The 576,716-nt window shown below is 32.1% G+C and overlaps 6 protein-coding genes across 7 annotated transcripts; 2 read left to right on the top strand and 4 right to left on the bottom strand.

Annotated features, from left to right (window-relative positions):
- Positions 1-39,061: 39,061 nt before the first annotated feature.
- LOC130904118 (40S ribosomal protein S2-like) lies at positions 39,062-39,658 on the bottom strand. The gene has a single exon (XM_057816691.1). It carries the CDS (start codon positions 39,638-39,640, stop codon positions 39,278-39,280), a length of 363 nt encoding a protein of 120 aa, XP_057672674.1. The 5' UTR covers positions 39,641-39,658; the 3' UTR covers positions 39,062-39,277.
- Positions 39,659-39,913: 255 nt separating this feature from the next.
- On the top strand, positions 39,914-43,413 carry LOC130894861 (uncharacterized). The gene is made up of 2 exons (XM_057801880.1): positions 39,914-39,937; positions 40,222-43,413. Exons 1-2 carry the CDS (start codon positions 39,914-39,916, stop codon positions 43,291-43,293), a joined length of 3,096 nt encoding a protein of 1,031 aa, XP_057657863.1. The 3' UTR covers positions 43,294-43,413.
- A 59,652-nt stretch (positions 43,414-103,065) lies between these two features.
- Positions 103,066-488,073, top strand: LOC130896139 (cytotoxic granule associated RNA binding protein TIA1). 2 transcript variants are annotated; one of them, XM_057803957.1, is made up of 11 exons: positions 103,066-103,909; positions 230,264-230,311; positions 273,282-273,450; positions 380,130-380,217; positions 425,434-425,509; positions 462,285-462,387; positions 470,286-470,466; positions 473,281-473,410; positions 473,622-473,791; positions 475,517-475,661; positions 484,815-488,073. In XM_057803957.1, exons 1-11 carry the CDS (start codon positions 103,826-103,828, stop codon positions 484,821-484,823), a joined length of 1,203 nt encoding a protein of 400 aa, XP_057659940.1. In that variant the 5' UTR covers positions 103,066-103,825; the 3' UTR covers positions 484,824-488,073. The 2 variants fall into 2 exon arrangements, with proteins under 2 accessions (XP_057659940.1, XP_057659948.1); XM_057803965.1 differs by lacking the exons at positions 103,066-103,909; positions 230,264-230,311; positions 273,282-273,450 and adding an exon at positions 337,972-338,287.
- A 9,947-nt stretch (positions 488,074-498,020) lies between these two features.
- Positions 498,021-515,483, bottom strand: LOC130895300 (gamma-1-syntrophin). Its single transcript, XM_057802525.1, has 9 exons — positions 515,101-515,483; positions 514,654-514,862; positions 514,400-514,559; positions 514,219-514,344; positions 512,027-512,373; positions 511,810-511,968; positions 511,501-511,725; positions 509,060-509,263; positions 498,021-509,003 (listed from the first exon to the last, which is right to left on the bottom strand). The coding sequence occupies exons 2-9, from the start codon at positions 514,849-514,851 to the stop codon at positions 508,896-508,898; spliced, it is 1,527 nt and encodes a 508-aa protein (XP_057658508.1). The 5' UTR covers positions 514,852-514,862; positions 515,101-515,483; the 3' UTR covers positions 498,021-508,895.
- A 1,670-nt stretch (positions 515,484-517,153) lies between these two features.
- On the bottom strand, positions 517,154-518,498 carry LOC130891016 (hydroxymethylglutaryl-CoA lyase, mitochondrial). Its single transcript, XM_057795479.1, has 4 exons — positions 518,297-518,498; positions 518,106-518,245; positions 517,929-518,052; positions 517,154-517,875 (listed from the first exon to the last, which is right to left on the bottom strand). The coding sequence occupies exons 1-4, from the start codon at positions 518,354-518,356 to the stop codon at positions 517,234-517,236; spliced, it is 966 nt and encodes a 321-aa protein (XP_057651462.1). The 5' UTR covers positions 518,357-518,498; the 3' UTR covers positions 517,154-517,233.
- Positions 518,499-520,276: 1,778 nt separating this feature from the next.
- Positions 520,277-570,425, bottom strand: LOC130896252 (RNA-binding protein 24-B-like). The gene is made up of 5 exons (XM_057804217.1): positions 569,741-570,425; positions 561,626-561,752; positions 556,584-556,644; positions 524,400-524,632; positions 520,277-523,823 (listed from the first exon to the last, which is right to left on the bottom strand). The coding sequence occupies exons 1-5, from the start codon at positions 570,164-570,166 to the stop codon at positions 523,681-523,683; spliced, it is 990 nt and encodes a 329-aa protein (XP_057660200.1). The 5' UTR covers positions 570,167-570,425; the 3' UTR covers positions 520,277-523,680.
- Between the last annotated feature and the right edge of the window lie 6,291 nt (positions 570,426-576,716).

Genomic DNA, 576,716 nt, shown 5'->3' with positions numbered 1-576,716 from the left:
AACTTATTCCATAACCATATCAATTTTATCTCCTGCCAACATTTGTCATAATAATCATTAAAAGTATTCAAAATATTTACGTGTTGGATTCATTTTACAAAATATAGGAATTTAAATGTATACACGAGGTGTGATTATTAAGTAATTCTGTTACAGATAAAGTACGCATGCGCCAAATATTAGCGACTGTTAGCTGTTTAGCCTGAAGCGTATTCTTTGGAATGCAATGTCTGTAGACAAACCAGTGTAGCCGTTGCTTTCATTTGTATATGTTTTTTTGTATTTATTTATTATATGTATAACTATGAATATTTGTTGCGTCCACGTGCACCATCACGAGACCGACCGACGTGTGGGGCTGTGATACAGTTGTACGACCCGCCAATCCAATAATATAATTTTGATGCATGTAGTGTCGAATTCGATTGAAATTTCCTTTTCGATTTTAAAAGAATTTTGGCAACTTTATACTTTCTCGGTCCTCTCGTTTTATGGCTCCAGAAAATCGAAAAGTCATCCGATTTGGATGAATTTGAATTTTCGTTTTTAATGCGGGTTTACGAAAAAAATTATGGGAATAAAAAAAAATAAAAACTTATATTGATTACAATAAGTGATTTTAAGAATGTTTTTGTTCATATAACTTTAATGATTACTTAATAAAAAAGGTACAAATGATTATATGTGAGAAAAGGTCAATTGTTATTATTTTTAATTGTAAAAACATGATAAATCAACATTTTTGTATAAATTTTCTTTCAAATTCGTTCGTTTTTTTGTGTAGATTACGAAAAAAAATAAAACAACTTCATTTGATTATTTGAAAAAAGTTATGAACAATTATACGTGAATGATTGCATTTTCATGAACATTTAAAGCCCTGAAACCAATATAATTTTAATTTTTGTTATTCCCATAATTTTCTTCGTAAATCCGTCGTGAAACTGTGGTTTTAAGAAAAAATTCATCGAAATCGGGTGATTTTTTGATTTTCTAGAGCCAAAAAACGAGGGGATCGCGAAAATATAAAATTACCAGAGTTTTTTTCAACTTAACAAGGTTTTTACATTACTGAAGGGTCAGTATAATTTGTGCTGGTTTGAAGGGCCGTGGTGGAAATTTGATAACTATATTTTCTACTAATCACTGATCTACAAATATAAAATTAATATCCTTGATCAGAAATTTCAAATATGATTAATAAATACATTAACTTTAATGTTAATTTTTTTGTCGTTGCCACTGAATTGCACGCCTCTGAACTGAGTTGTGACGTATCAGGTACTCGAATTGATGTAATTGTATTTTTTTACCTGCCAAAATTTTGCTCAAGTGGATGTCACGAGTTAAACGAGAAAGTTGAAAATTTGGATACCGACCAAAAATTAATGTAAAATTTTTGTACGATCAATATTATATTATGAATAAAATTTTTACAGAATAGTTACTCACATCAATATTCACCTACCACACCGTACATGTCCCTTCAAGGTTATTATTACATTATGAAACTTTATTAATTCATAGTGAAACAGAGTAGATCGAGAAAAAAATTTTTCATTTCCAAACAAGCTTAATGCTTGGGTCGTCCATTTAAATTTCTTTTCATAATCATTTAATTTCGTTTGAATTATTCATATATTAATAGGATTGTCAGGAACCAATTTTCGAATTGTATTTTCGATTAGTATTTTATCTTTGATTAAGCTTACAAAAACAATTATCTGTTCAATTTCTTCTGAGGAAAACAGTGGAAGATAGAGCAATTTGAAGGAGACCTTGCGTACCACTGAACCTCCAATTTGCACCCGGGCGCAGTTAGTCCATCCACGAAGTTGAAGTAGCAACATCGACTCCTTTTGTGAATACCTAGACGTGTACGTGTACAGGACTGTCTTTAGCTGCAGGATTCTGAATACTAAAAATATTTTGATACGGTTTCGATGTAAAATTATCACGTCACTAAAAATCATGGTCGATAAATTATTAGTTCTCGGTTGGTTATGAGAGTTTTTGGGATAACAAATGTAGATTTAGACGTTCTGGCAATAAAATATAAGGATTTGATAACAATTTTCGATAGATTTTTATTTAGGGTTATTCAATTGGTTTGAAATCACCTTCGAGTAAAAAATTAGTTTGAAGGCGTTTACCTTATTCAAAAGTAATGATGAAAATTGTTATTGTCAACAATGCGTTCTAGTACAACTGCCGCTGTTACTTAGAAAACTATTTGAATATATAGTCGAATAAATTGGTGTCACAGTACTAAGTCCACCGTACCGTTGTGTTGATATGAGTTGATGCGATATTCAAAATATGTCGAAATATTCCTAGAAGGAGCTATACAAAATGTAACAGTTTCCAACTGCTAACATGCATAGAATTAGATTCAAGCTTACAAAAATTTTGGAAATTTTATTTAAACGTGCAATGTTATACGTGCAACGTACAGATTAATATAAAATGTAAATATCTGAACCAGATATCAGTTGAATTAATTTAAAAGAATTTGCTTTGCTACAAAATTTATGAGTCGCCGATGGTGAGCACGCTCTTTACGTCGTTAACTCCAATTTTTTTTCAAACTTATTATCATCATTATAGAAATAAAAACAATATTTATACAAAAAATATAATTCTGAAACTAACAAATATAAAAGAAGAGCAAATAAGGATGTAAAGGAGGATAATAATTTGTACAGTAGAGTCTCGGTCATTCGACCTACTTGGGCAAAGTCATATACAGTGCAATAACATGATTTGCCATAGTAGGCTGTGCACGAAGCACCCGACTGTACGGGCGCAGCAGTACTTTTCCTGACTGAACGCGTTTTATACGCGTGCTTCTTAGTGCTACATTCCATCTTACCGTCATTCCATATCATATCCACTAACCACCTGACACTAGTCTCCACTCTCAGTGCTTACGTACTTTCACACAGAAAAGACACAAAGCTCTAGAAATGGAGTTAAAGTATGCAGAGCAGCAGCTGGAGGAAACATCTTCTACCTCTACGAGATTCGGCGGCCAGAAAACTACAAACAACGGGCAAACGAAAGAATATAACGTACTTTTTCATCAAAGCCTAAACTTGGTTTCATGGTTCACAGCATTATACAGTATGTGAGTATCTACAGTATCTACATATTGTAAAATATATGTTATTTTTTGCTGTTAGTTATTTAGTTTATTTACTTCAGTTGTGTTTTTATTCAGCTATGTTTTTGAACAGTTTTCAATGTTTAAATAAAATTAACAAATTTTCAACGTCGTTTTTATCATTATCCGACCTTGGTGCGGCCGGTTTAGATCGGGTAATTGAGACTCTACTGTACAATTCATGGGAATAAAGTCTCTCTGTGCTCGTTTCCCCAGTCATGAGGGTCACGACTTCAGTGAAATTGTCAAGGCTTATGAGATAGTTTTCCTTTGCCTTCCTTATTCTATACCCTTGGCTTTGGTATATGCTTGGTTCATCTGCCTTGAGTGCAAAAGAGTACTTTTACCTATTATTTACCTATTTGAGCCGATTCTGCAATTTCGAAATATATCCTCTTGGTGTTTTCTTCACCGATGTGGACTTCATCTATAACCCTAGACAAATGTAAAGCGTCATTCCTCTCAATGCTGGATCCCTAGTAAAACTTAGCCACCAACACTTGTCGGGCCCACTCCCACGGCGTAAACTAGCCTGCTGAGTTTATTTATTTTGCTACTCTGGTTCTCCTTCAGCCAAGTTAATGCACACGTGTAATTGCAAGGGATTATCGTAAACATAATTAAATCAGAAAGTCCAAGGAAGATAAGTAAAGAAAATTACTGAATGGAGACCCAGAAAGAAAATAATACCAGAACGACTGAAAAGTAGATGATAATATTAAATTGTAGGTGATTGGTGAAGTCTGAAAACACATAAGTGAAACAGAGGATAAAAGGTCAGGTATCTACTAAAACCTATTAAAAAACTGTAGTACTTTGAATTTGCGGATGACAGGTATCAAATAATACATAGAAATCACATGCAAAACAAGCAGGCTACATAACTAAAGCGAAACCTATATAGAAAACGCCATCTATTTAGAAAGTACAAAAGGAGATACTGAGAATCACATCGAAAGAAGAATAGGTTTAGGTTAGATTCACTGTATGAAATAAGGCATTGAACAACTATCTAAGGAACTAAAAAACTAACTTACTAACAGGATAAATCATCAACGCCTTTAGAGAATAACTGGAAAAGAGACAAAAGACGTAACGAATCGAAAATGGATATGGATAAATCATACACTACGAGAATAAGCAACAAACATAAACAGACAGGCATTAAATTGTAAAACAACAAGTAGATCTGTACAAACATGAAAAAGAACTATCGAGAAAGAACTGCAACAGACAAACACGGAAATAAGCTACAGAAATAGATATCAACAGAAGGAAATGGACAGTTCTAGTCAACAAAATTAAACGAATCCCAAAAAACGACGTATAACTGCTGAACTCTCTGCTGGTGTTTTTTGATCTACTGGGAACTATATGATGATAATGATGATGAGAAACATATAACTGATTCAAGACATAATGTGGTTATGTAATTGAATGAAGTCCTCATGAAGAATCAAATGAACAATTTTATGTATACACTCTGTATATCCAGAAACAAAAACTTTCCGACGACTGTTAATATGCATGTTTTAGTTGGGTTAGTTAGTTATTTACGTAGTCAAGTTTCGTTCCATATCAAAACGATATATTTATGTAAATAGGAAATATTTTGCCAATTTTAAATTAACTTCCTAAACAATTTAAAGTTAAATAAAGTTAATTAAGATCAATACTAACGTAAATACAGACGTAATAGGAACATGTTTATAACATCAATTTATAAAAAATGGCAATTTAGAAAATGTAATTAAGTTACAACAAATAATTCCGAATATTACAGCAGATTTAATGATGTAAATATTATGAGAAAGTAATTTATGTAGAAAAGTAAATTTGATTAAACAAAACAATTTATTTTCTAGTGTTATAATTTAAAAAAATCAGATCTGACGATTTGTTGAATTGCAGAATACGAAGCTTTGCTAAGATAAATCATTCAGTATATTGAATTAATAAGACAAGCAATAAAATCATAATAATTATATGAAAAAACAAACAAACACTTACACCATTATCTTTAAATATCTTATAAAACAACCTTATACAATTTATTTCTATTTGGACGTATAGTTTACAAACCATGTATTTCATTGTCGTTTCCCAAGATGGCCCAAGGTTGAATTATATTTGTATTAAATTGAAGTTCCAAACACTAGATGGATCTGCCAGCATAACTTTATATTAAGTTGGCGAATTTGACACAAAACTAGATAAGTTAATGTTGGTATTATGGAGGGTAGAGGTAAGGAGTACCATCTCATATGGGAGATAAACTTAAAAACTGTCCGCTTGTAGACGGTAAATTATAATTCAAAATTTGACCAGAATGGCGCTCCAGTCGGACGAGATATCATATTATGATCGTTCAGCACAGTCTTATTTGAATATACAGTGTTAAAAAATTTTAAATGACTAGAGTCGTCGCTTTATTTAAATTTTACACTCATGCGATAGTAGCGCCTCCCTAACGTAGAGAATTTGATGGATACTTTCTGTAGCACAGAGATGGTTCTCCTTACCTCTACCCTCCATAGTTGGTATATATTATACAGTTTCTCTTGATGAATCATTATTGTTGTGTTGAGCTCATGTTTTTGTGTCCTTAAGATCATGTATAGTGTTAGTTCTTGTTAATTTTTCAAAATGACTTTCAATAAATGTTGTGTATAAATTTACGAATTTATTGATGCAATGCGTTTGTTCCCAAATCCTCATAAGGACTTAGAACGTTTTAATAGATGGCTGCTGGCTATAAACAATACTAAATAAACTGCAAGGGATTTGTTATGATGTACAAGTGATTAAATTTATTATAATTAGATTTAATTACTCGATATGTTACATCTTAATTGATTATGTTTGTATGCAATATTTTACTTAATAAATATATATTTTCTCGAAGTTTTATTTCCACCTAATCGATAAATATTTACACGTTTTGCTTAGATAATTATTATAATTGGATATTTATCATATTTCTTCCAAAATCCGATTTGTCTACATTCCATTTGAATAATGAGAAAAGTGCTTTTACAATAATTTTAATATTTTTCTATGTATAACACGAATTCATCCAATTTATCATTTTTTTCATAATAGTTTACAAAATTTCATTTATTAAGATACAACAACTTGAAAACACGCCGTTTTGAGAAATATAAACCAAAACTAAAAATGCATTAGTTTTAAGATAGCAGTATTAACTACCTCAAACAATTTAAATCACGCGCCATAAATAAAATTCAAATTTGCTGGTATTTTATCACGAATGTCATATTAATAGTTCAACTTCAGATTACTAGTCGACGTCAATTTGGTTAGAAGAAATCAAATTGTCGTGATTCATCAAAACATAGTTGATTCGCAGTATATATGAATTTATAAATATGATAGAAAACTGGAATAGGTTCTGAGGTAATACAGGAAACTTTAGTCCTGCCTTTTGACATCTTCACTACTTCTTAATTAATTATTTAAATCCCCATGTGCATTCCAATTATTAGAATTTAATTTCATGAAATTATTTTTTACTATACATTTCATTCAATAGGGTCATTAAAACCATAAGATGTATATAATAACGTAAAGAGCCCCGTTGACAAAAATACCTAACTACTTTTTGTTCAGAAATATTTTCATATTAGGATCAGATATTTTAAGCAAAATAATTATCTTGGTTGGAAAAGCGTCAGTTTAAATACAGATGCTGGTTTATTATTGTGCAGGAAAAACCGAATTTAATATTTTTTGTTTTTTGTTATAAGAATTTGAAAATGGAGGTATTTAAAAAAAATAATTTCTCGATATCTACTTTAATTTCTCAATAAATATACAGTTGAACATTGTAAATCCAAACTGATTCGTTCGTATCGTAATTTTTAGCTTCTGTATTCAACACTAGATGGCGACACCATACATAACGATAGCATGAAGAATAGGTTTATAATAAGTATTATTATTTTATAAATCTGTTTTTGTGCAGTATTAAATGCGAGTTATTATATTTTATGCATACCTCTCCCTCTGTTTACATTATTATGTGATGCGATATGATTTCTCGTTGGCGCGATAGATGGCGGTACCATAAATGCATTAAAATGTTCGAATGATCTAACATTCTTAAATTCGAAACAAATCCTTTCCAGCGATTCCGGATTTACGATGTTGTACTGTATATTTTTTTGTTGTTTAATATTTATTAAAATATTAAGAGTAATGTTAATATTAATATGAAAATATAAACTATAACAAGATCCTATTTTGTATAGAGGTGTAAGTACACACATGGCGTTGTCAGAGTAGTTAAATAACTAATTCATAGCCCTCTTGAAATCAATCTACGCCTCTGATTGAATATTTTATTTGGAATAAAAATGGCGTACATTGTATCTTTCTCTATAATAGACATCTATGAATTTTTTTGTGAACTACAATCAAACGCTTAGATTTCTTCTCTGAGTTATGTTAAATGTTAGATTAGTTACAACCAGATGGAACGTACGGAAAAACTAACTCATCTAATGAAATGAAATTAATATTTTCCTGTGTGTCTCAAATTTGTCTAGTTAATATGAATTTTGATATATATATATATATATATATATATATATATATATATATATATATATATATATATATATATATATATAACAGGAAATATGGATCTAACATTTTTTAAATATGCAGTAATTAAAAATAGTAAAGAACAAAGGAGAATATACGCAAAAAATTTATATTTAATTAGTATATATAAACATGTGAATTGTTTAAAAGTAAACGTGTGACAAATTAATTAGCACACTTTCAAGCGAAATTGAATAATCAATCTGGGTTGCACCAGTTTTATGAAGATAGAGATTAATTCGCTTTGAAGCGCATACGTTTGTGATAAACGGGACAATTTTTCACTATAGTTACCGATAGAAATTGATGTATCACTTACAATAATTCATACGAAAACTGTTTAAAAGCGAACAGACGTAAAAATCAGGATTTGAGATCTATAATACCATGTCTATAATACCATCATGACCATCATCGACGTTGTTAAATCTGTAAAATTCTTAGGCTTTTTGTGGACAATTCCTTGGAATGGGAGTTACATATAATACGAATTAAGTTCCTCCTGATTTGCACTGAGATCAGTTTCCAAAGAACTGAACTTATCCACCTCCTTATCCAACAGTTTATTATTGAGTACGTGTGGTGCGACTTAATTTGAGCGAATCTTCAAACTACAAAAGAAAGTTGTTTACTCGGACTAAACAGCAGGACTCAACAGCAGAGACTTCTTTAAAAAATTAAAAATTCTAACTCTTCCTTTCTTATTCATTTTTGAATCCGTTTGCCATTTGATATCAAATCTATATCATCTTTTTCCTCATTTCGAAATAATTTGAAGGCATATTTACTGAAAAGTGCTTTTTCCTCTATAAACAACGTTTCTCTTTTTCTATTTCCAACAATAATTATGTAAGTTGGAATCTTCTGGGGATCAAGATTGATTTAAAAGTGTGGTATATTATTGAACTGTTTCAGGGTTTGATAGATATTAATATATATTAATTATTTAATTATTTTCCAATAACAAATATAAATAAAAAAAATTATAATTCAACTTAAGTTATTTATTTAGTCAAGGCCACTGATTGCTTCAAAGGAGGGTTAAATACAGTCAATAAACGTGCGGTTTTACCTCATCCTGCTCACCACCCAAATGGTCTACGACAGCCTTAGCTGTACCTGAACTTATACTCTTCAAAAATCTCTCTGGTTCGTCGTTTGCCATCAGTACTTTCAGTTTTTCTCCTCAATCCTAGCTCTATAGAGGAAAAGCTTTCCTATTTCAATGCTATTCTAGAAATCTACCAAATTCTTCACGAAATTTATTCCGCTTTCCAAATAAAAACAATTCAACGAGTTTATAGTTTTTGCGTGCTATATTAAACATAAATATTTATTTTAACTTTTTTCTCTTCCTGAAAATGAGTTACATTTTCGAAGAAATTGTTCTCATTTGTAATTTATAATTGATGGAAAAATTCACTTATTATTTGTTTACCTAATTTTGCTCTATTATCTGATATGCATTTTTTGTGTAAAAAACAAATTTATTCTAACCACAAAATTATTTTTGAGCAATACTACTAGCCATAGGAATTTCATGAAAAAGTTTGCTCAAGCATAGTAAGTAGCAAATCATCCATAATTCAGTGTAATACTCACCTAGTTTGGTCAGTGTAGCGGGCGATTACTTCAGCTATTATTACGTTTAATAGACAATCATTTCATTCACTGAAGTTGTAATTTCGAAATAAATTACGGTTAAGTGTTTTTAGGTATTTTTTAGCACGCTATACTTTAGTTTTAGATACTCTAAAATAGATAATTCGACATTTTTTTCTTCAGTGTTAAAGTTATCGGAATTTTTGTGGCGATCTTGTAACCATCGATACCAGAGGAAAAAAATCTCTTTGAAATCACTCACCTACCGACGTTACCTTTATCAATCCCATATGCGACATATAAATATTTTATGAACCATGATGGCATACATTACTTTCTCTTCTTTAGACTGTGAATTTCACTCAAGGGCAATAGCTTACTTTCAAAGCATACCTGATACATTCGTGTGTATACACGCCCAAAAATATTGGATGTGGCTGCTAAGCATAAGAGCGCGTATTTTTAACAGTTTCATACTAAATACAATTCCCTAAATTTGTATGTAAAAGTTTTTCAAAAAAATCGTTAGTTTAGTAAATTTTCTCTTACCTCCCTTATGAGACATTTAAACTTTTTGAGATCTAAATAGATGTAAGACATTTCTTCTGAATACTCCAAAAAATTCATTTTTTCAAAAATAGATAAAGAAATAACACTATGTACTCATAGGAGTAGCAAATAGTGATACGAAAAACGATTACAAGAATTATAGAGGGATATCGCTCTTTTTGTTTTACATACAAACTCTTCGAAAGCATAATTGAAGATAGACTAAGACAAGAGAAGGAAAACACATTAAATAATACGAGAATGGTCTCAGCAGTAAGAAGAATTATATTATAAAGTATACAATATTTAAAGCATATATTTCAAGTTTGAAGACGCCAAGCTGTTTAATATTTGTTTGACAGCCATCAATGGTGAACGATTTCAGTGGATTCTTTTACTTGAAAGGCCGTAGCTCAACCAATAGAAAAGCTGAACTAGATTCTACTTTGCGTGAGACTGCTCCTTCTGTAAAATGTTGGTAGTAGAGTTTTAAGGAGGCCGTACGATCTCCAAAGACACCAGCAACGCAGTGATCGTCCAAATAAGGTGACAATTCCTGAAATGTTGAAGAAAATCCACAAAGCGGTACTGGATGATCGTCGACTGAAAGTTAGCGAGCTTGCTAACATAGTAGGCATTTCAAAAGTGCAGTACATCGCATATTAATTAAAAATTTGGATATGAGAAAGCTGTGTGCAGACTAAACAGCAGGGCTCACTGTCGGGACGTCCTTAAAAGATTCTTTCTTCCTTATTCATGTTTGAATCCGTTTGCCTAATTCGTATGCACGTCCTATTTTAGAATGATCATTGCATAGCTATTCACTCAGGAACGTGGAGGACAACTATTACCTGCCTATTCCACGTTAAGAATTAGTTAAAGACTTAATACTTTACGATACAAAAAAATGCACAGTAATTTGCGAATTGAAATTAAACCTATAACTCTTTTCCCTCATTTCGCAATAACTTGAAGGCATATTTACTGAAAAGTGCCTCCTACTCTAATAATAATATTTAATTCGGAGCATGCTGCACACTGGTTAATAGTTGTCATTGATTTGTAATACAAATTATTACCTATTTTAAGATTACTACACTGGTTCACTAATAGTAGTCAATACCTGAGAGTTTTTGAAAAAAAATTTTTTTTCTCCTATTGATGAACCGGTGCGACTAAGTTATTTGGACGGTCATTTGTTTTAGACAAATTTTAGTTAACGTGTTCTATGAATTGTTCATTATAAATGAGGGCGAGCTACCTGACTAGGAGACCCTGTACTTTTAATGTCAAAATTAATGATTATACGAAATCATTTATTTGGAATTTCTGGAACCGGTGGTGATAATCAAACTGAACATACTGTTTAAACTACATCAACACTCACGATTACACTGTCTGACGCGCGTTTCGATAATCAAGTTATCACCTTCAGACACTGACAGTGTAATTGTGCGAGCTATACAAAACTATGATTTCGAAGAGTATAAAATTCCCCATAAAGGTTCATAAAACTGATTTTGCATTATTTTGAAAAGTGAGTAAGGATTAGAAATTTGAAAAAAATTTTTCTTTACAATCATTTTAAAATATAAAACTTTATATTTAAATTATATGTACTTAAAATTGATATCAAGAGCTCAAACTTGGTGATCATTTTTTTTTCTATATGTTGATTAATATTTTTCTTGAGCATCAAAAAAATCTTTTATTTTCGGAAATGAATCACTCTTATATAAACATCCCACAAAAATTATCGCATCACTCATTATTTTTTAAATATTTTAAATGTGTTTTTCTAATTTTATTATCATTACGAACTAAAACAGTCAGTTATATCAGTTTAATCTACAAAGGACAAAAAGTTTTATTTACCAAAACACAGAAAATATCAAAAAAATTGTACAAAACATCTATACAAAAAAATGAACGGTGCTTAAACTAAAACCAGCCAATGAATTTCTAATAGCGTGTGTTGCCGCCCCTCGCTCTAATTACAGCTTACATTTGTCTTGGTAGGCTTCTAAACAGGTTCTGGACGTATCCTTGCGGCATGTTTTCCCAGAAGTTAAAAAGAACATTTTGAAGATCATCTAGTGTTCTTATTGGTGCCGGATGTTGCTGAATTTGCCATCCTAGATGGTCCCAGACATGGTGTATTGGGTTAAGGTTCGAGCTACGTGTAGGCCAATTCAGTGTGGGTATCTCGACCTCTTCTAAGTACTGCCGAACCACTCTAGCGGCGTGCGGACGAGCATTATTGTACATTAGCACAGAGTTGTCACCGATATGATGCATATAGGGCACTACATGGGGTTCTAGGATTTGTTTATGTACCTGTCAGCATTTAGTCTTTCATCATTCACTGGTACTAACTCCGTGCGACCCTCGAAAGAAATTCCTCCCCAAACCATGAGAGAGCCACCACCAAAGCTTTCAGTTTGACAAAAATTAACCTGATCGTGCCGTTCACCACGTTGCCTATATACTGGTACACGCCTAACTGATGAATATAGACAAAATTTTAATTCATCCGTGATTAAAATATTGGACCAATCTTGAATATTCCAATTTGCGTAGCTGGTACTCTGTTTGTAGGCTTATTCGGACATTACGAGCAGCCAACAGATCTGTTTGGAGCCTTCGAGCGGTGGTATGCCTAATTCTTCACACCGTTAACCTCAAATAACGAAGTTACCATTCCGCAGGCTTGTCCGGGTCTTCTGGTTAGCTGCCCTGTTTCTTGGTAGCGAATAACAACTCAGGATATGGTGCTTTGTTGAACTCCAATTACCCCGGCGACGTATCTTTGACTGCAGCTATCTTGTATTAGCGCGATGATTCTAGCGGCTTCTTCATTCGTCACATGTCTTGTTAAACGTTGAGGCACATCCATTATTAACAAAATAAATTGAAATTTTCACTATACTTTAACATAATTTGCTTAGAAAGTTCTCGATCTCAATGCATTCTCCAAGACAGAAATGGTTTTTGCTTCCAAAAAAATTTGTAAGAAAGCGTGATATTTTTTTGCCCGAAATAAGAAACCAGGAATATCTATTAAGTTGATACATATACATATTGTTCCAAAAAACTAAAATTAAGTATAAAAAATATCTAAAAATACCAGTGATGCGATAATTTTTGTGGGGTGTATATATGTAATGTATATTGCATATAAAAATTTTCACATGTACATTTTCGAAGGTAATATTTTTATTAATTACAGCTTTTATGTGTATAATTTATACTTACATTTTATTTTATTTGTGTCTTTATTTAGTTATTTGTATGTTTGTTTCCTACAACTTTTCTACAACTTTCGTCAATAAATTGTAAACAATTTTTTTGAAAATAAAGCATTTTTCTCTGTCTATTTTTAATCCTACCTTCTATTTTCTCCGTTTGCTTTTTTAATTATGTTTATCTAGAATATCAACGAAAATAGAAATATTTTAAATAAAATTTTCTATATGAAGACGACGCTTAGGCATAACCATCCCATCACGTTCTGTGGTCAATGGTTTTCCATTTCTGATTACTTCAGCCTTCAACTTGAAGATGATGTCGATACGAGAGAAATTATTTAGCGGTACCGGTTGAGGTTCATTCACTCCTAGAAGGCTACAACTTGTGCACGTGAATTAAAACCAAAAGTTTTACATCACCATGCACCTTTTTGTTTATTCCATGACCACTTCGTGACACTAATTTCGAGGAAACGGCGTATTTGTTTGAATTACGATATTATATTACCTTCATTAAGATATAATTGATAGTATTTTTTTTAGCAATTATCGTTAATTTGATAAACTGCAATTTGTATAAGTAGCGAATTAACATTTCAAATGTTTTTTCATTGGGACTAGAATAAACTATGACCTCATACTAATTTTTATTCACGAGATAAATTTTAAATATTCGTTAAATATTACCATATCCTTAAATCTTGTTGAATATCAATTAAGTAAATGAATTTTTTGAAAGGTGATATTTGTAAGCTGTTGCTAATTTCACCAGAAAAATATTTTTAATATACTGCCAAAAATAGCTTGACCCATTCGAAACTCACAGAGTGAAACTTTTTTTAAATATAGAAGCAAAAAATTTTTTTCATAATACAACAAAATAGATTAAAGTGATTTGCTGATGAAATCCAAGATCAACGAATTAGTTACAGAGTGAAATAATAGAAGCCTATTTTCTTTTTTCTAATATATCTTGGGACAAAGACCAACTGCTAAGAGCCGCTTTCAAAAAATGGAGTTTGGAGCAAATATATTTGTGAATTTTCTATGTTTTTGATTTATTAAAACATTATAGATTTATTGAAAACATCTAAATTTCGACTAATTAAATATTATGTTCGAATAGATGCTTTTGCAGAAATGTGAAGTACTTAGCAGCTTTAAGCTTCGGAATTTGCCTAAAACTAAAGAAAATCTGATCCTATTTTAGTTTTTTTAGAAAAAAGGATTTTTTTGCTAATTAAAAAATTCTAATTGACAGACTGCTTTGCAAGTTCTCACCTTTCAGCTGATATTATAGAGGCTGAAAATTTTATACTTAAAAGCGTTCTCTGGCAGTCTATTCTTCTTTCGATACTATCTTCAGTACCATCTTTGGTACTCACTAAGTTGCCTAAATAGCAAAATGGATCGACCTGCTCTATTTCTCTGCTTTCTAAATAGATGGCGTTTCCTATATCAGTTCTGCTATTGATTCCTGACATTAAATCCTCTACTTTCCTCATTATACAATCTATTACAATGTTAAACAGGGTCTTTTATGCTGTATCTCGACTGTACACAAAAGTTATATTATTATGGTGTACAAATGCTTTTTCGTCCATACAATTTAATCCAATTTATCTTTATTTCACTATTTTGTTCGCTCATCATTTTCAAAGCAATAGTTACTACTTCTCAATCCAGTTTGATTTTTTCGTAGTTTGTCGTTTAGTGGTTCTTCGATTCTTTCCAGAATAATTCTAGCCATGATCTTATTGGCCACGTTAATCTAATGGGTCTCCAGATCAGTTTCCTTTTTTGGTTATTTGATAATTTGCTAATTCTTTCCAGTCTTTTGGGATCTCATCATTCCAAATTTATTGATAAGTGGATGAAATATTTCTGTTGAAAGACATGTATATACCTTGAACACCGTCATTGCCTTCTGCTTTTAATTTTTTCAGAAGATTTATTGTGAGAGTTATTTCTTGATTCTTCCATAATATTTAATTTTCCCTATTGATTTGAGTAGATTTCTATGTCAACTGGATCAACATTTCGTTGTTTATACAGGGTGTTCCGAGACTACATTACTATGTGAAGGCCAGGGCGGCTCATGCGCAATGGCTAACTTTTATAGGATACAATCAAAATATAACAGAAATGAATTTTTCAATCGATTGGTTTACTCGATAAAATATATGATTTAGGAGATATTATGTAGATTCTTAGATCGTTGTACATTCGCTATAAAGAGACATTCTGAAGAAAACGAAGAACGAAGTTATCGATAGAATAAACTTCCATTGTGACGCTAGAAGACAGAATCTTGGAATGCTCTTCAAAGTTCAAAGAAATATTCTTCGTAGATTCTGGAAATTCGTAGAGGTGCAAGATATCCACCCATCTATTGAAAATTCATAATGTTCTAATGTTTAATTGTACTACGTCTTTTTGACTCGAATATAATTTTCCTAAATTGTCTTTTAGTTTCATACTTCGTAGTAGGTTTACCTATCAATTTTTTGGGCATTCATTACTTCTTCTGCTTTTTGAACCATTTCGTCATCGTGAATAGTCGCTTGTCTTGTCTAGCACTTCTTTTCACTTCCTTATTTTTCTCTATAAGTGTTTTCTTTTGTACGTATCTCGTACGTTGAGTGGTTTATTTTTTCTGTTATTTTGTCCTTCGTTTCTGCAGTTTTCCAAAGTTGGCCTCTTTTATTCTTGCGATCCAATTTTTGTGCTGCATTCCGTCTAAATTTTTACTTTTTATTGTTTCAAAAAAATTATTGAATATAAAAATGTCATCATGTTTTAAACATACTGCAAGTTAAACTATAAACACTTTACTAGTTTTATCCATATTATAATAAAACGCATAACGTAGTAAATCTATAGCTCAGGTGTTAAGTTTTATATGACCTACCTGCTATGGAATGTAGTCTTCTGCTTATTCTTTGGTTCGAAGTCAAGTTCATCATGCTCTCTCAAGGTCCAGCTTTCTCCTTCAGTTCAGCTTAACTCACAGTCCAACTTTCGTGCTCGATTATATTCAGTTAATGGGTACTATACACAAAGACGTACTCGACTTTTTTAAAAAGGTGTTAAATCATTTATTTATATGAATGATAATAATTGATTTTGATAATTTCAGATTCACTCTAAAGCTTCTAAAGAATGAGATACATCGGGAAAATAAATAAATTAACCACAAATAAAAGAGTGGCTATCTACTCTATTTTAGTATTTCTTTTAGTTCAATGGATCTTTGTTTTTTTTTCCTTTCGATTTATGCAGTAATATTGTGTCAGTTCTATTTTATTTAATTAAGGACCAAGATTAGGAAGAGGTGATTTCGTTTGACACATGTAAGTTGAGAACTTAATGAATAAATAGAAGACATGTTCAATCGCCTTTCCCAGAACGACAACATATTATGAACATATCTTGAATGCATCGTTTTAGAGTATACGAAATTTTCGTTCAATAAAAGTAATTTACAGCACCTTGTATAAATCTATTATCAATTGTGTGGTAAAGCATTTTCCCAAATAACCCCTGTGCACAATGTTGTGTGTGGAGCCCAGTGACGTGCAAGTAAGAGAAAATCAATTGATTATTGAAACAGTTATTTACAGGAAGTCAACTCGCAGTGTTTGGTGCAGCTGTATCCTATGCTGGAAAAACTTGTTGACCTGGAACGACAAAATTTAACGGAATTGATTCGAAAAAACTACATCTGCTGTTTTGTTGAATAAATTTTATTCCCTCTCCGGCTATCAAATGCAGTAGTTTTTATTATAAACGACGCCTTCAAAATAAAACAAATTCACATTAAATTCTTTTATATAATTGTGCGATTTTTCGCACAACAAAATCGTCTCAAAAAATGACTGAAAATGTACTATTAGTACAGATTGAAAATTAAAACTATTTATCTTTATCAATTTTCAATAACTTTTAGATACATTTTGTAATCGGTCGGGATCTGAAGGGGTAAGCACACATGTCCTATACGCTTCTGAGTTCTTTCCGATTTTCAACTCCAGCTCGATACATTCACCATTCTCATCAGTTAAAATCGCCAAAGATTCTGTGCACAAAACTTCAGCAACTGGGATTTATTCAGGACTTTGTTTAGATGAGGAAGATGAAGGAAACCAGAGACGTTTCATGAAGAACAGAGGAAATCTCAAATTTTGGGTACATTCTGATAAGAAAAGGAATTTTGTAGAAGGAAAATATTCTTCTATCTTATCTGTTGGATAACGAGATGAAGACGAAATTTTACGGATCCGAGTCGTGTAGTAGTGGAATCGGACACATGTAGGAAAGGTGTGAAGTACGCTGTTCAAACTCTAGTATTATTTCCCTCTCTGTCACTCGTCCGAATGTATGATAATAGTCGGATCCGGAAGGATGCATGATAGTGTGTGCGGGCCTTAACTAACATTTCAATTATTTTAAAAATTAGTCACAGTAGTGTTTTGAACTCAACTTTCGATTATTGGAGAATTGGATAGTAATCTACTTCAAAACATACTATGAAAGTTATACGTGGGGTGGGAGCCCGGCGACTATATCGTTCGGCTTGTGTTTCTTAACGGGAGACACTACGCGCGATCATAGGATGCCTAAAACAAATATTGCTACAAAATATGTACTTAATAATAAATGAAACTGCGTCTGGTTTTCTCAGAAGACCTACTACCACAGCGGTTGAGAGGAAAAAGCAGCAAGACGACAGAAAACATGTCATGCACATTACAGCAAAAACTTTCCGTCTTTAAACCTAAAGAACCTCATATCCCTCGCGTATAATTGAACCTAAAGGAAGGCTACTGCCTTTCCTGGGGTGTTGCTTCCTAGATGGCATGAAAACGTATAACGCTACTAACTGGTCGGGGTTGAGCGCTACAGATGTGATATTTTGTGATTGAGGGCCGTCTAAGACCCTTCCCTTTATTGATGTGCCCAAACTAGATATCGTATTCTTGACTAACTATTTTTATAACTATGTCAAGATGAGAAATATATTTATGAACATGAATTCGCAATGTTAAAGTTTTTTGAGCTATAATCTATTAGAATTATGGAACAAAATGAAATGATAAGACGTTAAAATGTCATGGGAAAAATATCGGTAAGGCCACGAAAGGTTAATTTTATATGTATATCGTCCTCTCGGGTATAAAATTAAGAAAGTGAAATTGTTTGAATATCTCGCCTCCACGATAACTAATTATCGTTAGTCAACAAAATTAAACGTGTACACTTGAATTTATTAGAAATTTTGAAAGGACAAGAGTACACTGACAAACATAAAGTAAATGGAATACAAACAAAACGTGTCTAAAACAGTGCTGATAATATTTATTATAAGTATAAGAGAAAATATAAACTCTGAAAGGTCTGCAAGTTGAAATTGTAAATTGTAAATAATATTATTGCTTAGCTATATACTATATAAGTTACCGCAATTTAGAGATCTATGTCATTGTTAATTTTTTTGATGGCAACACTGTCAAATTACCTAATTGATAATTAGAAATTCTGAATTCATGAAAAGTAAATAGTTAAATAATTTTATTTAATTGTTCCAAGTAGATCTTCATAATGTTCTTCATTGTCTATTTTCAGTGTCGATTTTAGAGGTATGGAGGCTTTGAAATAAAAAAGGAGTGGATCTCTTCAAAATAATTTCTCAAATTTCCCAATAAATAATTTAATCTGAAACCCAGAAGATTTCCTTAGCATTTAACGAACAGAAATATAACAGAAAACGAAAATCATCTGAAATTAAATTTAAGTGCTAACGAACGACTCTTTTAAGCTTATGTCGCCAAGAAATCGTTGATTTTATATATTTTTATTCGAAGTCTTTACTATGTGGAGACCTCTTTGGTGAAGGTCTTTCCTAAATTCGTTTCTATTTGGTAATATCCTTAACGGGGTACAATTTTGATGATTTATGATTCACAATAATTTCTTATTTATGCTTTTAGCTTCTAAAAAGTCGTCTTAAATTCTTTTCACGTACATAAAAAGGAGTCCAAAGGATTGATATCTAGTGGTACCTTCCACCTATCCATTCGCCTCGAAATACGAAATTGAGATACTTACGAATGGGTCTCACGAAGTGGGATTCAGAGTTTCGTCAAAGAATACTGTTACTATAACTTCATTTCCAACAATTCATTTCTAAAAATACAATAATTATTTGTTTTGTGTATAGCCTTTCTCCATCTACTCAGTGGCAACCATTTTGTCGATTCACCTCACTACTTCACATATTTTTTTTAGAAAACAGTATGTTTTCCACTAGAATATTGTTCTAGTCTAGTTTGTCCATAATTTGTTTAACAAAAATGAAGATTTTCATCACGGCTATTTTCCAGTAATTCCTGGAGGATAGTGAGGATGCAATTTACGTTTTTTGATAATTCTTGCTAATTACTACTAGTTGATTTCAACATTATTAGTTATCTATCTGGCAGTAAATACATTTATTTTGTTTATTCAACACCATACAATATGGATAAATAGGACAAGAAGTATTTGGTATATTAATTGAAGAAGGCAATGGAGAAGTCTCCTTCAATGAGGATCTTCTTTTCTTAATTAATCAATTTTCTGCACGAGTACATTAGAGTGGGCACTGTAACTTCAATTTTGTTCTTGACTTCATCTCTAATCGAATGTACCTGAACGTCTCTTTCGATGATGGAAATGGGTACGTACCATTGGACGTTCACAATAATTCATTCTGAAACTTTTGAAGGATTTCAATGGTACAGCTACTTAAAGTATATATATATAGAGTTGAATTCAATAGGTTCATATGAGTTTTTAAATTTTCTTATAGATAATGTTTAATCGTGAGTTTCTAAGTGAGTGACTGTATTGACCAGAAAATCGATAGAAGCAATTCAAGTGACTGAAAATCCAAATGTTGATAAGCAAAATTATGGGCTTTATAATTTGAAATGCGGATACTCAACAGCTTGAATGAGAAAGAGATATGTCATTAAATTAGTCTGGATTATAGGATATTTTAAGGAATTTTTGATAAAAGTTATAAAAAATATTTAATATGATGTTATCATCATCATCATGTGAAACAATACTTTTATTTAAAAGGCCTCAGCTCAATCAATATGAAAGCCGAAGTAGATTTTACTTTGGGTGAGACTGTTCCTTCGTTATTAACAGTAAAATTATGGGTAGCAGAGTTTAAATGAGGCGTGCGAAGACACCAGCAAAAAAATGGTCGACCAAATGAGGTGACGATTCCAGAAATGTCAAAGAAAATCCACAAAGCGGTACTCGATGATCGTCGACTGAAAGTGAGCGAGGTAGCAGACATAGTGGTCATTTCAACAAGTGCTGTACATCGCATATTAACTAAAATCATGGCGTTGGATTTTTGGGATGCGCGTGGGATAACTTTCATTGTCTATCTTGAAAAAGGAAAAATTATCAACGGCGAGTATTTGAGCGAAGGAATCAAGCAAAAACGGCCGCATCTTGTTAAGAAGAAAGTGTTGATTTGTGAATACAATGCACGAGCTCACACATCCTTTATTGAAACGGTCAACCTTAAGAGTGATGTCGGAAGTTAATTAATATCTTGAGAAGCTTGACGATTCTTATTATAAAAAGGGTATGGAAGTTAATGAATATCGCTGGAATAAGTGTACGGAGCTAAAAGGAAATCATCTTCGTATACTACGTGTGATGAATTGAAGTGCAATTCAGTCTTTTCAAATTTAACCTTGCCTCCTAGTTACAAGAAGGAAGAAAACTATAATTCTTCAATTAGACATTGCCATATCGAATCTATGTAATTAAAGTAATTAAAAAGTGTTGAATTATTGCTAAGCGTATCGTAATTTGCTTTATTCAGTGTAACTCAACTTTCATAGAAATTTTAATAATTAATGGATTATTTTTGGACAGCGGAGGAGCGTTTATTTGTCTACAACTTTTTTGTATATTAAAGTTACCGTTACGCCAAGTCATTAACGTCAATGAAACTAGATAACTAGCAGGTTAACGATAATTTTTTGAATTTATTATATAAGTAGTAGCTACATGTCACAATTAATTTTCTATTTATTGTCAACTCGAATTAAATACATATTTTTATATGAATCGTATTTATATTTGTTTTGATGTACGTATATAATTAGTAATTAACATATTCGAACAACGTTGCCGTACTTTAAAAGTAGTATACTCATGGATATATTAAAATTGTTCTTAACCATTATTTGTTAAATTGAAGTAGTTACGTCTAATTGAAATCTGCGGTAAAAAGGTATCCTGTCATTAGAAATCCGTCGCAAACATGAAAATGAAACAATTTGTGCTAAGAACAATCCTTAACAAGTAAATCATTTTAGTGCTGAATGTCGACGAAAACTTATTTAGCTCAAACCGAAGTTGGATTTCTATCGTACAAGTGGGTAAATTTCTCGAGATAAGTTTCACTTTTATTGGTTCACCATGCGTCACAAACGTGTTTTTCTTCTTTGAATGTCAATTACAAAAGGTATCATCGTTTTACTCACATCTATTCACGTGAACTGAATATTTTGTCACTGTTTATTTTCATTGGATAACAATGTTACGTTTAACAATGAGTTTTGTTGCTATTTTGAATTTCAAATTGGCTATATTTCTAATTTAGAAACTGACATACACTTTGAAGTAATCAGCAGACATAATTATTTGAATTGTTTTGAAATCAAACATTAGAATTGAACATTGTTCAAATAGATGGTTTCTACAAAGACAAGACAAAATAATACTCTTTCAGTATTTATGAAATTAAAAATTTCAACAATAATGTTTCAAGATCTGTTTTATGTAATTACATTGATAAGAAGCTTTAAATGGCATTCGATCTGCTCGATCTTAGAAATGAGAAAAAATGTCAAGTCGCATTGGGTTGGTGGAGTCATGGTGTGGACTGGATTTAATTCTTGAAAAATTATTGTAGTTACATATTAAAATGTTTATAACACTGTTAGGAGAAGATCGAATAATTTTTCGGTAGGATAACGCACCGATTCATATTAAACAATGGTTCAAGGATTTTAGAATCGATATTTGTGAAAAATAATGGCAAGAGAACCTTTCGACCTTCAAAATGAAAAATTTAGATGAGCTTTAACAATGAGCTTGAGAAAATATACCAAAATGCACGTTAAGTCTCTCCAATTGGAGGGGATGTAGAAAATGACAATTTACTTATTAAAGAGACAGAAATCTTTTGAGTTTAACTATGCTACGTAATAATACTCTCTTTAAGGTCTGGAATAGACAGAATATAGTACTAAAACTTTGCACATCACCTAACTTTTTATCTCGTTGATACCTAGTTCTAAATATGATGAAATAGTATGTAATATAAGTATCGTAAAGTTTCTTATTACGATAGGTGATGGAAATATTGTCATCGTAGCTGAAGACCGAGTATCATAATCCATCAAGTATCGTAATATGAATCTACGATACGAATATTGTAGAAAATTTTATCTACTAACACCTATTTTCCATTTAATAACAGGAAATAATCACTAGTTTGATCTAGGTGTTTATATTATAGTAGTTGATTAGACTCATTGATTGATTGATATGGGGAGTTTAAAATTCGGAAATTTATATTTGAAAATCCGGAAAACAGTTAACGAAACTATTTGAACTAGAGAAATTCTACAATTTTATATTACATAATATTAAAATATGGAAAATATAAAATAACAATTGTCTATATATATATTGAATAAGTGTAAACTACACGACCCCCAGAAAGGTAAACCATACCGAAGATGCGATTCGAACAACGACTAGTAAGTTGTTAAAGCTGTACGAGAATCGAGGTGTTCAGACACAGAATTTTTCTACATCTACAGACCATTGAGGTGTACTATCTCATTATTTAGACGAAGAAACTTTATCGAATTTGAGGATCGTATTAAGTCATTGTTGAGTTAAGACGATAAAGTTTTCTCAGTGTTTAAACACAAGACCGTTCGCGTCAGACCAGGTCTTAAAAGTAATGAGATTTTTGCCTATGGTAGCATGTATATCTGGACCACTCCAGGTGTGGTGTTTGGTGTTATCTGCGAATAAAGTAAATTTTTGATTAATTCGTATGAATAATGAGAGGCATAGAAATATCAGGATACGGTGATATCGAAGAAACCAAGCGGCAAAAGCAGCACGAACATCAGCTTACAATCTTCCGAAACAAATATATTGGAATTGAGACCATATTAAAATACACAATGGAAACCATACCAAACACATTGAATTAAAAGAAAAATGAAAATAGTGCGCAGAATCGGTGGAATAACACTTTTTGACAGGGACAGAAAAGAGGAAATTGGAAGAACATGCAAGATTGACAACGTAAACGAATGGATATTGGGGGAAAAGAAGAGAATGGAAAGAATATATAGATCGAATTAATTACGACGGAATAGTCAAATTAGCTAGAGACAAGTCGCCTTTAGGGCTCCGAAGCGATGGAAGACCCCGCAAGAGATGGAGGTTTAACCTCTCTAATAATTAAACGGCAGAGGATACGAAAAAAAAAACATCAAAGAAGAAGCAAGAAAAGAACTGGACCCAAAACCGAACCCTGAGGTACAACACTGCCATATGGTGATTACTTAAAATTTTATCATTAGCTAGTAGCAGTTGTTTTATACATTCAAGGTAAGATACCAACCATTTTAAGGAAATACCTCGGATACCAAATATTCTAGTTTGTTAATCAGAATGTCATGATCAACACAGTCGAAAGCGTTAGCGAAATCACAAAAAACTAAAGCCGTACTAAATTTATTGTTAAGTGAGGTATATATTTCGTTGAAAACAGAAAACGACCGACGTTAGTGTAGTTAGTGTAGTTAGTTGGGTAGGAAACCAACTTATTATCGATTATCTGAGATACTACTACAGAAGAAAATTAGGAAGACCAAAAATAGGGTTAGAATGTTTGAAGATATAAAATATAAATTATATCGATTTTAGTTCACTTATAGAAATTACTTATGTAATTACGGATATCTTATTTGACATCGACTACTAGCATAATATTATTCAGTTTGATTACTTAATTCTCAGATCTTTTTGCTGAATAGTCTTCATTTGAGCTCTTTTTTCATTATTAATTTTGTGATAGATGATAATATTTTTTACGTATAGATACAACATTCCCTAAAAGAAAAACCTGTATCTGGAAACATTAATGGAATTAAAACAGGCAACAATATTTTATACTTATATATTTATTTTCTCATTACATACTAATTTAATGAACAATTCTGTATCCGCATAGTCCGCAAATTAAAATCGGGCATATATTTATCCATTGTGTAATGTTTAACTCTCTTTTATATACATTCAAAGAATATGTAAAATTTAATTACTAAATACGTGTATTTTCAGCTGGACACGTTATCTAAAATCCTTAGAAAGTTATTTACGTATGTAAATAAAATGTATTTGAAATTAGAAATCGTCCAGAGAATTTCGTAATTTGAAATCGATTAGTATTTATTCCGAGAAAAATGTTTAACGTAACCGTCTATTAGGACAATAACTGAGTTAAAGAGAGTTCGAATTTTTAGTCCTCGGGAAGCTTGTAGGAATGTGGATAATCTTTTCATATGTTATCAGTCATGACACCAAAAAGACAGAACACGAAGAACTAGAGGCACTGGACAAATGAACAGAACAACATCGAGCAAAGATTATTAGCTCTAAAGGAATTGCAGTGGTTTGCGAAGCATCTACTATAGTTTTTATAGTTGGATTGGATTTTCTGTTATGGTATTTCTCATGGCTCATGGTTACCTTCAGTTATCACCAATGACAATATAAAAATCAACAAATATTGACATGTTCAAATCTTTGCCCTAGAACACTTATATAAATATAATTTTTCAGCTGAACAACATTAAACTACTTGCGAATCGAATATTGTTGGATTTATTCCTAATCTAACATATGTGAAGCTCCTACCCCTTACTAATTGGTAACCGAAGATTTGATTATTCTCATCCGATTCGATGAAATTAGGAAATAAATTGTGTATATTCCTGAATAAATTAATTTCTCCTAGGTATTCGGATTTACTTAACATCCCTAACTACTTGTTGCTTGATGCTAGTTTGCAAATTTTTTTTTTCGTTGAGAGAGTGAAAAACAAACTTCTTAATTGCTCATGTAGATCAAGATCATTCTGATCTGTAACGAAAGCAGTCAATCAAGGCTTTTGTAAATAAAAAATTTCACCGTCGACTGGAGAAGATTGGTCAATCGCAGTGACTGCAAAAGAGAAGGTGAACTTGTTGGGTCGCATGTTTGCTTAAAATTCAACTCTCAATTCGCGGGAAAAACTATCACCCAGCCTGCCTGGAGTTGGTTCATCGATGTCAGAAATAAAATTTCGAAAACGAGATATGGCAAAACTTCTCAAAGGCTTGAACATCTATAAAGCGACAGGCTCAAATGGAATACCACCAATCGTATTGAAAAATTGCGCAGCTGAATTAACAAATCCACTATGCAAACTCTGTAAATTTCTCGGGTTCAACTAATACCAAATACGGTTCTCAATAACTATCGTCCGATTACTTTAGTTACAGCTACTGCTAAGGTCGTTAACCAGCAAATCTTGAGTCTCTTAACATCATCAGCGACCATCAATACGGCCTCTGTAAGCATGGTCAATACCACCAACGTACGAACTGAAGCTATAGAGAAATATGGGGAATCTAGAGAAATCAGACTGGACAAATTGAAGGCTTTTGACAGGGTTTAGTATGACAACCTTCTAAATAAATTATGATCGTTCGGTTTGACGTCCCCACTTATCGACTTGCTTAGTAACTTTCTCAAAGACCGATCCATCCAACTAGCAACAGATCACCACCATCATTATCGATCTTGAACATTCTGGAGTGGGGTAGAAGCAATTTGATTGATTTAATGAAGCGTTGCTGGTATTGCAGCTCAAGATTTGGTCATATTTGTACATAAATTACGCTTGGTGAGTATTGAGGTTGGAACGAATATGACCTGACATAGTCATGTGACCGATTTAGCCAAGGCAGCTTCATAAAAATTTGGAGCTCTCTTTAAGATCAAAGAGCTATATACTCCGCAATAGCTTCTATGACCAGATTCGACCATCTTTGGAATATTGCTCGCACATTTGGAGGTCGGATCCCAAGCATAACCTGAATATGCTCGACTCAATACAGAGAGCAGTTCCACTTATAGGTGATCAAGACTTGACAAGAAACCTAACTTTGAGCATAAATGAAACTATCCATCATAATCCCGTGTGGAGTAGTTTTTTCAAGATCTACTCGACAGGCAAACGTGGTTCATGAACAACTAGATCATTTGTAAACTCCCAGAACCTCAATTTATCGGGATTCCTTTCTTTGAAGAAGTGCAAGCCTTTGGAAGCAGCTACCAAAGGATGTCTTTCCCGAGCCCTACAACTTACAGAAGTTATCTCCACACGTCAGGCGCCACTCGAAATGAAAGAGTTCACTTTATTGTACTTTTCACGTGAAAAAAAAGTACCTTGAAACTTTTTTATTGTCTCTTATCTGAAATCTGAGGTTATAAGCTATTTATTATTATTTTCTGATCAAAGGTAATAAAAACTTTTATCAATCAATTTGATCATCATCAGGAATTATTTTCATGGCATTTCAGTTTTTAAGTAACATTCTTTATTTGAAACAATACTTCTTTTTCGATTTTGATAACAATCGATAAATATAAAATTTCATTTTTAGAGTCATGTTGATATATATTAGTCATTTCGCCATATTTGGGTATAAATAACCTGCCTTAAGCCCTAATATTTGTCATCGATTAGCTACAGACCTCTCTAAATATATATTAGCAGATTTAATATGCATACCCAATTGAGCACGGTGCAATCTCGCGAGTCACTACTACTATACAGTCTATAAACTCAAAGAAAGAAGAAAAAAAAGCCGACACAGTTCAGTGGCTTATATTCATACTTGAGGGTTCATGAAAGAAAAACAAATCATATATTATATCATCTAAAAACGTTTCAGTCTGGTGAGCAGTAATTACAAGCCACGCACGTAGACAATGTTTTTGTCCTTGTTACACTGACATAAAGAAAATATTAAATATCATGGTTAATAAAACAGATAATATGCTTGTAATGTTACGACACAGAAGGAATTTTGGTGGAATAGCATTTTATACAATTAGAGTTTACTAAGTACATTCCAGTTTGAATGAATCATATAATACTATATGATAATTGATACTCATTATTTCACAGGAAAATAAATTAATTTAAAAACCATCTCCAGTATTTGAAGAATAATATTTGCACTGCAAATCCTTTATTTTGCCAGAGATGGAAATGCCAGTCATTCTAAAATAATTGTGCTTAACAAATTAGTTAACATAGATACCTTAACAACAACCGAGAAATTTGCATGTACAGGTGTTTATTCATTATAATATTTTCTATTACAAAAATTTTGTGGCATTAAAATCGCACTAGGGTGCAAATCTTAGTAGATACTACAAAATTTTTAAAACGATTTCTTATATAATTTAGTTATTTTTCAAATGAATGTATCAAAAATATGTAATTTGGTACCTGTACCTATGCGAGGTAGGTCACTCAAAAAATTTACGTATCAGACAATTCAATCGGCCACACAATTTGTATTCAAAACTATTTTTCCTATTTGTTAAAATTAACATTAATATCAGAACTAATAACTCTTTGAAGCTATTAGAGCAAGAACAGAATCTAAATATTCCAAATAAACTTTTCATTATTACTACTGCAACAATCCTATTCATATTATCTGATGTTCGACTCGAATAGAACGAGAGTTGCTACTGAATTTGAATGAATTTGAATTTTAAGATGTGCCATTGATACTTGAAACATTTCTCTTGGCTGTCGACGCGACGTAGATTGAACCAACAGCAGTGCTCCGATCAACTCGCTTCGACTTTTGTTGATGAAGCACCATCTTGAGTCACTATTTTTAGCATGTTTCTGAATTCAATCGTGGTCGCACTTCACTAGAAGATGAATTACATCCTCTAGTGAAGTGTTTTACTCTGTTTTACCGATACTACCATGGCAAATTCTCTGTCCAACATAATCCCGCATAGAACGTCAATATGTCGAGACTCATTTCTTCGGAAAAGTGGAAATCTGTGGCTACAAAGGCATCTTTTTTTTTTCGAGCACTATAACCTATAGAAGTTCAAGATGCATATCCACACGGCAGGCACCATTCGAATTAAAAGATTTCACTTTCTTGTGCTTTTTACGTGGAAAAAATTGAAAGTTGTTCACGCACGGAGTAATTCGAAGCAAATGGTCGCCCGTTTTTTCGAAATAACCGAACATGTCGCCACCGTTCCATTAGAACAACGTAGAACGATCAATTCTGAATAGTACACCAGCATTTGTTTGCCAAAAGAATCAGGGAAACCAATCACAGAAGACGAATCAATCTCCACCACGACAATGTAAGCACTCACATAACAGTTTAAACTAAAACTGTTTGAACAGTTCAAACATCGAATTGATGGGTCATTCGTCGTACAGTCCTTGGTTTGGCACCCAATGATTTCTTCTATTCCTGCAGATCAAAAATAAATTGCGAGTCGAGGAAGTTTTTCTATACCTGATGCATTCGAATCACATGTTTTGTAGGTAGTTCAACCGGAATGGAAAAACTGCCTCGACAATTGGTTCAAACGCATGCAAAAGTTTATTGATCTTAATAGAAAACATTTTGAAAAACATAAAGCCATATCCAATTAAAAAGTGGCAAACCTCGTATACTTATATAATAATGGTTTCCAAAAATTTTTTTACTTGTCTTTTAGTGGATGCTGTTGATTGAGGATAAAAATTCATGTGGCACAGTTAGATACATGCGACAATCTGTGAAAATCGAAAGACAAACAGAAAAGAAACATTTTATCATGCGTAATATTATTTGTTTCTGTTCTAATAAATTTCATGATCAAATCTTTCAACTAAAATCATGTTTTAACTCAATTATAAACATTTTGTAGAGACATTTACATTTAAAAAATATTTTTTTTAAATATTATATAGATTATTGTGAAATTTCAAGTGAGTGAAAATATATTATTTATTGCACGACATAGAATGTTTTTTTTAGTGTATTATTAAAATAGTAGACAGCCGTTTAGACAATTAGAATAAAATTTCGTGTGGGTCTTTTGATGAAAACGATTCGTACTACCACGTCAATTTAATATGAATACCGTGATACTTTTTGAAACTGGGTATGGCTACTTTCGTTATCCTACTTTCTCTATATGTCCGCTTGGTCATATCCTAACTTTACTCATCTACTTTGTAGGAGGGGATACTGATCATTTCTTACCTGTATTGTACACCGATTCTATATAACCATCTCTCCTCAAACTGCAAGCTTATTTCTCAATTTCATTTAATATACTCAAGTTCATGTAGTGTAGTTTCTTAAGACCTTATGTGAATTTTTTTAATTGGATTACCATGTGGTCAAGACAGGTAATGTTTATTAGTGATTTATTGTAGTGATGAGGTGAAGTGGAAACAGTGATTTTCATGTGCTAATCTACAATGGATTAGGGTGAAATTAGATATATTTTAATGGGTATTACTATACAGAAAAATAATTATTAAGTTCATTATTAACAAAATATTGCTGGTTTTTTTGCGTGTTTTAGTTTTTGATTGAATTTTGTCAAGTAAGCTTACTAGCAGTGTACGATTTTTGTTATTTAAAAAGCAAATGTACCTAAATACCAATAAATTTAAGTTTCCAAGAGGAAAAATTATAACCCTGCTAACTACTAATGACTTCGTTTAGATGTGTTACAGAGGAACTGGTATTGGTAGAAAAACTATACGTGAAATTGGAAAGTTCTTAAAGAACTTGAGATAAAACCAGTACAAATTGTGTTTTCGGAAAATAATGTTCGTAGAACAAATACATCCAACATAATAGAATTTCAACACTATATATAATTAAACTCTAATATAATCAATACAAGCCAAACATGTAGTGGGATTTTGGAAAATAATAAAGCAAATATATCATTTGGATTAAATGTTAATAAACGTCATACTGTTCCCAAACTTTGGCACACTTTCTAATGTTTTTTCTTGTTGTATACTCATGGCTTTTCAGGCATCGAATTATTGGGAATCTGTGAAGAATCCCATACATTTCTTCATGCATCTTCTATTCCTGGTAAGTATTTTCACCTGCGAGTTTTCCCTTTATTTCGTTCTATTTCCTTTATTGTCTTTATATGTTTATTTTTGATTTACTTTACCATTTTGTATTTCAAATGTTTCATTTGCCCCAATTTTGATATCGCACATTCCTTGAATTATTCCATTTTCTGCTGCATATCATATTATAAAAATAGTCATTGCATTAAGTTTTTCCCTAATAATACAATTTATTTATTTGGATCTTTCATTGATTCTTCATTAATTTTCCCATCTTCTTCGATAATTATGTCTCCTAAATATTTTCCTTTAAATTTGGCTTCTATTCTGGTGATAACTCTCGTCTTGTTCATGATTATTTCGATTTTCGTTAATCCAGCTTCTACATTCCAATATTTATTAATTGCCTTATATTCCTGCAATTCGCAATCAGTACTAAGTGTCGCCTACATCTAATCAATTTTTATAGCCTGTGTTATATCATGTGATTGACTGACCCGAGAATAATTAATAACCTCTACTGAAACCAAACCACAAAACTTAGTATTGATGAATATATAGAAAAAGTGAGAATTATATGAGGGGAGTTCATCAAGGTTGCATATTATCTCCACTCATCTTCAACTTGTAGTCAGAGCAGATAGTCAGCGAAACCCTATATGAGAGAGAAAAAGGTATACTTCTAAAAGGATACAGGAAGCCATCTCTATATCAATCAAGTTCCATTAGAAAGAGTCAAACAATATAAATACCTTGGTACTATTATAAACAAGGAAAGGACTAACAACAAATGAAGAGACCATCAGAAGAATGAAAAAAGAATAATCATCATAAAAACTCGCAAACTACAGTGCTTTGGCCACATAATCCGAAACCAATGCGTTGCTTCAACAGGGTGAAATATATGTAAAAAGAGGACCAGGAAGAAAACGAACGGATAGGCGCCACAAAAGGAAACTGTCTCCTTGCGTATTAAATTTTTCATTACAAATTGATCTGATTGTCTTCTATATCGAGTATCTTATTCGTATGTACTTTTTGGGAACATAAGAACATACATATTCTGGTCAGAATTTATTCGTTAGGTTAGATTTTTAAGTTTGAATATTCCCTCTGGAACATATCAACTGTTAATGTTTTCTCTTATAGATAGGACACAAGGGTCACCATCTGGTATTTGAATGATAAATTCAACGAAAGTTTCGGAAATATTCTTATTAAAACCGATATGGCTACTGTTATAGTCGTGAACAATGCAGCCTATCATATTTCTGCACAACATTTGACATTTGTTGAAACAGAATAATTATTAATGATGGCAAAAAAATATTTACTAACAGAAAGAGAATGGCCGGTACCAGACAAGGAAATAGCCTCAGCCCGATCTTATTCAGCATCATAATAGCTGGAAGAGGATAGCGGATGGTGTTCAGCAAACTGAAATGACCCACAGTTTTTTGAATGCACTATTTTCTTTGTTTGAGATGTGAATCAACTACATCTTCAGCTCTAGACTCTTGAGATTACAATAATCTTGTTCATTATAGAAATTTACTTTCAATATTCTTAATGAATTTTTTATTTTGTTTACCTCTGTTACTATTTCATGTTGTTATAAACTTTTAAATGGATACCCCAACGAAACTTATTATGAAGATGATCCGAGAAATTCCATACATCAAATGTATATTCTAAATTCATCTTTGAGATTGGATTTCAGAAGAAAACAAATTGGACAAAATATATGTTTACTAAATAGAATTACAGTAAAAAGAACACAATGGTACGGACACAGAATGGGAAAACGGCAGGGTACAAGGAAAATCAAAGAATGTAAAGAACAGAACGAGAAAAGATTGCCTGGAAGATAAAAGAATAGATGGGAAGATCAAATTGTGCAAGATATGCAAAATCTGGAAGTACACGACTGGAACAAACATATGCAAGACAGAAGGAAATGAAGAATAGTAGTCGATGCTTCAAAAATACTGGGTCAAAAGTGCTCAATTTGAACGGCTACAGTTCTCAATAAAATGTATAGACTTGTATATATATGTTTACTAGAATTCATAGAATTGAGACAATACAATACGATTATTTGAAGTTCTGTATGTTTACGAGACATGGAAGATACCAATCTCAAAAGAAAAACGATTGAAAATATGGAAAAGGAAAGTTCTAAGGATAATTTTTGATATGGGTAGAATCCCCAACGGAGAAAAGGATAGAGGGCGATGATATAGTATAACAGATCTCAAATCTATGAACATCGAGATGGAAAATATGTAGAAATATTGTAAATCTGAACACCCCTGCATTTTTGATGAAAACATCCGTCTACAACATAGTTCAAACTTCTCGAAGAATTCTGTTAATTTAATTTCAGTAACAGTAACAGGACCCCGTAATAAAAAGTAGGTTTGATAATTAATGTCTGGATAAGATCAAGAATAGAATATTCAGAGATCGATTGTAAGATAAGTTTATTATTGAACAAAGAAACTACTCTAATAAATGTTACTACCTGTGAATTCACAATTAATAGAGAAAAGAAATTATAAATCTTTCTTACAGCAGATAGAGAGTTTAAATAATAACCAGTAATAATGTAAATAAAGTTTTATCTAACAAGGATATAATATGTAAAGAGCCTTTGTTAGTTACTTTCAAGTATACAAGGTGTTCAATAAAATTATGTGCTTTGATAATAATATTCTATTTATTGTAGTAATTTTTTTTATTCTCAAGAAAATGGCTTGCTTTTATTATCGTAATAATTTACTTCTCATCCAATACAAACGTGAATCTGATACAAAAATCAAATAAAAAAAGTGGTTACTGATGGTCAGAGGTGTGTGAAAAAGGTTTTACGTTCAGTTTCATAAAATACTAAATTCTCATTCATATAATTTTTTTTTGGTTTTTACAAAATGTGAATAAAATTTTGTAAACAAATTATGATTTAATAAAGAATATCAGCTCTCCAAGCAGCCCCCTATATTAAAGTTTTTAGCATTCTGGTGAGTAACTTTCATTAGGACTGGTATAAAAGTTAGATATCGAAAAAAATGTTTTCCAGATTCTCTCAATGTTCTCTACTTTAGAACATAGTTAATACCAATTCAAGATATACCTAATTTGAAATATTTTGGTAAATACTACTGAACACACTGTTTTCAGAGACTTAGTTTACTTTCGGTTTTTGAAAAAAAAATTCCAACTTAGTTGTGAAATAGTAACATTTTTAGGCAATGTGCTCTGGTCTGCCTTTTTCAATTTCATAAGATACAATGAGTTTTTCATATCATTACAAGATGACATTTGAAGTTATAATGATCTTGAACTAACACTACCATGAAGAAAGTGATTAAAAAACGTTACAGGACTTTCCAGGTATATTCTCGAATGCTACTGCTAAATTTTCAACCTCATTTTTCTAAAGTAGATGAAATTACTGTTATTTTATTTATTTTATTATAATAACTTCTTTGGGTAAAAAATTGTATACGGCTTTGCCAGAGAAAGAGAAATCCCACATAAATAAATAAGAAAATGTGTTATCTGTCAAATGAGATTGGTAATTCTTTTTAATTCTTCACAAATCTGGTAAATAGACTTACCAAGATTATTGGGGTCACGCATTGTACTAAATCACGGAACTTATTACTATTAATTCCATGTAAAATGGATTTTTATATTACTAGAATACTTGAATATTTGTATATGAGTGAAGGTCAAAAAGATTGATAACGATAACAAAAAGTTTCAAAATAAACAAAAAAAAACATTGAAAACGAAATGAGAAATCACGTGAATCGATAATTCTATATCAAAACTAAAAATTTTCATGAATTTTTAGTTTAGTTTAGTTTTGTTATAGAACTAGGAAATAATTTATGATAGCAGCATAGCTGATGGATTCTTTCTCTAAGCTATATTCCAACTCATTTTCAAAAAAAATGATGGTTGAAAAGCATGTAGATTATGAATTATGTCACCATTTGTACGATATTGATGTAAAATCTAGTTAAATAATTGTTTTTATGTGTTTTCCTACAACATCTCACATTCAACAATGTAGAATATCTCAAAACTAGTTCAATAGAAAAGTCCTTTTATAACCACAGATGGAAAACACGTGTCGTCTTTTGGAATTGAACCAGATTCTTAAAGGCATAACGGATTCTTTGAAGTTCAACAATTATATTGTTAATATAAGTATTTGTCTTTTTTGAAACACAAATAAAAATTTAATTACTGTCCGTATTTTTTCTATATTTCAGCGAAAAAATAATTTGTTTGATTATAAATACAAAGAAATATCAAAATACCCAAAAGATATACAAAGTAACACCAATTTCTTGTAGTATAATACACAACACTAATTGTGGTAACTCTTCAGCTAAGACTTGAAATTAAATATTTTCTTGCAACAATAATGTAGCTGACTAATTTCATTTAATTCTTCACATCAATGCCAAAACGGCTGCAATGTCCGATAAAATTCTCCCTAAAATTCTATTTGTTACCGATATAACTCAATAATAATGTATGTAACTGCAAAAAACAACCCTATTGAAATTAGCTCATAATCAATTAGAAAAATGTGCATTGTTGTAGGCTTTCTCTACATATTAGAATATACTTAAATTCAAAAGGAAAAATTAATATCGTCGATCTTAGATTGAAAATTTAGCTCAAAATTGTAGGCTAACATCACGTTATAGTCTTTAATTAGACATTATATCAAAAAAGAATCGTACACTTAGATGGATCCTGTCACCAAAAAGAAATAACATGTTGAAAAAAATTATCTCCATATTGCAATTAGAGCCAATTATGCGTAGATTGGTTAGAGCAGAAGCCATATAAATGTATATATAAAGTTTGAAATACCCTTCTCCACTTAAAAGGAAAATTATATACGCAAGAGAAAAAAATTAGAAACGAAATTGTTTCAAGCAAAAAAATATGTATTTCAACAACGTTTTGAATGTATTGAATAAAGGGTTTTCCTTCAATAGCTTTGTTTCGTTTCGGGTGCCAAATTTTATTGATATATAACTTTTAACATATTTATTTCTTCTTTATATTCAATATGAAGTTCGAAATTTGATGTATGTCGTTTTGTTTCGCACATAACAGTGTTTATTTTAAATGTTAACGCTAAAAATAATATTTTTTACGTAGAAAATAATTTGAAAGTATTAAAAACTTCAATAATGATGTTGGTATTCGTATAGAAAGTAAACTAAATGGAATGTTTGTACTACATTTACCAAATTTGAAATTCATGTTTATGCTGAGTAGTGAAATTAATACGTTTAGATTTTTTATGATACTAAAACGCAAGTTTATTCGAATGTTGCCGCGAGTTATTTAAATGGTCAAACGTGAATGAATAAATTAGTATACGAGTACTTTCCTTTGTAAATGAATAATTCAAACGAATGCTAAAAATTTGCATTTGATACCTTTTGTTACAAAACCTAAACAAGTTGTTTTCAAATACGGTTTTTGTATTTGAGAACATCCGATTAATTATAAAGAAAAACAATTAAAATTCGCAACCAACTTCATCTAAAAGATAAATATAAATTTTGGAAAAATAGATTTTGTTCCTCGTGGATAACTGGAAATTAATATATAATTTAATCAAAAATAAAAATAATTATGGATAAACGACTCTTGATAACTCGAGGAAATTGGATAAGGAAAGTTTGTTGTTTTTTCACATACATAAAAGAAAATTCTTTTAGTTTGTGTTTGATACATAGTATTTTCTTTCGAGCGTTTTATAATTAATTTTATTTTTCCTTTCTACACCGTTTGACACCGCCACATATCTGGGATTCTTTGGTTCTCCATTTTCACTATAAATATTAGCTCCTGTCTTCGTGTATATCATTCAGGATGTCATCTACAGTGTGGTTCAAAGGTTCTTACTGGGGATGTTTATATCTGATCTAATAATCCTACTCCTCTCGGAAGGTTCAAGTAGTGAAATGTCTCTAATCACCCTTTATCATACCTTTTCGTAGATTTCTACATTTAAAGACCTTTATGTGGAAATTTTATCGATAACCAGTTTAAGGATGTAGGTGGAGGAAAAAGAGAAAATCTAAGAAATTCGTTAATGTTTTTAACAAATTTTTTAAGAAAGAACGAGTTTGAACTAATGAACGAAGCTGGATATTGTGATAATCGAGAAAGGATTGGTAAAGTGCAAAATTATTTCAACGTTAATTATCAAAACAAAAATAAAATAAAAATCGATGTACACTTGTCAATTTGAATAACGGAAAATTCATCTTTATTTTTGCTATCTTGACGTTTTGAATTTCTTTATTTTGCTTATTAATGTAGTTCTTAATAAGGAGAACTGCTATTGTCTAGCTAATGATACACCAATTCTTGTAAGACTTACAAATCATCAAACAGCAGCGAAAATTTAAAAGAGAGCTTAAATAAAATTCAAATTTGGTTGAATAGATAAAAAGTTAAACATAACATGAATAAGTCAACTTACTTTACAAAAAGACACATAAACACCAGTGACATTTAAGAACATTGAGCTAAAACATGAAACTGAACATTTGAGAAAATAAAGCTTAATAGTAGAAGCTCACGTTTGAATATTGAAAATAAGCCTTTATAAGATAATTTAAGATCCGTATGGACCTATGAAATTGATGTCTGGGGTACTGCAAGTGAATCTAACATTGAAATCCTTCAAAGGTTTCAGAATAAAGCCCTTAGAATTATTGTAAATGCCATGTGCCCATTTTATCGAAAGAGACCCACCTTAATGTACTCGGAAACTAATTGAAGAAAACGTAGAGATTAAAATATACAAACCAAACGTACTTGTAAATAAATTTAATTGGAATACATTTAGATAACTCTTAGTAGTACACGTAGTATAAGATAGATTTTATGGTGTTAAATCCATCAATACCGAGTGTTCGATTTGTATATGTTATTTTTTCATTTAACATGATTTTTTACAGAATTGTTTGAATGATTTGGTATTTTTGTACAAATTGTAGTTTCCAATCAAATTTTGTAACCAACTCAATTATTGATGATTTTGTTTCTCATTTTCTATTAGCAAAACAAAACTACAAATGTCCTAGAATTAATAACTATCACGTAACGGCATCTACTAAAATATGAGTATGTTGTGGTAAATGTAAATAACACTCACAATTACACTATCTCGCGTCTTGATCAGCAAGTTATCGTCTTCAGAGTCCAAAGGTAAACTGAGTATATGAAGACGATAGCTTGGTTATCGAAACGCGGGTCAGACAATGTAATTGTAAGTTTTGGTGTAATTATAGGGCCACATTCGTCCATCTTTAGAGTATTGTTCGCATATTTGGAGCTTGGCTCGCAAGCATACCCTGAAGGTGCTTAACCTCTCTTCTACCGATACTACAACGACAGATGCTCTTACAAGTTGTCCATCATAATCTCACGTGGAGCATTATCTGCAAGACCTGCAGATTTGACTTCTCAGCTACCAAGGCACGTCCTATAGAAGTAGTTCAAGATCAATATCATCACTTGAGTGTATATTAGGTCTTGCTTTTTACATAAAAAACGAGTTATGACTACATTTTTTCCTATAATTCTCGAAATAAACAAATAAAACCTTCTCAGGTAACGATATATTGTTTGTAAGTTCTCTTGAATTTTCTCGATGACATATTCAATTCCATTTTTGGCTCTAATTTCTAAAGGGATTGGAGAAAATTCTGCGTTATCACTCATTATTTTGTTAACTTTATGAAATTGGTTTACAAATTTATTTCGCAGAGGACAAAAAACAGGAGTAGCGAAAATGGTCATTAGTGCCCTATTCTGCTCATTTTAAGTACGCCTCAACGTATTTACATGTCACTTTGAAACACGTGTACATTTTTGTTAGCAGTTTTAAATAAATTTGAATATTATGAAACGTTCTCGATACGTAAACTTCATGCTGTTTTCTTTCGATACATTTCCAATGATTGCATATTAAATTAGAGTTGAAAACACGTGTACTTCAGCTTCAAAACGGAAAAAACAAGTCTCCTATAGATTTCACTTCCATATTCTAAATTGAAATGTAGTTCACTCTTCTCTGTATAGTCGGTTTCTCTTTTCAAACTCCTAAGATTAGTCAATTTATTATGGGAACAGAGAAAACTAGAAAACCATTCACATCATTCATTAAAATTTTTATTTATAAATGCACAATAACTTTGTATTGAAATTTTAATTATTTTATTAATGTTTCTCATACCATATAAAATCAAATTTATAATATATTTTAAAAATATAGCTTCTTATTGACTTACTTACTAACTTAAATAGGTTTGTATTATAACTAGGCTGTTAAATACTGAATATACTGTTTACACCACCACTACACCAACACTCACGATTACACTGTGTGACGCGCGTTTCGATAACCAACTTATCGTCTTCAGAGACTTTTTTTTCTTTTCTTTTTTACCCGATGTACCAGTTGAACCCCTAGCTGAATTATAACAATCCTTAATACCAGCCAACTGTAGAAGCAGATACGATTCCAGTACCACGGGGAGCTGGAATTAACCTCACAGGAACAGATCCACACTTACCAGTTACCTTGCAAGGTATTGTGTAAGGTTGACCAATCTTGTTATGCCAGTAACCTCTACGGACAGGTACTACAGATAATTTAGACAAAATAATAGCTCCTCTGACAGCTGTAGCAACTTCTTTACTGCACTTCACACCCAAACCGATATGACCTTTACTGTCTCAAATAGCAACAAAAGCCTTGAATCGAGTATGTTGTCCGACACAAGTTTGTTTCTGTACTGGCATTATTTTCAATACCTCATAATTTTTGAAGGGCCCAATAAAATGATCAATGATTTCAAATTCCTTAATGGGCAATGAAAACAAGTAGATTTCTTCGAGTGATCGAATTTTTCCATCTTTCACTAAACGTCCTAACTTAGTGACTGGTACCCATTCTTTCTGGTCTTCCTTTCCACGGCCACGTCCGCGTCCACAGTCTTTACCGCGACCTCTTGTACCTCCTCGGCTACCACCGCACCCAGTACCACCGAAACCATCACGGAATTCACCACGTCCACCGGCTGGAGCTGCGTCCGCCATTGTTCAGTTCCTTCTTCTTCGACGGCAACGAAAGAAAGAAGGCAGGCGTCAGACAGTATAATTGTTAGTGTTGGTGTAGTAATGGTGTAAACAGTATATTCAGTATGAATATCGCCAAAGGTTGGAGAAATTCCAACTTAGGCTGTAGTATGAATAGTCCTACTTTGGTTTCCATATTTTTTGTGTGTGTACCAACAGAAAATTAAGAAAATCATATATACTTAGCCATTCAATTATCTATCAAATGAAATTAAGCAGAATCCAATATCTCTCATGCCTTTGGAACTTTCTATGAAAGTATATAAAGAAATTTCGTGACATCTGGAAACGAAAATTATCTTCATAACTTCTAGACATACATACTCATACTACAATTAGTTCAAAATATATTTAAAAAGTTTCACATCAAATTCCACTCTCTGTTTTTCACACAAATAGAGATTTAAGTAAACTAAGTATAGTCAGTTATTTAATTACATTTCTTCTATAAAAATAATATATCTTACACAGTGTCGAAGTTGATAAACTTTTTATCAATGTTTTTTAAAAAATAATTTTTAAAAATTTGTTTTTGTTTTCAGATATTTGTTGCTGTTCTATGCACGTGCTTTACCTGGCAACAAGTAGCTGCTGTAGTAAATAATAATCCTCTGAAAGATGAATCTGTTAATTCTACACCTGAAAACACAAACCAATCCACTGAGACTGGAGAAGTAGTGGCAGACTCAGTAGGAGCAGCTATTGAAGAAAAGGGCAATAGAAGAGAAGCTGGATTAGTTGATAATTATGGCGCGCCGCAAGTAGATATAACATTACCTGTCATTGATTCTTATCTACCAGCAGAACCAAGCAATCCAAATCTTCCTATTCCTGTTTATGGTATACCAATAACATCTTCTAATAATGTAGTTTATCCTGAACCTCCTCCTGATATTCCACCTCCCAAACCTGTACCCTCGCTGGCTTATGGATTACCACATATCAATAATTATGGACAACCTTTTAAAAACAACTTCGTTCTTCCAAATAGTCTTTTTTTTGGTTCTCCAGGAAATAATTATGGAGCACCTAATAACAATTATGGACCTCCAGTACGCCACTTTCCACGTAAACCATTTTATGGTCCACCGCGTTTGCAATATGGTCCTCCTGGTAAGCCATTAAATAATGTTAAATTTGGTTCCAAACAACCATACAAAAAATTTGGACCTAAATATCAGTCTAAGCCATTTACGACATATGGACCCCCGGTAGAGTATTTTAAGGATAATTACAGTCCTGGGAAATTTAACACGAATTTTAATAGCGAGAACATTATATCTCTCGGAGGATCTTTAGGAGGAGTAAACACAAAATACGGACCTCCAAATTTGGCGGTAAATTTGGATTTCTCTGGAGTGAATGGTAATAGTCAACATGGAGTATCCAATTTTGGTTTCTCCAGTCACGGTAGTGTTAACTCAGTTTCAACTGAATATGGTACTCCTGATAGCGATATCTTGAGTTTTCCTAAGCCACAATATGGCCCTCCTCAACCCTCTCCCCATCCAAGACCGCCACATCCTGGAGCCCCAGCTCCTCCAACTCCACCTGATATCAAATATGACGGGTGGCAGCCAATTCCCGGCCTAGTATCTAGGAAACCAACTCCTGTTTATGGAGCACCACATGTGGAGCAGCATATTGAGAATGATTTGAGTTATAATAAAGATTTATCACCACCCCCAGTGGAATCTCATAATGAACCACAATCGAACATTCACACTTCTGTAGCTAATCTCGAACTAGAAAATTCATATTCATCTGTTAGTCATAATGGAGTAAGTGACTCCTACAAGGCTCCTTTGAATACAGTGACAGGATCAGGTGGAGTAGTGATCGCATCCGGTGAAGAAGCACATGCAAATAAAGATCATTCACATGAACATCAAAATAATGTCAATATTGGACTGTCAGCTATTGGATTAAACGGACAAAATATCAATACGGTGAAGAGTATTGGTTACGAAATCTTCCCTAGCGGCGCAGCCACAATTTCCGGAGAACAAACTAGTTCATATGGAGCACCAGCAATTTCTTCTAATTCTTACAGTGGCACAGCTAATTTGGTTCAAATATCTGGTTCCTATGAACCTCCAACTAGTTCCATACAACATTCTGGTTCTTATGAAGCTCCAATTATATCAGGACAATCGCATCCATCTGGTTCATACGGGACACCTTTGCAATCAACCAACTCTTTGGCTACCACTCATTCATTTACAGGTGCATCTTTCGGATCTTCACATATACACAATTCATTCAATTCTCAGAAAAATCATGGTTATAAGGGATTGTCGCTTTCCAATTCAGGCATTGGTTTGATTCCTCCAAGTGGTGTATACGGTAGTCCAAGCGGATCTTATGGAGCACCTTTGTTCTCTGGACCAAAACCAGGACACTCAAAATATCATATTCCACCACCTCCGTCCAATTTATACGGAACTCCACATGGCCACTCTACGGCTTCTTTCCAAAATATAAATAATAGTTATACAAGTTATAATGCACCTTTAAATTTTGTTAATCAACAACAATTATCGCAATCACACGGTGTTAACGATATAATATCCTTGGATTACAGCTATCCAGGAGTTACACTCGATTTGACTCAGGGAAGTGGACAAATCAACTACAATACTCCTCACGATTGTAAACAGCAATCTTTACCATCTTTGTCTTATGGAGTACCTTCTGCAAATAGTTACACAGCCGCATTGTCATCTTTAACGACTAATATCGGTCATAGCGGCGCTTCAATTTCTAATACTTATGGAGCTCCAGAATCTCAGCTCCTACAACAAGTGGAAATTCAATTAGAATCTAAGCCTCATGATACTTATGGAGTTCCTGATTTAACGGCGTCTCATAGTCAAAAAATTAATACTAAAGTGAAAGCTAACTCAATTGAGACTCAAGCAGAAGATATACAAGGCAAATCGTATGGAAAAACTTTAGCAGCTAGCTTTGGACCTAATAGTGAGCTCGTACAATCTCAAAGCATCGATTTCAATAACATTTCTCTGCAGGGCGCATTAGGTTCATATACTTTGCAAATTCAATCTGCTGACGGGGGTCAATCACCAGTTCCACACGGGCAAGTACTAAATGATGGGCTGTTACAGTCGATTCTTGCTGCTATCGAGCAACCAAAAGGTTCTAATTCAGGTCAACCCATTATTCAATTACAGAAAAGCTTGGAACAACAACAATTTGTTACAAATGATACTATTTCATCTGTCGTTGAGCAGTTGACCGACGAAGAAATACGACAAGGAACGCAGCTGGCAAAAGAAAATATTGTAAAAACTTCCCAACTTGATGAAGAAACAAATAAAATTCCGTCTGTTCGAGACATCAAGGACTCAGAAACTCAGTACTCATTCTCCAATAAGTACCTAGTTACTGCTACAAATCCAATGCAGAATCAAAGACAAACAACCAATATAGAAACTAATGATGTAAGTCCTGGTGAATCAGATATACCAATTCTGGAGAATAATGGTATAGCTTTATATTTCAGTAACACACAACGACTGAAGAAGGAAACTGAAGGTGAAGGTAATCATGGATTGCAAAATATAGAAGATAAAAGTGGACAACATGGAGAATAAAACGCGATTTCCGCTTGAAAGTTTCACAATTGCTCAAAACGTTATGCTTTATTAATGTGACTGAACAAATATGATATATACATATTTTTAAGTGAAAGTAGTTATTTATTTTAAGTAATTATTTATTTATTTTGATGTAGATTGTTTTAATAAAAAAATGCATTGTTACTCGTGTTTTTGAAACAAGGGGAGAAATGATTCCGAAAAGACCGTCAATTGATAACAGTGAAGCAGACGTGAGTATTATAGTAGATTAAGTAGATAAAGCTCAAGAGTTACTGGTTGAAGGTTTGCCAATTATATATTTAGCCTTGGAAAATCTGCTTCGGACTATAGTTGTTTACAGTTATTTAAAAACTTTTTTGTTGTGTATTCCTATGACAAGAATGCATTACATTACATAACCAAGCCTCTAAACCGGTAAAAACTGGTATTATGAATTCAAACTTGATTGATGTTCATCATATCTGGTCGAACTCCTTATGATTGTGTCTGGAAATATCGATGCTGAACTGAGACTGATTAAACAAGACCGTTATGTGACTTGAGAGGCATCAATTAGGTGCTGAATAATCATTTGGCCGTAAAAATTTTTTTCGCGTCGACTGGTGTATTGCAATGTTAAAAAAAAGTATAAAAACTCCACTAAAATTAATCATGGATCTATCTACGCTTCTCATAATAGCAATCAACTGTGGGTAGTTGTTTGCGGAAGTTTTACATCGGAACAAAAGATTTTATGTTAGCATCACTGATTATGTGGCAATAGCAGCGATAGACGGTGATCTCCGTGTAATAAATAATCATTTATTTGCAAGATATCATTGGAGAAGTTCGGAAAACGTAAAAGATAAGGCGATTATTTTTTATCATACACACTGTTGTTCAAGCAAGCGAATTTGAGAAGGTCGAGTGGATGAACCATTCATGACACTGTTTTGTATCTACTTTATTCTTCACATGATTTACATTCCTTTTTGATGAATATTGACAATAGTATCACACTGTATAATCAAATTGCAGTACCAATATACATTGTTTCAATCACATTAAATTTTAGTGGAAAAAATAACTTCATGTTCAACATTGTCAGTATAATTGTTACTATTTTTATACACCCTGTATATTGAAATAATTTCATTGTTTCGGATGTAGAAGTGGAAGAGTGAGAGTGGAATCGCCCTTCTTCCCTTTTTGGTAAGTATACCCAAACTCCTGTTTTTATCTTTTTTAAACGATAAAACTCGTGAAATAAAAGGTTAGACTAGAAGTTTAGAAGTTTAATACATATTATGCAACTCCTTTATGAAGGGCTTTATGCAAATAAATGGTTTAATTCAAAATTTAAGCAACTGAAACAACAAAGCTGAAAATTTATTATTCAAAGGGTTGCTTCGCTTCGAATCCTAGAGAAAAAGAAACACTTTGGCACTGGCATTTGAACTTTTTATTAATATAGTAATTGAAAAGAGGCTCATTCTTCTTATAATGTAATTATTTTAGATAAAATTATTGTTATGTATAATGATGAAAATAAATTTTTGGTATCAAAGTAGTTTGTTCAAGTGACATAGTTTTCTAGAAAATTGAAAAATTAATAGCACCGTTTCTATTTCGTTAACTTTCGGTGCGATGATTTTATTATCAAAGTGTATCATCAGTAATTTTATTATATAAGGAAACTATTCTCATAAATCACGAAATAGAAGATAATGACATATCTTGGAAATTTGACATAGATAGTGCAAGAAAACAAAATCAAAATATTGCACGTTTTTAGACATTTAGAAGGCTTTTCACTTTTCATGAATGAAATGACATTTTAAATATTTTTCTGTGACTCTAAACCCTTCGATTGTGATGGTTTTCGAAACCTACTGGAATTATCTTGTTCTTATTATGATTAACAGAAATGCTCGTCAAAAAGCTACCATTTGATTTCATTTAAACGCATTATTCAAGTTGTGCCCACTCTAAAAACGTTAAATATTGCTTAAACTGAAAAAATCAATTTTACATCGAACGATTATGGTCATATTCCAAATCATTAATCTCCCATTCAAACTAAAATATCTGGTTATAAGTATTTACACATCTTCTTCTTCTTTTAATGCTTATCCATTAATGGATGTTCGCGACCACATTTTTCATGGCTTCTCTATCTCTAGTGGTAAGGATCAATGTCTGAATATCTTGCATACCCGTCCACTGCCTCACGTTCCGCAACCATGACATCCTCTTCCGTCCCAATATTTACACATATACAACCCAAATACGCTTCCCATATAAAGATTATGAGTCTGCTTCGTTATTAAAGTCTGCCGAAGCAACTACCTGAAGTACCTCGAATGGATCAGTACCTTCAATATTGTGGGCGCTTGCTCATTTTATATACAAGAATGTTTTGAGTTTTCTTTTTTATTAGGAACTGAATTCCTTAAAGAACCGAGAATATTTGAATAGGCAGCATTTTTTTATAGTATGATACGGGTAAGTATCATTGTATGCTATTATTGTTTATTTGGATATATTTTTATCGTAGCTAGGAAAACAGCAATTGAAATAAGTGGAAAAGAAAGGTGTCTAAGTAAAATTAATCCCAAACATATGACATATATGAAATTTAAAATCCTCAAAAGTATGTATTTGGACAAAAAATTTCCAAGTGGAAATTATAGTGATTATTTTAATAAATTATTGTTGCTGAAGGGAGCTTTTTTTAATCAAATAGAATATTAGAAACAAGAACTACATCCTCTTGAAATAAGTGTTTTTAGTTTAAAAAGGATTTGAGGTGCTCAAGTCGCGAGATTTCGGATTCGCTCACAAACATACAAAAAACGAAAGTTTAGAAAAGAATTTAATGATATTTCTTGTCTAGAAGTAATCATCTTTGTCTTTATGAAAATTTATCATTTTACAGTGATATCAATTCGAATGATTATGAATCACCCTATATAGAGTTAATTCGGTACTACAAGATGCGTCCAACGCTTTGAATGTTGGACGCTGGTATGATTGGTGTGTTCGTATTGAGTATATCGACAAATGTTTTGTTTCCAACGTTGGCCATGGAAAGCCGGTTTTTTTATCTGCGTCAAAGAAGTACCCAACATTGGAACGAAGCTAGAACCAACACTTGTTGAACAACTACACACATTTCTAGTCTTCTTGCACGTAAATGCTACGTGTTTTGTATCAAAAACCAAAGCTGTCGATAGAATCCAGTTCATTTTAAAATAATTGACAACTGGTTTTTGCCACGTTTTCATTTCTTTAGGTAAGTTTAGGGAAGGTTACAGCATTCTTCTGATGTTCAGCCAAATTTGGGAGGTAAATATTGGTGCAAACCGTTGGACGCATCGTGTAGTTGCAGCATTATGTCCAACCTTCCTTACTATGTTCAGCCGTACGTTCGAACGCGAATGTTCGCAGAAACCTTCGACGCATCGTGTAGTACCGGCTTTATTAAAGGAAGTGACGTCTATTATATACTCATTGACAGAAAATTATCGTTTGTGTAATCGTTCCTCATTAAATAACAATAAACTAGTGATTAAAAGATATTATTTTCATTTATTTCTCTAGAAATCCATTTTCTTTTAATAACGATACCTCTAGCTGAAAAATTTAGGTTATGCCGGTGATATTTATTTTCAGACGGTTAAGATATCTGAGACGATTTTTAATGAAGCAAATAAAAATATTCACAAGTAATGATCTGGTGGATGTGGATAAAAGATACACTGTAAAAAAACACAGTTAATTTAAAAAAAAATAGGAACAGGGATGAAGACATATCATTGTTATATATTTTCAGAAGAAAATATTGATTGTTTGATCGATGATTAAAGTTCTTTTAACAGATAATTACAATTTAAATATGTAATTTTTTTTTGATAAGGTAATGAGGTATTCAATTCGAATTTTGATTGTTTTTCTAGTGAATTCCTCTCACTAGCTCCAGAAGCTTTGAAAGATTATCAGTCTGTTTCGTTATTAACGCCTGCCGAAGCAACTGGATGAAGTACCTCATTATCAATTAGAACTTTGAAAGATCTCAATAACATTTAAAATATGAGGACGGTCAAATATGAATAAGACAAACGATCTGAAACATTTATTATCGAAAATATTTACAGTTTTTCTAAGGAATTCCTCTCACTAGTTACATATTTTCGTCTCCTGTACTTCGTCGTCGGTGTTGAATTTTTTACCTCCGGGTTTCTTTCTGTGGTCCAAATATGTGGTATTCTAAGTCTGGACTGTAGGAGGGATAATCCAGTATTTACCACCCCAGTTCTGATATTGTGTTGAAAGTGAGACGCGAGTTATCCTGAAGAAGAATCACACTTTGTACCCTCGCACTTTGCTATCTTCGCTTTGACTCGCGACTCTCCTACTGCATGAATTTTTGCTCGAAGTTCCTCTACAGTACCAATAATAATTTCCTCAAAAATGAATTGTTCTAAGCGGCGATTTTTGTCTGGTATGATGATGGTTCTCGGTTGAAGATGCGACTCATTCTCGACGATTTTGCGGTCATATTTGAGCGCTTCGACCCACTCGAATACAGCAGACCTACTCAGGTACTCACGCTGAAGATTACAGTGTTTTTTGGATGCTTTACCACACCAAAAAACGAATGATAATACGTTGTGCAACGGCGGTTGGTACTGGTCGTTCACTCTCGCCGTAGAAAGCGCGTGAAACGTCCACATATACCACATACCATCAAATCGTGACCTTCAAAACATACAGGTGCGCCATCTACAGCGTTTGTTTTGATCATATTTGAACCGAGTCAGGATGTTGAGTGGGTATTGAATATTTTTGTTAAATCGGCGAATTTTTTCATTTTGACTTGTTTAGTGCTTCAACGATACCACTATCAGAAACCAATAATTTTCATTTTTCACATACTATTCAGAGAGCATCTTGAAATACAGCAGATCAATTCAGTGATCACTGTTTCCAATCGCGATTTTTTACATCAAATTATAATGTATACAGAGTGTTCCAATTCCAAAGAAGATTATGAGTAACGGTGTGAAAATCAAATAACCAATCAAATTATTTTACTTATTTTCAAGTAAACAATTACTTATAAGGTGTCTGGGAATTTCTGTGTCTTTATTCTCCATTTTGGTTCATAGGTATTTAAATAAGCTCAACGTTCTAATTCCATATCTTTCTATTTCTACGTTTATTGTTTGACAGCCATTATTCCATTCTTTTCTATATTGATTCTCATACCAAACTACTTTTCTTTCTTGTATGTGATATCAAAATTTTTCCTTATATATTTTCACTGTTTGCAGATTATTTTTATATCAACTACAATGTTTTACTCCTTCTGTGGAGTTTGATGGTAAATACGTGATCTTGCACATATCCACCTTTGCAGAATTTACTTTGCTTATAATTTGATGGTATTCCTACAATTTGTTACTTGGTAATTGTGTACAACCCAATTACAGGCGTGTTTCGATGAACAAGTTATCGTCTTCAAATACTGAAGGTAAACTTACAAACTCAGACAGTGTAATTGTGAGTGCTGGTGTAGTGGTATTGTGTAAACAGTGTGTTCACTTTGATTATCACCAACGGTTCCAGAAATTCCAATTTTGTTCATTCCACTTTACAGTCTTAAAAATATCAATTTGTGATTAAAGATTCTCTTAAATTACTTAAAGCTTAGCAATAGACTGGATTGATATGTTGTTGATCGGTTCTTTCGCGAGTAAGTAGTTCAATAATGGTTGTTGAGTGTTCAAAATTGGGGTTGAATATAGAAATGTTAAGGTATAGTGAAACGTATAAATTATAGGGTTAATAATAAAGAAAAAATATTAATGTGAGAATTTTAAAGTGTAGGTGGAAATCATGAAAACACGTCACATTCTTAAGGACGATTACCGATTTATCTCGTGACCAGGAAGTGGAAAACAAAAAAGATATTAAACCCAACAAGAATATGTATTATACGTGAGTTTTATATAAAATTGTAACTACCATCAAAAGTGAGAACAGTATTCCCAAGAAAGAGATAATTTCGGGACAATGCGTTATATCACCCGCGCTGTACAGATTGCGCGCAAGGCAATAATAACATAACCGTCAGATAGAAGGATAGGGATGATATATCCATAGAAACCCTCTCTGCAATATGCGGCAGCCGCTGCTGCAAAAATACGGAGATTCAAATAATTTTGGCACTTCTCTCACCCTAACAGCTTTTTTGCACTTGTGTCATCGTCCAGTGGCATGACAACACTTCAATTAATGGTGGATTACTCTCGTACAACCACCCCTGACACAGTCGCTGCATACTTTCATTAATTAAACAACAAATAGATACAATGTTATGTAACTGGAAAAATTCTTAAACATACATCGAATTATTATTATTCATTCCGACAGAGAATCGCCGGAATTATTATATAGTTAGAACAAGTTTTCAAGGTTAAGTGAGTTGTTAATTACTTGGTCATAGCTCTGATTGTATGCACACATGAAACGAATTGAATCGTGGGAGATCGAAACCAATTAAATACTTTTACTTTGATCTGTATGTGAATATCTTCACTATTTGAATATCTTGTTTTATGAGTACCAAATACATGTTACCATTATACGTTAGATGCAGATTCAGTTAAGGGATAGTATACATCCTTTGAAGATTATTTTGTATCGGCTGCTAATTTAAAATAGAAAACGTTAATCTACAGCCTTAGTTCTTTTCCTCGTGTAGTTCATAAGGTTTTTTTGATTTTGGTGGCTTCTCCATTGTCTGTACGACCACGTTTAAATTCAGCAAATTCACCTTTGCAGCCATTACTAACCCAGTACAGTATATTTTTTATCAAGAAGCAATTATCAATTAAGACACGAAATTGTTTTGAAAATAACAAAAGTAGCTTCACTTAAATGGCTGTCACTTTTCTATGACTGAACGAAATGTCATGAAATTTGACACATGTCTTTCGAAAGTTGCTACTTCATAACTTCATATGTATTCGACATTGGCAGCGCCATCTGTGTGTCAGTCACACGACTTAATGAGTATATAGACTTAATGATATATATGTACATGTATAAACTATTTCTTGTTTGTACGTCGCTGCGAAACGTTTCATTTTAGGTTTTTTATGTCTCTATGTAATTAAGCCTTTCATTGTCTTTCTTTTATGCTAAGATATTTTAAGAAGAAACAAATTTCCAATGAAAGCAAAATTAAATATCTTTTTTCGTTCATTCTAGTTTGTTTTGATTTCTTAATTAGCCCTTTTCTCATTTAGAATGTCTGCCGAGTAAATTAAACAACACTGAAGCCACGATCGTTATTATTTTGGTCCGAAAGGTTAACTTTTATTTTCGTTTGCTCATCGGTGTTATTTCTATAACCCCTTTCCTTTACCAATGTTGGTTTAATGGATGCCCTCGAGGCTAGTTTCATTCTGGTGACTCCTTTGGCAGAAAAAACACTCTCATGTATATATATATATATATATATATATATATATATATATATATATATATATATATATATATATATATATATTATATATATATATATACATACATATATATATATATAAATTCATAAATTTATTATTATTTAATATTAATTTCTATATAAATATATAATAATTTGTGTTTTTGTACCTACTACTAATAAAAATTGATATAGAATAAATAATTAGTCTAAACAAATGCTTAATATAATTATTGTTGATATATATTCCCATTTCAGGTTACCCCAAATGGTGGTTATTTTTAAAATTACAATGTACTGAATATAAAAAATCTAATAACGCAATTGGGAAACAAATAAAAAAAATTGTTGCTTTGGAAATATATATTAAAAAATAAATAAACTTATAGATAAATAAAAATTGGTGTAGCAGATGTCTATACAGATACAATTTTGTCCAAATCTCTACCGACATACCTACCAAATATTTCAAAATTTCGAGAGGCTGTTTCTTTGGAAAAGTCATTTTCACTTAATAATAGTAACACAAAAATCAATAACTGGACGTTTCCATTCAATTATACTCAGAAATGATAAAGTTTTATTATAAATACTCATTCAAACAAACATCTTATGAACTAAAAAAAATATAACTGGTTCCTTTGTAATTAAACATACTTAACCTACAAATATCAAGTTTCAATAAATATTTTAAATACTTCCCATGTTCTATTAATTGTTTACTTTTAAAAGCAAATTACAGAGATAGATCATATAGTCTATCAGTGGACCTTCCCTTTTAGTGCTTCAAGTAATTCAGCACTCCACAAGCACTAAATCAGTTCGATCTTGTTGGTGATTTGTCTGAAAACACTAATGTACATATATAGTATATGGTCACTGGTGAAATCAAGAACAATTTCTTCCATATGACATATTCAATCTCCATTTAGTAAGCACGCAAAATTTCAAGGAGGGTTAACAACTTAACTCAAATCTAGGAAAAAATTTGGGGTATTTTTAGTGATTTTTATAACTTATAAATAGGCCCTGGGAAATTACTTAATGTCAGTATTTATGATTTCAATAAATCAGATTTTAAGATAATGATTTGTTACTCGAAATTTTCGATAATTATGAATAAAGAATTTTAAGAAATGATGTGACTGGAAGAAATTATTTATTGATTATTCAAAATTTAATAATAGTTTATTGGTATTTCATTATTTTCAATGTATTTATTATATATTCAAAATTATTTAATCATTTATTTTATAAATCATAATATCTAGTAATTGTAAGGATTCTAGGGGTTTTTGATTAGGGATTTGGGGAGATGAATTTTGAGAGATGGGAACACTGATTGCAAAAAAATCTGAACTCGAATTAGTGAATTAGTTTTAATAGAAATTTATAAATTCACATCATTCATTAAAATTGTTTATTTTGGGTTGTAATTAACCGAAATGTACATACTTTAGTTAGATGACTCGTAGAAAAAATCGAAAAGTCGTGATTGTCCAGATCTACACTAGTTGCCTTTACAGTTAGTTTTTATTTGTCGGGTTCACCGAAATTTCCGTATATAATTCTGTATAGTAATAGCAAGTTGAAAAGAATTTAGTAGCAGCCCCGCAAACTCTAGAAAGTTTTAATTCCAATACAGCGGAGATAATAATAAATCACACGAAGCGCGGAAGCAGCGTTACAATAAACTTTATAGAAGTTTTTGAAAAGCTACAAGATTCTCCAACTTCTAACTATAACATTTATTTATCCCCTTAATTTGCAATTAAAATCCGGCAGCAAAAATTTTTCGGTACCCACAACCTTTTTTGTGATAAAGATTCGTTGAAGAGGAAAATTAATTCGTAAGATCCCCATCTGATTCGGAGGATCCGGAGCGAGAACACAGTCTAAATTGAAATTTTCGATACTGCAGCTGTTGACATTTTTCCCACTAGAAGAATGAATACGTAATTGTATTCAGGCCAGATTGAATTGCAGTTTACCACCGCTATGAATTATTAAAAACTAAATCTTTCATGAATTTTTCAGCCCACGTTTTACCCGCTTTCGATATTTAACGTCAAAAAATAACATATGTTGACGCTAGATGGACGGCAACCGGAGGACTGGAAATGTTTGTGCATTTTTTTTATGCAGCGTTCATACACGACTGATCAACGCTATGACTTTTTAACAATAACTCAATTCACTTTATTAGGACACTAACTTCATTTATAAAATTTATAAAACGTACAATATTCAAAAAAATATATGGATACGCGTCAAATACTCACTAAAGTTGTTCAAACTTTGTTACGTTCACTATCTTACGTAGACCGAGACGATGATTTACAGATCATCTACGGAGTTATATAAGCCATTTAATGTCTAATTTGTTCCATTAAGTCTTCTACATTGTTTGGTCGGTTAATGAAGACCCGAGTTTTTAATGTCCCCACAGAAAAAAATCAAGGGGGTAAGATCAGCTAATCTAGGTAGCCATTGGATTATTTCACATCTTCAAATCTACCTTAAAACTAGTTATCAGGGATATTAAGACCATAAATTAGAGGCGATATATCTTGTTGGAACCAAATAATGGGATTATTTGGATCTGAAAATGCTGCAATTAGGACTAGAAGTACTGCCATACGAAGATGTTCCAAATATGGCTGAGCTATTTAATTCCTGTGAAAGAAATAAGAAACAATAAGCCTTCCACTGATGATTCCTACCTAAACATTAATATTTTGGTACATTGGTAGTGGAGAGTATGGATCCATTAGGAATTTTCCCGAGCCCAGTACCGGAAATTTAATCAATTAATGTACCATTTAAACAAATTGTTGGAAATACAACTACACCTTGGAACAATATGGATTTTTATCTCAATTTCTCATGAAGATTCCACAAAATTCCAAACGTCTGCTGGGATTATCTCCTGAGAGTTCGTGAGCGATTTGCAGTTTTTCTTTTTTCAAAAACGAATAACGTTTTGTTGTATGCAATTTAGTTGCATGAGGGTTGACTTCTAATAAAAGCAATATACGGGGCATATTTTTTAAGTGAGTACCGTTTTGCGATTCCGCCGCCGCAACCCCAAGGTCGGCGTTCCGCACATGCGCGCTTGTTACCTACATCTCTTGTCTACGCACTGACGCCATTACAGTCTGATTCTTCATTGTGTACGTTGTTTACTGGGTGTTTAAGATGTCTCCGACAATCGTGAGTCCCGCCGATTGTGAAGTACGGGCTGTTATACGATTTCTTAGTGCTAATGACGTAAAATCGATCGATATTCATCGTGAGATCTGTGAAGTTAACGGACAAAACATTATGACTGATGGAATGGTAAGGAAATGGGTGAGAGCAATGAGCAACAAACGTGCATGATGAAGAACGGAGTGGGCGTCCTTCGGTTGTTAATGAAGATTTGGTGCAGAAAGTGGACGAAAAGGTGAGAGAAAATAGTATTTTGTATCGCATTGTGACGGAGAACTTGAAATACCGGAAATTGTGTTCTCGTTGGGTTCCAAAAATGTTGACGGATTTGCACAAAACCCAACGTTTAGGCAGTGCATTGACTTTCCTTGAGCGGTACTTCAATGAAATTATTGAGATATCTTTGCACTTCTTTTTTTGATTACAAAACGGTACTTTTGCATCGTCGTTTATTTCTGGTTTTCTATATTTTGGAGCATCTCTTATCTTTCTAATTAAATTTTGAAACGAATGAACGAACTTCTAACAATTGGAGGTCTTTCTCAATGTGTTTCGTTAGATGAAGTACATGCTTCTTCATGACTTCGAAGTCTTCCGCCTTTATCTACCTTCATTAGAATTTATCTAGCGTCATTAGAATTTGTTTTTCCATAATAATAAAATTGATATGGCGCTAATTGTAGTAATTTTAAATAGTAATCCTTCTAATAATGCAGTTCAAAATCAAATATTGTGTTTTTACATTTTTCCCAAAAATTAACGTTGTAGGTTTTATGAATTTTGTATATTTACTTTATTTAACTCGTATAGTTTTGTCAAAAAAGGTTCTTATCACTCTATTAATCATCTAAGCTGGAATTTTTGAAACCGTTGGTGATATTGATATTAAAATAACTACCACTCACGATTACACTGTATGACGCGCGTTTCAATATCTGATACCTGTTTTATACTCAATTCTCCCACTAATAAACCTTCTCCATTTTTTTCCGAACTTAAAGTGAATAAGAAGAAAAATTTGCTGTTGTACTTTCCAATCCTTTTTATACAAACGGATTGGAAGGAATATTTAACAGAGTGGGTTTCAAATTGGTTTATAAATCTAACAACAAATTAAAATAATTGATTAGTAATCCCAAGGATAAAATACCAAATTTGGAAAATAGTGGTATATATGAAATAAGCTGTGGTGATTGTGACCGAAAGTATATTGGACAGACTAAGAAATTCGTTAATGTACAGTTTAAGGAACACATAATGATTTTAATAATATAGAATTGTTACAAAATGTATTCAATAATAAATTGTTAGATGTACTGGAATTGTTCAATGTAAGGTAAGCTTAGATAAGGACAAAGGGCCAATTTCTTACAACCTACTCTATAGTTTAGTGGTCAAGGATCAAATGTGAAGATTCTCGCCCGCTGAAATTAATTTTTGCGGTATAAATTTATCAGTGTAAAATAGTGAAGTTATAAGGTTTTAGTTTACCTTAAGCCTCCGAAGACGACAACTTGGTTATCGAAACGCGCGTCAGACAGTGTAATTGTAAGTGTTGGTGAAGTGGTAGTGTTCAGTACTCCATTAGTCAATTTTGGTTGTCCTACTTTAATATCTTATGCAACAATTTTGTACAATGTTTTCCTATGTTGAAACGCACAATATTTGATATATAAGGTCATACACGATCTAAATCATAGTCTGCCTAGGAAGGAATATACGAAAAACATTTAATGACGTTTCGAAAATAGAAAGTAAACATCAACATATTTGCTTATCAGCCCTGGTATATAAATTGATTTAGTTTCAGTTTGATATTTATTTAGTTGGTGTGCACAAGTTACTATTTGGCAAAAGGAAATAAAATTATTATTGGCAAAAGCTGTATCTATCTAGTTAAAAATCGGATCTCCTGTTCTAGAAAATTTATGAGGCATAGAGTGAAGTGTTTGGAATATCATAAGCGAAACAGAAAACCCAAATGGGTTATTTATGTTAATTCAGTTCCTCTATACTGCAATATAGACAGTCTCTAGTTATTTAGTTTGTCGAGGAAACATACGGGTATGAATTTTGTCGTAATTCTACCACAGACATTACCCAATTTTACGGTTTGTCATAACAAGAAATTTAATTACAAATATATTTACATACATAGCTTTATACGGAATATTACGTTCCAACGCTATTAATTATTTTACTTTTGCCATGATATATGCCCTACAAAATATTTAATTTGAACTACATATCATGCCAAACACTTTCGCACCACTTTAGAATACCAATTATTTCCGAGAAAAAAATTATTGTGTAATTGAGATTGTTTTGTACGAATAAAAATTTATTTGGTATAATAAAAGATGTTATCATAACAATATTTTGTGTATTCAAAGAATGGGTCCTGTCCTGGTTAAAACTGCTTTTCGTGCTCAAAGATGCTCATTAAGACATGTAAATGAGACGCATTTCTACTCTTATTCCATTTGCGTAGAAATTGATTTGAACATTGCCGCCAAATGTACTCTGCCAGTTACGCCCAGTTGGTTAGAATTTATTTTGGATACTTTCCACTGCAAATTCACTCACGAATTTGCTTTATTTTCAATTTCCTTTTTCTGTGCGTCATTACGTCGAACGAAAGAAATTAGTTTGTCTCTTGTTTTTAGAAGAAATTAAGTAAAGTGGAGTGTAAAAACAATAAAGACAAGATGAGAAAATGCATTAAAGTTCTTCAACTTAAAATAAAAATTTAAGGATAATCAGTGACTTTTGTTTTAATAAACGTCTACTATTTTTTGAGCATTCCTTAAATGGTTATATTACTCAGATATTGAGACACCCCATATTTTGTGATTATAAAACTAAATGCAAGACACCCCCGGCATATTCATAGACCCCAAAGAACATCTCCATGAAAAAGCGTGAAGAACAACAAGATAACCAACTCTCCCTAAAATCTCATCTTAACGTCGACCTGCCATTTTAGAGGAAATTCATATTTCCTAAGATAAATATTTCATAGTGATACTATGAGGCTGACCACTAGAGATAAAAAGCCGTGTCTCTAATATTTTTAGGGGAAATTTTTTTTGCCACAAACGACCGTTTCCACTTTCCTTTCAGACTGTTAGAGATGGGAAAATCTTTCAAGAGACGTCCTTAAATATGTAACTACAATTTTTCTTATATACAGGGGGATTAATAAGTAAATATATCATATATATAATAGCTATATTATGAGCTTTTCCTTATTGGGAACGTGGCAATGAAACACCAAAGTGGACTAACTTTAAGAATTCGAAAGCCCAGATAATCATAAAACATTCTTCCTTACCATACGTACAAGGACTTTTCCAACAGCCATCGAATTATTTCAATAAATATGATATTAGTATAAGTTATACACGACATAATAAATTATCCAAATATTTCACTAAATTAAAATTCAAAACACCAAAAAACAAAAGAAGTAATATTATATATCAAGTGCCTTGTACTTATTGTGACGGCAGACATCTCAGTATTTAGAAAATAGACTACAGGGTCATCGATACGATAAAAAAAATAAAAACTGTAATATAGATTCAAAAATTGTTGGAACGGATTTCAATAAAAGTACAAATAATATTTGAGATGTGAAAAAATAATTTTTCTTATTAGAACAAATTTGTATTTTGATTTTATTCTTGTTTTGATGTTCACGATGTCAATATCATATTTTGATCAGGACTAAAGTGAGTCGAAATGTCAATTTTTATCTTTCTTTTAAAAAAATATTATCTGCCAGCGAAGTGAGAAAGAAGAATCCCTTGCCCAGTTAGCACTCTTTTGAAAGGGGGCGGATCAAAAATAAATTGCGACGTAAACGTTTCTTTACCTTAAGAAACGGTTGATGCGTTCAAATCACATGTTTTGGAGGTACCTCAATCGGAATAGTAGAAATGCTTCGACAATAGGTTTTACAATAAAGTCATATTTAATTATAAATATTTGTTTTCATTTGTCTATCCCAAAACTTAAGTACCAGCCTTCGTATAACTATGGTCGAGAATATTCATCTTGAGCTTCACTGCAAGGGTTAATAATGGTATCCGAAAATTTGAAGACAGTTCTTTTCTCGTCTTTTGGTAGATGCTATTGCTTGAGGATAAAAATTCATGTGGCACAGTAAGATACATGCGAAAATCAGTGAAAGTCGAAGGACAAACAGAAAAGAAACATTTTATCATGCGGAATATTATGTTTCTATTTTAATAAATGTTGAGGTCGTCACAATCAAATTTTGTTTTGGAGGTACCTCAATCGGAATGGCAAAAATGCTTAATGTAGACTATTTTGAGAAACGACAAATTTCTCAAGGTAGAAGCCCTCGCAGTACGAACAGAGTTATTTAAGGAATTAATTTCTTATTGAATTTGAGGATTTTGAGTATCTCAAAATTCAAATGAAAATTTTGTCTCAAGATTGCGGATTCATTCTCAAACTAACAACGAATCATAGTGACAAACCATTTAGTAACAAAAAATTATATTTTGAACATTTAAATTTATAACGGTACATAATAAAATAACTGAATTGTTTGGATGGCACCCAGCATTTTATGAAAAATTGTGGGAAAGTATTGGGAATAAAAAAAATATAATGCTGAAAGGTCTACGTTGTATTCACAACCGTGGTTGGTTTGGACAGATTATTTATTTGTTTCACAAGCTCTAAATCATATTAGTTTGTCTACCAATATGACAAAATTATATTTCATATCCCATAAAACACAGACAGAAGAAACTATCAAAATTCTATCTAATGAAAATACAATGGGCTTATTTTTAACTAAAATAAATACTTAATTTTATAAGAAATTTATGTCGAGTCGATAGGATTAGTATTAACACACTTATAAAGTTAAGAAGACTGGACATATTTAATACCGCCCGTAATTTTTAACATATAGGTACTAAACGTCATCAGCGCCGAACGAATAGGAGGGCAGCTGTTTGACGAAATGCTATTGGCAAAAGTACCATTCTGACGACAAAGAGTTGATTTGTTGATAAAATTAAAGGAGGAATTTTTTCGTGGCTCTTCTGACAACAAATATATTGTCTTGTTATAGCTATTTTGCCACAAATGACGAATTTTTGACTGTAAAATTGTCCAGTCCATTGTTCAGTCCATTTTTAGCCTTCTTTTAACGATTCATTATATTTTTTTATTAAATCAAAATTCAAAATTCTTGATACCTATTAAGTAAAATAAAATAAAGGAAGCACATATTTTTCTATAATGTAATTCATTGTGGAATTCCGTTCGTTATTTAATTTTTTTCTCCCTCGAACACTTTCCAATATTTTACTTAAATCCTTTCCTAATGGAAATTGCCGAGGTTGTAATGTTGAGGTTTACTGGTAAGGGTAAATATCAGCACAAATGGCAATTTTGTGTCTTTCTTAGCTTATGTTAAGCCAATAAAATCTAATTAGTACGTATAATGGAAGCAATAAGATAGTATGTAATAGCAAATATAGAAAAGGATAGTAATACTGAGTCGTTGCAATTTTTTTTGCCAGAATGATATAAACCGATAAAATTTCAACAATTTCTAATAATACCCCAATTATTTAGAAGACACATTAATATGGCAGAAATACCAAAGCTAAAATGTTATATTAGTCCATTGAAATGTTATAATGGACCTTGCGTTTTTCTGAGGACGCAATTTTATTTTATCGATGTATGAACACCAAACTCCAAGTTTGTGGGGTTCCACCCCTTGTCCCCCGGCCGCCGTCTTTAATAAAGGGGTGAAAAGCTATTTTTGACGATATCTATGACACTTTTTGCCATTAATCGCGCGAACCGCAAAATTTTTGTCAAGAATTTCTTTTTTGCACTTTTTAAATTCGCGGTTAAGGGAAAAGTGTCATGAACAAAATTGTTGACAAAGCAATTTTGCACAATGTATGTCTTATTGAATTTTTTGTAGGGACAATAATTCGCGAGATATCGTCAAAAAGAGATTTTCAGCACTTTATTCAAGATGGCGGCTGGGGAACAAGTGGTGGAGCCCCACAAACTTGGGTTTAAGCTTTCCTTGACCCCCATACACATCGGTAAAATAAAATTGTGTCCTCAGAATAACGCAAGTTAAAGGTACTAAAATTGTAAAATTTTAATGGACTATATAAACATCCCCGATGAGGATTTATTCTACCTTTTTCTTCGTCATGGTAATGAAGTTATTAAAAACAGCTGCAAACGAAGAGTTTCCAGAAAGGGATTAAAAAAAGGTTTGAGCAAAATTAGTTATAAATTTGAATCGCATCTCATAACTCTACAGATGCTTCACATTATGTGTGATATGAAAAAATGTTGAGAAATACTTTAGTTATGCGGGTATTATAAACTTGATTCATAACTACAACTTTCTAAAATGAAATGAGACTGAATATGAAACACTTTACAGTAATTGATACCCTTCCATTTGAATGTATTTCAAATACAAACAAGTAGAAGGAACTAACAATGATTCAAACTGAAATTATATTTTGATTGGCGGTTTTTTCTTGTTGATTTGTAATTAATTCATGACATTCTCGATAGAATTTCAATGCTAAATAAATGTATTGCTCTTTTTTTATACAAACGGTGGTTGAATCCTTTCCTTTATTGCCTTCCGGCATCGTTCTTGTCCCAACATGTATTTATTAAACTCCAGCCAGAAAAGTTGGAGAAAGACAAAAGACGTAATGTCGCTAATTAATAGGAAGAAGTTAGGGGTGCTGTAGTAGGCCCTAGGCGCACGCCTGAGCTTTTGCCTTTAGCTTTGTAACGTTCTCCCCGGGGGATAATTCGGCACCCACTAGCCTAAATCAACTATGTAAGTGAATTAAAATATTTATTAAGGAATTCCCATACACATACTACACTTGAGGTAGATGTTAATTACTGTTTCAAAGACATTATTTGAATTATTCACCGAGCCAAATTATGTATCATGTAATGATCTTGCATAAAAAAAATAATTAAATAGATGAATGTGATTGATATCATACTAAACAACCTATAGAAAACAGTTACACGACGAAAATTCAGAGGAAATTAAAAAGAGAATGTGAATTGCTGGATACGATAAAACGTAGGAAAACGCATACCTAGGACTTGTGATACTTGCTTTAACTTTCGATAGAAGGAAAGATAGAGGACAGAAAGAGGACGTCGTGGTTCCACAATATTAAGAATTGGACAGGGTTAAGGACTATAAGGAAATTAATTCGTACCAACAGAGACAGAATGAAATGGTCTGAAGTGATTGCAAACAACAAGAAGAAGAAGAAGATAATTAATACTGATGAAGATAGCTCAGCATTCCGAATCGGATTGATTCTAAAGCAAGATTTTCAATTCCACAGTTTGAGCTAAATATTCTGCTATTAACATTACACAAGTGTGTATCTACTAACCCCCTAATATCAATCAGTTTATAAAGTGTGATTTTAATTTAGTTAGAGAGACACCCAGTTGAGAAACTAAATATTACGTCACTTTTGTGAATTACTCAAAGTCGTAGCTATAGCACAACGCCGACTGACGCCTGAATGTCAGCAATTGAGGGTAGTGCAGCGCATGCCTGCTTTCTTCTGCCGGCGTAACGTTTGCACGGAGCGATCGGAGGCTGGAAAAAAAATCGTCCCTCTTGTGTATGAGGTTATTTGAAAAAATTTGGTCAGAGATAGGGGTTGTTAGACTTTGAAATTGAAGAATCGTTAAGCGCGTACTGTGCCCAGCTGTGAGCTGTAAACTGTAAGGGACTATGCAGGTTTGGTTAATAAAAATATTAGCTTCGTTAGTTAAGGGAGCTAAATATTTTTTATACGTTTAATTTTTCGAAAATAGCTCAAATGTTCTTGGCTTGCTTTTATTATAAAAACCTACGGGATAATAGGAACGTGTGTAAAGGAATGCTGGTAGACCTAGACAAATGGAATCTTAATTTAGATACCAATTCTGTACAAGTCACGCAATTCAGGTCATTGCTATTTTTTTATGTTTATCAATAATTTGCAAGCCAAAAATGAAAATTTTAGAACCTATTCCTGTCTTGTGAACATGAGAAACAACTCGTTTTTTACTCCGATTTTTCTATTTCAAAGACTTGCAACCCCTATCTGTGGCCCAGTTACTTGTTGTTGAATTATCTTAATTTTAAATTAAGCTTCGATACTAACATCATTTTACCTTTTTTAACGAAGTTGCTAGGTGTTATAAATAAGAAAAGAGTGCAATTGCGCTGTTACATATTGCACACATTATAAACTTTTTACTGAAACAAGACACGCCTGCGAAATATGAAAAATCAAAGTTATATTTATACGTGCGTCAGTAGTGAAAGGTTTTAGGAAATAAGTTTTGATATATTTTTAAATTTTCTACAACAAAAACACGTAAATCTATAAAAAAAATGTCAACTAATCTTGGAATAGGCAGTTTTATAAAAATATTGATTGAGTTGTGTTGAAAATATATAAAGGAAAATAAGATAGTCGGTTTTGTAGTTTATCCAGGGTATAAAGCTAGCCTACATCCGTGTACATCTGGAGCTGTAAATTGAAATTGAAAAGAGGATGAAGTTGGAGAAAGTAAGACATTACCGTTGAAAAACAGTGCACCTGGCATTTCATGTCACATTTTACAGCCGCGAGACCATAAGCCTTGTCTAGAGTACGACGACGAACGTGAATGCGTTACAAATAGCTCATTCAAAAAACACGAACAACACATGAATAACACCAAGTATTGGAGGGTGGTTTTAGATGAATAACTTTAAACATGAGAATTACAGGGCCGCAGACTTTTTTAAGAATAAATTTTAGGCGAAAATTGTGAAACAAATCGAAACAAAGTACGTGATACTAGAAACTACCATAGATCATGTCTTAATATCAAAAAGAAGATCAAAATGACACAAGATGTAAGATCATACAGAGAAACAGGGGCTGAGACTGATCATCACTTAGTAATAATCAAAATTAAATTAAGAATGGTAAATATGGCGAACAAGGCGATAAAAAGCAGAAAATGGAATGTGCAGAAACTGAAAACGAGGAGTACGAATACAGAAAAGAAATATAAAAGTAACTACAAAAAAGCAAAGAAAAAGATACTATTGTTGAGCGATGGGAAGATATTAGGAAAAGTGTTATAAATGCAACGCAGGAAATCATTGGTACCAAATATATGAGAAAAAATTTAAATTTAAATAGAAAAAAAGCTAGGTTGCAATGGACACGAACTATGAAACAAGATGATTATAATATATATATATATATATATATATATATATATATATATATATATATATATATATATATATATATATATATAAAGAGAGCACAAAGATAATAAAAACAAAAAAAATAAAATGGCCAAATGATAGTGTGGACAACTTGGAAAATGATAATAAACATAAGGTAAAATTATATCAACATATAAAGAAACAAAATAGAAAATGAACTACATCAAATATTGGAAAACAATGAAGTCAATTTCCCATAAAATTATTAACGAAAGTGAATCTGAAGAAGATGATATAAGCGACGGAAGCGGAATGAAATGACATAATATGGAGAAGATAACCTAAGATACGAAATATTCTTCATAGAAAGAGTATGGGAAACAGAAGCAATGTCAAGAGAGTGGTCTAATGGATTGATTTTATACCAATAATGAAGGGAGGGAATCCCAACATATGTAGTAACTACAGAGGTATTAGTTTGCTTAATACCGTATACAAAATACTAACAACATCAAAAAAATAAAAAAAAGTAGTGGAATCAGAAATAGGGGAATATCAAAAAGGTTTTAGACAAGGAAAATCAATATTAGACGATTATAAAGGACATGGAAAAACTATCTCAAAAGTTGATACGATTGGTGAAGGGTAATAACAAAAAACTGACCATGTGAAGAATTTGAAATAAATTCTGGGGTAATGCAGGGTGACGGACTCTCAGCGGTATTGTTTATCATTACACCTGAAGGCATTATAAGGGAATGTAATATCGATGGAAGTATCATTAATAAATCAATACAAGTAATAGCATATACTGATGATTTAACTATATTAATAAGAGACCGAAATAGTCTAGAGAACACATTAGAAAAAATTGTGAGAGAGGCTGGAAGAAGGGGGATTGAAAATAAATCAGAAAAAGACAAAATATATGGAATTTGAAAGAAAGAAATTTACAAACAAAAAACAATGAAGATAAATGATCTCATCTTCCAAGCAGTCGATACCTTTAAGTACTTAGGAACAATCATAAGCAACAAAAATATCACAAGCTAAAGAATCTTCAAGACTGCGATAAAACCAGCAATTTACATACCACGCTGAAACAATGAGATTAACAAATATGGACAAAGAAACAGTAAGGATATATGAGAGGAGAATAATTAGGGAAATTTATGGATCAGTAAAAGTTGGATACAATGAGTATATAGGACTTTTGAACTATGAAATTAAAATATATTAGAAAATGAAGATATAGTGAATACAATTACAGCAAAAAGGGTACAAGGAAAATCACAGAGTGGAGAGATTGCCTGGTAGACCAAAAGCTAGATGGGAAGTTTAAATTGTGCAAGATATGGAAAATCTGGGAGAACGCGACTCGAAAAAACAGATGCACAACATAGAAAAATGTAAAATAATAGTTGAGGCTTCAAAAATATGTGATAAGATAAAATCTGAGCTGACTACCCACAAAAATACAGGTCTACAATTCTCAATACAACGGATAGCCTTGTAAATATATATATATATATATATATATATATATATATATATATATATATATATATATATATATATATATAGCAGGGGTATACCACAGTGGATAGAGTTTCGAACCCTACAGAACAAACTAAAGTGGCATGTGTCATTAGAAACCATGAAATTATATAAGAAAAACTTATAATAACAACTTCTGGGATTAAATTGACTATAAAAACAATCACTGTTTTTCGAATTGAACTTAATGCACAACGTTATTCAGTAACGGTCTTATCTTCTAGAAAAAAATTACTACATACAATGAGATCCATAAATAAACGTTAATATTTTTTTCCCGACTCTAAAATAGAGACTTAAATAAAATGTCGCTCTGTAGTGAGATACCTTTTGAATCAAAATATAAAAAAATTTCACACTTATCAATCATTATTTATTATTTGTAAAAATAGAGGTGAAAGCACCTGTAATCTTTAAACAAGATCCAAGTTTTCTGATCTTTCCAACAGTGAAAGTTTTAATGTCATACGTTTCCCTACTTTTCTAATGTTTGAAGATGTATTCTAAACTGAGCAGTGGAATGATTTCTCCAAAAAATAAAAGTCATGTCTGGCTATCACCGTTCCTGAGTTGCTTCCTTCCCAACTTTAACTTGTGAATAGCCGATAAAAGTTTAAAAAGTATTAAAACTGTATATTCACTTGAATTCTTCGGGACTATCAAAAGGTTTTCGCAAAGGTTTTAGAAAAGATGTATGTAAGTTGTTTCCGGAAAGAGCGGGATAGTTTACTAAAACTTTGCCTCATAGTGTCTTCCAGTGGTAGCGGAAGTCAAACAAGCATGTTCAGATGCTCGACTTTAAATAAATTCTAGAACTTTCTCCACATGACAAAAATTAAAGTACGTCATCAACGATGAATGTCTTCTTGTCAAACTTGATACCCCTCCCGTACTACATCTTTTGTTCTCTATACTTTCGAATAGATCGGATATTATTTTTCATGATAACAGACATTGTATATAAATATTTCACCATGATAGGAATATCTTGGTTAGCACTGATTGAAAATCCATGGGCAATAGTACGGTGTCCCAATGAAGAGTAATCACCTACCTGTGGAGGTAATACGTTCGATACTCTTTTCATAATAAGAATCTCCAAGCTCCTCAAAATAGCTATTAAATCTTTGACCACCGAGCCATTTTTTCAAGTCTGGGGACAGGAAATAATCCGAGGGGGCTAAATCTGGTAAATAGGGTGCATGAGGTGGCAATTCAAACTTCAATTCATTAATTTTGGTAATTGCAATAACGGATGTGTGAGCTGGTGAGCAAATTATCCCTTGCGCATCCAAAAAACAACGCCATGACATTGCCTGTAGATGAAACAATCATTACCTGCCTTGGAGCCGGTTCTCCCGTTTCAGTTCATTGCTTTGATTCTTATTTTGTTCCATCCACGGTCATAAAACGACGCAAAAATTCGGCTTTATTTTTGTGGAACATTGCCAAATATTCACGATGTTGAAATTTTCAGTTAATATGTTTTGGAAACGTCTACTATGGCTTTCCTCACTTTTCTTTTACGTTTTATTCCATTTTCCAAATAATTTTATATCAATTTGTTTTTTTCTTGATATTTTTCATAATGAGTCTTCGTTCTTCTTTTGTTACTTATTTAAGTAATCGTCTCACATTACTTACATTCGATATTATTCACCAGAAATAGGCCAAAACGCTCGGTCTTCTTAATATCACTGTACCACAAGTACCAGCCGCAGATGGTACTCGAAAATGACTCTACTACCACCGTTACATAGTTGACGAATAACCTGACATCGTAGTGGTTAATAGAAGAGTAAATTCAGTCCTTTTCGTTAACGTAGTCATGGGAAGCACTCATAGTAGTCTTAACAAACACTAGCAGAAAGTGGCTAAATAAGCTCATCTCCCAAATGACATGAAACAGGTGAAGTACCAGTTAATGGTGTGCAAGGAATGAATTACAAAAATTTTTTAACTAAGCTATAGACCAGAAGTTTCAAATCTTTTCTCCCCCTCCCTACTTTCAAAATACTTATGAACTCGTAAAAAAATCAGATCTAACTATGGATATTCAAGTACACTCCTGTTGTAGAGCTCCCCGTGGGCCTCTGGGGGTACATCTGGATCACTTTGGGAATCACTACTATAGACAGTCAAGAATTCAACTATTTGGAATTGTTTTGTTTAATATAAAGCGTTTCATAAGGTAACAACACATAAAATATAAATAACAGATAAAGATTGGTAGAATTTTGTTAATATTGGGTAAACGTTAACAGCTTGAGTTTTTATACCTTCTTCGCATGATAATAATGATCATATATTAATAAGTGGGTACTTTTTGCACGTCCTGTAGTTTTACATTCTTTTCTTCACTTGACTTCGTTGTCTGTTTGTTTTAGAGTGAATTGGAAATCTCGGGACATCATTTTATAATACTCAAACACTCTAAAACTTCACGGAATCATCAATAAATTTTCTGAAAATGTTATTTAGATGATGTACTGGATGAAATTAGAAAAAGTTCTTGTTATTCATATTATGACTAATGGAATCATATTTCTCTTTATTCATATCAAAAGACAAATATGTAAATATATCTGAGCTTTTCGTAATTGGTTTAATTGGTTTAAATGTAAGCATTGCGTAATTTTTAACCCTCCCAAGTAGCTCAAATACTTTTTTCTTAACCTATAACTCAGTTTGGAAGTCTTGTTCGCTTAAGTGAATACAAATCGTCTTTGTGAATGGTAATTGTCGATGGGAACGACAGAATCAGCTTTACGTTCAATCAAGGACCCTGCCTGCGTAAATTTCAGTCTCCGCTGCCATTCATTTACCACTTTATTCGATTATACTCGATAAAAATGTTAGGGATTGCAGTTGCACGATTATACGGATATTTTTTCCTTCCGCGTCTAGTTTGTTTTACGAGGGCCAAGAACTTCCTTCCAAAAAAAACGTGCTATTCTTTGAATGGAAGATCCATGACACTTTTTATATGAAATAGATTGAGTTTTTTTCATCATCGAAACATTCCAGTTAATTGAAAATAATTAAAATTGTAGAATTCAAACAAAACAGGCAAAAACAATGGAAAGATGAGAGTCAAATTTTAATTGAGTATTGATGGGAATAATGAATAAAATTAAGAAACTAATAACACGGGGAAAAAGAGGTCCACGATGAAAGTATAGCAAATGAAGAAATTATAGAGTCGATTAAATGACTAAAAAACTAAAAACTTGCGGGTTGCCACAAAATAACATAAGGAAAGTTGAAAGCTACGAGAGAGAGATGAAAAATTATTCTCAATACTTTACAGCATAGCTTGATATACGACAAAGATATCAAAAAAATGGAAAGCATATCAGCAGATGTCTATTGATTGAATAGGAACGCTTTACAGCAAATACTAGAGGAACGGCATTATTCATTCCATATTTGTTGATCTCGAAGAACACAATGCTGTTGAAAACGCTTTTGATAATATTGCTTTAATTTGATCTCAGCAATTTTTATGTTCGATCTATTCAGAACATATACAGAAAGTCAAAAGGTGTAGTCAAGTTGGGAAATACCTTATCAAAACAATTTTTGCATACGAAAGGTTTGAGACAGGTGCGCAGTTTATTACAAACATTACATTCAGGAAGCTATGAGTGATTGGAGAACTAAAATAGCAAGAATATGAATTGAGATAGAGATTAAGTGCTAAACAATTTTTCGGACGACGAATATGTAAAATGGAGTTTGAATATGTCAAAAATAGAATATCTTCCGGTGGTAAACAGACAAGGAGATCCCGATCTGCAAATAAATAGACGATATAAGAAATAGAGTTCAACAAAGGTAAAAGAAGCTACACAAATTCTGAACTCATTGCTGTGGTCAGAAAAAATCAACCTATGGCCTAATTAACTAAAAAAAGACATTATACAAAGTCATATTTTAACATAGGGATATGACTGCTGGCAACTAACAGATAGACAAGAGACAAATATAAAGGCTGTGGAAATTTACTACTTAAGAAGATCGTACAGGACATCCAGAACAGAGCATTTACGGAATAAAAATACACGACGAAGAACAGGTTAAGTATACACGACTTCAGGGAGAATACAGCTAAGCAACTGCTCTGGTGAAGTCATGTGATGAAGAAGGGGCAAAACAGGTGGCCAAAGAAACCGCAGAATAGAAGAAGACGAGGAAGATCCTCAAGGAGCTGCAAGGAAGGAATTAAACAAAATATGGAAGACAGAGCTATCCAGGAAAACGAGTAAATAGATAGAAAAGTATAGCGTACCAAATAGCGGGATGCGACAAAGAAAGCTGTCAGATCTCCGCTGTTAATATTTTACATTGAAGCAAATCTGAATATTTGTGCGCAAATGCGATGCTATAAAAGATTGTAGACATAAATTGAGTCTATGATAGTTATTTGTTAGTAATGGTCAAAACTAAATAATGAATAAGGTTAAAGAGTAATAGTATGTGATGGAGTATGAAATTTTCTAAAATTGAAGAGCAGTACATGTTTTAACGAGCGAACATAATTACATACAAGTGATGTACGTTATACATTCATTTCATGCTGCTATTTTAGAATTTATATTTTTTGATACAATTATGTTCGACCGCATAGTATCAAGACGCTTTGGACTTTCTCAGTATCGTGTAATTGTATGATTTCTTTACTAAACTTCAATTAATCATGCTTGGAATCAGTTATTAACATACTTGAATTCCCATCAACCTCCTACAAAGTTATAACAATAACTGACACTTTTAAGGCAAAGATAAAATCGAAGGAAAAACACACTTTCACTATTTATTAATTTCCTCGACTTTTGTGAAACAGTTTATACACAGATAGTGTGAAATGTTCGTAAAACCCAATACTCCTATTTTTCTATAGATCAGAGGGAGTGCAGTTTGAACGTTATTAAACGATCATCAATTTTCAGTTCAGTATCATCACGCAAAGAGAAACAGTCTCATTCCAGAAGAAGTAATAACACTTTAATGCGACGAACTAGAGTTTTATTTTGGAAACATGTGCAGCATTCGATATATTTTTATTAATAACTACTGAAACAGGCCAATTCTTGAATAAAATATAAGGTACAAATATTCATGGTCAAGAATATTGGAATATTTCATTGGGTCAGTGATTTTTTTATAAATTAGGACGATTAGGACGAAATCCAATTTCCTGCTTGTTTATTATAATAATCAAAAATAAAAAAGAAACTTCTTTTTATATTTTGTAAACTTTTCATTAAATTTCTATAGGATAACGCATACCAAGGTAGATATTTTGTATATATATATATATATATATATATATATATATATATATATATATATATATATATATATCTGATATTATACAAGAGGGAAATAATAATTCATCATTAAATATCCTGAGACGGTGTTATTATCTTAATAGATTATTATCCTACATAAATGTCGAATTATGTGAGCACACTGTCCATCCTAATCATTTGCCATAAGGTACTTAGACGATTAATTTACAGAAAAATTTTAGCGGAAGAAAAATATTTATTGGAGTTATTTGTGATAATATTTTTGATAGTTACAGGTTTTCGAATAATACCTATTGAATAATACACAATTATATTGCACAAATTTCAATAATTTTGCTCGCGAGCATGCTGCTTGGAGCAAATTGTGGAATCCGAAATTGATATCAGAATACGTACATTTCCAATACCTGAACTAGATAAATTATTTCGAATTTAATATGAATAAAACGTGGTTTCACTGGCAAAGTTCACAAAAGCATGAAAAATATATATTTTTCCAGTGTTTTGGACGTTTTTACATGTTTGGTTACCGAATTGTCTTCATTTTTCTACTAGGTAAAAATTGACGTTTCAACCTATTTCGGTTTTTAGGAAGATATGACTTGACATTAATAATTTGCGTAATTATATTAATAAACAGATCATCTATAACATGAATAACAAAATAAAAAAGTGTTTTAACAACAAAAAATATAATTTTTTCATAATTTTCCACAAAAATATATAGTGTAATAAAAACTGAATAGTTTTCTTCATCATTGACAGCTTCTATGTTCTAGGTTCCTATGTACTGAAACATTTTTAAAATTATCTTTATCTTGAAGAAATTTTGAATTTTTATGATCGATTGTTTTTTGATATTGATGTAGTTTTATTTTTATTTATCGTATTGATGACCTTTTAATCTATTTTCTAAATACTGCGATGACTGACATATATTTACCAGTACCTCGAGTAGTACCTGGAGGTTTCTTCGTCACTGTTGGAATTTTCTTCTTGTATTTTGTATTAGGGAAAACAAACATCCTATAGAAATTAAGTCACGTGTTAAACAGAAGAACGACTGGATTCGTGATCGATATTCAAAATCACTTACTAAACTAAATGAGTTTTAAAACCACACTCCTATAATGAGATCAGTAAATCCAAAATTCTCATTGACTAGAAATATCATCTACAATACTTATTGTTGGGATAGCTGAATCTACCTAGAATTGGTCATTATTGGAATAATTAGGACCAAAATGGCTGCCACCGTGCTTTATAAATTTCAAACACGAGATGTGGAAAAATTACAACTGAAACTTATAATTTATCGAAACAAGTGAATGTTTGTCGAGTCTACGTGTTTTTAAGCGTTTTCAAGATGGCTGAAAAGATGTTGAAGATGATTCATGTTCGGGTTGACCTTCCACGTCAAAAAAAATAGACATGGATAATGTGGAGGGAATTTTATCATGCGAAATTTGTCTTATTCCACGTCAAGAGGTTTCTAGCAATTGCAGTTGCTACATTTTGGTTCAGGTTTCTCATCAAAAAGTAGCTGTGGGTTAGTAGCGAATGGCCTAAACGGAGACTCGTTAAAAAAATTTCATCTCTGTGATTTTTCGGTGGTATTGCCCAACGAAGTTTGTGTTTAGGATTGATTTAATATCGGCAGTAGTTAAAAAGTTCAAGCACTCAGCTTCCTTAGCCGCCGGGTCTGCCTCTTCGTTTCCTTTTATTCCAGTGTGTGAGGGGGACATGAATTTTTGTTTCATAATAATTTCCTACCAATCAAAATTATTATTGCAATATCGTGGTAATTTAAGTTCCGCAAAATCGGTGCGATACTGGCCTAGGAGGAAATCGTAAATGTCGCGCTGCTTCAGGCGAATCTGTACAACAGGTTTCTACACTATTGACAACTAACTATGGGCGGCCGGACAAGTTGATATAGGTATTGGTATTTGTGGTTCATCCTGCATTGCAACACTCACTCCAATATGTGAGCGAATAATAAGAAATACCTTAGGGTTTGTAATCATTATCGAATAATATATCATTATTTGTAATTCATAAGATGTGTCAGGTAAATACTTTGTCGATAATACAAAAAATAAATATACTTCAACATAAAAAAATAACGATTTGCGAGAATCGTATTTTAAACTGCACATGCTCTATAAACAGCTTAAAGAAAGAAGAAATTAGCTGAGACCCACTAGCTAATGAAAATAATTGTTTTTGTTATATTTTTTTATTGCGCGCCAATGCTGCAATATACTCTAGAGAGAAATAAGGAAATTCAAACAATTTAGTAGGTATTACTGACGTCAAAATCAATTGTCCTTTGGTATTGTTTTTCAATTTCCTTTCTCGAATTTAACCGTTTATGGAATTTAAAAAGTGATATACTAGCAACGTCTAGTTGGAAAGTCGCTAGATGAGCTGCCGAAATACCCACTTAACATAATCGCGCCTGCAAAACGAGAGATCCTGGGGGAAATCAAGCAACGTGGTCGTTGAACAGCAGGCAACCACCATGGCAGTCGCAACCGCTTCACTGCAGAAGACAGAGACGCGTTACCTCCCACTTATCTCTTATCCATCATCGACAAAGCGAATAATCCCAAACTATTGCTGCCATATCACACTAATTATTAATTAGATATTGTAGAAATTTCGTAAATGCTAAAATTATAATCTTGTTTGTAGTTCAAACGAACAAGAAAACGAAAAGAGTTTAGTAGAATACTGAAATGACATGATTATAATAGTAATAATATGTTGAGCAATATAATATAATATTCTTCTTATTTATTTAAACAGTTTCTAAATGGTAGCATGAATTTATACACACGGTATATCTTACTCGCATAATTTTTTATAAACTTACACTAAATACACTATTCACTATTCAATAACACTTTTTACTGAACACTTATCTAATCATTAAAACAGTAATTTATTCAAACACAACAAGATTGATTTCATTTTAAATATCAGCAAGGGTTCCAATTTGATCACATTATTTACTGACTCCCTGTGGCTAGTTTATATACACTATATTTCTTTCCAGAATTCCTGGAAATCTCTAATTTACCATAAACGAATAAAAAAGCCTTCTTGGAAATAGTTGCATAAAAACGGCAACAACGTAATGTAAACAAGTAACAAAAAATAGGTAAATATTTAATAGATTTTCTGAGGAATAAACAAATAAGCGCATTTGTCAAGCTTCAGCATTGATTAACATAATAGAACAGGACCGTCTTCAAGACCTATAAACAAAATAAAAACTTCTAGTTAAAAAAAATATGATTTACACATGAAAGTAACCCTATATATTTTTTCGTACCTTATCACGCATATGCGTGTAAACCAATATGATATTTTGGTATTTCAAACAGTGTTGATTCCTCGTATAGTATTTTCTAAATAACTGGGAATTCAAACCTTCTGGAAAAATGCCGAAGCGACACTGAGTGTATGAAGAAACGAAGAGAAGAGCAAAGGGCAGGAGGAAATTGGTGCCAAGTGGAGGCGAGTAACTGGGGACCGCAAAAGATGCTTCTCTTAAGATTTCTATAAGATGGAGAAAATGTAAATAATCGTTTGGAACGTTCTACACTTCGCACTAGTGGGTATTTCGGACAGTTTATCCGATTAGATTGGAAATATCATACCATTCCGAATACGCAGCAGCCGGTAAAGTTTAATAAGTGAAAAAGAAATTGAACTGAGCGTTTTGATATCTATCCTAATATAATTATCACGGGAAAAAAAGAGATATTATATTCATTAAACATTTTTGTATAGATTATTCTCATTGATAGGAAATTGGTTATAATATTCAGTGAAATCTTCATGTAGAGGGTCGTCCGTACGAAAATATTTTGAGCTCACATAAGAGGGAATATTTTCTTTGCATGCCGTGACCATTATCGATTATTGGATCCCATGTAGGTTATGATATTGTAAATGCGGAAAAAAAATGGCTCCGGTTCCGGGTCGTTGAAGTGAGCTTGTACTATGAAGCAGCGATACGCCATCAAATTTCGTATGAAGCTTGCTAAAACGTGTAAAGGGACTCACAACATCATTAAGAAAGACTCCGGTTATGCTTCCATGACTAAATTTTGTGTCTATTAGGGGCACAAACTATTCCGAGATGGTGAGGAAAGAGTGGAAGACAAAAACCGCTCTGGACACCCTTCGACCAGCAACACCATCGAAAATGTGTCAGAATGCATGCTGGTGAATTGAGCATTTCTCAAACTCAAGTTTTTGAGATAGAGACGGAAAACTTAGTCATGAGAAAGTGTGCGTGAAATTGGTACAGAGTGTGTTTTCAGAGGAGCAAAATGTCAACTGGAAAGCGATCTGCCAGGATCTTTTCGGAGTCGAAGAATAGACCTATACGGGTAGTATCGGCACGTCGCATAACATCTACGATAGCGGTGTAGGGGTGCATGTATATACTGTGCAAAACCAGATACTCCAGAACATACAATATTCGAATGTCATCGTTGGATAGGACTAAGAGTTCACCTGGAGCAAAATATTGACGACATAAATGAAGAAAATTTTATAAAAAAGATGCTAATTAGTCGAGAAATATGGGAAATAATACAAAGATACCATAATAAAATCACGGGAATAAAGGAGAAGAAAGACCGGATAGGTAACATCAGATGAAATAAAGAAAGGTTATACATGTCGTTGAACAATTGATGGATACCCAAGAATTGGGTATTTCAACTGTCTATAGAGAGAAATAGAGGTGGTTTTAGTGGGGATACAAAACTAGCACACACACTATTCCAATTACCGAGAATAAAATCGATGCTTAAGGGAAAGCCGTGACGTAGAAGCATTCCAGTCTAGGCTATCTAGGTTTTTTATCTTCAAGACTTTTTTGGATCTACGAATGGCGTTATCAACTCCGATTAGTCTGAAAGTTGATTTAAATTCTTCCCTATGACCCTAATCCATAAAATTCAATTTCAACGAATTAATTTCAACTATAAAATAAAAACAACCACGAAACAGAAGGAAAGTTAAATAAGAGGAGCATCTTCATCAATTTACAGTGAAAAATAAACTAGGTAGGGGTGATTTAAAACATGTTTCCAATTTCGGTGGGAAATCATCGATTTCTGTTTATTTAAAAGCAATTTACTTCTCCCTCCGCAAGAAAACAAATAAGTCCAAAAAGTAATTGGGATAATACGGTTGTGATAGACAAGACTATAAATCACTGGTTGTCACACATTAGTTTGTTCAAATAAACAACTGGAAAATTTCGAAATACCCTACTCGTAAAGGAATCGAACAGTCTCTTTTTCCAATAAAATTTTCTTTTACTTAAGAAATTTATGGTTAATTTGATGATACTGTTTATTTAACAACACTTGACAATATAGTTGATTAGGATCGTTTGTATTATTTTTTTGGAAACTTAATAATCTCATTTCTACAGTGTTATGTGAATTGAAAATCATCATATTAATAGGCTAATCGTTTTAACAAGAAGTAGGGCAGTTAAAATTATGCACACTTCATTAAAGAAAAAGAATTAATCATGTTTCCGCGTATTCATGTGAAGAAAAAAATGATTTTTAGGTCGGATGTACCGAACAAATATTACAACAAAGTTTTTCGCGAAGAATGAAGTCTACAACAATTTACCGAAATCATTCATCAAGTTTTCTACTACCCTTGTTTCCTGTTTCATTTTTAGTAAGAAACGTTGAAGTTCTACGGAATAATACTACCCGTCGTCTCGACAATACAAGGACAAAAGAATTACAAATGGCTCTAATGAAATTGTGGTGACAAAGGACAAGTTAATGTAAATAGATGCATTTAACCAACGGAAATCAGCCGAAAATGATAAATGATATACATCATAACCGTATCGAAATGGGTAACGAAACTAATATTACGGAATATAAATTGACAAAATTAACTTACGTGTATAAAATAGTGAACAATTAGACAAAAATGCTGAAGATAAACATATGAAAGGTCACAACTACCCCAAAGAAATCTGAGAATCAACTCAAAGAGAAAGGAAAGGCAAAAAAACGTGGCAGAAACCAGAACTACAGAAAAAATTTACTAAAGAAGCTGATACAGCAAATAAGAAAAGAGAATCAAATACCACTTCCTAAATCAATATTTATGTGAACAAACATACCAGACTAATTTAATAGATCTCGTCAAATCGAATGAAGGATGGATCTTCGACACGTGATGAACCACAAAAGGTAAATATACTTGCCTCATACTTTCCAAATTTTCCAAACTACTAACATAGAAACTAATGATGAAACCGATAGTGACGATGGGGGTATTAATGGAGGAGTATATAGTAAAAACCAGCTTAATATATCTAAAGAGGCAATGAAAATTTGTGGAAAAGCATTAATGCTAAGAAGGTCCTGGATTACGACCGAGTAACAGAACAGATATTGCCACCAGTGTATAAAGTAGAATCCTACAGATCAATATTATTATTACCAAGATACTATTTATGAGAATGCAAATCATACTTAATCCAAACGAAGTTATTTCATCCTACCAGCTTCCGCAACAGGCACTCAATAATAGATCAAGGACATCGTATAATAAATACAATGTTTAGTTCTTTTAAACATGCAAAAGCATTTGATAAACTGTAGCATAATGAGAAAATAATCACCTCTCATCTCAAAGACTGTACATTTATAGTTAAACATTGATTAAAGCAGAGGTCTCTCAAGGCAGCGTTTTGGGAATAATACTGTAACTGTTGTATACTTGTGACATCCCTGTTACGGAAAATATTGAACTGGCTACATTTGCATTGCAATTCTGTTGCAAGATGAATACCCATAATGCATATGGAGCCTGAAATAAATTATATAATTAACTATGAAAATGATTCAATTATTGTGAGATGTACTATCTTTGTCGTCAAATATTTCTAATCAAGAGCTTTTTTATCGAGTTATTAAGTATTTGCCATTTTAGCTACATGTTTCATCGATTGATTTTTCAAAAACGCACGTTATTTTGAATAATTTTCTAATATTGATTCCGAATTATTTATATTGAGTGTGCTTTTACGAATAATGCAGTCCATTATATTTAATGTTAAGGTCGTTAAAATATGCCAAAAGTACATTCTCTGTGAAAAATGAAATTTAGTTACTTGACTTATTACTAGAAGTGTACATAATGTGCATGTGGAAATTTAACTTTTTTAACAGAAAATTTAGAACAATTGGGTATAAGATTAATTTAAGAACGACAAATTTATTCAAGGGACATTACTCCTCTAAATAACAATAATGGAGTGATCCCTTTCGGCCATTTTTAATATTTCCATGAATCTTTTACAATTTACACTGTTGAATATTTAGTATATAGGTTGAAAAAATTAGAAAAATATATTTATGTAGTTTTTGACAGAGTTTTGCACCTACTACATCACTTAATAATTCGTGTGACTGACACACACAAAAAGTCTAAAATTTCAGAACATTTTGATAAGTCAGAAAAAAATGTCAGCCAGTTACTTGAAGCTACTTTTGTTATTTTAAAACAATTTTGAGTGTTAATTTATCATTGCTTCTTGATGAAAAAAAATACTGTACAAGCTCAACAATGGCTTCAAAAGTTTAATTTGAATGCGTCGAACAGACACTGAGGGTGATGAACGTTCGGGTTGTCCAATTAAGAGGGTTACTCCAGAAAACATAAAAAAAGTTTACAAATTGGTTATATCTAATTGTAAGTGGACTACAGCCGGTGAATAACATCCGAAGCTTTCAAAGGCACAACAGTCAGCTGGGAAGGTTACGGCTCCAGTATTTTGGGATACGCGTAGAATATTGTTCGTCGACTACCTCTTTGAACCACTCATGACTCAAAATCTTTAGAAACTAATCCTTAACACAGTAAAATATATACGTTTGAACGATAAAAATCAAAAATAAAGTTACTGGAGCTATTCAAAAAATTCGTGAGTGAACATTATCAACCGCAACAAACAAAAAGTAATATTTTGAAAACTAGTGCAAAATATTTTGAATAATTTTCGAAAAATGAGGTTATTTCCCAAATTATTATCAACGTACACACCTGTATGCTCTTTAAACATAGTTTCTAAATGTCCAACCAACCATATTCACTTCAAAGTGACTTGAGCTAAACTTGAAGGTCTCCAGGCCGAAATGGATAGATTTTCTAATACCTTCCTTCCATAATCCGGGGCTGCTGTCAACTCCAGACTACATTGTACCTTCCGGTGACTCCATATTATTCCATTGAAAACACTTACTGATAGATGCCGCTCCGTACATTGAAATGTTCTGTGTAGGTATATCTTCAAGCCAACTAGAGATGGTTCAAGTTAACGTGTAAATTATTTGTTCATTCAACTAACTCAAATAACTCAAATTTCATTCATGAAAAATTATTGTGCGTGTTTCAAGTGAACAATGATACTAAAACATACCAGAAATATTAGGGAAACGATCAGTCAGAGAAGTATTTTTTTCAAAGTCCCTTGAACCCTCTTTGGCCGAATTTGAAGAATTCTTTTGTAAACTGTGATGTGCTTTTTCGGGAAAATAACTGTACAAAAGCCGTCCTCAGTCACATCTTTCTTATTACATACAGGGGTGAGCAATAAGAATGAAAAGTGACCTTTTGTTTTTTACTTTTGAGAAAATTTACAATACTTTATATGGTTTCGTTATCAGTTGAAATTAATGTGGAGATCATTAGTTCCTTTTTTGATAACATTCAATTCATATGTAATGACAAGAAGGACAGTTTTGATAATCTATTGAGATCAATTCTTCACCCTCCCACCTTATATTTAGTAAATATGATTACGGTAAAGAAAAGGTAGATATGGAAAGTGAATATGAGATCTTCTACAGGATTACAAACACTTCCAGATCTATTGATTGATAGTGCTCTTCAAATTCTACTATAAGTATCTGTATCAAGTCCGTAAAGTCTGTAACACAACCAGTTATTCCTCTACACGGTATACTGTTCGAGACCTTGACCTCTTCCACGAGTGAAGCTGTTTGTTTTTTAACGAGCTACTTTGCGGTGGTAGCAATTTAAGGCAACTGCTCTGGCCATATCCATGCCATGCCAATAAGTAATACTTATTGACACCATGGCAACAGGCTTCGAAAAAATTAAAGGTAAAACGAACAGCTTCATAAAAAGTGATGGAATTTAGTTCGAAATTCAGTTTGTATTGTAATAAGTGGAAAAAAAAGTTGATTATAGATTCTCATCTGTCAACGATTTACTTCAAGCGGGTTTAAAAGCCTACTTACTAAAGATTGAATCTGAACAGTTTTGTTGAAGCTAAAATTCGAAATAAAGTTTGTTACATGAGAGAATAAATTAGCGATTTCAATTGGAAACTATTAATTCGATTTAATTTTATTTTTAATAAATCCGAAAAGCGCGATATCAACTTACCCTCGTAATTCATCCGTACAACGAAAAACATTTGTTAAATAAGTTCAACAGGTAATGATGAAGTTTCAGGAAAGTAAAAGTTTTATTTTTTTGGAAATCGAGAGATAAGTTTCTTTTCAAAGAAAAATCGTTTGCACTTAATTTCGCAAAAAAAATCAATCACCTTATTTTTGTCAGTAAAATCCCCAACTTTACGGGCCGGATTGAATAGTAAGGGTGACAGGACTCCTAAGGGCTGTTCAATTGAAATCATTCAATTGAGAGGGAGAAAAAGGATCACGAGTCGAAAGAGACATTCCAGGTAGTGTAGTGTAGGTTTGCTCCGCTTGTAAAACACAAGGTAATTGATTATTCATCAATTTGAAAAAGAATGAGAGTACAACAATTTTCTTTTGTAGGGTAAGGAAATTAAGAATTGAACGGTTCGTTGGATTCTTTTTACAAATTCACTTCTTTCTATTCAATTGATCAATACGAGCAGAAGGTTTTATTTTACGTGAATAAATGATTCTTGACTTGTTTCGATGTTATTTTCCATCATATAAATTATAATTTCTTTTATAAAAAGCAGATTATTCTACTAATTCCTATTCTAAAATTATTTGTGTAGATTGAACGAAGTTATAAGCTTGTCCAAGTTTGTAACTACAAGGTTTTTATAAAATACCACGGTTGCCACTAAAGTTTTGAGATAGATAAAAAAAACAAATATTTATAATTGGATACGGCTTTATTATTTTCCAAAATATTAAAATCAAAACACTTTTATACGTTTTAATCGATTGAGGTACCTCCATAACAACCTTCCCTTCAGTTATAGCAAATCGTTCAGCTCGCAATTTATTTCTGATTTATGAGAATAAGTAAAAATTCTTGAGTGAAATTTACGGCGGATGACCCATCAATTCGATGTTTGGACTGTTCAAACAGTTTCTGTTTAAACTGATCTGCGAGAGCTCGCATTGTCGTGGTGGAAAATGATTCGTCATCTGCGATTGATTTTCATGATTTTTTCGAAAATTTTTGACAGAATTAACCGTTTTTCGTGGCGCGACATGTCCAGTTATTCCGAAGAGCTTCGTGTGCGAACAACTTTTGTTGAATTTGAAAGACCCCTACAGTCGATTGTTGTTAAGTTTAGGGTTCATATGCATAGATTCATCGTGGCCTGTCACGATCTTATAGATATCTTTTAAAGCAACGCGAATGAATTTTTTGCCCCAATCGACACGAGTTTTTTTTTGAACGATTGTCAAATTAATGACCAGAAATTTTTAAACAACTTCAAACAAAGTTAACACTTCCAGTAACTTGATACATGTTGATGGTGATATACATCTCTTCGTTATGCCTCTTTATATATAACCAATACGCAGATCACTAATGAGATCCTGATCAGGATTGCCTCTTAAGATCCTCCTCAGGATTGCCTTATATGGTTTTTAATCCAGTTATAAATATTGGTCTTGGAATCTTCATGTTCTTTTATTTTCAAACTTTAAGTGCTCTAAATCAATGACTCCTATTACTGTCCAAGCTTTATTTTCATTTTTATGATTACTTCCACAATTTTGACATGAATGTTCAAATTTTCCAGTGTTGTTTCTTTCCCTACTTTATTAAAGTCACAAAAAGTTATTCACACGACGTATAACAGCATATAACATAGGAGATCATAGAAAGAGCGCGCAGAACACGTATAGGTATCGCATATGAATAATATAACAGTGGGAATCTGAGGGTGGTAGGTGGATTTTTGATAGCTCTCACTGTCAAATGTCAAAAGAAGTCTAATTAAGTCCTCACCTCATTTTTTCATAAAAATATTATCCGTACTAAATTACTGTTTGGAATATCACCTTTCTGAATCAATTTGTGATGCATTTTCACTATTTCTAATGAATCAGAATAACTACAAAATATAAAAAAACTTTCATTCTATTAATTCAAACGAATCACTTAATTATTTTACTATCCAACGACTGTTAGTTAGTTAGCTGAATCATAGATAGACGTTAAAATGATATTTGAGCCCTTTTAATATATATCGCTATCTCTGTGACGTATTTGATGCTTATAAACATAAACACCAGCATGTTACTAAGCCGTTCCCTATCTCAATAAACTGAGAATTATAAGGGTTATGCAAATCTTGTAATAGGCAGGCATAAACCGCCAAAAACGACTTTCAAATGAACGATATTAGCGTAAATATTTTCTATAAGGGATAATGATATAATATATCATCTATATAAATAAGTTACTAATAAACAAGTTGAATAAATTTCATGAATCAGTGCAGTACGACGTGATAATTTTTCTCATGAAATAGAAATTAGATGAAAAAAAGTGTCAGGTTTTTTATATTTCGGATGTTTCAGTAAAATTTTAATAGTTGGATTTTGTTTGTTTGGCTCAAGACAGTCTTTGACATCGTTCTTGTTTGCTATTTGCCACTGATATGAAATCTTTTCAGCTGGAAATGAAATGTATATGGAAATTCAAATTTTATAGTTAAAATAATCCAATTAAGATCCATTCTGTATAGCACTCCAAAATCTATCCTGTATACAATATGTTTAGGAAAAACGAGTAATTTTTAAAGACATTTTCATAGTCCTTTTTCTTTTTTTTGGGGCACTTTCAAACAAGATCTGACGCTCGATGGTCCGCCTTCATAGAAAGTAGGTTTTATGTAGTGTGATGGATGTTATAAAACTAATTTCAGAGAAAACGCTTTTGAAAAAGTATATATTAAATGAAAGAGAGTGAATATACTTCAGGAAAAATGTTTTTATTAGTGACGTGACCTATAACTGACTAATATAAAAAGAATTCTAAAAGAACTGGGTCACAAGATAAAAAACAAAAAAATTCCAATTCCAAAATGTATTGGAACGAAGACAGATTAGAACAATAGAGAAAAAATTGACTTGTAAACTTTTTTAAAGATTTGTATTTACATAAACGCCTTATTTCGATAACCGTATAACGTAAAATTTCTCTCGTATTTAGATCCCTATAGGACATATATTGACATAAAATTCATTTTAAGGAAGCTTTTTTAACTAAGAGGTTTTAAGGAGCTTCAGCTGACGTTTAAAAAATACTTACAGTAACTCGTGAAAAATACAAAACATACCCAATAAGAAGGTCCACTTGTAAATGTAAATTTCGGCAACATAAATTTAGTATTGACACTTACCAATCGTGGCGCTAGTGTCGTAAAATGTGTCATCAATGTCAATTGTCAAGAAAAATAAACATTTGTTCAATGTTACCAAACGCTTTCCTGATGTGTGTTCTAAATGGAGAGAATTTTGTAAAATTCAATGTTCCAGATCAAATAATCGCTTGTGTGAACATCACTTTTAATAGAAAATATTTGAAGTATGAAGCTACCCCATCTATTCCTACCTCTCATCTGTCTTCATTGTCTACTTCCATTTATGAAGATCACAGTAATGTCAAAGTTCAGGACTGTATAGTAAACCAAGAATATTCATATGCTGTGAATACAGGTGTAGTAGACAATGATGATTGATCGTTGAAGATCATCAAGTTGATAGTCCGAATGTTCATGCCTTAACTATAGAAGTGAGTTTTCAAAATCCATTATTACAAAGGAAATTAGTGGTTTTCACAAATGAAAATTGGGTGTTTTGACTGACTTTGGAAATGTATCATGTTCATCGGAATACATTAGGCAAAATATCAAAATTGAAAAAGAGCTTGAAGAATAATTAAGAGTAGCTGATGACATTGAAGAAGAGGTGTGAAAATGGAACATTTGAGTATGAAGAAGAGAGTTTAAATAATGTAACGAAAGAATTCGTTAATGAACTATATAGGATAAAACGTTTGCTCTTTCTATGTACAAAAGAATTCTCTACCATCTTTTATGTTTTTTGAATGTAGAATATTTTTTAGGGAAAAACAGTGTAAATAAGCATATAATTTATTTTTGTTTTCATTTCAAGATTAAAATCCCGAGCTGCATAATCTTACGAGTTGTCTACTCTTAATGACAACCTCGATCACGAGTTAGCACTTTGTCACAAAATAAAAATTTTATGGCAAGTATTGGAATCACGAGCTGGAGAATGCCCATTTCGACTTCTAATATCTGAAAATAATATTCATTCTTCTTCTTCATCGCACGTTAGGATTTAGTACTGTGTTTGCATCAATATTTGCTAGCTGCAGATGGGATGATGAAGACCAGCTTTCATACCATCTTGCAGGTGATTGTACTGGTGATCGGGATGTATTCGGTTTCTCTTCCTTCTCAATATTTGCCAATCTGTCATATGACATTCTGTCCAAGAGGTTTCTCCATTTCCTTCGTCGATTTCTCGCCCATTTCACTATATCCTGGATGTCACATATCTGCCTTATTTCATAATTTCTCTTGTGGTCAAATAATGTGTGTCCCGCTCTCCTGATCTCTATCGTGTATGTCATTAGTGGTCTCACACAGGTCTTTAATATTCTGAATTTTACTCTTGGTAATCATATATTTATTCCGCCAAATGACATCACTTGTTTACATCTTCTCGGTTCTTTAGATACTGTAAAAGATTTGGTTTTCTTCAGGGATATTTGCATGTTAAAAGCTTTCGCTATTTGTTCAAACTTATACAGTAGTAGCCTTTGTAAGTTATCTTCGTCTTGTAACTCTGCCTGTGATTGCGTTAGGTGGGCTGAGTAGCCCAGTACTTTCATAGCCAGTCCCAAGCCTGGATAAAAGAGGAGGGCTGCAAGTGAGACCAGCGACCTGCTTGGGCAAAAATTAAAGTGCTCCTAGAACCAATGGCATATCCTCGGAATTGATCGGATCCAATATTCATTCATCAATAGTTATTATTTAGAAAACTCTTTTTTGTAATCGTACAGGTTGTAAAGTATACCTTAAAAGATCAGATATTTCTTAAACGACAGTTTTAACAGGAGAATTGAATTTAGTAAAATATCGATGGTTTTTATAATGATATTTTGCACAATATAAGGTTTTCTGATAATTTTACGTGAACATTGCGGATATTATAAAACAATTACAAGGACATCTCCTATGCTACAAGCCAGTGTCTAGAATTATCATATAGAAAGCAAGAACGGCGTAAAATTAAATTGTTGGCAATTCTAATTAACAGTCCCGCAAACTGAGGGATTGTCTTTGATTGGCTACCACATACGAGACCATTCACTAAATAACTAACACAAGCAGGAAATTTTAGTTTAAGGACCAACCGCATAACGTTAATGAATAATAATATATTAATGAATAATAATATAGTTTAAGTCCTTAGACTTTGGTTATTCCTAATATTTATTTGTTACAATGTTTGGAAAGAGTTGCTACAGAAAATTGAAATACCAAGTCTAATATAGATGGTGTAAGATAGTAACGATAAATTACAACGTCTTTATTTAAAATTTTCTGTCTCATTTGCTTTTTCTATGTACGACTCTTTTATTTTATAATATAGTAATACTATATTAGCAATCTGCAATCTTCCAAAAACAAAACTTTATTGAACTATATTTACTGGAAAAGTGGATCTTTATTGCACTCATCTGTTAAGGCCGCTTGATGCAAGACAACGTGCAATGCAATACAAGACGCAATATTTCTTGATCAAATGCATGCGCAGATGAGGTTCAGTTTCATGCAAAATCTAAACTTGCAACATTATCGGTTTGGTGCCATTTTTATTGCGTACAAGCTGCAATTCTAGGAAGAAATAAGTTTCTGATCCCCTGATATTACCAAGGATTTCTTAGTTATCTTATGTTTCACTTTTCTTGGGAGCTTGTCAAATGTTTCTTCTTCCATTCTCAAATATAATTTCGTATGTTTTCTCGACTAATTCTATGGCTGAATTTATTTTCACTTATTCTATCTGGCCAGGGCTTGGCCCGCCATTGCCTAGTTGCTCTTTTCTGCACATCAGACACCAAAAGCAATTCAGCAGCCTATAAACTGATCACAAAATAAAATTTGAGGTTAGGAAAGTATTTACTTTTTCTTATGGAATTTTTAATAGTGGCAACTATGATGCAATGTGACTTGCATACTTTCAAGCGATGTGCAATATTTCTCTATGTAATATTTTGATCTTCCACGAAATTGCATGCCTCATGTTAAACGGCCTTTATTACAGTACAGAGGTTTCTGATCAATACAAACATAAACATCCAAATGAGCGAAATATTTAGTCCTTTTTCTGTGAGATTGTAATCGTTTCAAAGAATTGGGGATTTTATTTTATTAACAATCAAATTTATTATATACTGGCTTGAGAAATAACTAGAAAGTTTTTTCTTAAAAGCCATATGATTACAATTTATGAGCACAAACGTAGATGCCTCAAACATACGCGATTATGACTATACTACTATGATTTAGATAATGCAGCTCTGCAGTTCTAGAAATTTTTTTTAATGGACGTAGAAAAAAGATGGTATACAATTCTTGCGAAAAGTGTTTTAACGGACTCGTTAAATAAATTCACGCCGCGTGCGTTAATTTTTGCACTTGTTGCATAAATAACTATTAGTTTATGTTAATTGTTCTGACAATTTCTTCTATAATATAATTAAACAATGTTGGATACAAAAAAATTACCTCATCATTTCCGTTAACTCACAAGTTTTTGTTTATATTTGACTCTTTGATCTCGATTTTAAGCTTTGCACACTTGTCAAAGACTGACGATCAAAATATCTGATTATCCTGATTACAATCGACTTAATTCATCAATTACTTTTTGTATCCTTTACGTGAAAGTTATAATAGATATAACGGGTGAAATACGTAAGCATGCAGTTCCAGACTTACAAAATCGAGATTCTATCATCAAAAGTCCTACTTTTCGATAATTGAAAAAATCGTTAGGATAATCCCTAGGCTAGAAATCAGACACAAATATATTAGTTGTAAAACACAGTTTTAGTTTAAAAATATTAAGAATATTCATATTCTCCCAGCCCGTAATATAACTGTCAATGGTGACCTCCGAAGATGAAATCATTGCCTTAGCTTTATCTCTTAAACATGATTTCATGTGATGAATTTGTTAACATTGTTTTCAAAATGTAAAATACCAATTTCATGTGAATGCTTCTTAATTATTATTTCGGGATATGGAACAGTCTCAAAATAATTCTTTTCAAATTGTGTAGATTCATTTTCTAGGTCTATAGGCATATTTTTCTGTAATATTACTAGATTTCATATTCAACTCTTTAAAACTATCCAATATCGGTTCAATTGAATTATACAGATAACCTAAGGAAATTATCATGGGGACAAAAAAAGAAACTTGATCTGCAAAAAGAGAAAATTATACATTCTAATCGAAGCATCTAATGAGAATGTTGATCCAAATATAACAAATCAGATTCTCAGAAAGTAAAATAAAAAAAAATATATTCAGTGCATACCACCACAGAATCACCAAGGAAACTCAATAAAGAATCAAAAATCCTCTTCATAGAACGAAAAATAATCAAAAAAATAGTTACAGATTTGCCAAATCTCCCATAGAAATTATTATTTTTAATCCTCTTTCTAAGATGTTGCTTTCTATTATTCCTGTTCCACATGGTTGGAAAGTAATTTCTAAATAATGTGGTAAATTAAAATAGTTTTTCTTGATTATTCCGACTTAACGTTCTTGTTCAAATATCATCTAAATCTTTTCGAATAATATAGACATAAACTTTTCGAAGTTCAAATAATGACTTCCATTTTTCGGTTCCTTGAATTACAATTTTTCTTATACATTATCCGTACGATTATATCATGTTCTTAAGTTTATCCTCTCTAAGAAACGTGGAAAAATCTGTATAGAAGTTCTAAACGCTTCTTTTTATGTTCTTCACTTAGCCTTCAAGCCACTGGGGACATCGTTAAAGTTTACTAATTAGGATGTCACCTTAATCCTTAAGTTAACTGAGGGTCGACAAACTCAATGAGTACAGGGTGTATTCTTATATATAACAACTGAAAATTAACTAATCGCAAAAAATAATAGTGAATTTTGGTGAATTGGACTGGAAGATTGTTTATTAATTTTCATAAAAATGTTTCCTTTATGTTCGGGTTAAGTAAGGTTCTTCGATTAGACTTCCAGCCATCGGGGAAATTGTTAAAGTTTACCAATTAGAAAGTTACCTTAATCCTTAACTTCTGAGGGTGGAAAACTTGATATACATACAGAGTGTAAAATCATTTACAGTTTAGAAATAAAATTTCTCATTCTTCAGACCTTTTGATATGTTTATGTTTCTAAATCGTCTTGATTTTAGGTATCTTCTGTTATAAAATTAGTTTTTTTTTCATTTTCAAAGACTGGTGAAAATTTAACCTTTCGGCCTGTTGCGCTCTTTATCAGTTTGCGTATTTATATTGAATTAGTACCAAATTTAAAATTATTTTTCTTTAGTTTTTACATCTCAAAATTATGTAGTAGCTATCAGTATTTTTTTGTAAGCGCATATAGAATATTGTGAAGGTATGAAGAAATCATGAAATAGAGTGTATTATTTTCATGATATATAATCTGTAACTATGAATTTCTAGTTAATCTAGAGGTTATAAGATATATCTTTGGTAGAGTTGCTAAAACAAGATGTTAATGTATGAACCTATAGCTGCTTCCTAACAGATTACCCACTTTCACCTTGTATGCTCTATCAAGTATTTGAGTAATACAAGATAACTTGTAACTTCCTCAAAATGGAGGTAACTATATTGAATTTCAACTTTATGGTCGAAGTGAATCTACATATAATTGGATTTAGAAACTCTCAATAGTTTCTGTCGGGAGTTTATCTAAAATAGATAAACAGAATCAATCATTTAATTGGAAAAGGACGAAAATTTTAAATTACGAATTATGAATAGAAACCAAAACATTCTAGATGTTAGAAATCGTTTGTGGTCGTTTCTTAAAGAAAAAATAGTTGGCGTAATCTTTAAAAATATAGAAATTTTTGCTATTGAGGTCCTTCTAAATTCCTGGCTTCCTAGTTGAGACCAAAATATTGAAAATTGTCGATTGTTTGTTTGTCTGGCTACTTGGTCTTTAACCTGTTTAAAAATAAAGATAAGTGCATAATAATTTATTTCCACATTACAGGGTGTTTAAAAAAAAGGATAGATAGTAAACTGAAAAATATTTGAAGTTTGCTCGGTAAAAAATTTTCGTAACGTCATCCGTATTCAAGGACACTGAAGAAAAAAAAATATACAGATTTTATACGATTTTGCCGCAACTACTTGCAACATTGCATTGAAATTTTATACGAATATGTTTTGCAAGCTGATACATCCAAAGAATTTGTATTTATGTCTGACTCTCATAGAGGGCGCTAGTTACGCGGTTCGTATCAAGTAGTATTGATGGATGACGTTACGAAAATTATTTACTGAGCCAGCTCCAAATATTTTTCAGTTTTCTATCTATCCTAGAGACGGGATCACCTTTTTTATGAAACATCCTGTATAAGTCTGAAAATTATTCCCATTTCTTTGGAATGAATTCTATTTGCATTATATTCATATTTATTCTTGAGATGACCTTTGCCATGTGTCACAATTGACCCTAATGATTTTGTTCTATATAGTAACGAGCAAAGGGATGAATAATGCATGTTGCAGAAGTGTATGATGTACATTGTACATCTTTATGCTTGTATAACATTTAATCTCTTAATGCTATCACGCGAGACACTACTGTACAACATGGTGTATCCACACTGATCAGTTGTTAAGGATGATTGATGTGGTTTCAAATACGTAATAATTAAATGATGATACAGAATACAAAGGATTTTAACAAAAAAATCGGTTTGTACTCGGATAGTTTATACTCAAACGAGGTTATGATGAAAAATAGTAACGAATATAATTTTTTTTTATTATAACTTATTATTTACAATACTTGGAATGTAATATACTTAAAACCGGTTACAAGAATAATTTCTAAGAATATTAGAATAAATATTTCAAGTGAATCTAGCTACAAATAATTTTTTCGTCAATTTCATTTTATCACGAAAGATATGAGTCAAGAAGTAGTGCAAAGATTATAAATTCAGTTGATATATTTTTGTAAATATAACAGGAAATAAATGTACCTCGTATAAGATTAGTATCAAATTTGGGGAACACCTCCTTCAATATCCATATATAAATATTCATCTGTTAGCAGGTTTTGAATATTTTAGTCTACACCTCATGATCTTTGGTTAAAACAACTGCACCAAAACTTCGCAGTGGTTTTAATCTCTATTCAATATTCATAACCTAATAAGAGAGCGAATAGTACTGTTTAATTACAAATCTTTTCATCGCAAAGCATGATTGAATTTACGAAATAAAAATAGTGCGTTGATTGATAGGAAACTATTTGGAAAAATTATTATCAAAATTACTGTTGTTGATATAGTAGATTCAGTATGTTTTCATCTATATCCGCAGAGACCGATTTACGACCAGACTTAATTATATCAAGATTGGGTCGTTGCCTTTGTTGCAGTCATGTAAAATGTACTGTAGCACACCCTTCCAGCTGTTATTGCTTTTATTGCAACTCTGCTGTCTGAGACGATTCAAATTACTGTTTTTCCATCGCGTCGATGAAGTATGGCAAGTTGACATTCGATCACAGCTATTATCTCTGTTTGGGAGACCGTAGCATGTTCTCCAAGCGAAACAAATTAACTCATTGTCGGATGTTCCTCCTCAGAAGCTTGCGCCAGCCAAGTCGATCATCCTGGAGTTATCCGTGTGCCAGGTGGCTTCATTTTTATAGTATTGCAGACTTAGAGCCTTTCGAATACAAATCTAATATGAGTAATATACAGGGCGTTTCAAAAAAAGTTGCTCCAGTCTCTTAGATAGATAGAAAATTGGAGAATATTTGGTAAAAATCTTCTTAACTTCATCCGTAGCCAATTTATGGAAGAAAAAATAATTATACAGATGTTTTATGATTTTGCCGCAATTACCGGCAACGTTGTATCGAAATTTTATAGGAATATGTTTTGGAAACTGATACATCCAATGAATTTATTTTTATGCCTGGATCTCATAGGGGGCCCTAGTTACTACTCTTTATAAAACTTGATACTGTGTACTGTTTTCGGAATATTTTATTATTATTAATATTATTATTATTGAAACCCCATCTATAAAACGGATACATTTAAATACTTTGGGACTAATGGCTTTAGATTCTTGTGACGTTCCACAAAAATCCAGTCTAATCAGTATAGGATCTTATTTTTTGTTAAATAAGTACTTAAATAAGCTATTGGAGGCTTTAGTATGAAACAAACAACAATTTGATGTTCATTTATTGCGGTTCTGGGACTTAAGCTGTTGTTTGTTTCATACTAAATCCCCCAATGGCTGAATTTCACACAACAATAGCATTTTCTCTGAGTTTTCCATTGAAAACTGTCATTCATTGATAGTTATGACGTTGAGTGAATAATAATTATATTTTTTAATATATGAATCGCTGGTCTGATTGAAGATTAGAATACTTTTTGCATGTATATTTAGCTGATGGTGCAGTGGTTAAAATAATGTCGAAATGTATGTGTGCAATGGCTTTCCACCCAAGATTTGAACCCTCTCGCATTTTTCAGATATTCCTGACTCGGGAAAAGCCTCTGTTTTTAAAGCAGAAAAGACTTTATCTTGATTTACTGATTGGAACTAAGGGAGCTTAAGCTAAAGTAAACCAGAAGAAAAATGTTATGCAAAAACCGACGTCGAGTTAACCCTCGTGTAAGTTATTTAATTTCACAGAATTATCTGCTCGGTGTTCCATCGAAATCTATTTGATATGTCATAACACAAGTAAAAAATTTCTTTTTAAACAATATCCTCAACTAAATACTCTTCCACTCAAATTGACGACAAAATATTAGAAAAAAATTATTTTCACATCGTAATTTCTGTTAATTAGATTTGTAAAAAGAAATATCTTTTTATTTGCGAAATTTTCAAAAAAGCAATATGTATTACCACGTATTTACCAGGGTTAACTTAAATTCTAGAAGCTCATAGAACAGGAGAAAAGACGAAAAAGGTGGCAAAAATAAGAGAAAAGAAAAATTAGGGGTGTAAACAAAGGGGTATAAAAGAATTTATAAAGTGAAAATACTCATAAAAAGGATATAAGACAAACAAGGAGTAAATTCTAATAAAGAGAATTAAAATTAATTAAAAAGAAACAGAGGAGAATGAATGAAGTTCATATGTTAATAAATCTGACCCCTCAAGAGTATGTGATTATATTTTTCTGGAAAAATCACTTTCAACAATTAGAGAAATGTTTCCTTCGAAACGAACTTTTTGTGAGGATATCTGAAAAGCAAGGTTTATGCAAACAAACCAGAAAATCAAACAAACTATTCGTGATGAAATTAATGAAATACCACATGAAATGTGTGAGAATATAATGAAAAATGTGCTCGCATTTGTGAGGCTAACACAGGCATTCTCTTATTTACATGGTATGCTCGATTAGTTGGTAATATTTCTTTTTTTATTTCTGATCGTCTCTTTTGAGTGTTGTGAATCATTATTCCTAGATATTTGAAGTTTCGAGTCCCTTCAAATTTATGATCAATTTTTGTTGTTGCGTCAAACGTGGTCGTTGTTTCAACAGTTATTACCAATGGTACCAATAAATTTCCAGTGTTATCATACTGGGGACAAAGAGAAGTTCGCGTATTTATCCAAGTCGCTTAAAATTTTATATATTTGTTAATAATAATAGTAGAAAAACAAGCAAAATTGATTTGTGTTAATAATAAATAATTTTCCATGATGCTGCGTCACCCAAGTTGTTAACATCCAATACAGTGGCAAACTTTGTTGAATGGCAATGTTGTTGGTGTTGATATTAATGATCCAAATCTATTACAATGCACTTTTGTGTGATTTCACGGGTATATCGGCAATTGGAGGTAATAGAATCGAACGTTGTGCAGTAAGCTGTGTCACTATTACAATGGATAATGTTATAATGATGTCAGAAGCGGCCTCGCCCTTTACATAAAAGATTTAAAATGGCAGCATAATTTTTATTTTAAGAATAATAACGATATATCTAGCCAATCATGGTTTACAATTTATCGGCCAGGAGCAGTTGACATAAATTAAAATTTCTTTAACAAAAATTGTATGGACTTCTATAGCTTATTATGATTCAAAGGGCTTTGAGGATATAGGAGGGAAACAGGTTATTTGATTAAAAAATAAACGTGAATGGAATATTATTCGAAGTGTAGGGGAAGTGTTCTAACTATCGTGAAATATTCACAAATGCCAATGCCATGCAACCTGAAACGATACTTATTATGAATAGTCAAAATGTGATAATAATAATGAAATTTGTATTACTATTAGTACATTGTCAAACTGAAAAAAATTAAGTTTATACTCTATACAATATCAAAAAATAGATTTTTCCATTAAGGGTTTCTATTCGAGGACAAACTGTATGAACGTACTACAAAATTTACATCAAGTTGATAGTCCTAGTTTAATATTCCTTAGAGAACGTGGAAGTTAAGTTTCTTCAACAAAAAACGCTGTTCGAATAGGGACATTAATTTCCGGGAATATGTGAGGAAGAAAAGCATGAAATGAAGGACAATATAACAAAAAACGGAGCCGAGTAAAAATTTAATAGCGGCTCAATGATCCGGGTACAGAAAAATTCATGATTAAGGTACATTTCAGCTAAACATCATAAAACGGGCTCTAGTCTATCGGGAAAAGTATCCGGTTTCTGGAAATTCAGCTACACACGTGAATTCTAAAAATAGATATCTGTGATTTATACTACACAAACAATTTGTAGTGCAGAGATTGACCGCATAAAAGGTTTTTTATTGAAAAAAATAATTATAGTAAACGTTGTGCCTTCGAAACTGGTTGTAAAAATGGGTAAAAATGCCACTGGGTACTTTAAATTGAAATCTTTGCTGGTATATTAGTCGGAAATACCTCGCGCAATGCGCAGCACTGATAAAGATAGCTTACTAGTTGTTTGGTGATCCAATCGAAGAGCCTGGGTAGCAAGAGAGGTTTTTTCCGACTGGTATACAAACAGCTTTTGTCCAGATGGCAAAGCGTACTACAATCGTAATAGTCTCCCTCCAAAAGTTTGATTACTTCAATGCTTACTATCACCGCCGCACATTTGGTCAGCTGATTTGAGAAAGAAATGGAAAAGAATCTTTGTGTGATTGGTGGAAGTGCTATACCATTATGAATGCTGTACAAAACATCGCTAGAGCTTGGAATAAAGTGGAGCTGAGCTGTATTAGCGAAGTTTGGTGGAATCTTTGGCTTGATGTGGTAGATGCACCAATCAGACGTTTGCGAGATTAAGATACTATAAGACAGGTGGTTACAAACGGAAAAAAATTCGGAATGTATAAAAAGGAAAGAAAGATGGCAAAAGCTCTCTGTTTTTTGTTTCGCTAGTCTAGAAGTGCTGGAGAAAAACGAAGGAGGTCGAGAAGTTATGGGGAAAAGTTTGATTAAAACAATTTATTGAGGAAATTAGACAAGATACAGAAACAAGTACAGCAGTGAAATTTGTGGCAGTTTGGCTCCTGAGTTCCTGGTTTGTGTCAGGTTGTACTGTTTGCTGGTAACATGGGATTGTAAACCGAAGGTTATTGAATTTAATTCACTAGTATCAATAAAAAGAATAATTACACACATGTGTCGAGATGTACATAAAAATTTAGAATTAGATCAAATCAATTTTGGTTGTTTTTTATTGTTTTAGAATTTTATAGTTGAATAATCCGAAATTAGTAACAGTAATAAAATTTATTCAGATTTAGTCAATCATAACACCAGACTTCAAAAAGAAACTTATGCCTTCGAATAAATAAATTAGAGCTAACCGTAATAATAATTCAAATTGTTAATAAATCAAAATTTCGTTTAAAAGCATATAAGATTAACGTTTTGACTACTATTAGTCTTCATCAAAATATGATTTGACACTGACAATTTGCGTATTTATATTAATCATTAGATCACCTACATAATGAATACTAAAATCAAAATAAATGTTTTTATCCTTAGTTTTTACATCTCAAAATTATGTAGCAGCTATCAATCAAATTGTTCGTAGATTTATCAAAATTTACAGAATAGAACGATAAATTTTATTTAAATTATTTAGGTCTATTTTATCATTTATAGCTTTTTCGTTTATAAGAATGTGAAACATTTCTAAAAATTCTCTTTTTCGTGTATTTACTTCCGTTTCAAGAATTTTCGTTCCTTTATGATTTGATTTATCGTTTTTTGATATTTCGTAGTACTTAGAAGCATTTTGTTATCGTATTGATAATCTTTCAGACTATTTTCGAAATATTGGAATGTCTTCCCTATTTATATATACAACTTTTTGGTGATGTTTATCTTCTTTCCTTTTTTTTTACAGAAAGTTTGGAATGAAAGAATAACAGAATTTCAACCTTTGCTATTTCTGATTGAACGTGGAAGTAGTATATGCGTATGTCTGTATGTAAGTGCGATGGACGACAATACCAAAAGCAGCGATATACAAACAGAATGAATAAACAAAAGTCGGATTACAGCTGAGCTTCGAGGGACCCCCGATCAGGACTGGACCCAGGAAAACCAATACGGAAATATACCGTTTAGAAAAGAATCTTTTTTGGAAATAGCCCTTTGAAATAAATGATTGAAATACTCATTTGCAAGAAACTTGTATTTTTTTTATATAATTCCACTATTTGATGTGTATCTTATGAAAACATCAAACCAAATAGACTTAAAAGCTTGGAAACATAAACAGCATATGTGTCATTGAAAATTCTTTGTCATCAATTAAACATGATATATGAACATCTTGAAAATGAGTATATTAGAAGACAACTCAAGCTACGAAGGACCTATATTTTTATCTAAGTTTGTAGTATCGTTATAAAACTATCTAGTATTTTCTGATAGATATAAATAAACAACCAGTGATGTTACTTGATGCACCCAGATATATATTTTACTACAAAGTGCACTTCGATTTGGCAAGCACTATACAACTGTCTTGATTTATTACTAGTTCATTCCATAAAAATGAGCAAACCTTTGAGACGACTTTGTCCTTGTAGCTTTTCAATAAAATATATTTTCATGTGTGGTGCAGATTCTACAAAATTATTTGAATCTAACTAAACTAAAAGCCTATTTTTGTAAACGAAAAATTTATTTGGAGTACACGTTAATTTTAGCATAAATATCAAATCAAAAATAAGAAAATGTTAATTTTGCGGTATTTTAGAGTTTTTAATGTGATTATTTCCAATAAAGTACAATGTTATACGATAATTTTGATTACAATCCCAAAATAGAAATGGTTTGTAACCTGGTTAAAACTCACTGGGAATACCCTAATACCAGAAAATATAAAAATTAGTTATTAACAATTAAATAATTACATTACTCTGTATAAGGTGATTTTTGCCTCGAAACAATACGGAATTCTTATCAATGAATGAACTAACTCGAATGTACGAGATCTGGCTATTAAATAACGAGACTGCGCGCCTAGAGGGCGCCTTAGGACACTTTAAATTGAAATTGCTGGTATATCAGTCGGAAACACCTCGCGCTATGCGCAGCACTGATAAAGATAGCTTACTAGTTGTTTGGTGATCCAATCGAAGAGCCTCGAAAAGTTTTATTACCTCAATGCTTACTATCACCGCCGCACATTTGGTCAGTTTATTGGAGAAAGAGATGATGGAAGTCCTATAACATTATAAATGCTGTACAAAACATCGCTGCATCTTGGAATGAAATGAAACTGAGCTGTATGAGTGGAGTTTGGAGAAATCTTTGGCCTGATGTGGTAGAGGCACCATGCAGACGTTTGCGAGTTCAAGATACCATAAGACAGGTGATGGAGAAGTCTGATCTTGGGAGTATTGCAGTCGAGGACCTCGAAGAGCTCGTAGCGACAAATTGTGCGCGTATGAGTGATGAAGAATTGATAGCGATGCAAAATATTTCGTTAATAAATGAAGTGGAGCCGACATAAGAAAGAAAGTGATCATCAAATGTAATCCAAAAGTCACTTTGAAAATTATATTCTGGTATAGAGATGTTAGAAAGTTCGTACAATGATGCCAAACGTTTTTTATATCTGAGGCAAACCATAGAAAACTACGCAAGGGAAATTCCACTTATAGAAAAGTTAGATAAATATTTTTCGAAAAATTTGAATATGTATTTAGTTTTTTTGTAAGCTTATAGATAATAAAAGTAATTTGTAATTTAGTTTGTGTATCAATATTTCCAAAATGACACATTTCTTAGTTGAATAATTTAAAAAAAACTTCGAATTTGGAATGTTAAATATAATCTAGTTTACCTCACGAATAAATTGGATATGTTTAAGCTTTTCCACCAACACACGAACGATAGACGTAGGCTTTTGCGTACGAGCAATTCCATCCCCCTTTGATTTATGCACTTTTCTGCAAAAGGCCAAAAAGACCGTGCTGGAATTCCAGCCCACGGCGACGGGGTCATGAAACCACTTTGTTGCATAAAATGAAGAGGGAAATGAGTGCGTAATAACTGTAACAGTTCCAAGTTACTTAGTTTTGTCTTTGCCACAATAAAATATGTTAATTGTAGGGTTTCACATAAATCAGGGTGCTTTTTAGACGGATTTTCAAGCGTAAAGACAAGTTGAAAGCCGTTATATTTGAATATATGATCATTGAAAAATATTTTTAATTGGCAATCGAAAACAAATTCGTTTCCGTGTATGTTTTTTCAGTTGAATGGAGAGCTACTTCTATCGATGGAAATTAATAAAAAAAGTCAAGAATTTTGAAAACAATAATAACTGGGGAGTTCAAGTATAAACTAGCATTGTTGTAATGATGACCTTCACGAATTTCATCCTCGAGTGTACATCCGACACTTTACAATTCTTCATCAGTCATTTTATAATGTATTAGTTATATTGATGCACACTTATTGTACTTGTAATTCATGTAGAAATTGTCAGGAGCAGTTAGAAACAGTCAAATATACCTGAAACTTTGGTATAATAACTTACAATACAATAATTAGTATTTTTAATTATCATTTATGTTGAAAATATACAAAAAACAACGTAAATTAGTCGTCATAGTTAATTTTTCCACCTTGCCATAAACTTCCTTGGTTAAATTACGAGATTCGCTTCAGGGGGACGGCATCTTGAAAATTACTCAATCTTACCAACGAAATTCCTCTTTAAATTCCATGTAAAAATATTAGAGTGGGTGATGTGTAATGAGTCTTTTGTGTTATTTAATGGAGTCCTTTTCGAGACCGTTTCTCAGGCGAATCCACATTTATGCGCCTGTTAATGACTATACGGCCTGATGAATTCCTAAAGTGAGTTAATTATAATATAAATAACTGAAATCGGAACATTTGGCAATTATGTCCCTACTGCACCACTTTGAAGGGTTGTAGAAAATAGCTGCCATTAGTTTTAGTATAGCGCGAAGGGTTTATTGAAAACTTCGAATATTAGTTCACAGTTTCTACAATTTCCAATTCAAAATTCTTTCCCATAATGAACTGAATTTCGAAATATTGCCAATATTTAAATGTTTTAAATCTCCAAATAACGAAAAAATATTTATACAAAAAAATAATACCTAATAATAACTAAATTCGTACATTAACTGTTTTTATTCAATTTATGAACATCTATTTCCCTATATATTTGTTGGTAGTTATAATTTAATAAAAAATTCCTTTTGATGAATAAGCCGAGTGCATGGCACTGTCCCGGTGGCATTTTTAATTACTTTCAAAGTTGCCGCTTGGTATAATTAATGTTCGAAAGTTACCGAAACGGTATTTTATGCGGTATGGATGTGTGCATCAACTGAATATAATTTTAAATCAAATTATTCTCTAATTATTCAATATTGAATGTTTTTCATTTAATCAGATTGAAAGTTTCGTTTGCCCCGAATCCTAAGTACTTTTTCATAGTTTTATTTAAATAATTTCGTTTTATTTTTTTACGAAGAATTTTTTATAGATATTGTTTTACTATTTCACTGATTAAACAGAATATCAGTTTTCACAACAATTCTAGACGGCTTTTCAGAATATTGTGACATAATTTGAAAAAATTCTCAAATTATATTAAATTTTCAGCTGCTGTTCAAAAGATAGTTTTTTGATCTATCTAGAATATATTTTTTTCTTATATAACAAACAATTTTTCAATTCAGTACCAGCCAGTAGTAAACCTTCAATGAGCTCTGTCGTTTAGTAAGAAATGGCGTTGTTAGATTCGTTATTTCAGTTTCTTCAAAGTGCTATACGTGTCAAGTTTCATGTAGATCAGTCCAACTCATTTGTGCAAAGTTAACGGTATTTTTGTACAATGGAATAACGTAGATATCACGTAGAGATGAAGTTTTACAACAAAACTAATTCACGAACGATTATTGATATAACCAGCGTATTGGTAATACAGAGCATTTCCATTAATAATGTCAATTTGCAATGTTTCCTTTGTTTATTGAATAATCATACAAAAAGAAATTCTTAATATTTGGAGATCTTTTTCCATGGTTTTGACCAGGGATAAAACGAAAGTAGTTATATCGAAACCGAATTCGGAGAATTGCTCATTAAATGGTAATCTGTCAGTTCAAAGTCCGGACTAAATGCTCCAATATCTGGAATTATTCCAAAGTACAGACACACTCATAATTCCACCAGCCACCCAACAAGATTTTTCTCTTGAATCGACTTCTCTTTACGACAGGTTCTGGTAATTGTACTTTGTGTCACCATTGATTTTTCATGTTAGTTGTCAAGATGAATCCATTTTCTAATAGAAAAATCATCTTTCGGAAAGACAAGAACGTGTCACTTGAATCCCGATTAATACGTGATGATTTTAAAGATATTTTGTGGAATCGAAGAAAATGATACAATTGCCAACGTGGCCCAAACTCAACTCCAATTTTGCTGGGTATCGGCATGGATAGAAACAGAAAGTAATAAAAGAAAAAAAAATTAAAAAATTTATTATATTTAAGGTAAATGCCAAAAATATGATTGAAAGCATTCAAGAAATCTGTTTATGAAGAGCACCAACAAGCAATGAACACAAGCTGATAGAAAGAGATAGAAAATAATCTATTCGAAACAACTGGTAATTATCTTGTATATCACTTCAAACTTTGGTTTGAGTCCATCCTATAACGTGATGGTCGGTACATTATTAGTATAACCGGAAGGGATGTGTTCCTACATCAGCCTACTTCAGCTTCATATACAATCGATTTTGGAACAGAGAATGCAGTATTTATAATTGCAAACGTAGAACGTTTGCTACGTATTCCAATGAATAGAGTTAGTCCATAACCGAGAAAAAACGTTTCAAATCTTTAAAATGATACTGACAGTTCCATATCAACGGAAACTTTGATCGCTTCGTTATAAACAAGTAGATCTCGTTTAAATTGGAAGTCATTATATATATATATATATATATATATATATATATATATATATATATATATATAATATATATATATATATATATATATATATATAATATATATATATATATATATAATATATATATATATAATATAAAAAATATAAAAAGTAAAAAAATCTATTTTTACGAGTATGTATATCAAAGACTTATTGAAGTTTAACTTAAGATTGTATCCGGAGAAATGTGCCTCTCTCGAAACTCAACAAACGGAGCATTATACTCTATTGACTGCGATGCGGATTTCAAAATTGGTTTCATATTTTGTCATTTTCAAATCGAAAATCAGTCTTTTGTTGTTAGATTCCTGGAAATTGATCGAACGAGAAAATAGGCGACAGGAAATAGCTTCAGAAAGAAAATGAAACACTTATTTATTAAGAGGTACTTTAAAATAACTTATAACTTCATTCTTGTTTTGTTCAAAGGAAAAAGGCCAACCAATTTCAAGGTTCACGGAAAATGTTACCAGATTGTTCATATAACAGTGTAACATATAGGGCAGGAGATTTCTGTATTTTCTCGTTCAACTATTCGTAAAATTACGTCTACTTTGAGACAAAAAAAAAAACTGAATTTCAGCAGCGTTTCCAACCATTCATCACAGGCAAACATCAAAATTATTATATGAAATTTATCTATTATGTTTTTGAAGACATAAATAGATTATTATATTATTGAAATGATATTGATTGAAGAAGCTTTATAAAAAATTATCAACACAAAAACTATATCAAATTTAAATATATGTCACACATATGAAGACTTGAGGATATCACACCATCAGGATTGTATGAGATATTCTCAATCTTAACCTGGAGATGTCAGCACTCATAGCAATACGCCTACCAAAATTAAAGAAAACTTAGAAACTCTGCACTCTCATTTACGACCGTAATATTTTGAGCAGATGAATACAAACGTGGCCGTTATCAGTTTGATTGACGACGAGCATTCGGGAAGGCCAGAAATTACGAAAAACAGCGACGACCAAATGGTACTGGATGATCGTTAGATTAAGTTTATAGAGATGGAAGAGGCTATCGGCATATTAATAGAACAAATTTCCAATATACTGAGTGATGAATTATATATAAGAAAGCTAACCGCGCGTTGCGTGTCGCCCTTCGTCACTTTGGACTAAAAGCGTATTCTAATGAACATTATAAACCTACCACTATCCTCTTAAAACGGTCAATTATTGCGAGGGGGGAATTTTATTCTGAATCAAGTTTTACTGATACCGCTATGAAAATTTGATTTTTGCAATCGATAGGTGTTAGTTTTTGTAGAAATGCTAGATGTCACCGTGGAGTGACGAATTGATTTCTCGTAAATTCTGGAAAAATCTCAACTAAATCTTATAATTTATTGAAAGAAATATCTGGTGGTAAGTTTCATCACGTGCACGTGGTTTTGAATGGTTTAATCGCTTCCAATATAGTCGAGAAGAGGTTGTAGATAATTCCTTCCCAGGTCACCATTCGACGTTAAAAACTGATCAAAGTTATTGGTAATCTGATTCGATCTGAATGTCAGTTGAGTTTGCATGCGATTAATGGAAAATTTTATTTTGTTATTCAATCCACTCAAGCCTTATCATGGTTCTTAATCGATTCATAAATACATACTCCAGTTTTTTAATAATCGCAGCGTGTTTTTCACCATTTTTTGTTCAGAAATGACCACAAAACCTGTCAATTGGTGTTAAATTCTGACTATATGATAGCTATGAAATGAGTGCATCACAGCAAACCTAAAATCAATTGTCATCTAACTTCCTTAACGCTTTACACCATTTTTTGTTCAGAAATGGCCACAAAACGTCAATTGGTGTTAAATCCTGACTATATGGGTGCACCATAACTAATTTAAAATTAATTGTCATCCAACTTCCTTAAACCTATCCGGCGGTGCCAAATTATTTGATTCAGTCCTTCCTTTAGTACAAAAGACTTCTTTCGAAAGTTATCTCTGGCGGTATTTATGTTTCTTCTGTAGGGAAAAAATATGAGCTCTAAGATGGTTATTACTTAGATATGTAAAAATGTATTTGGAAATAAACAATATTCATAAAAAGTGAAATTTCCAAAATTTCGGCTTCTCTTTAATACCTACATGATGAATAATTATTATTGAATCTCATAATTACAAATACAAATTATAATTCTTAAGCCCGGTACACATTTGAAATTTCAAAGAATATTCTCGAACATAGAAATGTTTATTGTGTTGACAGTTTTAGTTATAAAAAACAATACGGGAGAAAAATGATCAGTAAACAACTCCTTATTACAGTTAATTTTCTATCGATAATAATTTTTATATCCATGTTATCAATTTCAGAAAAACTCATACAAAAGTATGCTTAAAAAAATGAAATTTTGAATGAATAGAAAATTTTTATTTCTATAAGTCACGCGACCAAATATATTTAACATTGACCTAGGCCATGTGAAATACATTTACTTTGTGAATTGTATGAACGAACTTGTATAATATATTTCGAACTTTTCGAAAGATAAAATTAAGTACATGTTAATATTTATCCGAAGGCACCTCGTAGTAGAGGCTAAATACATTAATAAACGTTTGAAGTTTCGTAATATATTGATATCATATTTATATCATTGATTGCAGTATGAAGTGTGTTGGGAGAGTGTGGCTACGGGGAGGCAGCGACACGCCCGCCTCCCGTCGTCCGCCGTTGCCGGCTGTCCCGTTCCGCCCCATACCCTCCACCCGTCTCGCTATGATCCTCGAAGCGCGCGTTGCCGCCTTCGGCTTCTGCCGTCCGAGCCGTTCATTCTATTCTGTAGCTGCTTATTTATCGTACGGCTGTGACGACCTCAAGTGCGCTGCTCTTCACCTACCCCAGCTTGCCGCCTCGTCCGTCGCCACGAAGAAGACGGTCTCTGATCTCGCGCGGCATGTCTTCACGTTCACGTGCCGACTGAAACAGACCAATTCTTCCTTGTTTCCTTTGTCCGTCAATCGCCGTACCAAACATATTAGAACCACGCGTCTCACGTGACATGATCAACAGACTGTATACGCAGCCTGGATCACGCATCGCAACAGTAAACAAAGACCGCGTGATTATCGCCGCGAGTGACGAATACGTTAAGCAGTTTTTGGTGAACTAAAAATTTAATAAACTAGAAAAAAATTATTAACGAACGAGCTGCGTGTTTGCAGCCAGATTTTCCTCTTCCAGTTATTCTAAGCCATTGCCTTGGATTCTTCACCGGTCTTTGTGGGCTACAGCCTAGTCGGCGTGTACCCCTGCGCCGTACTCAAACCGGAAACATCTACTACCACTCAAACCAATAATCCACAACAACAAACTACAACAGTAGGACCTATTCGTACGTGCAGACACACAAATAGACCAGTACCTTACCAGTCACAACCGGTGACAGTTAAACCGACATCAACCCAGACACAACAGTCGGCAAATCTGGCACAGCCCACCCAGCTAGTTGTTACCTCGTGTACCTGTGGTAAGAACAACAATTCATCTACGGCCGGTGGTGAGGTTCAAGCCGCATCTACAGCCACTCCGATGTTATTTGTGCCCTTCAATGTACCAAACTTCGCGCCACCTATGGCTGCAACTACAATGCAGTCCAACTGCAGCCCATCCAAGGTAAATTACGTAGTTATGCAAATTTTCATGCACCACTTCTAAATACTAGTTTATTTTTAACAAGTAACCGAAACAACAAGCTTCGATGCGGCAACGTTATATTTTCAGTTCATTCCAAGAGACCTCCTCCTTTCCATTTTCTTTACTCACTAAATAAAATAGATACCACTGAATACTATATACGGAGTAGTAAAATATTAATAATTGTTACAAACAGCATAAAGTTCTTATGATAATTGTATTATATTGCATTTTAAATTGATAATTTCGTATCAAAAAACGAGATTTATCCAACTTTTAGGTTACTGAAAAGTTTTTCAACTCGTTTGATCTTTTAGTTATCGATATAAACAATGGAAGTGGTTTAAATAACTGAACCGGTTTCCAATCATCTTAATTATTAATTAGACAATACCAGAGCCAAAATACTTATCATGTTTGGGTCAAATTCTCTGTAGTCCACCTCCGACTCAAATTATTTGAATCGCAAGGTTCCTATTAAAGTGATACTATACAATTTGGATTTTTGTGGTTTCTAGATCTAGATTTTTTTAATGATTCCGTTTTCTTCTCACTTTATTCAGTTCTTCATACTCATGCATGATTTAAACAAAATCTATGATAGAATTTGTTTGTAATGCTTCACTTTGTCATCTCATTCCTGAAACATGGAAAAAATAATTGTGTATTTAATCAGGGGAACATGAAAAATCATGGTGGTGTGTTTCCTTCCATTTGATTTGCTAATCGCTAAATTAAAATTAGAGTATCATCCATCATGAATGAGATGTGAAACTTCAGAGTAAATAGTTTTTGTTGGGATGGTTTCGAGTCGTTCATTTATTGCTTTGTTGCTAACAGTTGCTGTTCTGTAACTACACCTCAGACCTGTCTTATTGTTTAATAAAACCAAAAAAAATATACATTGGAAAGAATGAAAGGGATAGTTATGTACATCGTGTACATACACCACATAATGTTGGGTCTTATATAAAAAACTCGGAATTTGGTGACAAATCTGCGATTTCAAAAGATGGGCCAATACTTTTAGTAGGGGAACTATGATATACATACTTCGTACTTCAAGATGCTCTACAAAAAAGCTTAATTCGAATGAAAATCATTACAACAATTTTCTCCGATAATACCAGAATATGGTTAAAAAATTTTTAAATGTTTATAAACCATCGGTATTGGTTTTTACGTATTATTGAGCGAAATAATCAGCAACTATGATCGAGAATTTTCATGGCAATCACCAAAATATTATAAAAAGTTAAATAGAATTGAAATATTGTATCTCTGATTAATTTCAATTTACTGCGCATATTGAGTGAAGGGTATGAAACAAAAATTCAACGCGTAATTTAGAACTGGAGACCTGGAAATGAGTAATGAGATATTTAGGAAAATTATAAAGGTAATGGACCAAAATAATCTGATAATCGTGTAATTGACTGTGCCAACTAAAATATGCTCGCCATTAGATTAATTACTTCTTACTTCCTTGTATTGAAAGTGATAATATAATAACCTGATGCTATGGCAATGAAGCAATAATATAATTGAAGACATCGAGGTCTCTCTCTCTCTCTCTCTCTCTCTCTCTATATATATATATATATATATATATATATATATATATATATATATATATATATATATACTACATAAAAAATATGTAACAATTGATTCTTAATGATGATTTGTATTGATTTTAAGTCAGATAGAAAGGTTTTCCTGAAAAAAGACCTAAAATCAGGAAAAACCATCTAGAAAAAATACAGGGTGTTTCAAAATAGTGATCCCGTTTCTAGGATAGATAGAAAACTCAAAAATATTTGCTAGGTAAAAAATTTTCGTAACGCCATCCGTCTTCAAGATAAAGGCGTTGAAGAACAAAAAAATATACACATTTTTTACGATTTCGACGCAACTACTGGCAACATTGTATCAAAATTTTATACGAATATGTTTTGAAAGCTGAATGAATGAATGAATTTGATTTTATGCCTCACTCTCATATAAGGCGCTAATTATGCGGTTCGTACCATTTAGTAGTGAATACAACTTTTTCAATATTAGATTTATTGAGCAAAATTTGAAGTCACAAACATTTAATTTTACACCAAAAAGGTACTTTTGATAAAACTTGATACTGTCTACAGATTTCGCAATACTTTGATTTGGAAATTATGAAGTAATTGCCGATGCTGATAAGAAGTAATGATAAATGTATTAATTAAACAAAAAAATCACGAGATGAAAATTTAAGAAAATGCTAATAACATAAAACAGAAAGTAGGTTTTCACGAATACCTTTTTTCCAATGAATCCATTAATCTTCTAAACGGCTGGGAGCCAGCTATGAAGTCTTTGAAGTGACGTTGAATTCTACCTTTCAATTCTTGAGGTGAATTTACCTCTGTAGCATGAAATTTTTCTTCAAGATACTTCCAAACTGTGTAATACAAGGGATTAAAATCGCATGATCGAGAAGGCCAATAAAGCGGAGCTTCTGCATCTCTACCAATCCATCGATTTGGAAAATTACTCAATCAATTACGACATCTTCTATCAAAGCGCAGTGGGATTACATTGTGCAAAAAAATAGAGATATTCACGAAAATATCTCAAATAAGTGATTGTTCAAAAAATCCAGGTACATATCAACATTTAAATTTCCAGGTAGAATTTAATAACCTATTAATTTGTTACCTAAAGTTGCTACCCAAACATTAACTTTAAATGAGTGCTGGAATGTGATACCCTCTTGACATGTAGATTCTCATCACACAACTATTACTTTGATGGAAGGTTAGCATAAAATTTGGATTGAGGGCTGTCCTTTCTTGTAATGCTTGACAAAAATCGACTCTAACCGGTAGAGCTCTTGGACTTGATAAGGATGTAGCTGTTGCTCTTTGAGTATTTTCCAAGTACTTGAATAAAGCGTATTTATTTATCTTGCAACGTTCCTTACACTAACTGTTGGATTTGGATCAACCATATTCTCTATATTGATGGTTCTTGTTGTCTTGGTATACCAGAATTTATTCTTTTGGGCCTCACATTCCCAGTTTCTCGACAACGTCTTTCAATGGCTCTAAATGTATTTAGACAACGTTGGGCTATGTTGGCAGTATTATTTTTAAAAGCATCCAGATATTGGAAGTTATTGGAGACAGGAGGTCAGTTAGCTCCAAGCAGAGCGAACAAGTCAGACTTAGAAGTGGATATGGGTGCGTTTGCTGTGCTAAGAGCTGCTTATCATAATATTATTTTACTGCAAAATTAAATCCAAACAATCTCTTGGAGTGACTAATCAAGTTAAGACGATTTATTACGCGCCAATATGTGCGGTGCCAACCTTATCCGGAGTACCTTTTTGGTGTAAAATTGAATGATGTTCAAGTTCATTTGAAATTTTGAAATATTGAAAAATTTATGTTCAATATTACTTGGTACGAACCATGTAAGTAGCGCCCTCTATAACAATCAGACATAAAAACAAATTAATTGGATGTATCAGCTTCTAAAACAATTCGTATAAAATTTCAATACAATGTAGCCAGTAGTTGCGGCAAAACAATGAAGAAGAAGTAGAAAATTGAAGAAAATTATTTTTTTGTTTTTGTATTCTAGATCTTTCTATAATGGTTTTTTGTGGTATTACAAACTTAATTGTCGTCCTTATCAATTTATCTATTTAAAATGATTGAAAATACGATGATCTCATGTGTAATGCCTAAATAATTCGATTGCTTTTTTATCAAAAATGTTTGCCCACATATGCACGATTTGAAAGAAAATCTTCGTTGATAAATAAATAGATATTCTAATATCCTATTTTCTTTATTTTTACATAAAATATTTATAGGACATGAATTGTTTTTCTCACAATTTAATATAGTCTAGATTTATAGCTGCACGTTTTTTAAATCTAATAAAAAATTCATCACTGTGTATATAATGATGAAATATATAAAGAAGTTTGCAAATAGATACCAAGAAGAAAGTTTGGATAGTTTAGAGTCATATTTTTGCAAAGTAAACTGCGGATATATGAATATGGTCTGCAGCTCATACTTTTGTAATAAATATTGATAGATGTATCGTTAATAATATAGAATAAAAACTATATAAATTGCCACCTACTACCTTGTTCAAAATTATCTCCATTATTAAACTCTTTCCTCGTATCCAAAATGAAGCTCTCACTTTTGCCGCACTACTTCGGAACCATATTTTTTGTCTGTTACTACTTATTTTTCGAAATGTGCCTTTGGACAACATTAAGAACACTTTTTAATACGCTATAACCAATGTACTCGTTAACATGGGGGTAATTTTTTCACGAACCTTCTCTATATTCAAAATTGATTTACGAAAAATAAGAAGAGTCGTTAAGAAAATCGTTTTAAGTAGAATTTTCCACAGTAAAACTGATACAAAACTATCAATGCTTAAAGTTAAAGAAATAAATACAGGCACTAGTACAAATAGATTATACGATGCTGGAGGAAATTGTATGGTACGTTTGGGTGATTCCAAAAACTTTCCAATTTGATAGCACGTACAGGTGATTTTTTGGCTCTCTGCCTAAATCGTAGGCAGTCCACTCCATAGATTAACTAAATCCTACAGAGAACCAACTGAGCTCTCGTTTCAGCGCCATCTCTTGGTTCATGAGCACTACTAAACGTACCTTCAATAACAGTTTCCTTTTTTTTAGCAGCTTACTTCAAATTCAAATTATTCATCCAGTTATTTTTCGAATCTGTTCAATAGAGTTGTATCAACCGAAACGATCATGATCATTCAAAAATAACCGGACTAAAGTTGGTCTTAAATATGTTCTCATTTTTAATTATGGGGAGAATGGGGATTCGTGAATGGAACAAAAAAAATTAGACAAACAACAGTTTTTTTATTACATTCGAAAAAATACAAAATAGACAAAAAGATAAATACTGCCTTTTATGCAAAGTCTAACGTCTTCAGGTGTCCGCTGAGGTGCCCCAGTAAAATACATAATCATTAGAAAACGTTTTTTTTTGTATTTTTTGAGTGTTTGTATGCCATTATAAACAAGAAATCACCATCTTTTATTTATACCTTTCAAGACTTTATCAATTTTTTTCCATAATTGAATAAAATCATATTTATTATAATATTTAACAAGCCAGTTTGCTTTTTGAACGTATTATGGTTATAAAAAAAATAGTTGATACTTATTTTACCGTTTGATAGTTCTATTGGTACTTCATCCATAGCTGTAAATGGCTAAGGTATTTACATTAAACTTATCTGTGTCTTTCAAGAACTGTCATCTTTATCCGTATAATCTGATAGGGCTTAATGGAGTTCTCACAAATATGTCTACAAATATTATTGAAGATAGTTATATAGATAATTCAATTTTCTCTGGTATTTGAATGTTTTGTTGGAGGGGTGCTTATGGTGGAAACCAAATGTTATCAGTGGGGCCTTCAACAAAAATAGAGAAAATATCTTACTAGGAAAATGTACGGATGATATTGCACCCTTTACTAATCTCGATCCATTTTGTATTAAACACAAAGAGCTGACATTTTGGAACGTATTTTTAAATTTCTTGTTATTTTGTCAGAAAGAAGAGCAAGCCCATAAAAAGTACCACTTTAATATAACTACCCAACACTTTCCTTGCATATATAAAATATAGATTAGTAAATATTCATATCCTAGTTTTAGTTGTTAGACCACAATTTAAGATTAAAAACTTTTAGACACCCATATCATAGGTATCCTCCCCAGATCAACTACACATTCACTGTATGTGTATATCAAATGTCAATGCTGTTCTGTGATTGGTTCGACATTACATCCTCTAGTGCTACCTATCGTCAAATCTATACGTATTAGTTGTGCTCATGACCTAAGAGAGGACGCTACGGTTCAGTTTCCATCCCGCACTTTCTATGTCTTTAATAAAAGCGGTGGGACTTCATAAACCTGCTGTTGGGCCCAGCATTTGTCTTGTCCTAGTGGCATTCCAAAATAAGCATGATGGGCTCGATTTACACAAAATATCACATATGTAGCAACAGTGATCAAGTTTATTATTATAAATTCAAATGAGGAGCAGCTAGTTAATCGTGAAGAAAGTAAGAAATTTTGTAATATTCTAAGAACGTTCCATTTGCAAACGATTAAAATCTATAAAGAACTTATTATAGTTTTTCAATGTGTGGTCCAATGAAAAATATTTTGAAATATCTTACAAAAAATGTGTTTTCTGCCACTTCTTTCTGAAAACATTCCGATCTGAGAAATTGATAAAAATTTTTAGTAACGTATTTTTTTATCAGTAAATATCGAGAGCCATATTAAATTAGAGGCATTGTAGGTTGGTGCTTCATTAAAAATTCATTAAGAATCTGAGGCGATAAAGTTCATGTTAACTTATCATTGGTTCTCTTAGCAAAAGGATAAATTATATCTTATGAATAAAACAGGACTATACAAATCTATTTTAAAATCAAAGTTTATGAATGAATGATATTGTTTTTCCTTTGGAAAAGTCTTGTGGTTACTACTGTGTGTAACGATAATATGAAAAACAACAAACGCCTTTCGACGATGTGAATATTTGAGCCATAAATACAAGAGAGACCGCTTACGCTTTTTTGCTCGGAGACTCCATCGTAAATGCAAGGAAATGTATTGCTTACATTTAGATTCTGTATATCGTTGAAATTAGATTTTCTCCTGGAATAAGGAAGAAAAGCAATTTTCTTGGAGGAGTGGACCTCATTATGTACAAACTTCTCTCTACGGAGTATTGTTGATCAAATGACAATTTGAATATCCAATGGCGGCTAGAAATATTATACAATAATTTTCTCTTCTAAAATGAAATTAAAATTTCCAGAAGAATAACTTGTACTGAATATAATATTTATTAGCACTACACTTGCACTTATAATTTCACGAGCAGGCGCCTGCTTTGATGCCTGATGATATGAACGGTTCCAGTAATAAACAACAAAATGGATTCCGCGGTGAAAATTTTAACGTAAACAACTAGTTCGACTTTAAACAACATTATAAATGTTCACGATCCTAAAAACCGTCCTACTCGTCAAAAAAAGTATTACTTTACTCACTAGTTGCATAAATAATTATTATTCATGAAATTATACATTTAGAAATATGTTTTTTTTGTCAATATTGAAACAATTGAACCAATGATGTGCCTTTCACTCATTTACTGCGTATTTCCCTTCAATTTCACATCTTTTCCTTGCTACCACGGTTGCTTTAAAGTTTTATTCCCAATAATGTCTCAACATTATACGAATTTCATATTTATCGCACACTATACTATTTATTATAAGAAATTGCAGCGTTCTCAATAAACAATTAGAGAGTTGTTCATAGAATTAGACACTAGTTTTAACAACTTACGACATGTTTAAATTAAGGCGTAAGAATTTTCACATATGGAAACCGATATTACTTATGAGGCACCCTCTGTATCAAAGACAATGTGTTTTTTTTATTTTATTTCATTAATTGAGAATAAATTCTAATATAAACATTTCTTTTATGAGAAAGACATCCAAAATTATAATAAACCCTAATTTTAAAACAGAAGAAGATTTAGAAACATAAATATATCAAAAGGTCTATAAATAAGAAACTAAAGAAATTTATTTTTTTTATTTGAATAGAATATTAGGAATAATTTAATTTCTAGAATTTTTGGTGAGAGCGGAAGGAATTTAGTTGATTTGCATTTTTTGACGATTTATTTCAGTTTGTAACTAAGTTAGTAGCTTTGTCACGTACAAATCTATCGAAAACTGTGTTGAGTTGGATATTAAGTAATTTTTGTAAACAAAATGTTGAAATTATATTTGAATTTTGAAATTATGGCGAAAGTGCTAGCTGATTAATAAAATAAAAAAATTGTGATAAAATTCTAATAATTTATCTCTCATTTTTTATTATTATTTATATTATATTATTATTTTATTATATATATTATATATTATTTATTATTATTTATATATATATATTATCATATTATATTATTTATATATATTTTTTATTATTATTATTATTTAATCATTATTCAACACGTGATTGTACCTTGGTGCCTCACATTGATGTAAATAAAGGAAAATCTCCCTCCCTCCCTGTCGGATATGAATTTCCTTCACAATTACTGCCATCTACAGTGTTTAGTTATTTTTTTCGAGAAAATTGTCAAGATATTTTAGAATAGGTATGATACACCGAAGGATCAAGGATATATTACACCGAAGGATCAAGGGTATTTGTTTCAACATACGTTTACTTTCATATAGATTTTTTACACCCTGTTTAAACTACCGCTATACCAACACTCACAATTACACTGACTGAGGCGCATTTCGATAACCAACTTATCGTCTTCAGAGACTGAAGGTAAAGTAAACTTCAGCATATGAAGACTGATGTAGTAGTAATGTGAACAGACTGTTCAGCATGAACCTCACCAACGTATAAAAAAATTCCAACCAAAACAATTTGTTCCCAAACTTTTTTGTTTCATAGACCATTTAAAAAATTCTGTTGGATACGGTGGATAGCTAAATTACCACCAATTTCCAAGTCTTGAAAAAAAGTGAACAATAGATCTATTTATGGAAATTATGACTCAGTTTTAATCAACTAAACAAATGTTCAATTAAATTTCAAATAATTGTTCTGTGAGTGGATATGTCAAAAATATAATTCATTACTGATTAATTAATTATTATTGGTATAACAATCGTATTATAATCAAACTTGAACACTTATAACGTAATGTAACTTCTACAAAGGTAATTACAAAAAATATATATCATTTTAATAAGAGTGATGTATTTGATGGATTGATAACAAATTATCAATATTTAGCTTGAGTTTTGTAAGGAGTAACCGCAAATCTCCCTGTTCTCTGATATTCAATCTGATATTAAGTTTGTAACAGTACTAAAGCTTTTGTCGACAAAATATTACGAGGGAAACGCGATAAAAAGCGCAATTCCTCACAGTCCGATCTATTTTTCCAGTATTTCTACCTTTAGCCAAAAATCTCTGATAACCTCTTTTAAATGTCACTTTTAACTACTCATTAGTCCTAAGTCGAATAGCTTCTCTTTTAATATCACATTTTCCACTTCTGTTTTATCAAATGGATAATATGTTATAAATATACCTAATTCATATAGGTAGAGATTTCTTTTCATCTAACTTTCATTTTTTGTTTGAAATAAATTGTAAAATAAACAATATATCAAATGAAACTAAATGCATGTCACAGATAGGCAGATAGGTACTTACTGGCAATCACTAATATTGATTCACTTTTCTAAAGTCTAGAAACAAATTCCATCACTGAGCAACATTAATATTGAGTCACTTTGACTTAACTAAAATTCCGGGAACAAATGATTGTAAAGGTTGTCCTTATAAAAGTCCATCCCTGGTCTTCAGATAGTATTGTAGAATTATTTATATCAATACACGACATTGACATAAGTAATCATCCATCAATCATTCATCATAATGTTCGAATGTATAATTTAGAAAATATACTCAAATGTAAGTTCTGATTTCACAACTCTAAAGGCCTATAACTCTAAAGCCTATAACGAGAGATCGTATGAGAAATTTTTTATGTCATAGCATTATTTTCACGTTATTTACTAGCTCCCGAATTTTTTGTATCTTGGATCACCGTATTTATACTTTGAAAGATGTGCCTCAATTTACTTTTTATATTGAAACGCTTCAATATATTTGTTCCAATTTTTCGCTTTGTGGTTAATATATTTTCATTTTAAAGATTCAGTAAATAGATTTTTTGTGTCCTGACAGGCCAAAGTGAAGATGAAATGATTGAAAATTACATTTTTCCATGTTATGTACGACTGCCCTCCACTAGACCACGTATTTTACTTTTCAATCAATATTAACTCAACAGAATTTTATTGTAGTGACAATATACGATCAATCTTCTTGCCGTTTGCTTTGGTAAATCTTATGATAACCGTATAATCGGCTTTTCTTGGAGCTCCTTATTTTCTACTAAGAAACTGTTTTGACAGCACTTGATAGAGTTTTCTCATTTTTTTAAATAGTGAAGGATTAAACGCAACACTCACTTCAGATTACTTCCAAATCTACTTTATATATAAGATAGTTGAATGGAATTTATTTGTACGTATTCAAATCACGAACATATTAACTAGATATTCAGATATTTCATTCATAAAGCTTGAAAAAAACCTAATATTTGAAAATAACAGTTAATTAAATTGTTTCCCAGAAAGAAATAACTAATTTTTCCCATGAATTTGAAGAAACTGTGAAAACTATTAATCGTATTTAAAATATTTATTATAGATTTTCAGTAAATTCGCAAAAGATGTCAGTTAGTTAGGCTGGAAATCGGGAAAAAGTCATGAAAACTGGATTTCCCGAAAAACCATAAATGCAACTCCAAAATTAAGATTGTTTTTGAATTTTTTTGACAAAATACTTAATATTCCTCGTTTGTGTTTTGCATACTTTCGCTATAAAGGTGTAGTTTCAACTATTATGTCAAAAAATCCCGAAAATTAAAAAAATTGACATGCTTGCATGAAAAATTTGATATTTCCGAAGCCGTTCGAGATATCGCTTAATTTTTGACACGAATAAATTAAGAAAACTTATGTCTAAATGACTGTATATGATTGGTTTCTTCAACTTCATATTCTTAAGGAATATACAGGGTTAAAAAATGGAGTTGATTTGTTTATGAAAAATATAAATTTATAGTATCTACAGCTGTGGAATGGCAACGTTGTAATACATGAAAATCGGAAAATCATACGATGCGAGTTATATAAAGTTATGAGACCATCACCTTTGCTCTGAAAATAGAAAAAAAAATCTTTTAAATATTGCTAGATTCTTGTAAAACAGGTTCGAAAATGATAATGGCAAGAAGCCTAGAAATTCAGAAAAAAATTTGTATGAAACTTGTATGAAAAATTCAATATATAAGCCATTAAAGATATCGATTTATTTCCGACATAAATCAATTTAGAAAATATATATCTGAATGACTTTTTACATTTGATTCTAATCCTTTTGATAAAAAAAATTTAATTTAAAAGAAAGATTGACTGGTTGGAATAGGTATACTTATATTTAATAATAATAATAATATTTAGTTCGCCATGTAGTGGATTTGGAGATGAAAGTATACATTCTTCTGTAACTTATAAGCCTGATAAATCAGAAAAATATCGTCACCATCTTACATTTTCCCGACAAATCTGTAATATATGTGATTGGCGATCCCACAATTTAGGAAATATACGATACGATAAAACGGAGGGTGTCGATTTGGTCGGAAATTATTAATTAATGAGATTAATCAGATTATAAACGTTTCCAACAAAGAGCAATCCACTAATCGGTTAACCTTTTGTTGCTCTATCTCACAGGCAATAACGGATAATTTGTTTGTTTTGGATGAACTTTGTTAACAAAACAAATATAATAGTAATAATAATAATAAACGTTATTTTTTCATATTCCACTCGTTTCATAATTGATTCTTCTTATAAAGTTCTAGATGGAACATGAAAAAGAATCCTGAAGCTGAGGAATTACCTAGAAATAGATATGAAGGGTCAATAATTTGTATGTCCTTCAAGCTTTTCTGAATTAAATCAAAATATTATTTGAAAAATATTTTTCTTGTTGTTCTAGGACAAAATTTTTGGACTAAAATGATAATTGTGAGGTTAAATCTATTATTTTATTGAGGTAGCAATGTTGGATGACAAAGCGTATCGTACAAAGGAAATTATTCAGGAAACGCTGTTTATTCCGTTTTGATATCGATCAAGTATAATAAGCAGTAAAACAGTAGTAAAACCGAAATAAAAACAGTTGTAAATTGTGATAAAATGTTTATCGCACAAACCGTAAGCATTTATTCTTACAAAAGGCTGGCTGGAATAAACTTTAAACTTTAGATACAAGATAAATCGCGTGGTCACTGTAGATTATATATTATTGAGGTATAAAAGGGCCTATGAAATGGGGAGAGGAAAGCTGAATGCCGAGAAACTAAGAACAACGCAATCGACAATCCAGAGGATGTTGCTTAATATAAGTTTAGCATCAGAAATGAGAGTATCCGGAAGAAAAATTGAATAACATACGGATAGTTACCATAAGATGGAGCTTGGCAAATAATATGACGAGAACCTTAATATTGAACGGACAAAGTGAATCTACTAGTGCAGAAAGACTAAACACGACGAAATGTTTTAGTTTGTCGTAGGGATAACACCTGGTAGAAAACAGCTCAGGAGTGGAGGACATAAGAGCGAGAGTCAAATAGTTGAAAAGAAAAAACAGACATAAAATTTGTTGTAAAAATTTTCCTTTTCTATCGTTAATTTTCTGATCACATAAATATTTATTACTATACCACTTACTGATCCCATCTGTTTGAAATACCATTTTTTGTCTGTTTTTTACAAAAAATGCATATTTCATTTTTCGAAGGTTGTCTAGGATTTGGAAGGATGTAACGTTAAACAATTTCCGCAGTTTCCCAAGCCAAGATACTTTTCTCCTCCCAATAGATCATTTTCCCACATTTTCAACCTTCAATTAAGTTATCAAGTTATTTATTTTCAATTCATGAAGGATCTCTACGTCTTTCTACATGATCTATCCACGCTCAACATCCTACGGTAGGCCCACATCTCGAAGGCTCCTAGCAATATGCGTTGAGGGTCCAAGCTTCTAAACTATACAAGAGGATTGGGAATATAATATAGCATTTGAGCATTTTTCTCAATTCTAAGATCAAGCCGCGGCTATAGAGAAGCTTCTTGATGTTTAACGATGTACGGGCTTTCCGATACGAATCCTTATTTTTAAACAATATTTCATAGTTTCGACGAGAAGTACTGTGTTGTCCGCATAGCCCATAATGTTCACTGCAGTGATGCATATACAGTTTGGTTATTATTTGTATATATGTCTTTCGTTTCAGAGCTTTCATTTGTTTCTCATTTCATCAAATGTATTATTATAACCGATAAAACAAGCGTATACATTTTGGTTGTAATCAAGACTTCGCTGCATCAAATAATTGTAGATCTCCTTTGTGCCGAAACCTTTTCTGTAGCCAAACAGCCAGATTTTTATTAATCTCATGATAGACGACTTCAAAAAATATCATTAGTATGAGTCTCATTAAGCTAATAGTTCAGTGTTCTTCACATTTTTCAAGTTATCTGATCTAGATATTGGTTTTGACCATCTTGAGGTAGGTCGTCAAGGCTAGGAGCTTTTCCATCTTCAAATGATTTTATTACTGCATTTACATCTTCCTTTCTTTTAAATTTCAGTGTTATTGTTGGTGTTTTCTATTCTCTTTGGTCGTTTAAACGGTTTTCATATATATTTCCCATAAAATTAGTTCGTCTTTTATATCCAACTTAATATTTAATTCTTCATCTGTGAGGATTTATATCTTTATCTCCTATCAAATCCTCCTTTTTGGTTTGACTACATTTGTATCTAATGTATTTTCTATTAATTTACATGTTTGTTTGTCCGTATTTAAGAATTAGGCGTTGAATAAAAGTTTCGTTTCGTTTCCAATGACTCTTGTATTTGTTTCTTACACTAAGAAATGTAATTTTGGTGCTTTAATTGAGTTGAATTATCAAAATGGTGAGTATCGTAAAATATAACTAAGTTTTTTCTATTCTATATTGTTTCAAATTATACTTGGGAAAATTTCAATTGAGAAGGTATCAGCCATGAAAGTCATTAAGAAAACCGTTACAGAAACAGGAGCAGCAGCAGCAACAGGAGAAATCCTGCTTCTTTAATTTCACGATTTAAATGGATCTGCAGTGAGTTTCAAAATTATATTAAAATTATTAAAAAGGTTGCTCGATTCAAAAGACAAAATGGAATTGAATTTTTTTATATTCACTCTAAGCTTGCACTGTTTCATATCGTCGTAGAATCAATTTAGTTGCTTCTTTCATTTTCATAACATAATATTCCAAGTATCGCATTAAAATTGAATAATATGAAAAATATTAAAATTATTCTTGGAAATTATATGAATTTTTAATTGCAAAATTTGTGTTCAGATTATATTATGTTTTCATTAGAAGATGAAGGAATCGTGTTTATCGCTTTCTCGGTATGTAATTCAAATTTCTTGGCTCTTAATGCTCACTAGATAAACATTTGGTGAGCTGGGCTGCTTGAAAGAGACTAAAGCCTTATTATCCCTTTGGTTTTATCTTATTTTCAATGAAATATCTTCTCGAAACAGAAATTTCAAACAAACATTTCGAAATATTTCAAATTAATAAAAGAAAATGTTGTTGGAGAAAAGTTTCGAATAAAATTTATTGCAATTCTCCAAAAATACCATTCAAATATACATAAAAAAACAATGAAAATTTGTTATAAAAGATATGAGATGAGGTGTAAGAAGCAGAACACCCTATATATTAGGAAGTATTTCGAAGGAGGTATAATTCAAACCTTTGGAGCATTCTGAATCATCCGAATAAAGCCTCCATTTTGTATTTATATTTCACTTACGAAAGAAATGAGTTAATTTCATACAACTCTTGTATGAAACATCTTTCTGTATCTCTTAGTTACAAAAATAACGGGGTAGTGAGTTTATAGTAAAAAATCCTGTATAATAACCAAAATTGAATATCTCTCGTGCTTTTCAATGTAGAGTATTCGATCTCCCTGTATATTTAGTAGCAATTTTGATACAAAATAACATCAGAAACCATTTTCATATCTTTGAGGGTATCCTCGTAAAAAAAAATTTATAATAAAAAAGTTTTTAGACAAAAGTATACAGAAATTTTACGTAGAGTTCAAAAATGTAATAATATAGAGAGTGTTTTATTCAAAATAACAAATTTACAGTCAACTTTTGGTATAACTGGAAGTCGGCCATCTTTGAAAATATTTTAGTTAAAAAGATTGTATCCGAAAACCCAAACATAGAAATTTTCATGATTTAATTATGAGTATTTTGCCATATACAGATAGTTTTATCTCGTCGTGGGACACCGTGTATAAGTATTAATGTAAATACTTGTTTTTTTTTGTCAATTGTACTGAAATGTGTGTCGTTTGATTTAACAGTATGTATACCTTAATTTCAACAATCAAATGTCCCTTTTCAATTAGTTATAATAATTCAAAACTTGTTAATCGAATTAAATTTATTGACTTATAAACCCGAACGTACGGTTTTGAAGTTTGTTCAATAAAAAAGCAACTCCGGCCGAAGTAAATCAGTTGAGTGAAGCCCTCTCAAAGTTCAATGGCAATTTACAAACTTTTTAACGAAAATTTGTATTCCCTATGGTCTTTGGGGGTTTATATTATCCCGCTGTAGTTCCGCAGTTAGCTGCTCTCTGGACTTTACGTATTATTGACGAACTCTCTGTTTCGTTTTTATCTAAATTGCAACATCCCAGAAAATAGTTTAGGAGAATGGTTTTAAGGAAATTGTGCAGTTGCCAGATTCTCGATGCAGTGTGTAATCTACCTGAGTATCCCGTACATGTAAATTACTATACAATGAGATAGTTCAATTTGCCTTTCCTTTTTGTTCGCATCACTAGTGAGAGAAACAATATTGATTGTTGTGCACTGTTATTTCGCGTATATAGCAATCCTATTTGATCCTAGATGTGTATTTTATTTTTAAGGAATTTATTCATCGATAAGGGGGATAAGAGTCTTACTTACATTTAAAAAATGAGAATATAATATAAAAATGCTCATTATTTAGTGATCTCAATTTAATTTTGTAACATGCCAATCTGATTCTGATAATTATTCTGATTAGATTGCCAGGATTTATGAATTTTGTTTGTATACTTTGCATGAGAGTATGAAAAATAGAGCAAGTGAGCGAATTACGTAAGCGCGCAATCTCAAACTTACAAAATCGAGATGCAACCATCAACAAAACTGGATTTACACTTAAATTTACCGGATTTTAAAAGGTTGGTTGTTATTTCATTTGTATATACACGAAAAACATTGAGTAGCATACTTTATATTTTGTTATACTAAAAACTGTACATTTATTTATAGTTTTAATAAAATATAAATTTGAAACACTGAAAAACACTCACAACACAATTGCTAGTCCTTTCCTAGAATTACTGATAAGCCAGTCCTAATACTAAAAGACGTATTAGACTATAGTTTAGAGCTGCAAACAATCCAGATAACTTGTATACGAGGGTTGCTATTAAACTTTTAAGATATGGCAACACCGGTGTGCATATGTCAAATTTGACATCGCCATAATAAAGTTCGACATTTCTGATGGTGAACGTACTCAGAATGTGTTGTCATACGAGTGATATTTGAGTACTTGAAACATTCATCTTGGTCAAAATAGGAATTGAATTTCGAACATTTTCGTGCTATGATTTTCTTTGATTTCTTTCGTGGACTAAATCAGCAGCAATGTGCTGATCAAATCGCTTTGACTTTTAGTGATGAAGCACCATTTCGATCCACCGAATTTCCGAATCCAGTCAAGGTCGCACTTCGCTAAAGGATTAATTTCGTTAAGGTCGTTAAAAATAGGCTATTGTGCCAGAAAACATCGATGCTGTACCTGAACTTATATTGACATACCATGAGATGGAGGTATACTTAAGCATTAATTTCACTCGCATATATTCAATATTGCATATAATTTGTTCGCGTTGGATACCGCGATATTTGACAATCGCTAGAAAAAAACATGGTGCTTCAAAAGATCGTGACAGGCAATGAATTTTGGATCTAAGCATATGAACCCGGAGGTAAACAACAATCGATTGTATGGCTCTTTCAGGACAAGTCAAATCCAACAAAACCTGTTCGCGCACAAAGTACTTCGAAGCAAATGGTCGCCTGTTTTTCGGAATAACTAGATATCTCACCACCATTCGATTGGAGCAGCTTATAACGGTTAATTCGGAATGATACACCAGCATTTGTTTGCCATAAGTGTTTGAAAGAATCAGGAAAACCAATCCTAGAAGACATATCATTTCCGCCATGACAATGCGAGCTATTACACATCAGCTCAAACAAAACCGTTTTTGAACAGTCAAAACATCGAATTGATGGGTCATTCGTCTTATTTGGTACCCAATGGTTTTCTCTTTTACGGCAGGTCAAAAATAACTTGCGTGATTAATGTTTTTCTAAATCTAAAGAAGTGTTTAATGCATTCAAATCACATACCTCAATCGGAATGGAAAACCTGCTTCGACGAATGGTTCAAACGCATGGAAAAGTATATTGAACCTAATTGAGAATATTTTGAAAACCAATTAATGCATATCTAATTATAACCTAACATAACTTAACCTAACTATAAATATTTAAATATTTGTTTTTTTTTTGTCTATCTCAAAACTTAAGTAGCAAGTAGCAAGTAGCAGGTATATAAGAATTTTTTCAATATTACTGCTTGTTTCCGTTATTTTTTTAATACATAACTAATTACAAATTCTTTTTCTTGATTTATTGTGTTTAAGAACAGCTTGATTCTGGTAAAATTGATTATTAATAACCTGTTACTAACTTTTTCACCTTAACTCTTTACCCCATCTGAATACCATCTGTATAAACTTGAACCAAGGCTAAATAGTGTTTTTAAGGGAAACGTTTCTAATCACTATAAATTCTAATATTTGATATTAAGAATCAAAATTTCCTCAAACTTTCTCAAGGTTTTATTATCCAATGTTGCTGAAAAGCTGGTTCCATCTAATGATACTCGTTGATCTGGCTTTAAACTTTTTTCTTGCTTGTACCACTAATTGTGAAAAAATAGATTCATTTTTCACAGTTTTTTTCCAACAAAACTTTATCGTCTAAATAACTGAAAAATTAATAAGCTGCTGTAGCACCTCTGTTTTCCTACGCCATTTTCATTTATTGAAAATTCAAGCGTGCTTTTAAGTTATTTCACTGTGAGTGAGTTTGTTTTTATTTTATACTTTTATCGTTGGGATTTTGGTGCACCTTTCGATTTTATAACCAAACATTCTGAATTTTTATTACCCAAATAAAAATAAGGAAAAGAAATAATTCTTAAGTATCCATTTAGAAACATGACGGCTCTACTAAAAAAGTTGTTCCTTGGTGCGAATGACGAATGATAGGTTTCTCGTTTTCGAATTGTGTCTCAAAGAGAAAAAAAGACGTTGGAAAAGAACTTTAATACGAGGGACTTACAAAATTTCTACCACACTCTCAGATTATTAAATTTGTATGACAAACAGTAATCCAAATTCTATATTTATTTTATTTTACCAATGGGAACTGCATTTAACATTGTGGAATGAAAACGATCTTTGCTGCAAGATATGAGCTTTGAATATGTTATTATCGATTTTATCGCAGATTAATTAGTATTTAGCTACCTTTGCAGATAGATAACTATAGATAAAAAACGTATTCCATGCACAAATACAGAAAGCTTCGCTGAAAAACTCATATTAGAAAATAAAAGGAAACTACTTCAAATTGAGTAAGATACAATGTATTGGCTGATCAGATCAAATTCCACTATGTCTGTACAAGTTTATGCTTTATGAACATATCCTCTAGCACATCTGGTCGCATGGTATTCATCTATTGGGTTGTGCTAGCCAAAGTACTCTACAAATCATTCAAAGATTCCAGAGCAAGGTACTATGGAATATCAAGGATGCATCTTGATGTTTTCGAAATAGTAGCCTTCACATTACCAAACTATAGTGAAATTTGTCATGAACTATGACTTAACCATACCACTCAAGAGGATTAAACCTTTTGAGCAAATTGGTCAGCTGTGAATTGCTGATTGATCTTAAGACCAGATTGTAATGTTAATACAATACCGATAAAAAAAATAGTTTGAAATGAGTAATTTCCGATTCTCGTTGCATATTAAATATCATTTATTTAAAATATCCTATTGTTTGAATATTGTTGAAATATTCGTCGTTTCCTGGTATGCTTTTCGTTTACGAATTGTTCGGTTTTCACCCTTCCCGCTAAAAGGGATAAAAGACGTATGGCAACTAGCTTAGTTATAGCCCTTCTCGAGAATTTGAGGGACGTAACGGAGCAGAAGTTACGATTACTTTGCTCAAGTGCTTTCGAAAACATTAGAACATCGTGTTTTCAAACATAACTGCTAATAAATACATTGACTTGGTGCCGTGCTGATCACTTAATTCGTATTATATCATTTCTGAGTGGATCCATACTTCCGAGTGGTATATCGGAGTTAATTGCAAAGAAAAATAGCAGGAAAATTATATATATTCATACTTTTATTTTTCTGTTTACATTGAAAAGATACATTTCGATCTTTTATTGCGTATTAAAACACTTATCTCATCTTATTCAATTAGAAGTTATTCCACGGGTTATTTTTTTCTATTTTCTCAATTATATTCATTTCATTTACAATTGCAGAAAGCGGCATCGTTTGAGCAGCACGGACGGAGATTGTTAATTATTATCAAAATGAGACTGAGGAGATAATAATAATTAGTTTCAAAATCGTATTTGATTACAGGTATTACAATATGATTATGAAGAAGCCATTTTATACAAACAACTGCATCTTCACTATCGCATTATGTTTTGTCAGAAACAGATAAATTTTTTTGATTTAATCTAAACAATCTTGCCGTCATAATGGTATCGTCGAAGAGTCAATAATCGGCTCCACAATTTTTTTTGCTTTTAGAACTTATTACAACTTGACGCAATCTTTCCCAGCTGGTATAACTGTAGCTAAATTATGATGATACATACACATGCACAATGTATGAGAGCGGGTTTTATTTGGGTTGGGATGTTATTCATGCGAAGGAAAAGATTTATTATGTTTGGCCCTGATATAGGAATTACTCCTCTGTAGGATTTGTAATTAATGGTGAAGTAGTGTGATTGCAATAGGCTAAAACAGAAAAAAAGCGACTAATGAAACGAGGAGTGAAGGCACGCCCCATTCGAAAAAAAAACGCATATCGAAATATATTTTTTATTATTTTAATTTGAGTTGTGTTTATTGTATTTTTGTTTTTATTTACTTATTTAGGTAAGGAGGTAGTTGGGCGGCCATTTTCCTGTTGAACCAAAACCCGACGGTCAACGAGGCGGGATTTGGGGTAGGGTTCCACCAAACAGATGTGGGGGAATAAGTTGGATAGTTGATAAAATTTTCTAGGAGGGATACAAGAGTCTCCTCTTGAACTTTGAGGTAAGGGATAGTCTAGTGGTGATACGAGTATCTTAGCAATGGAATTCGATAGTCCGATAGTCCAATAGCGGACTTAGACGTCATTTAGACGGCTCGGAATGTCCATATTGACTTAAACATTGTCACTTGTCTAATATAATCTCCGTTTATATTTATATTAGCAGCAGCGTTGTGGTTTTAGTTTTGAGCAGGCACGACAGTTACTTGACTCAAGCAGTGGGATAACTCGAATTTCAAATTTATGTTTGAAATGGTGCTAAACCAATCCATTGGTTCAACCTCATGAATCACTGTTTTAATTGATTGAACACCGAAGATTTGGTGACGTGTGTCAATACAATCCACATATATTATCACTCCCTTCGAATGTTTAACATTATTTTTTCAATTTTTATAAATAATCTGATTTTTTCTCATTTCTATTTGTATTATTCTCATTATATTCCAATTTTCTGTCTATTCTTTTTAATAATTATATTCATATATCTCATTTATTTGAGAATTAGTGTCAGATTGTAAAATGAGTAGTTACTGTTCTGATTTCCACAGCTATAAGCGATTAATGAATATGCTGAACTGGAATTGGGATTCGAATTCCCTTATTCACAAAATAATTTTAACCAGTGATTTTGCCAAATTAATGAAAATCAGTGATGTGCTTGATGAGTAACACCATTAATCATTTTTGTAACTAACTTGACTGTGTAATTAATCAACATCACTTTATGCAATAGTCGATTATTTGTCCTAAGAACTCGTTAAATCAAAAAGGTAAACATCTTCAAAAAATCTAGATTTTTTTTATTATCTTATAGAAATCTCACATTTTTTATCGCTCTTTGTTGTATCATTTCTATTTTCTACTATATTCATGAGTTAATATCAACTACGAAGAAATAAATATATTTCATCAGCACGACTTGAACCTGGGACCTTCCGCTTGTGAGCCTCATACTCTTGCCAATACACTACAGACATTAAGAGAGAGATAGTAATGCTTCATTGTCAAAAAATTGTAGACAAAAGCTTGTAAAAACTAACTTTTCAATAAATATGCCCTCAAATTATTGCGGAATGCGGGAAAAGATTGTATAGATTTGATTGGCAAGTGATTATGCATTTTTTTGTATCGTAAAGTATTCAGCCCTTAACTAATTCTAAACGTAGAATAGGTAGGTAAAGGTCGTGCTCCGCGTTCCTAAGTGGATAGCTTTTCTGAAATTGGAGAAGCGTATTTTCGAATTAAGCAAACGGATTCAAAGATGAATAAGGAAGAATCAGGATTTTTAATCTCTCAACAAGTCTCTGCAGGTGCCCTGCTGTTAAGTCCGAGTAAATATCTAACAGTTTGTAGTTTGAAGATTCGTTCAAATTGAGTCGCACCACACATACACAGATACAGTTCATTTGTTTTGTGTCTTAGGGATTTTATATTAATAAGAAACAGGCCGGGCCGCGCTTGTTATCGTTCAGTTTTTCAGAGGGTGCCTTCTTCTCTGATCGAGTCATTTTAACTAAAAATTTTTACTTTTAACTGGAAAGCTACTGGAATAATATTTGCTATGGCTTTACTTAATTTTTAATATATAACTTTCTCCACGCACTACCGATTAAAGTATGTTTCTTCACCCACTAGTGCGCGAAATAAAGTTTTACGCACTCGAAAGTGTATTTAAATTATGTACGGCACCAGAAAAAATATATTCTCAATATTTAGCATCATTTAATTATTCTATTTATTAATTAGATCATTCAACTCTCAATTTCATTAAGTTAACAAAAAAATGTTAACTATTAAAACCTATGAAATTCCACTTGGTAAAATCAAATTGAATTTTATTCAGTCTTTCCTTGGTATTGTACCCCATATGCTATTGAAGGTTTCGCAATTACTTTCTTTTTAAACGCCAAATCGCTAGGTAATTACGGCGAATATTTTTTTCGAAGTTTTCCCAGTTTTTTAGATCAGTTACCGAATATACGGAAGACATGGGCACAGAACATTCAAGAATATTTTAGAATTTGAAATGATGAACTTTTGAGTTAATAAATCTAATCTAATGGGGTTATTCTGTATTCAAAAGAGATGTAAATTTAACATCGGTGTAGTTAACATCACAATGTTAAATCAAAATTAACAGCGCGGTTGCAAATCGTATTCTGAACAATCGTAGCTGAAAAATAATGTCAACAGCACGAAGTTACATCGCAGCTAACTTCTCTTGTAATAAGAAAAGTCGTAGATAGTAGAATAGGTCTGATTTTCTGGATATCGTACTTTGTTTCAAATATATTTTATAAGATTGCTATACGAGGACGTATTGATATCTAGTTAGCCTAGACCAGTTCCATGCATAAACAAAATATTGCGTTACCATAGCAACGAACAATAACTTATTAGAAGTGTCAGTGCAAAGTTTCACGTCAAAAAAGTAAACCAGAGTTTACAATAAATTGCGTCCACTGAAATTGTGAGAATCAAAAAATTGGACTCACGAGTCATCATCATCAAGTACCTGTATTTAAAAGGGTTAAAAGGTAAGCAGATTTACGAAGATATGCTTAATAACCTTAGTGATCAATGTCCTTCGTATGCGACCGTGAAAAATTGGAGTGCAAGTTCCAAAAGAGGTGAATTTTCCATTGAAGATGATGACCCATCGGGAAGGCCAGTTTCTGTGTCAGTCCCCGAAAATATCGATGCAGTTCACGACATGATTTAATCAGACCGACTAATTGGGCTAAGACGGATCTGATCTGAAGCACTGAATAATTGCTTGTCTTGCAAAAAATTCTTAATCTAGGGTTTGAATTCACCTTATTCACCAGATTCTACTCCGTTCGACTATCATCTCTTTCCTCAACTGTAAATTTTCTTCCAACGAGGAGGTAATAAAAGCTATGGAGGTCTGGTTTGCAGAGCAAAAAGAAACATTTTTTTTTAAAGGTTTGGAGGCGTTTTGGATTCGCTGTAATAAATGTATCCAATTAAGAGGAGAATATGTTGAGTAATTATGTATTAAGATGTGAGATAATGAACCAAATTTTCAGAAAAAAATACTAGAAAATTAGATGAAAATCACTGGAAAACAAATTGAATTAACTTATTTTGTTTAAAAATGTGTGCTACATATTTTACAAATGAATAAATACAGAGATTCAAGAATTTGAAGAACTCTACTCGATCTAAATACAGAGAAATTAGAATAAGTCGAAAAGCAACAGGTGGAGGGCCACCATTCAACTCGAAATTAATAACATTGGAAGATAGGGGCGTATCTGATCGGGGAAAGGTTGAAGTCCCAGAGTTTACAGGTAGTCTTGAAGCAAAGCTTCCAATAAATTCTGTTGAAATGTCTATAGTGGACCAAGTAGAGTCACCAGATCGTATTATTGAATATAAGGCTCCTTTTTCCCATGGTAAAAAATAACACTGAAAATGAAGTAGCTGTCGAAGGAAACCTATCGACAAGTTTGAAACAAAAAGAGGTGTAAAGCAAGGAGACCCAATATCAACAGTGCTTCTATTAGAAATGATCCTCAGGAGTAATGGCATTTGCAACCAGGGGATGATTTACAATAACTTGCCTATGCAGATGATGTGTTACTTATAAGTAGAACGAAAAAGGATCTAGAAAAAATGTTCTCGCTGTTTGAAAAGAAAAAATAAAGCAAAAGAATATAAACTACGTATAAATGAGTAAAAGACCAAATATATGGAGATAAGAAGTTGAATATTTGCAACTAAAACTGAAGGTAAACTGTTTACCATCAGTGATAATTGGAATTGCAAGGATTGTGGATAAAAAAAATGAGACTTTGAAACTACGTAGTGCGGTCCACGAGTTCTTAGCCTAACATATAAAGAAAGGTCAGAAATACCGAAGACTGTAGTTATTTTTCAGTATATTATCCTCTCATTTTTGCACTTTTCAGAACGTCTGACAAAATCTTCTATGCCACTATAAAGACACGATCAATAGCATCAAAATGTTAACTCGACCTTCAGGTTTGAGAACAAAAAAATATTGTGAAGAACTAGAGGCTATGTGGTATGTGTTCAAATTTCTGTGATTTGATTCCTTAGAATCGATCAAAAGGATACCTTCGCAGTCCCAAAATAGCAGCCGTCACTATTTTGGTGCTTTTTTGTGACTTTTCTCTTTTTTTGTCGCACGGGCTCTCCTCTCCATCTCCTTTGGATGTCGAATCATAGTAAAAAAACGTAGTTTCATCACCCGTTATAATTGATCAAAAACACTTTTCTTAGTCCTTGCGGCAAATCGCTCAAAATAATCTACTCGACGCTGCTTTTGCACTGCCCTGAGTTACTCACGTTGTACTATTTTTTCTCATATTCAAATGATCATGTAGGATCCATAGAGCACTTATTTTGGAAATGGTAGTTTGTGATGCAAGTTTTTAGTCGTCGATACTCGGATCTATGTCTATCAATCTAATGTTTTTTGGATTACTCATCGTCACAGGACCTACAACACTAATGATTCTCATTCCAAGCGAAACAACTTAGACCAATTCTCTTAATTGTTGAAATTGTTGAAAATAATGGTTACGATAGGGCTTTTAAACAACACACCGTCAAGGTGGTTGTAATATGTTATAGGTATTAAATTGACAGAACTGTTCGAGGTGATATAAATAGAGAGGAAAGGGAAAGACCGATATTAAAATGGATAACCAAGGATGTTTTGGCAAAGAAAAGTAGTAATGTCTAGTCGTAAAATATTCCAGTTTAGTGCAAATCGTCTGAGAGAAACCACCTGATACATTTATTAATAAAAGGGAAACTCGCCCTCTATTTTATAAAATTAATTTTGAGATAATTCTCAAGCTTTAAAACGGTTTCTTTCAATGGTCTTTCTTATTTGTAAAAGCAGTAACTCAAATAAACTCGCTTAAAAATTGTTTTGGAATAACGCCACCTGAGAAAAGTACAACAAAGTTTTTAATATAAACTTTGTGGTTTATGGTATTTTTAATTCGAAAAAAGTATTTAAACTTTAATGAAATCATAGAATCTACATCCAAAATTGCTAAATTTCAAATATTTCAGACCAAATCTCATAATCTTCTTACAATTTACTTTCCATAACAATTTCACCATAAATTTATAATTGTGTTCCGATGTCACTTTCTACGTGCTCAATGCTGAAATGCCTTACATCAAAATACTTTCAATATTCGACATAACCTGGAACAATATAGTTAGAAGATGTTTATATTGGTACAACAAGAGGAAGAGAAGAACTCGAATAAGAAGATTTCGGAAGTGAAAAGAGGTAAAAAAACAAGGAAAGAAAAACTTGGCTATACGAAGTCGCACAGAAAAGAGAAAATAAAATACAACAGATGTATAAAATAGCAAAGGATCGTAAAGAGTGGAGAAAATGTATGAAAGGAAGATGAAGATTTGTACTGTACTGTCCAGGATACTGCAGACTGAATTTTTTCTCTAGCTACCTACAAGCACCAATAAGATAATTCAAATCATCATCAGTGGAAATTATTCTTCGGCCATATAACCAAAAATCAAGTTGATTTTGTGATCAGAAAAATAGTCAAAATCTAACTACTTACAATTTGAAGTAGGAGCAGTTTATATTTCTATTTCTACACTGGAAGAATCCTGTAGAGATACTCTATTCAATTTACAAACATTAATCTTTTCGCCAATGAGTTACAGAGCGATGTATTTTTTATGAATAAACTGATTTTAAGTGAAATTTATATCGATAGAAATAGTTGCAAATGATAATCGCTTGAAAAGTTTCGTCTTCATCGTACGTTAGGATTTAAAACCGTGTTTGCATCAACGGTTGCCTAGCTGCAGTTGGGATGATGAAGACCAGTTTTCATACCATCTTGTAGGCGGTCGTCCTGGTGGTCGGGATGTATTCGGTTTTTCTTCCTTTTCAATATTTTCCAACCTCTCATCTGACATTCTATTCACGTGTATATTCTAATTTTGCACCTGGTAGTCACATATTTATAGGTCGTCCAACGATATTGATATTAAAAAGTTCTATTTGGTTGTAAACGATTTTGTAACTTATCAAACGTTTTAAAATATTTGGAAAACACTTGACATATGTATTTCTAGACATCGCTATTTGCTTATCCATAAAAAAGTTCATATCAACATTAGTAAACACGCTTATAGTTGTTGACTTGGCAGGACCAAAGCTCAATTGATGCTACACTGAATGTTTTTGAATGGTTTTTGCGCCTGAAAAAATACAGTCTAAATAGATCTCATCAACAAGCATTTAATAAGTGAATACCGAATCACTCATAACTACTTTTCATACTTTAGAAAAACCCTGTATGAGTTTATTATTTTCGGTTTCTTATAGTTAATTTATTTGAGTAGGAATTTTTGGTAATTTTCATACACTACCACTACACCTACATTATTAGAACTGCCTGGCACACGTTTCGATAACTAAGATATCTTCTTAAGACATATTTTACTTTTACATTATTCTATACATACGAAAACAAATCGTAAATTCTGTTATACTTGATGTTAAATGGATGAATATATATTGTGTGTGAATAAATGAACAAATTGAATTTTAATGTTTTTATGAGTAATGAGATATGCAATCGTTCCCATTACCTCCGTCTTTGACATGTTACCGTTGAACAACGTCGACGTCAAGCGTCGAGATAGCAAATTCCGGCTTTTCGAATGGCTTAGCAGTATTTTAGAAAGATTAATATTGAAAACACACGCTCCGATAAGCAGCTCGACTGCACTAATCGGGGTTCCGGGAGTCAAGTACTCCCTATTCAATGAATTCCCGATTTTTATTCTGGAGGCACTGCCGTCACCTTAAAAAAATGTAATAATTACGCATTCGCTAATTTACGTTGCGATACCATTATACAGGGACGGCACTAGCTTTGTCGATGGATCATGAAATGCTAACCAAAACATCCGATATTTAAGAACTCCAATTATTGTTCATTGTTGAGAAAAGTGATGAATAATTAGAATCCCTTCCTTGATAATGACACTCTGGTCTTTACTAAACAAGAGGAGGTATATAGAATTTATAAAAGTTTATTGTTCATTCTTACGAAACTCAATCTTATACTTTATTTTTTTCTTTAGATTTGTCTGATAGTTCGCTATGTTAGCTTCATATTTTCTTTCTTATAGAATTTTCTAATGAATGCAGCAACAAGAAAGTTTGCTCTTCTTCTTTCACTTATTTTAGGGCTTGTCCTTTATTCTCCAGTTTCCTCAGCCTCGAATCTTAGGATGTCTATGATTCGGTCCATTTCTTTGAAGATCTGCCTGCTGATCTTTTGGTGGTTGGCTTCTCCTTAAATGCTAGTTTCGCCAGCCGATCCATCCCCTCTAGTCTTCTTCTCCGTACCTATCTGTTTATCTAGTCTGTTTTCTGGTCTGTGTTTTCAATCCCAGAGGGTTACTCCGATTATTGATATGCTTCTCTGGTTTCCATGAATATTATGCTGAATTTCAATCGAGGAATTTTCCCAATGCTCTGATTTTATCTCGTCTCGTATCATAATATATCTTCTTCTGTTTCAAGGCTTCGATATTTCAGTTACACTTTCGTTTTTTCTACAAATTTCAACTTTATCGTTAAAAGAGTGCTTTTTGTTTTATGTAGACGGCATATTAACTTTTCTTTCACTAACTGCTACCTCTGCAGCTACCCGAATGTCAGTTTTTATCTTTCGCCATGCAAGATCTATAGTATCTTGTATGTTATCTGGTTATTCTGGATCTTGTGCTCCGTATAGTTTTTTGGTGTTCGCGCGTATTTGCTGAATGTCTAATCCCATTATATAATTATATAAAGAACCAAGTGGTGGTCAATGATGAATTGATGTCGCCATGTCATATTTTTTGTATTTTATGTATTTTATTATGAACAAGTTATTATTTATTCTGAGTTCATTGTGGCTGCATACATCTTCCTAGACCCATTTACTGGAATTGGAAAATTCAAAATCTACAAAATAACAAATATCGGAGGTTTACTATACAATTTCCAACGAGAAATGTGGAAACGACATCATGTATTTCCTGTTTATTTTTGTATAAAATAAGTTGTATTATTTCTATGTCGTTCCGACAGATCCTCGTATCGTCGATAATAAAAAATAACTCAATAAATAGAGATTTTTTGGAGCTTTGTGTCGCCACTACTGATCTCTATCAAACTTGGAGCGGAATGATTGTGTCGAAGATGAAAAGGGGTATCGTTTCGACTTGCGGCGTAACTTTGACAAAGTGTAACCAATTATCGAAGAGGGTGGAAGACAAGCTCATTATTTGTTCGAAATTTCATAGACAATGAAGGTTCAACGAGGTGATTGAAACACTTTGAGTCACTATTGAGAACTAATAGAAATCAATGTTTGAAAGAAAATCTGATAATATTCGTTTCTCTTGTTAACTTCATCTGTTCACAATTAGTTATTTTATTGTGAGAACCGATTCATAACAAACAAATTCTAAGCATTCAATTATTTTGTCTCATCATCGGATTCATTTCTTTTGGAATTATGGATTTAAAACAAAATAACATCACAACAATTTATGATTTGTCTTTGTAATATTGTAAAAATAACATTTTTATGAGTGTACTATTAAACAATTGTTGCATTCATTATATGAGATGTATAGCTGTTCACTATCTAATCAAAAATAAGACAAGAAGGGAGTGAGCTCAAAGAGAAATTGTTTCCGCGTGGTTTGTTTTATATAAGTAAGAATTGTGTAACCTTGATGAAAGTTTGATGTTCATAGCGGGGCCCCAGCTTTCCTAAATTTTAATTAGGGTCTGTTTTAAGACCAATAAAGTCGAGTTAGTCCACGTCTTTCTAGGCTTCTCAGTTCATGAAATATTATTTGGCAGGTGCCTTCAGGCAAGCTATTCATTAGGTTCTCTCCCCACATTTATATTATCAGTTGTATTGCTAGCATTTCGTACAAAATCGTACTAAATCTGAAGTGAAATTTGTTCATATCAAAAGTTATGTTTGAAATTAAAACTAATTTGAGAACTGATAAAAAGCCATTGACCTTAAATTAGAAATAAGTCGTTTGATGTCATAAAAGAGAAATCGATTAATTTGAAACGAAATAATAACTGCGGGAGAAATCGCTAAAATTGGAATTTTAATTAAAATATAACTGTCCAACACCGTGTCTAAGTAATCCCTTAGGATCATTCCATTTTAATTTCTACATCACGTGGATATCAGACCAGTATTTTCGTAGTTCTTTTATTTCTCATAATTGTAAATCCAAATTTATTCATTCCAATTAAGAAAATGTCAATTGAAAGTAAGACAACCAAAAAAAACTTGATAATTTGTTATACGTAACGCAATAATTAATACGGACTCTTCATCTTACTATAATTTATGAAAAAATCCATAAGCATGTTGTCTAGATGTTCACCCGTAGCTCTAAACATCTTTACTTACATTTTTTTCTAATCATTTTTCTCCACAAGCTTTGCACTAATTTTTTTTTCCTTTTTACTTGCTTTGTGGCCATAAGGTGGCTCCATGGAATTTGATTGCTTGACTCTAGAAGCAAGCGCTGTTATTGATTGGAATGACGACAGCTTCATAGTATAAGGCAATTTTCATCGTTTATTGCGTCAGTCACTAAAGGAAAGCTTCTACTCATTGTTCTTCTTCACGACTTCGATCGAGAGAGTTTTGACCAATAGAATGAAGGTTAATTGAAGCAAGTTTGAAGCTACCATCAATAGGACACTGAATTTGATCAAGCCACTTGAAATTGTGGCTTGATGTCCTGTCCACCTTTGAGCTAATTTCATTCCATATTCATTTTAATTCAATAATTTTATCGATTTCTAGTCAACCCTATTTGTTAGAAACAGTTCTTCTCCTTATCTTGTTCATTATTCATATTTTCCTACAACTTTTTCCATATATTACATCATTCAATAAGTCGTATGAATGACACACAGATGGCGCTGCCACTTTTAAAAGACCGTGTGAATTTTATGATATTTTAATTAGTTAGAAATAAGTGACAGCCATTTAACGAAGCTACTCTTAATATTTTCGAAACTTTGGATTCAAAACAATTTCGCGTGTTAATTTATTATTACTTCTTATATAAAAAAAAATATTGTACAAGCTCAGCAATGGCTTTAAAACTGGTCTTACCGACACGCATAATCGTTTTGGTTGTGGTGGAAGATATCAAGTCCACAAATTGGTTACATCTAATCGTGAATTGAAATTACGTGAGATAGTTGAGGCTATAAAGATATCAGAAGGCAGTATGTTTACAGGTATGCATGAAAATTTGACCATGAGAAAACTTTTTTCAAAGTAGGTGCTGCGTTTACACAAAAACAACAACTTGTTGATCGATTCAGAGCAAACTTTGGTCATGTTTACACGGAATAAATTAGATTTTTTGCGTCGATATGTGATAATGGATGGAGCTTGGATCCATCACTTCACTCCAAAATCAAAACGATCATTATCTGAGTGAACTGCAGCCAGTGAACCCCGTCCGAAGCGTCTAAAGGCACAACAGTCAGCTGGGAAGGTTATGGCTTCAGTATTTTGGTATGCGCAAGGAATATTGTTCGTAGATTATCTCCAAGAGGGACAGATAATCAATAATGAATACTATATAGAGTTGTTGGATCGTTTGAATGCAAAAATCAAGAAAAACGACCTCATATGTCGAAGGAAAAACCACTGTTTCACCAAGACAATGCACCGATTCGCAATTCAGTGGCAACGATAGTTAAATTGAACGAAATACACTTCGAATTGCTTTCTCAGTCCAGATCTGGTTCCCATTGACCACTGGCTATTCGCTGATCTCAAAAAAAATGCTCAATTGAAGAAGCAATTGCTGAAACTCAAGCCTATTTTGAGGCAAAAGACAAATGCTCCTACAAACACGACATCTAGAAGTTAAAGAAACGTTGGAATGATTGTATTGCTCTTGAAGGAGAGATAGCATTGATAAATAAAATCGATTCTTGGCAAAATATGTGTTAGTCACACGACTGATTGAGTGTTAGCTTTGTATTCTCGGATACTTTGAATTTATTATTTACATCCAGCAGCCCTTTCTTCCACTTATCTCACGTTGAAAGTTCTCTTCTTCATCATCTTTGTCTATGTCCTAATCCAATCCCATTCCTCGACGTCCTCATTGTGATGTTATCATCTAAATTAGCTAATCTACTTTTTTTCTCTCAAGAATAATTGTAAGATCCACCCCTGACTTTATTTGAGGCTCTATAGTCCCTTACGGTCGAGCAAAGACCGTGTTTTTACATGTTGTATCATTACCGAACCTCTGTAGAATTCTGACGGTCCAAGCTGAGTAAACAGAGATAGACGGCCGTCAGCCCCGTTGTTTGATAATGCAAATTGCAGATTAAAACCGATTTCAAATTCAAAATTATTCGAACGCGTTCCACAAATCAACAAAATGTAAATGCATTGCGTGACTCTTGAGGCTATAACAATACAAATATTTATTGTCATACTGATAAAACACTGCTGTTTGTGCAGACGCGGCAACGCTACCCACCGTGACAATGGAAACTACATGAAATGTAGAAAATATATTGATCCGAATTTATGTTCATGACCTTTTTATTTAACTAGAATCCGCCGTATCATATATCCATATAAAATTAATTATTATGTGATATACAAGGTTCAACAAATATCATCATATAGTTGGCTAATGATTATCAAGTTATTCTCTTATATGCAAATATAATCTTCACTATTGTCCAAAAGATAAAGTAACTTCACTCGTATTAGATATAAATATCGTGACTAGCACTAAAAAAGGCTATAAAGGTCATGCCATAAAATTTCCAACACTCAAATTTTAAGTGCTAGTTTAAAAAATAACCCAACCACTTAGTTCTATTGGATTTTTCTTTTTAAAGTTCGAGAGTCGAACAATATAATAGGCGAGTTTATTTTATTGGCCTGATTAATTATTTTAAATATCTAAAAATACTGAAGCTTAAGGTAATTTGAATGCAGATTTAAAATATATAACATTCTGCTTGGAAGCGGACACAAAGTGAACGTGCTAACCTCTTCTAAACTCGAAAAGTTTCATTCAAGTAATTCTGCAATACTGAATCAATACCACTATTCTTTTAAAACAAAGTTTCATCGAAATAGTCACTACCATTTCAAAATCGTAGCTTTCCTTGTACTTGAATGAAAAATAAACCAATAAAGTTTTACCAATCCTTATGTTAAGTCGGGGAGAGAATGATCGAAGCTATAAAAAAGAATTGAACATATGGAATAATGGATAGAAATGTGGACACCAAAAGATGGTTAGTATAATACGGTAAGTAGCGTCACCAATGATTACCGAAAGAAGCTACATCGAGAATGAACAAAACATAAGAAAAAGTAGAGCCAAAGGATATGTAACATCCTTGAATGGGTGGACTAGGAACACCGCACTACTTCCTAAGCCAATTTTTGTCAGGACATGAGGTGGTTCGCGTTGAAAAAACCAACACAGAAAATTGCATCTATTACCTATTAATACACACCGTGTCACTGTTTTCAACGAAGCACGCTGATAACTGAATCGCATAAACTTTTAGACAATGATTGACAGAAAAAAAACTGGGAGATGCAAACGATGATAAGGAACATCATGTCCAAGAAGGAGAAAGTCGAGCACGACAAAATCATCACTTACAGGTCTCGAACCCTTAATCATCATTGATGAAAGGGGGAAGTAGAGAAATCAACGATCTTAGCCCAGCCTAGACAGTAGTACCCTTTACGCTATTCCGCTCTTTACAAAGAAAAAAAAATAGAATAAGTGAAAACAGATAATTTCTACTAATACATAGGCCTGTAGGGGTTTGGAACTCTAGATTTATTAAGTGTATTCTACCATGAAGTTTAGTAGGTTCATTTACCATCATCAAATTAGTATAGAAAACCAATAAGTTCTTAAAAATTTATCAATTATTATCTATGTATCACGATTTGATTAATTTAATCAAACAGGCGAAACATATATCCCTTAAAATTTCCAATCCAATATTTTTATTAATAATAAAAAATGTATTGGCCAGCCACTCACCAATAAAACCATCTCTCACAAATTGACAGCAATTTAAATACTGACAGATGCTCACTTTCCTCAAACGTTTTCTATGAAGGTTATTCTATGGATTATAATTTCGCCAAAGATTTAACAATTGAAAATAACACCGTTTTTATAAACAACATATATTGCTCAAAATGCTCAGTATATTAACAGAAATACTGATTTGAATAATTAATGCATATATCATTTAGATTTTTATAAAACGAATTAAATAAAGATTCAACGAGATTCGTAACGACATAACCTATAAAAATACAAGTTATTTGTAATGGCCTAAGCTAACATAACTTTCAAGTGAGTGAAGATTTACTTTTTTAAAAAAACTTTATTTACTCGATATCTACAACAATAGGTGATAGAATGAAGAGTAACTGTATCAATGAATTAACAAACATTAAATAAATGGATAAATGCTGAATACAGTGAAGTAACGTGTTCTTTCTTTCGTAAAGTACGAAGCCTATATCATATATTTATCCTTTCATTACATTTTTCTTATCGCTGGTAATAGTGATCTCTTGTTACTTAATTAACATGATTCAAACAACGTAAGTACATGACATGTTTCATGCGAAAAAAACCGATGACGGTAGCGTTATCTTCGTACACTTCATTATATTACACGTATTTTCTTTTAAGAGCACATTAAATCATTTTAATTGAATGTGGGGTGGAACTGTCTATGTGTTAGAAAATGGATAGCTGGGGGATTCTGTTTGTTGATATAAAGTGAAATGCAGTTTTAGTATTTCATTAAAAAAATAAAGTTTCTCGTAATCGATCCATTTAATAGTTGATTGTGGGGTGTAACAATAAAAGTAGTGCATGAATTCTTGGCCTCGTGAAGTAAATAATCTTCATTCACACATCAGTGACAAGTCTCGACAAGCTTTTCACGAAGTGACAACTTGCTATAACCATTCAGTCAAGTTGTTTTGAAAAATGTCTCAAATTGAGTTTTGCGCTGTTGGAAAATAATTTTTAACTAAAAAAGGTTTAACACTAAGACAGATCAAAAACATAATGGAAACTGTTTACGGTGTCTTGTCTCAGCAATATTACCTACGTACGTACGAGAGGTCCTGTGATGGTGACTGCTCCAGAAAACATTAAATTAGTGGAAGACATTGTTCTCGAATTTCCAAAATAATTTTTTTGAATATGACCATGTTACTGAAAGGTCAGTGCAAAAGTGAGAAAGCAGCGTCGAGTAGAAGAAACTATGATCCGAAATCCAAAACAGATTCCATTGAGAGGATTTGGAGAGGAGAGCCAAACAACAAAGATCACAAAAAGCGTTAAAATAGTGACGGCTCCAATATTTTGAGACTGCGAGGGTATTCGTTTGATTGACTTTGAGGAATCAAATACAAATATAAATGTGGCATACTATTCAGATTTATTAAGGTAGTTTCGTTAAAAATTATCCAAAAAGGTGCGTCAATCATCCGAGGTGTGCGCTTACCTCTTAACAATGCTCGAATCCACCACAATGCTTCACTTTCCAAGGCTACACGAATGTGGCTTTGGTCTGAATCTGAAGTGAAAAGGTAAAATATTTAACAGCGATGTTGAAATTGAACGGATGGTGTACCATCATTTTGGTCATCCATCATCATATTTTTATGGAAAATATATTGAGAAATAATCAAATTTTTTAAATTTATGTTCAAGATATGGGTCTAAAATATCAGTAGATTTGATTTGCTTTTAATATGAAAAAGGATTATCTTCATTGAAAACTCAAAATGTTACAGCCTTACATCAATAATAGAATGATAATTTTCTCATAAAATTCTGTTGAAATATACCTAGAAAATACACAATAAAGTATTTTTCAGTCCTTTAACTGAATATACGACAAAAGGTCGTAAATATCTATATATCTAACCAACGTTGATGTCTTGCACCAAATTTTGCCAAGGTATCTACCTCATTACATCCGCATCTAAGATAAAGTTTAAATCTGGTGACTAGGTTGTCTATGGTCAAAAATTAACGTCAGCTGCTTGGAAAACATTAATAATGTAATATCTAATATGTGGGCGAGCTTTATATTGTTGAACAATAACTTACGGACAACCATTTAGACCAAAGGTCAAAGGCTTAAATGCGATCTAGTGTACTAATGGTCACAGGTCTACCTTTCCCTTCAAAACGTTGGTTAAAAATTCAACATTTAGTAGCTGAGCTGAGCTAGAGCTGCTTGAAGCACCTCTTGACACTCGGTGGTATACCACGATAACCAACACGATGGGCCGGATGAACCGGCATCTTGATAGACCACAATTCATCCCTTCTTAAGATCGCTAACATAGTTTTCATAAACAGACTTCTTTAGAAAGAAATTGTTTATGTAAAATGGTCAAATATAAAGTTGATATTGCTCTAAATGATCAAAAACAAGGTTCTAGGAGAACGAAAAATTTGTGACAACAGTGGAATCATTTTTAGCGACGAGCTACATTATCGAAGCTGAATCCAGTATAAATAGGCAGGTAATAATAAAAAAGTAGTAAATGGGAAAATATAAGTCGACCAAATAGGAATCAAACGTAAAGAAAAAAATCCCTTTGGTATTCAGAGAGCGGGGAATGTCTCAAAATCAAGATCGAAACTAACAAATTATGTATTGTATTTTCATTTTCTGTTCCTTGTATTCATTGCACAAATTACGGGCGTAAGGAGAATCGAACACAGCTGCGTAGAGCCAGAAAACAACTACGATTTCCATTTACTAAAAAAAATACCACAATCGATAGGGGTTTTATTCTCAACATAGATTCTGTAATTTCTTATTAGATATTTCATAGACTTATTTATTATATATTGTGCTATTTATTGTACTTGCAATCAATAATTTGATAAGATTAAATTAATACGCCTCTGGCAATTCCAAATTATTCATAATAATAATAATTATAATTATAATTATAAGAGGTAATTCAAATTACCAAACCAAACATATTATTATTAGTTAACTACATGTAGCGGTTTGAATATCTACACGGCATTCCAGTAATATTTACACCTAACTATGTGGAGTTGAGGAAAGGAAAGATACAATTCTGAATTGGAATTGAACATGTGAAGGAAATTTGTGGATTGAATTTCTGTTAATTCGGATATTTCAAGTTTTATCTGCGAACTTTTCTTCATAAGATGTTACAAATCACTCCCTAGAAACGGGAAACTTGTAATGTTAACTGAAGTCTGTTAACAAAGAACGCTGTTACGATTTTCCTCCAAACGTATTAAATATCAAATCCGAAACAGCGCCTCCCGAATTCTGTGAATATTCATAAAGGAGCGAAAATAATTTGAGGGCAGAGCAGTAGTAAATTTGAAAGAGATATTCAGGTGACTCAAAAATACCGATAAAGTTAATAAAATATTACTTTTTCAATTAAAAGTCCCTTGGCTTCGTGATCTTTCTGTCTTTCTTCCCCCATTTTTGCTTTCTTCTTTCTGCTTTCTCTCTCTTCTTTTTGTCGCACCTTCTCGACCGTTCACTACTCTGTACCAAAAGATGCACACAATAGTTCATCTCTAAATCCACCGTAAATCTTTCTAAGCTTTCTCCCATAATTCTAGTTTGTTTTGCCCTTTTTGTTCATGGTTCATGTTTCTCATGCGTCGCTAACTGACGGTCTCATAATTGTTTTAACATTTGTGGTAGCGATCCCGCTCCTTTACTGACTTTTACTTCTTTTTTTTTCAAATTTCCCGTTCTTCGTTTCACTTATTTGTGATAGTGACTCCCAAATATTTTTAATTTAGACATTCGGTTTTCATATCACTACTTTCTCTTGAACTAAGTGAAGAGGGTTTTGTTTCATGGATCTCCCTGTCTCAGAACTTTCCCTATATTGAATTAGTTGGAAGTACTGCTCTATAAAATTACTTGGCTGCCGGTTTTTTGCAGTCTCCTCTGGTATACACAACCATCACTTCATACATTTTTTTTTATATCGATGGTATCATAGGTTTGTCTGTAATCGATGAACATGCACATACAGACTAAGATTTTGATCATAAGCATTAGTAATTTCATAATAAAAATTTGGTCTATTGTCGATCTACCTGCTTTGAAACCTCCTTGATACTCTCCTACAACTTTGTGGTACGTTTTCTACCTTGGAACTTTTTTGTGGATTGGTATGATTAATGCCTTGTTCCAATTTTCTACTAGCCATACTTGTGCCAATGAGACGCATACTCACTAGTGATAATGATTGAGGGGTGCGGGCAGTTAAGGTCGGGTGTCTCTCAAGAAATAAGCGTAACCACTAGCGCCCACTAGTTCATCTTCTAAAGCAGATGGAAATGCAGATTTTCTACCAATTTGTTTGTCAACCAGATTGTCAACACTTTCGTATTACAGTAATATCTGCCTTCATCCCATTTCTTCCTGATGCCCATCTGAAACAAGAGGGATGAAAATAGGGCCAACCTATACGCCAACGTGGCGGCTTACTGGCATTCTTGGGGAACCGAACACCACGAATGAGACTGTTATTCTAAAACGTCTCATATCGTCCTTCAATGGAATGAACAAAAAATGTTGTTTATGTAATAAATGATCATATAAGATCCGAACTTCTTTACTATAGAGGTTTTTTGTTATTGTGATTAGTTGATATATTTTTTTCAAATTATGGTTTTGTAAATGCTAAATGGTTGGGGCTAAGTTCGACTCTGGAAAAAAAACTGTGGTTCGTTATCTGCGCAACGGTGACACGTTGCGAATATTAATCCAATTAGCTTCATATTGTTTTCAGATACTTTAGAAAAATGGCTGCATTGTTTGAAAAAGCAACGGGAAGTAATGCTTTCATTTTTGGAGAAAACTTTTTAAAATGGTAATGTAATTAACCGAGATACGATACTTTTAAATGATAACCTTACAAATATTGGTAAATAATTCTTTTCGCTGACGAGAAAATAGGAGATTGATTTGTTGGCGAAAATCAGGAATACAGGATATTATTTTATAGCTAAACTTGAATTAAATTATATGGGGAGGGTGTACGAGAAAAAAAAAATTTGTTCATTTTTTATATTAAAAAAAAATTGCAATAATATAATAGAAGTATACGAGAGTCGCCTACGTACGTTTTGAGATAGACAAATTTTTATAATTGGATATGGCTTTATTGTTTTTCAAAATATTTTCCATTGGAACAAATGCACTTTTGCATGCGTTTGAACCAATTGTCAAAGTATTTTCTAATCTGATTGAATTTGAACGCGTCAACCGCTTCTTCAGGTGTAGAAAAACGTTGACGTCGCAATATATTTTGACCATCAATTCGTTGTTTTAATGGTTTTCTTTCAACTGATGTGTAATAGCTTGTATTGTCGTGGTAAAGAATGATTAGTCTTCTGCGATTGGTTTCCCGCTTTTCTTCGAAAACCTCTAGAAAACAAACGCTGGTGTACCATTCATAATTGACCGTTATAAGTTGCTCGAATGGAATGGTGGTGAGATATCCAGTTATTCCGAAAACATAAGTGACCATTCTCTTCGCATGAATGTTTTTTGGCACAATCACCGATTTCTAGCGACCTTCACGAAATTCATCCTGGTACGAACAGCGATCACGATTGAATTCGGAAAACCAGAAAAACACGTTGATCAAAAATCGCCACAAGTCCAACCGAGTCGATCAGCACACTGTTGTTTGCTTAATCCACGTCAAAAATCATCGCACTAAAATGTTCGCAATTTCATTCTATTTTTTGACCAAGATGAATGTTTTAAGTATCTGTAAACAACTTACCAACAACATTATGTAAACAAAAACCAATAAAAATGTCAAACTTTATGATGGCAATGTCAGATTCGATATATTCGCATCAGTGTTGCCATATCTCAAAACTTGAGTAACAGCCATCGTACTGGAGAACTGTGTCAAGATGTATGATGTATGTTGTAGAGTGATGTAGAGGTGGGTGGCTTTTTCAAATGATCAAATCTTTTTACTAATTTGACTGTTTATGCTACATTTCTAAAGATATCCAGCGTTCGAAAACAAAGGCTCGCTTAACATTTTTATGAAGTCATTTAATTTTGATGAAAACTTCCGATATGTTGTTATTAACATTCTGGACACCAGCCAGTATACACACTCATTGATTTTTAGCTCAACTTTTTAAATCAATAACTCAATGAGTTTCATTGATTCCAGTCCAGAACTTCTCTAAAATTTATATATAAAAATATTTTGAAAAATATATAATTTCAAAATACTAAAAACCGGAAACATCCACACATAACTAAACTTATCGTTCTAGCAGTTACCAATCGATATAATCAGATTTTAGCTTGCATTCCGAATTCCTGGCTCCCTTCAATAAAAAAATAACGATTTGTCGTTCCGAGATGTGGGACAGATGACACCTCCTGACGCATTTATTTCCCATTTGTGCCATGAATTTCATACTATATGGTTTGTAGCTCTGTTAGGTGACACGTTCTGCTCCTCCTCTTCATCCTCTCACTTCTCTTCTATTTTAGTCTGATGTCATGAATACTTCGCGAATATATTCGATATTTCAGGATTACGAAACATCGAACCAACATTTTTGGTAGGAATTCGACGATATTATCACTGATAATAATAATGGTAACCGTAGTCGATCATTTATCGATAATTTTGAAGTTGAATAAAACAGAAATTGAATTAGGAATAACAAGTGAAGGAAATAATGTAAAAAGATAAGATAAGAAAAGTTTTAAAATATAAATACTAACGGAATTTTTTATCTAAAACATTTAATTGAACTTAATCTTAATTAATAAATTTTTACAAAAAGTAAAAAAGCACAAGTTTGAAACAAAGTGTTTATTTATTTATCTAAATATTCGCCGTTAGGGTCTATAGAAACCAATTCTGGAAAAATATTTTTGCCGGTAAGCAATTCAGCTCAAATGAAGAAGCGATTGCTGAAACTGAAGCCTATTTTGAGGCAAAATACAAATACTTCTACAAGTACGACATCGAGAATTTAGAGAAGCGTTGGAATGATTATATTGCTCTTGAAGGAGATTACATTGATGAATAAAAAGCTTACGAATTTTTTGTAGCTTCTACCTTCGTTGTATTGGCCTCAAGGCTCAAATAATCCGTCATTTTCGGTGTTCTATTAAAAACACTATTCTCATTTTTTAACTATTCTTATTTGATATCTCGAAATGAACTCACGAAGAGACTCTTTTTATTTCATGATACCTTGTCTGGTTCTGAAAGAAAAATGTCAGCGTGCGAAAGCATACGTAGATACCGGTTGCATTCAGATGCACAATTTATTGGGATGCTGTATACCATCTCGCGATTTTGAGCACGTGGGGAAAGTAGCAAGGTGTAATAAAGAAAAATATATAGGAGCGAAGTAAACCAGTAAATTTACTAGCGCAAACAAGACATTTATGTTATCTGATATATATATATATATATATATATATATATATATATATATATATATATATATACATATATATATATATATATATATATATATATATATATATATATATATATATCGGAAACCAATTCTCTATAATGGCAATCGAAATAACTGTTCTTAAAAAATATTTGTTGTATAACAAATTATTAAATCATGATTCAGCTAATTTATATAAAGGGTCACCATATGCTGCATTTTATGCAGTTGTAAAAAATTCAAAACAATATTTTAATACATCTATAGAATTTTTCAATCTAGAAGTTTTTTGTTTGTTGAAATTTAATGTATCTTTTTACTCCCGTGTTGTTCCTGAATTGAAAACGTTCATCCTGTTGTTTTTGGCAATTTATCATACACTAATTTATTTTTATAACGATAGGAGATATTTATCAGCCATCCAACCTTATTAAACATCGAGACTGGGTGGTAAAGATCGATATGAGGTTAATAGAAACACTAAATCATCATCATACTAGTTTGAAATCGCAATAATTTCCCAGTTAATTTGATCATCGTAAGCATACTTCATGTCATGTTATCCTTCGAAATATTACGTGTCAAGCAGGCCCAACTTTGTAATACACAGCTAAAACAGAAGTTTTCATGAAAATTACAACAAATTATGTCATTAATTGAGAATGAAAGGAGGTTTAGAATAATTAGAATCAAAAAGACGAGAAACTAACATAACACAACAGATTTTAGTTAACTGACACGTCCTGAAATATAATTGGAATTCCTAATTCTATTGAACGAAAAAGTTTTCGTCGCTGGGGTGAGCTCTGGAAAATAAAGTGAGTGCGTGGAGGATGTTCTCAATTAAATTCATTAAATTATATCGTTCTAGTCAAGCTATGATATGATGGGTTCTCTTAATGAACTTTTTCCATCCATGTATATATGCAAAAATCATTTTTATGTTGCCTAAACAATTCCGAACAACGCACTGTTCCCATGATAGTAAACGCAGCCCCCCATTTAAAAAAAACATTTCTTGATTAAATGAATATGTGAAACTTCTATATGATAGGTTTGGGGTGTATGCTATCCCTAATTAAGGTTTTCCATCACGATTTTTAGAACTTTTTCGGTGTACAAATCCATGACGGCTCATTTTTTCGTAGAAAAATTTTTCACAACTCAGCCATTCAAACCTTTTCTAGTCTGGAAAATAATGAATGATTAAGTAATTTTTGTTTATTCAATTCTTTTTTTAAGTTCCATTTTATAGCGTATTTCTTATTGTTTCCAACTAGAATTTATTTGTTCAATCTTTTGTGATGAGAATATCAGGTCGTCTTTTTTATTCACTTCCAATCAAGTTTTTCTGAAACTTTCTAAAAATCATTCGATGCTGAGTGCTATTACATAAGCTTGCTCAACACTTTTCATGGATTATATAGAAGAGATAGACTGAAAAGAGTAAGTCAGCAAGGAAAAACGAAAAGCTTTGAACCAGTAGCTAAGTCAGACTACGATTCACAGTGACTATATGATTATAATATTTATATATTTATATCAAAATATTTTCTAGTCATCTTTTTACTCAACTTAACAGTGACAAACAATAATTTCATTCATGTCGAATTCATGTCGACTAGAGGGTATTGTTGAGCAAAACATTTTTTTTTTTCGACCCGAGGAGTATTCAACTACAAATATATTCCTAATTAGTCCAACCTTAACGCCTTGTTACAAATTTCATTGGTAATCCCCTGAAAATGGATTATTCATTGTTAGCACCTATGGTAATTATGAAGTGACACAATAATGAACCCGCATGAACTTTGAACTTGAGTGATATCTGAAAATGAGTTAATTATCAACTGAAACACCGTCGCTTTTATGTTTTCATTACGTTGAATAGATTCTCTCTCTTTTTATTATCTGCTATTTGTTGGGCTGTTTCCCCTTCTATATCATCCGTACTTACTTACGCAGGACTGGCCCACAACAATCGTCCGGATAACAAGGATTTTGTTTAACTAAAGCGGTGAGATTGACATGATCGATTGTAGTCATTATGTTCGGATCTCTGTTAAAACTTGAACTATCTAAGTAAATTCCAAAGAGTTTCCCTTAATCGTTTCCAAATCTTTCTTATGAATTAAAAAACTATTTAAATATTTGAAAATTCACCTTCATGTTATACAAAATAATTTTTTCGATAATTTATATCTACCTGGCCGTATAAGTCATCTGCATTCAGGCTTTTATTGTCGTTTGGATATTATTTCGTTATGATATGATATTATCCATTTGCCGCAATGGAATCAGAATATATATAGCTGCTTCATGCTGGCCTTTTAGGCCCATATCATGGAAGTGATTCCCTTCTACTTTTTCCTATTTTTTGCTTTTGTTTTCCAGTCCTGAATTACTGTCTTTCTTGGGTCCTCCATCACCTCTACATACCATCTTTTCCTTGGTCTTCCTTTTTTCTTCTTCCTTCTTGTTCCCTTAGTTCTGCTTCTCCAAATAGATTCCTATTTTTCTTTTTTCTGCTTTATTAAGAATCCACGTTTCGCCTCCGTAGCTCACTGTTGGTCTTATTATTGTTTGGTATAGATATAACTTTGACTTTCTGGAGTTTATGTTTATTTCACCTCGTCATCCTCATCATCCAGATTTTCTCCGTCGTCCTTGATAACAATCTGATATACACAACTTTGAACTTGTTCTAAGCTCATTGCCTTTTCTTCGTTCAGTTGTATTGACAAACTTCTCATTGCTCTTTTCATTTGTGGTGTTGTCATTATCATGAACTTCGATTTATCTTAGTTAACTTGTAGATTCACTGTTTCTGCGATTTCTATGAAGGCTCTGCAAGTTTCCTTAAGCTGTTGAAAGAATTACTACATCATTTGCGTATTCCAGTAGCTGCGTTGTTCTGGGTTTTAGTATCCCTGTTATGATCAAACCGATTTCACGTAGTATCTATTCTGTTGAACAGCGTAGTGGATAAAGGATCTCCCTGTTTTAGTCCTGTGTTGGTCTGGAAACATTTTGTTTTGCCTTAACCTTCGTTTTTGTATAATCGAGTGTCATTTTCGTAAGACTTATAAGCTTTTTGGAATACTAAGATCGTTCACAATGCTGTACAGCTAGTTTCTGTTCACTGTTCACAGGAATCACAAAAATCTCCGGTATAATCCTCGTTCAATTTTTCCAAACTTTGTGCGTGGATTTGAATTTCATCATTTTATCATGTTTTTTATTCCTCTACAACAGCATCAATTGCTTCTTTTAGGTCTATAAATAATAACCTTTTTTCATGTTCACAGTCTGTTAACTAGTTTATGTTATTTTATTTCATGGTCTTATTTATTGATATCAAAAGGATTCTCATTCCCTTCTCATGATGAAATAGATCAATCGTTTTTGTAATAAGAATGTGATTAATTTCATTGATTACATTCCCGCTATGATCATAAATTTAGTATACAGAAAAAAGAAAAATGTTTTCTATCTAATTAAATAGATTTCGTTTTCCAGCTCTGGCTTCAACTAAACTAATAAATTATATTTATACCTTTGTGTCTACATAACTTCTAATTTCATTGCAATCGGTGAAGAGAATTGCTTGTGGGAATTAGTCAAGACATGAATTACCCCAAAATCCGGTCCTGGTTGCGGGATATAAATCTTCTCGTTGTGGTCTCGCGTGTTAGAGTTGGCGATGTACTGTTCATCACAGAACTGAGTCTCAAGAGAATTACAGCCTAGAACGAGGTGCTACAAGTTTCTAGTTTCTATGTTATCCAGATATATAGTTTAAGAGCTGGCTAAATATTAGCGTCATTAAGTATTCAAAATATTATCCGCACAGGATTTCTGTCTATATATGTTATATCTATGAACTTTATTGATAAGATTTTCAGTAATTTGTTTTAGTGAACAAAGGTTCTTACCTGAAATTTCCATCGATTTCCTTGAAATTTTATCAGTAAATAGTATATCTTAGAAAGCAAATTCTACCCTATACTTTTACTCGGGGTGATACCACTGCAACTAGAGGATTATTATCAATTTATTTCATTAATTACTTATAGAAACCGATTTATTAAAGGTGGAACTTATATAGTGAACCAAAGATTTTAAAAAATTCAATAAGTGGAGACGGTCAATTTTAAGAAAAAAATGTTTTGAATGAGACTTTGTTATAAATAAATTGAAAAAAAGTCATTTCTACACTTGAAATTGCCACCTTAATTAAAATAAAATATTATAAATAAGTAAATCACTTTAATTGAATACAAATAATAGAATTAAGAAGTTTGAATGGTTTAGAGAGCTTGAATTTGAAAAAAAATATGGTTTCAATGGAGAAAGCATTTTTTTATTTCTTCAAAAATTTGTCTTTTATTAAAAATATCCTAAAAAATATGAAACTGCTACACAACAAAAATTTTTTCTTAACTTTTTGGAGCATTTGAACGTTTCTGTTTTAAAAATAAAGGGTCCAATGTATTCCAAACTTTTCCAACCTCATAGATTATGAATTTTCCTACAAAATGGTTTCTAATCGACTAGCTAGCTTAAAAATTAAGAGAGTTGTACCTAAAACAAAGTACAGTTTTTTTTAATTTCGAAGCAGATACAAAAATAGTATTCGAAAACATCATGCGATCTTTATTTTAATCCTACAAATGTTGTTTTAACTTTCTAAATATTTTAACTTTTATTTTATTGAATTTTGACAATAAGGGGTAGTTTCCACCCTTTACAATAATTTGCACATATTGGCATAAGGTAGATTTTGAAATGGAGGATAAATAGAACTCAATTTCAAATTTTCACGCTAATCCATGCGTCCTGATCGAATACTGAGGTGAAACAATATTTTTACCATTGTTCACTGGACTAAAATGTAAGCTTTAGGCGTACAAGGAAAACCTACAACGATGTTTTAACTTTTCCTACATTGGTTTCGTTTTGACGTGAATTTTATAGCCAAGTCTTCTTGTGGCGGGATCATTGTTGTAAAGCTCTATTAAGTTTCGTGTTAAATGCTGCTTTCATTATGTGACATTGCATTTCATCCTTGAGAAAAAGAATGTTCAAATCATGGTGAAATGTCTGACTACTTACATATCATGGTGCCTTAGAATTCAGTGAATTTGCCAATATCTTTTAGTCTGAATATATCTCTTCCATGTAAGACTTTGATCAAGGCCAAGACATCTTATCTTATGCTTACGTTATCCAAGCAGATGTTGTGCCGATTGATAAATATTATTAGGGTTCATTTCATTAGTGTTTGTCATTTGTTAAGCATACCAAAATTATGTTGCTTGTATTGGAAGGATTTTATAGGATCTTCGTTGTAACAAGTACCGCTACCTCGTCAGAAAAGTTTTGTTCCAATAGCTTCAAGTGAATCAGTTGTGTAGACTTCATTGAAAATGAAAGTATAACTTTTTTTAAAAAAAGATTAATTTTTATATACCTACAACCATGATATTTCCGGTCTTATGAACAAAAAAATGTGAAAGGATTAACGGTACATTTGTACAATTTTTGTTACTTATCTACAAATATGGTCCTCAATACTCCACAATTTTCACAAGATATTCTATTATGTGAAATGTAGAATTCCTATAATGTTCGGCTGGCTCTTGAAAAATGATATTGTAGACGATTACAGCGAGGTATTACGAGCAGTTTTACTCTTAGTCCTTCCTCTCCGTTATCGTCCAGCTCTTCGATTATTCAGTACATAAACAGAGAAACTAAGTCAGATATTCAAACAAAACAAATCCTATCTCATTTTCCAACTTAAATGTGGATTGCACAAATGAAAAGCACTCCGGTTTCACATTCACGCTGCCGTGTCGTATCCCCGTTTGTCGGAGAATTCATATATTAAAAATTGATTTTTCCTGTCACCGTTTTTTACTCTTCCATCATATCACTGACGTGCAGTTGGGATGTCAATAATTTGTACTGAATGAAACAAAATGTTAAACCTAACCTAAAATTTTCCAAAAGGTTCCAAACGTCCATTCTCAAGATTTTTTCAATTTTAGCGACACATCGGTACAAATTAGTTCCCAATGAAAGTCTTAAGACAATGAAATGTTCTCAGCAATCTATAAATTCAGTATTGTAATGATATATCGTCGATGCGTGACGATTTGACGCCAAATCTTAGGTCTCGGATAGCCTTGGGCGCAACTTTTTTTATTATGGTATGCTCCACTTGCTCCGGGTAGCTTAAATAAAGAAAATGAAATACTCCAGGGGCCAATATGATGATGATGAATTCGCTGAAGCGAAGCAGACTTGCCCTCCTGGATTGGTAACCTGGGTATTTGCTGCTAATGTTCCTCACGAGGATTTTGAGACATGGAGTCGTATAAGAAAGTCATGCAACGATTAAACACAATTCCTTTTATTGTGAGTGAGGCAGAAACGGCTGATGAGTGGTGAGAGACAGCGAAAGCGGTGCGTGCAACAAGGCAGGTTAGGCGGCGTACAAAAACTAAGTTCTCGGTCGATCAAACCTCTCCGCTAAGAGCTCTCAAATATCACGTAAACAAATTAACGCATGCGTGTTTATAAATTTTGGTAACTTTTCCTACTCGGTTGGCTGGAAGCCCTAACAGGCCCACCACTGATATGTGAATACCCAACGCGCTCAGTGGCATTTCCGCAACTCCTGCTGGAGTATGAATAAGCAGTGCTTTCAGTAGCAGTTTACTTACTTTCGGCATAATCGGTTAGCTTAAGACTACCACTGAGATGTGAATATTCAACGCCCTCAGTGTCGCAGTTTCCTCAGCCCACGAAACCTAAAGCTCTTCGGTTGAGAGTAGCAACCCCATAAATATGATAAACACAAAGTCACCTTGGATTTTAACCTGAGCTGTCCGATACGGTCTTCAGCGGTCCCGACAGGGGGTCCCGAATGGGAATGGGACCCCCTGTCATTATGACAACTCCTCATTCTATTTAGCGTCGCGATTTTACGCGTGGACTCCTTCATTTTCCCTGAGTTCTATGGGAGATTCTGGAACTCTATAAGTAAGTACTTATGGAGTGCGAGTGATGTCCTCTTGTGGGTTGTTTTGAGTAACCTAGGATCTTTTTTTTTCTTGCCTTCTAGATTCGGTACCATTTCTTTTATTGCTGTAAGCGCTTTCCTTTATGTAGAGGTGGAAAAGATGGGGTCGCCTTGGACCCGGTCCGTTTAGTTTTAGTGCGCAGAGAGAATACAACACTTGTAATTAGTAATTTCGAAACGAAATATATTTCACATTAAATAGAATAAATTTTCCTGGTTATACTCGAAAAATAATCACATTTTATGTTAAAAAATAACGGAGATATTAACTTACGTTTAAAATCGGTTATATCTGAATTTTTTTACGATTTCTGAGAATCACATATTTTCTCGTTGTTATTTTAAAGTATTAGAATAAGGTATGATAAATTTTCGTCAAGAGGTGTTTCCGAGTGGTCAGTTAGAACCCTTATCCTAATGCAAAGTTTAACTTTCGGATTCCCTATGCATTTCTACTACTTCTGACCATATTACCCGATAAAAATAAATCGCGCTGAAAAATCAATCCTCTAGAAGATTTATCCAAGGTTTCACATCTGTATTGCAGACTACACTTTTAAAAGATAAAAAAAAATTTAACGAAACAGAATTTTCTTGAATGACAAAGATGAGTAGTGGTGGTTCAAAAAAAGGACAAATAGATGCGTGCAAAAGAAAGATCAGGATCATAGAGAAAAACCAATTTGAATGTATAAGAAGAATAAAAAAAAAATTTTATATTTTTTATTGCAAAATTTGATATATCAGAATTAAAAATGAAGTTTCTCGTTAAGATGTCAATTTCATAGTTAGATTTATTGGTACTATGATACATTTTATTCTGATTAATTTTTTAAAGTGTACAAATGGTCAGTTATTCCTTGCTACTCAAAACTACCCTCTATTGAACTAAAATCATTCTACAGGTTTTTAGTGGTCGACAAAGGCCTGCAACTTTAAGATATCCAAAAGAAATGTTACTTTTATTAGTACTTTTGGGAGGTTTTACTCCCTTGAGTTACTTCGGTATACCATCTTTCATAAAAAATAATATCATAAATATTACAAGGGTGAGAGAATTCCGTTCTCTGCCTCTACAATTTAAAATTGTTTTTATGTAGTTGATCTACAATTTATTATCTCAAATAAAGTATATTGTCTTGTTTTTTGAGAAGTGTGGAGTATCTGAAATTGCTTCTTATTCATTTTTGATCAAATTTTCTATAAATGTCAAAATTGAAGTGTAAATCAGAGATTTCTGACATAAATTCAAACACTGCTACTAAACAAACTTTTCTCAAAGTTAATTAATTTGTTTTTATTTGTTTCGTTGAATGATGAGATTTATTTTTTGCAAATTGTGCTTTTCATGTAAAATCTACGAGGCGTAAGCACAGTAATTATGATTTGGGCATGTGGAATATATTAATCTGCGGGCAGCGAAGCCCAACCAACGTAGGTAATAATTTATTTATGGACGGTGTGATTTGAAAATTTGCAGTCCGTAGTATTTCATTTAAATAATGAATGAAGCAGCGGAATAGAGTGCGAGGGACTGACCATAAGGCGCTACACAGCTGGCACTCCGACTCTCCACGCTTTCCACCAAGTTTGGTTGCCTGTATTTGCTTCAATTATGTTATATATGGGGTCCGTAATCGACTGAATTAAAAGTAAGGCCTTAATAACGACTTCATTTTCTACCCTTTTACACCAGAAACTAGTTTTTGAGGACCAATTTATGCAGAATATAAACACCGAAAATAACGATTTATATTTCTAATAAACAGCCTCTTCCTTTATGAACATATAGATTTTCGAACTAAATAATTTATCAAGGGAAACCACTGATGGCAGATTTTTTAAAACATTCAGAATTTTGAGTAGAAGAGAAGTTGCGACAAAAAAAATTTCTTTTCGTGAACCACACAAAACTTGTTTTCACGTTCCTGTGTCTATCACGTACATCCTCACTAACTATAGACAATACTCTACCACATACCATCAATTCAAACTTCTGATAGACGCATTATGATTTGTAACCTGGTCGGACACAATTCATCTGAGAGATCAAATACATTTATTATTATATTAACCGAAAGAGAAAGGATGAAAATTCTAACGACGGTAGACTGAAGCATTCAATGAAACGAAGACTGGTCAGTAAGCGAGCAAGCAATTACGAGGTCCCAGAAGTACCTGGCCTGACATAGAGATGGCGGTGGTACACAATCTATATAGCATATATCTTAAATTTAAAGACGCTACATTGCTTAGTATTTATTTGGTAGCCATCAATAGTGATTCATTGATCATCATTACGTGAAAAAATAGTTTTATTTGAAAGGACTTTTTCCAACCAATATAATAGCTGAACTAGATCCTACTCTGGACGAGACTGCTCCTTCGTTATGAACAGTAAAATATTGAGTAGGAGTGTTTAAATGAGGCCGTCCGACCTTCGAAGATCAGCATCGCAGTAGTCGACTAATTGAGATGACGATCCTACAAATTTTGAAGTAAATCCACAAAGAGTACTGGCTAAATTAATGAATTAAAGTTTAAATTGCTACCTCATGCACCCTTTAGAACAACTGCCTTCATACATAGTTCAACATTCAGGAATGAAAAAGTATATTTAGATGAGTCAACGTTTTGTTTAAGTAGTACAGTAAATCGACACAATTATTGCTATCGGGCTTGGGAAAAACTCCGCTGGATTCAAACAGAACACACCCAGCACCCCAAAAAATTATGTTCTGCTAGGAGTCGTCAGAGGAAATTTAACAGATGCGCGATATTTGGAACATCTTCGTATAGCATTGCCGGATCCACAAAAACTTTATCATCTAGTTATCTACAAATGATTGGACCATATCGTGGACAGCTACTAATTTTTCTTGAGTTTTTTTCTAATATTATCAAATCAAGTGCTTATCACAAGAAATTTGATTATCTAATAAATGATAACGAGATGAAATTATCACTCTTTAGCTATGTAGGGTAACATGTTTAACTCTAAGAAATCAGTTGAGAAGATAGCTGGAGGCTCTGCTTTCTATTGTGAAACAGAAACTTGGTAGTCCAAAACATATTCTACTCATCTCATAGATTAAACACGCCTGACCTAAACTCAAGAAGGCACTCAACTGCCCGACAGATATGAAGGAAGTTACCTAGCTGTTTCGTATAATATTATTAATATAATTTGCATATTGTTTGTTTTCTGTGTCGATGATGACCATTGCTGGAATTAAAAAACAATAAAAAAAGAGGAATGAGCTAGCAGAGCCTATGAATGGTTAATCTGAAAGAAATCATATTGAGCACTTGTAAATAATTCACATGAAAAAACTACATTAGTTACCCTTGTATATATAAGTAACGATATGTCCATATGATCATACTTTTTAAAAATATCAAATCGGATGAGTCATTTTGGAACGCTCTGTATTATTTCCATCTTCATAAACATTTTAAGTTGTAATTAACTTCCGATCGTTTATTAAATATCCAGAAAGTCTATACCAATCATCTTAAATATTCTTTCAAATACCAAGGAAACAAATTTATCCTACCATTAATTTTCATTTTTGACGCCTATCTTGCTTCACTTAAAAATATCGATTTTTTATAACAGGATATCAAGCGACGTTTCGTTTTTCAATCAATATACACGTTAAGATCAAATATGACACACGTCACATTTTCGATTCGTACCGTATAATGTGTATTGATTAGCAATAATTTTTGAAAAATCGCTTCTCATTTGTATTCCTCTCTGTAATTTTTCTAAAAAATAATCATTTCACAATTATTAATATCTGTTGTCGACTAGTTTTTAGAAGTGCAAAATGACAACCGGTCAAAAATAATGGGTCGATCTACCATAGATTGTCTGCGGTCAGGTTTCAGTCTACATAAAAATATGCTGATGCTAAAAATTTCAGTTGACAATTGATGGGGTCGAAATTTAATTACCAATACATTTCTCCCCTATAAAGTAGAATAATAATCCGTCACAGGGATATTAGTCTAGTCAACAAGTTTAACAAAATGAAAGGGTTTTAGAATGTTTAGAAATTACGATTGTTATAAAAAAATGAGGCATTCCAATTGTTCGTTACAGTAATAGTATAAATATTGAAAGAATTAGGAAAAAGATTATTAAAGAAGAGGAATGTAACACCATTATTCATAATTTGGATGAAGTTGACACTAAACCATAGGTACGAGTATTATAATGTTTGTAATCTCATATAACCTAAAGAAAGAAGTTCCGACGATTTCTATTTGAAAGGTTTTAATATATTTTTCATAAAATCTCCACCTTGATAGCTCGAATATCTGAAATGATTTCGAAGTTCACTAAACCTTCTTAATTCCACCAGACACTTAATAAGACTATCAGCTCGAATAAACTTCTCTTTTCGTCAGGTTTTGGTAATTATCCTTTATTTAATAACTGATTTTCCCTATTCGGCTTGCTTAGATAAATCCATTTCTCTTCAAAAGTAACATTGCGACAAATAAAATCATTTTTCGATAGGGCACGCAGATGTTTACAGACGTTTCGCTGCATAGACAAATTTTATAGATCTTACCTGAAGATTTTAAATGTATAGTATTTTTAGAAGGTCCAAGAGAGTCAGATAATCGGCGAGTGATGGTTAGGTTAAAAAACCAATCTAGTGGTTTTCTGCAGGAACTTCAATATCCCACAATCTTCAAGCGTCAAATCTGCTCTATGTGAACGAATAAACCAACGCTGTACTTTCCTCCCATTAACTGTACCTTCCTCTTCAATTTCACATATTTTCCTTGTTGTAACTCCTGCTCTAAAGTTTTCTTTCGAATAATATCTGCCAAGTTATGCCCTGTTTAGATTAAGGCGATTGTCACATATGACAACCAACATTATTTTGAGACTTGTGCCCAAATATATCACAGTTTCACACACAGAACATACCCTAAGAAGAAATGCAAACTTAGTTGTTACTCAGTGGAAGCAGCATGGCGGATTTTCGATACCAGTGTCGTTGATAGTAGATTTCAGAACTAATTTATTTTCGTGGTTCATTCAAATTTACAGCACAGAATATCTACTGCATTTTATGTTATTAATTCCCAGTCAGTTCTGATTTCCCATATTCCTGAATTCACGATGAAAAACATCTTAAAGCTGAGACAAGGAATCAGCCTTCTATAATAAACGAAAGAAAATGTTGATCCCACATGATTCCACATCCATTAAATGATGCTTTTCTGGTTGGGGGTAAACTGCTTCTGGAATACAGTTCACCCCATAGAAACCTGAAGAAGTAAAAGGTACAGCAGCCACGCATTTTTCTTCTTCTAATAAACTATATCAATCACAGTTAAAATAAAAAGTTGTAGAGGACTTTTTCCAAAAAATATCACAGCACTTTGGTACAAAGCGAATCTATTTATCACAGTTTGAATAAAAATTAGTAGCACCGAAGCTAAGAGTTTCTGGTGTTGAATAACAGATGAGGATCATTATATATCACAAAACATGGATTCTCATTCACAGTGAAATAAAAAGGTGACGTTTTCTTCTTGTATTAGTTTATCCAAGGTAGCTCCTGGATCACATGAAGAATAATTTGTTTCAAAGCAGATATCTGTAATGCATGTGATGTAAAATAATAGGCTTGCTTCCAAATCCTCCTTATATAATAAACGACTCTGACTGTGGTATTTCGATAAACTTAATACATAACCATTTCTCTAGGTGTTAAATTGTTTTGCTAGATCCAGCTACAGCCAACCCGATTTTTCTTTATCGAAACTAATTTTTTCTCTAACAATAGAAACTGAAATTTCATTTTAAAATTTCTATAGCTCTTCTATAAGTCAATTATTATTGTCAGATTTGAAGGCATGAACATTTGGACTTCTTACTTCAAATGTTTTGTATTGAAAATGATTTTTACACCAGAGATAATTTGATGTTGAACATTGAATTTCATAAAATTTTTCCTGTTTAGAATACACAGCAGGAAAGCGTTTGGGTAATCTAAAAAAATGTTTATTCATCTTTCCTTACATATATTTAATATTGCAGATTGGAAATATTCAATTGAAAATTACGGAAAAGAATGCATAGCTGTTGATTTTCACTCAAAAACACATTCTCATTAATATAAAATCATAACCGGACTTTGATGAGAAATATATATATTCTCCATTCAAACCGATTTCAGAAATCATAATTATAAATTTCTGATATATATCACCTACCTGTGTTCCGAAACCTGAAGGAAATGTAGAGGTAATTCAGAAAGTGATGACGAATGACATATTGACATTGACAGTAATAACACATTTTTATTACACTAGCGTCACGATTGGCGGGTAGTAGAACTAAATTTGTGTTTTCATAATATTTATATTTTTCAAACGCTGCGGCTTCTAACTATTACTTCGGATCATCCTTTATATATTCTTGATACTTTGTAAACTTATATATCTATAATGTACAAACTGAGGATTTCTATTATCTTTCAGAATAATTATAATTCAAATTTAGTGGGAATTGAAGTGATATGATGAGATGCGTCAGTAATAACCAGTAATATTGATTTCGGTAATATCCCTATAATAGTTAAATGAAAGTTACATCCTAACGAATGCTTGTATTGATTTATTTAAATTTATATATTTGCAATTAATATTAAAGCTAAACAAACCAGTAATAAATTAAATATTAATTTTGCATTTTACTGTTAGCTGCATGAAATCGGTTTTCAAATTTATTTACAATTACAACGAAAAATGTGATTTTGGTCCCTACATATATTGTATCCGGTATTCTTTTCGTATCTAAAATATATTTTGATATCTTCCAGTGATGATATAAATAATAAATAGTTGAAAAGAAAAATATGGATTATAATGTTTCGTATTACATCATTTTAAAAGATATGAAAACGTTTTCGGAAGTGGAAACTTTTTACACAATCCTGGTACACTTGATATCTTCCACTGATGATATAAATAATGATTAGTTGAAAAAAAATTACGGATTATAATCCAAAAGATATGAAAACATTTTCGGAAGTCGGAAACTTTTAAGGCAATCCTTGTATACTCTGTGAACTTTTCGAAACTATCCCAATTTTCAGTCGTGGTGCTCAATTTTTAAAAATAGTTTTATGAAGGGTTATGCTTATTGCCTGACTGACTCGAAGCATTTTATCACAAGGAGATTGAAAATTTAAATCATTTGGTAGAAAAGCTGTATAAAATTTACTTTCAAGCTATAATCAATACTCGAACTTTTTGTTTCACTATGTTATGGAAATAAATTGGAAAATATTCATATTTTCATACTAGAACTTCATAATCTATCAATAAATTGATAACGTATGTAAAATATTGCAAGAAGTATTGAAATATGTTTGGAAATACCACTCAAACGTTAAATTAGATATTGATGAAATATGCAATAACTTGCATTTTGTAGAAATTTACATGATGAACAAAAAGCTCCATATTCAAATGAAGTGGTTTTTTAATCAGATTGACCATTGAGCTTGTCTAAATAATGACTCAATAATAAATCATAAAATTTCATATATGGACAGTTTCTATAAATGGAAGCTATTCCGAGTAAGGAAGACAAAATGTTAACGATTTCTCTATCCTCCGAGGTGGAGGCTGAGTTCTGCGCATTCTCAAGTATGCGCAGTATAGATTCAGTGTCTCAAACGAGAGAGAAAATTAATATTGTCGGTACCGTTTTTTCCCATACCAACTGTCCATATAGGAGTTTTGCATATATGAGTTATCGGTCTCATTCCACATAATTATTGTACTAGGTGGGTAATTAAGAAAGGCCGTCGGCCATATCTCAGGAACAGATTATATTCAGGGAATGGTAGGTGGCGTTGTTTATTATATATTTCTTGACAACTTTTAAAAGAAGAATAAGAGTCTAAGTATGTCTTTGAAAGTCAACTAAATTAACATAAAAGGAGTGAAAGAAAAGTGTGAGTGGCAAGAAATTTCCTTCAAACCTCTATTAGGCTAGTTCGCCCAAACAAAAATAAAGTTTTATGTGAATGGAAAATTCTTACATTGGCCTACCTGTAGTAATTTAAACAGCCGTCATAAAAATCTTACTATTGCCTATAGATGGCGTCATCGAAATTGAATAATGGCGCCCTAAGTGTTCAAAATGTCGTCCATCATTTTCTATACATGAAATCGGTCGCTGATGGGTGAATACGGCAGTCTTTTCAATTTCTGCGATTGGATTACTTCCAATTGCCTGTCGTATTCATATCATCTCTTGTCGTGGGTCTATTTATGTAAACGAGATCTTTTATTCGACCCCACAAATAAATATCGAAGCAAGTTAAGTCTGGAATACTGGGTGGACAGATAAATAAACTTTCACCTCCCCTCTACGTATCAAGGGATGATTGGAACATACCTCATGGTTTCATGCAAAATCGATTTTATGCTGTATGCGATATCTATCTGTCGAACGAAGTTTAAACAGTCCTATCTGATTGTTTTTCATCACCCAAAGTTGTAAGAAGAGTTTCTATGCGTTGCTGTTCAGTAAGGACTTTTTGAAAATCATAAGAAATCATCTTAAGTAAGACTTCACGAGTGATTTCTATTTTGGTACAAACGTTCACTATTCACTACCCACAAGTAACTTATTTTCTAAATTTCTACTGGCTATCCAAAAATAAACGTCAATGTTCACAAATGCCACAACTCATTAACGATTGTTCGATTGTAATAACTTCAAATTTATCATAAAACGCATGATAAATTAATTTTTTCTGTTTTTGGGACGCACTGTACATATCACGTAAGTAAAAATAAACTGTGTCGTTAATTTTTAGTTGAATAAATTCATTCTGCTTGCTCTCCAAGCCCAACTTTGTTCAAAAACGCATTAATTTTACACAAGATTGCACCCAATCATAAAAAAATCGATGAATGATATTCACTTCAGTTGTCGAGTCTCTAGGTAGAGGCAAAATGTAAATACAAAATGTTCAAGTTGGGAAAAAATGGAAAGTTCGATAAACAATATCTGAAAAAAATGTTAACACAACGAAAATTGGAATGAATAGTTTATAGCATTTATTCAAATGTGGAGAATATTGATTTCAAGTCAATCTCGTTGATATTTAAATATTAGAGATTAGAGATTAGAGATTTCTAACTTTTCGTATGGATTTGGTCAAAAGCCTTTTACATATTAAGTTCCACAGGTAATTATTACGTCCCGAACCAGAGTTAACTAGGTGGAGTTAGAAGCGGCAATTTTTTACGCTCAACATTTCGTAGCAGTTAAGAAATTGCTTTAAGAGTTCAATGCTTCATTGGTAGATCAACGAACCATCAAAATGCATCAATGATAAAAGCTGTGAACAATTTAAGAAAATGAAAGATTTTAGATAAAACTGGTAATTCGGTGATTGAAAAAACCGTTTAACCATTTTAGACAGAAAAAAAACAGTGAATCAAAACCACTCGAGAAAATTAACGAAATTTTGAAATGAAACTTTGAAATTGATGTAGGAATAGAAATTTTAAGTCGCTGTAACTATGATTCAGTTACCTCGGTAGATGTTGAAAAGAGCTTTCCGAATTATATAAATATACTGTCAGATGAAAGGTGAAATCTCCGGATAAATAACTTGGAAAATCAGCTTTTCACAAATTATAATAGAAGATTTTGTAAGAATAATATATTCTCGATTTGTATCCTTCTAAATTGTGCCTTTATAAGCTCTTTTTTTACTTAGAGCATATTTGACCATTTTTATCTCAATTATTCCCATATAAGTCAGCTCTTCATCAATAACTTTAACAAACTTCAACAATATTTTTTTTGGCATGTTTATGTGACTGAAATAATTCGAAATGAAAATCTGTTTCTATATATTCTTTCGTTATTATTGCCCATTTTTCATTTTGTTCTCTATTTGCAAGTAGAATTATCATTCAAAAAATTTGACCTGGATAAGAAAAACAAAAGCAATATCTCGAAAATGAATATTTATAATGATAATATATTGCATCATTCGAATGGGTTTAATTTTCAAAGGTTTATGGTGCGAACGAATCTGAATCTTGGGGTTGTTAATCCTACACACAAAGACTAGAACCCCCCCATTTGAAAATAAAAGTTTCTATGCAAATGACTCATTATCGGCAGACAATATCGATTGCAGCCTGGACTATATAATAGTTAGCGGTTGAGCTTTTCTAAGTGGAACAACCAGTCCGCAGTGGTGTCGGTTCAACTATAGTACAGGGGAAGTTATTGAATGAATTTTTATCTCAAATACTCAAATTTTGACATAAACTATCTCACTTTATTATCCAGAGAAAATGAAAGCTAAATAGAAAATTTTAGTTGAATTTTTGTTTTTTAAATTTTCCTATTAATTAAAGAAGTTAGTTGGAACAATATATTTATTTTTATCATTATTATACGTTGTAATGAGAAGTAACATGCCATTTAGCTCTAACTACGGAATATTTCAATTACCTAACAAAATTTAATGACACGACTGTAGCCAGGGAACATTCTTCTAGAATTCTCAAATGGCAAAGTACCTCAAAAAGGGAGAATGGCGTAAATGGAAACAATGCAGTTATTAAAACAATAAAAATTAATCTTCTTAACAACAGCGTACTTGTGACTGTGTTGCTGAACCAATTTGTACAAAGTTATGCTATAAAGTTATTACAGAAAAACAAACACGAATTGTTGCAAATAAAATAATTTATGTTTGTATCTTAACTAAAATCTTAGGATTTAGATGCAAAAGTATGTAGAGTCAATAACTTGTGCGGTTATTGAGAAATGAGACAAAATTCTTCCAAAAACAAAAACCTTACAAATACGTTAATTGTTGAGTAGTTTTGATTATTTTCCTGAAGTACTGAATTAAAACGTCTCTCTTCTAATTAAAAAAAAAACTCATTGTTAGAGATGCAGTCCATCGAGGTCTTGATAGTATTAGTATGTGAAGATAGAATATGAAGTCAACGGTAAGTATGTACAATGTAATTTGGACAATGTGGTACAACGAAAAACTTATCCAGAAGTGGCCGACCACATGGTTTCATATGCACAAAATCATGCGTTTAGGGAAACGATTGAAAGATTCCTAAGAAATAGTACCTATATAAGGCTTTGGGAGGTACATGTGCAATTTTGTTAGGAAACTTTTATCCCCATGGTCTTTAGAAAGTAATTGTACGGGCAGGTATTATCAACAACATTAGTTCCATACTTTTGTAAGTAAACCCTATAAATGAGCTCTACCTAGAGTTGTTGGAATTGAATTAATGAATGCGTTTTCTAGACGTTAAGGCTGCTTGACATAATGCAATATAACGTGCAAGAAATTGCATGCAAATCTCTGTAAACAGTAAAAGTAAACAAATTCCTAAATTCAAATTGCGTCTTGTATTGCATCATGTCAAGCGGCCTTTAGTAGATCCAGAAATCTCCGGTAAAAACTTATAATTTTACTAGAACAACATTTTGCCATATTTGGGTATTTTTGCCACCTAGATCTCCTGATTCACCGCCATCCCTTTCTTTAGATTTATATGTGTATGTATGGATATCACATACATCGCGATCCAAAGGATCTATTGTAGCAATGAGGATCCCATGTATTTATGGCTAATATATTAATCTCACTCCTCTTAGAAAGTTCACAATATGGAATATCTGTTGATCTTCGTCTTCTATTTCATATGTTCCAAGGTGCAGTGCTCTGGAGTTCCGTAGTGGATCACATTTCGAGAGAATGTGCTCTTATTTAGGCTGATACATACCGCAGATCTACTCTGGCTGTAGTTTCCCAGAAGAGTCTTTCCCTGCCATAGTCCCTGAAGATTGTTCCAGTAACTGGTTTTACCCATATCTACCTTTTTTTCTATGCTTTCTCTATTGATATGCAGCTGATACCACAGAAGGGTTTAGGTCTTATGAAGAGCTTAGTAAGTCTGTCAGTTATTTCGTTCATTTCCACTCCGGTCTATCCCCGAATCTATTTAAGAGTAACTTCATTATACTTGTCTATTTCGTTTAATTTGTCCAGGCATTTCCAAACTAGTTTGGATTCTATGATTTTGGAGCTTAGAGCTCTATTGCTACTCGGCTATGGAACAGGATGATGATTTCCTGTTGCAATAGTTCGGATCAAGATTCATTATTTAATTGCATGAATTTCTACTTGAAAAAAGCTTGATGTATGGCCTACGGTTCCAATGTGTTTGGTTTTAAGACCGTACATTCCTATTCCAGTTTTTTCTGCTCCTTTAGAAACATCCTTGTACCATTTGATAGCATTTCTGTTCGTTTCTCGTTTAGTATCTCGATCTCACTTCTACAGCATTTTTGAAGGACGGTTTCTCCTTGTTAATTGAGTCTGTCAATATTTTGAATGAAGGTTTCCCTATTGAGTTATTGAGCATGCATGGTCCCGGTTGTACATATGAAAGCTAGTTCTTGTATCTACGAGATATTCGTCATACTCAGACTAGTTCTAGTAACCCAAACCACTACCCTACATGTCATGATTGATCTAACGATTTCTGTGTACTTCCACCTTATGATCTTTGGGTTACAACCCCAATTTCTCCCTGCGAAATTTCTACACACCATGAGATATTTTCCTTCTATTTCGCACTCAATGGCATGAGTTTTTATTTTTCTTAGTCAAGATATTTCACTGTTTGTTCCTAGTTAATTATTGATGATTGAAAAATTATTGATTTTCTGAAAATAAGTTGCTGATAATATTGCTATTTCCATCGTGAATTCTCCTGAAACGCCCTGTATCCATTCTATTAATATATTGAGAAATCGTGCGTGAAATGAAAAAAAAATCGTGCAAAAACATTTTTATGTTGTAGCTAAAGCTCAATATCTCTTTAATAAAAACTTCTTCACTCGTACATCCCTAACATCTCTCCAAACAGATTTTCTAAGGCAGCACTAATATACCAAATTTAATAAGTAATAATAAATATAACAGGTTTTCTTTCATTTTTAATAAAATAAAGTCGTCGGTCCAACGTTTAATACGTGACCAGAAAACCAAGTAATTAGCTAGAGAGGGGCGCCAGATGGTCCAAGGACGAGTGATTGGCTAGAATTCCGTTAGTCTGTGGACTCAAGCCGCTAAACCCTGACAACGTTCTAACAGAACTTTCACCACAACAGATAATTAGTTTTACGAAACTATTCCGCAATGACGTGATAGGTTTATTATTTTCCAGAAACACTCGCAGGTTATACTCTCAGTATATTCTCTATTCTAAATAATGATTCATAGCCACATATGAATAAAGATAGTTCTATCTCAATTATTAAGGCTATTAATAATAACAAAACCTACAGAAATACGCAGTGCAGTCCATGAGTTGTTAGCACATTCAAAGGTCATGAATAAAAGAAAAACTTATTAATTTTCAATATATTCTCCTTTTATTTCCATACACTTTTTAGAATTTAGAATGTCGAACTAAGAAGCTTTCTATATATATATATATATATATATATATATATATATATATATATATATATATATATATATATATATATATATATATATATATGATGCATCTTTAGAGTCAACCGCCTATTCAATTCCATCGTCGCGAATGTAGTTTGTTAATCGTTTGCACTAATTTGACTCTGATTTTCCGTTGTGCACACTTTGCACTTTTAGAGTTCTGTCGCTATTCCATCAGGAGCAGATCTGGGTCTAGTAGTTGATATATTAGATTCGATTGTTACTGTAGGAGCTGATGCATCCTGTACGGGTTTATTATTTCACTGGTATTTCGATCGAATATGTCACCTGGTGCTACCGAACTCTTCATTCGGTTGATAATTTGTTAGCTGATTTCTGGCTATTCGTTCGAGTACTTTCATTATCGTCCGGTTCACACTATTCCATCGGAGTCATAAAGCAAGCGCAGACCTAATTTTGCCGCGGCCTTTCTCGATAATTTTTTGACGAAACTACCTTAGTAATTCAGAGTAATTGACTACATTCTCAGTTGTATTCGATCCCTTGAAGTTGCAGTCCCAAAATATTGTAGCTATCACTTTTATTTTGGTGACCTTCGCTTTTTTTGGCACGGAGTCTTCTTTCCGATGCCACTCCATGGAATCTCTAAAGGATATCAAATCGTAATAAGAGATTATAGTTTCTTCACCCGTTATAATTGATCAGATTAATTGGTCCTCACTGTAAAGGTCCAAAAATCGCTCACAACATTCTACTCGACGCTGCTTTTGCACTTTTGCACATTGCACTAATTTTTATCATATTTAAATGCTCTTATAGTATCTTTAGCTTTGGAAATTTCGGTTTGTGCAATTTTTTTTGTTTCTAGGCACCGGTCACTTAGAACAATGTCTTTCACTAATTTAATATTTTATAGAGTAGTCATGATCACAGGACCTCCCGCACGAGGGTCATCTTCTAATGATTCTTTTTCATTCCAAGCGTGCATAAAGATTTTTGCGAACACATTCTATTTACTAAGTGAGGCCAAGAGGTCATGGACCATATGTGTGGCCTAAAAAATCGTTCACGAATAGCAAAGATTAAAAACTAATATGTGACAATAGTTATACTAGGTGGCGCTCGCATAAAGATTAAGTACTTGCCTCTTTTTTTAACTTCTAATGCCAGTTTGCACTGTATATATATTTTTTGGAAATCCCAAGGAACATTTGTAAAAATTCCACGTTTCTCTCTCAAGTTTCAGGCATTCAGAGTGAAATTTTTGAATTTATTATAACGAGAAAGTACTAATAAAAATTGCGGGAATGGTTTTTAATAAGCCGACGATGTTCTGTATATCCCGTGAGGGATAACAGGCGTAAAGATAAAGTAGAATGAAAAATACTATTTATTAATGAGTAGAAAAATTTTTGAACTGAATTTGAAGGACTTTTTATATACAGTTCAATCCTACTCTTACTCCTTAGAGAATTAAATGTTCGTGTCCATTAATTTTTAAATTGCACTTTAATTCTCTTTTTGGGGGTGAAAAATCCAAAAAACCTTTCTAGATGGATTATGTGGTAATAGGAACCCACTCTTCAAAATTTTTAGATAGTTTCGGTTGTGCCAATCAATCAGGACATGATCTTTTATTTATTTAAATAATAAAAGTCTATTATATTGAAAAAAAATGATGATTGAAAAACGTACAGATCATTATTTATATATAATTAATTTATTGATTATCTGAAAACATTCAGTGTCGTTTATTTTAGTGAAATGAAGGATTTTATATTCCTAAACATATCCTGTGAAGGAAATGGATTTGAAATAATAATAGTAAATGTTGGTATCTCTATTTTTGATCAGAACCATCATCATTATCATTTTTTTATATCAACAGACATGCCTCAAACGAGCTTTTTTTTGGAATATTAATGTAGATTCTGTTTGTAAACGTCTTTGTTCTTGAAACAGGGCTTTCTTATCGAAACTTTTCAATGTTTTTATTACGGAGGGGTCGAGATCGCCCTTAATTTCTTTTTACCCTACTGATAATGTCATCCGCTTCGCCGTTATTTCGCATCTAATTAGTCAATTTGAAATTTTTACTAGCTTTTCGCTCGTTTTATCAACTTCGATAGATGATGACTTGCGTTTCGTAACATCTTCTCTCTTCCCGTTCAAATGAATCGTGTTTATTGTTTGATCCTATAATAAAACTACAATTATCGTGTTCTCTAAGAAAAAAAATTGAGTTATCATCACAGATACTTTAATTTAATACCCTTTAGATTTTTTTTCATAATCAGTGCGAAATATTTGTATTAAGCTGCTCAATCATATTGCTGAACACACAAATCAACTGTCTGACGCCATTTCGATATCTTCAGAGATTGAAAATGAACAATTTTATTTGGTTATTGAAACTCTTATCCAGTAGTGGTAAGCAGTGTGTTCAATATGAATATCACCATTGAACATTGAAATGCATAAGACCATTCATAGTTGCCGTTTGGTAACTTTCAGCATAAACGAATTTTATCTTTTTCCAAGAACCAATCATAACAGCTTGCGTTTGTCACGTGATTCTGCATATTACTCCCAATCATTAAAACTCTTCGTTATTTTCCATAATATCGTCCATAAGTAACGAACAAATAGTAACATTACGAAAACAAAAAACAGTACATCTCAAAGAGACTTACAAACGTTATTCACAAACGGCTACATCACTAGTACTTAAAGAAACTTTCTTTAAGCAGTAATGAATATAAAAACGTATTATTAAGTTCTCCTTAGTGTAAAGGCTAGAGTACGAGGTTCACATGCGGGAGGTTCCAGGTTCAAATCTTGCTTATTCCACTTTTTATTTCTCTACTTATGTAGTAATAATTATTTTTTAGTTGACATTTATACATGCCGAAGTCAAGAGCTACCAAATTTAATAAATGCACAAAGTGCACCTTTAATTAGTATTGTTAATCGAATTCTTCTGTTTTTTTTGTTAATTGCTTCCAATCTTGATTGAAATGTTCAAAATATTGATAGAAATATAATATATATTATAAGGAAAATCACCATTAATCTTCTCTATTTTAATAAAATTTCCGCTAGTAGAAAAAATATTGTATGCAATTCGTGTTTGAAGGCCTTTTTCGTCGAAAAAAGATTATTTTACACACTTCTCACATAAATAACTATTTTTATTTTCATTAAGTTGAGTATTAGAGTTTATTTCCTTGCTTTGTTTCCATTAAACGACTTCAAAAGTTTGAAATCTTTCAACGACAAAAACAGAATGTGCTTTTTTCCACAAAAAAAATAAATATATCCAAAATTTTGTTAGATAACTTAAATCGGTCGTTATGAATAATACTTGCGGCAGAAAATATCTAAAATCGCAAGAAACTTATTTTGTCATTACAAACTTTAAAAGTAATTAACTCGAAATTGCAGTTGCACATTTATGGTTTTGAAAAGGGATTGACGAAATTATATAGAAAAAAACACAAACAATATCTGATAATTTACCGTTGCGTTTACCCACCTCGTATATTACAAATTTAGCGGAAATTAATTTTGTATGAACATGCTTATTTCGTACATTCGATAGCATGAAACTAGGTATTTTCCAGCTGCTGAACTTAGAGAATTCTATCAAAGGATGTTCTTAACGTTCTTAATACACATTAACCACCCGATTTGTACTTTATGCTGCAGTATAATGAGAAATGTACATGACAGCAAGCTATTACTTTATATAGAATATATAGAAAATATTTTGATACCCTGGATAAATACTTCGCTTCGCGAAAAGAATAATTTCAAATGAAACTACTGCCGCAATTCTTAGTATACGAGGTTTAGCTATTAAATAACGAGACTGCGCATCTAGAGGGCTCCCTAGACGGGTGGAGTAAAAAACGATTTATGTATTGGGTATCCAGATATCTTGTCTATGCAGGTACCAAAACACGTTTTGGTTGAAACGAACGTGTTTTTTTCTCGTGACGAAAAACAGGAGCAACGTATCAATCTCAAATTTCTCGCAAATTGGAAAAAACTCTGATTGAGTGCTATAAATTGTTGAATGAGGACTCTGGGAACAATTCTCTATATCGTGTGCGTGTTTTTGGGTGGCGTAAGCGCTTCAGTGAGGACCGAGAGAAGACTGAAGATGACCAGCGCCCAGGTCGCCCTGTGACTGTTTCAACTCCGGACACAGTGACCAAAATCAACCAAATTGTGGGTGCACATCATCGAATGAGCATCCGGATGATCACCGAGGCTGTAAACGCCGATAAAGAACGGTAAGAAAAAATTTAGACGAGGAATTACACATGACAATAGTCTGTGCGAAGCTGGTGACAAAAAATTTGACTCTTCACCAAAAGCTCTTGCGTCAACGGGTCTGCTAAAAGGGACCCGATTTGAGTCGATGGAAGCTGTAAAGCAAAAAACCACAGAGCTTCTAAAGGCCATCACCAAAGAAGACTTCCAGCACTGTTTAGGTCAATGAAAAAAACGTATAGAAAGATGTGTTGCGAAGGAAGGGGAGTATATTGAAGGGAAGCATTCGAATGTAAAATAATTTTCATAATAAAACCCTTTTTCGTAACCAGTCTCGTTATTTAATAGCCACACCTCGTATGAGATATATTGAATAGCTATGCTACTCTCAAGCAAGTTTATACTGTAAATTGAACAAAAAAGTATTATATTCCTTAGTATGAACACTATTCAGGAACTATATGAAAAAAAAACGAAATTCGAAAGAAATATTATCTTTTGTTATCGGTGGACAAGCTCGTCGTAATTATTAGCCAATTCTTCATTTTTGGTAAGGGAGCGTCCATTGATTAGGTGAGGCGTTTTTAAACCTTTGTTCACGGAAAAAATATGAATTTAGGAAATATTAGAAATCGTTTAGATTGTAAATATTGTAGCACCACCTTCAAGGAAATCAATCAAGAATTGATTGATTGAATTGATATAGAATTTGTCTATATCAAAAGAATGAGTCGCCATCAGCTTCCTTGACTACAAGGTGTGTGAATAATTTAGCGGAAAACTCCATTTTGTCTCGAAAATCCGTCATATTCGCTCACTTTTATGGTGATTTGTTACAAATTTTTGCATCATCTGAAAATTTACTAGTTTAACTTTGGTTGACAATTTTGAACAGCAAACCAGGCAATGTGGAAATATATTTGTTATGAGCGGTATCACAAACATTTCCCACTTTTTGAATAGCCCTCGTATCTCGATGTTGATATTTTGAATAAAGAACTATTATAATGATAAATAATATAAATATAAAATAAATAATATAAATAATAATTATGCTATAGATTCTATATTTTCACAGTAGTTTGTCAAGATAGTGTTTAATTTTGTTATTTTCCAGATTTGTTTAGAGCCTGTGTTGTTTTGGCATTTCCTGGTCCTTTTTTGTGGTCCCTGAAAAATGAGATCAGTCAACTATAAATCTTTTGGGACTTATTATGGATTACTGCGAATTCCGAGAAATTACTTTGAGATATTCTTACATTTCTCACCCCTTGCGAAGCAATTCAAAAATATTAAATCAACTTAAATTATTATCAGACAGATTTCATTTGGAGATTTCATCAAATTAAGATGAATTGTAGGGCCAATAAAAGAGCTCTTGACTACTTTTCGGGATGCCAAGTCGAAATGGTACATCTTCCAGTTTGTTTCATTAGATTATGTGATAAATTGAATAAAAAAGTTACAAAATTAGCTCAGAAAGTTGTGAAAATGGAGTGATAACTAAGGTGAATTTAAATGTAGGAGTTATTAGAAACGCAGAAATATGAACGGCTCAATAAAAAAATAGTAAATGAAAATATTTAGAAAAATGTAAAAATAAGAATGGAGAAGAAATTAGTAGTCATAATCAGGATGAAAGACCACTTTTAAACTTTGTAAATGATAAGATAGAATCTCAAAAAAAGAAGGCGACGAAGGCATCGGAACTAACATAAAAGTTCAAAAAAGAAAACATATAAGAACAATATATAGATGATGGTGGAGAAGACGAAAGAAGAAAGAAACATTACGATCAGACCAAAAAAATAGAGAGAAACATAAGACGATGTACATGGCTCAAATCTTTTGTGATCACCACATTTTCGCATTATTCATATCCTGGAATTCGGATGTCTCACTTCCTAATTGATTTTTTTTATCAAATTTCACGCCGTTTTATTTTCCCCTTAATAATAATTTAATGGAAACATATAATTTTCGTTTGTAACCAGTTTCGTTGCCCCGATATTTTCTCTTTGAAAGCCCATTTAAATTTCTAAATTAAATGTTTAATTTCGTCAAAAATTAACCTGAAAAGAGCAACTCAATTTAAATTGAATAAAAAAGACCCAAATGCCGCTCCGGTTTATTTATTTTACTTTGCAATCATTCCGCAAAAGATGCTTTGAAACTCAGGACGAATTGAAACCTTCAGATATATACGTATTTGGATTCAGCATAATATACGGATTAGATCCGCATTTTTCGATCTATATTCACTCTTACAAGCTGTTCATATAATAAATGCGATGTTTTCATCCAGCAACAACTTCCAAACTAGTTCAAAAAAAAACACATCTCTTGGCTAAAACGAAAAGAAACGGATTTATTCAGATTGGAACTTTTCACCAGTACGTGAAAAAAGTATCATTTATAAACACGTTTGTATTAGTTTCACCTGTATATTTGAATGCTTCTAACTGACATATTGGCCTGCTTTAATCGATGAAATTAAATTTCAAACTGCGCACTACTTGTCAAAGACTAGTGACAATTGAATAATTCACAAGATCCTCGTATATAAAAATTTATAAAAATCGTACAAGCAGTTTCTAAGATAATTGAGGCGTTCCATACATAAAACTCATTCTGTAGAGCATATAGTTAGAAAATGATTATTTTCTGTAACTTTTTCTTGGATTATTTGTTTTGATTTTAGGGCTCTTTTATGAAAAGTAAGAAATTTACGTTTCGAACTACTTCGGATTTTATTAAAATATTTTTATAAAAAAGTGACCTAAAATCAAAACAAATCATCGGGGAAATGATTATTTTATATCAAATTACAATGCATTTAATGAGAGTTTTTCATGAGAGTTATTCAAAAAGACAAACACATTTTTGAAAATTCAAAATGATCAATAAATATCGAAATGATTAGTGCGTTATTTCAAGATTTTAAATAAGCAAATCATCCTAGTTATAAGTGAATAACGTTATATCTCGTTTCACAAATCCATGTTACTTGGGAAACACTAATTAGAGGGAGCCGAACTTTTTGTTAGAACCAGATATTTAAGGGTAGCTCATTGTTTTGTTTTCCAAAGCAGTTTATGAGCAAGTTTACAGACCTTAAACAATGGAGACATTCAAATTTTGAATGTAGATAGATATCTCGGTGCTGGTGAAAGATAAAGAGACAACGCTAGGGTGAACGTTTAAAATCAATCCAACGCAGAAAAGAACAAATCTAAATCCATAGACAGTTGGAGGTAAGAGCAGATTGTGAATTGGCATTGACAAATTTCAAATTACTTGTATCGTATTATATTTTCGTTTTCATTTCTTTGATCGCGGAGGAAATTATTTAATAACCTGATCCAAGTCGTAAGCAAATGAATTCGGAAATGAAATGTTCACATTAAAGCATGATAAGTAAAATGCTCAAAAACTAGTTTTTAATGAGTTTTCTAGCTTTCATCTAAATTTTTAGAGTAGAAGAGGTTTCTCCGTATTTAAAATAAAATTATAAAATTCAACCACTTATTTAGTAGTTAGAAAAATTCTGAAATATACAAGAAGATGAATTTTCACGGAGGTTGCTCGTAGCTTTTTCAGAGATAATCTAAATTACATTACTCTAAGTACTTTTAAGTCTGTTAGCTAGGAAAATGGTTTTTCCATGTAGCTCCTTGTAATTGATTCTTCTACCCTACTACTACTCAATTTCAGATACCTATGGAGCTTTTAATGCCCTATTAACCGACTCAAAACAATAACTACCGTTTTTCTGTCGTTACTTATCAGCTCATGTCCTTGACCTGGTGTGTTCGTCCATTATAATCTTTCCACCTCCATTTTAATCCCTGTACTCCTGCACACAGACCATCTTAACTTTTCTAAGGTTATCTAGTGCAAAGCACACACACATCCATGTTAACTTAGCGTTAATCTCTACAGAAATAAATGCATTACGATTTGCTATACTGTCCGTGAAAATAATGGTTGAAATATATGTCTTTTCCTGCCACATAGTAGCGATTCGTCGTAATTTTCGCTTGGAAAACCGTTAAGTCCTTAATTAGGCTGGAAAAGCTATCCAGATCCAATACTTCGATGCCCTTGAGACGTCTGTGCACCAAGTAGCGTATACCTACCAGTTTATGTTTTAGGGTCATGTAACACAAAAGAAATTATTCTTCAGTTGCTGAGTCTTTAACCTCAATACCGTCAACTCATGGGTTTTCATTGGTCTAACTACGTTCGTATGAAACTTTTATTTCAAGATTAACTTTCCAGTTGTTTCCACACGATCTTCTGTATTTGTCCAAATATATTTTATATAATTTCCAATACATTATGTGTATGCTGATACTTGATCGGAATTTATTTAATATCTTTGGTTGATAGAATCTACGTCTAGCACTGGTATTGTTATTTGTTCATTAATGTTAGTATGTAAGTGATTTCTTCTTGTTTAAACCAGTTGTTCTCAATATATTAGGCTGCTCTAAGTCTTCCTCACAAAAAAGCTTTCTCATGACAACTATTACTATGTCGTATGCGTATCCCAGATAGTGAAAATCCGCCATGGATAACCACGTTAGCTTAAATTGGAGTTACATCAACAGAAGTCCTCCCTGAGGGCAACCTCCACCAGTTCTCTATCCGATAGTTGCTTCTACTGTGACAGGTGTGTCCCGCTCTTTCATTGCGTTAATAAATGAGCTATTAGATTTTTCTTTTTTTTTAGATATAAACAGAAGACATTTCCAACTGTATTCTCCAAAAATAAAAACTGATAACTCTGTTCAGAAGCATCTACTAGGTACAGTTACATTTTTTTAAATATAATTGAGACTACAGCTTCTAGCTCGTACCTTCATGAAAGCTAAATAATAGATATAAGAGGTGTTTTTATCAATATTTCATTCACTTGAGATAAAATAGCAATAAGACAGCTTTTCTGCGCTCTGATATGAAAGTAGTTTTCTCCACAGTAATTCTTCCATCACGCTATCTGCCCTCGTATTTGAAAATACATAATACAGGTATAGGTCCTCGATAAAACAATAATCCTTCGACCCCGGTATTCCCAAGTTACCTTTTTCTGGGCATTCACATTTCTATTATAACCTCTTCCAATAGCATTAAATCATCTTAATCCTCTTCGATACACTTGCTACACGTTATAGGAAAAACCAATATACTTCCACGAATCTAGTCGAGACGTTCTGAATCGAAGATTCTGTCTGGGGAGAGCGAATCGAGAAGATCTTAAATGCCTACATCTCTTTGTAAATATTTTCGTGTATATTGTTTTTTTTATGTCTAAATAGTGATTTTAAGTAGATACAGAACTTTGTCAATTGTGCTAACTCTTTACCATCCTTGACCCTAGAACTAGATATCTTGAAGTCACTGAAAAAATTTTGGGCTTCAAGCGCTGATCCTCTCAAATTAACGAAAATTCGGTTGTTGGAGAAGTTTTAAAATGAACCATTGAATAAAATGGTAACTTGTTTTACTTATTGCATTCATATTCTTTTAATAAATTGCATGATATTTTAATGATTTATGAGTTCACTTCTTGTTGAGGAGGTAGATGCTTCCATGTAAATTTCTTCAGATGTCGGGTTAAATCCGATTACGAATTTGTAAATAAAGAAATTGAGATAAATGCCAAGCCAATCTTTCTAACGTCAATTCAAGGAAAGTTTTGCGTTTTTATGCGTGTTTTATTCGATTTGAAAGTATCAAGAAGAAGCCGAACGTAAGCATGGAATCGTTACTCAGTAATTGATTCTCTAAAACATAATCTAAAGACAAGAAGGGAGCTACTTTATTATTTTGTGACAGCTTCGGCTAACTCTTAAGGCAGGTTGTATATTTATGCCGATAAAAAACCATTGAATATTTAATCATTATATCTATAGGGAAAAATATCTATCCCTTTACTATTCTGAAGTGCTTCAAATTTTAAAAATTCACACTATATGAATAGAAAACAACTCTCCTGAATCATTAATCAAATTTTCACTTTAGTTCAACCTGTCGCTGCAGAGTTATAGATTGGAGTAGTTGTCTTTTCCATTGATAGAAATAGTTTACATTGAAATATTTTTTAAAAGGCTCGAGAATGCAATCTAAAACGCTATTAATAAGGACTTTTGTGCAAATTTGAATCAATTTTTCAAAACATAGCACCAACCTAGTCTCAACGAAAATAAATAAATAAAAAACAAACAAATTCTAATATCGTTACTGCGCATGTAGATATTTGGTTGTCATCTGTCAGCTCATTGTTTACTCCTGATAGCTGAATAAGTTTCATAAATGTTGTAAGGCAAAATTGCGTCCACTAGATGTTTGTAAATGGCAAAGATTGCTGTCCAAGTTCAGATTAAGTAATTTTGAATCCTATGAATCAGGAAGACCAATTACGTGCAGCGAAACTACATAAGACTCTCAAGCATTCTTAGACCGCTATATGAGAGAACTAGATTTAAAAATAAGCAGAGGTATTTGACACCCCTAAATTAAAGTAGAACAAAGCTAACCTAACAATTATATGCAACGTACTGCTTCAACGTCACCAAATAGAACTGAATTACATGATCACTGGAGATGAATAATGATAGTGCAAAACATAGTAGCTCTCGTCAAATGAATCATCACGAAGTATTGCGGAACTGGACTTACATCCCCAAAGGGCGATAATGTCTGTTTGGTAGAGTATAAGCAAAAATGCAGTTTATCAAGTACTTAAATCTGGACAAACCGTTGATGAAGATCTTTGTTTTTAACAATTAGAATTATTATTTTTCTACACGATAGTGTAATATTGCTCTGTACAAGATGAATTTTGTAAAATTAGTGTGGGAGATAATGCCTCACCCATCATATTCACCCGCTACACATTTGAGAAATTTTGATGATGTCCAAAATACCATTTGGAGATATGTCACTCAAAAATCAAACGGTTCGGTATGAAAATAACACAAGAGATGACAAAATGATGATAACGAATTTTATTGATATGTATGCCTCTTGATGCAAGTTTTCACCAACGTCTTTTAGTTTGATTGAATTTAAATAGCACAAAAAAATATTGATACGGCGGTATAGACAATTGAATACCATCTGAAATGAGTTTCCACTTGACTTTCTATTTTATATAACCTTTACCCTGTTAAAAACAAGAAGCTGAACGAAGGAACCCCTCCGTAATAATTGTTGGTGTTGGTATATTGAAATACAAGTTGAGAATTGTATTTGCCTCAGAGGTTCTTCTATTATGAGGTGCGATGAAAATTATTTCTTTTGTTGTTCCAATTATTTGAATTAAGTGTCTAAAAAGTGGAAAAAAGTGTGGAAACTATAATCATCACTGTATACTTAAGTCTTTCATCATGTGACTGATACGACAGCACCAATATTCATCTAAATAAAATCAAAATCTCTGGGTACCTAGTAGAAATAATCATTATGACTAATAATTCAAAAGTCGGCTTTTTACGAATTTGTAGTTGAAAAAGAAATTAGAATTTTTTATTATTTGTTTCTATTTTATTTTTATGGTCAACATCATAACATATTTAGCTAAACTCTTTTGATAAAAATACTGATATAGAGGGTGGATAAGTTTCAAAATCCAAAATTATTATTCACTTTGCTGGCTTATTACTGGTGAGCTGATTTTTTACAGGATGACTTGGATTTATATTTGGATCGTGAGTAGATTCACACTCGTGTAACGTTGATAGCAGAAAATTTGACTAAGACTGTGGAATAACAGCAGAAAATTTTGCTTTAGAGTTCAAAGTTTTATGCTATAAGTTAATGATGTATTATATTTGTATTCACCGATGTTAAATTGAATAAAAAATCAAATTATTTCTTGAAAGAACATTCAATCCAATGATTCCCTAATAACAATACAGTTAACAAAGCCCATGTCAAATTCAACATTTAGTCCAGTCAGTTATTCACGTTACGTCAATTATATATCGTTGTCTCTTTTAACGATTACTATCGTCAATTAAAAAAAAACTATTACGTATGTCTTGGTCTTGTGAAGAAAAGTATGTCGAGACATAACTGTTATTTTGAATTGATTTTCTATTGGAGGACGCTTAAAATCAAGATAAATCATCAAAAAAAATTACAGTCATTGAATAATATTCTAATATGGATAATTTCCCAATTTGTATTTTGTTTAAAATGTGGTATTAAACATATCAAGAAGAGAAGAGTCGAAGCTAGCTATTGATAATAAAAAATTTGCTCTAATATCTTTCAATTCTCTTTACACAAAAGGAGTGGAAGGAATATTTAGAAGAGCTGGTTTTAAATCGGATTATAAATCCAACGATACATTAAAACAATTGTTGGATAAAATACCAAATTTGGTGTATATGAAATAAGTTGTGGTGATTGTGACCGAATGTATATTGGGCAAACTAAGAGATCCGTTATTATCCGGTTTAAAGAATACATAACTCATTTGAAATATAGACGGACCGGAAAAATCAGGTATTGCCAATCCAGTCACAATAATGACATAAACATTAATAATGTGAAATTGTTGAAAAATGTGTCCAATAATAAATTGTTGGATGTATTTGAGAGCATCGAAATTGCTAGATGTAAGAACAGTTTAAATGAGGACGAAGGACCAATTCCTTACAGCCCACTCTTTAGTTGAGTAGTCAAAGAATGAATATGAACATTCCCGACAAGGAGTTTTTTTCCCGTTGGAATTAATTTCAGCGGGAGAAGGTTCATTAGTGGGAAAATTCAGAAAAAACAGGTCATCAGTCAAGTCATTAGGTTTTAGTTCACCTTCAGTTTCTGAAGACGATAACTTGTATCGAAACGCGCGTCAGACAGTATAATTGTGAGTGTTGGTGTAGTGCTAGAAATAAATAGTGTGTTCAGAATAAATATAGAAACGGTTCCCGAAATTCCAACTTAGTTGTGAATATATTGTTAGTATTTTTAAATAATTCATCGTTATTCTATCAAGTACTAATATTTTTTTTCGCAGTATTATTTTCAAAGCGATCATTCGGTATTATTTTAGTTGAATTGGATGTGATTTGGAAAATCACGTTCGTAATCTGGTGTATTTTTCTTGCGAATCTGAGAATATTTGAAGAAACAAAGCTGAAAGCATAAAATCCAATATCATACAACCTGTTTTGCCTATGTACATTTTCCTGAAATATAAACAAAACTGTCTATGTAAATAAATGGAGAAAATGACTGACAATCAGGTGTTGAAACGCGAGATTGCCCTCAAGTATTACCTTACTCGGGTATTGGTATAATGTAGGCCCAGACGACTCGAACAGTACAATAGGTTTTGATAGCTCGATGAATAATTTGTTGTAAAAATACCCCTGAGCATTGTGAACGTATTGTTGCAGGTATATTAAATTTTCGTTTGTATTTGTACAGGCCTTTTCATCAGACAGGTTTATTTTTTGCTTCGTTCCGTATATTAACATATAACTGAACATACAAATTTCATAATTAAATATACCAGAACTTTGTGAATTGAAAAATTTATATAATAAAGTTAAGTTCCACCTAAAATTAGAATGTTTTGAATTATTTGATACCAACACTTTCTCTAATACTATATTCCAGTTCGAGATAAACAGAAATTTCATAATTACACCACAGTTATCGTTAATAGACCCCAATGTATAACAATAATTCACATCCTGTCGGAATGCCCAATTCATTTTCGAAATAAAGCAACATTATTCACTTGGATCTTGCTTAAGGAAACTTTGAGATATTTAATAGACTCTTACTGACAGACGCACTTTACAAATACCAAAACTACAATATTTTATATATTGACTTTAATTGGATCTTTAAAAAAGATTATTTTCTTGTTCTTAAAAGTTTATATTAGCATCTTTGATTTGTAGATGTATAGAATTCAAATTTTCTTCTCTAATATATTTATTGCCTGTCACTTCTTCGATACCTTTCCTCATCCTGGCTCTAGGTTGTGACTCGTGGTCGACCTCTAGTCCATGTTCTAATTGGAGATTTCTCTCTTGCTATTCCACAACTTGGTTCTGTTGATATTTCTGACCTCGTTTCCGATGTATATGTCCATACTACATTCTGAAGATATCTCGCGACCTTACTTTCTCTGCCTCCTCGTCTCTTTACTAAGTTTCCCACGTCTTCATTGTTATGTCAAATTCAAGGTACTTCAATTTCATTCTTTGTTGTATTAATTGAGCTTTTGGTTCTAATTTGCATCTAATGAGCCCTTTTAATATGGTAATGCTTAGGTTTTTTCCGTCGAGATAATTATAATATACTGTTTTCCTTTAAGATTCAAGGTATTTGCTTAATCTTTGAAGATCATTTCTCAATTAGGTGTCGTAGAAAATCAGAATATTCCTGATCTGAATCCTTGCTGTTCATTTTCTAATTTTGTAATAGAATTAATTTTGTTGTATCCTTCATATTTATATCCTGGTTCAAATTGTCTATAATAATGTGTTTTTTTAAAAACCCAACTATACTCAACATGCTAAATATCGATATTTGGAGGCTATGTGATTTACTAAAGTGTATAGGAAATAGAATTCCAGACAATGGTATATTAAATGAGCTTCATTTACATATATTTGCCGTTACTTTTTGTCCTGTGTCTAGTTATCGAGGGACGTACACTTTTAAAGTATGATACTCTTCTAACTCCGGCGCTGCCAGCAGGATCGATCATTAAAGATATTGTAGTTCATCTCATAATGTTGAATATTTTTGCATAAATTACTCCATATTTTTAACCACTTTTTATTCTATCAGTACTTAAGATCTTTTCATCAAATTTGATAATATTAATATTCAATTTGAATACACAACGCGCTTCGAATCCACAGGGAAGATACATTACTTTGATTTGCCGTCATTTTGGTAAAGATTAGTGTTAACAGATGATATTTGGCAGTCGTGTAGTAGATATGTAGCAAATTCGTTAAACCAATGTGTTTTAATCGTTAAAACATTTTATAAAAAATCAATCATCAATCATTCTGTATACCGTAAGGTTCAGATCGTTTGGTTCATTTCTACTAATAATAAATTCTTCGTTTTTTGGCATAATTGAAACGTGATTTCACAAATTGTTAAAGGAGCGTTTCGAGCTGAGATTTACTTATACAGTTTGTCCACGTAAGTTGGCGGCATATGGGACATAACTTTTTTATTATTAATTTTGCGAAAAAAAGTTAATGTGTATTATTGTGCAAACTTAAATTTCCAACGTAATCGCAAAGAAAATGTAGAAAAAAATATTTTTTTATTGTAAATGAACAATGTTGAATATTTGAAAGCTATTTTTAATTCTAAACATCTTTTCTTTATAACAGTTTTCGATATTGTCAATATAAAGATACTTTACCCAAGAACGAGCGAAAATCAAATTTTTTGACAAACCTCGTATTCGACTGAAAAAATTTAACATCTGATGATTGAATTCTAGGTTTTGGACCATGCAGAACTTTTTATAAAGAATAACTTTTTTTCGTAAAATTATTAATGAAAAAGTTTCTCATATGCCACCAACTTACGTGGATATACTGTATATTAACTAATTTTTTTTTCAACTATTGACCATGATTTAGGCAACCAAGATCATAGCAATATGTCTAACCTCCCCTCACTAATACAAAACTTAATAACCACTGCCTCTTCTACTTCCAAAAATTAACCTAACCCAAAAAATCCAAATATTCACTCTCCACCCTTATCATATGCTGCAGTTACAAAATCTCCACTGCAGAGAATACCGCATACCAGCCGTTTGATATGAAAACCAACCTCAAAAAGACAGTTAACTGCCCGAAAGAAAAGAAGAAAATCATAAAGTCACCAAATTGCATAAGAAAATATATATAATTTACGTATTGTAATAAATTTTGTAATGATCCTTTATTCAAATTATGTATCATATGAATGTTTTTGAGTGACAATGACCAGCGCTGTGAGGCATGTTAAGCTGAAATAAAAAAAATCAATCATCGATTACTGTGTCGATGAGAAAGAAATTTTTGGGGAAACAACGCATTATTTATCGTGTAATGAATGCTTTCGAAGAAAGAGGGACTGTAGCTGATAGGCCCAAAAATGGACCACAACATACTGCAAGATCGGCTGAAAATATTACAGCTGCTCAAGAAAGTGTTCAAAACATCCATCAATCTCAATTCGACGCCGTGCTCAGAGCTTGGTCTTCAAAGAACAACTTTGGCCATAATTATGCACAAGGATTTGCTTCCATTTAAGATTCAGTTGACACAAGAGCTTCTTCCAGAAGACCATTTACGCCGCCATACATATACCAATAGGTTACAGCTCGTCCATGACAACCCCGATTTTCATGAAGAAATCATAATTGGTGACGCACATTTTCTTTTGATTAGGTATGTGATTAAACAGAATATTCGGTTCTGGGAAATGGAAAACCCTCAAATTACTCATTAATCACCTTTGCATCCATTAAAAGTGATAGTCTGGTGTGCAATTTGGTCAGGAGAAATCATTGGACCTCACTTCTTTGAAACTGAAAATGACTTAACGGTAACTGTCAATGGGGAACGAAATCGTGATATGATTGAAAAATTTTTAAGATCACGACTGCATGCTTTGGGCTTGATTAATATGTGGTATCAACAAGATGGTGCCACATCGCATACAGCCAGGATTACAATGCGAGACCTCTTTCCACAACAAGTTATTTCAAGAAATGGTGATGTTGATTGACTTCCACGGTCGCCTGATTTGACTGCTCCGAGGGATATCTGAAAAGCAAGTTTCATGAAAACAGACCAGAAACGCTGGAGCAACTCAAACAAAATATTTGTGATGAAATTAATGAAAATTATTTCGAAATGAGTTCACCGCTTCAAGATTTAATTATTGATTCAGAAAATTCAGAATAAAGTATTAGAATAGTGGAATTTTCAAGTTATTACCTTGAAGAGAATATTTATTCACTGATGGCTTGATTGGTCTCTATCTATGTTTCCCTGGTCACTTCTTCGGCCTAACCCAAACTTATAGAGTACCCACTAACTCTTGGTCTTATTCTTTCCATAATGATTTTTGGAATGCGTTCAAAATATTATAAATTGATTATTGACGATTATCTATTTGTTATTTTGAGCTCTACCAGTATCAGTAAATTCTCTATGAGACTATATGAGACTGCAATATTTAATCTCATTTGCCGGTTCGTATTTCTGATGCAAACTAAGAAAATTTTTAGCTTGTTGCTTGTACAGTGTTTTCCATATTTTTGTTTCTTTAGAAACGGCATTTCTGCTAATATCAACTTTGAGTAAATGCCTTTTACAACTTATACTAGTATGAACTAGTAGTAGAGTTAATTGACACAGTTAAAACTATAATCATTGATGATTTTTTGATTGCTTGTAGTATCACAATTATCAGTATTAAAAGCTTTTTGTTTTAAACTAAAAAGTCAAACTTCTAGCGTATTTCACTGACATAACTTTATAATTAACATAATTAATGAAGGAACAATTTGAAGAATTTGTTTTTATCTGTATGCGGTGTAAGTTAATCAACATTCTATGCCCAAAGCTTGTACGTAAAATTTCCAATTAAGTTCCATTAAGGCTGTTTTTGTTACGCTACATCAGGTATGACAAATATGGAGTCAAAAAGGAATTTTTTTATATTTATTGAAGTGGACAAATATTTTGGACGTTATCCAATAAACTGGTTACATAAACACCATTATTTGATGTATAATTTTCAACTTTGAAGAATTGTTTATTTAAATATTTTTTATCAATTTAGAATTGACCTTCATGACTCTAACATCGCGTATATTTATTCTGCGAGATTTTTATACCGATATTTGTGAATCATACGTTTGAATAATCTCATCTGGAATAATATTCCATTCCCAAAAGCTGCAGCTGAAAAATCAAGAGTCTGATTGAAATTATTATAAAAACCTATTAATCAAAATTTGACATATCAATGACAATAACACAGTTTTCTAATCTAATTAGGAAAAGTTAATTAACGATTTTCTATCAATATTTTAATGAACTTAAAACTGAGAATATAATTGTTAAATGTTAAATATGAGTTTTAGAAAAATATGTTAAAATAATATGCAGATGACATAGTCATTTACGCAGAAGGATGCTTTGAGAATACACTCTGTGACATAAGGTTTGTTCTTGATAGCTGCACTGGAACTGTATTGAACTGAAGCAGTGCAGACCAGTTCATGAATGTATAGAATTAGTTCGATCGGATACCCAGAACGATATAGTGCAGAGTATAATGGAGCATTTGTTGATTGTTGTATCTGAGGTTATTTGATGTGATTCAGGCATTGTAGTATTAACTATAACGAAAACGATTTAGTACTTTTTGATATTTTACATTCGTCCGATGACGAAGATGTAGTGCCACCGTTTCTAGATTAAACTAATTGCACTGGACTAATTCTCTTGCACTGCTACTAAGAACAGCGACACTAGCTACACTAGTTCTGGTTCTGCTACAAAGAACGCTTTGCTTTAGTGTACACTTCCTGAACTAGTTCTGTCAGTGCAGTTACAAAGAACAAAACTTTAGTTCGAAGAGGACTCAACTAGACAAAAAGGTGATTGGTGGGGATAAATGTCAATTCGAACAAGATCTACCTTTGCAGTCAAATATACTCGCGAACCTAATTTGCACTTGCCCAACGGAGCGAAAAATTTGCTGTGGTGGCAACGCTGCTATACAGTAAATAAGGTAAACCTTTCGTAACAGTAATACGTTCTAAATCGCTTAAGTGTTTTCATTAGAAGCTAGAAGTGATGACAGTGACCAATAATTTGAGCCGCTTTTTTCAGATGACAAACTATCTGACACTGAAAATTTAACAAAATCAACATGCATATATAGAGATCTAAATTTATTAGAACTTGTATGAAACTTACGCATCGAACGTGGCATATTCGACTGGTTAACCCACTGCGCGACATATTTTGGATTTTCTAATATACACAACTGATGTCAAAGATTTTACAGACAGATATGACATTGGCAAAACCAGAAGTATTGTTCTGACTTTACTGGGACATTATATATAGAAGGTACACATCTTATATGTAGGTAATTGGTAAAATTAATGCTTGAGAAACTGTTTAAACGACTCTTGAATTGAATATACCAAACTGTCAAGTGGTTAGTTTACCTATCAGTGGTGCGAAGAACTTCTTACCAGCTTTATAGAGACAAAGGCGAGTTGAATATGTTATCCTCTAGTTATATATTAGATGTAAAGTCTGTTGGTGGAAATCAGGAAAGTTTGAAGGCATCAACACATCGTTTTGCGCTATAGTGTTCCAGACGAGTCTACTTGCAAACGCCAGGGAAACCGCGTTCTGAAATTACCACCACCTCGACCAATGCAGTAAAAAGGTTAATAACAGTGTTTTCGGTATTTCTAAATTATTCGGTACTATTTGAACGTCAAGTTCATCAAAAGCATAAAATGGGGTGAGTTAAAATTTGAAGAGATTAAAATTACTACGAAAGAAAAGTAGAATTATTTCATTGAAATTAACCATACTTTTAGTCACTATTTCAGCATTATTGGCGATGTTGAGCTAGATAGATAACAGGCCGCAATGAGTTAAACATTTAACATTATCTGGAAAAATGTTTTGTGTCAATTGAACATACACGCTTTCAAAATTTCATAATTATTGGAAAACTTCATTTTTAATGGAAAACAGGAAACATATTCGTTGTTGAAATATCCAACCAGTCAGAGGATTGTAGAAAACTGATAAAGTAGATCTTTGTGGAGAAATCGAAGGAAAGTTGTTGTCGAAATTTCAAGTGAGCATAAGATAAATTATGTTAGTCCTCTGCTACATATTATATTACTTCAAAAATTAACTAACATTTTTATTTTTGTCTTGCTTCGGCTCCACATTGTTATTCAACCCTATTAATTCATAATCACGTTTCCGTATGATAAACGAAAGATCTGGCAATGGCGTAAATTTTTTTAAATACTGAAACTTAGCGACATTGCTAAATAGCTACAATTTCAAAGTCATTAGGTGCAAATTTCTCACTGCGGCTAGCGAATTTTTGTGAAAGAATACATGTAGGTAGGATAATTTATAGCCAAACTACGCGAGGATGGTTTGTTTGCATTCGGCTCGTTTAAAAGTTGCCAACGTCCGCTACAAAATCCAACACGGGATTATAATTATTCACAGAAAAATTTTTGACAGGCTGTATTACATCAACTTTTTTTTATCATTTTTTTGTAATAAAATAAAAGTAGAATAAATATATAACCAACTGTAACGCTATTTTCTTAATTATGGGACAGTGCGTGTGTTTGTACTTGGTGTAAAGTTTTGATGATGTGATGGAATTAATTTTATAAAGGACTTTATCCAAAACTTCGGCTAAATGATTATTTAGCTTCGAGAAAAGGACGCTGAAAATGTTTATCTGTTTATGGGGTAAGTAACGTTTACCGAGGGATTAGATCTAAAATATGACTTACTTTCGAAACATAAATTAGAATTAGGGCTGATGGTGAAATTAGTGAAAATAAACGTCACGTTAATTAACATTTCAGGTGGTTTTCCAGAGTGGTTTTTGTAATTAAACAGCAGAGTAACTTCAAAAATTCCGCTAATGAAACGGCTACGACGTCAGATTGCTTCCTCCCTAACCAACAAGTCATTTTCGTTTAACAATTAAATCAGTTATATTTTCGTTTTAAATCCTTTAATCTTTTTCTCATAAAGTACCGCTTAATTGTTTCCGCGCTGGAAAAAATGACACTTTTGACGACGACTTTAAATAAATTCCAGCCCTTTGGCAATCGGAGCAAGTTGCATTATGAGTAATATTCCTACGTTTCCAGCGAGACCGTTTTTTATTTGTTTCCATTACCTGCAATATATTTTTTCTAATTTCGGAACGTAACAATCTACAATGAAATTACACAGATTTTGGAAGAAATCTTCATACAATTTTAGTTTCAATATACGTATTTGAAATGATATATTATACATGTGTCTTAATCTTATTGCGTCAGTTAGTAACCTAGTTCTTGGTAATTTAGTCACTATGAAGCGTTTCTCAGGAACAAGTGCGTAAAAAATTCTGTAATGTTCATCACTCAACAGATGTCCTATTGGTTAGCTCGTCCTATTGGAAAATCCCGGCTTCCAATGTCTTCTAAAACGGTCTGTTCATGAGAAGCCTGACTTGTCTATTCGGAAGCATGCTTTTACTTTAAACATGCATAAATCATCATTATTTTACACAGAGATTTGGGGCTGCACACTAACATAATTCAGTTGAGCCCTCAGGATACAGATTATAGGCTTCACTTCCTAAACCAGATGATTGAGCACTTTCAAACGTTTACCTCTTGTTTTTGAAATGAAAGTCATTTTCATTTGAATAGACACGTAACAAGAAAAAATGGAGAGCAACAAATCCAACAGACAGACATCAGAAGCCCCTACATTCGCCTAAAGGGACTGCGATGTCTGTCAGAGGAAATATAGGATTTACTTTTTTGAAGATGAAAGGAGACTCACATCTACAGTGAATTCAGAGCGTTATATGCAGGTGTTAGATGATTTATTTGTGCCTGAAATACAAAACTTTAATGATTTCAGCTGTACGGAGGAACTTTAAAACGTCCAATAGGTATCTGCCATAAGAAACTTTTCTCCAAGCGAGGTGACATAAGTGGTATCCACGCGGTGCCGATTCAACACCTATGGATTTTTTCCTGCGGGATTATGTCAAATATTGAAAGAAATATCCGTGACGAAATGGTGAGAATACCTACCGAGGCTATTTTAATGCTAAATGAATACCATGAGCCCAACAAATAAATTTCCAAGAATTGAATTTTAATATGTAAATAAGATTTCTCAATAAACTGTTATCTTTGTTAAAATTGTTTTTTTTAAATGTGAATAGCAAAAACAGCATCGATAGGGCAGCATGGCTGGGAATTATTAATTTATCTAAATAATCTAGTATTTCGAAAACACAATTTGATGTTTTATGTAATGTTAGACTAAGAATGGTTCTACTTTTTTTGTTATATCACTTTCTCCTGAAAAACAGCTGATGCACTTCATTTTTCATTTGAACGAGAATTCGTCAAATGGAAACCAGTGCAGATTTTCCACCACGCTGTGCATTAATTAGAGAAGATTTGAGCTTAAAACAAAATTCACGATTTTTAAATCAGTTCAAGACTGTTTTTAGAGAGCCGGGTATTGAAAGAGAAAAACGTGCAGTCTCCAGCCTGGTGGAGGGTAGACAACTGCATAATGAATGTTTTGTCAGAATTCACCCTTTTACCTCCACTCACCCTAACGTTGAATTCTTAAATTGCACGCCGACCTTTGTTAAAGGGTTTTGATGGATGCATCTGATTAAATCAGCCGTTACGTTGAAGCATAACAAAAAAATATAAATGACACTTTTGAATTAAAAATTCTTTCAATTTATTTTTAACAGGATTACACAGGATGTTCCGGGACTTGATGCAAAAATTTCGGGAGTGAGTAGATGACATGAAAATAATGCTGCACGTAAGACAAATTTCATCATACGACCACTTGTTTCTGAGTTATAGGTCTTTGAAGTTGCAAATTAGAACGTATATTTCCTAAATTATACATTCGAACATTATGAATTTTTAATAGATGATTAAGTATGTCCAAGTAGTGTGTTTAACGGAATAAATTATTCTACAATAACATCTGAAGGCCCGGGATGGCTCATGTCCAATGGTTTACAATCCGTAACTCTTACAGGGACAACTTGTACAATTTGAAGATGATTTGAAGATAAAATGAATTTTTCAACAAAAAAATACACTTCGTTCAACTTGATAAAATTTATGGTTTAGGAGTTATGTAGATTTTCGCCATAATGAAGCATTATGAAGAAACACCCTATGTATTTTTGGCAATTTATATATATATATATATATATATATATATATATATATATATATATATATATATATATATATATATATATAAATTGCCAAAAATACATACGGATTTAGTGACTAATCATCTGTTTTTATTTTGTATATACGAGGGTAGGTTATTATTAAATATTTATATATTAATAAAGTAGTGACAACTTCGTTCTTAATAAAGCTGTAGTCACCAAACCTTTTTTAATTTGTTATGTTTGTTATTCGAGATACCATTACCCTGTATCACGATTTTTATTTTATTATGATTATATATGACTGAAGAATTTTTCAAATTCCTGTAAAATATTCAAGTAAACAAACGTCATTCATAAAAAGATGGTGCGCGTCACGAAACGATAAAGATATTTCTTTCCTAATAAAATATTCCAGCCGCGCTGTGTTTGAAAGAATATTTCACAGTCGATATAAAGAATGAAAATATTTGGATATACAAAAAGCACGAATTTTGCATGATATCAGAAAATATTGCCAATGGAAAGACCTATATTTAAACTCGTAGCTTGAATGGCTCGAATTCCTATGACAATTTATTTCCTATTTTTCATATTTGTATAAATATTTAGAAAATTGTATGAAGAAAGATATTTCTAAAACCAATAACTAAAATCACTAGAAACAGTTCTACCCATAAAGTCCAATAACTTTTTTGGTTGGCATTTTCGTTCAATAATAAACTGAATTTAGACCCAGAATAGAGTTTCTTGTCGATTACCTATCTCCAAGTTGATATAGTAGAACTGTGTGTCTTTTATCAATTTATTAATCACATGTTATCTTCATCACTTACTCCTTGCGATGTGATTAATATTCAATATAATTCACATGTGATTTTCATTTATTTTGAGACACTTTTGAATTACACATTGATATGACAGTTCGAGAGAATTTTTATTGATGATGTACAGATATATTATGTTGAATTAGACTTAGTGAAAGAAAGAACATTTTAAAAACGATTCTTAACTTATACACCCCCTTAGGGAGGCACCATAATTATACACAAAAACAATAATAATTTCTATTAAAAAAAGTTTATATTATAGAAATTGATCAAGTATTGAAAATTTATATAATAAATTGAGTGATTCTAAATCGAATGTAACTTGATTATTATTAATTACTCTCTTGGGTTTATACGAGGGTTGTTACTTAAGTTTTGAAATCTATCTACACTGATATGAATATGTCAAATGTGTCAATGTCATAATGAAGTTTGACATTTTCAATGATGGAAGTACTCAAAATGCTTTACATTTGTTCACAGTTAATTGATTAAATCGTTTAAATTTTTGTGATTTTCGACGGGGATTGAACCAACGATCAACTCGCTTCGACTTTTGGTGATGAAGCACCATCTCGAGTCACTATATTTAGCTTGTTTTCCAAATTCACTCGTCGCACTTCGCTGGAATATGAGTTTCATGAAGGTTGTTCCAAATCCGTTGTTGTGCTAGAAAACATCGATGTTGTGCGTAAACTGATATTCCGTCATGTTATTTACCGTGAGATTGATACATACTCGGTCATTAGTTACACTCGAAAACATTCATTATTGCATGAACTTTAGCTGACAAAAAGATGTGTTTGCATTGTATATCGCATAATTTGATAATCGCTCCAAAAAAGCTGGTGCCGATGGTGCAAAGAAATGCAGAAAAATTCAGTCCCGGTGTTTTAAAAGATCGTTACGGGCGACGGATCATGGATCTATACATATGTACCCGAAACTTAACAATAGACTATATGGGTCTTTCAAGACGAATCAAGTCAACGAAAGTTGTTCGTACACGAAGAACTTTGAAGCAAATGGTTGCATGTTTTTTCGGAATAACTGGACATGTCGCTACCGATGCATTAGAGCAATGTAAACCGGGCATTTCTGAATGATACACCAGCAGTTTTTTGCCAGAACTGTTCGAAATCAATTGCAGAAGACGAATCAGTCTCCATCACCACAATGCGAGCTCTCACACATCATTTCAAACAAAAACGTTTTTGAAGAAACAAAACATCGAAGTGATAGGTCATCTGCCGTACAATCCTTGTTTGACCCCTATTGATTTATTATTGTTCTTGTAGATCAAAAATAAATTGCGGTTTTTGAGGTTGAGGTCTACGTTTTTCTACACCTGAAGCGGTTGACGTGTTTCATTCACATGTTATGGAGGTACTTCCATCGGAATGGACAATTGGTTCAATCGTATACAAAAGTGAATTAATGGAAGCCATATCTAATTATATATATATTGATCAATTTAAAAGTTTTAATATCAGCCTTCGTATAGCACTATCAAGTTTTCCAAGAGAACGTTTGATATGACAAGTAGCCATCCTCATTTCTTTGTCTATATACAATCGAGAAAATATAATTTTCTCTCTCAGGAAGATCCAGGAAGAGGGCCAAAGTTCAGGATTGAACAAGACCTCTTCCTATTGGAAGAGCAATAAGAAGAAGAAGAAAAAACTATTATATATATATATATATATATATATATATATATATATAAACTAAAAAGAAAACTATTATTCATTATATGTTTCACACATATTTGTAATCATTTTTTCACGTTTCACAGCTTCAACTTTACACCAAAAGCATTTACTTTATCAATGGTATCCAGCATATCGTATTTACTCCTTGGAGTTGTCCATTCAGGTCAATTAATTTGTCGAATATATCGGCCAAGTAACTCAATTTCATCACAAATAAAGCAACTCGAAACTTTCGGATTCCAAGCGGTTTTTCTCTTCTAGAAAAGTGGCAATTTTCTCTTTTAAGTCATAAACACGTTATAAAAATTTCCCACGCAATAACCACTGCCATCGCCATAAAATAGCAACGTCGATGTTCTACACTCGTATTTTTACAAAGTGCATGGAAAATTGTTTTTAGGGGTCTAATTTTTATTGAATTTACTATAGCTGGAACAATATTGAGAAGAAGACACATTTCTTAAGAAGCTAGGGCATCAGATACATTGGGGAGAATTTTGTTTCACAAGCTCTCATACAATTTGGAATTGTACAGGCACCATCGGCCATTTCACAACCCAATTTACACAAAAGTAATTATTTTATTGAAGATAAACTACAACCGCAAAATCGGACACAGGCAATCAATATGAACATTGCTTTGACAATCTAAATCTAAAGGAAATTATTACGCAACATTACAGATGTCAGATTAATTATGGTATATGTTTTTTTACAACTAACTATTCTATATGATGTTATATAAACGACAAAGAAACTTTTCTTAGTCTATAGACAATCTAAGTAACCCAATCGACTATGAACTTGCTTACAAAATTTTGTCTAAAACTGATTCCAGCAAACGCAACATTTAAATGATTGCTTCGCAGATCTTCTATAAATTACAACAAATCGAAACCATAGTCGAATCTTCTTCCACAGACGTGAAGTCGCGAGAATATTCGATATCTTTGATAGACAGACACATGAACTGGCTAGGGCTGGTGATTTTAGAACTGTAGGGCTGCAATCGTGTTGATTTTGGAATTTGATAATTTTTAACAGAGTGTATGTCCGACCACGACTACAAGGAGTAAAAAAGAAAGTATTGGGAGCTATTGAAAGTGATTCAACGAACCAAAACGCTTTTTGGAAGTGTGATATATCAAGTTATTATTATAATAAGGGCAAGAATATATGCGGCTGTAATATTTCTTATCGTCGGCTATTTGTTTGGTGGAAGGGTTCACCACGTTACAGGAAAATAAAAAAAAAACGGCAACAATGACTATGGGCTGGTTTCAAACTTCATTTATATATAAAATGTAGTAGAGAGGTACTACCCAGTATCAATAAATTTATCTATTGAAAATTTATATGCGAAAGAAAATCTTATCAAAAATTTTCATATGAAATTGAGCTGCGAAACGCTGATGTACGACTATGAAATAATCGAAAATTCTGAAATTACGTGGAACTTTGTGATTAAATAATACTGCTATCTTGTTTGAATTCGTATACGTGGTTTAATTAACAGTATTTTCTAATTATTATTACCTAACTTTAGATGGATGACGCAACTGTAGCTCCGCCAAATTGTGATAATATATCATATTATACGCAGTTGTTACTGCTATATATAATAATTACACCAAACACCGATACATATTCCAGAATTAACACATTGTTAATGTATCATAGTTCCATATTAATAAATGGAAATAAAATTTAATTTTACATCCCTATTATCATAATTCGTATCAACAATGAAAGTACTACATACTATCAAAAAATTTTTTGCATTCTCAGTTAATTTGGAAATGGATGGAGTATGCACAATTAGATTTATAAAAACTAGAAGACAAATATTCTTGAGCTTTTAGCAACGAGCATAGCGCCTGGTTTTTCAAGTCGATGCTTAGCAGCATAATTTTTTGTAGTTGTTCATCCATGAAACTTAATTGACAGTTCAACAAAAACCTGGTTCTAATTAAGAAAAAGCGACTTAAAATTTGATAGTTTCTCTGAAGTAGGTGATATATATTAATAATACATAAATAATTGGTATAAATCTTACAAAAAATCATTTTACTTCCTCGCTTTATTTTGAAAACACAACGAGCGTTACTTTCAACTTGAAATTCAAGTTACCTACTCAAATTAACATACCATAGAATGAACTACCTCAGTAAAGCATTCTCGATCCATTCCTGTATCCGATATTCCAAACATTTACTGACGCCATGGCAACAGATATAGACCTACATAAAAAGTATAGGAGGATATATTGAAGAATTCTTAGCCTTCTATAGAACCAAACAAAATTTCGATATCGAAATATTTTATTACTCAATATTTTCTCCTCTTAATTGGATACATTTATTACAGCGAACCTTTAAAAAAAATGTTTCTTCTTGCTCTGCAAACCAGACCTGCACAGCTTTTATTACCTCCTCATTGGAAGAAAATTTACGACCTTTTAAACTTTTTTTCAGTTGAGGAAAGAGATGATTGTCGCACGGAGCTAAATCTGGTCAATAAGGGGAGTGTTATAGTTATTCAAACCCTAAATCACGGATTTTTTGCATGGCAACATGAGATTTGTGTGCAGGGGCGTTGTCCTGCAAAAACGAAACACCTATGGATAGATTTCCGCGTCTTTTCTCTTTAATTTTTCCCGTAGTGATGTCGGATAGTAATCTCCAGTTATTGTTCTACCATTATTCAAAAAATCAATCATGATTACTCCGTAACAATCCCAAAAAACTGAAGCAAGAACTTTTCCAGCAGATTTGTGGACATGGAACTTCTTAGGTATTGGAGAGCCAAAGTGTCGCCATTCCATCGATTGTTGCTTTGTTTCTGAATCTTAGAAATATACCCAAGTCTCATCCATAGTAACAATTCAGTTTAAGAAGTCTACATTCAAACTTTTGGAGATCCATTTTGTAGCAATTTTTCTCATGTTCAAATTGGCGTGAATTATATGATGAACGCGTTCGTATGAAATATTCAGTGCTTCAGATTTAGCCCAATTCTATAAAATCATGTCATGAACTGCATCCATATTTTCGGGGACAGACACAGAAACGGGCCTTTCCGATCGGTCATCATCTTCTATGGAAAATTTACCTCTTTTGAAGCTTGCAGTCCAATTTTTCACGGTTGTTGCATCCGAAGGACATTGATCACCAAGGGTATTAAGCCTATCTTCATAAATTTTTCGATTTTCATAATTTTTTTCTTTTAATTTATTGCGTATATCTGGTTCACATTTTTGACTTCAAACTTTACACTAACACTCCTAAGTTATTGTTCATTGCTATGGTAACGCAATATTTTGTTTATGCATGGAACTGATCTAGGCTAACTAGATATCAATACATCCCCGTAAATTTGTTACAAATTTTTAAACAAAAGTGATTCCCACAGCAGAAAATTAACGTCAATGTAAAGAAAAACTGCTTGAATGCGATTTTCATCAATAATATTCTGATCTCGATAAAAACCTAGGGTTGGTTGCATCTAAATAACAAACTTAAGTCTCTGTAAAAAATTATACTCACACCAATTTGTTCGTATGGAATAAAATTATGGGGCTACAGTGAAGCTTCAAATACGAAGTCCTTGTTAATTTTCTAGCTGAACAGAACCATTCCACGTGATATAAAAATCGTTGAATCAATAAAACCTCAAAACATCTACAGACACTAATAGAGAGAAGATTGAAGAGACTGCAGCCAAAAGATATCTCTCAATAAATACTCTCAGAGTACCGTCAATGATGGTTCCTATCTCATGTTTGCGACGATTTACTCATTATTCTGTTTGTAGAGTGGATTGTAGAATTGCAGTGAATCAATAGAATTATTATTAATATACTAGTATAGGGTGTTGATCTGTATATAATTAAAATAACTGAATAGACATTTTAAACAAATGCGATAAATTATAATTTATCCAAATCGAAAATTTTCATCCAAATGGAATCTACGCATTAAATGAGCTCATAATTAACAGAAATCGATAAATAATTGCAACGACAAAAACTAGATACCTGTTAACATTATTAGATTCTATTATTTCGATTTGGGAATTTGTACATTACATGAATATACAGAGTGAGAGTGTGCTATATAAAACAATTCACTCCGATATTGGGCAGTATTAATAAATAAGGAATATTAGAAAGGTATCAAAACTTCTCGTTTGACTTGTCCATTTGATAGCTAAGCTATCATGGAAGTTAACCATTTATCATGCAGTTTTTCTATGTTTGTTCTTATTTAAATTGTGTTTGGTATTGTTCTAAATTTTGTTTACTTGATTTTGTTGTTCATTTTAATTTGTAGGATGTGTTGTCATCCAAATATTTAAATAGTTTTAGGTAGATTATTCGATTTCTTAAATTACCTGTTTAGAAAGACCAAAGTTTTCCGATTAACCCATTATATGAATTAAATGATAGTAAATATTGATAAATTGACAAGTTAGAAAGCTGGAAGTAAATTATTACTACAATTTGAGTACATGGCAAACGCTAATTTTGTTCTATTTGTATATATTCGTCATTTGTCACTAGAATATCACAACATAATGATTTATCGAATATTCATTGAATTACTTTTGTATTGTCGATAAGTATATTTTGAAAAACTAATATTAATAATTTCTGGTGCACAAAATAAATTTTATGATAGTTAATTTTCAGATTTAAAACTGAGGAAAGTTGTGGATAATAAAAGTATTTCTTAAAGTTTCAAGATTCTTCAATTTTCCATCTTTTTTTGTCCACTCCATTTTCATTTTCCACTCCATTTAACTTCCATTTAACTGAATCTTGTACTTTTTCATTCATTTTTCATTACCTTTATCTACTTGTTTAGTTGATTTGTCTATTGTACTGTATTCTATATTGATTCCAGCTCCAAAGGCAGCTAAGTTTGAGGCGAACTATGTGACCAGAATTCTAATATACCCATGCCACTATCCTATAATGTCGACGTCTTTAAGAAGTCCGTGTCCTCGTTTTAGGATTTCTTAATATTTAAAATAAAAAATAATGTCGTGCGGTATAAAGCAGTAGGAAAAAGTAATATATACTTACATTTTTCTATGTAGATGCTGGGGAAAAAACGAAGAATCGTAGACTAACGTTTTGTGTTAATTGAAATAATTATCTCTCAACTGAGGCACTTTATAACGCTTTGATATACAGTCTATTCGCTATGCCTTTGATTTGTTATCTATCACATTCTAACGTATTACATCCAAACTAACGCTAGGAACTGATTGGAGAGAATCGCATCTCACTATCAAAATGAATCGTGTGGAGCAAGGTGCAGTTTAAAAAAGTTAAACTTAATAAAATTCTGTTGATACATCAAGGAAATCTGCGGTATCACATGACATAGTAAAAAAGTGTCGTTATCACACTCGGAGCCCATGATTCATGTTTCTTCATCAAAGTTTAATTATTAGATAAATAGCTGAAGACAGTAGTCTTTCATACCATGTGATGGTACATAATATAGTAACTATATAAAAATAGTTTGTACCAAAAGATATTTGCAGCCTTATTTGAATACAGTATAGACAAGATCAAGACTGGTGGTCATCGACTACCAGTTATTTTCAAACTTTAGAGAACAAGATTTTCTTTGGATAATGTGGTCATGTGGTTTATAGAGGTTGAACCATTTTCATTCCAAGAAACATTGGAAATAATAGGATAAGACAAAGGTCTTGATTTCAATGGAGATAATATTGAAAAATAATAATCCCTCTTTTCTATTTTGAACAATAAAAAACGGAGCAAAGGACCTTATCAATCCTCGTACTTCTTGTATTTGTTGGGTTTGGGGGTGAATGTGAACTATAAAAAGTTTTATTACCCTCGAAGTTAAGTACGCCGCTCTACCAATATAATGCATTTCTGCTTGGGTTTTTCGAATATAATTTTTCGTTGCTTTAGTTTGCATTTAGAAAGTGAGTTTTCGATTAATTGTTATAAAAGCATCTGCAATAGTAAATAGAAGAACTATACCAATGATTTAATACAAATTTTTGTTTATAGTTTGTTATATACATAATATGTTATCGTATACGGTGTAGGGATGTTAATTTCACTGTTTAGCTAATTTCTCATGAAAAATTTCTAGTCCTTTCTGTCTTGCATCAAATTTTTTCCCTTCACCCATGATTTTGCTTTCTTTTTTAAGGTGTTTGTTACCTTTGTAGGTGCTCCCACCATCTTCGTTGTCTGCTTTCTATGTATTCTTTTATAGATTCATTTCTTAATTCTTCCCCCATATTTAAGTTTCCGAATCTTTTATTTCTAAAGACTCTTCTCAATCTTCTAAGGTATTTCATATCTGCTAATCCAATTTACTCTTTCTGCCAATATCGATTATTCACAGTAATATTTGAGAATCGGCATATAAAATGCTTCGAACACTTTCATTGTTGTTTCTTTGGAAAATTCTTCTTTGTTCATGAGTACCTTGCTCAATGCACAGTATACCTTGTTCGGCTTCTCTATTCTTTTTTTTAATTATAAATCCTGTTTTCCTGTTCCTTCCAATTCGTAATTCCATTTTTTTTACATTTACCGCTACCATAACTTTCGTTTTCTTTTCGTTCATTTTCTTTCAGTTATCTGTCAATATTTGGTTCCAATTGTTTAGATGTGTATTCATCTGATTTTTTGCTATAATCATCACATCATCTGCAAAGGCACATTTCGATATATTAATGCCTTCTAGTTGTCGAAATCCAATATAGAGTGGTTATTATGGGCTTAGATCTCTTAGATCTTGTGTTGTTAACGTATCTAATTCCATGTTTCTGCTTATCACCTTATTTCTCGTTGCTTTGTACAGGCATTTATTGAGTTCTGTTAATTTGCTGCTAGCATTTCTTTTTTTCAGGTTCTTCCATATTTTCGATGGTGAGACTTAATCGAAAGCTTTTTCCATGTCTATAAAAGCAGTATATACTGGTTCTGATCTTGCCATTTTTTACAAACGATTTTTTTATAGTAAACACATGATCTTGTGCTTTGCGTGTCTTTCAAAGTTGGTTCTATTTCAGATCGTAATCTCTATTCGGTTATTTGCTTAGCAGGGATCTTTCTTTATAATTATTGCAGTCTTCCTTCCTTATTGCTGTCTTCCTTTTCATGCACTCGTAGTTTGAAACCCATTTTCCAATCTTCAGGGATCTTTTCTTCTATCCATACTTTATTGAAAGTAGTATGTATTATAATAGTAGTCGCTTTCTCTTCCATGTTCATTATCATCTCAAGGTATCTTCACATTATTTAGCTGTTTTATTACGACCAATTCCTCTTTAGCTAGAAGCTCTTCAATTATTTCTTCTTCTTCTTGAGTTTTTCTTCTTGCTATCTTTGATATTACGTTTCATATTTTCTGTGCCAAGCAGTTCTTCAAAATATTCTCTCCACAGCTCCATTACATCTATTTCATTTGATAGTACTTCCCTACTACTTCTTAATTGATATATTTTCTATCCTTTTATCGCCTCCTAATATCTTTCAATACTCTATAGAATTTATTATTAATAGAAATTTTAGTAAATTTCTTCTGGTCTTATTCAAATATAGTATAAATAGAAACGACAAAGAAACAAGAAAACATATCACTTGAAATCATCTCTCCATGACTAAAAATAAACATAGGTAATAAAAACAAATACAGAAGGGAAATGAGACTTGGGAATAAAGTTTGAATTAATGTTTTCGTGTCTAAGATGCTTTACGAATACCTACATTGCATAAGCAAATATAATAAGCATTGGCGTATGTGAACACATATAAAACAATAATTGATTATTTTCCAGAAAAAAAATTAACAACAAACTGAAAATATTCTATTCGAAACAACTCATAAATTCACCAAACATCTTTTTGTTATTTAAATTATAGTTAAAAATTGCTGCTTGGGGGATTGGTACCTAGTTTGTTTATTTTATTGACGAAATTTCTGATTCAATAAAGTTTTTTCTCTATTTAAAAACAACATCAGGAGAATACTTTCGAAACCTAGTTTATTTTTGTTTTACAAATAAAAGAGTAATTGTCTATTTGTATAATAAGTGGTTAAATGTCCTGTGCTACCTCCCGAGTTACGCTTGTCTGTCACAAATAAGAGGAAGACAAATTGTAAGAGAAGACGCAAGTTATAATAAGATGTTTTATTTGACTTGTGTTTCGGCGCATTTGTTAAGGGTGATGGGAATACGTCAAACTTACTGGGGAACTTCACAAAATTTGACACCAAAACCAGGAATATTATCTCTTTGTTCTAAATATCCTCACTGTTGAATATATATATATATATATATATATATATATATATATATATATATATATATCTATATAATTCTGATTAATGCTCATAATTGGACTGTCAGTCATTGTTGTTAATAAACATATAAAGAAGTGCTTGTTAATTGGATGTTCGGAAAATAGACGAAAATTCATTTTCACTAGAATGGATTTTATTTTATTTTAAAGATAAATTTTGAAACAAAATTTGTTCAAAATATTACGTTAAAATGTTGTTGTTGAGTTACATAATCTCTGTTCAATGAAACTCATTATAAACGAGAAAATTACTCTCCATGACACCTTTCGCACAGGTGTGTCAAAGTTTTTTCTGTTGATAGAGGGTCATTAAATAAAATAGAAACAAATTTGAGCTTTACACACACTATTTTTAAATTCTTTTTAAACGGTACCTATATTAGTTCATAAGAAAATGAATAAATTTGAATACCTAAATGACGCGCCAAAACGCATTTATTGTCACATGACTGATTGTGACGTAGAAAGTAAGTAAACAGCACTGAAAGATAATACAAATGTTTTAACGTCAAAAGCTTTTATCAAAACATAACCTTCGAAGCTATCATCTTTTTGACTACATTTTAATAAAGTTCAAGTAATCTAATGTAATAATGACGTTACTATAAGAAAGTATAATTAGTAGTACTTACGTTTTAGCGAAAAACATAGCAACCACGAATGCATCTACCTTAGGTAGATTGTCCGATCTTGCTTCGATAAATCCTATTCCGGCCATCATTTCAATTAGAAGTCTTTGAAATCGTCATAAAAAAAACACAAATCGCACTAAACCACCAGTTACCTCCATTCACAACAACAAAATGGCGTTTGAAAGGCGACACGCGGCGACCACGTTTCAGTATTCACTTACTTTCTACGTCACAACCGCAGTAACCGATAGAAACTTGTTTAATATCAAGTGTCATTATTCAAATTATCTACAATTTATATTTGCGATTCATAATATTTTAAGGAAGTTTAAGATAATAAAATTCAACCTAAATTCATAAATAAGAAGTGATGTTAAATATACAAATTACCGACCACTGCAAGGACCCTATTAAATGTATATTAGTGTTATTGTTTTCTTCTTTGATACAGTTTTTTCAAATTCCAAAACATTAACAAACTGCACTCATTTTCCGTTCAAAAACACCATAGCTATTAACCTCAGTTTGTTGCGAGATTGCTTTGTCAAATCTCAAATCTGGTTAATATTATCTCACTCCAGTTTTTGGAACCCGACGGGCGCACAGACCGTAACATGCCTGGGAATTATTTGAAAATGTCTTCTAGATCACTCGGTCATTCTAACTTGCACTAGCGAGACACGTATATTTGACCACCTTCGTTAGTCAATGTTTTTGTATACTATCGTTTCACAACAAAGTCAAAGTTCATTGTAAACTGGCATCTTGTGATAAATGTTAGCAGCAGTGAGTCCTTCAGCTCATAGGAAACGAATCGCACGTACAAATTTGAGAGAGGCATCGCCTGTAGTTAGACGACTCACGAAGGATTGGAGGAGTAAACACCACAGCACCAAAACTTGCCAGTGTACAATTTAATTTTTGAAATAAACTTGCTTATACCTTTTTATTAATCAAAATATTGTTGTTCAAAATTTAAAATCACAGTATGAGCCCCTAATAGACATATTGTTACAAAGTTTGGCTTTCTAACGTAAATATTCTGTTAAAGCTTCACCAGTTAGAATATATTTTTCCCTAAGTGGCTATTACGTATTGTGCATTTGTTTACATTGGCTATTAATCATTTTATTAGATCTCTATAGGTGTGGTAACAAAAAATTAGTATAAACAGTTTCTCTTAATTCAATTATTTGCACTTTGATCTATGCAAAAACCTAACCTATTTTTTGCATTACATTATTAAAAACTGAATCTGTCGTTTACGAGAGTTTGCTCAAAATTCTATTTTTAATGTATATTTGCTTCCCAGTCGTCATAAAGTACGCTTAGTTTCAAATTACATCAAGAACGTTCAATTGAACTCAGATGAGGCACATTAGGAACATTCCTAAATTTCTCAATAAACTCTGCTAAAGCTTGCAAAACCTCCTTTGTATAATGAGCAGTTGTCATATGTGGCCAAAGCACATAATTTCCCTCAGGATAGTATTTCTTTATGAATTACGTTAATCTAGATCTAACACGCTTTCTCCAATATATTTTGGCGATTACAGAATGTCTAGATGGAGAAATGTATGTCGATTCACTTCATTATTTGATAACTTTCTGTTCATATACAAAATTCCTTGGATATTACTTATGATTTTGAATTTTTTGCCAGATTTTCGCAAACTTACTACTAGTTTTCCGTGAGACGCTTTAACCGAAAATCTTCTTTTTGACATTTTCTGCTTTTCTGCTAGATCCTGACTTTCTTTCAATCGAAATACCTGTCTCAATATGCCAACAGATTTCGTAAATTGTTTTTCTTGATATTCCCATTCTTACAAAGTAATTAACAGTTAATTATTTCTTCAGATTTCGATTTTATTCAAAAAATTTATTTTCGTTATTCTTTTCCTTTCAGATTTTCCACACTTGAAACTAAACTACAACTGTCAAATGAGGAGAAACAGTTTCGTATTTTGTCTTCGCACCCTTATTTTTAGAATAGTTTTTGATATTTTGATTGAAAATGAAAATTTGTTAAAGCAAATTACCTACGATGCTTAAAATCAACATTTATTTTCTCCTCATTAATACTGTTTACATTTTAACATGGAAACAGTATTTTTTTAAATTAAATTAATTACCTTCTACAAACATCATTATTATGATAATGATAAATTTAATTTTGTTGACTTAACAACTAATTAAAATAGAAGTTTCCATAGTGCGACTGCAATTAGGGTAGACCTTTTTAAAAATAAGATGTAGTTGATATATCGTCGAAAGGTTTTGTCAGTTAAAATAGCTGCTCCCGTTTTCCACTTTGGCGCTGTTTTGAATGGCTAGAGGGCGGTGTTGAACAGATCTGGTATTGTATGAGCCATCTGCACCGGACCGAACTATGCTTAAAACGAGTTATTGCCAGATTTTCCCTTCGAAAATTTTCACGATTTACATGTCGGTTTTTCAACTTTAGTTCTGTCTGGTTGCACTATATTTCTATTTATTCGAAATTACAAACTTTTCTATAAAAATATAATTTCATCTCATCTGTTAGTGCTACAATATGTCAAGCGATAAAATTTATTTAGGGTGTACATAAACTCCAAAATATAAACTAATGGAAACCGGAAATATGATTGTTTCTCCAATTTCTAATAAGTTCTTGGAAATTATTGTCAAAAAGACAATTTTTTAAATATAATGAGAGACCTTGTCTTCTATACTGCTCTGGAATAGTCAACATTTTAACCTCTAATAAAATGATTTAGTACACTTTAGACTTTTCATCAAGTTGAAAGTATGCTCTTAATAAACCTAAAAATACTCTTCTGGGAAACTATAATCAGAGCAGATCTGCAGAATGTATCAACCTAAGTAGAAACAATCTACGAATACTAACAGGAGTTCTATCGGGGAACCGTCGCCTCAACAAACACCTGAAAAGACTTAACCTAGCATATAATGCGACGTGTAGATTTTATCCACATACGAAGCCTCTATCCACATTCTCTCGAAGTGTGAAACACTAAAGAACTCCAGAGCACGCCACCTGGGAGTTTATGAAATAGAAGACGAAGATCTCTGGCAATCAGCGGTAACCCACATTCTAGACTTTTTAAAAGGAATGGGATTGATGAATCAGCTGTAAACACTGGGTTTTCCAGTATTAAAGCAAGAATATAATAGATCCTTTGGGTCGCAGTGTATACGAGACCCCAAATTTATACGTACAAACATACTCGATTTAAACCTTATTTTTCGTTCTTTAACTTTTTATTTTTGATTGTTCCTTGTAAAAACATGTTCTGGAATGGTGAATGGAAAAACTATACCAACATTGTTTCCCTCTTCTACGTTCAGTTTACAATTTGAAATGATCTTTGTAGTCAAAGGTCTTCTGAAATAATTGAGATTCTCGGAAGTTTACCTAAAACAACATTGTATTAAAGTTAGTCAAGCGTTGAAGAATTCGATTGTGGCAAACAATTATGTCCATTACCCCTTTTAGAATGGAGTTATATTCTCCAATTTACTTATACAAATTATCTGTTATTAAATCGTTTTAATTCAAATCTCTAACATCAATTTCACTATCACTTTTCACTTCAAGAACAATATAATCATTACAACGCTTCTCTAACTTCTCGATGTCGTGCTTGTAGAATGATCTTCTTTAAAATATGTTTAAAAATGTTTCCGATTTTCCTTGATTTTAGAATTAAAACGATCCAACAATTCTATGTAGTATTCGCTAGTGATTGTCTTTCCCTTTTGAAGATAGTCAATGAACAATATTCCATGCGCATCTCAAATTATTGAAGCCATAATCTTCCAAGCTGACTGTTGTGTCTTTGGACGATTAGGACGTGGTTCACCGGCTGCAGTCCACTCAGATGAAGATCGTTTTGATCTCGGAGTGAAGAGATGAATCCATGTTTAATCTATTGTCACATATTAATGCAAAAAATCTGATATATCACGTGTAAATAAGACCAAACACTGCTCGGAATCATCAACACATTGTTGCTTTTGATCGACTGTGTGTAAACGCGGTACCCACTTTGAAAAAAGCTTTTTCGTGGTCAAATTTTCATGCAAAATTGTAGGCATTGATGAATTTTTTTTGATGATTATAAGAACCATAATTCCTAATAACAAGCCCCTAGGAACTGTGACAATATTTACCGTTAGCTTTTGTTTGGTAAATTTAGCAAATTGTTTGAAAATCCATACTTTCTTGATAGCTGTTCAATAGGAAAACTATAAATAAATTGAGATTATATTTTCATAATAATTATGTCGATTTCTCTAAAAATAAAGCCCTTAGAAGGCGTCAACTTACACACTAATATATACCGCATACAGAACAAAAAAAGTCATCCTACAGTCAAAATCTAGAAATTTCCGAAAATTATATCTTGTATAGCTGTTAGCATACTTTTTAATACTTATACATATATACAATTATTATGTACTATGTGAACAAATCTGATTTTTATTCTTAAATTTACAGTATGAAAATATTATCCCCCTCCAGCATTCCCTCCAATCACACGAATAAGAAGAAGAATTATTTCTTCAATAAATCCCATTGAAAATTCTAGAAAATTGAAACCACGCTTTGACAATTCTTATTTTAATAGAATTTTTTTACGAATGCTTGCTCAATTATTGGTTAATAAGAGAAAAAGTGGAGAAAAAATTATTTATACCCTTTAAAGTAGATAACATTAGTAAAGCAATAAGCCATGAATCATTTTCGTATGTTTAATTTTTCACACGTATTTTATTTGTAAAATTCAACTGTACATTTCCTCAATTTATTAAAAATTTGGCTCATTTTGGTGCATCAAAATTAAATTTTTTGTTCACATAAATCTCTTAGCTTATGCTAATAATGATTATTTTTCCAGAATTTGTAGTGGAAAACCCTTCAACTTTCAACAGAAAAAAAAAGTTAAATTCTGTTTGTCACCTTTTGTCCAGAAGGTTATAAAACTTTTTTTTATCAATTTTTTCTCAATTGTTAAATAGAGAGCGTAAGCTTTAGATTAATATATCTTTTTTTTTGGAAGTTAAATAGTAAAAATAAATAATTTTAACAGCGCGAAGACGTCTTTTTGGAAAGATATACATACTGCACGTTTAATAACATTTTTTTTGTGAAATTTTTCTATAAAATGAAAATTTTGCCAGATTAACGAGATAATTAGAAAAAACTGGAAAAACTTTGTGTTTGCCCTAATTATTAGTCATTTCTGCCACTTTTGAATTAAGCACTCGAGATTTTCTTAAAATTCATTGAAAATATTTTATTTTTGTCGGCCAACTTTGAGTATCCCATTTTAGTCAGTGTTTTTATAATTTTTATATTTAAAAATTGGTGACAGCTCTTATCGTTTGAGACTAGTGGTGAAATCAAACACTTATTTCTTCTGGACATATTTGGTTTATCTATTATTTTCATATATAATCTCTTTCGTGTCAGTATTCCATTATATATTTTTCTAAACCGATGGAGGAAAAATATATCACTATGTATACTATACGTGAAAATAAAACCCGAAATTATAGCCTGGAAAAGGGCTCGAGTAACACGGCCATAAATCAGACGGTGCATTGTGAAGGAACTGCCTCTATAAATGCAGGCCTAAATCAGGGTCTGACAAGCAGCTAGTATAAGGGATTTAACTTTGAGAACGGATGCCTATCTTCCATACTTCGGTTGGGTGTGATGCTCTGTACCTCACACGAATTTAGCGTCTTGCAAAAACAGAATAAGGGAAGTAACCAGCATACGTTTGTCAAGGATATTCTCAAAAGTATAATAATTGAAATTTACAAAAATTATTATTCATTCAACGGATTATTATCTATTACTATAATCATATAAAACAAATGAATGAATGCCTATGTTTTTATTTCAAAATTGGCTATATAGTTCTTTAATTTCAAAATATCGAAAAAGTAACAATTCACAAAGTATAGCCTATTGATGTTTATAATATTCATAGTTAATTTATTTGAGTTTTATGCGGTTGAAATCACATATGAGGATGGTTTCAGAAGTATCTGGCCTCACCTAGAGATGGCGGTAGTTGCTTGAAAAATACCACTGTATTAGAAAGTACACAATCTATACAGCACATGTTTCAAATTTGTTTTTTAGTATTTCGTTGTTAACTATCAGTAGTAGACTTGCGAAGATCAGGATCACAGAGTTCGACCAAATGAGGTGACGATTCCAGAAATGTTGAAGAAAATCCACAAATCGATACTGGATGATCGTCGACTGAAATCGAGCGAGCTAGAAGACATAGTAGGTGTTTCGAAAAGTGCGGTACATCGCATCTTAACTGAAAATTTGGATATGAGAAAACTGTGGGCAAGTTGAATGCCGTGTTTGCTCACAATGGAAAAAAAAACAGCGTCGTGAAGATGTTTCCATCGAGTGTTTGGCTGATTTTTTATTCCATTCCATAAACAAGGATGACACTTGGATCACTTCACACCCGAAACATAATAACAATCAAAAGAATGGAATGGAAAGGGAAAACCGGCTCCAGGGAAGCGAAAGACCGTTCCATCTGCAGGCAAGGTCATAGCCTTAGTTTTTTGGAATACGCGTGGGATAATTTCCATTGACTATCTTGAAATCTATAAACGGTGGATATGTCGCGAAGTCACTACAGCGTTTGAGCGAAGAAATTAAACAAAACCGGCTGCATTTGACTAAGAAGAAAGTGTTGTTTCATGAAGACAATGCACCAGCTCATACATCCGTTAAATATTGCAATCGCCAAAATTAAAGAATTAAGTTCCAAATCTACTGTTAATGATTTGAGGAATAATTTCATGAGAATTGAGTATTTATGTAACCATGCGATGGTTATTGCAGTCTACCATCTACACAATTCAGTTGATCTAGATCGTTATATTCCAATTTTCTAATGTTGAGTTTTGTATAAGTATAATGAATATTTAAAATTTATAGCTCGGCAAAAGAATGTTTGTAGAGCTTCATTCCCATGTCTTGTTTCAGACTCACTTTCGCTTCTATTCAAATATATTATAAAATTAGAGATAAGAGTGTCGGTGCATTTCCACTGTTGAATTAATTTTGGGACATTTCGCAGTTGGAATAAATTAGGGACGCGATGAGGTAGCGCCTATTTTATCTCTTCAAATCGTCATGACTATCTCTGGTGAGCAATAAAAAATAAAGTATATCTGGTAAGGGAAATTTCCATCAACAGAAGTCGTTAAATGCCTATGAATCCAAATGGATAAGTTAAATTTACTGTTTTTCATACCCCGAAAAATTCGTGGTAAATATTTGATTATCAGAAGAGTAAAAGTTTTTCAAATTAAAACAAATGGAGGCCGCATATTGAGTAAAATAACACACTTGAGGTTTTGGTTAGTAATAACGTTCATTTTAATACAGAGGTCGACATAAGTCAGTCAACAAAATTGCATTAACAGACAAAATGCAGCGTCAAAATGGATTTATTTAAAAAAATCACAAAGGGAATTGGAAAAAAGGTTTACTGTAAATGCTTTCGAAAAGTTCCAAATTCGTCTCCAATTGCAGTTTGGAGTTTGGGAAGAGTGCGTGGTCCTCTTGCAGAAACGCGGTTCTTGAGAAGGCCGCACAAGAAGAAATCACACGATGTCAGGTCTCATGGTACTCCCTCACAGTGCGGTTAGGGTCTATCTTGCATGGAATGTCGGATGTTCACGAATTTTGGATAGTCGTCCAGTTGCCCACGTAAATCTTCGAGCATTTCCAGATAACTTTGCCCCATCACGTGACCCTAAAAAAGGGACGGACCAAAGAGACCTTCCGCTTGGATACCTGCTCACACACATACACCTCAGGCAATGAAGACATGCAGATACTGGTCGTTCCAGTTGATGTGTACTTTTTTTTCTTATACGTCCGTTTTTCCTTGATTGCTTCTCAATTTTATTTTGCAATATGCATGGCAGTGATGGACTCAATCCCTCACCTTGTTTTACTTCTTCTTTGGTTAGGAAAGTCTCAGAAATTATTCCTAGAACCTTATTATTAGACACAAAAACCCGTTCATTATAACAGATTGACTGATATTTTTGTCTTATAAGTCACAAGTCTTATAAATTCCATTTAAAATATTGGAAATATAATTGATTATGAGTGAAAAAAAGTAAATATTCACATCGTCTACGTAAACTCTAAACTCTCAAAATTCGTTTCACACAGAAATTTATCGTTCTCATTTTATACACTCATAAATCTGCAAATATTTACGTAGGATCAGCGATCGACAAACATCTAGAAATATTGGCCAAGAATATCAGAAAAATTTCAAGAATACACTTTGTTTGCATGGGTTTATACGACAACCAGCGATAGCAAGAGAAATCGCATGAATCTGATACGCATATCATACTTGTTCATATTATCTCTTTATATAAAGAGGATATACAGTATAATATATATATATATATATATATATATATATATATATATATATATATATATAGTATTTGTGGAATTATATACAGAGTATATTCGATGTTGATAAATCTTTTGAATAAATGTTAATAAAATATAGAAGTAACAGTTAAACCATGCGTTCTGTATTCTACAGATTCATCTATTTTTAGATCGTTAAGCTTGAATTTGTTGAGCCTTTATGAAATATTTGTTTTACGAATATTTTTTTTCCTAATATTACTGATAATTGATACCATTCTCATTAATTTGGTCATTACAACGCTTGAAACGTTTTTCTAATTTCCTTTTTAAAAATAAGGAATTGGGGTGAACGGAAAGCTATTGACAGATGTCTGTATCGTAAAAATGTGCAGGTATCTTTATATAGGTTACCAAGCGCAGAGCTAAGAAGAACTGTCTTCAGTGGAGGAAAGCTAAAAAAGTGTTCATCTGTAAATGGCAGTTTGAAGTCTTACCAAAATAGTGGAAAGGATATGAATTTAGAAGTGATAAATAGGGTTTATTATGCTAAAATTCTTCAAAAAACGTGGATAGTTGACATTGACGGTGCAGTTGTATTGAATAAATCAAGTCCAAATATTAATAAAAAATTTACAACAACGTACGAGGTCTGGTTATTAAATAACGAGATTGCGCGCATACCGGGCCCCCTAGACGAGTGGGGTCAAAAAAGAATAGTGCGTTGGGTATCTAAATATCTTTTCTATGCACGTCCAAAAACACGTTTCCGTCACTATTAGAGTATTTGTTCAGTAGCGCTTTGAAACGAACGTGGAGGAACGTATTAATCTCAAATTTCTCCTATGGTCTATGGGGATAATTCTCTATCTCATGCGTGTCAAAAAAGCAAGGATGTCCAAATTCAAGGCAATTTTCATCGTTTTTTCGACATTAACGGTATCGTAATGACTGAATGGGTTCCCATAGGCCTTTTGCAACCGTTTATAGCACTTAGTCGGATTTTTTTTCAATTTAACGAGAAATTTGACTGAATGATTGATACGTTGCTCGTGTTTCTCGTCACACATGGACGTTCATAGACAAGATATCTAGATACTCAACCCACTACCGATTTTACCTCACTCGTTTAGGGTGCCCTCTAGGCGTGCGGTCTCGTTATTTAGGACTAGCTCTAGTTATTTAGGTCTAGCCAGACCTCGTATGTTGTTGTATTTTTTATTTGTAAAATGCACTGTAATGTAATGAGTCTTCTGTTTCTAATAACCGTAGTAGTTGAAGCAACCAGAAAAAAAATATTTGTTTTAATCTAATTAATATAATATTTGGACATGATTGTTCAATACAACTGCACTGTCAATGTCACTATTTACGTTTTTACACTTTTTCAGCTTCCCTTCACTGAAGACAGTTCTTCTTAACTCTGCACTCCATAACCTCAAGGAAATTTAAAGATACCTGCACATTTTCACAATTTAGATATCTGTCTATAGATTTCCGTCCACCCCAACTCCTTATTTTTAAATAGAAAATTGTTTCAAGCGTTGTAATAACCAAATTAATGAGAATTGTATCAATTAACAGTGCTATTAGGAAAAAAATACATATATTCATAAAACAAATATTTATAATGAAGTTTGTATATGAAGAAGTAAAATGCACAAGATAACTTCAGCCAATTTTCTGTGGCCCTCTCTGTATAACCACGTGTAGTAGTATTCAAATCTTCAACTACCTCGTGTTTAAATGGTTTTTATATTTGTAATTATGGTGTTTTTGAATATTTGTTTCAAGTATCTACTTATTAATTTTCTATTAATTTTCCTTGTTTCATACTTCTGTCAATCATTTTGGTCACATTTTTTTTATATCTTTTCTTTTAGTTACTCATACATAACTTCATCAGAATTTCATCTCAAATTTTGTATATTTGATTCCACTTTAATCAACACCATAATGATAACAGCGCTGAACATACTTATTTCAAATTTCTGTGATCTGTCGAATAAAATTACTCATAAATTACTGATTATTATCCACTTCGTATTATAGTGCTATTTCCATATATCAGTACGTTGTTCCTAGTAACTCGCTTCTTTCTGATTTTTTCAATTTTATTTGTATTCCACGCGATTAATAAATCACAACCACTTTTTTCTAGTTTTTCAATACACATTAATGGGAAAATGTTTTTGTTGTAACATCTGTGGTTCAAATATTTTGTGTATAATAAATATATTAAATCAAATTATTAAATAGTTATTCATCCAGGAACGTCTAGTATAATTAATAAAAGCTTTCAGCAGGAGAGCTTTCGGGAACGAACTAAAAGCGAAACAGAAAGAAACATGCTGCATTGCCAAATTTAAAAGGATTTCTCACCTTTGATTTCCAGTGAATAGTTGAAAGGGGACACAAATTATGATTAAAAATAAACGTTTTATTATAAATCAAATTTAATTAAGTCTATTTAACTATCAAGAAGGTGCAAATTCAGTTCATGGTCTATAAAATTTACTTGCACGTGGTATCGAAATGGAAAACATTATTTTGACCATTAAACGTAAAATAAGAATTTTTTCAATAAAGTTTTGATATTTTGTTCATAATACCCATTAAAACAATGAATATAGTCTCATCAGCACATCAAATTATATATGAAAACCTCAATAATTCTGTAAATTAATAGTTTGACTGCGTTTCTGAAATATGTAAACCCCCAACTATGCATTGCGGATCCCCTGGGACCGGTGGTTTCACGCGGACATTTTTATAATCCTATGATATAAAATATAAAAGGCTTAAGATCAATTATTGAAAGTAAAAACTTCATATTATTTTACTACTTTTTACAGATTTAGATAAAAACGTTAAACAACATGGAAGACTTCATAATGCTTTATTAGTATAAATGTTATTTTGATTATTAGTTTGTAAACTAAATATATTGTTAGAAAAAAACAATTTAGCTACAAAAATACTAACTATTTGTTAAGAATGTTATTAAAGCAAGATAAACCGGTTGTCCACGTCATTCATTGCAGTAACTTGTTACTTTTGTAACCAAATTACTCGTATTCATGCAGGAATGCGTTTCTCTCAATTTATTATAACATCCCTGGCATCGTCTTCTCCTTCACTTTCCTGGTCCGCACGGTTTAGAAAGGTATGTAGAACTCTTTTGGGAGTAGTTGTTTTTTCGTTTACTACTAGAGTAACAAGTAACTCCCGTGCCAATCGTCGTTTAAACTCCATTATAGACAATTTTGAGGAAGAAAAAAAACTTTGATATAGATAATCAAAGCATTTACAGCAGCTGTTTCGAGCCAAAGTTCAAAGCAATATTTTCGGTAACATTCGGTAATATCTATATCACGCTACTCATTTTCATCATCATTTGCAGAAGATTCCGATAAAATCTCATATCCATTCTTTTGTCTTGATATTATCATAGACTGAATCACTGATATTTACATAACTACCCAATTCATCAAAAGATATTACATAGTTTTTGTCCATAACTGACTCGTCCGAATCAAAGGATCATCCAGTTCATCTTCGAGATCATTTTCACTATCTGACAATTTTGCCAATACATGGTTACTTGACTCAGTTGGACTTTGGCGCGCATTTACCACACTTGGGTTATCTTAGTTATATTGTTTATTTTCAGCTGAACTACACGGTTCGTTATCTACACTATCTTATTTGTATTGGTTTTTTTAGTTAGAAACATTATTTTTTTAACACGAGATGACATTTTCAGCATAACAAATCACAGACGTAAACACGCAATTGAAATACGACTAATACAAAACGCCGATAGCTCGCGCATGCATGTACATTTAAATATTTACCGGTTCCCAAAGCCCTGTACATTTTCTACCTTGAAATATGAACTCAATACTCAATTACGTATAATGTTATCTTTAGCATTTGAAACTAACCAAAATTAACGAAGATATGATTTTGGCAAATCTTAAACATTTGCAATTTTCATATACCGCAGTAATGAATGCAGCCAACCTGTCAAATTTCGGTAAAACTGTTTATTGTGAAAAATTTTGGCAGTAAAAATTCGTATTTTAATTTTACTCATAACGCAGAATTGAAGATTTGATGAAACGTACTGTAACTGTAAAATGTGTCAACTTCCTGGAGATCCGGCAACATCGGAAGGATTATCCGACGGAGTGAGTGGTGGGAATATCGCCTCCCTACTCCTTGTTTATATTTACGTAGCCTGCAATACAGCACATGAGTTAACGCAACAAAGTTGGCGCGTAAAAAGTCGGTAGGCAGCGGGAGAATAACTTTTTTAAGAAAATAATATATTAATCATATTAATTGTAATTTTTGGATAATTTTGAAGGTTAAGGGGCAGTCCGACGCATTAGTAGATATCGACGTCACTAGAGGCGTCGTATAGCGCCCAATACCACCGTTGAGGGAGTGGCACGAGGTTATTTTAACCTTTTTATGCCATTCAAATTCAGGGGGTGGTTCATAGGAATCCTGCGCTAGGAAATGGAATCATCACTTTATTCTATTCATATTTTAAAACATTCTCTTGATTGTTTTTATTTTACCCTTGCATCTGCAGTCACTTCCAACCAGACGCCACATTTATTATATTATGCGCAGTATTATTTGATGTATCCAGATTGACAAATCCATGCAAATTAACCACTGTATCAGATTAGTTCAAATATGTCATAATATTGCTTTTCAATTCAAAATTACAACAGGTTTCAAAAATTAGTTCTGATACAATAATCGTAAGAAAATTGTATCATTTAAAATTATATTTTTCTATTTGGAATTGTAACGTATCAGATATTCATTATTACTACAACTATTTGCTTCTTTTGACTAACTTGAGTCAATACTACATACAATAGAGTTTTGAGATACATTTTCTACTTTTCTAAAAAAGTGATTCGAAGTAAGGGTTTGAATTTTGAAAGTGAAGGGAATGTAACCAAAAAAGTATAAGAGCATCTTGCAAAAATATAGGCTACTAGTATTCCTAGGTATCTAATTAAGCAGTATCAGCAATATTTGGCTCAAACTTTTGAGCTACACAAAAAATATGAACAAAATGAAATTTGTTTTGGTTAACATCGGAGCAAAAACACAACATTTAGAGCATTTTAGAAAGAATAAGAAGAATTTAGTGCATCGTGTAGATGACCATGATCCTGGATCGAAATAAGACTCTAAAGAGAGTTGCGAACTTGGTAATTAGGCTCCAAAGTTAAGGTCCAGAAATTGGGCAAGCAGGTATACATAAATTTTTGTAGAATCCCCTCCATTATTATAATCTTCTTGATAAAATGTAAAAGTCTTTAAAGTGAAGTACGAAATGTCGAAAGCTGCACTTCATTCCCCAGGCATGTGGTTTTTCTCATTTCTTTTGCAGAGAAATCGATTTTCATTAAAGGAAGAGGTAGGAACAGTACCAGAAGCGGTTTTGTAGAGTGTATTAGTATTTTTCTTATAGGAAAACAAAACTAATTCAACAACCAAGTACTAAATAATTTTATAAACAAATGAAATCATATTTTTCCTAAAATTCGTTTCTAGTTCCTTAGAAATATTCAGTTTTCTTGACTTCTTCCGCTGAAATTTGTTCAAATACTAAATCTTTAAAAGCATCAGTTTTTTGGTATTCAAAAGGTATATTTACCATACCGGTGAAACGGTAAACGCGGTGTGTTATTCCCATATTTTTGAACTTTTTGATAAATAAAATAATTCTGTAAACCTCTTCCCTAATTTTAGGATTATTATTATAAACTAGATACTAATATATTAGCAATCAAAAGTCTTTGAAAGCCTGTTCGTTTGAATCACATGAACCTATTTAAATTATGATATATGTTAACTAATACAAGCGTAACTTTATATGCAGTTATAATAATTTAATACCGACTACAAAGCTTTGTTGGATTGCGAACTGATTTAACCTAAATCGTGTCCTCATGATTTGAACATTCCGAATTCATATACAAACGGTTGTTGGATTGAATACTGAGTGAGTTTTTTAATTGGAAAGCAGTAAATACAATCCATTTATACAATTTTCGTGACTCGACTTATACGAAGGTTTGTAACATTTGAGAAAAAAAAACAGTAAAAGTATTCAGTTGAATATTTAGAGAGTTTAGAAAAGTTATAAAAATTTTGGCAGTTGAATATGATGATAAAAATAACGATATATCCTTGGTCCTAATCTACCACGTTCAAAATTATTTTCAAGCATATTTAGAATACACAAAATATGTCAAGAATATACGGCAAGTGATTGGAAACTACTATTAAAGCAAATTAAATGAAGATTTCCTACAAATGTCGCCCATTCGCGAGCGATGCATTGCCCGAAGCTTCTCTCGGTTTTTATCTGTTGTTACCTCCTCAATAACGCTTCGGTTTTCACATATCTTTTTTGACTGCAGAAAATGTATTCAAGCTCAGGGTATTGGACTCGGAGTTCATCACTTTCCCTACCAAATAAAACCTCCCCCTCTTCTTGCAAACACCAGCTTCGGATCTTTTACCATTTAAGGTTTTGTTCTCCATCCACCATGACATGTTTCCCTCTCCAGTAATAATTCCGGTACCAGTTACTTTGGCTTGACTTACCGTCTCAAAAGTTTTTTCTCCAATATCAAGGGTATTTATAAAAAATATTTTACATACTCATACTTTCTGACTATTGACATGGGAATAAAGATCAGATCAGATTTGGTCTTCTCGTCTCTTCAGATTATATTCTTCGATATTTTAAAATTAACTGTTCTATACACGATGAGCCAAGAGCCTTATCTTTGAATTGATGTAAGTGCCCAGATTTCATCAAAAAGTATGTGCCTTCGCTCTTTCTAAATAAGTCTGTCATGACATTTGTAGATATTTACGAGGTCTGGTTACGGAAAAGGATTTCATTATATAAATAATTCTACATTCGAATGCTCCCCTTCAATAACTCCCCTTACCTCGCCACACACCTTTCCATACTCTTTTTCCATTGATGGAAGCAATGCTGGAAGTTTTCTCTGGTGAGGGCCTTCAGGAGCTTTGCCGTTTTTTGCTTTACCGCTTCCATCGACTCAACACAGGTCCTTTTCGAAACAGATCTTTATCTAACCTTTCAAGGAAATCTGAGCGGACCCGTTGACGCAAGAGCTTTTGGTCAGGAGTCAGATTTTTTGGCACCAGCTCCTCACAGACTGTTGTCATGTGTAATGGCTCGTGTAAAATTTTTCCAATCGCTTCTTTATCGGCGTTTACAGCCTCAGTAATCATCCGGATGCTCATTCGACGATCTGTACGCACAATTCGGTTGATTTTGGTTACTGTTTCCGGAGTTTAAATAGTCACAAGGCGACCTGGGCGCTGATAATCTTCAGTGGTATCTCGTCCCTCAATGAAGCGCTTACGCCACTCAAAAATACGCACGAGATAGAGAATTGTCCCCATAGGCCTCTTGCAACAATTTATAGCACTCAGTCGGAGTTTTTTCCTATTTAACGAGAAATTTGAGTCTTGTTATCTAATAGCCAGACCTCGTATAAAATTAATTATTTATGTACTATTCACCCCTCTCATCGACGTTATAGACAAATATTTCAATCTTTCCGCATCTTACAAAATTCGAATCCTACTATAATTTTGAGAGAATATTTCACAACAGGGTGACACATAAATTGCTGCTAACACAAATCTATTATCTATATAAATTTATAATGAAAGATATGTTTAGGTTTCGTTAGATGTACATTAACCTTATTATTTATGTAACTCATATTCGGACAGAATCACTTTTTTAGTTTGTGGAGTCCTTCATGAAATTTCTCAACAATAACATAAAATTTTTAGTTCCAACATCGTTCAAATATTGAAAAACTATCAGACAAGCGGGATCACCTTGTAAAAATCTCATAAACTTTCTTCAAACTTCGAATCAAACCACGTGATTAGCCCGGATTTGAACCATGGAGTTGGGTAGACTTCAAGGCAGTTTTCTAATTTTATGCGATCCCTTATCGATTTTTAGGAACAGTCTACGACTTTTATCCACTAGATGTCTATGTATTCGAAAAATTGGTTACGTTGAATTATTTTAAAATTAGCAGGGTCGTTCTATAAGATTTTAGTTGAGTTTTTAAAACTTAATTCTTTCACAACAGTGCACTGTTGATTCATTTGATTATTTCATCAAGATCAAATAGAATTAGGTGATCCTATTGTGACATAGGTATGATAAGTGATATTCTCTTTGAAAATAGTCTAAAAAATAAGGGCTTAATGATTAGATTATTGTTTAGCTATAAAAGAATAACTGAGTGAAAGAAACAATTCCGATATAGAGCATGCGAAAATGCATTATAGTAGATTCGAAGTTTTCATTGGTGATTTCAGTCCGGTTCTGTGTTATGGAGCAGACGAAAAGCATTAATATGGAAGGACTGTTACCATCGTAAATTTTACAGAAGTGTAATTGATTTTGAGTTCTAATTAACTTTGGAACGTTTGAAAAATAACAAAGGTTTGCTAATTGCATGGTTACAAAAATTATTTAAACGTATGACAAGGAGTTTTTTTTGTTTGCCGACCACGAGACTAGCTCCACCAGTTACGGATTACCCCATTGATCATTTAATTATTGCAAAATAACTTTTAAAATGGTGGGTTGTTAGGTAATGAAAACTATTCGATTGAATGGTTGATGCTTGAAATTTTTTTTGTATAAAAATTCCAATTCAGTTTCGTAAATATATAACCCAAATGTCACAAAACATTTATATTCCTCAAATAAAGAGAATTTTAATTGTCGATTTTACGAATGAATCTGGGTCTTAACCGTTTGGAAAATAATATTAGTAGAAATGGAAAATATGATTAAGGTATAAATTGATTCAATGATTTTGCTTACAGCAGTGTCTCTTTCGGTAAACGTTTTTAAAAAATAATACAAACAAAACAACCGGGAAAAAATTATACTATATGAGAGATAAAATGAAACAAACCATATCATATCATCCATATTTTGAATCGAAATTGGTAAGACCAAAATCATTGACATAAAAACCCGAGCACTTCAACATTATTTCATTTGATTAACTTTTCCATACATAAAAAAGATTCGTGATATATAAAATTTCACTTAGTAATGGGTTTAAGTTCCACAATCAAGTAATGAATATCATCATCGCCTGCCAATTTTATCTCCTGTCGCCTATGACCGTTAATAATAAGACCTTGATATCACTGATAGAAAACAATTAATCGGTGACTTCAATCCCGCTATAATCGATACCTGGTACACAGATGGTTTGGTTGGAACAAGATTCTGTAGAGGATATCCTGAAGAGCGAATGTTGCTTGGGGAACATACTAGCATCTTCCAATGCGAGATATTCTCTGTGATACTGATACTGATTCCATGGTACAGTATGCTCTAGACTTATGCTAGAGTGTGGAGGAGTCCTACAAGAACTGCAAGATTGAGCTCGTTTAAGTGGTCAGTCACTTGGGCAGCGCGAGCAGCGACAAAGCGGACTCGGTGTATCCACCAATGGCCCCAGAACCTTTTCTTGGTGCAGATAGAAGTGATGCCATTATTTTTCTCAAAAGTCTGCTTGCAAGGTAGGCTATAAAAAGATGGATAGAGACACCTGGTATAAGACAAGCTAATTTACATATAGATGGACCTTATGCAGCTCTTGCCAAACAATTGATCTACTAAATTGAGCGCGAAATTCGACTGGTGACTGAACTTTTAACAACAAAGGTACCATCTTCACACTATAGGTATAGTATATAAAACAGGTACACGTCCCTATATCTTGGAGAGAGATGAATTTGAGCCTGGACGAAGATGTGTGGAGTTTGTCTAGTTATATGTGGTCGAGCGTTCTGTTTCTGAAAAATTGTATTTCAATGTTTCTGAAGTAAGGAATCGATTGAGGATAAAATATTTGTTAAGTGTCTGTAAAGTGCACTGATGAATACTAAACTATCTGAAATAGCATCTCAAACCATAATACATATGGTGTTCATGAAAGGCTTGAGAAATCACGACGATTGCATCGTTTTATTCTCACTGGTGGAACTGATTTCACGCTAATCGTTATTGATGCAGTGAAGTCGATAACTTCGTTATTAAAAGCCAACTGAAATCAATAAGAAACAAGTCCAAACGTTCGTAGAGTACTAATGTCATGAAAACATGGAGGTGGCAAGAAGCAACAAAATCATCAATCTATATACTGAAAAGCTGCAGCTTGAGTCGCCCATGGCGACAGCGATGGGAAAACAAGAACAACTGAACGAGAAAACTCATTCAAAACTTATATGCCTTGATCAACAAGAAAAACGGCGAAATGAATTTCTATCTTACACAAGAATTATCTGAACATGGATGGTTCAGAACTTTCCTGTATAGTTTCCACGTCATTGAAAGTTTATACTGCAACAGCGACGATGACCCTCGTTAATTACTATTGGTGTAAAACACAAAGGGAAACTGCTGAAAATCTTGTGCTGATGTTGTTTACTTTTGATAAAACCCGAACTACTTTTTACTAAGCACTCAACAGTAACATATTGAAATAATAGAACCTGAACTCTTTAAGTAATGCTTCCGCGGTACCAAAGGCTTAGAAAAGTGGAAGTAGAGAGAGGTGTGGTTTATTTTAACAATTACAAAAAATTTATAAAATATATATTTCAAAATCTTTGAGCTGTATTTTATTCTTTTTCTTCCACATTTTTTACTAGTACTCTCCATATGTTTCTGCCCTCTGTTCTTTCCCTCCAATCAGTTATTCTCACTCTTCTCAAATCCGATGTTACATTTCCTATCCATTCCTTTTTGGTCTGCCTCTTCTTTTAATTCCCTCTCCCTTCTTTGTTATCTGTTGGCAATTCTGTTTGAATTCATTTTGCACACATGTCCCAACTACTTGACTTTTAGCGCTTTGACTATTTGGATATTAGGATCGTTACAAATTTTCTGACTCATTGTTTATTTTCACACCCCCAGTATTTTTCAGAATACTTTCCTCTCCCACACTTCTATTTGTTTAGCATCCTTCTTGGTTAGTACATTGATTCATAAGCTAAAATTTGATGCTTCCGATGATAGATCAAACCTTCTGTCTGTATTTGCAGTACTTACGTCAATAATAGGAAGTTGATCTTTTTCTACGTTTGATGCCAAAATCTTTCGATTATCTCTAATGTGAGGTAAAAAAAGAAAGTGGATAAGGGGTCTCCCTACTTCAGCCCTCTTTTTTTCTTCAAATCTTTCTGACAGACTTCCTTCAGATAATACTTTGATAGTAGTTCTATCCAAAGTCAGTTTTCCCATTCTTTGGAGACACCTAAAAACTCTAAAGCCTCCTACCACGTTTTCCTTTCTATTATATCGTAACCTTGTTTATAATCTTTGAACAGTGGACGTAGTTCTAGATTTTGGTCTTGATTATTGCTTCCAATTGTTTTTTGAGTAAAAATTTGATCCGTCGTGGTTCGCCTCTTGATATTCATCGACTTCTTGGTTATTAATTGCTCCTAGTCTGTTTTATATTATCCTAGCCAAAAATTTGTAGGTCACATCCAGTGCTATGCCCTGTAGTTCTTGCAGCAGGTCTTGTCACTTTTCTTATAGGCAGAACATATTACAGCGTACTTCATTTGGTAACGGCTGTTCTTCCCAATTTTTTTATGAATCTGCAGATCCTTTTATGCAGCTTTCACTTTATTTTCATATTTCGCTGTGATATCATTTTCTCCTCCACTTTAAATTATATTTCATTATCCATATTTGACATTTTATTTCTGTGTTTAAAGTTTCTTCAGTTTCCCTTCTATCATTATAGAAAAAATACCGAGAAATAAATAAAAATACGTTATTCGGTGTTCCAATAACACTCCTTAATGTTTATGCAAACCGAAATGATCACAATCAAAGTAATACGATCAATCACATTATTTATTCGATTTGTTTTTTGATCATCCTGTGTATCCTATGCTCTGCCGATTTTGTAATTAATTGAACGTAAAATTTTAACATAAATTTAATTTAAATTTAAATAGGCATAACAACGTAGCGCTAAATTGAAATTTTCGGACCGGACAGAACGGCATTGAATCAATCTCCATATCATTGTTTTATTTATAAACATATCAAAATTATTTCGATCCGGCATTTTGAATCAAAAGTATAATTGAAATACTCATTATTATCCTCATATACAAATATGTTTATTAACATACATTTCAACAATGATTAAACGAGTGTAATTAACAAGAATTTATTTCTCAAAATTTTCAGAGGAGATATATTCATTCATATTTTGTCTGTTATCTAATATTTTGAAACAAGGGTTCAGTTAACAAGGTTTAAAATGTTTCATTTGGCCATGTTACAAAAACCCTTTACTACGATTTTTGGCTAACTTCTACAGGTACGTTTATTATGGTGTTTTCCATAACGCCATTCAGCATTTTTTTTAAAAGATCTCTGATGTATTTTGTTCTAAATATTGTGCCTTTCTACAAAATAGAACTTCGATTGATGGAAATATTTTAATGTCATGTTCATTTTACAAAACACGAGGATGGCCCTAGGAGTACCTGGCTCAAAAAAATACAAAAATTGTGGAAAAAAATATATTCATCTTTCAATGTCTTCTTTTAGCTCCATACACTTTCCCAGCCATGTTCAATATGTTCTATTCACTTTTTATAATAAGAATCGTTAAGTTCCTCAAAATAGCCATTAACTGCCCACATCACTTCGTCATTATCGGGAAATCTTTGACCACAGTACCATTCTCTTGAGTCTGAGAACAGAAAATAATCCGAGGGGGCTAAATATGGCTAATGTGGTAGCAGTTCAAATTTTAATTTTTTGAGTTTGTCCATTGTAATAACAGATGTGCGAGCTGGTGCACTGACTTAATGAAACAACACTTTCTTCTAGCCAAATGCAGCTTTTTTCTCTATTTCTTTGCTCAAGCGTAGCAATAAATCCACGTAAAACTCGCCGTTGACAGTTTTTCCTTTTTCGAGGTAGTCAGTGAAAATTATCCCTTGCGCATCCTAAAAAGCCACTACTTGCAGATGGAACGGTCTTTGTCTTCTTTGGAACTTGTTCTTCATTTCCAGTTCATTGTTTTCTTTGTTGGAAACATCTTCTCGACGCTGCTTTGTTCCGTTGGGGGCAAACGTGGCACCCATCTTGCGCACAGCTTTCACATGAACAAATTTTCAATTAATATGCGATGTACTGCACTATTTGAAATGTCTACTAGTCTACTAGCTCGCGCATTTTTAGTCGATGATCATCCAGTATCGATTTGTGGATTTTTTTCAACATTTCTGGAGTCGTCACCATCTCGTCATTGAAGACGTTCACTATTGATGGCTGCCAAACAAATATTAAAGAACGTGACGTTTTTAAACTTGAGATATAAGCTATATATATATATATTGTCTACTTTCTAATACAGTGGTATTCTTTGAGCAACTACTGCCAGGTACTTCTCGTATCCTCAAGTTGTCGGCTAGAATCTTTTCCTTGTGGTATTGGGCTTCAGTTCAAGTATAAAAACTCTAATTAATTAAATAAATTAGTTTTAGCATAAACTAATTATTTTACAAGGAAAAAATTGCATTTACTACAAATTCAAAGGAATAAAAGGGATACAAAGCAGTTATGTAGTTATAACATCAACTCATTTAGATAAGGATAAGGATAATTATTTGAAAGAGGCTGGGTTATTACAGTATTCAGTTCTGGTGTAGCAATTGGTGAGGATTTGGTACAGAGGTCTAGGAATTGCAGAGAGCTAAATAGGAAAAATAATGAAATAGATTATATTACGAATGGAACCTTTGTTTTTCGCAAGCTCTTACTGAGCCTGATATTCCAGAATATCTAGAACCAAAAAATTGGTATGGGAATCCTGTTCTTAGAAAATAAAAACCGTTATGATTTTACAATTTAATTTAAACATCTACAGTTTTGTTACAAATGGGACAAGTTTTATAAAATCAATTCCAAAATGTTAAAACACAGTTCATACATTGTTTTTGGTTTTAAAGTTTTGAACTTGTTCAAATGAAATTATGAGGATCTTATTGGGATTTCATTCACAGAAAGTTTGGCACGAGACGAAGTAGTTATCTAGAGCTCATATAGGATGAAACATCTACAAATGATTTTCCGGCTTCTTGTGACTAGATGTCATTACTGCGGTTTTTTTCAGTGATCTCTCAAATGCTTTCGTGCTTTCGAAGTTCAGCTGATCTCAAAAATATTACTTCGAATGCTGCTGCAGAATTTATTCAGTTTCTCGGGTCAGATTCTGTTGAAAAATATGAAATTTTAGAAAAATTAAGAATACAATATGTTCTTGATTCTCGTATTTTGATATTTTTCATAGATATTGAATCCTGATATTTCATATTTCTGTTTGGTAAGGTTTGTTTAACAAAGAATAGTTTTTAATCAATTGATTAATCAATCATTTTGCTCAATGACCTTTTGCCATCTTTCTTTCAGCTTCATGATTCCACGTTCATAAAATTACTGGTTCTTATCAGCAAAAAACTGAACCAGGTGCGATTGAAGGTCATCGTCATTTGTGATAGTTTGACCATTCAAAGAATCCTGCATACTTCGAAATGAATGGTAATAAGATGGTGCCATATCAAGGCTGTATGGGGGATGTGACATCACTTGCCAGCCAAGTTCCAATAGTTTCACACGCGTTGCCAAAGATGTGTGAGGCCTTGCATTATCATGGTGGAACACTAAACTTTTCCGATTTGACATTTATGGCCATTTTTCTTTGATGGCCTCATCCAGTTTCACTAGTTGTTGACAGTAAACATAAGAATTTGTTCGTTCACATCCTTGGAAGTAGCTCAAAAAACACAACATCTTTGTAATCCCACCAAATTGACAGAATGAGATTTTTTCATATTTTTCAGCTTTCGATGTGGTTTGTGCTGGTTCGTCGTGTTTGCTCCATGATTGTTTTCGAACTTTGTCATTATACAAGACCCATTTTCCATCATCAGTAATGATTCTTTTAAAGAAAGGGTTGGTTTCATTTCGTTTAAGGTGCATAACGCAAATGCTGATTCTTAGTCTCTCAATTCATGAGGTACCCAAATATCAAGCTTCTTAATTAGCCCAAGACATTTTAAGTGTTTTTCAATTGATACATGTAACCTCTTTGCATCCTCTCGAACAGTTATATGATGATCCTCTTCAATTCTGACACGTGCGCTCTTTTAAGCAAACAGCACCATAAACATATTTCTTTGTGAGCCGCAGCAGCTGTTTTTCCTTTACGCAAATAAAAAAGTAAACTATGCCGAAAATGTTCGTTTCCGCACTCCGTTTGGAATTAACCCACAACTAGTAACTTTAATAAAAATCGCGCACTAAAGTTACTTCTAAAGTTACGTCAATGGGATCAGTATCACGTGACAAAAGTACTTAGTTGCCATCCTTATAGCATAGAGTGTCCCACTATTCAGAAACCGTGGTGAGCAAGGAAGGAATTTAATTTGATTCCGATTTAGTGCAGTGAATCAAAGTATTCAGCGTATTATCTGCATGTTAATCGTAATTTAATCTAACATTCACCATACCGTTTCTGTACGGCATCATTTAATCCTTCCATCTCAATTCCCAAACTGAGAAAAGACATATTCATGTCATTGCGGAGGTATAAATAACCCTGTCGAAAATAGGGATATGTATAATTGGTACCTACATATATTTGAATGACGGTATCCTTTTAATGATTTGTGTCAAAGCTCATTAGAGCATTGTGACGTCATAAGTTGCTGTAATTGGTTTGTTACAGCAAGAAGCTCTAGTCCATTTAACGAAGTTTGTTGAATAGAGATAAGTATCGAATTTTCCGAATAACGCTTATTTTAGACGCTCCATTTATAAATAAAAATGTTTTTATGAAAAAATGGCGGTTCGAGACTAGTACTATAAATGTAGTCAATTATATCCAAGATTTGTTTATTTGAAATGATAGAGCACAATACATTCCATGAAACGTAGATATTCATAGTTCTTGGTTAAATTGTGGGCGGTCAAGGACTATTGAGCAATTACGTCTCTATCTAATGATACTACTTTTAATTATCAAAGACTGACATCTTTTGACTGTGAGGCATCGCACGTATGCTTGCCATAACAATGACTTATTAGAAGTGTTAGTGTTAATAAATTAAAAGAAAAAAGATGTCCACCAGAATTGTGAAAATCGAAAAATTGGAGTATCGAGCCATCATCAAGTACCTGTATTTAAAATGGTTAAGAGGTAAGCAGATTTACGAAGATATGCTTAATACCCTTGTTAATCAATGTCCTTCGTATACGACCGTGAGAAATTGAACTGCAAGCTTTAAAAGAGGTAAATTTTCCATTGAAGATGATGACCGAATGGGAAGGCCAGTTTCTGTGTCAGTCAGACCGTCGAATTTGGTTAAATCTGATCTAAAGCATTGAATATTTCATACGAACGCGTCGTTCATCATATAGTTCACGTCAATTTGGACATGAGAAAAATTGCTGCAAAATGGGTCCGCAAACGTTTGAACGTTGACCAAAAGCGTGCAAGGGTAGAAGCATCGCGTTCTATCTGTGCTCGATCTGAAAACGATGTAGACTTCTTAAACCGAATTGTTACTATGGATGAGACTTGTGTACATTTCAACGATCCAGAAACAAAGCAACAGTCGATGGAATGGCGACACTCTGGTTCTCCAAGACCTAAGAAGTTTCGTATCCAAAAATCTGCTGGGAAAGCTCTTGCTTCAGTTTTTTGGGATTGCCATGAAGTAATCATGTTTGATTTTTTGAAATAGGAGTAGAACAATAACTGGAGATTACTATTCGACATTACTGACCACTCTACGGGAAAAAATTAAAGAGAAAACGCGCGGAAAGCTATCTAAAGGTGTTTTGTTTTTGCAGGACAACGCCCCTGCACACAAATCTCATGTTGCCATGCAAAAAATTCGTGATTTGGGGTTTGAATTACTAGAACACCCCCCTTATTCACCAGATTTGGCTCCGTGCGACAATTATCTCCTTCCTCAACTTAAAAGAAGTTTCAAAGGTCGTAAATGTGTCTTCCAACGAGAAGGTAATAAAATCTGTGGAGGTCTGGTTTGCAGACCAAGAAGAAACATTTTTTTTGAAAGATTTAGAGACGTTGCAGGTTCCCTGTAATAAATGTATTCAATTAAGAGGAGAATATGTTGAGTAATAAAATATTTTGAAATTGAAATTTTGTTTGGTTCTATAGTAGGCTAAAAAGTTTCTATGGTTTGTTATTTTTTTTTTTTCGTTAAAAATATATCGCTGTTATTTAAATTTTTAATTTACTCCCGATTATATAGAATTGAGTAATTACAAAATGTTCATCATTAATACAACATTCAGAAATAATATACGAATATTCATAAAATTTGATTAAACATTTACATTGAATAAATTGTTCGAAATAACAACATAAACATCCATATTGGTTGAAAAAACAGATGAAAATTTTGAATTACACATACACATACCTCTCAAATCATGCAAATACGTAAAATAATAAAATGCTGCAGGAACACCCTTCTATCAATTATAATTTGCATTTATTTTTTCGGTTAATATTACTTATAAATGGTCCCAAATGGATAAAAAAAATAAAAATTTCATCATAATCAATATGGAGTTACGCCCAAGCAACTAAAATCGCTTATGGTCACTTCTAACAAGAAATCATAGTCCAAAAAATTTAAGAATAGCAACATGACATCAAAATTATTTTTATTAAACAAAAATGTTGTTACAAAATATTAATAAATTTTAAATTGCATATCAAGTTTTTTATTAATATATTGCAACTAATTATTTTCTCTAAACGTCAACATTTTATATTTCACGGTTGTTGGTAATCACAAAAACATTCCGGGTGAAGTGAAACATTGCGTTACTTAATAGGTAAATTGTTCGATTTTTTCATGATACCCATACCTTATATTCAGATTCCCCTTTAACAATCAAATGATCTGACAGATCCAAACGAAGCTCATCTTTCCTTGTAAGAGCTGGGCGTGGTCTACCACCAGATGATTTTGTTCCATAATGGTGCAGAATGGTCAGAAAATATTCCCTATGGAATTGCAAAAGATCTATGTTTGATCCTAACTGCCTATGCAGTAGCCATTCTTCGTTACTAAGTTGTGTTTTCCTGAAGCATATTTTATCTTGAAGTCATACTGCGATAAATAATATGTTGAATCTCCCAGTTCTTTGTCTGTCCTAGATTTCAAATTCATGTTTTCAATTGGCTTATGATCTGAATAAACTGATGAATGATTTTCTCATCAACCAATATTTCAGTGCCTCTCCAATTGTTAGACATTCTAAATAGATTGCTCTCTCTTTCTTTTGAGCGTCATTGAGCTTTTTGAAAAGAATGCTACTGGTTTCCCCTCACCATTAAGTAGTATTTGTTTCAAAATAGCTCTAGCAACTTCTAAAGAAGACATTACAATTACAATTACAATTACAATTACAATTACAATTACAATTACAATTACAATTACAATTACAATTACAATTTCAATTACAATTACAATTACAATTACAATTACAATTACAATTACAATTACAATTACAATTACAATTACAATTACAATTACAATTACAATTACAATTACAATTACAATTACAATTACAATTACAATTACAATTACAATTACAAATATAGGTTAGAAATTATATTAAAAGAATGACAATGATTGAATTCATGTGAGACGGTTATAAAGAGATTTTTTTTGTAAATCGTACGTCGGTAGGTGGGTATTCTAGTATAAAATAACAATATAAGAGCGTGATACCCCAACTCTTTTATAGGTGTAACATTTCAGTAATACGTTTATTCTAATATGGAAGCAACAGTATATTTTAATCAATTATGACATGACAGGGAAGCGTGTATGTTGATAAATTCAGGGTAAAGGTGTCACAGAGGGGTTAGTTAATGTAAAGGGGGTGAGAACGAGGTTTCAGAGTTGCTGCATAGGGTTGCGCGTTCCTTCCTTATTAAATATTCAACAGAGCCAACAAACAAACAGTCAGCATAAGCAAAATATTGCAATTTTTAATGGTTTATTTGACACATAAACTTTTTAGAACAAGTACATCATGCCTTATCAGTATATTTATTGTGAGTTGTTTTTGAAGGACCTTTTCAGAACTGCATTATTTCGAGAAATTTTCATAGATAAATGACATCTAAAGAATTTCACGCTCATTTCATTGCAATTCATTTCACTGCTCCTCACGAGAGAATTTTTAAAAGCTAAATGATTTTTTTTCAAATGCCAAATAGTTTCACATATCTCAAATATACCAAGTGACTTGGGAGTATTTCTGAAGAAATAAGTTCTGAATCTTGATTTTTGATTAACATAATGATCACATTTAGATTCAAAGCCTCCAAATTATCACCATATTGTTAATTTATACTTAAATACCCAACGATTTGTTAATAGAAAAAAAATATTTTTGGTTACACAAGGGAAAGTTAGATAACTAGCTATATGTATTGTTCGAATAGCAAAATCTTAAAAATCATCATCAAAAATTGGAAATTGGAAGTTGAATTGAGTATTAGACATAGTATTAGACATATTATATATTATATAGGCTTATATGACTTATAAATTCTCTCCATTTCTTTTGGTTTCTTGCTTTTTCTCTCCAGTTCTGGATGTTTTTCTCTCTAAGGTCTTCTTCCACCGCTTCCCTTCACCGTTTTTTCAGTCTACTTCTTGTCCTCTTGTGTATAAAGTTCATGGTTTGATCTTCTCTCCCATTCTAATTGTGTCTGTTTGCCTCCAAAAAGTCTTCCTAATATTTTTCTCTCCCACATATCCAATTTCTATTTAGTTTCATTCGTCATTATCCAAGTTTCACAGCCTTATGTCAGGGTGAGTCTCAACATTGTCTTATAAATTCGAGCTTTCGGAAATCTGGATATCTCTTGCGATGTTAATATCCCGCCTGCACAGCTGTTACATTTGGCAATTCTTAATTCGATTTCTTCTTTTTCTTGGCATTCAATATCTAGTATAGATGAAATTTTCAGCTTCCTCGAATTATCTTAACGTCCCATTATGTTTATGTAGTTTGAAATTGTTATATGTCTTGCGTCTTGCTGTTGGTATTGGTACTTCTTATTATGCCTCATTCCACAGCTAGATTAAATAGTACCGTCGATAGGAGGTCCCTTAGACATAGTAATTTTCTAAAATTTGTTCTTAACTTTATGTTTATGTTAATGAACAATCCAAATGACAGATGAAAATGTCAACTACTGCTCTGTGCAAATCGATCCATTTCTCATTTTGTTTTCAATAGTATTTACTTATTTCATGAAGTCCGATGCTTCCGTTGGCGTCGTTTTTATTTCGATTCAATTAACTTTTTTTAATTAGCGTTTTATTGATTTCTGTTTAAAATTTCATTGGAATTGGCCCCAAGTAATCAAAGACAATTGTTTCTATACAATATATGCCCCATTAATGTTTTATTCAAAACTTTTTTGCTATTTTCTACTCGACCAAACGGGGTTTGATTAAATTTATACTTTAAGTTTATCTACTAAAGTCATCGTGTTCCAAGGTCTGACATGTTGAAAGCTATAACTTGACATTCACCTAAAATGATTGGGAAGAATATTGAAAAACTAGAGTTCAAAGGTTGGACTGCAAATATTCACTTTGATGCAAAACATCAATAGTGTCAGGTTTAAAGTACCTTGAAATATATTTATGCATAAAACTCCCTGGAAACTTCCAAAAACAAAATAAAAAAATAAACCTCAACTTGCGTTGTATGATAAACCAGCAACTATGGGTATTTTTTCAATATTCCTGTTACATTATACGGGGGTGAAAATTTTATATCAAAACTTTTTTTCAAGATGCAGTTTTATGAAATAAAATTTTAATTTGAGATCCTTGTTTCATTTAAAAATATTTTTTATTGTTAATTTTTTCTCAAAACCAATAGCTGCAGAGAAATCAAATAGACACCATAATTTATAATTTTTTGATTAATTGAGTGAAAAACAGTGAAGATGTAAATACGATTCATAATAAATGCTGGAAATAACCACCTCTAGCCAAAATACATATGCTTAGAAAAGAAATCAAAACTCAATTATAGTCATTACCTTTTAAGGATGATTTCTAGGAAAGGGATGAGCTAAGGAAATTTTGATTTAGGAAAGACTTATCTCAATTTCATACAAGCAATCATCTCCTGAATTTTGTCGCATAAATTTAGAAACTCCCTTTTGGCTTAGAACTATGGAATATAATTTTATTTTTTTTTACAGATATTGGCTGCCAATAACAACTGTTATCCATATGTGGAGCAATACAAGGTGAAGTATAATTTCCATTCATATGGAAGGATGATTCATTGATGAGTGTAAATATTTTACACATTAATTATATGAAGATATAAGCAAAAAAAAATATCGATGTGTTCTGAAATACAGGGGATTGGTTTCACTCTATATAATTTTTTTGCCCGTTCCTTGAAGCCGTTATAATCTCGTTATAATCTCGAAAAAACTACTAGATTTTGTAAGATACTTAGAGTTTAACATACTACAAGCATTTTCCTGTTAAGGAATTCATCTTTTACGTTACTTTTTTTTTATAATGTTTATGTGATCGCGAAAAACTGACACTTCTCATACTACCTACAATGGAAACAACTATCCCTATTTTTTACAAACTGAGCTATTGCTTTCAATAATGTATAGGGATAGGCTGTATCTATTATAACTTCAGTAACTCACAATTCACTGTCTGAGTGGTTTTGATAAGTTATTTTCCTCAGATATTGAAGGTGAGCTAAAATATATTCAGACAATGAAAACGATAACTTGTTCATCGAAACGCAAGCAATGTAATTGTGAGTAGTAGGGCTAAAAGTGTATTTAGTATGAATATTCCCAACGATCCCAGAAATAAAAACTCAATTGCAGGAAAGTTAATCCACTATTCACTGATTCCTGTAAGTTTAAATACTGAAAGAGTATAGACCCTACTTACCATTTTTGGAAAAATCCTTGAGTTCAGATTGACATTTTCCTGGTAAAAATAAGTTTTTCTAAAAAAGATTTTCTAATTCCTGCCATGTTTATAAAACACTTCAGATACCTCGGCTCAATGTTAGCAGGAGATGGCAAATTAGACAGAAAAGTAACAAAAAAGACTGTGAACGCAGAAAAACTATTTTCTAGTAGAGTAGATTTTCACAAAAAAGTATGATAGAAAGAAAATGACATTCCTTCTGGAAAATTAATAACAAAACCAAATCAAAAACGCAAATATATGAAACAGAACTTGTAGAACAATACATAGAAGAAAATCAACTAAGATAGTTTGGACATGTGAAAAGAATGAAAGAATGATTGAGGACAGGATTACAAGAAGAATACTTGAAGCCAGACCAGTGAGAGCGAGAAACAGAGGGATACCCAACAAGATCTGGGTAGACGAAATCAAAAAAGTAATTGAGAACAAAGTGGGAGAAATACGTTAGGTACTACATCAAACAAAAGTTTGAAAGAAATGGAGATAGTTTTGGAAGGCAAAGAAGCTTAATCTCATATCTTACACCCGTAAGAGTAGATATGAGGATTGAAGATTTTCTTCAAATAATGATAATTTTGCTATTCAAGGTTAGACTTCAATTGGTGAAAAATTTTGTTTCAACAACAAAAACCATAATTTATTTCTTCTGCTTAAAACGAATATTTGGAAGTGGGATTTTTGGAAATGGTCTATTGGGGCCTCAGGAATTACCACATAGTTTGAATGTTCACTTTTTACACACATTTTTATGAAATTTCATGTCCACCAAATTGCACATCGACAGCGGCGCGAAGTCAAGACTGTAATCCCCTATAATCCTCTAGATTTTTCGGGGTAAACATATCTGGTATACTTTCAAGAAATTACTAATTTATGGAATGTTAAGGAATCAAAGAAATAGCACATTCAAAATTAGCAAATCTCTTGCTAAAATAATGAACAAAATCGAATGGAAGGTATATTAAACATTTTTTTTAGAGTTTTTGCATATTTTGATATTGAAGTAATATTTTGTTCTATTTGGGGCTTTTTACACTTACTAACATATGGGTAGGATACTTTACATTGATTTTATATATCCTACTATGAAACAGTTATTGCTTTATACCTAAAATACGTTTTATATCTTTATACCTCACAAAATCTGAAATAAATTAACACAAAGCTAGAGTATGTTATTATTAGGAAAAATATTGAAAAATCAATGATTCTACATTCTAATGTATCTTTATATATCTAAGTCCATTACCAAGTATGATGGAAAAATATGCAAGTTTAGAAGAACCTAGCGAAAGCAATTTGTATATTTCAACTTATTTACGTATTTTATATTTTACTCAAATGTTTCAATTTTGTGTTAGGGTTTTCTATGTAAAATATATACACTTGATGATAAATCACCTTATATTTCTCATTTGTTTACATCAGCTATCAATATTAGAACACAAAAAATTATTTTCGATTCATACTTTAACCATTTCCTGGCCTAAATGCGCTTGCTACAATACTCGTTAACCGCATAGCTAGCGGGTACATTCTCTAAAGTTGGTCTGTGCAGAGAATTCCATCCCATGTTAACACACTGCAGCTCAACATATATTTTATACTAATGAAACAAAAATTTTCAACTAATCATTTTAATGGTTACATACCTAAATTGTGTAACTTTGAATTAAGCACGCGTTTATAATAAAACAAAAATATAATTTGATTAGTTCACTAATTTTGGACGAATTTCGAGGTTATCATTATCAATTACACACATCATCGTCAGTGATTTTGATTGATTTAATTGATCCATATTTCTTCTAATTTCTTTCGATTTCATTCATTTTACAACTATCATATTTCGGTTATTTTTCTATTAGAATTAATTACACATGGTACAATTATGATACAATTATTAACTTTAACTACGACACATTATATTAACATTAACAAGCAGTTTGGATTATATACATTAAGAATTTATATATCATTCTATACATTAATGTCATTCAAATAATGTATTAGAAGTTACAACTGTTCCGCAAGATTTAAGTTTTTCCTAGGTCTCCTAGGTTTTCCTAGGCTGTGAAGTGATTGAAGTATAGATTCAGAATTACATACCAGAAGATAAACTGGATTATTAGGTTGTGCTGGAACTTTTGCGTAGTGTCACATGAGAAGTAGTTGTCTCAGCCATTGTAGGAGAGGTTTAATGGATTTACGATAGATACTTTCAGAAGGTCTGGATTTGAAAGCTCCAAGACAAATTCTTGGAGCTGTATTTTGGACCGAATTGAGAGTTTCTGAATCAGATTTTATTGCTGACATGTAAATAAATAATCTAATTTTTAACGATCGAGATATGTACAGCTGTAGCAGGGTTTTTCATTAAAGTTGAGCCAATGTTTTTAAAATATCCTTAACACACGATTCTTTTTTATTTTTTTGACACAATCCTTCCAAAGATAAGATATATTTGGGATACTACATATTAAAAATATCAATTTAACATAGTAATAACTAATGGAAGATGGAAATCTATGCTAAATTTATGATATATGTATATTTTGTATACTTGAAAGAATTTGTGTCGAAATGACTAAATTTTTACCAGCATTTCTTAATTCTTCAGGAAATGTAGTTGTATTCATGCGACTCATTACGGTTTAGTTTACGCCCTGTTCCGGTTTAACCGGGTAGTCAATTAGGGATGCTCAATTATTGTTTCAATAGATGCAATAAACATTTCCCATCAAAAATTATTGCTTTCTCCATTCCTGCCATCCGCGCACCTTCAACACTTTGTCATCGTAAAAGCGCTGTGTTATTACCCAGTACTTTATTTTTGAAAACAATTAAAAATCCCAAGGTGCAACATCCGTACTATAGAGCGGATGAGTTGAAAGCTCACATTGAAATGAATTGAGGAGCTCTTGTTATGTGAGGTTGTAAAAACAAAATTTTAGACCTTTAATTCCTCTGGGGCTTATTTTAGATAGGAACCAAAATTTTCCTCATTGACACGGTTACCAAATATTTGCTTTTTTTTTAGGGGAAACTTCATAGATCCTCAACTCCATGAACTGAAATTTTGTTTTGCAAAATCCAATAATGAAATATCATTACTCATAATTGATATTTTTTGTTGATCACTTGTAGTAATAATTTAATAATGAAATTCTAATACATTAAAAAATTGAGGCAACTAACTACCACCCCGCATTTAACTCCTATAGGAGTTCATTTTGAAAAGTATTTAAATTGAAAAAAAATGCTTTGTGTAAATGTTTGAAGATATTAAATTCATATTCTTCGTCATCAAAAGATCGATATATCCCAAAGAAGGTATTTTTCTTAAATTGTGATTTCCAGATACAGCTGCACAAATTTTTCAAAACATGCATTAATACTCTACAAAATAGAAAAATAATTTGAAAATTGTTCTGTATATTCTACATATCATTATTATCTACATTACATTATTTTGTAGCCATATATACTGAATCAAAAATATGAATACTATATTTATATCCGATTTTATTTTGAAAAAAATTTGTTTCATTCGTTCTTCCTTTTCGCAAGAGTTGATGTTTTTTTTATAGAAAAATATTGTTTCCTCACATTTTTCAAGTATAAATTTTGCCTTACTAATTTTGTTTTCTTATTTTATCAAACCAAAGCAATTGTTTTCTTTCCAAACAGAAATTACTTTTGTGCTAAGATGTCTTTTTCCACTCGGTTTGAAATTCTATACAAACCTCAATATTTTTGTGACTGGTTCTGTATCATATTTTTATTTTTGTGTTGGTCAGTAGAATTCAACAAGTTGTTCAGAGCTTTTATACGTAGTCCAGTTCCCAGGTATTTTTCCGAAAGAAGAATCAAACAAGCCACATAAATTTATATAGGGAGGGTTTACGTGATCATTTTTTTAGTTAACAGAAAAGGGATTCAAAATATATATTTTGTAAAAAAATGAACCTTCTTAGAAAAGATTTCCATTGTATTTTAAGTTATTTTCATCAATATTAGAAGTTTTTGCATTGGGCACCTTTTCGATTGAAAAAAGTTTTTTTTTAGCAAATATATAGTTTCCTTATGTAATTCGCAATATTCCTTAGGAATTTAAAAGCTCATACATTCTTGATCTGAATCATTTATCTAATTCTCAGCCCTGATCTGTTTTTTAAGTAAAAAGTACAAGAGGTCCAACTCTATTACACTCAAGCAGTTCGAGTGGTACCTGCCGTGTGGAGATGCTGTTGATATTGATCTTGAACTAGGATGATTCTTTGTAGCTGCTTCCACAGATCTCAACTTTTTTGAGAAACGAGTCCCGATAAATCGACATTCTGAGTGTCTAAAACTAAGTCGATGTTCACGAGCCACGTTTGCATGTCTAGAAAGTACTAGGTGGGATTATGCTGGACAGCTTGGGAGAGCATCTGCCATGGTAGCAACTGTAAAACAGAGTCAGGCGACCTCTCTCCCATGCTTTCTCCGAATTGATCACTTCTGTATTGAGTCGAGCATCCTTAGAGTATGCTTGGAAGCCGAGCTACAAATACTCCAAATATGGACGCGTTTGGGCCTGGTAGAGGATGAGATTCTCTTACGAAGTATGTAGCTTTTCAGTCTTAAAGAGTTTTTGTGAAGCTGCCTTAGCTAATTTGCACAAAAACCCCCAACAAGCGAATTTGTGGTGATAGTGATTTTTTTTGTCCAGATATCTTCAACAGCAACGTGGGTATCAGCTGCATTAAACTCAAATTGCTTTTGACCCACTCCAGAATGTTTTCCAGATCAGTATTGATGGTAGTGGTCTGTTGTTACTCAAGGATGTGATCTAAACGACGACACTAGAGTGCTATCGTCCACCAGATGTACAGGAGGAAGAGGTGGTGACAAAATGCATCCTTGGGAAACACCATCATTGACCTCAAACCTTTAAAACCTTTATGTAGAAGGTTAGCATGTCAAATCCTGTCAAGAGCTTTCGATATGTTCATTGGGATTGGTTTGGTCTCTATAGCTTCAGTCGCTACGTTGGTGACAAAGGCTAGGAGGTTCCTGGTTGATCTATGTTTACGTATTGATGGTCGCTGTTGGTATTCCTTCTCAAAACCTTTACCGATTGAAAATTATCATTATAAGTTCGGTTTCGAAACTTCATGTAATATATCCCACGTTTTAATTAATCTTTATGTTATACTACATTTATTTTCTAGTTTGTTATTTGGTTTTCCAAAACTTTTTTGTTATTATATTATTAGTATTATAAAGATCCAAAAAAATTAGAGCATACCGTATGCACATTAGAATATTAGATCTTAGCTAAATTATTCTTAGGAATTAGATACAAAAAATTGTCGCATTGCAATTTCAACATCTCTAGATTAGACAATTTCGCCATGGTTCTGAATAACTAGTAATCTGAAGGTGTAAGAACCAGAATAAATGCTGGATGTGGTAATGTGCAATATTACTAGTTTCTTCCATCTTATTCCGCCGAACTTTCGGAGTATGAGATTTAACATTGTCTTTTTGTGACAAAAACCGTTTTCTCCAATAAAACCTCGTAAATTTGGATCAGCTGTGTACTTATACGTTGGGATTGGTAACTTGACTATCTGTGATGATTTCGCATGATAATGAACCTTCAAAACCAGATAAATAACAAGACAAGACCATTCTAATCCATCTATCTTTGCCGCAACGGCCTCTGGTAATTCGATTTCACAGACTTATCAATTGAAAAATTAGTTACCACATATTTTCCACATAATATATGTATTAATAATTTTCTTTTCAAAAAGAACAAGTCCAAATGGAATCAAAATAGAGTGCAATTTCAATAAATAGGAACAAAAAGGATTTTTTTTCTAGGATTATTACATTACATTACATTACATGGAAAGCAATTGATTATTTTTTTGTTGATTCGTTTTCACTAACCGGGCTAATAAATTCTTTTATGTCGTCAAATGCTCACGAATTTTTACCTCCCGTTCAATAGCTTCTTTGTCCATTCTTCCTCTTTACTTGGCTGCTTTCCCTTTTTTTCCGAAATTAAATCGTAAATTTTTAATACAGAATTCCTCCAGGGCCAAAAGAAATTAGACGTCTAACCAAAATGTATTCGGGTATTCTTTGCAATAAACAAAATCTCCCTGCTTGTATAGGAATATTAGATTTTGAGATTAAATTTACTTTAATAATTAGAAATTTCTCAAACAAAGATCACATGTACTTAGAAAAAAAAAAGGGCGCACAAACCTTACAGAAAAAGGTTATTAATTTTCGGAAGTCATTTCTTAGCAATTCAAATGAGGCTGAATGGAATGGCATAATTTCCAATTCAACTAACTATAATCTCAAGAAATGGGTATCAATGAATTATTTGAGAACTCCAGCTTCTAAACATCAATATTCTTTATTTTTGATACTTTAGCCAGCTAATTTGGGCTATCAAACAAAATAGACTGAAGAGGAGGATGGATAGAGCAGCATGTGTAAACTGAAATTTTTGTTATATCACATATCAAAGTGAATTGGAGTCGACTGAAGCTCCTATCGAAAACTGTAACATTACAATTGAGAGACGCTGATTTAATGACAAAGAATTTTTACATGACATCAAAGTGATTTCTCTTCTAATTAAATCTTTGTATGACATAGATAATTTTTTTATACCTGTGTACGTTGTATTTCAAGAAGGATAATTTGATTGATTTGGAAATTCCTTAATTTCAGTCAAAAAACAAATTTCTTATTTGAAAACATATATTAAATTTTCATATAACTCTAAATAACTCATTCTATATTCTGCTTTCACTTCATAATTTCAAAATAATCATTCTCAAAATATATATATTTTAACAATACGTAAAATTTTAAAGTCTATCAAGTCTGATAAGCAAAGCAAAACATAAACCAAATTCTACGTATTTTCAAAGCGCTTACTGTAATTAAAAAAACGCATAGCGTCATAGTGACGTGAATATATTTTCCGTCAATTTAGTCACGTGCTAAATGGATTGACGTCACAAAGTGGAGTACAAAAATATACACCCTTTCCGGTTATTTAAAAGTGACACCTCGTATTTTACATAAAGTACGAGTAATAAGCAGTGTCATTTGGTTCGACTATACGTACATATTTATTTCGTTAATTATTAATTAACTGCGGATGCTTGCGTTTGTATTTTAGTATAATTTTTGAAATAAATGTTTTATATTCTATTTTTTTTCTTTGAAAGAGATGCTGAGTTTGGATACAATATGCTATCGTAGGGCCCGAAGACCTACCTTAATTGGTTACATGTTTCCAAGTTTGAAGCTTTAGGCTTACAATTCCTATTGCTTTTATTTCCATGTCTGCCAACTTTTAATTCTCCGAGAAGAATCTGTTTTCTTTGAGACTCGTTTGAAATTTCTTGACAACTCGTATTATTTTCAAATCCCCTATTTATCTTCTTGATATTCTACTTTTAATTATAAAGCTTTTTGAAAGTTCGGAAATCAAACACGTTTTCAGTTTGGGATTATTATCACAGATTTTTTGTTATTTAGTTCCTATATATTGTAGTTCAATTCAAGTTTCCTCATCATTATGATGATTTCAAACACACTTTTTCCTGTATTCTAATAATACTACGAAAAAATTCGAATTTCAGTCTCTCAGTCTAAAAATCACTGGCAGTCAAGATTTTCGTAACACATGCAAGATATCCATTTTTAATATGGAAATATCCATCCAATAATAGAAAAAATATTTATTAAGTCCTAACACGTACCCCTTTTCAATAGCTTAATTACTGTTTACACCAGCAGGTAGAGGTAAATTTTATGACCGAAAAAATATCGGAACTGTATTATTCAAAATAATAACCATGACGATAACATTAAAAATTAGTATTCTATTGATTTTCATAGTAAGTGGTTCCTGTTCATTGTTATAAAGACGAAAATTTCGAGAGAAACATGCCGCAGTTGCAAAACTTCTCCCGACAAATTTTTCTAAATTTGTGGAGAATTTGTGGTTCCTAAAATGTGAAAAAAGCCTATTTCAAATATTTTGGTACTTTAATTGGAGAACAAGACAAGCAGTGGGGGTCCCCAAGCATGCAGTGTTAGTTGTAGCGTATCATTGGTGCAGTGGATGAATGGGAAGAAAAAAAGCATGCCTTTTGCAATTCCAATAGTATGGCGGGAACCTACTAACCATTTTGACGACTGTTATTTTCGCCTAACAAAGACTGGGGGTTATTCTAAGAAAGGAAAACATAAGATCTATTATCCAAATTGGCTATACGACCTGTTCCCCATAACGAAGATTTACCAGTACCGATTGCGCCTTTAGATTCCCAAAATATTGTTTTAGAAAATTCTGGAGACAACGTGTCATCAGGAAGCTCCAAAAATAATGCACCGACCCTATTTTTACTCCAAGTACCAGTTCCGGCGAGCCACATTTGATTGTTCAAAGTGAGTTAATGATTTAGCTCGTGATTTGGGGTCATCAAAGCAATAGTCTGAACTTCTTGCTTCCCGTCTTAAGGAATGGAACTTGTTAGCCAAAGAGATGAAAATTACGTCGCTTAGAAAAAGAAATGCTACATTTTCCGCATTCTACAGTATGGAAAATTCGTTATGTGCGTGTACGGATATTGATCGTCTAATGAAGGAAGTTGATATGGAGCATAATCCCAGTGAGTGGCGCCTATTTGTTGATTCGTCTAAATACAGTTCAAAAGCAGTGTTATTACACAACGGAAATTTTAAACCATTTATACCAGTTCTTCGAAGATGACAAAAACTTATTTAGACAAAATTAACTACAAGTATAAGTGGCAGATATGTGGGGACCTGAAGGTGATTGGAATTTTGATGGGACTTTAGGGAGGGTTTAAGAAACATTGCTGTTTTCTATGGGACAGTCGGGTAGTAGATTTACACTATGTAAAAAAAATTGCCAACCAAGAAGTGAGCTTCAACCGGGATCTCAAAATGTTAAATTTACACCCCTCGTAGATCCCAAAAATTTCCTTCTGCCACCCCTTCACATTAAACTTGGATTGATGAGAAACTTTGTATAGGCTATGGATAAAGAGGGTGATGGATTCAAATACCTTAGAGAAGTTGAGTGATGCCATTATTTTTATTGGGCCACGAATAAGAAAATTGCGAAAATATACGATTTAAAAAAGTTACGTATTACAATTATTTTTTTCATATTTTCGTATTTGTTAAGTTCCATTCTACCACAATATGCCATTTATGCTCGTGTTACTACAAAAATTTTTTTTGTCTACCAGTGAAATTAGACTCTACTTCAAATTCTAACGCATACTATTATCAAATTTATTTCATATTCTCCTAAATGACTTCAGTTTTTATTAGTTTCTTTGACGATAAACTACAATACAATAAATTATGAACGATGTAACTAAGTATTTATTTATCAATCCGAAGGAATATACAACAGAATGGTAGCGCCTTATTCGATGGATGTTCAACGGAAGCTGCGTATCATCGTTGCTGTTTTGAAACCGTTTGGGAATAGCTCGTTCTTCCTGGATGCAAAGAATTTCTTTCCGGAAAATATACACTGTTATATAGAAGTTTATAATCAATGCCATATTCTACAAGAGATACCTGGGAGTGTACTGGATAGAATAGAAGCGGATATCCTTAAATTTATTAAAAAATGGGAAATAAAAATACTACTAGTTAGGGACAGAACTCGGAAAATGGGTTAGCGAAGGGGACACAACAGATCCCATCAACCATATACACAAACATATTGTAATATTTTCCTTATTTATTCATACTGTTTCTAATGGGGTCGGGTGAATTTATAAACAATGTTTCATTCAATTATTTATTCAGTTATACTTAACTAACTTATTTAAATTCTTCTTATTTACTTTGCTATTGCGTTCTGTTCGCTATGACTATTTATTATAAACTAACTACGGTAAACACACTCCTCTATATACCCAAAACGAATTTCTCAAAATTTCTAGAAAAAAAGTCAAACCAATGAATAAAAAAACCTTCCTAGAAATTAGAAGTAAAATGCAAATGTCCATTCCTTCACATAGATTATTAACTTATAACATTTCTAATCTCCAATGCAAACCAGCAATGAAGAATTTTCAGATTATTCATATGCTTCTAGCTTAATTATAATTTCGTGACTTTAATTTATAATTTCAGTTTTATAATTTTATGTCGGATAGTATATATTTTTTCAAGGACACTATGTAAAGTCAGTATAAGCTGCTTAAGTTACGTGTCCTGGAATTAAATCTTTCCTGAAGATGTTCTGAATTATATGGAGAAAAAGGGGCTTTTCTTTTTCATTATCTCATTATCTTATAAATATATACGCTTCTTAACCGGAGGCAAACAAAGGTATTATAACCATATTAAGGGAAACACGGATTGTTATTTACAGGGTGATTGTGAAAACACGAATTCAATTCACATTTTTCAATGATGGAAGAAAAAAGAATATACAAACTAAATAATAGAAAACGCTCAAGCTTCTTATATATATAAAAGGTAGTTAATAGTAGGTTTGTATGTGGAGGATAATTTTCAACCAACTAAAAGGGTCAATTTCGATAATACTATTTATAAATAGAGTAGTTTCATTAATAGATAAGTTTACTTGAAATTAATTTCTGTAGTGGCTGGCTACAAAACTGAACCTCATAGTAATAAGTGTTACTAAAAAATACGTTTGGAATGAATTTCCTAATTTTTGTAGTGAAAAAAACTAATGAATGTATTTGAACTGTGTTGATTATATCTATTCCATTCACTTACCACATATTTTTAGCGACACGAAACAAAAAATTCAAAAATTGAGGAATTTCAAGTAGGAATCTTTTTCTTAATTGCTTTTGTAGAACTTTGTATATGATAGTATTCTGGCTGGTACCATCCAACATAATTATATATGTACAAAACCAAACGAAATGTGTATCAATGATGAATTGTTTGTATCGTATTGTAATTAATTAAGTCGTTGCCCAAAAAAATTTGACAAAAGAATCAAATATTGAAATTTTGATGGTAAATCCCAGCTAGAGAAAACATAAACCCTTTATTGGTACAAAGAGGTAACGATTGGAGGGCAAGAAACTAGAAAACGTTCCAACAATTTGCTGTATATACAAACATGAAAAACAAAAAAATATTTAGTAATTTCTGGCGAGTCGTTGCTACTTCACACTTGAAAAAAATAATGCTTATTAGAATAACAGAAACTGGTAGTGGTAATTTTATCAATCTTGAGCTACTTTTAGATAAACAACATGATAAATGAAATGCTTTGTTCTTTCACTAACTAACTCTAAGGGTTTCTTTCTTTTGAGTTTTCCACCAAATCGTTATTGTTCAGGATCTAGATGTCCCAGACGTTGACGGGTTGATCAAGTATTTGTTTATGACTTGCAAATTCAGTCTATCTCCATTCTTGCGGTAGCAAGGCACGTTGATAATATTCCTTAATACTTTTTTCTGGAGTCTGTGGATTATAAGTTATTTTGACCGGTGTATCCCCAAAGCTGAATACCATACGGCCATATTGGTTTCAGCATTTACTTAGAAAGCAGCCAATACATTTTTCTAAAATTGATGTTAAGCTTTTCAGATCTCGCATTATTATTCATTCTAACTGGTATATACTGTTATCGTTTAATTTAATTCCAAATATTTATTCGATTCAATGATGTCTTTAGTTTCCTTGCAGCCTCTTCATGGGTTTTTCCCACAACCATGTCATCTGCAAAAGTTGCAATTGTATCTTGTTCTAGCTCAGAAATGTCACTAGACTTTAGCGCTCCACTAGACTCTAGCGCTCATTGGGGAACTTCTGCCTTAATTTTTCTACTTAACTTTCATTCTAAAACATTATATACATAATATATATTTTATATATATATATATATATATATATATATATTATATATTATATATATATTATATATATTATATATATTATATATATATATATATACATATATATATATATATATATATATATATATATATATATATATATATATATAATTGGCAGTCATCGATTCATTCCATATCAGAGAGTTTTATGTCCAATTCTGTCGAAAGTTTGAGCTACGTTAAAAAAGGCATTAGAGCTATTTTTTTCTAGGGATTTTTCAATAGAATTGGTTATTCTGTGAACCTGATCTATAGTTCAATGTTTTTCTCTAAATCCAAATTGATAAGATGGGACCAGATTTTTTCTTCAAGATTAGATTAGATGGGCTAAGGTGTATGGTCGTGAATTAACCTCGCTAACACTTTGACCTATTGATCTATTGTGTTCCCCAGTATGGTAGCAATGACTTTGCAAAGTGAGCTATCAGTCTAAGTCAGTCTAAGGGTTATTCGATTTACCTCTTCTGGCTTTGAAAAGCTTGAATTTAAATACCGTAGTCTCTGTTTATGAACTGCCTCACACTCACAAAGGAGGTGTTCTGTGGTTTCCTTTGGTTCCTTTCAGAAGCGACAGAAGCTGTCGGGAGTTCTCCGATATTCTTCAGATAATAGTTTATCGGAAAATTTACAGTAAGATCACCAAAAACTTGCTTTTGTTTAATTAAAAGGCATTCCCAAACCAAATGGTGAAATAAGAAAGAAATATTTTCGATTGTTTCAGACCTAGGGTATTTTTACATGTTTCTGATTTCTTCTAGTTTCCCACTTCTTTATGACAATGACTGTATGGCTTTTTGGGAAATCTATGAAATGTTGTGGTCTTAATTTGGCTTGTATTCCGGTGTGACCAGGTACCCACATTACAGTAACTTTATTGTTTGCTACCATTGAGTTTAATACGTCCTGTAGAAGTTTTAACACAATTTTATGAGATTTAAGTACTTATAGTACATGCACTGCTATGTGATGTGATAAATATGTTAACGTTGTGGTAGATAGGTTGTGCGCAGCGAGCTGCGCATGTCAGGATAGCGGATGGAGAATGGAAACATGCTGCGCACAACGTAACTTCCGCAATGCAAAGATAAACCTTTTTAATAATATTTTTTCATATATTTTTGAGACAATGGGCAGTAAGGGAATAGACGTAACTTCGTAAGCTGTTTTTTCTAGTTTTGGTATCATAATAATATACAATACTTTCCACATCAATGACACTTATCTTAATTTGAATGATGCATTAAACATATGTGTGGTTTTAACGATTACTTTTTTTGGATAACTGACTTATCACTTATCACTGGTAGTATTAGTATTGAAAAAGAGAAGGTTTTGTCTTAATGTGACAAAGTTTCAATGATTGATTGAATCTATGAATAATTTGAAAAATCTCTGTCATTGTCCACTGTCTGTATTGTTCCAGATTATAATAAAACTTGTTCCAAGACATTTCTCTAGGGAAAGTTAATGTTAAAGTAAGTCGCGTTATGGAAGATCAAACGCTATACGAATAAGATTTTCATGTTTTTTTCCAGTTGGAGATTTTAAGTCCCTAATTTCCATTTCTGTATCGGCATCTACTTGCAATTTCGCTGTTTGTCAAAAAAAGAGAATTTATTTTTAATGAGGTTTGCTAATTAAAAAATTCTGAAGTCCATTTGATGTTCGGAATGAATATGTTTATCATTGACGTTTGATTTTTTCGCTTTTTGGTATCCCTGCGTAACATGTACGTTAATATTTGCAGTTCAAAGCGTAAAAATGTACCATATAGCCAAAACGCATCCGTAGTAAGAGATTTTCAACAACGTTTCAGGGAAAATTGCCCATTACACATTCATCATTCTTTAGAATTCAAAAATTGTTTCTGTATTGAACAATTAGTTTCCTTTCTGACCGTTCCAATGTAAAAATGGAAACAGCAAATCAAAAGCCGGACAAAAAATTGCCTTTCATCGTGATCCTCGTTCCACAAATAAGAGAAAAAGTGTTCTATTAGTTTTTTCAATAAGCGCATTCGTACAGGGGTTGCCTCGGTAATCGGCAATTATGAACCATGGAGGATACATGTGTTCATTGTTCGTTCGATAGTTGCAACTTAAAGTCTGCAGAGACGTACATCCAAAATACAAAAGTCATAAAATTTTTATGTATATCAATTGCATAAGACAGTTATGCAAGGACCATCAATATTCCATAAATAAGCACTCATACCAAGAAATGAAAAATAGTGTTTCCTCCCCGTATAAAATTCGGTGAACATCCAACAAATCGTCAGTCCACGTGGACTTATAATCTTCACTGTTTACCAATGAAAACATCGAATCGTAAACATAAATGCATTTCTATTGGCCGAAACCGTACGTAAACAATTTCTTCGAAATATTCCTGCTAGAAAGTTTGCGATAAGCATTGACGTAGCTTGGTCAGATTTATTTGATGAATAATTTTTTTTTAAATAAATAGAAATATGATGTTCTTTGGACCATGGACCAATGAAGACAATGAAATTGTATAGTGTAGTGAGAAGAAAGACAGGTGTGAATTAAATAATAGAGATTTACATATACAAACACAGCAAGTTATTTTAAATATATTTGAATGTTTGAAAAAGGAAAACATTCAGCAATCTGATAATGCTATCATAATAACAATTATTGAATTAAGTGGAGTAAATAAATTTTCTATTTATCGAATAATCCCGAAAGGGGTTGCTGTGGATCATTCACAGAAACAAAAAAACATGTGAAAAAAACTGAAATCAGTTGACAAAGCTACTCAGTATTTGATACGTAAGACAATTCATAGTTTATAGAGGGAGACATTAGGAGTAATACAGCAAAAGGTAGCAAATTATTATAGAAACATTGCGTCAAGTTTTGTCAGCATGTGGTTTCAAACACACAAAAACTGGATCGTCAAGGATAGTTCGATTGCGTCAGATAAAAGACTACCGCAGTTTTAATGGACGAATGGGGTACAAAAAGGAATCAGTTCACGTCTGGTACTCTGTTTAAACCAAACTTCCTCACAGGCAGGTACATTTGACACGTCTAAGTTTTATAATTCAATATTCAGTTGTAGCAAATTAAATAGTTATTATAATAATTTTTTTCCAAGTTCCAAGTAGGACTACAATCAAGTGCATCTGTCTATAATGGCCTATAATGATTTGATTGCCTTTTAACTAATACTTCCTCGCACAAGATATATATATATTCATAAATATAATAAATTTATAAAATGCGGTATCTACGCCTATGGTAGATCAAACAAAATTGTCGGCAGGGATTTTTATAATCTGCAATTGATATTGAAAGAACTATAATTGGTATTTGTATTTCCAGAAAATCAAATAACCAATCGTATAGCTTTAGGTGTACACGTATAATAAGATTTCATCAAATGTAAATATTTGAAATATGGAACTAGTACGACACTGCATGATACACATCCAGCCGTGTTATCTCTAGTAAACGGGAACAAAATAAACAACAGTAGTCCCAGTGGGATGCGTTGTTGGTTCTTGTTTGCGGTATTACGTAAGAGTATCTGAAAATTGATGAAAATTAATGAAAATGTTATATCCTCATCCACCTCATTTTTCTTAGTATTCAAATGGGGGATACCAATTTAAGTACGTAATACGGTAAAAATCAAACTTTATGAATTTCGCGCTTCCCCTGGAGAGACGTAGGGAGCCAGAAAAATCAACCAAGAAGTTTTCGGAGAGGAAATTACTGAAATAATAGAACTTCTGGAGAATAAAAAGGCATGTTGGAAACAGGAGAAAGCGATATAAGTGTGGAATAAAGATAAAAATGATTTTTAGGAGACACAAAACGAAAACTAGTATTGAGGAGACAAAATTACAAGAAAAAGCAAATAAACAAGATAATGATTAAAAACAACCAAAAAACACGCTCCCAAAGTCCATCAAACTAAAAAGCTGCAAACTTTTTTTGAATAACTTTAAACAATAATAAATGAAAAATATTATTGTGATAAAAGCTCCATGTTCGAGAAATTTGGAACGAAGCGCCCCAAGCTTTTTTCACAATAATACTTTTCATTAATTATTAATTTAAGCTAATTAAAAAAAATATGTTCAACATTTTATTTTGATGTGCTTCAAATCTACTTATTTTCCAATATTTAGTTCGATTTATGGTTCTTGTCATTGTATTGTGAATCTCAAACAGAAGAACGTGAAATTTTTTTCGAACAACATGATAAAATTCAAGGTGTTGAATTCTGAAGTAATACTGATGCAGGTACTATACGAGGAGGTATTGATATATCTAGTTAGCCTAGACCAGTTCCATACATAAACAAAATATTGCGTTACCATAGCAACGAACAATAACTTATTAGAAGTGTCAGTGTGAAGTTTCACGTCAAAAAAGTAAACCAGAGTTACGCGATAAGTTAAAAGAGAAAAGATGTCCACCGAAATTGTGAAAATCGAAAAATTGGACTCACGAGTCATCATCATCAAGTACCTTTATTTAAAAGGGTTAAGAGGTAAGCAGATATGCTTAATACCCTTGGTGATCAATGTCCTTCGTATGCGATCCTGAAAAATTGAACTGCAAGTTTCAAAAGAGGTAAATTTTCCATCGAAGATGATGACCGATCGGGAAGGCCCGTTGCTGTGTCAGTCAGACCGTCGAATTGGGCTAAAACGGACCTGATTTGAAACACTGAATATTTCATACGAACTCGTTCATCTTATAGTTCACGTCCATTTGGATATGAGAAAAATTGCTGCAAAATAGATCCCCAAATGTTTGAATGTTGCCCAAAAGCGTGCAAGGGTAGAAGCATCGCGTTCGATCTATGCTCGCTTTGAAAACGATGTAGACTTCTTAAACCGAATTGTTACTATGGATAAGACTTGGGTACGTTTCTACGATCCAGAAACAAATCAACAATCGATGGAATGGCGACACTTTGGTTCTCCAAGACCTAAGAAGTTTCGTATCCAAAAATCTGCTGGGAAAGTTCTTGCTTCAGTTTTTTGGGATTGCCATGAAGTAATCATGTTTGATTTTTTGAAATAGGAGTAGAACAATAACTGGAGATTACTATTCCACATTACTGACCACTCTACGGGAAAAAATTAAAGAAAATAAACGCGAATGCTATCCAAAGGTGTTTTGTTTTTTCGGGACAATGCCCCTGCATACAAATCTCATGTTACCATGCAAAAAAATCGTGATTTAGGGTTTGAATTACTAGAACACCTCCCTCATTCACCAGATTTGTCTCCGTGCGACTATCTTCTTTTTTCTCAACTGAAAAATAGTTTAAAAGGTCGTAAATGTGTCTTCCAACAAGAAGGTAATAAAAGCTGTGGAGTTCTGGTTTGCAAAGCAAGAAGAAACATTTTTTTTGAAAGGTATAGAGACGTTGCAGGTTCGCTGTAATAAATGTATCCAATTAAGAGGAGAATAAAATATTTTGAAATTGAAATTTTGTTTGGTTCTATAGTAGGCTAAGAATTTTTCAATATGTGTTTTTTCGATGTTTTTTTTATTGCGTGAGCGGGATTTGAACTCATGGTCAGCGAATTCAGAGCTTGACGCCTTAGCCCGATCGGCTAACGAATTCAATTAATATATACAGTGTTAAGAAGAGCAAGACGCAAGTGCTTGAAAAACAAAATAAGATGATGATAGCGATTCAAGAAATGGAATGCTTGATTAAGGGTAGAAAAAATTCAAAACGTAGATATAATAATAAAGCATCACAACGCTTAAAAAATAAAATGGAATCAGTATAGTCTATCGTATTATATGGTTTCAGCTCAACGTTCTTTGGTGTTAGGTACAAAAAACTCTCGCACCGTATTTTCAGCACTTCTTTTGTATTCAAGTTTTTTTCCACGCCTTAATCGTGCCATGGATCTGAAATAAATCTGACGGTGCAAGTTCAGGACTAATTGCTGGATATGGGAGTTCAATACCACCAAGTTCATCCATCTTATTGCGTGTAACTTTCGCAATATGTGGTTTAGCATTATCCTAATGTAAAAGAATCCTTTTTCTGCTAAATAAACATGGATATTTATACTAAATAACCTCATATATCTTGGTATTGATAACTCGACCATCTGGAATGATTTCGGAGACTTCTCTTTGCCACAGTTTCTGGTAATTGCCTTTTGTATAACCATTAAATTTCCATGTTCGCAAGTAAGAATGAGTCTGTTGAAACGATCACTCATACTACTATTCCATCACTGGCAATAACATTGTCTGGTCCTTCGAGCCTTCTATACGATTAGATATGGTTCGAACTTTGAGTGTAGTTGCACTTAGCAATGTAGATTCAATTCTGAGATTAATCCCATACTTTCAAATTTCTTATTAAATCCCTCTTGATTATATTTGTTTTAATAACACTAGAAATAATCGGTATTGAATAAATAAACAATATGACAATCAAATGGGTCGTGTATTGAAAATAACAGCTGATTCTAAAAAAAAAAATGTTGGTTACATTTATCTTTATTGAACTCCTACTATTGTGAGGATAACACAATAATATACATTCCGGGATAATTCTCCAGAAACAATTAGATTACGCGTTGTCATGAGGAAATAATGATATAGAACAAAGGATCTGCGTTCAAGGGGAAGTAAAAGAGAAAAAATTGGTACGATTTTCACCCCAATGATTCAATTTAATGGGCAAAACGCGACAAGTGTTAAATGATTTGGATATACGAAACGCGTCGCATTTATAACAAAAAAATACACGATCCCTATGACAAGTTGTCTTATGCCAGCTTTTTATGTCTAGAATTGATTTACATAACATCCTTTTTCATTCAGGACTTAGATATTACTTTCTAAGCAACCCAATTATTTCTGAAAATAATTTATTAGACATACAATTTTTCTGGAGATTTTCTTATTTATTAGTTGTTGATAGAATGTGTAGAAAAAACTGTTCCTAGCTATAGTTGTTAAGTTATGATAAAAAGCGTTGTAAGGCTTCACCAAACAACCTGCTATTTCAATCCATAATATTCCCGAAAACGTAATCCAATTCAATAGAAACTAGTTCAGTTTAAAAAAATAAATTTCGCCTGACCTTCGATATGGATTTCCACTAAAACTTGTTGACAGATGTTGAGTCTTAGATTATTTTGACCGCTATAAAATACGAGCTTCCTAATAGTAAAAAAAATAATCCAGTAATAGGGGAAGCACTGAAAGTAACAAGGGATTTAATCATATATCACTGCCTCTGGTAAAAACAGGAATAGGTTGAGTCATGCCTCTATCTTTTTATTCATTCTTAAGCACCGACAAGTCTACACCATAGCAAAATCGTGTAAAGGCATAACTCGTCATGTATGTCGGTCTAAACATTGGTTATCCAGACAGGCATAAATCTCGCTGCGTCAAATTCTTTAAATAACTTTGAAACATAACTAATGATGTATATTACAGATTCAATCTTATGAACGAACATATTGCAAGTACATAACGATACAATTGAACTTTTTTTAGTTTTGTAGTAAGGTATGAAGGAATATACTAAAATTGTTGATTCCTGTTCAACTTTTGACATGCTTCAAGCTGAAATAGCTTACAAACAATCTTCTGTAAAAGAAGAAGAACGGCAAAAAATACTAAAGGAGCCCCAGGAGGTAGCAAAACAAGTCATGCAGATAGGCAATTGGCCGAAATAGACGATTCTTAGTTACTGGTAAAGTTAGACGTTCAAAATGTTTGTCTACCTTGTATCCAGGCCTTTTATAAAAGAAACCTTTGAACTGCACGATTGAGTATTACATGTGCACAGAGAAATTGGAAATTTGTGAGGAAAATCAAATTGCATCTTGTCTTTACGATTACTTAAAAAAGTTGCCAGGTCCTGTAACACAAATTATATTTTATTCAGACAAATTCCAAGGACAGGATGAAAAATACCATAGTCTTCACAGTAATAAAAAAGTGTCCACTCAATCAGTAAATTAATCACAAATTTTTATTACCGGGCCACGCTTCACTAATTAGAGGGCTATATGGCTCATAACCCTAAATTGTCAGCTGTCGATTTGTTTTTCTAGGGTTGTCAACACTTCACTGCATAAATGGCGTCAAATTTAAATCTTGCGTTAATTTTGGGACACCCATTATCTTCCCATATCCGAAATCAAATATTTTTTATGTTGTTCTTACAGCAATTGTGTCATTTTTAGTAAGAGAAGAGTCTTTTTGACGCAAATATCAAGTTTCGATAAATCACGCGCCGTTTAAATTTTCTCTTAGTTTTTTCTGTAATCGAATAACGAGTTCCTAATTTTTTTGCTACAATTAAATCACAAATTGTCTAAATTCTGATTAACTCATTATCATACCGAGCCAGTGCAGACGCTATAAAACAAAATGGCTGTTATATAATTGTAGATAGATATGGAAATGAGTTTGTTGTCATTAATCAATGCAAAAACTGGAAGAAAGAGCAAAGTTGGCCTTTTAATCTGTTCAAGGATCTTTAGTGACCGCAATGGTGAACATCGGAAAATCGTTGGCGTTACAGTGGCGGATTCAAAACAGGAAACCATATTGTATTAACTAGAAAGTAAAGAAAAAAATAAACTAGCATATAAAGTTCAAGACTGTTATGATGGGAAAACGCAGACGCGACTAATCGCTGTATAGGGGAAGGGTGTATAAAATGACATACATTTTATAAAACTAGAAAAATTTAATCAAAAAATTGCATCAAACGAATATTAAACAAAACATATAATAACCCTTTCGCAACATCTTAGACGAGTCTTTACCTCGATAAAATAAAACACAAATTTTTAGTAAAAAAAATCAAAATGAACAAGAAAAATTCATTTTACCCCACCTGGAGGGCAAAATGACACATCAATATTTTTTAATATATTTTTAGTCTGTACAAAGTTCACAAACAAAACTTTTTGTTTTTTTGTCTACCCCGGCACAGTCGGCATGTGCCCACTTTTGACAGGAACAGCAACGTAGCCACAGTTCACCTTGTTTGGAAAATTTATACACTTCTGTGCAATAAATGCAAGCACAATCGTCTTCATCTTCGTCGGCAGAAAAAGCCTCTTTTTCTGTGTCTGACTCGTCAGGCTCTGCAAGGACTTTTCTTTTTTCTCGAATTATCAGTTTTGGTTTGCTTTTTTCTTTGGCCTCTTCCAAATTTGGGGTAGAGTTTAAGACAGAAGTTCCCTGACGTTTCCTTGGCTTTCGCTTTCCCTGGCCTGAAACAAATGATCCGATCGGAACTGGACTTAAATCAGCCGGTGTAACCAAAATTGAAACCCCACGTGTTGAATTTTGCAAGTTTTCCTGAGTGGCTGTAAGAATGATGAGGGGAGGTTTTATGGCGGAAGTATTTTTTGAACTAGGTCCAGGTTGACCATTATCATCAGTCAGAACATTAGCAGCTTTTTGGACGGGAGGATCTATGGCGGAAGCATTTTCTGAACTAGGTCCAGGTTGAGCATTATTATCGGTAAGGCCATTTGTAGCCTGTTGGACAGAACCATCGACTACAATATTTGTAGTTTCAGATGCTTGAAACATATAGTCAGGGAACACATCAGGGTTTATTGGGTAGATGCCTGTTTTAGCAAATCCATGAGTGGCATTCTGGACTGTAGCCGCTTTTCCATACGCTTCATTTAGCAGACCACCAATTTGAAACTGTGTCACAACTCGTCAAGGATGAGCTTTGAGCCATCTGGTTATTGCTTGGTCATAATACGTCTTGAGTGGCCCAAAAAATGCCACATCGAGAGGTTGTATTCGATGTGTGCAATGAGGTGGCAGACACAAAAGCACAATGCCATTTTCTTTGGCGTACACAAGGGCATCGAGATATTTATGACTTGCATGTCCATCCACGATTAACAAAACCTTTTCAGTGGGAGATGCCTTGACATATTTTTGGAAATGTTGCAGCCACTGTAAAAACACTGGGCTAGTCATCCAGCCGGACTCCTGGGCAATGCATAAAGTTCCTGCAGGTGCATGGTCAGCCAATTCTTTTTTCATATTTTTCCGGGGAAAAATTAGGGCAGGCGGAATAAAGTTTCCAGCGGTGCACATGCAGCAAACAACTGTTACATGAGAACCTCTTTCAGCGCTGGTGATTGCTCCTACTTGCTTCCGACCGGCTGTAGCAAATATTTTCTGCGGGCGCTGCACTGTAGATAGAGCAGATTCATCTGCATTGTATATCCTCATGGGGTCGATATTTTCTTTCTGTATGATCTGGTCGAAGACCTTAAAAAACTGAGCCACTTGAGGCTTATTAAATGCCTGCGCTCTCGCTGCGGATGTAGCTTCGGGTTTACGCAGTGTTATATCTCGATTTCTTTTCCGAAATCCTCTTAACCAGTCTTTTCCTGCAGCCTTTTTCTGAATATTAAACTGGTGCTCAAACCCATTTTTTACTGCTAAATTGTAGGCTAACTCCAGTACGTCTTGTCTTGTGAGTCCAAAGAACCTTGATTCTAGCAGTTTTAAATGCTCCATTAACTGCCGTTCTACTTCTACAGGAAATGTGGTTTTAAACCTGCCCAGTCGTTTTTCGCCTTTTTTTAAAGTCCTATTTTTTTTGCAAGGCATGTCTCCTTAGAGTTGCTTGAGGTATGTGGTAAGTTTTTGATGCCTTGAGCCACCCCATTTCACCATTATTAACAGCTTCTATTGCCTTTAACATAGAAGCAGGATCCCATGATTGCCTACTAGATTTTCTTACGTAATTTCTTGGCATTATCTATAAGAAAATGCATATTTTAATACGTTTATTATGATGGGGCAAAATGACATAGTATGTCAATTTGCCCTCCCACATTCTATGTCATTTTACCCCATATGAACCTTATGTAAACAAATGCAATTTTTGCCAAAACAAGAACCCGCTTAACAAATCTGAATAATTCAATTCTAAAAGCAACAATCACATAACTCAACATAAATATTCCAAGTCAACAGTTTATCGCATTAAAAAGTTATAGCAGTTTTTAATGTTTCACGACAAAAAATTTTGGCGGTTAAAAATACTATAATCGGACGTGCACTTACTCTGAGTGACGAAGCGGTACTAAATGTAAAGGAGCATACCTGCTACCCATTCCACAATAGCATAATCGTTTCCGAGCGCTTCCGAACGAAAATTTGTGTGTATTCGAGCGCTGTGTCATTTTACCCCACTATGTCATTTTGTACACCCTTCCCCTAATTAAATACTAAAATGAAAATTTTTGATAAAAATGCCCAATTGAGTGGAATCTTTTCTTGCTTTAAATTTGAAGTATTCCTTGTTTTCAGAATCAACTTTTCTAAACGAATTGAGGGAAATTCATTTTTTTATCAGTTTCTGAATTATAGTACTGAATAGTAAATTATAATTTTGCCTGCATTTTAACATCAATTATATGTATCAAGTGAAGATTCAAACAATTGCATTCCAAACCTTGCCCCTAAATAATTTTAAATGAGTTATCTACTGATATCGCCCCATTTTCAAAGTATTCGGACCTCCGCTCTTGGTGTTGTAACTGTTGGTTGTAGCTTCTGACCCTTAGCGGAAATTAGTTCGTTTTTATGTAGGGATGCTTTCAAAATATATTAGTTTCGCATCTCCGGTCGATTTGCTCACATCGTCGCCATACTATTACGATAAAATCAACTAAGTACGATCTCTATTCTGCCCTTTGTTCTCTTTATCATGAACCTCACATTTTCACAAAAAAATAAAATCGTTTTAGATGCAAATATCAAAAGACCGTGACCCATGAAAGATCCTTATCAAAATTATAATTCAGTTGATTGGTAGAATTAAATTGTGGGTTAACGGAATTAATGAATTTTCACTTATTTAACGGTTCATGTCAATCGTAATTTTTGTTGTTTTGGTCTTAATAGAACCAATTGACACATGACAATGACATATGTCATATCACTACCTCTAGCAGCTGTGTATTGTTTAAAAAATAGTATATTAAAGTAGAAGTAACAGAATGCTTTCCACTCCAGCAAGAGTTCCTTCTCTTACGAGTGTTTTATACTATTTTCTTGGTTCATATTCACATTATTTATTTACAAAAAATTTGTTCGAAATCATACAATAGGTACACAGGTTACACCGTAACATAGGTAGTCGGTTGGTAGCACTGATTTATGTTTGACAGCTGGCTTTGAAAATATTATTTGAATTTAATAGTTTGCTTGTGTCCTATAAGCAAAATTTCGGGTGACGAACTTCAATTTACACAATTTATGACTCAGTATTAGGACAAAGGGGTCACTATTATCATAAAAAATGTTTTAATTGCGTTTTTAGATGAATGAGTAAAATTATAAATAATCAAAAATATGGAAGACTTTCCATGTTAAGGTCAAGGTTAAATATTCTTCAAAATATTGGACATCGTCCAGTCAGCTGTCAAAAAAAAAACTGTCATTCGTGAGTACCAACCCACTACAGAAAATTACCAAAAATCGTTTTAGAATGAAATCCATAGTGATACTGAAACAAAGAAAATTTATTTCTGATTATGAATTGTATGATTGCCGATATTTTGTATTTACAAACTTCGTATAATTTATAATAAAAAACCACTCAGATAGTTCCTTATGTTGGCGTTTGTTGATGTTTGTCTATTTTCTATAACGTCTGAGAGTTAAAATTTTATAGGATTTTTCTGCGTAGTTTTCACATCAAGCAAAGTTTCGCAAACTATTTTAGATACCGTATAAAGGAGTTAGAAGCACACCTTGAGAATACTTAATACCTGCAAGTAGACACGTAAACAGGTTTTATTATAAAAAACTCATTAAATTTTCACGCGAAAACTTATTTATGCTCTTAATAATAAATAAACTTGAATAAAAATCAGATCAGAAGATTTATCGATCTGAACAAAACTTTTCACTTATAAAAATTGTAGTGTATAGATTGAAAATGAACTTAAACACATACACACAATACTAACAAGAGAAGATACATAAAAAAATGAAAAATTGTATTTCTCTATTTTGGTATTGGAACAACGTTATTGTCGTGCGCATGTTCGTGTGAGAATGGACTCCATTTTAAACGATTTTTGGTAATTTTCTGTAGTGGATTGGTGCCTCTGAATAACAGTTTCATTTTGACAGCTGACTGGACGTTGCATTTTTCGGTCTTGTGTGAAGTTGGTGTGAGGTTATTTCAATTTCAAGATATTATTTACAATAAATTATAATGAGTTTTCAGACAGAGAGAATATAGTTATGAAATATGGACAAATCTTTAGAGAACAAATTTCTGGGAAAGACCTAACCTTAAAATGAATGGATGCTTTGATATATTGAAATTATTATGTGTCATCCTCTAAAGGTAATGTAATGTAATTATGGTGGTAGAGGCCACGTCTCGCAATTCTGGTGGTCTTAATTGAAGTTCTTCATCCAACACTCCGCTCACAGGATGAGCTTTTTTCTGACTTGAGCAAACTTCTAGATTCAAATAATATTTCCGCCTGTCAACTGTCAAATATGAATCAGTGCTACCAACCGCCCACCTACTTTACGGTGTGATTTCCCTAATGTACATTTTTAAAAATTTTTCTATGAATAAATAATGTGAATACAAACCGAAAAAAAAAAAAATGGGAGGAAACACTCGTAATAGAAAGCTATTTAGAGTTCTTCCTGGAATGAAAAGCCTTCCGTCACTTGTGTTTCAATAAATTATAACAAAACGAAGATACAACGGGACTCATCAAACATATTTACATTTACATTTTCAACTATATAGAAGTGATATTAGAGTGAAACATTATGATAACGTCAACCACACAAACAATCGAGACGACAGTAATAAACAAAATGGCAGATCAAGATAAAAACATAATAGAACCGAAATTAATAGAATAAAGAAAAAAAAGCAAAGAAAAAGATACTCAAAAAGAAAATATGCGAAGAGATAATATTAATAAATATGTGTGATTTGACGACAATTGTTGATCGTTCCAATTGTTTCTCATTTTTATAATTTATATCTTTTAAATATTCTATTTATAATAAGTTCACTGACTTGGATGTTTGAAGTATTATTCATTGCATATGTGAGCTTTCTAGAATCTAGACTGCAGTATTCAAAAGTTATGGATATATCTGTATTTCACAAATATTTTATGTAAAATAATGTCACTGAATATAACTTCAAAATATGAAACGACATAATTTTAGAATTCAAGTACTTTGCGGTAAACTCAAGCGATGTTATCCTATCAATATTCTCAGCAATGTTGAGTGAATGAGATAGCCTAGACATTGAACCTTTTCCTTTAAACATATATGATGACTTGATTAGTTTCACCACCAGAGGTGACAAAACTTCTAACAAAAACATTGTTTTTTATTCTTCTTCATGAGCTATTCCTCAAATTTCAATAAAATAGAGATCCAGATCCTTTGCAGGACTTGGAATGCAATGTTTTCTAATTAGAAAATTTTTCCGTGGATCGCAAAGCTATATAGCAAAATTCCATTTTGGTGTTTGGCGGTGAGCTATTAGATTAATTAGGGATATAGTCGCGATCAATTGAATGGTTACATAAAACCTGCATTACCGTCGGAAGTCACCGTGTCCCGTCAAAAGCTGGATAATCTAGAAGTTCACCTATCCAAACTTCCTTCGGTCCATTCAGTTGTATTCTCTTCTATCCATCGTTGATGCCACGTTCGTAATGTATTGTTTTCGTGCGTTCGATGGTTGTCGCATCCTGTCGTGTTATATCTGAGCTGCTTCTGTATATCTTCTTCTTCGAAAGCCAGGAGGTTCACGAGAATAATACCTGCCTCCACTAGGACAGCTTCTACAGAGACAATCTGGTAGGAACTGGCGATTCTCAGTTCACCTCGTCTCTGTACTATCGTCATCGCTTGCAGTATTTCTTTTTCTCCTTCGTTTCTTCGGCCGTGGTACTTAATATTTGCCATTAAGCGGTTCAAAAATGCTTTTGCTTTTGTTAGTAATACTGAAGTTGGAAAAAAAACGGAATGAAGGGTTCCAGCCACATTATCTCTAAACAAATGGATTGTTAGGATAATGATTCTACAAGGATTTTGGTATCTATGAAAAGGTAGAATACTGCATTTTTTAGTAGAATTGAGAGTTTTTGACAGCTGTGGTTTTATGGGGCATTTTTATGGGCTGTGGTTTCAATCTACAGGATATTAAGCATTTGTATCATTAGGGTTAGTTTTTTTGATATATTTGAAAATGATTTTATTAATAGAATGCAGTGATTTCCAAACATTTCTCTGATTTTGTCAGATTATTAGTAAAGTTAATATTTCTGCAATAGAGAGTGAAGTACTGGACTGGAGCTATCTTGAAACTAATGTTATAAATTGAGTATAATTATACAAAACCCTACAAAACTGTATTAATAGCATTTTGATGGTATGTGCAGAAAAGAAAATGTTGCGAACTATATTGAATATTTGTTTCATGAATATGCATATTCGCTGTTTCAAATTGAACATAACGTATAAAAAAGCGAATGCTGCAAAGCTTCAGGCTACAGGCAATTATCTTTTGTAAACATTTTTTGTTTGGGTCGAAGCCTAGATAGCGAGGAAACACTCGAAGTATTATTTTGAAATATTTTTAGAGCATTCATAAAACAATTTATATCCGGAAAAATCCATTCCTTCATTAACCATGATTTTCTTTACTGAAAGGAAAAAGTTTTGAAAAGTTCCCAGGAATCCTGATGAGTTGCCTTGAGCTACCACGATTAATATAATGTTCAATCGATAGCAAAATATGAGGAATAGATTCTAATATTTCTTGAAATATTTATGATATGAATAAAATTCATTTAATTGAGTTCTCCATATTCAACATAACGATCTCAGATAATACTTGCATGGTTCTAGAAAAGAAATTTTTGGATAGTTTAAATACAACTTTTATTATAATAATTTTTTCTTCAAATCTTTGATAATTATTGATGGAGAAAAAATTTGAAATTTTGTAGGTAGGTTAAACATTTCAGTAAGGCCGCCATATTTCGTATAGTCATAGGCATAAAATAAACGCTGAACATTTGATATAAAGTAAATACAACAATTATTCCCTCGGTTATTTTTTAATAAGCTTTCATATTGAACTTTGATTCATTTGAAAAATGGTATATGAATCTTGTTTTGTGGCAGGATGTGAAAATACCATGATTAAGTTTTTTTATGAATTCTAATATACAACAAAAATGATTTGAGTGTTGTGTTGGCCATTTTGACGAAGAAGTAAGATGTTATTATTTTTGTTGCCAGGATCATTTCAATGTAAGTAAGAATCAAATTCAACTTATTTCAATATTTTATAGTAATTAGGCTTATTATGCTTTTAATTTTTAACGTGATTATATATTAATGTAAGAACTTAACCGATAAAAGATGTATTCACTAACTAATAAATAAAAACTGTATTATAACAGCACACGCTATGTTGCCGGTAACGATAGCCTCGTGATCATGAAGCAGATAACTGCTGATTGTTTTTATTAAACCTATGACATCACAACCGAAAAACAATGAAAATTGTTTTCTTATGTAGTTGAAAATTTCTGTGATTTTCAATGAAATATTTAGATCTTATTTTTTCACTTTCTGACATCATTTCAAGAACTAAAATCAACTAAAAATGAATAATTTGTAAAAAATAGAATGAAATAAAGAATTTCGTTCCAAAAATTAAATTACTTCACTAAAAACGATGATTCGGTGAATTAAGTTTTATTGATATCCTTATGTATGTATGTCTGAGTTGTGAGATGGTGGAGACGTGGCTTGTGTTTTTTAGAGATGTGCCAAAGCGATACACAGATGCTGGAATAAAAAATTGGGTTACATGTCGCAACAGACAATAATCTCCACTTCTTGCTTTTAAAGTTCATTCCGTGGAGCAGCAAAAAATTCCGACATATAGTAATAATTCAAGTTTCGTTTTGTTTTTATTCGAAAAATGAAAACAAAGACTAAAACAAGGCGATACAAAATGAAAAATGCTATTTCGTTATAACAGTGGTGTGAATGTATAGCTTGGAAGAAGCATTATCTAGTTGTTGCGATATATAAACATGGATAACAACGGAACATATATAATGTTTTCTAGAAAATAATTCAAAATATTATTTTACGCATCCGCAGATTTCGAAATTACGATAATAAATAATAAACTTTCATTTAAAAATAATATTTTCTAAAGATACCGAAAAAAAACAACTCTATATGTTTCAAAAAAATATTACATATCTGATGACTAACAGAAATTTTGAAATTGGTCATGTTCTTGAGTAAATCCGGGCTTAAACGACAAGTGTACTTATCAAATATACAAATATTCACGTACTTGACAAGTATACGAGCTTCTTTGTGATGATAGGCTCAATCCTTGGATTATCAACCCAGGTTAAGTTAAGGTTCCTGCAATTTGATTTAACTGTCCAGAGTTGCGAATATTATCGCGTCTGACTCATAGTCATCACTCCTTCCAGCCATCTGAAATTATCAAATTTTACAGTTTGTTTTCTTCAAAAAAGCAAATTCCAAGCTTAGAACAGAGCTGCCACTAAACAAGCAATTAAGCATACTAAAATAAAATCTATTTCTAGTGTCACTTCTGATAGTTTGTGTTTCAAACTCCTACTTTCCCACGCGTGCACTGAGGCGACTCAACCACTCGAATTCTATAAACATGCTTCTGGCCCTATCCAAATTCACTTGAAAACACCACGGTTTTTGATTGATTTTGCCCATCAGTTTGAGCAGGTGTTTCTTTTTTGATGAAAGGTAAAAAATCTTTATAATCAGTTTCTCTAAAATTGATATTATCTTCATTGAGGCTCTGCTTCGCAATTTTATCTACCTCCTTTCCCGTGAATCCCCGTGTGGCTAGGTATCCAAGCCAATTCAATTTCTATCTCCATTTGCTTGGCTTCCCATCGATGTTGTCTTGTTATTTACTGCGAGAAATCTGTATTGCTATATAGTCCAAATCTTTTAATTTTTTATATTTTACGCTACTCGAATCCGTTAGGATTAAAACCATAGGTATTTTCTGTACAATACTTCTCTTTATCGCTTCAGCAATTGCTGGAGTTTCGGCCGTGCATATACTGGCATAGTTCGATACTCTAGCTTATGCTTTGAATATGGTTTCTTTGTCTTTGTTTTTTATGTACAGACGAAACCCAGTTTTGTTCTCGTCATTTTTAAAGTCTTTATATTTAACCATCCAAGTGACCGGCTCATTTTCATACAAATCAAGAAACACAATATAATCAAACAAAACGTCTGTACGCTTCGGCTAATTCTTGAAAATTATTTATAGTCGCAGTGAGATCAAATTATTTGTGCGTTACTTCAGAACGCCTCTACAAGTATAAACAAGTATATACTTGGCAAGTGTATTGAGAATCGCAATCTCTTTGACTCGTACCACAAATGAAAACCACTAGTTAAAAGGGCTATTTCTTCTCTTACTCTTTATCATTGTTATCCCACACGAACTGCTGAAACCTCTGCCATTTTTCTAGATTTGTATCTATCATGTAAAATTCTACTCTATGTAGTATTCTATATTTGTCTTGATTCTTCCTCATTTTTAGTTTCCTTTCTCACTGATGTAGATCCATGTTGATCGAAGAAATCAAAACACACTTTTCACACTACCACTACACCAACACTGTCCGACTCGCGTTTCGATAACCAAGTTCAGCGTCTTCAGAGATTGAAGGTAAACAGTTTACCTTCAGTTGATTTAACTAAATTGACGTCTCCAGAGGCAGCTTATTTGTTTATCGTTACTGTAGGTAAACTGTTTACCTTCAGTCTCTGAAGACGTTAACTTAATTAAATCAAAACCAAATAACTATCTACACAGAATGTCAGACCACAGAATATCTGAACAGGTGGAGACCACAAGGAAAAACGAGAAGAGGAAGACCACGAAGAAACTGAAGAGAGAGCCTAGAGAAGGAATTGCAAGAAAGAGAACTAACGGAAGACCTTTGGCAGGATAGAAATAGATGTTAGAAGCTGGATGATGTTAAAGATCAGTTCTGCTGCTTTTCTGTTTTTATAACTTGATTTTTCCAATCATCTCCATTATTTCTGCATTTTGCTTCTTTCAAAATTCCTCACAAATATTTTTAATTTCCGTATTTATATTCTTGAATCCTATTACCAGTATTTTGGTTTCATCTGAGTCCATTTGCATTTCCTCATCACCCATATTTTTATATTTTCTTGTAAGTACTTTTCGCTTCCTGTTATTAGTACTTCAGCCTCTTTTAAACCGCTATCTGTTTTTTCGTTAATATATTTTCACACAAAATAATACTTTCCTTCACTTTTTATAATGGCGTTCATTTATACATTCAAATGTGTTGGCTTTTTCTCGACCTTATAGTGACTTTAAGCCGTTTGATGTTTGTTTCATATTTATTTTCAATAACTCCTTTCACTTTTCATACTTTGTTTTATTGTGAAGATATGATCCAAAGGGTTTTTCCTGATCTAAATCCAGTTCTGACAGTTGGTTTTATAGGGTTCTTATGCTTGATATTTATTCTCGTTTGTCAGATTTTGTGAGCTGAAAATTTAATAATAAGATTAGTGTACTCGATTATTCATTATGAATTACCTAACACATAGCACCGTTATTATTACTCATAGAAAAATGGGTACAGTAGCGTGCAAATTTTGAAAATATATAATACTGAATTATTACAATTAAAAAATTTCAGTTCAACTATCCGTACTTACAATAAACCCTGTTCTTGAACTAGTAGGATCATTTTAAGATACCTAAATCACACTACTAGAAATTACTAAAAAAGTTACTAAATTGGAAGCGATGTGATGAAATACTATTCATTCTAAAATTATATAGTTTGGAAATAATGAACAACAAAATAAATAATAATTAACCTAATAGACACACAGTATAAGAGGGAATAGGTATTATTGAAAACGGAAAAAAAAACAACGAGTTGTAAAATTAAATCTATCAAAAATTTGAAGGTCTATAATAGTTTAGAAATAAATATCAAAACAATGATAAGGTCTTCTGATCGCTTCTTATCAAATGTAAATAATACAGAATGAAGGGAGCACAATTACAAGACTCCTTTTTTTGGGAAGAGGGTCGAATGGTGTCTGCTAGTACTTAAAACATTATCTGAGTCCATTTTCAAATTAGTCCTAATAAGATATTTAATAAAATAATAATGTGTACACAAGAAAGTGGGTTGGCGATAAAGTAATTTCGGTTTTGTAGTAAAAAATGAAACACTCAGTTGTTATTCAATTATATATTTTCCATTTTGCTCAATGACTTTCGCCATGTTTCGTTCAGCTTCATGATTTCGCGCTCATAAAATTTCTAATCCTTATCAGCAAGAAACTGAACCAGGTGCGATTGAAGGTCATCGTCATTTGTAATAGTTTGACCATTCGAAGAATCCTGCAAACTACGAAATGGTAATCAGATGGTGCCAGATCAGGGCTGTATGGGGTATGTGGCTTCCCAGCCTAGTTCCAGTAGTTTTCCACGAGTCGCCAAAGATGTGTGGTACCTTTCAATTTCATAACCTTCCCGATTAGACAATTCTGGCCGTTCTTTGTGATTACTTCATCCAAAATTGATTGTTTGGTTCCTTTGAAACAGCTCAACAAACACAACACCTTTGAAAACTCACCAAACTGACAGCATGAGCTTATTTTGTTGTATTTCGGTTTTTTCTGTTTCATCGTGTTTGTTTCATGATCGTTTTCGAAGTATGGAACTGTACAGGACCCATTGTTTATCACCAGTGATGATTCTTTCCAAGAAACTCACCTCAGCCTCCTATCATCCCAGATATTTGAAACTATTCGTATGGGCAATAATAACGATGACAAGTAGTTGGTAATTCAACCCAATTTCTGTTTTTAATAGAGGTGTCACGCCACTGACGGAGTATTTTATTCATCATAAACTTACTCACAGTTTCACACTATTACAAAACTTGAAGTCTTAATTAAATTTAAACTCCATGGGATGAAAAATCTTCAGCTTCAGCTTAAAATAAATCAACTGTGTTTACTAGTAAAGTCTTAGCTGAATGAACATCAGTTCATTTATTAATTTGTTTTCTATGACAATTAAAGCGGGCTCAGTTTGTTATCATTTTAATTAAATATGAACATTCTCACCTGTATGTATAAAATAAAAATTAGGAATAATTGAATTGCATAGCAGTTTCGAAATATATAAAAAATGATTAAATAGAAAGATTGTTCGAAATAACACTATTACTGCAATCATAAATTAAATGGAATGAAACTAAAGGGATAACAGATACGATAACCAATTACCAATTGTCTCAATATGAAATCAGGAAACTTTTTAAAAAAAATATACAGAGTATAAAAAGTCTTTGTCCTCTCCGGAAATATAATAGAATAGCAAAATAAAAGTTTGTTTCAGCACAACGTTTGTTAAAAGAACAGTTGGTTTTGAATTTAAGGAAAACTGTTTAATTCATTATTTTTTAGAATAATACGATTATTCGAAGCGACTGGAATGAGAAACAAAATTGTAGAGCTCTAAGAGTGACAAATGCAAATTTTGTACGACGCAACCCCAACATAACTGTCTCACATTGTAGACGAAGTTATGTGAGGTTGATTTCCGGGCACACATTTCGTTGAAAATTTGCTACTACCAAAAAAAAGGAGACTTTTAAGGGAGCCTTAACGCACTTGGTAACACATATCTGCTCACTCAATTTGAGCGAGTTTGGGTTTGGAGTAAACGTAGCACGACTAGCCTTTGGAAGGGTAGGAATGGATCGAGATATCGTTAGATCTGTGCTAAGACTAGATTATCAGTATACCAAGTAGATTGAATCCACAACGATGGCAACTGCTGTGACAAAATGACGACTGAAGAAATCCTGAGGATGTGGAAAGAGAACTAACCGCGTTAATTAAACAACGAAAAGTATCTTATTTGGGACACATCCTGCAAGGACCGAGATATTCAACTCTCAAGCTCATACTGACGGGAAAGATCGACAGATGGAGAGGACCAGGGCGTAAACAACAATAACTTTTCGTCGTGCAGAAGAGGGTTGTCTTCAGATGATAGATTAGAAGTTTTGGACAAGAGAACACCTACACGCTGCAAAGTATATGGTACTTGAAGAAAAAGAAGAGACAACTGGTGACGTTTAATGAGCAATAAAATTGTTCCAAATAACTTTGAGAGTACTAATATTGCTCCTAACTTCTAAAAATGTTTGCTATATCAATTTGAATAGCATTTCTTCAGTATAGATATTTCGAACAATACCAAAAGTACCGGGTGGTAAACTCACCCCTACCTTTTCATTTCGCAAGCTGTAGTCTATTTGTTCAAATAAGAGTTAGGGGTGAATGGGAACCTTGTCATGTTGTTTAAGAGAGTTTTTGTCAAAATATACAAATTCTAAACAATTCAATTAGCAACGTGAAGGCTAGAGGGCGTTGTGTCATATATTTTAGGTTCAATTTCTGCCATTGAAATACCTCGTATTACCTGTCGTATTCATTGGGTCCATTGATATAAACGACTCCGCAAATAAAAATGTGAGCAAATTAGGTCCACAAATTAGAGTGGCCAAATAAATGAACTTCTACGTCCTATCGACATGCTAGGGAATCTTTGATCTAGAAAATGTAGCGACGAATGGCTGAGGAGACGTCTTCTAAAAGAAGTGGCAATTCGTTTCTTAAAAAGTCTAAATATGATTCTCCATTAACTCGAGACAGAAAAATGATATCGATATAAAGTTCACGCTATTCAATGTTAAATTACTTATTTGAACTTTAATGATTCAAGTTTATAAAAATTGGCTAAACAGAACCGGACTTATAGACATTGTTTCACAACAAGCTTTCCACTCTCCCTCAAATTATTTGAGAAGCAGACCAAAACTTGTGGAGAATTTGTTGAAGGATTCGATTGTCGTAAACAAACTACCAAAGAATTGAGTGGATTTTAAAAAATTTCACTTTTTCAATTTTATATTCTCAAATACAACTTCTGAAAATTGTTTTCTCGGGGCCACTTATATTATAATTTTTTTCGCTTTAGATCTAATTTAACCCATTCCTGTGATATGGCCGACGGCCGTTTTTAATTGCTCACCCGGTACTTGTAAATTAGAATTTTTAATTAAAATACTTTCGAATTTGAACTCACACTTAAATATATCAATAAAATTTATATTAAAAGCATTATAAATAAGTAGAGAAACCTAATTGAAAAATTTGGTTCCATTTCATTTTCCGAATAAAGAAGATCCAATAGTTTCATCCGGTGTGTGTAAGAAATGAAAATTCGAATTCAAGTGTTGAAAATACTTCATATTTCACTCACATATTTTTCTTCCAACATGAAGGAGATATATAGTCTGTATTACCCTTATCGTTTGTCCTATTAATTAAAAGGTATAAAATGAGCAGTTGAAGTGAAGTTCCGTATTCCAGCAGATCTTTGCATGTTTGACTAATGATCGTAAGTGGAAAATAAGGAAAAGCCAGCGGTACACTGTAGAAAAATTACCAACAATATTTTCCAAGGATAAAAGGGTAACAGACCTGAAGATAATGCGATTTTATCCATAGAACTAATTATTACTAAGGTGTGGTTACTTATCAATTTATTATTAGAAAATTCCTGTTTGGGACAAGATGAGAAGATCAATGCCAGTAGAATCTGTACTCAGTTTGAGTGACCAAGAAATAGATCAGATTCAAATATGAAAGTACATAATATAATAATAAGAGCTCACACAGGAACAAAATATTTTTTTAGAGTGTAAGGTGTTGCTCCAACATGTTGATAGGGCGCAAATGACGGTGAACGTATGAATTTCAGTAGCAGCATATTCTATCGGTTCGACCGGTCTTAGATGTTATCTGTTACTGCCAGTAATAAACTGGATGTCAGGCAAAATTGCGTGACATACCATGACAACATAAAATACAATCGTACTCACTTTATACTTTTTAATATCTTTACAGGGTGTTTTATCTACATTCTCCAAATTTACTTGCCTTTCGTAAAACACGCAGCAGTTGAATTTAATTTTAATTAAATTATAATGCAATATCATACTAAACGCAGCACATCTTCCTCTAAATTGCTAATAGAGAACCAGTTAGAGAGAGTGAAGCTTTACTGACATTAGAGCCACGGAATAATAAAGTCTTTCAAACAGAAGTGTCTTTGTCAATCTTCGAAACTTTTGCCATTTTTAATTCCGAAGGTAAATGATTGAATAATTTTTTGCGGCTGTAGATGATGCAATTTTTCACCAGATCAGAAGTAGGTAGTCGCAGTAAATGTCCAAATTCTTTTTACTAATTCAGTTAGTCATTTGAGGTGAAATAACACGCGTATATGTAATACTCCTATATGAACAGTTGATATGGGAAAAAACGGTACCGACAATATTTATTTTCTCTCTCGTTCGAGACACTTTATCTATACTGCGCATGCTTAATGCACGCAAAAGATGCGCAGAGTGAACTGAAGCACTCGCAGGAGAGAGAAAACTATATACTATTTGTTTCACACGTAACACGTAGTGAATTATTAAAAAATAGAGTGTATTGAAGAGATTCTTCACAAAAAAAGAAACAGAAAAGTTAAATATTCTATTACATTCATTTTAACTATTAATAATTATTTTGTATATCTAACTGCTGTATGTTTTCGATTTGAGTGAATTATAAATCTTTAGTTCATGCCACCCTATATAAAGCAACCCCTTTGTTTTTATTCATTGATTGAATATATGAAATATTAATATAAACCAACCCAGTATACAGTGGAATAGCCATTGTTGTGAATATATGCAGAGTTAATTATAGGTTTTTAAAACAGATTAATTATTTCAACGCCCTGAAAAGTGCTATAAACTGAAAATGACTTAGGATCGAGTAACAAACGAAAAATAATTCATAATGCGTTGACAATAGAGCATAACAACTCATTATAGAGTAAACACAGCTGCCTTGATACCTCCTGAATATTTTTTTGTCATATACGAGGTTTGTTCAAAAATATCGAGATTTATCTGCGAAATAATTTCGAAAAATTTCTGTGGTACAAGTCAACACACATATGCGAGGATAAAAACACAGTATAAACTGTTCGTTTTTATTCAATTATTTGCACTTTACTTCATGAAACAATGGTTACTGCACTATAATTACACACATTTTATATAACTGAATCTAGTCATTTTTATTTATATATTATTAAATGCTAAATGTAGCGTTTGCTGGATTTTTGTCAGAACACTATTTTTACAGTTCTTTATGTGTAGTTGATTTTTAAGCTTTAGAATATACGTTTCGTTTGAATTTTTGACAAGAATGTTCAATTGGCTTCAGTTCAGGCACATTAGGGACATCCCTAGACTTCTCTATAAACGAATATTCAACTCTGCAAATATAGTCTTTTCAATATATTTTGGCGGTTACAGAATGTCCAGAAAGTAAAATGTATGTTGAAGAACGACCACGAGAAGTAAAATATAATCATTAGCGGACGAGAAGTCACCTATGACACCTATTCAGTGACGTTGAAACGATTTAAGCTATTACTAATTTTATTCAATAAAATGGGAAGGATCTTACTGATCGATGATAAAAAAGCTCGATATTTTTGGAACAAACCTCGTATACCTTTTGTGAGAATAGTAGAAATAATCATTGCGGGAATAATTAAATGTTATATAATTTTTAAGATGAAATACTCCATTATGGAATAAAAAACGCATTTAATGATTTGATAGTGTCTGATGACCAATATATCGACTTTTATAATACAGTAAATCTTCATTCTCGTACTTATGGCTGTTACAAATATCCTAATATACATTTCTATGGTTCGATTTTAACGGGTCTCTATGGAACACTAAGGCCCTTATCAATAAACATGATTGTCCCATTGGTATATAAAACGGACATGCATATTGGACACCTATGGTGGAAATCAGTATTTTACATATCTACCTTAATTTAATAGATAGTTTAAGGAAGTTAGTTGGGTCATAAATTTTTGAATGGGATTTTTATTGAAACTAATTTATTGAATATAATACAATAACGTATGTCGCAATAGTTTTGGCACATAATTTATGAGTTTGATGGTTGATGCTATGTCAAAATAGCTTTGTAAACAATAAAATTATCCATTTTTTTGACATTAATTAGACAAGTCCCTTTTCATGTCAGTTTCTTTGGAATGTCTTATAAATTGGAAATAAGAGAAAGCATATACAATCAGGCTGGATAGATCTCTAAGCATTTTTGAAAACCAAAATATTTCACACAGAAGCGTCTAAGTTCCCGTAAGAAAATTCACGCGTAAATACCATACTTTGAAGAGTACCATATAGCTGAAATTAGCAAGAAAGGATCAAAAACACCGAAAAGGGCGAAAGTGGTCTAAACATACCCAAAACCAATTAGCACGGATACCATGATGCCCTGACATCGCAAAATTCGCTTGCTTGGAAAGCGATTTCGATAAAAGGGACATTTGTTCCTTATTTGGGTCCATTAAGGAGAGAAGCTGTAGATTATGAAAAGTATATCAACAAATTTTTCCTAATCTTTGAAAAGAAAGAAAAAAAATATGGAATGCGCATAAATGAATAAAAGACCAAATATATAGAGATAAGGGATCTGAATATTTTCAACCAGTTGAAAGTGACGATAGAGCAAAAAAAGTATACATTTGATAAAATCCAATTCGAACACCTGGGAGTGACAGTGACAAACGAAGGAGGTGAAACCAGGAAAATCGGCAAAAGACTGGCGAGAGGGAACAAAACGTTTTGAGTCCTAGGAGAAATATTAAGTTAAAAAAATATTTCAATTGCCTCCAAGTTACGCATTTACAAGACAGTTATTCAACCAACTGTAATGTATGGCAGTGAGTATTGGATCGTGATAAAAAAAACAAAATAAACATATGGAAGAGTAAGGTACTAAGGTGGAAAGTATTGTATGGTCAAGATGAGATGGGATATGTGTTCAGAACAAACAGGATGGTAAGCCGAAACTAAAGAACAATTACGGCATATAATTTCTAGAAAATATGTGAAGTAGATGTTCAAGTACCACGAATTCCTTCATTTTGTTTAAGTTACTATCTCTGTTAATTAAATTATATAAATAAATGGGAGAAAGTTGGTAGAAGAATATGCAAAATGGGGTTTCAATATGAATATGTCGAAAACAGAATAGATATGGAACAAGGGAAAAAAGCTACACAAAGACTGAATTCATTGCTGTGGCTTTAAAAATTAACCTAAACACAACAAAAATGACAATATGCAAAGTTATTCTGGAACCTATTTTAACATAAGGATGTGAGTGCTGGTAACTAACAGATAGATAAGAGACAAATATAGAGGATGTGGAAGAAGATCGTACAGGATATCCAGATGAAGAACAGGTCGAGTATACACGATTTCAGAGAGAATACAGCTAAACAATTGCTCTGGTGATGACATGTGATGAAAATGGATCAAAACAAATTGCCTAAGAAAGCATTGATGCATCGACCGCAGAATAGAAGGAAACGAGGAAGATCCTCAAGGACCTAGAAGGAAGGAATTGAACAAAATATGAAAGACAGAGCTAACCATTAAAATGAGTGAATAGATAGAAACGAAATGTGGGATGCGGCAAAAAATATGGGAAATAATAGAAGTTTCATTAAAGATACTAATTCCAAATATATATGATTGAATATTTTGTTCGAAAACTATTGGGACATTAGGATTTGAGCTGTTAAAAATATAAAGTAAATGCAGTAGAAATAAATCTTAAATAAAATGGCTGGTAAATACACATCCCTTCCAATCCCGTTCCGTCGCGCGAAAGAAATGTATCAAATCTTACATGGAAAAGTGTATAAAAGAGTGGATAAACTTCGCATTTTAAGCAATTCCTTTTGTTCTCATTCATCCCGTATACATTGTTTTTTAATCGAACGCATACAACCAGTGAATCGTTAAATAGAACAATCCGCAATGCGGAAAAATAATTTTACTCGTAAAAAGCAGTTAAATTAGATGTCGTTGTAGGTATTTTCGAATAAATACTACTGAATGGGACATTCCTGAATGTGCTCTCATTTTAATATATTTTCAGCCTGACTCTAATGCTATGCTCTGCACAAGGAAATGGACCTAAATCATTTTCGGGAATCCTTCCAACGTTCTTGTTAATTTTATCTTATTAATTTCAAACACCAGCTACGAAACGGTGTACAAAAACGGTTTTTAATGTCTGTTTTCAATTACACTCATTTATTTTTATCGGAAACCTACACAGCAAAAAATATTTGCTTGAAATACAGAGTGTGATTCAGGTCTGGAGCTGAAATATCCAACTTTCACACTTTAGCTTCCTAAATATATCAAGCTTGTATTTATGTAGTCAGAAATGTTTTTAAATCCATCAACTTATTACTCCTTAGACCTTTTTATATGTTCTTTGTGACGATTTTTCTCCATCTTAGGTCTGTTTTGTTAGAAAATTCACATACGTCATCGCTGATTGCGTAATATACAACACTGTCATTTTAATCTGACAGATCTGGTATAAAGTTGTATATAACTGCCAAACGAGGAATTATCATTTCTTACGATGATACGAATATAGTTCAAGGTGTACCTGGCTTGATCTAGGATTGGCGGTAGTTGCTGAAAAACTGTATAAGAAAGTGCTTAGCCTCTACAGCGAATGTTTTAAGTTTGAAGACTCCACGTTGTTTGGTATTTGTTTAGCAGCCATCAATAGTGAACGTTTCCAGTGAATTTGGTCATCGTTATAAACTTTTTTATGAAATTCCTTAGCCCAACCAATATAAAAGCTGAAGTAGATTCTACTCTGGTGAGATTGCTCTTTCGTTATTAACAGTAAAATGTTAAGAGTTTAAATGAGGCCGTTAGACCTGCAATAACCATCAAAACAATGGACTGAAAAGGAAGAACCAGCTCCAAAGAAGGCAAAGACAATTATACCTGTAAGTAAGGTCAAGGCGTCGGTTTTTGGGATGCGCGTGGGATAATTTAATTGATTATCTTGAAAAAGGAAAAACTATCAACGGAGAGTATTATGTGAACTTATTCCGACGTTTGAGCGAAGAAATCAAACAAAAACGGCAGCATTTAGCTAAGAAGAAATGTTGTTTCATGAAGACAATGCACCAGCTCTCAAATCCATTATTATAATGGCCAAAATTAATGAATTAAAGTTTGAATTGCTTCCTCATGCGCCCTATTCACCAGATTCAGCTCCTTCAGGCACAGATTAGTAGGGATTTGAATGAATTTTGCTACAGGAAAGATCCATGATAATTTTATATGGCAATAGAATTCAGAAACTGCCTGTATATCTTAAATAATCTAAAGTGTTTAAAACGTTTCAGAGTTATTAAAAAGTTTCAGGCAATCCCAGGTTGTTCAAGTATATGTTTGTTCTAACATTATGGATATACTTACCTAAGATGGAAATTCATATTTTCAAAAATTCAAAGTTTGTTTCATTACAAAATTAGTTGTCGATAAAAGTGTTCCAACTTGAATGTTGAATGAGCTGTGTAGTTTTATCCCTGGAGAATTTTACATATTTCTTAGTTATAATGTATATAGAAGCTGGCGGTTTAGAAGTTTTAATTGAATAATATATTATGTACTCTAATATTTGTTATCAAATGGAAATAGGAAATTTTTCGTATCGATCATACATTTCTATTTTGTTCAAATGATTATCAAAGTATGAAAGAACTTGTTATGAAGAAAATAATAATAATATTTTTCGTGAAAACCCCGAATTCCCGCAAAATGGATTATACTCTTATGCTTTCATTGACTAGGCTTCAAGCGAAATTATTTTTTGTTAATTAGGTTACTTGAGGAATATTGTAAATGTAGAAATTATCGTAATTGAAATAATCGAAGAACTTTCATAAGTAGTTTGAAATATTCTTTTATTGTGAATTGATTCTACTTGTAGAACAATTGGAAATCAATCAAAATAAATCCCAGGAAAGTCCTTAAAAGGGATGGAGCGTTTAACGTGTAGACGATGGACAATCGCGGGTCAGCTGTGCGGTGGCTAACTGCAAAGCACACTTGATTAATGTGGTGGTTGTTTACAGGACATGAAAGGAGGATGGGCACCCTCGCCAGGGAGCACCGCGCCTGTGAACCCTCCGACCCTTCTTGCAGTTCAACCCTTGATGACGCAAACTAGCACTTCGGTTCCCGTTTCCATACACACTGTTCAACCTGTGACGATAACTGCCCAACCAAAACAGGATACCTCAAGTGAGTCTTTTTTTTGTGGTTTATTTTAAACACTAAGAAAAGTTTGTCGGATGTTAAATGAAAAGCTTAATAAACCGTCAGATTATTTCTATTCATTCCTAATAGAGACTTTAAATATAATGTATTTGATTTTGTATCGATATTGAGTTTTCAGTTAATAGAGATGTAATTTGTTCTGTACACATATTTTAATCAATGCTAATTAATTTGTCTACCGGAGTACAAAAAGAAACATCACCAGAGAAGAAATTGGAAAGTATATGGAAATGAGTTTTCGATCCATCTGCATGTCAATAAGCTATGATATATTGCTTTTTATAAAATTTTTAGATATTTTCAAAATTGATGGTGGATCTTGTCAAGTTAATTCCCATTCACTTCATTGTTGTAAATTCTAAAAAGCTAAAATGTATTTCTATTAACTAATTCACAAGACGAAGTTTTCAAACATTTTACAATCTGACGTAATCGATTAAAATTATCATGACTCAATCATCTTAGTGACAAAAAAGTGTTGGGAACAACCAAATTAAACAAATAAAATCTGCACTATTCTAATTTGTTATATCATATTATCCAATCGAAATACTTTGAGAAATTTAATACTTTCTAAGAATCTCAATATTTTTCTTCTGACACCAACTGTCATAATTTCCAAAAACTTCTTTCAAATACGAAGATGGTTCAAATATAAACTAGAATTTTTGATAAACGCGCTAATAATTTAGTGTCGTTCAATTGGCAGCACTGAATGTTAGATTGTTCTGTAATGAAACATATTGAACAGCCGCTTTTTAATGTATTTATAGCCATGAGGCGAGAAGGATGTATAGGTTTATGTAACCCAATGCATCATTATATGATCAAATAATCTAAAATCAACGGAAATTTATCAAAAATTACTCTAGCAATTCGAGGGTAAGTGTCTATTCAAGACTCAAGTATATGAATAGTATTCCGATTTCCGAAAAGACCGTGAAATGGTTGGGAGACCGAAGAAGTACACGATATGGCAGAAAAATTGGGCATCTGTATAGGTAGTAATTCCATCCAAATGGTTTCAAAGACTGGAGTGGCATAGTGAGAAAAGAAAAAAATTATTCCACTGGCAAGACTTGGGTCTACCACCATATTTCGTAAGCCAACCGCGAGTCTATGGGATGGATGAAGAAAGACGAATACGCATCATGTTATACTGTCTGCAGGGAAGGTGTTTTGGGACATTGGAGGAGTAATTGCGGTTGATTATAGTAACTTGATAAAAAACAGGATAAAACCTGTTTACAGATCAAAACGACGTTATATTCCAATCTGTAATACGATATTGCTGCAAGACAATGCCAGTCCGCCTACAGAGACACCCTCCTTATAGACTTATCATCCGTTGGGGGACTGCGATTCAAAATAAATGCGGAGGTTACGTGACAAGCCATTAATTCTTGGTTATCTCAAATAAATCTCCACATTACATCATTTTTCAGATATTTTATTCACTAACTACAAAATCGACGTATTCATAACAATATATAGATTCTTGATCTGATAAAAAATGGTCTTCATCTACTTAGTTTCACTCACTGACCAATATTCAAAGGAATATCTTATGTTATGATTGTTATCGTATATAATTTCCTTCTGGACATAACTTATTTCTGAACTGAAATTCCGTCGAATAGTGTATCATGTCTCCAGAGTGATATTCTCCATCGATTTTCTCGTAGTTTATTAATCAAATTACTCTTAAGCAAGGGTGAAAAGTGGCAAATCACAGTATTTAAAGTTTGCATTATCTAGAAAACCCCCTCAAATAAATTATTTAATATAGTATTCTGGGAATAGGTTGTAAAGTACGTTTTAACTTTGTCATATGCATCACTTCATTTAATTTCGCAACTATCAGGTTGCCCGAATATTAAATAACAGGGCTTTGTTGGTATCTGATTATTTATTTATAAATTGGAGCTCACAAGATGTGATTAAGCTAGGTAACTAACAGGAAACGCTGTAATTGTTGTCGAGGAAAGTTAATTGAAAAATTCTCGTCACAACAAAGCGCTTTCATCTCTTTATACGTAGATATAACTGACGAGGAAGATTTAATGACACTGAACAACCGATACATCAAATTATGTTACCAACGATCAACAATTTAATCACTATGTAAAAAGACTGTAGTTATTAGGTTATGGATGCTTATGGAAGTGAGTAGTACACTTTTTTATTTTGGTATGTATGTACGAAAGTTTTAAAATCGAATTTCCATTTCATTTGAAAGTTTTTAAATTCATTAGATGCAATACTAATACTTTAATTTCGAACCATTATCCTTGACAGGATTATCAGTATACTATACTTTTCAAGGATCTATAGCAATAATTAATTGAATGAATGTTCTCAACAGGTTCATCAATTCAATAATTTAATTTCAAAACCGAGAATAAATATTCACTGAAAAAAGATGGCGTTACAATATTACGAACATTTTCCGAATAAAAATTTTCGTTCTAAGTTGAGAATCGATTGTCATGAGATGCAAGGCTGTACAATTGATAATCTCTACGTTTATCTAGGCTACAGTTTGTTTTAAGCTGGACAAGTTTATGTAATAGCACTTGAATATTTCTTTCTTAGTTAAAAAACCTGAATTATATAGCTATAAAGTATTGAAGTCAAAACAGGTAATTTCACCCCATAAAACACCAATTATTAGAACAAAATTTTACATACGCACAACAAAAACCAACGTTTATGTGAAATCAACAATAGTCTGAATCAAATTCATTTTTCTATTGGCCTAATCGTGCTGCTAATAAGATGATATAAGATATCTTTGTACTTCTACTGATATTATGACAAGCATGATATATAAGCAATAAATCTAATAATTAAAATGGGGATAGAATGGGCATTTACATTATTTGATGTCTATAAGTAAGGTAGAGCAACTAGGAACGTATCATACACGTAATCTCACACAGATGAATATCTCCTTGCATATTGTAGAAATTAGTTTTTCCAAAGCGACATCTGACTGAATTTCTTCCTTGTTCCTTCGTTTGTTGCACTATTCTAGTCTACATGACACTGGTTTGGTGATTTTTTTCACAATATGTGTTCTCATGAACCCATTTTTGCTCCAGTGGACTCTAAAGATTAGCAGTTCCAATTATAAATTCTCTGGGTTGTTTTTTAGTACTGGCTCATCCAATGTTAGCAATGCCATTGTTCAAATGAAATATAAATATAAAACCTAGTTGCCTTCGAGGTCTTGACGTCATATTACATAGTTCATTTCAATCAAGTTATCCATTGAAAACGGTATTTCACATCAAAATTTTCTTGCGAATAAAAACATTCCACAGCAAATTCATACGATACCTTTTTGACATTGCTATTAATTTACGTAGGTAGACTGTAATATTTACATTCTGAGAACAGCTCTAACTACTTGTAGGTAAAACGAAATTGAGTTAGAAATATTTTTCTAAATTTGTGACAGAAAAAATTTATCACATCTCCTGAAATTATTTGATTTGAATACTAATGATTAAGTTTTGAAATTGAGGTTGTTTCTTTAACAGTGTATTTACTGAATTGTGAAAAAAACGACTTTTACTTAGTATTCTCACATTTTTGAGTTCTAATATATTCTAGCTTAACGTTTTAAGAAATTATGTTGGCAAAGGCCAGTATATTTGTTAGAAAGCTTCCGATTCCTAGCATTGTTTTATTTTTCTGTTCCTAAGGTATTTGTACGCCTTTGGAATGAGTTTCTCGAATCCTTTCCATCCTAAAATATATCAAACTTATTTCCACAAAGAAGTTCGCGTGCCCTGTACCATGTAGATTTACTTATAAATATAAAATACAGAAACATATAACTGGATACACGACATAACGCAGATGTGCTTGCTGGGATGCAGATGTTTGTTGAATATGGCAGACAGCTTTTCAAATGTATCGTCAATATCCACTGAAAGCTGAATAGTTTCAAATATTCATGAATATTGTTTTATTCGCTTTGCTGACTCTAAAGTATTGGAATTAGAAAAGTTTCTACTTCGCGCCTAGCATGTTGAAAATTCACTTGTTCTTATTTCAAAATGATCTAAGGAAAATTCCAGGACAGTTGTACAAATGTTTTATATATTTTACACTGAACTATACAGCCATAGTTGAAAATATCAGTAATGTTAATTGTCGATAACTTCATTTCCAATGGCCACCCACATTCTTCCACGTATTCAGGTAGCAGTTTACTAATTGTGAAATTTTATTCAAAAATATTGTGCTAAAAACTTTCTTAATGATAATTTTATCACAGTGGATATTGGAACAGCATTTTTAAGAATGAACCAACTTCTAAAATTCTGACGTCTATTTGAGCGAACAAATAACAATATCTGAGCTAAAACTAACAGATCATCACGTAAGAACTTGAAATGATATTTTAAAATCTTAAAAAACATCAACGCAATTAGTTCAGATCCAGATTATATAATTACACGTTTTAATAATCAAGTTATCATCTTCAGAGACCAAAGGTATACATTTTACTTTCACCAATATGAATATCACCAACGTTTCCAGAGTTTTTAAATGACTAATCATGCCAATTCTTAATGTAAAAAAATATTATTACTAAATCAAAAAATTGCAGTTATTTTCCAATAAATTCTTCAGTTATCATGGGGATACCTTGTATGTACATGCTAGATATTCATAGTATGTAACATAAAACATGTTTTGACGACTAGTATGAAGTGGATATTTTTAACGGTGTAAATTTGGAGTGAAATTTTACATTGACCCGATGAAACTCTGACAAAGCGAATGTGTTTCACGTTGGTTGATGGTTTCAGTTTTGGGTTTTCGGCTTTGTCCGCGCCCAGATATGCAATTAAAAGAACACTATATGAAAATGTGTATGAGCCCCAGTCGATTATAGTTGTTGTCGAAATACGAATGGAGAGATCAAAGAAGAGTTAATTTTGTTCTTGTTATTGAATGTGGCCTGTGTATGCAAACAAATTCCAAATCACGCAAGTGGCCTATGAATAATGGAAAAGCCGGTAAACGTGTAAATGCAAATGTGTTTTTGTTTCCACCTATAATAGAACTGGACACTTTCGCAAATTGTCAACCACTCATTAAAAACTTTTATGTTTTCATTAAAAATTTTTTTATCTGTCAACACAACCTACAACTATTACAACAACAAAATTTAATCCAAATGTTATATACACAGCTCTCGGTTTTTATATGATATTCTGTCAGTTTTCAAATTATTTTTAATTAATTATATTTTGTGATACCACAAATAATTTTAATTAAAAAAAGTGTTCACTCTAAAAATTATTTCCGCTAAATGTAGAGGTTCTTCTTATTTTTGGTTGTAAAAAATTGATATTTACATTTTGTTCATATTCTTTGACGCACTTAAAATAAACCTAGCTCTGAGTTTAAAAACACTTATTAAATCATTGTGAATTCTATGCAACGTTACAAAGTGTGAGGCACGAAAAAAAAAAAGAATTGTATCCTAATCTAACCTAAAGAATTTTTAATAATTTCAAGAAATTTTTAAATTTGTGATATTCTGTTTTTTTTCTAATCGTCCGTTTTTATTTGTACTTTCCGAAAAAAAACGACTTTCCCAAGAATTTTGGATCATTAATTATAGTTTTTGGAAACGAATCGAAGAATTTACGGTTTTTGAATTCATTTTTCATTCTTATCCTAAATGCGCCAAAAAATCAACAAAATGAAAAAAAGTATGGAAAATATAAATTTCTCGATGTTTTTATGACCAACAAATAGGGGGGATCCCACTTTAAGTAATAACCATATTTCTATCATTATCTCACATAAATTAATATTATAATTGTTATAAGACACCACAATTTTATATATTCTGTGAATGAGTAAAAAATTCTGAGACTGAAATCTGATAATTCAGACACCATCCTCATATTTTATGTTCAAATCCGTTACAAAATGAGGTAAAAATATACAAAGGTTGCTACTTCAGTTTTGAGATGTAAATATGTCAAATCTGTCATTGACATTATGAAGTTTGACATTTTTAATGGTGAACGCACTCGAACGTGTTGTTGTTTCAGTGCTATTTGAGTAGTTTATAGATACTGAAAATATTCATCTTTAAAAAATGGAATTTTTATTTTCATGCAATGATTTTCTATGAGTTTCGACGGGGATTGAAATCGCTCCGAATTTTGATGACGAAATCATCATGTTTCGCTGGTTTTCCGAATTCAATCGTAGTAGCACTTCGCACAAGATGAATTTCGTTCATAATCGATTGTTGTGCCAGAAATCATCGATGCTGTGTCTAAACAGATATTGCAAAATCGTAATGTGACATCCTGTGCGATTAAGGCTTACTTTGGCATTAGTTCCACTCAAATAAATTCAATATTGCATGAATATTTGATTATCAAAAAATTTGTTCGCTTTGGATACCGCATAATTTGACAATCGCTCAATAATTTCGATTGGTTCTACTGTTTCATTAGAGCAATTCTGAATGGTACACCATCTTTTTTTTGCCAGAACTATTCGAAAAATTCAAGGAAACCAATCGCAGAATACAAATCATTCACCACAACGACATCGGTTCAAACAAAAACGTGTTTGAATAGTGAAAACATGGACATCCGCCATACAGTCCTTGTTTGGCAAAAATAAATTGAGAGGTCAACGTTCTTATACACCTGAGGAAACGTTCAAATTATATATTTTGGAGATACCTAAATCGGAATGGAAAAATGCTTCGAGAATTGATTGAAAAAGTTTATTGATCTTATCTCGAATGTAAATTATCAACCCTCGCATTCACTTTTGGTTTAAATTTCCATATTTTAGAATTAGGATATTTTATGCAGAATATTTCTATAAATTGTTTTGTATATCAAAATGAAACAATCGACCCTATATAAATCTGAAAGCGCCAATTTCAACGTCCAAAATTATACAACAGGTACCATATGTTTCGTAACAGGTAATCGTCAATATTTTTCAAAAAAATAAAGACCAGAAATTATTGTATATGATGTGGGTGATATGATCTCCGCTACTGAACTGGAAGTGCTTGATAGGCAATCGGAAAATCAAATCACTGAGCAGTGCATACTGTTCAGGTAGATATTACAGTTCGAAACATTACAGATCATTAGTTCCAACTATAGTTGTTGACAAATCTGACCTGGTAATTGGAAACACATCTGAAACGGGAGTACAAAACAATATTTGTGTGTTAGTGACATCGTGTCCATAATTCACGAAAAACTAATTGTTTTAATACAGAGAATATAAACGTATCTGATCTGTAAAAAATTTTCTCCCAATTTCTTTCTCGTATATTATTGTTATGTGAGAGCAATTATCTTATAATGTTTTTACAATGGAGTTTCCCAGTTAATCCATCAGGAGACACCTTTTTTCATTGTGACATTTCTTGGTACCTACTAGTTAACTTCGGTATTGCCAAGAAAACCATGACAAACTTCAATAAAAGCCTTTCAAGTTGTTTTCTGCTGAATTTTTTTTTGTGCTCAATCCCTTTTTTGCGTCAATTATTTGGTTAAATTTTGTAGAGATATTGATAGTTTCGTGAGTTCCAACAAATCAAGGTTTCTCATTTTAAACAGATATTACAGCATATTTCCATCCCTTCCTTAAAAAAATCTACAACGGAGCTAATAGAATTTTTTTATCGCCCCTCGAACGACAATTTCGAAAGTGCGCATGAAATCGGTCCCTAAGCTGATTCGGAATCAGACCCTCCAAAAAAGTTATAGTTATAATAGCAAATAATGAGAAGGTAATTGAAGGGAAGTTGGGGGAATTGATGAAAGAAGAGCAAATGAATGAAAATAAAACTATATGAAACAGGAATAATACTAAACATAATTTATGCTGCCGAGACAATCAGCCGAGAAAAAGGAATAGGTCGTAATCATGCTAATAAAGAAAAAAAATTATGGGATATAAAAACGAAAACGACGTATAGAATAAGAGAAAAATGAATTAATAGGAGAAGTGCTAGAGGTGGAGAATGTGTTCAAAGTGATTGGATGAGTTGAAGATGAATTTGTAAAGAATGAATGTAAGAAATTGAGGGGACTAACCTTTTCCTGAATAGTACTTCGCAAAGATCGAAAGAGCTTTGTTCAAAATGTATCCTTATTTATCACAAAAAATTATTCCTACTAAGATGGTCCCAGAAGTACCTGGTCTGACCTAGAGATGGCGATAGTTACTTGAAAAATACCACTGTATGAAAAAGTACACAATCTATGCAGCGTATGTTTTAAGTTTGTAGAAGCCACGTTGTTTAGTATTAGTTTAGCAGACATCAATAATGAGTCATCGTTATATGATACAATACTTTTATTTGAAATGCATTATCCCAACCAATACCAAAACTGAACTGGATTCTACTCTTGTGAGACAGCTCCTTCGTTATTAACAGTAAAATGTTGAATTGCAGAGCTTAAATGAGGCCGTTTGACCTGCGAAGATAAGCATTGCACCAAATGATACTGAATGATAGTCGAGAGTTAGCAGACATAGTAGGCATTTCAAAAAGTGCGGTATATCGCATATTAACTGAAAATTTGGACATTAGATGGGTGCCGGGTTTGCTCAAAATAAAACAAAAGCAGCGTACTCAGGATGTTTCCATCGAGTGTTTAGCAATATTTCACAGAAATTGGCTAAATTTTTGCGCCATTTAATAACCAACGATGAAATATGGGTTCCCCACTTCACACCCGAAACAAAATAACAATCAACTCTAAAGGGAGAACCAGCTCCAAAGAAGGCAAAGACCGTTCCATATGCAGCCAAGGTCATGACGACTGTTTTTTGAGATGCGCTTGAGATAATTTTCATTGTCCATCTTGTAAAAGGAAAACCTATCAACGGAGAGTATTTTGCAAACTTATTGCAACGTTTGAGCAAATAAATCAAGCAAAAACGGCCGTATTTGGCTAAGAAGAAAGTGTTGTTTCAAGACAATATATCAGCTTACATATCTGTTATTGCAATGGCCAAAATTAATGAATTAAAATTTGAATCGCTACCTCATGCAACCTATTCGCCAGGTTTAGCCCTCGCGGAAAATTTTGTGTTTCCGGACTTGGAAAAATATCTCGCTGGTAAAATATTTTCCAACAAAGAAGAGTTAATGTCTATTTTGAGGAACTTGACGATTCTTATTATAAAAAGGGTATCTTTTTTATTGATCATCGCAGGGAAAAGTGTATGGAACTAAAAAGGAGATTACTTTGAAAAATTGATATATTTTTTCTAAAATTATGTGTTTTCTTTGTTGGGTCGGACACTTTTGGGATCATCCTCGTAACAACTCCACTGTTAATAAGTATACATATAAGTACATAATCAGTTAAATTTAATTGAATCATATACCAAGTTACGAAATTAATAGCATTACCTTGTTAATTCACATTGATTTGATACCATATATGAGTGTCTCTGGAAGATCTGTAATAATCAAATGAAAGTTTGATCCTCAAATTAGTAAAGGGACTATTAGCAACTATAACCAACTCCTTCATATGCAAATCGTCCGAATATTGATAGTAAAACGAATTGGTAACTGTAATAATCACAAATTGATTCATATGACCAGAAATAGGAGATTCATTAAATAAATTTGATTTAAACTATAAATTACTTTGGGTAGGGAAAACATTAAAATTCTTGTCAACTCCAACATCATTATTATTTAACCTATCATCACTATCAGATAAGTTTATCATTAAATGATAAATGTTTATAATAGGTAGTAGATTCAATCTAGTACTAGTCATTATCACTAATAGTATTTATTACAGAAATAATTGCTATGATATTCGTAAAATTACAGTTAATAAATTAGATAATTAGCATTTTGGCTTATTTTCATTAAGTTACGATTTGTTCATTTAGTGATCAATTTGAAAATTAATGTAGCTTCATTAATATAGCATTATTAACAAATATTCATAGCCGAAAGCTCATGATAAAAGTAGAGATTTTTTAGTATGAAGTTTGCAGTGAATTGATTTGATTAAAACTTAATTTTATCAACTATAAATGAGAAAATAATACAGAAGATACTTCTGTGGTGAATTATATTTATGGGTAAATTTGAATATACTGAATACACTGTTTTAACCATCACTATCGTCTTCAGAGACTGAAAGTAAACTGTTCAGTTGATGATCATAAAATTTGTCTTACCAACATTGATTTTTCAGTCCAATTCCCTCTTCCACAGAGGCGTCTATGTCATTGAATTCGTCGTTAATAACTTCGTCTTTTATCAATGTCATAAATGTCTTGAACCAGATTGTAGAATTCCATAAAGATTTCTTCCGAGGACATGATGGAGGTATGAAATTTTTCGACTCTTGTACCCATGGTATTCTCAACATTCGTACATTTAACCGCATACCAAATATAAGATATAATCATTTTTTGTTTTAATTGTAAGTTAATACGATCATTACAGAATAGTGATTTCAAATTCTGGAAATTTGCACGAGATGATTCAATCCTGCATCTAATTTACTATCAAGGTCAAGCTGCTCGTTGATGGCTGGTGAATGAACAGCATAAACTTTGTCTTTCCAACATTAATACTCAGTCCCATTCCCTCTCCCACAGAGGCGTCTATATGAAGAAATTTGTCATTAACGACTGGATCAGTGGACAGACAATCCATGGGATTCTCACGACGATCATGCGATGACTGATTTTTGGTTAACCACGAAAAGACAGACATCAACCAGCCACCGTGATCGCCATATTTGGCTTCCATTCGGATCTCAAAAATTGATTCGAGAGAACGAGTCTTTCAATGCCATAAGAAATAAAACGTTTAAAGTAGTAAAGGATATTTCAGTCAAGGCTTGCAACAAGTGTATGTAAATTTGGATTAAGCATTGGGTCAATGATCCTATTTTGAAATTGATAAATATTTTCATTTATGTTTGGTCAGTCCAGGTTAAATTTAATCATTATGTAATACTAAGTTTTTCTACGTAATTACAATGATAATAAGGCGTTTCATATTTTTTTATCTCTATTTATCACTACATATCTCTCTTTTCAGATCGATAGGGCATTGTGCATCTTTTAGTACTTTGTTCATATTCCCAAGCAGGAATAGTACAAAAAAAAGAGGTGCAAATAAAGGAGTAGTTAAATCTGCAACTAGATTTTTGTAAATCATTATCTTTTGAATATTCTATATATGAATAGAAAAATTTCCCTAAGGAGAATAACCAACGAAGCATTAAATCTAAATATGCATAATGCTGAGAAGTGGAGTAACATTTACACTAGACAAATATACATGTCACATCTTTTGTCTGCGGGTTCTCATGAAATATCGTAATGGGTTAAGTCCATTATACACTAAAGACAAAAGTTTACCTGGAAAATCTCTTGTGTCAAAACTTTTGTGAAACAAAACTTTTACTGAGGTTTACGACACGTTTAATTAACCGGATGACACTATCTCACGTTTGTAAACCCAAACACAGATGTGTTCCATTGGTAATATATAAAATAAAGTCTTATGAATAGAACTAGGATTTCGTGTTTATTTAACATATTTTGTATCGAATATTATCGCAAACTCTTTTCCCTTTCTTTTAAAGAAATCATCTATAATTCCAGTTTCTCTACGAACTTACTCTGAAACAAGTCATATATAAGCTATTTTTGTTCAAAATTCTATATAGGATCTCGAACCTAGGGTCCTAGCTGAGATATAGGGTGTTCAAAAATTTAAATCAAAATCAAAAATTTTTAATAAATCAAGAACGCTTTTAATTTTTTTTTCAAATTTTGTTACCAATATGCTCCTTAATAAAGTAATATTTTGACACAAACAAACTTTAAAAAAATTTAACCAATGGCGCGCTGTCACGGTTAATTGTCACTTTTATGCCCCCCTTTTTTACGCCACTGGAGAAAATTATTTTTTAATTTTGTTTTAAATTGCCTGATTATTTTTAGTTAAAAAACTGATAACCTTTTATGGAGTTAAAATGTCTGCAAGCACATAGGTAATTTACTAAGTAATTAATTATTCATTTAATTTAGAATAATGATTAAGCTTAAGTAGTTCAAAAGAAATTAGAATTATTCGTAATCTCAATTTCAAACAAAAATGTATTACAATAATAACAAAATTCGCAAAGAAAATAAAAACGTGTCTTTGAGAATAAACCTGGATGGGATTGAATGATTTCTGCCGCATCTTAAATTCTAGCTTTTTAGATCTGGTTCAGATTCGATAATTGTTTCGTACACTAAAGACTTCATATAGCCCCATATAAAAAAAATCAATCAACTTTAAGTAATTTCTTGCCGCTGCAGCAAAATAAACAGATGCCCCAACGTATTGAAACCACATGTGTTGTCTAATATTTAACGATACATTCTCCAGCAATTTATCCAACATTTCTTCCAGAAAGCGCGTATAAATTGCTTCATTTAATTCATTTGGTGAAATGTGAGGCCCGATTAACCAATCTTCAACCATACACACCCACACATTTACCGAACATTTATGCTAAAATCACCTTACATGAGCTAAGTGCAGTTTTTCTTCATCCCAAACGTGACTATTTCTAGAGTTGAAAATTCCTTTCCTAGTAAATCTAGCCTCGTCGGTATACAACACATATTTTGGAAAATTTCGATTTTCACAACACTTTTATAAATACCAGTTTGAAAATTCCATACGCACCTGAAAATCTCTAGGTTCTAATGCTTGAGCACTGGCCAATTTGTATTGATTTTCTTCGAAACTTTCCATACTGTAGAATGAAAAAATATGACACGTGTCTACTAGATTATATTTTAGTAATATTGAGCAAGTAGTATTTAATCACCTGTAGACTTTTGTTCAGAGGCAAATTTCATTTTAGCTCCATAAAAGGTTATTAGTTTCTCAACTAAAAATAATCAGGCAATTTAAAACAAATTAAAAAAGAATTTGCTCCAGTTGCGTGAAAAATAGGGGGATAAAAGTGACAACTAACTCTGACAGCGCGTCACTTGTTGAATTTTCCCAAAGTTTGTATGTATGTCAAAATATTACTTAAGGAGCATATTAAACAACAAATTTGAAAAAAAGAATTTGGAGACGTTCTTGATTTATGGCAAATTTTTTATTTTGATTTAAAATTTTGAATCTCAGCAACTATGCCCCGTAAGGGTTCGTATTTCCATATCAAAATGAATCATTTATTGAGATCTCTCTGTGGTAGAGCGTTGTCGGTCGAATACAGAAACACCCTGTATAACAATAATCTCCTGATATAACGTGTATTTTATGGAACCGAAAAAAATCAGATTATACCCAATCACTTTATATTTAATGGCATTTTTTATACAATGCGGTCCATAAGTATGGAATAAATTCAATTATAGCGTTATTATGTACTATGTGAAAAAAGCCTCAAAGAGGTCGAGTTTTATTTTTAAATTGACATTTTAAAATATGAAAATATTATCCCCCTCCAGTACCCCCTCGAAAGTTTTAAATAAGAAAGAGGGTCGTGCGGCACCTTTCTCATTTAAAATTTTCGAGGGGGTGCTTATATTTCAGAAAAAAAATTGACCTGTTTTAGATTGAAATTTAATTTATTCCATACATATGGACCGCATTGTATAGATACTCTATTTATACATAATAGTTTCTCTAAATATTTAAATAATGTACTAGAAATCTGAAAATACCAAAATAAAATAAGTGAATATAAGAAATGACTTCCATTTAGCTAACGAGTTAATATTAAATATAATTTGAAGTCGCTATTTCCTAGGGAAACATTAGTATTATCATGGAAATTTCCATATATTTTTATCTAAAGCTATTCAGCTAGGATTATCTGTTTTTAGATGTGTGATATGCCTCATGCGACACAGGGTCGGTGATATCGAACATTAGTTGAATGCCAATAAGCAAATAACCATAATGCACCGTTTTCCTTTGATACAAAATGTAACTTTATTTTTCTTCCTAATAATTGTTAATCTTCCATACCAGATAGTTAGATGAGAATGCAAAACACTGTAACCCAGAAAGAATTTTCGTATCACGTTATTGCCGATTTATACGAGTTGTGGCAAAGAAGTCTTGGGAATTTAATGTTAAAACAGTTAGTCCGATCAAGATAATCTTTTTCAGTTTCAACCACTAAAATACTATCGATATACGAAGATGGTCTGAGCTAGAGACGACGGTAATTGCTTGAAAAACATCACTTTATTAGAATATATTTCAAGTTTGGAGACGGCACGTTGTTTAGTATTTGTTTGGCAGCTATCAATAGTGAACGATTTCAGTGAATTTTGGATATATAATACGTTTATTTGAAAGGCTTTAGCCCAATCGTACGACTTACGAGGACCAGAATCACAGAGGTCGACCAAATGAGGTGACAACTCCAGAAATGTTAAAGTAAATCCCCAAAGAGGTATTGAATGATCGTCGACTGAAAACAACCGAGCTGGCAGACATAGTGGTCATTCCAAAAAGTGCGGTACATCGTATATTAACTGAAAATTTGGACATGAGAAAACTGTGCGCAAGATGGTTGTTGTGTTTGTTCACAAAAACATCGTGAAGATTTTTCCATCGAGTGTTTGGCAATGTTCCACAAAAATAAAGCCGAATTTTTGCGTCGTTCCATAAACGTGGATGGAACGTAGATAACTTCACACCCGAAACAAAATAACAATTAAAAGAATGGAATGGAGAGGGAAAAGCGGCTTCAAGGACCGTTCCATCTGCAGGCATGGTTATGCGTCGGTTTTTGGGATGCGTGTGAGATAATTTTCATTGACACATTTCTTGCAATGGCCAATATTAATAAATTAAAGTTTCAATCGCGCCCTTTTCGCGAGATTCAGCTCCCTCAGATTATTTTCTGTCCCTGGACTTGACAAAATGGAGCGGTGGTCAAATATTCTGGTTATTTTGAGAAGCTTGACGATTCTTATTATAAAAAGTGAATCGAACTTATTGGACATCGTTGGGAAAAGTGTATGAAGCTTAAAAATGATTACGTTGAAAAATAAATATACTCTTTTCCAAAATTTTTGTGTTTTCTTAGTTGGGCAAGTTACTTCTGGGACTATCTTCGCAGTGCTATTGTGGATATTACAAGCAACGAGTCGTGATTCAATTTTCAGTAAAATCTAAAAAAAAGCTTCATAAATTGTTGTTTATATTTGAAGACAAGTATATAACCATTCGTGCTTTGTTTGATTAGCTGAACATCAACAAAGAAACCGCCCTCAAGATGTTACAAGACGATTTAAATATGCGTAAGATCTGCGGAGAAATGGGCCAAAATTATTTACCTCAGAACGAAAGCAGAAATTGATGAAAATTATACCTGATAATTCAAATATGATTTCGAGATTAAGTAATTTAACCGTAATTGGAAATTGCTTGGAAACGTCAACAAAAGCGAATATGTCCATGACCTGTTTTAAAACAACCTTGATAATTGATAACCACTCCCCATCGATTGAATATTCGTGGACAATTAAATAGTTCACATATTTTTTTACCTATCTTGAAATTGCGTTAAGTATTTATATATGGAAGTTTACATGTAAAAAGTACTCGAGTTTGCACATTTCCTTTTGATGGAGTAGACCAATTGAGACCTAGAATTCAACCAAAAAAGGTGATACGTTACGTAAACCATATAATCGAAACAAGTCTTATTAATAAACGAATAACCACCCCAACCCCCTCTTCTCTTGATGATGGCTCCAAACTTGGACGGAAATATTTAGAATTTTTAAATTTCCAACTCAGTTAAATCTTTTAACCTACCACTGAACCAACACAATTATACTGATTTTTTGAGTCGATTAAGAATCTATTCAAAACTCGAAAGACCAAACAGTGTGAATTAAAATTATTTGTAATAAATACTGAGCACAGTTGGATTTCAGTATAAAATACATTTGAGGTTAGAAATTGCTGTTACACCACCTGCTAACATTTGGTTACCTCAGTAATTTTCCACTTCAAGTGTCAACGACAAATGATTTCTGTTGTTTTGCATTGTTTTTGGCGACATGTTATATACTTCAAGTCAGTTGTTTGACACTAATTCATCATCTTCTTTCATATATTATTCAATTAAAATTGGAAACGATAAATAAACTGAATAAATGCATCGGTGATGATAATCTCACTCTATATTTCATCGATAGATTTAATTAGTTTCTCGTTGATGAATGGATGCAAAGAAACCTGAGGTCGACTCTGTTTGATTTACCCGCCCTTAAAGAATGAACTATGCGTGCGTATTACATCTGCAATGTTATTTGGTGTGCGTGTTCCTGAATCTCTTGGGAAGCGTTTTACCCAGCGACATACTGAGCGACCTCGCCCTCCCTTATACGCATATTCCTAATTTAAAATTTCATAATATAAATATTTTATATAACTTAGCAAATCAGCAGGGGCCATAAATTCGCTAGACAAGAACGTGACTCTTATCTACACTATTAAAATTATTTTATTACAATCACTATACAGGGTTGATTTGAACTAATCCGAACATCTAACAAACCAAGAGATTTAGAAACATATATTTTCGCGTAGTGATGGAATACCCTGTATATTATATAAGAATACGAATTTCTTAAACTTTTGAATCAATTTTTTTCAAACTTATGCCTAAATAATATGGTAGAGACTAAACCTCTTATTTAGCCAATGAAAGTGTAACAATAATATTGGAATTTCAATATCATCTCTTTATAGTTTGATTCACTAGACCTAACGGTGCTCCAAATCATTTAACCTGCTTTAACACGCATTAAAATTGAAATAAGAGTACAGTGATCTAGGTATAATGACTACGTATTTATTGGACTGCCCTCGTAATGAAAAAATGGAAATGATATGTGTGAAATGATTTATTTATGTTTGCTGTTCACTGGGTCTAAGTAATAATAAAATTCAGGCATAAAATTCCATCTTTTAGTCATTTTTCGGAGCAACTTTAAAATTAAGACTTGATTATTAAGTTTTGTAAATGTAAACTTGATGTATCAATTACCAATAGCAAATGGCTGAGAGTTTTTTTGAAGTGTAAAAATTGAGTTTCCACTGTTGGTTCTTTGTCTTGCCAAAATTTGTCTGTTTTAATTAAACGCCGGCGAATACTGTACGTGGCAGTAAAAAATCCACAAGCTTTATTTTATAGTCTGGAACAGGTATTCTTTCATTTTCGTAGAATTAATCAACTTTTATGAACTTTGAAATTAATCATCAAACATTTGTAACATTTGGATATAATGTGTGGACCACTACTCACCATTAATACTCATTTATGATAGATACAGTATTTCTTTAGTGTACATATGTACATGCATACTTTTAGAATTCAATACAGAGTATTGATCAATGGATAATACTCGTATATACCCTTCTTACTTGCAAATACATGAAAGTTTTTCCTCTCTAAAATATTGGCCAGAATCAGTTCAGATTTCGACCCAGCAATGGCACACAATAAATACTTTTAATAATACAAACATCGGATAAAGCAGTACAAAAAAGAAATAAATTTACATTAGTGCTTTATTGGTAAAGGAAAAGCCTTCCATATAAAAAATAGAGAAGACCCATGAAGAATATTCAAAGAAAGAATAATAAATCAAAATTCAACGGATATCAGCAACAAAACATCCACAAAATCTGTAACTGGTAATGGAATAAGACAAGGATTTATATAAAGTCTGTTATTGCACTTAATGATATTAGATAAGGAGACGTTGATGATCTGGTCATACTTGCAGAGGACCACACCAAGTTTTTTCATAAAAAAATTGAATAATTCAATATACTTTCTATTAAAAATTGTATCTCAATTTCACGAAACATATAATATACGAGGGTGGTTCTAAAACATTTCCGAAATATGAAAAAAACAAGATTTAATGTTTGATAATATTATTTTTATTTTCCAACATGGTTTCTTCTATGTCTATACATTTAGTTCGATGATAGTTTTGTTAAAAGAAACGTTTACGTATGTAATGAGGTCCTCGTTCGATGGAGATCTTTCTCTGCAAGTGAATCTTTACAGATCAGAAACAGGAAAAAGTCTTTATTGTGATTACGGTAAATTCATAAATTTTAGCCATGGCGATAACCGAAGTATTAGAAGTAGCGTCCTTTGGATAAAAAAATTTTTTCGTTCGCATGAGTATTCCAACGAATTGTCGTCATTACTTTTCGGCCGATGAAACCGTCTTTGCCTTTTTTAGGAGCAGGTTCGCTCCTTGTAATCCACTGTATTAACTGATTTTTCGTTTCAGAAGTGTAGTAGTTTCATCTACAGTTATAAATGATACAGAAAATTAACTCCTTTCGGTAAAACCGCGTCAATTAAGCCTCAGAAATTTTCATTCGAATGATATAAAATAATCATCGCCACACCTAACACGCAAATAGCTTTCGCATGCATAATTTTTTAGTCAGTATATAACAAATGCTTTCTTTTGATTTTCCATCAGCCTCTCATATCCCTACTATTTCAATTCGACTGTTGTTCACAATCATTTGGTGAATTTTCTCAATTATATCGCTGGTTGTCGTAGGTTTCAACCGTCCTCGTCTCTAAAGCTTCAAATTCAAAAATTAAGGCCTTTATTTATTCAAGTTGTGCAACCAGCTGCTTACCTCGCCATCAAGAATTGTTTCATATGGAACTTATAACATAAAGGCAGCCAGTCGCTCAGCCACATTTTGGTTACCCAGTCCGGCAACCTCACGGGCGACCACTGACTCCTCATTCTGGTTGCGCTCCTATGTAGCATACAGATCTTTCTACACTTGGCAGTCAATCACCCGTCGCCACATAGGAATTCTATCTACATATCAGTTAACTCAAAAGCTCAAAAAACTTGGTTTCGAATTACGACATGTGAAAGTAATTGTTTTAAGTTTGATAATAGTCCAGGGTGCCACATGTAACATCTAAAAATGCTACATTGCAATAACTTTATTCTTGAAAAGTTTGTTGAATGATTTCTATAAAACTGTGCAATTGCTCAATAGTAGAGGGCTTTGTCTTGAACCTGATTGGTAGTTAGGTATTATTCGGAAATTTCTTTTTGCAAACTATGATTTTTTCTGCAATTTTAGCCATTACTGGGAGGGAGCTAATAGGTGTATAGGATGCAATTTCATTAGGAGGTTTGTTTGGTTTGTTAATTAAGATGATGTTAGCAAGTTTCCACTGTGCTGGAAAATATCCTACTCTCATTATTGATTTTTGTCAACGTTGCTATTCCCTTATTCGGCAGTTGTTAGATTATTTCGCCTGTGATTAGGTCATAGCCTGGACCCTTTTGGGCACTCAATTTTTATTAAATGTTCTATCTCATTAGATGGTGTGAATCTTGGCAATAAAGAGAGTTGGTAGGGTGATTTCAAGAATTCAAATATTACTTCATCTTTGTTGTTGCTTGCATTGGGTGTAAATACTGCCTCAAGAAAAACGTTTACACTTTTATTTCAGAATGTGAGAATTGTAGGAATTATGAGTTGTAGTGTATATAGTTACCAAATTTTATTTGTTTTATTGTTATAAATATTCATATAGAATCATATGGTAAAATGAAGAATATTATGAGTAATCGAGTGCATTTCATAAAATTTATTTCAGTAATATTGAAGCTGCATTTATTGGAAATTTTGTCACGAATATTTTAGTTTTTGTTTTACAGTAACATTCCAGCCATTTCAATGAAACAACAATATTGTTTCATTGATGTGAACTAGGAAACACACCAATTACTTTGAATGTTTATTAAAAGTTTCCACGAAAGGAGATAGATATCGTTGTACAATACAATTCCATAAAACTCTTTTGGTAAATCCAGTATTGTGAAGCTTCACTTATAAATCCACATCATATTTTCGGAAAACAGTTTCAATTACATTCGCATTCACAAAATAAGAATACAACAATGTTCATTTACAGTATTGGAATATTATAAATAACTTAGGAAGATAATGAAAAAATATTACAGGTATTACAATAATTGTTCTGTCCAAATATATTTTTCGGAAATAATCATCTGGTAAATTATTTCGGGAATGAGTGAAATATCAATTCATAAAATAAATATTCTTGTTCGGGAGAAAATATTATTTTTCTATTGTAAAATATCACGTTATAAATTGCCAGTTTAAAATCTGTACACAAGCGCCGAACAATAATAAAATTATTTTTCTGTTGTGTTTACCTTAAACAAAAATAATACTACCAAATATACATAGCAAACCTGAAAAATTGAACAAGCTGTGAATATTTTTGGAATTGTTATGATCCCCATCAGTAGCAGCCCCATCATTTAATATTGTTCCTCCGACTCCGACACTTTAAAGGATGTCAGCGGAAGAAAATATTTAGTGAACTGTTGTGATAATTCTGTGTTCGTTACTTTGAATATGCCTTTGAAAAGTAAAGTGAAAAACAAGGTTTTGAGTGGACAAAGATTAAGATTTATGTAGGCAGAAGCAACGGCAGATGGAATAATCATGGTTATCAGATTCCATTCAATAAAACGATGCTGAAACCTGAATTATTTGCCCTCATAAAGAACTATAAGTCAAAATATAAGCGGTACGAAATAGATCAGCTTCTTCTAACAGCAAATCATTACGTTGTGCGATTACCACCATATCATTCGGATTTGAATCCATTCGAATCGGTTTGGGCCGAACTCAACGACTATGTTGCAAATATAAATGTATCTTTTAATTTCAACGATTTTATGCAACATTGCGACGATTTTTTCAAAGAATTTTCTCCAGAGCAGTTGAAATCTCTTAGCAAAAGAGCGAAGAAATTTGAGAACGATTCCATGACGAATGAACCCATAATAGACATTATCGTAGATTATCTGGTTATCGATTTAAATGATGAGGATACCGACACTGAATCAGAACAGGATGATGAAGATTGTAATCTATCCGGAATCGAAGAACTACCTGATGAAAACCAATCTGAGTATGTATCAACAGTGGGCGAAAAGTCGTATTATAATCTATAGGAAGTAGTACTCAAAATATTGTTAAATAATCATTTAATCATCAAATAATCATCAGTGTAAAGGTTGCCCATTTTCCCCAATATCTGCTCATAATTCGAAATGTTTTAATCCTCAACTTCTATTTAAATGAATTTTGACATTAAAATTTGTTTCGACATTGCTTCAGGTACTGCGTTTAATCAACGGTTTCGACTAAAATTTTTCTGTCGATCGTACTTCCCGGTGTAAAGGCGAAGTTGGTTGTTAGTCGCACGCTAACCCTCTCTGTTTTATCGTGTACGCATCTCAGAAGCGAAGCTATGTTGGTCGATCCGTACTTCAGGTCCTTGACTGTCCATCTATATCTTAATATTTTGTCACTGTCAATATCGAGTAGTCTAAATTCGAGATCCAATCCTTGAAGCTGTGTAACGCCAACAAATAAACCTAAACGCAAATTACAACAAAATTATAAGAATCGATATGATACATATCATAAAGAAAAAAATGTATGAAACAAGAAATAATAATTACAAGAAACAATACTAAGACAAAAAATTTATTTGAAATGATATTTCTAGTTAAGAATCTTCTCTTCTATTATCAATGTGTGTATTTTCTCTATTGATATATTTCAAAAATTGATTTACATCGCATCCACTGCTCTAGTTAGATCCATAATCAGCGTTACGATTCCTTACAATTATATAAACCTCCTGTGGTCATCAATGTATGTCGTTTTCTCATTTTGGGCTTGTCACCCCAAAAATCTTAAATTTGAGCTGCCTGAGGTAAATCGAAAATATGTTATTTGGATGTATCAAATTTTGAGTTGTTGACCAATACATCATCATCTCCAAAGTGACATTGACGTACAACTGAACTCTCAGAATCTTCTTTTTTTTCCTTTACTCGACCCACATAAGATCTGTATATCCCTCTTGTCGAAATCGCATATAAAACCAAAACTTTTGCTTTCTTTATCTTTTTCATCGTTAGGGCCACGTTTTAAGTTGTCAGTAATAATTTATCCGTCTTAATTGACGATAACATATTAGTATTCCTGCGGATTTGGGGTATATATAGGACACTTCCCTCTTACCCGGTATCTTCAACTATTACTTACTAATTCCCGGATACAGTACTCTTGAAGTATGGTATTCACGCACCTAATTTCTTACGGAACCCCAATTTTGCTCTCCTAACTAGTTTTCTTGTTCTCGATTGGAAATTCTTGGTTTTCCACTTTTTGGGAGGTACACACATGGTATCCCTCATTCACATATGGCTACGGAATATTAAACGCTTCTGCGTGAAATATTTCGATTATAGGACTGCATCTGACATGAAAAAGAGCTGGTCAATGATGAACTGATGCAATTCAGTCAATGAAGAACTGATGTCAATAAAAACATTTTATTCCCAAAAGCAATTTTGATATTATTTTAAAGTCCTTTCTTGGCCAATACTAATGCGACATACGTTATTACAGATTAAACCCACAAATTATTAGAGGATGAACAAATGAATTACACTCTAGACTTCTCTCTATATTTTTTTATTGCCCTTCACTTCATTCGTATTAATAGTTTAGTTTGTCATTTTTATCCATTATTCCAATAATAAAGCAAAAAAACAGTTCGATACAAATTTTGAGTCATGTGTTATTAGATATTTGAGTGATAAATTTAGACATATTGCATTGTGAGAGAGACGTCAACCGTAAATACATTACCAGAGGAATTCGTTATTAATACATAATGACTGTCTTTCACTAGTAGTGAAACACTGCGAACCGAATAACCAGAAGCAATGCCAGTGTAGGCAACAAGTGTCGTCGTCAATACATACAACAAAAGAGGAAAATCATCTCCTTTGATATTCGATACCCTATTATTATTTTGAGAAATGGAACACTCCGCTATGAGATCGCTCACTTCCTGTTAAAGCACTATAAGAAAACTTATTTAGCCTATTCACCGGATCCAAAGCTTTGCGATTTCCTTCAAATCTAATGAGAAAATTGAATCTTAGCTTTATTTAAGAGATATTTAAAATCGCTTCGCTGAAAGTAAATGCTTTATTGACAATAATAGGTAATAATTTGTTTTAAAAATAAATTGAACCAGTACTTACTTGAATTAAATATTGTTATTAAAATAGAAGTCTTTTATAGAGTAGAAGGAACTATCCATAAAAAATGCCTTCAAATTATTGCGAAATGAGGGAAAATATGTTATAGATTTGATTTCAATTGGAGATAATTGTGCATTTTTTTGCATTGTAAAGTATTGAGCCCTTAACTAATTCTCAACGTGGAGTAGGTAGATAAAGATCACGTGTCTTGTTCCTAAGTGGATAGCTGTGCAATGTTTTTCAAAGTTGGAGAAACATGCTTACAAATTAGACAAACGAATTCAAACATGAATAAGGGGTAGTTTCAAATTGTACCTCATAAGTTCAGTTCTTTGTAAAAGGATTTTATCATAAAACAGAATAAGCTTAATTTTCCAGATAAAATGACACTCCCATTTCAAAGAATTGTCTACAACAAGCCCTAAACATTTTACAGATTCAACGACATCATTGGTGGTGTTAGTTAATGAAAACGACTGCAATGTATTTTATATAATAAAACTTTAGTTTTAGAAACGTTGACACACAGAATTGCACCATGATTTAAGGGTGATTAGATATTGTTCTGTGAAGTGTCGTGAGTTCTCGATTGTTCAAGAGAAACTAGTATCATCTACAAATAGATATATTCTACCACTGATGTCTAGATAGGCAATATCGTTGACACACAGAAGAAACAAAATAGGGCCTAGTACTGAGCCTTGGGGCACTTCACATTCTATTGGTGTGCAAGAAGATAGCGTTCTATCAACTCTTATAAGAAAGTTGTTTCCCTGAAACCGTAGTACTATAATTTATTGATTAACATATGATCAACACAATCGAAAGCCTTATATCAAAATCAAAAAGTTGTTGCAGTGGAGTGACGGTTATTTAGGGCGAAGTGAACATTAGTTAGGAGGGAGAATATAGCATCATTTGTGCACTTGTAAACCCAAATTGATGGGGGTAAAATTCTTAAGCGACCTTATCATTACAATTATTGATTGAATATTTTCTTCGTATATATGTCAGAAAATATTACTGAGATAAATCCTCAACTGAACATTTATCCTTGTATATTTTGCTGTACGTCATTGTACCAAATAAACTGAAGATAATCTACTTTTATTGTTTCTTTTTTATTTCGTGTATATCCTCTAATACCTTATCAGCTTTGAGCAGGTTTATGTTTTATTTTCCTAGGGCTACACCGGCTCTGCGTTGCGATGCCATATCCAAATCCAACATATCAGCTTTGTCAATCGTTAGAATTCCTGGGTGAAGTGTCATATTTGTCTTGCGGTGAAATGAAATGTATAAATAGAATGGTATTTGTATTACTTTATTTGCGTTTTCCCAATACACACTTTAGAGTTATTTGTATTCAAAACTTGAACATTTTTCATTTTAAATAATTTAACATATAAAGAGAGAAATTTACTTTTTTATGAAATGAATATTCAAAATAAGCTCATTACTTTCAAGAGTAGGTAATTAGAAATGAATAATTTACAAATTGATAAACGAAGTGATTCTCCAGACTTCATAACTATCTATACGCCAATCTTCATTTTTGCTTCAACTCTTTTTGTTCTATTTAGTGTTGATTTGATCTTAGGAAATTTCCACAACGAAAGAGTTGAGGTGAGTAGAGTGGTTACTCCAGTATGACTATAACGTGCCAAAAACGTTATCATGGTTAAGCCAAATAGCCTAATGAAGAAGACGTACGTTATTACCATAGATTTTAAAATGTTTCAACTTTCATTTGTCATTTCAATTTTTTTTAGATTTCAACTTAGTTATGGCGAATTTAGTTCGACGGTTGTCAAAAACTGACATTGTGAATATAAGTATTCAAGGCTGCTTGACTAGTGCAAGACAACTTTCAAGAAAGGGAGTTAACCTGTTAACCGGACAAGACGTATAAATGCGTCAATATCGATTACGGGTAGGACATATGAATACGTCCTCAAAAATTAGTGTGCGCTCTGGAACGGAAGGGACGTATATTTCCGATTAACTATGATATTACGGCCATCAACAAGCAGCTCTACACCTAAACCATCACGCATAGTGGAAAGGCATTTTCCAGAGCAAATGAAAAGTGATACAAGACAATCTAAATCCCGGAAATGTCGAGGTGTTACAAAAAAGGTGCTAGAAAAGAATCTACTTACTGCTGTCCGAATTGTAGTGTAGCATTATATATTAATAATTTTTTTAAAATATATCACACAGAAAACGAGTTTTGAATTTTTATATGTACCTATTGTGTAATTCTATTTTGTTTACTTACTTATAATTGTTTTGTGATTCCTTTTGTACTTCAAAATTATCAATAATTGATATACATTTCATAGTTTATCATTCATTTTATGAATAAATTAAAATATAGAAATATGAAATGATGGTCTCCGGGCGTGACGTATTGACATGTCCTAGCGAAACAATACGCGCCAGGTACATGTTGCATAATTTGAACTCCCCGGTTAACATCATCGGAAAAGGAAGAAATGATCAAAATATACTGAAACTCCATTGGACAGAATTCCGATATGCTGCATTGAGAAGGCGTCACATCACAGAGAACAGAGATCATGAATGACGAAAATATTACACCTTACCAAATTCAGAAATTGACGGCAATGATTTTATACATATGATATAGATTTTATCAATGACAGGAAATAATCATCTAAAAATAAATTTGATGATAAAGTTTTGATCTGGTGTGCCATATCCGAAGCAGGCATATGAGGTGTGAGCAATTGGATGCACATATTCATAAGGAAGATGTATTCAAAATTTAGTTTATATCATTTTGATACAAATCATTCCAATGATGAAATGATGTTTTGGTCGGATCTAGCCTTTTGCCACGACATACCATTTACATCAAAAGAACATAATCCCCCAAATGTTCCCAAAGCTCGACTTTTTGAACAGTTTTGGACGATATTAAGCAGAAATATCACATCTCCAACATATGAATAAGCAAAAATTACGCACAATTGCAAAAAATCACATTTTATGTATAAATTCCTTTATGTTACTTGTTAACTATATGTTGAGAAAAAAAGTACTGAATGGATGAATTTTCAACATTATTTTGTTGTTTTACAATTGCACTACAAATTTTATGAGAAAACTTTTGTTTCATACGCTTTTCTTGAAAGGCAAAGGTTTTTCGGCGTTTTGATTTCTTTTAACAAGAAAACTCAAGTAGATCCTTTGAGGTAGATAATCAATTGGTATTTTTGCTGTTTCCTGGTCAACTATTGATATTGGACGACTCAATTTAACTTAAATATACTGAAAACGTCAACTGTCAAAAATTGAATTCTAAGAATATAATGATGAATTCCAATAAACAAAAGCAGTGTGGTCGATTTCAAGAATCAAAAAGTGTAGTTTTATTTATATAAATTTCACTTTCTTCAATCTGTATATTGAAATGAGAAAACTTATGAAACTAATGCGAAATATTTCGTTATTTAAAGTATAACATAAGTACATTTCCTCGCTAATGTTAACATTTCATGACTCGTTCTGGATGGGATATCCCATTTAACCGTCTCGAAATCCTTTGATCTATACATTCTTCAACCCCAAACTTGTCACCTCTTCAACATCAAACAAATTATCAGAGAGATTTAGGTGAGCTTAGCTTGCCTTTATCCATTAGATTGTATATCCTATATACAGCTTGTCTTGGAAACACGTATACACCAAAAAAAGTTTGATTAAAAACTTTATTCATATAAAAGCTATTTAGATTACTAATTAAGATTCTGATCAAATCAGCTTCTTTCAAGATATTTATCGACATCCTGTATCTGATTATTTCACAAAATTTTCCTTAAAAATTAATCAGAAGAATTATATCGGTATATTAGGTAAAATTTTAATGCTGTTAGGCTGTTGTAACCCATCACTTAATAAGTGGTGTGACTAATTAAAAATAACACATTTTTTGCCAAAAATCGATTTATATATAAGAGCACTACAATCTATGAGATCTGAATTTGTCTTTTGCATCAAAATAGGCTCCAGTTTCAACAATTGCTTCTCCATTTGAGCTGAATTTCTTACGGGCCAGAGATCAACGAATAGCCCGTGGTCACTGGGACGAGACTTGGACTCTACACTGGATAAGGAGGCAACTCATGGTGTTATTTGTTCAATTCAACCATCGTTTCCATCGACTTGTGAATTGGTTCATTGTCTTGGTGAAACAGTGATTTTTCCTTCGACATATGAGGTCGTTTTTGCTTGATTTTTGCATTCAAACGATCCAACAACTCTATATAGTATTCATTATTGATTATCTGTCCCTTTTGGAGATAATCTATTCCTTGCGCATTCCAAAATACTGAAGCCACAACTTTCCCAGCTGTCTGTTGTGCTTTTAGAGGCTTCAGATGTGGTTCATTGACTGCAGTCCACTCGGATGATGATTGTTTTGATTCGGGATTGAAGTGACGGGCCCATGTTTCATCCATTATCACATATCGACGTAAAAAATCTGATTCATTACGTATAAACATGGCCAAACATTGCTCTGAATCATCAACAAGTTTTAGATCTACTGTGAGTAAACGCGGCACCCTTTTAGAAAAAACCTTTCTCATTGTCAAATGTTCATGCATAATTATAAACAATATCTTTACGGCCTTAGCGATTTCACGCAATTTCAATTCACGATTAGATATAATGAATTTGTCTTTACTAAGCTTGTACATTATTTTTTTCATTAAGAAGCGACTATAAATTAACACACAAATTTGTTTTGCATCCATTGTATAAAATTAGCTTTACTTAAATGACTGTAACTTTTTTCTGACTAATCGTAATGAAATTTTCCCCATAGTCTTTTGAAAGTTGGTAATTCATAAACGTCATATGGATTTGATAATAGCAGCACCATCTGTGTGTCAGTCATTGAGTGATGTTTTACGTTACCCAAAACGTTTGAAATTGTATATTTTCATATATATTTTATTCAGATGTGGACAAGGTAGTTGGAAACGGCCTTTAATAAAGTTTGAATGTAAATAGCAGCTGAAATGCAGCATTTACAAACATTCCATTTATCACATTGGAAAGTTTCTAAGCAAATAACTTTTGCAGTGTATATTTCCAGTTTAACTGTTCACATACAAAACATGGCGTTAACAAACAAAATTGTAAATTCAAATTATTGCGTTGTCTATTATTCTCAATACGGTTATACCTAAGAGCTATTTCAAAAATAATTAACATTTGTGTGTTAATATGAGAGTAAGATAATAAAACTTCCAAATATTTCATGAATACGAGCTGCTTCAAACTGTAGAAACAACAAAGACCCAAACGGGTAGTTGTAGTTGCAGTGCACTACATGTTTTCATAGATAAAAAAAGGTTTCTAAAAAATATAAAATTAACATTCTAATTTATTACATTGCGTAACTTCCATCGAGCACAAGTTGAAAATTTTCTTCATATAACTGCATAAAAAAATTGATAATCCTACAATGAAACATTTGTTATAAAAAAGCATCATTGTACACTTCATATATAAACAGGTTTTTTCAAAATTCAGGAGACTTGGCTGTGACAAAATTATGATTGATCTTGTTTACAACAAAATTTCCTCAGCCTACCCTCTTCGGAGATATTATCCCTACAAATAATGAAGAGAACTCTGTTTTTTTGTTAACTTCAAGTTGAGATAGATATATATTGAATATAGTTTTATCGATGTATGCACTACAACTCGTAACGATTTTTAATCCGTTCAGGTAAAGATGTGTCAACTCGAGACGAGAATATTTCAGGTAAATAAAACGAAACTCGGAGTACATAATAAATCTCATGATGATTTCGTTAAGAGTATTACCTGAAATATAGTACGTAATGCACTTTATGAAATTTGAGAATCCAAAATTTTAACCTAGAATTTCTAAATCCTCTAGGTTAGGTTGGGTTAAGTTAGATTAAGTTAAGTTAGGTTAAGTTAGGTTAAGTTAGGTTAGGTTAGGTCAGGTTAGACTAGGTAAGGTTACATAACCTAAATTCTCATTTTTTTAAATAATATCTCTTAGAAACTGACAGTGGAGAATATTTTTTATTGGACAAGTATTCAACTAATAACATAATTATAGTTGGATCTGAAAAAGCAGCATTTTACATGGATGACACATATTTTTCATTTTATGATTAAAATTTATTTTAATGGATGGGTTAGAAAATGTGACCTAAATGAGTTGTCTTCTATTATTAAAAACATATTTTGCCCGTGCAATTTTAGTTCTAGAATAGATAATGCATTTTGAGTATTTTTATTTCATAAAACTAATTCTTGGAAAAAAAATTGTATGGGTTGCTGTTGTAACAGAAATATTTAGGTAGGGATAGGTCTAAATTTAAAATGAAAACTTAATTCGGTAAATCACCGTATTGGGGTGATACCTCCGAAGAGAATGGGCTAAGGAAACTTTGTTATACGTAAGATCCTTCATATTTTCATGTAGGCAATCACCCCCTGAATTTTGTCACAGGAATTTAGAAACACCTTATATCCATTATACATCCAAAAAATAATATAAAAGACTGAACAAAAGGAAATCCAAACAAATAATGTCGGATTTTTAGGGTAGCCCATGGTATTCTATGATTTTGACAACACGTTCAGAAGACCTCGGTAAAACCATTCTTTGAGGCTAGATGCAAAAAATTCTTGCACTACATTTTCAATATATACTTTAGATTCAAAGTTTTTCCTGCGCATGAATTTTGTCAAGGATCTGAATGAATAATCATCTAATGATGCAAGGTCCGGAGTAAATGTTGGATATTGTAGAAGTTTGATATCGCCAAATTCATCGATATTTTTGGTTAACTAAATCTGCATAATTCTTCAATAAAACTTCATATATGCAAATCAACTGTCTACTATATACCTCAACCTGGTATCTCGACACATACAAGACTTTCAGCTCGAATGGACCTCTTTGTGGTTATTGTCCTTTATCTAATCATCGATTTTCCACGTTTCGCCTGAATCTTGGTTAATTCGTGTGGCACTATTCGACACTTTTTATGGACCTGACCAAATGATTTTAGATGGTGTATCTTTAGAAGGTCCAAGGAAGTCCAATAATCGGCGGCTGCAGATACTAAGTTGGTTTTCCACTGCTTCCCTTGTAACCTCATTATTTCACGCCGGTGGACGATCTAAGCACGTCTCTGTCTCTTCTCTTCTCCTTATGTATATTCCATATAATGTCTTAACAATATACGAATTTTTTTTGTACAAAGAGAGAATGATTGAAAGTAATTAAAACGAGTCTAGTCTTCATAGAATTAGAGACTAGTCTTAACAAGTTACCACATGAATAATAGATCTATTTTTAGTGTAACAAAAGGTCATTATTCGAAAGTTTTATCTCAACAACAATCAAAAATAAATAACGAACAGGAAATGATTTGAGGATTTACCAAGACATGAGATTATTCAATTGAAAACTGTCCAAGTCTAGAGCAGAACTACAAAGTTATTTGATATATAATATGAATTGTATACTATGTTGTGAAAAAAGAATGTTTCTACAATAACTTTCTTGTGCAGAGAACGACGTATATTCAGAAACAAAACGACAGATACAACTCTCAGTATTTTCTTGTAAAACAAACCTTGCGACTTTTATATCTACCATTGTATACTGAGTCAACATAACTTTTGAAATGTTATAGTATATATTTGCTAAGGTATACTTCGGGGCAGTGCATGTGACATATTTTTATATTTATTTTCACATCATTCAAACACAACTATACTATACTAAACTGTTGGCCGTTCGGAAAAAACCTCTCCCCGATGTGGTGTCGTTTATCCGGAGTATAAATTGTAACCATATTTAATTCACGAAGTAATTTTGAAATTTCCGGTTTCCATTGCGTTTAATGGCCATATCGTTCCAACAGAATATAGAAATACACATTTCCTGGACGTTTGAATCCATTAATTTTTTTTTATAATTAAACGATGTCGATCAAAATTTCACGATCTCTTTATGCTTACACTCTATGGGAGACGTTTGCGAAATCGGAAGAAAATATGTTACCGGAAGCTGAACAAGTAGCAGCTTTTCCGTTTGTACAAAAACAACATAAATTCATTATTAGCTGATGATTGTATGAAATTCTATCAAAATAATTTTGTTTTCAAAAATTGTATTAAGTACAAATATCTCGAGTTAATTTCTCATAAAAATTTGGATACAAATAATATATAAAGTCGATTTTTTACAACTTTTACGACTACATTGAAAATAATGGAAACATTAAATTTATTCCATAGGGGAAAGTGTAAGAAACATCCGATGTATAGAAAAAGTGAACAGCATTTGAACAAACAAAATAATTATACACTATACTGGTCAATTGTCCACACTTTTTTATGTTAATTTTTTTTGCGTGCAAGTCGCAGTTCTAGAAAGAAATCTAGTTACTTTGGGCTGGACAACCCACCTGTCCATCAAGGCAGCGGCAAATATAATCATTACCAGTGATTTACTGACATCTTTTTTCTTATTTACTTTACTTAGTTTTGATATGATTATTTTTTACTACATAAAATTTGAGGTTCGGAATTTGTTTAGGGTGATCTAGACAATTTTTTGTATACAATGTCTTGTTTTGCATCATGTCGAACGGCCTTTAGCCCTACAATAGTATCATAATAGAAAGCGTCAACAAGGTCAACGAACGTTACAAAATGGAAGATCGATCATTATTATCAACTGTTATAATATGCAAAGAATGAAGTTGATCTACTATAAGACTCAATCAATGGTCAGAGCCAAAGATCCGATTAAATAAAAACTATTTTGGATTAACAATATCAAATTGAGAGGGATCTAATAGAGAACACACGATCTCAAGCGATGAAAGCATCAAGGTTTAATAGATATGCGTAAGAATCGATATGATGAGCACACAAATAAGATGAGATTATAAAAAAAATGCCTAGAACCTGTTCCTATGTTTGTGCAACAGGAACAAAACCTGAAACGTCAACAATTAAAATAATGATGAGGTCGACTTGAGTTGAAACTCTAGAACAATTAAGGGAGCGAGTCTCAGGGATAGAATGAGAAGTCGAGATATAAGAAGAGCTGTAGGAAATCGATATGTGCTAAGATGGGCTACGTGGACGAGGTTGGAGAGGTCATATTGGAAGAATAATAGAAAATAGGCAAAATAAGCAAACAGCAAACACGCGGAGACTACCAAAATAATGGATCCAATCATTTCAAGAAGAGCTCTGGAAAAGGCTAAACATAAACACGAAATCGAACAGGACAAAAGACATTCTCCCCTTTTCAGTTTTTTTTGAGTGTTTTTTTCATTCCACACGCCATTTTATCCTTTCTTTTGACTATGAGAGCGGAGTGAGAGTCCGCAGAAGCACTATCCATTGGCCCATTACTGTTCATTTCATGATCTGCATGGGACTGATGGTCGACTAGAAATTTTTGCTGATAATTACTGTTGGCACACCTCTTGATATATATCTGTTGAAAACACACATAGATAAGTAGGAACTGAACAACCAATTGCAGATCTCCGAGGATGATTGAACATACGTACGTGAAGCGTGCAGTTTTTTGTAGTACCTGATTCAGTTAGAGCTTGCTGCCATTTTCTGATATTCAATTTTTTTGACTGTAGGGCAAGATGAATCGTTTTCCAAATAACCCCATTATATCGTTCACATTCTTCGTATCCTTTTGGATGATAGGGTGTTGTATGACTTATTGCAACACCATCTCGTACTAAATAAGTTTTTAGCTCACCAGACATGAACGAGGTTACCTAATCACCTTGTGGATACAAAGGAGTTTCAGACAGGAAATCACTGATGATGAGGAGATTTCAGGACAGGCAAAAGTCGTTGGGAACTTTGTATATTCGTCTACCAAAGTTGATATATTCTTCAGAACGTTATGGTCCTTTAGTTATTCTCTCGAATGGGGCGGTAGCTTTTATTAAAGTTCCATTGTGTCTATGAAATCTAGGTTTCAGTTATGCATATAGAGGGCAATCGGATACAGATTATCATACAGGTTGTATAGATCATCAGTCACAATATTTTCTTTTCCTGACCTATCTTGTAATATCATATTTGTAATTGGAAAGCTCAAGTCGTCATCGCTGTTTTTTTATTTTTGAATTTTTCTTGTAGCTAAATAGAAAAACAACTGGCGTCGATCCGTTATTAGACGATAATATTTATCAATTAAAAATGTCTCCGTTTTTATTTGGCTGCTCAGATTTTTTTGAGATTTTTCGAAAAAACAAGACTATAAACCACACGTACCATGTACTTCATTTTATTATACTGTATTATTATAATTACTCTTCTTATCACAGTTTTGTACTGGGTAGTTTACATACTAATTTTTATCAATACCTCACATAACTACAAACAGTAAAATATTTTGAGGTTATATCTAAATTCCCGCTTCCTAATTATGACAATTATTCTTTGTAGTTATCTAATACTGCACCTTTGTGCAAATGCGATTAGTGAGCGCTCTAGTGTTAACTTTGAATTATCCCATTATGTACCTTTGTCGAAGAATGCAACAAGCTTCTTAAGAAATCTTTCCTGAACGATAACGGAAGCAACACTCCAACGAATCAATACCGTTTGATGTATTCATCTATTCAAGGCGTCCTTTGGAATGTTGACTAGCCCTTTGACCCACGAATTTTTCTTATTAATCTTTCAACGAGAGAAAATACTTTGAAAATATTATTGAAGGATACAATTACATCGTTCAATGATTTATAGTTTTGACTTTGTCTTCATTTATATTCAACAGCAATAAGTTTATTAGCAATATAAGCTAACTGAAAACTGAGACGATAAAAAAGAAGTATAATGAAAAGAAGAAATTTAACAAAACTAGTTGAGAGTGTAATAAAGAGAGAAGACGTAAATTCTGAACTATTTACGAATAACAAATGAAAATAGAACTAAAAGTGTGAGTATAATATTAGGTTGATGCAATCGACAATCAACAAATTGTTTCTGGAATTTACTAGATAGACGTTACCTATTTCGTGATTAATAATGATTTAATATATGCAACACATTATAGATTTATGAATATTTTAATTAATTAGCTTGTTAAATAATAATGTTAAATGATGTTAAAAATAATTCAAATTACTTTCACATCAATTATTCTCCTGAAACAATTATTTTTATAATATAGTACTTTGCTACGTTAGACCTGAAATGATTTCTTTCATTTCCATTTAAACAAATGTACGGATCAGGATATTTTGTATTTGTTTTGGAACAAACAATCATCCAATTACTTATATAAGTCTTTATTTTTTTTTGTAACTGTACAAGATCGATACAGTATGAATGAACAAGTTAGAAAGAACTCCGTTGAGTATAACTCGGCATACCCACCAAATCCCATCTATGGTTGTCGACATGCACCGAAGTATGTAGGTTGTTAGATATAATTTCGGTAATTTTATACTATCATGGTCCCCTCGTTTTTTGGCTCTAGAAAATCGAAAAATTATCTGATTTCGACGAATTTTTTTTTTAATCTTCGTTTTTACGGCGGATTTATGAAAAAAAAATATGGAAATAACAGAAATGAAAACTTATATTGGTTTCGGGGCTTTAAATGTTTATGAAAATGCACTCATTCATGTATAATTGTTGATAACTTTTTTCCAAATATTCAAATGAAGTTGTTTTATTTTTTTTTTCATAATCTACACGAAAAAACGAACGAATTTGAAAAAAAAATTATACAAAAATGTTGATTTATCTTGTTTTACAATTAAAAATAATAACCATTGATCTTTTCTCACATATAATCGTTTGTACCTTTTTTATCAAGTAATCATTAAAATTATAGGAACAAAAACATTCTTAAAATAATTTTTTTTAATCGAGTGTACAATATTAAAAGTTAACTTTGAAGAATTGAAAATTTCCACCATTAAAAAAATGGTATCTTACTGAAGTTGACTGTTAAAGAGAGTGGGGCAAGGGAAAGGGGTGTTTAAAAAGCAGATCAAATGTGAACATTTCTTCTGAATTTTTAGCATATCCCCCTAACCTAACCTAACCTAACCAATATAAGTTTTAATTTTTTTTATTCCCATAATTTTTTCCATAAATCCGTCGTAAAAACGAAAATTCATTGAAATCGGATGATTTTTCGATTTTCTATTATCGCCAAAAAACGAGGGAAACGTGAAAGTATAAAATTATCATAATTATTAAGATTATTATACAATTTTTACCTTTTACTCATGGAAATTATTTTTTGACGTTCTTAGGAAGCTAATGGGTAATATTTAACAAAAAACTAATTATAAATTTATTATGTAGCAGTAAAACGTTCTAAACAGTTGAAAAAACAAGTCCGAAAATTTTACTACACTCAAAGGCAGATCTCTTGATTCATTGAGCTGAGCCGCTATCTCTGGGCCTGTGAGTATTCCATCACATTAACTGATCAATACAATATGTTTATCTTCAGCAGTTCTGGTTTTTCGAGGCCACCCTGAGCGTTTTCTTTCACAAAAGCTTCTGGTGGATGCACATTTTTTCACTTTGTAGTCTACGATACGTCAAGTTTCGTGGTTCTACCCAAACTAACAAGTCTCGAAACAATTCGTATACGAACTTCACAAAAAGATATCTTGGTCTAAAAAGTATAAAGTACAGTAGTTTCTTTCGTCTCACAGGGTTAACTGGGACTAAACTACAATCATAAACATCAAAAAATAATTCACAGTTAAAGATTAATAAACAAATCAGCCGGTACATGCAAGTTTTAACTTGTACTCACCGACCAAAAGATAAACTAGCGTTCGTATAAAGTAAACACTTCTGACCGGTGTTGTATATAAAAATTTTATTGTTTCAATTTGTCTTCAGCATTCATTTATAACCTTCATAATTTTCTAGCATTTCATCTAAGAATATATTGAAACTTCAATTTATTTTACGTATTTACTTTCATAGATGCAAATAAGACTTTAGAGTAAATGGAAAGTTGTTCAATGCAATATCTGTTTCATGTCAAGTTTAATCTCAATCCGGAAATTGCTTTGAGTCGAACGCTTTTAAATATCAGTATCATTATAAGACAAAATTGTTAAATCGCTAAAATATCAGGAAAGGTCATCTGAAGACGGAATGATATTTAAACTGTATTTCAAAGATATAGACAAATTATTGACCTAATAGAATCTTCCTTATCTGGAAGACTGTTCTTTATAAAATAGAAAAAAACAATATTCTAGAAGTACCACAGGCTAACATTACAAGGACTTTGTTTTACTTTGCGGACGGGAAAATTTTCTAAAGACATCTCGACTGTTGGAATCACGAGGATATGTGAGATTATTAACTACTAATCCACCCTTACTTCTTAATAGATAGTATAACGAAACCTCCAGAAGTTGCCTGAACTCATCTTGATCTATCTAATAGATCATTCTGTTTTTGATTATCTGTATCACCATATCAAATAGAGTTTAATTCGCTATCTATTATTACCTGAGAAATACATTCTAGTTACAAACTTGTTATATGGTTGATCTACGTTCCTCCTGCCATTTTTGGCATGCAAAAAAAGGTTTGATCTGCAGTATCTTCCACTTTAAAACACTAAAGACAAATAGGTGAGTCTCTAATTTCAAAACGGTTAAATAAGCCGTGAAACATCCATTTCCTGTGATAATTTATGTGTTTTCTATTGAACCAAATTTCAATATTGGGAATTGAAATTTTCTTGTACCTTTATCATACTGTCCCATAGCCTTTCGAAGCTTGTTACGGGTTTCTCTTTTTTCTTCGCTTTGGTTACATTATTTTCACTAGCTAAGCTTCTTATACTTACGAGTAAATATACATGTGGATGGTCCCAGAAGTACTTGTCCTGTCCTAGAAATGGTGGTACTTACTTGAAAAATACCACGCCACGTTGTTTAATATTTGATTAGGGTATCCATTAATAATGAACGTTTTCAGTAGATTTATAACCATGGGAAAAATTGGTCATTGGTTATGTGATACAAAACTATTATTTGGAAGGCGAAGCTGAACTAAATTCTACTCTGGGTGAGACGGCTTCTTCGTTATCAACAGTAAAATATTGTGTAGGTACTATCGGCAAAGACCAGCATCGCAGTGGTCGACCAAATGAAGTGACGATTCCTGAAATGTTGAAGAAGATCTCCAAGGTGGTACTGGATGATAGTCGAGAGTTAGTAGATATAGTAAGTATTTCAACAAGTGCTGCACATCGCATATTAACTGAAGATTTGGTCATGAGAAAGCTGTGTGCGAGATGGGTCAATAATTAATTTCATATATTTTTCACTTATTATTTTCACTATTTAGCTGTATTTTTTGTTTTTATATTTGCAAATAAATTTGTTGACACGCGTAATTTCCAAAATGTCAAATTTTTATTTTTTCCCCATTTACTCTTTTACCTTTTGTGTTCAGTAAACTTTTTTTTATAACAAACCCAAGACGATAGGTGGTAGGGGATGATTTTAAGATAATGACCAAACTCTTTTTCTTCGAAATATTGTAAAAAATATTAAAAAAATCAATAGTTTGTAAAAAATACATTTTTCTAGTTTATTCGGCTTTTCGTTGTTTAAACAATAACGTCAAAAGATATCGAGTGTCATTTTACACTTTTATAATCAGGAACACCTTCGGAACTTTTTTTAAAAAAAAATTACGAAATAAAACAATTTTTAAAACGAGTGCGACACTATGCTCTGGTCGAGTATTTCTTCGAATCTGCCGCAGCATAACCCCATACTAAATTAACTCTACAAATGAAAACCGAACTTTTATTCAGATCGCAGATATTTATATGAAATTAGATACGCTTCAATGATGAATCTGGAAGTAAAAGCAACATTTATGAAATAATCCAATAATATTTTGTAACGTAGAACGTATAAAACGAATAAATGAAGCTAGTCTAAAACATGAGTCAATTTTCATGCATATTCAACATGTACCAACGAATTGCGATACGGAGATTTATTTCAAACTATGCGAAGTATGATTTGCCTACGGAGGTAAATGATACAATGAACTATGCGAATTTGCAAAAGGGGCACACTTACGGAGAAGTATGTGATCAATATTATCTCCCGCGTTTCAAAGGAAACAATATTCACGTTGTTTGTTTAGAAGCTGTTAAATTACCTTAATTTCATGTTATCTTAGTGAAAGAGACTACGATGTGCATGTATATTCAAATATGAATTATTCTATTCTATAAATCATAACAATTCATTTCTGCATCATAATAATTTTAATATATAAATAAATATCATTCCTACAAGTTAATGATTCAATTGTTTAAATTAATTTTTTGCCTTTCAGAATTAGTACCAATTGATTCTGTTTGAAATTGACAAATGTACTTGAGGAATCATTCTACTGCCGATATACCTTATTCTACATGAAATAAGTGAAAAACTAGAGAAACATGATAAATATAGAACGTAGTGAGAGAAACGAGAAACAATAGAATATTGTGCCAAAAAGTACCAAATGATAATATGAAGCTGCTCATTTTAATCATTACTGAAGAAAACACTGAATCTAATTCTAATGTAGAAATGGCAAAACCTCAAAGTTTGACATAATTTTATTTTGGTCAAAGCCTTTTAATATTTGGAACCCGAGCTTTTTCGAATTGACTTGTTATAGTTCGAGAGTTATAGATCGAATAAGGAATTTTTGGATATGATAGGTGGGTGGGCTGGAAAGTTCGTCTGGTAACATATGAAAAAATTTCATCCAATTATTCAATGTAGTTGGCTTCGAGGTTAATAGGCTTCAGCTTCAACGACAACCTCTTGATTAGCGCAAAACTTTTGTCCAGCTAGCATCCTCTTGAGGTCTGACTACAGGAAAAAAAATTAAAGCAATTCGAAGCCTAATTTTGCCATAGTTCAATTGATTTGTGACATGATGACATGATTTTGTCCTTCAAAAGCAAAATACCGATGGCATGACCTTGCCCGTCGACTTTTGCTTCCTTTCACGCTTTGGAGGCAGTTCATCACGTGTAGTCAGCTCGGCTTTGATGAGAAATTCGTCTATTATTACATATGGTCATATAAATATATTGCAAGTGAATAGAATTATCAGAAATATTATTTTTAGTCATTTTGAACCTCACACGCTCCTTACTTTGAACAGAGCTTTCGCAGATCCACGTATTCATTCACGATATGTCCAACACATTCTTTTGATATCTTCCCAGCTATTTAATCTATCTATTCTCTTACTCAGATCCATTTTACGACTACTCGAAATTATTTTGTCAACTTTTTTTAATTTTTCGTTGGTGACGGTTTCTTTGGGGCGTCCACTATATGTTTCGTCTGCGGTGCTAATTTAGCCTCATTTAAACTTAGCACAACAATTCTTAACGGTTGATTCGCCCAAGACAATGTCCAAATAATATTTATTAACCCAATTAGAATAAAATTTGAAGTAAACTCCATGTAACGTGAATGAACAGAACCGTGTGTACAATGACAGGATAAATTTAGAAATCTATTTTGATTACAATCAATCTAAGACCTTATATTTCATGAGTTACGTTCTCAAAAGAATATTCTCTTCTCATCGATTTTCTGAAACGTTATACATTATTTGCACGTGTACGATTTTTTAAGTAAACGCATCCTTACATATTTCGTTGAGCTTGAAGAGATGTGTTTAAAAGGAAGTGAATGTTTCCAGCTCATTACTGACATCAAAGAATATTTTGTTCTATGATTTAAGCATTTTCCTAGAAAAAAAATAAAATATCTCACTTCATTTTGGATCGCTATGAAAAAAATAATTTTTTATATTGAGGTGCTGAATTGGACATTTTGTGTATGTTTCAATAAAATCTCTTATGAAATCTACTTCTGAATCGATTGGTGTGATTTTTAAAGTCTAGCTTGTAATTTTTAGCTTCATAGGAATCACATCAGGATTCACAGCAATCCAAAATTTTTACTTTGTGAAAAAAGGCTAACGGACTTTGAATTTAACATTTAACTTTTTTAAGTACGAACGAATTTCATTTCGTTACAATGATCTCAAATTTTACAGTAAATATATGTTATTATTAAAATCGTGATTTGTCGGATGAGTCATATTTTAGTTTTTTCACTTTAAGAGCCTAAGTGGAAAAAATTTCTATTCAAATTTATGTTAATTTTCCAGGGCATTCCAATATTACGCAGGAGCTACAAAAAGCAAATTTCATTGAATTAATTCTTGTATTGAATAATTAATTAGATATGCATTTATTTATAAAGGATTTGAATATCTAAAGACGTGATGAATATGTTGCTCTAAAGAGAATTTCTTAATAGACAGTACTTTGATGATGTTCCTTTTAAATCCCTGGATTAGAAAAGAAATTATTAATATACCTGGATAATCGCAAAATCTACTTAATATATTATAGCAGCTATTGGAACCAGTATTGTCTGTTCTTTGGATCTGATTATAATGACCTGAAGTTTCATATACAAAGTATAGGTATATAGATAATAATCTGACAATTTTAGAGAGGAAAATCTCGAACACAACTGATATATCAATTCATTGAAATACGAAATATTGTGAAACATTGATCCAACTCCCAACACTTTCAAATAAATTATCTCAACAGTTGGGTCATGAAATTTTGGAATGTCCTTGAAAGTAAACCTGGTCAATAAATTTTCGAAACTTCTTCCACATTTAGTACGTCACCCAATTCTTGTCAAATTTTTTCCTTAATTGGAGTATCATTCTAGGTTTATTCACTTTCAATAAACCCTTATCAAAAGGGATTAACTACAGAAGGGTCTAGGCTTCGGAGAGGCATGGAATCCATGATGTGACTGTGATTAAAAAAAATCTTGAATATCCTTATCAGTTAAGATAATATATAAGAATATGAAGAAATATGATATTTCAATTTAGGGTTCTCTCAACTTCAAAATCTTCAATTTCCTTTTCTGACATGCATTTTAAGCGCTAACTGTATATTAAAGAAATGCAGCTTTAAGCTCAACCTCAATATTTGATGCAAAATTGTTCGTAGTATTGCCAGAGCAACCTTGGACCATCCAGTACATACTTAATTTGATCAACTTTACACATCGACATGTATTAATATTTGTATAGATGGTAATGAGATATAAATAGACAGCGACTAATGAATCATTGTTTTGGTATAATTGTTGTACACAGTTCTTCTCCTCAAAAATAGTCCGTTGGGACTAAATTCCTAAATGAAGGGAGGAACTGTGCGAGTATAGCCCCGAAACTCATTACCGCACGATTCCGAGGCTAGACCGGTTACAAAATTTCAAACATTCATGGGTCATTCTGTATAGCTTCAAAAAGGTTATAATCAATGTAGATTAAATCTGTTTCTATTGCTTTCACTTTTTTAACATTAACCTGCATATTGTACCAGAATGGAACATCTGGTACAATATTTAGAGACTGAAGGTAAACTCAGTTTCTTCAGTATCTGAAGACGATAACTTGGTTATCGAAACGCGCGTCAGACAGTGTAATTGGTGTAGTGGTGGTGTAGTGTTGGTGTAGTAGTGGTGTGAAAAGTGTATCCAGTAGAATCAGATTAGGAGGAAAAATTTGCTAATTGTGAGATTCATATATTTAGTCTAAAATAAATCACTGTTTGCAACTTCACACATAAATTTTATTTAATTGTGTTGAGATAATAGCTGATAAAAAGTAATAAAAAATTGTTATGGTATGTTTAATAGTTGTTTGAAAGATAACGATTGCTTAGAATAATATCAATTTACAATTGAAAAGATTGTTTAATATTAATTTTTTGCTGATCTTTCCATGTTATAGAGCCGGACTAGAACGATATTAAATTAGTAATATTCAAATTCCCAGCTTATTACATCCATCGTTTTTATGTTGAACCCAATACATTTTTTTATGTTTTTCTTCGTACTCTTTTACTTTAAGTTTGCAATTGAACTCAGTTATTAGCATATAAGTCGTATTTTTACATCACAAGTCAAATTTCGTTAGTCTTCAGTACTTCATACAAGTTCCATCTTGATATAAAAGCAATATCTGAAATATCTTAATCAAAACATGAGAATCTAATATATAAACAGATTGATGGAAGCATCCATATTAAGTGTTATAGCAAAATTAGTAATGGAAGATCTTAATGAAAATGTATTGTGTAAACACAAATATTTTTCGTGTTGTAGATGATTACACAAAAACATCAATGAAAAATTGGAAAGGAACAAAATAATAAAATTTTTATCCCGAACTAGACTAAAACGTCAATTTTTTACCTATTTTAAAACTAATTTTTTGTTAGAAAAGACCTAAAATCAAGACAAAATAACAAATTTGGAATTCATTAATCGAGTTCATTTTATTTTTTTTATGTAATAATGAAAACAAACACAAATTTTAATACTAAAAATATCAGAGTGTACATTTTTCAGTTTAGACGATTTTGAATGCAATAAATACACAAAAAACAGAAAAATGTGAACCATCAAATAAACCGAATAGAAAAAAGCAAATATGAGATTTCAAACGATAAAGCTGCATAACAAACATAATTTGACTCACAATTAAAACAATAAGAGTAATGGGAAAGTAATTTATAAATTATTGAAATATATTAAGTAAAATATCCAAACAAATTAATAATGAATAAAGTATTCGACACGAAAATGTGTGACAATCGAACTTAATCAGTATTTAATGTTAATACAGTTAAGCCGGTACCACACAGTACGTCCAATGCTTTCAATGTTGGACGCTGATATGATTAAACGCATCGTGTTGTCGTAGTGCGCATGTCATTCGACGAATGTTCTGCTTCCAGCGTTGGCATTGGAACGTTGGCCATGGAGAGTCGATTTTTTGGATCCGTGACAGAGGAGTACCCAATATAAAAACGAAATTGGAACCAATACTTGTCGTACAACTACGACTTCTTGTCTTCTTGAGCTTGATTTCTACATGTTTTGCCAGTAACATTCAGTTTATTTCAAAAGCACTCATTTCTGTATGCTGTCCATCACTTTTTTGCCACATTTATATTTCTTAAGGTAAAGCCGGTACTACACGATACGTCCAATTTTTGCACAAACATTCACGCTGCAACGTACGGCTGAGCATTTGAAGGAAGGCTGAACGAAGGCTGAAACCTTACCTAAAAGTGATTAACACCATACAACAAATATAAATGTTCTCAAAACAAACTGGATGATACTGGAAAAACAAGTAGCATTCACGTGCAAAAAGAAAACAAGTGTGTGTAGTTGTACCACAAGTGTTGGTTCCAATTTCGTTCCAATGTTGGGTACTACTTTGTCGCGAGTAAAAAAAAACCGAATTTCTATGGCAAACGTTCCAATTTCAACGTTGGTAGCAAAACATTCGTCGAATGACATGGGCACTACGACCATACCATGCGTCCAATCATACCAACGTCCAACATTGGAAGCATTGGACGCATCGTTTAGTAGTGGCTTAAGGTTCCAACCATGTGAATACTTGCGTAATCGTTGATCACATCGTGTAGTACCGGCTTTACTTACTGAGAGGTATCAATCAAATATGAATCATTTCAGATTTAGTTTTTATTTGTGCTTGAGTCGGTCCTGCTAAATTATTTATTAGGTGGATCATACTGTTGAAGTAAGTCAGTCAGTCAACATTCGTCTTGTGTTCAAATCAGTGAAAATACAAAACATTTTCATAATGGAAAATTCAACATTATCTGATATAGAAGAAGGGGCGAAGCGTAGTACTGAAAATATTGTAGCAGTTTCTCATTCCATTTGGCAGGAAAATGAAAAAATTAGTTATACATCCAAGAATAACGAAGAACCAGATGCAATGAATATTCCGAAAGCAGATAAAGCTGAAGAAGAAACTGTCACTCTTTTAGATATTGAGCCCGAATCAAATGATTCTGGAGGTAAAAATTATCTAATAAATAAATATAATGATCAATTTGATGATGATTCCTCTTGTGAATCGGGAGAATCCATAACAGTTATAGCAGAGGTACATATGTCATGTGAATCTAAAACTGATGAAGAACTTGTGAACGTAGATAAAGTTGTAAAAATAAAAAAGATGAATGCTAATACTGATAATAATTCCGCAAGTATCAGCATTGTTTCGTTAAACAGTTTGCCAGAATCGAATTCTTCAACTCAATCTGAGCAAACTTTAATATCAGTTATTAGAAATGAAGACAACGCTGACGACGTAGCCGATGAAATGATACCAAAGGATGGATCTAAATCAAAAAGTAAACTAAAATGTTTTGATAGATTTTGTTCCTCTAAAACTATCGAAAATATCAATATAAGCGTGGAAGCCATGATACTTTTTCTGGTTTTTGTTTTTATCTTCCTTATTTTTCGTGAAGCTGATTTATTCACTAAGAAGAGGATAGCGTTTTATGAACCACAACAAACCATCAATAAATTTCATAATATGCATTAACAATTATCTTATGTTATAACATTAATTAAAATGTGATAGCTTCTAAAAATCAATAAATATTAGGAAATTAGTAGTGTTTTCATAATTTTAAAGAAGAATGTGAAATTTGAAAATATTTTTCTGGAACTTCCTTCGTTTGTGACCAAAGTAAGACGTAATTGGATACGTATCGTTAATAACATCTCAAAAAGTTTGAATTTTATTGAAATATTATTCTTATATGATTTTCCCAACCCTATAGTTTATTTTTATAAATTAGAGAGAAAAAATTGTGGAGCATTCGTAATTTTGACAGGTTAAAACATTTTTCTATTGTTTTATACAGCTTATAAAAGATAAATGAAATCCAGAAAGCTTCTACTAGCTCAGGTACATTTATTTTAGAATGTAGGTTTTAGTACTCTCTGGTATATAAAAAAATAATAGTTAATATAAATCTTCTTCTCCTGAAATTTCTTTGTCCATATTTTCCTCACCACATATTCTCGTCTGTTTATTTTTGTACAGGTTCCTGTTTTTTCAATTCTTGTCGTGTCCCATCCGGCTAAACATTGAATTCTCCATTAATTAAAAAATTTCTTGACAATCAATTTGATATCATCAACTTAGATTTAACTAAAGTAAATTTAATAATTACATTTCAACCTAAAGTATGACGTGAATACTTCGTTATTTGCACCCGTAAGTAATAAAATATGATTATGGTAAAATGATAATGTTATCTCTGAGATTTGTTTTATTTGGTAATTCCAGGAAAAAGGTAGTTATCATAACATTAATATAATTCCCATATTATATTGTTTAGTCTACTGCATTGCGAATATATACTGCAGTTGTCTACTATAGTGCAGCGGCGTAACTACAAATTTTGGGCCCTTGTGCAGAGATCCTCTCGAGTCTCCTCTATGAGTAACAAAATATAATCTAATTATTGCTTTACAAATACCAAAAGATTATTCTGAGAACAATTATTAAAATAAAATAGAACAATAAATTTATTATGTTTCAAATCTCTTTATAAACTTAAATTGCTAATAAATAAGAACAAATAATATCATTTTCTAATAAATTGACAAAAATATATAAACTAATAAAACTAAAAAAGTGTCCTCCTAGCAAAACTATTTATGATGTACTTTAAATCTAGTGACGGACGGTGCAAGTTATTTTAAAATTATTAAGAACGAGATTCCTGCAATTTTATATTAATAAACAATTAAAAATAAATTGGCACTTGGTTATACTATACTAAGTCAAACCACCAACCATCACTTAAAGGGATACAATAAACAATTAAATATACACAGACTTTTTTTACTGACCTATTCTAGTCTACGAAGTCCAAAGTGACGACAATTCAACTTACAGACACAATGGTTTAATGGGAATCCCAGATGCAGCTTGGTGACAGAGGCGACAATAGAAATAGCTTACTATGATGGAAATACTGAAATCGCCATATTGGAGACCATCCTTGTCTGTTAAACATGGTAGACAAGGATGGTACTCTCAACTCCAGTAATTTTTACAGTAAGTTTTACAGAAACAGTTTATCCGATCTAAATGTAACGCCCATGGGGTAGTTAATAACACTCAGACGAAAAATGAATCTATTCCGCAGTCTGATTTGGTACTTACTTCACCGCATCCTCCCTCCTACGCCACTCGCAAACAACTAATTCATTGCTAGAATTGTATATTGGTACCATCATTGTCTCTGTCTAAACATAGCCATCCCATGAGTCCAACACTTATTGGAGAGATCGTAGAATGTATAGTTACATACACTACTCAAATAAAAGTCTATGGATTTGTAGTCTCAAGTATGATTTTAGGATAAGTTCGTTCACCACGCAGCAAATTATCCCTGCTTTTCCCACGATTCTTGCTATGAAGATTGTAGAAGAACCAAGTACGATGAAAAAAAACCAAGAAAGGGCCATAGTAAGTCGAGGTCGTGAGAATTGTATATGCTAAAATTTGTTGATACTTATACAGTATGAACATCCAGATTTACGTTTTTAATTATATTTTGATGATATTTTCACCTAGACGAAGGTGAAATATGAATTAAGATAAATTTCGGAGCCACAGAGACAGTAAACGAAAACAGATTATGAGATGTGAATCAGTTGATTTAAAAATAGTCAAAAATATTGAAAAAAGAAATAACATATAGAGTAAACTTATGTTCAAATGAGTATGGTGTTGAGTTTATGCAAAAATGTAAAATATTTTCGGTCGATGACAAAATTACTGAAAGTAGATAGTTCAACAATGTGTAATTAAAATGTTTAACATATACAGTAAATGTGTATATACTAGAAGCTAACATATCCAATTCCAGAATTACTAGGAAAAGGAAAAAGTGGAATACACCATGTTGCACTATATGGTTGATTTATGCATAACGGATATGTCTATTTGAGCGGGAGAGTCTACACTATTTATCAAAAAAAAATAAGAAAGTGAACCAAAAGTTGCTGGGCCTAAAAAAGCTTTTGAGTACACCACTGCCAACAGACAAGATGAAAATGCCCTTTGTGTAGGAGAAAAAGCCAGTAAAACCGTGTGTTGTCTAGTTCTACTATACAATAAATATTTTAACGAATTTGATAAGTTTTTATCACATTTGAATTGATTTTTTTTTTAATGAATAAAAATACTATTAGTGCAAAAAAGTTCGTTAACGACTCACGCTCAAAATCATGAAATACAATTCAAAGATGTTAAATATATTACGAAACATTTTCAAAGTTCTGGGCATTAACAGGTTTATAACTACGAGGATGGTCCCAGAAGTACCTGGCCTGACCTAGAGATGGCGATAGTTGCTCGAAAAATATTAGAAAGTACACAATCGATACAGCATATGTTTCAAGTTTGAAGATGCCACGTTATTTAGTATTTGTTTGGCAGCCATCAATAGTGAACATTTATTTGAAAGGTATTAGCTCAGTTAATATAGAAACTGAATTACATTATACTCTATATAAGACTGCTCCTGCGTTATCAACAGTAACATTATGGGTAGCAGAGTTTAAATAAGGCTGTACAACCTGCGAAGACCAGCATCGCAATGGTCGACAAAATGAGGTAACGATTCCAGAAATGTTGAAGAAAATCCACAATGCGGAACTGGATACATTTCAAATAGTGTAGTACATCGTATATTTACTGAATACTTGGATATGAGAAAGCTGTGGGCAAGTTGTATGCCGTGTTTGTTCACAATCGAACTAAAACAGCGTCGTGAAGATGTTTCCATCGAGTGTTTCGCAACGGTTCACAAAAATAAAGCTTCACAACCATGGACTAAACATGGGTCCACTTCACACCCGAAACAAATGGACTGAAAAGGTAGCTCCAAAGAAGGCAAATACCGTTCCATTTGCAAGCAAGGTCAAGGTGTCAGTTTTTCGGGATTCGCGTTGGATAATTTGTATGGTCTATCTCGAAAAAAGAGAAGCTATCAGCGTCGAGTATTATGCGAGCTTAAGGCGACGTTTGAACGAAGAAATCAACAAAAACCGGCCGCATTTAGCTAAGAAGAAATGTTGTTTCAAGAAGACAATGCACCAGCTCACACATCCGCTATTTCGATGGCCAAAATTCGTTAACTAGAGTATGAATTAGTACCTTATGCACTCTATTAGCCAGATTTAGCCCCCTCGGATTGTTTTCTGTTCCCAGACTTAAAAAAATTAAACTGTGGTTAAACATTTTCCAACAATGAATAAGTGATGTTGCAGTTAATGGCTAGTTTGAAGAGCTTGACGATTCTTATTATAAAAACTTCGGTGTAGACCAACTGCTATGATACTTTTGGAACCATCCTCGTATATTAGTTCCATAGTTCATTTATTTAATGATTTGTGTCGATTCACAATAAAACTACTAAAATTGCAGCTAGGAGGATTGTGGAAGTTTTTGAAGAATGTAGTTCTGCTTAAGTTTCATTTATTATTATTTCAATTAACTAAAGTTGATCACCGCGGAAAGAAATTTTGTGACAACATAATGCAAAAGGTAGATCTAGACCTTACAATATCACCGACTCCTGCAGATGGTCTGAATTATTTTTATTCAACTTTTGTGAAAACGTACTATTACCAAGTTACGTTACCTTAAAACACACTGTATAACTCCTGGAAGAATATCCTGATAAAAATCTTTGTTGTTGCAGACAGTTTACGTTAATTATAGTTAGTGATAGTTGAGCGGAAAGTAATTTTGAATATAACATCAGCCACAATTGTGAATAGTAAGTAGTAAAAATATTTTTACATCTTACATACATATGAAGCTTTACAATATGTGAAATGCAAGATAGCAGAAATATTTATGAATAAATTGAAAGAGAAGCTACTTGTTGAATCCACTTGGCCACTTGCCTAAATTGTTACAACGAAAGTGTTTCGTATTCTACCCAATTCCTTGTCTTGTCAGTCAGACGAAATGAATACCGTGGTATGTTTTTGGCTGAGATATTCTAAGCAGTCATCATGTATGCACGAAACCAATACCTACTAGAGTATATGTAGAACTTTAAAATTGACATTGCTACACCAAGCGGATCGGCTCATTTTGTATTCAGTGTGAACATTTTCAAAACTCTTGGCTCTCAATTCCACTCGTTGGTCGTTCTACATTCGATATCAATGTGTCATACATAAATACATTGGCATTAAGCTCGTTATGTATTTTTTATATTTCGGTATTATTTCGTGATTTATACGTTTTATCGTGATAATATTTGAATGAAATGCAATTACATTTCTGTATAATTACAAATGAATCATTGAAAATTATGCATTAAATAAAGCAGCTGCATACAGGGTGTCTGTCCCACGACGAGTTAAAACTATCTGTATATGGCAAAATAGTAAAATCATAATACAGATACGATATTTTTCAATCAAATATTTTCAAATATGGCCGACTTCCGGTTCTACCAGACTGCAACTTTGTTATTTTAAATAGAACACACTGTATATCAATACATTTTTGAAAATTACATAAAACGACATCGCCTATTTAAACATCAGTGAAATATGTGTATTTGCAGACGATACTACTTTCTCTTGGAGCAACCCTGATTTCACAGCACTTCATAGGACCATATCTAGTGACTTGATTACCATTAAATCATAGTGCGATTCTAATTTTCTCTGTCTCAATGTTTCTAAAAATGAATCTTCAAACTACAAAACAGAGCTGTTAGATAATTACTCGGACTAAATAGTAGGGCTCACTGCAGGGATTGTTTAAAAGACCTTTACCTACCTACCTATTCCTCGTTCAGAATTAATTGAAGGTACAATATATTACAATGCAAAAAAATGCACAATCACTTGCCTATTGATATCAAATCGATATAATCTTTTACCCCTTTTCGCAATAATTTGAGAGCATTTTTACTGGAAAGTGCCTTCTACTCTGTAAACTACTTCTAATAATAATATTTTATTCCGGGTATGCTGCATACTGGTTTATATACGACTTATGACCTATTAGTATTACCTATAATTAATTACCTCATTTTGGTTTTCTTCGGTATTTTGAAATTTTATTTCATATGTATATTTATTTAGTTATTTTTATGTTTAATAAACAACACATTCTTCGCTAACAGTGTTTGCTTTAACTGGCGAGGCTTCGTTGTTTCTTCCTCCACTCCATGGACGCGCGTTTCCTCTCCAAAATATGGTGGTGTACCCAAGTTTTGTCTGTGGCGAATATTCGGTGCAATAAATTTTCTCTTTCCTCTTCATACCGCTGCAGGAGACGCATGCAAAGTTCCGCTCAGAAATCTTTGCGATAATCGAGCCGTTCATGAATTCTTTACTCAATACTACCTACGCTGATACCCAATTCTTCAGCCATATCGCATACAGTACTGCGTCGGACTCCCATAATGAATTTTTCTAAAGCACTGACTTTATCATCGGTAAAATTTATTCTGAGGTGCCGGCAAATTTGCTTCTCGGTTTTTTTGGCCGATTTATATTTGAACTACCTTCGTATTTATATTACTCCTAATTGTGATGAAACAATCTAATCATGGAAGATATATAGTTTTGTCAAGCTGGATATCATACAATCATCATCTGCTGCTGATGTTAATCACATTTTAATCGGATTCAGCTAGAGCGTTCACAAAAAAAAACAGTTCACAACAGTCACTGAAGATGATTAGCCGTCACTTTCAAACCTTACTTTTCAAGCACAGATAACTCTAAAACTCTTGATTTAGTCATAAATTTCATTAAAAATGTAAAATTTGATATGCAGATGTGTGTGGACTCATTCCACAGACTCGAACGAACGCTTATGTTGTCTATTACAAAATCATGAATTAGTTTTGCAAGATGACGCATTATCTCTGAGTGGTCTCAAAATTGGAGTCTTTCTTTTTTATTCTCTTTCGCTTAAGCGTTCACTTACTGATATCTGGTGCTCTCCAAAATAAGTTTGGAATGGAAAATTTTTTCAAAACCGTCTACAGTCTCTTGGCAAAGCCATTCATTAATTTGTGTGATATGTTATCAAAAAACCTCGTCCATTAGGTTCAAAATAGCAATACGATAATGCACATGGAACCAGATATTACTTGGGTACATTTGTAATATACGAGGTCTGGCTATTGAATAATGAGAGTACGCGGCTAGCAGGCACCCTAGATGTGTGGGGTATCTGAATATCTTGTCTATGCACGTCCCAAAACACGTTTCCGTCACTATTAGTATTTTAGTAGAGATGATGGTCCAGCTGGTGTTTTCGATAGCTTTGATTTGATTGGGGGTTGGTAAATTGTTTCGCTAACTCCTTGTGAACTCTTTGGGATTTCTTATATCAGTAGTTTCGAATATTATCAACTGCCCGCGCTTTCCAGTTCTTGGTATTTTGGAATACATTAATGATGTCCTCATCAAAATTCATCGGAACACTGTTCATCAGCAGTTCTTCGACTGCTATCCAGTCGCCGTTACTCTTATAGTTTTTGGTGGTCGACTATAATGAGAATCAACACTTTTCTAACGTCTGTTTCGATGGCATAAGTTGGTTGTTGTTATCATCAGACGTAGGTCAAAATTTCCTGTGAAATACTTTTTAGTTGATATGAAAAATGTTGTTTTGTTGCTTTTAATTGTGTAGAGGTTTGAAACTAACGTGTTTTTTTCTCGTGCAGAAAACGTATCAATCTCAAATTTCTCGTTAAATTGAAAAAAACTTTTAGTGAGTGTCGAGATAGCACTAAAAATGACCTACGCCTAGGTCGCCCTATGACTGTTTTAACTTCGGAAACAGTGACCAAAATCAACCAAATTGTGCGTGCAGATCGTCGAATGAGCATCCGGATGATGACCGAGGCTGTAAACTGACTCCTGACCAACAGCTCTTCCGTCAACGGGGGTGCTCAGATTTCCTTGAAATGCCAGAAAGAGATCTGTTTTGAAAAGATCCTAATTTGAGTCGATGGAAGCGGTAAAGCAGAGCTCCTGAAGGCGCTTACCAAAGAAGACTTTCAGCACTGCTTCGAACAATGGAAAAAACGTATGGAAATGTTTGTAGCGTGGGTAGGGGAGTATATTGAAGAGGAGCATTCGAGTGTAGGATAATTTTGATAATAAAACCCTTTTTCGTAACCAGTCTCGTTATTTAATAGCCAGACCTCGTAATTTACTCTCTCTAATAATTGAAGTAAAAAATTGTAGCTTTACTTCGTATGATATAATCTATTTTTTTCTAAAATGATTAACTAATATATTATAATTATCAGTTATCGACATGCTGGTCAATAATCTGTTGAATATCTCTTTTCATCGGTTTATATCGCTTTACTCCTTAAGTTATATTGATTAGTTCACAGTAACATGCAACTATACCTGTTGATTGCCATACTTTCAATAAATAATAAGCAAAGCGGACCACCTAAATTATCTGCTGTTACATTTTTGAACAATACGTTATCCCTTCTTTGGGATTTGTTTTTTAATACGGCTGTTGTTCGAGATTTACATGGAATTTTTAACTGACTTTCAACATGACTAGCTTTTATACCTTTAACACGATATATTTTAATTATATGTTCGTTATATTTATACCTATACCTACCAATAATGATTGCTATAGCAATGTCTGTAAAAGAAGAAAGTAATTTGGAATATATACTGCCATCTGTAATGTCTTTACTAATCTGCATATTTCTGATCTACATAACTTATCAAATCCCATTTGGTCACCTTATATGAGAGATTTTCGGAAACTATAACCTAGCTTCAGGAAGATAGTCAACCTGTTGATTGCGAACCTTAACCCAGGACGTCGCGTTCAATTTTCGTTGGAAATTTCAAATTTATAACAAGATCTATAAAAACTTTTCATTCTTCAATTTTTAGTGAGTTGATTTTTTGATAATCTATAATAGATTTTCGATGTTTAATAATTGTTGTTGAGCAGTTTTTAACGACTTACCCCTCTTATACTGATTTTGAATTAATTGGTTGCTACTCATTTGAATTAAAAGTAGACAGCCATTTAAGGGGAACAAATAACTTTCAGAGTTCAAGAAAGCATAGATAAATGTAACAATATCCCTTAGCTGATCGTATTTACCCACCGGTCTATCAGTCGGTCTATCACCAATACACATGACTATGACCTGTGTTAATTTCTGAACATTTCGATCATGATCGGGTTAACCTGATAATAGTTTCCGGAAAGTCCTTTGTACCTAGTATGGTTTTGTATTTTGTTTCATGAGTATTGTTTTTACAGACATATATTGTATTTATATACCAGTCGAAGTATGTAAAACTGTCCGTTACTGTAGAAGTGTACGTTATGATCCAAAAACACGTATTTTTCGAAACATTTCTTCATTTTGAGAAATTTGATGTATTTTGGAATGCCTGTATCTTCTGAATCATACGATCAAACAAGTAATACGTCAGGTATTTTGGCCACTCCGATCGAGGACAGGCTTTTTGTCAAAGAAACTCGGATTAAGCTTCCCTTGGCATCTTCGAAAAATGTCCCAAAATTTCTAATCAATAACTTCACAATTTTGTACAGGATAACTGCTATACTGTTGAGAGCTCCATTTCTTGAAAAATCGGATTTTGTTAATGTTTCGATTTTTCCTTATAACATGCAAACTATTCGTTCTACAGCGTTGCGGTTGTGCTTAAATTGAAGCTAAATAGCTGCTCTACAACTTCATTTGTCATGACTTTCTCGTAGAATCAATATTTTAACCAATATTTCGTGCAAAAGACGGCCAAAACCTAAATTTTCAAATTTTTGGAAAAAATTGGCAAATTTTTAAGAGCTGTATCTCGAGATCTATTAGACCTACAAAACTGAGGTTCGTCTTAAAAGATAGCGATTCTCATCTACTTCAAAAAGATCAATATCTTTTTCGATAGGATGCATAGTTTGGGAGTTATAAGCCAAAAACTTGAACAAGTCCGAAAAAATCGTGGTTTTTCGGCCACCCCCACTCGAGCACAGGCTAGATTCATTCTAAAACTTGGATTTAGCTCCCCTATACATCTCCAAACAATCTTCCAAAAATTCATTAACTTTCTAATTTTGTCCAGGCAAAAGTACATGACTCCTGAACTAAAAAGGTCTAAGAAATAAGAAATTAGATTATGTTAGATTAGATTAGGGTATATAAGGTTGCCTTTTCCTTTTCTATTTCCAAAATCAACGTCACGTAAAAGTTATTACTACTTTTTCTATTTGCTTCATATTAAACTCCCTTTTTGTGAACTATTAATCGTAGTTAAATTTGATATGACATAAAGTATAATTATTATTAATCTATTCATCACTTTGGTTCATTTCCATATGTTTGTGTTTCCTTGTTTTGTATTTGTTCTTTTATTCTCTCCGTTACCTTCAATGTCTGCTATTTAAATCAACGACAACGAATTTAATTTAGTTCAGTTTGCCATTTTGAACCGTTCAGTTGGATTTTATACTCAAAATAGAGCCGTGTGGAGTCGTTAGTAGAGTATCTCCTTCGTATTCAAAGTATACCTTATTTATATATCATTTTAAAGTGGTCGTAAAGCTTCCTCTATTTTATTTTGCAATTTTTTGGTGGCGAAATTTCGTGAACAGATACGTTTCAAGAAAACTTTCTAATATACTCCTCAAACTCAGTTTTTACTTTTTATTATAAGCTAGATCATAACTACTGCATCCAAGTTTATTACCAACATCTCATCTCTTTGAGATAATTATATCTTCTATCTAGGTTTTTTATATTTTTCCAAGGTAAGTTTTTTATTATTCACCTAAAAATTGTTTCTATAAGAATAAGATAAAGTCTCGACGGTCTTAAGAAATAAGGATTAGTGCTAGTTGTTTTAGCTAATATTTATATTTTTGAAAAAAGATATAATAATCATTGAGCTTGAGACGTTGATAGGTAGGATGATACCCGATTTATTGTGATGAAACACCGTGTTTGGCTGGTTTTTCGATTTCCATCGTAGTCGCATTTGATTAGGGGATGAATTTTGTGAATGTCGTACAAAACCGGCTGTTGTACCAGAGAACATCGTCATACCATGAGATTGAGGCATACTTCGGCATTAGCTCCATTCGCATACAATTGAACATCTGATAATCAAAAGGATTTGTTCACGTTGGATACCACGTAATTTAACAATCGCTCAAAATAAAACTTGTTTCGATTGGTGCAATAAAAATGCTCAGAAAATTCGATCGCAACTAAGCAAATGTTCGAAAAAACCAGGGAAGACGAATCATTCTACACCTCGACAATGCGAGCTTTCAGACATTAGTTCCAAAGAAAACGTTTTTGAACAGTTAAAGCATCGAATTAGTGGGTCAACGAGTGGTTGATGCGTGCAAATCATATATTTTGAGTGGAAAATACGTTAGGCGAATGTTTTAAATGCATGTAAAAGTGTATTGATCTGAATGGGGGATATTTTGAAAAATAACAAAGCCATATTAAATTATAAATTTATGCTTCTATTTGTCTATTTCAAAATTAAAGTAGTAGCCTCGTCTTCAATAAATAATAATCAATTTCATCTGAAATAACTGGATGAGTATTTAACAGTACCACGAATCCAAACTTTTCATCATGTTTTTGGATTCGTTTAAAAACGGTCCTGGCTGCGAATGAAGTGTAAAAGAGTTTAGGGTAACGACAGGCAGTAGTTAATGTAGCAGGAAAGTGTTAAGAAAGAATTATTTATGCGTTGATGTGAAAAAAGGCGATCGTCTGCGTCCGCACTATGTTCGTGACTCCTGAATGCAACCGCTTCCAACTTTTATTACTTTCCGCATTGCCCGTTACTTCGTCCCCTTTATGAACCAAGAAATATGTACCTGTCTTCTAGTCTTTAAATTGTAACGAAGATTTGTTTTCTGTTTGTTTTAATGAATTTATTTCACCGAGTCTTGTTCAACAAAAAATATTTGTCAGCGCACATCCCTTATTAAAAATTGGTGACATATTTTATAGGTGAGGTACAACTAAAAAAAAACATCTACGAGGAGGGTCCCAGAAGTAAATTTGTTGACCGATGTTCAATAAGTTCGATATCCTTTTTATAATAAGAATCGTCGAGGTCCTCAAAATAGCCAATAACTGCTGACATCAGCTCTTCTTTGCTGGAAAATATTTGACCACCTAGTCATTTTTTGAAGTCTAGAAACAGAAAATAATCTGGCTAAATCTGACGAATAGGGAGCATGGGACAGCAATTCAAACTTTAATTCTTTAATTTTTGCTATTTCAAAAACGATACTTTCTTCTTAGCCAAATGTGGCCTCTTTTGTTTGATTTATTCGCTCAAACGTTGCAATAACTTCTCATAATATTCGCCGTTGATAACTCAATGAAAATTATCCCATGCGCATCCCAAGAAACCGATGCCATGACCTTGTCTGCAGATGCAACGGTCTATGCCTTATTTGGAGCCCGTTCTCCCTTTTCAGTTCATTGTTTTGTTTCGAATGTGAAGTGATGGACCCACGTTTTATCCATGGTTATGAAACGGTGCAAAAATTCAGCCTTATTTCTGTGAGCAAACGCGGCACCTATCTTGCGCATAGCTTGTCCAAATTTTCAGTTAATTTGCGATGTACCTACGCAGCAGAAGCAGGACCAGATACGAGGAGGACATACATACGATGAGAGCAGTCGAAATGAAAATATTAATAAGTATACAAAGCAAAACATTACACAACGAAATACGGAATTAACATATTGAAATGCAAAGTGGAATATGGGACATAGAGAGGTGGTTCAGAAAGAAAAAGAAAAGAACAACGCAGAAGGAATGAAACAACAAGGAAGACCACCTAAACGATGGAATTCGTCTTCTGGGGAAGACTTGCTGGCATTGAACAGGCAGTAACTTATAATATGACCATCCATATTGGAGAAAGGAAGAAGAATATTCTATAATCTACGCTTCTTGTTATTTGATTATTGTTACTTAGCTCTCGTATTAAACATTTTTAGATGCGCTGTAATAAGCTTGTTGTACCAAACAAAATATATGAAAAATGATCAATTTGAAGCAAATGATTTTCTTTTATATATAATGATATAACGTCTTTTATGTAGAATTTAACTATTCTGTCGAGCTTTATGGAGCTTTTTTCAGTTTCCATATTCTCATACTTTCAGCTCATTTGCCAGCCCTATCAGTTTTAAAATCCATTTCGATCTTTTCATCTTCCACCTTGCTAACAATCTTATTCCTGCTTCTACTCCAGCTCTCCGTATTTGTCCCAGTCATCTTCACTACATTTTCTTCTACCAGCACTTCTGCTACTTCTTCATCTTTTTTCCTGTTCCATATTTTTTTTCCATTTTTGTCGCTCTACCTAATATACTCTCTGTCCTTCCAGTTCAATTGATTATAAGTCTTCTAATTATTTGATATATTTGAAGTTTTCTTTTCCCTTTTCTTGGCTCCAATATTTATCTAACTACACCAAGTGTTTCACTGCTTTTATCGTCTGTTCTATCTCCTTCGTTCATTATTATTACACATAAGCAGTTGAATATCTTCTTTCAGATTTTCAAATTTTGTTGTGTTTCTTCTTTCTTCTCTGCTCTTTTTTCGCCTTGCTTCATCAATTCTTCCAGCTTTATTTTGTGCTACTATAGCTATATCATCCACGCATGTTATAACTTGTCCTTCTTTTTCTTATTTTGTTTTATTCATAGATATTCCTTGTTACATAATCGTAAACTAAGATAAATAATGTTGATGATATTGCAGCCCTTCAATTATATTTTTCTGTGCCACCTCGCTTCAGTTTTCCATTAAATTTGTATCAATTTTATCACCTTGGGTAGGATTCTCATATATTTCTGAACTTTACTCAGTTGTTTATTCAAATAAAATACTGAACGAGCTGGATACAAAATACAAGATACAAATGACACTTTCTTCAATAGAAAAAGAAAAGTAGCAAAAACAATGAATAGAAGCATTCTCAAAATATAAATAAATCATTTTAAATAATACTGATGATGTATCTACTTATAATCTTTATTAAAAACTATCGTGAGATTGTGTAATAATTTCTCAATCGAAACTTAAATTTCAACTAAACATTATTAGTTGTATGACCCACTAGGTTCCTTTTAACCATATTTGTATCATTTTGTATTCGGAGCAGACACTAAAAATGTGCCGTTAATCATTTCGAACAAAGGCAAATTCTTCTTATTTAAAAAAGAACATTGGACCGCATACACTTGCAGACTTAAAATTTCAATCTGGAATAATTTAAAGAAGCGAGACCGTTTCTTAAATGTATGGAACTTTCATAACACGCAGTTCTACAAATAAAACCAAATAGAAACAAAGTTTGTTTACTTTTCTGCTGGAAGCTGAGCAGCATCTTAACGAATAGATTATATAAATGGGTTAACGGGAAACCAAATAAACTCGACATATGTATAATGTTCACACTTTATATATTTACTGATTGTGAGACATATTTTTATTAATTCGATGTAAAGAAAAATGTCTGAATCGGTGGAAAAGCGTAAAAAAAGTAACGTGGCGGCTCATTTTTTTGACGCTTTTGCTTATTATTATTAGTGATGGAGAATAATAGTGAAGTGAAAGTGTAAACTACACAGCAGAAGATGTTGTTGAATCGGCAACTGCAGCGACTATGAATCTTCTCCCTGAGAAATCCAGGGAACAGTATTTAAAGGTATATAGAGTGGCGTACTAAAAAAAACAGCTTCACAGAAAGAGTTTTACTAACTTAATTTGAAACTAAATCCGAAATGTGAAAGTCTTCAACACTTTGGTCGACTAATTCAAGACTGAAAAGCAGTAAATACTCGAAACTCATTACATATTTGAAAACTAAATCAATTGGCTGTAGACTCAAAAAATCTAAAACATTTGTCCGTGAGAAAATTAATAAGTTTCTGTTTCTGCAAGCTCCTGACGATCATCATCTCATGCATAAGGTATGTCGATGATGAATAAAAATTTAATGTAAGCCTAGATATTATTTGTAACATCTTTCAGATTGCTTTTATATTAGGAATCGCAGGAGCTCTGCGAAGAGAGAATTTATATAAAATGAAGTGTAACGATATTAATAATACCGGAAATGTTTTAATTATCACAGTACCTGATACAAAAACTTACGTTCAACCTCGATTTACTGTTATTGGTGAAATATCTGACAATATTTATGAAAAATTTCAAAAACAACGACCCACACATATCAAAACAGATCATTTCTTTTTGCGGTATAGGAATAGAAAATGCAAAACACAAGTTGTAGGTATTAAAACGTTTTCGAAAATTCCCTCGCTAGTCGCAACATATTTGATTTTACCTAATCCAAAAAACTGGGCACTGGGCATACATTTCGACGCTTTTCGGCATCTCTATTAGTGGATTCCGGTGATGTTATAATTCAAGTCAAAAAGCACAGTGGGTGAAAATCAAACACAGTTGCGGAGGGTTACGTACACGATAAAAAACAAAATGGATTCCCCGTAGTGAAAATATCAACAAATAATTCGACTTGAAGTAATATTGTGAATGTTCACTCCAACCCAAGTACTAATACAACTACAGACGATGTTAACTCGTTAAATGTTGCCAATTCAAGTACCAATAGTAATGTAACTTGTTCTTCACTTCAAATTAATAATGTTCGCAGTATGTACTTTTAATATTATCATTACAAAAAAAAATTGATAAAAGTTTTGTCGAATTTTTCAAGCTTACAGTTGCAGAAAAAAATTTGTATGAAACTCGTGAGTAAGGTAGATTTGTTTTACTCGTAGGAACTTCCAAATGAACACCCAGAATTGTCTTATTCAACAATATTTGATTTATAAAAATACTACATTTATAAAATGAGGTAAGGGTTTTTATAATCTGCAATTGATATTGGAAGAACTATATCATAGAAGAATTTGTAATATCATCACATTTATAATCAGTTATTGGATTGTCTATTACAATTTTTTTGCCTTTGTTATGTATCAGTTCTCTCGAATATTTAGATCCTATTGTTGTTACAGCTTTGTATAAATAATAAATACATTAGTCAATCCATAATCGTTGCTTTGAATTCTTTCACAAAAATATTAACCACATTTTCTTCAAAGATTTTTCCATATATTTTTGTAAGAACAAAATTCCTTTATTCTTGAACTCCCTGCCTTTAAAAACGAATTAATTCATTTTGGAGTTGATATACTTTGTTTTTATTTTCCCCTGTTTGTTTTATTTTTCTCAATTGTGGTACTAATATTCCTTAGAATGTGAAATTTCTGTTTTATTATTTTCAAGATAAATTTGACTGTAGTGTGTGGGATAATATTATTATCTGTAACAGGTGGTATTAGAAGAAGCCACTTTTCGTAATTAAGCACGTTTTCACGTTTCTGGCAATTTTACAAACTAGTCTCTTATACTAGCTTTGTATACTCTCACTTCAGAGTACTATATTATATCATAATAAATTTTCACGTAGGAATCAATTTTTGATCTATTTGAAGATAATCATTACTTAGATTAACTATTGATGAAAATATATTGGTAATAAAATGAGTTAATTCAAAACAAAGGCTTACTTTGAAATTGAGATTAGCGCTTGAACTGAATCTCACTTGAAATAAATATCACATATATCGTACTTACTGTATATACACCTTATTTTGTCTGGCTTTTTGGCTCGTTCCAGTGCCATCTACCTAGTGATAAAACTTATACAATTATCAAATATAATGACTAACCATAATATTATGCATCTGGTCCCTTAACAATAACAAATTACGTCATGCCAGCTTCGAAAAAATTATATCCTGATTACGAATTGTATTGTAGGCTGAAATGAAACTGTCTAAGAGCTTTTCAAATGTCGAAGCTTTTGTAATGGTCAAATGAATGATCGAAACATTGACAATTTAAAAGGCTCTTGACAATCTTATTTTAAGGCCTCAACCCACACCATTCGTAATTTTGTACTAAGGACAATAAAACCAAGAATGAAATCTTCGAATCTTTCCAATCAATTAATATAATCAATGAATTGATCAATATCTCGTTCATATACTTTTTTAGCGTGTAAATAAATCAATGAAATAGACAGTTTTCAACCGATCACGTTCAATATATTCTGAATCTAATTCTGTATACATAATTGAATTTGAGTATTGTTTTTTATAAAGCAAATTAAGTTAGATCTCTATTAAATACAAGAAAAAAATTGTGTGTATTGTGTTACTATTGACAGATGCTGACGATTTGTTGAAAAGAACCCGCTAAGGGAAAGAAAATGTGAGAGAGTATACATAAAAGAAAGAAGAGCATTAATAGGTCACATTCTGAGGAAGCTAGAGTCTTCATCAAACGATGTGACGTCTTAAAAAATGATAGAGAATCGGATACTCGTAAATACTACACAGAATGAAGTAAGATCTGTATCTCTAATTTCAATTTAATTCACTTATGTAAATTACTCAAGAATATCTAGAATTTTATAATAATCATTTATTATTGTCGCCATTATTAAGTTAAGTCTGTAATCCGAACTGAAGGTATTACTATTTAGTTAGTAAATTCTCCAATGAGATCCTATAATATTGGATTAAATTTACTCCGAAGAACGTGAAACGGATCAAGCCTCATGCCCAATCGTCATTTTTTATGACTCGCAAATGCGATCTTGCGAGATTTCTTCGGAACAGTCCAGCACTCCCTCTCTTGAACTACCCATTACCAAAAATAGAAAGTGTTTACTTTCTATTTACGTGTTCAAAGTCAACTCCACGTTCGATTTTATCCAAAAACATTAATTTTGTTATAAATATAATCTCAAAACAAAGTCCACTTTCTCAATTTAAGAATATGATTATAGAATTTTAGTCTGGAAAAATATTTTTCTTCACAGTAAATTGTCTTTTATGTGCCAAGTTGTTTAGACTTATCCGTATATCAAACCTCGCAATTATTCTTCAACTATCTTTATTTAAAGTTCAGTGAACAAATAAAAAATCAATATTTGTAACAAAGAATGTCATCTAAAACTATTGAACACCATTTTATTAAACTCAAATTATTTTAAATACAATACATTAGAGGAAAAAGTTTATGGTATTTTGAATTATGAAATATGGAATCATCCATAAAAAATATGGTTATTGCTTTGTTTACTGGGAGGTATTCAAATACTGCATTGAAAAAAGTACAACTCGATATTGGATCAAGAGATTTCTTACTACAGGAACCATGCATTATAAAAATAAAGATACAAAAGCTTATGATGAAAATGTTGCAGGAACTTCGGTTGCTCTAAATTGAAGTTGCAGATACCAAAACGTGACTTTGAAATCGAAAGCAAAGTTACAAACATAATAAAACAGATTAACAGAGAATTTATCCGCATAAAGTGAAAATGTGTCACAAATAGTCATGAAGCAATGCGATTGCAGCTCTGTTTGAATTAATAATTTCTTCTGAAGCTAATTCTTTCTCTACAAAACGTTATTTGTCTTCCCAAAACTGTGGATATTGGAGAGGAGGCAATCTCTATTACGTACTTAAAACTAGAAGGCAGAATTTGGAAAAAACTGAAATGAATTTTTTATGTGGGTAAGACACTTTATCAAGAATAAATTCGAATGTGTATTGAAAGACGCAAATTTGTAGAAGGAGGATTAGGAAAGCCTTACATTTATTTTGAAGTGCTCTAATTACTTTTATAAAATTTTCCAATATAATAAAAATTGAAAATTAGAGTTAACAACTGATTTGAACACGTGGTATATGAGCCTAAATGATGATTTTTAACAAATTATTTCAATAACTTTCTGTAGTATCGGTCACATTGTGAAAAAAATGGTTTTTAGGTAAATTTTATTATTATTTTCGTCAAACAAAACTTATGCTCAAAAAAGTCGTTTCACCTTTCCGACGACACATTGTATAATAAATATGTATGTGTATGTTGGAACGTTCATATAATTTGCATTCAATAATAATAATGAACTGAACATTCCATCAATTTGTCTGATAAATATTACGCCAATAAAATGACGGAAGTTTACTGTGGACGGATGAAATATGTTTCTGTGTATAGAATCGCATATTCAATCGAAATGGAATGAAAATACTATGAAAATATTCTCGTAATCAATAAATGCACCGTTTAGTATAACTTTTCTATTTGTAATACATTATATAAAAAATTATATAATATTCGTTAAATTGGAAAGACAGTACCTCTGGTATTGTATAAATTTGAAACGAAAGATTATTTAGTCCACTATTTATTTTAAATTGATTCTACTTAGATCAATTCCAATCGATTCCAATTTTAACACAATATACCTAAGGGTTTGAGACAGATTCGTTGAAAACTTGAAACAAAAAAAACCTATTTCTCTATCACCCCCTTATATAGATTATTTTTCTCCAAAGGTTGAACTAGCACTTTCCAGCATCGAGAGATTATTGTGGAAAATTCGTTAAAAATATTGTGATGAATGAGTTTAATATGAAATAATTTGGAAAACAGACTAAATCGAAAAAGAAAATTATATGAAAATGTTGTGTTCCATTAACAGATTCTTGTATTATTCTTAAATTTTTTGAAGGAATGAAAAAATCGCGAAAAAAAGAAAATTGCCAGCTTTTTGTTTAATATCTAACTCAAATTGAATGCTATTTCTTACAAAGTTTGGAAATAGGTTGAAGTAATTTATAGTTGGTGAATTTTTATCAGTGTAGTGGGTATACGCATTGTTTTGAAAGTTTGATGCAGAGAACAAAGGAATGAGAACGCAGGATGATATCCTATTTTCAATGTAGGTTAGTTTGTTAGTAAACGATAGAGGCAGTCTAGGATCATGAGGAAGTGGTGTAGTACACAGTACCATGACACGATAGGTAGGTAGAAAGGTAGCTGCCTCTATCCTTCGCAAAGCAATTAATGCAATAACGACGCGCACGCCATTAAGCTAGAGCAGACAAGTGGCGCGTAGAAGAGCGCCGAAGCCAGCATTTGCCGCAGTTCGAGTCTACCGCCGATCGGCCACTGTAACGTTCCGCCTTCGCCCCTTACCTCTGCCTCCCCCAACCGACGACGGCATGAAACAAACGCGCTTTCTGCAGTCTTCGAGTTACGGGCCACGCGGGTAGTGTTCCACCGCCGCCTTTAATTATCTATCAAATACGCGGCATCGCGGAAAAACTTTCTTCGAACTTTTTCACATCATCTTGGGGCTGATATTCATGTGACGTTGGTTGTTTTTTAACGAAAAGTTTAAAAAACATAATTAATATGTTGACTATGTCAACTTTGATGATGCCGGCCCCAGCGATGACCGCTGCTCCCATGTCTACTCCGGGTCTTTTGCCTGTTCCTAGCAAGCTCGAGGTCGCTGGTAAGCTGACCATCAATCATAGTGCTACTACCAACAAAGCAGGTATGTCGCCTCACATCTCTTTCCCTCTCTCTCTCTCCCTCTTTCTGACAACATATTCAACATGTGGCTAATTCCGCACCACCCCATAACAAAGAAATGTCGAATCTTCGATCGCTAATAATGGAGATTATTTTTAGTTAAATCAACATCATTCCCATGCCCTCGCTCACTATTTAAAGATATCCTTTAAACGAATTTGGAATAATTTCCCTTATTATGAAAAATAATCATTTTCGTTCAAAGTGAAAATTCATTCCCATTTCATTTTTATAATATAGTGGCACATATTTACATAGTATTCGAAAGCATAGATTGATCCTTAGTTTCAATTTGGTTGTATGTTTGTTATAAAATATTTTCTCTCAAAAAAATAAGAATGAAGTATTCTACGGAACTTTTCATATTTCGAAATTATTAGATGTAGAGTATCTATATTTCCCATAAACTGAGAAAAACTAGAAACTCTTGATATATGTTAAAAATGATTTCACGTATTCTGCAAAATTTAACAAGGACCTTAAATAATCAGGAAAATAGCAAAAATAAGGAAATTTGAATGAACACAATATTCAATCACTAATAAAATATTTTCACCTACTTTTGAAACACGAAAAAACATTTTTACTAGAATACTGTCTTCATGAGATAAAAGAATTTCCTGTTTCAATGTTTGAAGAATGATTACCACAAATGTCTAAAATCGATTACATCATCCTTGTTTTCAGATTTTTTTTTCTTCCGTAGCCTGGTCTGTTCTCTTTATGACGACGGTTTCCACACGACGTGACAATAATGCTCACTACCACATTTATTTATCTTCCTTGTTCCGCGTCTAGAATTGCTTCCTTATTGAGGACAAATGTCGATAGCTAGTGTTGCAGAGACTCACAGTTTTTCGTAAATTCAAAGTGATAACGAGCGTAGAATCAAATGGAACTGGATCCACCTGTTGAAAATGCTGCACTACATCTACAAAATGTCTACTTTCGTTGGAATCAAAACGCTTCGATGGAAATTATAAGTTTTGATCAGTAGAGACAAATGTTGTTGAGCTTTCTCTCCTTTTACACATACTAATATTCATTGTTTCAACGGCAAAGACAATGCTTTTAGCAATATGAGTACTAAATTCAGTTTCTCGGGATAACTTGGAATTTGTACTTTAGAAACCCTTTCACGCATATGAAAAGTTTTCAAATTATTAAGTTTTTATTGCGATCATGCAAATTTTGAATTTCAACTTTTTCCATCACTAAGTTTCGAGAATGAATGAACTATATAATGCGAGGAATATTCAGCAACGTGAGAAATATTTTGAGACACGTTGCGGATATATTATTGTTCTACTTTTGAAGCATGCTAGTTTGTTATTCATTTGAAATGAAATATGAATTATTTCTCCAGGAAAGGAATTGCAGAAAAACTGAAACTATATACATAGTCCAATCGGAAATATTTTTCGCTCATAATTGTATCCAAAAAACGTTTATTTATCATTAAAATCCTGATAGAAAAATTCATGTGAACTAAACACACTAAATTTATTAATTGTATAAAACATATTTCGATAACATTAATTAGAAATTCAAATTAATTTTGTCTATTTGAAATAATTATAGATAATTTCGGTTTCAAATATAGCTGTTCGAAATTTTTATGGTTTTATACCCATAAAACCTTTTTCTAGGGTCCCTCATTCACACATTTCCACTATTACTGATCACAAGTTCAAATTTCCTATTCGATAACCTGACGAGACTATTACATTGTGGGTGTATCCTTTCACTGAAATAAATTGGGAAATTTGAGCAGATCCTCAGGATTGGAAGGGTTATTCCCTCATTTTTAAAATTAGGTATTTAAGGAAAAATGATCCCTATTTGCGATACTCAAGATTGTGAAATAGTGAAGAATCCATTTATATTTAAGTGTATTACATTAGTTATGTTAATTATGCATTCCATTATTTAATAACAGTACAAAAACATATATTTTTTCATTTAGTTTGTGCTTAAAATGCAACTGTTTTTTTTGTGATTTCGTGCAAAAACAGAAAGAAATCTAAAATTTAAATTCTTGATGTCTCATGACTTAGTTTGTATCAATGAAAAATTGCTGAAAATTTCTCCTGATTTTACAAAATTGCGAAGTTCCAATTAAATATAATAATATAATGAAAAATTGCATCCCATATATTTGTAACAAATCTAAACAGTTATTTAGACGCACATTTCCCCTATATTGATTCATGAAAAATAAAAGAACTCACATTTATTTGGAAAGACAGTGGTTTAATTGAAACACGTTAATATTTTTTCTACCCAATTTATTGAAAATCTAGGTTTGCAGTTGATATATATGAAAATTTATATAGTAAAATCATAAATTTCCTAACGAACACACTTCTGTTTGTTGTTTTAGAAACAGAAAGATTTCTACTTTTATTTTCCTTATTTTGTAAACAATATTTCAATGGCTATAATCCACATTGAGTTAATAATTTGTTGATATCTTTATCAATCCTTCATGAAAAGAATATGGATTCAATAAACCAAGATGGTATTTTTTCAAATTATATTTTATTATTATATTATTCTCTGAACCAAATTTTTGGCAGAGCAATTATTTTTTCTCCTTGAGAGAAAGATGAATGTCAAACTAAACATTCTCTTCAAAGTACCTTTTTTGCTAATGAATTATATACAGTATTCTAAAAAAAGCATTGAGTGAAATTTGACGAGTTCCAAATTTTCAAAAAGTATAATATAAATAGAATTCGAACCGAAGACGCGCAAGAAAAATTTCATTCTCATTCATATGAGATATGAAATTACGAATGCAACTGTCAAATCAAAACAGAAATATCAGCAAGTTAATTACTTTCTGAAAACTGAAAAAAATTCGGAATCACCTCCATTAATTCCTTTGTGCCTTAATCCCCTGAAACTGCTTATTTAAAAAACTCTGGATATTATTTCGTTGCTTAGTTGGTATACCTGCCTACCTCACGCAGAGTTTGAGTGTCATCTGTCATTTAGTTTGTTCAAAAGGCCTCATTAGTCAGTTTATTTCAAGTGATGGAAGTTTTGCCTCGCTCTATCCAGTCATCAATTGTACTTCACGTAATTAGAGTTAAAATTGAGTTAAAATTTGCTTGAAAATTTTTTATGAGTCTTTTGATATATCTTTAACGAGAAGTTAGGAAAACTACGCGATATTCGATAATCGAACTGAGTGCATATCGTCATTGCACTCATTACTTGTTATAGAATTATTTTGGGCTCAAAAATGCTGAGTTTATAATAAACTTTGCGCTAAAAATTTGATCTATTATGAAATTTTTGCTATCACCTACTAAAGATATTCAAAATACATAACTTCTCCTTCTTGTCTCATCCTTATCGCCTTCCAGTCAAAGGAGTTTGCTTTATCTGGTCATTTCATCGTGTTCCGTTTTATGGTTCCTTTCCTCATTAGAATACATTGTACACAATTAAAGATTTCAGATACAAATGAATAAGTCGATATATTTTTAATAAAACTTCTTCATTCATTTTTGCTATCTTTAGAATGTTCAGGTGGTCCCAGTAAAAGTTACGGATTGTTAACCATTGAGCATGAACCACCCCTGTCAAACAGAATACATGGACATACGTGATTATCCATTAAATATGCATAATGAATAATTTAAAAAATATACTCAAATATGAGTTCTGATTTCGAAAATTTGAAGGCCAGTAACTCAAAAACGAGGGGTCGTTTGAGAAATTTTTCATGTCACAGCAATGTTCTTAGGTAATCGAATTACTCCAGAATTTTTTGCATCAAATTCCGGAACACCCTGTATTTAATTTTACCTAATGTTTGCTGGCGACTGAATCGGAATAATTTTTTTTTTAATGTTGACTGCTTATCTGCAAGTAAAATGTTTAATTTCAGCTGCTTATGTATATTGTTGTAAGAGATGGTTTTTCAAAAGAAATGCATAGTCGAATTGAGCATAAAAAATAATTCAATTTTGAGTTTTTATTTTTATAATAGCAAATAGGAGTCTCCTACGTTATCTGATGCCTTGAATTGCTTAACAAATATGTTAAAGAAACATACGAGAATACGGGAATATTGTGTTACATTTTTTTGTTACATACGTTTCTTTAGTTATAACCATAGTTACGCTTATGGATTGGATTGGAATGATAGAATGTTCTCGAAAAGGGTAGTGTATTAAAGTATCTTCAGATTCTGGAATACTAGAATATAAAGCAAAACCTTTTTTCTTGGATATCAAATGCTTAAAAAGAATTCTGTTTTGCGGTTTCTGATATTACCTGAAACCTCAGAACTTTCTTAACTCAATTTATAAATATTGAAAAAGGAAAAAAAAACAACTACGTGGTAAAGAATCGTGGGTTTACGACGGGTTGCGAACAGTTTTTATTGCTTGTTTAATATTTGAACAAATATTTTTTCAAAATGATGAGAAAATCTCAAAGCATGAAAGTTTTAAATTAATCCTTGGTCATATACTACAGAACATCAGTTCCCAAAAATTAGAAGTATGTTCTTTACGAGGATGGTCCCAGAAGTACCAGGCTCAACAAAAAAAAATATTTAATATTCGATGTAATGTCCCAAAATAGGCATTAACTGCTAACATCACCTCTTCATTATTGGAAAAACTTCGACCACCGATTTTTTTAAATCTGGAAACAGAAAATAATGCGTGGTGACTAAATCTGGCGAATAGGGTGAATGAGATAGCAATTCAAACTTTAATTCATCAATTTTTGCCATTGCAATAACGGCTGTGTGGGTTGGTGCATTGTTTTGATGAAGCAACACTTTCTTCTTAGCCAAATGCGGTCGTTTTCGCTTGATTTCTTCGCTCAAACGTTGGAAAAAGTTCGTATAATACTTGCCGTTGATAGTTTTTCTTTTTTCAAGATAATCAATTGAATTATCCCACGCGCATCGTAAAAGCCGACGCCATGACCTTGCTTGCAGATGAAACGGTGTCTACCTTCTTTGGAGCCGGTTCTCCCTTTTCAATCCATTGTTTTGATTGTTCTTTTGAAGGGTTTTGAAGTGATGGATACACGATTCAGCTATGATTATGAAACGACTCAAAAATTCGGATTAATTTCTATGAGACACTAGATTCAAACATCTTTACGACGCTGTTATTGTTTCATAGTAAGTAAACGCGGCAACTCATTTGATCGACCACTGCGATGCTGGTCTTCACAGGTCGTACGACCGCGTTAAACTCTGCTACCCAAGAGTCATACCCAGAATAGAATCTAATTCAGCTTTTATATTGCTTGGGCTAATGCCTTTAAAATAAAAGTATTGTATTATATAACGAAAACCAATTTTTCCATGTTTACAAACTTACTGAAAAAGTTCACTGCTGATGGCTGCCAATTAAACAACGTGGCGTCTTCAAACTTGAAACATATGCTGTATAGATTCTGTACTGCTATATAATCAACTACCGCCATCTCTAGGTCAAACTAGGTACTTCTTGGAACATCCTCATCCTCGTACAATAAGTTTCACGATATATATGGGATTGAAAGAACACATAGCGAAACAACTCAATTTCAACGTAAAATTTTTACCTGTTACTTCACATTTAATATCAACAGATACCTAAAATCAATACAGCACAAAAAGGTCTTATAATTAGAACAAAATTTTTTTGACCATTTGCTAAAGGTATCACCTGTTGTCACTATTGCTTTGGATGAGTTAAGGCTATATGTCACACCCAGGGGTCTTTCAGGGTGCAAACTTAAAAGCAAGGTACACCAGCAAGTAGGAACAGGTCTCTTTGGTTAAGTAACAGAGGAGATGAAACTGGACGAAACTAGATTAAAGTTTTAACTTCTAATGAATTTTAATAGAATTTTGAAGACAATCGCCTTATTTAATACCAGTAAGCTCATGGAGTTGAATTGAGTTAAGACACGTCGATTTTTATTAGGCTTTCACACATTTCTCCTCTATGACGCATTAAAAAAATGTTTTCCGTCGCTTATACAACACATTACAACTATCGCACAAGTTGGAATCTACTATATTTATTTAATAAAGGTGCTGGATATCATGCATGTTCAAACTTCAGTCCACTTATAGTTGTTACTTCGAGGTAACTCATACTGGATCTAAATGCGAAACTGTTTGACTTTAGTTTTTTCGAAATAATAATTGAAACATATGATGTTTTAGAATAAACACGTTATTATTTTGAAATACGAACAATCAAGGTAATGATTACAAAAAAATCAGATCTCTGTATTGAAAATCAACTCTAATATCATCCAACTGTCATTGAACTGTTTTAATTGAAATTTTTTGTGATGTTTGTAGTATATTTTTATTGTTTTAATAAAAAACTCCATTATTGAATTTGAAATTACGTGTGGAAATTAGTCTTTTCAATTCTAGCAGCCACCATCCGTGTGAATGAATTTCAGAAAGAGTCATTTTGTAGCAAATAATTTGTTTGATTTATAAACAGTTTGACAATATTGAAATATATTACACCTCTGACAGAAAATATGTTATTGTCATATTAAGTACTAATGTCTCTACATGGGAACTTATAAAGTTGCTCCTAATTTAATTTACCTCTTATTTGAAACAATTCACAACTCGGGTGCAAGGAAAAATGTAGTTTTCAAAACTAAAATTATTGAAAATTTCCAAATTATAAGGTAATGAGACAGAGAGAGAGAGAGTCATTTTCTTTATTCAACTAATGTGAAGAAGTAAAACAAGATATAACAGGAATGTAACAGCTACTACAGGTGGGTATTAGAACAATATGGATCAAATTACGTACCATGGTTCCAGTAAATGAAAGATTTACAATAGGTGCCCGTATGTTGGACCCATATGGCAAACTTTTTTAATATTAATTTCGGAAAACATAAAAAGTTTTAATATTCGAAAATTCAAAATACAGTCTTCAAGTAAAATCATTTTACAATCAGTTTTCCCAAAAAGGCTAAAGCTTTAAAAAACACGTAGAGAAGCCAATAGAAAAGGCAGAGAAAACTCTTTCAGCTCCAACATTGGTGGTTCTAGTGCATCTTAAAAGAAAATCCTTTCGAGCGTAGTCCATATCCAGATTTCTTACGAAGCATACTATCTAAGAAACAAAATGACACGACTACAGAAGAAGATGGCTATCCAGATATGCAGTGCTTACTGGACTGTATCTGCACCTATGGAGCTGCAAGTAAAAGAGGGAAAAGTCAGGTACGAGTGAGTGTCGAAGGTTGACTCTAGAGATAATCTGACAAGTTAAATGGAACAACGAAATATATGGCCGATAGACCCACCGACTCATTACCATTATCGAAGTCTGGCAAAACAGAAAGCATGAAAAAACTGACTAGTTAACGCAAACACTCATAGGTCATAGACACTTTTGCAGGTCCTTTAATATCAAACGGAGATTAGACACTCCCAAATTGCAGTGAAGAAGGAAATATCTACTCTATTCACCATAATGTATGGAAAGGAGTATGTTGGATCTATATTGAGCATCCTGAAGGAAATTTCGTGCTTTAGTCAGATATGGCAACTGCTCATTATGCAAAGGATGTTGTGAGAGCTTTTACAGTGTTGAATATTCCGTTTATTAAGTAACGGAATGTCTCTAATTTGTCTCAAGAGGTCAATTGAAAGTTTTTGGCGAAGTTTAGAACGAAACGTTTATTCTAAGGATTGCGAAGCAACTACACATGAAAAATTGAAACCTAGAATTTCCACAAACTGCTGGCAGATGCCAGATTCAATATTTCATCATTTAATGTAACATTTAGAAACAAAAATTAGGAATGCGGTCTCACTGGGTGCTGAATCAGTCGTATATAATGTGTGTTATCATAATATAGTAACCATTCTTTAATTTAATTCAAATGTATATTTCAATGTGGTTTCTAGTACCGATCAACTTTTTTCAATAACAATTTTCAATATTATTATAAATTTAGAACTCATAGAATTTTTTATAAAAAATAATTTTTACTGAAATTATTGAGAACGGGCTTCAATATACAGTGAATATAACTATTTAAATGGAATTCCGAATATTAGATTTATCAATCACTATATATAGAACACAGTCATCAACAATCGTTTATTTTACTTCGAACGAAGTAGCTTAACTAATGGTTCCTCTTCTATGACTATCGATTTTATTAAAGTTTAATACAATGAGATAAAGTCGTATTCTCTATCAAAATAATTAGTGGTACAGTAATTGTACTTAAAACTTCGATTCCGTTCAAAGGAGAATGATTTGAACCTAGTACAGTCTCGGAACTTGAAGTTTGGGAATCAAGATATAATTAAGAATTTCCAACCCCGTTTCCTTTTTATGATATAGATCTCATTATTGATGTAACCAGCGTTAGTGGAATTTTTTTATTGTTATACTTCTAAAAACTAACAAAGATACAAGAAAATACGCAAGAGAAATATAGATTAGTTCAATTTTTACTAAAACATGATAATTGGATTTTGGTTTTTATCAGATTTTGTTCGGCATAAATCGAGAGTACAAGGATGGTCCCAAAAGAACGTGACGCAATAAATAAAACACAAAAATATATTTATTTTTTAACGTAAGCTCCTTTTAGTTCCATACACTTTTCCCAGCGATGTTCAATAAGTTCATAAGAGAGCAATTCGACTTATAGGCGATCCACGGTTGACCAGTAACTTGGACAACTTAGAACACAGAAGAAAGGTCTCTGACCTGACTTTGTTTTACCGATACTACCACGGCAGATGCTCTTCCAAACTGTTGAACATAATCCCACCAAGATCAATTTTTGTAAGACCTACTCGACAAACAGACCTGGCTCAAGAGCATCGGGATTCCTTACTTTGAAGAAATGCAAGTCTGTGGAATCATCTACCAAGCCACGTCTTTCCAGAACACTTTGTTTAAGATCAATATCCACAGGCACCTCATGTGCTCGCTTTTTACATAACAAAACTTGTAATAAGTAGTTGATGAATAATCACTTTTTTCTCATGCAAACCAGACCATTTAAGTCATTTCTTTATAATACTATGTTTTAGCTCTTGTGACGTTGGCACTTTTTTGAAATACAAAAAGTGAGAATGCGTAGGCAAAAGTTCATCAAATAGAAATAATTCAAGAACTTTTTGCTATATTCGTAAAGTTCTTCAGAAGTGCATCAATATGTATATTCGATTTCCATTCAATAAAAGCATCGGTAACAAACTTTCTTTTGCAACACACTTCCATATACTAATCCGTTCGTGTTTCTGTTTCGAACATTTATTTACGCATTCGAGAATTTTCATAGAATCGCCCATTGCTACTGAAATCCGATCGTAAAATCGAAACTTGGAAGGACCACAAAAGAAGAGACACATTTTTTCGATACAAATATCTGATAAAAATGGATGTTTTCTAATGAATAATTCCAGATATGAAGATGGATGGTTTTTTATGACCCACTTCGTATATTATTGGTTTTTCTCTCAATTAAATTTATGAACTTTACTTGTTGATGAGTATTTAGAGTTTCAATGAACTTTTTGTTATAATAAATATATTCTTTTAGGTTGGCTATTTACTAGAACGCTTTTCCTTGTTGCAGTAATTGCCAAAGCGTGACTGCTTCAAACCAGAATTTTAAAAAAAATATAATTTATTAACAATGAAAGCTATTTCCGCGTACACGGTATCGCCCAAACCGGGAGTTAAAACTATCACGTGGCGTAATAATCAATATTGAAATAACTATCGGCCGTTAACAGCTTATATAAATTTCAACATACATAACTTATGTTTGTATTACAGCGCCAGCGGTATGCAACAAATATTTCTTGGAAGTATTAAATCATGTCAAGATTTTAGTACTCTGAGTTTTTTCTAGAGAGCTACTTTTTGCTTTGCACATCAAGTGTGATTGTTGTAATATGAATTTTTTTAACATTACATACGAGGATGTATTGATATCTAGTTAGCCTAGATCAGTTCCATGCATAAACAGTGTAAAGTTCTAAGAGGTTCGTGTCCAAAAATTTGCTGGAAAAGTCCTTGCTTCAGTTTTTTGGGATTGCCATGGAGTAATCATGATTGATTTTTTGGATAAGGGTAGAACAATAACTGGAGATTATTATTCGACATTACTGATCACTCTATGGGAAAAATTAAAGAGAAAAGATGCGGAAAACTATCCAAAGGTGTTTTGTTTTTGCAGGACAACGCTCCTACACACAAATCTCATATTGCCATGCAAAAAATTCGGGTTTAAATTACCCTTATTCGCCAGATTTGAATCCGTCCGACTATCATCTCTTTCCTCAACTGGAAAAAAGTTTAAAAGGTCGGTAACGAGGAGGTAATAAAAGCTGTGGAGGTCTGGTTTGCAGAGCAAGAAGAAACATTTTTTTTTGAAAGGTGTAGAGACGTTGCAGGTTCGCTGTGATAAATTTATCCAAATAAGAGGAGAATATGTTGAGTAATAAAATATTTTAACATTGAAATTTTCTTTGGTTCTATAGTAGGCTAAGAATTTTTCAATATATCCTCGGATGAAGTTTTGAAAGAAAAAAAAAGCACCGAAATTTATGTTTCCGTAACACTTATATACGCATCCACCCATTGTTTGTATTTGTTCTTAAACAGAAGCAATAAAGATGAAATAGAAGTTTCAAGATGGTTCTAAAATAAAATTTCATCATAGAATATCTTTGTCTCTACTATTTTTGGTGAAGAACTCTATAAGAAAAAAGAAATTTGTTGATTGATATCTTATCAGCTTTATTTTGGATTTTGTATCTATGAGAATTCGTTGACTACCATAAATATGTTTTTTTTAAAGTAAACACAAGACGGTAGACCATGTTACACTCTTGAGTAAATTCTGCTATATTTTTAACTCTCCATGTTTCCGGTCAACTCTGGGTTGACTATAAGTCGAACTGCTCTCTTCTGTATTAAGCCGAACATCTTAATGATATGCTTGGGAGCCGAGCTCCAAATATGTGAGCAATATTCCAAAGATGGACGATTTTGGGCCTTGTAAATGATTAGAAAATGTTGCCGGGGATATAGCGTTTTTGTCTCAAAGAAGTTTTTGTGAAGCTGCCTTAGATAATTCGGCCTGTAATTATGCCAGGACATTTTTCTCCCAACGTCAACACCCAACAAGCGAATTGGCGGTGATACTGATATTTTATATCCAGATAGGTCCAAATACCGAGCTGCAGTGCTAGCCTTCTTGGTCTTTGGGTCTTTGCTGCATTGAACTCAATCAGATTGCTTCCACTCCATTCCAGGATGTTTTAAAGATCGGTATTGATTGTAGCGATTGATACCTACGAATTTGTGTGTTAGCCGAGTTTATTGTGAATATTGATTTGAATGACGACACCAGTGTGCTAGGACAAACCATGCGATCTTAAATTATTTAGAAAGTTGGTAAACTAATCTCTGTTAAAAACTCTCGATTGGTCCAATGCAATAGATCTAAATTCTCAATAGTTTCATTCTCCATACGTTGGTGACATAGACCAGAAGATCCCCGGTCGATATATGTTTGAGAAAGTCGTATTGATGATCGCTGGTGATGTTAGCAGACTCAGGATTTGCTAGTTAATGAATTTCTCAATGTCAGAGGGAATGGCTGGGACTAAAGAAATTGGACGGTTGTTGTTGGGAACCTTTTTTTAGTATGGGTTGAACCCAAGCAAGAGACCTCATTGGTATGATAGAGAAGGAAATTTGTAAAACAGACTTATCAGGTTAGCTACGCAATATTTCATCAATTGATTCATCAGGAAACTACTATGGAAACAATTGAAAGAAGAAAAAACCTACTAAAAGCTTAAATTACTTCACTTTCATGAGAAAATTTACGTACCTTTTTATAATTGTAACACTAAATTCCATTGTCAAAATGGATTAACTAATGTTTTATGGTATATTTGATATATATAGTAAATTTAGAAGTTGTGAAGCTCAAGTTGGTTTGCTGGATCCATTATTGAGTTTTCCTTTTCATGTACTTTCTACTGATTCATTATCTTCCATCCTCATACGCAACAGCGCACTTTTCAAAATAAGAATCGTACAAAAGAAAATATACTTTTATCGAAATACATAAAGAAATCTCTTATTGCGGTTCCCTCCAATATTTTGATCATGGTATATGTTCAAGTATCGCGGGGTAAGTTTCCCCTAACTTGTTTGCGTGTGAATAAAACTTTTTATGTTTAAAATATATTGTTTGGAAATGAGGTCATTTCGCTTACCCTATATGTGCATGGATCATAACTTTTTAAGATGTCTATTTCGTTTAAACGTTACACGCGGAAGTATGAAAATATGATCAGGAAAATTGAAAATGTAAAAGTCTCGTACACATTTTCAGGGGCGGATCACAATAAAATATTCGAAAAGTGCAAATGAAATGTATACCTTATAGCAAGTCACGTTAGAAAATAATCTGTATCGATACATAACCCCGTAATTTCAATTATTGTAAATTGAATCAGATACTACAACCAATTAACTTAATTTCGAATTCGAATTGTTTGACATGGCATCAACTAGAAACGTTAATGCCAATATACAGGTTGTCCGCAAAAGATTTGTGTTATATGAACATATTCTTAAAACCAAAATAAACATATTGTTGAAAGTATATAATATGTTTTTTTTTGTTTAAACGACTTCTGCGTTTTTGAGACCTGGCATGGTATCTTTAATCAAATATTTTGAGAAAATTTCAGAGATATACTACTGCCAGAATTAGTTTTTGGTTTTATTCCCATCTCGATTACGAATTTATTTAATGAATAAATGATATGTTTACCCTCTGAGATTTCACTAAATCTTGCAGCTTATTCAATTAAAAAAACTCGAGAGAATCTTTTTCAGCAGTGGTTTTGAATTACATAAATCATTGATTTAAAAATGTTTGCTAGGCATAACACACGAAGATTTATCAAAATTGTGGATGATAATTATGTTCCGTCCCTGTCTCTTCTCAGGTTTTAACAAGAGGTACCCTCAGCATCCATTATTTATATGGTTTTATGAACTTTATATGTCCTGGATGTGATAAGATCTCTGCAGCGTTCCATTTTTAATGCAGACTTGACAATTTTGCGCGTGGTAATATCATTCAACGCTACAAAATAAACAATTTTTTTTATTTGTTGCACAACTTGCGTCTCTTGTCACAGCGGAACGTATACAATATTTGATGAATCTTGTTTTATATTCCAAGTCCGTGTTCCGTGTTCCGGCGCATTTATTATTCAAATTGAGATTTTTATCTCAAAATTAGTAGTTAAAAAGATGTCCTCAGGGTCAAATACTGACTTTTGTGTTTCCTTAATTTGATCAATAAACATATTTCATGCAAGAAATATACAGTCCATCAAATTTAACTTGATTTCATTAACAATTTCATTTCATTTCATACCAATTTTTTATGTTAAAAGCAAGCACAACAAGGTTAATCCTATTACATTGGAATAGCTCGAGTGGTGCCTGTAGTGTGGAGATCCTCATGATATTAGTCCTTAATTTCTGTATGTTGTGGTGTTTGGGAGAGACGTGCCTTGGTAGTTGATTCCGTTGATGTACTAATGCTTGGACATAATATTCACTACAACTTTATAAATGAATTTTAATAAAATTTTTCAATTTCTCTTCCTTTCTTACCTATAGGGAAAATATTCACGGAAAAAAGATACAGTGATCACTTCATTTATAGTCGAAGATATATTAATTACCATTCATACCACCCACGTAACACTAAAATTAATTTAATCAAATATATGGAAACTAGAGTCCTCGAAATTTCTGATCCATTATTTCATAAAAAAAACCTTAGAATACATTACCAACTTATGAAAACTCACTATTCTCCATATATTTTGAAACGAATTCTGTATAACACATCTGACACTGACTTTAACATTGAGCCAATATTACCTCTAAATGTCAATTCTGACATTTGTATTTCACATATTTATACACCATATATAAAATCGGTTACTCTTAAACTTTATGGAAACTTTATACAACACAATACTAAGATAGTGTACTATCAAATCCTTGATATTCAATGTCTTTTCACTAAAATAATACACCAACCAATAAATTGCATAGTATATGAAATTCCCTTTTTTAAATTGTGAAAATCGAAAAGGGTCACTCATCAATCGGTTAACCTCCCACAAAGGCGATAGCAAAAGTGTTCATTAGAGACACATGTCTACCATAAAGATCATATTATGAATTATGAATCTGCCAAAATTTTGACAACTAAGAAAAACTATAAAAACGTCTATTTTTAGAAACAACATATATTGCCCAAAATAATCAATGCATTAATAAGAAAACTGATATAGATAACAGTGTGATTTTTGCATATCTCTTAAATTTTGAGCGTTATTTCAGTTCTAGACGATGAATACATAAGTATTCGAAAGCTCAGAATATAATAGAGTTACTACACTTTAATGTTTGATTTTCCTACTACGAAAACGCTCATAATCTAGTTGGCAAAGACTTCTACGAAATACCTGGTGCCATAGTGAACTGGATTACAAGTTGTTATGAAATCGAACAATCAAATATATATGTCCTGGACGTTTTCCAGATCGCTGATCTGACATGATTATCAAGACGGCGATGACTTGCGAGGTACCTGGTGTGCGGGTGGCTGGTTTATACCTCCTGGAGCCCCGTAGAAGTTCGTTATGAAATTAGTCGCTGAATACGAACATCACGGCGATGACCTGCGAGGTACTGATATCCTTTTAACAAGCTTGAAATGAGTTTCCCATAAAAATGACACAATTGTCTGCCTCACCAAGCATCATAATTGTGATATTTTTCGGATGCAAAATCGATTCTGGGAATGCATGTGGATGCAGGATGCATGATGTAAACTGCATTGAAGCTTGCAAACATTGTTCATGCAATAATCGTAGAGATATTGAAAATTATTCTGCTAACTATAATCGAAAATGAAGAAACAGAAACTAGTTACTCAACTGCAATCTTTTATATATTTGGCCAATTTCACAAGGAATTTCTATGGGGTTTCAGTAGCCGTTGTAGATATCGCCCACCCTGGGTATCAGGTACCTCGAAAACGTTTTAGATTGTGATATTTACCGATTCCGATAATCCCCGATTGGTATAATTGAATTGAACTCATTTTCAGCAATATTTTTCGAGTTTCGGGATGTATTTCAAAATAAATTTTTATCCTGCATAAATGCAATTTTTATTTATATATATATATATATATATATATATATATATATATATATACATATAATTTTTGTTCAAAAAGTTACCCGAGTATTTCCGAAATCGAAAGCACTTTTGGTACCTTGATCTATCCTATTGCTCAGAAATTCCCAAGTTTTTTACTTTTTCCTCGACTATTGAATAGCTTTCGAATAATCTAGTGGATTTGATGGATATAACGTCAGGGCGAAGTTGAATTCAGTTTCATCTATTGAAATTTTCAAATTTGTTAACAATGAGGAAAAATTAAATCAACTACTCATATCGAATTGGTTCCAACTATTTCCGAGAAACCATTAGAACTAAACGGGGAACTAAAATTAACAATAAGTGAAAAGTGTTGAATAAATCTGTGGAAAATGAAAAATTATTTTCAAATAATAATTCGATGCAGAGGCTATGATGAACTAGAACTAAAATTGAATGTAGAAGCAGCAATGCTGTTCATTTTTATGTATATGCGTCATTTGGCAGAATTCCACCTTCCACCGTATACGTATAACGAGTGCGATTCGTAACAAAGCTAAAAGCTAGCCAGAAACAGCATAGGTGTGATAAAAGCTGTTATCTGTCCAAGTACACCATCATATGAATAATAATGTGGTCCATTATTTGAGACTGACTATGCCCATTCAGAGAGTTCACCTTTTTCAGCACACGCGATTTGCGGACGTTTCAACGCAGAATAATATATATATTATATATTTGTATTAGAGTAAAGTATAACCAGGTGAAACAGTGTGTGTCTCTCCATGTCATTTTTTTGTTCTCGGATCATTATTTCCGTTCATATCATATATGTTGTTATATAAAGAGAACTGATGCTTTTAAAAGAGTGAATAATTTAAATCTAATTAAGTTGTAATGTAAGTAAATGAAAACACCTCTGATCATCAACACTGATCAACAATCGATATTTTTCTTCGATTGTTGATATTTAGTCGATTCGATCCACTGACAATTCACGCGTCATTTGTTAAAAAATTTCCAAACATATCGTTTTAGTCCAGTTCATATTATTTTGCTCGTCATTCCTGCACATTCAAATTACCTACTTAGATAATAATAAATAATAATGGAAAGGTGGTTTGAAGGCATTGAACGTGTTGCAACAAAATATGTCAATGAAGGCCAAGGTTTAACAGCACTACGAAACCAGGAAGTGATACAACGACGTTAAGCTTCACGGTTTCAAAGCCGAAGAAAAACAAATATGATCGATCATATATAGGTTTTGGATTTTTTTAATTCCAACGGCTCACCTCTCTGTTTGTTATGTAGTAAACCGTTTCCTAATAGTTCTTATGGTACCTGCCATGATGTAAGATTTAGAAACTGTACAACTTGAGTTTAAAGATAAGAAGACAGATTTTTTTCTGCGTAAAAAAAGGATTTATTGGAAAGTCGAAAAACTATGATACACACAACGCGAACCGTCAATGAGAAAGCCACGGAGACATTGTAGTTAATGAGCTATCGGATTGCGCAGGCGTACATTATCGCTGATAATTTGATAAAACCATGTGTGGTGGACATAACAAAATGTATGATCTGGTGAACTATGTCAAGCAAGAACTAATTACACGTGTACAAAAGGCACAATTCGTCTTGCAAATGGATGAGTCGACCAATGTAGATGGTCTGGCCATATTGCTGGTTATTGTGAGATATCCGTATGACTGATCTTTTGAAGAAAACATGCTTTTTAACGAATTAAACAAAGAGTACATTTTTTGTTGAAAATTCCTTTAAAAAATTAATTTTTACTATATTTAGATTGTACAGGTTTTACCTGTACAAGTTACTTATGGTTAACTATTGGGCGTGAGCCACCCCTGGCTTTCAGATAGTAGTGTATAATTATTTATTAGGTCAAACACACTATAAATGTCTAAAGTCAGTAATGAGGGGTCGTATGAGAAATTTTTTTATGTCACAGCATTATTTTCACGTCATCTACTCACTCCAGAATTTTTTGCAAGTCCCCGAACATTCTGTATATTTATTATACAAATAAAATATCTATTTCAATCACGAAAAAATCACGTACTTTGGAAAATAAAGTTATAATGTGAAGGTTGTTGATATTTTTAGACGATGATTTTTCCCCAGTTAATAAAATCTTCAATATAATAAACCTTGTTTTATTAGTGATAAAAATAATTTGTACCGTTACTATATACGAATCTCTGAGGTAAACTATTGCATACACCCTGTACTATGGCTCAATGTTTCCATACAATTCGTTAGAGAACAAAACACAAGTAAAATATTCTGTAAACTGCTAAACTAGTGGAATAAGCGATTTAGCAGACTTTCTCGTAGGAAGTTTAATCAGTGTCATCTAGCTTAGATGCCGGAGTTTTCACGAACACCTGGTGCTGTTTAACTTTGTACCATCATTATGTCTATAGATCCAAAAAAGGTTGTAAATTCATTACCATATATGCAATATTGTAACTATTAACTGGGTAAAAAAAGGGGGTTCAGTATATTTCATTAGTTAACAGACTAGTCGTCTTAAGAGTTCAACCATCTACATAAATTTGTTTGGTTTTAAAACAATTTGGATAATCGTCATGATTCAGGTATAAATATTCATGTATTTTCACCAAATGTTTATGGAGTTATTACCATTATTGTTTTGTTTAAGTGAAAAGCTGCTATACGATGATTAAAATATAATTGATTGCAATCAAAAACAGTACTTTCAATCTTCCCATTATGCCGTAGTGTCAATACATCCATTCGATTGTCATTACCTAAAAATAATAGCAATCTATAAAAGATTATACAAAAAAATATGCGAAAAACAAATATTGAATTAATTGTATTTCTCTCCAGATAAAAAAATATCAGAAATGGATTTATAAAGTCTACTGCGAGGGCAGAAGAAAGCGGGCAGGCGCTGTAGACGACTACGAAGCTCTCGCACTACACACTCCACCATTGTTGACATTCAGGCGTCAGTCGGCGTTGTGCTACAGCCACGTAAACCTGTCCGCCATTATTCATGCTCGTGATTCGTTATGTACAGGCTGAAGATTCCAGAAATCCATCGGAGAATTTGTCGTGTGTATGGAGAAAACTTCATGGTGTTGTGCGTGAATGGTGTCGAAAGTTTAAAGATGGCCGTAATGATACAGGGCGCCAAGGTCGCAAATCTGTCGTTTCAGATGACCTGGTTCAACGAGATTCATCATTGTTGCATTGTCTACGGAATTTCCAGATGTTTCAAGGTCTGTTTTGTATTGCAAAGCTTGATATGACAAATGTCTCAATCTCTTTGGTGATTATCTCGATAATTGTACCAATCTGTTTTATAAGAACTTGTCTTTTATTTATAGCCTATCGGAAGTTGAAAACAAAAGGGCCCTCGTACATATACTAATGTTCTTTTCTATCTTCCAGTATTCATACACTTCCCCTTCGTTGTATATGCCATGTAAATTTTGAGGCTCTTTCCACATCTACAAATTATTTACATAAAACTAAATTACAGTGGTGTCAAACTATATTAAGATTGATTGATGAAGAAGAATCTAATATTAGAGTGTCTCAGAGTCGAAGAAGGGCTTAATTCTTCTGAAGTAATGGTTATCAAGGGACGCAATAAGAGTTTAGATTATCACCCAAAGCCTACTACAAGTTATCTCTTCAGAGAGTTACTTTGTGTAACTAGAATTGAAACTAGATTAGTTTCTTTTAATTATATTTATCACAGTAGGATGTATGGCACTAATAACAAAATAAATATCGCACAAAACTTCATATTGGTCCACATGAGACTCCTCCACACCTCATATTCTATCTGTTGACCAGTTTCTCTTTAGACTTCGGTCGTCCCTTCTTTGCATAATGGATGGAGTATGGGTTTAACATCTGATTCCAGCTTTAAGTAATGCATTCGATTTCTTTATTGTATTGTTTCTTGTACCGTTGCAATTGGAAGGTCTTGTTGTATCATCTGGTCAACATACCATACAATTGCTCGCAGACTCTTATATTTGCCCCACAGTTTTATGTCGTAAGTACAGATTAGGATAATGACTCTTTTGTGTCAATGAGAGTTTATTTTCTAACTACATTCATAATTTTCTGCCTTGCAACCACAATACATTTCAAGGGCTATTTTTTTGCAAGATGATTGTGGATTCTCTCTTTTTAGTGTGAAAGTTACGTACTGCGATTTGCTTTCGTTAATATTTATTCTTCACTTAAAAATAAATCAAAGTTATCTCGAGAAATAACCAATACTCGCTAAACAATATGGTGAGTACTACAAGGACCATCCAGCACTCATGGTAGCTGAGTTCACTTCAATATAAGAATCGTAAGAAAATGGTAACCACAAAACATAATTTTCAAAAGGCTCTATCCTTTGAAGGTTAACCAGAGAATGTCGTGTTTGCAGTAGATGGTGGGTCTGAGTCCTAGTCCATGCATACCAGAGAATTACTGTTATAAATAGAAATAGAGCGATATGGGAGCTTGTTCAAGTGCTCCCGAGCTACTGATATAAAGAAAAAAACATCAGTATACTTTTCTATATTTTCCTCTATTCCATGGTGATGAACCTGTGCTCTTTCTTCTCTTCCAATAGTACAATTCCACTCTCTCTATCTTAACTCTACGAGGGCTGCTGCTTAAGTTTTTAGATAGACAAATAAAAACAAATATTCATTATTGTATATGGCTTGATTGTTTTTTGAAGTATTCTCCATCAAGATCAATAAACTTCCATTCCGATTGAGGTAACTCCAAAACAACTTCAGGAATAGAAAAACGTTGAACTCGTAATTCGCTTCTGATCTGCGAAAATAAGAAGAAATCATTGGGTGTTGAACGGGGACTGTATAGCAGATGGATCAACAATTCCATGTTTATCTGTTAAAAAAAAAATGCTGGGGTACCATTCAGAATTGATCTTCTACGTTGCTCTAATGGAACGATGGTGACATGTTCGGTTATTTCGAAGAAAACATGCGACCATTTGCTTCGAGGTGCTCGATTAATCCTTTCCTTCAGCTACTTCTTATATCAACTGTTAGCCATTACTCCCTAGATATTGAATTACTTTTCACTTCTTGACTTATCAGTACCTGGATTCTCTCTATATAATGAGTTCCATGCATTCTCCTTATACTGTTTTTTTTTTGTTTTTTCTGCAATCTATGCCTTTCGCATCCGCACATTTTTCTCTCGTTTTAGAATTTGTTATTACTGAAAATATAGAAGAAATTTATCAATAATAAGGTAGAAGCTAAATTGCAAATCCATTAAAGCAACCTGTAAGGTATTAACTCGGTATTATTCCATATATTCCTAGTTATCCCATGAATATCATGGGATGCTTTGTGTTTCCACTCACGTTCTAATCCTCAAAGGTGGAACAAAGGAAACCCATTGAAATATTTAATAGTTGTTAAAAATTTCAAGATCACTTCTAGATATCAGCAAAATGGATGGAGAGATACGTTTCAATGAAAAAAACTGTGAATAATTTATAATCACATTGGCAAACATATTTTTGAAATTATTATAATTATCTATTTTGAGAAATGGATTCCTCGAGGTCATTATCCGAACCCCCGGAGCGTTTATGTATAATTGAATATCACCAACGATCTTTATGTATATACGGAATCAGTCAACCAATTGCCTGAGAAGCATTGGAAATCAGTTCAGTCGATAACGAAGCTAAGGAACACTTAGAAACACGTTTCTTACAGATAAATAATCCCGATTTTCGACGCGATACTGATTTTCGAAATTGATGTGGTTCGCTTTGTAATTTCCCGGACTGCTGCCCTCAGAATAAATACGTGGGCGTCAAAAATTTAGCAAAAAATTGTGTGGTCTCTGAAGAAGAAAATAAAGTTACAGGGAAAGGCACGACAGAATCTGTTAGAATAATAATTTATTTTCTTCTATAACATTATAGAAAAAATTCAAGACCAGCACTGATAATGTTAGGGTCCACGATGTTCTCGATGGTAAGCCTATTACTTTTTATTCATTACTTCTTTAATTATTTTATATTTTTTTGTTTCAGTTTTGATTTTCTCGATCAAATTCCAAGGAGTAGACAAATTGAGGCCTTGGAATCGGATCATTTCTTATCAATTAACGAATAACCACCCTATCTCCACCATTCCCTTGATAATGGCTCCAAAGTGGGAGCCGAAACATTGAAAATTCTCAAAATTCCTACCTAGATCTTTAGTTCATATACAAATGAAATTTCAACATTAACAGGATGAGCACAACATTAGTATGCAAATGCTATTCATGGACGACTTCAAACAAGCATTCGGCAGTCTAAAAAGGACGATTATAAAGGACATGGAAAAACTACACGTACCTCAAAAGTTGATACGATTGAAAGGAATGATTATGCAAAATTGTAATGCTGGGTTGAGGCATTATCTAACATTGTAGGGGAAGGCAATATAAGAGAATATAATATGAAAATGAAAAGATTCAAAATAAATAAGAGAAAGACAAAATATATGGAGATTGAAAGAAAGAAGGAAATTTACAAACAAAAAACAGTGAAGATAAATGACGTCATCTTCGAGGTGGTTGACATCTTTTAGTAGCAACAATGATAAACACCAGAAATGATACAAAGCATGAGTCAAGACAAATAATTTATGCTGGATCTAAAGCATATGTTAAGTCCAAAAGTTGGGAAGATCAGATCGTACAAGCAAATAAGGACAGAAAGAAATAGAGAACGATAATCGATTTTTCAAAAACATATTACTCTTATTTAACAACAAAACTGCTTTCTCAGCAATTTTTCACCTTTACAAATGCATGAATCACACAGTGGTTAAGTATTGAAAGCAAATTAGGAGCCCGAATTTCACACAAATATATCTGGTCATTCGTTGAACAGCTCTTGGGCATATGGAACACGGTTTACGTTTTTTTAAAGTAATTTGTTCCACAGGATATGGATTTCCTTGTGGTATCTACAGTATTCGTCTTATAGCAAGCACGCCAAGCACTAGCAGTATCAATGCTTTTAAAGGACTCACTAATGCAAAACAAATGAATTCACGACATCAAGAATAGTGTTTGTGACCAACGGCGAGTACGACGACTCGTTGAAGTTTTGTCCATTGTGTCATCTCCACCTTTATTGCAGTTATAGTAAGCAATAATTTCAGTCTTTTGAGTTTCTTCTTGATATTCCTTTCTATATTTTCGTTCTCCAGATATCCGACAGCAGTGTCCTTTTTCTCCTTTTCTGAAACTTCAGAGATACCTGTCATGTTCGTATTTTCATCTTCTAGGATTTTGTCTATATCAATCGTCATCTTCAGCTTCATCAGTACACTGTATTATTATATTAATTATAATGTAAAAAAATTCACATTGACATAAAGGTATCGTCTGACGCACCAGGATACACCGATTTTATTTTTTATTGTTCGTCTAAATTCCGTTAGAAATTAGAAAGTAAGTAATAAGGAAGCTGTCCAATTATATGGCGTGACCGGGTCGTAGGCGTGTTTGTTGACAAATAATTTACAAATCTTCGGGCGTAATAATCCACCAAACTCCACCTTTCCGGTTAAGGATTGAATAGATAACATACAGTTTCGTTTAGTAGGAAAATATGACATTACCCTTAGTTTTATGAAGATGTGGAGCATACATTTCACCAGTCGTTTCTTATCTTCCATTTGATACCCTTCTTATTTCCTCTACTTTTTGTTATCCCCATTTATAATTTTTATTTCTGATGTTGTCTTTTCCTTAATCCATAATTTTTAGACCTACCTGGTTATTTTTTGTAAGTTATCAGTTTCCTCATGCATCAGTTTTATTTATTTTTATTTATTTTTTTATTTTGGACATTTTTTATTGGTTTTCGAACTGAATTCCGCTTTTTTCACTTTATATTTTTCAGAAATTACTTGTACTTTAAGTCTCGAATAAAGTTTGGAAACCCATTAATATTCCCACTTTCTTTGTTACTTCTGCAATGCACCTCGTCGGCAAACTCATTCACATTCGAAATAATTCATTTGAAGAGAATACAAAATCAACTTTTTTAAGAAAATAGCCGTAATACCCTGTAATCAATTAGATGAAATTCATTAATATTCATCCAGGGTGAATTGATTAAGCCATTTCTGATGTTGCACAATTCTACATTTGTACGTCGCAGCCAGCAGGGTGTAGCATTACGTGTCACATTTTCATCTACATTTACGTTTTTATGATCATTTTCAATCATGGATCAGGCGTCATTTGTGTAAACGTATTATTCATACGTTATTAGTGAAATGTGACTTGGAAATAGGGTCAGGGACTTTAACGGTTACGACCCTTATCATTACTAATTACAAAAATCGAGGAATGCAACCACAAAGTTCATATTATTACATATTTTATGCTACTTGGAATTTTGAATTTCCAAATATATGGAAGTAACCATTTTTCACTGATTTCCTAAGGCCGACAGCGAGAATATTTTACGAATAAAATCGAATCGACTCACTTCAGATATTTTCGACAACACACTCATCAGACCCGCACAAATCACGAAATTAACGTATGCGAGATTTCCCGATATCACCGAGATACTCTACGTCTCTATTATGCTCATTATTTTCTCAAGGACGAAACGAGGATCTTGATCAACCAGAAAACCTCACACACTTTCTTGTACTCGTCTTAGTAAGCGACTACTAACAGCATCAAATGACTTTATTAATTATGGATAATGTCATTAACAAATACAGAAAACAAGACGAGGAGGCAATCATAATTCAATATAAAGCAGATAAGTGAAAACTACTGGCGAGAAAATCGGAATTCACAGCTGAATAAACTATTTAGTTTATCATCATGTATTCAATACTTTTAAAGATATTTTATGATGGCTCTCGTTTCAGAAACCACGTCTTTGTTATCTGTGTTATATTATTTTATTGCCAAATAGGTAATTTAAAAATCTATCGAAGGACAAAATCAGTTAATTGGTCAAATTTCATACGCTTGCTTAATATCAAAAGTTCAAAAAGAAATCGTTCTGATTGGAAAAGTATTGGTTATAAAGTCTACATCACCGAATACCCAAATAACTCAATGTTCGGACAAAAGGAAAGATATAAAATCGAGATATAGGATGAAATTACCTACCAGACACAGAAATAGACCAAAAATTAATTTGCGTGAAAATTTTTTGCTCCAATCTATTCGGAGTTATCTGATTGAAGACAACTAATCATTCTACTAAAAACAGATCCTATGGACTGTTTTCACTTTATCAATTATTTTTCAAAATGTCACGATTTGATTGTAAGACTGACGATACTATTAACGAAATCATATAATCAAACATACCACAAAATACCGTTTAAAGTAAGAAATTTGTATGGAAAGCATTTATGGACTTGGCAATGTTAGAAAGTATTGATTGGATGGAAATCGGTCAGCGGAAGAATTGGCGTTGATTTTAAAGGATTGAGCTGTGAATATGAGAATTAAAGATGGTACAGTGTTCAAAAAAATTATAGTCAAAACCTTACAAGTAAGCTATTACAAGAAAAATATAATAAAGGAATGAAAAATATTATTGACGTATTTAAAAGTGTTTCAACAAGCGCGAGCTACCAGCGACCAAAGACTGCAATCAGATGTATAAGGAAGCAAAGTTCGACAGCATTAAGTTCCGTAGAAATAACAGAAATGATGAATGTATGAAATGAAAATATCCCTGAGGTAGAATAAGCTTGGTGGAGTGAGGGAGCTGCCGCTTGCTTGACTGATTTTTTTTTGTATCGAATCAAACAACGATGGTTCTGTAACAAATGTAATTGAATATAAACCTTTATTCAGCAAGATTTGCTGCTCAAAAAGGAATTCAAACTCAACATATTATTCCAAGGACTGAATCGTCACTGAAAATACACCAATTGGAAAAAAATACGATTCGGAATTGGACAAAATCCTCTGCCGAAGTGATAGGCTTGAATACCAAGGAAAATAAATTACTAATCACTCCAATAAATCGACCGCGGTTTCTCGATTGGTTAAAAGTGATGTAAAAGAGCAAGAGCTTATGAAAATTACGGGTCACTATAATACCAACTTGATAAAATCCTACTTAAACAGTGATGAAAAACACCATAATCAAATTATGAACAGCATGCGTTTTGAAAATATATCTTTATCAGAAACTAACACGTCTGGGTCTTCACTTAACTTTCCTAATTGTTCTTTTGTTCATAGTACCTTTAGATAAATTATTTTTGCTTTGTATTTTTTCTATAATTAGCAAAAAATTTCCTATTCTAATAACCCTTGAGCATTGGCTAATGCTCAAAAATTTTATTACAATTTTCTACAGCTTTTTGCTTATACTAAACACACTGTTAAGACAATCACTACACCAACAGACACAATTATACTGTTTGACTAAGGTTCCGATAACCAAGTTATCGTCTTCAGAGTCTGCATTCTTGTATAGTCCTTATTAGGATTAATTTTGTTCTGGAATCCAGTTGTTTATATATACTAAGACTCTTTGTCATCTGTCATTCTGTTGAAACTTCTGGAACCTTAGGCGATAATCATAGTGAACACACTGTTTACACTACCACTACACCAACACTCACTATTACACTGTCTAATGCGCGTTTCGATAACAAAGCTATCGTCTTCAGAAACTGTTCTTGGTTTATTACTATTGATAATTGAACTTAGATGATTCACCCTGATATTCCAAAAATTACTATATATTATTATATCTTATGTATATTGAAATTTTATCATATTTATATTTGTATTCAGTTATTTTTTATGTTTTTTCTTTAGTTTTCACACGGTTTTGTCTACTAATTGTAATAATTTTTTGACAATAAAGCATTTTCCACTATCACTATGACGCAATTATGAATTACTTATAGTACGTTAAAAGTATTTCATTGTTTTTTCTCAATTAAAAAATTTCTAGTTGACCTAAATCTGAAAACAACTATTCTGAATATTCCAATTTGACCGGTTAAATATTTTTCGACATTCCAATGATCAGTAACCAGATAATAGAGATATAAATTTAGCTCGAGTTTTTGGCATAATCATGTCATTCTAGTAAAGCCCCAGAAGGTACGTCTGAAACAATACAAGTGAATTTCGCAGCATTCCGTCGTATCCCTATATATTCATTGTCCTTTACTAGGAGATTTAAATTGATAGCTTGACGCATTGGCGAGCGCTCGATATAAAATATTTCAGAATAGACGTTAAATAATGATATATTGTCAGCAGATTTTTACAATCCAAATATATTATTTCTTCAATATGTGCATTTGTATCTAGCGGAAATCTTTTTATTACATTTGAACTACAATTACGAATAAATCTGTTCAATTCAAAGTACAAAAATTGGATAGCAATGCATGATAACTGTAGATGCATCAAGAATTTCTTGATATGAAATGTCTGGAAGTAAAATATTTAGTTAAAAGTGAAAAAATAATGTCTAAATATTTGATGGAAAATCGCAAAAATTTCAAATTTGTAACTACATAAGCAAACGATTCTCAAGGTTTTAAGTTGTGACGTCGTAGGTTTAATGAAAACAATATTATTATTATCAAAATAACTACCTTAAATGATCGTATATCGGTAGAATCTGGAGAACCTCAAGGTAACGTCCTAGGCCCATTTCTGTATCTAATATTTACAATAGACGTTCCAAGCACAAACGATACCTTCATAACAAACTTTGCAGACGACACGGTAATCATGTCAACAGATCTAGATCCAACTGTAGTTACAGAAAAAGTACTAAATCATCTAAATTTGTTACAAAACTAGATCCATCAGTGGAAAATTAATGTCAATACCAGTAAATCAAAGCGAATAAGATTTGCAACATGAAAATCCGTTTGTCCGCAAATGTTTATCAATGATATTCCCATTACGATAAAACCAGTGGCATTTGAATGGAAAATTTACATAGAAAACACATATGAAAAACAAGAGAAAACAGTTAGATTCGAAACTAAAAAATATGTACTGGCTACTGAACAAAAGCTTTCAACTAAGACTCGAAAATTGATTGCTCATCTAGAAAACTATATCCATACCAATCTGGTCGTATGGAATAGAACTATGGGATTGCAGTAAACCTTCAAATAAGAAGATACTCCAAACACTCCGTATGTTGAGTAGAGCTAGCTCCCTGGTACGTTTATAACCAAACAATTCATAACGATCTGAACATCCCACTAATCAAAGATTTCATTAAGAACTATTCCACAAGATATAAAATTCGATTCTATGACCACAACACAAGAAAATTGAAGAGAATATGGCCAGAAGATCTCCCACAATAAATACTATCAGAGCACCGTCAATAAATGATTCATTTTAGTGACTTATAATGATTTATAGAAAATTTACTTATTACTAATGTTTGTTATTGATATTAAATTTGGTGATATTGGGTATAGCTGGAGAGTGTATTTTACGCCCTGAAACATATATATGGATCTACCTGTTCATAAAAAAATCTTGTTCCATTGAAGTAATGCCATGCAATTAAATTACACAAAGAGAAACCCGGATTTATCTTGAGGACTAATGTAATTCATTCAATTTTCTCAGAGACGAACATTCAGATGAAAATCTGACATCCATTTTCTAATTTTTTTCATCCTTATTAGAGATAATGCACTATCTTTTGTGCTTTGAAGTATCTCTTCACAATGCCAACTAAATTTTAATTCGAGCTTTGGGTAATTGTAAATTCCTAGAAAACTCCCATCTATCTTGCACCTATACATATACCAACCATACTTCAAAAGCACTACATTCAAATAATTTATTGATATTAAATAATAACATTTTTTTGTTATATTTTCTACCATAGCTCAATCTTTATGCCTATCTATATCACATACATCATGAGCCTAGGATAAAATTAGATAGTTATTGAGAGGACACACTGTATAAAAAAATATTTCATTACTTATTACTGAAAAATTTCTCATGTAAACAAACAAGTGTCATGAACTCCAAGTTGAAAGATTGGTAAGCGAAATGAAACTATTCCAGTTTTGAAAAGAGAAAAGTTTTGAGGAAATTTATTTGAGGTTTTCATTACTTGTTAAAAGCAAGACATTGAAAGATTGCATAACTTGGGATCTATATTGGACGACAAATCAAATTAAAACATTTAAGATTCACAAACGAAGTACTAGACATTGAAGTTTTGATAGAGTTCGTTGGAGTTTAACATACTTACGGCTCTCTAGTTCGAAATTGAATGTTTTGTCCACGAAACATGCTTCTATTTGTTGCCTACACGTACATTTCAACCGTATACAAGAAGAATGGAAATGTAACAACTCGTTTAGTAGGATATTAAGAATTGAAAATAAGTTGAGGCTTAAGGAAGTTACAGGTTACCAACGAAGCTCGGCGTATACGAAACTAAATAATGCAAGGAAAAATTATGGGAGCTTTCCAGTATACCTTGCCGCACAATAAACTTTTTTTGTAATAATTATGAAGAAGGACTTTATGGGTGATTGATTTATCAACACGATTTGATTTTCAATTGACGCATGAATTGAAAAAAATTAATGACATCTAATTAATTGACACAACAAGATGCCTTAATAATGGATACAAGCTATACGTTTGATGGTGGTGAGAGCGTATTATAATTATGTTATTAATTGCCAACAGATCACATTTCCTTTTGTATATTAGATGGACATAATTAGTATATTGCGTTATAATTATTTCATATTATCGGCTCCATATACCTGAGTATAGTCTCTATTGGTGTGTGAACCAGCACAACCGGTATCTTTTACTATAATAAAGAAATTAGAGAAATCTACATCCTGATTTAATTTTTTTATTAAATAATAAATTACGTATGGAGAGTGGAATATGGTAAAATTTTTTTTTTATAATATAATGGTTCTAGAAAATTATTTAGATAAAGACTAAATTTTTAACTGGTAGTTGATAATTCCACCCCCTTAAAGTAAAACAAGAATATAGAAGAATATCGGTGGGCAGTTTCACTAAAATGTGAGGAAAAAATCAATTTAACTTATCTGGCTGAGAGGGTAGTCCAATAAAATATCAAATGATCTGTTACAGTCATAATTTCATGATAACATTTTTCTTAAATCTGATCTCCTATCTATTTCGTTTTCAAACTGCCACCTCTTCTCATACTTTCATCTCCCCCATTTGTGTAATCTTGGTAATTTTGTCAGCATTAATTCTACATATATACCTTAACCACCTGACTATTTGGTCTGTGACTACTTGTCTAATATTAAGCTCGTTATATATTTCTTTCAGCTTAGAATGTGTTGTTTTCTCCCTGATTCACTGTTCATTTCCATATCCGCCAGTATTTTCCAAATTACTTTCCTCTCCCAGCACTCTTCTGGATTATCACCCAGGACTCACGGCCATACCGTACAGTTTATCCTGTTCTAGGACCCCCATTGTTCTAAATTCCCTGATTATGTAGCTCTCTCGTCTTATAATCTGTATTCGTAATTAGCACTCCTGGATAGTCAAAGGACTTTTTCATGATACTTTTCGTTTCACGTCCTAGAAGATCTGTTTTTCCTCTGATTCTTCCTTTGTCATTTCATTTAGTCTTTTCGCCATCCACATTGAGGCTTTGTAGGACTGCTCCATTGTTACCGACATTAAAATATGGGTAGGTACGACCTGCGAAGACAATCATAGCAGTAGTCGACCAAATTAAGTGGCGACTCCAGAGAAGAAAATCCACAAGGCGGTATTGGATGATTATCGATTGGAAGTGCGCGAGCTAACAGTCAAAGTAGGCATTTTGAAAAGTGCGGTACATCGCATTTCAACTGAAAATTTGGACATGATAAAGCTGTGAGCAAGATGGGTGGCCGAATTTTTGCGCCCTTTCATAACCATGGATAATACGGAGGCAAAGACGCGCGTAAGATAATTTTTATTGACTATGTTGGAAAAGGAAAAACTATCAACGGCGAGAATTATGCGAACCTATTGCAACGTTTGAGCGGAGAAATCAAGCAAAAACAGTCGCATTTGGCTAAGAAGAAATTGTTGTTTCATCAAGACTATGCGCCAACTCAAACAAGCAGCCTATTCGATAGAATGAAGAGGTGATGTGATGTCGGCAGTTAATGGCTGTTTTGATGAGGTTATCGAACTTATTGAACATCGCTGAGGGAAGTATTTGGAGCTAAAAGGAGATTACGTTGAAAAATGATTATATTTTTTTCCCAAATTTTTGTGTTTTCTTTTCTGGAACCATCCTTGTTTACTTGCGCTTTCCTTATCATTACTTCTAATGTGAAGTTGAAAAGTTCAGAGGTCCCTTCTTAAGCCCTGATTTCTTCAGACAATCTCAGTTCTAATGCCTCGTATAACTTTGTCCTTTCTATTATATCGTAACCATGTTTATAATCTATGAGCAGTGGATGTAGTTCTAAATTTTGATCTTAATAATTGTTCTTTATTGTTTTTAACGTGGAAATCTGGTCTGTCGTGATTCGCCTCTTGATATTCACCGATTTCTTGGCAATGTATTGGTCCCAGTTTGTTTCTTATTATTCTGGACAAAACTCTGTAGGTAACCTTTTGATGAGCTTAAGAAGGTATTTATATTTTTATTTTTTTGTGGAATTTAGTAATTCATATTTATTTTGGATGTATTTGAATATCTAACTAATACGCTCCTGGTATATATATTTTTGTTACCTCTTCTCTGCGGTTTCATCGTGGTACAAAAACAGCAATCAATTAGAGTGAAGTTGTTCTTTATTAATCTCATTAACCTTTGGACATATTTTGAACTTAATTATGCGTCAGACTGGAAATATCAGGTTACTAAATTTTGCATTATTTATTTATATATAACTTGAGAAAGACATTTTTCTGGAAACTGTACAACCAAACCTTGTATCTTGACATTTATTATTCATGACGGCAGTGGAAATGCTCTAATGAAACAAAACTAATACAAGTTCAACAAAGTGGATGTCTTACAAACAAGAAAAAGTATAGTTCAAGGATAGTTAAAAAAAAGTATCTGTATTATAATTATCAAGTAAATATCGATCACGATAATCATCTTTATAATCTGTCATGCAAATTTAAACTTGATATATACGTTATTCCTATAATTAGTAGTGATATTATAAGCTATATATACATATATATATATATATATATATATATATATGTTTTTTATCACGAATTGAGGAATCTCCGAAATCAGAACTGGCTTGAAATGAATAACATAGAATACAGTAGATATTCTGTGTTGTAAATTTAAATAAACCGCGAAAATAGATTAGTTTTGCCACGTACCATAGAGGGCACTGGCATCGAAAATCCGCCAAGTTGTTTCCACTGAATAAGTGTCACAGAAAGAATTTTGGTTATTTTTCTCTCCCAGGTTATTATTATTACGATATTGATGAATTTTAGACATGTTCATACTGTATTCGAAGATATAAACCTTGATTTTTGTTCATAAACCTTTGAATAAAATTGAAAACACTCTCATGATAGAACCTAAGCACCAATGAGTAAAGTGTGTAACACAAAGTGTTCAATTTTCTACGTCTACAATGAAATTATCGAATACTTCGATCAGTTTCGAATTTATTCACCATTTTTGTAACTGCGGAGCATTTTGACAGCCATTGTCAGATATTTTTTGTCAGAACATCCCATTTCACGTGAAATTCCTTTTATTTTTAAGACGTACGATTCTTTAGAATGTACCTTCTCATCGCCTTTTGTGTTTTTTGTCTACATTATTTATCCCGATGAAGTGAGATATACTTTTTATTATAGTAGATGCAAGACAATATTAATATCTTTCCCAAGAGAAATTACTGTTAGCAGAAGTATAACACGCGTGGGTATTTTTAAAAAGAAATAATGGGAAAAAACTTTCATAAAATTAATCTTTGAAATTCAAAAGATGCTATCTTTTATTGATTCAAGAATCAATTAAATTGGTAGATGCTCTAACAGTATATAATATATAAAATCATTTATCTCGCTATTTGGAAGCTAATAAATAATTTTCAAGAAACATTTGATGAAAAAGTTTGAGATTTGATAACTGAGAGGTACTAAAACAACTCCCGAAAAAAGCAATACTAAAACTTACATATCTTATTAATGCTCCATTCAGGTGGAAGTACGTACCTAGGATTTAAAAAGTAGCTGAAGTAGTTATGATTTCTAAACCGCGAAAATCACCGAATCAATTCATTTTGGCTACAGAGAAACTCATTCTACAATAGATCAAGTTCACCGAATAACGAATATAATCGAAAAAACTCTTGAAAATAAAAAAGTTTGCTCCAACGTCTTCCTGGATGTAACGCAGGCATTTGACAGAGTGTGGCACGACGAACTTAAGTATAAATTAAGAAAATGTTCGCCTTGACAATAATCTCAAATACTAGAGTAATATGTCACACACAGGGCGGTTAGAATAGAATAAGAAGACGCTTACTCTGAATTAAAAGAAACTAATGCAAGGGTACCACAAGGAAGTGTATGGGACCTGTCCCATACCTACTTTACACTAGTGATATCCCTGACCTAGAGATTGACATCATAGCCACTTTTACGGATGACACTGCAATTTTGGCAGTATAGAACGACCATAATGAAGCGGCAAGAAACCTGCAAGCCTCTGTTCACAAAATGAACAAATGGACAAAACAGTGGAGAATAAAACTGAACGAAGCAAAATCTGCCCATGTGAACTTCACAAATATAAGGAATCAACACATTCCCATTAGCTTAAATAATACCCAAATACCACATTCCAACAAAGCAAAATATCTGGGTATTACTTTGGATGCCAAGCTACGCTGGAGGAGTCACGTCAAGAAGAAAAGGGAAGAACTTGATGCTCTTGTACAAACAAGTACTTAAGAAGAACAACTTAGACATAAAAAAATTCGAGAATAAACTGCTGAAGAACATAGTCATCGTCCTTTCATACTACAGAAACAGTGACCTCCACAGGGGCTTGGAGAAAATGTTGGTGAAACCATCAAAAGATTCGCCGGAAGTCACGAACAACGATTTGTACACCACACCAAGGTTGAGGCAATCCAGTTCCTGGACAATGTGAACTTGACAAGAGAAGGCTCAAGAGGATCAAACCTTTCGAGCTAGTTAATGTATAGTGACAGTGAAAAAGCATATTTCGGTTAGTGTAAATCATTGTTAGAACCTAAGGATTGCTAAAGGGACCTTATTTAAGTTTGCTAGTAGTAGATTAAGTTAGAATCAAATTATCTATTTTAATCAGATCGTAATTGTACTAAAATATAATTTTATAAATAAGAAACAAAAAAAGCATAAGTAGTTAATAATTATTAAAAGACTAAAATTTTCTTTCATATATCGTCACTGAGTTTCAAGATATTCGAGAAAAATGGTTTATGTATTAATTAATGGTCATTTCTTACATTAAAAGCACAATTAGAATAAAATAACAATATTTTAAGGTTATAAATTCATTCACCTTTTGCATGTGTCTTATCTTACTCATCACAATAATTTTTTTGTTGTTTTGTGTAAATATTACACAATTACTTTCAGTTGGTAGAAATTTATATAAATTAAACATAATAGACTGTCAAAAAGTACAAAATAATTCATTGTTTCCTCATGAACAAAATTTATGTACAACATAACCTGACACTTATTTGCCTCTTGGTTCGAAATCGTTCAATCGTCTTGTTAAATCTTTTCTTTCTTCTGTTTTTTCTCTGGTACTGTCCATCCATGTCCATGTCAAACCTTTATCAAACCTAATAACCAATTTTTACTATTCTTGCAACAAACTCATCAAATCTAATAGTTTGCAGTGTACCATGAGAAGAAATACTGGGAAAGCAACTCGATTTTATGTTTTCCTTGTATATAATCTGAATCTTCGACTATCTATAAGCCATGATTTCCGATAAAGCGATTTTATCAATTTTAAATTGAGAAATCCTGTATACTATCGGACAATATTGTTATAGACTAGTAATTTGTTACAACTATGTTATGATACGCCTTTTTCGGTTGAACGAGGCAATTTGTCCGCATTTAAATTCTAGCAATATGTGCGTAAAACCAATACCTGGTGTTAAAAGGATGAAATGCGTGAAAATGCATAAATTTCACTTTGTCACGATACTTATGTGAGCAAAATAAATTTGAATTTTAAACACCAGGATTTCAAAATCTGACTGGATAATTTAAATGGTATTTGGCTGGCATATAACTAAAATAAATGATTCAATACAATTTTTTATTTATAGTATATATGAAAATACGTAATGTGAAATAGCACCGCTATTTCTATTTTATTCTTTGTTTCCAACTTATTTTTGATACTGCACATCATTGATATACCCGTTTATTAAATATAATTTGACCTACCCAAGTTAATTTCGTAACTAATAGACATATATACAGAGTGAGCAACATATTAAATGCAAATTAATTCGTTTGAAGGAAACAAGTTCTATATTTTTCTAATTTTTGATCTACAGGTCTCTACTATTATCACGAAATATAAAGATTCATCTGAAACGTTTTAATGGAATGTTTCCTCCAATATACAGGGCGCTTCATCATTATATTCTAGAATTAGTTTAATCCATTGTTCGAATGTTTTTTGTTCAAAAAGGCCAAAAAGTTTACTCATACCAGAATACTTCTAAAAGGATTAACAGGTGTTTCCTCCGCCAGAAGAAACTATCTATTAGGATACTTTCTTTTCCCTTCTAGGGATTCGTCCCTATTTGTATCCTCACTAGATAAAGTTGGCAATCATTTGCGTTGGATAAAATATCTAAGCTGATTTTATTGCAAACATCCATCTAATAGGAGTTATATCTACGGGGTGTGGATGAAATAAAAAGTCTGGTGATATAAAACGATTCAATTTGATGTTATGTATATATTTGTTTATTACCACCTTGTAAATATACCCCTCATCTGTCACTACGTCGCTCCTTGCGAATCTTCGATTGTTCGAAACAGTGCAGAAAGTCAGTTCCTTCAGGAGTTTTCTTTCACAGCCTTAACAGACCTAAATCACGTTCCATTTAATGCAGATTTGATCCCAGGTAAGAAGTAAAAGTAACACGGTGCAAAATCCGGCGAATAAAGTGAGTGCTCTAACAAATATTTTTACGCGCTTCTTGTTGTTCAAATTTTGAACAGCCATCTTGAAGAGGTTTAAACTATTTAAAACACGTGAACGTGACAAACATTCATTGCCATACACTTTTTTATGAGTTTATGAGTTCCACAACAATCCGTTACTACAAGACAAGACAAGAAAACAAAACAAAACAAAGACGACATCGGTTTGTCGCATACTTTTTCTGTAAGGGAATAATAATATGATAACTTTATATGATTTTTATTTCCAACAGACTTATTTTAAACAAAGTTGACTGCTCTATTAACTGGCATTTATTTACATTGGATGCATATTTATTGAGAAATATAAGCATTACAAGTAAATTCAAATATAAACTCTAATAACTAATAACTTGAGGCAGTATTCTATTTATCTTTGCTGTATAAACTTCCATAATTATGTTTATGCGTATACGAGGTCTGACTATTAGATAACGATACCGCGCGCCTAGAGGGCGCCCTAGACGGGTTGGATAAAAAACGATTAGTGCGTTGGGTATCTAGATATCTTGTCTATGGAGGTCCCAAAACACTTTTTCGTAACTATTATAGTATTTGTGCAGTAGAGGTTTGAAACGAACGTGTTTTTCTCTCATCATGTGTGACGACAAGCAGGAGCAACGTATCAGTCTCAAATTTCTCGTTAAATTGAAAAAAAATCCTATGTGCTATGAATTGTTACAAAAGGCCTATGGGAACAATTCGCTTCAGTGAAGGCCAACAGATCACTGAACATGACCAGCGCCCAGGTCGCCCTGTGACTGTTTCAACTCCGGAAACAGTGACCAAAACCAACCAAATTGTGCCTGCAGATCGTCGAATGAGCATCTAGATGATTGCCGAGGCTTTAAACGTCAATACAAAACGGTTAGAAAAATTTTACACGAAGAATTACACATGACACGGGCCTATGCGAAGCTGGTGCCAAAAAATCTGACCCCTGAACAAAAGGTCTTGCGTTAACGGGTCTGCTCAGATTTCCTTGAGAGGTTAGAAAAAGATCTGCTTTGAAAGGAACCTGATTTGAGTCGGTGGAAGCGACACTGCTTCGATCAATGGAAAAGACGTATGGAAAGGTTTTTGGCGAGGGAAGGGGAGTATATTGAAGGGAAGCATTCGAATGTAGAATAATTTTCATAATAAAATAAATGACACGACTGTTAAATATATTCATTCTTCTACTTAGAAGGTATAATTTATCGATTTTGAATTTTTAGTAATGTGATTGTATTACGTCAATAATGAAATAATCACATATAGCAGATATTTGGTCAACTTATACTTTACTGTTTAAAACCCCGTAGCTACAAACATTACTATAATTACACGTCTAGGTATCAACAGATAATAGTCGATTTTCTCTCGTAGAACATCGTTCCAAGTAGCAAGATTAACTACATTTGAGTCTGTGGAGAGTGATACAAATTGAATAACCTCTTCCACCTCATATCCCACACGTGTTTTATGAATTTTAAATCTTGTTGCCTGCAAAATATCAACTCCAAATGACTCTATAGACCTATTTTTTTTTATAAAAACTCTCATCCAATTAAGTCAGTAAAGTAGTGTGTGGGACATCACAAAAGAAGTTCTTGCTATCGTATTGCTTTGAATAAACACAAACAGTGATACCAACTATAAGCAATAACCCCTTAAGCTATTAATAACTAAGACACACCTTGAAAGAATTGCAATTCGTCGCTTTTTACCTTCTATTGCTCTACGTAGGAATCATAATTAAATAGCGATGTTAGAATATTGATATTTTGACAAGTGAACATCGATGTTAGAAACATAGAAATTTATGAACGAAATCTCGATGATTTTTTAATAGAAAAGATACACTACTTCATTTATTTCTAAAGAATAATCATACAGAAAACAACCGTATATTTATTTTTTCAATGCAAAATTTAAAACTAATGATTTTGACAACCTGATGCCCAGTAAGCGGTTTCTCTGCTGGGTGATAGTAGCTCCAGCTTCAGAGAATGCACGCTCACTGGGTACTCAAGTTACCACGATGGGAAAATAAGTAATAATAAGTAATAAAAAATAAGTCATAACTAAAGTATGAGGCATTTTATAGTACGTCAATATGTCATGGTAACTCCATATGCCACTGTCATTATTATCGCCTTTTTTTTCGAATCGTCAGAAGACTCGCTTCAATTTGGAAGAGCGAAGCAACTTCTTCGATTTGCGCGCACATCTTCTGGTCATTGCAAAACGAGAGAGACACTACCTAGAAATCTACGCTTATGACTAAGGGAAATATATGTTTGTGTAACTAACATCGTTTATAAATAATCGTTCATGAAGAACGATGTTACATCGATGTTTTAGATTTTGATATCTATGTTAAAACAAACATCGATGTATTGTTTACAAATAACACACACCTGTAAAATACTAGAAATCTTGATCAATTAACTGTTCAAAGGCGACAATTTCCTTTCATGCCCGGAGCAATCCTTTCCCAAACTTTTTTAATCATTTGTACCCTCTTGTTCACTTACTCTTTATTTCAATGTATCTATTATGATTTACGATGTTGAGATTTCTTCTCGTGTCGATATATTTCTGTTTTTTTGTCCTTGCAAATTGAATTTTGTCGCGAACTAGGATTTATTGTTATTCTGGGATGCTTTGAGTGTTCCTAAAGCATTAGGAACACTTCTAATGTCACTGAATATAAATGAAAATAGGGACACTTATTTTCACATCTATATATGGTTCTGGGTTTCTATAATCAAACCAAATTTTAGCTTTCTTCGTTTGAAACTCAATAAAGCCCTAGTGAAGATATAGCACGTGTCAATATTTATTCAACCATCACTCAATAAGTCTAAACTAAACTAAACAAGAAACAACGCTTCTCTAACTTCTCGATGCCGTGTAAAAATATTTGTTTTTGCCTCAAAATAGGCTCCAGTTTCAGCAATTGCTCCTTTATTCGAGCTGAATTTGGACTATATGGACTATACGGTGGATAGGGAAGCAATTTAAAGTGTAATTCGTTTAATTAAACTATCGTTACCATTGACTTGTGAATCGGTGCATTGTCTTGGTAAAACAGTAATTTTTTACTCGACATAAGAGGCCGTTTTTCCTTGATATTTGCATTCAAAAGATCCAACAACTTTATGCAGTAATAGCTACTGATTGTTTCTGAAGCCATAACCTTCCCAGCTGACCGATCTACCTTCGGACGCTTCGGACATAGTTCATCGGCTGCAGTCCACTCAGATGATGACCGTTTTGATTCCGGATTAAAGTATTAGATCCATGCTTGATTGTCACATATCGACGAAAAAAATCTAATTTAATACGTGCAAACATGGCCAAAGTTTGCTCTGAATCATCAATACGTTGTTGTTTTTGATAGACTGTGCGTAAACGCAGCCCTCACTTTGGAAAAAGCTTTCTCGTGGGGAATATTTATGCAACATTGTATACACACTGCCTTCTGATATCTTCACGGCTTCACGATTAGATAAAACCAATTTGTGGATTTTTTTGATGTTTTCTCGAGTAATCACCTCAATTGGTCGACCAGAACGTTCAACATCATCGGTATCTGTACGACCATGTTTAAATTAACGAAATCAATAACAAATAGTTCTTTTCGATGTAGCAGAAACCGGATAACACCTTTGAAGCCATTACTGAGCTTGTACAATATTTTTTTCAATAAGAAGCAATTATCAATTAACACCCGAAATTGTTTTGAAAATAACAAAAGTAGCTTCACGTAAATGGCTGACACTTTTTTCTGACTAATCGAAATGTCATAAAATTTTACACATAGTCTTTTGAAAGTTGGTAATTTATAAACTTAATATGAATTTAACAACTGATAAATTGTATCAAGTGTTTTTATATATCACAGAGGATCTACTAGCCTACTAGTTTTCGTAATAAGGTAAATTATTGAATCGACCCTGTAACTATCGCAGTGGCGTTACTAAAAAAGAAGAATTGCTAGAAGTTGCTATATTTTAAATGAAAGAAACCAACTCATGCAATATAACAACTTTTTCAACAGTTTTTTATGAGATATTTTTTTATTTCACCCAAGTTTATGGATCTTTTTAGATCTTTATTAGCAGCCGCGTTGTTTCTTGTTGAAACAACATATTTGCGGTCTCTAATATAGAGAGCCGTAAATTGTCCATAAAATATACCGACTTGTCTAATTCATCGATATGGGAATGAACTTTAACTTTTTATAACGGAACCATTCTAGCAATAAAAACATACAGATGTTATACAGTGTGATTCATTTAGCCTAGAAACATAGACATAGAATCAAGTCAAATATGTCAAATAATAAAATTCCTATAAGACAAAGTTTCGAATATTTATTCCAATTATTATCGCGGGATACTACGATATTTGTTTATGAAAAAATATCTACGCCACTGAGTCCAAAATACTTATATTTCCAGTTTAAATGATCACACTGTATACGAGGATATGGTGACTATTTGTTATCTTGTAGACAGATCAGAAACAAAGTGTTACGGTAAGGTATGGTAGTGCGCTGCTTAACAGGGAGAAGAAACACTCAGCAACTAATTGATTTCAGAGCCCTATCTGCACTACTACCAGCTACTACAGAGTCATCTCTTGTTCTGCATGCACTCTATGACTGTAGAAATACCACACATATACGAGGGCCGCATTTTTCTTCAACCTCCGATCGCTCCGTGCAGACGCGCTGTAGCGGCTGCGAAGCTCTCTCACTATACACTCCACCATTTTTGACATTCAGGAGTCAGTCGGCGTTGTGCTACGTAAAGTGTGAATTGCAAATTGTGATTCGTTTTTTACGGACAGAATTGTGTATATAGGGAAAACTTCATGAGTGATGGCGTTGTGCGTGAATGGTGTCGAAAGTGGCCGTTATGAATTGTCAACGAATTGACAGATTGGTTAAAGAAAACCGCAGATTCACTATTACTGCTTTGTCCACGGAATTTCCAGAAGTTCCAGAAGGTCTGTTTTGTACTCTACTTGAATTCATGAGCGGCAACTTTCTTTGAAGGGGGTATTGAAAAGTTTGTCCACAGATATGACAAATGTCTCAATTTCTTCGATGATTATGTCTAAAAGTAACTTTAAGTGTACTAATCTTTTGGTAGTAAAATTATTGTTTTATACGAACTTGTCTTTTTTGAATATTTTTTATAGAATGTTATATCAACTCGTATTGTGATTGAAGTAAATTTATTTTGATAATCATGACAATCAATTTGTATATCCTAGGTAAAACATAGAAAGTGTTCTTTATGAAAAAATACTTTATCAAAATATACTAGAAATCAAAAAACATTGATGAGAAAAGCATAAATATTTTCTCGAATTATATTTTCAAATGAACTCTAAACTCTATACATGTTGCCATTTGTAGATCTCTAAATTTTACAGTACAAATCGTATCAATTGAGAGTTTTTTCATCAAAAAATTCAAGCTTCACTGTTCACCGAAAAAATAGTATTAGCAACCACTTTTTTAATGTTACGTAGTGTTCGGTTTTATCAGGGTAATAAACTGAATTTTCATCTATATTTACAAAATAAAAAAATTTAAATAAACGATGAAAGGCTACAATAAATGAACTAAAGCAAATGGAAATTATAGCGCTCATATTTAATAATAGTTTTCCAAATCGAAACTGTCATTTTGTATTGAAAATTCTCTTCGGAGAGACGTAATAGTAGCCAATCAAAAACCGTAACTAGTGATAAAAAATTCAATTAAAAATATTAAAATTTCTATCCGCAGTGGAAACAATAACATTTAGTTATATCCTCGTAAAAGAAAAAAGCTTTATAAAAATATTAGTCTCATAGGTTTTGGATCTGTATGTATGGCAGAGTGAACAGAAACATAAAGGAATTTCAAAAAGTAAGAGGAAAATCTAATACCGCAAAGATTATGGTTCGGACTTAAGGTTAATAAGAAATTATTTTGTTTATACGCTAGGGTGATGTTGAAGCTGGGGAGAATTTCATCCAAGAAAGGTTTATGAAATGAGGAGATGATGGGAATTTACTTAGGTATGGAAATGAAAGTCAAATTGGAATGGAATGGTTTTACTTAACGAATTACTCAAACATTTAGAGACGATTATATTTTGTATAGGACTTCAAAATTGTTTGAAGTTCGAATTATCAACGATGTTGTTATAATAACAGGGAAATATTATAAACATAAATAACGTTTAACTGATGAGGTATATTTCTTTTCAGAACATCATCATATCTTCGTAGGGGACTTAAGTCCTGAAATAGAAACACAAACACTGCGAGACGCTTTTGCAGCTTTCGGAGAAATTTCGTAAGTTTTGATTTTCATTATATAATTATTAAAAAATAAAATATGGATACAAAGAATGAACGATAAAAAGCACATTTTTGTATGTATGAATTATTCAAGTGAAAAAAAAACTGATGAATAAAAGTTTTTGCATAAAAGTCGATTAGAAGTATACCTATTAGGTGCACAGTTACTCAAAAATAGCCTATTTACATATGTTTTCAAATAGTATATCCTGTATGTTTTATAATTATAATTCCAGCTTTATTTATCCTTCAATTATGGAAAAAAGGTAACTTTTTGTTATAAATGTGATTTTGGAGTAGCGGTGCACCTTGTATACTTGTATACTAATCGATTTATACAAATGTTCTAATTGGTGCTTCCGCAAGTGCAAAAAGGATAGTATTGGATAGACCTAAATTGTACTTTTGGAAAAAAGTTTCGAGCAAATATAAAATGATTAGTGGTACTCTAATAGTTTACGAAGATTGTTAAAATTGCCATAAGATTGCGTACCCACCAGGTTGATATTTGTTGGTAAAATAAGGCCTGACCCTGGAAGCAGTGAAGAAAACGTAACCCTAACCTTCAGCTAACTTTCTTTCAACCATGACATGAAGGCTTCTTGGAAAAGTTAGGTTGTGGTTGTGGTGTTATGAAAAGAGCTGTCAATCCGTTCTTTGCCAGGTGATCAGCTTGTTCATTGCCGTTCATTCCGCTGTGGCCAAGTACTCTCATTGAAGTAACTTTGTTGTTTGCTCCCAGTGAGTTCCAAGATTCCCTCGCCCCAAGGGTCAGGCATTGTCTCACCTTTAAGCAGAAGGTTCAGCAAAGCAAAACGGTGGACTGGTAGAAGCCATTTGAAAAAATTCTGAGAGGTAGAAGTGTTTTGCAAATTTACAATGTTCAATGTGAGAAAAAGAACTGAATCATTACAAGTTTTGGAACAGATTTTTGAAATTCTAAAAGAAATTTATATCAGGACTATTTGTCGGCCACAGTAGTGTAAATAGTGTTTTTTCGAAACCATTGTTGAAGTATGCGGGTGGTGTAGGCCCGATAATTATCATGTTGGTGAATAAAATCGTTTCCTTCCTAAGTTTGATTCATCGATCGCAACATAATGTTGTCTGGAATATTGAGGTTAACTTCAGAGTTGAACCTTGCACCAATTCTCCAGCAAACGCCATGCCCATAGATACCCATCCAAGCCTAAACATTTACTGAACATTTGCCGGACGTCAAATCTTGAATTTGGCAGTCTGTAAACGCAAATTCGTCCTTCATCGCACAACTTTAATGTTTTTTCATTTGTTCGTTACCAAAAGTCCAAATCAAGATACATTGTTAGCACATTTTTCAAACCGAAGGTTCAATTCGTTACATGCCGTAGAATGGGATAATGGAAAGCTTCACTTTTGAGAGATATTTTCTCAAAAATTAATCAATACAACATCTTGTACGTCATTTGCAGCTTTTCATCCTCCAGAACCAACCTTTCTGCGCCGATAGATTGGGTCTTGATCCCATCGCTTCTTCACTCTGACCTAGATTAGTTGGCAGTCTTCTGATAGACCAGCCATTCTCCAATTTGGCAATAATGGCAGCTTTATGAATTTCAGTTAACTGAGGAGGCATTAAGTTCAACCGGACTCAAACTAATCATTGAATTAACTGTTACTGACAATGACAACGACATAGATAAGACCAAAATGTAAGTGAAGCTTTTTTAGTGAAGATAAGTGTACATTTGTTGTGGTTGTAATTAGGGTTGGTTTTTATTTCGTGGTATCAATTTTTTTTTCATTTCATGAAGTGCTATCACTCTCTTATTGCTTAAAAAATAACAGGTGAAAAATCTGGATAGCGTGAAGGCCAACTCTACCTATAGACAGTGATACGCGTTCAGCAATCAACTAAACAATAATTGGTGAAGATTATAGGCCATTTTTCTAGCTCTGCTTGATTATGATTGATTTGATCGGTACAAGTTTAGAAATATGTAGGAAATCATAAACAACCTATAAAAATTTCATGGCATAATAACGCTTGTTATATATTTATCACCTGACTATAATTTTCCGTTCACAATTTTTGTGACAATGAATTAAATTTATGAAAACCTACTTCTTTATTTAGTGATAGTTGTATACCAGTGTGTCAGTTAATGTTTCAAAATGCCTGTCAAAGTTTGTGTTCATAGTCATTTGATTGTTTTTTCCAGATAGAAATTATAAACAGATCTAAGTATAACATAACCTCTCCATTCTCAGATCACGTATGTGATTCCCGAGATTATATGTCTGCAATACCAAATTAATTTGATAATTTATATTAATAAAGGAATTCAAAATTGAGAGCATAATTAAAAATTTCTTCACTACAGAGGTAACCAGAGGCGATCTAGTGCTACTAATTTAATCATTACACATTATAAAACTTTATGTACCTTACGTAAATTAATTTGAACGAAAGCATTTCTTCTCTTATATTCAACTATAATGTCTTTGTTCTTCAATTCCTTTTTGGGTTAACTTTAACAGACTACTGAATAAAAAAATAGTGGAAAGTAATCAAACTTTGTGTTAAACAGAAGGCAATTGTTAGTTTAACCGAGGTTAGAGGTTGCAATGTCTTGTATAAATATTTATAAAAGCCTCTATAATTATTCGTAGGTATAATTATACTTTTGAAGATCGAAAGAATAATACATTGTTGAGTAGTGGAAACGGTTTTTACAGAATAAGCAAATATTGTTTGTTAAATTAAGATCCTCTCAGTGAATTGAAAATGAAAAGATCAATCTATTTATAGGAGAAACTTCGTAAAAATAACAAAAATAATCATTCGAACCGACGCGACGTCACATATTTAGGGCAAATCCTTTAAAATTGTATCACGTTTTAAACATAATATCATTTTCAATTATATTCAATATAAAACTAAGATAAAATTAGTGAAAGTTTGCAAAAACGTAATAGTCCAGTCCAATTGACTAGAAAAAGATTATTTCCTTTTCAATACGCCAATACAGAGCTAATGAGGACTTTTAGTGGAATAAGATACTTGCATGGTTTGAAAAAAAAAATAGTTTCGGATAGTTTATAAACAATTTTTATCATCATTTTTTTTAATCCTCTGATCAATATTTAAGGAGAAAACAAATATTGGAAATTCAAAGATTTTATAGGTAGTTTAAACATTTCATTAAGGCCGCCATATTCCATGACGTCATAGGTATATAATAACACTGAACATATGATATAAAGTAAATAGTAAATAGACAGTTATTTTCTCGGTTATTCTAAAATGAGCGTTATTATTAAACTTTGATTAATCTGGAAAATGTTATATAGATCGTCTTTGTGTCAGGATGTGAAAATAGCACGCATAAAACACCTGATGGAGTTGTTTTATGGTGCTAAGGATATACAACAAAAATTTATTGTCTTGGTCGTTCTGACATCTAATTATTTATTAATTATTATATTGTCAGGACTATTTCAAACTAAGTAAGATTCAAATTTGACTTAATTTGATATATTATAGTAATTAAGTTCAATTTTTAACGTAATTATGTAATAATATAAGAACTTATGAAAAGTTTATTCACTTATATACAGAAAAATGTTTTATTTATACGTAACTAATAAACTGTATTATAACAGCACACGCTACGTTTCCGGCAACGATAACCTCGTTATCATCAAGCAGACAACTGCTCAATGTATGACGTCACAATTGAAAACCAATGATAATTGTTTTCTTTTATAGTTAAAAATTAGAAATTTTTGCGATTTTCAATGAAATATTTAGACATTATTTTTTCTCTGTTGACTGAATATTTTATTTTTTGACATTATTGCATATCAAGAACTTATCAAATAAACAAAGGAATACATACTTTCAAAAAAATGCAAGTACCTTATTGTTCATATCATTGTTTAAAGGGTGGAAATATGGTTTTCCTTATTTTGCGAGGAAATTTCGTCAATTATTTACATCGGGAATTGGAAAAAAAAATTGGTAAAATCAAGCTTTATCATTTTTGGCAATAAGAAATGATTTATTTGACATTTGTGATAACTGAATTATTCCTTGCAATAATACATTCTACAACTAAAGATAACTTTGCTTTACAATGAATTGTTGTAGGGAAAATCGAAATGTGGTAGAGCTTATTCTCTTCATGAAGAGCTGTACTTAAATTGCTCTAAAAGAAGTATTTATTAGCTGAAAACTTTTAATTTACTGACTGTTATTTTGATAAGTAGTGTGTAGAGTGCCAGTCAAAACTTCACTGAACCCTCCCGAGAAAGTCTTCACCCCCTAAGGAAATATTGGGAAATAAAATGCAATTTCATCGACTCAAATTGTCTACTTTTACCGTATATATTTAAACAATAAGAAAATAATAATAAATAATAAATTATCAAAAATTTTCTAATGATGTATAATAAATAATTTTAATTATTAGATATATGAAAATATAGAAAAATACCAATAATATTAGTTGAATATAATATTTTTTATGATTAACTAAAGTAAAAAAAAATATTCGAATCTATGGTTTAGTTTATGAGAAAAAATTTTCATTCTGTACCATTTTGAATTTACTTATTCAGATTTAAAGCTCTAAACTGATAAGAGCAATACTTCTCGTAGAGTAAATAAAGTAAAACTCGTAAAGAAGAGTATGATCTTCATCCCGTGTCAATATACCCCCCATACCTTCAATAGTTAATTTTAAATAAGTTGTGGCAAATTTCAAATACATCATTTTATTCACCATGAAAAGATTAATCGAAATTTACTTTTTCAATAATTATTTAATTTTTTTTCTGTAATAAATCTAAAAGCTTAGCTGGAATTATTAATATGAGACATAAATAATTAAAAAAACTTAATGAATAAATACCCTACGGTTTTGTAGGCTTTCTTAATACCTACATACAACTTTTCTATTTTATCGCAAAATAAGAAAAACATCCATTTTCCACAATAGTTCGGTGTCGGCGTACTGAAGAAGAAAAGGCAGATGCCATCCACATATAAATTTCATTGGACTATAAGCAAATGCAGTACAAATTCAAAGAACTATTTCTGATAAGTACACAATTGAGAAGTTTAAAAATAAGATTTATTATTGAACGAATAGTTAATAGTTATGAGAAAAAATTCGTTGAAACACCACCATAAGTCAGTATATTAGCAGATACCATGACTTATTACATTGTAAATCAAGAAAACAATTTGAAATTTATTATAATGGTTCTAAAAAGAGGTACTTCGATGAAAAAGTTATTAATTCTACAGAAAATGTTCTATTGTTGAACTCAAATGTAAGGTAATTAGTAAGTGCGAGCATGAAGTCGGAATGAATTTTAGTTTTTCATAAAACACCGTTTGTTGTTATGGCGCAAATTTCAGCACTATGGAAAAATAATGGCCTCATTAAGTTCACTACTTATATACAGGTTGGATTAAATACTTACCTGTAAGGTGTTATTACGAAACGTATTGAGTTTGTTGATAATAGTATATTATTCACGAGTGTATAATGGAGGTTATTACTCAAGAAGTTAAGTTTACAAACACCGAGTAAATGATAATAAATTATAGGCGAGTAGAATACTATATGTTATCCACGACTAATGAATATTATGTTAATTTAAATATAGTACATAGTTATCAAAACTTATCTTTATCATATAATATCTTCATAATAATTTCCGGCAATAAATTTGATTAGGCAACTTCGGCAGCTTCTCTAATGTCTGGTGGTGTTCAAGAAAAGTCACTTTCATTTTTTATTACCACTTTTAGTTGGTTTTTAAGCATAATTTTACATGAAATATTGAAACAGTTCAGCCCAATTTATTTTATTTCAATTATGAATTGTTTCACAAACCATGGTACGTTAAGAAACAGATATAGATTCTATGCCAAAATGGAGGTCCCGGTTTCGAATCTGGTCTAGGAAATTTTATTTTTTCAATGTTTTGTTCGTATACAGAACTCAATTGAAAATATTTATTAGTGTTTTACATGATAAATTTATAAAAACAGATTTCTTGTAACAAAACATTATAATTTAAATCAAAAAAGCATCTGACAACGGCGATTGATAAATTCATTAATCACGGCAGTGATTAATTGATATTACTAAGGTCGAACAACCAGATGTATAATGGATACATTATACAACAGTCGTGGATAAAAAATATAATTGATCTGATCACTGTTTTCTGATAGATTCATACTTTTCTAGCAAAATTTAATTTTACAAAATATAATGCCAGTCCAGTTGCAAATAATCAAAATATCTCTTGAAATATATTACCAGCCAAAAATAAACTTTAAAAAAATAATAAACATGTAAGTACCGGCCGATTCGTTTATTATTCTTCAACTGTGAATTATTTCTTTGTTGTTGATGATTGCAGTAGTGTGTTTTATACTTTTTTCACCAAGACATCTTTTTGGAAAGTTCATTAAATAGATAAACGATTGAAGCTCATGCATCATCACAACTGTTCATAGTCATCATAGTCATAGTAACCGTACCATTGCAGCCGAATTAAAAATACCCGGATGTGCCATGGACTACAACGCGAAAATATATGCATCCACCAGAAGCTTTTGTGAAAGAAAACGCTCAGGGTGGCCTCGAAAAAACCACAACCACTGGTTGTATCGATCAGATAGACAGAAAATTTATGTTCGACTATGACAACGATCCAAAGCATTCCTCCAAGCTCTGCAAAGATTATTGTAATGATTTGACCATCACAGTGACCCGACCTCAACCTTAACGAGTTGTTGTGGGACAAATTAGAAATTAGTCAGAAGTCAATATCCTACTTCTATATCACATCTTTGTAAATCATGATAAACAAATAGAACTGAAAATACAACTATTATTTGTCAAAATTGTACACCGAAATAATAAAAGCAAAAAGGGATTACAACGATGATTAAAAAACTTGAATTTGTAATAAGTACAAACTGTAATTTTATCATTACTATATCCTTATTTATGTATGTGCTTTGAAATATAAATATCAAAATCGATCGTATTGTTTTTATTTGTTGTATATAACGCAAACTTTTGATCGGTAGTGTATATCACTTATATATTGAAATTAATCCCTTGATGATATTGTAAACGGGTTATACGGAGATTAAATATTTCATGTGATGCTCATGTATCTCAAAGTTTTCGTATTTGAATGAACTATTTAGCTTAAAAACTGCTTTATATGGAAGATGGCCATTGTGACATAATTGGCCTAATTACTATAAATTTAAACAACCAAATTTCAAAGGAAATCGTTATTTAGATCGCTCGTACATATCTATCAAACGTAAAATGTATCTAAACACAGTATTTTAACATATAAAACAGGTGTATCCAAAATAAATATATATATCAAGGTAGATCTACAACAATTTTATGCTATTGGTCACGCACATCCTCAGATCTGCACTTTATTTTGAATTCAATGAAGGGATGCTACATTTTATAACCCAATGGAACATTCAGTTAATCTATTTTATATAACAGAGTTTATTTATAATTATACAAATTATACAAATTTTTTGAAATAATTTTTCTTAGTTCTTAGCCTTAGATGTGCGGAAAAACTGAAGCAATTGGTTTCATAAAAATATTAACCAAACATATCAAAATTAAATGAAAGACGAAGCTGTTCACAATAATTTTCTTAGGCAAGCACTAAAATTATTTCCACCTTTCAAGTTAAAAAGATTTCTCTATTAAGAACTAAGTCAAAATGTGGGTTTAAATAGATCATTTTTTCAAGATTTGAATGAAATTTTGAGTAGATTCATTAGTGGCCGGTCCTGTGAATTTTCCAATATTATATTTATCAAAATCGAATGGTGAAATATGGCCTATTTGTTCATACATAAAATGTTTTAAACATCTGACAATCTGTCGACAATACTGAGTTTTATGTGATTTCATTCTTGTTTTTGACCACACAAATTCGTATAACTGCATGCAATTCCAATTGAAATTACTCTCGTTGTTAGCTAGTTTTAAAACAATGATAGAAAAAAATGCCGCGCAAAAAATAATAGTGATAAAATTATTATTTTTTGATTAGTCTTTACACGGTTTTTATACCTCTGCTGAAAATTATTAATTATTATTTATGCAGGAAAAGTTGATCAGAAAGAGTCATAAAAATGTTTTTTTTTATTTTACACCCGTAACATAGTCAGTACTATACACAAAATTTGAAATTCCAATGTTGGTAATGAAGAACTGTCGCTGTTAAGTCTCAAACAAAAACAAATCAAAAATCTTTTTTCATGATCATAACTTTACGAAAATGGTTTCAGGTGAGTTTTTATTTACACAACACAATCTACACGCAAACAGGCCTTGAAACTTGAAATATGTGATATGTAGACCACAAGGAAAATGAATTTCTACCTCAGAATTTCCAAATAAGCAAACATTGTTAGTGTCGCACCATAATCGAAATTTCTGTATAACCTTACTTCCCCGGCTGGAGACTCTTCCTCAGGAAGTGGTATTCGGCTTCAGTTAAAGTATATTTAAATAACTGGTATGGGTTGTACAATCAATATTAAATTAGACGCCACCAGCTTTTTAACGAACGGCGATAGAAGTGAATGAAAATTAAACGAACCAAAACTATCCCCGGACACGATTATCAAAATTAATACTTATTCCTACGAACAATAAAAAAATTTCAGCAAAAAATAAATTTATTGGAAAAATAATAAATTAGCATTAACTGCGTATCCAAAAGAGCACATCAAATAGAAAGCGGTTATAAAGAAAACAACTCAGATTTATATGTATTTAAGTTAAGACTGGGACTATTAAAATCTGGGAAAGCTGCAGCCCTCAACTAGATTCCCAGTATTTGTTGGTTTGTTTTGGTGTTCCAAATGAATCCTTAGTTGAACTCCCAATTTGATAGCTGTAGAACTGCGGGAAAAAATGAGGAAGGAAAACGAAGCACTGATGAAAATTAGTAAAGAAGGAACGAGTAGGTAGAAAAGATTTGAATGAAAAAAAGCCTATGCTCTAGCATATAAAAAAAGTGAATTCAAATTTCTTCTATAATATAAATTCTAGTCTTTTCGTTCTGTTCCCCAAATAAATGAAATACGAATTTTAAGGGAAATTATCATACAAAATTTGGTTACAACAAAAGGAAATCAATTAAGGTATCTGGAATTTTGTTAAAATTATATACAATATAAGTAATATGTATAAAAATAATAAAATTTCTACTCACAAAACCCCCGAAAATTATTGTAAGTAGAAATTTTATTATTTTTATGCATATTTCTTATATTGTATTTGAGCATAATTTCAGTTCTAGACGATGAATACATAAGTGTTCGAAAGCACGGAAAATGTATTAAAGTTAATACACTTTGGTGTTTCATTGCCACGTTCCCAATAAGAAAAACTTACAGTGTATATAAAGAATAAAATCACCACGAGTTTTAGTAAATTTACTTTGATTTAAACACTCAGTTTGGATATATAGAGGACGATTTAGCAACGAAACTGGAATTTTATCGAATTCTTCGAATGGAGTGTAAGGACAAATTCATTTCTTCAACAACTCGTTGGTTAGAATGAATAAATCGGAAGTGACTACTGTGCCACAATACGTGAACAAAAGAATATTCGAAATGTTTGAAGAGAAACGCAACAAGCCGAATGGCATGTTATTCTGGAGGTGTGCAACTAGAATCTTCATCTCTTTATTACCCCATTTTCTTGTATTTTCAGGGAAAACTTTACTTTACCTCATATTAGATATGTCAACAGATAAAATATTTGAAACTTCCAATATTTCATCTAGTTTGTTTATCAGTGTTACCACACAATTATAGTTACCACAATTTTCCTAGTAGACTGTTCAAATAATTTTTCAATCTAAAATAGGAAATAGGGGCAAAATAAAAAAATTATACTTGTTTTATATAACAATTTTGTTGCACTCGTTGGTGTATAAAAAAACTGATGAATAATTATTGTCACGTATGGGATTAGAAATATTTGTTTCGAAATTTGTTAATTAGTGTTATTTCATATGAATGTCAAACGGCATTCTATAGGATTATTTTGAGTATTTTTATCATTGAAAAAACTAATCAAATATCCACTGACCATAAATTCTTAAGTCTGCCTTGATTATTTCCCATGGGTCGAAATTCAAACGGAAAGCAAATAGAAAAATCGACAAACACTGCTAGAACTGTTTTGAAATTGCTTTCAAGTAATTCAAAGTAGTTCAATTAACTTGGGAGTTTCAATTCGATTACCAATGTGCATCCAAAATCTCCAGTTCTGAAGATCCGAACCAATATTTACACAGACAATCCTAGAAAATGTAACAGCGATTTTTTATAAAGTTATTCAAAATCGACTGATAAGACTAGTAGTAACTGATACATTATTTAATACTGAGACTGCATATATTTTTTCTATTATCTAAATTCTCGATACTTGAATTGCTACCTCATGCACCATATTTGCCACATTCACCCCCTTGGAATATTATCTGTTCCCAGACATGAAAAAATGGCTCGGTGTTCAAAGATTTTTCTAAAAATGAGGAAGTTGGAAGTTTTTGGCTATTTTTAGGAACTTATTATATGTAACTAACTATATTAACGATTCTTATTATAAAAAACGTATTGAACTCATTGAACATGTAGTGTATAAAGCGAAAAGAGATTACGTTGAAAAATAATTATATTTTTTCCAAAATTTTTGTGTTTTCTTACTTCTAGAATATCCTTGTACAGTGGGACAATAAAACATCTGAAACAAATGTTTATTATAATTTTTGAGGCATACTACGATAAGTTTTTTTCATTGTAAATAGAAATCTGAGATTTATAATGCCCCAGTTCTCATCCATGTTTCATCGTTATTCCATTTTAAGCAAATGCGGCAACCCATATTGGGCACAATTCTCTTATCAAAATTTTTAGTTAATATGCGAAGTAATGCTTTCTTTAAAAGACTGCTATGTCTGCTAGCTCGTGCATTTTAAGTTGACGATCATCCAGTACCGCTTTGTGGATTTCCTCCAACATTTTCGGAGTGGTTACCTCATTTAGTCGACCACTGCCCAATTTTTTACTGTTGATAACAGAGGAGTAGTCTCACCCAGAGTAGAATTTAGTTCAGCTTTGGTTGGGTTAAGGCCATTCATATAAAAGTATTGTATCACATTATGATTACCAATTTTTTCTATGTTTACAAATTCATTGAAAACGTTCACTATTGTTGGCTGCCAAACAAATACTAAACAACGTGGCTTCTTCAAACTTCAAACATATACTGTATAGGCTGTGTACTTCCTAATACAGTTTTTCAAGCAACTACCGCCATCTCTAGGTCAGGCCAGGTACATCTTGGACCATCCTCTCGTATGTATTGAATATTGGAATAAACGTTCAGATTTTTTTCCTAGAATAACGTTTCCAATTTAGTCACTCTGTAGAAAGATTGATGTTTGTCATTAACTTCGTTTTTGTTTCACAAAACCCCCATTAACTCGATAACGATTTCTACGTGCACTCTCTTATACCAGTTATTTCTATTTCCCTTTCAAGATGCATTGTTATTCAAATATTCATTTTCAATTTCCGTTCTTAAAATTTCAGTCTAACTGAATAATCAATAAAGTCATATTATTATTTTTACATGGCGACGAACTAAATTATTCAAATCAATGAGTTAACTAAAACTAGCTCAACAACAAAAATTTGATCTATGAATACGAAATATTTCTTACAGCTTTAAACGTTCACACAGAAATTTTATGTGTTTTACGTGACTGGATATTTTTCGATAAAAACATGCATTTCATAAAAGTAATTCGCTTATATATATATATATATATATATAATCATTAGCGATAGAACTACGTAAAAAGGAGGGCGAAAAAAAGTACATTTGGCTAGAAGTGAAAAGTTTCAAACAATCAAAAGAAACTGTCGCAAAGAAGCTAAAAAAAATGAACAAATTGAGGGAATTACCATTGACTTTCAAAAAAATCTACCTACTCCTAATATAACCACGTCTGACGTGTACTACCGTCGTCAACTGAACTTCATTTCCTTCAACATTCATGTGTTTTCAGATTCGACATCAGTATTTTACACATACAATGAAAGTGTGGCTCGAAAGGGGGCTCATGATGCTTGCTCAGCTAAAACACTTCTTTCAAAATATCCTGAGCCCAACAGTAAAGTACTTGTACACTGAAACAATTTCAGACTGTTAAAGTGGTCTTCCCCATAAGAGGTCACTCTTATATGGAGGAAGATAAGGATATAAGCCTTGTGAACCAGAAATCGTACCCTGAGACGTCCGATGACTGGAGGGATGTCTCAGAAACAGCAGAATCAAACCTTCATCGTTCACAGTAATTAACTGCGGCAATGAAGTAAAACTTAAAACTTGGACTGATTTTTTGTCTTGTGTCTACATTAAAAAGTGCCTTATTGCGATATGACCAATTTGAGTGCTGAAAGTCGAACAGAAAAAACCAAAGTTTTTGTCACACAAATCAAATTACTTTGGGAACTTGGTAGAAAATCAGGGTACAAGGAAAAGTCAAGAAAGTTTGTACGAGAAGTAGGCCAAGTTGAAAATCTGTACAATGGGAAACTGGCCGTTAATTCGGCTAAATTAAAGGACCTCCGTCATTTGAAGCAGCTTTTGACTAATCCAGATGCACAAAGATTCCTCGACTCACTGGTCCCTGCCCTTTTTGAAGAAGAGGATGACATCGAGTTTGTAGATGACTCACCAATTGATGAACCTCCTCAGTAGCTATCTGGCCAAAACGATCAGGGTGCATATTTATTTTTAGTTTTTAAATAATTTGTTTAGTCTCAATGTACTAAACGCATTTCTTTGATTTTTAAGCTTATTATATAACTTAAAAAACGCAATGCTGAAAATTTCTGTTTACGGGACTGTGATCGTTCTTCCCCGTGGCCTTTCAATTATTAACATTGTTAATAATTTTGAGAACAAATTATGTTTAGAACCAAAAGGTACGAAATTCAACATTATCAGCAGTGAATAAAATTTTATTTTCAGTTGCAAATTGTGTGGTGTTTCAATATTTTGAACTTGGGATTCAGTATAATTTGACTCATCTGTTTAATTCAATACAGCTGCTATAATATAAAGTAGTCAATATAACCTATAACAACGTTGGATGTTTCCTCACTTCAAATGAAAAACGCATCCGAATGAACAATTTAAAAGCTTTTATGGAGAGATTAAAGCCGAATTTTTGCATTAATTTAAAACTGTTAGTGAAACTAACACATTTTTGATATGAAATAGCAATGTAAACGTAGTGGTTTACAAAGAGCGAATCTGCCACTAACTAGATTGGAATTGCACGATTCAATATCCCCAGCTGATTTAAGATTACCAAATACATAAAACATAATTTCCATCCGATTACTTTTGTTAATTTATTTCAAAAAATATTTTGCTCTTCATACAAATTCATTATCGTAACCTTGTCATTTTCTCGTTATTCAAAAATGATGTTGAATTTAACGCTCAGCTGAGAACATTTCTACTGTTACATGTTGTTTTATACAACATAACTAAAATCTATGTTTGTTTTGGATATAAAGTGTCGTCCTTTTTACTACTCCCACTACTTGAATTTGATAAAAGATAATTTTCAGGATCGGATTTAGTTTGTCGAAAAAAGTTATTGTCATTTTCTTGGAATATTATGCAGCTGTTTACATTTCTAAAGAAGAAAACATCAACCTTTGTTTATTCTAGTTTTTAGTCTGTGATAATTATAAGCCTTATTACAATGGACAATAACTATCCATTCTATTTGGATTTTAATACACACGATACCAAAATCAGGCACAACATCTTGCTCTCTAATGGTCGTTCCTCTAATTCTAGTAATTTTGCAGTTATAAAAATAACTTATCAACTCTAGGGATCGATCTTCTACAGTTGCTGTATTATTTTTTCACTTGTAATGAGTCCCCTGCTTGCTGTGAGAGCCAAATAATTACTTACAGTACATTCTTCCATTCCAATTCTTCCAACTACTATCTTGCACAGATTCGAAAAATGCTTGAGATCGATATCAGGATGTAAAATAAATTTTCGGCCGATCAGGCGTTGGTCAGAATGTACTACATTTTCCTCCAATATTTTCATAGCTTGTTTTCGTCAAAATCCCTTCAATGTTTACCAGGTCTCAAGTCGCCCTTCCTCCAAAACATCAACAAACCATCACCGAACCTCCGCCGTATTTTGCAGTCAGGATTCCACATTGACCTAAAATCCGTTCTTGCTTTGATCTTCTTTTAGGAATAAAAACTTCATTCATTTTCCACTCTTCATGCGTCCAATTTTTATGTTCTTCAGCCTACTGCAAGTTCTTAATTTTATTTTAACGTCTTAAAATAGGTTTCTTCACCGCCACTCTGTTTAGACTATGAAGACTTGCTATTAATGCACGAGTTTCAACTGAGAGTTCCTTGGTGTACTCATTTTAAAACTAAGTCTAAATTTGCGAGAACTAAAACAATTCGTATATACGAACTTCACTAGAAGATATCTTGGTGCAAAAAGTATAAATCAAACTACGTTGTTGCGTCTCACAGGGCTATCTGGGACTAAACTACAATCATAAATCGGTACTTGTAAGTTTTAACTTGTGGAATTCACCGACAAAATATAACCATACGCTTGTTTAAAGTAAACAAGTAATAATTGGTTTGTAAAACAATGTTTGGACCTCCGCTTCACAAGATGAAAGAGAAATTTGTTAAAATGTTAAATTTTCAAATTTAATGAATGAATTATGGGGTAGGTGGAAATTTTTGATCGGTAGTTTATTTTTATACCCTGAAGTATATGTTTTTTTCTCTATTCCTCACAAATGAATGAAATTGTGAGGTATAATTCTCACATCTGATAGCTTAAAACAATTGATGAAATATTTATTCTAGACTTCGTACTTACAAAGAAGGCAAGTGACAAGCCACTAGATCCCTAAATTAGCGATGAAAGGCTGTTCTCTTCTCAGTCATAAAAATTAGTTCCACAAATTCTAATATCTCTTGATGGTTAGCTGGAATACAATTTCGAAAGCGCTAATAAGAATTACCATCATTTTCGTCCACAAAGTAGCCGCATAACTGCTTTACATAATATATTAAGTTCAAACGGTTTATGTTTGATCTTTTCGTTAAAATTTGGAAATGGCATCATCAAGATAGAGCTTAGGATCAGCAGTATTAAATGAGCTATCACCAACATTGAGTTGTGAGTTGTAAATAGAGCCTGTTTCATCCCCAGCTTATTAATAATAGCTCTATCAAATAAACAATCACCGCAGTTGAGTTGTGAGTCGTCAACAGTGTCTGTTTGGTCTCCACATTGTTTGTCTGATGCCCATCATGCAACCAAATTCTGTCACTCAAATCTGTCATCGGAATCTAATGGTTGCCTTGTACTAATTTAGTCGATATAGCATCATAAAAAGTTGAACAAATTATGACAGATACAAAATATTAATAGAAATATACTTTGACTGATCAGATAAGTTATTGCGTTTGTAATCCGGTTCTGTAATTGGCTTGGTATCCAGTGTGATGTGCATTTGTAAGTAGCACTGCATTCACTCATTTGTTTCTGTTGATTCAAAGAAAATCTACAGTGAATGCAGTTTCATTATTTTTTGAATGTGAATGGGTTATACGTGAATTTTATTTTCAAGACTTCGTATTTAATGAAATTGTCTAGATTCATGATTTCGACACTACCAAGAAAAGAGAAGACTTGATTAAAAGCACTTACTAGAATAATACGACACAACGTTGTGTTGCATAACAAAATTTCGTGCCTACACTGTCAACCATAATACTCGTATACATACATCAAATGATAAAAGATTTTTTCAATTTTCACCTTAACTTTTAAAGAAATTCACCAATAGGCCTGTTGAAATTTTTATTTCAAACTAAAAATGAGAACTCATATCTCTTGGAGCGAATTATATATAATACATCTGACAGTGACTCACACATTTGGATTTAGTATCTACTAATACTAATTCTGACAATAATATTCAATCTCTTCATTCATCTTTATCATATACATATTAAAACAGTTACTCTCAAACTTTTAGAAATCTTTGAGCAACATAATATAAATATACTGTTCGGACAAAATTTCACAAGCAATTTTGAGGTTACTAAAATTAATGATAAAACAACAACAAATAAATTCATATAATTGATGAAATTCCTTGTTTAAATTGTGATAAAAAATTGGCGAATCTAAGGAGTGTCACAAAAGTGACAGCAAATTATGCACTGATAGGGGTTCTTTTGCCTCTCACGTTTTCTATGAAGGTTATTCTATGGATTATAAATTTGCCAAAGTTATACAACAACTGAAAATAACTAACAAAAATATCTATTTGCAGAAACAATATATATTGCTCGAAATTATCAGTGTATTATTAAAAAAACTGATTTAAATCATGTTAGTTTAATCTATGCATATCTTTCATATTTTGATAAAACAAATTTTATAAAAATTGTTTCGTATTGACATAACTTATCAAAGTTCAAAGTCATTTGAAATGACGTGAACTAAGTTAGCAACTGGATGGATTTCAATGAAGAACAAAACAATTTAATAGCAATTAAAACAATAAACTAAAATTATTATTATGGAGAAAATTGGTCATCGTTATGTGATACAACACTTTTATTTGAAAGGACTCAGTCCAATCAATATAAAAGTTGAACTAGATTTTACTATAGGTATGACTCTTGGGTAGCAGAGTTTAAACGAGGCCGTACGACCTGCGAAGACCAGCATCGCTATGGTCGACCAAATAAGGTAACGATTGTTGAAAGCTTTTTTCGTGCCTTTTCATAACGATGGATAAAACTTAAGTCCAACACTTCACATCCAAAGCAAAATAACAATCAAAATAATGGACTGGCGAGGTCCTGGTATCGGCTTTTTGGGTTACGCGTGGGTTAACTTTCATTGAATATCATGAAAAAGGATAAAATATCAACGGTAAGTTTTATAAAAACTTATTGCAATGTTTGAGCGAAAGTATCAAGCCGCATTTGGCTAAGAAGAAATTGTTGTTTCATCAAGACAAGCTCACACATCCTTTATTACAATTGCAAAAATTAATGAATTGATACTTGAATTGCTATCTCAAGCACCAACATATTAAGCCTCCTCGGAATATTTTCTGTTCCAGACTTGAAAAAATGGTTGGGAGATCAACGATTTTCCAACAATGAAGAGGTAACGTCGGCAGTTAAAGGCTATTTTGAGGACCTTCATGATTCTTATTATAAAAATTATATTCTGATATAATGTATGGAAACAACAAGGATTATGCAGATCTTAAGAGAAAAAACAGTGCTAGGAAAGCTAATTACTGAAATGTAGCTTGTAGACAAAAGTAACAGATAATTATTTTATGAAAATGAAAGAAATTAATTAGTGTATATTCACCCACATACATAACCAGATTAATATTTAATACACAGCAAAAAAGAAAATGAATATACCATTTTGCAGATTTTCTTATCACTAATTTTCATCAACTTCGTAACGATTATTATGTACAAAACTCCAAAAAATAAAGTTTCTATTTCAATTAAAATATAAAAGTTAGTTTCGCTGTGAAATATACCTCCATACAAATATGAATTCACATCACACCAACCTCTGAATATTTGTTTAGAGTCTCAAACGCTTATCTGCTGACTTGTATTAACTATATAGAGCTACTCGGTCAAATTTAGTTACAGTTATATTCACATATTATCTTAACGATTACCCTCAGATCATCTAACAATTAAAATCAAACAGGAAATACAACTTGTACAATTTAACAACAAAGAAATAATACTTCTAAGAATCCTTACACCCATTTTAATAGAAGGAAACGAAAAGGCTGAAAAGCAGGGTGCGTAAACATTACAACAGAAACGAAATATGAACAATGAAACAAAAAATCGCAAAGACGTTAATGCAGTGATCAAATCTAATCCATATCAATGCAGAATCTAAATAAGTAATCTGTAGATTTTGAAATCAATTTGTCGTAGAATGCACAAACTTCAACCAACCTAGCACCAAGAACCATGTCTTAATCTTAGAGACTAACTACAATTTTTTTTATCATAAAATCACCTTGGCTTTGCTGAAAACATTCTCTTAAAAAAGTTCGATGATGTAATGGAATTATCAAAATTAATGCATCCATTTTGAGTTCTTCCTTTGATTTCAACAAATCTATGAAAATAAATTATTCGTAATTCTCAGTTGTTCAGTAACTCGACATACCTTTTGTATTTAAAACAAGAAATTGTAAGTAAAATAGTTTTACTACTATCATAGATAATTATTTAAAAACAAAGAAACTTCTTTGAAATCGTTATTTTGGGAAATATGTCTTTAAAACAATTATTTTACTGGAATATAGCAATGCGTGAACTTCTTAAAGGATGACAAAAACTTTGTTATTTCCCTGTTTTTCTATGAGCCTATTTTCTTCAGCTCTCGTCAAGCATAACAAGCTCTCAAAAACAACACAAGTTTCTTTCGATATTTCAATTGAATTTATTTAGTTAGGAAAGATCTGCAGTGCTTTTGAAACAAAAATAATGTGTTTCCAATTGATAACAAAATATTTCTGTCATTCAAAATATTTCATATTATACCTTGTTTTATTTTCATAAATTTACGTTTATTATGTTTCCATAATTATTTTCATTTTCTAAACAATCACAATGCTTCACCTGGTTCCACAAAATCGACAAATTTTATCAATCATGGAAATTAATTAAACTGTGACTATACACAATGCACAAGTTTATTTTCATACATCTACTCAGTAAGCGGAAAATATATGCAAAACTGTTTCCTGTGGACTAAAAAAACTTATTAATAAACAACTACACAACACAACACAACAACAACTAAACTAAACAACAAATCCTACAAATAATACTCAGAAAACCTATCTGGCACTGCTGAATCTAACCATGAAAAAGCAGATGAGTTCATTAGTGAAATTAAATCAAAGTAAAAGTGGAGATATTTGTTCATCTAAATAAAGCCCCATGCTATGACCTCATCACAGATAAACTAGTCAAAGAACTGCCTAGGAGAGTTATTACCACCTACTGACTTATTAACATTCTTCCTATCTTGAGCAAATTGCTTAATTCTCACCAACCATGATCATGTCAATAATCGAAAGAAATAACATGTTACCAAACCACCATAAATCGTGTTTTATGGGATTCAGTCAGGGGAGACGGGAACCAAACTTCGCAGGTGTGGAGACAAAAAATCTGTACAATTTACGATATCTGTTGGCGTGTTGAAACAGGTATTTCAAGGTCAGGCAGAAAACCAAAAAAAATGCTAAAAAAGGGAGAAGAAGATAGGCTAGAAGGTAAACTGGGAGGTAGTTTGCGAAAATTGGGTAGAAAATTCAAAATCGATTAGAAATATATAAACAACATTCTAAAGGAACAGGAGGTAGGTCAAAAATCAAGGAAATCGTCACCCAAATATTCTGAGAAGTAACAAATGAAACAAAATCAAGTATCAGTGACAACAAATTTCCGCCGTGAAAAGATTCGGAAATCATTATCGTTTCGTTATCGTTCGGGAATTCTTTAACCACCAAAATATATATCTATATTACTGCAGTTCATAAGGAAAATGTATCCTGAAGAAAATTTCGTGCTTTGACCAGATATGGCAACTGCTTATTATGAAAAGGACGTTGTAGAAACTTCTGCAGATTTGAATATTCCGTTTATTTAGAAGTCTAGTTTAGTATTTAGAATGTTTCTAGTGCTCCTCAACTGAGCCCAATTGAACGTTCTTGAAGAAATTTGAAACGAAACGTATATTCTGAAGGTTGGGAAGCATTTACACATGAGGAATTGAAAAAGAGTATTTCAGTAATTAATGGAACATTTAAAAACAAAAATTAGGAAATCGCGGCGACTAGGTGTTAATTCAGTTATATAAATTGTTTCATAGAGTAAAGTAAAAATTATTGAATTGAAACTGTTTGTAAGGATTTTTTGTACCTATACCCTTAGTTCCTACATACAAATATGAAATATCGAAGAAAACAGTGAGGAATTATATCACTGGACATTAGTTCTAAGCATATATTATTGAATATAAAATTGAAACGACTTGCTGGTAATACTATTTCCAATATAGGTACCGATTACATGTAGTAATAAACAGGACAAAAAATACAGTTACTGCTTTGCCTGTAGCCAATGAAAATCAAACGAAAATAAAAGGCATTGATTTAAATTGATTTCAACATTTATTTTCCATTCTTTCATTTCAGAATATTCTAATTATGTTATAAAAAGAAAAAGAACATTCTGTTAATTTCACGGTGAACAGCTTTGATCCCATAATTGCTCCAAGCTGATTAATAACCTTATATACTTTGTCTTTAATATCAATCTTAAACCAAAAAAAGTATATTTACCTGTTGTTTCTGTCAACCTCTTTTCTATTAAAAATTGTATTTACTTCACTATATACAGTTCAAGTCGATCTATAATAAGACCAGGTCTTGACAATTTTTGTTCATACGTTGATTTTATACAAAATTGTCCTAAATCAAAATCGATACACTTTTATATTGTTAAAATATTATTAAAATAGTACGGGAGCAGTGTATACGTTTTTTTTTGAATCGCAATTGTTTAAACAAATTATGAATAAATGTTTTTTTCGGTTCCGACAATTTTTTTATGCAAATATTACCCTTGTCAGTTTTCCGTATAATGCATATTAAAAATTTTTTAAAAAGTCGAATAATAGACGATTTTTATCAACTTTAGATGTTAGTAACTTTTGACCAACTGAAAATTATTTAAAATTGAAAAATCGTACTTGTCCTTTAAACCTTACTCAATAAATTGGTATATTTCGATATTCGTGCAGGTCCGGGGTTTAGCACTTATCGCGATTGACAATTAAGCGCTTTCTCAACATTGCAGCGCGTGGCAGAAAATCTTGAAATGAAGATCCACAACAAAACTTTGGCATTAACATTAACACTATAATTCCATTACATAAGTTCTCTAACTACACGACCAAATAAATTACAACCTGAATTATTGTAACTGAACATATTTAAACGAAATAAATTACTCCATAAAATGGATTACTAATGTTGTATATATATTTTTCCATAACATTTAGTTGTTACATTACAAGTTGATTTGATACCGTATGTGAAACTTTTGGCCAGCTTCGTTACATATACTTAGATCTTTCTACGTAACATATCAACAAGTTAATTGTTCAAATAACAGCATACCAAAGTTGGATCCACTTTCGTATGGATATAAAGTTCACCATGATTTATTGATTCCACTGAGAGTGCACATATTATTGCCTCCTATCGATGAATTAATTCATTCGAAGTTGTTGATGTAAAACTTGCTTTTCCGAAAAATCTTGTTGTTGCGTCAGAGCTGGCATTAAATGTTGTTCATTCAATAAGATAAATTATTCAAAAAAATTTCGAAAAATATCTCTTTTTAAGGCACACAGTAAATTAACTAGATAAAATGCGCTGCAACGTGCCAAACGCTGGACCTGTACAAATATCAAAGTATACCTATATGTAAAATAAGGTTCAAAGAACAAGTTGGTCAAAAGTTATTAACATCAAAAGTTAGAAATTTTTGAATTTGCATTATATGGGAAAATAACAAAAAATTTTATCTTCTTAAAATGGGCCAAATTTGGATAAAAAAAATTGTCGAATTCGATAGAACCATTTGTTCATAATTTGTTTAAACAATTGCGATTCAAACAAAACATTAGCAGTTTTTCGAAAAAACGCCGGGCATATTTGGATTCAGCGGCTCAAATGATTGCACACAGCAGCATTGACCGCTCCCGGACTATAACTCAAAGTGCTTTAATTCATTGTGTACAACTTTTCACACGTGTTTGAATCTCTCACGTGAATGAATGTAACATGAAATTCTTAATATTTCTAGGAAATCGACCAATGCCTAAAAGAAGATTGATTGCTTCTCTTTTGTGGCTGATAACAGTGCTTTGTATCTCATTACTTACCACTTCCTACTACGCTATTTTATATTAAAATGTATTGCAACCCTTTCTAATAAAAAATACGAATTTATTTTTACGCCGTTAGCTTTTATAACCCAAGTTCATAGGGAATATTTTTAATAAATGACAAATTCAATATAATCAAGTTGAGCTAGGGCGTAAAGGTCATGATTCGACCTCTCTAATAGTTTGATCTACTCTCTATTGTTTACCTCGAATATAAGGAAAATCTAAAAAGGTAATAAGAGTAAATTAACCAAGTTTATTCATTTTTTACCCGTTTAAATCATGGTAAATAAAAAATCATACATAATTGAAATTAAGAACTTATTAGTTAGTGAATAGTTCATTAATTTTTATCAAGTATAATTAAAGCAACGCAAAATTCAGTTGATTGACTTAAAGATAAAAAAAAATTCCAAAGTGAACAAATTGCATCTCATATTACTAAAAAAATTTCTGATTGAAATCTAACGGTAAAGCCGAAAAGTATATCTGTAACGAGCAGCTATTCAAAAACGCAGTAAGGATACTTATAATTGTAATTGATGTTTCACAGGCTTGCCAAATTCGTTTTCGGCAAGTGTTGCCAACGTTATGATCTCAAAAATTGTTTTCGCAAGACAATTACAACCCCGATCTGCACTTGTTTAATTTTACAGTTATAGCCGGCTGTGGAACATTCTCCAGTGGATTTAACAATATAATCATATAACCAGAATGATATACGTATTTCACATGAACGTGTGTTCCAATGATACTGTGTGTATAAATAACTAATATATACTTAAATTAGGCTCGATATTGATTATTGAGCTACTTCAGATAGTGTTCGTTCAAATATGTAATATAAAAATAAACTTGTTTTCTTTTATAGTAGTAGGGTATTTTATAATGAATAAATTTACTTAATTTATCGATAAAACATTCATAGAAGAGGTTTAAGGTTAAATTCATTATTTAACTAAATGAAGCACAAACTTCAATCCATTAATCTCCATAACACATTAGCTGACCCTCTTCGTTCCGTAGAATTACCATTAAACGAAGTTAAATTAATATTCTTAAATATTTTATGATCCCCTACAAATTGACACCTGAGATAGGGCTCACAACAAGCCACAAATCCGGTGAAAGGACGGCGACGTGCCGACAAACTAAAATTTATCTGTTCCAGGTCTGCTACTGTTGCAGGAATATAATAAGAAGTTAATGACATGTATTTATTAATGGCTTTTTCAATTTATCGTTACGGCTGACGTGTTACCAACTTTTCTGACAAAAACTTTTAATAACACGTCATTTTACAGGGCTAATTAAATTTTATAGTTTCATACACACCTATACCTACTCTCTCCTATTTGCTCTTTCTCTACTCTCTTCTTAATTTACAACTGATACTTGCGATATTTCCTACTGAAACTCGAAGATTTTCTGCTGAATGATTCTAGCTGTAAAATTTATATTTTCCCTAATAAACCTTCCGGCACCTCCTAGTAACTCATTCAAACTATAAAAATATATTTTACTACCATTATAAAAAAATATGGCAAATTTCTTTTTTACTTATTTACATTGTCAGAGCTTTTTTCAACAAAATTAATGTTCACCCCATAATAAAGAACCAGAATGATTTCTCATTCATGTTTCCCATTTTCTTATATAATTTTTCATACAATAACCTAAATAAAATAACTAATTAGACCTCACCCCTCGCCGTCACGTGTCTAATTTGTTTCCTGATGGTGTCAAAATTATCAGACTAATACCAAAGTGGAAATCAACGGCAAACATTTTATTTATAAGATATCCTAGTTTGCGTGTACTTGTTACACTCCTGTCAGCAATGTCAAGAATTTATGATTAAAGATCCAAAATGGAAAAGTTAGTTCTTTCCACCAGAACAGTAAACGCCTGACAGGGTGGAGACAATATTGAACTTCAAGTTTTTTATAAAACTTTGCAACAAGTAGTTTCATTTATAAAGCATACAACTCCAGTTATGTCATTTATAGGGGTTTGTTTCCTATATTTTCTGATACTCAACAACCCTTTTCTTTAACCAAAAATTTATATATTAGTTGTTAAAATGGAATTGAGGAAGCGTTAGTTAAAATACGAAACATTCATGGAAATTAATGAGAAATTTGAAAGTTAGTTAGTTTCCGGGTACAAAGAACAAGAACACTCGTGACCTATCTGCAGTTATTACCAAATGAAAGAAGATAAGGACAAGAATGTACCGATTTTGATGCTCGACCATACACTATCCCTTTGCAACTAAGTTGGATGGATACAAGTCACCGTAAACAGCCTCTATTTCGTTTTTGATTTGTGTTGCTGTTAATCCTTCTATAGTCAAACATTTTATAACAGTGCAAAATTCAATTTGAGACATTTTCCCAAACAACTCGACTTAGTAGTCGTTCGAGCTCTACCATCTATATATGTAAAAATTAAGCTATTTGTTTTTGTGGTGTTGGTAATTGTCACGGAAAATTAGAAAAGTTTACTTCTTCAAGAATACTTCTAATCTAACCTTAGCGCTTTGGACAATATAAACTTTTTTAATGCAAGATTATAACGTTTAAAATAGAATTAACAAAATGCGTGGTGCAAATATCATCAAAGAGTTAAAAAATCAATTTAATATGGAGTTTTGGTGAGTATGGGTAGACTAACATGAAAGTTACTAACCCAACAAGTGATATACTCAGTTATGGAGAAGAATACAATAGTTTTCTTCAATTTATTTACAGTTGAATTTTCGTTTTTGAAAATGCCAGCAATTAGACGTACAAACTTAATTTGCAGAATATTCGCAATGCTGCGCAGTCAAACCGACGAGAAACGCAAAGCGCGGAATGAAGTTGAACGGAATCGATATTAACAACATAGAAATGTTACGTTCAACCCCTATCGAGCTGCAATCAAATATAACGTAGAAATCGAGTACAGTTCACAGCAAATCTTTTGGACCAATGAAAGTTGTATGCCAAGGCATGGATTGTGTTGCGCGAGCGTTAAATTAAAATTTATGCTATTGGTACCGATACAGAACCATAACATTCATTGGTTTCCGGCAATGGACCTGATTCTAAACATTTTTTATTGACTCATATTCAATATAATTGTTTTCAAATGACGTCATTTGGTGCAACAAAAGTTATTCAACAAAATTTTATGCCAACTTTCAAGATTCAAATATATTCTTATTGCCAACGCCACAAATTTATTTTATGGGCAATTTGGTAAGATAAGTCGATCACAAATTTATAGTACTTAGTACCAATTTTGAAAAAAAAAATAACTAAACGATATATCTTTGAATCTTTCTTTGAATCTTTGAATCTTTGAATCTTTGAATCTTTGAATCTTTGAATCTTTGAATCTTTGAATCTTTGAATCTTTGAATCTTTGAATCTTTGAATCTTTGAATCTTTGAATCTTTGAATCTTTGAATCTTTGAATCTTTGAATCTTTGAATCTTTGAATCTTTGAATCTTTGAATCTTTGAATCTTTGAATCTTTGAATCTTTGAATCTTTGAATCTTTGAATCTTTGAATCTTTGAATCTTTGAATCTTTGAATCTTTGAATCTTTGAATCTTTGAATCTTTGAATCTTTGAATCTTTGAATCTTTGAATCTTTGAATCTTTGAATCTTTGAATCTTTGAATCTTTGAATCTTTGACCACTACCTTAGACTAACTATTTTATTATTTTTTTCATTAAAGATAGGCCGGAAAGTAAATAAAAATGAATTCGTTAAAAGCTTTTACCGGACTATCACAATAATTTTCTGGCTCGGTCCGACAAAATGAGATTATCTGACCTAAAAATAAACCGGAAAGTACTAATTTCTTACTCGTTTAAAAAAAATACATTAACATACATAACTACGATGAAATTAGTTTTGTTTAACATTTAGAAACGTAAAAGAAGAAATCCCATCATTTGTTTTCGATATAGAAGTTGTGCACACAATAATTCGGTGAAAAAACCAATTGTGAAACAACTCCAAACGTTTTTTTATCATCATAAACGCTTTGGACCGCATGCCGTGTGATAATCACAAAAGCTGATAAGACGCTAACAGAAGAACACGCGAGACGTTTTAATGCGCCAACAATTGACGAAGTCACTATTGCCGTTGTGGGTGAAAATTTAGAAAACTGCATTGTAGCAATCAACTGCAGCGTGTGTCCGAAATAGATCGATCATATGATGCTCTTCAATATCGTATCTTATTTTGGTAAGGTGAAGATGATAATCATTTTTCAACAAGGTTCAGTCACAGGTTCTTAAACTAACAAAATAGTTCAATTATTATTCATACAGACTGATGGTTCGGGAAAACGAGGCTTGTCAGATGCTTGAGTTCGTAAATCAGATGAGCGTTTTCCATCCTCCACCAACATATTGTTTTTTCAAGAAGTTCATTTTCAACTTAATGGACAGTTGCTTCAACAAGCAAAATTGAGGAGTGCAACCAATCCAAAACACAAACATCAGAAACTACATATTCATATAGTTAAAAAAACGATGTACTTTTCTAGCAATTGGAATTTTTGTTAAGATGTGTTAATTCGTCTGATTAAGAACAGTTTTGATGAATTTCGTACACTGACCACTGTGTATTCCATACCGATCGATGAAAAGAGAGAGCTGGCTGCTACCCGTTCAGCTACTTGTTGAAAAGTTCAAGCAAAAAGACAAGTTCGCAAACTTAATCGAAATTGACCTACCACCACGAACAACTCACTTATCGGCTGCAGCATTTAAAGCATTTATTGAAAGTTTCGATTGATATTGTTCAAAACGAGTTCTCAGAAAAGTCATAGTAGGTTAATGTTGAAGAAATTAAAGCCGAATAATTTCATAAAATAATAAGAATGAAATATCCCATTAGAACAAACTAAAAATACTGGGTTTTGTTACAAAAATAAAAACATCTACCAGAGCCGTACAGTTTCAACTTTTCCACCTCAGGCATTCTTCTGTTTATGTGGTTTTTCCGGAAGTATCATTTTTAATTTAAAAATACCCCGACAACTTTCACTGTTCATGTGTAATTTGTGGAAACATCAAAGTGTTTCAACAGAAAGTTGAAATCCACAAGGCGTTTCTGAATATGAAATATGTCACAGTGATATAAAATGCATAACCTGCAACTGAGTGTAAACCGAAACATTTAAGGATATTAAACTAGGATTTGTGAAACTCCCAAAGTTCAATAACTTATCAGTTGGATTTACACAGCAAATAAAATAACATAAAACAAAATTTTAAAGTTCACCAAATGGAAAATACCTTTAGCGATTATATATGAAATAACTAATAAGAAATCGAATAATATTGAACTTACTTTCAACTTTTAACTTCCTTTTTCAATATTTGTTACGCATAACGCTACTTTGAACTTATATTTGATGCCATTAGGAATAAGCAAATATTTAATATAATAAATTATAACATTACGTAATATAAAAACTATTGTATTTTCTTTTAGTAATAGAAATACCTTTTTAAAATTTTATACCTGAAACGTTGTTACCTAACAGTAATTCAATGTTATACAATATGTATAGCAATCAAATTACTATATTAAAAATGAACACAACAATTTACCTCAAAATGCATGTTTGAGATGATTGGTGTAAGGTAATTCCACTTGCTGGTGTTGGACAAGTCTTCATGCAATGCTTTCTTTGAGATATTTTAGATGTGCTAGTTCCTTAAAAGTCTATTATCTAAGATACTGTTTATCCGTGAAACTAGCGTTGATATTATTTCTATTTAAATAAAATGAGAAAATTTTGCGTTCAATTAGTGTGTAGTGCATACTCAGATGATTAAACATTATCTCTCAAATCTGTTTATTATATAAATGACAAATACTTACCAAACAAGAAGTTAAATGAGTTCTTTCAACACATGAAGCAATCTCGTTTATTGAGGCTGTGAAAATGTTAGAATACGACTAGAAACACACATTAAAATTTACGCGACGTAGAGCCCTCACAGTTTACTGGAGTTCAGATAATAACGATATAATAGGAAAAAGTTTTTTTCGCTTTTTTAAGACCGTCCCTGGATAATACCTGAGGGTAGTAGTTGAGATAAAAATACTATTAGAACAAATGAGTATACGGGAGTTTGCTAAAGTATGTTCATTAAAAAACTTTGAAAGTTATGTTTCCTGAATTCCGTAATGGCTTGAAACTCCTTTTGCGCAATTATATCGCGGGACCGATTGCAGCTAACAGCTGCAATGACATTTCCACTCATTTACTAAAAGTATTATTACTTCAACTTCTCCCAAGCTAATCTACTTATTTCTGTGATTTTTTTCAATCACCTAGTAAGCAAGTCATAATTTTTCATTCAAAAACAGTACCAAGACTGCGTATCTTTCCAAAAATATTTCCTCTAAATAAGATTGTAATATTCTCATTAAACATAAAATGATAAAAGGGCGAAAGTCTCATAGTTGAAGACGCCATTAGGTAAGGTGGAATACAGGGATGCTGCAGTGCGATTGTTGGGATACTTTTCTGTTGCGTCATTTTCCTTAATATTTCTAACACTGGGACTGATGATGAAATTGTTGACATTAGCTATACCCGGCATAAGAAAAGAGCTGAAAACTTTATTTTAAATGCACGAAAATGATGATAAGGCTGTTGATGACGTATCTTCTTCAAATATTCAAGATTGAAACTAAACTTAAAATATAACTAACTTGCCGCTGTTTATAAAAAGGATACATAAAAGGTACAGACAAACATCAAACGATTAGGCGTATGCGCCAAATTTTGGATTTCGATTATATCTGGACAGGACAGGCTTAACGGCCCATGTCGTGGACTAGAAACAATAGTTTTTTATGATTTGCCGAGAACAAGTAAATGTATCCATGAAGATCCTAATAATTGGAAACGATATATCACATATATTTTGGTAATTAACAATGTGTATGTCACCCAATTATGTCTTTTTCTTACAATAAGCAAAAGCAACGTCACAAGATCTTTCAACATTGCCCGAATTGTTTTGTATCGTTTGTATTTTGCATTGTCTATAAACTTTTATTTTCCATGATAATAAAACATTCTGTATCTTTCTCCAAGGCATCCAAACTTCACAAACAATATTTTTATGAATTATTCAAGCTGCGAACAAAAATTATAGCTTTTTGTTTATAGTTTACTTAAGAAAGAAAATAGATTTAGCCTTATATCCCTGAAACGTTTTTCAAAAATGCTTAAGCTCTTTTTAAAGCGTAAAATCCTTAACTGAAATGCTGCGAATGAAGCTGGATTCATGGCTGCATGTTGTTTTAAAGTCGATATCCGAGTCCTAGATCTAGTCTTACTCACAGAATTGTAAATTGACCTTCATTCACAATTCCAAAAATTTCGCATCGAATCTCTTAAAATAGTGTCAAGATAAAATAGGCCAAGACATAAATTTCACAATTATTATTTATTTTCGTTGAATGGTAGCTGTAGGGATTATTTTTTACAGACAGACAAGGCCTAAAGCATTTGAAAATGATAGAAAATGAATAAAATCCATTGAAAAAGAATACAACAAAAATGGAAGGAAAAATAATTTAAAGGTAATCCATCATCGGGAAGTAGAAAAGGTGAGATTTTAAGGGTAAAAAAAGATTTATCTTGATTTGTGGTGAAATTAAAAGTCCTATGAAAAATAGATAAATGGCAAAGTTATAGGTAGTAAAACATATATACACTTTTCTCAAATAACCTCAAAATTATATAGAAATATTTTTTTTACGAAATTCATTGAAAGCTTATCTTTCAATGTTCCAAACAAACTCTAATTTTCTTGATTCAAAATAGTTTCTTTTTACCTTATTTTCACTCAAAATCGAAAAAACGTCCTAATTTTCCATCGAAAATTCTCACGTCAAAACATCGGTTTTCTTTAAAAATTAAAAATCTCTACATTTTTCTCAAAAAATACAAAAAAAACGACAAAAACTCGAATCCGAACAATTTTCTTAATCATTACATACAATTTTCAGCCATTTATCAAAATTTTTTTCAATGTAATATGGAATCTCAAGTTTTTCGAGTCGAGTGTGACAATTTAGCAACAGAAACAGTTCTTTTTAACATAAGGTAAAATAGTTGGGTCTCTGCCGAGTTTTTTAGTGGTAGCCTTTTGGACTACTATTATATGGCAATAAAATCTTCTCCACTTCACTGACATCACTAAACTTAATGTAAAAAACACTTAACTTTGATCGGACAATTCCACGTCGACTATAGTTCTTCCAATATCAAGTGCAGAAGACAGTCATTCAATATTTCATAAATACGCACGGCACTCATACCAAATTAAGAAATGAAAAATAATGTTTACGCCCCGTATAAAATTCGGTAAGCATCAGTCCACGTAAACATAAATACATTTCTATTGGCCGAAGCTGTCGTAAGGCGTATGTACACAATTTCTTCGAAATATTCCTGCCTGACTGTCTGCGATAAGCAGTGGTGTGGCTTGGTGATTTTAATTTAATTCATAATTGTCTTCAAATTAATAGAAATATGGCGTTCTTTGGACCATTGGCGAATGAAGACAATTTCTACAAATTTTATTGACTTTGGATGTCATTTTCATCTAACCGCGATGGCAGTTATAATGATAAAGTTAGTAGCAGTACAGAACGATATTCTAAAACCTTTAGGTGTAAAGGATCTTCACCTTATGCTACCTGATAATAGCATGGATGAGGGCTTCCGATAAGTATATAATAGTTTTAGTTTGCCTTTGGTTTATTTACTTATCTTATCTACAATGTACGTTGTAGAAAATATTTAACAACATATTCTATGGCTAACTACATCATGTACATCAGCCGAAAAACTAGGTTTCATTAATTTTAATTGAGCAGTATAACCTCACAAATTATCTAGTTTAACAGAAACTTGTTTAAAACAAGACTTCTCTTTAATTTTTCAAGCTCTCAGAAAATTCTATTCCCTTCCTCGGGGAATTTCAACAAACAGTATAAAATTTAAAATATTTATCGTTCTCGGTATTATTTCCAACAATGTTAAATAATATAATTGAAAAAAGTTTCTACAACTTGAGAATATACAACATGAGTTTATTTTTTAAACATTACCTTGTAACTTATTCATTCTTAATCCACTGACACTCTCAAAGGCACCAAACTATTTAAAAATTAGCATACACTAGTCGTCATTTATAGCCGTCAAGGGAACTATTCATTCCATTATTTGGGAATGTATCTCATTTCTCCAAATCTGCAAAGTTTTAAAATTTTTCCTAATAGTTCCAGTAGAAGTAATTAAAATGCTACTGGCCTAAATTACTTCGGAAATTGTCGATCCATTATTTTCTTGGCAATAGAAAAGATTTCGATGAAGTCGGTAAACGATTTGGCGTGCGTGTATAACAGCAGTAATAAATTTATTAAGACTGCACTCTGTTATTGATTACTAAAATTTCGTTCTAGGATTCAACCGCAATTAATTCGAACGTGATTATTCATGACAATAATATGAGAATACCATTCCAGATTTACATACATTCCAGTTTGAAACCGTTTGAAAAAGTTAATTTCAAATGTTTTAATTAAAACATAAAAATAAGATATACTCAGTGAGGTTACTGCTACAATGAATGAAATTTGTGGGTAGTTGTATGTAATAACAAACTTTTCATCAGATATAACAAATATTTTATTTTCTTCGAGAAAATTACTTGAGGGAAGATGAAATAAGAGCAACAAGATGGACATAATTACGAGGAGTGGTTATTGCATAATAGGAATGATGCTGTTCGCAACTAGTGCGCAAAAGTAATTCACAAATGAGTATCCCACAATATTTTATCTACAACCACATTAAAAAGTACTTTCCTTTAAAACAGAATTATATATTTCAGTTATTATATTATCTTCTAGCCTAACCTCATTTTTAATGATTTTGATTGATTTATTTTCGATTTTTTTGATTCATGACTCTTTGATTGTCATTTTATAAAAGTCCAAGTTTATGAAATTTACTTATAACTATGGTTAAATTTATGGTAGGTCTCAACATTCAATACTAAGACCATAACGTTGATGATTTCCATTAACATTGGCTTGAATTTTCTGAGAAATATACAATAAGAACATTTTTCATGTGATTTTTGATATTTGTGTTACACCGATCCAAAAAATCACCATATGACTTCTTGTAGATATATTTTTCTTGATTTTTCCGGAAGCAGGTTACATTGCACGCAATTTCTGCAATTTCAGGAGGAATGCAATCAGATACTTCTCCAATGTTTATTTAGCTGAATAATTAGAATTTTATCAATCAAAATCCGATTTAAACAGCATTTTTCGTACGCTTTTAGACATATATATAAAATGTGATTTATTCTGACCAAGCTGAAAATCATTAAAAATGCTTAAAAAATAATCAAAACTAAAATTCCACATCATTCCCATGCATGGAAAAATTTTATTCATAATTAATAGTCAAAAAATTAGTTTTTCACAATTTTTAGGAAAACGGTAAGTTTTATCATAAAAATACATCTCAGACAAAAATTTTGAATCATAAAATTATCTACAAAAAACTTTTTTCTTACGAGCAACTGTTTCTGAGATATAACGATTCAAAAAGTTTTGCGCTTTACATTGCATTGCACGGTGCATTGCATCATGTCAAGTGGCCTTAAGTAACCCTTAGACAACGTGAACAACGTGATCAATCAATATCAGTGCCAATATTACAATGACATCACATTCTGCTCATTTTATTGCCGTTTGTAGTATGATGAATCGATCAATTGATTTATAAAGAAAATTTCTTATAATATAAATAAAAGTTAGGTAGATGGAATCGTCACGTTACAGATATAGTAAAGCTGAAATGATATATTAACAAACTACGTTGATTCATCTATTCCCATTGAATCGTTTGAAAGTTATAAGAATAGTTGTATAGGACCTATTTTATAACTTTAACGTTTTCCTTGAAGCTCCTACAAAACAACATTAAAGCTATTTTATGAAAGCTCTGAAATGAGGTAGAATGAACATACATCGATCACCTAAAGATACAGTAAGCTACTACGTAATCCAAATCACCCTTAAAAACCTAAAATATATATACACGCTACGTTGCCGGCAACGATAACCTCGTGATCATCAAGTAGACAACTGTTCAATGTTTTTATTCAACCTATGACGTCTCAACTCAAAACCAATGAGAATTGTTTTCTTATGTAGTTAAAAATTTGAAATTTTTACGATTTTTTAATGAAATATTTTACTTTCTGACATTATTTCATATCAAGAACTTAACTAAACAACTAAATATTAACTGCGCTTGTCATTGTAATGAAACGACGAGAGAAGTTCATATACCATATTATAAATTTCCAAAAATATTATTGTAATGACTCATGTCAAGAATTGCACTGTAATTTCATTATCCATTTTATTATTGTAATTATAAAACTTTTCAATAAAAGTTAACAACAACAACTTCGAGAAGAAGAATAATCTTTTTGTTAGCGGTCAATTATAATGAAATGTGTGTAAGTGACTGTAATGAAACTTTGTTTGACGTAACTCTCCCCCACTTTTGTGTCTAATAAATGTAGAATGTGCGTTATGTCGTAGCATTAACCCCATCCCAATTAGGACCTCCTTCCATTACTGCAGGAATTAATGTAGCACTGTAATAGAATTATTTAACAGAACAACCACCGTTATAACGAATAAAAATAAATTTTCGTACGAAATTTCGCCGCAAAACTAGATTAACACTTCGAGTTGATGCGACAACTTTTTCCTTACTGCATGAATTACTCTCATAACTTAGTATTCAACTTGTTAGCTAGATTTTGAATAATAGCTTCGAAAAAGTACATTCCAAAATCAACATTTATATTTCTATTATTGTTAGAAAATATAGAAATCGATAACAGACGGAATTTACAAAAAATTCGGAGAGTGCTTTCAAATTGACATCAAAAAAATTCTACACCATCATTCCATATTTCAAAAATAACCAAGTCCAGATAGATGTCTTCACTTATGAGAGTAACTATGGGGTGTCTCTTAAGTAATTTCGGTTTTTCTATGTGAAAATTCTTACCTTGTACCTTCTAAAGATCCCATACTGCGTCATATTAAATTATCGGGTTAGATCTATAAAAGTTTTCGAATATTGCCATACGAATTTACCAAGATTGCGCAGCTCCTTGCCCTTTCAAAAGTTAATCGTTTTATTAGACGCTTTGTGACTAGCAATGAAAAATGGATACATCCAAACAATCATAACATGGAAAATCAGTGCTTGAAGAAAAATAGATTTAAGCGGAAACTCTTGTTGTGTGCCCAGCTATGTAGTGGACAGCTAAAAATACCAAGTCACATACTGTAAAATAAGCTCGGAGAACTTGTATGACTACAATTGTAGAATACTAAGATTACAATAGGAAGATTATACCCATCTATGTAATGTGCAATGAGTTTAATGGCAGGATCGCAATGCTTTAATTTAGGGTGAAGAGCCACCGTGACAGAATCATTCGAAATCACTGTATATTTTTAACTTAACCTTCAATAACAACTAATCTTCAACATGTCGGTGACCGATTATACCTATGATTACCTTGATAAAAATGTCTATATGTCTATACATATTACCGATGTTGTGGTCTATAACTTAATTCGTGCGGGTTTTCTTCAAAATTTCAACGTTTAATTAAGAAAAACATGTACAAAAGTATTATTCAAATTATTGCTTATCTGAAGCAATGACAAAAAAACAAAAGAACTGCGCCGACTTGGCAGCCAAGAATGAATCAAGCCAATTTTTGATATCTTGCTCTGATGTGACCCGTATTCCTGTGGGGGCGTTCTGCATCGACCGGAACAAATGGTAGTCAGAAGGGGCAAGGTGTGGGCTATAAGGTGGGTGAGGTAAAACTTCCCATCCACTATTTTCCAAATAGTTCTTAACCGGAATAGCAAAATGGCAAAATGAGGCCGATTGATGGTTTCACCTGGATTTAGCAGCTCAAAATACATCACACCCTTCTGATCCCACCAAATAGAGAACATTACCTTCGCGCCATGGATATTCGGCTTTGCCGTTGAATTGGTTGGTTGGTCGGATTTCACAAATGATTTTTTGCACTTGGGTTGTCTTAATATCATTTTTCATAACCAGTAACAATCCGATGCAAAAATGACTTCCTTCTGTGGCGTTACAGCCGCATTTCGGACATGCACAATCGCCTTTCATCGTCTCTCGGCTTGGGTTCATGTGGAACCTAATTTTCTTGCTTTTGAATATATCCAGCTGCTTTTAAACGTTTTGAAATGGATGCTTCGTTGACACCCAAAGATTCTGCGAGCTCTTCTTGTGTTTGGCAACAATATTCATCGAGTAATGCTTCAACTTCTTCATCTTCAAACTTTTTTGGCTCTTTGACATTCATAGTCTTCCAAGCCAAAATCACCACTTTTGAATCGTTAAAACCACTTTTAGTACGTTCGTTAGAGCATGTTCACCATAAATTTCTACTAAAATACTATCACTTTCGGCAGCATTTTCCTTCATATTAAAGTAATGAAGAAGAACTCCTCGCAAAAACACTTTTACAGAAACAAAGTTCAACATATTTGAGTGAAAATAATTATTGTTGTTAACGCTTCAAATGAATGACATATACTGAAAAGACGTACAATAACAGTCACTTTCCAAGGTAGGTTCGGAATATTGGAACGATGTAATATTATATTTGTTATGCCATCTCTTATCACACCGCACGAATTAAGTTATAGACCCATACAAAACATGATATGTCTTGACATACCTTGAGCGAATTTTATGGTGACAAGGTTTGTTATTTTTTTTTTCGACTCGAATTACACGTTTTTATTTATTCAGTTATTTACCAAAGTAACGGTAAAATACATTACAAATCACAAAGTAATCCGACAGAGGAAAACAAGTTTCCTGTTCGTCATTCTGGAGACGCAGGATAAGCATGGCAGGACTCCCTTAGCCATGCTTGTTCACAACAGTACTTCACATATATCAAATACGAAAAACATTAGACCTACATTAATACAGTTTGCTACATAAGTACCAAACATAATTTTTACTTTCTGCAAGTATTTACGTATCAAAAACTCCTACCACGTTATACTACCAAGAGCCTCATGTTTACATGGAATATTTCCACTACTATTCACCAAAAGATCTTCGGGACAGGCTTAAATCGCAAAGTTTCTTATGATGGTGGATATAGTACTCTATATGGATCTTTGATCATATTATGTGATGGTTGAATTGTAATAACTCGTCAACAGACAGATATGAACAAACTCCAACTAATAAAACGTTCAAAATGAAATTATTTTCTACCTAACCGATTTTTGACACTCTACTTTTCAGGAATAACCCTATTAGCACTATTATTATAAAATTCTTAGTTAATAAATTGATTACAATGAATATCACCAAGGATAAAAAACTATCAAGTGTTGACTTACTAGAAAACTTCTGCAGCTGAAAGCCGTTTTCAAGTATCAGAAAATCTATCGAGGCCGATTGATATGATGCAAGACAATGTGCAGTGCAATACAAGACGCAATATTTCTTGATAAAAAGCATGGGCGATTGAAGATCAGCGAATTGTTACATGCAAGATCTCGCACTTGCATCATATTTATTGCGTGTACGTTGCAATTCTGACGGGAAATGCGTTTCTGATCTGCTGATACTACGTCTCTAATCAAGGATTTCTTAGTTATCTCATGTTTTATTTTCCTTAGGAGTTTTCATCCAATCTCAATTAAGTTTTGTATGTTTTCTTGTCTAATTCTATAGTTAAACACATGTTTTCCCTTATTCTATCTAGCCAGGGCTCGGGTGCTTTTTTCTGTCCATCAGACTCCAGAAGCAATGTAGTAGGCGGTATAAATATTGCTAGTAATGCACAGTATTTATCTATGTTAGTTTTTATTGAAATTAAATACACTAAATTAGTATAAAATGAGTGATAATTGATATATATCTTTAAGGTGACCAATCAGAACATAATAAACACAACCTAGTACTGTATACTAATTTAATTGAAGATCAATTTATCTTGAGTGCCGAACACAAATGTTCCTCATTTCTTCCCACTTTATCATGCTTTTCAAAACAAATTAGTGCACTATAAATACTTTTAGATGTGGTATAGCAAATATTCAAATAAATGATCACTTGAAATAGAAACCGTTTGCTATTTTAGTTGTATATCTCAGAAAATAAGTTGTCTGATTTACAATATTAGTGTTCATCTCTCAATGATACTGTTTAAATAATTATAAGGCTCAGCTGATGTGTTTAATCAAAAATACTTCAGTAAATCATGTCCATAACATGTGTAGAAGAAGAATGTATACTATAGTCTGGCTTTCGCATCGAATATTATTCGGTCTAGTGATGTAAAATCCAGAACTATGTCCAGATCCATTCAAAAATCTGTTGATCAGTTTGGAAATTCTTAAAACAATAATAAGTTCCTAAACTCACTTATTTAGACTAACGCTCCAAAGTATCTAGCACGAAAGTCGTTGAAATCGCCACATTTCTTCATGTGCTAATCTTCAACGAGGAATTCAAATCTATTGATGATTGGAGTAAACATTGAACTGAATGCTGAAGGATTTGTCCATCTGCTCTCGGCCGTTCCGAGAAACATTAAAGCGATTTTTTAGCACGCTACATATATACTGGTATGCTGACTTGTCGGCTCAAATCTGAAACGCCTCACGTATGATGTCACGCTGGAATCAGAATATTTACTTGGCCACCATTGAGATTAGGTTGGAGTTGTATGTATTTACTGTTATAGAATTGACCTGGTTTACGGTGAATTTTTCGAAGAGAATCTCTAGTTGATATTCTGATAGATTCCGAAAAAATCTTTGACTTCGGTCTCAATATTGAAGTTATTCTCTATGGGGTTGGAACTGAAGACTTGTTCTAAGTGTTTTTCTAACGCGTTGCCTTTATCTTGGCTGCTTTTTACCTATTGAGCTTTAGTAGTGCTGATAGGAAGATTTGTTGGTTGCGATCTGTTCAGTTTTTTCGTTGTTTTCCACGAGTTGCTTCTGTTGCCGTTAAATTCCTGGGGTAGGTCTGTATTTCATCATTTTTATTATTGTTGAGTAGGATTTTCAGTTCTAAAGTTGCCTGATTCAACATTATCTTGTCACCGGGAAAGTGTGTTCTACGCCAAATTTTCCTTAATTTCCGTTTGTCCATAATTTTTTTTTTGTTCAATTATCTTCGAGAGAGTTTTTGGTCTGGTAAATTTATCTTTAATTGTAATTACTGTTTGATGTTCAACAATATTATCACTGTTTTCTTCAGTTTTAAAAGGAACTTGAAGATCCAGCAAGCTACCCCTTGGTATATTTGTTGCCTAATCTTGGTGGTATTTCTTTTACTATTATTTGGGTTCTGGCAGTGATAAGGACTATGAAAAGATAGTTTGGAACTAGATTATGCATTTTCACATTCTTCTGGAATGCCCATGTAGTCTCCGAAGTCTACTAGATCAGTATTTTTATTCCTATCAGTTGGCCAATTGGTCACCAGTTAATATGGATCTTATTCCTCTTCTTTCCATAGCTTTTAATAGCGGTCTGCCTTGCCAGTCTTCTATGTTAATATTAGTTATCAAATAGACATCCGAATTAATAAGTCAAAAATTACAGTTTCACGATGAAAAATCTTTGAATGATCATGACAGTTTTATATATCTGTTTAACAATCTGTATAAGGTGATAATATATTCTCGATTATATGACGGTTTTCACAAATTTCCTATATTATTATATATAAAAAATTCATTGAATTGAACTACCTTTTCCCGTTTATTGCTAAACTTATTCTGATTTTCGTTCAAGTATATTTACCAATTTTTTGTTGTTGAAATCACATTGGCTCTTCACGTTTTTTTCGTCCCATCAACTCTCTCGATCCTTCAAACACTTCTTTCATTTTTCATTTACAATAATTATGTTTATTCTCGTTTTCTCTAATCATACGATCCAAACTATGTGAATAAATTGTTATTTTTCATTAGAGAACTCTGTCATCGGTTGATGGTTCAAAATCTTGAAATTATATATATATATATATATATATATATATATATATATATATATATATATATATATATATATATATATATATCAGTGACCAAGATAAATTGATCATTAATTTTAGTGCACATAACCCTAATCTAAAATATCGTGTTTTCCTCTTTAATTTCAAATTGAGAAGAGTCGCCGGTTCAAGTAAACTCCCCAGAGAAAATTCTGATTTTGTGGTAGTTGAAATATTCTCGTTTTAATCGATACTAGAACACATTTATGTACAGGGCGGAAAGATTAGATAGAAAACTACACAAAGCTGGGATTATTTCTTATTTAAATACATATATAATATACTGAATATTAGTTTATAGTGGTTGATCTTAATAAACTGATGAGTCATGTCGTGTGAAGATAAAGTAATGGCTTATGTTGATGATGAATTTGACCAACAGATTTTGATGGAAATTGAGAATTGAGAGTGTAACATTCAAAAATTTGACAAGCATTGGTATCAATGTAGTTATAACTGGTAGTTCGGTGTAAACTCTCCAGCAGAACCTTAACCAGATAATTTTGACCAATTCAATGGTTTATCGTATTATGCGTCAGTGAAGATTGTCTTTTCCATGTTCAGACATCCCGATTTAAGATTTTCACTTGTTTATATAAATGGTTCGTTGATATAAATTCTTGAATAAGTTGATACACCATTTTACTTTGCAGTAGAATCATACTATTTTCGTTATCCATAAAGACGGTACTGCATGTTAATTCCGTTGTTGAATTGACTAGTTTAATATAATTACAGAGTAATTGTGGCTGTATCTGATCCCATTCATTTAGTTGAGATCGTTAAAATTTAATGATTATTGCAAACCATCATATGAATTATGTAATTATGAACCGTTTATAATTTGAAAGAGAGACATGATACTAATGGTATGCTATCTCAATCGTTTATTTTTGAATAAAGTTTCAATAAAACTTTCATGGATGATAAAAAATAAATATAATAGATAGAAAGAATCCACAATTCACTTATTAGTGTAATTTACGGTACATCAAGCCTTCAAAATATGAATAAAGCACCGTCTACGTGAATTTAAGTGAACAAAGTAGTAAGACAATCTTTCTTTAGTCTAAATAATCTTCTAATAATGATAGAAATATATGTTTCATTTTCTTTTTCCTTAAGTACCATAACTATCTTCAAGCGTAGACTCCATAACAATCTGGTCGAATTGGTCTCTATCTGTCGCTACTTGGAATAGTTGTTCGACTTAACCTAACTTAACCTAACCTAACCAGTCCAGTCCAATCTCTAACCACGATACCTTTTTACTACCTATCCATCTTCTGCCCTCTACCTTTTCCTATTTGGTCAGATGGAAGGTGTGGTATTTGGTACTGACGTTTCTGATTCTCAATATTTATTTAGCTGTCTGAGTACCCTTCCATTACTAATGTGCAGTCCACGGGATTCTTCGGTAGCACCACATCTTGAACGCTTCGCTTTATTCATGATGTCAGCTTCAAGCGTCCAGGTCTCATATCCGTACAAAAAATGCTCCATACCTAACAGCGAAATGTTCTTGACCGCGTTTGAACTATGAGATTTCCACTAGTGAGAGTTGGCTTACATTTGCTGAATGCCCTACGTGCCCTTTCAATCCTCGCTCGTATCTCTTCGTTATCGTTCAGCCAGCTACCCAAATACTTGGGATGTAATATCAGTTCAATGTTGTGGCATTCATTCTAATTGAAATAGGTTATATGTTACTATACGTGTCCAGCACCAAGTCTTCCATGTTTTCCGCTGCCTGACTACTGCTGTTTGACTATGTTTAACTATAGATACATATCATGATAGTCTATATTATAGATTTATTATTTTTTTTTCTTCGAAACCAATAAAACATTCAGAAAAGAGCTTCGCGTGTGTCTAGTCCGCTACGAAATCCAAATTTTTTTGTGCCAACATTTTGTTTTACTTTAGAGGAACGAAAATATATTAGCTACTGTACTATCAGTATACTTTTACGAGGTGTGACTATAAAATAACGAAAATAATTGTATCACAACAACAGTTGCTGTAGAATGATCAGTTAAGAATTCAGTACCTCACGCAACTGTGAACTAATCAGTGTAGTAGGTTTCATCCGCATCAGAGGTGCTCTTATACCATATAATGTCAAGTCTAACAGAAGAGCAGAAGCAATTTCACGTTAAACTTGGAAAACATAAACTGAAATTTATGATGTATTGAAAGAAGTGCATGGCAGTGGACTTTTATCGCATGTTTTAAGTGGTTAAAGCGCTTTTAAGATGATCATTTGCGGAGGAAATATTTTGAGTACCATCTCTATGTGTGACTTAGAATTTATTGAGTTCTTATATACGTATTTAATTATTAAAAATTTGGAACAAAAATTTAATGTTTTAAATCGAAACCTTTCCTTGCTAATTGGTTTTTTCTTAATTATACAGTTTCCAGCATTTCTTAACAATTTATTGTTTTAGTCAATTAACGAAGAATGAATTCACGAAAGAATTTCCTGTTTAAGTTTAACTTGACTTTCTTCGACTTTCATAGAACGTTGTAAGCAAATCGTTTTGAATTTAAATTTATAAAAATAAAAGCGTCATTAGGAGAAGCTCGCAGCTTTTAAATTAGTACATTTTGCGTTTAAATTTAATTTTTTTCTCGGTTTATAAATTACAAAGTAATTTTACTACTCACTCATGAGATAAATTCGAAATAAATTCATACAAAGTTTATTTTGCAGGAAGATTTTAGTAAATACATATTTTAATATCAGTTAGATAAAGACATAGAAAATTTGAAATTTCACTGTTTTTATGTAAGTTCTAATTTCGTAGCTTTAATTTTTGCATATATGTCCACAAACCTATACTCATTGTCATTACAAATATTATAACCAGGAGGAATAATTCATCTGTCTTGATGTATTGGTAATATAATAGCCCTTCATACATCTTAAATAAAATTATCACATTTACTAGATCTCTAGATACTAACAGGCTCACAAAAATAGAGGCGGATAAATAGGTAGAATTACAGCGGTTGAAACAGGCAAAGATACGGTAGATCAACTTAGGCAAGGCACTACGAATACTAACAAAAGTCCTATCGAGGTACTGTTGCCTCAATAAACACCTAAAGACAATAGACCTAGCAAATGGAATGTAGATAATAGAACCTTCATTCACATTATCTCACAGGCTAGACACTACAGAGCGTTACAATCCGTTACATCTGAAATAGAAGATCCCTGGCAGCTGGAGCCGTAGCACATCCTGAACATTCTTAAAGAAAAAGGGGATGATTGATCAGTTGTAAACTTTGCAGATCCCTAGTGCCTAACCTATCCTAACCTAACCTAATCTAACATAACCTAACCTAATCTAACATAACCTAACCTAACGTTACAAATCTATTGTTTTTTCGTGAAAATAATGCATTTGCATACTTTTTCCACAGAAACTCTTATACGCATGTGTCAATCATCGTGACTTTTCACACACAGATAGATCTTGATGGAATCTATCGAACAAAGTTATCCATGGTTCGATATTTGAGATAACGGCCACTTCCGATATCTTTGGAAGTAAATATTTCCGCATAAAATCGATTTTTCGTAATATCAATAGTCTTTGTATAGAGTTTCATAATGATCGTTGTGGGGTGGATTATCATTCTTGTGCCCTGAATACATTCCTGTGCACATCTAAGTATCGACAAAGGAAGATCCAATCAAAATACTGCACTGTTACATTTTTCGAAAATAACTCTTATTTATTCATTGATATAACTATTTTATAGTTTTCCGAAGATTTTAAACCCAACTACTAATACTCCATTCCTAAGACAGTGTTCCAATATTAAAGTTACATGTGAAGAGATATTGGCATTCTCTTCACACGTACGGTATTATTTTGGATACTTCCGGTTTCCTGTCATTCAAACTACACTTAAAAACTTTTTATTGTGTTAGCCCGGAACGAGTTCTTGGATTTGAATTTTTATGGTTTCTTTGTTTCTGTTCAAGAAATCGTTTCAACACCCTACCAGATAAAAAATAAGTTAATATATTTTAGAGGGAAAGAAGTCTGTGGTAGTGTTTTTACATCTATTTTGGAAATTTGCAGTAATATTGAACGAATGAGAATGTCAAATAAAAAGAGAGAATTCATGAGCCTTATCATGCTGTAAATATCTTTCCCCGACCAAAAGTATTCAGTTACAGTACAATTTTATCAATAGCTATACGCTAGAAACAAATTTTTATTCGAAATTATTGAGAATTACAGTGGATAAAGATGAAGATCAATATTTTCTAGTTCATATTTACGTACAAACAATAATTTTTTAGAGAAAGGCAAGTCATCTTGATATTTGTTTCTAAAAGCATGCAAACGGTTCGAAATCCTGGTAATTGAAGCTCTCGGTTTTAACATGAACATTAACTACCATTATTCGGGAAGATGAGGAAGGTATGGTCGCCGAAAATTACTAGATCTGTCTTAACTCAACCAGGTTAATGGGAAATGCTTTCATAGCTAAAATGGAATACACTCTCATAGTATGGCGCTGAATTTGTTCTTGTATTCTGCAATTTGGTCACGAATGAGGATAACGCAATGACTCAAAGATGTAGTAAAATCAATTTAGATTATATTTATGGACCAGTTGGGCGTCGCCGATTCACAATATGCTTCGAAACGCAAAACCATCCAAATTGTCGTTCTCACTTAATGTGGGCTCAACTTGAGATGAGATTTCTCAAAATGCAGTTCAAGTATCAACATATCCAAAACTGTAAACCTCTTCACAACATTTATTATGACTGCAATAAGTTCAAACTAATGTTATGACACATTTTCTAACTAGTTACTTTTCATCATCATCATCAATTACAAAGTAAGTTACCAAAACAAATTGTTATTTATATTTATTGTTTTGAAAGAACTACGTACTTTCAAGGAAGTGGCATGTTTTGACATAATAATTTTCAATTTAAAACTTTTTAAATTTAAAAACATTGCACAAATGTAAACCAGACAGAGATACAATCTTTTGTGTGTAAATCTATAAGCCATTTAGTCGAAGGATATGACATGAATTCAAGTTTTATTGTACTCATTAAGATTCATGGTACACGATCCTAATAGGTACCTATATCATAGATGATTGATTACGGGTATTCCTTGGACACTTGAGGTCCATTAAGGTATCAAAATTTTAAATTTTTGTAACAAAAATTTAAAATTTCAATAACGAATAAGTCAAAAAGTGTTTTTACAAAAAACTCCATAGAATAATTTTTGCTTAGAATGCTATATTCTATCGATTTCTATGGTTAATTTCAACAACACAAATCACCACATCCTAGTTGGGGTTATATTCACTCCCCATGGTAGAAGCACATATAGGCATAGAGTATACTTTGCTTTTTAAGGTATTTCATATCTACTGTAACAACTTCAAACAAATCGATGCGTCTTGACAAAAATATGAGGTAAAAAAGTAAAAAGATATTAAAACATGTCAAATTCAGATATGAAGTATAAGGGCTTTCATACTTAATTAAGATAAATCAATCTTTTGAAAATGTAATTCTCGCGTAGTCAGATTGAATACAGCTTTCGTGAAATGAAAGAAGTTTCAACAAAACCTGTGATTGTCAAGTTGAATTTCTTCTTTATTTCAGTTGTAACATGGGTTAAAAAGTGAAAAACAATTAAACGATGTTTCAAAACTCGGAATTGCCTTATTACAAAAAGAGCATCTAACATATTACATATTTTTGTTACAGGGACTGCAGAGTTGTCAGAGACCCACAGACGTTGAAGTCAAAAGGATATGGTTTCGTTTCTTTCATCAAAAAGGCGGTAAGTGACTTTTAACAGTTTCGCTGAATGTTTCTTTAAGAACTGTCGAATGCGCCAGATCACTACATCCGACCTTTTATTAACCAAAAGTGTAGATAATTTATCATTCTGAATACTTAAAAATTTGTTTGAAGCTCTCCCAAAATTTCTTCTGTAGTTATTAAAGGCGCGTTTTTAGTAAGTTCAAATGATTGTACACATTTTTTTAATTAATACAATTTCTAAAAACAAATTTCAGACTCATTATTTATAAGCTGTTTCTTGGTTCAGTAAAAAAACAGTTTACCGTATCGGACTTCCCATTCTACTTCTATATTCGTGTTAGATATGATTCATATACATGGAATATGAACAATTGTCAAGTGGTTTACGGTAACAAAATTTCTAAGGGTGTGGTACACCTCGTTTTTATGATAATAACCACGCCTATCCACATAATATGCATCGCCCAACAGCATTAAAAAAAAGAAAATGTACTTTTAAACTTTCAAAATACATGCAAAAATAATAGAATATAAAGGAAGTCTCATAAATAATTTTGTTCTTTATTGTTTAATTTTTTATTTTTAATTGTTTTTCCAATGATTATACAAAAAAAGTCCTGAATATTCGAAGTATGATCCATCGTATAATGTGGTTATATCACAACGGTCAGTAAGCTTTTTGAGACTCTGATAAAACCATTATTTTGACTAAGATATACTTATTGTCAGTATCTTCTTTGGATTCAATACCACCAAGTTCTTCGATTTTATTCAATTTAGTGTGGTTTAGCGATGTCTTGTGATAGAACCCACTTTTGGTTAAGTAAACTTGACTATTTCTCCGATCATACCTTATGCATTCGTATTAGCTGTCTACTGTATACCTCGATTGATAGCTCGACGATCTGGAATGATTTTCAACCTTCATAATTCCACCAGACACCCAACAAAACTTTCCGCTCGGTTCGATCTCTCTTTGCAACGATTTCTGATAATAGATGAATCCATTTTTTTTCGCAAGTACCAATGCAATTAATAAAAAGATTATCTTTCGACAAGAAGCTGTTTACAAACGTCGACTCAACGTTCCGCTTGAATATCGGTAAAAGCACTATTTGATAACTTGTATAGATCTCACCTAATTATTTCAAGTGGTAGTGCATGGTCTCTTCTAAAGGTTTTCCAACGCTTTCCGTGTGTCAAATCTCCACTATTGAAACGATTAAACCAACGCTGTACCCACAGTTACCAACCGTCCAAGATTTCCCGATTTCCGGCTTGTCTGCACCCGGGACACGGATTGTTCCGGATTTGGGAGTTGAGCAGTAAAATTGTAAAAGAAAATTTGGACGCGCTAAAAACCATTGTGTCCTGCGTACTGAGTATCCCTCCTTTCAACACTTATCTCGAGAGGGTATTTTCGTTGAATAGAACGAAATCCAGATGCCACTGCATTGTGGATTTGATGAGAGCTGAAATTCTCATGAATTCACACTCAGTCTTTTGTCTAATTTCAAACAAGATAAATGCTTGATAAATGGTGTGACTTCCGGATTTCTTTTGCTGGGTTTTGGCAACCTTGGCCGCTCATTAACTGTATCTGAACAATTCACGAAAGAATTATCGAAATAAAGTGAAGCAAGTTCATTCTTTATAGAATTATTAGAGACTTTTACTATTTAAATCGGGACGTAGGAATTTTGATATATGAAAACCGACTGTTAACCTATAACGATTGCATTTCTTGTTATCACTAGTATCTAAGTTAGTATTAGCACGTCGAAAACAGAACAGCAAATAACTTAAGAGATAGTACTTTAAAATTTCATTATCCTCACGTGCTGATTTGTCTTTTTCATAACATAATAGCTTCCTTTCAAACCATGTAAAACATCAGCTGTGGCAAATAAGATGAAAATAAATTTCTGTGTAAGAACAGCTCAGGAATATATGATGTTAAAATATGCAATATCAAACTTTAATATGCAAATGATGGAGACGCAGCCTCTAATAAATACTTGCTGAGGATGCTTTTGTTTCTTATACAACCATATTGTTACAAACGCTATGCATAAACTTTGTTAACATTCTAAATTCTATTGCTTCATCTATTCTGTTTGTAAAAGAAACTTCAACAATTTCTCAACTTTTGTATAACAGTGCCAATGGTAATCTACAGAGTGTTCAACAACTCAAAATTGAGAAGTTGGGAACTTTGTTTCCTCAAAGTGACTTCCTGTTATGATCAAAGTACAGATAAACGTCACTGGTTTCAAGGGAGTTTACGAACTTTAATATGTATGAAATAGATAATAAAGAGCTAAAAGTAGGATCCCATGAGACACCATGTGTAGGAATATAAGGATTTAACCTTACTATGCTTATTTTTATTTTTATAGATTTTATTAAAATACGACTTATTTAAATTATCTGAAAAATCATTAAATTGCAACAATCAAAATAATAACTTTGATATGCTAGAGTCCAGCATTCCAATATTGTTCTTTGCTGTATCTTGTTCCCTAATCTCTTCCACAAAGTGAATGGGGGCTGGTGTATAGCTGTATCCTTTTGAAAATCCCGGCTGAGTTGCAGGCAGTATTGAATAGGATTTAACATGCTTCTCAATTTGTATTTCAATGGCTCTTTCAATGATTTTTGATAAAATGTAAATAGGCCGAAGATCTAAAGATTCCGTAGGATTCGTTATTGCAGATAATACTATCTTAACACCGTATACTTCAACATAACCAATAATTTAAAGGGAAAATTAGTCGATATTTGAATTATCTGGATTATGTAAGTGGGCGATTAGTTTTGAGATTTATAATCTGAACGTATGAAACTTTCCAATTTATAAATTCTATAAATAAATTCTCTTCTCATTATTTTGCATCTCATCAATTTTTTGCTGCAGATTTGTTTAGCAAAAATAATTATAATTTACGTTAATATACCAGAAAATGTGGAGTTTGAACAATTCAGCAAAGTAATTGAAAATATGAAATAAATTCATAAACACCGTTTTAGAAGAAACGATGATACTCAATGTCAAAAATGGGAGGAAAAATAATTACCGGGCTATCTTAGCGAAGGGAGAAAAAGAGAGTTTTTTTTTTAAAATAAAAAACGGTTTTCGATAAAACTTCTAGTCCTATGGAAAAAAGTCAAATAGCAAAGTTGTAGGTGTTAAGAAGACATACAACTTTTGTATTCTCACTTTTTTCAAATAACCCCTCAATATTTACGTGAAAAATTGAAAAAATCGAGTGCTCGGTTTTTCATTTTTATCTTTTATAAAAAAATGTGTCCGTCATACATTGTAATTTATTTGATTTGACATAATATCGAAAAAGCACCCTAATTATCGAACGAAAATTCTCCCATCAAAAATTTGCTTCTTCAAAAAGTCAGTGAGATTTCTATTCGTTGGAAAATTTTCTTTTTTATGGTGTAAGAAAATATTACCATCACTATGGTGAACTTTCTCAGAAAAGGGAAAAAATTTGAATCCGAATTTTTTTTAATTATTATGCACAATTTTTAGATAAAAATTATAGACTCTAATTCTTCTTATGCTTTTCAAAATAACATGGAATCTCACATTTTTAATTTATTAAAAATGGAAAAATTCAATAAGTGACTAAAAATTGTACGTAATGATTGAAAAAAATTTGGAGTTTTTTTCGTCTTATTTTTTGCCTTTTCTGAGAAAATTTACCCATGGTAATATTTTTCATACCATCAGGAAATAGAGATTTTCATTTAACCAAAGCCTCAATGACTATTAAAAAGAAACTGATATTTTGACGGGAGAATTTTCGATTGAAAATTAGGATGTTTTTTCGATATTAAGTCAAAGTAAGGTTTAAAAATGAATATTTTGTATCGAATGGATTAATTACAGTGTTTATGGGATATAAAAAGGTAACTTTTCATAAAATATATTGAAAAAAATGTTTTTTGTAAAAGGTAAAAATCAAAAACTCGGTTTTTTGAATTTTTCGCCCAAATTTTGGGTTTCATATTACTATTAGTTCTTTTTGGTTTCAAAAGTTATCGACTCTGGTCTATTAATATATTTCACTGTTCATATTTCTATCTACTCGTATAATTTTGGAGAGATTTGTTAGATTTGTGTTAACGGTTCTTGTTAGTTGGTTTTAAAAAAGTTATGTCAGCCGGCTCTGTTTTCCGTTTTCATAAAAAGTCGATTTAAAGGTAGAACAATGCAAAAAAAAGGTTCAAAATACATGCAATACTTGCATAGCAGTATGCTTTCTTTCCTCTTATCGTAGAATTCATAAATATTAATAGTGGTTAGATTTTAGAAGATTAGCTATAGAGAAAATCTTAAGGGTCTTTTTACCAACTTATGGTAACTAGACACGAGAAAATAGGGGGTACGTGAAAGTAATCATTTTTCAACGTTTTTAGGTCACAGGAGATAGTAGAAATACATACTGACAATTTATCTATTTCCTTTTACGATATAATGAGTCTAAATCCTTTATTTGCCAAAAATAATAATGTTTGTTTAAGTCAATACGATTCGTATCAACAAAGTTAGAAAGTTTACAAATCTGAATATATTTAGTACCGCCCGAGATCCGTTCCAAATAGGTACTATACGTCATCAGCGCCGATTGTGTGGGATAGCGGCCGGCCTGATAGACGACAGTTGACAGACAGTTGATTTGTTGATAAAATTGGAGGAGGGATTTTTTCGTGGCTCTTCTGACAACAAATATATTGTCTTGTTATAGTTGTTTTGCCACAAATAACGATTTTTTGACTGTAAAATCCACGGCATTAACCATATGAACAAAGAGATCGATAGAATGGTATATTCATGGGGCAAAAACAAGATTTTATGTACACAGAACCTCTTAATTTTGAGATACTAAACTTAAACAAATATATTACATTTAATTTGGAGCAAATTCGATCTCGGTTTTGTTGGCCTATGGTGTTCTAACAGAAAAGTGTCTGATTTTCAATATTCAATAGTTAAAATGAGATATGGAAATACTATTGTTATAGTACCCCTAAATTTTATGAATTTGACTCAGTTAATGCCTGACACCAAGCAAAAAATATCAACAAACTTACATAAAAAATATAGTTATAAAAGTTTTTATAAAAACAAAAGAATCAGACCGATTTTATTTTTTATTAATAAAAAATTCTCTTGGGGTTAAATTTCCTCATTGTTAAACTTGAATTTTAAAAAACACTAATTATGAAAAACCTATTATGCACAATATTCAGTCTTAATCCCATGTCAATGCAAAAAAAAATCAAACCACAAGTAACATCTTAAAACTACTACATTATTGTTAAAATAATATGGGAAGCTACCCTGTATTGTAAGTTTTGAATGTTACTTAAAAAATGAAAGTACCCACTTACCTTGAAATTATCTCCATAACCAAACCGATTATTTCTACTGTTTCTTTTCATTAAAAAATAATACGACGCGACAGCATAATGACACAAAAAACGTGTGGTGTGGATGCTGCTTTAGCTTGGTGGGCGAAACTAGATCGGTGCTGATGACGTAATCAAGCGATTGATGGAGTAAAAGTATTACACTTTTTAAAATTTATATCATTGCTAGAGACATGCAGTAAAATTACGTTACGGCGTGGTTATAATTGAAAAATATATATCCAACATCGTTTTCAGACCCATTAGCAGCAAGCCCATACGCTCCAAAAAATTTTTTGTTGCGATTGTTTTGAATTTATTTTCTTATATGAACAAATCAAAATAGTGTGCAAATATTTAACTTTTAATTATTGCAATAATGTTGTGTTTGCTTTCAAGTTGTACTGTTTTAACCTTATACAATATTTTGTGGATAAAATTAGATTTGCTCCTGCATATTGGGAATACGGCTTCATCTTGTATGTAAACAAGTTGTAATAAGAGCCTGCAGCTACATCCAAACATTTATTCATGCTCTTTTACTTTTATATATACCAGTTTGTTATATAATTATATTAAAGTAAGAGGAAAACTTTTAACAGAAAAATTACTCTTAAGTTTGATTTCGAAAACGAAAATATAATGCTGTAATCATAGGTCAATGATTTGTTTTCAAACAATATCAGTGCAATTATTTTACTAACTAAGAGAGCTCGCTTCCGATTAACTTCTTCTTCTTATTCATTTTTGAGATCTCATGGTTTGTTAGTTTTGCAGGTTCCTCTGTATCAGTTCCTGGGAGGTGGACTGCCAGCTGTTCATCCATCTTTTAGGTGGTCGTCCGGGTTCTCTTTTTCCTATTGGTTTCCCTTCAAGTACGATACGTAGCTGTCTACTCTCTTCTCATGTGGGTGTACCAGTATATTTTTCTTTGTCTCCCCCATCTTACGATGTCTTGCACTCCACATTGTTCCCTGATATCAGTGTTTCTGATTCGATCTACTCCTGTTTTTCTCACTATAGCCCTGAGCGTTTTCATTTCGGCTACCCGAAGCATGCTTTTTGTTTTGGTAGGCTTCCTCTCTGGTTTCTATTCCGTATGTCATGATTGGCCTGATACAGGTCTTATAGATCCTAATCTTGCTATCCATGTATTCGTTCGCGCATATTATCTGTCTTAAGCAGCCCGATATGGCAGTTGCTTTGTTGATCTGGCTTCTTAGGTCCTTCACTTGGTCGTGATAACTCTACAGCTCCATACACAGGTATTCAAATTGTGAGACTTGTTCGATTATTTTCACCTGAACTACCAGCTTACATCATACGGGCTCCTTAGCAAAGTTTATGCTTTTAGTTTTTTCTGTGGATATAATCACATTCATCGCTTGGTTGACCTGGCAGAATTTGTGTAGTTGTCTCTGTAGGTCATCCTGCGTTTCCGCGAAAATAGCTGCATCGTCGGTTAACTAAACCTGAATATTCCTTCAATAAAACCTCATACATTCGCATCAGCTGTCCAGCTAATTTACCAATCGTTTCAAACAAGGAACTGTTGAAAATGGATTCGAATTTTGTGTTCTTGTCTAAAGATTGATAATAACTTGACGAAGCCACGTTTGCAGCTAATGATACAGAAGTTTACAATATTTTCGATACAAAAACGATGTTATCGCAATTATTTTTCAATGAGCATTAATTTAAAATTAATATACGTAGTGCGATCCATAAGTTCTTAACCTAACTTTATTTCTACGCAATTTTCAAAACGTCTGACTAAAGCTTCTATACCACTATAAAAATATGGTGCATCTTTAGAATCAAAATGTTCAATTTCATCGTCGCTGTTGAATATTTTGTCCTTTAACTCGACCTTCGGCTTTGCGAACAAAAAAAGTCCGACGATGCCAGGTCGGGGTGTGTTCAATCTCTGTGAAGCAACATTCGTGTACAGTAGCATTGGAAAGCTAAGCAATGTGAGGTACACTGTTGTATTCGATTCAATAAAGTCAACCTCTGCTCGACGCTGCTTTTCTAGTCATCGTAGTCGTCTTCTGATGACTTTCGTCCACAGAGAAACAACTTATACAAATTTTTAATTGATGGGCCCAACTCACCTCCATTCTATTTTTGATTTGTGTTAATCGTAATATAGTCAAAAATTTGACCGAATGTTCATTCGACTTCTGTTTTAATAAAATGACTCGCAACAGTAATTTGAAATTTTGTGTAAAACTTATTAAGACACCGACGTGTGCATAAAGATTTTTGGGAACGCATATGAAGCCAAGAACTCATGGAACCCCACTACGTATATTATATAAAGACAGAATGGTTGATTGGACCATAATTTTTTCGAAATAACCTAAATGAAAAATTTAGAATTTAGAATAACATTTTTACAAACTTTTTCCTGTGGAGTTCAATTTCAATTAATTAGTTAATCATAAAAAATATTTTTTTTAATTTAATTTATAAACAGAAATTAAACATTATTTAGTGGTATATAGGTATACGAAGTCTAGTTATTGAATAACGAGACTGCGCGCCTAGAGGGTGCCCTAGATGGGTGGGGTAAAAAACGAGTGGAGCGTTGGGTATTTAGATATTTTGTCTATGCACGTTCCAAAACAAGTTTCTTTCACTATTATAGTATTTGTGTAGTAGTGTTTTAAAACGACCGTGTTTTTTTTCTCGTGGAGCAACGTATCAATCTCAAATTACTCGTTAAATTGAAAAAAAAAACTCCGACTGAGTGCTATAAATTGTTGCAAGAGGCCTATGCTGACAATTCTCTATTTGCCGAGAGAGCACTGAAGATGTCCAGCGCCTAGGTCGCCCTGTGACTGTTTCAGCTCCGAAAACAGTGACCAAAATCAACCAAATTGTGCGTGCAGATCGTCGAATGAGCATGCGAATGATTGCCAACGCTGTAAACGCCAAAAACGGTTAGAAAAATGAAAAAAGTCTATACGAAGTTGGTGCCAAAAAATCTAACTCCTGACCAATAGCTCTTGCATCTGCTCAGATTTCCTTGAAAGATAATAAAATCCTTTTTCGGAACCAATCTCGTTATTTAATAGCCAGCCGTCGTACTTCCATTCTAAAAGACAAATGTGAAATATAAAAAAAGAACTGATACAATTCGATACTAATAGTTGAGTTTTACAAGAGAAAGTGTTTGGGTCGAACTATAAGTTGCGGAAAAAATTTGCATGAATTTATCATTACGTTGCGGTTGCAGGTTGCGATGTGGCATCGTAATTCATTAAAATTAACATAAAACGTTTGCACTTTCGTTTCACGTGTAGAACAATAATTATTTGAAAGAATATCGTGTTCGCTTTAAAATTATTGGATTATATAAAATGGATTTCTCTTGTTGAACAAATTTTACAACCATCACAATATATATTCACAATTTCAATATAATGCGATTATTCTAATATCATATACATTTATTTTTTATACATATTCATTTTTCACGAACACCACTTTTCATCTACAGTTTCTATTCAATAATTTGTATTTCTTGCATAGATCCGAACATTGCAATTCGCTATGAAGTTTTAAATATCAGTTTCTTATTGAATAATTATTTAGCAGTGGTAACACCACGTAACTTTACCCTTAAAAACCCTGAATTATATCATTTATCTTTATACATTTAGTCTTGTTAATAAATAATCTTGACTTCAGGTATCTCTTGAGGCCATTATCAAGGATTTTGTGGTCGGAATCTGCTAACTACAGACAACGAATCACCCTTTTAGGCTTCTATATGCTTACTCTACACTTGGAAGTCATCCGAGAAAAGGGATCAGCAAAATAAATATATGGAAAATATATGGTCCCTCGCTTTCGACATAGGTCAAACCAACCAACTTATCTCCACAGGAGTGAAGGAACAATTGGTGTCTGAAGATTTCTTCCTCCTTAGCTCAATCAGGCCCAAAGCCCAAAGAGGTATGACAGATAAAATCCTAATGAATATCTGTCAAGGAAGAGAAGCCCAATAAACAGCATCGAATCCGTAAAATTCTTCGCTTAGATTCTCCCAATTTACACATTAATACACATAAATTAAACCGACATATATCTTTCAGGGCAAAGAAACATTTGGTGATGAGAATGAGATCAATTCTCAAAATTTTAGAAATTTATTCACCTCAACCTTTGATAATAGATCCAAAGTAAAAGCCGTGGTAAAACTACAAATACACAAAGCAGCCAAGACTGTGCACTCAATTTTTTTTCAAACATATACAAGTAGTGTGGATCTCCTCAGCCACTGAAGATTTATTTTTTCGAGGTCAACTTTTATAAAGTAAATAACTCATAACCTTGTAGGAGCGATATATGTAGGGTGGTTATCCGTTCATTGGTAAGAAGTGATCCGATTCCGTGGTCTCAATCTGCCTACTCCACAAAACTAATCACTCCTTTTTCCTGGTTGATTACAAAGCCTCAATCTGCCTAATTCTTGGAATTTCACCGAGGAAATGGAAAGCTCGAACAAAAAAAAAATAAAATACAAATAATATGCTAACCATCAAGAACACTGTTAACACAAAGACACTCCATGCTGGTCTTGAGCTAATTGGGGACCCAGTCTCCTGGTCCTTGTAATTATAGGGAACCTATTGGCGGGTTTGGGTTTTTTGGTGCGCGTGGGAAGTATATTGTTGGCTGGAGGGGTGATAAATGTGTGGAGATCGGCTTCTTGGGAAATATTGGGAGATAGCTTCTCGAACAATCTTGGAATTGAAGGAAAGGAGTGGGGCGATAGTTTTGGTTCAATTGAAATGGATTGTGTGGGTATGGACACGATGCTGGAAAAGGATGGAGGAAATATCGGAATTAGTAACAGACAAGTGTTCCTTGGTTCTGATGGAAATACGTCGATTTGTCTGGCAATCTGAGCAGGGGATCTTATACACTCCATGAGGTTCATTGGATATTTTATCTTCGACGGATCTGATTAGGTGGGAGAGTTTCTGATTGGGTTTGAAGATTTGAAAATTTGATATTTTGGAATCAATGTTTGTCTCAAAAACTCAAAAAATTGATTTCAGATGGTCGACTGGATTCGTCAGTCAACATATACATGTATCACGATCCATCTCCATATATATATATATATATATATATATATATATATATATATATATATATATATATATATATATATATATATATATATATATATATATATATATATATATATATATTTCTTTACAAATATGAATATATTAGTTAGTTACTAAAAAAAAAGAAAGTTTTAATAATATTTCTAGTTAGAAGATAAAATATTATGTTAAAAGCATCATTTCATCACATGACGGTGTTTTCTAGAAAAAAAGGGACTTCTTTTTCGGGTAACTATATTTACGAAACTTTTTCCCTCCAATAAAAAAGTTTTATATGTAGCAGTCAAGGGGTAGTCGGTTAATCTTGTGTTTTCGTAACAAACAGCTTTTTCATGAAGCTGCATATTATTTTCGCTAAAGCGTTAAACGCGAACAATAATATTTTCCTAGACGGGAGTTTTATCTGCAAGATTTATTATCGGTAGAGAATTCAATTAAATCACAAATAGATTATATTCAAACGCAAAAAAATGAATATTGATTTTAATATTTGTAATAATCTAAAATATTTTCGTAAGAATTTCAGAATATCGATCTGTTACATAATATTTTCTTCGTCTTCGCTTCTGTCATTGCGCGTACTATCATCAAAATGTAACTTTCTAGACCCTCAAAGACCACACCGAGTGATAATACTCATCTTATTTACACAAACGAGTCCTCCTTGGACCCTGAAAAATTTCCAACGCAGATATTACAAAGTTTACATAATAATTCATTACTTTAATGGTTAACTTTCGCTAAGGGGAATAGCTGCACCCATTCAATGCAATTTATAAGTACTTAATCTATACTAAAGTACTTGTTCATCATTTGACTAACATGACTACATTTTTTCTGATTTTTTTATTGATAAAGTGTATACAGCTTTGAAATTGAACAACCAGAAGGAAAATTTCGGACTGAATACAAATCAGCCTTATAATTTATTCCAGTTTCCAATACATTCAATAAAATCATTATTTTGACCATTAACACTCATGTATTCGACTAAAAAGTATATAAATCAGTGAAAAATGTAATGTTGTTTTAACAATCTACAACTAGTATCAATCTTGACAGACAGTTAAGAACCGATATAATCTAATCCAAAAGTTTACCCAAATAAACAAAATTTTGGGAAAACATGCTAACATCACCTCTTCATTGTTGGAACATCTTTGACCACCGAGCCATTTTTTCAAGTCTGGGAACAGAAAATAAATAAAATAATAAATAATCCAAACGGGCTTCGGATTATTTTCTGCTTACAGATGGAATAGTCTTTATCTTCTTTGGAGCCGGTTGTCTCATTGTGAGGAAAAGCTATGCCCATCTTGAACACAGCCTTCTCATGTCCAAATTTTCAGTTAATATGTGATGTACAGCACTTTTTGAAATGCCTACTATGTCTGCTAGCTCGCGCACTTTCAGTCGATGATTATCCAGAACCGCTTTGTGGATTTTCTTCAACATTTCTGGAATCGTCACCTCATTTGGTCGATCACTGCGATTTTGGTCTTCGCAGGTCGTATGGCTTCGCTTAAACTCTGCTACTCAATATTTTACTGTTTAAAACGAAGGAGCAGTCTCAACCAGAGTAGAATTTAGTTCAGCTTTGTTCACTATTGATGGCTGTCAAACAAATACTAAACAACGTCTTCAAACTTGTAGAGATTGTGTACTTTCTAATACAGTGGTATTTTTCAAATAACTACCGCCATCTCTAGACCAGGTCAGGCACTTCTGGAACCATCCTTGTATGGAAGCTTCATTCAGCTTCGTTTACTTTCAATCTAATATCCTATTCAGTTCTTGAGGTAGTTTTATTGTGAAAACATTTTGTTTGCAATCTTTGATAATGTTAATTATTTAATTCCTCGTGAAAATCTGGTAAATTTAGGTGATAAACTAAATTGGACGAGTTTGTTCTGTTTGTAAAAATGATATATAGGTGGTTTATAAGAAATTTTCACCCTATCATAATTATTTCCAACTTTTTCGAGACATTTCAAACGTTGTTTTCCACCACGTGAAATAATCCATATGTAATAAACATCATGGTTGTTATCGTGGTTATCCGCACATTGGATAACAGTAGTCAGGTTGATGTCATCTATACAGATTTTCCCAAAGCCTTTGATCGTTTTAATTATGATATTCTTCTCAATAAGCTATCCAACATTGGTTTAATTGATTCATTCACCAATTTTTTCATATCATACTTCAAGGATAGACTTTGTCTGGGATTAAATTCTAATATTTTCCTTTATGCAAAAGATCTAAAGCTTTATCATTGGTCTGATATACCTAGATACAATTGATGAGCAGTATAAAGAAAATGCACTTTATCTTAACATTTTGAGATGTTGAATTCATTTCAATGATTGCATTTCTAATAATCTACTCAAAAGATCTGCAACATTCAAAGGTCGTGGTGTTACATTTTATATAGTAAATTAAACTTTGTTCAGCTTATTAATGTTATCCTTTATAGAGCCTTTAGAAACCTTCGCTTGGTACTGAGAAACTCTAGGCAGTATACCGTATCTTAAGTGGCTAAAGTCTGACAAAGCACACTGTTACAAAGTTTCAACTTGGACGATCTAGCGTCTAGTCGTATGTGCTCTTCCTAATTATTCCTGAAGAATTAAATTGTTATTCTGAGAAAATATACTTCTGAGCAACAAAATTCTTTTCAATACTTCATATTTCATACTGAAAAATATTATTAATATGATGTTTTGACTCTTATTGTATATGTTTTCAACTATAATTGGATGTTTCGCCATCTTTTCTCATTTTTGACGATAATATAAATAAATCGTGACAAAATAATAGTTGAATTCCAGAAGATTGCAGCTGTATCCGATATCGTGTATCAGTCCTGAATTATGAAATCCATTATTTCATTCTTTTGTCTTTCTTTGTAAACTGTGGTACAGTTGTTTGTTTTTAGTAAACTGTTTGTAGGAATTCACTGCAGAATCAACTTGCTCTCGACACAACTAGAATTTTAAAAAAGGACATTTCAGAATCCTTAGCGCTCACTTCAACATATTTTCAGAAGTTTAAAGCCAGATTTTTAATAGCATTTATAAAATACACGAAGGGATGAATTGCTCCAATCCACTTTTTATTTTTAATTTACTACATGATATATTTCTTGTGTAAATTAAGTACTGAATTTATAGATCACTTTCGTCACGAATATCAAAATAAGGATAAAATAATCAAGAATAAAAAATAATTTTTCCTTAGTTTTTACATCTCAAGTACGTAGGAGTCATCAATTGTATGATTTGTAGTTGTATTAGAATTTACAAAATAGAGCTATAAATTTAAACTTATTTAGGCCTTTTTCATCATTTATAGTTTTTTCTTTGAACCATTTCTCAAAAATTCTCTTTTTCGTGTTTTAGATTCCGATTGAATTTATATTTTCTTTTAAATTTCATGGCTTGTTAATGAAGTTTAATTTTTTATCGTATTGATCACCTCTTAGTCTATTTTCTAAATACTGAGATGTTTTCCCTATGTAGGCAAAGTCACAAATAGAACAAGGTACTTGATATATAATAGTACTTCTTTTGTTTTTTTGGTGTTTTAGATTCCTATTTTTAGATAATTTATTATGTCGTTCATATACTAATATCATATTTATTAAAATAATTTGACAATTGTTGTGAAAGCTCTTGTACATATGGTAAGAAAAAATGTTTTGTGTTTTGATGTTTCGTTTCTGTTTTGGTTTTCAATTGATTGTAGCATCTGTTTATACTTTTCTTGAATATGTTATTCATCATTTTTTCCGGATAATTATTTTCTTTCAATGCAGTTTTTGCTTTTTGAATAATCAAGCATCTCAATTCAGGATCTGATAGTTAGATAGATCTACAAACCAAACTTAATATCACTGATCTTTTTTATGACATAGTATTGAAGTTCAATATCTTGAGAACCAAGTTGGTTTCGAATACCATTCTGTTCTTGTGTTATTGTTAATTTTATATAATGTGACATCAAGAGAATTTATTCTATCATTTTCTTCGATTTCGATTGTAAATTTTTTTTATGATAAGATGGCAAATGAGGTGAGCAAAATGTATCAAAATGAAGGATTTCTTATTATTAATATCGAAAAAAGGTCGATTTACATCACGCTCTTCAGAGAAGTTCTAATTCAATATTTGTCGAGGCAATAGCCAGGAAAGTAGTTGTTTTCTCCTTTGAAGAACCCTGGAATACATTTTCGAAATATTGAATAATAATTCTGACTATTTTAATACACAAGATTTCGTAACTTCTCGGCTCTTATTTTCTTTCCAAGAATGCCTTAAAACCAAATCTATTGAGAAAACATTCTTTTCGTATACCTGATGAAGTTTCACTCGAAACTCATGTCATTTATTAGAGAAAATTATTCCATTGTAAACAACCGAATAGTGAGGCTCAAACGCTACGTTCCCAGGTTCATTATTTAATCTTAATACCTTGTATGTTACAAAACGTTCAACTAATTCAGTATGGATACCAACAGCTTTCCTGCATGCTCCACAATTGGTGGATATTGTTTAGATACGAGGATTGCTATTTAAGTTTTGAGATATGGAAACACTAATGTGAATATGTCAAATCTGACATTGCCATCATGAAGTTTGACATTTTTAATGGTGAATATACTCACAATGTGTTTTTATATGAGTGTTATTTGAGTTGGTTACACATACTTGAAACAATCATCTTGGTGAGAACATGGAAATAAGTGGCGAAAATTTTCGGCATGGATTAAGCCAACAGCAGGGTTCCGATCAATTCGCTTCGACTTTTGGTGTTACACTGGTTTTTCGAATTCAATCGTGGTCGCACTTCGATACAGGATGAATTTAGTGAAGGTGTTCCAAAATCGACTGCCAGAAAACTGAGATTGCCAGATCGTCATGTAATATACCGTGAGATTGAGGCATATTTGGGCATAAGTTCCACTCCCATATATTCAATATTGTAATTTGACGATCGCCCAAAAAAATGGTACAAAGAAGTACTGAAAAAATTAAATCACGGTGCTTCAAAAGACGTCTATAAGATCGTATCAGGCGACGAATCTTGGATCTATGTATATGAATCCGAAACTAAACAACAATAGACTGCATGGATCTTTCAAGACGACTCATGGTCCCTCGTGTTTTCGAAATAACTGGATATGTCTCCACCGTTCCATTAGAGCAACGTAGAACGGTCAATTCTGAATGGTACACCAGTATTTGTTTGTAAGAAGAATCAGGGAAACCAATCGCAGAAGACAAAATCGACGACAATTCGAGCTCTCACACATCAGTTTAAACAAAAACAGTCAACACATTGAATTGATCTACCAATTTACATGCAATAATTTGTTCTTATTACCTCAGATCAAAAATAAATTACGAGGTGAACGTTTTTCAACATCTGAAGAAGCGGCTCATGAGTTCAAATCACAAATGTTACATAATGACTCATATTGAAATGGTAGAAATTATAATTCAAAAATTACTTAGTTTTTAGTTTGATCGGTGGTCTAAATTTGCCACCAAACTGTATTTGGCATTCTCGAAAATAATTTTATTTCTGGAACATTAGGCAGAACATTCAGAAAGAATGTTATCACCGAGAAATCATCCGAATAGACTGAGAACCTTTGACTCTGCTGTCTTCAGATTATTATGATTAATGCCATTTGGGAACTCACTACCGTTTTCGTTCAATAAACCTAATTTACAGATATAATTCTTGGGTAAATACTCCATTTTTAACCACAAAGATTCTGCATTGCTGCTACGAGGAAGACATTTCACGAATAAGAAATTTATTTCTCTCGGGTGCGAAAAGAGATTTTGTAAAATTCCTACGTCAAGTTTATATACTATGAAATAGAATTTCAATTACACTACCTTCAAAATCAAACATGAGATTACTCATAGTAACGGGTGTCCCAAAAACTTTTTTCTATTCGTTATTATATAGGGTATCTCAAAATTGACACCCATCTTCTCCTAATATGTATCGAATACTAAAATAAGTTAAATCGTAAGAATGTTGAAAACCCATTATTAGTCATAGTTGATTTTATAGGACTACTTCGTACTGCCTCAGACCTAAACTTTTGTATAAAATAAACTCAAAACAAACAGAAGGAATTCTTTTTTCATTACAACACAAATGAAAAAAATTAATATAAAATTTTTATCATTATTTTCGATTAATTACACATGATGCTGCTTACTTACAAAACAGAGTTTTCCTGAAATATTGGCCATTTATATTGACAGACAGAAACAGTTATAATACAAGCAGTTTATAAATTTAAACCTTTCTGATAAACTATATTTTTTGTTTTGTATAATTGCCCATGCGCGAAACAGGAAACTCTAAGATGATTCCGCAAACTTTCAATGACTGGCCTTGCGATTTATTTATGATCATCGCAAAGGCCAGACGTACCGAAAATTGTAAATGTTTAAAATCGAATGGTAAATCTGTTGGAATCATCGGTATTTTCCCTTTATGATTGTTTCCTCAATGACTTTATTCATCACGTTTTTTACAACCAGTTTTATTCCATTGCACAGTCAAGGTCGATTAATGTTACGTAGGATAATGACATCTGATCCTACTTTTAACTAAAAATTGGGAGATCATTCTGTTTCATTAGGAAGTCGACTGATTTGGAAAAAACCAACGGTCCCGAAAGAAAATTCTGAATTGTCGCACTCAATTACCCAGCCAATTATGGTTATTGAACTGTTGCGCTGTATCTGGGAAAACACGCTGAATAAGCTCTTCTTTTGAGTCTGTGCTGTGGCAGAAATCTGTGAGTAACGTGATGAATTCGATCAAAGTGTCTATAGCGACTATATTATTATTTTATTCTAAGCATATCTGCTTCACTCTCATTCACTAAAGAACGTAGGTCTGACATATACGACTATTTTCTTGATCTGTATCTCTTTGGTCATCAGTGCAGTTAGCACGTGAAGTAGCTCTTCGCACATTTGATTGATTGCGACGACCCAAGACTTGGCATCATAAATTGTAATTAATCAGTGAGAAAAGTTCTCGCGCACTTAGCATTAAAGTGTCACGATCACAAAAGATTAACAAAAAGAACACATAACTTGGAATGTCACTATCACAAAGGATCACCGAAGTAAAGAAAGTACTCGCGCACGTAGCGGTAATCGTCACTCGCAAAGGATGCACTCTTTTTATGGATCAACATAGAGGAAGAGTTGACATATTAGTTGGTTGTCAAATGTCAAATATTATGGTCATGTTTAGAAATTTAATTTGTGACAAAACATTAAGGAGAAACAAAATTGTTGTTTTTATTTAATTCTGAGCATTTTCATATTTATTGACCTTTTCAACCTTCATGAATCTTGGTTATTCTAAATAGGAAAAAGTTGACATTTTGGAACTAATAGATCTGCAGAGGTATAATGCAAGTGATGCAACTAAAGCATTTGCAATTAAATGAAGTTCTAGTTTAGGGTTTCTTATTCTACCCCATAGAATCTTCTAAACCTAACTCATCAAGTATGTCCTGATGCTTCAATACTCTGTTAGGATGAAGAGATGTAGCTTGTTTTTGCTCGAAGTTAAATACTTATTAGATCTAGCGTTATCAAACTCCCAGATGAGCTTTCACGAGTGATCTAGTTTCCAAATGTGTTACCAGAGTTTTCTCTATTTTCCTTATAGGACCATTGAAAGGCTTGCAACCAATAAAAGGCGCTTCTGTTCATTTTTTGACCAGTATATCAGTTTCATGGATTATGTAACTAAAACCAAGCTTTAAGAAAGACTATTGTTAACTGTTTGATTGTTGAATGTATCACTATGATATATTGTCTCTAAGTTTGTGTATTCATATCTGTAAAACATTCAAAAATCGAAAAAATATATTATGATTCATTATTTTTCTAATTCCATGCAGGAATTATTCCGGAAAAGAATGAATTTAATTCCGAATTTAAAACTATTTTCCATTAAGCACAATTTATTTAATATTACATCAAAGTGTTGAATTTCCCACATTTTTCTCCCTGGAAAAATGAACCCGGAAAGTTTCGTCAAAGCATCTTCATTTCCAGTTTACACTTCGGAAATTTGTATCATCTCTTCGTAACTTCAGTTCGGATCTTGTTCAAAAGTGAATAATTACTTAAAACGTCTCGATTTATTTAACTTGATTTTATTGTGACACCGTTTGGTAGATAATTCAATATCTTAAACAGTATATTGTAACTTATAAAGTTATAGATTTCCAAATTTCAATTTCATTAGCCGAGAATAATAATGCAGCTCTACAGGAAGTCGTTTAATATGTGACAACCTTCAATAAAGATCAGATATTGGGCAATATCCTACAGGATCATGTCTTACCAGCCAATGTAAGACCCAAATTCACTCTTAATTTCCATTAATACGAAAACTTCAAACAATTTATTCAAATGGGTTAAGTAGTTTTTTTCTTTTTTGTACATAACTTCTTCTATATATTCCTCATAGTTACTAAAGATATTGGATGTCATCCCGATTGAAGAAAGGAGGAGGTTCTTTTAGAAACACTATTATACAGGGTCTATATTGAGTTGAGAGATAATTTACCCGCTGAGTTTAGATTTCTGAGATACGCCGTTTGGAAAAATCTTACATTCTATTCTTGCTATCTTAAATTATATTATTGAAAAATATTTCATTTAATGTGAAATTGGTTCCCAAATATTGGTATTTTGGAGCTCAATAGAGGCTCCTTTATAAAAATTATTTTTTTTGACTTGCACCCTACGTTAACAATGAAGATTCCGAAGAGAGAAAGGCTCATGGATAATTTATTGCCAAACTATTAATTCTTTCATCTACTGTTAACACTGAATCCATCGAGAATAATCACGACAACGTGTTTAGTGACTCATCACAAATGGAGAGTATTTGATTGAGAAATTATATTGCATCTTGTGGCTTGTCAAAATCATATTGTTTTTTGCTCAGAAATTTCGGATTTTCTACGAAAAGGATTTCACGAGAAAAGTGACAGATTCTTAAAAATTCACTTTCTATATCTCTTGTTGCGGCATTATACTTCACTTTCCCCTCCATTAAAAGTGCAGTCCAACGCTGCAGCGGAGATATAGAGGCAGAATTAAACTATATCATAGAGCATCTTCAGAAACGTTTCAAACTGACTGGGTTTGGTCAAATATCCATACTCGAAGGTTAATGACTGTAGGCTGTTTAGCTTGAAGCCTACTCTTTTGATTGCGATGTCCGCCATGTCTGTAGATAAATCAGTGCAGCTGTTTTCTTCGTTTGTATAGGGGCTATTTTTTTTGTTGTGCCGTAAAAGTGATCGATGTATGAATAGAGCAACTGATTGTTGTCAAATTTCACATGGAATTTGGAAAAACTGCTCTGGAACTTATAATTTATTGAAATAAGTGTATGACAATGGATGTTGTTGTCCTTCCACATCAAAAATGGATGAAAATATCGAAAGAGTCTGTAATTTTATTCGACCGTAGGCTCTTAAGGAATCTATAGGAATTGATAAAGAATGTAGGCGCCAAATTTCACATGAAAACTATCAGAAATCTCGCAAAAATATTTGTACTGACACTCCGAATGCCATTGAAAATTACTCAACTCATTGGAATAGGTAATAATCAAATCTGCATTAAAAGGAACAATATTTGAGTCTGTTGAAGCTGTGGAGGAAGAAGCGGCGCGCGTCCTGAAGGAACTGGTAGAATAAAGACTTCAAACACTGCTTAGAATAATGAAGTGATATTGTGACAGAAGAGGGGTATATTTACACGGTGATAACAAATAAATACACATAATATTAAAATAAAATGTTTATGTTTCTACATGTTCTTGATTTTAGGTCTCTTCCGTTTCAAAATTAGTTTTTTTCAAATAATTTTTGAATGATAGATAAAAAATCTAATTTTGAAACAGAAGAGACCTGGATTTAAGAATATTTAGAAACATAAACATATCAAAAGGTCTAAGAAATAAGAAATTAAAAAAATAAAATGTTTCATATCACTAGTGTCGATATTTAACAACCACATCTTGTATAATTATAACAGAAGAAAAATCAACTTTAAAGAAGGGATATTTCAATGAAAATGCGTGCGAAAATGTCAAAATGTGTATTTGTATGAGTTGCTTCACAAATAATAAACAGATTGTAGATAACAAAACATTTTTAAAAAAGTTACAGAACACAACGAAAATTCTAACCATAACCTTTTAAGTCATTATAGATTTTCAAAAACTACCCTCATTGTGTAAAATAAAACTTCACATGTGCCGACATGTGTATTCTGTTATAGATATGTGAAACTCTTATAATTAATTATTCCTTTGCTTTACTTTCAGTTATTGCGCTTCTGAGGTTTAAATTACAATGACACCTCGTATATTATATTCGTATGAAGTAATTAAATCGTTTATATAGGTTAAAAATATAATTTTCTTAGATTTACGTTTGTCGAATAATCCAAACAGTGCTGATGGTCTTTAATCCCAATATTCGTAGACTTCATGCTGTGTCGTATAAAAACGACGTTGGTAAATCCCCGCTGTCATCAATAGAATGAAACATTTTCATGATCCTGATTGTTTGGGGGTTTAAGGAATTCTTATATCAACATTATTAAGTTAGCTTTATGTATAAGCAAGCTCCAAATATTTAATGACTGTTGACAGCTGACGTTATCATAGATTTTGATAATACACGGAATTGTTTCCTTAACGTAACCTAAAATTACGCTTAAGATTGATATTTATCGTTGAAAAATAATGAATGGATAATAAAAAATAAGGAAATATTATATATTCCGAGAATTTTCATCAAAATATAACCTTAAACTAACCTAATATAAAAAATATTGATTTCTATGCGGACAAGTATTTTCGTCTATATCGTCGCTGTAAAAAAATCCTTTGTAGTTACATTTTTTAGGGAGTATCCTTTGATTTACATAAATTTAATAACAGATTTGTATGTACTCTTACAATAATTTTACAAAGGTTTTTCATGGTTCAAAGGGTTAGAAGATAATTAAACTCTTAACAACATCAACTAAACAATGCTCGACAATTTTCAACGACTTTCTGTAAAATTTCACATGCTTATTAAAAAATGAATTCAAATTTGATGAAGTATAAATATTTTAATATTACAAGTTACTTATAAATTGTGTGTAAAAAATAATTCCTTTCTCCAATTAACACGAAGGTGCGTCTAATATATCAGAAAATAATTATTTCTTTCACTTCTGATTTTGTTAATTCGAAAAACTGATCTCCTATTTCTTAAATTAAAAAAGTACTTTCTGGGCTAGTACCGCAACGAATATTAAATTACACCATTTTGTAAATATTGAGATAGCTTGCAACTTCACGGAGAAATTGGAAGTCAGTGTTGCTATTAGTTTTGTCAATGAAAAACTCGAAATAAATTCACTTTCATTTTAATTTTCTCAACATTTCGATTTTCATTTTGATTCCGTGATCTCAATTTGCTCACTACACACAATGAAACACCCACAAAATTTTTATACTGGATAATGTATTATAAGCTTCAAGACTTATATCGATTTCATATTTACTCAAAGTTTCTAAACTTACGCATCTAAATTCAAAATCTGATCTCCTTAACTAATAATTACTGATTTTAAATTATACGGTGTTATGAATTAATTTATTTCGATATTTCTTTCAAAGCATAACATAAATTTTTTTGACAAATTTTACTTTTCAAAAATTGTTAAATTTTCATGTCCCAATTTCATGATCTTGATATATATACTATTTTTTCATTTACAATTCCACTTATTTTAGTGTAATCTTCTCCGAAAAACTTTCTGTGGCGACTAATTCGTTGGTACAAGATGTATAATCTACAGTTTTTCTCCTTCACTCGTTCGGCAATGAAAACATATGTCGGCCGAAATTTCGAGTGAGTGTAAAAAGGACGTGACCTTTAGGGCTTTTATTGCAGGCTGAGGGAATTTTTGCTGTCGTTTTGCACCGCGTACGCAACTGTGACGCACTGCGTTCTTATTAGATGTCTAACGTATACCATGAATTTTTCAATTTACTCCTGAGAATGAATATAAAGATGATTTGTTACAAAAGAAAAACAAACATAAATTGAAACACTACAAATATTTTCAAATCCCCTTTCTCTCGTTCATTTCATTTTTTTTTTTTAACAAAAACCTTAACATTGTTTTCTACTATGAAATAATGAAATATACATTTATAGATAAAAATACATTTACGTCATAGAATGAGATAAGGTGTTGATTTAACAACGTTGCCAGATTCTATTGGTTGAATAATCATGTTTATATTGTTAAATATTGCAATGAAATTTTGAGAACTGTTCCTCAACAGAAGGTTAAGTTGTGTTGTTATTTGGAGTAGTATACTATCAAAAAACCCAGTTTCGGATTTTTTTGCAAAAATATATTTTAATCATAAATTTAATCTCCTTCAAATGCAATACAATCATTTCAACGCTTTTCCAACAGTTTCAGCAATTGCTTCTTCATTTAAGCTCAATTCCTTACCATCGAATATTTTTTTGAGTAGCCAGTAGTCACTGAGGGACAGATCTGGACTACATAGTGTAACTCGTTCAATTTAACCATCGTTGCCATCGACTTGTGAATCGGTGCATTGTCTTGGTGGTTTCTCCTTGATTTTTGCATTCAACCGATCCAACAACTCTTGGGAGTATTCGCTATTTATTGCCTCTCCTTTTTGGAAATGGTTGATAAACAATATTCCATGCTCATCCCAAAATACTGAAGCCATAACTTTCCCAACTGACTGTTGTGCCTTCGGACGTGATTCACCGATTGTACTCCACTCAGATTATCATCGTTTTGATTCCAGAGTAAAGTGATGGATTCATATTTCAACATATCGATGCAAAACATCTGATTTATTACGTGTAAACATGGCCAAACTGCTTTGAATCATCAACACGTTATTGTTTTTCATCGACTGTGAGTAAACGCGGTACCCACTTTGAAAAAAGCTTTCTCGTGGTCAAATGTTGATGCAAAATTGTAAACACACTGCCTTCTGATGTCTTTATGGACTCAGCCATCTCAAACTATTTCAATTTACGATTCGATAAAACCAATTTGTGGACTTTCTTGATATTTTCTGGAGTAATCACCTCAATTGGACGACCAGAACGTTCACCAGCATCGGTGTGTCGATACGATACTGTTCTTTTTGATAGAACAGGGACCAGATAACATTTTGGTTATTGCTGAGCTTGTATAGAATTTTCATGAAGAAGCAATAATAAATTTATAAAGAAATTATATTGGAAATAACAAAAGTATCTTCACTTAAATGGCTGTCACTTTTTTTCATCCCAGATAGTTTTTTTTATTTATACCCTATTTTTTGGTTTGGATCCTTTTTAAAAGATCATTTATTGATTATCTAAAAATGGTTCTTGAATGATCGATCTGTGGGTATTTTACAATTTTTTCCAATTTAGGTGAGAAATTTCCCAATTTTGTTGTTGTTCCAATCAGCTTTTGTATTTAGACTCTAATTTTATAAAATGATCCATTTTAATAATGGTTTTGATCAGTTTTTTAGATTTAAATTCCGATTTGTTTATTCAGATCCTTTTTAAAGGATAATTTATTGACTCTCAGCTGGTTTTAAAATGATCAATTCATGTATATTTTTCTAATTTAGCCGTGAAATTTTTCTTTGTTTTAATCAGTTTTTTTAATCATTATCAATCACAAATCCTAAGTTTTAAGTTTGGATGCTTTTTTAAAGGTTTTAAAATATTACCATCTAAAAATGTTTCTTAAATTTTCGAAATTTTTCTAATTTTAGCTGTCATGCTTCTAATCCCTTTTTTTGAGTTAAACCCAAATTTTTTGTTTTAGATTCTTTTTGAAAGATCATTTATCGATTATCAGCTGAGATATTCAAATGATCGCTTTGTGTGTATTTTCACATTTTTGAAGAATTGCATGAAGTGTTATAGGGGTAGAAGGAAATATATAGAAAGTGGAAATATTTAACATCGTCATTCTCATTATTTGATAGTCACACCTCCGAAATGGAAATAAGTATACGTATACAATAGATCTTCAACGGTAACAAAACAAAATAATGTATGTAATGTTTCTTTTCAAAATTATATAAAATGAAGTTATTTTGATGCAGTAAGTTGATATCGTGATGATTGTTGATTACATCAAGTTTAATGTATGGTCTAAACTTACTGTCTCATATTTTTACCTGTGACTGTAATTAATCCTCATATTTCACAAGTAGTCTCGAATACCCAATTAAAATCAGCCTCTAAAACGTTTTCTTAGGGATAAAGTCTCTATAAAAGACGAACACCAAACTGCCCTAAATTACAGATAAAATCAGAACGGAGACAACTATCTCAAATTGCGGTTTATTCCCGATTAATGGAGTAATTTTTTAGCTTATTATTCGATATCTTCTATTTCCTGCTTGTCATTTAATGATTCATAAATTTTATAAAAAATAATCGAATTCGTGATATCCCTAAACGAATTTGACCATCAATAAATAAAATAATTTGAGAATATTCAATTGAAAAGTAAGTGTCTAATAGACGTCACCACAGTTATAAATGTAGCCACAACTAAATTCTAAAAGCGTGGTACATAAAACGCCGCATATTACCGGAAATTGAAAAAACCACCCTGAATTTAAGTGAAACTGTGAAACGCCTTTTCAATACGCAACTAATCTATTGCTGGCAGCTTTTAGATAATCCCCTGTGTGTTGTAATTATGTTCGAATATAACCGGAACCGCAGGGAAAATTCATACTAATAAAAATTTTCAATTTTAATATAAAAGGCCAACTGAAGCTATTAAGTTCCTGTAGTCACTCCGCCAGTAATAAAATTTCAAATTCCAGAGAAAATTTTAAATTCATTTTTTTTTAATGAAGACATGCTCTCTTGAAAGCAAAACTGTGTTTTTCTACCAAGATTGCGCTTTTGCGCTTTTTACATTATTATTTAATCAGAAATCAGAGAACTTGAATATATTTTGAAAAAAAAAATACCAACTAAGAATCTTTGTAGTCTGCAATAGTGAAAACAGTGACAACGATATAGTATAAAAAATATACCAGCAATAACATGTTTACTCTGTATATTCAGTATAACAGTGAGAATCTCTATTGCTTCATTTCTGTCAATACTTATATCTCCTTTTTGGGTCAGAATACTTGAATTTATCATCGTCATAACATTCAAACTTTGGGATTACGAGGTCTGGCTATTAAATAACGAGAGACTGGTTAAGAAAAACCTCTACTGCACAAATATAATAATAATAGTGGCGAAAACGTGTTTTGGAACGTGAATAGTCAAGATATTTAGATACCCAACGCACTACTCGTTTTTGACCCCACTCGTCTAGGGCGCACTCTAGGCGCGCAGTCTCGTTATTCAATAACCAGACCTCGTATAGTTAACTAATATCTTATTTTGCATTTTATTTCTATTTCGACATTTCAATATAGTTTAATTGGTACGATTGATCAAAACAATTCTGAAAATTAGTTTATTATATTTTGAAATATATTTTTAATCTACGACGCACCACATGAGTTTATATTATGCCGGTACTTCTTTGATGCGGGTATCCATTGCCAATGTCGCAATACCAATGCATTGAACCATCGTGTGGTACCGGCGAGAATATTGATATAAAACTGCCATTGGAATATGATAGGTACTAAATGCATTATTAATTAGAAATTATTATTGAGTACATCCGAATCCGAAGACATTTACAATATTATTATTGTCCAAACAAGGTCCGTCTTAAAAGAGGTTTCTTCACTACGACTAAACTACAACCATAAACACCATAGAAATAATTGCAAGTTTCAACTTGCCGCACTCACCGACAAGATTTAAACATCTGCTCGTAAACAAATAACGGATACCATTATTTTTGGCACCATTTCAACCTTTACTTGTTATGAAAGAGAAATTTGTTAAATTGTATTATTTTAGATTTAATGAATGGACTACGTGGCGGGCCGAAACAATTGGTATGGTAGAAAATATAAGTGAAAGAAATTCATAGTGTAGCGCTTCCTTAAGCTGTCTTAAGAAGCAGTTGTCAAAATTACCTTCAATGCATTCGTCTCATTAGTTTCATCGTCTCTGTTTCAAGTCTGAATTAAAGAAAGCGAAAACAGTTCATATACAAACTTCACAAAAAGTTGTCTTTGTCCAAAAAGTAGTTTCCTGGCATTTCATCTGGAAAGATCCAAAAACATCAAGCTAGTATTTGTTGAGATAGTATTGGATTTGGCGGAACTGTAAGAATTGTCACTTTTAAGCATTGCAGTATAATTTTTGATGAATGCGAAGTCTGCCACATTGTACCAAGGTCGTTTGTTTTGACTTCGATCCGACTTTGACATCCGTTTGTGCTATTGGTAATTGTTTTGGGATCATAGCTATAAACCCATAATCCTTCACCAGTAAATTGTTTCAAATTTTTAAAAACTAAAGACTTAATGCACTTAGAAAAACACAAAATAAACGCACAGCAATATGATCTAAGATAGGTTCGATACTCTTGAGAAAAACCTGTTATATCTGATAAAGAATTTATATACATATCAAGAAATTTTTGTACCACCCTGTATAGAGGGAATCGTCTTTTTTTAAATATTTGGGTAGTCATTTATTAAACCTTAATTTCAGCCTTATAAAAAGAGCTCTGCTTATAAAGGTTTAATAGTTGTGTGTTTATTTTTATTTTATCTGTAGCAATAGTCTTTTCTGCATCAATTTGTTATCGTCTTTTTTCAAACCGATATTTCAACTCGATTGTCATTTGAAGTAATGACAGCCATATTTGTTTTTAAGAGACTCTTTAAATAAATTGTTCCATTCACGTTAAATTGCAAACAATTACTTGACGATGTGACTTGAAAATAACCATTAGAACTTCTCTCGCAAAGCTAGACTATTTTAGTAACGAGAAAATATCACATCCGCAAAAACCTCATTCCACAAAATTATTATAAGTAATTAAAGAATGAAATCAATAGCACACATTTCCTTGAAAAGAGCAATTTATCTTTCTAATACTATCAGAAGACGAAAAACATGTAGTAGCGCTCATTTAATTCAAACGTAAGTAATATCAACCTTAAGTGTTTAATAAAAGAATGGAGTCTCGTAAATTGAGAGTCCCAACAATACGAACAGTATTTAACGCTTGAACTATCAAATGGAGACAGCAAATAATTGAAAAAGAATTTTTGGTATTCGATTGTGATGAACTACATTTCTCAAATATATTGTTTCCTCCAAAAAAGTATTAAATCCATCAATCCAAGTAAGTCAAGGTATTCCCGCCATAATGGACAATTATAAACGCTAGGTTTAGAAAGCAAGAAGTAGATCATGTCGTCTTCCCCATTCTCTTCAGAACATTAAATTTTGAAACCCAAGAAATATAAAATGTAAATTCTTAACAGCTAGAGCTATCCTACATCTTTATATTTCTGGAAGGAGTGACATTATTAGATCATCTATAAACATTGAGCACTTCCAAGTGCCACATAAAAAAACTGATACAATAAATCATTCGGGTCGCAGTGTATATGAACTAATTGAAATAAAAAAGACCGTTTGATATTTTATAGATCTAAATAGAGCTGGAGCTCTATTTCCGGTTAGCTTTAAACAGGTTCTCAGAGCTGATTGAATTTATACACCTTTAACCAACAGGTTATTGAGTATGAATTCTGGATACTTCATAGAAACAATATTTTGATGTTTATTTATATTGCGAGCCATTGGGGGATATTAATATCAACAAAAAGTGTCCCTGCTTTCTGCCTTTCCTGTCCAATTTGTCCTACAACTGAATCGGGTTGAGGTCAGGTTATTATGATGGCCAAATCATTACTTATTTTCCAATTATTACAAGGACTGCTTGGTGGACTCCGTTCTTCCTTAGTCTTACGGACAAACACTTTTACTGGATCTTTTATTGGATCCAAAAACCCCAAGCTTTGACTCATCGATCAATAAAACTCTCTTAATCCCACTGTAACCTCTTAATTTTATTTTAAAGTTGTAAAAGAGAATTCTTCACTGCTGCCCTACCAAAAAGTCCAGCTTATCTCAATCTCTTTTCCATTGTATAAGTACTAAAAGGCAGATCCCTGAGTTCATTGATCCAAGTTACTATCTCTGGGCCTATGAGTCATCAATAATGTTTACTGATCATTCAATACATTTTATCTTCAGTGGTTTTGGTGGTCTTGATGAATGAATATTTTTTTCACGTTAGTAGTCCACGGTACGTCAAGGTATTTTTAATTTAGAAGTTACTTTTGGGTATACTATACAAGTTTCAATCGATAGTTTCTTGGTTTCACATATTTGAAAACTTGGTTCAAAAAGTATAAATCACAGCAAATCCTTGCGTCTCACAACTTTTTACTTGTCGCACTCATTGACAAAAATAAATATGTGGGTTTGTAAGACACTGGAAAATATGGAAAAATTGATTATAGGATGAGCAAAAACTTTTGAAAATATATTGAAGATAAGAATTGAGCCTTATCCAAGAAAAACTGGTAGGGTTGCATCGAAAGCCATGTATATTTCTATCAATTATACAGGTTGATTAATTTTCCCATTCAAAATTTCGTCAGTTATAACCGATTAACTTAATTTCATGATCGCAAAAACTCTATTGAAATAATTCCATGCACCTGTTTTTTAAAAGTTTTAAGTTGTTGTCTTTTTTATAAATTTTAAATTTAAAAGTTATTTTCTAGCAATTATTCTTTTCCCCATCACATCCTGATGATGTACCTTAGTTCCATGAAATATTAATAAGTTTTTTGATAAGTCAACTGGATTATTCAAGTCACATTTAATAATTAATTTTGTAGGTATACGGTTTTAACAAAATATAAATTCAAACAATCGTCGAAAGAACTTGTTGCATCCACTTATCCTAATAATACGTATCTTCAATAATAAATGCACTCTACTTTGTACAAACAAAGAATATATTTCCGGGAATAAATTGATTCTGTTCGGCTTCTACGAAGAAGTATTTTAATATTCCCAAGAATAAATTCTTTCCTTGTCGTATCTTAATACCTTAAAGCTGGCTGTTGATGCGTACGGATCAAGACAACAAAGGTGTATTTTTAATTTAGCAGAACATGCCTGTTTCCGAATAAAAGCAGGAATTTCGAGAATCAAATCTCTACTATGGAAAGGACGGTGATGTCGTCGACGATGCTGTTTGCTGGTAACGCTCATATAAAATATGTTGAAACACTAACCTAAAAAAACGTATACAGAGACTTGGAATTTATAATGGTATTTCTATTTATTGGTATTCCATTTTCGTCTAACATTAAGTTTGAAAAAACCAAAACTTTTCATGTATTGTTATTTCTTGTACAGTACAGTAAAATCACTACTCCTAATATCTCGAATTATCTTTGGAATTGAAAACCATGTATATTTAAGGGACGTCGATATTTATAGTAGATTCAATTTCTTCACCACTTTAGCAACATGAATCTAAAAACATTATCTGACAATAGTAACACATTATTTAGAAGCTACTTCACGTTTCTTTACAACACTGTTCTTCTCCAATAAAAACTGCCAAACTTGCGATAGTATAGCTCAAATGTTTCTCTAAATTCTCTAAATATTAACCAGCTCTCTGTCACGACTCTTTTTGGAAGCTATTGATTAGGTTCAGGTGGTGTAGCATAAAGCTTGAAATTCAACTAATCCCACAAAAAAATAATGGAACTAAATTGGGTGCCATAACTGTCTCCATATGATTTCTAAAATGTGTGCGTTGATATCACTACAAGAACTTTGAATATGCCTGTTGACTTGACCATTTGACGACCATTTCTGAAAGTTGGTTAAGTGTAGTTTAAGTGTTTAAATAAATTAATTAAGTAAAATATAGTGTGTATAAATTTACCTCGCCGTAGAAAAACAATTTAAATAACTTAGGAAATAAAAAAACATTACAATACGAATGAAATTTATAATTTTTGGAAAAAGTAAACTTTATTTTTGGTACTCCACTCTCATGAGTAACTGTGATTCATTAAAAGATCAACAAGAAGATGTAGTTTGTTTGACAATATAGTAACCGAGTTAATTTCTTGTTATCACAGAAAATAAAAACAATATTAGTGTAGATAAGAACATGACAAAAATAGCTGAATGTTCAAAATTGATAATTCCAAAAAACTCTTTGAAAAAATTTCGTATTTTTCAAAATTAAATCATTCTGAATCAAAATAATGTTCTACTTCATATCCCTTGCCAATTAATGTTTCACCAGAGCGATCTCGGGCTCTAAACAATCACCTGTTTTGACATTTTATAAAAATTCGAACAAAATTCTCAAATTTTCGTTACCTGATATACAATCTTTGTACATCATCTGTTATTGTTGTTTATGCACCTATGATTTCCCTTATTTATTTCTAGTTCCTTGCGTTGTCAGAACACCCGCTGATCTCCTCCAGAGATCCATTTCCAACGCTAGAAGCTGGTATTGTTGGATTTTATCTAATTGCCAGATTTCGCATCCGTACAGCACCACACGCTTCAGAGTAAAGTTATAAATATCTCTTTTGTGCAGTTTGGATAGTTTCTTACCGCAATAACACTATTTTCTATACTCATACAGTGCCGGATTTGATTTCCTCTCCTAACCAGAAATTCAAAGTACGAAAGATTTGATAGCTATAATCAGTTTTTAAAATATTTAGTGACCCTCGCCCACACAACGTCTTCTGTTTCAGAAGCTACATATCTGATTACAGAACATCACAAAACGGAGACATCATTGCTTGCCTATCTGCAGATACCAACTCCTAAGTGTCCAAATTCTCTGAATCTATTTCGTAAAACAAATGTTTCAATTCTGATAATGTGTATTTTCTTGGAATGATTTTAAAAACTTGACTATTCCTTAGTGTTCGACCGATACCTTTGCTCTTGATGTTGTCTATTGATTAGGTTATTATCGAATATAACAATATTCGATTAGATACGTACATGTAGAATTGGACTAGTAATTATATATATATATATATATATATATATATATATATAATATATATAAGAAAAAATGAACTTTCTTGGTGATATGATGATGATTAACCCTAAGTCTACCTTCTATTTTGTTTTTAAGCCCAGTTTATTTCAAAATGGGAAATATCAAAGTGAAAAATATATACATTGAATTTTTTGTTATTTATATTAGTAGTAGGCGAAAAATATGCAACAGACGTCGACTTGACTGAACAAGAAAAACAAGATATTTCATCTCTCATATCAAAGCCATTTGTCATAATGGAATGAAATTCGTTTTGATAGTGTATGAAAGTGGAATGTAGGAAATGAGTGTAGTCACATTTGCAATATTTTGCATACGAAATATAGGAAATATACACACGGAATTCATATAGATTCACATTCAAGATTGTTTATAATATACAAGGTTGTATTACAATACATTACAAGTAATTGACTTACAATCAAAGCCTCTAAATCGAATGCCATTATTTTTGATAAAGTTTTAAATAATACGTCAATAGTATAATGATGGTGAAGATTCTGGTTGTCCAATTGGTGGTTACTCCAAAAAATATCAAAAAAGTCATAATTTGGTTATATCTAATCGTAAATTGATATTGCATGAGATAGCTGAGGCTGTAAAAATATCAAAAGGTACTGTAATTACAATTATGCATGAACATTTAACCATGAGAAAGCTTTTATCAAAGTGGGTGTCACGTTTACTCACAGTCGATCACCACCACAGTTGACGATTCAAAGCAAATTTTGGTCATGTTTACACGTAATAATTCAGATTTTTTGCGTCAATATCTGACAATGGATGGAACATGTATCCATTACTTTGGATGTTGGATCTGTTGAATGCAGAAATCATAGAGAAACGGCCTCATGTGTCGAATAAAAAACCACTGCTTCACAGAGAATGCACCGATTCATAAGTCGATGGCGACGGTGATTAGGTTAAGTAAGAAATTCACCTCAAATGAATAAGCAATTAAGGCAAATGAAGCAAAAGGAAAATCCTTTTACAAGCACAACATCGAGAAATTAGAGAAGCGTTTGAATGATTGTATTGCTCTTGAAGGAGATTACATTGATGAATAAAATCAAATTCTGGCGAAAAAATGTGTTTTTCTTAGTAACATAACTTATTGAGTGTTGATTTCACTGGTAAATACTGTCTTTGGTAGAGGGTTGAACGTATTTCCGTTGAAGTTATTTCTTTAATCATAATGACAAAATTGATATTTTTCTTTTAAATGATCAAGCTTTACCGCGATTGCGGCACAATCAAGCTCATTCGCATAGCTAAAAGATAAAAGTCAAGACATGTAAGGTAAGGAAAGCCTGTTCAATGGAAAGTAGTAGCTCAATTTGAGAAAAATATGAATAGTTTTCTTCGAATATGCAGTAATTGCTCCAAACAAAGCGTAGTAGCCAGACTAAGATTATGTTATACTAAAATCACGCACGAATATTTACTATGTAGTACTAACAAATCTATGTGTACATGGGTTGTCCATAAAATATAGTTCCCAAGAGCTGCGGACACAACGTTCATTGTAGTCTTGATAACTATGAGAGATGGAGCTTTTATTCGATTCTCAAGCTAGGTGTGAGTTGCGCTCTGTAGGACATTCATTCCAAATTTTGTGAGGTGTGTGAATTGAAGAAACACTTGAGAGGAACACATGTCACAGCCGAGCAAGAAGAAGGGGTTGAACTATCTTCGAAGCACGGTGGCAGACGTCTACGATTCAAGCATAGAGTCCCAAGCTTCCCAATTCAATACCTATAAACATGTTTTTCATTATGAAAATTCCATTGAAACCTTATTTTATGGACAAGCCTCATCTATGTTAATTACTTCTTCAGTTAATAAAGTATGACTAAATTCTCAAAATTAACGCTAATGATTAACATAGTTGATGCGAGAAATTTGTGCAATCTTTTAAAAAGTGTTTTCGTATTTTAATAAAGAAATCTGCCAATCTGGAGAGAAAAAAATTGAACATAATGTCGCTTTCAACAATTAGAATTTTTTATTTGGTGTAGGAAAAGGAAGTAAACTACATAACTCCCTTTTCCTTTGGCAACGGTGACGTAACCGTCGTTAAATGCAAACCCTTAGATTAAATGATGAGGCAAATTCCTACTACCGTGTAGCCAGTTCTCGTTGATTAATTATAATGTGGTTAGTAGGTAGAATCTGTTGTATAAGGCCCAAAATCGATTATTTTCCTTCATCGTTTCAGTACGTCAGACCCACATTCAAAGTTTGTTGACACAATTTTCAGTTTTTCCTTCACAAACAAAACTGAGGTTGAAACGAAAATCGGTTAATCGTGCTGGAAAAAATATTTATTTATTAAATGTGCTGAAGCTTTATCGGTAGTTTTCATCTGACGTTGAGATTTTTTTGTGAGAAATGAGAAAAACAAAATGATTCCACATTCAACAAATTATTCTTTATACAAACTATCTAACATGGAAATTTATAGTTATTACTAAATTTAAAAATATAGTTTCTAGATTATTTCTTAACTCTACGGAACAGATCTCGTGTAAAAAAATTCGCTGCAGTGAAAATCTATAAGGACTCATTCAATTGGCATTTGTACCAGTTTGTGTTTTTATATACTACCCCAATATCATCAGCAAAGCTAATGATTTGTCTAATTTTCTCTAAAAAAAATATATTATTTCATGTAAATAGTGACCCCAAGACCGTTCCTTGAGGCACTCCACACGTCAATTCTTTCGTGTTTTATTTTGACCTGTTGTTTTTGATTATCCAAAAAAACTATATATACTGGACCTTTTATTCCTAAGTCCTCTAAGGTTTCCGGTAAAATGGAATGATTGACGGTGTCGAAAACCTTTACCAAATGAAGTATTACTAGTTTATCTTTATCTATGCATTCGTAAATAGTGTAAATTGTTGTATCAAATTCAGATTCTGATACTTAGATACTGATGAATGGTTTTGTTTAGTCTTTAGGTCTAAGCACTTCTAATAAAGAAGATTGGTTGGAATGTTTAGAATGCAAAATGTGGGTCCATGTCAAATATGTAACTGGAAACTTTACTCATATATTTGCATAAGAGGATTGCTACCTCTGTATAATATATATTTTCTTAAAAAATATTATTTTAGTTTGGCAATGGTTTATTAAAATAATTATAAGTATAAATAATTTATACAAGTTGTGATTTGTAAACGAAGTTTCGGTCTTCTTCTTCTTTCTTTAATAAAACTGTCTCAAGTGATCTCTTTTGTTTATAACGTTTTCAAACAATAAAAAATTATAAATAATTGACGATTTTGTCTTTTAATTTAACAAACCTCGTACCCCGAAGGTGTAACAACTATCCTTAAATCGGGGGTAAGTGTTGTTACAATCGACTTTTGTGCTTCAATTTTTCTTTTTGAAAAAATTACAGTAATTTTGATAACTTTTCAATTTTCTTTGATAAATAGACATATTAACGAGGTATAAATTGTTTGATAGCTATTGTCATTTTAACAATAATCTAAAAATTGTAACAACGTGCCCCCCGCTCGCGTATGTGCCTTAGGACTACTAGTCAAAGTAACTGAAACCACGTTGACGTTGTCCATATTGAAATCCACACAAAATTACTACCACTGTGTACTCAAGTTCCAAATGAACTAAACGGAGGTCATGGAGAGACTGACCACGATTGCGAAATCCAAATGAAGCGTTAAAATAAATTTTGTGAGCGACAATTTGAAGCTATACGTGGCATTATTTAACTTTTTTCATTCTCAAACCTTGAGGTTTCTTGCACCGATGAAATTTCGTTTCTGAAGTTTCTGAAATCTAGTTAACTTTTTCATTTTAAAGCGTTTTTCTACAATCCACGTTATCCATTCTAATTTGTGACAGCCTAAAGATACAAAATTTGTAGTTGAACATATTGTACAGAATTTAATATCTGTATCATCAATTGTTTACATTTAACAAACAATGGAGCTGATGTGTATGAGCTTATTCGAAGCGTGAAAATATTCAATTCATTAGATCGTTAACGAAACTGTTTGTATTCCAACGCAATACTCGGTAGGCTAATTTTATTTGAAGTTTAAGTACAATATCTGTGAAATATATTTTTGAGTAGCCCGCAATTTGGTTTTGCATCAAACACAATATCTAATATATAGAGCAGTAGGGCCCTGGAGAGCCATCATAGAAAACCAACACTTAAAATCAAAAATAAGGGCCGAATATTCTGGTAATCTACTGAATGATAACAGAGCAAAGCTCAGATAACATGGAACAACGGGTAACAGAACACGAAAATGGAAGGGAAGCTATAAAAACTTTAGACACGGAGATAAAACGCGAATTATGGTAAATGGAAAATAATAAAATTGGAGGAGAAAATGGTCTCAACGCGGAGATATTCAAAATAAGTGGACGAGAGCTACATAAAAGGATTTGAAGACTGGTAAGGAAGGTGCGAGAGCTACAGATGCATAACACCACTGGATGTGACCTACAAAGTGTTGACCAGAATAATGATAAACAAACAGGAACCAGTTTATTACCAAAAATTCGGTGAATATTGAACAATATAGTTTGGTTGAATTATATCAGGTCTTAACATCTTTATAACGGCAATTATTGCCTTACGCACTTTCTAGATCCTCTTGCAGTCGCTTTGTCTTCCTGCGTGTTGGACATTAGACAAGTCATTCCCAGCTATAACTATACCAAACTTCATTCAGAAACTGGTATACTTGAGGTTTATTATCACTTCAGCTGCTCTCTATTGAATCTAGGAAGTCTCGTCGATTTTTTAGGTGTTTGAACCCCAATTCTAAGCTTAACAAATTTGACTTCGTTCTCGACAATTCTAAGATACAATAATTTATTAATATGCTTCCAACAGTATTTAAAAAGGTGACTTCACACTTGATGAGTCAGAATATATGAGCTGACCTGCGCTTTAGCTCGTCGAGATATTGGTTCCCAATTTTGATACAGATTAATTTGTTGCAGGAAGCCGAAAGTGCCATAGCAGCTATGAACGGGCAATGGCTCGGCAGCAGAAGTATCCGAACAAATTGGGCTACCAGAAAACCTCCGGCTCCAAAAAGTGAAGGTAAGTCAATTTAATTTATATCATAATCACTTTTAGGCCACGAAAAACCTTCTAGAAATATGAGCTTTTAAGTAGATACAATTTAACAAAGGAATCCACTCTTTAAGCATTGTTTAAAACGATAAACCTTGCTCAATCCAGAACTAGTATAATCAGTAGTAATATACCGGGTGTCCTGTATAAGAACAGATACAGAGGCGTATGAAGTAGCCCAAAATTGGAAATAGTTCTCTATGAGGAACCACGCGATTAGAAAACCTCCTTCGACATTATTCCACGCTTCTTCTGCAGTTTACACTTTTTTGCTAAACGAGAATTTCACACTTATATAATTAAAATTTTAACAATTTATGTATAAATTCGTATACAACTTTTTAAATAACATTCTTGTAAACATGTTTACTGTTATTCCACTTTTCTTTGAAAATGACAAAGTTTTATGAAAATTTACAATATTAAAGAAAGTTTTATATTTGAATTTTCTATGGTATAAACAACATTTTTCTTGTGTTGAATCCGTTTACTTACTATTACTTAATGCCCTTAACAGTGTACCAATTCTGATATTTTTAAGTTGAACGGTTACAAAAATATTATTTTTTTTTAATTTTGGGTCCTATAACTCATTGATGAAACCTGGTATAGAGGTAAATTGCCTAAGAATCGTAATATTTTGAGCTCCCCTATACACCTCAGCTCTGTGACGGTTCTTATGAGGGACACACTTTATATCAAATAATATAATCGTCATTCAATATATTAGAGTAACTGATTCTAGAGATAGTATAGGATTAATACTAATTTGTTGATTGGCTTATTAATATTTATACAACCCTGTAACCATAGGAGAGATTTATTCGATATTATCTAATCGATTGTCGTCGCCCTATATTCATACACAAAGTTATTTATCAAACGCTGCCATTGAATCTTTTCTTATTTGAAATGCCGTATATTATTTATTATTATATATATCGGGAATTGCATGAAGTTCTATATGCAAAATATAAGGACCGTATTTTATCGATAGTTTCAAAAAGAAGGTTGCAGAAATTGTAAATTTTGCCCTATGGTTTGTTAGTCATAATATACATATTTTTTATACATTTTCAATATAAATGGCTTCAGAATATATATATTTTGAAGCTTTTGTTTCAAAAAATACTTTTTCTGGACAGTTATTATCTTTCTATTACATTCATATGATAGTTTCGAATTTTTTCCAAATGTAAATAGTCACCTCAGTCCTTTGAAGATTAATTTGCAATTTAAAACATTTTTTGGACGTAGATTCCTTTTTTTCCTTTTTCTTTTACAGTATCGGTTCAAGGAAATAGGGAGGTAAAATAAAAATACATATTTTTGAATTATGGCAACATTGATGTGAATATGTCAAATCTGACATTCCCAACGAAAACTTTGACATTATTAATTGTGAACGTACACAGAAAGTGTTGTCATATGAGTAATATTCGAGTTGTTTATAGATACTTAAGACATTCATCAAAAAATGGAATTAAACCTGATTTACAATGACATTCGACATGGATTAAACCAACAAATTCATGCTGGCGATTATTTTTAGTAAATATGAAAATATTAAATATTTCAGAGAGAACGTATTGCTCACAAATAACCTCAACATTTCAAAATGCTTCATATTTAGTCGAGAAAAAATTGAATGGTTAGAATCTCTGCATATAATTACTTATTTATTTGGGCTAATACAGAACTGTATTGGAACTTACACCTGTTCATCACTCATTTTTTATACAAGCAGATAGCGTCAATATTCCACTTAATTAAATATGTGTCAAAGCAATAAAGACTGGAGGGTAATGAATCTGCCTCCTGTTTCCGATGCTGCAACCGAGAAATCCTTTGATCTACTGTACACCACAAACCTTTAAATTGCGTGATGTAAAATTAAAAATGCACAATCATTCGCTTGACACATTTTCTTGCAGTTGTAATCAAATTTCCTATGAAAAATTTTTAACGTTCCCACCTATAACCATATTACGTAATTGGGTATGTTGAAGAAAGATTTGTTGTATAGAAATCAAAATTTTCATGAAACTTGGAACAAATTTGAAATTTCAAGCTAGAATTTTCTTGTATCTATAACTTGATTTGAGCCGTATTTTGTAGTAGAATCAAATTTTTATAAAAATATGCAATAACTGTACTTGTTTGTTAAAGTGTAATTTAATAAGTTTAAACCTCAAATGTCAGTTTAAACTGCAGATAACTATTTTTTTTTACATTTCATAGATATTGCTCACTTTTACCGGCTCCCTGGAGGTAGTTAAACATAAAACTGAGAATTTCTACGTACCGTTTTTACGATATTCCTTTTAGTGAAGGATTTTGGTTTTGTTAAAATGATTGAAGATATGCACTTCACTTTATAACTGTTATTGTACAAAATTGTGAACAATCTTTTGACTTCAAATATAATGTTTTGTAACTTCTTATCAGATTTCCGATGTAATACAACCCCCTTTACATATTTACGACTACGTAAATTGAAATGTGAATTATTATAGATCCAAAATCTAACGTTATTTTATAAGGTAGAAATCGACTTGAGGTCGCCTGTGAAATTGATTCGATTTCAAAAATCCCCTTCGCTTTTTCGATCCTGAGAATTGTTCTCAATCAAAGACGATTTGAAGCTGTCAGAAGTTGCTTATGTTTTGCATGCCTCGAAGGTTCCAATACGAGCATATGCATATTCTATTGAATACAAAACTTTTTGATTTCCTAGCTATTTCGAATATGTCATAGCGCCGTGACGTTGTTTCGAACTTATATTATATTATGAAAAGAGATTTCCCTACTTTGTGTTATTTCGTTTCCTTCTATAGAAAATGTCAAATGTTTTCATTTCCAGCGTACTGTTCAGTTCTTATACTCCCATATAAATGCGTTCATTATTAATTTACGAATTCATTTATCAAATATTTTGATCTCGTTCTTAAATTAGTTCAGAATCCGCGACATTGAACTTGTTAATTCCTGTTTAATATAAGAACAACATATTGGCGTTGAATGCAGCAAATTATCTAGTAAAATACCTGTCAAATTCATCTTATTTATAGAATCGTTACCAGAATGTACACGTTCATGTACCCCTCATCAAATTTGATTACTGGTAGACAGAAAATGAACAATCGCGTTTGTTACACTAATTTCTATATATAAATGAACATCATTGCATGGGATTATGTCGATCAATTGAGCATTGAATTGCCATTGGTCGTTGTAAAATTAACCTAAAACCAAATATAATATTTATACACTGCTTCGTAATTACATACATGATCATACCAGTTCCAATAGGAAAGTATTGTATGTTGGTATCATCTCCATATAAATAAGGATACAAAATTAGAACAAACTATGGGGGGTTCCAAAGTAAACTGAAAGATAGTATGAACGATTCCATATTCAAATAATTCTTGTTTTAGAAGCCATATTGTGACAAACAACATTAACAACAACAGAATAGTACATTTCAAAATTTGTAAACCAACTTTCGGCAAGCTCTTTGAGACCTTAGTAAAACCATTCATTATTACATCGCAGATTCAACATGATCTTTGGATTGTAATCTTTTTCCATGCAATAATTTCGCAATGTATCTGAAGAAATAGTAATCTGACGGTGCAAGGTCCAGACTAAATGTTGGATGATGTAGGAGTTCAATTCCCCCAAGTTTGATCTAATTCCGCGTAATTTTCTCAGTATGTGATTTAGATGTTTTTTCGTAAGAGAACCAAAATATTTCTACATTAAAACCTTACAGATTCTCATCAGCTATCCACTATATAACTCGGCATTGATGACTCGACCATCTGAAATGATTTAACATTCTTAATTCCACCAGACACAAAATAAGACTATCCGCTCGAATCAACCTTTGTCTAGTAACTGATTTTTCACGTTCCAGCAGAGTAAAGAGCTGTTTACACACCTCTACTAGACGTTTCGCTTCAATATCGATAAATTTCTGTGACTATTCAACTGTTCGAGAAAAATTCAATGGATTCTAACGAGGTGACTTTGGGAACCACGAGAATCCCCAGTACGATAGTTACAAAATGTGGACAAGCAACATCAACATTATTATTATATGTTTCAACATAAGTTAAGTTCCTAGAAATTGAAGATTTGTCTCACATGACAACTGTGGAGGAAGAAAAAACATTCTAATAAATAATTTCCCTTTAAAAACAGCATTAGATTTCACACTAAAAAAGTCTGGAAAATCAACTAAAGGAAAACAGATTCGAAACTTATACAGAATGTTTCATTAATACTAAGCTGGAATTTCTAGTACTTTTGTTGGTGATATTCATACTGAACACACTATTAACACTACACCAACACTCACAAATTCACTTTCTGACGTGCGCTTCGTTTTCAGATTCCGAAAACTTACTGAGGACGATAACTTGAAAATCGAAACGCACGTTCAATTTTATTAATAATTATCTATATAGTACTAACTGTTAAAACAATACAATTCAACCTAAAACACACTCATAATATTTTTGTTTACCGAGATACAGAGTGTTTTATTATAGATGATTTAATACCTTCTAAAACTTATTGTCTCAACAGTGGGGTAGATTCTAGAGAAGAACTATATTCTATAACTTAATTGCTAAACATTGAATTTTGGAAACTGTAGAAATGATGAATTGAACACTGTGTATATTTGTCAGCATGATATTTCTATCAAGTGGTTAACTTTTCAATAAGTGCTGGAAAAATTGTGGTATAAAGTTGGTGAAGACACAAAGGATGCTTAGCTTTTTAGTTTTATTAATTTGTATCTATGACTTTATTTGTTTTTAATATATATACCAAGATTAAATATTCATAAAATTCTCCAATTACTTTCATCCCTCGTACTTTTAAATCCGTTACATACAACCACCGTAGCTTGAGGCTACTACAGCACAAACATTTTATGGTTGTGATGAGTAGTTTTTGCCGAGTGAAATATGAGTATAAAAAAGAATTTGATGTATATTTGCTTGTGAACATCTTTCAAATATCAGACTGCTGGACATGATAAAACGTGTTGTTTAAAAAAATTGCACGGCTCAGGTCGCGTAAAACCTCAAATAAAAAAAAGTAATCCAGGAACGAATAATTATGGAACAATCGTTTTGTCAAAGAAAGGACGAAAGACCTTTGAACAGAGCTCATTGTTTTCACTTTAGTTTTCTATCAATGGCGGTAGGCGAAAATTGAATAGTAAAGCAAAACATAAAGAATACGAACAATCGGGAAACTCGTCCTGAGTCTCCAATATTCGTAGAGTATCCATTAGTTAACACATTTTCAACATTAAAGTGGAATGTATTTTTACGAAACAGGAAGATCAGTTTGACCTATTTTATTTTCCATCATATTTTCATCACATTACAACTAATCTCGATTGACTGTGATTATGTGAAATTACGAGCAAAAATCAATCAATTGATACGTGGGTGGTCTAAAAATGTAAATAAATAAAGAAACTATCATAAATCGGATAATGAAATATTGATTAACAAATTGTTACGTTTTGGTATGAATCAAGTTTTAAAAAATAATCACTGGATGCCAAATCTGAGCTATATTGGGGTGACTTCCTACCGGCGTAGTTCTTCGCAGTATGGAATCTGGCATTGTTATGCAGGATGATGGAACTATTCATATCCGGTCATCTTCGGACCTTCTTCTAGTAACCTCGTCACAGTGGCACAATATCCATCATAATAACACAAACTGAAAACTAGAATTTGAAGAAATGTTAAACTTAACGTACTTCTTCAATTTCTGCCGTGGTGATTTCTGTAGTTAAATTTTTATTTGTCTGAATGGAAAAAGCAATACCATCTCGTTATATAGCTTATATAGCCAAAAAACTTACATACTTCTATTGTAAATCTCATATGGGAACCCAGTCTGTGTTCATAAAAATTGAATTCATGTTTTACACCAGATACTCTAGATGAACTTTATAAGCGTCTTGCCGTTTCAATAGTCTTGAATCGTCTCTAACCACTGTAGAGAAACTAATTTTTCCACAATGTTGTATCGAATTGCAAACTTTCTTCTCGTTAGGTTTATTCCAGCAAACTGTATGTAACTATTTGATCATTCGCGATATGAAAATATGGTTCCAACAGTATCAAGTTCAAGTATTTAATAAAAAGTTTCACGTTCCAGCCACAAATTAAACTTGTTCACTACTAGTTCAGGAACATATATTTTAGATCGTGTATCGTGTTTTATCAGGTTATAAAATATTTTTAACATGGAGATAGAGTATTTAATCGGTAGTGGAGATGAAAGTGAATGGTCCAGTGATAAAACACGAAAGATGATTTTCTTCGTTTCCCTACCTGTATTAAATCTGGTGTTCCAGCAACAATTGCTGGGTACTAGATCGTAACATATTACGAGGATGGTCCCAGAAGTACCTGATCTGACCTAGAGATGTCGGTAGTTGCTTGTAAAGAAAGTACACAATTTTAATAGCATAAGTTTCAAGTTTGAACAAGCTACGCTGTTAAGTATTTGTTTGGCAGCTATCAATAGTAAACGTCTTAGGTGAATTGGTAAACATGGAAACCAGCATCGCTGTGGTCGACCAAAAGTGGTTACAACTCCAGAAATGTTCAGAAAATCGACAAAAAGGTACTGGATGATCGTCTACTGAATGTAAGCGAGCTGGCATGCATAGTAGGCATTTCAAAAAGTGCGGTACATCGCATATCAACTGAAAATTTCGACATAATAAAGCTGTGCGCAAGATGGGTGCCATGTTTGCTCACAATGGAACAAAATAGCGCCGTTCACATGTTTTCATCGAGTATGTGGCAAGATTCAATAGACTTTTTAGGACGTTTCATAATCATGAATGAAATGTGGGTCCATCACTTCACACCCGAAACAAAATAATAATCAAAACAATGGACTGCAAAGGGAGAACCAACTCCGAAGATGGCAAAGACCGTTCCATCTGCAGGCAAGGCTGAAAAATGAATATATTTTTTCCCAAAATTTTAGTGCTTTCTTTGATAGGCCAGGTACTATCCTCATATAGTCAAGTCATGTTTGGTGCATCAAACCTTAAAATATGATCCGAACATACTGCTGGAACAAAACTATTATCTCTCGTATAACACAAACTAGTACAATGGATTTTCCATTATTTATTCAATGGAAAAAGTAATGTAGCTTCAAAGTAGAATGTATAAATTTTAGTTAGAGAAGAAAATAAATAAATTGTTGTCTTATCTAGAACATATTACCTTTCAGTTTGTTAACTTTTATCTTAAAAGTTCTATAACGTTTTTATTCAGAATATTTTTATCAATAATCTGCTTTCTTTGATAAACGAATTGTAATTCTTTGCTCTGTTTATGCTAATGAATATTGGAGATACTGATTTGAACACGTACCGTTTGAATTCAAATTTCAATAAATTGTAATGGGAAATAATTGATTGTCTTCGGCTCATAAATGAAGTAAAAGCAAACAAATTATAAGATTTATATATATATATATATATATATATATATATATATATATATATATATATATATATATATTTAATTTATAGACCTCAGAAGCACCACTATAACTTACAATAATGGTTATGTTTTAATCTATTTATTTTAGAGTCCGTAGCGAAAAATAATAACGATGGAAATAAATTTTCTAGCGACATGTCCTGCTGAGGATAATCTCTGGCATTTCCAAGATTTTATAATTCATGTTTCACCCAAAAAATCAGTCTTGGCCCCAAATTGTATTTAAGACACGAACTATAACTTTGCGAAGCGGACTAAATACGAGGTTTTCATTAAACCGTTTTTTTTTTGTTTCAGTAAACTCCAAACCTCTGACATTCGATGAAGTTTACAACCAAAGCAGTCCAACAAACTGTACAGTGTATTGTGGAGGTATAACAAACGGTCTGACTGAGGAACTCATGCAGAAAACATTCGCCCCTTTTGGGACTATTCAAGAAATTAGGGTATTCAAGGAAAAAGGATATGCGTTTGTGAGGTAAACTTTAGTCCTGCTATTGAAATATTCCAACCGGCTTTCCGACGGTGTTTTCTTACATTTTTAATTTTCATTGTGAAAAGATCGTTGCTTTCCCCAATAAGAGGAGATTGAATAAATAAAAATATTATCATCGTTCCATCACTATGTAATTCCACCGTTGTGCTGTTTTCATCGGTGTCGAATCTGCTTTTGAAAATAATTCGAACAAATAAAGAAGCTTTTAAGTAATTAACGATGTGCCAGATTTATCCGTCTCTGTAGAAGACATAATTAGAAAAAACTGCTGTCGGGGTAAATTTTGTGACTCATTAAACGTTTTATAGTCCAATAAAAATGCTTTTTTTCCTCTATAAAGTTACGACATTCTCGATATTAGCTAGAATTCGATTTCATACGTTTAATTCAGTATCGTTGTAAATTATTTAAGAGAGAATTTTATAGTGTACTTTGAAAATATAATAAATTTTATTGTACCTTCGAGAGTGATCTTGTCATCGGAAAAGAACAAAACCAAAAAGTGTTATCAAGAAGTAACTATACAGGGTAGCGCCATATCGTAACTCTTAATATTTTAAATCGATATCATACACATACTAAATAACGCAATCAATTATTTCCGATAAACCTGACATAACACGAAAACTTGCTACACTTTCAGTTTTACTTCAAGCCTCATGCCCACAGCTTGGATTGTATTTTGTGAGTCACATTACAAGCAACGTATCGTTCAGTGTATAGAAGAACTAGATGAAAAACCTTCGATAATCCTTCGCAAATTATAAATCCTGTATGAATACCGCGCCTAACTATTCGCGTATTCTCTCATGAATTACATAGACCGCCGCAAAATATTATATCAATATATAAAATATCAACGTCAATTTAAATATTGAATTCTGAAACTAAATTTTTTTACAAAAATACGATTCAAAACCACCGAAAATCTTTTATTAATTATTTCCCACGCAATGAATAAATAAGTATTCGAAAACTCGGAAAATATATTAAAGTTAGTCCACTTTGGTGTTGTGTTGTGTGCTGTACATAAATTTCTTGAATTTCTCATTTCCTAGACCTTTTGATATATCAATGCATCTAAATTTTAAAATTTAAAATGTGTTTTAAAATTATATATAACGTATAATCATTTTTTTTATTTTTTTTTTTTTTTTGGAAGAAAAATAAAATTTACCGTTCCGTTAAAATTAGTCTTTAAGTCTTTATCGAAATATAAGACGTGAATGAGTGCATTTTCATTCAAAGTCAAATATAAGTTCTCATTTTTTCAATTCCCAAAATTTTTTTCGTAAATCCGCCGTAGAAACGAAGATTTTAAAAGAAAATCATCGAAATCGGATGATTTTTCGATTTACCAGAGCGAGGGGACCGCAAAAGTATAAAATTACCAATTATATATATATATATATATATATATATATATATATATATATATATATATACATGGAGAGGGTGTAACTACTGACTAGTTTCGACGTAATTACGTCTCATCAGAGCAGCTTAACACCCCTCGCTTGGGCTGAACGGGCAGACCCGAACTGACGACAACGTCAAAGAGCGTCGTATTTGGTACATGTAGCTGAACATTTCCCAGCGAACACTAAGCGTCGCCATCTTCACTTCCAGCTGCAAACCATGGTTAGGTAAAAATCTAGCGTAGTCAAGGATAATATAGATTTTCCACACCTCATTTACCATGTAAATATATATACATATATATAGCGTATTCCTAATGGGATTGTAGCAAAATTAAACACCAATGTGTACTAACTTTAATATATTTCCCAGCTTTCGAATACTTATGTATTTATCGTCTGGGAATTAATTAGTTAAAAATTTCGATGTCTCAAGTTTTGTTATATATTTCAAGTATTCAAATTGACGTTTGACAGAAATTATTTCATATTTTCGTCAAATGAATCCATCATGGTGGCATAGAAGAAGCTTTGACCATATAGTTTGAATTATGGAGGCAACCTTATAAGTAATCTTTGCGAAAATCATGTGAAATTTTGTATTTGCTCAATTTATAATGAGAAATTGCAGCATCTCGTAAGTTTCTCCTTTTTTTTGTCCCCCATATTTTTCACTTTCTAGACATTTCACAACTATTGTTATGATTTTTGTTTTCACTACGCTACTGATTATAAAACAAAATCAGGAAATAAGTAGAGATCACTTATTATTAATATATATGATTATTTAATTATCTTACGCAACATTCTTCATTTTTATGGGTCTTTTTATTCCAAAATTGATGAATGGATGCTGCTCTTTATGATAAATTCATTTATTTCGAAAGGTGCTTCTTTTTCATCCGTAAGGGTTCAAAAATAAAAATCTTAAACTCGGCCTAAACAAATCAAACCATAATTTTAGATTTAAAAAAAATGGATTTAGTAGCATCGTGATATATCTAAAATTTATTAAAGATGCGAAATTATTTATTCATATTAACTGTAGTTTCAACACTCTACTACGTCTATAAAAAAGTTCAACAGTTTAATAATGATTTATTACCTTTCTACATTAAGTTGGAATTTTTAGAACAGTTGGCGATATTCATACTGAGCACACTGTTTATACCATCACTACACCACCACTCACAATTACATTGTGTGACGCGCGTTTCGATGACCAAGTCCCTTCTTCAGAGACTGAAGGTAAACTAAGTTGGTAATCGAAACGCACGTTGGAAAATGTAATTGTGAGTGTTGGTGTAAACAACTTGTTCAGTACCTTTTCACATTAACATGTTAAAATATTTCTTAGAGCGTTTTATTATTACCGTAGGTTTTCTACAAAGGAATCAGCAACACATGCAATAGTAGCTGTGCACAACACAGATATTAACGGCCAAATAGTTAAATGCTCTTGGGGTAAAGAATCTGGAGATCCGAACAATGCACCTGTAGCCGGTCAGGTAAAAATATAATTCATAACTATTATATTGTTATTTTTCACCATAACATTAATTATAGTCTTATATTAAACTATTTCGTCTCAAAAATGACACGTGGATCACTTATAGCATAACCTCTTTTTAAATGAAATGAAATTTGTTCTAATATCGAGGTGAAATATTTCACAACATTTTTATAGCACCCGTATATATTAATTAATAAATTCTTCAGGCAATAGCTGGGACTACTTTTCCATACAGCGCTTACGGGCAACAATTAAGTTACTGGTATCCCCAGAGTTATCCAGCAGCTAGTTCAGCACAAATGCAAGGTCAATTCTTAGGAGGTATGCAAGGTTATGCTTACGGGCAATTTGGAGGTTATCAACAATCATATATGGGGTAAGTGAATGAAACAACTACTCATTAATTTACTTCAAATTGCATTGATCCATTACTAATATTGTTTACGTTGGATCCTATCATCATTTCAAGTATTAGCGAACAAACTAAACCGGCATCTTGCACACAAACTAATCTCCATAAAGCCAAAACTTTCTTTTTAATGTAAACATGAATATACGCCTCTGATATTAGTGTAGGATAATCTTGTGAATATGAGTTTCGATGAAGGTGCAGCTAGTAGGTATAGGGCTTTCATAGATATTAATGAGCGACCTGGTGAACATGCATACAAAATCATCAATAAAGGAAGATTATCAGACGACGCCGGAACAAACTGACATAATTTGAGGTTAACCCAACCTAACATGTATAATAAAACGTTAAATAGAGGATTAATTAAATCAAACATCTGTTTTTCATTATCAATTTTCACTATAAAATTTTAAATGATAATGAAGCTACAACATATACAAGTGAAAATTGGACATTGAGAAAGACGATAAACAATGTTAACATAAAAAAATTAGAAAGATTACCAAAGAAAACAAAGTAGGATGAATGATAAGACAAATAATAACATAACAAATAATCATAATAATCATTTAAAATACTGAGCCTTACATTGAATTATATCCAAAGAAGCTTCAAACTACCGGAATCGAGGGCTATCCAGGATCAAGTTATCAATGCTAACAACTACAATAAGACTATGATTAAGGATCCGAACAATCAATTCGACAAATGCAGAAAGTGTCTGGTTAACAAGTTCCGTCCTCTCAATACCAATACACCGTATTACAAGTACCACTCGCTGAAGATGCACGCAAATAACGCAATAACGCAAATAAGTTTAGACTACGATACATCCATAATTGCATATAGACGGGTGACGAATAACAGACCTGTCATCGTGGTGGTTGATACTTGTAGAAGATTCAATTTAGTCCTCGTCAATATTCTCAGCAAACACCAGGAGAAACTAACTAAGTACGCGGCTCCCGCAATTGAGATTAAATAGATGTGGCAAAAAACACTTTCGTTGACATCTAGAAGGCTGTGATATAAAAACCCAATGCGCAAGTTTAATGTGTGAACCAAGCTTAATCTTCTGATACTTTGTATCCGGGTAAGGTAAATAATACCGGCTCTAAACTGAGTAGTGCATAAAACTTTCGCATAATAATGATAAAGAGAAAATAGTTGAATTTGTATGAATGCATTTACAGAATGAAATCAGGCAACACATGTGATGGAAGCAGGAAGTTATACTAAGAGAAGAGAAGAAAATGAATAGACCAAATAAGGAATATAAGGGTTAAGAAAACCCTAGAAAAATAAAAAAGCGGGAGATAAGAAAAAATGGGAATATTGAGTAGGAACACCAAATTGGATAGATAGAAGGAAAAGAAAAGAAAAACAGTATCAAACCTCGATTTTCCATTATCAAAGTACCATTATTTTTGATTTGCATTCAAATCAAAGAATTTAATAAAAACAATGTACTTTTTTGTAAAATTATCGAGAATTTGAGCTTATACTTTTTCAAGACTTGGTAAATAGAAAAAGGAAAAGATTTAAACTGGACAGGTGATGACATAACTAATTAAATATATTTAATCATAAATTATTAATATATATTTTGATGTAACATGTTTTGAAACCTATTTCATTATTATTATTATTATTATTATTATTATTATTATTATTATTATTATTCTTTAGTATGGGTATACAAGTACCAACAGCAGCCACAGCATGGCAAGGGATTCCTAGCCAACCCCAGATACCTGCAACCCCCCAACAAATGACAGCCCCTGCAGCAACATTACAACAGCCAGGGATAGTGTTCCCTATCCAACAATATCAAGTGAGTAGTTGTCAGTGTGTATATCACGATATAGCGCTTTGCGAGCATGATTGCTTCTGGGCAGAGTATGTCTGACAATGTATATCGTGAGAACGAAACTGCCACATTACCAGTGGCGGAACGTTAAATTTTGATCAGATCAATTTCAAAATATTCAATATAAACCACCCTAAACATTTTAGGGTTTGTGAAAAATAGATTTTTCAAATAATACCCTTAATATTTGACCGTTTCGTTATAAAAGTTTGGTTGAAAACACAAAAAAAGGAAACTGTCCATCTAAATCAAAACTTGACTAGTTATATCACACGCATGCGAGTTATATCACAGCATTAAGCGAAAAAAATTAAAAATCACCAAACAATCACATCATGTCTATAACGTATAGATTAATAATAAGGTTTAGCCAATCAAAGCTTATGGAACGTTCAAGCTATCCCCTATCAAGCGATCGACAGAGCCGTAAAAGTATTTAGCTACTATCGATAATATTATGCACCAAAAAACTTTCGAGTACTTTTAGAAACAAAGGTAAAGTCAAAAATGCGACAGCAGCTAAATACTTTTATGGCTCTTTCGACCGCTCGATAGGGAGGAACTTAAACTTGATTGTTTGGTGATTTTTAATCGATTTTTTCGCTTAATGCAGTGATATAACTCGAATACGAACGTTTTGAAACATCCTCTATGTAATAATATACCAGAGGATGTGGAATACGCATTCAACAATGTTTAACAGCAACTCAAAGCGTGTTGATGAGAACTAGGTATGTAAATTAACACAATTTTTCACAAACATTTATTGTCATCATTTTAGTAAAAATATCACAAAGGTTATATTGTTAGTTACGGGGAAACAAACTATTATTTAAATGTAAATAACATATATTATTATCTGATATTATATATTACATATATTATTATCTATCTCATCATTTGTCACACCCTGTAGTTATTTTTCTGTCCGTTGTAATTTTTTAATATAATATAGAACTATACTAAAGCTTGAAAGGATTGTGTGTATCCAACATGTTGACCTAAATCAAATGATGACGCGCAATAAATTTCATCAAAAAAATGTCATATATCGAACATTTTATTATCATTTCATATTCTACTTCAATTGTTAACTTTTCCTTATTTGCGGTTACTATTTAACTAAGATTTGAATAACAATATACTCTAAGAAAGAAATGGTATTAAAACACTATACTAGAAATGACCGGAAATGCCATCAAATGGTACACGAATGGCTCCAAATCAGTAGATAGAACTGGAATAGGAATGCAAGGGCCCAAAACCAAACACTTTGTCAGCACCAAATATTTTTCGAGCAGAAACATAGGCAATTGAGGATTGTATTTAGAATTATCGCAAACAGGAGATTATTATCTTGTCCGATCAAGAATTCTAAGCCATACAGAGGAAGAGTCTTGTTGGGAGTATGAACGCTTTAATGGACATATGAAGATGCTTATTTTAGCAACGGGAAGGACACAACCTCTATCCATACTCTATATAAATGTGAGAAACTATGGAACTTGCCACAGCAAGAATAAAGGGCCCAATCGTTCCTGTCGTAGTGTATATGACATCCTGTATTACATACATAAATAGAATTTTTATTTCCTAATATTTGCGCGCTCCTGAGCTTCTAATAACACATCGAGAAAATTGCAGTTTTTATATGATAATAGGGGGTGAGTAATTGATAATGAATAACCCGATACAACGTACGGCGAAATTAAAATTAGTTTATGTTTCTTACTTCTGATTTGAAAAAACTATTTATTATATCCCATGTTACAGTATTACAAAATAATTTGAATTGAATTGAAGGGTTTATACTTTTATGTGCCGCCACTGTAATAAAACATGACCCAAAAGTATCCCACCAGCCCATTAAAATTCCTCTTTCAAAGTAAGTATTTTCAAGTGAAAATTAAATTAGCAGGACTTTACGAATATTCCGAATGGTTTGTTTGAGGATATTATATTTCCATGTCTTCATTACGAGAAATTAGAAGGGATGAGAAAAGTTAATTAGATTATCTTGGGCCTACATTAAGGGTATAGAATTTCTTATTTTAATGCAATATACATATTTATTGCAACACTTTGGTCATACTATAGAAAAGTATACTTGAGGTGATAATTGACTACACAGCTAACAGAACGAGACATAATCGGCGAGGGAACTCCCGACTGCATTGTACCCTTGTCTGAGTCAAAGAGAGAAAGTTTTCGGAAGAAAGAGAAACAAGCTTTATATGCGAGTCGAATGTTGCTGAATAAAATATTTGGAAAATACGTTTTCAATTAATTTTCCGATTCAACATCGTTGCCTAAACCTAAATGAATATTGTATTATGTGTTTCTTTGTGTCTGATTTATTCTCTTTCATTTCTTCAATACTCCAATCTGGTTTTCTTTTGCTTACTTCTTTTAATTCTTTAGTACTAATTTCTCTATTTTTGTAATTTTCTTCTATTCCAGTTACGTTTTTAACTACATGTTTTCTTTTCTCCCGCTTACACATTCTTTTGGATAGTACCCTCATTCTTTTGAACTATTATCTATTTCTGCTGTTCTCGGTTTCGACATCTTCAATCTGGCTTTGTTCTTTTCCGCACAAATTTATTTGCATTCTGGATTTTACCAGTCTACTATAGCTTCGTCCACTTCTTTCCATTTTTCATATATTCTTTCATTATCATGATATTTCCTCAGTTTTTCAGTAATTTTGTCTAAAAAATGCTTTTGTACCCTAACCTCTTGAAATCGTTGAATATCATAATATATCTTTGCTATTTCATATTTTATCGGTAACTGTCATAAAAACGAAAGCAGACAGTTTGGTAATAAACATAATGTTCTGTTAACAACTATTGATAATAAAACAAAAGAAATTAGAGAATTTTATATGTTAATTTGCCACTTTAATTTTTGTTTTATAACAAATTTCAACTTTATTAAGTATTGCTTAATATTAAGGGATTTTTGCGAAAAAAATACCAATGTTTACTTTCTTTCCAAAGAATTTACTAATAAAATTTGAAGTTTATGCTAAAACTGTACCTGAAAAGAAAAACTTAACCACTCAATCATTTTCCAATATCGGTTTGAAGTAACTTTAGTTTGTTTTTCTTTCAAACTTTTTCCTCAAAATTTTCTGTATTATTTCAACGTGATAAGCGATGTTAAATCCTTAAATATTTTATAAAGATAAAACTTCATAATAGTTAAGGGAACAAGATGAAGATTTTAGGTTATGTTTCGTTCTTTTGTTGTTGTTGATAGAAATGCCATAACATTTTAGTTAGTTTCTAGTTGTTTTATGAACGTGAACATAGTAAAACAATATAAAAAACAATAATATCATTTATACCACTATCAATAGTCAAAATATGATTACAATAGAAAAGAATTTGATTGTGTGCGTAACTGTATCGACAATAAATATATTCCTTTAAGTAATACAGGCAAAATGTGAAGTACTGTGTAGTGTAGATTCAGGACTTTTAAGAGCTATTTCAAACAAAAGAGAAGATTGACGAAGCAACAGCTATAGAATAATTATTATATATTTTCATCTTCTCATGAATTGTAATGTCCCCGTAAACATTTTTGTTGTTTTATGGAGATACAGCCGTATACTAATATTGACAATGCCGGCTTTTCTCGATCATATTTACATAATATTTCACTTTAGCCGAAACAACATCATTGAAATGAAATTGTACAGTAAATTTCGCAATAATCTATGAATTTCTCATATCAAAAGTTTTATAAGCGGCAATTATTAATTAATTATTAATTAAATTATAGCAATAGGTAAATAAATATTTAACCTATATGTGAGGGACGAGATCCCGGGTACGTTTAGCAGTTTCAAGTTTAAAGAAAAGTATGTTTTACGCTCTGTAAGTAGCTGTATTTTCGTGAGAGCTCTCAATTACTTATTAACGATATACAGTGGAAACTTTAAGGATTCAGATAATCGAAAGTCCGGATAATCGAAAGTACTGATAATCGAAAAGCGGACTTTGTGGAATAAAATAAGTTTAATGATAGTAATATGTATTAACAAATAATGATATTATTAATCAAATATAACAATAAGTTTGAAATATTTTTAATTGGTATTTGACATAAGCTACTTCTTCTCTTCATTGCTGCTAGATCACGAATTCGTTTCAGCTGTAGTAAACTCACAGTATCACTTTCTGTTTATTTTTCAAACCATTTGAGAGCTGTTTTCATAGCCTGAAGTGCTTCACCATGAGATGATTCTACATCATTTTTCACGTCTAGATAACCGCGAATCCGTATGACTGAGGGCCGGATAATCGAGTTTATACTATATTTATGTTTTAACATTTTTACAATATTTTGTGGAAAGTATTTATAATTTCGTCCGAACATGAAATAATGAACATTTGTTATGATGTTTTATTTCTATGAAAACTACAAATTCTTTGTTTATGCAGAATTGGCAGAGCTCTCGAGTAGGTGTCACATGTTGAACGGTTTACGGCAAGTTCATCACCAACAGGTTTTTTTTTTCAGTTAGAACAAGCTTTTCGTATTTTTCTTCGCTTGCGTTCGTTCATTTGTCGCAACTACAACACGCTCAATAAAATCTCGTCTAGTCATAGAAGTTATAGATCTAGAAGGAATTGAAAGCATTAGTTCTTGGCCAAGCACGTCGTGCATTGTAGATTTCTCGATTTTTCTTCTATATCTCTGCCACACAGTTATAGACTCAATGATTTCAAAAACTTTCTATTTCTATCACTCGAGACAAATCATGGATTATGTACCATGTAAATGATATACGAGGTCTAGCTATTAAATATCGAGACTGCCCACATAGAGAGCGCCCTAGAGAGGTGGAGTAAAAAACGAGTACAGCGTTGGGTATGTAGATATCTTGTCTATGCACATCCATGTGTGACGAGAAACAAGAGCTACGTATCAATCTGAAATTTCTGCCGATGATTGCCGAGGCTGTAAAAGAAAAATTTTACACGAGGAATTACACATGACAAAAGTCTGTGCGAAGTTGGCGCCAAAAAATCTGACTCCTGAACAACGGGTCTTTGAAAGGTTAGAAGAAGATCTGCTTTGAAAGGGACCCGATTTGAGTCGATGTAAACGGTAAAGCAAAAAACGACAGAGCTCCTGAAGGTCCTCACCAAAGAAGACTTCCAGCACTGCTTCGATCAATGGAAAAAGAGTATGGAAAGGTGTGTGGCGAGAGGATATTGAAGGGAGCATTCGGATGTAGAATAATTTTTATAATAAAACCCTTTTTCGTAACCATTCTCATTATTTAATAGCCAGACCTCGTATGCTGCCAAAGATGCAATGTCGATGATTTTGTTGAAATGTACTAAAGGCCACTGATCCCTTCTACGTTTTATTTAGCCACGAGATCTAATATAATGCATTCTCCAACATTTGTTTGACGATTACCATCACATGACTTTCCTGTATAGTCTTGCCCATTTAGAGGGTAGGAATTATTTGCATCACATGCCCAAAATATTTGTTTACCATACTTTTCAGGATTTGAAGGCATATTGAGTAAGGCGATATCTCCTCACGGTACCGAACCGTCAGATATTTTGGGCATTTTTAGGAATAAATTAATTTTTTTTTTCAAAGACCGCTAAAAATACGACGTTTCGACGTTTATCAGAATATTACTCGACATTGACAACTTGCAAAATTATATTGATTAATACTCGTACATCACCTATAACATGAATATCAAAATATGAATCTGTTTAACCACAATATTTCATTGTTGATTTGATTTTTTCATTTGTTTTATACAGGGTGTTTCTATATTCGACAGAGGGAGATCTCAATAAATGATTCATTTTGATATGGGAATACGAACCCTTACGGGGCCTAGTTGCTGAGATTCAAAATTTTAAATCAAAATAAAAAATTTGCTCTAAATCAAGAACGCTTTTAAATTTTTTTTCAAATTTGGTTACCAATATGCTCCTTAAAAGGCGTTCTTGATTTATGGCAAATTTTTGATTTAAAATTTTGATCACCCTATACCTCAGCAACTAGGCCCCGTAAGAGTTCGCATTCCCATATCAAAATGAATCATTTATTGAGATCTTTCTCTGTGGTAGAGCGTTGTCGGTCGAATATAGAAACACCCTGTTTAAGAAGTTTCTGTATTATTAATAATTCTAGTAAAAAAACTAATAACGTTATTAAAGCTATAACATAATGAATATAATATTCGTAAAGTCTGTAATGTAATGAGGAAATAATAAAGAAACATATGGGCAAAATATTTTTATTTTGCAGCTATTTTATGTATGAACTATTACACGTTTTCTATTCGAACAAAATAACTTCTGAGGTAACTTATTCTATAAAATTTTTACTTCATTAATCTACCTTCGATATCTAGTTACACGAACTCGGTTTAATTGGGAACGTAGAAATTTTTTCTTTCAAAATATAAGCAAAACCCAAAGAGCAGTCATTTTATAGAGGATATTAAAAACAGAAAAAATATAGATATTTTCTAATGAAGCTCAACAAAAAATCTTTATTTTATACGATTTTTCACATCATTAAGTCGTCCACCAACTTGAATAGGGCTGCGAACAAATATTTTTCCGGTAAAGAATATAAAATATGTTGTAAGACTAAAGTGCAACTCGACTTAAAATGCTCATGACACGTCATTTTTCTGTCAAAACAAAATTGAAGTGAAACAAATATCATAAAAAAATTGTTTTACCTAAGACAGTTTATTCAACATGATTATTAGAATTGATGCTGTATTTATTTTATCACCTTCATGGAAACCAGTAATTTCACCCCAACCAATTTCATGGAAAAGTCATAATCTAATTAAAAAAAAAATTGTGGAAACAGTGCTAGAACTGAAGACGTAGCAATTTTAGTTCACATTTATTTAGATCCTAAAAAAATGAGTTAAAACTGAGAAAATCATAAGCGATTATTATGTCTGAATGCTCCTTCTAAATACTATTTGCCACACATTGGTATATACCCTATTCAAAAATAAACGATTCGGGAGTTGGAAAGGAGGATGTTGACAAATAACATATTTCAATAAATACTGTCAGATATCGGTGTGTAAGCCCACTCTGTACGTTTAATGTTCCTTCATTATAGTGACTGTAAGTACTGTCAAATCTTACGGTAGATAAAATAAAAAAATTGCTATTCAAGCAATCAAACTGTGACAAAATTCAGCCCAATTTCAAGTTTATAATTATAAGAGGTTCGTTCCAACCCATCGAAAAACCGTCCTTGGTACGGTGACTATTCTGCGCAATATACAAGGTGTTTCAAAAAAATGTAATCTTATCTCTAGGATAAATAGAAAACTGGAAAATATTTGGGGCTTTTCCAGTATATAATTTTCATAACGCCATCCATATTCTAGATAAAAGGCGTTGAAGAAACAAAATTATACACATTTTTTACAATTTTGCCGCAACTACTAGCAACACTGTATTGATGTTTTGGAAGCTGATACATTCAATGAATTTGTTTTTACGTCTGACTCTCTTAGAGGGCGATAGTTACGCGGTTCATACCAAGTAGTATTGAACAAAACTTTTTCGATATTAGATTTATTGAGCAAAATTTCAAATAAACTCAAACATCATTCGACAACTATGAAGTGATAACAGATGCTGGTATAAAGTAGGTATTGATAAAGTTATTAATTGTTATTAATATTAATTAGTAAGCAGTATTTGAATTGAAAATTTTTTGTCGTGTAAAGATTAAGTTTAAATGAGTGTTGGTAATGTGATACCCTTTTGGCATGTGGATCCTCATCACACCAGTAGTGTGCATTATAAGAGTTAAACATACCTTGTCGCATAAAAGTGGCCTCATCCGTGAAAAAACATATTGTGGACTCTTGGACTTGTCTGTAATGATAAGGATGTAGCTGTTGCTCTTTAAGTATCCTCCAATTACTTGAAGCAGATGTATTTGTTTGTCTTGCCACATTCTTTGGATTCTGTTGTTGGATTTTGATTAACTAAATTTAAAATCATATTTTCTTTACTAATGGTTCTTGTTGTTCTTGGCCTACCAGAATTTATTTTTTAGGTCTCACAATCCCAGTTTCTCGACAACGTCGTTCAATGGCTCTAAATATATTTTTACTTGGTAAGTTTCTTCGAGGAAACGCATAACGGTTAAACACTCGCCTAAGGTTATAAAATGTAAGTGTATTCAAAAATTGAAGGCATTATGATTAAAAATATCTAATTTAACACATGACAAGGTTTCAGAAATGTAATTATTATTGACTCGTACGTCATAACTATCAACGAATGACAGTTTTCCATAGCAAAAGAGAAAATGCTATTACCGTGTGTAATACAAAGTTAAATAATTATGGGTACTCAACTATTGGGGGTCTTAGTGTGCAACAAACAACAGTTTGAGTCCCAGAATACATGATCATCAAATTGTTATTTGATGATTAAACTGGATTTTGTGAAACGTTACAAAAAAAGAAAGCCCTCAATCCCAATTACTCCATAATTTTTAAATTAAAATAGTCAGTATCGAGTTTTATCAAGAGTACCTTTTTGGTGTAAAATTAAATGTTGCTCAAGTTCACTTGAAATTTTGCTCAATAAATCTAATATTGGAAAAGTTATGTTCTATACTAAATGGTAGGAACCGCGTAACTAGCGCCCTCTAGGAGAGAATTTTTTTCTTCAACGCCCTTTTTCTTGAATACCAATGGAATAATGAAAATTTTTCACTGAGAAAACCCCAAATATTTTTCAGTTTTCTCTCTATCCAAGAGATGGGATCACCTTTTTTTGAGACACCCTTTAGATTACGTGTTCCAACCGGGCAGTTACCGTTATACGAGCGATTCTGTTGTGTTCCAACTGTTTTCTCAGTAGGTACTTGATTGGTAGTACTGTTACCAGAACCGTGCATATCCAGAGATTACGCAGATAATATCATTCAAACGTTTCCAAGAATGGTTTAGATTAGTAGGTTGGAACAAACCTAAAGTATTTGAAAAATATATATTTGGTATGCATAAAATGATTGCTCGAATCTGAATCAGGCGTTTTGAAACCAATTTTTATTTTTTGCTTTCAGGCCCAATGAAACAGACACATTTGTCAACAACCAGACCTAGTGATATATTAAAAAAAACCATCAAGAAAGATACCGTTATCAGTAGAAAAAAAAATCGCGGAACAGTAATATTGTTGTGCCAAATTTCAAGTAGTTACAATGAACACAACTATAGAAGTCTTAAGTCCATCCATTATAAGTAGAGCTGATGAGGACTAAAGCTTCAAAAAAAACAAACAAAATAACTTCTGAAGGTGTATGAGTGGTGAAAGGTTGCTGCACTGCCTAGGCAGAGCCTATTACACGCCTAGCTCACCTTGATTTCACAACTTTGCATGAAATCTGTATTTTTCACATCTTTTTGGCAGCTAGGAGAAGAAGAATGGCTCCTGGTATGATAGAATTTTTCCAAGGCAGAGCGGTCAAGACTTTTGGACCTCGTACAGTGTGCTCTACAACTAAGTATTAATTCGTTTTACTTGAGTTACCTGTACTTCTGCGGTAGGACTGTCAAACTCATAAAAATAATAGAATATAAGAATTTATATTTGTAAAGAAATGCAATGTGGTTTCTATTTAAGTTTGACTTGTACAAACGCAAGTAGAATAGGAATGAAGTTAGATAGGTTAGTTGATAGTTATGTAATCTTGAAGACACGGATCCAGATGTGCAGAATGTCTCAAAACAAAACTGATATTTTAATAAATTATACCCAATTTATTTTTGAATTCTTTCCATTTATTGTTATAGATAGTATATACAATAATAAGGCTTTGAGACATCCTGGTTATTACGAGCACGGTAGAATCTCGGATCATATATCATAAAAAATCAGCTGTATATACAGAGATCAGTCACTAATAAGTCGTAGAGAAGCCAAATTTTACTATGCATTAGTTAGTCTACCTCGTTGTAGAATGATTCACATAATTACATTTCTTACATTAAAAAATATTAAATAATAATTATAGTATTGAAATTCTCGTACAACTAGACATTATCATTGTTGTCATTAAAACAAAAATTGTCAGTTGATACATTTTTCGTGATTATATTCCCACAATCGTCAATTCTCATAGTCAATTATCATCTAAAATAATATTTCATATACATAAACTTTATTTTACATTCAAATTCGAAATAAACTGTATGTAGAAGGTGTTCTGAACTGAAAAATTATTTTATACAGATCCAGCAAAATTTCCTATAAACTGTGGATCCTCACAATCTCACAACCACTTCTACAGTCAGGAATCTTGAATTTTTTCAAAGAGGGTTACGAAAATTGAAAATCCATATTCATTGATGGACACAGGCCTTTCGAAAAATGTGAAGGAAAAATTTTTCAATTAGAATAGCAGAAGATTACAGATTTAAATAACAATTTTTCTGTTCTTAATGTGAGATGCTCTTCTCTGATATCAGGATAATATGCTAAATATAATGACTAAAAGAGCAGTACAAATATTATCAAAAGTATCTTGCAAGCATCCAATTGATATATTTCTCTAATTTTTCACAATCTTCTTATCATTAAAGCGACAGGATTATGTTTTATATTTTCAGTATCCTGGATTCGGACAATAATGCCCAAAAGTCTGCTAAAAGTTTAAGGACGAGAATTCCGAAGAGACACTACCAGTGCTACTATCGATGGAATTGTTGAAGATGTTATAGACACAATAATCAAAGTCAAGCATCTGAACATATGATCAAACAAAAGTAAATAGACAATATTGAGAGCAATTTGGCCATGTATCAATGAAGAGAAGACAAAAAAGATAATAAGAAATGTTGACACAAGACTCCACAAAGGAGGAGTGACAACGGACACCCATGTCTAACAGAGAATAAGAGATGATAGAGCATCTTTTCTGTCGATGCTCTACCTTGACGTTGAAACGGGAACAAATGCTGACTACATAAAAGATTGCATAGCAAAATTAACAATAGAAATAGTTATTCTTGGTTGGAAATTCTTAAAAATGAGCTTTGGACGGGAAAATATGGAAGGGTGATTAGCTAGTTAACTAGTTTACATTAATACAATGAACCTCAAGCATCTAATGAACCTCAACCAATCTAGATCGAGGTTACCCGTACTAACCCAACCGAACTTTTGATTTTGATTTTTTTTTTGTTTGATTTTCAAATTTCAACGCAAATAAACTCATTACAACATTAGAAAATCGACTTTAATCGCGCTACTTCAAATTTACGATAGAATTCACCACTAAAGTTGCTTTTTGTTGCTTTGGTATCAAGATTTTTGTTCTGCACCATTGGAAAACAGAGCCTCTAGTTGGAAATTGTAAGTCAATCAATAATGAAATGTAAGAAATGAAAATATGTACACAGGCATAGCTACCATATTTAGGCTATTATTGAGCGTAAGCGTGATAAAGTATATACATTATATACAATATTCAACGTGATATATCCAACAAAAAAAATCCGACATTTTATAAATATATATGTATAATGATTGAGAGACGTTTTGATACAAGATAAAAGTTTACCGCAGATGTAGAAAATAGCAAGACGAGTACTGGTAAGTTTTTGAAACAATTTACGGCTAAGTTATACAATTTATTTTAATCGTCACTCACAAATGAATTTTTTCGAACCAATAATTTAGAATGATAGACAGCTAAGTAAAGTTAACATGTTTCAAAAAGTTATCGTATAATTTAGCATTTATATTATGAATAGCTATATGTTCGTTAAATGGCAGTATATATAACTTGCACGCTAATATTAAGAAGCACCACATATTTATAACGGCTATATTAGTGTCTAAGTGTAAAAGGAACCACTGTCTAGTGCTCTCTCCCCTCCAACAATACATTCCAAAAAAAAACGCAATTGTAAGAAACTTTCGTGTCTAGCACTACTCCAACCCACTATTATCGATCAGAAAATACGCTCAACTCTATTTATCTATAGAGGAAAATAGCCCACGATTGTTATTAAATAACGAGACTGATAGCTACTACGAATGCGTTAGCTCCACCTATTACCTTCTACTGCGAATATCGCTACTGTAAATAAATCAGTATAGCCGTACCTTCGTTCGTATCACAATAGTTTTCCTATTTATCCTGAAAATTATCAAGTTAAATAGTAGAGTAACAAAATGTTGTGGTAAAAAGAAATTTATCGCGTACACGTATTTTTAATCAGTTTAAGCTTTTCCAAAATAGTCAGAAAGACGTTCTAAATGACTCCTATCTATGACGGCCCTTTCATGTCAAAAATAAATGACAATATCGAAAAAAATCGTGAAAAAACATTCCCACGTTAGATTTAAAATTTTAACAAGCAAAATTATTTGTACCGTTACTCTGAATGCCATTGAAAATCACCCAAACTGTGAATCATGGTTTTAATTTCGATCGTCGATTTATCCAAAGCAAGAATCCATCTTTATCCAAAAACAAAAAAGTTCGAATTTACAAATCAAATTTTAAAGTATTGATGAGGATTTTTTCGATATTCAATTTTATTGGACTCCTGATAATGAAATTATTTATCAACACATCACCAGTTTCAAGGCTTTTCTGAACTTCGTGAAAGAATAGGAGAAAGCGGCCCGAAGAACAAGTCAAATGCTTCGGCTCATTCGAATTGTTTGTCAACAGGTTTTCAACTCAATAGATCATCTCAGTGATGAATTTGCAGGATTTGCCCCCGTTCTATTCCTGAAATCTGCATTAAGGAACAAGATTTGAGTCTATTGAAACTACAAAAGAAGCGGCACGCGTCTAGTAAGAGACAACAGAAAAAGATTCTAACATTGTTTCAACTAATATAGTGTGAAAATGTATAAATTTGAAAATAATATTTAACAACGTCGTCTCGTGGTTTAATAGCCACATGTCGTACTATTAGTTAGTAGGCGTTATTACAGACATAATAATTAAAAAAAACTTGATTAACAAAGAAGAGGGAACAGGTGTTGTTATGCTGGTAAAAACTTTTCACGTTCTTTCAATATAAATCGTGATTTTAATGAATGAGAATATTGTTTACCTCAAATTTTATTCAAAATCCAAACAAACAGTTTTTAAATTTGATTAATGAATAGCTCACACAATGAAATTAGAATAATGGAACATGTACCAAAAAAAGATGCTGGTAAGTGAAGAGCCACAGGAAGATACATCATCAAGACAAGTAAAAATAAGATAGAAATGCTGGATATTTCTGTTAATTTGGAAGTGGACATCCATATTATGGAGTTTATTGGAATTTTCACATATCTAGTGGACCACCTATCTTGCAATGTTTTCATCACACGACATTCATATTTTAAGAAAGTTTTTCTTTCTTAGTTGTAGTTGAAACAAATGGCAATAATTATAATATGGACAGGAATGGATATAAATGAAATTCTTAATTAATAACACGTGGTAGAAATCCATCCAAATTAATTTCTCCATAGCATTTTTTAGCAGTGTATATAATGATACATAATAAACACGAAATATTTGATTTGATCTGCTCAATTTTTGTTAAGTATTTCTAAAATATGAGTTGCAGGTACATAAACTTTTTTACTCTAATAATTTCATTGAAACTATTCATTTTAAAAGTAAATATAGTTGAGAATATTTCCAATGATCTGTTTTTTTTTGTATATTGGCATTCATTTTTTCATCTAAAAAATGATGTGTTGAGTTGGAGCGTGGTACCTATATTTGACCAGATATATGTCCATATGGTTATTGAGTGTAAGTGTCTGTGTTATTAATGGAAAAAAAGTTTAGATTAAGCTAGTATAAATATGCGTTTCTGTTAAAACGTTGATATTTTCAATAGTTAACTCGTTTAATTAGATTATTTATTACATTTTGTTATTTAGTAGGTAAAAATTTCTTTTTACATTCTAATTGTTGAAAAAGTTGACAATTTTTGATTTTGATTTACTAGTTTTAGTAAATATTTTTTTGTATAGTACATGCTTGTTTTTAAAAAATGACCCTCTTATATTGTTATTAATTTTTTTCACAGCCAAAAGCATGTTTTGGACGTTAGACACACAGGCAAATTTTTATAAAACATCAATACTTCATTAAAACTTAATTTCCTCTATTATTTCATACATTTTAACATATTAGGGATGATAACCAATTATTATTTTGAGTGATTTTTCAAATAAATTCAATATAAATAAGGATATAATTATTTTTATGGAAAAATGTGTAGATGGCTAAAACTCTGTAAACAACCACACGATTATGATCTCCGTGAATAAGTGAAATATTAAATGAAAATAATCACAGTGCATTTATTAATTTACATGTGTTAATTAAATAAAGCTAAGGACACATTTTTAGCACGTGTCAATAGGATACTTCACAATGCGACACATCATATAAGCCGGACACATCTGTGTTGTAAAACGTGTGTGCCAGCTGACATTTTGATGTTTTTGAACTGATGAAGTAGAATCCTCGACCTTCACGTTCACACAACACTCCGGAGGTTATAATATTATGGAACACCGACAAGAAGAGATGGATTGGTTGGATGAAGAAGAGGAAATGGTTGCGGTTACTGCAGCATTTTTTGTGCTACAATATGAATCCAGGGAGTACTGGGTTCATCCAATAAACCAATGTAGGCACGAATGTGGTGAATATCATGTTTTGTGGCCCGAAATTAGCAATGACGATGACAGGTCTAAAATGTATATCAGGATGACCAAGAAGGAATTTAACGTGGTTCACAATTTAATAGAAAGTAAATTAAAGAAGCAAAATAAAATAAAAAATTAAAGATAAATATAGATATTACGGAAACGAATATAGTTAAGAAAACACTTTTCAGTCACGCTCAGAGAAGGTAAACAAGCTCGGCACAGGTGGTGATTATAACCTACAATACTTTTTAACCCTTCTGACAAAAATGCGACCAACGTAGATATTGAAAACACGCGCTATGATGTGTTAAAGCGTTTTTTCGGTCTCTGATGACAAATCACAATAATATGCATAGATCTAGAACGTGTTAATGCGTGTTAACACGACAGTGTTAAAAATATGTCCTTTCTTAACCATCACTGTTTTTTTATTTGAATTAATAAGAACGAAATGACTCAATATTAACCTAAAATTCGGTGTGAAGCACGGTCCATGTGAGATTTTTTAAAAATATGGTTAGAAAAAGAAATGTATTGACTTCTTTTTTTAATAAAGTAGATACATTTTTTGGGGGTGTTTTTGGTGACGTATTGATGCATAAAACTGCAGAAATGTAAAAATATCCCAAACTGTAATTGATATTTGCTAAAAACAGCACAGTAGTCAATTACAACTAGTAACCTAAGAGGCTAAACACGTATATAAGCGGCCATAGAATTGCATGTAAAGGTTTAGTTAGATTATCTTAAAATATCATACTCTGTGATAGTATATATTGTTGTCTTAAAGAACTGTGCAAAAAGGGAACGAATTATAAGTATAAAAATGTTTATATATACGATAACATATAACTATAGACTTTTTATATGATTTTATTATTCTTTCTCGATAGAATTTTTCGATTTCCTGATATTTAGGGCACAAAAATGCGAATCGAGAGGCACTATCGAACTTTTATAGAAAAAAAGAGTAGAAATTATCTCCAATACACAATAATAAATATTAACCGTTAAAACCTCAATTTATTTCAACCAGAGTCGTCAATCATAAACAAACTACATATCGATACCGTACTTCAATAGTGCAACAACTCAAAATTTATCACTTTTGAGCTAATCCAATATTATAAATGCCGACATTTCTATACAGAAAAAATTCTAGCTTGCGATTTAGCCCCTTGATGTCACTAGCTACATTAAAAAATCTTCCTGGAATCGAAAAGCATGGGAGTTATACACTGTAACAAATTGTTGTTACAATATTGAACTTCGTCTTTATTTGATTGCCCGGCCTTTGTTATTGTTACTCCTGTATAATCAACCAAAATAAGTGATTTTTCTTTTAAAATAAAGCAAGTGAAAATCACAGTGAGACGCGTAACTGTTTATTGTTGCGACTAGCAAAAGCTAAATTCCAGGATACTTCCACGATTAAAAAAAAAAAAGAAAAAACGCATACTCAAAAGTGGTCCTATATATATACACCTGCCCATTGGGCAAGCATTGTGAGATGGGCAAAAAAGTGGTACACCCCATAAACTTACTTTACATTAGAAATAATGAAAAAATTGTGGGGAAAGATGCTAGGATTTTAAGGGTAACAAAATCGCAGCCCAACATACTATTTTGGATAACTTCTTATGAACAAGGTGATTTTAAGTCAATTGACGTAAGACAAAATGCCAAAGGTCTCAGGAACCAAGATCAGAAATCATTATTTAAACTTGTACCTGCTATAAAAAATCCCCTTGTACTTTCAGAAAAAATATATGAAAGTTTTTCCGAAAATTCAGAAAACAGGGAGCAGGAAACAATGTCCTTTCAGATAGTTCTGAATCAGAATAAATACAAACCTAGATTTAGTTTTCATTATCTCGAGAAACCTATTTTATGTTGATTTTTTTTTATAATTAGTTAGTTTAGTTTCTGATATTCCAAAAAAGTTTATCAATAGCATTTATCATCATCTTTTGTTATTTTCATTGTTAACAATGTAAATTTAAATAAAATATTACTTTGAGAAATCTTATTTTTTGTGATGTTGGATAAATGAAACAGTTGTGTAAGTTGTTACTTATTCAATTTTTAAGTTTTCAAAAATATAATTCAAAAGGGTTACAATCTAATAAAACAATTTTTAATTTCACTATTTTTTCAAATACGTTTTTTGGGCATGTTACACTATTGAACTAGACTATCGATATATTTAATTATACTAATTTGTCGTCTATTGTATGTTGGCCACGTCGTGGCGGTAAATTATGACACACTGGTCCTTCCAATATGACTATTCATCTTTTGCCGCCTCTATTCACCTATGAAATTAGATACCTTGGTTCACAATTATTTGAAATTTATCTTTCATCAATAAAATTTCAATTTCATTATTTGAGGACTAAAGTTTTTTTTAAGATCCTTGATTATTTCCGGAGCGAAGATTTGTTGAGGCATTTTTTTAAACAAAAAAAGTTAACATTGCACTTGGTATGACGATCTGAAATCGATTAATCATAGAATCGATTCCTCGGACCAAATAAATCAATTGTTTCAATCGATATATTGTACTGAATCGATTCAGTGGATCGATATCTCACATTTTTGCTGTTTTTAAAAAATTTAGCATTATTTATAATTCACTCTATAACCGTGATCTGAGTATCTAGGGTTAATCTGTTCCTTGTGAACGCCTTTTTTCAATTACCGGCAACATCGCAAGTGATAAATGGAACCGCTTGGATCCCAGTTGACTTACAGACTATTGTTTTTAAAAAGCTTAGATATTAATCACTAGAAACTATAAGCTATATTCTCTATTTTCTTAACTTTGAATGTAGAAAACATTTAGAAAATAAATGTCTTGTTTTATACTGATCTGATTCTTTGCTACGGTAATAAAAATAATTGTTATTATCGAATTTTACTTATAGAGATCTTATAGAGATCTCAGAGATTATTTTTCATAAAGTGGATTCATATTTACATTTTAAATATAAATTTGATTTTAAAAATCGATTTTTTGACCTCGATTTTATATGAACGGTTCATTAGATCACGATTGAATCGATTTGATAATCGATATTTTTTAGAAAAAATCGCCATTCCTTCGCCAGCTTAGTGATAAGTCCACCACTGTGTTGACGTGCCTCGTATATTTAAAACTTCTATATGGACAGTTTCTGGTGGAACAGTGGAAGCTGTTCCTACTAAGGAAGACAGAATGATAACGCTTTCTCTATCCTCCGAGGTTCCAGCTCGGTTCTGCGCATTCTCAAGCAGGCGCAGTATAGATAAAGTGTCTCGAATGAGAGAGAAAATGAATATTGTCGGTACCGTAACGTAGGAACGTTTTTTTTTTTTCATTCCAACTGTCCATATAAGAGTATTACATATATAACGTGCCTGTTTTGTTTACGATATCACGCGTTGTATGTAAATAACGTACTATTAATTTAGACATTAACATAGAATTTGAATGTTCCCCATCATTTCCGTGTATGGAAAACATTTTATTCAAGGTCAAGGGTGAAAAACATGAGTTTTCCGCAATTTTCAGCCAAACGGTGAGTTTTATCATAATAATACCCGAGATAAAAATTCTAGATCATAAAATTATCTAGAAAAAACGTATTAATACATTTTTCTCTACAAGCCAGAATTTCTGAGATATAATGATTCAAAAAGTTGTAAAAGTTACTGTCGTATCTAATGGTTTCACCAATATATTTTCAGCAGTAAACATTGAAATTGTTGTGAGTATTTGTGAGAAATTTTTGTTGACTGGTTGGAACTGTCAAATAAATTATCAATTGACGAAGTAAATCAGGAACATTATAACTTTTACAACATTTTGAATCGTTATATCTCAGAAACGGTGGCTCGTAGGAAAAAAAGTAATAATACGTTTTTTGTAGATAATTTTATGGTCTACAATTTTCGTCAAAAGTATTTTTATGAGATAAACTTACCATTTTACTGATAATCGAGAAAACCCATTTTTTGACCTTGAAAAACTTTTTTACATCCCGTGTGTTAAATATACCGTAACAGCTAATAAAAATTTCGAACCGTTATTTTGGAAATTAACGTTTTCGATTGATATTTTGAATATTGGAGATAAACGTCTTGTGATGGCTACGACCAATTAAAATTATTGGCCATTAGGTTACGAAATTCTAGCAGCTAACGGAGCCCAGCCATTCTACTAAACAAAATGATTTAAATGGCACTTCACTTGTCCACTGTGTTCCCCTTTACTTGCTGATATTGAACATTCATTGTAATAAAATATGACATATCATATTTGTGTGTGTTGTTAGCTTTAAATAAATGTTGTGTAACTTATAGAATCACAGTAGGTATGGTGGGTACGTTAGTTGTGGCGGATGCGTCAGATTCTGCAATTGTAAAAAATGAACCATGTAGTGAAGACTATTAGTGAAAACTGCAGTGTATAGTGTGTACCCTATAGTACCTACTAATTTTTGTTGATCGTTTATGTTGTACCTACAATTGTAATATAGTTAAGAAGTTCGATCTTGTTGTTGGATCTCTTTAAATAACTAGGACTTTTCTGTCTCCTCAATTATTTAAAGATATCATTTAAAATAATCTGGACGTTTAAATTTTGTAATATACCATTTCATTTGTGTACATTGGAAAGGAAAATCAAAAGGAGTTACCAATTTTATTTAGATATCAGCGTGGCTCTATTTTGATACTGTAAAAATTAGCCACATCAAAGATAAAAGTAACGTTGATGTCTTTTAAGATGTATTATACAAAAAAAAGACCAACTTAATGCAATTCTCTCAAATGTCGCTCAAGTATTTTATAGTTTCCTGCTCAACAGTTCTTGGAAAGATATAGTTTTTGAAAAAAGTAGTGCTACTGAGTACTGGTCTAAAAACAAAGGTAAAATAAATAATTTCAACATTCGATCAATTAAATGTTGTATGGACCACTGCCATAGCAATCTTAATCACATATAAAATGTGGAAAGTGATGTAACATCAAAATTCTAACCCTTTTAATATACCTACTGGTATATAATTAATGCTAGTCATGTTTCTATTAGGTCTTTCTTTTATTTTTTCTCCCTGTCAATACATATGTAACATAAATTAGTCTAACTGGATTTTAAAACTACATTCGAACAATAAAGTGAAAGAATTTCTTGAACCGTTGGTGATATTCATACTGTTTATTGCTACCACTACACGAACACTTACCTACAATTAAACTTCTATATTCATCATCAATTCAGCATCAAGAATTTTAAAGACAAAAAAACTTTCTGTTTTTAAAGATATTTCTCCCTCTCTGCACAATTATTTTTCTCTTCTCATTTGTCTCTATCCCTCTATGGATGTAACTTAGGTTAATTTGATACATTCATACAGAATTTAATCTTTGAATAAATTAAGTGTATGAAAATCTTTTTAAAATCTATTATTGGCGTTGTTTGTTCCATTCTTCGCATTGGCGTTGAAATTTGTGGTGAAAAAGATCTAGAACATTTTAACAACTTCTGACAATCACTGGGTACGGAAAAATAGACAACAGGTGACTTTTTTGAGAAATGCGTATTTTTGGACTTTGAACTTATACATAATAATACCTATATTTATTGCTGCTGCGCATGAGGTTGGAAAACGCGTGTGAATCACGCCAATAATTATACAAAATGAAAACTTAGATATTATATTGTAGAAAATGGAATTGAATAAAGACAGTTACAGTGAAACTTGTTTTATTTTAACAAAACCGAAAACCAATAACTTTTAGAAGCTTAAAAATAAGCCTAACCTCGGACTTTTGGTTGTTCTGTTAGTATCAAAGATTCTAGTATTTATCTATAATTCTTAAATTTTTTTTCTTCCATGATCACTATTATCTTTTTTGTTTATTTACATATCATCTCTCTATCTGCTGCGTTCTTAAGCTCTTTTCGTTTTGTTGAAATTAATATGCAGCTCAGCAGCAAGCTCTAAAAATGTTTTTCCACATTCTTATCAACTCTCACTAACTCATGGTCTACGGTGAAATAATCGCATCCAGGCATAAAGCATATTTGGACATGATCACTCAAAAGCAAGCAGGAACATTTCACACTATTCACATAAGAAAACTATTCTCATTAGTTTTCATTTGTAACGTCATAGGTTTAATAAAAACATTTAGCTGTACAGTTTTTATTTATTAGTTAAGTATAAATAAAACATTTTTCTCTCGCAGGATCGTCAAAACGACCAATACTTACTTGGCATCATACAAAAACTTTATCATGGTATTTTCACATCCTGGCACAAAACACGATTTATATACTAGCATTTTTCAGAGTTTAATAATTTTAGAATAACTGTCGTATTTACTTTGTATCATATATTCAGTGTTTATCTTACACATATGACAGCCTTACTGAAATGTTTAAACTACCTACAAAATTTTTAAATTTTCAATAAATTTTTTCTCTATAAATATTGATCAAAGAATTTGAGAAAAAAATTATAATAAAAGTTCTATATAAACTATACAAAACTATTTTTTTTTTCAAACCATGCAATTACCCTTATCTTTACCTTTGACTTCCCTTGCTCATATAGAGACTACTTTCTTCTATTTGGGTATAGTATAAAGATGTCACTTGAATTTTTCGAAACAAATCATTACAAGATCATCACTGGATGTATATACAACGAGAAGTATAATTCACTAATAAATGTGATAGAGTAATACATTTTAATTACCCTTGCAAAATCAATACAAAATGAACAATCAAAATATCGACGACATAATTTTTCTTCGCCCTCTATTTGGATACTCAGTGACGTTGGTTGGTAAGGAGCTGAATGTTTACTTTTTAAATCAGATCGATTCCTCTTTGATCTCTTGAATATTAGCTGCTTTCCATTTACATCAAAACTCAGATTATTCTCACTTGAGACGTCAAAAGATTGAAAGTGAAGTTAGGGACATTACGTTGTCAAATCTTGTCATGAAAATAAGCAAATACTAAATAATTGCAAACAGTCACTGATGAATAATATTATCTTAGTTATGTAGTTTCTTTAGCTGCGAATATCAGACGGTTGGATCAACAATGATAATGGTGAATTTTATTTGGTTATTGAGAACATTATCTGAGTATAAGATACTCACATAACTGAGTGTCAGTTCACTTGAATGTAAATGGAAAACAGCTATTAAGTACGCTCATGGAATTTGGTTACTCGATTGATCGGTTTATAAATTATATTAACCTAACTTAGAAATGAATTGAGCAATCTCATGAGAAATTTTGTCGCTAGTTGTCTGAGCCATTATTTTCAAACCTTCAGCTGCCTATAGAAGAACCCTTGAAAAATGGATTTTTTTTTGACTTACTTTATATTCAATACTTTTGGACAACGCTTTATGTCTTGCTGTAGTTCTGATCTAATATTCCTTTGAATGAAACAACTATTTGGGGAGAAAAATAGGAGCTGGTAGATCGTTTAATTAGCAAAATATTGTTCAGAGTCGTAGAAACTATTTTATGCTACCTCTACCAGTTATAATGGAAATATTTCAATAAAAGATCATACAAGATACTAAATAAATTTATTTATATTGTCAACGAGTAATAACTATACTTTCATAGGTGAACATACTATTTGGTCTTCAATCTCAGAATAATTGATTAACGCATTACATCCTTAGAATTAACAGTATAGAAAAATTTAAAACTAAAAATAACAAAAAGCACTAGAACAATTGAAAGAGGATTCAAGTTACCATACCAGTTCATTTCAACTTACATTTAAAGGATTTATTGTGAAAAGTTGAATCTCATTTTGGGGGTAGAAAATTATAAACTACCCTATAACACTTTTTTGGTAAGTTGTAATTTCTAGTACTGTTAGTGATATTTATATTCATACTGAAAATATTACACCAACACTCATAATTACATTGTCGGGTTTTTCGAGCCATAGGTGCATATCCGGATCGAAGGACCAGACAATGTAATTTAAGTGTTGGTGTAGAAGTAGTAAACGTACAGACCTTCATTTAGTTGAAATTTTTGAAATGGTTGCTGACATTTGTACTCAATATATTGAACCAACACTCACAATTACACTGTCTGACGAACGTTTCGATAACCAAATTCTCCTCCTTTACCTTGGAGCCCAAGGTAAACTGAAAGTTCAGTCTCTGAAGACAATAACTTGGTTATCGAAACGCGTATCAGACAGTGTAATTGTGATTGGTGTAGTGGTAGTGTAAACAATGTTTTTGAAATAATCTCAAAAAAATTCGAAAGGTCTTCTATCGACACAGTTTTGGCATACTTGCGGTAGAAATTGGATAATAGAAATATAGTTTTTATAGCTCTTAAAAAATGTGACTTTTCAATTATCTTTTATTAAATATATGTAAAAATGAGATTTAAAAAAATTTTTTTAGAAATATAAATTTTAATGTTTTGAATAAATAGATGTAGATGATTTTAAAAGTTTCCACATAACAAATATTTATTGCAAAAAAGTCGAAAGAAAATCTAGACGATTTTATAGAAAATGTTATTCTTCACAATTTTTATTTATACCATTTTTTCACATTTTCAAAATATCTTTATAGTGATTTTCATTGTAGTTTTTCACCTATTTTGACCCCCAAATGAAATTAAACATTTTTTTCAACTAAAAATCCTATAAATGTATGATAAAATTGAAAAATGGTAATTTCAATAATCATTCACTGAATGACTAATTTGAAAAACATTCTACTACATACAAATAAAAAACTGCTATTTGCTAAAATTGAATAATAAGAAAATATCTACAAGAAAAATATTTATAAATATAGGCGCAAAAATTAACATTCACTTGTATAAGTGAACAAAAGGCTTTGGAATTGAATCACAACCATATTTAAACTGTATTAATCTTATAATCTAATTCAGAATATTAAGCAAAGCTAAATAATTACCTTTCTCATAAGAATCTTCAAATTTCGTAACAAGTTATATATTTTAAGTTAGACTTAAATAATAACAAATACCGACGATTTTCTCAAACGATTCCATAGTTAATAGAATAGTCTAATTATACAAAATTTTCATTTTCATTCTTTTCAATGTCAAATCATTATTTTCCACCTTGTATCTTCAAATTTGTAATTTTAGTACTAACCAATAAGAGCTAACCACTAGGTGCGCTGCTGTACTATAATGTTCCCAAAATGTCACTATGGGAATATTTTGGATAGGTATAATTGTCTATGTTTTGAGTTGAAGTATTTTACATAAATAGTTCGTTCTCCCTTTCATTCTAGGTACAATTTTTCCAACAAATGAATATCTTGTCACATAAATTACAGTTATAAATTTTTTCTATTGAAAGTATCACAAAATTACCAACATAACATTTTCTCTTTCAGAAATTTATCTTTACGTTACTGGAATATTATTTATCTATTTAGACATGGTAATGACAAGAGATATGGAAGAGATAATAAGCTTAGACGAGTGCGCAACCAAATTTCAATGGACGCCGTGAAACCTCCATTTTGATCTTCTTCCCAACCGCGTTTTGCTGGATGGATGATGTTGAACTTGATTCAACTAAGAATTCGACGTTGAAAGTACCACGCTCAGGACAGGAAGGATTAATAGTCGATTGTTGAGAAGGACCTGGTTCTCAAAGGACCGTAGCTCCGGTTAAAGAAAAAAATAAGTTAACCTACACATCTATACATTCTCTATGTTGAAGTGTTGCTTATTTTAAAATTGTTTTCACGTGTTTTAAAATATTACAATTTTCATACAAGTTATATGATATAAAGTTAAGCCCTATAGATTATCGTATTTTCAAATTTGCCGCCGAATCTAAGATCAAAATGGCAGTTCACAGCATTAGTATATTCGCGGATGTTGACGCTTATTCTCCCCTTCATATCTCTGGTAATAACAAATTTGACAGCTATACTTCAATACTTTACTCCCCACTAGCGTCATCTGGTAAGCATGAAACGGTAGCCGTCATTGATATAAATATTCTTTTATGTAAGGGTCAAAGTTAACGTGTTAAACAACAAACTTTTTAGATTCAAATGAAAGCAAAGATACGAGGGACAATCAAAAAGTGTTAAGATATCGTCAGCATTTACCTAAATAATTTGATAAATTCTAAAATTTATGCGATGTTTACAACAATAATTAACAATAAGATCACTCATTAAACTTTGGTTCGAAAAACTAGTCAAGAATTAGGATAAAGTAAAGGACATCCCAATTTTTTTAATCAATTAATGGAATGTAGATCAGTTATCAGATATACATCGATGTGGCCAGACGTAGGTACGTGAAACTGTATTGACAGTTACATTGTCACTTTTCAGCACGTCGCTGTCGAAAAAGAATAAATTTTTAGAGAATAAATTACAGGAAATCACGACAGATATAATAATAGAGAAAATAACCTTGAACAAGGAGCTGAAGCGAAAATAGTTTTATTTAGAGGTTATATTTTGAATTTACTTTATATGGTTTTAATGAATCTTTTCAAAACACAATACACACTGGATACAGTTTTCTCAGTTCCTATAAGCCACTAATTAAAAATTCCAACTTCCTTTTCAAAAATGGTTGTGATATACAAAATTTTATTTTTAAATGTAAAATAATTGTTAAAATGGGATGCCTTAAACTTCTAGTACACTTATTGCTCGATTATATTTATAATTGAACGAATCCATGATTGACTATCAATAATTAGTTTGGAAGTTATCTACAATGATATGATATGATGAGTTACAATGATTTTCTTCAACTAGATCCTTAATAATAAGAGTCTTCGCTATTTTTAGTTTATGTTCAAAATAGCAATAATGACACATAAACTACTAACCTAGTACTTTTTGTACAGCATACAGATGTAATGTAAGGCTTGACAAAATAACACAACCAAATATGTTTATCCATAATACAAAAAAAGAAATTTTGGGGAGGTTTCCCCGCAGTTGGTTATGGCAACTAAAAATCGAATATTTTCAACTGAGAAGGATGATACCAAAAATAAATAATTTCTTCTATCGTGTTTAAAAGAAAATTTTTTTAGTAAAGATATCTGTTTAAAAAACCAAACAGCAGATATTAAGTTACGTTAAACATAACACTAGCGACAACACTGTTTAAGTTCTCACTGGAAGGTAACGCAAGGAGCACCCAAACGAATCCCGAAGGAACGATTTGCAATAAACTCACACAGCACCTCGCCTATGCGGATGATGTTGACATGATGGCACAAATCACTTCGGCTCTTTCAGAAGCGGTTTGAGGAGTTCGAGCGAGCAGCTAAAGCCAGTATACTCAAAATCAATGAACATGAGAACCTCAACCAAGTTCCCAATCCACGTTCCAAGTCAGAGAACATAACTGAAAATAATGGAGTGACAACGGAGATCAAGGCAAGAGCTGCGGAGAACAGATGCTTCTGGGCAGTCCAGAGAGCGCTCAAGTTTAGAGGGCTCTCACGAAAATCAAAGCACACAATTTAAAAGACAATAATGTCCCGTAGTCCTAAGAAAGATTTTTTGTCCTGTTTGCCAGAACGGTGCGTGGAGGATCCGGAGGAGAACGGCGATTCAGAGGAAGCCAGCACCTTCACTGGTTGTACGACGATAAGGCGGATCTGAAACAGCTAGAGGTTCGACGTTGGAGAACCATGCTTAGGACAGAAAGAATTAGCAGCCGTAGCGCCGATTAAACAAGAAGTTAAACATAACAAAATGACTTCCGTCACTGAAAGAATCATATGTAAACAAAAGTACGTAGATAAACGCGCAGAAGATCAAATTTTCAACCAAGCGTTAAACAGACACTTCTAGACAACTAGCTGTATAATACTATTTTGCGATTGTGCTACAAATAGTTTGATAAAGAAGTTTATAATAGATATAGTATTGAAAGATGCTTCAATATTAGACTACTCCACTCCTTTGGAATTCTATACGGTGGGATCTAATAAATATCTCCATCTTAGCAAAAATATGCTACACCTTCTCACTGATTTCTTTACAGGATATAACCGATTCAGAAAGCACCTGATGAGATTTAGTCTAACAGAAATTGACGGAAAATTCTGAATCACCTATTTACAATGTACCTTGCCGTTACAAATCAAACGACTGTCTTCAATGTTTGAGTTGGTGCAGCGAAAGTAAACATCGATCATCTTTTATCAAACCTAGACGTGTACAGAATCATATTTAACTAAGAGGTCACCATCCTTAATTTTTTTTTGAGGTTATGTTGTTAAATTTCTTTCACATTTACTATTTTTGATGTAAAGCTATCACATTATCAAAAAATTGTTGCTGAACTATTCCGTCTCGGTGTACTACTACTAATGTCAACTGGTTTGATTCCATTGGATGATGGGAGCACCACTAATATAATTAAAATTCATGAAAAATAATTGTTCATATTATTTTTTACCTCAATTTGAATATTATTTATTGTATGTTGAAGCATTTCTGAAATTTCAATTTAGTTATAAGCTACTATGGTATGCGGTTTTAATTTTAATTAATCATCCCATAAAAATATTCTGAATGCTGTAAAAAAAGTGATATACATGAACATAAAAAGATCTTTTTCTTATTTATTTTTGTCTCAGACAATGATACAACGTGGAGCGTGGTTACTTTCTTATTTACTCCACCAAAAGGAAATTATGAAAGTAAGTTTCGCGTTCCTCGTGGAGATTACTTTTCCTTCAGTCATTCAATTCAACATGCATTCAAAAGATATCTCAATATGGCGCCTACAGGTGATGTACATAATCGGAAATCAGTTTGTTGATGTGTAGGTACGTTTATGCATACCAATAGTGTGCAAAAAAACGTAAACAACCTTGTAGAATAATCACTTCGTCTTAAAACATCCAAAAATCAAAAAGGTAAAAAAAAACGATCACCAAGCAAACATTCGGCTGCATTAGGGATTTCTAACCGCACAGCGTTAAAAATTCTTCATGAATAACTCAATTTCCACCAATATAAAAGTATACAAAGCTATAAAATGCATTTGAAACCTCACTCGATAATCTACTTCCTTATTTACTTATTTCAGAATACATGAACAAATTTTTTTAGCCTCACAAACTCAAAAAAACTTCATGAGTAGCATATAGAACATATATCTGGTTGGTATGCAATATCTAGAATAGTTATTATTGGTGTATAGATCTTGTAAGTCAATTCTGAACGTCATGTCAACATAATGGAGGATTTTTTTATTGGCCAAACTCCATATGGATGTAGAGAAAACGTAGTTTCGACAAGATGGTACCACAGATCAAACAAGATCAATTGATCTCTCGTGGGAACCATCACTTTTATCTTTATCTTTTAATCTTCAATGACTACCATGTGATTAATACCTGTGAGGTTAGCTAAAATTTATGGTTTATATGGTTGGTCAACTGTAAAACAAAATTCAAATTTCTGCTACCTCGATGCATTTACAAGAACAGTGGTCACCTTTAAATGTAGTTTTTTTACACCAATTAAAATAAAACTTTGGACGAACCCCTGTACACAGAAAATAATTTTTATATTGTTACTTTTTAAAACGAGAAACTAACCATGCCTCACATTATACAAAACAATATATTCAGTTAAAAATAGCTTGAGTACATCAATTTATACTTTGTTCTACTTCATACTTGTGCATTTTTTGAGTATCAGACTATTTTTAACGTTCACTAATTTTGTATCTCGTACAAAACACTGATTCACAAAGGCATCATAACAAACATACACAATACTTATTTAATAGTTTGTTTAATGTCCGTCTTCAACATAAATAATATCTGGAATTGTATACAGGGTAGTTAGACGAAAACAAACAGATCTTTCGACAGATGACCGAAACGACAGTTGACAACGACAACACAGCAAACACGACAGATGACATCCAAGTTGGCAGTATCCACAGATGATATTGGATCATAGACAATAAGACAGATAATGGGTGCGGTCATAGACAATAAACGCACACAACAATTGACAGATGGCGGAACCGAGAGATGATGGGTGAGACATCACAGTACAGACGTCAGATGATATCCAAGATGGAGCAAACGACCGATGATGAGTGAGACATAACAGTATATAAACAAATGACATCCAAGAGGGAGTATACGACAGTTGACAGGTGGTAGTATCGATAGATGACACATGATTGGTGTCTCAGAATACACCACTGTTGACATCCAAAATAGCGGACATATCCCACACTCCTTATGACGAAATTTACGAAAAATGATTAAACCTTATATAGTACTGATAAATTAGTGAGACATTCATCATAGCAACAGTTGGTAAAAACAATTTTCTAATGATTGGATTGATGACTGTGTTTTGTTTTCGTCTTCCTAGCCGGTATAAAATTAGAAAAATACGAGTTAAGCAACCATAAACTTTTAAATAATTATGAAGACATCAAACCATTAAAAAATATGCGTATATTCTAAGCCTTAAAGATATATTTTTACATTAGTGGAAGTTAATTGATTTTGTTCTTCTTAAAGGAAAAACAAATCCTATTTGCAGGTAAACACTGTTATTTTACAAACTTTTATTTCACTTTTGTGAGTAGTAAGTATCTAGATATGCTCCTAAGTTTACCTAAAAATGAGTTGCTACAAAATACTACTACCAGAGTAATTGAGTTGAATTTCTGGAATCGTTAGTGATTACCATATACACTCAAAATTACACTGATCTTAAAAACATAAAACTTTGCTTCTTACTAGACCAACAAATGAACCAATGTGTCATACAAAGCCTTCAAAGTCACTACCGAAGAATGCTTCAAATGGAAATGGTAGATACGGATGGAAATTTTAAAGTCACTATCTTAGACAGAGCACAAATGATCAACAAAGCATTCGTTTAATCATGCAGGATGGAGGACCAAAAGGCAAGAGGAGATAACTATGATGACTTGCCTTTAGCGGTTTTGGTTCTGTAGTTAGAGCTTTCCAGTTTTTATGAACCTGAAAAGCTGCACTATTATGAAACCGTCTATAAAGCAATTAAAATAAATTTATTTTATACTACAAAACCGAAATTACTATGTCGCCAACCCAATACAATGCCCATGAGAATTCATGTTAAATGTGATGTAACGCAATGATAAACTTTCGATAATATTTGTTTACGATTTTTGTTCTAAATTATTAAATACTCCTAGTATGTTATTATTTGTGATGTATTTCTTTCGACATATGTTGTAAACTAGTTCGTAACTACTATAAGCAAGATCAATATTTGAAGATGGTAACTTGGTAATCAAAATGAGAGTAAAATAGTGTAATTGTGAGTGTTGGTAGTGAACTGTACCAAAATAATAAGCAATTTATACAATTTATTATAAAAAAGTCGCGGTTTAATTAATATGTAGATAATGTAAAAATAAAGTTAGTTCTTTGTATATCCTTCTTTGATTATAAATTGGACGTTCTAAGTAAACACAAATTAAGGATTATACTCAATAAAAAATAGCAAATAACTTGTATATCTATACCTAAACAGTATTTTTCAAAACATAATAACAACATAAAACGCACATTATATAAAAAATAAATTATAGAAAACTGTTATCTTCTTGTATATTCATTATTTTCCAAAATATAAATCCATTTGTCTCAGCCCTGTTCTAAATAATACTTGTTAAATTACTTCTGGTAGTTAGTATTGATGTATACAATTTTTTTTAAATGTGGATAAATATTTGAACAGTCAATGAATCATATCTAACTAGTATGTTGATGTTAGTATTTTCTAGAAATACAGAATTAATTAAAAACAACTCAATTTTAATCTAAAGTTTACGAGGAACATCGTTATATTTATGAGCTATAAAAACATTTTATTATTTCCAAACCAAAGAATATTTAACTAGATTTTAAATAAAAATGTCTAAAAATCAAATAAATTGGAATTTCTGAAAAGTGTGATGATATTCATACCAAAAAAACTATTAACCCCACAACAATAAAACCATCTAGTCCTTTGAGCCTTCCATAGATTCATGTCTGGCGCAAATACAAGACGGTGTTAGTGTAATGGAAGTAAACAGATGGCGAAAACGACAGATGATAGGTGGGACATCACAGTACACAAATGTTTACAAAATACTAGTCGGGATTTAAACTTTATTTAAGGAGCATCTCTTGTGAATTACTCCACGCAATATTTGAATGATTTCTACCAAGCCTAATTTTTCCTATCAGTAGTTTTAGACCTCTCTATAAGCAGTCATCTGGATCTTTTTGTGGTAACTACCACCCATGATATCATAACACCATACAAATAAATAAACATAAATGCCATCAACAGCAGAAAGAACTGGAATAAGAGTGTATGGGCCTAGAATCAAACACTCTGAAAGCCTGAGCAGCACACAAAGTATTTTTCAAGTAGAAATCTATGCAATTGAAAAATGGGTTCATTTCAATCTAGAGAGGAACTATCGCAAATAAGAGATCATCATCCTGTCCAATAGTCAAACAGCCATTAGAGCTCTAAGCTCCAATTACATACTATCCAAACTTAGGGATTGCCTAGAAAACTTAAACGAACTAGGCAAAACAAGTTACCCTACAATAGATTCCAAAAACACAACAGAGCTTTATTGCTCGCTAAAGCGGGGGGCAGACAAGTCATTCATGAGTCCCGAACCTGAACCTTTCTGTATTATCAGCTACAGAACAATGGAAAAGAAGGTAGATAGGAGCACTTGAAATAGAAGCACTGGGTTCTCCAATATCACAGCAAGAAAGAAGGGACACAATAGATCCTTTGGCCAAAATCCATACATACAAATACCACCCTTATCTATACTACAGAAACGATCCAAAGTTAAATAGTTCATAGTTGATTTGGTGCATGAACAGGCTTAAATCTTTTCATGTCACTAAGCACACTGGGCATTCACCAATAATATTTCTAACAGATTCATGTCCTCCATGCACCAGTGGCATTTTAGATCGTCTGTATGATGCCTAAGCATGGAGATGGCGTCTCAAATGACCATGTCTGGTTAACATACTTGTGACCAGTCGAATTTGGCACATGTTTAAGTGAAGCAGTTGATTGGTAATAGGCAGAAGGTCCATTGATAAGTGTCTTGGGCTATCTTATGTCAGGTGTATCCATCAATCTTGCAATCAGACTACTAAGTGATGTAATAGCATCACTAATAATGGGTTCTATGTTCGTTGGTGACCAGGCATCTAAAAGAGCTAGTTCATGTAGGAAACCATTTCAACAGTTATAGATTTTATGGCAGCTTTACAGTTTGAGCTGATTCAGATTGCTATGTTACTATGGCATCAATTAATTATTGCATCACAGCAAATACTTGCATTACGGAAGCAAGTTCTCAAAGTGAGAAAAATTTACTGATTATGGAGTGTCCTCAATAGAAGCCTTCTCCGACCTATCCATTCATCCTTGGAGTCATCATTGTACCAGTTACCTCTTTTAGTTAGTATAACAGGCTTAGAGTCTACCATCTACTAATATCTGTTAGTGATGTGTATCTCTAAGCCAAAGTTAAATGGGTCAAATTTGTTTTTGTTTTCCAATTCCAGTAGCTCTGAAGAGTTTAGATATTCAGTTTTCCAAGTTTCTTGTTGTGTTCACTTGCAGTTGTGAGATAGTCTAGATTAACTCATTGAGTGTTTCATTCATTTCCTAACTGTTTTTAGACTCATCAATTTCTGCTAGACTTAATCCCATTGGGTGCTTTCAGAGAAGGCAATGCTCTATAAGGGAGCCAAAGATACATTCCCAAAGACGATTTTTAGAAATGTTGTTTCATGTAGACACTAAACGTACAGTTTAGTACCACTATACTGTTTGTTCCTTAGAGTCTGATATAGATATCTGATTCAAAAATACGGTTTAAACAGTGTAATTGTTAGTGAAGTATATTATAATACAAGGAAATTTATTTTTATAAGAAGATATTCTAGGATATGCTTCAGATATTAACAATTTCTAATTCAATTTTTGTAGTAATTCAGTGTCCTTATCCAAAAAAGAATGCTTATAATCTTGGAAATATGGAAATATTTAGGAATAGTAGTATTGCAATTCAATTCTTTGGTTTGGAAAGTTTCTAGTTTGTTACAAAATAAGATATAGAAAAATAAAAAAGTATTAAAAGTGCATCATCTACTACCATGTGAACATCTTAGTAGTTTTACTTTTCGAACATTTGCCACAAAATTTTTGTTTACAGGTAATCACAACAACGAATTTGGGAGTAACAGAATATATATGGGTTTTTACAAAATTATTGATTAATATATCAGTGGGTATCTGTAAACAAAACTGATGTTTATTCTGCTTCCATAATTGATACTAATTAATTTGAAATCAGTTCTATTTTTTTCTAAATCTATGGTATCACGGAACATAAAAATCCTGGATCCACCGAGGCAACTTTTGCTGTCAAAAACGCATGCATACAGAACAGTAAACTTTGCAATATCGAACATTCCAGTTCCTGTAAAAATAAGAGGAAAAATATGAATATTCTAATCTGTTTTTTGTTTACCTCACCTTTGTTTCAATAACTCTAGATTCGATATCCTGGAAATGGAGTTTCAGTTTTGATTTTCCATCATCAGATGATCCCCGTAATTGTGAAAATTTATACTGCCAAACGGGAGTTTTAGAATCACCTTCGTGTAAAGAGAATCCTAGATTCCAATCCAATGTTAATCCCGCAGTCTTTCCATTACTACTCACGGTAAAAGTCTTGTTCTAAAATATGTTACAGCTTAATTTTCAAATTAACATCAAAATCAAAATCAAAACTGGTTACTTGAAATATAACTAGATTATTTTAGTTGGAAAGAATAATTGAAAGAATTTCTCACAGCTGATTGTTTTCTGTATTGTAAAAAAATGACATAAAGTAGATAAAAAACCAACCCCTGGAAAATAACAAAAATGAGACACCCGGATACAATCCTTTATGTTAAAATTGGTATAAGACTTATAAAAATATAAATTCAACAAGTTGTTTAAATCTATTTGTCCTGAAGAAAACATCATCCAGCTTATTGAACTTAATAATGTGAAAATTCCAGAAAATAGAGTAAGAAAATTCGAAGAAATTAGATCTATAAACAGCTTCCCTTCAAGCTTTTCTTTCCATATCACAACTGTTAAAAGACACTTACAACTTTAATAACTTTTCTAAATATCAAGGTTAATTGTCATTTTTTACTTGTTATCAACCTAATATTTTTTTTTATTTTTAAACATATTTCAATTTCAATAAGAAAACTTCAAATTCTACATTGAATATACAGATTAAATTATAATAATTATACGGAGGTCGGCTTAAGTCAGGTAACAAATTTTCATTAAGAGGAAAAAAGCAGTGTTAAAATGAAATTACAAAGGGGATTCGAAAAAGGGTTCAAATTAATGCCCATCTTGATCAATGTATTTACGATAACGTTTCTCAATGGAGACGCAAGTTCGGCGAAACATATCGAGCTGTCCGCTTTTCAAATTCTTCTTCAAATTCAGGTCGGAAGTCAGGAAGGTCCAAATGCAAAAACGCGGTCCTCCAGAAAGCTCAACAGGAAAAAACCAAGGGCGTTAGGTCATATGACTGTGCGGGCCACTCAATGAATCCTCGTCTGCCTATCGATTCTTCAAAATGAACATTAAGGTACAGAGTGTCAAATATAAAGTGACTCATATATTTTTATCAAATTCTGTAAGAGTAACCAACAAACTTTTAATACAAAAGACCCACGAGACCTCCAGCATGGATACCAGCCAATTCTTCGAGTGCGTTGCCTGACTTACACCGACCTCTATATAATATGTAATTAATATTCAGAGTTTATTGTAGGTGTGAAGGAAAAAGCGGCGCATATCCTGAAGGAACTAACAGAAAGAGACTTCCTGCAGTGTTTCGAATAATGGAAGATTATGGAGAGATATAGGGATACAGGATAAATAAATAAATATATATAACATCAAAATAAAATGTTTTTGATGTGAATCTGATGTGAAAATGAAAGTTAGTTTCCATTACAATTTTTTACTTTAAATAAATATAAAGACGTAATTTATATCAATTTTTTTTTCGGGGCATTGCCTATTAATTAATGTGTTTTAAAAACAAAATTTGTCAGTAATTTGTATCACAACATCCGTCATATAACATTCTATTACATATAACAACTAACTACAAAAAATAATGGATAAAAGTCATTGTATAAACAATATAAAACAAATCCAAATACCACCACTGTAATGTATCTTCGAGCTAACCAATGATGATTGACCATTTTGTATCAAAACTACTTTATAAAAAATTATTTATTATGCAAGAAAATTAATTAAACTTGCTTTCTATAATCCAACTACCGTATTCGACGAATGCCAAACTATTAAGAACCTTGTATCTGTTTAAAAACCGCTTTAAGTACTAAAATCCTATTGTACATAAAAGCTATAAATAATTATTTAATAATCGTTAGTTACATCAATATAAAATAAAATTAAGTAATTTGATACGTTAATGGAACTTCAAGGTGAAAAGGGACACTTGGAATCACTTAGCTATGAAGTTGGTTCCCATTAGGAGCGGTTAGTGTACAATAAATCTTAACGAATACAACAACAAATTGAAGTAAGGTGAGTAAATTTATGTAATCCGAGACGATACGTTGATGGGGGGGAAAATAAAGGACACTTTGTATCATTTTACTAGATTATTAACAGATTCTAATGGTTACCAACACATTCTGTATCTCTGTCTGGGTTATATTCGTGCAATGTTGCCTAATTTTAAATAAGAAATTGTTGTGCCCAAACAACCACTATAGATTAAAGGCTAGTCTGTTTGAAACTCATACCAAAACAACATTAATATATAGGGTAGGAGCTGTTGAACAGGTATAATTTAAAATATCTGTTCATTTCAGATCGATATTTCACCATAAAATATAAATAAAAAAAGTTGCAGTATTTACCCCTAATTTCATGACGGCGGTACATACAGAACAGTGCCAAGCATTTTCAATTTTCAAAAGTTCCTGTCTGGTTTCAACAGAAAAATATCTGGAGTCCTGACCAGATGTTTGTACCAAGAAACAATGTTGTCTTTCATCGACATTTTCTGAATCTTTTATCACCCTGAACATTGTTTGATACACTTTAAACATCAGAGGGCATTTTCCCCAATCAGTCACATTAAGCTACAAATAAACTCACAATGATTAGAAAAACAAATATAATTAGTCAATATAAATATGATTGTATTTCTGAAGGTTTCGACTTACCGGTGGGTTATCAAATAACATAAGATCGGTACCCTTTAATGCAAAAAATCTAGGTTTGTAGTTTTGCCAAGGATGGTTATTATTCAGAACACCCTCATTCACCCAGCCCATGTATTCTATACGATCCGAAACACTGAAGTTTCTATTATAAAGTTTCATCTTAAACGAAAAAAAAAATCAAATTAAATAATAAAAAAATTTCTAACAAATCGAATACCTGTAAATTTGTTAATCCAATAATATTATCTGAAATATATTTCAACCACTGAGATAATATTGCAGAATCGTCACACTGAATGATCCCAGTACTTATTCCATTCAACCCTCGAACTTCAAATGCATTTGGTCTAAGTTTGTCAGTCCCAAAAATGTATCGTGTGACATAAGCCATCATAAGAGGTACAGTTACTATGTCAATCCAGTGAGTTAATGGATTCTCTTGATCTAACTCTGAACAAATAGAGCTGGGTCTACTACTAGTACTACTTGTTATTCTCAAACTTTCATCAGAAGCTGCCTTTTCATCGCCATTCGCTTCTGCTGCTTGCTGCATCTCTTTATCTTCTGGAAATATAATGTCTATCTACAATCCTAGCACAATCTTTTTTCGAGATATCAAGTTTACTCAAATGTTATTATTATAGATTAATAAAAAGTTAATCGTTTACAATCAACTTATTTTAGATTTGAAGAAATTTAAAATAAAGTTGATAAAATTAACTGAATAAATTAATATTTTATTAGTTAGAATTTTAATTATAAAAATAGTTATAGTCTAGTCATCTTACGCCAAACTATTTTCAAAATTCACATATAATTGGCTGGGGTCGAGTTTTAAAGTTAGAGGTCAAAGGTCACAAAAATTTTTTTTTACATTTTTGAAAATATCTCGTTTTCTATGGGTTTTACGCTATTTGTATTTGTTATCAATATTAATTTAATTCTCTACAACTTTTGTATTCAACATTTTTTTTACCTTGAACTGTTTTTGAGATAGAGGACGCAAAGCACGCGGTCAGAAAATTATCTGAAATCAACTGGTGATCCCGATCAAAAACTCATAATATTAAGGTTATAATTTATTGCTAAATGTATAATTATTATTTTTTATTAACTTTTATTGCCATGTAATTAAGAATTTGTTGAGGAAAATACTTAAATTGTATTTTAATTCTAATCTAATTTTTACTAATGACTTTCTATAGAAATAAAGAAGAGAAGAAATAAATTTTTGATTGATGTTTTTATTAAACGTGTTATTTTATAGATTTATTATTGTCAAAATTAATAAAAATTTCGAGAACAAGTTCTAATCTCAAGGTTCCTTCTTGTTTTTCTTCTTCTTCATTATCGTCGTCATCGTCCCTCTACTGCAGGATTTCAAGTAACGTCTTTAACGCCATTTGTCTCAAAGTCATTGGTACAGCATTGAGACAAGCTTGTTCATTATACTGACCTCAAGCTAAAGAACATTGCAAATCCGCTTTCTTGCATCCTCATTTTGAGCCACAGCCACTTTTGCAGTTATAGAATATTGTATTAATCTGATCCAGGCGGTAGGGTACCAGAATTCGTTACGCATTATCCAACTACATAATGACTGGACTATTATGAATATATTACATGAACTATATCGAATATTTGAACAGTATATTCAGTTCGTGGTTACTAGTTTTACTAATACTACTATTATGAAGACTGACCTTTCAAAGTTCTTATTTTTTCCTCACAATTTTTTTACTAGGGACAAGTCAACTTTGGTAATAGTTAAAGGGTAAGCGTGAATTCTGGTTTCAAGAAAGAAGAACAAATTAGAAAGGGAAGAATGGTAATTAGAAAAATAAAGTTATATTTCTTTAGCTAGGAAAAACCTAGATATTAAAGCAATTAACTAAATAGTTCTGAAAATGAAGATTTCTCAGAAAGAGATTAAAAGGGAGCCTGAACAGATTAAGTCATAAATTTAAACTGAATAGGTCCCCTTCCATTATTATTTAAGTTTTATGACTAATACAAAAGTTGACAACTATAGGGTGTTTAGCTAAAATACTTTAGACATGAGGATATTATACTGAACACACTGTTTACACTACCACTACAACAATACTCACAATTACACTGTCTGACGCTCGTTTTGTTAACCAAGTTATCATCCTCAGATACTGAAGGTAAAACAGTTTTACCTTCAGTCTCTAAAGAAAGTGTAATTGTGAGGGTTGGTATAGTGGTGATGTAAACAGTGTGTTCACCATTAATATCACAAATTGTTCCAGAAATTCCAACTTAGATGATGGTTCCTAATATATACTAAATTGATTCACAAGTAAAAGTTTCTAAAATTAAATAAAATGAAAATTAAATATGAAATACTTTAAAATAACATTTTCAAACAATTTTCTTATAATCTACCTTGTTTTTGTAAAAATGGAGTAGCTGCTTTATAATGCTTCACAGTTAAAACAACCAAATCTCCAGCATTTCTCAATATATTAACTGCATCATCATGAGGACAAGCCGTAATGTATTCTCCATTAACTACAAAAATTAGTTTAACTTCATTAAGGATTCTAGTTGGAAAAAAATATATTACCTTTAATAATAGCATCCCCTACAAATAATTCTCCAGTTTGATCAGCAGCTTGATTTTTATAAATCCTAGATATCAGAATTGGCAGTTTATGTTCAGCTCCTCCTTTAATACTAAGCCCAAGACCTCCAACTTTCTGTCTTCTAATCTGTACCATTCTTTCCTATAAATTTATTTAATAGTAAATACAAATACTATAATATATATATATATATATATATATATATATATATATATATATATATTTATATATATACCTTGGTGTTGATTGCTTTAGATTCAGGTGGTAAGAGTTCTTCTTTCTGTAAACGTAATACTTCCATGGAAAGATGTAACTGTACAGGGATAGGTCTACTTTTTCCATCACTCACAGTTACCATTCCAGTCCTAACTTTTAGTTTTTGATCAACCTTCTCTTCAATTGGGGTCGTCATCCTTGTAGTGTTTATCTTCATGTTTAAATCAACTAGGATAATACAATAATGAACTAAATAAGCAGTTGATGTGTAGTATAGGTGTTTAAAAAACATTCATGTTTTACTCCAGCAACATTTATGCATTTATAAATATAAAGCTTAATGAGTAAAACTAATAATTTTAAATTCATGCAAAATTGACAACAAAACATATTTATTGCGAAAAAAGAATGAATTGACAATAATAGATCAGAAGTTTACTTTGAAAAATGATAAAAAGATACTCACTACTTCTATTTTATCTACGAATAAACATTCATTAAAGTTTGTTATACAATATTATCATTTTCACCCTTCTGACGTTTCATGGGGAAAATTTTTTGCAGTAGTAGCAGCCATTTTAATAGGAATTCTTCAGTTTAATACTGGGACGTATCCACTGACTCACTTACGAAAACCGTGAAATCCAATCCTATCCCTCGTAGTACAGGGTAGTAAAATTTTGATAGGGTAGGTCTAACCATTCAACAAATAAATATCAAGCTCTTGAGGCACAACTTCGCGCAACTTCAAAAAATACGCAGAACTTCATAGCACTCGATGACGTTATTTTCACTTTTGTAAGTTACGGCCTTAAAAACATCAAGGGATGGTTGGAAATATGCAAGGTTGATAGAGAATAGGTTGCCCGGTAACTTTGATCTACGCGTGACGTCATCTGTTCAATGGTAGGGTTTTTGTCTATTGGTCGACACTTTTTGAGAATAAATATAAAACTAGATATATTCAACAGATAGAAAAAATTTTCTAAAATATCCAATAGTATACGAAAATTACATTCCAAATTTAATTATATCAGATATTTGTTTGTGATTTTGTTGATACTGGTGCTTCAAGCTTCTACCAATTTTTTTTAAAAACCTATTATATCAGACTTAATTTAATTTATTTTATCGTTATTTCAAATATCTGTTCTGCCTTATAAAAATAAATTAATATTTACTTAGTATAGTAACAACATTTCACCGGAATAATTAATTCAATATATATCTGAATTGGTATCTTTTTTCAACAAATATATTGAAAAAGACAAGTACTTTTCTATGTTTATTGAACGACCATAATATAAAAAAAACAGTATAGACTATACCAATCTATTTTAACTATATTTAGAATTTTAACATTTTTTATGTTTGTTTTTTCTAATTTTTTAAGACAAAGAAGATATACGCCATATTTTTATTGAAAGTATTTATTTTACGAAATTTCCATCCATCCAAAATACGTTACTCTTTCATAGCGATGATGCTTCTTTTTTAATCCCAGATTTTTTAAGCTAACCTAACCACCTCCGGACAAAATGTTCATTTACTTTTAAGAGAAATATAGTTTCATAATATTTTACTTAAATAATTGATAAATGTATCAATGCCAATAAACAAAGTCTCTATCCACACAAAAATGCTCTCTTAATATAAACTTAATCCACTAAACTAATGTCTACATAAAATTTTTAAGAAAAACTGATAAATAACTACATTAGAATAAAATCCATATAATCCAAACCGGCCGTAATTGTCACAAATCAACTTGTTCTCAGAATAGTTTTCATCAAATTTTGTAACCATTTTCGTCGCATCCACGTTATCGCGCAACCTATTCTATACCAACCTTGGAAAATTAGTAGGCAATTCTTATTAGTCCATTGCCTTAATGGTTGCCTGTCCACCAGGAATGATCATTGTTAGTTATTTTTATAAAAATTTAAAAACATGGAAATTTAATGTTTCATTGAAGATTTGTAACTTTTTTTAAGAGTATTATTGGATATACTGTGATAATACAGTATTTGATTAAATAATACAAAGGTGTTACTCATTATAATGACCTTATGTGTTAAAAATAATACAAATTAGTGGTTCATTTATTTAAACTTCTATTTCGTGACCTTTGAAAATGGTGACCCAAATAAATTATTTTACATTCATAATCATATAGTAATTATAAAAGGTCGTCTATAATTACATGCAGTACTTTTTATACCTTTATAGTACATTAAAAAAGGTAACTACTTTTTTACGTATCCTTTCTTATAGAATCGAGTAAGAGAAAATTATATGAAGGAGGGAATTGAAATCCTCTAGTGCTATAAAAGTATCGCACCTAAAGGAAAGACCGTTGTCAGATTATTTTAAAAACACGTAAAAATTTTGAGTTGATGTCTGTTGATTTTTTTAATAAATGATGTAGGATAGTATACATCTTGAAAATTTTTGACTGACTTTAGAAATACTGTAGGTAGCAAAAAATCAAAGCTTGTTCACATAAGAAAACTACAAAATCTTTTGATATCTTTTTATTATAATAGTACACAAATATAAAAATAGTACAAAATATAAAAATAAATCAACAATTCTGACTTCAATTAAAGGTATACTTGGAATACAAAGCATTGTTAACCTTTGAAGATGGAGTTTTTTTGATAAAATCACTTATGTATCGACCAGCTTCAATCAATTTTTTCAAATCTATACCACTGTGAACTCCTATACCTTCCAACATATACACAACATCCTCAGTTGCCAGATTACCCGTAGCTCCTCTAGCATAAGGACACCCGCCTAGACCAGCTACTGAAGAATCCACCACAGTCAGGCCATTCTCTAGAGCAGTAAAAACATTCAATATGGCCTGTCCATAAGTATCATGGCAGTGTATAGCCAAAGTATCTGCAGAGGTTACTTTCAATACTTCTTTTAACATACTATCAATGGAGTTCCTAGTTCCTACACCGATGGTATCACCTAATGAGATTTCATAACAGCCCATTTTAAGTAAAAACTCTGTTAGTTTGGCAACAGTGGATGGTGCTATTTTACCATCATATGGACATCCTACCACACATGATATATATCCTCGCACTTTTACATTGTTTTTCTTTGCTAATTCTAGTATTTCTGTGGTTCTAGATAGACTTTCTTCAATTGTACAATTGGTGTTTTTTCTTGAGAAACCTTCAGAGGCTGCTATAAATATAGCTACTTCTTTTGCATCAACTTTCAACTAAAATTAATATATTTTTATGATTTATAACGGTTTTAGGATTAGAATCTTACAGCGGATTTCAGTCCTTGTACATTTGGTACGAGTACAGGATACGTTACTCCATTTTCTTTTTTAATGTTTGAAAAGACTTCAGCATTGTCACCCATCTGAGGTATCCATTTCGGACTCACAAAACTACAAAATATTAGTATTAGTATTAGTTATTTAATGAAATTTCTTATTAAAACCTTGTAGTTTCAATGGTTTTGAGTCCAGTTTTTGATAATTTATTTATGAATTCAATTTTAACATCAGATGGTACTTTGGTCGGTTCATTTTGCAATCCATCTCTTGGCCCCACTTCAACAATTCGAACAAAACTAGTGTTCTAAAAAATAAAATGATAAATGCGAATAGTTTCAAACCTAACCTAACATACTCTAATTTGATTTTTAAATACAGACTGTGATAACAATTTCACACTTAAACGAAAAGCCATTTCAGATCAAAATTTCGTAAACTGTTTAAAAATTAGTATAAGCAACGTTAACATAATTCTTTTATCACATTCTTATTATACGTAAACAATGACATGCTTTATTTCATGCAATGTATTGAATTAGTTCTGCTTACGTAGATACCAAATACCTACCTCATAGAGATTTTTTTTATAAAAAAATTGGATTCTAAATGTTATAAAGCGTGTTTAATTATATTATTATATTTTTTTGATATATATATATATATATATATATATATATATATATATATATATATATATATATATATATATATATATATATATATATATATATATATATATATATATATGAATGATTTGAAATCTTCGTTAGAGCTTTCGTCCATAGATGGCAGAAGTTAATACAATTATTATTTCTATAAACATATAGATGGAAGCACGTAAATTATTATGCATAATTTAAAAGTTTATTGGAAAAATTACAGAATAATTAAGTGGCTTTCCTCACAAACAGGGAATTGGTAAAATTAAATTTCATCACTAAACACAGACAAAATTTGGCCATGAGTATTGATCAACTGTTTTAGCCTTCCTAGTCCAACACGATAAACTTATAGAGAATTTAACAACTATGAACTTAGATCTAAGCGATATACGATTAATAAAAAATATCTATTACAATCAAAGGGCAGTAGTGCATGTTGAGGACATGGAGACAGACGAAATCGAAATTCAAAAGGGATTTCGCCAATGCTGCGTTCTTCCTCCACAACTATTTAATCTATATTCTCAGTTTGTATTTCAGAAAGCGCCGAATGAGAGACATGAGGGGGTAAACATCGGAGGAACATTAATCAAAATCTTAAGATTCGCCGATGATACTGGCTGAGAGCGAAGGAGATCTTCAAATCCTCTTAGAGAAAATCAACTGAGAATGTGAAAATGTAGGACTCACTATAAATATTGAAAAAACTAAATTAATGCTTATAAGTAGAAACCAAAATATTAATATTAACCCTATTCTCACATTGAATGGAAAACAAATAGAATGGGTGCAAATCTTGATGTAAAAATTTAAATATCAATTATATGAGAATAGTTTCCAGCCCAACATATGGTGGTGAATAATGGAAATATCCATTCTTACAGGAATCAAAAATAGTGGTGTCGTATATTTGATAAGGGATGCATCAAATTTACATAACAATAGTGCAAAGCACAGAAATAGCAAATTTCATGTTTTTAATTAATAATTTTATTCAAAAGGTAATTATAGAAAAAATGTGCTGTAATAAAAAAAGGATTTTGGGAAATTTATAAATGAAAAACAAATTTATTTTATAAATGTTTATTATTTAACTGATTATATTATAATATCTTACTTTTAGTAGAAAATAATTTAAAATAAAATAATAACAACTTAAGTACTGAATTCTCAAAATATTCCAAGAAAATTGAAATGAAACTCGACTAGCTGCTAACTTAAACGTTTCCCAACAGTAATATTAATTTGATGTGTTGAAGTGAGTTTATATTTGCCATAGTATTTGTAATTACAAGTGGAACGTGATATATAAATATAGTATTTTACAACATCAACTTAGGTACTAATCATATTACCAAATTCAAATGCTTTGTTTTACCAGTTAGGCCATTTATTTTGTATAATTATAAATTATATATATAATTATAAAATCCTCCTAAGATAAATATCCGGTATATTTTCATGATTCAACAAAGCTTGGAAGATTCTACACCACAATATTATCAGGGGAACGAGTCTTCTTTTATTGTGCATGAATACTTTAAAACAGTGTTATAATTTAAAATCAGTTGACCCTGTATTAAACTTTTCAGTACATATAATGAAGATTTATGTTATTATGTCATGGCAACAATGTATAAATTCAAATTTAGTAAAATTGATCTTTTTTTCACTTTTTGGTACTACCATTTATCAAATAGTGTTCAGTTTCTCACTGAGAAATATATATTTGATTTGCATCCTGTTACCATATCAATTTTGTTGATGAAATCCTGATTTAACTAAGTAATTGATTGTTGTAGTTATAGAAATATGGACTAGCAATAAGTTTTCAAACATATCGTTTTCATACTAAACCCACCACCACTACTACTGAAGTCACAATTACATTGTCTACTTCTTCCATGTTTCCATAGGTTTCTATACTATCCAAAGCATTTAATAGATTACTAACATGGTTTGAGAAAAAAATAGTTTATATACAACTTTTATTATAATTTCTTTTTAATTCTGTGATAAATATTTATAGAGAAAAAAATTATTGAAATTTAAAAATTTTGTAGGTAGTTTAAACATTTCAGTAAGGTCGCCATATTTATTGACGTCATAGGTATAAAATAAACACTGAACATATGATACAAAGTAAATACGACAATTATTCTCTCGGCTATTTTAAAATAAGCTTTATTGTTAATTTTGATTCATCTGAAAAATGGTATATAAATCTTGTTTTGTGCCAGGATGTAAAAATACCACAACTAAAACACCTGAAAGTTTTTTTTATGATGCCAAGAAATTCTAATATACTACAACAAAAATTGTTTGAAAGTTTTGGTCGTTTTGACGATCCTGCGAAATGTAATGATTTTTGTTACCAGGATCATTTTTTATGTAAGTATATTTTAATATTTCAAAGTTATAAAGTTTATTATGATTTCAATTTTTCACATGATCATGTAATAATGTAAGAACTTGACCTATAAAAGGTTTATTCTGTTTTTTCTTATATATGTATATATATGTATATATATATATATATATATATATATATATATATAGAGAGAGAGAGAGAGAGAGAGAGAGAAAAATGTTTTGTTTATACGTAATTTTTAAATAAAAACTATATTATAACAGCTCTCTCTACGTTGCTGCAACAATAACCTAGTGATCATCGAGCATACAACTGCTCAATGTTTTTATTAAACCTACGACGTCACAACTGAAAACTAATGAGAATCGTTTTCTTATGTAGTTGAAAATTTGAAATTTTTTCACTTTTAATTAAATATTTTACTTTCTGACATTATTTCATATGAAGAACTTGTAAAATAAACAAAAAAATAAATATTAAAAAAAAATGCAAATACCTGATTGTGTGTTGGTCCAGTGTGTTTAGTATGAATATCAGAAATTCCACAAGTGTAAACTATTGTTTACTACTACTATAACAACACTAACACCTACTTTGTTGAACCATATATAGTAAGTGAGTAATTGTAATAAACAGTATTTTTAGTAGAAAAATATCGATGTAAAGCGTATCAATATAGATCAAACTAAAAATTTAGTATCAGCTAGATAATTAGCAATTGTAAATGAGGCACTAGGCACATGGACGGACTTGCATATTTTTAGGCAATAGTGACTAGAGAGTCTGGTACGACTCCAACTATTATTATCACAATCTTGTGCAAGTATGTGGGGGGTGTTTATTGAATTCTTACCTGCGAATTTATAAAGTTCTTATAACTATGCTTTAAAATCTAGTAATAGATTAAATAAATTAATACTAATCTATTAGTAATGACTACATATAATATATAATTTGAATTTTTTTTAATTTCTTACTACTTAAATATTTTATATTAATTTTTTTGAATAAATATAATTTTTTCGACAGTTAAATATTTCTAATAAGATTGTCAGTCATAATTTAAGTACGGACCAAACATTTGACATAATCCAATGGTTTTTATTAAATATTTTTTTGTTGTTGTACTAGTTTGATAAGCAGTCAACATTTCTTTTGATTATGTCTTCTTCTTCTCTTCAAACATTTCTTCTATTAACCTCAACTTCAGATAGAAAAACTAAGGTCTTGCATAGGGTTGTTTGTTAAATTTCGTTTTAGGAATAATAAAACATATCTAGCAGTATTTGGAATACGTCAAATTTTCATAATGTACACTAAGAAGAATCTAATCTGTTTATACAAGACTCGATTAAATAATTTTTGGTATATAGTACCTAGCTGAAGTATTCTAATAACATTTGATCTACAAATACTACAGAAACATGTATCAACGATGTTCAAAAAGTTAATCGTCAACATCTTGGTCAAAAACAGAGACGTTTCGTTACATTTTTTTCTTTGGATAGAACTAAAATCTAAACTACACTTATTTTTTGTGCTCTATACAATTTTTGTAATCTTTTACATTTACTACTTAAAAACATTGCATATTTTGAGAGATTGTCTTCAAAATGAAGCAATTCGACTTGTCCATCTTTCCAGATGAAGCTTATGTCAATTCAATGAGATATTTCACATATCCAACGTAAATTTATTTTTCTTAATAACTAATAATAATAAGACTAGATCTAAGTACCTTGCGAGTCAATATACAAATAATATAACAATAAATCTACACACCGACACTACAATTAAAAAAAAATTGAGTCAGAATCTTTTTAACTGCATAAGGAGATGAAACGGACTAGGGGAAGCTGCACAATATTTAAAAGAAAATAAAATCAGAAAATAAAATATCTAAGAACGGGTCTGTTGATATTCATGTGTTTTATAATAATTTAAATGTGAAATTTGTGATAGATTTGATATTTTAGAAACCTTGTTGATTATATAATAAAGCTAAATCTAGTGCAAATGACATATTAAGAACAGCAGCTTCATTGTTCAGAAAGTTGTAGTATGAGTTGTATAAATTGTATTTTTAGTGGTAAATTTTATTGAATAGTTGTGAATTGATCGCTTGGTACCTTCACAACTAAAAGAAATAATTCTAAGTAAATTTTAATATTCAAAGTTATTGCACTTCTTTTGCAGTATCAACATAAACTACTCTGCAAAAGTAGAAGCAATTTTGAAGTCTGTTAATTTTTATTGAGCATTTATTTATTTTTATTAAATTAGCCCAGTGAAATTACATTAAAAAGTTGTATCTGACCTGCACAATGACATGTTTTAACGTCTAATTATTAATGTAATTCTACTGCACCAGTGGTAACTAAATCTGGAATTACTCTACTAAGAATAAATTAATTTATTTAGAAATTGCACCGCGTAACCTCTAATTTATGAGTCTTCTGGTGCAGTCTTTCGACAGATCCATGTAAATATCAAAAAATAAAAATATTTTTCTTCAATAAGAAATGAGAATTGGCAAACAGCTTTTTCACTGTTGTCCGTATCAAAAAATAGAACAAATTTTTCTAAAATAATTTTGAATATCAATAATGATATAATTTGTGATAGATTAAGTACATTTTACTCTCACTCATATAAGTCACTAAAAGGGTTACAGTGAATGTGTAATAGTTGAAATTAAGGATTTCATTACTGTAACCTAGCTTCTTGTAAGCTTTGAGCTTGAGCCGCCGTTTGGTAAGGGATTCCTGGGAAAGCTCCAGCTGTAGCAGTCGGTAGCCCTGGTGTCTGGGGTAAAGCCGCGTATGTATATGGCATATAACCGGCAGCACCTATAAAAATATTTTCAATTATCAAAATTTCTAATTAGGTACCAGGGTCATATAAAGAGTTCTGCGGAACGAATATCGAAAAGTTGGATAGGAAATAACTTTTTTTTGGATCCTTATGTATTGTGTTGGCAGTAATGTATGTTTTAATACGTAAACATGGTCATTAAATTCGAATAAAATTTGCAAGGCTAACTTTTGCATAATTTAAAACTGTCCAAAATATTTCTGTTCGATACATACAGTTGACAAGATAGCTACGTTTGTTTTCGAATTACTGCCAAATATTTTTGGCAAAGTAAGTATCATCAATATTACAACAATATTAAAGAAAATAAATAGCGGACGTGACAATGATTTCAGTTGATAAATTACTCGAAACATTTTCAGTGGGACTGCTCAATCAAAAAATCGGTATTTAATGGCATGAAAATCTATTGATATATCACAAACAATCGTATTAAAAAAGTACCAATAATCAATAAGTAAGCCAATGTAAATAAGTTGACGTATGAAGACTCAATTCTCTATACTTCTTTGACAATATATGTACTTATAAGGTTAAGTAGTACTTCTTACCAGTAGCTCCTGTATAAGGTGTATATGCATCAAATCCATTAGCGTATTGTCCAGTGTAAGGCGCTGCTGCTGCCGCAGCAACAGCGGCTGCATTGTGGTATTCATAGAATTGAGATGTAGCCGCAGCTGCGACCGCAGCTGCGTGTGTTAATTGTGTAGCTTGTAGAGGAACTAAACTGCCTGGTGCTGTAGCTGCCAAATACGGTGATTGATACACATAGCCAGGGGGCACTCTGAAAATATAAACTTTGATTAGGTCAAGTAATATGATTGATATGTTCCTACACACAAGCAACACCTTAAGACCAAAAACACCTTTGTGGCAGAGCTACGTTCAAGAAGAGTTTGAGCTTGTATTATCGTTAAGAAATATGTTAGTAAATGTTTTTAACAAATAGAAAATACCAACAAGTAATTTGATTTAAATAAATACTGAATTATCTAAAGTAATTGTTGATTTTTGGCTGTTTATTAAATTAACTAAATAATTTTTAAATCTTGTAGGGTTATAAACGAATTTTATTCGATGCAGAACATCACATCTTAGCGTAAAATCCAATATAGTTACAGAGGCAATACACTTACCCCTGATGAAAACTACCCCAATATGTAAACGGTAAATTCAATAGGGCGAGGGGACTGAGGCCAGAATCGGTCTCACCCACACTTTACGCATTAAACAGTATCAACCAAACAAAAAATTAATACAACAAATAGATTTGCTTTTTCAAGGTGAAAGTTAACTCGAGTCAAAGTACAGAGCTAGGATGTCGTTCCGACAAATTGTTGGTAGTATAAACAGGAATGTAGATACTGTTTTCATAACTATCATCAAGAAAGCTGAACACAAAGATAATAACACGCAGAATTAGAGATCAGGATGACAATCAATAGAAAGCTAGAGTCGTTATTAGCTCTAAGAGAAAGGGCAATAGCAGCTCAGTGATTTGCATAACGTGAAAGGATCCTTGGAATACGACCTATGGATAAGGTTAGCGTGGAATCACGAAAGGAACATGATCTCCATCGATGAATACAGGCTGTGTCAAGAGATACATTATAGTAGTGAGAGTGGAAAGGCTAACGTCTGTTAAGCGGTATGTACATCGTACTCTTGAAGTTTTGCTATAAGATGATTCCTTTACGCTAAAAACCACATTATTCCTCAGTTCAGGACATTGAACCTTTCAACAAAATTACTTCTAGCCATATACAATCAGACAACGTCAGTCTTGAATTTTTCTCCTACCTTGGCATCCAGGATCCCTGGATTTTCCTCTAATTGAAATGTGGGAAATAATCGGTAAAAGATTAAGGAATAATTAGGATATTAATTACATAATTTTACGAATATGCTTGGAGATGACTAAGGAATATCAAAGCTCCATCCATTATGAAAGTTTTTGAGCAAAATCTCAGATTACCCTCACCAGATTTTGATTATTTACGAATGTATACCAAATATTAACGGAATTGATTGTTTCATATTTTTTCAGAAAATGAGATTTAGAAATTATTGATGCCTCTTTGAGATTATGAACAACAAAAACTTTATTTATCTATCTATCAAAAGAATTTGATATACTTATGTACTTTTCAATATAATAAAAATATTAACTGTCGCTCAAAAATAATAGTATTTTTTACAAATTAAATAAATATATTTTATGGAATTAACATTTGTCGCCTTGGGCTAGCCTGGACCTGTTTGAACTTGAACTTGCATGAAGGGATGAATCTTCACCCTTCAAAATATAGCGTTTTGTGCTACGACCCACTTATAATGGGGTGCTGGCGTATATTAAGGAAGGAAAATATATTTGAGTCGTGCTAACATTGCATTTTAAGACTTATGCCTACTAACCTACAATTCTATTTAAATGATGATTATGTTTCCAAAAAAACAACCGAATAATTTGCCATTCGATACGATTTTCTTTTTGATATTGAAATTCTGGACGTAATTTCAAGAGTTCTGAATTGTTATTAAACAACTATTCGTGTTATTTAGTTAGTATATTTAAAATATCTGGCACTGACCATACAACAGAATCACCTTTATTTTTGCATCCGTAAATATTTTTGTAGAGGATATTTATTTGAAAGTATCGTAAACATAACGCCTTGAATTATAATACTTTTATTGTAAAATCAGAGTTGCTGATAAATTTAAGAAAAATTTATTTTGGCGAAAAATAAACATCGGAATTGAGATATTTATTTAATTGAAGTAGTGGCGCAACTAATGAAAGGAAATGTTAAGGTGTATGTATACATAATATATAAATTTCTAATTCTATAAAATCAACGTTTCAGCTTAGAGTAAATAAGAGTAAAAAATCCAAATTTAAAAAAAAGCCAGCTATACAAAATTAGACAAAAATTCATATTAGGATACTTAGATTAAAAATTTGGAGTAAATATAATCAAAATTCAATTTTATAAATATTCAACCATGTGTAAATCATTATGTATTACGTTAAATCTAATTAGAAAATACTAACAATGAAAATAACATCAATATTAATTTTTGATTGGCCTATTTATTTCACATTATCAGGGAATCGGGGCTACCTACGTGGTTGTGATTTTATTTTAAGACCGACAATAAAATATTTTGTTGAAATTTATGTGTAGATATAGAAATAAGCTACCTTCAAATGCAACAAATGAAGCGAATTCATTGTCTGACGCTACAATAACAATGATATGAATAGATATGTATTTTATTTAAGTAACTATAGTCTATTTTTATGTATGAGAGAGTAATAAAACCTAATTTCTAATGCAAAACTTAGTATAGCCATTATTATAGAATAATCTAAATTTTTCTTTAAATTTTCATAATGGTCCATAACCATAACCATAAGCTGTACAAAACAATAGAAAAAGGTTTGGATTGGTCAAATGCCCTGAGTATTAAAGATTACATAGCCGTATCTTTAGGGGGCATCCATTTGTCGATCAGTTTAGATTCCCCCCCTCCCCATTAGGTGAGATAGGTCTAGACCCCCCCCTTCCCCTTACGTGAAATTGACGCTAAAAATATTTTTAACTAAATTTTAATATCCCGAAAAATAATAAACTGTTGAGTATATTATATACAATTAAACAAAAATTCGAAGTAAAAACCAATAAAAACAAAACATTTTCAAAATTTTTACTCGATATATGGAGACTCACGAGAAAAGTTTACGTTTTCTTCGTTTATTCATTCTAAACTTTCATCCACAACGGTTGAATTGGTTGAATCCTGATTACAGTTTATGTATCTGTCCTTCCGCAGTTTTACACACGAAACGACATAAATTCCACATGTCTTACAACATCTATTATCAATAGTTTTATCATTTTCTATATTACTCTCAAACTGAATTATTTTAATAGCCATGATATTTATTTTACCTGGCAAAATAAATTTTTAAAACAATTCCTTTAAGAACCTCCCTCCCCCATTCTGACCTCACGTAATTAATGGATGTCCCCTCTCCCAATTTGCCAATAAAGGTTTTCATTCTTGATATGATTGTTCTTTCTAGTATGTAATTTCGAATGGTGTTGCGGGTTGAGGACTCAAAATGAAACTGTCTAAGAGTTTTTTAAAATGCCAACGTTTCGATCTTTATCAAGTCTAAAAATATATGTAACATTATAACTCTTATGTTGAGAAAAATAAACAAGTATTACTTGAAGATGATTAGGACTCAAAATGAAACTGTCCAAGAGTTTTTTAAAATGCCAACGTTTCGATCTTTGATTTGATCTTTATCAAGTCTAAAAATATATAGTACATTATAATTTAAACGTTGATGAAGATTAAATGAAAGATCGAAATGTTGGCATTTTTAAACACTCTTGGACAGCTTTATTTTGAATCCTCAATCCATAACACCATTCAAAGTTAAAAATTTTCTTTAGTTTTAAATCCAAGAATCTCTTCCCGACAATTTTTGGGTTTTTATATTTAGTCCAAATTGTATATTCAGTTTAATCAGTAGTTAAATTGGTAGGACACTTGGTGTTGGGATATCCACGATTTACAGAGTTATTCAAAGAGAGAAATGTGGCAAGTTTCCGCACGTGAAGCAAATGAATCATTCGAAAGAAAGACTTCGAAGGAAAGTACATGCGTTCTTCTTTAGAAAAGAATTTCCGACTGTAGACAAAGTTCTTGCCACGGTTCGAGATGATGACTACCCTGAAATGAATCGAAGCACTTTTGAAAGAAATAGGTTCCGATGGAAGAATCATTCCAGAAAATGTATATAATTATCTAAGAAAAGAAATGAGAAAAACAAGACGAAATAAATTTTTAGATGGAATATGTATCAACGAGGGACATATACCAAATAATGTTTGGCAAAATTAAACTTTTACAAGTTTTAATTAATTTATCTACTGGTTTCAATCCACCAATGGAAAGGATGATAATAGTACACATCGACAGTTCAAACGGTTTTGTTAAAGTTGATTTATTGACTTTTGAATCTACTCATACCGGTGACTACCATGAAGACATGAGTCATAATGTCTAATAAAATTGCTTACAACCAAGTTGTTAAAAAAACAGAATTGGCCAAAGTTCTGTGAGAACAGAACTGTCTACGTCTATGCATTACGAAATCTTTATTATTTTGATACTCTCTGAATAATAAAAATAGACTATAGGTAATGAATAAATAATAATTTTTTGTTTCTAACCTATAAAGAAAACAAATGATAATATAAGTATCCTCAAAATTTGATTTATTTTTATAATACAAAAAAAATTTTAAAATGTGTTCTAGGGTTTGGTAGGCGAAAATATCACTAGCTGTAAGATAGATAGAATGATAAGAAAAGAGACAACGAGAGATCAAAAGTCGTCGCAAGTAGATATTGCCAAGTCTATTTTCGTCGCCCTATTTAACATTGTTTGCGCGTTTTGACTAAGGCATTATTTTTAACCATAGAATCACACTCTTCAGTGTCTACTTACAAAAGTTATAAGCCGTGTAAGTACGATATGTAGGTACCACAATTCTAATCATTCATTAGTACAAAGTACACATCTATTTTTTATAAACAAAATTGTGTTCTATTTTTTGAATAACACCGTATAAGTTGAAGCGTTGAACTAAATACAATAAGACAAGTAAATCAATTACATAATTTAAATGAACTTTTATCCAGAAATAAACAGCTAGTATTTTGTACTCTCGTCTGCCAATTTTTACAGTCGGAAAAACGTGCATACAATGTGTCCATCTAACTTCGCAGCATGTGGGATACTGTTTTTTTTTTTAATAATAGTGAAAAGTTAGAATTTATATAAAATAGTCTAAAATCTAGGGTGCCACCATGAGAATTTTTTCAATAAAATACGAGGGATTTTCAAAAATATGAACTTTGATCACAAGTATCTTTTTCTGTAATATCCGGAAGTTTCATTAAGAACATTTATTCAAAATTGTTCAAATGTCTACAAAACGATGTTTTGATACATACACAGTCGCTATGATATTTAAACGTCAAATAGAATTTGAAAATAAGATGAATTCTAATGACGATCGTGATGGTATTAAAGGAAAAAAGAAAATTGTGCTAAACACATCTGGTTGTTCATTACTTTTGGATTTTATGTTTCAATATACCCACCTAGACCTTCAATGCTTTGGTTTCAGTGATATTCTGATTTATGGTTGTTTTGGTTGTAGATAGGGAGCCAAGTCTGACAAATATGGTGGATATTGCAACAGTTTGTATTGTACTGATTTTCGCTATGGAAAAGGACTTTTCTCTTAAATAAACCAGGTCTTTTTTTACGAATTTTCAAATCGTATTTATACAATAATATTCTACGTTGTTTATTTTACTATTGTAGAGAGAATCTATGAGAAAAATTCCCTTATGACCTTTTCCTCTACTCTCCCCACTTATTGTTTTTATTCAGGAGGTAGTATACCCACAAAGTTGAGAACGAAAAAAATTTATAATGGTTTTCTTTATTTTTATGAGAAGCTTTTTTTAAAGCATGTATACGAATGAAAATTTTAATATCATGGTTGCAATTTAAACTTTACTTTTTTTTCTATACGTTATGAAGTTAATAAACACACTGTATACGTATATCTAATGTTTTTATTCAATAAACAATAAATCAAATCGAAATCCGCCAATGAAGCTTTCAAACACAATTAAAAATCAATTATTCAATTATTTTTAAAGGGGATATGAAAAGGGTCAGTTGAAGAATTGATTATTCAACATTCAATGTGGGAAAGCAAAACTGGATAAATTATTAATTTAGATAATTATACATAATAACAAAAATCGCAAAACACGTTCAATTTGAATTATAACTTCACATTATTCAAGGTGAAAATGTACTACCCCTATTTTCTAAGAAAAAATATGAACTTTTGATATATCGTTTAAAGGATCATTATTCAAAAATAATTTCAAATTTATTCGGCTTCTCAACTGTATATAGCGAGTTCATCAAACAGGATTAGTAACTATGTGATGTTTAATTAAAATATTTACAGGGTGTCCCGCATAAAAACCGATACGGAGCAAATGCATATTCGGAAAAAATTATTGTCTTTGCAGTTTTTTAAGTTAAAAATATCAGTGAGTTGATTTTAAAAAAATATTTTCATACCATAGATAATTTAATCATAAAACTTTTTGTACTATTATAATTTTTCATAAAACTTTGTCATCTGGGAGAGAAATAATGTTATTTAAAAAATTTCAATAAAGTCAAGAGTTGGCTATGAATTTATACATTTGACAATTCAAAATTTATGGCGATGTTATTGGTGTTAGGTTTTGGTGAAGGAAACTGTAGAAGAAGCGCGAAAGATTATCAGAGGAGGTTTCCTAATCGCATGGCTCCTCTCAAAGAAACATTTTTTAAGGTTGACAAACAGTCTCGAGAAACAGGAAAGTTTAATTAATCGAGAACGTCCTGATCAATGATTATGCGAGATGAAAAGCTTATTTTGGATCCCATTGATGATCAACGGTATATTAACACTTGAACTTTATCTAAATAGAGTTGTAATTCAAGATCATCAGTACACTGAACTGTTTCCACAAATATAACAACAAGAATAACCAAATTGCAAATGATCAAATTTGATGTATAAATTCATAACCAACTCTTAAAAGCCGTGTAACTGGGTATGCAACCTGGTATAGAGCTCATATCGTCATTTTTTGGGTTCTCCTATACGTCTCTGCCCTGTATGTTACAGATATTCATAGTTTTTATGTTAATTATTCTGGTTTTACTTTTTGAATATAATTATTTTGAAAATTTTGTTCCAGACTATTTGCCTCTCGTATAATCGATTATTACCAATAATTAAAAGAAGCTCACATTTGTCTGCCAATCAGATCTAAAAATTTAACACCTATTATTTACCTCGAATAGAATTATCTTTAATAAAAATGTGCTTAGTAAATAATATTTTGGTTTCTAAACAGAGATAATCGAATTTGTAACTTGTCAACAACAATATTTACTTGTTATCGTATTTATCGGACATTCCAATAATCTAGTAACTTCAATTATTTCAAATATAATTATTCATTAATAAATTATTAGATATAATTGATGGATTTTGTATGAAACTAACACCGGAGTGAAAGAGAAAATGTTTACAATTTTGGAATCTTAACGAAACTATTGTTTCATTTCATCCATTTGGTTAATGCTTTTCTGCGGTATTTAAGCAGCAATCGTTATTTTAGATATCTGGAAATTGAGATATTTTTCACGAAAAACCACAATTCCAATATCTTGCTACCTAGCCCCCTGGTTGATCTAATTCTTGTAACTATTTTAGCTTCCTGTTGTTTCTTTTATGAACTGTGTAGAAATAACTTGTCTTGATTCTTGCCTCTCTTTCATCCATTCATTTATCTTTTCTGTGAATTATTAATTAAAATCCATGATTTTAACCATTTGAAAAGCTTGTACTTACATTACATTACATGTAGTAGCAATTCAATTCATTCATTTTAACCATTGCAATAATAGATGTGTTACCCGGTGCATTGTCTTGATGAAACAACATTTTTTTCTTAGCCAAATGCGGCCGTTTTTGTTTGATTTCTTCGTTCAAACGTTGCAATAAGTTTGTATAATACTTGCCACTGGTAGTTCTTCTTTTTACAAGATAGTTGATGAAAATTATTCCACGCGTATTGCAAAAACCGACGCCATGACCTTGCTTGCAGATGGAATGGTGTCTACCTTCTTTGGATCTAGTTTTCCCTTTTCATTCCATTGTTTTGATTGTGATGGACCCATGTTATGAAACGGCGTGTGAAACATTGCCAAACACTCGATGGAAACATCTTCACGTCGCTGTTTTTGTTCCATTGTGAGCAAACGTGTGAATTTTCTTAAATATTTCTGAAGCCGTCACCTCATTTGATCGACCACTGCTTTGCTGGTATTCGCATGTCTTACGTCCTCATTTAAACGGTCTTTGCCATCTTTGGAGCTGGTTTTCCCTCTTCAATCTATTGTTTTGATTGTTTTTTGTTTGAGGTGTGAATTAATGGACCCACGTTCCATCCATGGATATGTTATGGCGCAAAACTCTATTTCTGTGTAACATTGCCAAACATTCGATGAAAACATCTTCACGACTCACGACGCTGTTTTGTTCTATGGTGAGCAAACGTGGCAACCATCTTGTGCACACCTTTCTCATGTCCAAATTTTTAGTTAATATAGGATGTATCGCACTTTTTGAAATCACCACTATGTCTGCTAGCTCGCGCACTCCCAGTAGACGATTATCCAGTACTACTTTGTGGATTTTCTTCAACGTTTCTGGATTCGTCACTTCAATTCGCCGACTACTGCGATGCTGGTCTTCGTTTAAACTCTCCTACCGAATATTTTACTGTTGATAACGAAGAATCAGCCTCACCCAGAGTAATATCTAGATCAATTTTCATATTGGTTGGGCTAAAGCCTTTCAAATAAAAATATTGTATCATTTAACGATGACCATGTTTACAAATTCACTCAAAACGTTCATCATTGATGGCTGCTAAGCAAATACTTAACAACCTAACCTAACCTAACGTGGCCTCTTCAGATATGATATTGTTCAAGCAACTACCGCCATCTCTAGGTCTGGCCAGTGCTTACGGAACCATACTCGTAATTGTATCTAGATCGTCTAATTTGGAGTTGATTGACATTTGGTTATCAACGATATGGAAAACCTCGGCAATTTGAATATTTCAAAATACTTTTATGCTTTAATTAAATCGATCAAAAAAATTCGAATTTTAATACAAAATTCAACTATGATCATTACTTCCATTTTGAAAAACAAAAAATACTTATTATTTATTAAATTTTAAACTAAGATATTTATATAAATTTTTTGTCGATTTGGGAATATTTATTACATCGAGTATAGAGCCTCAAAATGAAACTACGTTATTAAATGGAGATTTTCTATTTTATATTTTATAAATTCGTAGTATTTTTCACATTTTCCTGAAAATTTCATTTAATTGTAATAAAAATGATTTGGTCATAAAAAATACTGAACAATTGTGTCAATTTGAGTCCGGGTTAAAGTTTGAGAACAAATTATATTAAACTTATTCAAATAAAAAGGTGGAACGTAACAATAAAATTTCAAGCAATCAAATAAACTAGTCTCAGAGGAACTCTAGTTATTCACTTAACAAATAAATGTGAAAGTAATGTAATTAAATTGTCTCTGGTCCAAATACCCATATTATCAATATTAGAATATTCCATTATACCCATACGTAAACATTTCCACGCTATAATAATTTTTCATGTGTAAAAATCAATTTTCCTGACATGCAAATGGCGTAAAAGGATTTAGAGTGAAACTCCATCCTAATATATATATTTTGTTTTTTATTTTGACATTTCGATTTACTTATCTACCATTAATTACTTTTTCAATATCCAGTGAGTCACATTCGTTGGTCATTATCAGAAAAAAATTACGATGGTCGATGGAGTAGGCGGTTCTAATATACCCACAATTAAGGGAGGAATATGGATATCAGTTCCCATTAGACTAGGCATAATCTATTATAAATTATGCCATCTGAAAATCAGATTATTTTCACAGTAAAAGTGATAATTACAATTTAACTATTGTTCTGCTGAAAAATAACTACTTATTTCATTTTTTTTTGATAATTTTCTGTGAAAAAGTGTGAAAAAGTATTGCAGTTTTCTATCGATTTTGACAGAATTTCTAGACATTCATCACTATAAGACGCACAACCATGACGAAATTCTGCAATCAAATCTCTGATTGTACTTCATTACCAAAAGTTGCACGAGGCTATTCTATACATTGTTGTTAAGTAAGTTCTTTTTTAAAATAATAAAAAATCATCTAACGCAAGCCTCAGGTGATTTTCACTGTTATACAAACTTGATTTTTTTAAACGTTCACTATCAACAAATTACTCAGTCAATGTCTAAAATTCAACTGACTTCGCAATGAAAAACGTCATTTATTACAAATACAGTGGTGTCACCACTCATTAACGCCACCTATTGGTTGATTATATTAATTTAGTAGCTCGTGGCCATAGATAATTTAGTAAAATTAAAATAATATACCAACAGCAACATGTACTGTCAAAGTTTCGCTAATAAAAAGACATAGAACGATATTTTGAAGCTAAACCAAGTCTATTTGGGTATAGGTTTTGTTTGTATGATAGTATAATTTCCAGTCAATGTCACTGTAAATAAATTAAGGGACTAAAATCAAGGATAATTGACAGACACAGAGATTCACTTCTTGAGCATTAGTGCGTGACAAATTGTTGGTACGGGATATTAACTGTTGATTTTATTTTTATTCAACAATTGTATACGGCTGCAATTCGTCATTATAAAACTATAATGTAATTTAAAATGACTGCCCAAAATTTAACACGAATGTAATGATGTCAAAAATTAAATGAAATCATATATAAAATTCTATAATGAGAAGGGGAATTTACTTATTTTTTATTTCATAAACGTATAAATACCAAAAAGTGTATTCAAACGTTTATAAAGTGCTCACCGTAATAAATATTGACGTGCGGTGTAAATACGGGGGCCATCAAAAAATCTAGAACAGCGGCCGTTGAATACACATGCATAGAAAGAGCTCATCAATAATTCACGTCAATATGGACGTATACGTGAGGGAAATGAGCCTTGGCAGGGGAGAGTAAAAGTGCTTTTATTACAGTGAAGTAGTCTAACAAAAAGTGAAATGATAATTTTATAGCATTAAATAATACAATAAAAAAAAGAAAAAGAAGTGATTCGACGTTAATTGTAAAAAAAGTAAGAGAAGAAAAAACAAGAAAATTCTGAAATAAGCAAAATTTAATTCAATAAAGTAAGTCCAATTACGTTTGAACCAAACTAGATTAGATACAAAGTAAGCGTTATGATAGAAAAGATTTGGGGGGTAATACCATAAATGAGGAGAAAAAGGGAAAAACTTGAAAAAATTATATACAGAAATCCTTAATATTTCGAATATAGCATATTGTATTTTATGGTTTAACATTCAGCAAACTCTTTGAGATCTTGGTAAAACCATTATTTGGAATTACATTAAAAAAATTGTCGTTTTGCATGCACTCGTGTTTTTTTTTGATCACGTTTTAATAGAAATTACGAAAAATTGAAAGAAAGGCTTGAAAAACTTATTTAGAAATATATAATACTCGAAATATAGCATATCGTATTCTATAGTTTCAATCCAATGTTCAGCAAGCTCGTTGAGACCTTGGTAAAACAATTATTTGATATTAATGCAAAAAAATGTCGTTTTACATTTTCACATATCCTTTGGATTCAAATTTTTTCCCATGGATCTGAATAAATAGAAATCTGTGGACTAAATGCAGGATATTATAAAATAACTAGCATTCAGTTCATCATCACCTTCAATAATGAAATCGGGGTCGGGATCATTGTCATCATCCAATAGGCTTCCTGAACTATCATCATCACTCTGTCATTGTGCGCTATTGATAAATATAATAAGTCACATATAAACAAAAACTTACAACTTGAAAAACACTCATGGGAATATCACAGTGGGGTCCAGCAGACCCCAAGAAAGGATATTTTCTTTCTAGACAGGATAGTACCAACTGAATTTAGATAGGAACGAAATGTCACTAGAATCTGTTTTATCAAAGAAAGACTTTTGTGGTCTATTGGATCCCAGGGTTATAAACAAAGGTTATATACAACTATTTCCAAAAATAACTTTTGAATCTAAGATAAATGGGGTACCAAAACTTAAAATATGTACTTATAAATTTTTTTGTTGCGTTTGCAAATATCATTTTATCATGAGATTTTTTTATGAATAAAATTTTTCCCTGATACTTATAAGGCTTAAGCATGGGTTTTAGTAAGTTAGTAAAATGTTTACCCATATCACTACGTCAAAAAAAAAATATTAGTAGGTAAAAGCGACCAGTTTCATCGATATTTTTAAGAATTAATAAATTTAACCATAACAATCTTTTTATTGTTCAGTACGTAACCCGTTTTTCTTGTAAAATAATTTCATATATTCTATTCTAAATTTTATGACTTCCTGTTGTTGGTTTGTTGTATTTCAGTACTAATTTGGTTTCCAGACTCTCTAGCTGATATATCGAATGTATTCCAGATATACACTGACCGACACAAAAAGGGGCTCACCATTATTATTAATACACGTAAAATGAGCCAATAGTTTTATTAACAACTTATGCGTTTGCTTTTAAACATTGTGCTGCAAAAGTTCTTAGAATATCGGAACCACTACTGGAAAATCTACGGCCTGGAACAGGACCCTAAATATGTAATAACATGGTTATTAGATGATAGATGATCATCTGATTGATGCCAACTAATCAGTACAACATTATACTGAAGAGACATCCCATGTGCTTTACTTTTCACTTTATCACGTTGCCATGGATATATATGGATTCGATTGTGACGTTTCAAATATTTAATATTTCAAAATGTCACGATTTTGACTCAACTTTTCTAACTGAATTGTTTTTGCTCTGGAATTAGCAAACAATTTTATATCTGAATAGCTCTCGAACATTGATAAATACTCAAAAATTTTATAACAACATTGATAATGCTCATTAACGATCAAGCAGTGGTTTCCAAAAATATTGCGGCCGTATTCAATCGATTCGTCACTCAAGCGTTCTAGTTTTGATACAAAAACACACTTGATTTTTTAAGGGTTATCCTAATACTATTTCACAAATTGTGCTTTAATTGGGCTTATCAATAAAATATAATTGTATTTTGTTGTAAGTTTTTTTAACCAAACTGTCTAATATATATATATATATATATATATATATATATATATATATATATATATATATAATGTATTATAGCTCGTGCTAATGGCCGTACTTGTCACATGCACAATAAATTGAATAAAAAAAAATAAAATCAATAATAGTTATTTTATAATTTATGAAGTTGACGTGTTCAAAATATTTTTTTACCCTTTACATTTGATGTAAAAACAATTTTCAGTTTGATTTTTTGGGAAATTATGTTCGGAAAAAATGTGTGAATTATTTTGAATGCTATTATAAGATAAAATTGAGATTACAACACGAGCATGGGTGAATAAAAGAAATTGCTTAGCTAAGAATTTGTTACTGTCGAATGGAGAAAAAAACTCGTTTCTTTGCTTGATGTTTTTTTTTAGTAAATTTTACTACCCATTATACAAAGTGACTATCAATACCAATCAAAGAAGGTTTGATTAGTATTTAATTTGCTCAGTTCATTAGATACGGAAGGCGGTTCTGTTTTGGGTTATAACGTCGCTATTGGATAATCTTCGCGCAAATCCGGACTAAGTTGGCGGTTAATGACGATTGCGCCGCCGTTCCAACCCCTATACCGGGACACTATTGACCCAAGCGTCCCGTTTGGGCCGTGGCCGTGCTAGATCTTTTCTTCCAATCTCACTTATACGGGATAGAACAGGATTATCGCGCGCACCTTATTCTAGAGAGAATTAACGCCCACGTAATAATATTTCGCACATTCCAACTAAAATTTCGTTTCATACAAAATAAACATACAACAGCAGTTTTAGATTAAACAATAAATCGGAAAAAAAATATTGTATTATAAAACAAATAGTATTCAATTGACAATTCATGACAAATAATGATAAAAAATTGAAAATAATTAGAAGTTTATTAGTCCAACAACTTTTTAATAAGAGAACCTCAAATCATAAAATTAACTCTGAGATGAATCATATGCTAAACTGATGCAGAAATTTATGATTAACCCTTCTACAAGTACTTTTAGCAAGCGGATATATTTTTTATATTCAATTATACTGACGTGAGTACCCTGTACTGGGGGGAGGGCAACTAACTACGGCCGTCGGCTTTATCTCAGGGATAAGTTCAGAGAAAAAAATTATAACAAAAGTGTCCTCGACAAACACAGAAACTAGGTCGACCACTAGAGGGCGTATTTAAAGAAAAAATCTCGCCGTTTGCACATTTCTTAATAATAATTGCATATGCAAACGATTTAGTTTAAATAACCAGAACAAAAAAAGAAACGGAAAGAACATTCTGTAAACTAAGAGAGACAATAAGAAATTATGGATTAAGAATAAACCAAGAGAAAATTATATGGTGCTAAAACAGAATATGATTGATTAAATAGAATAAATAGGGATGTAAGCGGGAAAAAAACAAAAAATTTAAGATAGAGAAAATTTGTGAATTCGATTACCTGGAAGCAGCACTGTCAAATAAAAACGGAAAACGGATATAAAATAAATAAGAGAATAGCCAAAGAAAGTAATGCCGTGAGATCGTTAAAAGTAAATTGTTTAAATCAAAGGAGTTATCTAGAACAGCCGAAATTAGAATATAGCGAAAAGTAATTCTGAGAAAACAAAATTGGTTTGGGGGAAGAAAAACAAGTGAAGGACTATGTAGAAGAACTAACGAAGAACTGAATTTGTATAAATACCCATCAATAACAACCTACACAAAAGCTTAAAGAGTAAGATGATTGGGACATACTAGAAGGAAGTACGAAATAGATTTGCAAAAAGAGTAATTCAAGAAGAAGGAGGTACAAGAAGGAGAAGAAGACCAGAGATAAAATGGTTGGATGCAGTTTTGAAGGATATTCGAGAGGTAGAACTGAATTGGAGCACAAAAGTATTTAATCGCAACTTGTGAAATCAATTGAAGACCGATGAGAAAAGAACTTCAATTTCTTATACTTTTTATATTTGTTTAATTTTAAAACAGAAGGGACAATTTACTAACAGCCTACTTATAATTTGATATTCTGGTTTGTATTTGAAATTATTCCTCAACCATCAATTTTGTTTGTCCTGTGTCCAAAATGATTCTATTTACTACTACGAAACTTCAAATCAATATTCGAATTAACGCCTGATAGAAATATTATATAATCAATAACCTTATTATTTAAAACGAAATTTGAATCGCCTTAATACCCAATTCCCAGACGATGAATACATAAATATTTGCTGGGAATATATTAGAGTTAGTACACTTTGGTGTTCAATGTTGCCACAATCCCACTACGACAACACATTTTTTTGTTATCGGCTAAGCAGAACCTAACTTATAAGCATTTTTTATAACAACGTTACCAATCTCCCCCACCTCATATCTGAAGAAATAGACTAAAAATTGTAAAATAAAAAACCCGCAGAATTTTTTAAAGGAAATTTTGCTTATTTATTCTATATTTGCCCTCTAGTGGTGGATCTAAAATTCTGAAAATAATTTCCACCTGGTTCTCAGGACCCCTTTTGTTATAATTTGTTTCCCTGCAGCTCAAATTTGATCCGTTTCTTAGATGTGGCCGACGACCCTTCATAATTGCCCACCCAGTGCATTTAAATTTTAGGTTTGAACAGTGTACATGTACAAGTATAAGTAAAAAGTTCAGATAGTTTTAAGGTTTTTTTTAATAACTAATAGTAACCTCTCTAATAATAAGAAGGTAAAAATATGGGTGTTAAGATTAATATAAAGATAATTCATATGCTGTAATTTTTTCTTATGTAAGTACTTGAGAGTGGAATATAAAAACGATAATTTTGAGGTACTAGTAAAAAGTTCAACGATTTTTATGAGTCTTAAAGTGTAAACTTACTGTATCCCAGCAATTAATATGAAAATTTGTATCACTACTGTCTATCAGAACATCAAGTTTCTCCTAAATGTACAAGGTATGATTTTAATGTGAAAAATTCTAACCTCACTAATCACCTTAACAACGTCAATAAGAAACTCAAATAACACTTCAAAACATACTGACACGAGAAAGAATTCAATATTAATACTAATTATTTTGATGGAATACAACATTCACTGAACTTTCTTCTTCAAGTTGATAAGTTGTATTGCACAGTAAATATCTCTAAGATCAGGTGGTATAAGATCGAGAAGTTTGTCGGTGTTCAACTTAATCACTTGAGTTCCATTTTCTCCCAAGCATAATTTCTTCAGAGCACAGTTCAAAATAGTATTTTGGTATTGTTCGTTAACATTGAAATCAACGATTCCATTTCTCAACTGAAGGAGCGTATACGCACACTCGTAGGCTCTTCGGCGGTCTTCGGCACTGTTATAACCGATTCTTGATCTTTTAAATCGTTTCATGAATCGCTTATTCCGTCTTTGATGCAAATAGTTTTGGTAGGTTTCTGGTTCAGATTCGGAGTCTGATACAATGGAAATTTTCCGCTTTTTATTACGTGTGGAAATTTTCATTTTACGCACCTTAATTTCGACATAATCGAAAGTTCTATCGATAGAATCGGTGCTCACTGACTCCTCACAAGTGAATTCCATGTCGGAATCATTACGTTCGAGAGTATTGTTATTTTTATCTCCATTGATCAAACCATTTGCAGTTAATGTTTTACTCTCATCACTTGAAATATCGGTGCTATCCATGTTTCTTGTTAACACACTTATAAAGTTTTTACACTTGTTAGCGATGATTAAATTAAAGACTACGAATATTATTGGATAGTAGATAGCTTCTTCGGAAGTTATAACTAATTAAAGATAAAGCATGTTTCACTTATAAGATGATAAAAAGACAAAAATGTACTCAAAAAATGACAAATAAGAAACTGATTCAATCATAGGGATAAATATCTTCACATACATTGTTTTTTAAATAAATATCTGTCACTTTTCAATTTTTGACAGGTGTCTAAGATGTAAATTTTTCAACCGCGCATGAATCGAAATCGTTGTTTTGATAGGTCCGTTTGTATGAAGTTTTTTCATTAAATAATTTCTTTTTCACAAACTAAAACTGCTACTTCTGATATTTATTTGTATAGTACTTATATATTGATGAAATTACTTATGAATACCCATCATTTAAATAGAGGTGGCCGCGTCTGCTCTTTTTGTTTTCAACATGATGAGCTGGAGTAAATTATTTGTACTATGGAGTGTAGAGAAGGAGGAACATCTCTGGGTTAAAAAATGTGAGCTGATTTTTGATGGGAAAATAGGTGGCGCTGATTATAGAGGGTATTCGCTTGAATTTTACGCGCTGATTTGAAAATAACTGTATAGTAATGCTTTAAATAATGCACCGTGATAATGAAATTAGTAGTATTAAAATAATGAAACGATTAACAAAACAGAATGTCGTTAAATTAAGTTTATTATTTAGCCATTTTTTTGGTTTAGATAATACTTATATTCTAATATGAAAAAAAAGTAGAATCATGTAACAATAATGAAATAGTATAAAAAAACATTTTGGTTGATTAAAATAAAATATTGAATTTTATCCGTAACGAATATAATAATTATAGCGATATAATTAGATCAATAAAAATAATAGAATAATAAAAAAAGATATTTCGGTTGATAAAAATAAAATATTGAACTTCATTAGCAACTAATATAATAGTTATAGTCATATAAAAATATCAATAAGAATAATAAAATAATTGAAAATAAAACATTTTGGTTCATAGAAATAAAACATTGAACTCTATCCGCAACAAATATAATAATTATAGTTTTGTTAAAATATCATTGGTAATTAGCTTATGCAAGCAGATACAGAAATATATCAAGTTCTTAATAAAAAATAAAAATCTAATAAGATATTAAGGATTGCACAGCTTTTCACATGAATATAATCAAACGTCAGTGACAACTTTGATAATTTCTTATACATTACTTACATACTTACCTTTGGTATTCCAAAGAGACTTGCTTGTTTTATATTTTGAGATGAACGAATTCCACGATCTTTTAAAGAACCACTTATACATCCAGAAATACAACAAGTTTTCACCATGATTTTTTGTATTCTTTTTTTACTATTTTTTTAATATTTTTAAATGTTGTTTAATTCTTTTCACCACCTACATAATATTCTGTTTTCGTTAGTTTATAGAATCTGAAGCTAGTTTCAGATATAGTAAGTGTTTAACTTCAGATCTCAATCCCATAGTACAAACAGCGCCACGTATTATCCCTACAGAATTCAGACCATATTTTAAACGTACCGTCCATAAGAGATGTTCCTCCTTCTCTACACTCCATAATTTGTACAATTGTAAATTAAACGGCCGATATAATATAAAACTAAATTGCATAAAGTTCAATTATGAAATACTGGTACTTAATATCTAATATTATTATTTTTTCTTTAAAATGTAAGTGTTATCGTGAAGATAATAATTGAAACAAAAGACATATAGACTGAATTATTATCTACAAAAATGATTTATTTACATAACCTAACTTTCAGACGATGACCATTCTTACTACTATCCGTCTTGCAAGCTGTGAACAATCTTTGTAGAATTTCCATTTTAATAATAATCTGGATTATGATATAAAATAAATTCATCCCTTAATATTATATATATAGTGATAGTTATTTAGAATGATGTGGAAATCGGAAGTGAATTATTTTATGAGAAGGCGGATATTTGTTTTATACTCGAATCATTCAAACGCTTCAAAATACGTCACCATTAGACTTACTTCGTAAGTGATCTATCTCCGAAAATAACTGAAGAAAATTAATTATTTTATCTTTTGCTTTAGCACGCGCTCGGCTAAGTCGTTTTGACACTTGATTTTAAATATAGATACAATTTTGTCACCACAGCTCCCTGTTCAGGGCTGCTCGACACGTCGAATTATCAAAAATAGACTCACAAAAATAAAAAAAAAATTCTAACCTGAATAATTCAGTGTTTGAAAGCGACAAAAAAAGTGAGGTTAAGAACCTATTTGGAGGAAACAGATTTTGAAATACGAGGAGCAAAAAATATTTTTTAAGTCTCAACATTGTTGCTTGGATTTAATTAGTTTAAAAAAAATTTTATTTTGAATATATTATTGAATATAAATTTCGAAAATTGTTTTTAAAAGTGCTGATTTATTTGACAGTGACAGGGAATTAGGTTAACTGTCATGAAAGTAACATTATATTGACAATAATAAGTAAAATGAAAAAAATTTGGTGAAAGAACAGTATTAGTAAAATTTTTTTCAAAATTGTTAAGATAGGAGGAAAATAAGAATATGATTTAAAAAAATTTTGTGGATTAATCAAGGAAATATGGATCTTAAAAGAAGTGCAAATTAGGAAGTAAGAATAACATAATCTAATTTTATGAATAATTTGATAATTTAAATTGTATATTTGTGGAAATAAAAAGCCTCCCTAAACTAAACTGAAAAATATTAAGTAATTTCTTAATAAGCAATGATGATATTGGAGAAATTGACTTTTATGTATCATTCCCAACACATACAAGGCGTTCATCTGATATGTTAAAAAAAATTCGAACCCGTTACAACTTGTTAGTCTGCTAACAAGGCTTTAGAGACTAGATTTAGCACCACATAAGTCTGGTTATCCCCAAAATAAAAAAATATACTAAAATAATGAAATTCTTGACATTAAAAAATTCTTCTAGTAATAGATTTGGAATTGCAGGAAGTTTATTCGAATTTTTTGTAACTTCTTTATTTCATCTGTAAATTCACCCTATGTGTGTCTCATATCCCCATTTACATGTTTTTAGCCCATTTATTTTACAAAAAAATGCGCTTCTACTAGGGAACCTACATAAACCACGTGGTTATATTATAGTCCTTTTGGATCCCCTCCCTTCCTGTACGTAGCCTTTTCCATGAGCTATCCCCCCTACTTGACGCTACGTGGTTTTATTTCACAATATTTTACGTTTTCTATTAAATATTTATTAAGAAAATATTTCATTGTTAATGAATAACATTTATTTTTGTTTTATATATTATATTTGTAAATTTCTGATATTTATAAACAATCTGACTCAAATGGTGGCTTCAGCTATCAAATAAATTAATTTATTAACAGTTCATTATTTTTTAACCAATTTATTCATGATTTTTCCTGGAAATTAGCATTTATTGTATGCCAAATAAAATCACAAAATTGAATCTGAAAAAAAATTACGTCACGTGGTTCAGCGTAGTATTTGAACTTATTCCCCTTTTAGCCGAGTTAAAGGATTTATGGACGTTCCCCAGGCATTTTGTTCGTCCGACTTCTATTGCAGCGACATATCCTAACACTAATCATGTAGGAGGCGTGGGTTCTTTGCATTTAATTCCTGTATTGCTGTAGATGTGCCGAAACGGAACAAATTTTAGGAATTATTAGAAAAAAAATTAGTTAAATTAACTAGCATGTGATCCCATTGGTCAAATGACCTCAAATCCGACGTCAAAACACATCGATTAACATCAAATGACAATAGGCGTTAATCGACTTCAATGGACGTCAATTCATGTCATTTGAGTATATATGTAATACTCCTATACGGAAAGTTGGTATGGAACAAAACGTATCTACTTTACGGTGCCGACAAGATTCATTTTCTGTCTCATCCGAGACACTTTATCTATACTGCGCATGCTTGAGAATGCGCAAAACCGAGCTGGAGCCACGGAGGGTAGAGAAAGCGTTGCCGACTGGTTACTGTACACATATGTGGCTTCACAGAGATCGAGCATACTCCATGTATTTCGAATACGAACATTTGTCTCTAAAAATGTATCATATTTTTATAGTGATTTTTTTCAGATGTATTGAAAAATAATCACAGGTTTTGTTTTATTTATAACTTTTTTTCTATGTTAGGTTAAGAACTCGTGAACCGCACCACATATACGACATAAATGTGAATAATTAAATAAAATTTTTCTCAATACCTTTTCTGTTTTCCTTTGTCGGAACAGCTTCCGCTTATAAAAACTATCTATATTTTTCATTTCATGTACCAATCAATATGAAAATTGTCAAGAGATAATGAAGAAAAAATTATTAAATAAATTGAATTATTCATATTTTTTTTGTATTATTTTTCATGGAAACATCCTTTCGTAAATTAGTATTTTTGTAAATATATTCACTGATTTCTGACGGTGAAAATGCGCTTTATTCTCTCGCGCTGATAGTGCACCGACGTTTTTACTTGTTTGTAGAATATGTAATATTTTAATACGTGCTTCATCCTGTATATTGAATTACTTAGGTGATCGTGAAAACGCACAGTAGAATAAATGAACGAACGGCTTTCATCAAATTATTAATCAGATTTTATTTTGAGAATCTAAAAGTGTTTTCTCGTGCCCTCCGTCGAGACGTATAGTTTTGTCTCTTTTTAGTCTCTCCAAAAGCAGCTGTTAGCATTCTTTGCCTTGTCACTGGTGACATTTTAGATGGTTTTGGAACACCTACGCATTTATGTTACTGCCAACATTTTACGCGCCACTGTTTAAGTGTACGGCAATATTCATAATAATAAAGTTTGTAATGAGAAATTAAACATAAACCCTGTTGCTTTTAGTTTGATGACATTGGATTTTAAATTAATGTAATTACATATAATGTTAAAAATAACAGCCGTCCATCAATATTTGATCTGAACAACTCTTTCCATAACTGAAAATAGATGACGTGAACACCATAGTCGATTAAAATATTAAAAATAGCTTTAATACGTAATTAAAATATTTACGAAAATAGATAAAAGTGAATTTGATCTACTGATTAAACTTTTAGGAAATTGTCAATTGTAAGGAATCTAAGAAGGATAATCCTATAAGTACTGAAAATTGGACACGTTATATAATTATATGTATATAGGTAACTATTAGCCTTGATTTTGTTATATTTCATAACAATAAGTGAATTCGTTCTCAAATAGCTTCATACCAATTCACCAGAATCAGTTGCTATGTCAGATTAGCAGATAAAATTTGATCTATTCCACATTTTCCGGTGTATTTAGGAACTTATTATTATGTTTAAAAATTAAATCTATATTTGAATCATTTCTCGCTTTTGTATGGAATTATTTAGTGAAAAATCATAACAAATCAAATACCAGCAACATAGTCCGATAAAATTAAGATTTAAATTGCTATCCAAAAGGCAAGCCTGAATTTTTCAGTTGATTTTAGTCATACATTTAAAGGATTTATAATTAAAAAATGTCGAATTTTATTCAGGGGGTAGAAAATAATAACAAACCACAAAACACTATTGAAAATATCTCAAAAACGTGAAAAGATATAAAAAAAAGGTCCAAACAAAAAATGTAGACACTAAAATTTTCTATAAAAACGTCTGGAATCATTTTTGACGTATTGGCAGTAGAAACCGAGATATTTGCAATGAAAATTCGAAATTTATTGCTCAGCCGGTTAGTTGGTTTGGTCATGCGCACGCATCTAGTTGCTCAGAGTAACAAAGACAAGCTACATATATTTCTCTCGCTTTCTGAACAGAACAGGTAAATTTCAGGTGAATGTATACTTTTATGGGGGTATAAATTCGAGTCTGTTATAAAAATAATTTTTTTTTAATTTTTGATGAAAAAAATATGTGAAAAAAATACAAATAATAACTTTTAAAAAAATTAAAAAAACAATAGATCTGTCGTTGAAAGTATATGTAAATTAAAAAAAAGTTTCAAAATTCGTTTTTTCCGATTTTTTAAAATTTTTCAATAGAATACCCGGCTGAGCAATAAATTTCGATCGTTTATTGGAAATATCTCGATTTATACTGCAAATACGTCAAAAGTGATTCGAGACGTTTTTATAGAAAATTTGATTGCCTAATTTTTTTGTTGGGACCTTTTTTATATCTTCTGACGTTTTTGAGATATAAGTGATTTTTGGGTGGGTTAATTATTTTCTACCCCCTGAATAAAATTCACTTCTCAACTATAAATCTTTTAAGTGTACGCTAAAATAAACTCACAATGAAATATGCAAGCATGCCTTTCGGATGGCGATTTAAATTCTGATTTTATCGGACATTTTGTTTCAGTATAGTTGTTTGTGAAAGTGAGGTTTTGTTTATGTCTTCAATTAATACCGCATAAAAGCGTGATATTTATTACACAAATGAATGTGTTATTTTACGAGTATATCCATAATAAAAATTTTAATATTTTTCATGAACACATCCAGAGTAAAAAAAACGACGCAACTTACGACTCATGCATTCATAATACTGTAGTATACCGTGGAGAAAATTATAATTTTATTTTTAATTGCAGAGATATTCCCAAAAACATACGCAAAAGTCATTTTCTATCCCATTCCAATGGCAACACCTCATTTATAGTCAAAACTGTAATATTATTTTATTTTATTTTATTTTGTTATTAGAATATGTTGAACACTGTATTTTATAAAATTTTCATTGTATGGATTAAATAAATAAACTCAAACCCAAAATAAAAACTAGTGACACACTAAAATTGCCCGAAGCGAAATATTGTCAAACATTTAAATTGGTTCTGCAATATTAAGGTAGTAAAAAGGTTCAGTGTATAACAATGTGCTATTAGAGAAATTCAAAAATACTAGTGTGTCAAAAATACCTACGCAACTACCTAAAAAAAAAACGACCAGCACAAAGAGACATCTAAAAAGTAACATCACATACTTTCTAATAAATTGGTTGGAACTATTTAATATCAACTTCATTTAACGGCCTAAAAATAAATATTTTTCCATAATTTTAATGAGATATATAATTAATAATGTTTCTATAGAGCAGTGGCGGATCTACGGAGGAGGTTCTTCAATTGTATGATACCCGTTAACGTTTTAACACTTATAATGTCTAAATTATGTATAATGTCTTAAATTACATTTACTTTGTCAGCAATCCAACAACATAAAGTATTTTGATTTTTTTCTCCGCTACGTATATGAAATGAACGCGCACTATTAAGGACGCACGTAAATGAGTCAGCGGTCCTTTCACAAAATTTTTTGCTGTTCTGCCCCCCCCCCAAACTCAAATTCTAGATCCGCCACTGCTTCAGAGCAAAATGTTCAGTGTTGTTTATTTTCTCTGCATCTATTTGTATGTGGGGTGACTTGGATCTCTATGTGCTTTTAAATCCGCGTACCGAATTGAAAAAAATGCACTCCATCGCTCAAGCACACAAATACCTCACTCGCAACTTAGTAGTGATGGTAATTCAACAAAAAAAACCCATAATGTTTCCCATATGGACAGTTCTTAAAACATTCGAAATTGTTTCTAAAAATTATGTGCAGTGAGTGTGACTGCTGAAATTTATTTAAGACTGTCTAAATTTAGAAATTTGTTTTTTTGGGTAAATTAGCTGCATCAGGAGTTTAATTTAAACAAAGATTTAAGAAAAGTGAGTCATAAATTTGAGCCTGACAAGTCTTTCATCTATTAATAGCAGAAGGACAATATTTACAGAGATGGACTAGATGAAAATAAACAAAAAACTTTTCACATAACTGATAATTACTAAGTATTTGAAAACTGTCCAATATAACAATCACCAGTACTCAAGATACATGAGACGTAAACTTGAAAACGGTTTAATTTTTATTTTCAAGTAGAAACTAAGCAGATCACAAACAATTCATTATTAAACACCTATTGTTATTTATGGTACCTCAAGTAGTTGTATTCAATGTAATTTAACTTTCCCACGAATCGATTATTTTTCATCTTCATAATTTTTATTTTGTTAATATTGACTTCCTTATATTATTTTTTTTGGCAATCTTCATTCTCTCTGCTATCCTAATTTGAAACATCTATTTACATTATTCCTCATTCTATTGTCCTTCTTTCAAATTCTTCTTTATACATAGGTATTCCAGTCTATACCTTTCTTTCATAATACCTTGTTCGTACCTTTCATCTTCAAATTAATCCAATGTTCTGTTGTATGTTTGTTTTCTATTCGCCATTTCTTTGTTTATTACGAGGATGGTTCAAATATAAACCGGAATTTTGCTATAAAAAGTTTTATTATCAAGTTACAGAGCTGAAATTTTCCTAGATAGTCTCCGTCACACTGTATAAACTTTTGCCACATCTCCGGAAGCTTTCGAATGCCTTCATCGTAAAAATCTCTAAGCTTGTCACCTAAGGATACTACCTCCGTATTGCTTTCGAATCCCAGTCCTCCAAGTGCCTCTTTCAATGGACCAAATAAATAATAGTCGCATGGTGAAAAATCGGGACATTAGGAAGGGTATACCAATGTTTTGTCTGCCAGGTCTGGCATTGCCTTGCAGCAATATCGCACTACGGATTGGAATATTATATGTAGACTGGTTTTCCCGTGCTTCTAAGGAGATTACTATAATTCTGTGCCTTCACAGGTCGTTGTTTAGTGAGAATAAGAACCCCAATCACTCCTCTCATGTCATAAAACATGGAACACGACAACTTACCCGCTAACAGTGTAGACATAGACACGACATAGACACGCGTTCATTTTCCGGACTGTAGTGGTATACCCAACACCGTATGTGACGAATATTGGGTACAATAAATCTTCTCTTCACACCATTGTAGAAGACGCTTGAAAACTTCCTAGCGTACGTATTTCTGCTCAAAATTCAGAAGTTTTGCGGTAACCGAGCCGTTCGTGAACTACTTGCTCAATAGTACTTCGTTGGTCTCCCAAAATGAATTTTACTACAACACTGACGTTTTCATAGGTAACATCCAGTAAAATAAATTCTTGAGAAGTTTCAAATTTTGAGTGTGCTACTAGAGCCGCTTCAGTGTAATCCTGTTTGTAGTATCTGTAGTGAAACATGTATCTGGATAAAGATCTAACTTGAAACAAGACCAATGAATTTGTAGTAATAATGTAGTGTAAAGCGTAATTTTGTTCACAAGTAGTTAAAAATAGGAATGTGTCAGTTTGGGGATGAGGAACGCTCTGGATGTCCTAATTAAACTGTTCAAAAAGTGTTCGTATAAACAGACCATTGTCAGCTTGCTGAAACGTTTGTGAAAAAATATGTGGATACAGACAGGAGCAAAATTGACTTTTTTCTTCAAGATTATGAAACGCTAATGATCCACTATTTTTGTAAGTCAATAGTCTTCATGTCTATCGACATCAGCTTCACTCGCCATATTTAGCACTACGCTACTCTCTTTTTCCGGAAATGAAAACAATGGACAAGTTTTGACACCATTTCTAGCAGTACTTTCTAGAATAGCCGCTCCTCTGCCTGATCTTACACTTGAATCTTGGAGAAGCATTCGTCACGAATCCGGTAAAAGCGAGGTTACGTGGTCCCGGCTATCTTTAACGCTTCATAACAGATCAGTCTAACATCCAGTGCATCCACTTTTACGACACGTTTATTCAAGGATTTCGGTTTGTATTTGGACCACCCTCGTATATTGTACTTCACTTTTTTGTGAATATTCTTCTTCTATACTAAGATATTGATTTCATCTAGTCATCGCGATTCATTGTGATGTCAAAAATTATGGACATTTGTTTTGAAAAATTAATAAAAAAAAAATAAAATTATAGAAGATGGATTGGATGAATTTTGTTTTATTTATTATATTTTTACTGTTCAGTTTCTACTTAATTGTTATGAAATTACACCGTGACCTTTTAAAAATAATTTTTTTCAATATTTTTGATTATTATAAAAATGAGACAAATGCCTGGATATCCTTTATTTATAGGAAAGTTGTGGGGTCCTTTTCTTTTACCATCACTTCCTGGACCTCCACCACCGGCTGCATTGTAACACGATTTAAGGTTAATGCAACCAAGCAACATCGACATCGATCAGTTAGTGTCGCATTAGTGTTACACTGCAGTCGAGAGTTACTGTCAAAAAATATTAAACGAACATTAAAATATAATCAGCCCAAAATAAAAAAAAACGGAAAACCTCACAGCAAACATTAAGACTGTAGTCCGCCAGCCGTCCCGACGTTCCATTGGAACTTTAAAAAATATTTTTTCAATGTCCTTTTTTTGTGATTGAAAAGTTCCCCAAAATGTGTATATATCTATAAGTGACTAATTGATATCTTTTTGTATATTACGAATAATACTCTGTGAATTTTTATCAATGTAAATGAAGCGAAGGTATCTGCTAAATACCTAATTACCGAGGTGTAACATATCAAACCAGAAGTTCCATGGTACTAAATCTGGTTAATAAAGCAGAACCGGATACACCTGTAGTACGACGCATTTTCAAGATGAAAAAATAAACCGTTGGCTCATTTTAGACGTCTCTTACTTCGTAAATCGCGTCACAAACTTTCTAGCAATCTTAGTAGAATTCAATCTCTTTGGGTCTTACCATTTCCTCAAAAATCGAAGAGAGGATCTTGGTATTCAATGGGCCTGCTAAACGCAAGGTGAAATAGTGATTTTCGATAGTAAAATATTTCATTTTTAATACATTTTTACTTATCAACACCTTTAGTGTATACATCTCTTGTTTGGAAATGTTTTCTTCTGTCGCCAGTTTTAAAGGAATGACAAACCATTTTCGTCACATACTATCATCCCCTTCAATGGAATTGGACACTGTTTAATAGTATTCGGAGTATTACTACTTTGTTGTCTCGTCTCGTCAATTGAATTTCGTACCTCGTAGATGCAGCTCAATTATTTGCTGCTATAAAAAGTCATTAATCGTATTTTTTGATCTTACCTCGTACATAATTAATATGGTCTCTAACAGGCAAATAGATCTATTGAAAAAGAAGGATATTCATATTGCAACGATCTCTTTCGATGATGATTATGAGATGACTTTGTACGAGTGAATATTGAATGGGCTAAATGGAACAACGAATACTTTTTTTACAATTCACATCCTAAAAATATTGTCTTCATTCAAATGTTGTCAAATTTACCGTTTTTATGATATGATAATTCTTTTCTTATAATGCCAAGTTTCAGTGAACTATGTGCAGCTATGACTTTTATTTTCTGCTCGGTAAAATTTTTTTTATGCTGAAAATAGCTTATGATGGAAAAACTCGAACGAATGTTTTAAAATTTTCGATTAATAACAAAAAAATTCACACAGATTCGTCAAAAGAGTCTCGATTTGTGGCAAAATACTGGTTCTTCCATAAAAAAGCACCTGTACACACAGTTATTTTCGTTCGACAGTTTTTGGTTAATAATGGTACAGTTACGCTTTCCCACGCACCTTACTTGCCTGAACTGGCCCCGTGTGATTTTATCTTGATTCCATACATGAAAATAGGCATAAAAAGACACCAATATCATATTAATGAAAAGGTAAAGAAAATAATGGGGAAGGAGCTATCAGAAATTTCTACAGATTAGTAGAAAAAATATTTTGAACAGAGTAAGCACCGGTGGAACAAATGTATTAATAGTAATGGAGTGTTTTGTAAGGGATAACATGAAAAATTTTAAATTGAGTATAATTTTTTTAAAATTCTGGTTATTTTGGGTCCTTCCTCGTATATTACAATAATGGGACAATATAATATTATTAAAACGGAAAAATAAAATTCCAAATCTACTTTTTGTATATTTTGTATAGCTTCCAGATTTTTATTTCACTGTATATAAATATAGGATTATGTTTCTAAATCATCTCAATTTAAGGTCTCTTTGATTGATTTTTTTTATAATTTTTGAAAGGCAGATAAAAATTGATAAATATTGAAAGTAGTCGAAACGTCACATTTTTATCTGCCTTTCAAAAATTATGAAAAAAACTTATTTTATAGCTAAATATATCTTAAATTAAGACGATTTGGAAACATAATCATATATAAAAGATCTAAGAAATAAGAAATTAGAGAAATTTATATACAGGGTGTTTCAAAACAGGTGATCCCGTCTTTTGGATAGATAGAAGACTAAAATCAAACGGTTAAGAGACAGTTATGAGGTCATTAAATTGACGTTGAATTGTGTCTTTAAACGCTTGAGGTGAATTTACCTCTGCAGTATGAAATTTTTCTTCAAGATACGTCCAAACTGTGTAATCCAATGGATTAAAATCGCATGACCGAGGAGGCCAATGAATCGAAGCTTTTGCACCTCTATCAATCCATCGATTCGGAAAATTACTCAACCAATTACGACACCTTCTATCAAAGTGCAGTTGAGCTCCTCCATGCATAAAAAATTAGCATTAAATCTTCTAATATCGCCAATAAGTGATTGCTTAAAAATCCAGGTACATATCACCAATTAAATTTCCAGGTAGAATTTGATAACCTACCAATTAGTTGAATAATTATGGGTATTCAGCTATGGGAGGCCTTAGTATGGAACACACAACAGTTTGAACCGCAATGCATGATCATCAAATTGTTGTTTGTTTCATACTAAGGCCTTCAATAGCTAAGTGCCCATATTTATTTAACATTTAAAAACAAGTTAGACTGGATTTTTGTGAAACTTCACAAGAAACAAGAGCCCAATTTTTTTAAATGTATCCGTTTTATTGATATGGTCTCATTTACGCGACAAAAAATTTTCAATTCACCTACTGCTTACTAGTTAATAAGAATAATTAATAATTTTATCAATACTTTATACCAGCATCGATTACTACTTCATAAGTTTTAAATGAAAATATTCAGTATCGAGTTTTATCAAGAGTATTTTTTTGGTGTAAAATTGGATGACGTTTAAGTTCACTTGAAATTTCGATTAATAAATCTAATATCGAAAAAGTTATGTTCAATAATACTTGGTACGAACCGTGTAACTAGCGCCCTCTATGAGAGTAGGACATAAAAACAAATTCATTCATATATAATTTCAATAAAACGTTGCCAGTAGCTGCGGCAAATTCGTAAGAAATGTCTATAATTTTTTTTCTTCAACGCCCTTTATCTTTAATACGAATAGCGTTACGAAAATTTTTTACTGAGTAAAACCCAAATATTTTCCAGTTTTTTATCTATCCTAGAGACAGGATCATTTTTTTTAAACACCCTTTCTAACCATTGATATCTATGTATAAAAATTTATATTGCATACTTTTTATCGTGATGATATTTTGATCATAAATATCCTGAATTTGTTTATTAAGTTAAAATAATAAAATTGAAATTATATTTAGTCGATAATTTCACAACTTTTAAAAATACAAATTTTTGACATTTGTACATGTGATTTTAATCAAATCTAACTATAAAAAACAGTAAATTTCTGTTTAACCGCTTTAGTATATAAGCGGCGTCAAAATGGTGGCATTATATGCCACCATTGATCATTTATAATATATAAAATTTTGAAATAGATTAAACAAAAATTAGTTAATTCAACCTTTGTCAGATAATTTATACAATCACTGAAGGACATTGAAAAAATTTCAAGTTATATCAATTGTATCCAAACTATTCGGTTGGCGGACATCGTGCAATTGGCGTTCGTTTAACCGTTAGTAGAACTGTAGCTTACTTACGTACGCTGTTCAAAACAACTTTATGTATAAAATACCCCAAGTTGTAATATCTGGAACCATTGGTCATATTTATACTGAACCATATATGTAATACTTCTATATGGATAGTTCGTATGAGAAAAAACCCTTCCTACGTTACGGTGCCGACAATATTCATTATCTTTCTCGTTCGAGACACTTTATCTATACTGCGCATGCTTGAGAATACGCAGAACCAAACTGGTACCTCGGAAGGATAGAGAAATCGTTAGCATTCTGTCTTCCTTAGTCGGAACAGCTTCCACTTATAGAAACTGTCCATATAGAAGTATTACACATTATAACATAAGTTGTTCTAACCCATTAAAAAACCGGTGACGATGCTGCGCAATAAAGATTACGTATTCCAACTGGACAGTTAATATTTTGCGTTCCGATCGACTTAGGTTTGTGAAGCGTTTCCAGGACTGTCTTTTCGATACTCGATTGATAGGAAGAACGGTAGAACGGTTCAAATTAGCAGATTGAAACAGACCTACTATTTAGTACTATCACGTCAAACAGTGTTGCTATAGCGGTGGTAGTAAATAGTGTGTTCAGTGTATATCATCGTTTTAGATACACGATAAGAGCAACTGAAAAAATGATGTTGAAAGAAAATTGACAATCAAATTGAGCGAATCATGATTGGTAAAATATCGAAAAAAAATTATAGTGAATATCTAAGATTGAAAAAAGAAATAGTCAAAAAGACTCTGCTGTAATGGCCATTCTTCTACAATTAAAAGTAAATAGATGATTTTATGGAATTTCTCTCTATCAAAGCAAGTCACGAATCGAATAAGAAAATTAGCTTAGAAACTGCTACATGACCTGTACTAGGTGCACATCGTTAAATAGCACCTTAGTTCAGAAACAGAAAAGTTTGATAGTCGTCTATAGCACCAACAACTAAATGACATTTGTTTGAACAAAGCGTACGTTGGGGCACTTTTTATATATAAAACCTGGGCTTTCTCCAACGACTTTCGAACGCCTGCTAATGTTTTAATGGTGTAACTCAATAACTAATAAAAATATAACACGCACACTCACTAACACTCATATCGAAATAACTAACTGTTTACATTTTAGTGTTTGAGAAGTTCGGGCTCTCATTGTCTGCCAAATGTCAATACATTCAATGGATTTAGTATCATCAACTGTCTTCATGACATAAGTAGCTAGAAAATATGAGAAATATCATTACGATCGATTGGTGATGGGAGTTGTGCTGCACTGTTGTGCGCAAAAACAAAACAAGGACAATATTTCGGTACTTACCCGTACTGACTAGGGAGCAACGTCGGGTACGCTCCCGCTCGCACACTCGGGAATGGAAATCCTGCAATTAAACAACTACATCAAAACCAATAAAATAAAATCTAAGAAAATAGTTAGATTTAGGCGATTCAATCAAACTCCTGTATGATATTCAAAAATGAAAATCCTCAAATTAACGGTATATACTATAATTTTGTTTGAAACTATAATTTCCAAGATGGAAACTGCATTTTTTACCAAGAAAACTATTTTCAATAAAAATGAGGACCTTTAAAATTCAAATATTTCTAGGAAAATATGGAATTTTGGTTAGGTTGAAACCTAAGGAAAGTTGTTGAAACCTAGTACTCGTACTTCTAATAGATTTTTTTCGTGAGTGGTCTAGTAGGTTGTTCCACTGGTTTCACCAGCTCTAGTCGTTTTAACCAAACAGTTTGTTAAATACGTGCATTTTCTATATTTTTTATATTTAACGTCAAAATTAAAAAAACATGTATAGTAATCTTCTGTTTGGTTCACGTAATTGATAATTAGTTAAGGTATACGTAATGGGTCATGAATTCTTGGCCTAATAAGTAAATAGAGTACATTCACAAAAATCTTCATTCACACATCAGTGACACATCTCAAGAAGCTCTACACAAATTAACAACTTGCTACTTCGATCCTTTTTATTATAGTAGAGCTCTAATTCAGTCAAGTTGTTGCAAAAAAGTCTTAAATTGAGTTAAAATTTTTGACTAAAGAAGGATTAACACCAATACAAATCTAAAAAGACATGGAGGCTGTTTACGGTGACTTGTATCCATCATTTTCAACAATTAAATGTTTTTACGCTAAGGACGAGAATCATTAGAAGATAACCTTCGTGTGGGTGTGTAGTGTGTAGTGTAGTTACCTGTGACGGTAACTACTCCAAAAAATATTGACTTAGAGAAAGAAATAGAAGAAGGTGACCGGCGCCTGAAAAAAAAAAGATATTGCAACACAAACCGGCATTTTCAAAACAAGTATTCTAAGGATCCTACATGGGCATTTAAATATGTGAAAAATTGGGCAGTGCAAAAACAGCGTCGAGTAGAATGTAATCCAATTAATTATACTGGTGGTTTTTAACTATGTTTGGACATCCATAAAATATATCATGGAGCGGCATCGGAATGGAGAGCTCATGCCAAAAGAGCGAAGGTCATTAATGTGGAAGTATTGAATGCCAAAATCATTCTCTTAAGATATTGTACTTTTCAAAGAATATATGTATTTTGGTATTTCCTAACACGAAGAAATAAAAAGGTTTCGAGCTACAGGTCATAAAACCAGGTATAGGTTTATGTATAGAATGGATAATAAAATCCAAAATTTATTAACTTTAGGAAGCAGGTAGTTTAGTTCTCTCTGATCCTTAACATTGTAAGGACATACCTCTGAAACTCTAAGTGAAATAAAATAATCTTCTGATTGATAACGTAATTAGTTTTCTTTTCATAATACACCGCTACTAAATCCAAAATCCCAACAATGGAAAACAGTAAAGGTACAATACTTTGGGAATATTATACTCTAACTTTCTAAGACAGTTGAGTAAAAAAATTATCGAAAAAGGGCGCGGTAAAATCAGCCGAAGCGTACGCTTGCGTCATGACAATGATCCACACCAGACTGCTTGACTTTCCAAGATATTAGCACCCACCATATAGTTCTGATTTAGCTCCGCACGACTATCTTTGTTCACAAAGCTGAAAGCCGAGTTAAAAGCTAAGAGATTCAACGGCGACGACGAAATTAAATTGGTGATGTACGGCAATTTGGCTTCTAAAGATATATCCTATTTTTTTATTGGCACAGAAACTTTAGTCAGACGTTCTGGAAAGGAAGAATATATTGAAAAATAATCACTTTTATTTATTACCCATGCATATATTTTTGAACCACAAAGTAAAATTGTACAATTTAAACCGAATCCTAAGTCTGTTTAATGATGAGCTATGACATTGAAATCCAGTTATATAGCATTGGAAACAATATTCTTTTTTTCCTTCTCAGTTTTGCAACTGCCAAAGTGATTTTGAACGTGAGTATTTACAATGATTTAATACGATATGCACCAGTCTATCTATAAATTTTTGAAGCATTTTATATCCAAACGACGATATTGTAGATCAGAACTTTTCTTAATGCAATCAGATTCAGTGAAAATAGAAATGAAACTACAGAATGTTTACCAATAGAGAAATTTGAAATGCTAGGTTGTTTTTTCCCTCATATTCAATATGGTCGTTAGGTACGTCAAGACTCTTATGATCTTGATCTGAATTTTATACAAATTCAGAATTGAAAAACCGATATGAGAAACTGGTAGGGAAACTCTGAAGGGCCGTGAAGTTATAGTAAGGGATGAGAGATATATGAATGAATGGATGCAAAAAGGGACGCGAAGAAAAGCAACCTCTAATTTATTTTTCATTTTTAAGTAGAACTAATTCTAAAAGTGTGTTTCTCGTTGTTTTAACATTGTATTTTAATTTTTTGGTTTCTAAATTTGCTATTTCAAACCCATTATATAGATGTGTTGATGGTTTCATCTCGATTTTGTAACTCTCGATAAGGATACAAAAACAAATTGATGAATCCTGGCGATTTCAATTATACATTGCATTGTTGTCAGTCTTTGACAAATGTGTAAAGTTTATATCAAATTTGACCACCCAAGGTAGAGCAAAATCAGGGCTAAAAACTTAGTTATAAACATATAAGTGAATCTAGTCTTATTTTTGAATAGAGATACTTAAACATTAACATTAACATGTTAAATGGTGGAATACATAAATTGTTATTGCACTGTATGCATTTTTTAACGTAATATAATTATTCAGTCATAATTAATTCAACGTCCCCACTTTCTAGTATTACATATTACTAATTTTCAACCCTTTTAACTAAACAACTGAACCAAACTTCAAGTAAAACAGCGGATTTTTATATAGTTAGGTATCAAACGACATATGCGGATGTCCGGGTGTGCCACACCATACAGGAAGAGGGGTGACTAGGAATCCATGTTAGTGCAATTTGACGCCGGTCTTTGGCCCGTGCCTAATGGTACGCACCCGGTGCTAACCGAACAGTACTTGCTGACGGAACACCTGGAGGACTTGAACTTTGTGCACTCGTGCTCAAATAAGACAGATGGAACATGTAAATAATATTCAGTCTTTCAACTGTTTTATGGACGTATCATTAAATGTATTATATTTTAGCTACTAGTTTTAATTGGTTCAAAGCAATTCAACAATTTTTTTCGAAATCGGTAGTACAATCAAACATTCGTGACGATTGGTCGATAGAAATCATCCCTTAAATCGCTTTTTAGTGTCTAGGCACTAAAGTAACTGAGGGCAACTAATCTCAATCCTCGCGACAAAAAAATGACTTTAGTGTCTTGATACATAAATAACTTTTTCTAAAGTGTTAATATTAATTTTTATATCTACACTTTTTTTCGTATCTATTTATATTTTCAAGACATATTTGATATATTTTATGTAGTTTCCTACCACCCTAATAAAATTCACTTTTTTTCAATGTGAAACTTTTACATATAAGCCGTAATCAACTCATATAGAAAAATTAGTTTCGAATAATCATTTAAATCCTCATTTAATTGGACCACTGTAGACACCTGTAAATATTCTTGTTTGGAATGAACCAAGAATCATCTGTAATTGCTCTTTGTACCTTGGATTGAAACTGTTTATTAATGGCGATGTTGCTATCTGATGCTGTGTCCCAAAGTTGAATTCCTAAGTCCAGAAAGGTCTCATGATAGCATTGGTCTAGGAGCTTGTTTCGGAGGGATAATTGCGATCTACGACCAAGCAACCGATGGTGATTGCTAAATTTTAAGCCCAGTTGTTTTCTTTTTTACTATATACGTATATATTCAGTAATGTATGCCTTTGGTATTAATTTGTTATTCATAAAAGTATTAGGCGTTTCATTAAGGTATTTGATAAAGAACATAACAGGATTTTGATTCATTAATCAGTATTCTCCATTTGTTTGCCCATTCTTGTGTTTTTTGAAAATTATTCTGTAAGTAATTCAGAGGATCGTTGCGGTTTCTGGTCTTTGGCTAGCTTGGGAGTATCATCTCCAAAGGTGGTCGTTAATGAATTATCATTTATTGGACAATCAACGGTGAAGAGCGTGTATAAAATTGAACCAAGGACACTTCCTTGGGGAATTCCGGCATTGAATCGATGGATTTGAGTGGTGTAGTCAGCATACGTTACTTGAAAGTGTCTTTCTTCGAGATACGACTTTAGGACAACATACAGTGCATGGTAAATCTGGTTTTTAAGTTTAAATAATAGTCCAGGGTGCCACATCTTGTCAAAAGCTTGACTAACATCTACAAATGCTTTATTCTTGAGAAGTTTGTTAAAATATTTCTATAACACTGTGCAATTGCTCAATAGTGGAGTGATTTGTTCTGAATCCAAATTTGTGGTTACGTATTAAAGATTTTTTGTCAATTTCTTTTTGCAATTGGACTACTAGTCAGCGGTACCACCGTATGGAGTTTTATAATGGTAATTCACTTTGTCCTACTACCTACTAATGTTTCATGATATTCTCGTTGAATGTTGAACAAATTTTATCAACTAAAATATGTTGGCAAACTGCGATCAGTTTGATTGCTAGCGAACTACCTCAGTAGCTGTTAAGATGCCAAACTCTCGTATTAACGAAACATCAAAAGTAAAAAACAACTGACATACATGGTTGGAGGTAATTTCAAATTTCTTTTACTTCAAATTTTAATTGAGGAAATTTGCTAATTCATTTCGTTGCAAATTCTTTTTAATCTGATAACAAAGATTATCGATAGGGTATAGATCAGGACAGCTTAAAGGCTATTTTAATACTTTTTTCCTATGATATTACGAGTTTTGTGGTAATACCTTTTCAAAATACAAATTTTCTGTGGCAGTTCGTATATAGCCAACGCAAACCTCAAATTTATTGGAATCAGTACTCACCTGCTGGAACATTGCCTCTTGGTTTGGCTCCTAAAATTGCTAAATTCACATTTGCTTTTCTTCCATCTATAATAGGATTTGGATCTTTACATGCCCTTTCTGCCGAAGCCCTATCACCCATTATTACCTGGAATAAATATCATGATTATAACTAATCTCTTTTATATTTTTATTCATGTGTAGGCTTTTCCGGTACCCGGTACCTCATGTTCTTCAACTGCCAACCATACCTCACCGTGTCATTACAAATAAATTAACAGAAAATTGAGAGCCTCCAGTTTAAAATGCCTAGGATTCTACATGACCGAACAGTTGCATCCGGATAAGTAAATTAAATACAGGATTGAATCGGCCCAGGAAACTTTCCAGAAGAAGAGATATTTGTTTTGTTGGATAGTCTGAACTTGAAACTAAATGAAAGAATGATTTAATGTTATATTTGGTCTATGCTATTGTGCGGAGCTGAAGTCTGGACACTGATGACCATAACAATCGATCGTATTTGAAATATGGAAATATCCGGAAATGGACAGGCATATTTAGTAGCATAGAACAATTATTTAGTGTGGCTGAAAAAATGTTATTTCCAACGTCAAGGAGACCTGACAATTCATCACTGAAAGTATATTTTTGAAGAGTGTCAAATCAGGACTTGAAAATATCTCACACCCCTGGTATACTATTTATTATGGTTACCTACTGTATAACTACTGGATAACAATGACATGTAACTAATTGTAGTGTTGGTATGAATTAGTTATCGAAGTTTAAGTAGAAAAATATTCCAAGCTGATAAGATACACGAATAAATTTTTAAAAAACGATAAGGAGGGTATTCAATTTCACAAGTAAAAATACTTGATAACATAACCTCAAATATAGTGAGACCTATATAATATGGAAACGCCTGTAGTCCAATAAAATTTGAATTCATTTTAGCATATATACAAAAAAATTTGATATTTTCTACGGTCATTTTTGTATACAATTAAGGATATTCAGTATATTTCCTTGTTCCTGTTGAATGACAGCTCAGAAATAGTTTTGAATTATTGGTGATTGGTAAATAGACTGCAGTGGGTTCAGCGAACAAGTGTTGTATCTATTTTTACCCAAGTAGTTAGCAAGAAGTGAACCTTCTAACTTATTTATATTACGTCAACATTATGATATATACACATACTTATTCCAGCAATCATCCATTAGAATCAAACAGTTCACTTGTCGAAATACAAATGTACGAGGTCGTTTTCAAAACTCACAAACATATCAAAATATAATCTTTCCACAATATCCAACCTTAGGAGCTTTAAGCAATACGAGTATATAGATTGATTTTAAATATAATTGTATTGATCTGTTCTTATCGAATTAATATCAAAAATATACACAAGGGTGATTTCGAAGTTGACCAAGCCACTTAAAAAATGAACAAAAAGCACTTGAAGCTTAGATATTTCTTTGAAGAAAGATTGTTGCATGTCTATCCACCTACTCCACGTTCAGAATTAGTTAAAGGCTCAATATTTTTCAATGCGAAAAAATTCACAATCACTTGCCAATTTAAATCAAATCTATAACATCTTATCCCGCAGTTCGCAATAATTTGAGGGCATATTTACTGGAAAGTAGCTTCTGTAAACTATAATATTCAATTCTCGACATGCTGCATACTGGTTTAATTTTTGCTATGGACTTATTATTCGAAGAAATATACATATTTGAAACTAATATATAATTCTATTAAATATTTCGATGTTTATTGCAAAGTCCTTCATATCTTTGCGTCAAAACTTTCCAGTGACTTTTCTAGTCATAGGGGTCATCAGTAAAGGTAGATTTATAAAATTTACGTTCACGCTGGCGCTGGCGTTACGTTCGTCTTCACATTGGTTACGCGTTGGAAGCTGAGCTCGGGCGTTTGTGTTTATAAATCACACTTCGTAATCTATTCAATTTATGTTGAACCTGAACGAGATCGCTAAAAAGTAAATCAACGGAGTTGCTTATTGGAAAAAACTACCTAGATTATTATTGATTATGGTCCAGATACAAAACGACAAGCATTTTGAATCGTAAAGACCAAAAAAGCTAAGTAAAGACAACAAAAGGCCACACTATTAGTAAGCAAGGGAGATAGAAAGAAAGAGACTCGTTGGATTGTTTATACGTTTGAGAATTAGCCCTATTATAGGAAAAATATTACTTTGCAGGACTTGAACTATGGTAGAAAACAGCTATAGCTTCCGACATGCTTTAATTTGTTGCTTAACGACAATGTTTCCGCTCTATCATCGAGCCTTGTGCAGATATTTCAACAAAGCTACAAGTCCCTACGTAGTTCTGCTCTGTCCATAATGAAAGTACACTGGTTGAATCACAAAAAAAAATATTGAGAATAATTGAATACACTGAAGTAAATTTCGAAAACTGGACTGCTTTGAAAAGTGAGTTATATTTAATTAAATTGTTACGGCTTTAATAGACATGAAGAATGATAAATTCATAAAGATATAGAGATAAGGAACGAAATATACTCGATGAAAAAAAGACCCAGAGTAGAGTAGTAGCAGCGATGATGTAGCAACTAACGAAAATGGCAGGGAAAACGAGGATGGATAGGATAAAAAAAGTCAAACAGGAACCAGTAGAAACAAAATAGTTGAAAGATTTGTAAACTGGTACGGATACATAAACAGAGGAACACCACAAAGCCTAATGAACAAAATGACAGAAGCAAAAATATGTAAGAAAAGAAGAGGCTAGAAAAAGTGGCTACAGGAAGTGGCACATGAAAGAGGAGGATAAGGGAAAACAAAACATCAGATGGATGAAGTAGCAAAAAAGAAGAATAAAAACTAATATCCCAATACTCTGATACTCGAAAGGGCATAAGAAGCTCTAGAAAGAAGTAGGTTATTGATTGGAGAGCTTTGTTTCTATGTATGGTACTTTTCAAACAACCAATAATTTCCCACGAAATTTTTCTGTTCGAAGAACCAAATTTCTAAAATGGAAAGAAGAAAAAAAAATAAAATCGACGTCTTAGGTATATATCGAAAATAACACAACAGTTCAAAGTTTTAGAGAGTTGCAAATTCGTGTTTCAGAGCCGTTTGTTCGGCAGTTGAAAAAATTATTACCGAGCCCGATAAAACAACTAAGTAGTGGTATATTTTTATCACTCTTCAAAATGAAAAATTTAGTATTGAACAGTCAAACTTTCGTCAGATAAAGTTACCAATTTTTAATATGATGTGAGTATGCGAAAATTTTTGTATGACACAAATTTACAAGGTTCGGGTAAATAATAATTAATTTTCTGTCACCAAATTGTCAACTTTAAGGATCGCCATTGCTACTAGTAGTTTACAAGAACAAATACACAAAGTATCAATAGTGAGGTGATAATTTTTTTCGTCGACTGTAATCCCGCGAGCTATATACAAAAAATGAAAATAGTGAATTCCCCTTACCCCGACAAAAGAATAAAAGACAGCTGTGTGAGTGAGATTTCCCCCTATTTCACAAATGCTAGATCTGGTGTGTATGTAATCAACCGAAATGTTAGTTGTTAGAATTAATTTGTCAAGGTTAAATTATTGAATTTGTTTTTTTTTAATTTTAGAATTAAATTTAGTAGGGTTGTTGTTATTAAAAAAAAAAATGTATTTTCAAAAATGTATATTTCAACTAAATCACATAACAATAGTAAGAAAAAAACTCGAAAACAAGTTATATTACCAAAATCGATAGGGTTTATGTTGATTGTTTATTGTTTTATAAAACAATATTATTTGGGTTGGGGAAACCTTTATACTAACATCTGTAACAAAAGCTTTGATTCCAACTAATAACAGTTTAATGATTTAATTTGTTTGGTTATTTATTTTACTCCTAATTCTAGTAGACTTACAATAAATGGCTTTATGTCTGGAATTCATACAAAACAACTAGGAACAAAATGGAAATACACATGCAATCTTCATAGACTTTAAAAGTGCCTTTGATTTGGTAATTAGAAAACACTTATTGTTAAAGGAACAAAAAATATAAAATATCTGAGAAAAAGTAAGGAAACTGACTAATATACCTATATGTAAAAGGATAAAACGGGAAGATCTGTCTTCCACCATATTTAATTTAGAGATGGAAGGCATGAAAAGAGCACATTCAAATGTAATAGTGAATCAGTTTACATATGCAGATAACCTTACGATAATAGCAAATAAAAAATAATCAATAAAAGATAAGGAAGCACGAAAATACGATTCATATATAAATGAAGATAATAGAAAATAACGCAAAAACAATCTTGAAATAGTGAAGAACAAATTTGAAGCTGAAGGACGAAATTAAGCAATATTAAAAAAGAAAATATTACCAAAATATATGTTTATATGAGTATTATATAATCAATTATAACTTACTCAAGCATAAAAACAAAAACAAAAGGAAATGATCGAAAATACCAGAGTTTCATAATGATATTAGGAAGATAAGTGTGATGAAGTAGATAGAAGTGGATTTATCAGCAGGCCGAGTAGTCTGTAGCCTAGGACGGCAGATATCAAATTATTTGTTAATTTCAATTAGCAAAATTAGAAAACATCATTGTTCAGATGGAGTTTTGAAATTTTTACAGAAGTAGAAGTAATTTAATAAATTTTGAAATATAGTATTATACTTAAACGTCTTTATATGAACAAATGCCAGACACCTAAAATAATGTCCTTCAACAATTTTTTGCCGTGAAAATGATCAAAATCTTAGTTCTAAAACAAAAACATCAAATTTCTGAGGACAGTAAAGGCGGCAAAAGATAAATTACCTACTGGTAGCAAATTGGTAAATCCGCCCCTGTAGAAGAAGAACCAAGTTGGAATTTCTGGAACCATTAGCGATATTCATACTGAATACACTATTTACACCAACACTCACAATTACACTGTCTGACGTCTTCAGAGACTGAAGGTAAAACTATTTACCTTCAGTCTCTGAAGACGATAACTTGGTTATCGATACGCGCGTCAGACAGTGTAATTGTAAGTGTTGGTGTAGTGGTGGTGTGAACGGTGTATTCAGTAGAAGTAGAAGATAAGACGTGATGAAGTAGAGGTACCCAGAGCAAATTGTTATAAGCTAGAAGTAAGAAGAGGAAGTTTAGGGGGATCCTGGCGAGGCTTTATTTGGAAAATATGGAACCAATGTTTTCCAAAAGCTGGGAAAAACTTCATAGAATTCTGTGAAGTGGCTACTGATAAAAATTTAGGGAAGATAATTATTATTGAATTAAAAGAGTTACCTCAAAAATTGTAACATTGAATGTTTAAATGGTCTTGGTACCCTTGAAATTTTGGTTCAAAAATTCAATTGGGGTTTAAAATACGAAGTTTTCACGCACCTTATCTAGATTGTCAAATTTGTGAGATGGTAATTCTAGTAAGGATACACCTTAATGCACGAATTTATTGAAATTTCAGTTTTTCCAATTAATTAAGTTCATTCTACATCATGGCATATTTGCAAATACTTCATTTTCTGTTTCTCTCAATTATAAGTAGTTTCATTTTTAACTTTTTTTCCATGTATGTATTTTCTGGTTTATTTAATAGTTGTTAGTTGCTTTGTTTGTAAAATAGCAAATTTTTTTTTATAGCCATAAAGTATATTCCCTCTCTTTTAATGTATTTATTTATATGAAATAAGCGAAATTTGTCATCATTTGTACCCGGAATTTTCGTATCTGCTTTCGAATTTGAAAAATAAATAATAATTCCTAAATTTTTTTTTATTTCTCATTTCTGAGGAGTGACTTCTATTGAATTTGTTTAATTTGTAGTAAAATGAATAGTTTTCACAATTATTTTACGACACCAGTGACCTTATTAATTTTATATGTTTATTTAAAGAATACAATAATTACGGAAGTAGTCCAGTTTACTTTGTCCTTTGAATGTATTTCATGTGTAACAAACATAAATTCGAAACATCTGCTATTCTTATTTCGTGTGGTTCCAAGTAAAACAATATAAAACACAGAAAACAAAACAAAAATATGTATTTCAAGTGAGTTTGAATAAATTTGACTCAATGTGTATCAAATGTCGGCTAGTGAAGTTTTTATCGACATCCATTTTGCTCAATTAATTAGTAGCACAAGTTCTACACTACAAAAAATGTTTCACGTCATAGATTACAATCATCCAACGTTGCCAAACTTTGAAGTAGTATAAAGAATGAGGGAACGATAAAAATATTTCAGTTAGGATTTTTTTCATCAAATAACAAACTTAAGAAGATGAAATTGCTTACGAATTTTATATGCCGTTTTTGAATGTCCCTAGTAAAGATAAATAATTATGTCCAATATTCGTGACCTAATGAGGAGAAAAGGAAATTGAAAATAAATAAGAAAAATAAAGATAATAGTGATAGGAAAAGGAATTAATGTTAACAGTATGTGTTACTTGAAAAAAGTGTTGTAGAATCAAAAAAAAAATAGATAAAATTCAAAATAAGTTATAAGTGTTAGGAAAATTTAAAACCAAATAGTATCCTAATACGATGGAAAATGGGAGACGTTGCAAAGGAGTATGGGAAGCAGGAAAACATGAAAAAGAACTCACCAACCATACAGGACTATATAGAAAATTCTAATACAGAAAGGTTTAATGAAAACAGAGGCTACGACAATGGATAAAAGAAAATGATGAAAATAATTTACGGGACAAATTAGAATATATTTCATCTTTCATACTATCTAAAATACTATAGAAATGATTATATTAAACATTTATGAGAATACGTAGGTATATTAATTTTATAATGTTATAAGAGCAATGAAGTTTTCTTTTTCAATGAAAACCTTTTTTAATTCAAAATCTTTACATATATTCTACAATTCTTTTAAATCTACCGAAAAAATTTCTAGTTAAGACTTTGAATTTCTCATTGGATAAAAATAGTTATAGTTAAAAAAAATAACATCTGTAGATCATCATCAAGTAAGGAAAATTAAAAAGTAAATAAAAAGCACTTACAATGGCTAATTGTTACAGATTTGGAATCTGTATTCAATGGTCAGATTTGATGAAATATGTGCTAATGCTGACCAAGGGTCTCGAAAGGTGCAATTGGATACCTAATATTAAAATAAAAACGTGTCTTCGTTTTGGGCGGGATATTACACAAAATATTGATTGTTGTTTTTTAAGTTTGAATTTCAGTAAGTTGATCATAGCAATGTTTGTTTCACACTTAAAAAGTGATTCTATGAACCAAATTATCAACACATTACATTTATTTACCTAAATTCTGATTAGATAAAGTTTCATTGGTGGTTTTTTTGATATGTAAATAAATATGAAGTGAACTATTTGCTTCAATAACATTTTTCTAACGGTCATCGGCTTATTTGTTTGCCATTTTTTTAAATATAACATGTTCATCGTCATCCTTTTATCGAAAATATGAGAATTAATGATATAGAAATATTAGTAAAAAGTGAGTTAAAACTCAAAATATATAGAAATTAGAACAAATCTTTTTATACGAGTTTAAATGGATTCATCTTTTTGGAGAGTGTGTAAAATTTATTTGAAATTAAAAGAAACAGTTATAAACCTAGAAATAGTTGTTATATAACGCGCCCTTACATTAACACAGCCACCCTGGGAAATGGACCAAATTATTTTCCAACAAGATAGGAAAAGAATAAATTGACAAGATGGACGTAACATAGACTAATGAAGAAAATGGATGAAAAAAAGAAGACTGACGAGTAGGAAATAATAGAAAAAAGGATATTATGGAAGATATCCGGGACGAGGTATGGAATACGAATAACCAAGGATTAAAATATGTGAAGGGGTTGAATTTCAAAAAAATATCATGACATGGTAACTATTTTGGAATTGTATTTTCTTCACGGAACAGGGAAGATGAAACAAGAAGAATGAATTAATTCAGTAGATTTTAAAAACAATTTTTGATTGATAGGTTCTGCTAAAAAATCAAATTGAAATGAATGATGATACAATATATGATATTAAAAATAAAAACAATTTAAAAATCTTTCTGATGCGGATATTTAAAATATTATAAAGAACTTACAAATCCGTAACCTCTACTTTTTCCTGTTTGTCTATCAGTAATAACAACTGCCTCTTCGATTTCTCCATAAACAGCGAAGTGATCTCTAAGTGACTTATCGCTAGTGTGATATGGTAAACCCCCGACGAATAATTTAGTCCATGTAGTGTCTTTATTTTGCACCCCGGTTCCGTTAAGCGTACCAGCAGCCCCCAAAACCCCTAGACTTCCGAGTCCCCCCACGAGATTCTCGGTCTCTGTGGAGGCAGTAATTCCAGCACTAGGCATCAACATTTTCGTTTGTTCTTCAATTGTCTCGCGCTGCTCTTCGGCAACACGTGATGAGTTGTGGTTATCAGGCCTCGAAGTCGGTCTAGTGGGTCTGGTCAAGGGGTTGAAAATATTATTTATGTATTCCTTGGTGAAGGTGCTCTTGCGATCTCGCATATGTAAGCCGGTAGACACGTGGTGCTCTCACAGCGGCGCGTAAACAACTACAACTAACCACTCTAAATTTAGATTTTACTCTAGAGCTGTTCTTTCCGATCTCAAGCACTGTACTGACTAAGGGCACAGCGATACGGTATGCCGCGCTCTCCGTCAACATATATGAACCACGCGGCCTACTCACTCACTACGCGGATTAGATGGGAATGAAATCGAATCGCTTTGTTACCGCGTAGTGTAGCTAACTATTCGCTAGCTTAGCTCGTGATGCGCCCCCTGGATTGAAGAAAGGTTATTGGGGGGGATTTTTTTATTTGTCGTGGTTTCGTTTTCGTTGAGGACAATATATGGCATACGGGGTTATCCACAATTATACGTACTCATATCAAAATTGGAATCAGGCCAAATCAGAAAACTTCGACAAATAATTAGATGTAAATAATTAAATATGGAGGGTCGAACAATTCGTTGAAAGGAAAATTCAATAGAAACAATATGTAATTGAAAATATTTTCAGCTATTGGATTTTCCTATTCTTTCAATATTTTCTGCTCTATTTCCTCGCTTTGGTTCATTCAATTCCTTTTCGGCTTTCATATTTTTTGCTGCAATCACTCTAAATCTCATATGTCAACTGCTTGCTTTGTATTTTTCTTTTTATTCTCTATTCAATTCAAATATTTGACAATTCTAGGTTCATTCTTTTCATTACTTTTTACAATCCACGGGAAGCGTATAAAAAAATTTTGTAGCCTTCTGACTGACGTACATCATTTATAAAATTTATTTGTGTAAATCGTTTTCATCGTCGGAAATAACTACTAGACGTTTCGCCAGCTCGTACATCTTCAGTCTCCGATTGATTCTGACCAATCCAACTTCTGAAGATGCTAACCACACAAGGTGAAATTTCTATTTATTGTTTTCGACGACGGTCTAATAGCCCAAGAAATATTCAAGCAAGACACCAAGATTTGTCAGTTTGTGAAGTAAATCTTATTTGGATCATTTTATATTGGAAATAAATTTTATTCACTTGGTCTATTTATGAAATAAAATCTATTCCAAAATTTAGTCAACATCTTTTTGCAGTAAGATTGAGACTACTTGAAATGGAATAACTTCTTGATAAAAGTACTAAAAACCATACAAATCAAAGTAATATTGTTATTTATTTGCTACAGACCTCTAATTATTTTCGAATTCTATGTAGAAATATACATAACTGAATTTAGCTTGTTATTTCTAGTTTAATACAATATTTTCTGTGGCTACTGAGAGTAATTTTACACCTAATAGAGCGAGCTATTCATCCCCAATAATAATTTGAAATTGAACTACTTTAAATAAGTACATTGAACATGTAGGATTCTAATTTGAGGGATTTACAATTCGTTAATTAAACCATCGCTAATTGAAGAGAAAGATTTAATATTGTAAACTGCCTATATATGAATTAAAAATCCAATATTGGGAAATAATTAGTAGCTAAATATAGAAATTCTATCATATAATCTGGAAAAATACAGCAATCGCTTGAGGGTTAGTTATGCACCGAAAAATTTATTTATTTATTTCGTTTGAGATCACTACCCAATCATTTTAATGAATAATAAAAAGTCTAGCAAAACAGTACGAAGGATTCGTCAGGTGCCTTGATTAATATTGTGATGGGTACATGGAGCTGGTCTATCGATAAAAGAAAATGTCGAAAGCATAGATTAATGTATTCAATTGAAGCTCATTATTAGGGACTGGATTATCGAAAAACCCTGAAATATCTGGCAATACAAAGACAAACACAAAAATTTTGGAACAAAATATATTTATTTTTCTTTTTAGCTCTATACATTTTTACCAGTTCTTCTCCAATTACACAACACAAATATTAATATTTTATTCTTAAAAAAATATCAAGGAATAAGTAATTAATTGTTAACAGTCTAATAATTTGTTAGAAACCAAATTTAAATACACTATTTGAAAATATGAAGAACGCCATTGGTAAGTTCGTCGAGGAGATCTAGTTGATAAAAACTTTGTTTCCCATATGTCCTCCCCTTGCATAATATTGAATCTTATCTATCGTTGGATTGAGTGATGAAACATGCTCAATTTTTTCTTTTGAATAAAGTTGAAAATTTCGAACATGTATATTTATCTATTATATTTCGATGCTAGTTCCTCAAAATCACATCGAGATAACTTATAACATTAATGGCAAACATTTTGTTTTATACACGGTTGTAATAAAGAAGGTTTCTTCTTTTTTGAATTTTTATTTCAATCCTTTTCGAAAGATATCAGTTAATACGCTGCATTAGTTTGTCGTAGGAGCTTTGCGTTAAAATTTGGATTCCAAACATAATAACTACATTAAGAAGTAATCTTTCATTTAATTATGAGGTTTAAGGTAGAGAAATAATTATAATAATACCAAAATTAATCCACATACACTTAGAATAAGCCGAAAACAAAAATAACTAACCTAACCTAACCTCAAAATATTTATTTTGATTCTGAATTCATTTATAGTAATGATTCTTCAAGAAAGTCTATTTCGAGTGAAAAAAAGCATCTTCAAGTTAAAGCTTTCATAAAAAAGTAACAATAAGACATCTATTTACTTTTTTATACCAGGAATGATCAAGAAAAAGTTTAAAAGACGCAACCTTTGAAAACTACATATTGTGGACAAATATTATTCTCCAGTAGTGGAGATAGATGGTGTTACGAATCGTATAAGTCATGTAAGGGTGAGTAGTGGAAGTTTTCAGAAGTATCAGGACGATTGAAATGCAGATTAGTATCGTGGGACCTTATCGATCACACAGTTATAGGAGACGAAACCCCACAAACTAAAAAACAACTATGAAGTGGATACGCTCTGGATCATCAGCGACAAATAAATTCAAGCTCACTCCCTGTGCTAAAAATTTATGGAATTCATGTATGTTATCCTGATCGTGGTCAGACTATCAACGTAGAACGTTATTGTGCCACTTTGACGCGAAATTATAACACGCAAACAGCTACCTTTGTGAATGTGTGTCATCCTCCTTTATACCAAAACGATCTCCCCTACTGCTAAAACAACGTGAAAATTGTTAATGATAGTTCATGTGGGAAACCTTTTACAGCACATATTTTCACCCAGTTTCTTGTTTCCGAGGTTTAGAAAGTGATGTGAAAACAAGATCGTTCCACATTCTAGAAAATGCCTCAATAAACTTTATGATATTGTTGAAAAGTAGACATATGTCTCATAACAACCCTCTTTCGTTTCCCTCACGGAGCCGTTGTACCTTGACCTTGATAAGGGGGCTCAGCTGCCGCCCTCCTCAGGCGCGCCTACGTGAGAGCGAGGAGGTGGCCGGTGACAAGGGCAGCTCATTTTTATGGGCTTAATCCAAGGTAGAAGCACGCATGCCCAAGTATGAATGCCTCAACCAGGTGTAGCGAACAATGCCTACAGGAAACCTGGTGAAATTCCATTAGGATAGGTACCATGAAAAATCCCTTTGAGCAAAAGGGTCTATGGAACCCACAAAGCATCAGTGGCAGAAGCTCTGACCGGTGCTCACACGCCGCAGTTTCAGTGATTTTGAGAAAAAAAAGTTAAAGAAAGTCCCAGGCTGCTCAGAGGACTAAAGGATAAATGTTCCGTATCCTGAGGTTGCCTCGAACTCCAAAACTCCTATACACAGGGCTTCAAATCCGAAGGTTCAGGTAACGTCGGTTTAGAAGCCAAAACTCCTGGCCCTACGCCCATCGAACAACGAGTTGTTTCGAAAACCTCTAAAACTGCATCTGCAATTGGGGCCGGTACTAGTTACGCGAAATCGAAAAGACGAATCTGCAATTGGCCGTAAGTCACGCAGGTAAACTCGATACCAGCTTCATGGGAAAACAAGTTGTTGGATTTCATTGAATCGGAGTCAAGGACCTCAACCGGCAACGGAACCTCTTCAGCTGGTTAGGAAACATATCCTAATTCGTCACAAGGTTAAGTCAAAGCGCTGGATCAGCTTTTCAAAGACGACGGGCTTATCCGAAGAACCTTATAACTAAGTTGGAATTTCTGGAACCGTTTAAACTACACCTACACTCACAATTACACTGTCTGACGAAGAAGATCCTTGGTCTACCACAATTCCACTATAAATGCTGTTCAGTATTTTCTGTTCTCAATTTGTTAACTCCTTGTATGTGTAGACACACACATTATTAAATCAATTTTAATAACTGAATTTAATAAATGAATTTTTTTTGTGTTCAATTATTTTTTATTCATAGAAAATTCCTTTTAAATCTTTTACTTGATCCACTCTGTTTAACTTAAAAATTACTATTATTATTATTATTATTAGAATAGGAATCCAGTGGATATTTATGTATATTTGGGGGTTGTGAAAGGGTTTAAAATGTCGACCCGTTGGTTACGCCTGTGGAGTCGAGTCTAATCAAGCTTCAGATAATAGGGGTGCGATTTTCTAGGGGAGGATGCCCTCTTGCCATATACTGCCAGGTGTGCATAACGAAGAATTGCCTATTTATTGTCGCACTCTCCAAGTTGAACGAACTATAATTTATAATGGTGAAGAAGTGAAGTTCTTTGTTATGAGAAACTACTGATTTATATAATTTAACATTTTTCAAAAATTGAATATTAACAGAAAGCAATTATTGAGAAATTTTTACTAATATCTGTAGTTCGTAAACTGGTTGCATGCTAAAATAAAAACAATGTCACCCTTACGAATGCACAGGAAATAAGGATAATGCGATAAAAGATAACATTAAATTGTGAACTGAACTCGTCCTTTCGTCCTTAGCATATACACATGGCTCGTAATGTTCATATTTATCTATTTTTTTATCTAATAGTCAAGCACGAAATGTGGTTGGTTTTATACATAGAAACTTTAGTTTGAGTCATGTATTATATAGTTTTAACGCAACCCTTTTTTATTGTGTCCACCCTTTTAAATATTTGATTACGTTCGATTACGACCGCATTTTCTATCTTATTCGGAATTATAATTTAACTGAATGCTCAAAAAATTCAATTCGAGGTCAAAAATGTCGTAAATATAAGGGTATGCAATTGTTTACGAAAATGGCTTGTATTCTTCGTAACAAAAACATTTCTTGGATTTATTCAATGTAGAAAAATTTAAGTAAGTAAGGTTTAATAAAAATAACGAACATAGAGATATAGACAAGGATTTAATGATAAATAGTGTTCTGAAATTAATAGAAAATGCCAACTCACAATTTTTTAGTATTTTTAAAAGTTGTATCTTTCGAAACCGCACGTGCCGCCTAAGGGTGAGATAGAGTGACAGCCTAAACGTAATGGTATCTTTAATGTCAATATGTTTTTTGAATCTTTTCTGATCTTTTCATTTGAAATCCGCGACAAGCTATAAATCGCTTAGTGCTATTTTCAGAAGATCGCCATGATTTTAAGTGAAAAAAGTAAAACAGGAAACAAGCAAGGTTTATAATAAATATGGTTAAGACGTGTAAATACGCTCATTTTTTTTGTTATTAACACATTTGTAAAGAAAAACTCATATTTCAATAGCTTCTGTGATATATTCTGTACAAGTTTAATCAATACTTATTTTTGGGCATCTCCAATTACGTTTTGATTTTTTGTTTTATTTCTTCCTTTCTTATGATCTCTCTGATCTCACGGCACTTCATAGGACCATATCTAGTTACCTAATCACCCTTAAATCTTCTATGTCTCAACGTTTCTAAAAGTTTTATCGTATAAAAATACATTCCAGACTTTTTAATTAAATAACACCCACATTGATATCGTTGAATCTATAAAATTTTTATGGTTTGTTGTGGACAGTTGGTAGTTAAATATTGCCGCTTTATCTAAAAAATTAAGTTCCTTCAGTTTTGCGCTTAGATCAGTTTCCAAAGAACTAAACTTATCCACCTTCTTATCCAACAGTTTATTATGCCCTTATTGAGTCTCATCTCCGATAAGCCCTTACCTTCTGGGGTACGTGTTGGGCGACTCAATTTGAACGAATCTTCAAACTACAAAGAGAGATGTTAGATATTTCCTCGGACTAAACAGCAGGACTCACTGCAGGGTTGCTGAAGGTAGTTCAAAAACAGTAATAAATAGAAACGTTATCATATTTTTAACAGTACACAGTAACAGTAACAGTAAGAGAGATAAATTGTATCCGTTCAGAATAATTAATACGGAATAATTAGTAAATAACCACAAAACCTGAATTTCATAATAAAAGGCTGTAAAAGAATATTTGAAGATATTCTTGCACAAAATTCAAATTCTTTGACAAACCTCGTATACTGTTTTGAAAAATTGATATCTGATGGTTGCATTTTAGCTTTTGGACTAAGCAGAACTTTTTATCACTAATAAAAAAGTCTTCCATATGGTTCCAACTTAAGTAGACAGACTGTATATAAAAAAAAGGTTTTAGAATTGAAAAGTTGAGGAAATTCACACTTAATTACATTATCAGAATGTCGTAATCCTGTCTGTATATATAAA

Source organism: Diorhabda carinulata, chromosome 1, assembly GCF_026250575.1.
Source record: "Diorhabda carinulata isolate Delta chromosome 1, icDioCari1.1, whole genome shotgun sequence".
Classification (NCBI taxonomy): Eukaryota; Metazoa; Arthropoda; class Insecta; order Coleoptera; family Chrysomelidae; genus Diorhabda; species Diorhabda carinulata.
Note: the sequence above shows the minus strand (reverse complement) of the source record. Positions and strands in the feature narration are given on the sequence as shown.

Bases quoted from the DNA above. Each gene is read 5' to 3' on its own strand.
- LOC130894861 (XM_057801880.1), top strand. From the start codon at position 39,914: ATGCCTTTGGAACTTTCTATGAAA. The intron at 39,938-40,221 runs GTATATAAAGAA...TTTTGTTTTCAG, and splicing joins CTTTGGAACTTTCTATGAAA to ATATTTGTTGCTGTTCTATG.
- LOC130904118 (XM_057816691.1), bottom strand. From the start codon at position 39,640: ATGGCGGACGCAGCTCCAGCCGGTGGACGTGGTGAATTCCGTGATGGT.
- LOC130896252 (XM_057804217.1), bottom strand. From the start codon at position 570,166: ATGCGAGATCGCAAGAGCACCTTCACCAAGGAATACATAAATAATATT. The intron at 556,645-561,625 runs GTGAGTACTGAT...GTTTAATTGCAG, and splicing joins AAGAGGCAATGTTCCAGCAG to GATTTCCATTCCCGAGTGTG. The intron at 524,633-556,583 runs GTAAGTACCGAA...TTATATTTTCAG, and splicing joins TTGCTCCCTAGTCAGTACGG to AGTGCCCCCTGGCTATGTGT.
- LOC130895300 (XM_057802525.1), bottom strand. From the start codon at position 514,851: ATGAAGATAAACACTACAAGGATGACGACCCCAATTGAAGAGAAGGTT. The intron at 511,726-511,809 runs GTAAGTCGAAAC...GTTTATTTGTAG, and splicing joins TGTTATTTGATAACCCACCG to CTTAATGTGACTGATTGGGG. The intron at 509,004-509,059 runs GTGAGGTAAACA...TTATTTTTACAG, and splicing joins CTAGAGTTATTGAAACAAAG to GAACTGGAATGTTCGATATT.
- LOC130896139 (XM_057803957.1), top strand. From the start codon at position 103,826: ATGTTATTTGTGCCCTTCAATGTACCAAACTTCGCGCCACCTATGGCT. The intron at 230,312-273,281 runs GTGAAGTATAAT...GGTTGTTTACAG, and splicing joins CATATGTGGAGCAATACAAG to GACATGAAAGGAGGATGGGC. The intron at 470,467-473,280 runs GTAAACTTTAGT...TTATTACCGTAG, and splicing joins AAAGGATATGCGTTTGTGAG to GTTTTCTACAAAGGAATCAG.
- LOC130891016 (XM_057795479.1), bottom strand. From the start codon at position 518,356: ATGGCTTTTCGTTTAAGTGTGAAATTGTTATCACAGTCTGTATTTAAA. The intron at 518,053-518,105 runs GTTTTAATAAGA...AATATTTTGTAG, and splicing joins AAAACCATTGAAACTACAAG to TTTTGTGAGTCCGAAATGGA. The intron at 517,876-517,928 runs GTAAGATTCTAA...TATTAATTTTAG, and splicing joins TACAAGGACTGAAATCCGCT to TTGAAAGTTGATGCAAAAGA.